Source organism: Patiria miniata, unplaced genomic scaffold (assembly GCF_015706575.1).
Source record: "Patiria miniata isolate m_02_andy unplaced genomic scaffold, ASM1570657v1 HiC_scaffold_16, whole genome shotgun sequence".
Classification (NCBI taxonomy): Eukaryota; Metazoa; Echinodermata; class Asteroidea; order Valvatida; family Asterinidae; genus Patiria; species Patiria miniata.
The window spans coordinates 16592288-17162830 of NW_024037054.1; the positions used below are offsets into that span (position 1 = coordinate 16592288).

The 570543-nt window shown below is 40.8% G+C and overlaps 28 protein-coding genes and 2 pseudogenes across 30 annotated transcripts; 17 read left to right on the forward strand and 13 right to left on the reverse strand.

Moving 5' to 3' along the window:
- Positions 1-2023: 2023 nt before the first annotated feature.
- LOC119723132 (bifunctional polynucleotide phosphatase/kinase-like) lies at positions 2024-14575 on the forward strand. Its single transcript, XM_038193680.1, has 5 exons — positions 2024-2540; positions 9976-10157; positions 11502-11837; positions 12683-12917; positions 13979-14575. Exons 1-5 carry the CDS (start codon positions 2171-2173, stop codon positions 14224-14226), a joined length of 1371 nt encoding a protein of 456 aa, XP_038049608.1. The 5' UTR covers positions 2024-2170; the 3' UTR covers positions 14227-14575.
- A 6142-nt stretch (positions 14576-20717) lies between these two features.
- LOC119723133 (delta(24)-sterol reductase-like) lies at positions 20718-32113 on the reverse strand. Its single transcript, XM_038193681.1, has 9 exons — positions 31780-32113; positions 30892-31015; positions 29497-29634; positions 27536-27654; positions 25874-26140; positions 24938-25078; positions 24250-24447; positions 22122-22300; positions 20718-21434 (listed from the first exon to the last, which is right to left on the reverse strand). The coding sequence occupies exons 1-9, from the start codon at positions 32017-32019 to the stop codon at positions 21281-21283; spliced, it is 1560 nt and encodes a 519-aa protein (XP_038049609.1). The 5' UTR covers positions 32020-32113; the 3' UTR covers positions 20718-21280.
- A 32-nt stretch (positions 32114-32145) lies between these two features.
- On the forward strand, positions 32146-44142 carry LOC119723134 (Fanconi anemia group C protein-like). Its single transcript, XM_038193682.1, has 12 exons — positions 32146-32250; positions 33394-33575; positions 34299-34386; positions 34906-35000; positions 35882-35992; positions 36641-36705; positions 37158-37345; positions 37979-38151; positions 39111-39333; positions 39916-40154; positions 40577-40780; positions 42043-44142. The coding sequence occupies exons 2-12, from the start codon at positions 33429-33431 to the stop codon at positions 42322-42324; spliced, it is 1815 nt and encodes a 604-aa protein (XP_038049610.1). The 5' UTR covers positions 32146-32250; positions 33394-33428; the 3' UTR covers positions 42325-44142.
- A 4361-nt stretch (positions 44143-48503) lies between these two features.
- Positions 48504-69997, reverse strand: LOC119723135 (rho GTPase-activating protein 100F-like). The gene is made up of 5 exons (XM_038193683.1): positions 68235-69997; positions 57568-58551; positions 53979-54136; positions 50371-50602; positions 48504-49757 (listed from the first exon to the last, which is right to left on the reverse strand). Exons 1-5 carry the CDS (start codon positions 69796-69798, stop codon positions 49429-49431), a joined length of 3267 nt encoding a protein of 1088 aa, XP_038049611.1. The 5' UTR covers positions 69799-69997; the 3' UTR covers positions 48504-49428.
- Positions 69998-98985: 28988 nt separating this feature from the next.
- LOC119723136 (mediator of RNA polymerase II transcription subunit 8-like) lies at positions 98986-106118 on the reverse strand. The gene is made up of 8 exons (XM_038193684.1): positions 106046-106118; positions 103218-103336; positions 102751-102785; positions 102410-102519; positions 101705-101845; positions 100975-101065; positions 100219-100395; positions 98986-99291 (listed from the first exon to the last, which is right to left on the reverse strand). Exons 1-8 carry the CDS (start codon positions 106049-106051, stop codon positions 99212-99214), a joined length of 759 nt encoding a protein of 252 aa, XP_038049612.1. The 5' UTR covers positions 106052-106118; the 3' UTR covers positions 98986-99211.
- Positions 106119-107246: 1128 nt separating this feature from the next.
- LOC119723137 (uncharacterized oxidoreductase YtbE-like) lies at positions 107247-113247 on the reverse strand. Its single transcript, XM_038193685.1, has 8 exons — positions 113125-113247; positions 111122-111370; positions 110349-110447; positions 109906-109997; positions 109604-109675; positions 108846-108956; positions 108568-108627; positions 107247-107664 (listed from the first exon to the last, which is right to left on the reverse strand). The coding sequence occupies exons 1-8, from the start codon at positions 113192-113194 to the stop codon at positions 107551-107553; spliced, it is 867 nt and encodes a 288-aa protein (XP_038049613.1). The 5' UTR covers positions 113195-113247; the 3' UTR covers positions 107247-107550.
- Positions 113248-119418: 6171 nt separating this feature from the next.
- On the reverse strand, positions 119419-131772 carry LOC119723258 (annotated as a pseudogene).
- A 2278-nt stretch (positions 131773-134050) lies between these two features.
- LOC119723138 (uncharacterized oxidoreductase YtbE-like) lies at positions 134051-141917 on the reverse strand. Its single transcript, XM_038193687.1, has 8 exons — positions 141706-141917; positions 138882-139130; positions 137591-137689; positions 137220-137311; positions 136908-136979; positions 136092-136202; positions 135802-135861; positions 134051-134946 (listed from the first exon to the last, which is right to left on the reverse strand). The coding sequence occupies exons 1-8, from the start codon at positions 141767-141769 to the stop codon at positions 134833-134835; spliced, it is 861 nt and encodes a 286-aa protein (XP_038049615.1). The 5' UTR covers positions 141770-141917; the 3' UTR covers positions 134051-134832.
- A 1655-nt stretch (positions 141918-143572) lies between these two features.
- LOC119723139 (gamma-aminobutyric acid type B receptor subunit 2-like) lies at positions 143573-182373 on the reverse strand. Its single transcript, XM_038193688.1, has 17 exons — positions 181916-182373; positions 162215-162376; positions 161063-161233; positions 159930-160031; positions 159165-159230; positions 157899-158096; positions 155602-155737; positions 154555-154649; positions 154160-154223; positions 153251-153331; positions 152626-152776; positions 152143-152275; positions 151055-151162; positions 147528-147647; positions 146816-146948; positions 145870-146078; positions 143573-144762 (listed from the first exon to the last, which is right to left on the reverse strand). The coding sequence occupies exons 1-17, from the start codon at positions 182132-182134 to the stop codon at positions 144595-144597; spliced, it is 2316 nt and encodes a 771-aa protein (XP_038049616.1). The 5' UTR covers positions 182135-182373; the 3' UTR covers positions 143573-144594.
- Positions 182374-196241: 13868 nt separating this feature from the next.
- Positions 196242-199964, forward strand: LOC119723259 (delta-like protein 4). The gene is made up of 6 exons (XM_038193823.1): positions 196242-196284; positions 197179-197295; positions 197780-197899; positions 198617-198730; positions 199359-199472; positions 199840-199964. Exons 1-6 carry the CDS (start codon positions 196242-196244, stop codon positions 199962-199964), a joined length of 633 nt encoding a protein of 210 aa, XP_038049751.1.
- On the forward strand, positions 199863-202572 carry LOC119722582. Its single transcript, XM_038192762.1, has 5 exons — positions 199863-199950; positions 200232-200345; positions 201159-201272; positions 201710-201815; positions 202155-202572. The coding sequence occupies exons 2-5, from the start codon at positions 200292-200294 to the stop codon at positions 202289-202291; spliced, it is 411 nt and encodes a 136-aa protein (XP_038048690.1). The 5' UTR covers positions 199863-199950; positions 200232-200291; the 3' UTR covers positions 202292-202572.
- Positions 202573-203396: 824 nt separating this feature from the next.
- LOC119723140 (selenoprotein Pb-like) lies at positions 203397-209637 on the reverse strand. The gene is made up of 6 exons (XM_038193689.1): positions 209424-209637; positions 208275-208537; positions 206579-206782; positions 205760-205961; positions 205339-205559; positions 203397-205035 (listed from the first exon to the last, which is right to left on the reverse strand). Exons 2-6 carry the CDS (start codon positions 208508-208510, stop codon positions 205002-205004), a joined length of 897 nt encoding a protein of 298 aa, XP_038049617.1. The 5' UTR covers positions 208511-208537; positions 209424-209637; the 3' UTR covers positions 203397-205001.
- A 746-nt stretch (positions 209638-210383) lies between these two features.
- LOC119723142 (receptor-type tyrosine-protein phosphatase delta-like) lies at positions 210384-272718 on the reverse strand. The gene is made up of 47 exons (XM_038193691.1): positions 271092-272718; positions 263562-263789; positions 262461-262721; positions 261631-261768; positions 258282-258437; positions 256132-256266; positions 255013-255291; positions 252123-252437; positions 251181-251480; positions 250283-250579; positions 249602-249907; positions 248347-248634; positions 247075-247389; positions 245882-246175; positions 244919-245227; positions 244391-244687; positions 242315-242623; positions 241058-241354; positions 240166-240474; positions 239282-239581; positions 237674-237985; positions 236667-236957; positions 235954-236189; positions 234756-234825; positions 233896-234002; positions 232454-232667; positions 231473-231566; positions 229871-230105; positions 229281-229320; positions 228884-228992; positions 227757-227812; positions 226745-226992; positions 225097-225184; positions 224371-224447; positions 224190-224226; positions 223262-223359; positions 222201-222323; positions 221024-221178; positions 219880-220015; positions 219420-219569; positions 218508-218607; positions 217495-217571; positions 216412-216546; positions 214378-214512; positions 213081-213238; positions 212711-212846; positions 210384-212044 (listed from the first exon to the last, which is right to left on the reverse strand). Exons 1-47 carry the CDS (start codon positions 271168-271170, stop codon positions 211970-211972), a joined length of 8904 nt encoding a protein of 2967 aa, XP_038049619.1. The 5' UTR covers positions 271171-272718; the 3' UTR covers positions 210384-211969.
- Positions 272719-276530: 3812 nt separating this feature from the next.
- Positions 276531-341656, forward strand: LOC119723141. Its single transcript, XM_038193690.1, has 48 exons — positions 276531-276970; positions 280907-281041; positions 281869-282738; positions 284021-284422; positions 285471-285701; positions 286304-286474; positions 287270-292507; positions 293256-295082; positions 295867-296778; positions 298500-298727; positions 299044-299328; positions 299974-300118; positions 301004-301089; positions 302028-302198; positions 303914-304269; positions 304777-305275; positions 305700-305987; positions 307579-307872; positions 308794-308867; positions 309103-312799; positions 314217-315264; positions 315671-315864; positions 316564-316682; positions 317344-317468; positions 318342-318580; positions 319569-319665; positions 320377-320630; positions 320918-321078; positions 322237-322405; positions 322985-323131; positions 323580-323827; positions 324698-324880; positions 325531-325699; positions 326731-326946; positions 327758-327866; positions 327978-328142; positions 328723-329006; positions 329718-329927; positions 330633-330880; positions 331720-331906; positions 333654-333860; positions 334562-334786; positions 334903-335103; positions 335810-335950; positions 336382-336451; positions 337122-337346; positions 338681-338799; positions 339570-341656. Exons 1-48 carry the CDS (start codon positions 276841-276843, stop codon positions 339737-339739), a joined length of 21969 nt encoding a protein of 7322 aa, XP_038049618.1. The 5' UTR covers positions 276531-276840; the 3' UTR covers positions 339740-341656.
- Positions 341657-356746: 15090 nt separating this feature from the next.
- Positions 356747-364381, reverse strand: LOC119723143 (coiled-coil domain-containing protein 24-like). The gene is made up of 10 exons (XM_038193692.1): positions 364367-364381; positions 362733-363035; positions 361737-361900; positions 360827-360897; positions 360152-360254; positions 359364-359456; positions 358646-358776; positions 358354-358471; positions 357569-357758; positions 356747-357059 (listed from the first exon to the last, which is right to left on the reverse strand). Exons 2-10 carry the CDS (start codon positions 362886-362888, stop codon positions 356820-356822), a joined length of 1266 nt encoding a protein of 421 aa, XP_038049620.1. The 5' UTR covers positions 362889-363035; positions 364367-364381; the 3' UTR covers positions 356747-356819.
- Positions 364382-365290: 909 nt separating this feature from the next.
- LOC119723144 (putative nuclease HARBI1) lies at positions 365291-371078 on the forward strand. The gene is made up of 2 exons (XM_038193693.1): positions 365291-366093; positions 367045-371078. The coding sequence occupies exons 1-2, from the start codon at positions 365485-365487 to the stop codon at positions 367549-367551; spliced, it is 1116 nt and encodes a 371-aa protein (XP_038049621.1). The 5' UTR covers positions 365291-365484; the 3' UTR covers positions 367552-371078.
- Positions 371079-374082: 3004 nt separating this feature from the next.
- LOC119723145 lies at positions 374083-378497 on the reverse strand. 2 transcript variants are annotated; one of them, XM_038193694.1, is made up of 6 exons: positions 378279-378497; positions 377223-377293; positions 376477-376674; positions 375921-376118; positions 375362-375559; positions 374083-374694 (listed from the first exon to the last, which is right to left on the reverse strand). In XM_038193694.1, the coding sequence occupies exons 1-6, from the start codon at positions 378317-378319 to the stop codon at positions 374117-374119; spliced, it is 1284 nt and encodes a 427-aa protein (XP_038049622.1). In that variant the 5' UTR covers positions 378320-378497; the 3' UTR covers positions 374083-374116. The 2 variants fall into 2 exon arrangements, with proteins under 2 accessions (XP_038049622.1, XP_038049623.1); XM_038193695.1 differs by lacking the exon at positions 377223-377293.
- Positions 378498-396793: 18296 nt separating this feature from the next.
- Positions 396794-401010, reverse strand: LOC119723260. The gene is made up of 4 exons (XM_038193824.1): positions 398434-401010; positions 398002-398139; positions 397500-397712; positions 396794-396862 (listed from the first exon to the last, which is right to left on the reverse strand). Exons 1-4 carry the CDS (start codon positions 401008-401010, stop codon positions 396794-396796), a joined length of 2997 nt encoding a protein of 998 aa, XP_038049752.1.
- Positions 401011-409829: 8819 nt separating this feature from the next.
- LOC119723146 lies at positions 409830-428518 on the forward strand. The gene is made up of 4 exons (XM_038193696.1): positions 409830-410184; positions 424089-427053; positions 427464-427611; positions 427937-428518. The coding sequence occupies exons 2-4, from the start codon at positions 424096-424098 to the stop codon at positions 428134-428136; spliced, it is 3306 nt and encodes a 1101-aa protein (XP_038049624.1). The 5' UTR covers positions 409830-410184; positions 424089-424095; the 3' UTR covers positions 428137-428518.
- A 6490-nt stretch (positions 428519-435008) lies between these two features.
- On the forward strand, positions 435009-440766 carry LOC119723261. Its single transcript, XM_038193826.1, has 4 exons — positions 435009-435092; positions 435367-438303; positions 438728-438875; positions 439606-440766. The coding sequence occupies exons 1-4, from the start codon at positions 435009-435011 to the stop codon at positions 439803-439805; spliced, it is 3369 nt and encodes a 1122-aa protein (XP_038049754.1). The 3' UTR covers positions 439806-440766.
- A 5358-nt stretch (positions 440767-446124) lies between these two features.
- On the forward strand, positions 446125-454666 carry LOC119723262. The gene is made up of 3 exons (XM_038193827.1): positions 446125-449067; positions 450388-450535; positions 454605-454666. The coding sequence occupies exons 1-3, from the start codon at positions 446125-446127 to the stop codon at positions 454664-454666; spliced, it is 3153 nt and encodes a 1050-aa protein (XP_038049755.1).
- Positions 453334-463551, forward strand: LOC119723148. The gene is made up of 4 exons (XM_038193697.1): positions 453334-453446; positions 459506-462476; positions 462857-463004; positions 463330-463551. The coding sequence occupies exons 2-4, from the start codon at positions 459513-459515 to the stop codon at positions 463527-463529; spliced, it is 3312 nt and encodes a 1103-aa protein (XP_038049625.1). The 5' UTR covers positions 453334-453446; positions 459506-459512; the 3' UTR covers positions 463530-463551.
- Positions 463552-470431: 6880 nt separating this feature from the next.
- Positions 470432-475789, forward strand: LOC119723263 (annotated as a pseudogene).
- A 3024-nt stretch (positions 475790-478813) lies between these two features.
- On the forward strand, positions 478814-492675 carry LOC119723149. Its single transcript, XM_038193698.1, has 4 exons — positions 478814-479063; positions 484443-487388; positions 488683-488830; positions 491407-492675. The coding sequence occupies exons 2-4, from the start codon at positions 484446-484448 to the stop codon at positions 491604-491606; spliced, it is 3291 nt and encodes a 1096-aa protein (XP_038049626.1). The 5' UTR covers positions 478814-479063; positions 484443-484445; the 3' UTR covers positions 491607-492675.
- Positions 492676-503047: 10372 nt separating this feature from the next.
- LOC119723150 lies at positions 503048-508271 on the forward strand. Its single transcript, XM_038193699.1, has 3 exons — positions 503048-505987; positions 506723-506870; positions 507592-508271. The coding sequence occupies exons 1-3, from the start codon at positions 503057-503059 to the stop codon at positions 507789-507791; spliced, it is 3279 nt and encodes a 1092-aa protein (XP_038049627.1). The 5' UTR covers positions 503048-503056; the 3' UTR covers positions 507792-508271.
- An 8317-nt stretch (positions 508272-516588) lies between these two features.
- Positions 516589-520800, forward strand: LOC119723151. Its single transcript, XM_038193701.1, has 3 exons — positions 516589-519531; positions 519847-519994; positions 520601-520800. The coding sequence occupies exons 1-3, from the start codon at positions 516613-516615 to the stop codon at positions 520798-520800; spliced, it is 3267 nt and encodes a 1088-aa protein (XP_038049629.1). The 5' UTR covers positions 516589-516612.
- A 4865-nt stretch (positions 520801-525665) lies between these two features.
- Positions 525666-536411, forward strand: LOC119723152. The gene is made up of 7 exons (XM_038193702.1): positions 525666-526182; positions 530265-530618; positions 531772-532065; positions 532782-533072; positions 533697-533975; positions 534752-534945; positions 535875-536411. Exons 1-7 carry the CDS (start codon positions 526059-526061, stop codon positions 535917-535919), a joined length of 1581 nt encoding a protein of 526 aa, XP_038049630.1. The 5' UTR covers positions 525666-526058; the 3' UTR covers positions 535920-536411.
- Positions 536412-546415: 10004 nt separating this feature from the next.
- LOC119723154 (integrase/recombinase xerD homolog) lies at positions 546416-551358 on the reverse strand. Of its 2 annotated transcripts, XM_038193705.1 has the most exons (3): positions 550819-551358; positions 550033-550341; positions 546416-548019 (listed from the first exon to the last, which is right to left on the reverse strand). In XM_038193705.1, the coding sequence occupies exons 1-3, from the start codon at positions 551339-551341 to the stop codon at positions 548003-548005; spliced, it is 849 nt and encodes a 282-aa protein (XP_038049633.1). In that variant the 5' UTR covers positions 551342-551358; the 3' UTR covers positions 546416-548002. The 2 variants fall into 2 exon arrangements, with proteins under 2 accessions (XP_038049633.1, XP_038049632.1); XM_038193704.1 differs by having other exon boundaries at positions 550033-551223.
- Positions 551359-551548: 190 nt separating this feature from the next.
- LOC119723153 (phosphatidylinositol phosphatase PTPRQ-like) lies at positions 551549-560692 on the forward strand. Its single transcript, XM_038193703.1, has 9 exons — positions 551549-551792; positions 553980-554294; positions 555924-556229; positions 556648-556754; positions 557078-557288; positions 559039-559135; positions 559727-559976; positions 560134-560173; positions 560399-560692. Exons 1-9 carry the CDS (start codon positions 551723-551725, stop codon positions 560521-560523), a joined length of 1521 nt encoding a protein of 506 aa, XP_038049631.1. The 5' UTR covers positions 551549-551722; the 3' UTR covers positions 560524-560692.
- A 4096-nt stretch (positions 560693-564788) lies between these two features.
- Positions 564789-568568, forward strand: LOC119722583 (lectin BRA-3-like). The gene is made up of 4 exons (XM_038192764.1): positions 564789-565120; positions 566210-566242; positions 566977-567186; positions 567778-568568. The coding sequence occupies exons 1-4, from the start codon at positions 564952-564954 to the stop codon at positions 567981-567983; spliced, it is 618 nt and encodes a 205-aa protein (XP_038048692.1). The 5' UTR covers positions 564789-564951; the 3' UTR covers positions 567984-568568.
- The last annotated feature ends 1975 nt before the right edge of the window (positions 568569-570543 follow it).

Below are 570543 nucleotides of genomic sequence, written 5' to 3' on the forward strand. Positions count from 1 at the left end.
GTGCAATAAGTCCCATAGCAAGAGCTGTCAGCGCCAGCTGACATGGCTCTCATGTGTCGCGGTCTAAAGGTACCTTAACATGGATGGACTTTGACAAACTATAACTTGTTGGATGGCGGATGAATAGGCCAACAAGCTGACAAATCGGCAAGGCTTGAGACTTGAAACTTTTGGAGTGAGCCCCAGACATAGGTACATGATGCCCCCAGTTTCGTTTTTGTGCAGTAAGTCCCATAGCAAGAGCTGTCAGCGCCAGCCGACATGGCTCTCATGTGTCGCGGTCTAAATGTACCTTAACATGGATGGATTTTGACAAACTATAAATTGTTGGATGGCGGATGAATAGGCCAACAAGCTGACAAATCGGCAAGGCTTCAGACTTGAAACTTTTGGAGTGAGTTCCAGACGTAGATACATGATTCCCCCAGTTTCGTCTTTGTGCAGTAAGTCCCATAGCAAGGGCTGTCAGCGCCAGCCGACATGGCTCTCATGTGTCACAGTCTAAAGGTACCTTAACATGGGTGGAATTTGACAAACTATAACTTGTTGGATAGCAGATGAATAGGCCAACAAGCTGACAAATCGGCAAGGCTTCACACTTGAAACTTTTGGAGTGAGCTCCAGACGTAAGTACATGATGCCCCCAGTTTCGTTTTTGTGCAGTAAGTCCCATAGCAAGGGCTGTCAGCTAGCGGCAGCCGACATGGCTCTCATGTTTCGCGGTCTAAAGGTACCTTAACATGGATGGATTTTGACAAACTATAGCTTGTTGGATAGCGGATGAAAAGGCCAACAGGCTGACAAATCGGCAAGGCTGCACACTTGAAACTTTTGGAGTGAGCCCCAGACGTAAGTACATGATACCCCCAGTTTCGTTTTTGTGCAGTAAGTCCCATAGCAAGGGCTGTCAGCGCCAGCCGACATGGCTCTCATGTGTCGCGGTCTAAAGGTACCTTAACATGGATGGATTTTGACAAACTATAGCTTGTTGGATAGCAGATGAATAGGCCAACACACTGACAAATCGGCAAGGCTTCATGTATTAAGATAAATAGTTTTTCCCATGGGCGTCTCCAGGGTTTTTTCTAGAGGGGGGCAAAACAATTTTTTGCCAAAAATGCTTGTTTTTCTCAACACATTCTCGATTTATCAGTTTTAGAGGGGCAGGGACATTTTGGCCCCCCCCCCTCATTAAATTTACACCACTTTGTCTTCGCGCCTCTTTTTCTTTTTCTTTTTGTTCTTTTTTATCTTCCTTTTTTTTTTTTTTTTTTTTTTTGGCTTTTTCCAGGGTGGGGCAAGTGCCCCCCCCCTTGCCCCCTCCCCCCCTCGCGACGCCCATGGTTATTCCGTTTTATCAGTTTCATTACTTTCATAACAGCGTAACGATCAATGATTTTTGTTTTACAGTTTTACACAAATAACTTTGAAAAACAGCAAAACGGTGAGTATTCAATACAGACTGTTTTTTTTTCTTTTACTTCAGTGTCATAGTCAACAGTCCGTAATGCATTTTGTGGCGGTACTTTTGGTGGGCAAGGCCGGCTGGGGGTGGAAGGGGACCATGCCGTGCACGAAGAAGTGTTACCTCGTCATAATTCGTGCGTGGTCGCCGGGATTGATGCACTCATGCAGATTTATTCCGCGGCCAGTGCCAAACACAGGTCGACTTATTCGTTATAACTCCATAGAAATACATGAAAAAGATTCAGGAACAATAAACCAGGCCACTGAAGAAGGACCGGGTCCGAACGCTTGAGAATTATTTTGGTAAGCACTACTTTGCCGGAACTTGATTTTCTATACCTCCACATAACTTGCATGAAATATTGATAATAATTTATGCACTTAATTCAGACGTAACTAATAATACAAATTAAAGCACGATAAATTTGGCAAAAAGGACACATAAAACATTCCAAAATTGAAATCAGCCTGTACATAATAAAGAAAAACACACAACAAACTTTTTGAAACGAAACACTCCAGGCTAAATTATCAACGCTAAGCCAGTGAATGACTTGATCAAGTCTAAACCAGCCTCGCACGGCGCCCTCGTGTGGTACGAAACCCATTTTCCTTCGGATCTTTCTGCTGATGCAGCGTTCGACCTGTCATCATGCCTGTGGCGTTTGAGAAATAACATCGACCAAACCAAACACAACAACGAATGAACTTGTTGAAACACGCCTTCTGGGTTGCGCGTGTTTTCTGCCGGCGCAGCGCTATAAAACCATCGGTAAACTCACCATTTTCGAGCACATGCAACTGGCATAATCGCACACTAGCCATGCCTAAGAGAAAAGCCTCATCCAGAGTCGCCGACGCGGCCGTGGCAAAGAAAGCTAAAGCCGCTGAGGAGGACCCGGAGTTGAAATACGATGCGGAGTGGAGCGACTACGGGCCCCGGGGAGGGCCCAAGAATCTCCCGCCGGTCTTCGTGCTGAGCGGCCCGTCCATCAAGGGGTCGAAAAAGATAGCTGGGTTCGACATCGATATGACTCTCATTGTGCCCGCCAGTGGACGGACCTTTCCAACAGGTTAGTAACTAATACTTTTCACAATAAAAATGAAATGAAAGTCATTGCTAAATTGAAACTCATTAACAACTGGTGTTTAACATGGTTAACTAAGATAAGATTGTTGCAACCCAACGTAGCCCAGATTGGACGACTTCTTTATTGCATCACGACTGACGTCCAGGGTAAAAATTGTACCACCAAACTCCATAGCAAAAACGTTTAGGCCTATAACAGAATGTCCAGAATTGTGCATGCGCTGGGTTTAGAAAAGGCAAATATGTCTGTGGGCGGCGTGTTGTATACCGAAAATATTAATCAGCAAGTTCTATGCTTTTGTTAAAAACATTTTCAGTACGAACTCCCCACGTGAAGACGTACATGCGCATGCCGTTTGCTGTCGCTTGTTGCTAGGTGTGCATGCACCCGCGTGCATAATCTTCACACATTGAGTTTGTATGGAAAATGTTTTCAAAGGAAAAATGATATTGCCGTTTTTCGGTAAACACTCCGCCGCGCCAGCAGACATATTTGCCTTTTCTAAACCTAGTGCAGGCACAATTCTGTACACGAGGAATATGTACATGTAACCAAAATTTCAGCTTCCTCCGTCATGTAAAAATATGCGAAAAATGTGTTATATAATTTTTTTCGCTATGGCAGGAGAGTTTTATAACCTGGACTCCATTGCGTGTACACAACGGAGTCCAACCTGGGCTACAACCTGACGCTACTTAAGCGGTTGTGTCAAGACACAGAGTCAAGACAATTTTCTAAGTATTTCATAACAAATTTGGAAATGTTTCTTAGTCCAAGAAACATGTCTTTTTTAAATACTAGTCATTTTTGCAAAGACTGGCCTTCATTGAGGCGCCCTACATGTATGAGAAAAAAAAAAAGCAGCGTCAGGTTGCAACATTCTTTCCTTAATTACATTGTATTTCAATAAGTTGAGTCTCCACCCACATAGAAAATCTCTGGCAAAATCCTATGTATTTCCCATTCAAAATACATTTTAAGCTATTTTCTCCTAGAAAATAGGAACAAAATATATTTTATTTCTATTACATCAAAATAAGTAGGGGCCTACATATGTTGCCACTCTATTTTATTTCTATTTTTAAAACTGCACGCTATTTTATGACTATTTTTGGAGACTTAGACATTTTTGTGTGGTCCACAGTCTATAAGTTGTCTATTTTCTGGACACTTACACATGTTTATAAGAACCGCATGGACTATTTATTTGCTATTTTGTGGACATGCTCAGTACAACACAATCTGAAGGCCAAGCACTTAATTTGCATACCAGATAAACATCCTGTGTGTGTGTGGCAAGTTTGAATTTTGTCAGTTGCATTCTGAGAGCCCTTTGTGAAGCACAGCAGCAATAAAGATGTGTGCAATGAATACAGGTCAACTCGTACGCGAACCAACTCGTACGCGACCAACTCGTACGCGGGTCAATTCGTACGCGAACCGACTCGTACGCGGACCGACTCGTACGCGGACCGACTCGTACGCGGACCAACTCGTACGCGGACCAACTCGTACGCGTGAGTTTAGACGATTGGTTTAGCTCACATGGACAGATGAAATTAGGTTCGGTACGGTAGGTCGGCATAATTTTACCTTTTCTGAAAGGTTGAGATTTTCAAATTAAGTGTAGTTAATTTTTGAATCCGCCAGTGCTACCTGTACTTACATTTGCGATTTTTTAGAGAAGAATTCGGCGTTTGTTTGTTTGTTTACAAGTTCGCTTGATTGATTGGGAAGTTGTCTTCGCGATAACCAGTATGATTGGTTCCCGCCGCACCGCGCATTGTATAAAGAATGCAAGATTGAATCGCTTAAACCTGTGTATGCCGCGGTACAATTTCTGGTTGGTTAGACAAGTAAAATGACAAGAAAACACCGATATTTGCGAGGTCTATTGTATAAAAAGGAGCTACTATAAAAAAAGGAATATAGCATCACGCATGCTTATACAGTTGTACGGACAGTGTCCGCCAGTTTTTTGCTTGGGTCAGATAGGTTTTTTAGTCCTATATATCCAAATAATATTTTGTAAAAAAAGAAAAAATGGGGAGTTGATTTTTATTTTTTATATATTTTTTTTATATAATTTCACCGGAAATGCGAGGTTTCTTGGGTCAGAAAATTAATTTTTTGCTTTGGTCCGATTATTTTTTAGTCCTAATTATTAGGTATCCAAATTATATTTTATAAATTAAAGCAATGGGGAGGTGAATTTCATTGATTTTTAAAAATTAGAATTGTATTTAATTGAAAATAATTTTTTTTCTTGGGTCCGAAAATTAATTTTTAGCTTTGGTCCGATAATTTTTAGTCCTTATTATTATGTCTCCAAATTATATTTGTAAAATAAAACAATGGGTAGGTGAATTTGATTTATTTTTAAAAATTTGAATTTTATTTAATATCACTGCAAATGCGTGGTGGCCCTGAAAAGGACCGATTGGGCTTTCAGTTAGACAGTGCAATTGTCTATTCTCTTTTTGAAAATGTGTGGCCCTGAAAAGGGCCGTTTGTTTTTGATTTTGGCCCTGAAAAGGGCCGTTTGTTTTTTTTGTTGGTGTTGGTTGTGCTTTCCTCGTTTACAGGGCTGGTCCATGCAGATGGCTGCATGCTGCTAGGAGAGCCGACGTCTTGATTGTCCCTTGCGCGTAGTCGCCCCACAGCTTGAAGATGCGGCCCTCCAGTTGTCTTGTCTTCCGGCGCTGGTTCCTGCACATTTTCAACTCACGAACCAGAATCATCTGCAGAGTGATGAGCTTGGCCTCGGTGTGGAGCAGCGGGATGAGCTTGTAGAGCTGTAAACCAGCTCTACCAGCTTTACAGTTGAGTCTGCGATGCCAGCCCTCGACATCGTTGTTGGTCCGGATGCTGTGCTGGAAGATGGACCAGTTGGCAGGAGGCCACACGTTGCTGTCTAGCCAGGTCTTCTGCACGTAGTCGAATAGCTGCGTAAGGAGAGGCTCGGTGATCTTGGTCTTCAGCTTGGCAAAGGTCGCTGCGATGTGTTCTTGGGGAAGAAACGGCAGGGACATCAGCTTCCGGATGCAGGCTTGGACTTCTGGATCGGTGGTGTATGGGACAGCTAAGCCAAGACTCTGGCACTGCCTCCAGACAGCCTGCGTCCAGTGGTACAGGCAGCCTTGAATGTGCCGGTCTGGGAACACAGCACGCAGGGCGGCCCACAGTCCAGACTCAAAGTCTGCGACAAACTGCTGGACGTTGCTGCCACGTGAAGGCAGCTCACGCTTGACCGCCCGAAGCACCTTCCGGTAGTCTTTCTTGGTACGGCGAGACATTAAGCAGAAGGCAAGGGGAATCTGCTTCTGCTCGCCGTGCTCGGACTTGATGAAAGCGTGGATGCTGAACATCTGCACGAACGGCCGGTTGACTATCTTGAAAGTTCCATCAAGGTACCAGGTCTTGGCTTGGTCGAGGACTGACGACTGGGTTGGTGTCATGAAGACTAGATGCCTCTCATCGCCGACAGTGATGTCCTTGATCAGGAAGTCCGCTTGGACGAAGTCCATGGCCAACTGGAACTGGAGGTCGGTGGGGTCTTGAGGGCGCTGACCTTGACGGGCTCGGTTTGCTGTACGGACTAAGAGGGATGGCTTAGGGAAGCTGGCGGTTGGAGCGTCAGGGGCAATGCCAGCCATTGCCTCCTCGACGATCACACCAGCAGAGCGGAAGACATCTCTCTTCGATGTGGCCTTAATGGCCGTTGTTACTTCAACGGCCACATGGGCACCGGGGTTTGCTGAATGCGAGTGTTCGGTGTGGGAACCAGCCGTGAAGGTGTCCCCGTTCTGTATAACGGAGACCGGGCAGCGATGGTTCCGACTTCGCAGGCTGCACACCCAGGTGCGCTGTGACGAAGCGGGATTTCGCTGCCATCTCTTGGTGTACTTGTAGCCCCGGTTGTCCACGAGGATGGTTTTCCCTCGCTGGGTCCCACCTTCCAAGACCTTGTACGTGGTGACTTGATCTTGACTGGCGTCTGGAAGTACATCAGGAACGGGTGCGTCGACGATGCTGTTCTCCTCAGGTGGCTGTGGGATTTCAAAACTACAGGAGACATTGAAGGACACAGCCGACTCCTTGTTGCTAGGAAGGACTTGTGGCTCGTCCACATCCATCAGGTCATCAACAACTCCAGATGGAGAAAGCGCCTGAGCTGAAGCTCTGGTACTTTCTCCAACTGGAATTGGTGAATCACTGTCATGAATGGAACAGAGTTCACAATACCACAATCCTAGCTCAGATGAGTCGTCCATGAACCGTTCATAGTCTTCCGAGGAAAACCCGGTGTTACAGGACTGATGTTGCCATCTGTTGCAACGGTCGCAGAGAAGTGCCTTCTGGTTTCTACGGACAGGCAGAGAGCACACAACACAAGGGTACTGCATCTTGATCTTGAATCTTGATCTTGAATCTTGAAAACAGGAACGTCTTGAGAACTGGAACCCGGAACGTCTTGATAGCTTGGGGTAGTTGATACAACTGATTGACTACGTTCCCAGTACAGGTTTATATAGTGAAATTTAAGATCCAGAATGAGCTCACAACATAATACCCCTAATTGATAAAAGATACCAACAAAACCGCTACTATACTAGCGGCAAACATGAAAGCTTTAACACACCCATGTTACCACGTTTACGAAACAATACCCCTAATAGATTAAAGATGCCCGGTGCTCGAGCGCAACATAACACGTACGCGGCGTCACAATCACACTTCAGTGATTCTAGCTGTTGGCTTTCTGAGGCAGCGGGAAAGCGCACTAGGCATAGGGTGGAGTGGACTCGGGGAAAGCACTGAAGTTAGATAACAGTTTGACATTTTTGAAATCAAGGGAAAAATAATGATAGACACAATGTTTTTTTCATTTTATCCCGGACCATCGCATCAAATTAATACTGGCCATCATATATTTTGTTATGCTGCAAACAGATTTAAAATGGCTCAAAGGATAGAATTAAAAAGGAGAGGAAATGAAAATGGAGAGGGCAGGGAAGGCTGGGGAAGAACAATAATACAAAAAAAGGAGACAACAATTACATTGGGGCGGAATGTGCAGGGTTCGACCTCAACTTCTTTTGTTCACTAGCCAGCCGGGCTACTGGCCCACGGGCATTTCTACTAGCCCGCATTTTGTTCTTATCTGAGATACAAAATGGCGTATTTTCAAGTGCAATTCTGAGGGAATTTTGTTGGTGTTTTTGATTAACAGATCAGATAATTTAATCCTTTAAAACAGTTGATAATTAGACACAAATTAAAGGGGTTTCCTTTTTGAATTTTATGATTTTTTTCTTTCTGTTCGTTGATCTTTGCCGTATCCCAATAATTTTTCACTCGCACGCCGGCCTGGTTAAGGAATAGTTTGTCTAGCCCCGGCCGCCGCTGTTTTGACAAGCATTTGGTTAGCGGGCTATACCGCTAATTTCGAACCCTGATGTGTTATGTGTTATACCTCCATGGTTATACCAAGCATTTCAGTTGTAAATAGAAATTGCGGATGTCCCCGCGTGTCTCCTTTTTAATTGATCAATGGTTGTGAACCACAATGAAAGTTGAGTGACAGGCAGTTGACAAGTCTGATCGATCTCTTTTGATCTTCTAAACCCGCCGGTTCTTTTAGGACACCGAACCGCGAGAACAGATCCATGGTAGTCCAGAGCGTTGCAATTGGGTCAGTTTGACAATGGTGACAATTAAGTGACTGGTACATTGATTAAAAAAACACGAAAAATGCAACTGGTATATCGTTGCATTAATATATGGAATTAAATTTGACGTGACAAGGCTACAGGTATGCACAAAACGATACAACACTCGTCTAACTACAAAAATCAGTTACTTTATTATCATCATTCACTGGTTCACTCCCAATCACACACAACGGTCACACATTGAACTACGGACTACCCGTCACACTATTCACAGGTATGCACAAAACGATACAACACATGTCTAACTACAAAAATCAGTTACTTTATTATCATCATTCACGGGTTCACTCCCAATCACACACAACGGTCACACATTGAACTACGGACTACCCATCACACTATTCCCAAATTCTTCCCAACCATGCCAACCCAATCCTCGAAACCACTCCTAAAACGGCCCGCGTACGAGTTGGTTCGCGTACGAGTTGGCTCGCGTACGAGTTGGCACGCATACAAGTTGGTTCGCGTACGAGTTGACTCGCGTATGAGTTGACCAATCCGCGTACGAGTTGACTCGCGTACGAGTTGGTTCGCGTACGAGTTGACCTGTTTCCTGTGCAATGGGGCAAGTACATGTATATCTGGGGTTAAAATGCTTCCAAATCACTGTAATGGAGTGACAAGTGCACCACATGGTTAGTAGATTTTCCAGGACAATTATGAGTAACATTCCTGTACCTTTTCAAGCTGTATTTTGCTGAAAAAGCACGTACGCCCGTAGCATGTTGAACCAAACTGTTTTAATAACTCGATGGTGCATGATGTGTGTAATTGTTAATTGTTTGGACACTGTGTTGTCACAGCATTACTACTGTTCATGGTACTAGACTTATTCGCAATTATTCCATTCTTATGCAGTCATATTGCTTGCTCACTTCATGTATGTTTGGGGACTAATGCTGAAGATGCTTATTGTCCACATGCAATGACATGGACATGTGTACAATTAACATGTAGTGTCCACGTATTATAGAACAGTTGTTTGGACAGACGCCATTTTGTATTTTTTAAAAATAGTATTTTTTTTAAATAGCATGCTATTTTACCTCTATTTTACCTCTATTTTTTAAGAAGATATTTTTTCACTATTCTATTTTTTTTGGCTATTTTGGGGGGTGGCGAAATACAATGAAAAAAAAATAGATTTAAAAAAATGTATTTTCAATAGGAAATAAATAATTTTTTTCTCTACTTTATTTCGACCTGGGCACTGCTAAAAAGATTTTCTGACATTCATTATTTAAGAAATTCTTGTTTAATTTAAACTATTTAAATAATTTTAACTATTTTATGTATCACTCACTGGAAAATAGGTTTAGCATTTGCTTAGGGAGAGTGAGACAGTGCTTTCTTCAAATGAGATTTTTGGAATGAATGAATTTAAGTGGAATATCGAAAAATCATACTTAACAAAGACCTATATAAATATGTGATCTCAAGAATGCTCAACTGGCGTTGTACAAACTGAAGTTCTGTTGTCATGTAGGCCTATAGCTTTTATTACTGGTCTCTTTTATCAATATCATGTTTATTGTCAATTAGTTGAGCACAGGTGTAGCAAAGGTCACAGTCAGTATGTGTCTTTGTGTTACTTAACAATGTTGATTTGTATTGAACATTCCAGTCATCAGCTTCCCAGGGTTGAAGAATATATATATTTTTTTGGACATAAACAATAACAGGACCAAGTGACTGGAAATTCATGAACGACAAAGTCAAGCCCAAGTTGCAATCGGAACACGAAGCAGGCTACAAGATTGTGTTTTTCACCAACCAGCGCGGCATGGAGAAGGATCACACCTCGCCAGATGGTTGGAAAGGGAAAGTCAAAAAGATCATCAATGAGCTGAATATTCCAGTTCAGGTATGACAACTAAATGTGAGCCAAAACAAGTTGAGTTTTGCTTTTTTGAATCTCAAAGCATAGGCCTACAATTGTAAAAGAAAAAAAAAACCTACTGTAAAAAAACTACCTCTCTCAATATACAGGCTGGTCACCAACCATGTACCAGAAACCAAGGCTGTGGATTATTACATTACACCGTATAACTTGCAAAGCCTGTTGAAGTGGTTTGGTACATGTGGGTGCAGACCAGTAAATCGGTCCGAAATTGCCTACGCCGGCCAAATCACGATTTGCATGCCCTCAAAATCTTCAGTATTTGAGCATGCTGGGGGCCATGAACTTGAGGGTTTGTAAAAAATATGGGTGGAAGCCGTGCACAGGACTGGAAGCTTGCAGTTCTGTGTAATTTGGATGTAATTTGGACCCTAAAAGCGCTCTATTTTGCAATGGAGTGTAGGCATCGTTTTTCAAAATGGCGATGGGCTTCAGGACTATTTTCAGGGGTGATCATCTTCAGATGGAAATTTCTCCTAAAAGTCATCAGTTGACCCCCCGAAAATTGAAAAGAAAATGAAAGATGATGAAATAAGCTTTAATTTGATGTGTGTCTCGAACACCTTGGAGAGTTGTGAGTATTTTTCCCGAATTTTTGAAGTGGGAGCATTTACCATTGGGGTCTATGGAAGTTTATTTACTGGTCTGCTACCTACATGTATGTAGGGTGACCATGACTACTGGTTCAGCTTGCCTATAGCAGCCATTTTAAAGGGTGATGCCTTTGTTTGGCTGGAATGCATGAGTGAACCTTTTGTGCACTCATTGTTATTGAGCTAAATCCATCATTGACAGGCACATCATTAGTATCAATGTCAGTCAAGGCTTGGTACCCTCAGTAAATGTACCCTTAATGCAGGGTTGAAATTCTTCAAGTGTAAAACGATGCATGTTTTCAACCCTGCGTCAACCCTGAGATTTGTCTAGTGTGAAAAGGGCTATTGACATCTATCGATGTCAGTCAAGGCATGGTACCGGTACCCTCAGTTAACATGTACTTACCACAGCCTGTCAATTGACGCAATTAAAAGGCCAAATTACAGACCTGTTAAAATCTGTCACCTGATATATTTTGTAGGCCTTTAGGGTAAATCTCTGCAGATTGTCACCGAGAGAGAAAGGGTTAGCTAAATTATTCGAAAATTGTACAGCCCTAGTGGGCATCACGCGTAAACATGTACATGTACGAACATTTCAGTTTGTTGGATTTTTGATTTGACATCAGTGCCGTGATTGGTCAAAGCATCACAGAGTCGGGCTTAACGGATCAGTCTATCAAACCTCTGAACTCAACTTGTCTGCACACAGGTCTTTGTTGCTACGGGCGAAAACGACATGCGTAAACCGGGCACCAAAATGTGGGACCTGATGGTGAAAGACCACAATAAAGGCATCAAGCCCGACATGTCGGAGTCCTACTACGTTGGCGACGCGGCCGGCCGAGCCAAGGATTGGGCTCCGGGCAAAAAGAAGGACTTCTCATGTGGAGACCGGATGTTTGCGGCAAATGTGGGCATCAAGTTTATGACACCTGAGGAGTATTTTTATGATGAGAAGCCCGCCCCTTTCAGTTGGTATTCCATCGATCCGGCAGAGGTGATCAAGACTTCAAAGGAGAAGCGCAAGGATAGTTATCACTCAAAGGTAAAGAAATGAAACAGAACATATAGATGTTTGAATTGGCAAGTGTTTAACCCATAATTAGCACAGATCTGCACTACAATACAGGGTGAGTAAAAAACCTCCGAAACCCAAATGGCAGGACCAAGTTTTGAATTAAATTTGTCTGTAGCACTTTCCAAAGCTAGGATATGAAAGCCCAGTCATTAAGCTTTCTTTTAGTACAAGAATCCTTCAAATCATTCTTGGACTTTTTAAGTTACAGAATTTTGAACACAAACACCATTTTAAATTTCTGTCCACGGATCCCCATGCATCTTTAAACTAATAGCATTTAAACAATAATTTTGTCAGTTACTTTAAGGAGAGCTGCAAAATGATCTACATATGTACTCTACCTTTAAGGCCTGACTTGTAATTTAACTTGGGATTTACTCGCATCTGAATGGATTACAACTTTCAGTTGTACAATCTGATTCGCTAAGGTGGCTGAGGCTGATGTCAATGCAGAAGTGCCAGGTTGAGAGGAGGCGCATTTGTCACAAAATAGAACCCACCCCACATAACTGTTCCAGATAGGGCAATAAGCCCCGCCCACCTTTGGTTTTTGAACACAGAGCTTGTCATTGAGCAATTGGGTACCAGGGTCACCTGATCTGAAGTCATGATCTAATTATTCAATTTGCACTGTCTGATTGACACATCAGGAAGGGTCCCAGTAGCCCCAAAATATAAAAAGAATTTCCCTTTCTACATGTATATTGACATTACTTAGGGACATTACAGTATTTGGAAGATACACGTACGTTCAAATCTCTGGCGAATCATTCAGTAAAATTGTCCTAAACTTTGACTTTTGACCTTTGCAGGACAAGGAACTGATCATCATGGTTGGCATTCCTGCATCGGGCAAGAGCAGTTTTGTCCGGAAGTATCTCCTGCCCCACGGCTATTCGCACGTCAACCGTGACACGCTGAACACCCCAGCAAAGTGCATTGCGGCGACGAAGGAAGCCATCAAAAGTGGGAAAAGCGTGGTCGTGGACAACACGAACCCTTCAAAGGCAGCCCGGTCAGATTACATAGATCTCGCCAAGAATGCCAGTAAGTGCTTGGAGTTTTGCACATTGCAACTTTCAGTGTTGTACATTTGTACTTGTGATGTACATGAATACCACAACCTGGTCACAAATAAATCACCAGCAATAAGTCCTGCAATATATATAGTCAAACTCCCAACTTCCAACTCCAGCTCCGATCAAGGCCTGTTTGATCTAATATGATCTGATGAAAAGCTGAAAATTCAGCTATAATGGTGAGCATTGCTTTAACTTATTTTCATCTACATGCATATGAACAATATCAGCAGATAAAACGCCTTAATTGTCACAGTTAAGTTGAATAGGTTAGGAGTTGACTTGGGATTGGATGACTTGTGATTGACTTGTAATGACTTTTGATCTGTCGCAACCCTAACCCTGCTGAATCCAACAGGATCCAACTATATCATAAACCTGTTGGAGCCTGTTGGATTGAGCAGTAAACCACTTGTACAAATGCACATGTACATATTCAGAGTCAGATCTGTTGGGCAGCACTGTAAATAACGCAAGTTACATGTAGGACTCTGTTGGATCCAGCAGGCATTAACATTAGGCACAGTTGGATTCTGTTGGATTGAGCAGTAAGTAAACATTGGACTCTGTTGGATTTAGCAGGGTAGTCTTGAGGAATCCAGGGGGTGTTAATCGTTAAGCCTTTCAGTGCTTCATGAAATTTGCTATCAGTTTCTGATGCGACAAAGTGACTGACACCTTGGGCCAAGTAAATAAAGAAACCAGATTCCCACCGACCTCCTTTTTCTTTAATCATACATTTGCAGTATTATCTGTCATATTTATTTCCAGCAAAATTGTAGCTATATATTTGCAAATCTGGTTGAAATTCTGGTAGAAAGGGTGACAGCTCCTTTGAACACAAAAGATTTAGAAAAATGTTCAAGAAAATGGAAGAATACATCCTCCATCTTGGAAAATACGCCATCTTGGTGAAAAAAAAAAGAGGAAATGGCCAGTTGAGAATCTAGAGTTTTTTTTCTTGGCCTAACAATATGCATAACATCAGTGACAGTCCTGAGATTTTATATTTTCCAAATTGTCATTTAGAGTACAAGGTTCGCTGCTTTGTGGTGGATACCCCCAAGGAGATAGCCCACCACCTGAACTACATGCGGCAGACGCAGACCAACGGCAAAGTGCGCCGCATCCCCAAGGTCGCCTACAACGTCTACAAGAAGAACTACGAAGAGCCCCAGAAGGCCGAGAAGATTGACGAGATTGTTAAGATCCCGTTTGAGCCCACGTTTGAGGGAGCTAAAGATAAAGAGCTGTTCCTGCAGTGGACTGGGGAATAAGGTAATAAGATCGTGGGCAATAGGCTGTGTCTGTGGCTGCGGCTTGCCATTACACGTTTGTCTATGGACAGTGATGAAAGTGACTTAAGCCGCTTCCAATAGACAGTACATTACTGTCAGTCGTAGCCAAGTAATTCAGACATAGCCATAGTTCCATGGAAGCCATGGCCATTCACTAGATGCTGGAATTAATGTCCTGCCAATAGTTTCTAACAGTGTTGTAGTACTCATACTTGGTACTCGTACTCGAGTACTACTCGAGTACTTTTTTCAGAGTACTCGTACTCGAATGTCAAAGTACGCGTACTCGACATGTCGAAATTGCACTCGATCATCAAAGTACTCGTACTCGAAAAAAAAAGAAAAAAAGAGAAAGGTTAACTTACCACGGCCTTATTTTATCGATACTTTCAGTTTGAAATGGTTGATTGGCTTGCGGAGAAATCAAAGTTTCCTGATATTCCTCTGTGTGCGTCCGGACAAACACACTTACATGTAGATAGCCCAGAGTGGGTCTGTATATCGGTCTGACTGGGCCTGGGCCAATGTACTCATACTTGTACTCGGAAGTACAAGTACTCGTACTCGGAGACCTGTACCTGTACTTGGAGGTACTCGTACGGTACTCAGCAACGTAAGTACTCGGCAGTACTCGGTACTCGGAAAAAAAGTACTCGACTACAACACAGTGTATACATTTACATGTAACATGGTTTGAGGGAAGTACTGCAAAAGTACTGTTCCTGAGCCATCGGCTTTATATTTAATCAAATTTTAAGAAAAAGACAATGGGCAATAAGCGCCTTGATTTTTTTAACCTTCATGCAATTTGAATACTTTTAGTCTTTAAATGGTATCATAATAATCAAATTTAAATATTTTTCAGCATGAAATTTTTGTAGCGTCTAAAAATAGTGCTTTACATATTATAAGACTGTCACTCAGAATATAATAGTTTCATATTTCAATCATTTTTACTAATAAATGAAATCAGTGTTTTTAGATACTATACATGTACATATAGCTATGATGATAATTATTACAATTAGGAACTAAATTATAAATTATATATAAATCATATGGTGACTTATTCAATAGTATATTTGTGACCTGTCATCACAAAGTGAGCTGGAAATTGTCATTTTGCAGTGCAGTGTGACAGAGCCAAAATTTGTGGTTGATTTTTTTGTTTTCAGGTGAACCTTAATCTGTAAGTCATTTTCTACCTTTCTCAAATTTGTTTTGTCCTGTAAACATAATTTAAAACCTGTTTCATCCCATACATGTATTATGAGTTGACTGTGCATTCACTGTAACACAACTACAAGATATTAAATGCCATTTTCTCAAGAATTAGTTTTACCACTTCAAGTAAGTTGGTGGTCTTTACATGTATTTCTGTTACTGAGCCCAGTACCCCTTAATATTGTATACCATTGGAAAGTTTGTGTTCTGCAGAATATAGATGTATAAATACGGTGTATCTCAATTCTTCAAAAGTTGGAGTTTACGCTCATTTTGTGATGACAGGTCATACATGTAAATTTATGAACTGCTCATAACCAGTGATCATTGGTGCTCAAAGCACTATATTATCATTACCCCTACTCATCGGGCATGTAAAACATGCCTTACACCATATTTATCTTTTACTCATGGGTTGGGAGAAGCAATTTGTGACAATGTGTCTTGCCCAAGGACATGTATGCATTGCAAAACTACACGGGGGTTGAACTTGCAATTTTTAGAATTACATGTAGGCTACATGATCTTACGATTAATACAAGCTCTGTGGATGAGTGTTAAGGACACCTGCACTAGTAAGCAGGAGGTCGTGGATTCGAGTCCCACCCGAGCAAACTTATGAATTTTTGTCCACATGCTTTCAAAAATGTAAACAATGTGCTGTGGTTATACATTACTCTGGTGAAGGGCAAAACCAGTATTAAATTTCACAAAAATGCTTAAACATGTGGCCTTTTCAATTAAATCCTGCACATATTTTTGTATATTTTGAATGATCAACTGAAATTTTAACTGAAATAAACCAAATTTAATATAATAATTGAAAGCATATTTTAATTTAATAATAAGCATTTTATTTCTGTGTTAGTGATAACTTTTTTAGTTGTAAGGTTGTAAGGTACGTGCCATTCCTGACTGGCTGGTTGTACCTGTAGCTTATTTTCTAATAAAATAGCAGTAGCGAATTTAAGAACTTATTCTTTGAGTTTAGAACTTACTTATTAGTGTCTGTTGCCATTCATAAAACTCTTTATCACAAGATAATTCAATCTGAGTATCAACACATCTCATCCGCCATGCAAAGCTTCAAGTCATATATACATGTGTACTTTTAAAGCCAATGGTAAAGTGTAGAGGTTATAAATTAAACCTACACACGAAGTTTCATTTTTTAGGCCCACCCTTTCCATTTGGACATGAATGAAAACCTTAACACTGCAAATCAATATGAGTTTTCTGTCCTTCACGAGTTGCGATAATTTTGACATGCCTTTCCCACACCTTTCCGAACCGCAATCTTAGCACGAAAATCTAAAACCACAAAATTTAATAACTAAAATTGTATAATTTCATGTTGTCACTAGATCAATGTTTTTTGAAGTGCTTTTTTTTTTGAAGAAGCTTGTGAGATGTTTTACAAAGTATGAAGAACTGGTACCCCCCCCAAAAAAAATGGGCATGTAGACTATATGTAAAGTATTACAAATTGGTTGAAGTCTATTTCTACACTTTGCTGTAACAGCTGTCTTTGTCACATTCAGACAGTTTCAAGACCATTGCTGAAGATGCCAATCAAACATGGATGCTGTTAAACAAAGAAATATCCCCGAATAATCAGACACGTGCCATTATGCAGATCTTGTGTACATGCATGTTTATGTCAGGAAAGGCCCGTTTGCAGTCAAGCTTGCCTCTCAGTTTGTCGTACAGCATCAGATCAAAGAACGACCCCTCACTGTCCCCCTCCTGGGTAGCAGACCGATGGAGAGAGCCGTGGGAGAGCATGACCACCAACCTGCACAAGTTCAAGCCTGTACCATTATTAACAGGGGTGTGAAATCTGAGCTTTAAAGCTGATTTCGTTTTTTTTTTGTTTTGGATTTCAGCTTTTTTCCCTCACTTGCTGTGTACGAAAGTATAGGAGATTTCCAAAGTTCAGCCTTTTTTACACCTTTTTCAGCTGCTTTGAGCTATTTTTATCAGTGGTCACTCGCACCCCTGCATTAACAAAGCCAGCAGGACACAACCTCGAGCGCAAGCCCTGGGCTCAACCGACTACCGATTGGGTGAGGAAAAACTAACTCTTTCCTCCACTAGTTGGGGCCAGATCAGAGCTGACGAAACCTGCTCCTGTGGGTCTCAAAAGACAACCATGCACATCCTACGAGAGTGAAAAAGACGGTGGCTTGAGGCTTCTGGGTTTTTTTCGAGGACAGCCTGTAGGAATACATCAGAGACGTTTTTTCTTCATCTTCTCGATACAGATTCCATTTTTTAGTAACCTGCTTGGAGAAATTCTGCTTGGATATTCAGTGATATGATCGCGTATTCATATGTGGTAAAATCTGCACAGCTGGACAATACTTGTAAAACAGATAAATGCATGAAGCAATAAGTGCCCTTCACTGACCTTCTTCGCTAGGCTAGTAACCCCCTATTTGGAAAGTCTATACTGTGATTTAATATCTCGGATCTCGCATAAATGACAACAGATATTCATCAAGACAAGGTCCATCAGATCCAACATTTGGACTTGATTGTCCATTTTGTTCACGAGTTATGATTAAAACAAATCATTCGATTCTTGAACTAAAATCACATGTAATTTTAATAATACAGGATGGCGTCATCGTGACTCAACTCCCTGTATGTAACAGGGTTGATATTTGTTCCAAATTTACAACACGCGACACAAAGGTCAGGTCATCCACACCAAATGTGAGATGCAAATCTGAGATGCGAGATCCGAGAGGCGAGATCCAAGATGCGAGACGCGAGATCTGAGATACGAGATCAGAGATCCGAGATGGCAGATATAGTTTTTTATTTTTCCAGGTGGGTGAGACGGGAATTTCAAGACAGAAGTTGGATAGCAGAGGTGAGTACTGTTAGCATGTCCTCTTTCAGGTGAGCTCTAGATTATTTTAAAAATGGAGGATTTTTCAATGACTGCATGCCCACTGTGTTTTCACAGACGACATCATGCCTAAGATATGGAGCCAGAACGTACATGTTTTTAGTCTGCACTGCACTTTGGTTCAAGTCATGCATTTAAAATAATATTTGAAAGGAAAATCTTTCCAACACACACTAAAGCTGTGTAGTGCACACACAAACGTGACAAATTGAGGGCTTTCAATTTCAAAATGTTATAAAAGAGACAAAGCAGATGTAAATTGACTCGTTTTTGTGAATGACTTTTAATACGCATGTACACACATTTTAAGGACATACTCAACCAGATTAATGCAATTAAATTGACTAATAAAACTTAAGTACATTCTTTTACACGTCAAACATATGTGTAATTTTTTTCAAAGTTTTAAAACATCTATCTGCAGACTTCATCTACTATTGGAATGACAGGTGAACAGACATTTAAAACATTCTTCCATCGTCATTGAAATTTAAATGTTCCACCTGACCTGCACAATTAATGCCACTGTCTGTCTTTTAAAATATGACAATCTAATGCAATTGCCCTAGATTCTGACAGGTTTCAAATATAAGAAATCCCGCTTATTATCATTTGTCATCTCATTTTCACCGTTAGCATGGTCAAGTAAAAATTGTATTTTGCAAAAATATTTTGGAAACACCTTCGCATCGTCATCAATCATTTTGGCAAGCCCAAGTCCTTGATGTAAACATCAATCTCATACAAGCTTGCTGAAATGAATGCATGCGTACAATGAATTTACATGTAGTTTCAATTTCAGGCATGGAACTTTTCCTCGGATCAGCTGATTTCCTGGGGTTTTTCACTTTAAACTTATGCCATTAAAAATTTGACAAACACTGTATGAAGGTCTTGAATTCCCAGATGCATGTCGGCAGTTTGTGAGTGATTTGTGCACTATGGCTTCATTGAAAATTTCTCAGAATTCTATCTTACCATCATTCCCTGTTCACAGTCATTTCAGTCAATAATTATCAATATTTATAACAGCTACATGTACGTGTAAGTAAATAATTACATGAATTAAGAATATACTTTCATGGCACAGTAATTTTAGTCATCATCGTCATCGGTACTCTGCACGGCATTGGCAAGTCCTTTTACACGAGTTACAGATAAACATTCTGAATTCTTACATAATAATTTAATTATACACGTATATATCAAACCTGTAATCATCCATGATTAAAGTCATTAACGCTTAAAATCAACAAGAATTTGTACATGTAGGCTCTTGCAGAATACTCATGTTTTGGGTATATTTAAAATTAATTACTGAAACCTGAACTGAAAAATGCAAAATCTTTAAAATCTTTGGCCTTTCATACATGTACACCTTTTTTTTTTTATAACAACCAATTCACTATGAATTTTAACAAATTGGCACATTCAAGAATACATCACTGAAGCATATAATCTATAAATAAAAAAACTTTTACTGCTCATGACATCAAAAACCTGCTTGTAGCCGAATACAATTTTGTTCAATACACACATTTCACTCCGACACCAAATACAATTACACTGCAAAATATTAAAAATCAATAAAAATGCATAAAACAAATTTCTGCTTTCAGATTATACTTCAAGTCTGAGACTTTGACAGGATTTCTTGTTCAATCCAAGCCACTCACATGACTTACCGTTCCAACGGAAACATGGGCAAGTTGTTCACAGTAGCTTGCGATACATGCGTTAAGGCAGAGTTAGAGCAGTGGTTAGGCAGTGGTTTTGTATCGCTCGGATATAGGCCTGAGTAAACCATCTGTGCAGTCATTAATAAATTATAACAAAGAATACACTGATGAGACACCTGCGATGTATAAGTTTATATACTCCGTGCATGCATGACTTCACCCAAACCAACCTAATGGGGCTCGTTCAATGACGACCATTTCTGTAGGAGAACTGCAACTGCGTATTTTACGCAATCAAGCACGTATTGCGCAGTGTTGAAATTGTTCCAAGCACGCGCGCTTGTTGCTTGAAATGTGTTCGAAATATGACGCAGCCGATGCATGTTATGCAAGTTGACGCTCAAAATGCCGATGCACGTGGGTGGTCTGTAGGAAATGACGTCATTTGAACGAGACCTATACGTGTAACATATTTGTAAGTGTTAAGAATTTGTGGTTAACCAATTCCCTCTAAAGTTGTACAAAAAATTCAGAGAAATACAGTACATGTACAGTCGAACACCTTTATAACAAGGTACAGTCGACTCTCGTTAGTACAAACTCTGTTAATACAAAATTCTGGTTATAACAAACATACACATGTACATGTAAAGCCTTGGTCCCGACTGTGTATTTCTGTGCACAATGAATACGACTGATGTGCCTCTTAATACAAAATTCTGATATAACAAACAATTTGGCTAGGTCCGAGAGAGTTTGTTATAACGAGACTCGACTGTTACTTGGGACTTTACGATACATTTGTACCTTGTTATAACAGGTACACTGTATCTTGTGTTAAAACAGTAATGGAAAAAAAAGGAAAACAAAGAAAAACAAAGACTTGGGACCTACAATTTTGCTTGTTCAAGCATGATCTTGTATTAACAGTGCTCTTCTTATCAGGGTTCGACTATAAACAGAATTTGATATCAACCAAAAAATGTTTAATGGTTTTGCTAAAAAAAAAAGAACAAAAATGCATTATGATCATGTAGAACTAAGTAAACTCTGAACTTGTACTTATGGAAATGTAAAAAAAAAAAAGGATTAAAAATTGATAGCTTTAATAGTATGTTTTGTTCTATTTGAGAACGTTTGTAACAAATTGGCACAATTGCAATCAGGCACTTGCAAGGTCATACATAAAATGCTGATATACATTCCTGTCCTATCAAATGCGAGCAGCTTTGCTGATCTTGTCATATATTTCAGGGAAGGCTTTCTTGCAGCCCAGCTTGTCTCTCAAGTTGTCGTACAGCGTGTGATCAAACATCTGGCGGAATTCCTCCCGAGTCATGTGAGAATCAGCATACAGCATCTGGAATCTGAGTGAAATTGGAGCACGGGTCCAAAATCAGAGGTAAGAATAAATTGCCAATGTTTTATTCTTTTATTCAGAAGTTTCTTTCTGGTAATGGACAGAGCTGTTACATCCACCACAAGTAAGTAAAAAGGAAATAAAGTCTATTGATGACCAATGTATGGCCGGCATTTATTTTCGACTGACAAGATATGTTTTTCTATTCCCCCATGATGGGATGCCAGTCCATCCCAGGTTACTCCCCAGCTAATGCCGGTACCCATTTATACTCCTTGGTCAGGAGAGGCAAGTGGGGGTGAAGTGGCTTGCTCAAGGACACAACATATAGCCAGCAGCTGGGTTGGACCTCCTGACCCACTGATCTTGAGTCACGACCCCTAACCGCTAGACCAAACCCCATGTAAGTCGCTGGTCAAATCAAAAGTAAGGCCACAAGTATCTGGGAGCAAAAATGACAAACGAATGCCTTTGCCACAATCCATGTGGACTTGAGACTGGACTTGAGCATGTTGAGACTGGATGACTTGTGACTTGTGATTGACCACATGCTCAATACGGTCAGAATACTTCATGGTCTACTCATTTCTGTCAAGTGAGGGAAGTATTAGCGTATCGCTAGGTTCTGGGTACTAGAGAACCTGTACTACATGTATCACATGTCACAAAGTGATCTGCACATAAGAACACTCACCCATGGACACTGCGAACATACTCTTCAACTCGTCTTGTAGTTTCAACAAAGTGGAAGCCCTTTCTCTTGGGGGTTCCGTAGGCTCCCAAGTCGACATACATCTCATCTTTGTTCCCCTTTGGGTGGACAAGACCAGGTACAGAAGGCAGCAGAAAAGGGCACAACCACAGTGGGTACAGCTGTCAACAGAATGAGGAACCATACAACAGGTAATAAGGCCTTCTCATATGCTTCAACTCAGGCGAAGTTCGGGCAAGGACCATTAGTCGACCAGTGGTTGATTTGTGATGTACCTTACTCCTGCGCACTGATAGCAACGTGCGAACGTCTCTAGTCAAACGCTGGTCAAAATGTCGTCGCAAAACTTCTGGATCCTGGCTCTCTGCTTGCGTTATGAATGCGCGCGGCTATTGGTTACCAGCGAAGCAACCAACCCCAGTAGGCTGGTTCCAAATAGTCGACTAGCGTAGTCAACCACCGTCGACTAGACAGAGTTCGGGCAAACGTTAGTTAACCATTGGTCAACTATAGTCCTTGCGCGAACTTGGCCCTAGTTGTGGAAGACCTGTCATCCTCACTACAAGCAAAAGTTACTTCGGACTGGTTCAAATCTATTCAAATCGAAGACCTCAATTTTTTTCAAGCATGGAATCTAATTCTACCTCCATGTTTCAAGTGGCCTGAAGATGCCAATTGTAATATCGTTCCTATGCCCTTGTGGAGGCTGTCTGTCAATCTGGCTATTGTAGCTTAACTTTTCCTTGCTGGAAACTTGAAAACTTAGGACTTACCACTAGTGTTTATGGCTATGACTTCTTGTCATTTCAAGTTCCTATTTTATTTCTGCATCATTTTCTAATATCCACACAATAATTTTGTATTATCTCTGCACAGTTTTCATGTTTGAGATTTCCTGAAGGCTTAGCTTTATTCTCTCCTTATTATTGACATCCTCTAATTCATCATGTTATAATGACACCAAAAAAGCCAAAGAATCATTGCATTTACAAATAATTTAGTACTTGATTATTCAAATTTGGACTTGATCAAGAATACACTGAAAATTGGCCGTAGATCCAGATTCGCGTGTTTAAATGTAGCTGTTGAAAACAAAAATCTGATTAGAGTATCATAAAAAAGAGGTAGCATAATGGCTGATATGTGACTGATTTTAAAGAAGACATTTGAGTTAATATTTGATTTGAAAAAAACAAAAATTCTACTTGGATACTCGGTTGATGATCGAATATTGTACACAGTGAAATCTCGATAAGTCAAAACCTGTTAAACTCAAAAACCCTTCTAACTCAAAGTAAAAACTTATTCCCATCAATTAAAATCCATTGGATAACTCAAAACTCTGCTTAACTCAAAATTTGAGCCAATTCCCCTGAGGTTTGACTTATCGAGATTCCACTGTATTTCCGATTCAGCACAGCCCTACTTGCCAGGCAGAGGATAAAATACACATTCAAAACCCATAAGCTGGATACACCCGTAGGACATCATTTCAATCTTCCTAATCACTCAATTTCTGACATGATTTTACAGGGCACTGAGGCACTAGGAAACCACAGAGAGATTGTTCGTCTTGAGTAAAGAGAAATTATGGATAAGACGTCTCCAGACCATTCAACCCCATGGTATGAACATCCAAGAAGGAAATGACTAATAACTTTTTGTCTTTGCCTTCTCCTTTTCACCACAGATAAGCCCCCCCCCCCTCCAGTCTGCCTCATTCACCAATTAACTACCTTTCTCTCCCTCTCCCCATCATTGACTTTGTCCTTTGTGTTCCCCACCTCTTGTGGTCAACCATCCCCTTCCCCCAATCCCCCTCCCTTTTGTTACCCTCCTTTCTGTTCAGCTGCCTGCTTTCTCTGCGTATTTTCCTCTGCATCATCTATTTCCACTTGACTGCTTTTGTTACATCAGTAATGTATACATGTACCTGTTTATGTTTATAGTCTTGTCATTCAGCCTTCGAGAAAGACTCAGCTAGGGTCGAAACGTCAGGCCACTAACTATTTTTTGCATTTATACCATAGGTCCTTTTGGTTGGTAAGCAGTTTGCAAGAGCTAATTCTATTTTTCGATAAAATAAACAAATGGAAATAATTCCGCTTACATCCAACTCCTTGTCAAAGCAGTTGAGTGACTCTCTGAGCTTGCCGAGAGGGACCAGCATGTCCTGGACCACATGGTTTTGCTCGTACAGTTTGCGCACCGTCTCTCCCTGGGTCAGCTTCAGAAGAGATATCTTGGGAGGCACCATCCAACCGAAGAGGTAGCGGAAGAGCAGGTTGTTGCCAAATGGGACGATGTCCTGAAATCACACAGACCAGAAGATAAAAAAAATATTAAAAGCTGAAATTATGATACAAGCATTAGCTCATCAACGTGTTGCTTAAATATACATTGTAATGTTACTAATAGAATGTGAAACAAAAACTATTTCCATCGTATAATTACAGGCGCTCATTACAAACCAAGTCTTGACTTATAGAAGAACAAATCCAATTTGTTCATGTTACATCAAACTTTGTTTGAGAATTTATATATTTTCAAAGGGTGACTCATATTAGGATCAAGTTTAAATTTGTCTGAAAGTTAACAATGCAGGTAATTTCCATCATCTGTCCTGCTGCTTTGAATAAACTACACGTTTTAATAAAGTTGTTTTCTTGGGCTCATCACACACTTTATGGCAGGACGCATGACCTACCGGTATGTGACACACCACAACCTTTGCATCAGAGCTTCACTTGTTTTGAGCATCACGATGTTGGGTGGCTGTTGTCTGCAGCTACACTCACCTGAAGTTCCCAGAAGATACTCCGTGTGTGACGGTGATAGTATTGCCGTAGAGGGATATACTCAACACCCGGCCCGGTACGCAGATAAGACTGCACGTGCTTGAAGAACCACGGCTTCCAGAAATTTCCAATGCTATTAACCTTCAACAAAGAAGTTCACAATGTCAGAGGACATATAGTCAGAAAACAGGGGACTACCGCGAAACATGGAATACTCTCCAGTTTTTTAATATACATGTAGGCAATGCAATTGCCGTGTCATGGCCGAGCGGTTAAGAGCACCGGACTCAAGCTCTGGTGTTTCTGATCAGCAGAGTGTGGGTTCGAGTCCCGGTGCCTGGTCTTGACACTTGTGTCCTTGAGCAAGACACTTAAATGTTATTGCTCCCTCCTTCAGATGGGACGTAGGTCCTGTGTGTTGTGTAATGCACGTTGAAGAACCCAGTAGCACTTTTCGCTATAAAATAAAGAGAAGGGGTTTGCCCTGGTGTTTCTGGCAGTAGCTGCAATATGCGCCGCAGCACCTTGTTAACCCTTAGGTGCTACATAATGGGTCTCATATTTCGTGAACTTCATTTACTTTTCTTTAAAAATAAACATTATTATTAGTGCCGTGAGTACGTAATTGTTGGTAGATACATTTGTTATATCAGACTCCGGGATTATTTTTATTATAATTTGTCAACAGTGGACTTATACAACCATTTTTTTTTATGAGGAAACACTTAAACTTTGTAAGTGTGTAACAACTTCAATATCTCACTTCTAAAGTGGAAGTGCACTTTTCACACTTCAACACCCATATTTGTTGCAGGGATTAGATGTTGTGGCAAACCTTCCTGCCTAAGGACACAACAAAAGTATTTGAGCCCTGGAAACCGTATTTTTAAGAAACTGTCTCAGTTCACACTTCTTGGGAGTTGCTGCAATACCTACCTTACTCTCCTCAGCATTGTCAGTTATATTCGCCGTCATGACAACGGCCTCCTCCTTATTGTACATCAACGCCTCCACGAACTCATTGCCCGATTTCTTTGTTATTTCCTCCGAGAAAACTTTGATGACTTCGTCCATCGAGTGCGCCGGCTTATACTCCACCTTCACATACTTTTTAGCCGGAACAATCTGTATTTCTGCCGCAACGAGCAAACCGAGTGTTCCGTAGGACCAGGGCACAGCATAGAACAAGTCAGGGTTTTCGTCCTTCAAGAAATGTAACAATGACAAAAAATACATTTCAGTTACAGTCCTTCAAAGACCAAACCACAAACTTAATTTACAAAACATCCATTTACCCTGATGTCAAAGACCTAACCACAAACTTAATTTTTACAAAACATCTGTTTATTACTGATCGAATTCATCAATATCTTTTATCAAGTGACTCCTTAATTGTTTTTTTCCTTTCTAACATGTCTAACATTCTATAAGAATGATCCTCACTGAATTTTTTACAAGAAATACTAGATTAATCCTAAAAAAGTGCTTAATCCTGCAATTTTAATAGGATTGTTCACACACCCTAGGTGGTTAGGATTAATCTTGTGTGTGAGCACAGTACCAGCATCTCTGACAAACTTTTCACACATGTTCTGTGGGATCCTCGTGGTTACCCTGAAAACTATCTAATACACTGATAATTAACTGTGTACTTTTATTACTGGGCTGTAAAATAACGGAAAATACAAAAAAAAAAAAATGTTGTCATATCCGGACCATCTAAAGTGTCATATCCGGACCAATCACAAAAGGTTACATGTATGACTGGAGCGGCCATTTTGCTGTTAAGTTTGTAAATTTAACAACTGCATTGGATTTGTTTGACCTGTTACTTTGCAGTAACAAGCCATTGCTGCGCTCTTGATTTACATGTATTTGTACAAATTTATTTGTACAAATTCTTTCCACCCACTTTTGTTTAGTCTGAGAAGTTTTTGGACATGCCAAAAGTTTTTAGGAAAATCATACAGTGGACATCATAATGGGGGAGAAACTGGGTACTAGTGCCATTTCTGGACCACCTGGTTAATATGCATTTGGCAGCCATTCCGCCATTGAATTAATTTGTACCGGTAGTTGAGCATGTTCTCCATTTGACCTATTTGATTCAGTATCAGAGCTATTTTGATCACTAGCCATTGTAATCCTTTCAATATAACACAAAGTCGATGTCTATCAGCAAATTTTGTTTATTCTGTGCCACCAAGTTTTGATAAGAAAGGAACCTTTAACCCAACCGTAACCCAAAATAGCCAACACGCCAGTCTATGTTTTCTATTTTTGGAGTGGACTCAAAAGGTGTACTTTTAATGTTCTGTTCTTTTTGTTAGTTGAGTATCCAGGTAATGGTGTGTGATACGATGGGCCTTTTAAAGACTCTTTTTCAAAACCTTTGCTTCGTCTTCGGCTTTATCTCCGACTTCTGAATCACTGGGAAGCAAACCAAATAGAAATATTCAAACTTTGGCCTCATATCATGCAACTAAATGCTCCTGAAACACAACATGCACTGAGCTGCAGTCCCCGAATTTTGAGGCGTCAAATCTCCAGAAGGCGAAGCTGGAGACAAAGCCAAGATTTCGAAAAAGCCAAACCAACCTTGGTGCACCTGACTAAACTGCCATCCGCCATGACCAGTTCATAAGCCACACAGGTGTGCTGGAACAAGCCAAACTTGTGGGAGGATGTTTCAATACCCACGCCCATTACCATGCCGCCTGCCGGGAAAATGTAGTGCAACGACTTAAAGTTAACTCTAGAACAACAGGCATGATATTTGACCACCAGAAAAAAAAAATTAAAAAAGGGTCCCACGGATCCCCAAAAGTGTAATATAATTTAGTTTGTCTACAGTACAAAATGCTGAAAATCAGTGGTGGAAATAATCTGAAATCTTATTCAAAGAAGAAAAATATAATGCCTGGCTGACAAAAAAGTAATACAATACTGCATTATAATCATCTTTGATTGTGTAGAGAATGACAACTTAAAAAAACTAATTTATTACAAAGGGTGTAAACACGTTTTGAAAAAGAACTCTGAGCGAGATGTGATTAGATGCTGTATAGCAATAATGCATATTTATAAAGTGCAGTTTCCACCAGTATTGGTGCTGGCGCTACATCCTGCTCAATTGGGCTAATGAAACATTCCAAATAACATCTCAGCTCCCTGGGGAGTATACAGCTTGGTGCTGCCATTTTGGTGCACTTGAAGCAGCTAAATTAGCCATAATATTAAACCATCTCTACCCTCACGGTACCCATTCACTCCTTGGTGCAGTGTTTCCCCTGGCTAATGAACTGAGCGAGGTGGTAAAAATTCAAATTGATGATTGAAACAAAATTTACTCAGTCTGCAAACTGAAAAGAATGCAGTGCTCTCAAAAAATGCGCGATGATTCCATCTTCACATCCAAATTGTGAGTTTTTGATACATAAAGGTCAAGGAAAATGCTCATAAATTACAAAAAATGTAAATTTTTCGATTAGTAAATTTCCTTATTGCAAATCTTCACAGCGAGGTGGTGATATTGGCAAAAATTGAGCGAGGTGGTCATTGAAAGTAGCGAGGTGGGCCGCCTCACGTTTGGATGGGCAGGGGAAACACTGCCTTGGTCAGTTGGTGGAGAAAAGCAAAGACAAAATGAGTGAAAAAGTGCCTTGCCCATGGACACACACACCACAAACCCCAGGCTGACTCAAACCCACAACCTGCAGAATACCCGCAGATCACGAGTTCAATGCTCCAGACCACGAGGCCACAGCACTCTACCCCACTGACTGAAATGAAACCATATATTCTTTTTGGTATAGTGCTGATATTTGGGTTTTTGCCTGGGCTGGTACAAGGATTTTAGCTCTTTTGTCTCAATGCCCTGGAAGAGTACTACAGGTTGAATGCCTACAGCCTACAACCAGCAGAAAAGAAAATTGTATGACTTGACAGTTCATTGAATTTAATATCCTGTGTAATATGTGTTTATTAATGAAACCATGTTTTCTTTTAGGATTGTTGAAAGTGGTGCACAAACAATGGAAATCTGTAATTGTGTGGGTGTGTCTGTGTGCAGTGAAAGAGTATGTGTCTGTCCAGCGTGTACGTGAACTATATACACCCCGAGGACAGACAGACAAAGGGAGAACAACAGATTCTTTGTTGTCCTCGAGAGTTCATCTTTTGTTGAAATCGGTCCTCGGTCGTGCGTTTGTGTGCTTAGTCTATGGGAGAGTGTTATATTACAGAGACAAAGGAAAAGACAAAGCATTGTCCTCGAGAGTATAGTAAAACACGACTGTGTGTACATGAGTGTGTGTCTGTCCAGCGAGGATAGAGTGGCCACCTGTGGTTTGGCAAATTGCCTTAATAAGTTGGGCTGAGTAAAAGATAAAAAACGTTATTGAAAAAAGAAAAACACACCTGGCTTTAAAGGAAAAATTCAAAGTTTTTAATGACTTGTAGCTCATAAAAGTTGTGTTGAATTGTATAATTCACTTAAAAAGGGGTGGATTTCGCATAAATGTGAGCATGATGTGAGGTACATGTATTTCTTCACATACCTACGGTCAGCACGTCTAGTTCAGGAAGCACAGGGAGGGTCCATCCCATTGGATTCAGCATGGCGGTCACCTGTCCCATGTTGACCAGCGGCTCGACTCGTACCACTCTCCGCTTAGTATCCACTTCTAGGATGTCGACTACCACACACAAATTTCAAAGCCAATTTTCAGATGAGCACATCTATGTTTGATAACCAACACTTGAAACAAGACTAGGCTTGCTTGGTCGAGCTCAATCCAAAAGTCTCAATTTCGGACATCCAGGTGCCCCCCAAAAATGCAATCCTAAAACATTTGCCTGTTAAAAAAAGGGATCGGTGGATTTTTCTGATTTGGGTTTCAGATTAAAGCTGAGAAATGTTACTACTTTTAACTCTGAAACAATCATGAAAATAGCACTTTGGGTTGTTGAGAAAATGCCAATTATGTAAAAGTAGTCATTTTTCATCCTGTACACAAACAATTACCACAGTAAGGGATTTTCACTAAATTATTTTTATATTAACACCTATTGTGCATGTCTTAATCCTTACAAACAACACGGCCGTACAGACTATGACAAGAGTGCAAATGAATTTGATGGAAACACATTTACCTTTCAATCTGAACAGCCTGGTATCGCATCCTTTTTTAGTCCTATTTTGAAACCGTTTCATTATTATAATTAAATAAATGTCAAAATACTAAAGAAAGTGCACAAATGAAGGATAATTGCACAGTAGGCTTACAGTTAAATGTTTCATTGTTTGAAGTACATTTGTGAACTGGATGAAAAGTGACTACTTTTACATAGGTAGTTGGCATTTTCTCAGCAACCCAAAGTGCTAATGTTCATGATTTTTCAGTATTTGAAAGAAAAGGCTCTCAGCTTTAATCCGATAACCAAAATCATAAAAATCTACCGATCCCTTTTTTTTAACTCGATAAATGTTTTAAGGTTGCATTTTTTGGGTCACCCTGTACAGGTCGTGTTTGAAGCAGCTAGGCCTCCAGAGTGACTGCTAACAACTTGTTCCTTTGTAGTTGTAAATTGGATGACAACCTAGACAATAGCCTTTTATACCATGACACAAGTTTCAATTTAACTTTTTGAGATTTATAGTTTTAAGGTTTATATATAATATGAAAACTATGCAATAAATTCAGAATATGAGCTAATCAAACTTTGGCATATCTCTCTTCTGATTAGCTCATGTTTTGAATTTATTGCATGATTATAGCTCTACAGATATGTATCGAGCACTGTGAATTGTGATAGAAGACGATTTCATTGGAGATAATATGAAAACTAGATACATTTTCAAATAATGGCAGGAGGAAGGGGCGGGGTTTTGGGGAGTGGTGGGGTTAGAGGAGGGGCTGTCGGAGTTATTTTCTCTACTGTTAATAGATTACCTAGATTGATGTTTATTTTATGATGTGTTTTCTTGTATTTTCCAACCCGCAGACTGACTGTTTGCCATCCAGGGCGTGCCGTACACATTGGTCGTTTAGCCCCATCAGCCTTCCACTGCCGCACCTAGGGAATGACAAGATGAATGAAAGATCAAGACTGGGCCAATAAAGTTTAACCTTGAAGATGCAGATAATAGCATTTTTCTTACGCTTTACAAACACAACAGTGCCTATGATAGGGAAAATACACAAAGGGAAAAAACGAACAATAATAAACAGAGCTGGCAGGCAAATTTAACCCCAAAAATCATAACACCTGATCCTCTAAAAATCCCTCAACCATGTCAACCTGGCAACATATTTCTGCAAAATCAACAAGAAATCCTATTTCTCAGAAAATGTCTACGAGTATGAAGTATGATTAGTAACTGTAATAATGAAGGTGAAAAAAGGTTATTACATGTGTAAAATTCAACATCCACCAGTGTCTTTTAGCACTCTTAGGCCTAATATTTATAATAAAAGTAATATCATGTTCAAAATACCTAGAGAGGTTCAAAAAAATTGTGCTTATTTAAAAAAATTTTTTTTTTTGCTTTGCTGAATCTGACATCCAAGTTTGAAGTTACATGTTTCTTTATCTTTCCCTATCCCCCCCCCCAAACAAAAATCATCAAAAACAAAAGTAGAAACTTTATTCAGAAATAACCTTCCCTGACCATGCTTCAAGTTCAACTCAAGTTAGTTCAACTTTAATCATGTTTGTTTTGAGGGAGTGTCGACCAGTCAACTTCCGATGCAAGAAAACAGAAACCAATCTATTGCCACACTTTGCACTTTAAGTTCCTTCAAAATCCTAGATCGTCTTAACTAAACTATTTGTCAAACCTGTCTCTGTATGTCTTTGACGCGCTCATCGTGCTTGAGTGGGGCAGTGTTCATCCGAAACACGATCCAGTTCCGCACGAAGCTGAACGCGTCGTAGACGACGGACAGCGGCAACAGAAAGAGACAAACGAAGATCCATCGCTGGTGAACAATTGTGTACTCCAGGCCCTTCACACGGATCCACAGCAGAAGGCTGATGATAGGTGCGACACACAATGTGGCCCACAACTCGTACGACATTTTGCAGGAATGGCCAGAAACCTGGGCCAAAAATCACATCGAACTTTGAGGATCTTTTGCACCCCCACCCACCTGCAGGACCTTTTTGTTGTCAAGTAATTACATAATGAATTATGAACGCTTGAGGGCGCTCAACTTTATGCCCAAAAATGGCTGCGCCCTTTGAGAGGATTGAGGCATCTGGATCTGGTACATTTCATACGGCACTGAAGGCAATACATCAAGAGTGAGGTAAATAAATATGCAGAAAGTAAAAAGCCAGTGTCGATTAATTTTTTGTTCCTACAGACCAGCTGCCGCGCGGCCATGGCGGTCCTGAACGCGACACTGACGGGGGCGGGGCATGCAGCACTGGCTGCATAGCATATACTTAGTGACTGCTGAGCTGACCGCGATACCGAAAATCCAGGGGCGGAGCGGACGGGTGGGGGAGGACTGGATAGGAGTATCATATGACCTCATTCAATGCTATGGCCCCCTTACCCCCCCCCCCCCCCCCTCCACCCTTTTAAAATATGGAAGGAATGTTGCAACCTGGTTTTACTTTTATGGTGCCACTTCTTTTTCCGTATAAAATTACATTGTAGGCCCCTATATCACATTATTATAATATCAGTGATCATCTCAAAAAGGTCAGTCATTGTAAAAATGTTGAATGGAGTAATTGCAGAATACCCCGCCACTAGGAAATACACCCCCAAAATCAATTGGCTACGCTGTTGCAGTTGGAATCACTGGAAAACAAACAATTCAAGTTTATCAAGTCAATTGTTGCCACAATGCCAGCTACGCAGATACTGAGTGAGAACTAAGCAACACAAAAGGAAAGGGGGTTGCTGAAAAAAAATTGCCTGTTGAACAGCTAGGCCTATATGAATATGAGACTGAGAAACATTTCCAATCTTGTTAAGAAATACTTAGAACATTTTCTGGACTCTCCATAGACTTTGTACACAACCACTGAAGTGGCATCTGGATACTACATTCTCTCCAAAATAAATCTCTGATCCATAGACATGATATATTTGAGGGAAAGGGTTCGAGTACCCTGTACAGCATGGTTCAGTTATGTTTTCTATTTTTAACATTATTACTCCTGTAAGCCACGTTTAACTTAAGCCTAGGCCTAATTTAATTATTACAAAATGAAAAATATATAACAAATTAGCAGGTTTTTTTGTTGTTGTTCGTTGGTAGCTAGGATGATCCTAGCATTATGCATAAGAGTTGGTTGATTTAAAGGGGGGAGCACATACATTGGAGCCCCTGACTGTGGCCATATTAACACTTCAGGTGTCTTGTGGGTTTTGGTACGAGATAGGTCCTAGCTAAATCATGCTAATATTTTGTCCCAATGGCTTCAATCGTATTCAGCTAAGGATCCCTACACTGCCGGAAGGAACTAATACATGGACGGACAGACAGTCAAGCAGTGGCTGGACAGGGTCACGGAGTGGAAGGAATCTGGGAAGGGAGAGGACAGTCGACCCGATGATGTTGATATCGTCCAGCTTAGGTCATTCCTCAGAGAACTTCACGAACAACTTGTGAAGTGGGTAAGGAGATTTGAAAGAATGCAGTATTCTGATGCAAATTTGATTGGGTTATCAGTCCTTCTGGTTTGAAAATCACAGGTGTGTGGAAAAAGGCACACCCGGATTTTTCTAGGCGTGTGATTTTCTAGGCGAGTGATTTTTCTAGGTGTGTGATTCTATGGTCCAAGCTGGGATATTATTTCATAATATTCATCTTGGTTTACAATTAAGCCATTTTCTCTTCACTGACGTACTTTATTTTTCACAAATTATGAAGTATAATTATGCTGTAAATGTATGCCGAGGTGTGCGGTACTGAGGGATTCAGGCGTACGATTATTCGCACTTCTCAAGAAGCTTTTAGGCATCTACCTGAGCCTATATTAAGGTTTCTGGATAATGAGCCCTCACTTAAAACTTTAAGATAAACCAGTTTCTCAAGGTTGTTTGTAATGAATGGAAACAAGGAGGTACGCTTGAAACTGAAACTAACATGCATCAACAGTCTTGGACTCCTTAGAAATCACAATTATTGATCATAACCTACGTTGATGCTTTTTAAAGTTGTTGAACATATGCTTGAATGCAAAATTACTTCATCATTATAAATTGGCATAGACTTGCGTCCGTGGCGCATCGCCTTCAGATAGTAATGTGGGCGTATTCCTGCGGTCGCCGCCATCACCAACTTAAATTGTTTTATAATTAATATTAACATTCTGCCCGATTTTATTGTATGTTTAGGGTCGACCCACATTAGCCATGAGAAATCTTCCCAATGTTGCCCAACTTTTGGGACATCTATGCTGCAATGAAGTCCTCAAGATACAAGGTTTGTAAAGTACTGAGCTACTATCAGCAACAGAGACATTTCAATTCATTTTACTATACCTCATAAATATTCATTAGGCAACCACAGCATTTCAGTGGTCCATTCCAGCAACTCAACCATGTGAAAGTTTTTACTATTTCCCCGTGTCTTCGTACGCGCGCATGATGCGCAAAAACCAGGAAGGTACTATCACACACCTGGGTCGCCTTGGATTTGCTCCAGTATTGTGTTAAGTCTTTACCAACGACATATGTGCTTTACGTTTGTACCGTGGAGATCAATGATTGAGATCTCCCCCGGCTTCACCTCGGGAGATCATCCCAATCATCCAACATCTCAGGGTCATTCGTTTTCGCTATTTTCCCACTATTTTAAATAGAGTGGAGTGCTTTTGTCGGATGCAAGCCTGTGACACATAACCATGGCTGGCAGTTTAGTAAACAAATGTCACATCACCTGTGAACAGATGTACATGTATTAGAATTCACCATAGATTCTCTTTTTCATTTTCATACCTAGAAACTGACTATCAGCTGGTGATGCAGTGTGTGATGGCACTCTACGTTGCTCAGCCTAATGAACCGCTGGAGGAGAAGGCTAGCAAGTGGGCTCAGGTAAACAAGTATCACAGATTTTAACTCTGAAACCACGGCAAGGTTGTAATCCATCCATCACAAGTCCATCACGAGTTGATCACGTGCCATTCATTCACAAGTTTATTCAAATGAAACACGACAAAGGCATTCCTTTGTCACTGTTTGTCCCCTGTTACTTGTGACATCACTTATGATTGACTTGTGATTTGACTTGTGATGGCTTGTCAGACTTCACTTTTGATAGGCTTACCTACAATTCTGATTCCATTATGTAATGCATCAACCACAATTTAAACTGTTCAAAACTTCCGTGGTGAAATGTCGTGAAAATCAATCCGTAATGCAACCGTGGGACATTTGTAGGACAACGGTACTGATTCGTAGTGTTAGTTGTGGCTATTCATACATATTCTTGGAGATTCGTAGCTCATTTGTGGTAGAAATCTCTATGAATTCGCTACGAATGTCCTAGGATATGCCTGGATGTGCTGGGGTTCTGCTAAGTTTGTACTATGAATATCCATGCTTTATTCGTAGGAGAACCTTGGTTATCCGTGGCCCAATCGCAGACAACTGTGGCGTTAACGTCATTATTCTTATTAATGCATGTACCGTCGATATTCTTCCCCTATCCGTCCATATTCTTGACAAAATCGTTGTGTATTCGTAGAGAAACCGAAGGACAGTCATGGCTATTCGTCCTGAAACCGTAGTGCATTCTTAGAAAGTTGATTTCTCCACGAATCTCGATGGTTCATCGTGATCGATTGATTCTTGATAAACCGTGGATATTCGTAGCTTCAAACCATAAATGTGTGACTGGGGCTTTACTCTCCTCATTCTTTTCACCACGTTTAATCTTCCAACCATGTTTTTTTTTTCCATTCATTTCTCGAAAGTCTCAAGTCAGGCACAGTGTATCATACTACAAAGAGAGGAATCCTTGCAGAGGCGTGGCAGATTCCATTGGCTGCTCTTCGAGTGGGTTCAATCAAACAGCATCCCTCAAGGTACTTGCACATGGATGGTGCAGGTCCAACCCCCCCCCCCTTAAATTTTTTTATACCAAAAATTCAAGTCACCGATTTCCGTCAAAAATTCGAGTCAAAAATTTGAGTCATCGATATCAGGAGTCAAATTTTTTTGAGAGTGACTAAAATTGACAGCATTTCTGAAAATGAGGTCCTGCTCAATTTCATTTCAAAAATTGTATGAACACTCCTTGTTGAAATTTCAAGTTAAGAACTGCACCAGGGAATAGTTTGATTGCGGTACCCGCTGCTACATTTACATTGGTTTCGAACCAGCCAACCCATCCCGCAAGCTCGGTGGTCGAGTGGTAACTTAGACGTCTGCACTAGAAAGCAGGAGGTCATGGGTTCGAGTCCCACTGGACTCATTTTTTCCAACTTTTACTCTGGAGGTATTCACACTGAGTACGTGTATATACAGTGTTTATAGGTTGGAGAAGGGCAAAAAGCTAATATTGATGCACCATTGAAGTAGATCTTGTTTTTTTTTGGATAAATGTCTGTAAAAACTAACATTGTAATTCAGTCCTTATTGCAAGATACGGCATAGAATGATGGGACCAAGACATGCCATTGCACATTTAATCTCTTGCTAAGTATTGTTTTAATTGTTTTTCATCCCATCAGTTGCTGGAATCAATGGTGGAAGATTTGAATAAAATACCAACTACCCGCTGGAATTCCTCAGCAAAGTAAGTCACTACCTTACCTGTTTCTTCTACTGACCTATTTATTAACATTACGAAGTGCTCGTTTGTATCTTGGAAATCATGCATTTCATTTACTCCTGCTTCCAACTGGCGTTTCAGAGTAACGCCAAACAAAAGCATTTCTAAGATTTGTATTATGAAAAGTGAAAACACGTAAAATGTGTCAATGTCAAAAGATCGATATAGTTGTAGTCATTTGGAACAATTCCACTGCGTCTTGATTTTAGACATTCTTCAACGGCAATAGAGAACCAAGTCAATTGAAACCAACTTCTAACTTTGGTTTACCCGAGTTGCTCCTATACTTTGAGCTTCCCACATCTCTGAAATAGATGTTTGAATGCTTTAAATAAGTTCAAAAATTTGATCACGTTTTCGAGCAAGCCTTGAACCTAGTCATTTACTGATTTGTATCTCGTATTTTCTTTCACCAGTTGCCTGGTTCCTTGCGCCCAGCTGTCCAGCAACACATTGAGAGACCTTTCTGAGCTCTGCCTTCCACTGGTCACCAGTGACAAAGATGTGTTGCCACTGGTTGAAACTTTGCTGAGTTGCCATAGGAACAGTACAGCAGAAGCCCTGAGCCCAGCCTTTCTCGAAGCTGTTACGAACAACCAGTGCTGTGAGTACAGTTCATATCTACTTGGAGCCTGATCTTCTGTCAGTTGATGTATCTATTTTGCAGGCATGCAACTGGGAATTTAGAAGAAAAAAAACGAGGAAATTCCAAACCACACAAGACTTTGTGCCGTGTTTTTCAATGAGAAGAAAAAACAGCGGATCCGAGGAGAAGTTGCATGCCTTATTTTTGATTGGAGACGGTCCTCTCTCTTCTGAAATTACATTTTTAAACATTTTCTCTTCCTTTGTTGTTTTTTCTTTTACCTTCAGATACAAGCTTCTAACTTTTTTCCTGTTGCATTTGTTGTTATCATTGCCAATATCTTGAAGTAAAATATACCTGAAAATCCTCGTCAATTAGCATCGTTTGGTGTGAAGTTCTAAGGTTTTTTTAGATTATAGAGTTTGACTAACTTGCTTTATTTTATTTCATAAGGAACGCAAACACTTTTCATTTTTACAGATAAAACTTAAGAATTTGTTATTCCAAAATGAAAATTCTAGATGTTACATTTGAAAAACAAGTTGTTCTAGTTTGACACCAAACATTCCTCACTCAACGATTCAAACTTTCCTGCTCTGAAGTCCATTACGATTTATTAAAACAAAATAAAAAACTGTTTCCGGCGTTCAGATTTTTTTCTCTTTCGAACAGCTCTGGAGTTGAGCTATGAAGGTCGAGTCTCCCTGTGGACCAGATATCTGCCAGCATTGGAGAGGGAGTTTTTGCATCTTGTTCAGGCTCTGGTCCCCCTGTTACCTTCATCAGAACTCAGAGCCAAAGAGTTGATGCAAAGCAGAGATTTAGTGAGTACTATCAAGAACCCTTCAAAATGCTTCATTATTTGCCGCTGATTATACAAATAATGAATGTTTTTTAGTGCAATAGTAAGAACAATTTCAGGAGGTGACAGATGCAATGTGGAATGGAATATTCCCATCTGTCACCAAATGAAATCATCCTTTCCATTGCATGAATGTAAAACATTTATTATTATTTTTTTTTTTTTTTATGAGGGAAACAAAATCCCTGTCATCTGATTGGTTATAGCGCCACCAACAGTGTGACTGTGCAATGTAGTCTGGTTCCCTGGCCCCATTGTTCTTCGGACTTCAAAAATGGGGTCTGGTAACTAGCACTGAGTCTTATGCAAATTATATGCATGACTTCAATAGGTCTGAATCCTGCCTCTCACAACGGTAATGTTTGCCAGCAACCAGCCTATTGCAAAATGCCAATAGCCTGGCCACAAATTTGGAATTTTGGACGTAATGAGCTTCGAGTTTTGCTGAATTTGAAAGTATCTCTGGCAAATATCAATAAAGAGAGAAATATTGCTGTTCAATATTTACAACCTATGCAGTTGAAATGCTTGAAAGTTGCTTTCATGGAATGGTGATTTTGTATACAATTTTGTGGTAAGATAAGCGTGAGTTTCTTGATAATCGAATCGTGTGGCGTCCATACACAATTGAACGCGATTCAAAAATAAACAATCACGCACATGCAGAGGCGATCCAATCAAGGGCTTTAAATGGGTGCTAGTTACTGGTCCTCTAATTTTTAGGGGGGGGGGATGGGAAACAGTCTACGTGCAATGGAACATCTATTTACCATGGAATGGAACTTTTTATCTATGAATGAGGACTTTTTCCATGCCTGGTATTAAAATGAAAGCTAACGAAAGCTAACGTGCTTGTATTTATTGTGTATAGAGGTTTCTTTTGTTGACAATACAAGTTTGGTCATTCGCATATCATTGCAGCCCAGGGCCTGTGTTGAGAACCCATCTCTGTTGTCTGGTGTGGAGACATTGATGGAGTTACTGCTACAACACACCAAGGGGAGTGCCTTCACACTGTCACTGATGGGCTTATTCAGGAGATGTGTAAGAGAGAGCCGGGGTACCATACCTCCGTCCCATCAGTGTCTTAATAGGAGGCCTGCCTCGGACAGCCTGCGCAACTTGTTGGAAGCAGACCCGCAAGGTAACTCTGCAATTGTCAGTCTGATTGAAACTGACAGTGTTTTTTTCCCATGGAAACTTGTTTTAGGGATTTTTGTTATCTCTGGCCAGGGGGGTTTCTAGACCAGTTTGAAGAGGGTGGATGATGTGACAACCAAATTGCAGACAGACCACTCTGTGTTGGAAGGTAGCCATTGGGGGGACTTGAGACTGACTTGATGTACACTGTACATGTACTTGTGATTGACTTTGTGATTGACTTGTGATGGACGTGTGGTGTACTTGGGGTGGACTTGTGATTGACTTGGGATGGACTTGCAATGGACTTGGGGTGGGCTTGGGATGTACTTGTGATTGACTTTGTGATTGATTTGTGATGGACTTGGGATGTACTTCAGATGGACTTGGGATTATTTCGGGATGGACTTGTGATAGACTTGGGATGGACTTGGGATGGACTTTGTGACTGGCTTCGTGATTGACTTAGGATGGACTTGGGGTGGACTTGTGATTGACCATGTCGACTTGTGATTCAACTGTGTTTCACGTATAATGGATTTTACAACTCTGACACCTTCTTGAATTGCACGATCTCTCCACACAGAATTACCGACCAACCTTCTGGTCCTACACATCAACAACCTTAGCAACTGCCTGACCCAGCAGGCAACGAACCCTGCCGGCAGCTTACGAGCCTGGCTCTTACTGGTCAGCTCTCAAGCGTGGTACCGGGCAGTCTTGAAGACGACTCTGCTTGGTCCTGCAAACACTACACCGGCATGTCTTAATGTTCTCGCCTGGTACAACTTGCCACTGGCTCCAGACAGACATCAGGAGTACAAGGTAGGAGAAGATGTACTTGGATTTTGGGCGGCAGAGTATGAAATGAAACACAAAGAGTACTTGGCAAAATGTAGTAACACAATCAAACCTTTCTGGTGAACATGGTGAATTGGTGATATTCTTACTGGCAAACATTTCCCTCCTTCCCCCGCGGGTCTGTAAATTATCAGTATATAAGGGAAGATCATTTTGGAAATCACGGTGATTGCTCCTACATTTAAATAAAACTAACTTCTTTTGCGACCTCCGAGATTTGGGATTTTGAATTCTGGTACGTATTCAGCTTTTCATTCATCACTCCATGAAGATGAGTGAATGCCCAAACTCTGTTATTTCCATTAATGCTGGTACATAATTTCCGTGCCTGCTTTTCTTGTCCTACTTATGTTTGAAGCAAATTTAATTGAATTGATTTATTTCAGGATCATCTGAGTGATGTGATAACCTCGGTTCAAGGTCTCTGCAGCAAGACTGTTCTGCAACCGCAGGACCTGCAGTACGCATTCAGCTCCTTCCGCGACCAACGGCACGGCAGTCCCTTACGCAACGTCTTCAGACCTCTACTGATGCTCTTCGTAGTGTACGGGAATGTAACGCACCACATTTTGCAAGACATTGTTGGAAAGGTACAAAGCTCGGCCCAATTTCATTGAGTTCAATTTCATGCCGATTACTAATTCGAAATTTGTTGCAGTGACGATCACGATTCCCTGTCAACAGCATTATTGCAGAAATTCTACATATGTGAGGCGTTCTGGCAAACTGAGACGGAACTGGGCACAGGCTGTAGTGCGGACATGCCAAAAACCGAATGGGGTGATTTTTTTTTGATTTTCAGATTTAGTGATATTTGTATTCGTTGATATGTCTACTACACATATTTTAAATAAAGAGTATAAAAGCGTGGAATAAAAGTGTTTTTAAGGTAAAACAATTGCTATGTTTCATTTTCACAACTGCGAAACTTGAAACTTTGAAGGCCTTTTTCTCAGCATTTTACTTTTTGACATGTCGATAAATGCAAACTTTAAACACCCATAACTTGTCAATGGAATATCCGACTGAAGCGCAACAAACAGTATTGTAAGGAGAATTTTATTCCCTCTCCTAATACCTGCAAACCCTTATTTCAACCTCTGCCCAGCTGTGTCTAATTTTGCCAAAACGCCACACAGATATATGTGCATGTCAGTCTGTAAACGCGGGGTCCACTTTTTTTCCCTATCCCTGTTACATCATATATCTATGATTTATATTTTTGGATGCACTCCTTATTGCAGTCATCTTCCCAGAGTGGTTAAGAATAGAGAACTACATGTACCTACATGTACCTAACAAAAAAATTGTTTGAAGCCATTCTAAATACTTGAGTCATATGTCAAATTACAAAGTACCTAGGTAACAGGGACAGGACAAATGTCACACTTTGACTCTTAATTACTGAATGACCCTAAACCTGTAGAGGTACAGAATCCTTGGTTACAGGATGCATGAATGCTTGTTTTAAATTTGCTTTAATTGTCAGTACCAAATTTTCTATTACAACTGAGCCCTAAATTTGCCCTTGTTCTAACACGCCTTCATTCCATGTGTATCATTTGTGATCAAAACATTTGAAACCCCCCCCCCTCGCCAAAAAAAAAAAAAAAAAGATAAAAAGTGAGAAACTAAAGGCTGTTTTCATGGCGCTGCTAAGAACAGAAACAAATTCAATGACATTTCGGTTTTGGAAGTAAATGTATCTCAAGATCAAGAAATTTTAGCAAATGTTAAGAAAAGGCACGAGATTGACCTCAGGATTGGTGATAACTTGACATGGAATGATCCCCTTCATGTTCAAATTTTAAAGGAATTTACATAATATGGTTATACATGTATGTGTTTGCAGGCTATTGGTGAAAATCAACCAAGTTGTCTGGCCAAGTTCACATTCCTACTGGACAGTATTGAATTCGCCCTATCGAAAGACGGATCACATAGTCAAAAAGAGCACACACAACAACCCTCCGGTTACCAGAGAAGGAGCGCTACTCACGCCCTGCTCTTGTGTGGGGTTTGTGCAGAGTACCAGCGAGAACGGTCGGTCGGAGCCGTGAGGTTGCCGGAGGACTTGCATCAGAACTTGATGGGTAGATACAACAGAATACAGAAGCTGGCAGAAATTATGTAAACCAAAATAAATTGCCAAAAAATAAACTTATTTTTGAAGACTAATGCCTGTTTCTTTTCATTCGTTGTTGTCTTCATGTTGCAACATCGTGTCAAGACAAAAATTACTACCTGTATTTGACCTTTCCTTGCATAAATTTTCACATCCTCCAAATACTAAAGCTTTAACTTATAACCCAATATTAGCCTGTTATACAATGCCTCAATAAATCCCCATCAGATGATTTGTGAGTCGTTGATCATATGTCTTTGAAATATTCGTGGCAAAAATAGACGTTCCATTTCACGGTAAATAAATCTTTCATTCCAGGGTCACACTATTAGTTGCGTTATAACACAGCCCTGGTGGCTCTGATGCTGAATATTCATAATACCAGTTTACAAGTTAACCAATCGGATGATGAGTATTTAGTCAGGTCTTGCATAAAACAACTAATGAACGTTTGACATTTGTGCAATGGAAAGAATAATTTCATTCTGTGACAGATGGAATGTTCCATTCCACTTAACTTTGCCTCGTGGAATGGAACATTCCACCTGTCACCTCTTAAAGTTTGTCTTACCATTGCACATATAAATATTCATTATTTGTTTATTAAAATACTAGGTTATATAATCCATACATTTTTGTATTTTTGTATTTATATGTAAGTGCACATTTAAAGTTAATAGAATTCAACATTTTATCACTTACTTTCAAAATTTACACATAATTGACTGATTGGCACAAAGTTGAACACTGAACTGATCGTTTACAGCTACTAAAGTTACTCACGTTATAAATGTTTCCAATGGATAATGCAATTAAGAAAAAAAGAAGCGTACACCATTCATGCTTTCTAGACATTTTGTATTATTTATTTCCTCATTTGTAGCATAATTATACACAGGCTTTGCCATCATACTTGGTATTAAGTACACAAAACGACACCAATCATATTTACTCCTACATGTATTGTTTACAATCACAGGACGACAAATATTGTATCTGGTTCGATGCTGTTTTTTTGTTTTTTTATTTCTACGTCTTTTCAACACACACACACGCACAAAGGCAACACACGTTAAAACTGGTAAAGTCTATTGCAGCACATCGTCGGGAATGTCTGTCAACAGAGAAATGAACTTCTACATGTTTCTTCCTCCTACGGTCGGTCACGGCATTTTTTTTTGTTTTTATGTACACACATGCGTCTACTAAGTGTCTGCAGTACTAAAATGTTCTACAACACGACAATTTCACTTTTTTTTGTATTCACAAGATGCATTTCGAAATGGTAAATATGACATCACAACAAACAATTCGTTCTGTACATAAGTAATAAAAACACCACAACAACATTCCAATGTGTTTGTTATTTATACATCATAACTCGTTTTATTTTTTTATTTTTTTTAGCAAGCAACAGAAACAATCAGTCGTCACCGTACTACGTCGATAAATAAAATATATTTAGGCAAGTGGCACGTTCGTGGCCGGATTCATATAAGATCTAAATTACATTTAGTTCACAATAAATCTAAAAAATTACGACGGATCGACTCCAAGATTTCATTACCTTTTAAAATGGATTAAACGCATAAATTAACACACATTACCAAAACAAAATGTCAATTGTGTCATCCTGCAAGTGCCCTTCTTTCAACCATCATTCATGGAAAATATATACTCTTTACTTTGGAAGAAAGTACATGTACTTAATTTTCAAAAATCGCAATATGCAAACGACATCAAATTATCATAATGACTTGCCCATATCCGGGAAAACCATTCCATTCTTTGTCTAAAAAGCCAGCGCACCAAATGTGTAAAATTGAAAAAAAAAAAATAACAAAAAAAAATATTTACAAAATTGCCAAAAATACAGTGAAAACAATTGCAATAAATTTACTTGAAGTCTAAGTGGTTATTTCCAAACTTCAAAAAGCTCTTAAAAGTGTCATTCACATTGTTTTTTTTTTCCTCACAATTTTACATTACTCCATTTTTGAAGCACAAACGTTCCTTGTACATGTTAACATGCTATTTTTTTTTGGTTGAATTTCCTAATTCTAAAGCCAACACTAGTCACTACTAAATAACTTTGACCCTTCTTGACCTGAATGTGCATTTTGCAGGCGGAGCCAAGATAAAAGATAGGGGAGCGGCAAATATGGCTCATGTCGGAGTCCATACTTTTGAAATTCAATGCACAAAAATATTAACAGTATGAAACTTTTAAGCGTGCAAACTTGGCAGGCTAACTGTGTACCACGTTCACTATTAAAATGAAAAGACGCTTTTATGTTTTGGGACTTGCCTAAACATTTGGCGATGATGTACAAGCAGGAAAAGTCACTTTACCGGTACGTGTTTTGAATCATCTACCATACATGTAAATAGTTTGCTAAGATACCATCTTGAATATCAGCAAAATAATTTTGTGGAAAAACACAGGGTTTTTATTTGCAAAAGCCGTTTTTAACCCGAACTTGTAAAAAATAGAGGCGCCCTAATTAATTACACGGTTACCCTTGGGAGATTGCTTAAAGTTAAAAAAACAGAAATACATGCACATGTATGTGTAAAGTTTTATACATGTACCGGTAGCTACGGTAAGTGCACCGCACTAAAGGGAAAGAAAATTATGACCAGGCAATTTCAATTTTAACCGATTTATGTACACAATGTATCACAATTACAATGAATACTTGTACATGTACATTGTACACGTACATGTAAGATAATCCAAACTAATGCCATCCTTCCAAACTATTGTAACCAACAACTTTTCAGAAAAACAGCACGTGTATGCACGCCCAGGGCATGTTAATTATGCAGGAATAACTATTCCTTTTAATTTCGGCCGCAACATGTACATGTACATGTACATGTACATGTACATGTACATGTACAGGTGTGTAAAGCAAAGCTACATTGTACATGTACATTTACATGTATTTACCGGTAACCCTTCAAATTTCATACCGGTACATGCATTATGCAGAGAAGCCCATAGTCCTAAAAATGTAAGACCAAGAATACAGAATTGGAAAACTAAACTAACTTACTTGTACATGTATGCAGGCTCATTATTAAAGGTAACGTCAAATTTTATAGTTTCTAACAACTTGTGATTATTTTGTAATAAACAGTTAAATTTACTGATTGTCTTCTGAAAATATCGGTAAAATTCCTCTCCTTTAAGTAACAGAATAGATCGTAACCAGGCCAGCAGTTACGTGCAGAAAAGGAACATATCTTTAAAAAATGGGACGGCATTTAACTCTAAGCACTTTCTGTACTAAAAGCTCTTTCATGAATACACAAAAATAGATGCAAAATAATATGGCGTCAGGCTTTCCAAACATACACCGGTATATATGTACAAGTTTGTAAGTTGTTTCAAAACCTACGGGCCACCACACAATTTCATGACTACTTTTTCTTTGTTTTTTTCTTCTTTCTTGCAAGATAATACATGTAATTTCATTTTGAAACTGCTTTAAAAGTGAATACTATTTGTACATGTACATGCAACAGTGTCACCAAAAACATGTAACATGAATAAAAATTGCCACAGTGATTTTATTACTATTTACATAACCATATTGTCAAGTAGTCATTTTACCGTCATTTTATAGAGAGCTAGCCCATGTTGTACAAAACCTGCTTTTGATTTTTTTGATGATTTTGTCCTTCCGGGCTCAAGTCTCAATTCTGGTGCTGAGAAAATCCATTAGATTTTTTTTTTGGGGGGGGGGGTGGTTCACATCAAAATACCTGTATGTATGTGTATTGTGCTCAACTGCATTTGTTTTTCATGCACAAAATACATTTTAATAATAATAATAATACCACAGTCTTATATAGTGCACGTATCTATCAACAATTAGGTGCTCAAGGCGCTGGAAATTACAAAATGTATGTCTCTAATATTAAAGACATGTAAATGAAATAAATAATTTTAGCCAATATGGCAGTAGCAAGCAATGCCCTGTTCAATTTTGTGCAAAGTGAATACATGCACCATTTGAGTTTTTTTTAACTAGATGACTATACATTGAATAAGATTCAAACAAAAGATAACTAAATGCTATTCAGGGGTGTGAGTGACCACTGATAAAAATAGCTGAAAACAGCTGAAGGTGTAGTAAAAAAAGCTGAATTTTGGAAATCTCCTATACTTTTGTACACAGCAAGTGAGGAAAAAAAGCTGAAATCCAAAACAAAAAAAGCTGAAATCAGCTAAAAAGCTGAGATTTCACACCCCTGTGCTATTGTTTCAAATTTGAATAACCAAAAGTGCAAACTTGGGTGTCCACCAACCTTAACACACAACTTTACTTAAGAATACTCTGGAACATGCCAGTTTGCCATCTACGCATAACGCCCATTTCCAATTTTTTTTTTTGCAAGTCTATGCCCACTTGACCCCTTACAGCACAATATGAACTTGATTAAAATTATTTTGAATACAATTATCTGATAAGTTATAATTTCACTGGCACACAATTTTTCTTGTTCTGTTTCACAGAATACATGTCAAAACCTGAGTAAATGGATTGACGCCAAATCTGGAAAATAGACCTGTTCCCTAATTTGAAAATACATGTCCATGTGTGCAATGTACATGTTTACATGTACATTCTAATGCATTTGACATTTTGGGTTGCCTTGTTGGTTCTGAAACCCCATTGCATTGCTAATTAGCATATATACATGTGTACCAGGTGGTACCAGTCTCTTCATTCAAAGTCAGAATCAATGATGGGGAGACTGGGTACCAGTCTAGATAAGATGCATTCTGCTTCATGTATATATTACATACACATTGAAGTACATTCATGTGTACAATGTACCCTACTTGTCATGCTTGTACATGTCCATGGTTTATACATGTATTATACTGACTCTCAGGAGCTCTGAATTTTTTTTCGACATTCAAGACTGGTGTTAAAAAACATGAATTGTAATTACACTGTACCTCACATGGAAGTGTGACACATTTTCAGTCGGTAAAAATTGATCACATGATTTCAGATATTAACTTCAAGTAACTTTGTGCACACTACCGGTACCTCGTACACAAATACGGTAGCAGCCACAATCTGACTTTACGAGCACAGTAAAAACACTCTTTAACATTTCAAATTGAGTCATGCATTTTACTTGAGAATTTATGACGCTTTACATGTAAGTATAAAGAGCTACACATTTAAACCTAAAGACTGTACATGTACTTTATATATTTAAACTTTTTTTGTGTGTGAAAATATTCATCCTCATTTATTAATTGTTTGTTTTTCAAATTAAATTATTTCTTTTCTCAATGTTTTGGCAAGTTTAACATCACAATTTCTAGCTGTAAACAAAAACGATGCTGATACCGGTACGTACTGCATGATCAATAAATTTAGGTTGTCCGGATGCCTTGATGAAATAAAATTGTCTCAGTGCCTCAGAAGTCTTACAATTTCAAATGTTTAAGTACATGTATACATATGAAGAATTGAGGAACACTCAAGGGGGGGGGGGATGGGGGTGGCCTAGTGTTTAGGGTTGTGTTTCATGATCAGAGGGTCAGGGGTTCGAATCCAGCTGCTGGCCATATGTTGTGACCATGGGTATGCCACTTAACCCCCACTTGCCTCTCTCCACCCAGGAGTACTAAAGGGTACCAGCATTAGCTGGGGATGCGGGGTGTGTGTGTGGCCTAGTGGTTAGGGTTGTGACTCATGATCAGAGGTCAGGGGTTCGAATCCAGCTGCTGGCCAAATGTTGTGACCTTGGGTATGCCACTTAACCCCCAGTTGCCTCTCTCCACCCAGGAGTATAAAAAGGTACCGGCATGAGCTGGGGATGCGGGGTGTTTGTGTGGCCTAGTGGTTAGGGTTAGTGACTCCTGATCAGAGGGGCAGGGGTTCGAATCCAGCTGCTGGCCCGTATGTTGTGACCCCAGGCAAGCCGCTTCACCCTCTGGCTGGGCTCATTACAGACAGTCATTACAGACTTGTGCGCAAGTACCCCCTCAACGGTTACAAGGAGAGAGTTGGGAGGGACCACGGACATCACAAATGTTGAGACACTTGTACATGTATGTAGGAGTGTCTGGTACGTGGGTGCGTGAAGCAAAGTGTGCGTTCAGTAAATATGCATGTGTACAGCGCACAATGGCAAAAAAAATTCCTAACAACGTCATGCATGTACATGTACTTGCTCGATTTCTAAAAGACCAATACCATCAACGCTTAAGCACACTTAGCAGAAAAAAATAAATACTAGCTAATTTGCTAGGACACTGTACAGGACAATAAATAGTAATCGCTTGGTTCACGAGGTGAACATACATGTACATGTACAGTATGTTTACATGTAGTACAGTTTTAAAGGGTTGCATTCCATTTCTGTGACGATTGGCTCACAAGTGTTTTGTGCGTGTGTGAACATTTGTTATAGCCTAAAGTTTGCAAAGCACACTTACTGCATGGCAAAACTCCTGCACTGCTCCTACTTGTGTGACCTGACTTGTGATTGGACTTGTGATTGGACTTGTGATTGGCCTTGAGATGGGCTTGACCTTGGGGTTTTCCGAAACCTTTGCTTGTCTCCAGCTTTGGCTACAGGTGTTTTTTTTTTAGGTCCCTGTCTTGGGGAACTCTGGCTTCATGATGGTCCACACTCTTTTTCCGGAACGTCACATCCTGTGCAGCACTGTGGTGCAATAGTTAACACTGTTTGCACCTTGACTAGGGAACACAGTGATTGTGTTCTTGGGCAAGACACCGACTGACATGGGTTGCAATTGCCTCTCTCCACCCAGGAGTATAAATGGGAACCTGACTGCGCTGACCTCGAGCTGCTATAGAAAAATGGTCTCATGGCCTGATGAACAGGAGTAATAATTAGCACTTGGTATCCTTGGGCAAAAGGGTGCTTTGTAAATACCACACAATAGCACGAGACCAACTTTTACAGTGTTTTTATTCGGTTTTCGTTTGAAATTTATTTAAAACCAGACATTATTCCCAAGCTGGACATGAAGCGTGGATTTCCAAAACACCCAAAAGTCTAATTCGTAATAATTTTGTTGAAGAATTTTTACCGTACCCAAGCTGATATGATTCAACAGGGAGATACTTGCAAGTTATCTGAGTCCCAATCGTCTTCTTGCTGCTGCTGCTGCTGCTGCTCTTGTTGCTGCTCTTGCTGCTCCTCCTCCTCTTGCTGCTGCTGGCTAGCTTTCTCGCTGTCCTCGTCGCCGTCTTTGGCTCGCAGCGTCTCGTCCAAGTCGTCGTTGCTATGGTAACAGCTGTCCTCCTCTTGGTTGTCTAGGAGCGGGTCGTTGTCGAGTAAGGGGTCGTGGTCTGGTTCGGGTTCGGGCTCGGGACGTTCTTCTTCCTCCAGGAGCTCCTGTTGCTCTTTGAGGTCCTGCTGCATCTTGGCAAAGTTTTCTGCGAAATAAGAAAAAAAAACCCAAAAAACATACTCTCATGGTTATTATCCCCACAACTCAACATGTCATCAAGCATGAACGTTATCAGGAACACGTCAGGTATGTTTCATACTCATGCAAAAGCAAATTTGAAACAGACTTTGGGGGATTTATTCCACCCCTCCCCCTCCCCCCCCCCCGAAAAAAAGAGGAATTTCTGGGGAAAAAAAGGGTAAAGGTTTGTTCAATTACATGAGGTTTCCACTCACTTCAGCCTTCCGGTTTGGCACAGCCCCACTTAGCCCCACAACAGCATCGCAATGGTGCACTGAACATGCAACATGTACCAAGCATACATGTACGATACATGCGTAAAGAGGAAGTACAATGTATACTTAACTGGAACGCAAACTGCAAGACTGCTATAACCAAATCTAATGCATCATCAAGTGTGGGTTGTGCAAGATTCCGTAACTTTTCAATGACTTTTTTCTTGGAAAAACAACTTTCCGTGACTCCTTATAAAATTTTAAAAATCCATATGACTTTTCCATGACTTTTCCATGATAACTTTAAATTCCCGGATTTTTAAGGATTTCTCCATGACTGCGGGAAACCTGTGTTATGCTCACCCCTTTTGCCCGGCCACAACTCCACCATCGTTTGCAGTACATCAATGTGCCTCTCATAGTCGGCGTCTTTGCCTGTCGCCACCTCCCGACAGAGGGCGGTGTTGCTGCCGCAGGAGGCGGCGCTCATCAGCACGGGGCCGAAGCAGACGGCGATGTTGTAAGCGTTCATCTTGTTGGCCTCCGAGTGCACCATGATGAGCTTCAAGTGGTCCATGATGTAGGAACCAGTTGTCTGAAAGAAAGGAAAAACGATACACGTTGTTACAGTATAATAATAATAATAATTTGGGAGGCTAATCATCAGCTGGTATGCTGAATTGCGAAGGACGCGGCTACAACGTGGTCGGGCCGCTGGCACGTGAAGGCGCCTATGGCTGCCAGCCACATCGACCCATATACATGTACATGTATGACCACGGAGCACAGCCTGAGATCGAAAGTGTTTGATTTTGGAAATAAAGAGTGCTACTGACAAAATCATATTTTGTGATCAAAAGGTTGTGCAAGGTTTTTCACTGTTTTCTCGAAAAAGTTAAACTTCAACAGGTTAGGTTTTGAACATACTTCTTTGGATTTTGAGTGGTGCAGGAAAAGCCAATGATCCTGAATACCTTTAAGCACTCTATTTTGTGGTGAGTGGTGACAGATTGTAACTGTGACATCATTTACTTCAATTTCCATCTAGCACGCATTTGTATCACAAAAGGTGTTAGGTGTAGCACAGTGTGTGACGAGGACGTGTAGAGTGCACCAATGAAATTTCACTTCGTGTTATAAGCAAGAGAACTCATAGTACCGGTAATCAGGTTAAAAAACTTACAAACGTCTCTTTGTGTTGGCAGAATACATGTGTGTCACAAAATTAAATCATTTGACTGTTTGGCACAATATAACCAAATAATTGTTGACTGAGACTGTGATGCGGGACATGTGTTTTAAACCTTTGTAGACTAACATGTTCGGCACCCTTCACCAGCGCCTCAAGAGCAGGAAACCATTTCTGAGAGCTGCTCAACCACATACATGTACATTGTATCAATGCGAGCACTCAGCCAAACAGACAGCAATGGCTCCTCGCCGAATGGAGGAGGACCCAGCCCGGAGGAAGACTGACAACCATGCAACCAGTCTCAACATCCCCATCTGGAAGGAACCTCCCCTGCAAGGAATGGCGCCGCCTCAACCGGCTCCGGACTGGAGTAGGACGGTTCAATGCCTGTATGCATGCATGGAACCTGGCAGGCTCATACAGGTGCGAGTGTGGCGAGCCGCAGACAGACCACCTCATCATGGACTGCCCCATCCACCACCTACAATGAAGGAGGAGGCTGGGACTCCCTCGATGAGCTCACTCCTGCAGCAAAGATCTGGCTCAAGAAAGCTACCTTTCCCAGCTAGGAAGACCACACGCAAGAAGAAGAAGCACCCTTCACTTTGTCCTAAAGTGTCATGCATCCCGGAGTATGAATAAAATACCATGCCCCACAGGCCACAGCACAGCAGTCAACAATTGTTGACTGTTACAATCCTTACTATAATTCCAGGAATCTCTGTCTGTCTGTCTGTCTGTCTGTTCTGACCATACCCCCCTTGTGGGGTGATGTTCCTTTCAGGTCACATCACCCCACTATTTTCACAATAGAAAAACATCACCCCAGAAGAGAATCTTTAGAAAAAGGGATAATGGGAACACAATGCTATCACCCCACAATTCCGTCTGGCTGGAGCGTCCGTCTGTCTGTCCGTCGATTATCTCCAGAACCGGGCACCGTATGAAGTTGAAGTTTGGCAGGCATACTGCTCGGGACACCAGAATGTGCAGTGCCAAGTTTAAAGTTGTTTGGACGAGCGGTTCTCGAAAAAGTTGCAAAAAAGCAATATTTTCTGAGGCCTGACGTGGCAGTACATGTATATACAATGTAGCTTAGAACATAACACCACGCACTGCCGTTCTTTTCAATTGTTTACGTCATGTAAAGCTAAAGCGCGCGTGCTCAATATGACGCAAACAATGCAAAAAAGACACGGGCACGCGCACGTGTACTGTAGGGCAATACCATTGTCATGGATGAAAGGCACAGCATACCATGTTTCCGTATGTACACGTACGTGGTGGCTGCACGGGCACATTATTTTTGCAGTCGACTGAGCGACCATTGTAGGCGGTCGAACTTCAAACTTGGCACAAACTTTGACGTGAGTGTGCGTTCAACCTGTGAAAACAACAGCATTGAATCGCGTGTGTTGTTTGCACGAGCAGTACTCAAAAACTCTGCAAGTATGCAACCTTCAGCGGCAAAGCAATTTGTGCTTCCCGAACATGCACATTTTAGACGGGCACTGCACTAGTGTATACAATGCACAAACAACATGAACAAGGTAAAACACACGCACAGCGCATGTGACGGTTTACATGTAACCTTGCTTACAGTTTGCATACCGAACAAATAGTTCTCCTTTTTTTCCAGACTTTCTTTTAAGTGTAATGACATCAACATACATACAATGTATGTACATGTAACTGTACACGGATGACACGTGTACTGATTATTCTCCAACAAAAAGACACAGTTGGCAAATTCATCTTAAAATTCCAAACAAGCAGCCACTGCACTTCCAGACCCTTGTGTTTAGCAAATACAATGTATCTGGATGACCCAGAAAATAAAAATTAAAAAAACTGACAGTAGCGTCTGGCTTGTAACTTCTACTGAGTGTGTACACAACATGTGCAGGATGTCAAGTGCCCTCGTCAATTAAAAACTAGGCCAAGTGGGCTTGTTGTTATATCAATATGCCAGGCATTGCCAAACAGGTTCATTATCGTATCTCCGTTCTTGGAGGTTTCAGCTTTTGGTCTCCGCACCAACTGTGAAGTACATTCGGATGAAGCTGGTTTTTTTTGTCAGACAGTACGTTCGTGGAAAATGTTCTCTTAAAAAAATGCCACGACGGTAACAGTTTTACGGGCTTTATTGTTGGGAGACTTTAAACTGAGCTGTGGGGAGCTTATCGTACGATTTGTGTGTGGTCTCTGCATTTCAGTATCACAAATGTGTGTCATGTACACATAAGGATCAACTTCAAACATGTCAAAGGATATAAACTTTGAATTTATACAAAATCAACCCAATAAAAATTAAAAAAAAAAAAAAAAAAAATACAGGGAGGGAGAGGGGCAATATGGGGTCATCCCTCCAATAAAAAGATGTTTTTTTTTTAAATAATTTGAATTAAACCTAACCTACTTGAGTGATTTACTAGGAAGCTTCCTCACTCTTGCGAAATCCGAACTGTTGGACTCTGATTACGGTGGCGTGCCTGGCCCTATGTAAAGCATTTCAGTTTATTAGTGCAGTACTCACTCCAACAGAATGGAGCAAAGCATGCAGTTGGATTTTGAAGGGGTGGGGTGGTTAGGGTTAAAGAAAGACAAGAAAACTGAAAGAAGACTGTCCCCTAGCGTCAAACGAGGTTCAACCAAATTTTAGCAAGGCAGCATGAGATTTTAGTGGGGTGCCCCACCCTCCTAAATCCCTCGCGGAAAATACTGCAAATATAATTTTACAGGATGAATGTTCATGAGTCTTTTGAAGAACCTTCTTTACCTTATTGGCTGGTGGAAGCGACTCGATCATTTTGACCAGTTGTTCCCCGTCGTCGGTCGGATCCCTGGTCTGGTTGCCGAAAGTGTCCATGAAGCGCTGGCACATCTTACTGGTGAAGAGTGGCTCCGGAAGCTCGCGAAGATAGTCCTTCAGGACACCTAGAAATCATAAGAATCAAATCACCCAATCGGATCAACATGTTTCTCTAACAAACAACAATGTTTTCTGTGTTCAAGTTTTGAGCACAAAATGTTCAAAAAATCTACATGTTCATACTGTACACAACATGTAGAAGCAACAAGTATCGTTTATAGGAACTTGTTAATACTACACTATGTATATGTTGCAAAATTGTTTTTTGTTTTTAAATGGTCAAACTTTTTTTCAGTGATAAAAAAAGTGAGAAGATCCAAGGTATGAAACACATAATGATACATTTAATGGATTTTAAGTTCTGATGGTTGAAATGCAACATTTTGTTTTCTCACGTGGGAGAAATAGAGGTTAAATCTTTGCCTTGTTAATACATAAATGTTGGCAATTCTGGCATTTTTTCAAATCCTACACATCCATCATCTAGTAGGCCCTAATGGTCAAGGAGATTACAGACCAGGAGTTTTGGATCATTTCTCTCAAAATCATGTTAATCATTAATTAAATATCATGGTTAATTGGCTCTGTCACAGACATTACAGCTCCTTTCATAATGCTGGAATTGCTTTCTGTAATACATGTACCGGTACAGTACATGTACCGGTATTATGGAAAGCTTATAAATCCCGGTACATACCATTATTTCGTTTTACCGTTTTGGATTTCCTCAAAAACAAAAACAGTAAACGAAACATTGATTGTTTTGTCGTTTTACAGTTTTGTAAACAGTCAAATGGGATTAAGTGACAAATTTTTTTTTTTTTTTTTTTTATTGTAAAAAGCGACAAACTGTTAGTTGCTTTATTTTTAGAGTGTTGTTTTACAAAAACATGACAATGACAAAACGGTCAAAAGTCTTGTCGACCATTTTTTGATTCAGGTTCGGCAATTAAGCAATGCACCTTGGAATGTTAATGTGTCCTGGCCTCGGGATCGAGTATGATGCCTGGGCCGGGGACCCAAATTGCCCTCCTTGTATTTATGTCGTTTCACGACAGAATTTATGAATATTGGCTATTGAAGAGCAGCGCTGAACTCCAATTTCCTTCAAAATATCTGCAACTTCTTATACGTCTTACCATCCTGTATCCATTGTGAAATGTCCTCCTTGAAATTTTCCAGCGCCATTTTTGCTTGCAACTCTAGCCCCACCGAATGAATCTCAGTAGATGGGGGTCAGGGTCACGCAAGGAATCACACCACGCTTTAATTATGACGAGGTAACACTTCTTCGTGCGCGGCATGGTCCCCCTCCACCCCCCTTGCCCACCGCCACAAAATGCACTACGGACTGTTAGGCCCTAACTATGACACTGAATAAATAAAAAAAAAACCAGTCTGCATTCAATACTGACCATTCTGCTGTTTTTCAAAGTTATTTAAGTGTAAAACTGTAAAACAAAAATCATTGATCGTTATGCTGTAATGAATTTTACTAAACTGATAAAACGGATTAACCGTATTTATCTTAATACCATTTGACCGTTTTAAAAACTGTAAAACGACAAAACAGTCAATTGGTTCGTTTAGTGTTTTTGTTTTTTGAGGAAATCCAAACGGTGAAACGAAATAACGGTATGTACCGGGATTCTTATAGCAATGCATTCAGTGTACAATGTGTGTGTACATGTACATGAAAAGTGTATGCGTCAATTAGTATCTCGTGTGTTTTTTCAAACTGCATGTAATGTCAATTGGCATTCTGATGGAAACATGTACACACGAACACATAAAAAGTGTACTTTAAATTCATCGACAGGATACAATGTAGAATAGTAATACAGTGACACAAATAATCGAGTCTGATTGATCGGAATCAGACAAGAACCATTGTCAGCAGTAAAGCCACAACAGATGTGTCAGAAATAGGCTTCAAGCTACAAAACCTTGGACTGCAGAAAAATGTATTGTGCAGCATGGCCACGCCTCCAGGCTTAAAAAAAAAGAAAAGAAATAAAGTACCATAATTCACCACAGTTCCCTCCAGTCAATACACGCACCTAATGCCCACCTCTCAAATGCGTTGGTAATATACCGGTATGCTTGGCTTTCATTGGCCTAGTCTCCTTTCAACATAGCCCGCCAATCCAATCGGGTCAAATCTGGCTAGCAGCAATCTCGAGGATCGTATTTTCACCCAAGCCGTCGGGTATTTCTGTTTGGGCCGGTAAAAACCTGTTATTTTTCCCACCGTTTTTTTTTCACCGCACTCTACAATAATGCGAAGACTGGCAAGGCTCGGATTTTACTCCCTCGAGACTGGGAGGTGAATGCCACTTTCGGTTTCCCGGCAAACTACACATGTAGTTACAATGTAGATGTGCAGACGATGCCTATAACTTGAGCTGAGATTTCACACGCCAAGCATGCAGGGAAATTCCAATGGCGATTAACCACGCATTTGGGCCTCAATGTATTTGTAACTTAATTTCCAGCACTGCAAGTTTTGAAAAGTTAGAATCCTGGAATGTAGGCCTATGTATCATGCAGATGAAATTATGAACTACTGTTAGAGAACGCCTAGTTTCACGTTCATGTAGTAGGCCTATTCTTTTCCAATACACAGACTTTAAGATAATGTGCAATGGAATTGATTCATTCAAATCCTTGAGTTGCACCCAGCTGTGTCCCATTTAATGTGTATTTCCTACCATTGTGTTACCATTTTTTATGGGTGATTCGGGCCTAGTTTGTGTACTGATTCAACGCCAAAAAAACAAGGTAGCACAATTGCTTTTTGTTGCGGTCAGTTCTCTCTAACATCTTTTCGGTTTTGTGTTTGGCGAAAATGTTTGTAACATGTGTACACGTACGTACATGTATACTATGTGCAAGTCTGGAAGTAAACTGTAAAGCTGCAGTGAGCTGTTTGTTCATAATTTCTTCAAAAACATTCCTTGTCCCAAATTATGTAACAAAATGCAACACAGGTTAAATTGTCCACGAAGACACTGTCCAGCCTAGGGTTATGGTGCGTGTGCCATTGGGCAAGTACCTTGTCACTCATCGCTTCTCTCCACCCCGGAGTGGTTATTATGATTGGTTATTATGGTTATTATGATTGATTTTAGCTGCTTTGCGCCAAAATGGCAGCATCCAGATACATACAAATTTGTACAAATGTATTTTATAGGCCTACTCCCTAGGGATCTGATATTGCCTTTGGAATGTTTCAATGGCCCAATGAGCAGGGTAATAATGATGTAAAGTCTTGGGCACCATTACTGGTGGATACACGTGTTTAAAAATACACATTATTACACTGAACATGTAGCCTATATATATCACAATGCAACAATTCACTGTTGGATTTTGTTGCATTCTGAAGGGTTCTCCATCTTTGTTGCAATTTGTTGCATTTTGTTCCATTTAGCAGCTAGAGAAAACCTTATAAAGACTACAGTTTCAAGACTTGAAATATTATCACATTACCCACCTGTGATGACATTCAGGTCAGGATGATTCTCTCTGGACAGATCCACCAAGCTACTGGAGGCTTCAAACTCATCGTGAAGACGCTTCTTACGTTTGGCCGAGCCGCAGACCCGATACACGCCCACCATGTTGATACCACGAAGCTCGATTTCTTCAATACACTTCTGCACGATGATGGGAATGTTGGTGTGCGTGTTCTCTCTGCGCACCACCACTTCAAGGGGGACTCCGAACAACCCGCGTCGGTCTAACGACGGCACACGCTTGAGGGTCACGTGCCGCTCTGTGAAGGAAAACTTTGCATACATGATGCCGCGGGGTTCAAGCCGCACGGCCAATCGGAAGGGCTCATCCTTGGGCCGCGTGGAATGCATAAGCAGCTGGGTCAGTCGGACCACCGCTTTGTAACACAGCTTCTGTCGGTTGGTGTCCCAGTCGGTGTAGCTGTAGATCAGCAGGCCCAGATCGTGCGCCCGCTCCAGATCAATCTCAAACTTTTCGTCCCAACAGAACTCATCCCTGGCCGAGACCGTCGCGGTCTGCGCCTTGTGGACGGCGTCCACCTCCATCACACAGTACAGGTCGCGGTTTTCTTTCCGCGAAGACAAAGAGGGCAGCATTTTCCTGCTGCCGTACAGGTGAAGAGTCAGGATTCCAGACAGGGGCATCTGTCTGTTGCGCAGGCGCGAGCCAAGGTCACTCTTGTACTTAGTAAACTGCGTCACGTCAATGTCTAGAGGTTTGCTTGCGGATATCCGTCGAGTTTTCTTATCCGGCGAGGGTTTGGGCACGTAACGCGAGCCGCCTTCGGCCGTTGACTCTGCAGAGCTCTTGTCCGTTGTCTTCTTGCCCATGAGACTGGACTTGGAGGACTTCTCTGATTGGCCTGGTTTGCGTTGCCGGCCTTTGCCTTCCCCCGAGCGCCTCATGGCATTGGGCAAGAACTCAAGAATGGCCGATCGCGGCCGCACTGTTCTGGAATCTCCTGCAGGATGGAAAGAGACAAATGATAATAAAAATCTATGAAGTAAACACATTTCGAACGACAACTCCTCAATGAAAACACCACAACCCTTCTCTTAAATGTCTGGACATCATCGGTCACATGGATATGCTGTTTATTAAAAATGGAACTGGACATAATCTGACGCTAGATGGCACTATTCATGATGACACACTTGCTGACAATAACTGATTTTGCCAAAAAAATAACTAACATCGTTGTCAGATCCTCTTTTGGCAATGCATATGAGGTGAAATATGGCATTTTAACACCTGCTGGGACCCACAGCACTCTTACATGTAGCTTCACCCCAGGTTTGCCACGTATCCATCAGGTGTAAAAAAAAAAATCCATGTATCACATCGCAACGGTCAACTGTTAAATAATACTCAAGTAGGATACATTTTGTACATGTGATTGTTTTCTGAACAGTGTCAAAATATAGACCTATAGAATGCAATGTTTGAATTTAATTTTTGGGAAAAAAAGGACTTTCCTTTAAATCAAAAATAGAAGTAATTCAAAACAATATGTGAGATACATGTAGGCCTAATGTTTGATCCACAGTGTACAATTGAAGACTACCGGTATTTCCCAATTGCTAGACGTTTACACAATTTTTTTTCATAAGTGAGAAAGTTGCACTGCCGTACACGAAATAACAAAATCCAGAAGATTGTACACAATCTAAACACACTCTTTTTGTTTTATCTTACATGTATACCAGTATTTCAGTTCATTTCATTCCAAATTGTATGCTGCAGGACTTTGGCCAATCGCAAGCATTTTTACAGTGTTTTACAAATAAACTCTTCAAACAAAAAATGAGTACATTAATGTATGATTCAGATTTCAACTTGGTGTATGTATATGGTATCGTAGGTGGGGACAGGCAATTGGGCAGTACGCTGAACACTGTGGCCCATGCTTTGCTGGGTTGCATCAGCCTCAGTGACAGTTATTATCAAATCCCAGGGCTATGAAGTGGGTGTGATATCAACCTGTGGTTAACCACGACCTAATCCCTCCATTGAAAGGTGCCAGACAATTAGTAAACTCAGTGAAATCTGTGTAACCAGATCATCAGAGTGTATGAAACCTCAAATGGCAAACTGTTACATGTTGTACAGGCCTAGAGTTCAGGAATACAATAATTGGGCAGATTGCAGAACTCAGCAGCAGTTTCTTTGAATGATTTAGTAATAGAACATGCATTTTATACGTACCGTAGTACATGTAGTAATTCCCTTCCCTTTTAAATGAAAATAAATACGGGACTTGGGTAGTGAAGTCTCCCCACCATTTGTAATTTAATAGTTGGGCAATTCTTTGGTAACGGAATTACGGACTTTTGTCACTTTGTCAAGGATTATTCTTTCCCAAGAAAATATGTTCAATGCTAGGCAACTAATCTAAACATGGAAAGGGAGCCAAGACCCAGTAGAATTGATTGACCGCTAAAAAAACAAAAATCCCACAAGATTACCCTTTTAGGGGCGGAGCTTAATATCGGTAACGGAATTACGGACGGAGGACAAGCATATTTGAGTTCTCGCATAAATTAATAAAACTCTCTGAAGTTTTGAAATTTTAAAATTGGACACTACCTGTTATTTGTAGAGTTCAGGGGTGTTGTTAACTACGATGCAGAACAAAGTTGAAAAAATAATCACTCTTTTCATAATTTGCATTTTAATCACGGTAACGGAATTACGTCTGGGCGGTAACGGAATTACGCCATAGGTTTACATGTAATAGGTAAATGCAATACATTAACATTGAATTCAACATAAACTATCACAATACAAATTTTAGAAGTATATAAAATGCCACAAGGGGAAAGCTCAGTGAAAATAAGCAGATCAAAATGTAAATGTAGGCCTAAACATGTCTGGGCTTCATTTTTTAGGTCAAAGGTCAAGGTCAAATGAAAGCAGTCTGGTGATGGCTGCATTGCCTGTTAGCAATGTATATTTATTTTTTAACGAAAATCAAATTTTACTATGAACAATTGTATCGTATTTCACTAGTTTATCGTGGAAAATACAATAAAACTGTACTGGTTGGCATCTCTGAGCAAGGGAAGATGTTAAGTTATGCCAAGTAGAAGTACAAGTACAGTCTGGTACTCAACTTTCATATACTTGTTGTGGAATATATTTTCTCTGGGTACCCGACAACGGCTTTGGCAACATATTTAAAGGGAATGTACATCATTGGCTTTTGCTGTAATTTTCAGAAATGAACTATTTGAGGGGTTAGTATAATAGATCAAATATTGTTACACTGACATGTTTGAAGTTTTGCGTTCGAAAATGCTGGAAAACCAAGAAAAACAAAACTGTTCAAGTAGTCTGGTTCCTTGACTCCACTAAAGGTAAAATGGATCAATTTATAGATGCTGGAAAAGTGGAAGGTAAGGGAACCAGACTAGCTGGCCTGCACCCATTCATGAACATGTAACAAATAGGTGTAGCAAACAAAATTTGGACTGGAAAGAGTATAAAGTTGAAGCAGTAGTTGAAAAATAGTTAGGATTTTCCAACGGTGGTCGGCCGACCACCGTTGGAAATGTATACAAAAATATCATTTTTTTGAAAATTACTTCACACCAGGTGCCATAATTTTACAGGATGCTTTAGACTGTCATTTACCAACATCCTACAGTGTAGTAAGGTATTTCGTAAAAACTTGGTAGTTTTATTTTCTGATGTTTGCAAATGTTGAATATATTCCCTTTAAGCATCCAAACAACTATTAGCATTTTTTAAATAGTAAAAAAGAAAAAGTAAAAGTAAAACATATCAATGGAACACCTGATTATTTTTAATTGTATAATAGCAAATTAAAGAGGGAAATGATTTAACAAGTAATTTAGTATTTAAAGTTATTGTCCAAGGTTTACATGCAAATCTCCTATTTAATATGTCATGTACATAATCTGGGGGAAGTGTGCATACTTTGTTCATGCGTAATTCCGTTACCGTAATTCCGTTACCGTTTCGTAATTCCGTTACCACTTGGAAAAATGCCAAGAAATTACTATTTTAAAGTTTTTATTTTTCATTTATGTTTATAGTAGGGTCTTTTCTCAACATACATGATTTGTAGAAAAAAAACAAGAAAATTTGTGAAATAAGTAACTTTTGCCATTTTTTCGGTAACGGAATTACGTGCTAATTTTGGCATTTTTAAATGAAGGCCTACACTATATATATATATATATTTATATTTTTAGATTTTTTTTTAATGACCCTGAGTAATGTTAGTAACTTGTAACATCATAAAATAAATCAAATCTTTCCCCTATAATTCAGAAAGTAATACATACACAAAATTTTATTTTTTTACCAAATCTGAACGTTTTTAATCATAAATTGCAAAAATCACCGTTTTTACCAGAAAATTGTATTTTTTTTTAATTTCGTTTTTTGAACTGAATTCACCATTTAATTGAGGTCTGGAAAAAGTACGAAAAAGGTTTAATATGTCAATATTTATTTTTGACATTTTTTGCTCTCCCATGGAGAATTGCCCAGTTGTTTAAATATCCTGTAATTGGCGATTATCTTGCAGTTGGATTTTGTTAATAAATAAATAAATATACTGCCATGTAATACATGCACATATGTACATATCGGTACATGTATTACTACAAATTACATTAACAAATGTGTTGGATAAAGGTTCATGTCCTACGGTAATTTATGCCATACAAATTTTTAATGCCTATTTTTATAGAACCTACGGTAATAAATCAAATCTGTGCAATATTAAATTTACACCATGTGCACTATTAGGGCCTATATTTAAGTTTTAACAATGTGCACATTTATTAGAATTTATTCCTGAATTCTGGTAATGATCCCACACTATCACATTTCATGCTAATGTCCAAACACAGTGCATATCAAGAAACTAATTGAAGCAAATCGTAAATTTCCAAATCTGTCCATTTAATTTTTAAATATAGCACGTCCAGGCGCTGTGCATGTCCGCGGATTCTATAAATAGCCGGCATGTTTCAAGTCTCTCCAGTCTGGACCGTTAATTCACAGCGCAGTCTGCGTGCACGGCCCATGCAGCCGTGCGCTAGTGTCACTGCTAGCATTGTTATTATGCAGGCACAACCGCCCACGCACATCGGCGCCGCATATTGTATAAAATGTCCATGTACATGTACTCACACAGAGAATCTCATGACATGATGGGGAGAATGCTGGCGTACATGTAGACAGTGTAGGATGTACATGTTCGTGCACATGTATACGTACATGTGCACGTACATGTACATGTACCGTGTACCAGTATACTGAGAGAAAATTTTGGTTTGTACATTTAGTGTACATACATGTATACACATGTATACAACATGCATACATGTAGGTAACACATACCGTACTTGTATACACATATGAAAGTCCATTCATCATGTTCATGACATGAAGTTCTTTGTATACCATCAATTTATACGTGAATAATTACTTTTTATGGTACTATACCGGTACTTAATTCAACCAAATTATTTGGATGAGCTGGTATTAAAATATTGCAATTTTAATTTGAAGATCAAATTCGTAAAATGTCCCATACATTTATAGTCGCTTGTTTTTAAATCTTCATTTTCTAAATGATTTTCCTTGCAGGTCAATTAAGGTTTGTTGTGTACATTTTCCTTATAAATTTGAGTTAATTTTATGATATCCCAGAACCACATTTACTTCAACAGTGTTGGCATTTCAACATTTTTCCAACTACATGTAGGTGCAATATTATTTTTACAATTTTTTTTTGTCTTTTATCGGTGCATACCGTGCATTAATACATGTAGACTTTTTATAATTAACGTCATGATATTAAGAGAAAAAAAATTGTACACAAATGTATGGATGCAATCACATTCTGCTTAAATTTAACAAGCGTCTCAAATAATGGAATTTTGTGGGTTAAACAAAAGACCCTTTGTTCGACTGGTTACATTTCATATTGGTAATTTGCAAGGCACTATTAACTGCTCCAAAATACCAAGAATTTAACAAAAATCAAGTTTTCAAAATTTCAATCCTGTTGCTTTATACTAGCTAGTACAGCATTTTTATTTGTTTGATAGTAAAAAAGTAAAAAACTAAAGTAGTTTCTCGTCTGTTTTTTTTTTCTAAAAAGGAAGGAGGCAAGATCGTGGATTTTCCACTTGAGATGGATTCTTCTATTTTCTTGACCCTTTTGCTGATATTTTTACGTCCAAATAAGCCGTAATGCTTTCTTACAGATTCTTAACTTGCATTCTACAATTTTGCTTGAAGAACATCAAAATAAAAACCAAATATATTGCAAATGTTTGGGTAAAAACGGAGGTGGCTGGGGGAAAAAAGGGAAGCAGATGGAAACGAGAAATGTCTAAGTTAATTTCTTACTTAGCTTTAATTGTAAATTGTAATAGAACAAAATTATAATTGGATCAGAAATAAAAGGGAATTTTTCAAATTTTTAACAGTTCAGAAAAAAAAAATTCTTCAGATGATACAGAACATTTTTAAGTTGCACATTACTGGGCCAACAAATGTTACGTGTACACATGTAACGGTAACATTAAATCATTTTCTTTATGGCAACAATGACGTTAATCATTTACAAGTAAGCATAGGAAGTTATGCATGACTCATCTTCCCAAAAATCTTAAAAAAAAAAAAAAGAATAAAAAATTACCGTCACTCGTAAAACCCCGCACAACAGTCAAGTGCATTTATTTTTACCTACATGTACGCGCGCCTGCACTAGTAAATCTTTTGCAATAATAATACATGCCAGGTTATGTTTACATATCACTACCGTGTTTGTATGTGCAGATAACAAAGAATGCTATCTTTTATCTTCTTTTTTGCCTTCGAAGAATTATACAGTTGTAACATCAATGTAATTCTTGTATACATTTACAATGTACACAGCAGACGACTACATATACCGGTACATAGCACCCAGTTGTTGAGATGGGTAAAGGCAGACGAATCTAAAGTGCCAAATGAATTTCAAAAATTTCTGTTAACTTAATACAGGTCAAACATTTCAGAAATTCCTAAAAAATACTCTTGAAACTTTGGAACAGTTCTAAGACCTGAAAATAATTAAAACAAATAATACATTTCGCAATGAGGTAACGAGGTTATCAACAGAACAGGAAACCAGAAATCTTCTGTCAGGAATACCCGGTACCGGTACATACATGTACAACTTAAGTCGTGAATGCAGCCTTAGAATTTAGCTGAGAGAAACCATTTGGATATTATGAGTTGTATCTTTTGAGATATTTTGTACATAATACAATAGTCGTGTACATGCCATTTCGTTTGTAATGTCTTTATTATCAGCCAAATACCATATTGAAATGGTTATTTCCATTTAGTTTCATTTGGTTTATTTCCATCCTCCTGGGATGCAGATCCTCCTACTAGTTCCTTAGGACTACCCTACTAAATCCAGAGTCCAACCGGAGTTTCCTGTTCAATCCACTGTGCCTTATTTTTAGATGTCTGCTGCATCAAACAGAGTCCAGCATGGCGTTATAAATATAGGCCTAATGCTGTTCAGTTGCCTGCTGAATCCAACATTTTGCATCAGGAATGTACACAAGGGGTTTACTGCTCGATCCAACAGACTCCATCGGGTATAGTTGGATCCTGTTGGATTCAGCAGGGTTAGAGCAGAAGTTCATGGCTAAATTTTGATGACATTTTGCTGTCACTTTGTTACTGCAATGACTTAAATTCGAGCAAGTTCAGTTAAAATTCTGCTGTTAAAACGCAAATATGAGCCAGTTCGCCTGTTTGAGACCAATACTTGGATCGACTGGACTTGCTCTTAAAGCATAGGATCATTTGCATATTATCCCAAAAGTAGGGATCGATATTCGAATTATTATCAAAAAGCTTTGATTAATTAAAGATTGGATTAATTAAACATTGTACTAAACACCCTGTTAAATTGTTCTGTCTGGCTTGCTGTCATTTGAAGGTGATGCCAAAGAATAGTCAATTGACTGACTTCTGGTGAAACATCTATAGACAAAATTGTGTTTCGTGATCAAAATGTGTAATATCCACTGAGCTGAAACTTCAACAAGTTAGGTTTTGAACATTCCTTCTTTGAATTTTGAGTACAGTGTTAATATTGGAAATGAACAAAATGTGCACTGAAAGCAAGTGACCCTGTATGCCTTTAAAAAGTCAACCAGAGAGAAGTTTGCATACATCTATACACAAATTAATGCGGGAATGAACAAGAGCTAGTCTTGTTCCAAGAATGGATATTGTATTTTGTTCCCTTGATAATGCAGCCACTCCAAATCACTGGCAAGCCTGATCAAGCAGCCTTGGACAATTTCAATGAGAACAAGACTAGTTGTACATAGTGTATTAAAGGAATGTATTAAAGGAATGGTGTTATAAATATAATGCAGACTCTCTCAATTGAGCAAATATCTTTGAGGTGCTTTTGGCTACCTTTAATTCTGTAACAATGAATACACAACATCTCTTGATGTACAGTATCTCAGGAATTCCGCTTTTTTCTGCTTCTCGTTTTACTCCCATATCCCTGCCGAACAAAAGCACACCTCAAACATGGCTGCGAGGCAAAGGAGCTTTCCCCAATCGGTAATATACCACAGAGATTGCAACAAATGAGGGGTTTCTTTCTCAGTCTGTAAAGTCCGCTCAGCTTGGAGCAGTGGGAGAACAAATTTTCCCACTGACACTTCACAGTCATCTGACCTTGCCCACCTGGGGGTCACGTATGCCATAGTTACAGCGCTTACTGCTTACTGCGTCGCAACTGACAAGCATTCCATATCCAGAGAAATGCTGGTTTAAGCTCCCGCAAACTGTGAAAACCCCAAGGTTAACCTAACCATGGGGATTCCGTTTTTTCTGTTTCTCGTTTTACTCCCATATTAGACATGTTAGATGTGGTAAATTTCTCAACTTTGAACTACTTTCCTCATGTATACATTTGTAATGTCATTTAATTTTTGTTTTATTTGAGGGGTGTGTTTTCAATTTTGAAATGGTGACGGATGCTGAATGGAATGTTCGGTTTCTCTTTAGCAGATATTTGATTCAATGATTCTGTTTGAAAAAAAAATTGTCAGTTTTTTTTTTTAGAGACAAGCCAGAATTGTTTCCAGTTTGTGGGAACATTTGGGCCTGTCTCAGACTGGGACCTTGATTGCTAAAAAACATGCAAAACAAAATCAGGCCAACTTTACTCCTCTGTCATGTCTGTAGACTGAACATTTTTTCAAAATTTTCATGAGGCAAAGACAAGATCCTCAGTATTTCACCAGCCAAGTTTGAGGTCTCAATTCATTATTTAGCATGTTGAGAGGACACTTTTCTTCAACATTGCGAAGCCAAATGATTTCAATTTTTAGACTGGCATATTGTACATGTCCAACCTTTTGAAAAGATTGACCCTTCAGTAGTCTGGTGGTATGACTATCTTAGAGCATCGTATTGGGCCCTACTATACTAGGTACCACTACCAGATGTTTCTTTTGGCACAGTTGATTGATACAGACTTACTTAAGGGGTGTTGGACTGGTTGTTTCATGTGCCATTCTATTTTCTTGTATTGTATGTTTCAACATCTTAGGTTTTGTGACTATCATACACTAGTGTTGAGAGTCCCAAATTTTCGGAATAGTCACTCACTGGAGTAGTACTGTATAACAGAAGTTAATGGCTGGACAGTTTTAGCTTTCCCAAAGAATTTTCAAAAGTAATAGATCCAACAGAAGTTGCACATTATTCTTGGAATGTTGACTTTATCAGGGTATACGCTTCCCTTTTCAAAGGGAGAATTTAATAACAGATCAAAAGAAAGCATTCTTCCTTCCAAGCTTTCATGAAAAGTGACGAAAGGCAGATTTTTGATGAAAATAGATTTGTAAAATTTTACATCAACAATGATGTGAGTAAGTTGCCTAAGTTTTTAAGGTTCATTTTCAAAAATCTTGGTAGTAAAGCACATACTGTACATGTATATACATTTTGTAAACAGCCAGTTTCCAGAATATTGAGAATACATCCATACAATGTACGTGTATGGCTTGTATGCACATCTTGTAAAACTTGCAAACAAACCATTCAACGCCATTTCTGGCGAATTTTTAGTGCCTCATTTTGATGGGTTGGGTCAAAACTAGGTTAAGTATCCTAATTAATGAGTTGGGACGAAGTGACCCTATATTTTCTTTGTCATGTTTTCAGTGTCCATCTGTGCTAAGTTTCAAGACTTAAGTTGATATCAATTTTCTGGATCCGTTCATCATGGAATATTAAATACAATGTGATAACAATGTAGGACAAGTGCTATTGGGTTAAATTTGATGTACATGTGTGAGATAATGTGAGTTGTGACCTACATCCCCAGAATGCTGTACCAATTGTAGTACAAACCCTCCCAACTTGTGTACAACTAGGGGGCCTACATGTACTTACACGTAGTGCTAGTAAGTTCTTGTACTACACTGTAGACACACATTTTTACTTCAAAAACCCAAAATCTACAATGTTCTGATGTTTAGCAACATAAAACTTTGATAGGTTTTGAAGTGTTTTTCTACTTTGAGGGAAACACAGCCATTCTTGTGAATTGGACTTGTAACTTACCCGAACTGGAATGTTGTCTAGTGTTAACATGTCCTCTAGGTTTTGCAGAAGTAGTTAAAGCAGCAATGACATCATCTGAAGACGACGCCCGTCTCAGTTTTCCCGACCCCCGTTTCTCAGCGTCCTTCCTAATGTCGTCGACCTCTTTACTAAATCCCTTATGGTCAGTCTCGATGAAGGCCGAATAAGGCCTCTGCTTTTTGCGACCGGAGTAGGCAGGAACGCTGCTGCGCAAGCCGTGCACATTGGTAAAGGAATCCATTTCGGTGTCAGGAATCGCGCGGAGGTCATCGTAATCCTCATCGTCCACGAAGACCATGTTATCACTGTCTTCCTCCACAGGGAGGGTGCTGGGGTCGAACGACGCTGCACGGTGGAACGTCTCGGGTTTAGGGGTTTCCGACTCACGCTGGGCGTCGCTGGCACTCAGGTGCCTCAGTTTGAAGTCTCTCGTGACGGGAACTGGAAGAGGAAGGGCCGTGGCTCTGCCACTGGTGCCCCCAATTGCACTGCTGTTGCTGCTGCTACTTGTCGTACTACTACCAGCCATGTCCGGCTCCAGAGCTGATTGCACTTGTTGTTCGGACTCCTCACGTAGGTCCATATCAAGGTAGTAGGAGCCCTTGGCTCCGCGCAAGTCTAACGGCCTGTGTTGATTGGAACTTCGCATATTCGACCGGTGACTGTTTTCCTTGTCCTCAAAAGCGGACATGCAAGACTGGCTGCCGTCTGTGAACGACCCAGGGCTACGATCCGACGTTGAGCCCAAGGAGCTGTTTGTACCTACCGATATGGACCTCTGTTTGGAGCCCAAGCCTAGGGCTGCTGGCGAAAACCGACCCGGGCTAATGTTGTCCGATGTGAACGAACCCCAGCTCGACCGAAACACCCCCTTCCCAATCTGCCGCGATTTAAGAGTTATCAGTAACCGTATAGGGATCTGTAAAATCATGTACACTTCGTCGAGGGTTTTTCTCGAAATGTCAACATTATTTACATACAGAATTTCATCGCCTATTTGTATAAGTCCTGATTCCTCCACCAATCCACCCAGCATGAGGCGCGATACGTGAATACCGTCCCTTCTTTCCATCCCGTCCCCCTCGCGAATAAAGAACCCTAACGTTTGACCGGGTATCTTGTTGATTTCCACAGTGCGCAGCAGGTACGCCCCTCCCAGAATCTCTCTCTCCTGGGCGACATTTATCCGGAGCTTGCCGTTACTTGGCCGGCCGAAGACTGCAAATGTTGCATCTGTGTCTTCGAAAGCTTGCGCTCGAGAGAGGTCTGCAAAGAGTTCCCGTTCTGCAGCCTGGATGGTGGACACTGTTTCGCTGGTGATACCACTGACGTGCCGGAAGCGGGCCGGAGTGTCGATCTGCATGGCCCCACCGCCACCCCTACCACCGCCGCCGTGGCCCCCGCTAGTCGGCGAAGAAGGCTGGTCGCGATCCCCGGCCCAGTAATCAGCAGACTGGCTCCGGGACGACAGTTTCTTGGCGCCTCTCTCCACATTCTGACAGTCCGACAGGGTCCTGGAGCGTCTAGAACCCCTATCAGTCATTTTGGATTTCAGGACGACTCCGTTTGGACGAGAAGAACGGCATTTTGGGAGAAAACGGGATAGCGGCTAACGCCTTTCGTTGAAACACTGGGGTCCATATTTCTTGGCGCTATGCATAAAATGTACATAATAAATGGTCATAGACTGGGCTGGTCTCCGACTAATTCTAAACGATTTTATGCTGCGGTTTCATTTGCGACTGCAGGGTACCAGGCAATGCATCGCATTTATTCGACTGGCCCAAGTCTTCTCAATGAAAATTATATTGCAATAATAGACTTGATTCAAGTCTATCGATTCGAATTTTGAGAAGTGTGTGTCGGTTCATGTTTCTCATCTAGCGCCCTCTAGACATCAGCTTTTAGCTTGCATACTTGACAGATATACAGAATAAACTTTCATTTCATAATTTATTCATCCGACTCTTTGAGCGCAAGTGTAATTTGGTACTTTTTACGCAATTTATTTATTTATTTATGTTCTATTTTTTTTTTAATAGTCAATTATGACACACTTTGATTGCAAATTAGGATAATGAGTTTCATGATTTTGTTCTGATGGTGAAAATACCCCTGGGCATGCCGTGTGTAATATGCATGGCATTGATATTTTGCAAACCACTGCGATTTTGAGAGACTTTGAGTCAATTACTCATGCGTTCCCGGCTCCGCAACAGGCTTATAAATAATGGAAAAGAAGTTAGCCACAGGTTAATCTTCCTAAAAAAAAAATCACCACGAATCGTTATTCGCTTAAAGTTTCTGACAGAAAATAATCTCTAGAAACTTATCGGAAACCGCTAGTGTCTGTATTTTTTCAGCTTTGAATTTTGTAATCAGCAAAAAATATTGCATGTGTAAATGGTTCATTCAGACACGTTCGCTCGTCCCCCCCCCCCCCGCCCTCCAACCAGGGCGCCGGTTAGTCAATTTTAATTAAACAAATATAAGAAACTCTTTGTGCAGACGATAACTTCGGAATAACAAATTGCATTGTTATGAAATTGGGCCAAAAATAGTTAGTCGTGATATAATGGCATAAACAATTCAAATTGACGATATCTCTGATGAATCTTGTGCTGACCAAGCATTCAGGGGTCGGATGGGCCATCACAATGAGGCCATGCCAACCCCTTACCCTCTACTTGGATCTCGGCGGTCCCGGCCTACACACTTCCTTCCTGTCCATCCATATTACCCGAGGGCCAGGTACCGAAGGGAGGAACAATTAAGGCGGCACCCTAAGCTCTGTCCCCCGAGTGGGTCTAAATCCTACGAAGATGCACAACCTGGACTTCGCGGACAGTACCAGTGCCAACTACCAGCGGCAGCGCTTAGGACGACGGTAACCAATTAAAATTACACATGCGGGAATCGAAACACCGATTCTCGACCCGTTGGTCAGCAATTTAACCACTATGTAGGCTATTTCACTAGTTACATATATACGTTCGAGTTCAAAACCTAAGAACCATTCATTGTATTCTTAAGATCGGGGTTTTCAGTTGTTGACGGGTTATTTTGTCCTTCCCGTTGTTGGGAGACGGTGCAGCGCACCGAGTTGCGCTTTGCGTAACGTATTTTGTTTATGTGTTTTATTAACGCCCCGTTCCTCTTCTTCGCTCTCTCGATTTCGTTTGCATTAAGAACCCCCCCCCCCCCCCCCCCCCCCCCCCCCCGCCAATGCGGGCATCAGTCACTGTGTAATTCAAATCTTAGCTTAACCAGCTTCAGGTGCAACAGGCTCGGATGAAATGTTTCGTAGGCCCGACTACTGCGCCCTCGGCACCGGTGTGGACGGTAATTCTGTCCACAAATCTTACAGCATGTACATTGTACTTGCGGCGATGCGCGCTCACGAACACGACTCGTATCATCGCATGGGTGATACTTGCACGGGGACACATTACCGGGGGGCACTTTCAACGTTTGGCAGGGGGACATATTTACCAGGGAGGGGGACAGATCTACCTATGTAAATGTGTCCCCCAGACAGATTTACCGGGTCACGACCCGGTAAATTTGTCCGGGGGACACATTTACCAGGGGGGAGAGAATTACCTGCCACACCGGCACCAAGAAAAACGCGCCTGCTTTATATTTAAGATTTGTTCAATAGAGGGCGCGCCACATAATTAGTGGTCTCCACAAAGCAACAACACGGACGCAGCACTATTGAACAAAATGAACATACTCGTTTCCGATGAACTACTCAAGAAATAGCAGACGTATTTAATTGATATTTCGAGCACTGATTTTCCACCATGTGTAACATAAGTGTATTGAATATTACGAGAAACCGATGACCAATAAAAATAATATAATCGTAACAATGTAGTGTTTTACACGCGAAAAATCCACGTTGACTCTCATTCGGATTGAGTAAAACACTGTATCGTTATGGTCATAATAGCTTGCAAAATAGGACACAATCAGATGATTCTGGAAAATTGCAGATTGTTAGGGCGTAACCTTGTATTTCTAGCAAAATTGGGCAAAAAGAAATGTTTATGAAAAATTTTAAATTGTATACCTTGTATATTTAGTAAAATTTGGCAAAATCAGATTTGTATGAAAAATCTAAGATGGTAAGGGGTTAACCTTGCTTTTTTAGTAAAATTTGGAGCATATTTTACTAAAATTGGGCAAAATCAGATGCTTCTAAAAAATCCAGATGTAAAGTTTCCGCAAAAACAGCTGTTGAAATAGAGCCCAATGTTGAACTTTACTGAGTCTGAGGTCTATCGAGGGGACGATCCTTATTTCAACTCCCGGAGATTCGCTGACAGTCTCTATTTTTCTTTTTAAGAAAGTCGAAATAGCTGAAGAGGGAGGTGAGAATCAATATGTGCCCAGATACAAAGAGTAGAAACCTACGCGTCTGCCTTTTGAAAATACACAATTGCGGCGTTCATCATGTTGCGTAATGATCCGCCTAGCACACGACTGGGCTCATTATATCGACTTGTTTTTACCCATTAAGGTAAAGCAAATGGCCCCAGTAATCTTCCTGGCGCGTTTGCTCACCTATAAAGACAACTTTTCTCAGTTTAAGGACAATTCTAAGGTAACGAAATGGCCGAGTGGTTACGATTCGTCGTCCATGGTAAGCAGGGTCCCGCGTTCGAATCCCGCTGGTGTCTTTTTGGTTTTTAACGTATGAGTTCAATTATTCACTATAAGAGATTTAATTTCCCGTCGTAAAGTACCAACAGTACCTTAGCTTAATCGGTAAGCACTGCTGCTGGTACTGTCCGCGAGTTCCAGGTTGGCGCCTTCGTACAGGTTCAGGGCATGTGGTCCACTCGGAGGATCAGGGCTTAGGGGCCGCCCTGTTCCTCCCTTAGCTCTTTGCTTTTACATGGTGCCTGGCCCTCCGGGGTTATATGGATGGATAGGGAAGGAAGTGTGTATTGGTCGGGGACGCCGAGACCCCGGAAGAGAACTAAGGGATCGGCTGGGGCATTGTTATGGCTCAGACCGATCCCTGAAAGCTTGACTAGCACATAACTTTTTGATGTTTTTTACCCTCTATCTTTTATACTTTGGTTTAGTTTGATATCTACAGCTACTCGGCGGGTCTACGGGTAGTATCAAAATTGAAACAAAGGTGTATGTCATAAATCAATGAATACTTTATAATTGACTATAATCAAAAGGGAGTTTCGTTCGATCAATTTGACTATCATTATATAATGACGCGATTGCCAATTGACGTAAGAAACGCCATCAATTATACCTGGAAAGAATAAAGACGTACATTGTAATATAAATATTAGTTATACATCTTTCAAATAAAGTGTCTTTAATTGTGAACATTCCAAACAATACAGTTATTCGCAATGGTATTAGAATGGTAAATGATAGCACGATCAATGCGTCTCTATTAAATTTAAAAATTATATAATTTAGGCCCCTATGTGTGAAATATTCTGTTGATGAAACATTTCAAATAGTAAGTGGTGAACCTTGCATTTTTTAGCGAAATAGGGCAAAATCAGATCTTTCTGGAAAATTTCAGATTGTAAGGGGTTAACCTTGCTTTTGTAGTAAAAATTGCCAAAATAAGATGTGTATGAAAAATTTCAAATTGTAAGGGGTTAACCTTTCTTTTTTTAGTTAAATTGGGAACATTTTAATATTTCTGAAAAATTTCAAATTGTCAGTGGTTAACCTTGCATTTTTAAATATGGCAAAATCAGGTGTTTAGGGAAAATTTCAGATTGTAAGGGCTTAACTTTGCATTTTTAGCAAAATTGGGCAAATTTAAATGTTTATGAAAAATCTCAAATTGTAAGGGGTGAACCTTGCACTTTTTAGCAAAACAGCGCAAAATCAGGTGTTTCTGAAAAATGTTAGATTGTAATGTGTTAACCTTGCATTTTTAGTAAAATTGGGCAAATTTAAATGTTTATGAAAAATCTCAAATTGTAAGGGGTGAACCTTGTATTTTTAGCGAAATTGGGCAAAATCAGATCTTTCTTGACAATTTCAGATTGTAAGGGGTTAACCTTGCTTTTTGTAGTAAAATTGGGCAAATTTAAATGTTGATGAAAAATATCAAATTGTAAGGGGTGAACCTTGCACTTTTTAGCAAAATAGGGCAAAATCAGGTGTTTATGAAAAATGTTAGATTGATATGTGTTAACCTTGCATTTTTAGTAAAATTGGGCAAATTTAAATGTTTTTTATGAAAAATCTCAAATTATAAGGGGTGAACCTTGTATTTTTAGCGAAATTGGGCAAAATCAGATCTTTCTTGACAATTTCAGATTGTAAGGGGTTAACCTTGCTTTTTTGTAGTAAGATTGGGCAAATTTAAATGTTGATGAAAAATATCAAATTGTAAGGGGTGAACCTTGTATTTTTAGCGAAATTGGGCAAAATCAGATCTTTCTGGACAATTTCAGATTGTAAGGGGTTAACCTTGCTTTTTTAGTGATATTTGGCAAAATAAGATGGGAATGAGAAATTTCAAATTGTAAGGGGTGAACCTTGCACTTTTTAGCAAAATAGGGCAAAATCAGGTGTTTAATGTTAGATTGTAATGGGTTAACCTTGCAAAATAGGGAAAAATCAAATATTGTATGAGGTTAACCTTTGCCCAATTAGGGCAAAATCAGATGTTTCTGGAAAATTGCAGATTGAAAGGGGTTAACCTTGCATTTTTAGCAAAACTGGGCAATATCAGATTTTTATGAAAAATCTCAAATTGTAAGGGGTGAACCTTGCATTTTTAGCAAAATTTGGCAAAATCAGATGTTTTTGAAGAAAAATCCGATGTAAGGAATTAACCTTACTTTTGTCTTTAGTGAAATTTGGTAAAAATTAGGTGTTCATGAAAAATTTCAAATTGTAAGGGGTTAAGATTGCATTTTTTTAAAGCAAAATAGGGCAAAAATCAGATGGTAATGGAAAATTTCAAATTGTAAGGGGAAGTTAACCTTGCATTTTTAGCGAAATTGGGCAAAATCAGATGTTTCTGGAAAATTTCAGATGTAAGAGATTATCCTTGCTTTTTTAGTGATATTTGGCATAATAAGATGTGAATGAAAAATTTCAAAGTGTAAGGGGTTAACCTTGCTTTTTGTAGTAAAATTGGGCAAATTTAAATGTTTATGAAAAATCTCAAATTGTAAGGGGTGAACCTTGTATTTTTAGCGAAATTGGGCAAAATCAGATCTTTCTGGACAATTTCAGATTGTAAGGGGTTAACCTTGCTTTTTTAGTGATATTTGGCAAAATAAGATGTGAATGAGAAATTTCAAATTGTAATGTGTTAACCTTTCTTTTTGTAGTAAAATTGGGCAAATTTAAATGTTTATGAAAAATCTCAAATTGTAAGGGGTGAACCTTGCACTTTTTAGCAAAAAAGGACAAAATCAGGTGTTTATGAAAAACGTTAGATTGTAATGTGTTAACCTTGCATTTTTAGTAAAATTTGGCAAAATCAGGTGTTTATGAAAAATGTTAGATTGTAATGTGTTAACCTTGCATTTTTAGTAAAATTGGGCAAATTTAAATGTTTATGAAGAATCTCAAATTGTAAGGGGTGAACCTTGTATTTTTAGCGAAATTGGGCAAAATCGGATCTTTCTTGACAATTTCAGATTGTAAGGGGTTAACCTTGCTTTTTTAGTGATATTTTGCAAAATAAGATGTGAATGAAAAATTTCAAATTGTAAGGGGTTTACCTTGCTTTTTGTAGTAAAATAGGGCAAATTTAAATGTTTATGAAAAATCTCAAATTGTAAGGGGTGAACCTTGCATTTTTAGCAAAACTGGGAAAAAATCAGATTGGTATGAAAAGTCAAAAATTGTAAGTGGTTAACCTTTGCCCAATTAGGGCAATATCAGATTTTTATGAAAAATCTCAAATTGTAAGGGGTGAACCTTGCATTTTTAACAAAATTGGGCAAAATCAGATGTTTTTGAAAAAAATCCGATGTAAGGAATTAACCTTACCTTTTTTCTTTAGTAAAATTTGGTAAAAATTAGGTCATTATGAAAATTTTCAAATTGTAAGGGGTTAAGATTGCATTTTTTTTTTGCAAAATAGGGCAAAAATCAGATAGTTATGGAAAATTTCAAATTGTAAGGGGTTAACCTTGCATTTTTAGCGAAATTGGGCAAAATCAGATGTTTCTGGAAAATTTCAGAAGTAAGGGATTATCCTTGCTTTTTTAGTGATATTTGGCATAATAATATGTGAATAAAACATTTCAAATTATAAGTGGTTAACCTTGCTTTTTTAATTAAAATTGGTCAAATTTAAATGTTTATGAAACATTTCAAATTGTAAGGGGTGAACATTGCATATGAAAAAGTTTTTATTTTCAATGAACGATGATGTCTCAAAACCGCCAAACTCACTGGTTTGACTGGAATCCTGCTGCTGCAAAATTTTAACGTGTTTTTAGATGGGGTTATGATCGAGAATAAGCTTTATGTGGCCTCTCTGGTCTCCCATAATATTTGCACTAAGTTTAGTCGGGCACCATTTGCAGTCATCAGCCGACATTTGAAGCAAAAAAAAAAAAACAGGTAAAATACAAAAAAAAAAACAAGCCGCGTCGCCGCACCACTTTTTGGGCAAGCTCCATAATTGGGCAAAGGTTAACCTCTTACAATTTTTGATTTTTCATACAAATCTGATTTGTCACAATTTTGCTAAAAATGCAAGGTGAACTTCTTACAATCTGACATTTTTCAGAAACACTTGTTTTTGCGCTATTTTGCTGAAAAGTGCAAGGTTCACCCCTTACAATTTAAGATTTTTCATAAACATTTAAATTTGCCCAATTTTACTAAAAAAGCAAGGTTAACCCCTTACCATTTAAAAATTTTCATTCACATCTTATTTTGCAAAATATCACTAAAGTTGAAGGTTAACCCCTTACAATCTGAAATTGTCCAGAAAGATCTGATTTTGCCCAATTTCGCTAAAAATACAAGGTTCACCCCTTTACAATTTGAGATTTTTTATATAAATCTGATATTGCCCAGTTATGCTAAAAATGCCAAGTTAACCCTTTACAATCTGCAGTTTTCTAGAAACATCTGATTTGCCCAATTTCGCTTAAAAAAGCAAGGTTAACCCCTTTCAATCTGCAATTTTCCAAGAACCTCTGATTTTGCCCTAATTTGGCAAGGTTAACCCCTTACAATTTTTGATTTTTCATACGAATCTGATTTTGCCCAAATTGCTGAAAAATGCAAGGTTAACCACTGACAAGTTTTAAATTTTTCGTAAACATTAAAATTTTCCCAAATTTACTAAGAAAGAAAGGTTAACCCCTTACACTTTGAAATTTTTCATACACATCTTATTTTGCCAAATTTTACTACAAAAGCAAAGTTAACCCCTTACAATCTGAAATTTTCCAGAAAGATCTGATTTTGCCCAATTTCGCTAAAAAATGCAAGGTTCACCCCTTACAATTTAAAATGTTTCATAAACACCTAAATTTTACTAAAAATGCAAGGTTAACCCCTTACAAGCTGCAATTTTCCAGAAACATCTGATTTTTCCCAATTTTGCTAAAATGTTAGGTTAACTGCAAACTGTTAAATAAATACACGAAGTGTCCCATTTCACTTTTTTAAAACAAATTATTTTTCCAGTTTTTAGGGTAAAGGAATTTTCTCTTTTTCCTTTCTCTTTTGTTGTTGCTATATTTTGCGAATTAACTCATTCGTATGGAAATGCTCATAGTCAATCAAAGAATATTTCACACATAGGCGCCTAAATTACATATTTTTGAAAATTTAAAAGAGACGCATTGATCGTGCTATCATATACCATTCTATTACTATTGCGAATTACTGTATTGTTTGGAATGCTCACAATTAAAGACACGTTATTTGAAAGATGTATAAATATATTTATATTACAATGTACATCTTTATTCTTTCCCGGTATAATTTATGGCTTTTCTTACGTCAATTGGCAATCGCGTCATTATATAACGATAGTCAAATTGATCAAACGAAACTCCGTTTTTATTATGGTCAATTATGAAATATTCATTGATTTATGACATACACCTTCGTTTCAACTTTAATACTACCCGTAGACCTGCCGAGCAGCTGTAGATATCAAACTAAACCAAAGTATAAAAGATAGAGGGTAAAAAAAAAATCAAAAAGTTATGTGCTAGTCAAGCTTTCAGGGATCGGTCTGAGCCATAACAATGCCCCAGCCGATCCCTTAGTTCTCTTCCGGGGTCTCGGCGTCCCCGACCAATACACACTTCCTTCCCTATCCATCCATATAACCCCGGAGGGCCAGGCACCGTGTAAAAGCAAAGAGCTAAGGGAGGAACAGGGCGGCCCCTAAGCCCTGATCCTCCGAGTGGACCACATGCCCTGAACCTGTACGAAGGCGCCAACCTGGAACTCGCGGACAGTACCAGCAGCAGTGCTTACCGATTAAGCTAAGGTACTGTTGGTACTTTACGACGGGAAATTAAATCTCTTATAGTGAATAATTGAACTTATACGTTAAAAACCAAAAAGACACCAGCGGGATTCGAACCCGGGACCCCGCTAACCGTGGACGACGAATCGTAACCACTCGGCCATTTCGTTACCTTAGAATTTTCCTTAAACTGAGAAAAGTTGTCTTTATATCATAGTGAGCAAACGCGCCAAGAAGATTACTTGGTCCATTTGGTTTACCTTAATGGGTAAAAACAAGTCGATATAATGAGCCCAGTGTGTTTGGTTTGTTTGGAAGCTGCATAACACAGCCTAATGTGCAAAACAGTTGTGTACTATGCGGATCATTACGCAACAATGAACACCGCAATTGTGTATTTTCAAAAGGCAGACGCGTAGGTTTCTACTCTTTGTATCTGGGCACATAATAAATTCTCACCTCCCTCTTCAGCTATTTCGACTTTCTTAAAAAGAAAAATAGAGACTGTCAGCGAATCTCCGGGAGTTGAAATAAGGATCGTCCCCTCGATAGACCTCAGACTCACTAAAGTTCAACATTGGGCTCTTTTTCAACAGCTGTTTTTGCGGAAACTTTACATCTGGATTTTTTAGAAGCATCTGATATTGCCCCATTTTAGTAAAATATGTTCCAAATTTTGCAAAAAAATTCATTTGAGGCCGGCATACGGCTTCAAAGAATTTATTGCTCCCTAGACAGTTTTTGGTATGCTGTCCCCGGAACAGGCCTCCTTTCTCACGCCCATGTGTGGTCACTGGATAATTGAAACAAGGCCATACAGTGCCTCCCTTATAAACAGAACATCCTTGGCGTTTGTCACATTTCGTCAGAGCAGTTTTTGCTGGATAGTTGTGTATTTCGTTCTCCAATCTTATCAATTAATTTTCAAAGATTTACTTTTGCAGTTTTTAATTTTTGAAGTTCTCATCTCAGCTCATTTGATTTTTGTTGCCTTTTTTCTTCGAATTCAATAGTAATTTTAGTTTCGTTCCTCGCCTTTTGTGTGGGCCGGATTAGTCTTTTTAATTTCGTCTGTATATTTGTATGGGACGGAGTATGCCGAAATCCAAGAAGAACGTCGAAGCCTGATTTCTTTACCAGCTGTCTTGTCGCATGGGGTAATAAAGCAAGGTTAACCCCTAACAATTTTAGATTTTTCATACAAATCTGATTTTGCCAAATTTGACTAAATATACAAGGTATACAATTTAAAATTTTTCATAAACATTTCTTTTTGCCCAATTTTGCAATCTGCAATTTTCCAGAATCATCTGATTGTGTCCTATTTTGCTTTAAAAAAAAAAGGTTAACCCCTTACAATTTGAATTTTTTTCATGAACATCTAATCTTCCCTAATCTTATTCAAAAGCAAGGTTAACCCCTTTCAATCTGCAATTTTCCAGAGACATTTGATTTTTTCCGATTTTCGCTTTAAAAAAAATGCGAGGTTAACCCCTTTCAATTTGAAATTTTTCGTAACATCTAACTTTGCAAAATTTCACTAAAAAAGCAAGGTTAGGCCGGTTTCTGGTATGTAGCTTGCCCAAAAAGTGGTGCCTCCTCGCGGCTTGTTTTTTTTTTTTACCTGTTTTTTTTTGCTTCAAATGTCGGCTGATGACTGCAAATGGTGCCCGACTAAACTTAGTGCAAATATTATGGGAGACCAGAGGGGCCACATAAAGCTTATTCTCGATCATAACCCCATCTAAAAACACGTTAAAAATTTGCTGCAGCAGGATTCCTGTCAAACCAGTGAGTTTGGCGGTTTTGAGACATCATCGTTCATTGAAAATAAAAACTTTTTCATTTTGCCGACGCGCACGGCTACGGCGACGCGCACGCAAACCAGAAACCGGAGACTTTTTCTTTTGGCCTTAATCCCTTACATCTGAAATTTTTCGGAAACATCTGATTTTGCCCAATTTCGCTAAAATATGCAATGTTCACCCCTTACAATTTGAAATGTTTCATAAACATCTAACCCCATACAATCTGCAATTTTCCAGAAACATCTGATTTTTCCCAATTTCGCTTAAAAAAAAAAAAAAGGTTAACCCCTTACAATTTGATTTTTTTTTCATAAACATCTAATTTTGCCCAATTTTACATCAGCTTATGCTACAAAATTATCAGGTAACTGGATCATTAAACGCGACAGGCGCACATCGGCCTTGGAGCTCAGAGCATGTGTCATGCACTCCTTAATGCATAGATGATGCACATAACACTATGGGTAGTACAGGCACAGCTGGGGGTACTGCCCAAACAATGATGAACGCATTGCGTATGCTTAAAGAATTACCCACAATTCCGGTTTTTACCGTTTAAGTCTGGCTCTAATCACTTTACGCGATCCCCTGACGTCTCATACACTGACTTTAGGCAAAATAGTCAGACTTTCGCGGTCTAGTAACCAGACTTTGACTCTTAAAGAAACATCGAATGAAAAGGGAAAATCAAATGCATATTGCAAAAGATCGAATGCAAACATACCGATGAAACATCGAATACAAATAGCTCGAAATGTCAAACATAATGTGAAACATTGCTCACATATTTGAGAATACCGCAAATATGTTGTAGAACAGCACAATTGTATCGAAAAACACCGCACATTTAATGCAAAAAATCAAACATAATATTGAAAACATCGCACATATATATCGTCAAAAACATCGCACATATAAATTGAAAATCGCATATAAATGTAGAACATCGCACACATATATTGAACATCGCATATATAATAAGGGAATAAATGTGTGCTCCGGAGGTTTTTATCACTCGTTTAATACCGCTTAGAGTCTGGGTGCTGATAATTACCCGAGCCGGAGGCGAGGGTAATTATCAGCACCCAGACTCTAAGCGGTATTATCACTCGTTTAATACCGCTTAGAGTCTGGGTGCTGATAATTACCCGAGCCGGAGGCGAGGGTAATTATCAGCACCCAGACTCTAAGCGGTATTAAACGAGTGATAAATACCGACCGAGCACATATTTATTCCCATTCATAAATACCTTATCCGTAAAAAAAATTCAAATAATTCGTTCAAAAAATCCCGATTTTGTTCAACAAGTTCACTTCATGCTTTTTGAAACATCCCTCTAGCAAAATAATGGAGTGTTCAGCTGGCGAGTAAGATGTAAACAACCCTTTTATGGAGATTGACGCGCGCGTAACATGTTCTGCGCGATGTCACGCAGAACGCACCTGGGGCGTTGCGTTTTGAATTTAGAACTATAAAATTTCTGACTCGCTTGTAGTGTTGCGCATGCCTACGTGAGGATTGTGAACGTTCAACCAATGAAACGGTAAGAGGCACTGGATTTTTAGGAGTCCACATTTTATTGTGACACTGGAAAAGTGTTTAAGACCAGCTAGCCATGTCTTTATCATCCGTTTAATACCGGCCACGTGACGGGCTCTCGACCAATAGGAATAGCTAAACTGTCTGAGGTATTTATGAATGTAAAATATCGCACAAATATATTAAACATCGCGCAAATAATGAAAAAATCGCACACTTATATTGAACATCGCACATAATGTAAAAGATAACAAACACATATTGAACATCCAACATATATATTGCAAAATATTGAATATTGCAACGTTTGACACGCCATAGTCATCGCCATGCATCGCCGCTGTGTTGACCTATCGCGGTAGAATCGCGATAGACTTCACCGTACTCCGAATCGAAACATTGTGTTTACGTATCATCTAATACACTAAATTAAATTTTTTTTTTATGAAGGGCAGACTAAAAGTCCAAAATGTATACCTTGTTGAGTGAATTCATCAAAACAGTAACCTTCCGGGTTTCAAAAGAGGGGGACAAAAAAACCTGGGGGACAGAATTACCTGGAGGGGACAGAATTACCTGGAGGGGGACAGAATTAACGGGCCAGGGAGGACACTTTTACCTAGGTAATTCTGTCCCCCGGACACTTTTATCGGGGGACAGAATTACCTTCCACACCGGCACCAAGACAAACGCACTTGCTTTATATTAGTCTGGTTCCCAGACCAAACGATTCCGACCATTCCTGATGAATCTTAGGTCAGGTAGCCTCCGGTAATACAATGTATTACAATTGACATCACGTGACTAAAACGGGAGGAATTCCTCCTTTTTCCGAAAATGTCCGAAGTTTGCCGAATTCATTTCGTCGACTATCGGATAGTGTCCGAGTATTTCCGAGTATAATATAGGTTTTATTAACTGCTAATTGCTTATTAAAAACTTAAAAAACCTAGTTGATAATTAATATCCATTGCTTTTATTTAGAAAACTTGAAATTTAACGACGATTTTGCACTCGGATCGTATACGAGGGGCGAACTTTTTGCTGCGTCATGCACTAGTTTGAATTTGACGACCGTTACCGGCATTTTCCAAAACTCGGCGTGGTCTCAATTCTGCTCCAACTGCTTACAGTGCTGAATTGGGTGTCTAACTTTGAAAATTCCAGGTCAAAATTAGTCAATGTTTTTTTACAGAGGTATTTAACTGTATCTCATAACTGTATGATATATGAAGCAAGTAATTTATTTTTAAAAAAATGATTGGAGCATTAAAAGCTTTATGTGATAAAGCGAATTCGGAAGCGAAGCCGAGCTTTGAAAAAGGGCCGTCAATGTCGTCATGTTTATTTTTAGCCACGGAGGCTGCCTGACCTACAATTTAGACGTGTAGACGTCGGGGGAAATTGTCAGGTCGGGGAACCAGACTAGCTTTATATTAAATTTTAAGATTTGTTCAATAGAGGGCGCGCCACATAACTAGTGGTCTCAACAAAGCAACAACACGGACGCTGCAGTATCGAACAAAATGAACATACTTGTTTCTGATGAACTACTCAAGAAATAGGAGACGTGTTCAATTGAAATTTCGAGCACTGATTTTCCACCATGTGTAACATAAGTATATTGCATATTACGAGAAACCGTTGACCAAAAAAAATAATATGATCGTAACAATGTAGTGTTTTACACGCGAAAAATCCACGTTGACTCTCATTCGGATTGCGTAAAACACTGTATCGTTATGGTCATATAATAGCTTCACTGTTTGTCGGTTATATGACATTAAATCTGGTAATTTTTAACATAACGACAAATCAGTGGTCAAAAATCAATTTTTCACATCTTGTATTTCTTGAGTTGTTGCCCCCAAAACTTGTTTGGTGAGCACCAAGACAAACGCGCCTGCTTTATATTTAAGATTTGTTTAATAGAGGGCGCGCCACATAACTAGTGGTCTCCACAAAGCAACAACACGGACGCTGCACTATTGAACAAAATGAACATACTCGTTTCCGATGAACTACTCAAGAAATAGGAGACGTGTTCAATTGAAATTTCGAGCACTGATTTTCCACTATGTGTAACATAAGTGTATTGAATATTACGAGAAACCGTTGACCAATAAAAATAATATGATCGTAACAATGTAGTGTTTTACACGCGAAAAATCCACGTTGACTCTCATTCGGATTGCGTAAAACACTGTATCGTTATGGTCATCATAGCTTCACTGTTGATCGGTTTCTTATGAAATTAAATCTGGTAATTTTTAACATAACGACAAATCAGTGGTTAAAAATTCATTTTTCACATCTTGTATTTCTTGAGTTGTTGCCCCCAAAACGAGTTTGGTGCGCACCAAGACAAACGCGCCTGCTTTATGTTTAAGATTTTGTTCAATAGAGGGCGCGCCACATAACTAGTGGTCTCCAAAAAGCAACAACACGGACGCTGCACTATTGAACAAAATGAACATACTTGTTTCCGATGAACTACTCAAGAAATAGGAGACGTATTCAATTGAAATTTCGAGTATGGCGTGTCAAACGTTGCAATATTTAACATTTTGCAATATATATGTTGGATGTTCAGTATGTGTTTGTTATCTTTTACATTTATGTGCGATGTTCAATAAATGTGTGCGATGTTTTTCATTAATTGCGCGATGTTTAATATATTTGTGCGATGTTTTACAATATATGTGGGATGTTCAATATATGTGTGCGATGTTTTACATTTATATGCGATTTTCAATTTATATGTGCGCGGATGTTTTTGACGATATATATGTGCGATGTTTTCAATATTGTGATCGATTTTTTTGCATTAAATGTGCGATGTTTTTCATACAATTGTGCGTGTTGTTCTACAATATATTTGCGATATTCTCAAATATGTGAGCAATGTTTCACACATGTTTGAAATTTCGAGCTATTTGTATTCGATGTTTCATCGGTATGTTTGCATTCGATCTTTTGCAATATACATTTGATATTTCCCTTTTCATTCGATGTTTCTTTAAGAGTCAAAGTCTGGTTACTAGACCGCGAAAGTCTGACTATTTTGCCTAAAGTCAGTGTATGAGACGTCAGGGGATCGCGTAAAGTGATTAGAATTCTTTAAGCATACGCAATGCGTTCATCATTGTTTGGGCAGTACCCCCAGCTGTGCCTTTACTACCCATAGTGCATTGAAGAGTGCATGACACATGGTCTGAGCTCCAAGGCCGATGTGCACCTGTCCCGTTTAATGATCCAGTTACCTGATAATTTGTTAGCATAACCTGATGTAAAATTGGGCAAAATTAGATGTTTATGGAAAAAAAATCAAATTGTAAGGGGTTAACCTTGCATTTTATTTAGCAAAATCGGGAAATATCAGATGTTTCCGAAAAATTTCAGATGTAAGGCAAAAAAAAAAGTCTCCAGTTTCTGGTATGCGCGCGCGTCGCCGTAGCCATGCGCGTCGGCAAAATGGAAAAGGTTTTTTTTTTCAATGAACGATGATGTCTCAAAACCGCCAAACTCACTGGTTTGACTGGAATCCTGCTAATGCAAACGTGTTTTAAGATGGGGTTATGATCGAGAAAAAGCTTTATGTGGCCTCTCTGGTCTCCCATTATATTTGCACTAAGTTTAGTCGGGCACCATTTGCAGTCATCAGCCGACATTTGAAGCAGAAAAAAAACAGGTAAAAAAAAAAAAAAAACACAAGCCGTGTCGCCGCACCACTTTTTGGGCAAGCCTCATACCAGAAACCGGGAACTTTTTTGGGATCTAACCTTGCTTTTTTAGTGAAATTTTGCAAAGTTAGATGTTACGAAAAATTTCAAATTAAAAGTGGTTAACCTCGCATTTTTTTTTAAAGCGAAAATCGGAAAAAATCAAATGTTTCAGGAAAATTGCAGATTAAAAGGGGTTAACCTTGCTTTTTGAATAAGATTGGGGAAAATTAGATGTTCATGAAAAAAATTCAAATTGTAAGGGGTTAACCTTGCATTTTTTTTGCAAAATAGGACACAATCGGATGATTCTGGAAAATTGCAGATTGTTAGGGCTTAACCTTGTATTTCTAGCAAAATTGGGCAAAAAGAAATGTTTATGAAAAATTTTAAACTGTAAGAGGTGTACCCTGTATATTTAGTAAAATTTGGCAAAATTAGATTTGTATGAATATTCTAAAATGGTAAGGGGTTAACCTTGCTTTTTAGCAAAATTTGGAGCATATTTTACTAAAATTGGGCAGAATCAGATGCTTCTATAAATCCAGATGAAAAGTTTTCGCTAAAAATACAAGGTTCACCCCTTACAATTTGAGATTTTTCATAAAAATCTGATATTGCCCAGTTATGCTAAAAATGCCACGTTAACCCCTTACCATTTTCAATTTTTAAGAAACATCTGATTTTTCCCAATTTCGCTTAAAAAAGCAAGGTTAACCCCTTTCAATCTGCAATTTTCCAGAAACATCTGATTTTGCCCTAATTTGGCAAGGTTAACCCCTTACATTTTTTTATTTTTCATACAAATCTGATTTTGCCCAATTATGCTAAAACTGCAAAGTTAACCCTTACAATCTGAAATTTTCCATAAACACTTGATTTTGCCCTATTTTGCTATTTTTTTTTAAAAATTGTATACCTTGTATTTAGTAAAAATTGGCAAAATCAGATTTGTATGAAAAATCTAAAATGGTAAGGGGTTAACGTTGCTTTTTTAGCAAAATTTGGGGCATTATTTACTAAAATTGGGCAATATCAGATGCTTCTAAAAAATCCAGATGTAAAGTTTCTGCAAAAACAGCTGTTGAAAAAGAGCCCAATGTTGAACTTTACTGAGTCTGAGGTCTATCGAGGGGACGATCCTTATTTCAACTCCCGGAGATTTGCTGACAGTCTCTATTTTTCTTTTTAAGAAAGTCGAAATAGCTGAAGAGGGAGGTGAGAATCTATATGTGCCCAGATACAAAGAGTAGAAATCTACGCGTCTGCCTTTTGAAAATACACAATTGCGGTGTTCATTGTTGCGTAATGATCTGCCTAGCACACGACTGTTTTGCACATTAGGCCGTGTTATGCAGCTTCCTAACAAACCAAACACACTGGGCTCATTATATCGACTTGTTTTTACCCATGAAGGTAAAGCAAATGGACCCAGTAATCTTCCTGGCGCGTTTGCTCACCTATAAAGACAACTTTTCTTAGTTAAAGGACAATTCTAAGGTAACAAAATGGCCGAGTGGTTACGATTCGTCGTCCACGGTTAGCGGGGTCCCGGGTTCGAATCCCGCTGGTGTCTTTTTGGTTTTTAACGTATGAGTTCAATTATTTACTATAAGAGATTTAATTTTCCGTCGTAAAGTACCAACAGTACCTTAGCTTAATCGGTAAGCACTGCTGCTGGTACTGTCCGCGAGTTCTAGGTTGGCGCCTTCGTACAGGTTCAGGGCATGTGGTCCACTCGGAGGATCAGGGCTTAGGGGCCGCCCTGTTCCTCCCTTAGCTCTTTGCTTTTACACGGTGCCTGGCCCTCCGGGGTTATATGGATGGATAGGGAAGGAAGTGTGTATTGGTCGGGGACGCCGAGACCCCGGAAGAGAACTAAGGGATCGGCTGGGGCATTGTTATGGCTCAGACCGATCCCTGAAAGCTTGACTAGCACATGACTTTTTGATTTTTTTTACCCTCTATCTTTTATACTTTGGTTTAGTTTGATAACTACAGCTGCTCGGCTGGTCTACGGGTAGTATCAAAATTGAAACAAGGGTGTATGTCATAAATCAATGAATATTTCATAATTGACTATAATCAAAAGGGAGTTTCGTTCGATCAATTTGACTATCATTATATAATGACGCGATTGCCAATTGACGTAAGAAACGCCATAAATTATACCTGGAAAGAATAAAGATGAACATTGTAATATAAATATTATTTATACATCTTTCAAATAACGTGTCTTTAATTGTCAGCATTCCAAACAATACAGTAATTGGCAATGGTATTAGAATGGTATATGATAGCACGATCAATGCGTCTCTAATAAATTTAAAAATATATAATTTAGGCCCCTTTGTGTGAAATATTCTGTTTATGAAACATTTCAAATAGTAATGGGTGAACCTTGCATTTTTTAGCGAAATTGGGCAAAATCAGATCTTTCTGGAAAATTTCAGATTGTAAGGGGTTAACCTTGCTTTTGTAGTAAAATTTTGCAAAATAAGATGTGTATGAAAAATTTCAAATTGTAAGGGGTTAACCTTTCTTTTTTAGTAAAATTTGGAAAATTTAAATATTTATGAAAAATTTTAATTTGTCAGTGGTTAACCTTGCATTTTTTAGCAAATTAGGGCAAAATCAGATGTTTTTGGAAAATTGCAGATTGAAAGGGGTTAACCCTGCTTTTTTAAGCGAAATTGGGAAAAATGAGATGTTTCTTGAAAATTGAAGATTGTAAGGGGTTAACTTGGCATTTTAAGCACAACTGGGCAAAATCAGATTGATATGAAAAATCTCAAATTGTAAGGGGTGAACCTTGTATTTTTAGTGAAATTGGGCAAAATCAGATCTTTCTGGACAATTTCAGATTGTAAGGGGTTAACCTTGCTTTTTTAGTGACATTTGGCATAATAAGATGTGAATGAAAAATTTCAAATTGTAAGGGGTGAACCTTGCTTTTTGTAGTAAAATTGGGCAAATTTAAATGTTTATGAAAAATTTCAAATTGTAAGGGGTGAACCTTGCATTTTTAAGCAAAATAGGGCATACAGGTGTTTATGAAAAATGTTAGATTGTAAGGGGTTAACCTTGCATTTTTTGCAAAATTGGGAAAAATCAGATTTGTATGAAAAATCCAAAATTGTAAGAGGTTAACCTTTGCCCAATTAGGGCAAAATCAGATGTTTCTGGAAAATTGCAGATTGAAAGGGGTTAACCTTGCATTTTAAGCAAAACTTGGCAATATCAGATTTTTATGAAAAATCTCAAATTGTAAGGGGTGAACCTTGCATTTTTAGCAAAATTTTTTCAAAATCAGATGTTTCTGAAAAATTTCAGATGAAAGGGGGTTAACCTTGCTTTTTTTAGCAAAATACGGCAAAACCAGGTGTTCATGAAAAATTTCAGATTGTAAAGGGTTCACCCTGGAATTTTTAGCAAAATTGGGAATAATCAGATTTGTATGAAAAATCAAAAAGTGAGAGGTTAACCTTTGCCAAATTAGGGCAAAATCAGATGTTTCTGGAAAATTGCAGATTGAAAGGGGTTAACCTTGCTTTTTTTTAGTGATATTTGGCAAAATAAGATGTGAATGAAAAATTTCAAATTGTAAGGGGTTAACCTTGCTTTTTTAGTGAAATTAGGCAAATTTAAATGTTTTTGAAAAATCTCAAATTGTAAGGGGTGAACCTTGCACTTTTTAGCAAAATAGGGCAAAATCAGGTGTTTATGAAAAATGTCAGATTGTAAGGGGTTCACCTTGCATTTTAAGCAAAATTGGGAAAAATCAGATTTGTATGAAAAATCCAAAATCGTAAGAGGTTAACCTTTGCCCAATTAGGGCAAAATCTGATGTTTCTGAAAAGTTGCATTTCTTAACAAAATACGGCAAAACCAGGTGTTCATGAAAAATTTCAGATTGTAAAGGGAAAAATCAGATGTTTCTGGAAAATTGACGATTGAAAGGGGTTAACCTTGCATTTTAAGCAAAATTGGGCAAAATGAGATTTTTTGAAAAATCTCAAATTGTAAGGGGTGAACCTTGCAGATATTAGCAAAATTTGGCAAAATCAGATGCTTCTGAAAAAAATTCCCGATGCAAGGAATTAACCTTCCTTTTTTTTGTTATGAAATTTGGTAAAAATTAGATGTTTATGAAAAATTTCAAATTGTAAGGGGTTCAGCTTGCATTTTTTTTTGAGCAAAAAAGGGGAAAATCAGATGTTTATGGAAAATTTCAAATTTTAAGGGGTTAACCTTGCATTTTAGCCAAATTGGGCAAAATCAGATGTTTCTGGAAAATTTCAGATGTGAGGGATTATCCTTGCTTTTTTAGTGAAATTTTGCAAAGTTAGATGTTTATGAAAAATTTCAAATTATAAGGGGTTAACCTTGATTTTTGAATAAGATTGGGAAAAATTAGATGTTAATGAAAAAAAATCAAATTGTAAGGGGTTAACCTTGCATTTTTTTAGCAAAATAGGACACAATCAGATGATTCTGGAAAATTGCAGATTGTTAGGGCTTAACCTTGTATTTCTAGCAAAATTGGGCAAAAAGAAATGTTTATGAAAAATTTTAAACTGTAAGAGGTGTACCTTGTATATTTAGTAAAATTTGGCAAAATCAGATTTGTATGAACAATCTCAAATGGTAAGGGGTTAACCTTGCTTTTTAGCAAAATTAGGAGCATATTTTACTAAAATTGGGCAGAATCAGATGCTTTTATCAATCCAGATGAAAAGTTTCCGCTAAAAATACAAGGTTCACCCCTTACAATTTGAGATATTTCATATAAATCTGATATTGCCCAGTTATGCTAAAAATGCCACGTTAACCCCTTACAATTTTCAATTTTTAAGAAACATCTGATTTTTCCCAATTTCGCTTAAAAAAGCAAGGTTAACCCCTTTCAATCTGCAATTTTCCAGAAACATCTGATTTTGCCCTAATTGGGCAAGGTTAACCGCTTACAATTTTTGATTTTTCATACAAATCCGATTTTGCCCAATTTTGCTGAAACTGCAAAGTTAACCCTTACAATCTGAAATTTCCCATAAACACCTGATTTTGCCCTATTTTGCTAAAAATGCGAGGTTAACCACTGACAATTTGAAATTTTTCATAAACATTTAAATTTCCCAATTTTACTAAAAAAGCAAGGTTAACACCTTACAATTTGAAATTTTCCTGAACATCTTCATTTTGCCCTATTTTGCTAAAAAAATGCAATCTGAACCCCTTACAATTTGAAATTTTCCATAAACATCTAATTTTTACCAAATTTCACTTAAAAAAAGTAAGGATAATTCCTTACATCGGAATTTTTTTCAGAAACATCTGATTTTACCCAAAGTTGCTTAAAATGCAAGGTTAACCCCTTTCAATCTGCAATTTTGCCCTAATTTGACAAAGGTTAAACCCTTACAATTTTTGATTTTTCATACAAATCCAATTTTTCCCAATTTTGCTAAAAATGCAAGGTGAACCCTTTACAATATGAAATTTTTCATGAACACCTGGTTTTGCCGTATTTTGCTAAACAATGCAAGGTTAACCCCTAACAATTTCAAATTTTCAGATGTAAGGGGGTTAACCTTGATTTTTTAGTGCCCTAATTTGGCAAATGTTAACCCCTTACAATTTTTGATTTTTCATACAAATCTGATTTTTCCCAATTTCGCTAAGAAAGCAAGGTTAACCCCCTTACATCTGAAAATTTTCAGAAACATCTGATTTTGCCAAATTTTGCTAAAAATGCAAAGTTCAACCCTTAAAATTTGAGATTTTTCATAAAAATCTGATATTGCCAAGTTTTGCTAAAAATGCAAGGTTAACCCCTTTCAATCTGCAACTTTCCAGAAACATCAGTTTGCCCTAATTGGGCAAAGGTTAACCTCTTACAATTTTGGATTTTTCATAAACACCTGATTTTGCCCTATTTTGCTTAAAAGTGCAAGGTTCACCCCTTACAATTTGAGATTTTTCATAAACATTTAAATTTGCCCAATTTTACTAAAAAAAGCAAGGTTAACCCCTTACAATTCGAAATTTTTCATTCACATCTTATTTTGCCAAATATCACTAAAAAAAACAAGTTAAACCCTTACAATCTGAAATTTTCCAGAAAGATCTGATTTTGCCCAATTTCGCTAAAAATACAAGGTTCACCCCTTACAATTTGAGATTTTTCATATCAATCTGATATTGCCCAGTTATGCTAAAAATGCCAAGTTAACCCCTTTCAATCTGCAATTTTCCAGAAACATCTGATTTTGCCCTAATTTGTCAAGGTTAACCACTTACAATTTTTGATTTTTCATACGAATCCGATTTTGCCCAATTTTGCTAAAAATGCAAAGTAAACCCCTTACCATCGTAAATTTTCCATAAACCCTGATTTTGCCCTATTTTGCTAAAAAATGCAAGGTTAACCACTGACACTTTGAAATTTTTCATGAACATTTAAATTTTCCCAATTTTACTAAAAAAGAATGGTTAACCCCTTAAAATTTGAAATGTTTCATACACATCTTATTTTGCCAAATTTTACTACAAAAGCAAGGTTAACCCCTTACAATCTGAAATTTTCCAGAAAGATCTGATTTTGCCCAATTTCGCTAAAAAATGCAAGGTTCACCCCTTACTATTTGACATGTTTTATAAACCTCTAAATTTTACTAAAAAAGCAAGGTTAATCCCTTACATCTGAAATTTTTTGGAAACATCTGATTTTGCCCAATTTCGCTAAAATATGCAATGTTCAATTTAAAATGTTTCATAAACATCTTACCCCATACAATCTGCAATTTTCCGGAAACATCTGATTTTTCCCGATTTTGCTAAAAAATGCAAGGTTAATCTCTTACAATTTTATTTTATTTTCATAAACATCTAATTTTGCCCAATTTTACATCTGGAATTTTTCAGAAGCATCTGATTTTGCCCCATTTTAGTAATATATGCACCAATTGAAATTTTGCTAAAAAAGCAAGGTTAATCCCTTACAATTTTAGATTTTTCATACAAATCTGATTTTGACAAATTTTGCTAAATATAGAAGGTTCACCCTCACAATCTGCAATTTTCCAGAAATATCTGATTGTGCCCTATTTTGCTAAAAAGGAAAATGCAAGGTTAACCCCTTACAATGTGAATTTTTTCATAAACATCTAATTTTTTTCCAATTTTATTCAAAAAGAAAGTTAACCCCTTACAGTCTGCAATTTTCCAGTCTGGAAACATCAGATTTACAATTTGAGATTTTTCATAAAAATCTGATATTTCCCAGTTTTGCTAAAAAGCCAGGTTAACCCCTTTCAATATGCAATTTTCCAGAAACATCTGATTTTGCCCTAATTTTTTAAGGTTAACCTCCGACAATTTTTGATTTTTCATACAAATCTGATATTTCCCAATTTTGCTAAAAATGCAAGGTGAACCCTTTACCATCTGAAATGTTTTCATGAACACCTGGTTTTGCCGTATTTTGCTAAAAAATGCAAGGTTGACCCCTAACAATTTGAAATTTTTCATGCACATTAAAATTTGCCCACTTTTACTAAAAATCAATTGTATCGACTGAACGATAAAATATCTTACACGCAGCACGAATGGCTTTTTTGTTAAGTGATTTATTGGAGATCATGAATAATGCATTAATGAGCGGATTGGCTATCCCAGCAGCAACGTGGTTAGACAGAGGCAAGGTGTAGGCTGTTGTCACGTGGAGAAGACCACTTCGTTGCAGTAACTGAATGTGGAGACATCGTTGTCGCTTTTCTACTGTTCTGCTTCAAGTTATATACTTCGAATTTTATCCGAAGTTATCTTCGAATTTCTTAAAGTAGTTCGTTGTCTGGTTGAAGTTGGATCTCATCAAGTAACTTCCAAGAATGCCTAAATCCACCCGGTCATCAGCTCCAGCTGCGAACAGGATTGATGCCGGCATTGGCAGGAGGCAGCGCGGGAAACCCCGTACACGGGCCAGGCAGCCTGGGATGAGGGCACGAAATCCAATATTTTGGTTAATGATGTTTTGATTGTACATGTATTCGTGCATGTCTGAGTGTAAAGCAAGGTTAACCCCCTTACATCTGAAATTTGTCAGAAACATCTGATTTTGCCAAATTTTGCTAAAAATGCAAGGTTCACCCCTTACAATTTGAGTTTTTCATAAAAATCTGATATTGCCCAGTTTTGCTAAAAATGCCAGGTTAACCTCTTTCAATCTGCAATTTTCCAGAAACATCTGATTTTGCCCTAATTGGGCAAAGGTTAACCTCTTATAATTTTTGATTTTTCATACAAAACTGATTTTTCCCAGTTTTGCTAAAAATGCAAGGTGAACCCCTTAAAATCTGAGATTTTTCATAAACATTTAAATTTGCCCAATTTTACTAAAAAAGCAAGGTAAACCCCTTACAATTTGAAATTTTTCATTCACATCTTATTTTGCCAAATATCACTAAAAAAAGCAAGGTTAACCCCTTACAATCTGAAATTGTCCAGAAAGATCTGATTTTGCCCAATTTCGCTAAAAATACAAGGTTCACCCCTTACAATTTGAGATTTTTCATATAAATCTGATATCGCCCAGTTATGCTAAAAATGCCAAGTTAACCCCTTACAATCTGCAATTTTCAAGAAACATCTGATTTTTCCCAATTTCGCTTAAAAAAGCAAGGTTAACCCCTTTGAAATGTTTCATAATCGATTTGAGGCAAATGGAATTGAATCTTCAAATAATTTATCACCGCTGGACCGTTGACAGGGCTGGTTGGAAGGTTAGCCATTCCAGGTCACTCCCCTTGTGGCCACAATGATTTAAGTGCATGAACTAGTTCACTTTTTTTGAACTGGTAACTGAAAGTTCGAGCACACAGTCACTTATGCTTGAGCAGCAGCGCAGTTAGGTCTTGCAAGTTTTGTCTTGCTGAAAACCCCTTACCATTTGAAATTTTCCATAAACACCTGATTTAGCCCTATTTTGCTAAAAAATGCAAGGTTAACCACTGACACTTTGCAATTTTTCATAAACATTTAAATTTTCCCAAGGTTACTAAAAAAGAAAGGTTAACCCCTTACAATTTGAAATTTTTCATACACATCTTATTTTGCCAAATTTTACTACAAAAGCAAGGTTAACCCCTTACAATCTGAAATGTTCCAGAAAGATCTGATTTTGCTCAATTTCGCTAAAAAATGCAAGGTTCACCCCTTACAATTTCAAATGTTTCATAAACATCTAAATTTTACTAAAAATGCAAAGTTAACCCCTTACAAGCTGCAATTTTCCAGAAACATCTGATTTTTCCCAATTTTGCTAAAATGTAAGGTTAACCCCTTGCAAACTGTTCAATCAATACATGAAGTGTCCCATTTGACTTTTTTAAAACAAATTATTTTTCCAGTTTTTAGGGTAAAGGAATTTTCTCTTTTCCCTTTCTCTTTTGTTGTTGCTATATTTTGCGAATTAACTCATTCGTATGGAATGCTCATAGTCAATCAAAGAATGTTTCACACATAGGGGCCTAAATTATATTTTATTAAATTAAATAGAGACGCATTGATCGTGCTATCATATACCATTCTATTACTATTGCGAATTACTGTATTGTTTGGAATGCTCACAATTAAAGACACGTTATTTGAAAGGTGTCTAAATAATATTTGTATTACAAAGTACATCTTTATTCTTTCCCGGTATAATTTATGGCGTTTCTTACGTCAATTGGCAATCGCATCATTATATAATGATAGTCAAATTGATCAAACGAAACTCCGTTTTGATTATAGTCAATAATGAAATGTTCATTGATTGATGACATACATCTTTGTTTCAATTTTGATACTACCCGTAGACCTGCCGAGCAGCTGTAGTTATCAAACTAAACCAAAGTATAAAAGATAGAGGGTAAAAAAAAATCAAAAAGTTATGTGCTAGTCAAGCTTTCAGGGATCGGTCTGAGCCATAACAATGCCCCAGCCGATCCCTTAGTTCTCTTCCGGGGTCTCGGCGTCCCCGACCAATACACACTTCCTTCCCTATCCATCCATATAACCCCGGAGGGCCAGGCACCATGTAAAAGCAAAGAGCTAAGGGAGGAACAGGGCGGCCCCTAAGCCCTGATCCTCCGAGTGGACCACATGCCCTGAACCTGTACGAAGGCGCCAACCTGGAACTCGCGGACAGTACCAGCAGCAGTGCTTACCGATTAAGCTAAGGTACTGTTGGTACTTTACGACGGGAAATTAAATCTCTTATAGTAAATGATTGAACTCTTACGTTAAAAACCAAAAAGACACCAGCGGGATTCGAACCCGGGACCCCGCTAACCGTGGACGACGATTCGTAACCACTCGGCCATTTCGTTACCTTAGAATTTTCCTTAAACTGAGAAAAGTTGTCTTTATATCATAGTGAGCAAACGCGCCAGGAAGATTACTGGGTCCATTTGGTTTACCTTAATGGGTAAAAACAAGTCGATATAATGAGCCCAGTGTGTTTGGTTTGTTAGGAAGCTGCACAACACAGCCTAATGTGCAAAACAGTCGTGTGCTAGGCGGATCATTACGCAACAATGAACACCGCAATTGTGTATTTTCAAAAGGCAGACGCGTAGATTTCTACTCTTTGTATCTGGGCACATATAGATTCTCACCTCTCTCTTCAGCTATTTCGACTTTCATAAAAAGAAAAATAGAGACTGTCAGCGAATCTCCGGGAGTTGAAATAAGGATCGTCCCCTCGATAGACCTCAGACTCAGTAAAGTTCAACATTGGGCTCTTTTTCAACAGCTTTTTTTGCGGAAACTTTACATCTGGATTTTTTAGAAGCATCTGATTTTGCCCAATTTTAGTAAAATATGCTCAAAATTTTTCTAAAAAAGCAAGGTTAACCCCTTACCATTTTAGATTTTTCATACAAATCTGATTTTGCCAAATTTTATTAAATATACAAGGTACACCTCTTACAATTTAAATTTTTTCATAAACATTTCTTTTTGCCCAATTTTGCTATAAATACAAGATTAAGCCCGAACAATCTGCAATTTTCCAGAATCATCTGTTTGTGTCCTATTTTGCTAAAAAAAAAATGCCAGGTTAAAGACCTCCCTTTTTTTTCAAAAGAGGGCGCACTACACAAACACCGGTCAGTACCGTAAAGAATTTTGGTCTTACCCGTAAAGATCATGTCAATGCGGATCACGATCAGTCCATTAAACAAACATAAAACACTCCGTGTGCACACAATTACTCCAGAACAACAAATTACAGTCCGATCATTGGCCATGATATTTGACACAAGAAGATCGAAAATTTAAGAGAACCGAGGGGGAAGAAAATAATATGGTTAAAAGAAAATAGTGTTTAAATCGCGAAAAAAAATCATTCCCGGAATTGAAATCTCTCAAGGAATTTAGTCCGAAATTCGAAAAAGGTGTCGTCCGGAAATTGGGCAAAAATCAGCCGAGTGCTCCCTAACGTTGCACACTAGATTTAAATCTCGGAAATTCTGACAAACCATTATTATCTCCACTCACATACCCAACTACAAGTTCGTCATAAAACTATTTTCTTTTTTTTTTGGCGCTCTTTCAAAGGGTGCACTGTACACTTCGAAATAAAATCGGAAAGCCACGTCACATTTTTTTTTTCATCTAACTTTGTAACGGGCAGATAACCTCGTGTTTAGAGCCTGATGAAATTTCACTTACTGTGAAATTTCAGGTAAACTTTTGCTCTAGCAAGGCCCCAGAGGCAATAAAATCCAAGTACCCGCGTTAGGGGTTGCCCCACGTTAGGGGACATCAACAATATGTTGTGGTTTCCCATATTGTCTATCTTTTTTCAAGGGGCGCTAGTCAGAAGCCATGAGCCGATACAGGATGTGGTATTAGCTCCATAGAACAGAGCCCATTGTTTTATTAATATTGCTCAGAAAAAAAACTCACGAACAACAAATCATATAAACATTGTGTATCTTTGAATGAGATACATATGTTGGCTATTTGGAGTGTATAAAGGTATTATAAACTTGTAAAAATTGAACAATGGAATTGGTCATGTTGATTTGGAAACTGAAATGGTCCTGTCGCTCAGTGTTTCCCCTGCCCATTCAAACGTGAGGTGGCCCACCTCGCTACTTTCAGTGACCACCTCGCTCAATTTTTGCCAATATCACCACCTCTCTGTGAAGATTGGCAAAAAAGGAAATATCAATTGAAAAATTTTCATTTTGTGTTATATATGAGCATTTTCCTTTACCTCCATGTATCAAGAACTCACAATTTTGATGTGTTTTGGAATCATCGCGCATTTTTGTGAGCGCTGCATTCTTTTCAGTTTGCAGACTGAAAATTTCGTTTCAATCATCAACTTGAATTGTTACCACCTCGCTCAGTTCATTAGCCAGGGGAAACACTGCTGACGCTATTTCTGAATTTCAATATTTCCTTTTAAGAACAACTCCAGCATTTTACACAGACCCATAACAAAGGTTTGTTAACTGCGTTCAACACATTTAAAAGAAACTTTTGAAATGTAGATTATATTAAACCAGAAACAATGGCGACATTTTGTGCAAGTTTTGTAGGGTTAGTACAAGTCAACAATATGAGCTTGAGTGGCCAGTAATGTCTTGACCTAACACAAAACACAAAAGAACATTAACTTTGGCATGAATTGTAAATAATACATTTAAAGGAAATATGCAACATTTGCTTTTGCTATTTTCAGAAATGGATGGATTGGGGGGGGGGATATTTTAAAGCAAATATTGTTTCCCTGACTTTTTTCAGTTTTGTGTTCGCAGATGCCAGAAAAACCAAGAAAAACAATCTTGTTCCTGTAGTCTGGTTCCCTGACCCAACTAAAGATGAAATGGAGCAATTTATAAAATTGTAAGGTCAGGGAACCAGTCTAGCTAGCTTGCACCCGTTCACGGATGTGTAACCAATTGAAAACAAAATGTGGACTGAATAAATTTGGTAAATTGGGGGCAGTAGTCGAAAAAAAGGTCAGTTTTGTTTTTCCAACGCTGGTCGGCTGACCAGCGTTGGAAATTGATACATGTACAAAAATACCACTTTTCTTGAACTGACAGCACACCAGGTGCCACGATTTTACAGGATGCTTTAGACTGTCATTCACTAACAGTCCAGTAAGATATTTCATAATAATTTGGTAGTTTCTGTGGTGTTTCTTGATGTTTGCAAATGTTGCATATTTACTTTAAGACGAATGCACTGTATGCACAGAACGATCGTACCGCGAACACAATTCGAATGTAAGTGTTTTCAGTTTCACAAAGCAATTGATGGGTTTTCTTCAATCCTGCGAAACCCTCCAAAACCTCCTGGTGCATTTTAAGGCCCTGGGAGGTTAAGGGTCAACGAATATCTAATGAGAGTTTCATTGGTTCCCTTCATCTGTGGCCATAGGGATGCGTGCTGGAACCGGCTTTGATGTTTGTCTTGATGGTGCTTGGGGCTTTCCCCATGGGCACTGCAATAAAAAGAAAAGGAGACAGTTGGGCACATAAATTTAAAGGTCTGTGCAATGCAATGTATTATTGGAATCCTTAGAAATGCACATTTGTGTCCCATTTAACCTTGTTTTCAATTTTTGTTTTGCCATTTTAAAGGCTATTTTTGGTGCCTGTTTTGTTTTTATGCTCATATTCATGAGGAAAACTGTGATGTCATTCTGGGCAGAAACCTCAATGTTACAGCTAGCTCAGTGCAAAAAGCTGCTAGAATTTTGAATATTTTGCTGTCATAAATTTTCTTTCACTGTTGTGTAAGTACATGGGAGCAAGCTGATGAGCAACCCCTTCTCACAAATGTTTTCCATACGCATATTTCGGGTTCACAATCTGAACAGAAAACCCGTAAACTGTACACCGTCTTCCTGAAAACATCACAGCAACAGCGCCCTCAGTTGTCCAGAAAAGCATGAAATTTTTTTCAAAGTTTAATGTAGTGCACTTTTCAATAAAATTAACTACAAAGGGATGCCAAATATTATTCATACATTTAAGAGGAGTAGAAAGTTGCACAATTTGTTCCTAAGAAAATTTCATCGCATGCACCCTTTAAGTACTAAGAAGCAGTTATTTGCAAATTTATACTTCGGTCAAGTCACCATGGTCGTAGAGGCGGCTACAACAAAATTAATCAAATATTGGGAACTTTGGCAATCAGAACCGAGGAATTCCAAGCATATCTCACACGTGCAGTAATTACAGCTATTGCCTGCTCATGAGGTAAGCTCAGAATTTATTGGGTTCAAGTGCCAACGTTCCACAGAATGCATTTTTTTTAACAGCGCCATCTAACACCAGGACAGCTTGAATGCGCGTGTAGCGAGACCAGCTGTGTTAGGGGAACAAAAAACCCCCACCAAATCCAGTCTTGAGCCAAGACTACTCACCATGCTGCTCAGGTCTCTGCTGCTGTGATAGGGGTGGTCCCCCCGGAGGCCCAGGCACGCTATGCTGTCCCTGGACCGGAGGGCGGATGGGTTTCAGGTTCCTGCCGGTGGTGACGGCTCCGATGAGGGTCGCTGTGTCGGCGGGGTTGGAGTTGCCTAGGTTGGCCAGCCTCATGGCTGAAATCAAGACAATACAACAACAATAATAGTAGACAAAATAAATTAATTCATGCTTTTACAGAGCTTCATACAAATATATTAACAGCGCTTTTTACCCCTTGTTAATCAGGCCATGACATCATTCCTCATGAAGCAGCTTGAATCAGTGTAACCTAAAAAAATAGGCGCCAATTCTACTACAACTACAACAACAGTGTAACCTATTCTCTACCCCTCATGGGTACCCAATTTACCTATCGCTGTAGAATCGCGTCCACACAGTTTGTGAAAATTGTCCAATTACATAAACTGGACGCGGAACGAGCAAAATCTGAGACAAACATGAGTTAACGTACGAAATTCCATGGGGGTCGTCTAAGGGGCCTGGATAACTCGCAAACGGTGAAAGGTCAACTGTTTTCATTTGAGATAAGGGGCAATTGGAGTAAATTGTCTTGCTCAAGGACAACAATCCCCAAGATCCCCGTCTGGGTTTGAACCCATGTACCATTTTATAACTGGCAGGGCTGCCAGTTGCCCTGCGGCAATGCAGTTCAAGGGTTTGTTATTCCAAGCTTTAAGATTACACCTGCTTACCTGTGTTGTCACCTTCCCAGTCATCCTTAGCGTTGTTCACCATGTCCAGGAGTCGGTTCACCAGCTTGTTCATGCTGTTGATCTGCTTCTGCTGCAAAGTCAATCATATCAATCAGATCATCAGTTCACAGACAAGTTAAACCATGTAATAGACGAACACCGAAACCCTGTAAGTACCTGTTTAGTGCAAAAGATATCTCAAGCCAGTTCGGTATTCCAAGATTGAAATCTGGGCCTGAAAAGTGTAAAAAAAAAAAAATTTTGACCACCCAGCATATATCAGTGTTGAAGTTGAGTTCCTCACATAGAGCTATATTACATTACTAGAGTGCTAACTCCTCATTCTTGCGCGCGGAGACGCTTTGAAGCCTGAAATGCTGATCCTGCATTTCAGTTTTGGGCATATCAACTTAGGTAACGAACCTGTATAGAATACAAATGCAGATATGCAAATAGCCGTACAAAAGCCATACAAAATTTCAAGTTTTCTATAGGTTTGTGCACAAATATGGATGCACGCCCACGGTTAAGTAGCATTTTCGTACAGGTTGTGGTATTACAAAAACGCGGCATCAAAATTGACCAATCACAATCTTAGTCCTGATATTGGAATGAAATGACGCCACGCATGTTTAGATATATCAGACGTTATACAGGAGACTTGGCTCCGATGATAACGGGTGATACTCAGACTACTTTAAAAGCTGGATCGGCTCATTCTTGAACATACCTGTGCTTGCTCCGGGGTGATCGTCGCAGCCTTCTGCTTCAGTTGCAGTTCCCTCTCCTCAACCTCGGGCTCTGCCTTGGTGCGTAGGTAGTTGGGAACTACCTCATGGTTGAACGCTGGTACTCGACCCTCCGTCATTTTCTGTGGGTTGACAGATGTTCACAAAGCGCTGCATATTACTTTTCAAAAAGAAAATGCTTACTGAAATGAATTAACTTTCTGCTGTGATTCAAGTACTCTATAATGCAATATATTTAATCCAGCCTAAAACTCATTAGGAAAGATTTACAAGACAAGAGAGAAACAGACAACAGATGATAACAATGCTATACAATTACGTAAACGATTAACCAATTTTAAAAAGATGTTGCGAAAGACGACAATTTTTTTTTACAATATGGCCGATGCATTTTTGATTTTCATGTTCCTTTGTAATATGAAAAACAATTTGACATTCTGTGTACCTTTTAGAGTGGCTGGGCTATACCTTTGTCAATCCTGCAAGTCCTATCCTAATCCTTTTTTGTGGATTTGGGAACAAACTTGGAGGGTAAGTGTTAATAATATCAAGTATCCATTTTCAAGCTAAGCTGATGGGAGACCCTTGTGTTCTCGATGGGCTTTTGACCCTTGTGTTCTTGGGCAATATACTTTACAGTGATTTCACACCCTTAAACTCTGACCCAAGAGTGGGTGGCTACTGACCTCCAGTTCTTCATCTCTATCCTGAGACAGCTTCAGGGGAAGGAGAACCAGGTTCCTTAAAGCTGGTGTCTTGTCGCTCTTCAGAACTTTGTTCAACATGTTGATCTGACCTAGATGCAGTAAGTAGGCAAATTACAATGTAAGATGTGGACATGTGGCATTCAAATCACTTTTGTAAAACTGTAGTTAATGATTCATTTCTTGTGTAATTTTTTGTTTGACCTATAGGGCCAGCCTATTGCCCTCTGACTGGCTGAGTCACTTACTGACTGTCTGATTCCAAGAGTCACCGAGTATAAATAATATTAATGGCTATTTTTTTTAATGATATGAAAACATACCCGACAGAAGCGCGAAGTTGTTCAGCACAGAAGGCCTGCGAAAGAAATGAGAGGTGAAACATCTTGTGAGCGGAAAGCAACGTAGCAAAGTGTGTACAAAGAGCCAGAAATTTTTTTTTCCAGTTTATACTTTGACATGGAAAAAAAATGGTAAAATTGGATTTCTTATGATGTGACCTTTCCAAAGAAACAAGATGAACAAAGTTGGCCCTCAGGTTATGGAGATATGGTCATTTGAGAATTGGTGGCAACGCTCACTTTGATCAAAATTGCCCGAAAAAGGCGGGAGGTAGTGCCAAAACCGTTGGTCCCATAGCGCTGAACTTAAAATGTCAGCTTTTCCAGATAAAATTACCCCATATAATAAATATGAACCAATTTGAAGGGGGAGGGTTGAAACATTCAAATTTTTGGGGTGATCCAACAGGGAATGTAAGGAACAATTTAACAGTATTTCTATGACCTACCATGAGAGTGTCGCATGTTCACGCTCCAATTTCTCCAGGAAGGCAATCAGGGAAGCCTTCAAGTCCTGCACTCGGTTCGTTAAGGCTTCCAGAGAATTTTCCAGTGCCTTTTCTTGATTCTGTTGATACAAGGTTTAATGGAAAATTTTAATAAGGCGAAGTAAAAAAAAAACAAGTTTCTCGTCCCGCCCGCTTCCTTTCTGGAGGCCGCCTGGATTTTTTTATTATTTTTTTATTTTTGAAAAATGTAGTAAAAAACACCGAAAAAGTCCACAAAATCATCGGAAAATAAATACAAATACCAATACAACTCTAAATGACAATGGGGGAAAAATTCCATACTGGGCCACGACTTTACCTGCCGCTAAACACATCAATTTTCACCTCACCTTGTGATTTCACCCAAGAGGAATCCAGGAAGCTGTGTTAATGCGAAAAAGAAAATTAGGCAAAATGTGTTTTTAGAGCCCATTTTGGATGCACACGTCGTGTGGAACTAAGTTGAAGCAGCCGGTCAAAACTGATTGAAGTGTGGCTGACAGACAGCGGTACGCATGACGCATGACATCGACAACCATGACGTCGCATGAGCCGGCCAATGATAGTGCAATACGTCATTATGAATATTTATTTCTCATGAATATTTAGTTTATTTCAATGGCTACTTTAAATACGTCCAAAGATTGATTATTGCAACAGCGATCGTGCGCGGCCTAGCGGTGAAGAGTCTCGTGTTTCAAGTAAGAGTCCGAAGTCAAAGGATACAACTTTTGGCGCTTGAAAACTAATTGAAAAAATGTTGTGGCCCAGTACCGAATTTTTTTCCGACACTGTAAATATGTTCAGTTCTCTTGTCCAACTTGTCTTTCATTTTAAAAGTCTCTTTGAACAGTTGACACAACCAAGGGTTGCAGGAAATTTTAAAATGGCGGCCATCTTGGAAAAAATGAAAAATAAAAAATAAAAGGCCCTGCTTCCTCCCTTTTTTCAAAAACCCCGGACGAGAAACTTTTTTTTTTTTTACTTCGCCTAATGAAGCAACTTAAATCAGACTGCCCATCTGACTTGTGTCCCCAATTATGTTAACATGATTAAATTTGCAATACCCCGTGCTCTTCAAAAAAATGGAATTTTTTTTCTCCTCACAAATGTTCAATCTGTATACATACATACATACATACATGTACGAATTTTGTTTTAATGAAAACAATTTCTTTATTCTTTATACCACGCGATGTGCATGTACCATGAACACGCAAGGCAAGCTGAATTGCACGGCACCAACCGTAAACTGCGTATGAATATCGTAATTTCTACCACAAGAAACTGCTCAAAATTACATACAAAGTGTCAGGCCTATAGCTACATGATCGCCAGGATTGTAGCAAGATAGAGGAACATTTATTTTGGCAAGCTAGTAGGTTGAAAAAAGAAGGGTTTTTATGTTCAACTTCAAAGGTCAAATAATATTTGAAGTTGAAAATAAAAACCTGAAAAAATGTTGCAACCTGACGCCACTTTTTTCTTCATATATATCAACTGATCAATATCATCTCAATGACTGAAGGTCTTTCATTGCAAAAATGATGATCTGGGACTGAGAAACATTTCCCATTTTGTTAGGAAATACTTAGAAAAATTTTCTTGACTCGCCATAGACTTTGTACACAATCGCGGAGGTGGCGTCAGGTTGCAACTTTTCCATGCTTAGGGCCTAGCTGGAGTTACCCAGCCCTGAGTTTTATCATTGGGTTGTCTATAAGGGCTGGAGCGCATTTTTCTCAAAACTTGTAGTATTTGCAAAAAAAAAATGGAAAATGTTCAATTTTGTCCCCGTTACACACTAATTGCAACTGCAACTCACCCCAAACTTGCCTGGAATAACCATTACACAGGTCCTTGAAGTAAAAAACGATCCACGATGAAGATTCAGCCTACAATTGCAGTGAAAACAGGAGGAATAACCGCTAACTTGACAACCTTGCTGGATTGGCCAGGACCGCTATTGGTTTGTGCACAAAAAAAATTGTGTACAATGAATGGCGGTCGATTAACAGGCACAGAGAGCGATCGCTGTCAACTACTCGTTTTGCCGGCTGCGCTGGCTGTTGGCGCGTGACGTCACGCGGAAGCGTAACACCCGATGACTGTTTCATGCACTATTGGTTGCGGTTCCGGTACCAAAGCTGTGATGCGAGTGGTAAACCTTATACTAGTGCATGAAACAGTCATCGGGTGTTACGCTTCCGCGTGACGTCACGCGCCAACAGCCAGCGCAGCCGGCAAAACGAGTAGTTGACAGCGATCGCTCTCTGTGCCTGTTAATCGACCGCCATTCATTGTACACAATTTTTTTTGTGCACAAACCAATAGCGGTCCTGGCCAATCCAGCAAGGTTGTCAAGTTAGCGGTTATTCCTCCTGTTTTCACTGCAATTGTAGGCTGAATCTTCATCGTGGATCGTTTTTTTACTTCAAGGACCTGTGTAATAGTTATTCCAGGCAAGTTTGGGGTGAGTTGCAGTTGCAATTAGTGTGTAACGGGGACAAAATTGAACATTTTCCAAATTTTTTTTGCAAATACTACAAGTTTTGAGAAAAATGCGCTCCAGCCCTTATAGACAACCCAATGAAAAAACTCAGGGCTGGGTAACTCCAGCTACTTAGGGCCTATATAGTTCGTGTTTTGTCCGGAATCTTGACATCTTTTTCGATTGATATTTTTCTAACCGTTAGGAAATATGGAGAACTTATTAATTTCTTCCTTTGCTAGCACATATATTTACTATCACAATAAACGTGCAAACCCTCAAATCATTTTGGACAAACCTGCATTTTGAGTCACAAATCGCTCTACAGATCACTGCGGCCGCGTAGATCCTCGTTTTATTTTGTGTTCGAGTCTCGATGTGTACTGCCCTCTACTGGTCTAGTTCGCCAGGTAGCCTGTTGGAAGCCGGTAATAGGCGAGCATGCAAGGACATCATCGTGCAGCTGAGGCTTATGGCAATTCTTTCCCGTCTCAAAAACTGAAAGCTATTGTCAAAGACAACTGCAGACTTTGAAGACTATTGTTTTGCATAAACCATGCATGTATTGAATTTCTTTTCTTTTTTCTGCTCCAACCAATCACAGGCGCAGTTCTAGAGCCAATATTGAGGGGGGGGGGGGGCTAGCAAGGTGGATCCAGATTATTTTTTTTTCAGGGAGGCTTGCTGAAATGAAGACAGGTTATTTTCTTGGACACTCTGCAAATCAATACAAATTAATAATCAAATCCATATTTTTAATGGGGAGCGCTGATAAAACCCTACAATCAGGCACACTATATTAACTAAAAGTGTACAAATGCACCCTTATTCTCATTTAGGGGGAGAACGTTCCCATGTACGTCAAACTCTTACATTTTGCTAGTGCATTTTATTTTTATACAATTTTTTTTGTGGGGGGGGGGGGCTAGACAATTTTTTGGGGGGAGGGGGGGGGGGGGGGGCTAAAGCCCCCCAGGCGCCCCCCTCCCCCCCAACGTACACCGCCACAGCAACCACCGATAAAACAAGGAACAGCCCCCTGCATTCCTATTTGTATTCTTCAAAGTTATACTTGGACGTTTTGTGAATGCATGATGAATATTTGTGAAATAAACTTCGTTTTTCTTTGTTTTCTGGTAAACTCTATGTATCAAGTATAGTTTATTTTATTTTAATGTTATTTTCTATTAATTTTCTACTACTTATGGCCCATATGGGCGTCATTATTTTGCAGACAAGTTTGATATCCAACTTCTGACGTTTAATAAGTTCTTAAAAACAAATCGAAGACGTATAATTATTTCGGGAATTCGAGGGATCGATTGCTATGTTCCATGTAGTTCTGTTTCATCTCCTGCTCACCCGCTTCCAAATCTGGTATTACACATGTACTACTTGTACTTCACATTTTTTCCACACCAGTCAACGGGTCATAGTTTAATCAAACTCAACTACTTGTAATTACGTTTTGGTGTATGAGGCCTAGTTGAATCGCTAACTAGATTTAACAAGGCTGATGTTCTTTTATTTCCACTGTAAAAGTTACCTCTTGTCTCTTTTTCTTAGTTCAAATTATTTGACGTAGGCCCTAAAGTTAACAGATAAAATACATTGACTGATATCCAGGGCAATTATAGCCTACATAATTATACATCATGACAGACTGCGTGTTTTTTGTGTGGAATGATTGCACAAAATCGAACAAGACTTGAAAACTATAACAAGCAAACAAACATCCTTGCCAATGAACTGATGACAGGCAAACTGATAATACTGTTGTGGACTATATGCACTCAATTAGGTTCATGTATGATTAAACACAGCCTGGCTAGTGATATGGATGACGCTATGAGAATCGCTCTCGTGAATGGCGTCCAAATAGCCCATGTCCTCCGCTGATAGCGCGAAGTCGAAAATCTGCAACAAGCAATGAGAACCAATACAAAGGAATATCAATTAAAAAAAACCACCAAAACGTACACCTATCCGAGAATTTGGATATGGCTTAGTTCCCGGCTTAATAATTTCTGGAATAGGACAGGGCCTCAAGAAACCGGATAGGGCCTCCTGAAACCAGATAGGACCACCTGAAACCAGACAGGGCCTCCTGAAACCAGATAGGGCCTCCTGAAACCAGACCTCCTTAAACCAGATAGGGCCTCCTGAAACTGGATTGGGCCTCCTGAAACCGGATTGGGCCTCCTGAAACCGGATTGAGCCTCCTGAAACCGGATTGAGCCTCCTGAAACCGGATTGGGCCTCCTGAAACCGATAGGGCCTCATGAAACCAGATAGGACCTCCAAACCAGAAAGGGCCTCCTGAAATCGGATTGGGCCTCCTGAAACCTCCTGAAACCAATATAGGCCTCATGAAACCAGATAGGACCTCCTTAAACCAGACAGGGCCTCCTGAAGGGCCTCCTGAAACCAGATAGGACCACCTGAAACCAGATAGCTTGGACCACCTGAAACCAGATAGAGCCTCCTGTAGCCAGATAGGGCCTCCTGAAACCGGAAAGGGTCACATGCAACCGGATAGGGGCCTCCTGAAACCGGATAGAGTCTGATGCCCCAACATGTGCCTTCATTAGAATTTAGGGCCGGGGAAGACAAAATGAAAAAGAGCTTTTAGTGTTGAAACCCATCATCCCCTGTTTTGTTTTCAATGATACTCACGAGAATCTTATTTGTCCATTGTAAGAAAAATTGGCACTTAGTTAAGGCATTTCTTCAGAGAATGGATACATTTTCATCCGCAAAAAATCTATTTTTTAAAGTCCCAATCAAGAGATTTTAGACAGAGAGTTCCTTAAAACGAACCTTGCAATTTTCTTCCACGCGATGAGGTTTGGTAGACTTCGGTATAGTTGCAATTCCGTGCTGTATGAGCAGGGAAACAAACACGATCGTTACTCCGTATACTGTTGATAATAATTATAGACACCTACGTTGACTGTCAAAGCTGCATTATTGACAATACGCTCACAGTGAAAATAAATATTTTAATATTTATAGAAAAAAAAAGAAGAAAAAAAAAATAAATTGTTTAAATGCTGCTATGATGCATTATATCATGCACATTGTCGTATGAGACCTACCTGTGTCACCCAACGATTGAGAATTTGGCTGCTCGGTCTCTTGTACTTTTTGGCAAGTTCCATCACCTTCGGGTGCGTAAGGCCCTCCCCTTTAGCCATGGGGCTGTATGCCTTGATGATTAAAAAAGAAGAAGCAAATTTTGGCGAAAGGGTTAATTGAAACCCATTTGGGGAACATAATGATTATTTTTTTGGGGGGGGGGGGGGCAGGAGAGCCTGTATTCCTCTATATAAAGACACGCATGTTGAGATTGTTTTCAGCCATAGTTCACAGAGTGCACCAAAACACCTACTGCACTGAAGAATTGTGTTCACATTCACCAGGCATCCATGCACCATCGTAATGAACAATTTAGTGTAGTCTATCGGCTGCTGTTCAGACTTGTTCAAGAGCTTAAAGCAGTGCCAAAATGTGGATAATTTCTTCTTTATGGACAAAGGGGGCCTCTATCCATCTATTTAGACACTTGAGAAGGGATTATGTTCACCAAAACGCATACTAAGATCGTGTTCAAACCTAACTTCCAAGCTAAAATAATATGTAATATGGATTACAAATAAAATAAAGCGATGGCGCCTCGCAGCTACAGCCCTTTCTTTTGCTGCGGTATACAGTCGTACTTTCTGCAAACCAGGGGCTGGCCAACTATGAACGGCAGCCATTGCGAAACAAATGAATGATTATCAACGTTACCAGAAACACCATCCTACTATATTTAAAACACTGATTAAATAACAAACGCCACAACCGGCCATACCACGACTTGCATTCCAAGGCCTCTGCAGTACTCAATGAGCTTTTCCGGATAACTGAAGATATGAATCTCCAACTAAAATGTAAAAGAAAAAAATACTTATTATTATCTGAAAGTTTTGGAGCGTCGGGCGATGATGGTCAATTTTCTACCAAAACCAAGATCTAGAGACACTTGCTTTAGGAAAAAAATAACACATTCGAATACAAATAACAATATAATTAAAACAATGTATTTGTAATCACTTATCTTCACTTATCTATGGATGCCATGCAGCGTAAATCTAACACCTTGCAATTAATCACCTGATTGACCTGGGGAACAATTTTCCGGCTTTCCTCCAAATTTTTCAAGTCGGAAATCTCGAAGTTGCTGACGCCAATTGCTTTACACAGGCCTACAAGAAACGTAAATGACAGATAGTTGAGAGGTAACGGAAAATGAATGAACTGCAAGTCAGTAAATGCTCTCCTTCAAGCTTTCGATCAAATAATCATCGGGGAAAAAAATGAAATAACACCCCCAAATAAAATGGAATTCAAATTTAGTCTGTTTATCTGTGTACTTTTTTCTTTTGTTCTTGGGTATAGGCCTAAGGGCATTTTTGTAAAACTCTAAAACAGTGGTGTTATAGGCACAACATCTACAGAAATATTAGGCCACTCGTTCAATAGGGCCTACTGAAACCCAAGGCTGTTATTTTCTATCACCAAGGCTGACGTTTTCTTCTCAACAGTTGACTGTATACCTTGGGAGTAAAACTCTTCGAGAGCTTTCCATGACTCACTGATGAGTTGCTTGGTGTCGGTTCCTTCTGGGGACGCGGCCCAGTGAAGTAAGTAAAGATCTACAAAGACGAGAGAAATTCGACAGAATATGGCCTTCAAATAAAAATGGTTTCACTGGGGTTTCAAGAATAGTTTGCATGTACTTCAGCTCAAACGTTATCAGGATAACTCATCATTGTAATTTGTGTATTTCCTGGTCATTAAAATCACATATCTTATATCCGAAGACGTTTTTTTCTATTGAATTTATATTGTAAGGTGTCTTATGTTTTATTGACTTAATATTAAAAACATTATGGATACTACATATGTCATTGCACATAGGAGAGCATATCTCATGTAATTTTTCACGTGGCGAATATAAATGTTGAATCTTGAATCTTGTCACACACTTAGAGATCAGACGTAAACTTAAAAAAAAAACCAATAGGATGAGTGGAAACTACTTTTTTTTTATTTGAATAAATTTTACAATGAACGTTTCGTCCCTAGTGTAAGTCAGATGTAGTGAATGTTCACTCATAGGCAATAAGAACTGATTACGATCCCATGCATAATTCTGATGTAACGGCGGACACAATACGAGGGCGCTGTTTGGTTTGGTAAATTTCGGTATGCAAGAGCTTTTTTTTCCCCAAACAAAATAGAGCCCTTCTATTGTGTTCACCATGTCTCAAAAAGTTAATACGTCCAAGCATGCAGCTATACATATGTAGCTTTCAATTTTTCTTACCAAAGTATTCCACGCCCACTTGTCTGAGTGAGTCATGGAAAGCATCCTTAGTTTCTTGGTAGCCGTACTGACTGGGCCACACTTTGCTGGTGATGAAGAGATCTGCCCTATTCACGCCGCTTTTTCTGACGGACTCGCCCACGAGGTGTTCAGATCTATACCGCCTTGCCGTGTCGATGTGCCGCACCCCGCAGTGTTTGAGGGCATGCACCATGGCCTCGTCGCTGTAACCACCGACATGTGAAGTTCCTTTTTTCGGTAAAGGAAATTGATATGAATTTGGTCGGGAACTGGTCTTTTACGTCTATTTGACCACGTCAGTTTAAAGGGTCCATGCAGTGTATGTTATTTTAATGCAATCCTTGAAAATGCACCTTTTTGTTCCAATTAAACTCATTTTCAGTTTTTGTTTTGCCTGTTTTCAAGGGTATTTTGGTGACTTTTTGGTTTTTATGCTAATGTCAATTTCCATATTTATAAGCAAAAGTGTAATGCCATTTTGGGCAGAACCCTCATGATAAGGCTATTTCAGCACCAAACGTTGCCAGAATTTAGAATATCTTGCTGTTGCAAATGTTCCTTTTTTTGCGGGGTGATTCGTTGTTGTGACAGTAGGCCTACACAGAAGTGAGCCAATGAGCCATTTTTTCTTTAAAATGTTTTCAATGAGCAAATTTTTTTTCCGGCTCACAGTGTGAACATAACACCCTTAGACTGAACAGTGTCTTCTCGAAATGACATCACAGCAACAGCGCCATCGTGCAGTTGTCCGAAAAGCATGGAAAATTGAAACGTTTAAAGAAGTGCACTTTTCCATAAAATTAACCAAAAAGGGATGTCAAATAGTTTTCAAGAGGATTAGAAAGTTGCACAAAAGGTGTTCCTATCAGCAACACTAAGTTCATGCACTGTATAAACGTTGGGTAAAATACTGTTGGGCAATGTAATTTACCGAACATTGGTATGAAATTACCTTATATTGGGTTTAATTGGGTAAAAACTGTCAAACTATTGGGAAGAATTTGCCAAAGAGTGTAGGCAGATGATAATTCGACCAGCACTGGTCGAATTATCAACCCATTTCGCCCAACTTTTTTACAGTGTAGCCCTTTAACACAGATGTCTTCCTCGGCTCCACGCTATATGTCGTCAAAGATGGATTTCGATTGTGTTCCCATCTTCGCTAGTACCCCAGAAGTACTTTCAAAAAGTTCAAATAAGTCATAAAACAATCCTCCCTTTCCGTTTTGCGCATAATTGAGTGTAATATATATACTGCATTTTGGATAAGATTATGTACATGTATTTCAACTTTGAAAACATTGAGTGTCGTCAAAAAATCGGCTAACGTGCACGCGGTTTATCTAAATAAAGTTTAACCTATTTCTTTTTTTCTTTTTTTACGAGAGCTCCATGTATGAACTTTGTTCACTGGCCTAATACTTATTGCAAATATGCCACAGTGGTGCATTTGTTATTTTTGCATGTCTAAAATATGCAATATGCTTCATACACACGTACATGACATTGTACGTAGAATATAGCACACCACAATTGCAGAATACTCGGAAATACACCCCTAAAATAATCTGGCTACGCGGTTGGAATCGCTAGAAAAGAAACAATTCAAGTCCAAAACCGATTATTGCCAGCTACACGGATACTGAGTGGGGTTCCCCTTGAGAACGAAGCAACACTAAAGAAATGGGAGTTGCTAGCTGAAAACATTAATACGGAGTGGGAGTGCAGTACGTGGAGTAACTAGGCCGCCGCCTACGTACACGGTACGTACATGTACAGGTACTAGCGCTAGCGCTGAGGTTTGCTGACGGCAATCATTCATGGGGCAACCAACCGTGACTCCGTAGCCGGCTACGAGTCGAGATCACATAGATAGAGTGACGGGGTATTCTGCAATTGTGCCTCCATTCATTTCTTCATAATAACCTTTACGCAAAATAATACACAGAGTATGCAAATGAATGACATTCACCTAGGCCTACCTATTCCAAGAACCGGCATTCGCACTCCATTCGACAGCTGCAAGCATTCCGTGTGCGAGTCCGATTCCATGTTTGCCAATTCGCAGTGTTATGCAAAGCCTATGGACGTGCACGTGTGTATGGAATTATGTAAAGAGTACTGCAGTATAGGGTCAAAGTGCACCCGTCAAGTGTAGACATTATTAGTGTGACGATTGGTGGCGGTATACAGTAGACTGAGATTCCCCCATCCCCACATTATTATGCACAATGTATGGTGGCCCTGAAGGGACATCTCATATCGCAAACGTGTGCGCATACGTATGCGATGTCGCAAAATTTATCGCGAACGTGTGCGCATACGTATGCGATGTCGCGAAATTTATCGCGAACGTGTGCGCATACGTATGCGATGTCGCAAAATTTATCGCGAACGTGTGCGCATACGTATGCGATGTCGCGAAATTTATCGCGAATGTGTGCGCACACGTATGCAATGTCGTGAAACAATTCGCGAATATGTGCGCACACGTATGCGAATTTGTTTGCAATGTCGTGAATTTTATTGCATACCTTGTCGCATACCTTTCAGTAAAATTCCTAATGAACTGGGGAGTTGTAGCAGCTAGTCTGGAATCTAGACGTACTGTTAGATATAAATAGGGTCTGACTAATAAACCTTCGCACGCACGCTGTTCCTCGCGCAATCGTTACTACTAGTACTGTCGAGCGCAAACTTGGTACTTGCGCAAGTTTGAAACTTGCGCGCGCAAATTTGAAAGTTGCGTAAGTAGCAAGTTCGCGCTCGACAGTACTAGTAGTAACGATTGCACGAGAAACAGCGTGCGAGCGAAGGTTTATTAGTCAGACCCTATTTATATCTAACAGTACATCTAGATTCCAGACTAGCTGCTACAACTCCCCAGTTCATTAGGAATTTTACTGAAAGGTATGCGACAAGGTATGCAATAAAATTCACGACATTGCAAAACAAATTCGCATACGTGTGCGCACATATTCGCGAATTGTTTCACGACATTGCATACGTATGCGCAAACGTTCGCGATAAATTTCGCGACATCGCATACGTATGCGCACACATTTGCGATAAATTTCGCGACATTGCATACGTATGCGCACACGTTTGCGATATGCGATGTCCCTTCAGGGCCACCATAACAATGACACCCCAACTTATACATGTACTGCCATCGACTTTAATTGGGTTCAAACAGTAGATCACGTATTCACAAAGGGGTACATTTTTTTATTGAACAATAATATTAAAAGTCAACAATAACATAACAAATGTATTAAGTAAGGTGGACATATAGCCAGAGTTTGCAAAATTGCTTTACAAGTATACTTAATTTACTTCAAAGGCGTGGGTCACATGAAATCCACGTACGTCGTAGTATATTTGATTTACATGGAGAAAATGCTAAAAACCCTGCTTGTTTATATCTGGTACGGCAGCAATTTTTGGCTTTACCTATATAGTATACGATCGTAGTCCCCCGATTTAAATATCTCCTTTTAATCTTCATGAAGATAGTTGATTTCGTTATCGACCTTTTTTCTACCCCCCCCCCCCCCCGCGGATGGATCTATGATATGTAGGCAATTAATTCGGCGATCATTTATGGAACTAGAGCTGCGTATGACCTCGAGAAATTGACCAATGATCAGCGGGCGCCTCATACGTGCGTAATGAGAGCTCCCGGCTGCGTAAAAACTCCCCCACGCGGGGCACTGGTGCGGCACTCGGCGGCGCTTCCAAAACCCTGACGTGGGACACTCCCGCTTATCCGGAAGACAGCACGGCTGACCCTAGCCCGACTGCGTCTGGCCGTACAGTACTATCGCAAGCTCTGTAGTACGGCCAGACGCTCAATGCTTCCACAAAGACTGAATTTTTTTTCCCGCTGATGTAGCGATTTTGCTACAGATTTTGATCGAGATTATCTTTTCATCCAGGACACAAATTTCCAAAGTTAAGGTTCTTAGTCGTATAGAGCAACTCATACCTTTTCGAAAAAACGTTCTTTGGTCTCAATATTTTCATCCATCTAGCCAAAAGACGACTTTTAGTCATCATCTTCCACAAATATCGTCCTGAAAATGTCCTCCATGCGATTTCAAAATGGCGGCCGCGTTGTAATGTATGCATTATGCGAGCGTGCTTGGGTAAGATAATGAATATGCATAATAGTTTATGACGTTTGTCGGGCGCGCGGCGCGGCTGGCCATACAAACACGAGGCCATGAACTAAATAATGCATATTCATTATCTTACCCAAGCACGCTCGCATAATGCATATATTACAACGCGGCCGCCATTTTGATATCGCATGGAGGACATTTTCAGGACGATATTTGTGGAAGATGATGACTAAAAGTCGTCTTTTGGCTAGATGGATGAAAATATTGAGACCAAAGAACGTTTTTTCGAAAAGGTATGAGTTGCTCTACGACTAAGAACCTTAACTTTGGAAATTTGTGTCCTGGATGAAAAGATAATCTCGATCAAAATCTGTAGCCAAATCGCTACATCAGCAGGGGAAAAAAATTCAGTCTTTGTGGAAGCATTGGGCGACTGGCCGTACTACAGAGCTTGCGATAGTACTGTACGGCCAGACGCAGTCGGGCTAGGCTGGCCCCACTGGAGCGGGGGCCGGCCAGGGACAACCAAACCTCGGCCCCTTGGACGGCCGGGTTTTTCTCTCTCTGATGGGTAATGATCCTTCCGCAGGTTCACCTACAGAAACCTTGTCCCGACTTTTACTTCCTCCGAATGTTCACCGCGTACGGACAAATAATGACGAACCCCTTGACCAAGGTTAGAGTGACTATATTAAGCAAGCCAGAGTCTCGCTCGTTATCGTTGAAGGCCCGGCCCAGATCAGAGTGAGGGAAGCCCTGTGGGCCACGTCCCAGCAGCTAGGCAGCGTGATATTCAGCTGATGGCTCGTCTGTTTATAATATAAGTGGCATAAGTTGCAAAACTTCCGATGATGAATATAAACGACCCGCCAAAAGCGTGGATCACAACAGGCATCAGGGGCGGATCTTGGCATTTTCGCAGGGGGGGGGGTTCATCAGCAAACAATTCTTGAATGTAGACCTTTTTTTCTCCGGACACTTGGCCTCCGTAAGGTCATAAAGCAGGGGGGGGGGGGCTTGTACAATATTTTCAATGGGGTCGCTGTTCAAATCCGACGATACTATCTCAGAATAATGTACCACCGAAACAATTAGCTGGTTCTGTACGTATTTGGTGCAAGGCAGACATTATAATTTCCAAACAAAATTGGGGTGTCGGAGCAGGGGGGGGGGGGGGGGCGGATTCGCATTTTTGTTTCATGAATTTCTATGCCATTTTTTTTTTTGGACAGAGCTGGGGGGGGTGGGTTGACACCTCGAACTCCCCCCCCCCCTCTCTAGATCCGCGCCTGGAGGGATAGTTTTTGTTCTTTCATTTCCGTTATTATTAGCGCCTATTTTACTCAGGCTCAGGGCAGTGGCATAACGGGGGGGGGGGGGGGGGGTTGCAGAGTGGCATATTGCAACCGGCCACAGCTTTTAAGAGCGAGCCAGGCGGGGACGCGTGAAGCAAAATCGGGTCGGCGACAAAATCTGCCAGTCGGAAAGAGCGTGTAACCTCAGTCGAAAGAGCGCCACCTACTGTCCGATACTTATGTCCGCTTTTAAGGTTGCCGACCAGTAAATAAACTGCCATAGAACCCAATGATAAATGCCCCCACTTCCGAAATTCAGGAAAAAATACTCACAACTCTCCAAAGCGTTCGAGACACACATCAAATTATTTCTTCATCTTTCATTTTCTTATCAATTTTTTGGGGGTCAACCGATGACTTTTAGGAGAAATTTCCATCCAAAGATGATCACCTCGTTGCTCGAGAAAAAATGCGGCATTAATGCCCGAACAAAAGACATAGCCTTGCAACATTTTCTTTTCAAGGACTTGAGTTTAACCATATTTATTGCAATGGGGTCATAGACTCCGTCCAGGTTCAAGTTGACCTTTTCCAAACCTCACCATAGAAGGTCCTCCCTATAGAGTACGGCTGGTCGCCACTAAGTCCGTCCGGCTGAAGAGTACATTGGACAGAGAGAGCCTGCCACCGAATGCACAAAGCGGTTTCAGCAAAGAGGAGGTACGGGGAAAAAGAATCAGCGGTCTTCGACAATGCCATGCAAGAACTGAATGCCTTCTGGGATGGCCAGACATTCAATGGTTTTTCCATCAGCAGTTCACACCACCCCTGCAAAAGCGAATCACACCCATTAAGCGACTACGAGAAAATTCACCAGATATAGTCGCCAATGGTTCTAGGACTAAGTGCTTGGAGAACACTGAACTGTACAACGAAATGCTCTTTGCGGTCAAGCATGCAACCAGACGTCCAAGAGAATTGTCCCACGAAATGCGAGAAACCCAACTGTTTATTTTGTGCATCTCACCCTGTCTGCGCAGTCAAAGCTATGGCTAAAATTCGCAAGAATTGCGGCATCATGCTCGTTCCTGAAGAATCACCAACACACGCTGGACACTTCCAAACGTACCTTGAGTTGGGGCTTCGCCAGATGACATGGGCGGGGAGGACAAAATGCCGTCATCCATAGCAAAGGAACTCGGGAAATGCCCACACTGCCCTAGTACATGTTCTCATCAAAGGAAGACAAAATGAGGCACTTCAATGTATTTCATTTCTAGACTTTTCGAACCATCAGCTCAATTTTTTAATATTATTTTAGGTACTATATATACATACATAAACGTAAAAGGTACACAAAGAATTGAAACTTTTTTATTTTCCTGTCGGTATATAAATGGCCCGGATCTCACGCGAATAGCTAGCCGACTTATATATTTGTGCATTTCGAAAGAAGTAGAGATGTTTGCAAATAAGATAAGTAATTGAATGCGTTTACTTTTAAAAGAGACACCCGTTGGTAAAAGAGACACGCTTTGGGATAATATAAAGGAATTTTAGACATATAGGCCTACATTCTTACCTTTTTACAATTTCATAACCTAAGTCAGTAAGTGTGTTTTATCGCTTCAAAGCAAATTTAAGGATAATACAGTAGTTGTAATATTTCGTCGGCTTTTATCTTTTTAGATTTGTCTTTTTGATTTTTTCTGTAATGCTATATATTAATTGTTTCAACGGAATGGACTTTATGTAAATAATTATGTTTTATCATAAATATTCCAGCAATTTGGCGTATGGCTGCAACAGAAAATGAAAATATGTAGTTGCAAATATGGTGCTTTTAGTTGATAAATATTAACGTCATAAAACCCCACAAGCGTGACCACTAATCCTGTAATCCCCTAATTATACAGGGTCGACACTATCTACGAAGCCTTTTGCGCGCCAAAGTATCCAAATCAACCTGCTTCTTTTGTTCCCAATAATCTGGGTGGACTGAGCTGAAGTTGACCCTGCACTGGAGGAGAATATTCATGAATGCATTGTTGGTATGCATTGAAGTCCAACCCCGAAAAAAACTCGAGGTTTACCGCGAGGTACCGCACGGTACCGCACAGTTTATTGCGGTTAACACGGAAGAACCGCCTGTTTAATTGTGAATCTGCCCCCAAAGAAATTATTGTTGAAAAGCATACTTGGTTTAAAGATAGTAATGGCACTAAACTCCCTGTGCGATTATTCTTTCTGGCAGGCTGTCATTTTGAAGAAAACAATAAAAGAAGGTCATTTGCAAAGATGCGTCTCAAGCCGCATTTTTGGATATTATTCGTCGGTTCAGTGCGTGGCATCGCGTAGCTGCAATCGGCTTAATGGGAACGTGTCCCGGACGCTGATTTCGCTAGTTCTGTTCCATCTCCCGCTAACCCGCTCCCGTCCAAATCTGGTATACCATCTTTACCACATATCACTCTTGTCAACGAGTCATGTTTTCAGTCATCAAACAAAACTACGTTTTAGTGTACGAGGCCTATAATAACTACTGAATCGCTAACTACATTTAACAAGGTTGATGTTTCTTTTCATTCCACTGTAACAGTTGTCTCTTTTCCCCTTTTTAATTTTTGATAATTATATATTATTTTGACGTCAAGTTAATACATAAAACACATAACTGATATAACTGCCAAAATAAGCGATTGAAATTTGCACGCAAAGGATATAGGCGCTGCAGGCTTTTTGTATTGCAAAATCAAACAAGAATAAAAACTATATGACAAGACATTTTCAAACATCATTGGCGATGAAAATGACAAACTGATAAGCTGTTGTGGAATTTCCACTGTGCACTCAAGGTTCATGTCCGATTAAACACAGTCGGGCTGGTGTAGTCGAGGACGCTATGAGAATCGCTCTCGTGAATGGCGGCCAAAGAGCTCATGTCCTCCGCTGATAGCTCAAAGTCAAATATCTGCAACAAACAATCATGGAGAACCAGAGAAAAATGAATAAAAAAAACCACCAAAACATGTTTGTGTACACCAAATCTGAAAATCGGACAGGGCTTCCTGAAACAGGAAAGGGCCATATGAAACAGGATATAGGGCCATGTACATGATACCGTACGGGCCTTCTGTAACCACAGCCTTCCGGAGCCAGATAGGGCCCCCTGAAACAGGATATGGCTTCCTGGAACCTGATAGGGTCTCCTAAAACTAGATATAGGGCCTCGTGAAACAGGAAAAGGCCTCCTGAAACAGAATAGGGCCTCCTGAAACCAGATAGGGCCTCCTGAAGAGGATAGGCCTCCTAAAACCAGATAGGGCCTCCTGAAACCAGACAGGGCCTCCTGAAACAGGATAGGGACTCCTGAAACCAGATAGGGCCTCCTGAAGAGGATAGGCCTCCTGAAACCAGATAGAGCCTCCTCCTGAAACAGGATAGGGTCTCCTGAAACCACTGAGATAGGGCCTCCTCCTGAAACCAGATAGGGCCTCCTGAAACAGGACAGGGCCTCCTGAAACCGGATATAACCTCCTGAAACACAATGAGGCCTCCTGAAACCACGATAGGGCCTCCTGAAACAGGATAGGGCCTCCTGAAACAGGATAGGGCCTCCTGAAACAGGATAGGGCCTCCTGAAACAGGATAAGGCCTCCTGAAACCGGATAGGGCCTCCTGATACCAGATAGAGCCTGAGCCCCAACATGTGCCTCCCTTTTCGAGAGAAGACAAAAAAGCTTTCAATTTAGTGTTGAAACCCACCCATCCTCTTATTCGTTTTAAATTATTATCATGAGAATGTTATTTGTCCACGGTAAGAAAAATTCCTACTCAAGGCATTTCTTCGGAGAATGGATAAATGTTCATCAGCAAAACATTTGTCTTTTTTTAAAAGTCCCAATAAAAGATATTAGACGGCTGAATTCCTGAAAACGAACCTTGCAATTTTCTTCCACGCGATGAGGTTTGGTAGACTTCGGTATAGTTGCAAATCCGTGCTGAATTGAACAGGGAAACGAACACGATCGTTACTCCATAAACTGTTCGTAATATTGACGCCTGCATTGACTGACAATTAACGCTGCCGTATTTACAATACGCTCACAGTGAAAATATATTGTTATGTGCTTGCAGAGAATTTAAAGAGAAGAAAAATAGGAAAATTTGAATTGTTTAATTGCTATGTTTGATCTGTGATATAGCTCCCGTGCGTATCATCACGTACATTGTCGTATATGATACCAACCTGTGTCACCCAACGATTGAGAATTTGGCTGCTCGATCTCTCGTACTTGTTGGCAAGTTCTATCACCTTCGGGTGCGTAAGGGCCTCCCCTCTAGCCATGGAGCTGTAAGCCTTTGATAATTTTTAAAATGAAGAAGAAGAATAAAACAAACACATTTTTCGAAAGGCTGACACCCATCATTAATTTTTTGGATTCTAGATCCACTGTGGTGCGATCTGAGGCAATTTCTGACCTTTTTAACCAATGTTTTTTTGAGGAAAAGATGGTGGTGTACTCATTGCCTGCCTTTACTGCGATGTCACATTAAAAAAAAAAATTGGTTTCGTTTTTTTTTTGGGGGGGGGGGCATGGCCCCCTTTGCCCCCCCCCCCCCCCTGGATCCGCCCTTGGTATACAATCGTACATTCTGCAAACCAAGGGTGGGCCCAACTGTGAATGCAGCCTTTGAAAAACAAAGAGTAATCATCGATGTTACCTTAAACACCATCCCATTGTATTTAAAACGCTGAATAATTAACTACAGCCACTAAATGACACAATGAACCGGCCATACCACGATTTGCATTCCAAGTCCTGTGCAGTATTCAATTAGCTTTTCCGGATAACTGAAGATATGAAACTCCAGCTAAAATGTAAAAGAACAAAAATATCGTTATCATCTGAAAGTTTTGGAGAGTTTAATGACGATGGTCAATTTTCTACCAAATACATATACAAGATCTAGAGACAATTCCTTTAGGAAAACAAATAACACATTCAACTACAAATAACAAGAGAACTAAAACAATGCACTTTTAATCACTTATATTACTAAGGATACAATGCAGCGTAGATCTGACACTGCTGTTTGTACAATGTAGTAATTATTGTAATCACCTGATTGACGTGGGGAATAATTTTCCAGCTTTCTTCCAAATTTTTCAAGTCGGAAATCTCGAAGTTGCTGACGCCAATTGCTTTACAGAGACCTAACAGAAACGTAAACGACGGACACATTGTAGTTAAAAACTTAGCGGAAAATGAATAAATTGTAAATCAGTACATGTTCTCTTTCAAGCCAACAAAAGAAATGGAATTCAAATTGAGACTTTTATCTGTCTAACATCTTCTCTTTTGTTCTCGGATATGCACATAAGGGCAGTTTGTTTAAATTCTAAAACAGTGGTGTTATAGGCACAACATCTACAGAAATATTAGCCACTCGTTCAATAGGGCATATTACGCAAGGTTGTTAATTTCTATCATCAAAGCTGACGTTTCCTTCTCAACAGTTGACTGTATACCTTGGGTGTAAAACTCTTCGAGAGCTTTCCAGGACTCACTGATGAGTTGCTTGGTATCGGTTCCTTCTGGGGACGCGGCCCAGTGAAGTAAGTAAAGATCTACAAAGACAAGAGAAATCATTCTCAAGAATATGGCCTTCAAACAAAATTGGTTTGGCTGGGGTTTCACATAATAGCTTGGGTATAATTGAGCTCAAACTCTACCCGGTTTACTTGACGATTGTAATTAACGTTTCGTAGTTTCTGGAATCATAAAAACACATCCTATCTCATTTCGGAAGAGTGCAATTTCAATCTATAACCCTCTAAAACTAGAGATCGGACGAAAAAGAATTTGAAAAAAGTTAGTATGTAATTAATTATGTAAATAACTCTGAAATTCCAATTCGAGAATTAAAAATGCTCGCTCCTGCTTTCATATATTTTTGGGCTCGGAATATGGCCTCAGCGCCCTTATTAAACTAACAATTTGGCGGACTTTCCTTCAAGCATCATGGTGCACATAAAACTTCCCCATGGCCTCCGCGACTGCGCATTATATAAGTGTATGGGATCCCATAGCTTCTTTGATGATGGACATAATAAGAGGGAGGGCGTTTTTTGGTTTGGTAAATTTGGGTATACAGGAGTTTTTTAAACAAAATAGCGCCCTCATAATGTGTCCACCATGTCTAAAATAGCAAATACGGCCAAGCACGTACGCAGATTTAAATTTTTCTTACCAAAGTATTCCACGCCCACTTGTGTGAGTGAATCATGGAAAGCATCCTTAGTTTCTTGGTAGCCGTACTGACTGGGCCACACTTTGCTGGTGATGAAGAGATCTGCCCTATTCACGCCGCTTTTTCTTACGGACTCGCCCACGAGGTGCTCACATCTGTATAGCCTTGCCGTGTCGATGTGCCGCACCCCGCAGTGTTTTTAGGGCGTGCACCACGGCATCGTCGCTGTAACCACCGACATGTGAAGTTCCTTTATTTGGTAAAGGAAGAGCGAGAACTAGATTGATCTGGAACTGATATTTTATGTCTATTTGACCACCATGTTTAACACAAATGTCTTCCTTAGGCCCGCTTGCGAATTTTATTCCCGAAACGACATAAGCAAATGGGGTGTATACGCTATCGAGGTTTTGGACTTAACTTCCCTAAAAACATGAGAAAAATATGTAAAAGAAAACAAAAAGAAATGAATTCGAACCTAATGAAATTCGGGCTTTATTTCCCTTTCATGAAAAATCCTCAAAAAGCCACTGATTAGAAAAGAGAAAAAAAAGTTGGAAAAATGTGATTTCGAACTCACACTCTCTGATCTCAAAACTATGGCATTATCAAAACTATACCAAGAATTCGTGGGAACGAATTGGTAATTCGTTCGAACGAATTAGTAATTCGTTCGCACGAATTAGTAATTCGTTCGCACGAATTGCTATTCGTTATTCGTGGGAACGAATTAGTAATTCGTGCGAACGAATTACTGGAGTTTGTTAATTCGTTCCCACGAATTAGTTATTCGTTCGCACGAATTAGTAATTCGTGCGAACGAATTAGTAATTCGTGCGAACGAATTAGTAATTCGTGCGAACGAATTAGCAAACTCCAAAAAAGAATTCACCCTGTCCCTTCCCGGGCTTCATACGTTCTCTTTAAATTTGCAACTTTTCAAACTGCTTCATTAAAAGATATACCCCATTAAAAGTAACCCCATATCATATCGCCCGAGTTCGATAATAATTTCACTGCCAGTGATCAGATTATTATGACAACGAGGGTTTCGTGTTTCCCACTATAACTTATCTTGTATCGACGTTAAAAACACGTCTAAAAGAACGTTATTTAATTTGATGCACATATAATTATCACCGCAGCTGGTATCAATGGATTCCGATAACTGAAAACTTTGCTCGTTTTTTTTTTCATCACAAACGTGTGCGACAACGTGGTACCCTTCATTTTAAAATGTAATGAGCATTATATTGTTTTAAATGGACTTGAGCAATCTCGAGATTGTAGATAACGCAGTCGTCAACACTTCGCTAACCGCGAGTTTTCCAGATTTATTTAGCAATTATCATTTGCTAGACGTTAAAACGGACGATTGGGACAAATAAAGTCGTAGAAATCCGATGACGATTTATCAAAACTTACTCAATTTTGCAACGTGGTGAAGTACCACCGGTTGCTGCATAAAGTGGACCTGATCAATTCTGACGATCACATCACATTTTACGTTTACAAGTCTCACAATTTTACTTTACGATGAGAAAAATGTCAGAGTATCTTAAATGTCCCATACCGGGAGAAAATATATTTAACGCTCTCAAGAACAATATCGATAAAAGAGCTTACGTACTGGGACACTTGTTACGTGCCGGTTCCCAGAAATTACGATACCAACAGCCTACACCTTGAGTACAATCGGTATCGTACTACAGCGATCTTAGTGTAGCCTACATCAGACAAATTGATTTTGCTGATCTGACTTTTAATACCTCGTTCGTTGGTTTTTATTGCTTCTAATCTGGCCGATCTTTCGACGTTCAAGTCTTGCAATTGATCGTGTAACTCTCGTCGCCCCTCATCATTCGCGACTTCATCGAGTTCCTCTCTGGTGGTGGCTATCAGGGGCGGCGGAACCGGGGGGGGGGGCTGGGGGGGGGCGTTTCCCCCCCCCCTCAGATTTTCCCAAGTGCCCCTTTTGCGGCCATAAATGTGCCCCCTCGAGCATTAAAGTGTTCCCTCGAGATAAATCAAAAATGCCCTTAAAGTATCTTACTATTTCTTAGAAGTAACCATTTCCCAATAATGGTAGAGATATTTTTGATATAAACGAGGAATATGAAAACCAAGTCCCAAAACCCATACAAGATGCCCTGAAAAAGGGCACATAATGTATGTTTAGCATATAATCATTGGTTTTGAAGAGCGCCCCCTATGTTGGAAGATGGTACCAGCCACCCACCCCCCCACCTCCACTATTTGATTTTACGGAGGCCAAGTGTCCTGTGAAAAAAACGTGGCGACATTTCAGCACGGGTTTGCAAGTGCCCCTTTTGGTTTGCAAGTGCCCCTTTTGGGTGCTGCCCCCCAGTTTCAAACCCGTTCCGCCGCCGCTGGTGGCTATATATCTCGTCGTCCTGTTCCGTGAGACGCTCACTGTAGTTCCAGGTTACCTCTTATCGCCTGAAGACTTTTGTCTAAACCCTCGAGTTCTCTGTAATTAATTCCTTCCGTTTGAGCGTCGGTTTCTCGTTGTAAACTGTCCACGATGTCGATAATAACATCGGTAGCCTTAGGTAGTTCTCTCAACTCCATACTCTCAGGTTGTACTCCAGCGAGTGTGTGTCTTTGTTCGGCACTGAGTGTCTTATGTTGGTAATCCGTAAAACCCAATTCTCTTCTAATAAACTCTCTACATGGAATTTCTTAATTCAACGAGCTATGAATGGATTCCACAATCAAGGAATTGGGCACTTTCCTGAACATTGAAGGAATGATTTTCAATCCCGTAAAAACATCCTTTCAAAAGTCAAAGAGCTTTTGAATAAAAAAATATTAATCAGATACTGAAAATACGAGTTTAATTAAAATGTAGATAAAAGTCGACCTCCCCCTTCTACCAGACCACTGACAAAATGGAAAATTACAAGACGCAAAAATAAAGAACAGAAAGTAAAAGCTTCTGAAATACACATTTAAAACACATTTTACAAAACTACAAAAGGCCTAGAGACTCCCAGAAACAAGCGTGCATTTCAAATGCCAGCATGGCAATGCCCGAATCGCAATTGTTCAAGGTAGTCAGTGTCCTTTCTCACTCTTGACTATAGATATCGCCGCAGTTGGTGCGTATCATCTGGGTTAAGCCCCTGTCACACCTTTGCGTATCCTAATTCCTTATGAGTTCCTTATCGAAAATTTTCAATACGCAGCCGTACGCTCAATTAACGTCGAAATGTTTTGATCATTTTGACTTATGTGCGACGCACATCCAGTGTACAAGTAACGAATTCAGCGCATCCACTGCGTATGAGATGCGTATGAGTTGCGTATGCAGTGCACAACATTATTTTTCGGGCTGCGAATAGGTCAGTATGCAGTGCGCATGCCAAGCATATTTCGGATGCACCCGACTTATGCCGACCGCATGCTTGACGCACTTCTGAGCGTATTCCCGCCGCATTTCCGCCGCTCGCCGTTCAGCGTGCGTTGCATCTGCGCTGCAAGTACGCTATGTGTACGTCCAATACAGGCGGCTCATATGCTGACTGGGTGCTTCACGAACACATAGCGTACTCGTATCGCACTCGACCGATGTGGGACCAATGCGCTGCGTATTTATAACTTATGACCTGCGTAACAGCGTACGCAGCGTAGTTTTGTGCATGCCCAAAACTATCCTGCGTACTGGGCCGTACCATGCGTATATCTGCGTACATAAAACCTACACAAAACGATAGAGATCCATATGAGGTGCGTATTGTGCGTACGACTGCGTATGAAAAAAACGTCAATGCGCAACTCATAAGGAATTAGGATACGCAGAAGTGTGACAGGGCCCTTACATGAGGGGTTACGCGTACTCTGCGACGAAAAAAAACTACGCTGAAAAAAAGTACAGGCGCTTTTGACATTTTATTTTGGCTTTGCGCTTCAGTGAACTATTTACAACTGAAATTGTTGATGGGTTAATTAATTATTTCATTTCAATGATGCTCCATTGACATTTGGGAGAGCAGCTGAGGCAGAAAGCAGACAGTTTCAAATGCTTTTTCATCTCTTTGTGTATTTTCTCGGAGTAACTGTACTATCAATGATAGGACCTCACTATCTGATCCTATACAAAAATCATCATCATCATCATCAGAAAGGCCCATCCAACGGACGATATTTAGGAAATCGTGGCTATATCGTGGCCCAATTTCAAAGTTTTTAATTTACTCGATATTACCACTTACATTTGTCTTTTGGCAGTCAATGTTTTCATTTTGACTCCCAATGTCAACATTGTACCGGATATTCTTATCTGTGATACGAACATAGTCTTTCGACAGGAATCAAATGATGGATTTGAATTAGAAAAAAAGGATACATCATTTGCAACTGTAACTTCCGGTCTGATGATGTCATGATTCTGAAACCTTGCAAAGTTTTTTGTTTGATCAAAGAAGACCTGAGGGCAATTTGGTAAAATTTTGAAGAATGTTTTTTTCAAATTTATAAACGTTAAACAGTCTTTGATGTACTGCTTGAGGGCGCCCTTTCGATGATGACGTCATCATGATTGCCTGTGTTTGGCATTCCTCGCTAAACACTTCCATAAGTTGTTTGTATGTACATGTAGTAAAATGCTTCCGTTTTCAAGTTCTATTCAATTTCCATTGCACTTCCTGTAACACTGAAAATAAAGGTCAAGCAGCTTTGTGTTCGGGAATCCAAGATATGGCCCAAGGCAATGTCTTACTGATCACAAAGATAGAGATCGGTACCCCTTTCTTTTGAAAAGTTATAGTTTAATGTAATTATACACATTTTGGCCTTAAATCGCTTGTATCATTGATACCTGATGACGACATGATGACGTCACAAAATTCAAAAGATCTTCGGACTGAGGTCCAAGTTCGTCCCAGGTTGTATGCTCTCCCCGTCACCCGTGGTTTGTTTTGATTTGAGGCTCATTCTTATATTTTGAGTTCACTTAACTTTGACCTTCCGGTAGCCCCGGTAGAAAAGGTCATCAAAAATGTTTATCAAGATCAAATCGAAAGTATGAACGTGATAGTTCGTGTTGTTCATGAGTTACATAGGACACAAAATTGTTATCTTTTGAACAAAAATCGCTTGTAATTTAATGTATTAGTTAATAACACCCAAATTCCGGTTTGATCACGTCACAGTATTTGGAAGCAAATTGTAAACATTAACTTTAGCAGATGTCATTATTTGCGCAAGAAACATAGTCATGAGACAGGGATCAAATGATGGATTTAAATTTATTGTAAATTATGATCATTGTCAAATTCTGCCTACAGTAACTTCTGGTCTGATGACGACATGATTATGAAACCTTGCAAAATCATTTGTGGCTGCTCATAAAATATACATGGACCATTCGGTAGAATGTTGATTGATGCATGGTTTTACAATTATACAGTTAAACTCTTTTTGATGTAAAGCTACAGGGCGCCCTTTCGGGATATGACGTCATCATTCTGTTTTTGTGTTTGGCATTCCTCACTTACCACTTTCATACTGTATTTGTCAGTAGTAAAATGCTTCCGTTTTCGAGTTAGATTCAATTTCTGTTGCACTACCGGTAATACCGGAAGTGAAGATCAAGCGATTTTTGGCATGGTAAATAAGAGATGTTGCTCAAGCTACCGTCTACCACCTCACAAAATACGAACACGATACTCTATTTTGTTCAACAGTTATAGTTCAAACTATTTTGTAAAATTTTGCCCTTAAATCACTTGTAATTCGATACAAATGTATAATATCTTCGTACTAGGGTACAAGTTCACACTAGGTTTTATTATCATCCTGTAAACCGTTTGGAAGAAATGTTGGTTTGTTTTTATTTCAGGCTTATGATTTCATTTTAAATTCACCTAACTTTGACCTTCCGGCAGACACGGAAGTAAAGGTCAAGCAACTTTACGTACCCGACAAAACGAATGTTTATAAATTAATGGTCTATCTGATTATAAAATACAATCATTGATATTTTTTTCGTTCAAGAGTTATTTTATGATAAATTTCAGTATACATTTTATGTATATGTAAAAGCTTATGGTTCGATGACGTCATCAGTCAAAAAAAGGGGAAGTGAATGCCGATTTAGTTCGGAGAGGATATATGTCCATTATGAAGTAAAAATAACGTATGAAAATATGGAAATATAAGCTTATGTATTTATAACATCTAATTTCCGATGATTTCACACCCCATTAGAGATCCAAAGGTCAACATTCCAACTGATATCATTATTTGGGTTACGAACATAATCATTAGACATGGATGAAATGATAGAATTACATTTTAAAATGACCGTTTTCAAATGCTCCCTGCAGTAACTTCCGGTCTGATACGACGTCATGATTTTGAAACCTTGCAAAGTTATCTGTGGTTAATCAAAGAATATCAAGGGGCGATTTCGTAAAATTTACACGAAAGGTTGGGAAAAAAACACACCTCTATTTGATGTGCCGTTAGAGGGCGCTCTTTCATGTGATGACGTCATCATGCTATTTTTTCTGTCTGGCATTCTTTACTAAACACTTCCACAATTTATTTGTGTAGAGTAAAATACTTCCGCTTTCGAGTTATATTCAATTGTTATTGCACTTCCGGTAACACCGGAAGTGAAATTCAAGCGGCTTTGTACCCGAATAAGAAATGTTACTCAAGGCACCGCGTCTACAACCTCAGGAAATACAAACACGATACTCTATTTAGTTCAAAAGATATCGCTGAAAATTTTTTCTCAAATTTTGTCCTTAAATTGCTTGTAATTTGATACCTGATGAGGTCATGATTACGTCAGAATTTTTTTTGGACATCTTCGGACGGGGGTTCCAGTTCATAGCAGGTTTTATCATAATCCCGTTAGAAACGTGTGGAAGAAATGTTGGTATGAACATGATCGATTATTTTGTTCAGAGTAATATGCCCCACTCCGGATCAGGGTCGATACATGTTCAAAGATACAAGTTCAAAACATATACCAAGGAGAATTATTGTCCGGAAAAAAGTAGAATAAAGAAACAAAGCCAAATCAGAACCGAAACAAAGGCTTTCTGCTTTTAAGCGGTAAGCCAAAGACTTTAACCATTTCAAAAAGGTGTCCGGGTCGTACCCGATCAGTCAACAAACAAAGATTTATCAGAACGATTTCAAACAGCTTGCAGCCCCCCCCCCCCCGGAAAACTGGAAAAGCAAACAAAAACAAAAACAAAAAGGGAGAAAAAGATAGGGGGAAAAAAGGAAAAAGAGGTATGAAGTCAAAGGGGTGTCAATGGGCGTTGGGGTGGGCAAATGTCCCCCCACCCACCCTCGAAAAAATGATAAACTGAGAATATGCTAGTTAAAGTACGATGATTTTGGGGGAAAAGCCCTCCCCCACCTCCCCCCACCCCACAAAAATCCTGGCGACGCCCATGGGTGCGGTGCAATAATTAGCCGGATCTAACTTGTAGTGTTTTTGTTTTCACTCGTCTGAAATTCTCAAACACGCCGGCGAGGAATAGCGCGTCCGGAGTCACGTACAAGTCGTGATAACCGCCCAAATTTTTGACGTCAAAGTTGTCCCACACTCTTTGAGCTCTGGCGTAACGGATTCTCAATTTAGAGAATTGTACGGCGAGTACTCCGTTTTAGTTCATAGATTTGAATATCATATTACTCGACGTATCTGCAATACAGTTTTTTCTACCTCGATAAGCCTTTAGGTGCTGGTCGTGACTTCATCTTCATTATAGGTCTAGATAATATTATTTTTAAAACTTTTTTTCGCATAAGACCAAAATATGAGAAAATCGATTTTGAGACAGAGATATTTTAGAATCTTGGCAGGATGTGAGACTTCTCATTCAAATTGGCCTAAAGGCGGTCCATATCTACTACTGGTATACCACTACGCGGTATTTCTGCATATCTGACTAACAATGCCACAACCCATGGTTCTTCTATTACACATACATTCAAATGACTGACATTCACCTACCTATTCCAAGAACCGGCATTCGCACTCCATTGGACAGCTGCAAGCATTTTGTTTCCGCCTCCATGTCTGCAGATTCACAGAGTGTCGTACAGAGCTTATCGACGTGCATCTGTATGTTGTGTAAATATTGTAGCCTGGTCAGGGGCCGCAGACATACAAATAATTTGGTAGGGAGAGAGAGAAGATGTTTGGGAGGTTTCAAGTAGCTCATTTTATTTAGAAAAATCGGATCCGTCTATTTATTACTAATTGCTTACCTCTCGACATAAGGAAAAGTTAGGGTACGACTTGAGTTCATCAATAAAGTACTTAATAAAGGAATTTGTTGTAGAAATAGGCCTAAATGCAAGGAATACAACTCATTATGAGAAATTTCAAAGGGCGGGGTTCGGTGATGGTCACAGTGAGCGGGATAGCTTATGGTAACAGCACCATGAGTCTATTCCAAACCCAGTGGGTATCTGACTAAGTTGTCCTGCACTACAACTTACTTGGTCATTATATCAAGGCTCTTCCTTGCCACGCCCAGGCAAAACATGCACAGCCCTCCACAGACAACCTATCCCTAGCACAGCACCCAGCAGACTGAAGCACACATATTTCAATTTCCATACACATGGGACTAACAATAATAATTATGCTGTATACCTGGCTGGACCGATACACATCCAGCTCAGGGGTGTGATGGATGAGAGGGGCAGGCTAAACCAAAAATAGAAGGTGGGGAGGAAGGTACTGATCAAGGGCTAATTTTATTACAATATGCTTATTAATCCATCAGTTAGTCAGATAGGTACAAAGAAGACAGGTGGCTGGCCCTCTAATACCAGCACAAAAATCTTCAATGTTTACCCATCCTCTCTTTTGTACAACCACTTTTGAGTGATTTTGTCCCAACTTTCACTCGGGAGGTAACACACTGAATATACAGAGTTTATACGTCGGTGAAAGGCAAAACCTATAATATTAAATTATTATTAAATTTAATAATTATTCTTAGGATGAAATTTGCGCAGGGATATGGTATTTATCATTACGCAAATTCCATCTTATGAAAAATATGCCTATTCGATATTAGGTTTTGCCCTTCACCGACGTATCAATTTACCCAGTGTGTTACCCCCGAGTGAACGTTGGAAAACATCACTCGGTTGCTACTATTGGGTGGAGTGCAAGCTCGGTGGTCAATTGGTAAGACATCTAACCACTCGACCACCGCGCTTGAAAATAACGGATATGTTGAAATATTGGGGGAAAACGTTAAAAGGGAAACAAAGGTGCATTGTCAAGGGTTGCATTGAAAAAATATATACATTGCATTGGCCTTTTAAGAGAGAACTCGACAGTGTACAAATCGTGATATTGGCCGGTGAAGGCAGTTTGGGTCTATCACACAGATGGATAGTTGCCATCAAGAGTTCTCGGTATTAAGTGAACGTTGTGAGAAATGATTACATTCCCAGTACTCCAGAATCCATTCCACGACCATGGAATCCCAACACGTGATCCTATTTTATTTTTAATCAGTAGTGAACGTTTTATTTTGTTGAGGTAGACATTGCTGAGGAGAGTACGAACAGTAACCTGCGAAGGTCTACCCTGCATCATGTAACACATTTAAACCGTATTCTTAACATAATTATAAACAGAATCATTACATGATGTTCACAAAAACCTGCAGTCTGAAGTGAATGAAATTCTCTTTGAAATACAATTATAGACTCGTAATTGTAAAACCACCGAAATACCCTGGTTTTTATATAAAATATCAGTGAAAATCCATAGCGTTATAATAATTACGGAAACATCAATAATCTACAGTATTGTCAAACATTAACTGAACTTATTATTTAGTTAAATTGAGGTTTACATTACTTACATTACCTGTGCATAGGAATTTAGTTGGGGGGGGGGGTCGGGATCAGCCTGGGTTGCTGACAGAGCATACGCAAAATGCATGAAGTATTAAACCGCCTTTGTATCACCAGACATCACGAATCAGAGATTCATACAACACACTAAATTTGCTTTCCATGATTTTGTTTTAATTTGGGCAATGAAACAGTCAAAGCGTTTAAAGGCAATTAATGGAAAAACGTGCACTCTAAAAAGACCCTGCTCACTTCGTCCCAGAATCCAGGTTCCAATTGGCTTAACCTTTTTCAGGTCAAAAATGACCATTGTCCGGGTCACTTTGATCTAAACCTTTCATACACACACACACACACACACCCACCCACGCATCCCCCCCCCCCCAGACTTGTTTCACATACCTAGTGTGGACTTTCCTTTCTTTTCGTGTAGTTAAGGAACACCAGTGGAAAAACTCATTTTTCTCAAACTGTGAAAACTCTTACAACCCAATTTTTTTTCAATGATTCCCTTTAGTGTTTCTCTTCATTCTGCTACAGATAAACCTAACCCAAAAATGCCTCTAAACCTGTTTTCCAGAAATGGGGAAACACTGTGTGGACGTGGGCAAGTCCACACTTCGTCGCTGCTACCTACATTATGTGGACGTCTTTTGTTCGGAAGTCCACACTGCGTATGTAAGACAAGCTCACCCCCCAGACTTGTTTCACATACCTAGTGTGGACTTTCCTTTCTTTTCGTGTAGTTAAGGAACACCAGTGGAAAAACTCATTTTTCTCAAACTGTGAAAACTCTTACAACCCAATTTTTTCTCAATGATTCCCTTTAGTGTTTCTCTTCATTCTGCTACAGATAAACCTAACCCAAAAATGCCTCTAAACCTGTTTTCCAGAAATGGGGAAACACTGTGTGGACGTGGGCAAGTCCACACTTCGTCGCTGCTACCTACATTATGTGGACGTCTTTTGTTCGGAAGTCCACACTGCGTATTTAAGACAAGCTCACCCACCCAGACTTGTTTCACATACCTAGTGTGGACTTTCCTTTCTTTTCGTGTAGTTAAGGAACACCAGTGGAAAAACTCATTTTTCTCAAACTGTGAAAACTCTTACAACCCATTTTTTTTTCAATGATTCCCTTTAGTGTTTCTCTTCATTCTGCTACAGATAAACCTAACCCAAAAATGCCTCTAAACCTGTTTTCCAGAAATGGGGAAACACTGTGTGGACGTGGGCAAGTCCACACTTCGTCGCTGCTACCTACATTATGTGGACGCCTTTTGTTCGGAAGTCCACACTGCGTATGTAAGACAAGCTCACCCACCCACCCACACACACCCACACACCCACCCACACACACAGTCGTGTTTTACTATACGCCTGAGGACAACCTATTGTGTTTCCCCTCTGTCCCTCTAATATAACACTTTCCCATTGACTAAGCATACAACCATACGATCGAGGACCGGTTTTAACAATAGGCACCGTCGTCCGAGGATCAAAGGCACCATTGTGCTCCTTTTGTTGTCTGTCCTCGAGTGTAATACAATACAAGAGCACACCCACACACACACAAATCGTTTTTACCCGGAAAAGTATCAAAAATGTTTGACCTGGAAAAGGGTGAAGCCAAATAGAACCCAGATTATGGGTCAATCTGATCAGGGATTTTTCAGAGTGTGTATATGTAACCTGGAAAAAAGACACACTTGGGGAACTCGCACTAAAACAAGACTCTATGGGGATTTCACTTATCAAACTAAACTAAACTCAGGATCTTTGAAAGGAAAAGTCGCGAGGAAATTGAATTAATAGAGACACAGACATACATTCTATATTTCAAACCAAAACAAAAGGACAAAAATAAATATTTACAAGAGCTGAAAATCAAAACCAAAACAGAAATTAACTAAAGACTTACCAGAAAACGAAAGGGACCAAATAAAAATTGAAAACCAAAAACTAATTCTTAAACCTTTAATCAAAGACCAAGACTTAACAAAACCTGAAAGACTAAAGTGATGCAAAATCAAACAAGAATTGAAAACTATAATTGTTTGACAACATTTTCAAACATCCTTGCCGAGAAAAATGACAAACTGATAATGCTGTTGTGGACTTTCCACTGTGTACTCAATTAGGTTCATGTCCGATTAAACACAGCCTGGCTTGTGATATTAATGGAGCTATGAGAATCGCTCTCGTGAATGGCGTCCAAACAGCTCATGTCCTCCGCTGATAGCTCAAAGTCAAAAATCTGCAAAAAACAATGAGAACGAAAAATCAATTTAAAAAAAAAAAACCAAAACATGTTTGTACACCAAATCTGGAATTCGGACAGGGCTTCCTGAGACAGGATAAGGCCACGTCAAACAGGATAGGGCGAAATGAAACCAGACGGGGCCTTTAATTCTGAAACCAGATAGGGCCTACTGAAACCAGATAGGACCTCTTGGAACCAGATTGGGCCTCCTGAAACAGGATAGGGCCTCCTGGAAATAGATAGGGCTTCCTGAAACCAGATAGGGCCTCCTGAAGACAGACAAAGCCTCCTGAAACAGGATAGGGTCTCCTGAAATGCAGAAAGGTCATCATGGAACTGAAAAGGGCCTCCTGAATCCAGATAGGGCCTCCTAAAACTGAACAGGGCCGCCTGAAACCAGATAGGGCCTCCTGAAACTGAGCAGGGCCTCCTGAAACAGGATCTCCTGAAACCAGATATATGGCCTCCTGAAACAAGATAGGGCCTCCTGAAACCAGACAGGGCCTCCTGAAATAGGACAGGGCCTCCTGAAAGAGGGTAGGGCCTCCTGAAAGAGGATAGGGCCACCTGAAACCGGATAGGGCCTCCTGAAACCAGATAGAGCCTGAGGCACCCACAATAATGTCTTCCTAATTTGGGGGAAAACAAAAAAGCTTTTAGTGTTGAAACCCACCATCCTCTATTTTGTCTGCAATTATTCTCATGAGAATCTGATTTGTCCATGGGGAGAAATATTTTTACTTAAGGCATTTCTTCAGAGAATGTATAAATTCTCATCCACAAACCTTTTTTTTGTTTGTTTTAAGTCCCAATCAAATGATTTTAGACAGAGAGTTCCTGAAAACGAACCTTGCAATTTTTTTCCACGCGATGAGGTTTGGTAGACTTCGGTATAGTTGCAATTCCGTGCTGAACGGGGAAACAAACACGATATACTGTTGATAATATTGACACCTGCGTTGACTTGCAATTAAAGCTGCTGTATTTAAAATACGCACACAATGAAAATAAAAATACATGTATTTGTAGAGAATTCAAAGAGAAAAGCAATAGGAAAATTGAAAATTGTTTAAATGTGTGTTCGATCTCTAATATAGCTCCCGTGCGTATCATAATGCATATTGTCATATTATACAAACCTGAGTCACCCAACGATTGAGTATTTGGCTGCTCGATCTCTTGTACTTGTTGGCAAGTTCCATCACCTTCGGTTGCGTAAGGGCCTCCCCTTTAGCCATGGGGCTGTGTGCCTTTGATAGTTAAAAACAACAGAGCAAATGTTGGCGAACGGTTGAAACCCATCAGTTATGGGCTACATCCCAACAAAGAATAACTATCGATGTTACCCTAAATACACTGTTATAAATTATGGCGTTTGTCCAAAAACGCGCTCTCTTGACCGTAATGGGTAATTCTTTACACGTATCCATCATAAAATTTCGATATGTGCAAATATATGTGAAAAATCGTATTGAATTCCTGTGGTATTGAAATATATAAAATTACTTATCGTGAAACCATGATGAAGTCATGGCGGGACCGGGCATAGCTGAATATAAAGCTGAATCACGACAACTTCTAGTATGTAGTGTATACTTAAAAAAATAAGTTAAATCCCATTAAGATCTGGTTCCCACTTCTGTAAATAATTCTAAAAATATGAAGTTACTTTCTGGAAACCTACATACATACAACCGACATCATTCAAAAGTCGTTTACATGCTACACGCGTTATCCCGTGAACACGTCAAAAAGCTAAATACGTCAAAATCTAAACATCCAAATGCAAACTCTAAACAGGTCGTGGGCTAAACAAGTGAAAAAGGTGGGTACAAGAGTGTGTTTAGAAATGTGTTTATACTCTTAACGCCATTTTTACAGTGTACCATCCCACTGTATTTAAAGTACTGAATAATTAACAAAAGCCACTAAATAACACAATGAACCTGCCATACCACGATTTGCATTCCAAGTCCTCTACAGTATTCAATAAGCTTTTCCGGATAACAGAAGATATGAAACTCCAGCTGAAATGTAAAAGAACAAATATTGTTATTATCTAAAAAAATTTGGAGAGTCACATGACGATGGTAAATTTTCTACCAAATACAAGATCTAGAGACAATTGCTTTTGGAAAACAACAACACATTCAACTACAAATAACAAAAAGAATTAACATAATGAATCTTTATTCACTTATCTATGGATACCATGCAGCGTAAATCTAACACTGCTGTTTGTGCAATGTAGTAATTATTGTAATCACCTGAATGACGTGGGGAACAATTTTCCAGCTTTCTTCCAAATTTTTCAAGTCGGAAATCTCGAAGTTACTGACGCCAATTGCTTTACACAGACCTAAGCAGAAACGTAAGTGACAGATACATGTACATGTAGTTAAAAACTCAGCAGAAAATGAATAAATTGTAAACCAGTGTTCTCTTTCAAGCTAATAAACCACTATTGAATAGTTCGATCAAATGATAATAGTTTTTTTTTTAACTCTAATACAGTGATTTATAGGTACAGCATCTACAAAAATATTAAGCTACTCGTTCAATCTGGCCTATTGGTACTTAGGGTTGTTAATTTCCATAACTAAAGCTGACGTTTTCATCTCAACAGTTGACTGTATACCTTGGGAGTAAAACTCTTCGAGAGCTTTCCAGGACTCACTGATGAGTTGTTTGGTGTCGGTTCCTTCTGGGGACGCGGGCCAATGAAGTAAGTAAAGATCTACAAAGACAAGAAAAATCATTCTCAAGAATATGGCCTTCAAACAAAATTGGTTTTGCTGGGGTTTCACATATAGCTTGGATCTAATTGAGCTCGAACCTCTTAACGTTAAAATTGTGATTAAGTTTCGTAGTTCCTGGAATAATAAAATAAACACATACCATCTCATTTCCAAAAAGTGGAATTCCAATCTATCATCACCCTCTGAAACTAGAAATATCGGACGAAACAGAATTTGAAAAAAGATAGGACGTGTGGAAACTCAAATATGATTTGAATAATGCAATAAATTTGTGCTTGGTCGGTTTTCAACACTCTGATTAAGACCAGTTGGAGTCTACATGCTGATAATAACCAGAGCCGAAGTTCAAGTTCGGTAAAACAAATTAAAATTGTTCGGTCCAAAAGTCAAAACAAGTCAAAAATTATAAATTTCCAACGACTTTGTTCAAAATTTCACTTCATGTTTTTCGAAACACCCTTCGCAAACATCTCCTTTTATCCGTTTCGTTAGTGTGACGTCACCATGCGTACTTCACACGTTGTAGCATAGCACGAATGGAACCTCGAGCGTTTATCCAATGGGCGCTAGTAATCAGTGGTGTGCGCGCGTGTATGAAATTTTTACTAACGAACCGGATGGAGATTGGTGCGCGCGTCGCGCGTACTGCGCGATGTCACGCAGAACGCAGCTGTGCCGGTGCAATGTGAATTGAGGGCTATTCATACTGACTCACTGGTAGTATTGCGCATGCTTACGTGAGGATTGTGAACGTTTAACCCATGAAACGGTAAAAGGCACCGGATTTCATAGGAGTCCAAATTTCATGTGACACTGGAAAAGGGTTTAAGACCAGCCAGCCGGTCTTTATCAACTGTTTGAAACCGGCCACGTGACGGGCTCTCGACCAATAGGAGTGGGTAGACTGTCAGAGATATTTATGAATAAGATTTACAACAATGTCTTGTCGCTAATAATAGAGTGGATTTTCACTTAAAGGAAACGATAAGAGTAAATGATCCCTAGGCTACTTTGACGATGTCGGACACAATACGAGGGTACTTTATTTTCTGGTTTGGTAAATTTGGGTATTGAAAAGTTGGTTTTTCCAAACATTAGCGTTTTAGTAATGTGTCCACCATGTCTCAAAAGTTAATACGGCCAAGCAGGCAGCTTGAAATGTTTCCTTACCAAAGTATTCCACGCCCACTTGGCTGAGTGAATCACGGAAAGCATCCTTAGTTTCTTGGTAGCCGTACTGACTGGGCCACACTTTGCTGGTGATGAAGAGATCTGCCCTATTCACGCCGCTTTTTCTGACAGATTCGCCCACGAGGTGCTCACATTTGTATAGCCTTGCCGTGTCGATGTGCCGCACCCCGCAGTTTTTGAGGGCGTGCACCACGGCATCGTCGCTATAACCACCGAGATGTGAAGTTCCTTCATTTGGTAATGGAAAAGCGAGAAGTAGTTTAACCGGGAACTGGTCTTTCATGTCTATTTGACCACCATGTTTAACACTTAATGTCTTCATTAGGCCACTGATCCTCTACACAAGGATCAGCGTGGCCACTCATCAAATTTGAAATTCCAAAGATTCATCCGGTAAAATTCCAAAAAAAAAATCGCAAGGCAATGGAAAACAGTGTACAAATGCAATTAACAGAGCACCCAAATTCCCAAGATCTTTGGAAAAATCCCAAGGAGGAGTGGCCACAGTGACGAGGATTATAACGACTTCACCAAATTTCTTGTAAGAGGCGTGATAGTCGGCAGTGTTCCAAAGAAATTCCGAGCATACCTAACAGGCGACCTCGTCCCCAGGGTTTACTATGTTTTCAAACTCGTTTCCAATAGTAAGCCCTTGATAGGTATCTTTCTTTCTGTATCCTGATTAGATACCACAATTTGCAAGTAACGGATTTTGATCGTGTTCTATGGTGTTGTTATTTCCAACTCCGTGCATTACGGGTTTTCACGCTAATGATTACGTCCACAACTTCCCAAAAATAATCCTTTCCTTTTCAAATTGCTCATATGTAATGTGATACTGCATATTGGCTGGAACAGATTGTAACATTTATACTTTGAAAAATAACAATCGTGTTTATGTGACTCAAACCGCAAGGAATTGATTGTTTTGACCCCAGACACTGCATACAAAAACAAACGCTAACGTAAAGCACAGTCAGGTACCAGACTATTGCTTGTTTGCATACGTGCCCAAAAACTTTGGATATGCAAATGATCCAAAACCAGAGTGAGAGAGCAGGTAGTGGTGGGCGCGTAGTGCTCGACACCCTGGGAACGAGGTTGACCTTGGAACCCTCGTTCAGCATACTTCCAACCCAGAGACAGTGAATGAGTGACCCTGGTAGGGAACTTTCTTTCTGTATCCGCTCTTTTCACGCTTCCACCATGGGCATACACAGCCTCGATCTGGCAACTTTACACAATAAATATAGCCGGTTCAGCGATTCCCATGTCGGGGTTCTGATCACTGAACCGGGTATTTTCATTATGTAGAGTTGCCAGATCGAGGCTCTGCATGCCTATGGAGCGTGAAAAGAGCGAATTCTGAATCGATACCGAAACAGCAAGTTACGAATGTAAATCGTGTACTTAGTGACTTTCTTTCCATCGTGCATTAAGTGAACTACATGTATTACTTTAAATCCGTCGTTAAACAATCCTTCCTTTTCCGATTTTGCACATAACTACATCTAATGTAATATAATGCAGTTTTTGGATAAGATTTATGATACATGTATTACAACTTTCAAAACGTCGAGTGTCGTCAAAATGATCGGCTATTAAAGGGAGTAACTGCAGATTACCCCACCACTCGAAGATCACCCCCTAAAATTCAATTGCCAAGCGGTCCAAGGAACTGGAATTCAGAAAAAAAATGTCCAAGTCCAAAGTAAAGAGGGCACTATTTTCCCTTTTAAAAGAATTGCCCAAGGGGATGAATCAGTTCTTACTGTGTAAATTGAATGGGGCAGATGAAAAAAGTTTGAAGGCCAAAGTAGCTCCCCGCGGGTACGGGATTACGGAGTGGAATTGAGTCTGGGAGTGGGAGGAATAAAAGAGGGCGCTGTAGGATTGAGTCGGGGATGGGCAAAAGAGGGGTCTGTTTAATTGTGCCGGCTAAAGTGCACGCGATATATCTGCATGTTCCACTCCATATAATCCGGCTCCATGAATGAACTTTGTTAAATGGGTGTATTTGTCACAGCTTAAAGACAATATCAGGGGTGGATCTAGGATTTTGTTTGCATGGCTCCTTAAAAAGAAATAAACTAATATGTCCGATTGTTGCGGACAGACGGACATATAGGCCTAGGTATTTTTTTTATTGTTATTAAAAAACCTTTTTAGTGTGAGTTTTGAGCCTGAATATTGTACAATTTGCATAGGGCCTAAATACTGTACATGTCTCAATGGTGTACACTGTATTTCTGCATATTTAACTAATTACAACGCCACAACCCATGGTTCTTACTAGCCCCATAAATGTGGCCTATTTACTGGACTGCCTCCGTAAACATAGGCCACACATCCACATGTACACAAATCGTGTCGACTTTGCCAAATTTTGATTTTCACATTTAGGCTTACTTTGTAGGATTTTTTTGCTTTAGAAGCATACCCACCCTCTTTATGGGCTAGTCAGAAAGTGCTGCCTTTTTCAGATGTCTATTTTTTTGTGAAATTTCATGTTGAAACTTTGATACGCAAACGTGTAAAAATGAATCTGGAAATTTCACGAAAAATAAACATCTGGAAAAAGGCAGCACTTTCTGATTAGCCTATAAAAAGGGTGAGTATGCTTCTAAAGCAAAAAAATCCTACAAACTAAGCCTAAATGTGAAAATCAAAATTTGGCAAAGTCGACACGATTTTTGTACATGTGGATGTGTGACCTATGTTTACGGAGGCAGTCCAGTAAATAGGCCACATTTATGGGGCTAGGTTCTTACATGTGCAAACTGAATGAAGGACATTCACCTACCTATTCCAAGAACCGGCATTCGCACTCCATTTGACAGCTGCAAGCATTTTGTTTCCGCCTCCATGTCTGCAGAATTACAGTGTCGTACAGAACTTATCGACGTGTTTGTGTATAGATAGGCTTAATTGTTGCATTACCTATATCACGAATGATATACGAAGACGAATGCACTGGCCTTCAGCGGAGAAACCACTGCAGTTGTACACGCTATTGTAAAAATAATTCACTGACCTGTGATGCTTATCTGAACAAAAGCTACTATATAATAGCGTAAAGCTTTGGACACGAGTGACCTGAAGACCGCCTTCGTGATATAGCGCGCTCAGATTTGTCTTTAGGGACCTGAATAGTGTGGATATCATATTTGGTGCAGTACAATGAAGGGGTGTGGCTTCGCTCGTACCCCCCTTCCCCCGTCCTGCAAATAGGGCGCTGGGAATGGGTGCAGGCCAGTCAATCGGTCCGAAATTGCCTAGGCGCCGGCCACATCACGATTTGCATGCCCTCCATTTTGTTTGTATCATTTGGGCATATGAACTCCACGGTTAAAAAAAAGAAAAAAGTTGGAAGCCGTGCACGGGACCGTGAGCCTGTATTTCTGTGAAATTTGGATGAAATGCGGGCCCTAAAAGCGCTCTTTGCAATGGAGTGTAGGCACCGGTTTCAAAATGGCGATGGTCTTCCAGAGGTGTAATGACTCGAGTCAATTACTCGACTCGAGTCCGACTCAAATCACAATATTTGGTGACTCGACTCGACTCGAGTCCCTCAGGGCAAACGACTCGAACCCCCCCCCCCCCCCCCCCCGCTCTGACACCAAAAACAATTATAACAATTATGGTAACAATAACAAACAGATGACATTCTGCAGTGGTTATTATCTGTATCTGACGGGCCTGTACCTCCCCCCCCCAAAAAAAAAAAAAAAAATCTGGATCCACCCCTATATGATATTAAGAAAGAACTTGACAATGAACAAATCGCGATATTAGCCGGTGAAGGCACATTTGGCCTATTTACTGGTCTGTACACAGATGGATAGTCACCATCGAGAGCTCGATCTCGGTAAGTGAAAGTTAAGTAATAGAGTGAATAAATTCACAGTACTCCAGAATCGAATTTCGACACATGAAATTATTTTTCGTGATCCTATTTTATTTTAATAAGTAGTGAACTTTTGATTTGATTACGTAACACATAATAATGAGGTAGACATTAAGTTTCATAGGAAATACGAACAAAATAACACACGTAACAAACGTGTTACAAATTTAATCTGGAATGCTAACATAATTATAAACAGAATCATCACATGATGAAAATCCATAGCGTTATGGTCATTATAGAAACATCAATAATTTACAGACTTGTTAAACATTAACTGGATTACGTAGTAAAATTAGAAGACTTAGAGGATACGCAAAATTCGCTCTGACAGAGCAAAGGCCTACAGCGCCACCTACTGTTTAAGAAAGGAAAGTGTCTGACCCCCCTTCTCTTCAACAGATTACTTGGGAAACAACGGAGACTTTTATGATGCATGACCGTTCAGCCAATAGACATTAAGCATAGCAGCCATCTTAAAGGACAATGCCTTTGTTTTGCTGGGATATGTATAAGTGAACCTTTTTGTACCTATGCTACTATTTACAGAATTAAAATATCGAAAGATGCCCTCCATCTAAGATGACCGCCACGCACGAGGTCAATAAAATGGTGCCCCGTTATGCTACTTAAAATTACGGTGATTCAGGCGAGTAGTGACAATTGCTGTAAAACACGAATTTAACAACGAAGTATAACACTGCCCTTATATCACCAGATATCGTGAATCAATATCAACAGAGATTTCATACAATACACTACATTTTCTTTTCAGGATAGTTTTGTTTTTATTGGACAATATAACAAGGCATTAAAGGCAATTAACGGAACTCTAAAAAGGCCCTGGATAGATCGACCCAGAATCCGGATTCTCTTTGGCTATACCCTTTTCCGGGTCAAAAATGACAATTTTCCAGGTCATATTGATCCGGAAACCTTTCACACGAACAAAAGTCGTTTTAACCCGGAACAGTATCAGTTCTGACCCGGGAAAGGGTGAAGCCCAATGTACCCCAGATTCCGGGTCGCAATACTTTTCTGCAACCAATATAACCATAATGCGCATGCGTCGGTTGGTAACGGGATGGTTCTCGGACTTAACTTCCCTTTAAACAAAAAAAAATCCTCCAGAATCAAGAATGAGAAAAAAATGTTTTTTTAATTTTTTTTTATCGATCATCAGCCTTCGAAACCATATGATTTAACGCAACACACTGACCACCGAGGAATATAAGCTATAAGAACTTATTCCGAATCAGGTGACATATTTATTTGTTCACGTGATATGTTTCACGCATGCGTATGGTGGTCAATGACTTTGCCAAGATGCACAAACACTATTTGCTGCCGGGTCAATTTGACCAGGGAGTTTGTAGAGTGTGAACCTAAATTTCTAATCAAATACAACATCAGTGCATACTAATTAAGGAATGGCTTTCTCCCCGTTATATATACATATATATATACATACATATTTGCTCTAGCACCAATTAAGAATACACCCCAAGGCATAGTAAAATCAAACAATGGCCACCGAAGTAAACTTGCTAGTATCATGTAACGGTAACTTATCCTTACAAAAATATATACTTTTTCAGGCGTGGAACTCGAAATTCGCACTGACAGCGCATGAAAATTGAGGCAGCAAGAGAATCTCTTGTCTCGGTCGAAGCTTCGCCCATTACAGCTACGCTAGGTTAAACCATGCGGACAGTATAGACGCAGGCCTAGCTTTGAAAGCCTGTGGCCTACAAGGCCCAATTTCCTCAACAGGTTGGTAGCTCTTCAGCGGTGTGCCGGACCAGCAGTGCCGGTCATCCATGGGCCAGTGGGCGCTGCTTCAGTCATTGTCGGCCCTTCCCTGTGGATTGACTGGTTGGTCATACTAGGCATCATGGTCGTGGGCATGGTTGTCACTTTGGAGCCACCTGGGTTTCTGATGACGTCGATGATCTATTAAAAAAGATATGTAATATGAAATTTTCCCTTTGTAGTAAATGAAAACAATTCGCGAATCATAAAAATAACCACATGCGCAACCTATAGATAGTTACCTAGTTTTGCTACCCGTAATCATGATACATAACAATAACATTCATGACCAAATTAAAGCATTACCAAAACCACAACGCAACCGCAAACGCTGCCGCAACTGCAATCACAACCACACAACCGTACCCAGCCCCAGACCCAGCCCCAGACCCAGCCCCAGACCCAGACCCAGACCCAGACCCAGACCCAGACCCAGACCCAGACCCAGACCCAGACCAAGACCAAGAACCAGACCCAGACCCAGACCCAGACCCAGACCCAGACCCAGACCCAGACCCAGACCCAGACCCAGACCCAGACCCAGACCCAAACCCAGACCCAGACCCAGACCCAGACCCAGACCCAGACCCAGACCCAGACCCAGACCCAGACCCAGACCCAGACCCAGACCCAGACCCCATACCAAGAACCAGACCCAGACCCAGACCCAGACCCAGACCCAGACCCAGACCCAGACCCAGACCCAGACCCAGACCCAGACCAAGAACCAGACCCAGACCCAGACCCAGACCCAGACCCAGACCCAGACCCAGACCCAGACCCAGACCCAGACCCAGACCCAGACCCAGACCCAGACCCAGACCCAGACCCAGATCCAGACCCAGACCCAGATCCAGATCCAGACCCAGACCCAGACCCAGACCCAGACCCAGACCCAGACCCAGACCCAGACCAAACTATAATTGTTCACTTAAAGTTAATTAAATGATGGGTATTGGATAATTAGTGTAATGTACCGGGTAAAGTTTACCGGTAAGACGCAAGGATCTTAGCGAACACATTATGTAAAACGAAAAAACACGATTAGAGTTACCGATAATGTTCAGAACCAATTATGTTTTTGTAATTTTATCATAGTTGTGATCATTGATCATGATACAATGTTGGCCATTGGCTCACTATTTTGAGGGAATCTGTATATTGCTCAGGAATGCTTGTCCGGTAGTTAATGAGCAAAGTCTCGCGTTTAGGGGATAGCATCGAGAAAGGCGGATTTGCGGGTCCTACCTTGGGTGTAAAAATAATGAGCAAAGTGGTAGTTGTGCTGACCAAGACGCACAAAGACGTCACCAGGAAAATAGTCTGGGTTTTCAGCGGGTCCATCAGCAGACTAAAGATGGCGCCCACGCAAGACAAGATGAAGACGTTGTAGACGGACATGCCGATGTTCTTAGAGTCATTCAGGGCCGGGATCGTCACATTTCTGGTCTCATATGCTGCGTAAAAAAGTGGATTAAAGCAGCAATAAAAAAGTATTTATTTGTTATCTATTATTATTCGACATATGGATGGGATAACTCACGGCTAATTTCCAGCGGGATACCTTGGTGGAAGATGAGAAAGGAATTTAGGAGTTTTAGAGGCGGGAGTAAAACACTGATCTCTAGATTAAAAGAGACTGGATAGCGTATAGAAAGCCGCTTAAAAAAAAGCCATTTAAAGCCATATTGGAAAAACCGGCTGGTGATCTATAAAATGACGAGTTGCCGTCTTCATAGGCAAATGTGATTCACTTTTTGAATGCTGAAGTTCACTTTCCGTGACGTTCGGAAATATAATCAAGACGGAAAGGTGTCCTTTTTAGAACATCGTAATACATGTACGTGACCAAAATGCGCGTTAAATCTTAATACAGTGCGCGCTGTATATACGCTAGAACACTCGTATATAGGCGGCCATTTATGAAAGACCGGGGCGAACTGGTCAAAATGTAAATTCAACTATGTGACCGGGTATTGGCATTCACTATCCAGTCTTTATATAGAGATCAGTGGAGGAAAACCCCGGAATGACATTGGAGAAAACCCTTGGAATCAATAGGGACTGAAAACCCCATCCACATGTTTGCCCCTGGCGGGAATCGAACCCGGATCAGGGCAGTGGAAGGCGAGGACAGTTCCCTTAACGCCAATCTGATCATCTCAAAATGTTGACACAAATTTAATGTTTGTACCAAGGAAGAGGCCGAAGACGAGCTGAATTCCATGGAATATGTAGACACCAGCCAGCCAGCTGATGTCGGTGACCCCGTGACGATGGCATCGCTGAACGACGGGTATCAGCATCAGGTCTTTCTCGATTGTCGCCTGAATAGAAATGCACAGTAATGACAGCAACTTGAGGATCTCTAACGGACTGAATATAATTTTAGCTTGATAAATAATAAAAAAAAATTTGAAAAAGAGGTACTTTTCTGTTGTTTTCTGTAATCCGAAACTATAATCAGAAAGAATAGAAAGTAAGTTCTTGGCAGCTTTTTGGGGGAAATTCTTTGAACTGTACATTTAGCTGCCTTTACGTCTGAAACTGTCTTTCACTATGACTATGAAAAAGTGTATGGTATCCATAAGATTTAAATCAGGCCCTTTATAGTTTATTCAATATTCCCTTTTGCTCCAAATTAGCGTATGTATTGTTTGAGATACAAGAGGGAAAAAAACACAAACAAATTATACTCTATATTTCAACTATCATTTAACATAATTTATTAACCATTTTGTGTCGTTTCGTTTTTCATCAACACTCAACAACTGACCAAAATGTTTCGTTTAAAAAATCGTTCACAAACGGAATTGGAGCGAGAGAACCCATTTCGACATGCAGCTCTACTGCGTTTCAAAAGAAGGCGCTGCATGATATTCTTTCCAACGGATCTATATTCTCACCTGTGCCTCGTAATCGCTCAACACGGCTACCAGCGGTTTGATCTCCCAACCACCGAGATACACGCTTTCAAGAGCAATGAAGACGCCTACCATTGTGACCAGCTGGTAGTCCTTCACAGCCTATCAACAAAAACCGTGACATAATAATAATTATGTGAGTGCTAACAAATATTAATGAATGGCACGTTAGAGAGACACTTTTCAGTTCATATTTTACTTTATGAAGACGCTGGTCATATGAGGCAGACATTGGTAATTGGGGAGTTGCTTAATTCCTTAGCTCCACAAAACGTGTAATTAAAAAGGGAAAGTGTTTAGAAATGGGGTTTTGGGAAGATCTGTCTTTGTGGACAATTCTATGGAAATTATTTTAAGTATAATTTTCGTTACTTTCAATTTGAAACAAAAAATAAATAAATAAGTAAATTAACAGGGCCAGATAAAGCTTTCAGTCAATAGGGGTTGGGGGCGATCAACGATGCTTTCTCCTGCATTCTAAAGCCCGGTTCATACCGAAGCAAAATTCGTGACGTCAACAATACGTTCGAAGCGCGTCCACCATTGTTGACGACATGAATTTCGCTTCGCACATGCTTTCGCGTGAAGTATGAACCGGGCTTTAGGCAATTCGAGAATAACTTAAGTAAATTTGGAATTCCAATTATTATTTTGGCCGAATTTCACATTATTCAGCAGCTGCACGGGGAGGGGGGATGTTGCAACCCCAGCCCCCGCCCCCTCAACATCCGCTAATGATTAATGAATGACGACAACATTTGCATCGCTATTGGGTCATGCAAGGGTTACGCATTTCTGTTATTCAATTCATAAAAAAATAAATCACTTACAGAAAAGATGGAATATTAGATTTTAAAAAAGGAGGATCGAGGGAAGCAAGTGCAGTGACAGAGAAGTTATGGGTAGAAATTAGATTACTATCATTCTAGTTTGGGATCAAATTATATTACGTTGGTCCCACAAAGGGCCATTGCCTGTCGTGCCAATCTATCAACTGATAAGACAAAACACCGCGTCGTGCTTTCAAGGATCCTGAAAGCCCGCGCTTTGAGTCTGCGGAAGTCGTTGCAGCTGCTGCGGCAAATAATTGCTTCGATTCGGGAAGTCATCATTCTGCCAAAAAGTGACAGTGGGACCTTTTCAAGATCTCATTGAATTATGTCCCCTTGTGCTTGCAATGATTCATATTGCTTTGAATAACGACATAAAGAAAAATCGGTTGGGTTGTATTCATCTTAAAGTCTTATTAAATTGTATGTATAATTTAATTACGGCAACGGATCTCTTCAAGGTCTCGGAAATGTCTCTCTAGAGGGTTTTATTTGACTTAGTTTGTCTCTGAAAATAAAAAAAAAACTGGAATTAAAAATGAGAGGTCTAGAGGGGTCTCGCATCGGCCTCGACTACGACACTGATAATGTAAGCCGATTATTGAGGGACATTTGGATATCGGAATACATGGTGAGTAAAAAAAAAAGCGAAATCCAAATGTCGGGACAATTGTTTAAGTGAAGTTCTGCATGTCACACTTTTAAAATCTTGCATATATAAGCCCAATTCATAAGCTTTCTTTTAGTATAAGAATCATTCAAATCACTCATGTACTTTTCAAGTTACGGAATTTTAAACACAACCACCTTATTAAAGATCTGTCCATGCACGGATCTCAAAAAAAGACGTGCGTTCTTTCAGCAAAACAACACAACAGACACACACATCCCTATATGATTTGTTTTCGTTTTGCTGAAAGAACACTTACCTTCTTGTTATCCACGGACAGAACTTTCAAACGGTGGTTGTGTTTAAAATCTTGAAAAGTACAATGTACATGAGTGCTTTGAATGATTCTGGTACTAAAAGAAAGCTTATGAATTGGGCTTTCATATCTTATATTTTGAAAGTGCTACAAGCAGAACGTCACTAAAACAATGATCCCGACATTTGGGTTTCGTGTTTTTTTTTACTCACCCTGTATGTAGTGGATGCAAAAACCCTCTTCCTACCCACTTTAAATATAAACAAATGCAGTGGCGTAGCCAGGAATTTTTCAGTGGGGGGGGGGGGGGGGGGGGGGGGGGCGCTGGGGGGCTGGAACATTTCATGGGGGGCGTCAAGCAGGGGCGTCAATTGCTTCTCAAAAGTGTGGGGGGGGACATACCGTGATCATAGCTGATGCAAGCGCGAAGCGCGAAGCCCTTGCGACGTGGGGTTCGGGGCCCACTTAAGGGCCCCGAAAAATGTTGGATTCTAAATGCTCTGTGGTGCTATCTGAGGCAATTTCTGACCACTTTTACCAATATTTTCTAAGCAAAAGATACATTGTAGTACATAATAGGGCCCATGGCGTCATGTAGATCAATGATATTTTTTTTAGAAACTCAAAATCTCAGTGGGGGGGGGGGGGGGCGACTGGGGGGGACAAGGTTTCATGGGGGGCGCGCCCCCCACGCCCCCCCCCCCCGGTGGCTACGCCACTGAACAAATGCAACGGCATTATAGGGCTTTTAACAAAGGACAAAACGCTTGAATATTATCCTCCACATTGGTCCATTAAAACATTATCATTCCATCTTGCTGGGAAAAGCGTGATACGCTGTCATTATTTGCAGGAAACAAATCATTAAAACACATTAATTGTGGTAAAGTGTCTTTCCCAAGGACACACGCAAACAAGAACGTGAATTTGAAACTCCAGACCAGGAGGCCACACGACCGCAATACCGTCGAGTGTTTACCGTAAACAACACTTCATCAACAGTCGTCTGCAATACTCCTTGTTACGTTTAATGATTATAATAAAGCCGTTTTTTTCAAACTTTTTTTTTTCAATATAGCATTGAAGCTCATCGATTTTAGCTGGAGAAGGACCGTTGAGAGCAAAAATTAATTGCAGTTGCTAAATCTTGCTACTTACATAACTTCCTAAACTGCTCCCACGATTCCTAAATGTTGCAAAACATTATGCTTAAGGCCAAAAAAAAAATATTCGGTCTCTGGTCAGACCAAAGTTCAGGAATTGACGCGGGGACGCGGCTTTTTTTTTTTCCCTCAAGCTTGGATTGTACAGACAAGGTGGGGTACTATTTTGCTTTTTTGGTGTCCTCATGTACACTGGTGTCCTCCATAATTTGCCTTGGTGCAATTTCCCATTCCTTGGTGCTCTTTGGTAAAAATAAATAAATGAGGAGGTGCGGCAATAGAGGGCGCTGTTGGAGCTACCGCGGAACAATTTGAAGAAAAAAAAGATTGACGCGCATGATTAAAATCGACGCGCGCGCTGACCAGAGACCGACTTATTTTTTTTTGGCCTAATCGTGCGAACAGCGCGGATCTAACTTGTTCCCACGATTTCGTAATTGGTGCGAACGATTTACCAATGGTGCGAAAGGTTCATTAATAAAGCGTACACACGAGAGCGATTTACCAAATCGTCCGAGTGATGCATCAAAATGAAATGTGCAACCCCTTTCGCGGGATTCTTGTTTTTGTCTATTTACAAGTGAACATACCTTCTTCTCCAGTTTCTTGTTCATGAAGATACTGTGGACGCGCCACGTCTTGGAGAACATTGAGCCGAAGCTTAGGGTAAATCCGAGGGAGAGCATCCAAAGTTGGGCCTGCAGAATAATTCGTCGGAAATATTTATTTATTCATTTATTCCATTTCTTTACCCAGGCTATGCCCAAAATGTTAAAAGGTGGTTTCCATCGGGGGCCTGCATACATTCCAAATTATTAAATAATGTTAAGTGAAGTTAAACTCACAAGGATTAAGTGCATCGGTGAAACATACGACGAACATTAATATTTACAAATACAAGTACATGTTTCTCAGAAATATGAAAGAAAAGTTATTACATTGAACATATGTTTAAACATTCAGGCGTAAATTCCTGATCACGGGATGGGCGAAAACCCCGCAAAAAAAGAAAACACGCTCCAAATTAATACCATGGCAACCAAGTATATAACTCTTTAAATTAGCGCATTTTGAACTAAATAATTAACTGATGAATTTGCGGTATAAGCCTAGTTCTGATTTGAACGTACCTAAGGATTCTACAGTTCTGGGTTGTTCAAAGTATTTTACACATTCGCCCCACTCACATGAAACTTTTGGCATAGCATTCTTTTTGGCTTAAGGGACTTTAGCATTTGGTTGGTAATGTGGGTTATCTCTATTCTGTAGTAACCATATATATATAAGGTTTATTTACTTTATTGGAAATGCATGCACGTGTAAACAGATTCTAGTGAAGTGATCATACATGGCAATCGGGGCCCAATGTCTGAGTGTTTCTTAGAAGAAAAAAATTCTAAGCAAATTATTGTGTCATCTAAGTAAGCAAGAGTGAGCCTGGAATCAGTCACAAGACTTAGTATAATATGCATTGCAAGACATTCTCGCCTGCTAACCTGTTTTTGCTAAGAAAATAATGTACGTGTTGAGCAAATTGTGCGCCTTCCAGTTCCAGGAATGCAGATCTTGCCTTAAGATAAGATTGTCCAAAAGATGAAAGCTTCAGAAATGAATATTATGAATTTCGAAAATTATTCTTCCGTACGTGAACAATATACATTTGTCTCCGTTCACTCACCCTACAGACGTGGTCCATGTTCTCAGCCCCAACCTTTTCCCGATCCAGCCCGTTTAGTATAACCGAGATGTACGTCATGAGGCTTCCCATGATGATCAAGTTATTGATGTTGGGGCTCGACAGTTTGATGATTCTGTGGAGAAAAAAAAACAATCATCAATGTAAAAATCCACCTGCCACAGAACTGACAAAGCTCAAATTTATTTATATTTATTTGCCCAGGGTATGCCCAAACAGTTTAAGGTTACATTTAAAGTTGTTATTACCAGTTTAAATAAATCCTCATTACATTAAAGGGCCACATAAGTCACAACCTGGCAAACATGAAGATTATTCCGATTCCCTCTTGATACAATACCGATATCTTACACAACTGATTTTGTTTTTAAAGAATTGCCGTTATTTTGAATTCTAATAAATTGACAAGAAACAAAGGTGTGTCTTCAATGTATATAAACAGAATAAAATTCGACAGTTACCAACCTTTGCTTTCGTAAGGCAATGTTAAAGATGAGTAGGGCACACGCAAGTACGATGCCCAGACCACACATGGCGCAAATAGCAACAAACGCGGAAGGGGAGATAATCACCAGCCTTTCCTCTCGTCGAATCTCATCGTGGGGAGGTTTACCGCCTTAAGAGGAAAACAATGAAAACAACAAATGAAAACGAAAACCGGGGGAAAAGATTGTCATGATAAGGCAACTAATAGTAATCATTACAAGTTATAAAATCAATAATGTTCTTCACTTTTCATTTTTTTTCTAAAATTCAAAAGGGTGCATGGATTTATTATTTGTAATAAGATATCAGGCATTTCATTATGTGCATAGTAAAATAAAATAGTTCATTTTGTGGCACACCCAGCTAATTTCACGGCTGTCCACTCTAAATCTCTAAATTATATCCCTTTAATATTAAAATAAAAACATTCAAAACACCGCTGTATAGGTTTACGGATTAAGTCTGACATAAAACGCACAAGTTGATACCAATGTCATACATGTCATGATAACTGTACTCGCTGGGAATTGGTTGTATTGATATCACGGTGGCCTTCAATATTTGTATCTAATTCCAGATAAGCTTTCCAACATCGAATACTTACTGGCGAAATGTATTCCACCATCGATCCACTCAAATCGGTCGTCATGGGATAGGAAGTACCCCACTGTTCTGGCAAAACCATCTGCGTATTTATGAAATAAAAAATGGGACTAAATTAAGTTAAGTTGTTGACCAAAATTAACCCTCAGGTGACGTTTATTTTTGAAATCAATAAAAAAAATTGGTTAAAAAGATACCGACATATTGCTTCATTGTGTTTCTACAAAAAAAACATAATCTTAGTTATTGAATCCAGAAATGGCGTCTCAATTCCCAACAAGGTTTCTGAGATTCTATAATAATGAAAAGAAAACGACCCGGGAAAGAACGACGCCAACTACACACGCTCCGGATAAAGTATCCATTTTAGGCAACAGAAGGATGGAATATTATCCTGAAGATTTCGAGTGGATTTTATTTCGTCGGACTGACAGCCGGAACATACTTGTATCACTAGGGAGAATAGTTCATTGACAACTGATGGGGCTACCCTGGTAAAATAACACGAAATAATAACACGAAATAACACTATGACAGGATGGCTTGTAAGAACGTAGCCAAAGTATGACGTGAGAAGACGGATGAGTTTGTCTCAAGAGATTGGAGCGTTCGTAAGAGGATTTCGAAGGGGGGTTATGATACAAAAAACAACAACCATGCATTAAAAGCTTTCAATAGACAAGATTGAACGGACGTCTTTGCATAAGAGCATGTAAATAATTAATTGACGGGAAGTTGATCCATTGGTTGAGGCAATTGTATGAAAAGTGGTGGTCTGTTGGTTGTTTGTCTTGTGTGTTTTCAATAATAAATTTGTGAGGCTTTGCATGATTTACTCGCTTCTACTCGCTTACGGATACAAACTTAAAAAGATTAAACAATGAAGAGCACATTTTGTTTCGAACAATACCTGTTATCTGCTCGATTCTAAATTGTCCCACCCGGTCGCCGTCCTCAGAGAAACTTATTGGACCCTGTGTAAAATTAAGAATTCAAACTTGAAAAAAAAACAGTTTCACCTAAGTAAGAAATGATAGCTTACGGATCGACTCCAGAAGCAAACTTTGTAAAGAGTGTTTAATAAAGTTGATTTTAAAATGAATAACTCTGTTTTCCAATAGAAATCACTGCATAAAAATGCAAGGGATAACTGGAGCTGAGTCAAGAAGACAAAATTTGAACTTTTAAAGATGCTGCTTTTACTAGCCATTTTGGTTGAGTTTTACTAGCCATTTCAGCACAATTGACGATTGATACTTTGGAATACCACTCACTACATTTAAAATGATGACAGAAACGTCTTACCGACACGCCCACAAAATACAAGTCGTCCATGACTTCCATGAAGATCTGCTGCATCTCCTTGTCACCGTACGTAAAGTCCTCCAAGGTTTTGTTTACTGGTGAGAGGAATTGAACTCTCTCTTTACAATCGTTTCGATATCAGAGTCTGCCATTATTTTGTTTGCTTAAGTTTTTGTTAAGTAAGATTTGAGGCTTTGCATGGTGGAGATACTAAATGATGAAAGGTTTGCGGAAACACCATGTGTGAATAATTTCTCAACTAAGAGAATGGTTCTGAAAAGAACCAGAGGTATAAACCCTTATACCTCTGGTATAAGAGTACCAGAGTTATAAACCAGCGTTTTTACCTCTGGTTCTTTTCAGAACCATTCTCTTAGTTGAGAAATTATTATTGGCACATGGTGTTTCCGCAAACCTTTCATCATTAAGTTTTTATTATGAGAACATTGTTGTTATTCAAGTCATGGCTGCTCATCTCTTCTTTTGGTACCATATTGCCTACATGACGAATGGACTACTCAAAAATAAAAGACGCTCGTGTCGGTCGCCGTTCATCGACATTAGAGACACGCATGCGCATAAATGGGTTTCCAATTGGTTACTTTTACAAGCCGTTTTGTACTTCAAGGGCCCATGTAATCTAATTTTCTTTTAACAATCCTTGTCAATGCACGTTTGTGTCCGATTTAACCTTATATTTTGAATTTTCATTTTGCCATTTTGAGGGCATGTTGGGCCTTTTTTGGATTTTATGCTAGTGCAAATTTCCATACTCATGACCTAAAGTGTGATGTCATTTTATGCAGAAGCGTCAATATTACAGCTATTTCAGCACCAAAATTTGCCAGAACTTTAGCTTTAGCCATCATGCGAGGAAATGATGTTACATTTGACATTTTCATTCTTGAATGTTTGCATTTGGTGACCATTACCTTTAAATGACCAAATGACCTAACCCTTTCCAGCCTGTACCAGCTAATGCTCTTTAGCTGGTGCTTGATACCAACTGGGGTAAAAAAAATCAACAATAACAGCGGAAGTGTTTACCAAGTTTTAGCGGCTCGATGGATTTGTTGAGGACCAAAGCGGCCGTGAGCACGGCGTCGTACGAGAGGGAACCGGCGTCCCCGAAGGAGACATTGCCGGCGTACTCGTTATAGGTTTCAAGAAAATTGGATGGAGTCTGAAAGAGAAGAAACGAAAGGAGGAAATTTAATCTCATTTTGAAAATCGGGCGTTTTAATACTTTGGCAAAGGGACACAAGGTCTACCAGGAATGTACAATACAGGGTCCATAGAAACCCTTGTCCTTTAAAAGGCCATCGGAAAATTGGAAGGATCTGAAAGCCGAGGAAACAAGTATACTAAGGAACAGTTAGCTCACATTTAGAATCCTGCGTTAATGCTTTGGCAAGGGACACTAGTTCGTTTAGGAATAAAACTACTAGGAATGTATATAGTTGTGTGCGTGTAATTCCTTGTCTTTTGAAAATAGCTAAAGTGCATATGCAAACATTTTGTGGAGATAGGTTTCAGTCCTCATTACGCCAAACTCCACCCGAAAGTAAATGTGAAGACAATTTCATGACGTCAGCAATTGTAGTTTCATTGTGACGTTCACTGCGACCCAATCGAAATACACCTCACTCTTAAAAAATCCGTGTATATATGAACAGACTATGCTGCGCAGTATTTTCAGTTTGTTTTGCTGATGCATTCTATATTGATTTTTTCGTAAAGTGGTGTCACGTACAAGGACAGAGCTTACAACTTTGTGTCACATCGATCTTGTGGCCTTGAAGAGGCCAGAATGAATAATGAACAGCGGAGCATGAAAACACTTGAAATCACCGCCATTATCGGAAAACATTGACCGGATCGGACCAAGGGCAAAGATCATTGTTCCGGGTGATTCTTGTCTTTCCAACCCAAAGCATCTCGAAATCAATTGGGGGAGATTGTATTATGTCCATGTCTGCTCTGGCTTTTAAAATGCCATCAGCAACCTTGCCAAGTGAAACAATCAAGAGAAAATGACCTGATCGGATGTCACCTGCCATCTGATCTTATCTCGTTGCGGTGGAAACTCGGGAAAACGGTTAAAGAGCAATGTGAAATCCTTATATCAAGCCGTCAGAGTTGTTTGTTCATACTCTTCACTCTGTCAAGGCCAATAGTGTACATTGCGGAAAGCGCACCTGTGTCTGACATAAATTCTGAATTTTCTTCAACTTTGTCGCGTATACATAGTACAAAGTTAATGTCATAAGTAGGCCTATATAAGACAAACTGAGAACTGGATCTACTTAATATGGGCTAGCCAAATACATGTAGGTGATTGCACAACGTCACTTTGCCAGGGTGACGAAAATTACCTTTTTTTCTCTGACCTTTGGATAAACAACATAGGTGACAAGAAAAAAATGTGTACATGTGTTTTGGGCATTTTGGTATAAGAAGACGCACTTTCAAGAGAAACTACAAGCTGTGTACGTCGTGTCAGTTAGATCGCTAATATGTAGGCTGAAAAGGAACGTGTTTAACGAGACAAGCTTATAAACCGCCGCATGTAGTGTGAAATGTTGACCGCTTGATATACGTACCCAAATACCTTATATATATATATATATATATATATATATATATATATATATATATATATATATATATATATATATATATATATATATATATATATATATATATATATATATATATATATCCAATGAAATCGTCTTCTATCACAATTCACAGTGCTCGATACATCTCTGTAGAGCTATAAACATGCAATAAATTCAGAATATTCTCTTTCTGAACAGACTGTTTATGGTACGAAACAGTCTGTTCAGAAAGAGAATATTCTGAATTTATTGCATATATATATATATATATATATGGTATGTGGAATCCTCTTTTTTTGAGTAGGTTTTTCTCGTTTGAAGCAACGAAATTGCTGAAAATCTTAAGAAGGGTGCATAACAACTTATTTGTTAGAGGTTTCAGCTCAGCGGATACCATTACCAAGTATTTTGAGAAAACGGGAAAATTTGTGAGCACAATTTTCGGGGTCTTACAACTTGATTCTTTTGCAAACGCACGAAAACAAATGTGCCAGCGATCATGTGTATGATACCATTGAGCTACAATCCTGGCCAAACCTCGCTGGGCCCCCAACCCCCCAGCCCCGCTCAATGTTGTCTCTCATTGCGCGGTGTGGGCTCCATCCCCTGAAGAGAACAACATTGACCGGGGGAGCGGGGGAGTTGGTGACCGTTGGAGGCTAAGGTTATTTCCAAGTATCCCAACCATTTTGGCCGGGATTGTAGCTCCATGGTGTTACTTACCCTTCCAGTAACTGCTTCGTCCTGATTGTTCGGAAGGAATTGCCAATTTGTGACGATGACGCCCTCTACGGCTTGTTTCATCTCATCGGCAGTGCAGGTTATATCCGGGTCGGGCGCGATCGCCCAGTCCGGGGCAAAGTAGCCAATGCCCCGCAGGATCCAGACGTAGCGGGCGCCGTACAGACCTTGCTTGTAGGCCTGTATGAAAAAAGGTCAGGGTTTAAGGGTTGGGCTTATGAAGTTACGACACAAAACATTATGGCAGTAGTCGGAACATTCAATAAGGTTGGAGGACGTGTGCAAGCTCATCACCGTATGTATATCTATCATTCTAAACAAAAGGGAGAAGTGGACTTTTTTCCCCACAAAACGGCTACAAAAAGAATCATAGTTATATCGACTTTTTCAAGATGTCTACCTTTTCAAGATGGTCGCCACATCCCTTGAGGTTGCCGTGTACGACATAGGCCCGTTTAAGAAATCTTAGAAGTTTAACAGAGCAAACCGGAAGCGATTGTTTTTTTCCTCTGTCAAATATGAAGGTAACTGCGAGATTTACATATTAATTTGTTTCGATTTATTTAGTGAGAGGGTTTCGCCAATAGTTTATACAATCTCGTATTGATTTGCCCGTACGCAGAAGGTTATGTTGTGCCTATACTGGCTGTACAAACACGATAATTATTTTCAGTATGACTTAGGAAATTAAAAAAACATTGATTCGTAGTATAGTCTTGAATTGTATTAGCCTTGAATTATGGTCGAAGACTGTTATGCGAGAGATAAAGCTCCCAGGATCCCCAACGTCTTGTTTAGATCGTCAATACCCACTTGTATTATACTAAGATGCTTATCGGTATTGGCCAAGGTAGGAAAATATTGATCGTTACAGGTTGAATAGATATGTACATCAACTACTTTAGGATAAATTTAAGTTTAAACAAACTTGCCTAAGAAGTCTTAGCAACAACTGCATCATAAGATGCAACAAAGAAAAATTAAAGGGAAGGTTTTAAATAAATTCAGACCGTGCATCTTGATATCAAAACGGTGGATTCAGCACTTATTGTAGTTGGAAAACAATCCTTAAAGTAGCGTGTTTTTCAGAATAGTGATAAACTTTACATTAACCTTTTATACGTCAACGAGTTCCTTGCCTGACTCTTCAAGGCTATTTCACCACTTAACTACAATCAGCATTGTCTAGTTTTTCTTTCACCAAATCTTGTTATCAACGCGAAGACGTCAGTCTAAATTTGACCTTACCTCGCAAAAGACCTGCCTTCCTTGTGCATCCCAGAACAGCCCGATGATGATACGGGCGTCACGCTCCTTCAAGAGACAACAGCAAAACAAACACCGGGAAAATCAAGGTTCACTTCAAAACAGACTCGGAGTGGACGTATTTTGAGATGGTGGGATCGCATGCTTGTAGTGCAGTGGGCTTCAATTTGTCAGTACAAAGCGTTGGAGGATGTTTTGGTCTTAGGGGGATGTTCAGGCTCAGAATCACGTTGGAGGAAGCCCACGTCAGAAGTGAACATTATTTATACAACGAGCAAATTGCTCGTGTCATTCTGGTATTGCATATAAAACGCGTTCCTCTACGCGTCGCAAGAAATATGTTTTTGGTATGAAGTAATGAGCTATTTAACTTACCATAATTGACAACTAATCGAAAAACCGAGCTCACAATTCTGCAATATTTTACATTAAAATGTATCTAAAGATAAAACTTCATGTGAAAAGCTTACTTTCAAAGCCGAACACTAATTCGCTCTAACCCAAGTCAAAACCGTCAAAGCTTTTAAAACCTAACCTATATCTCTCTAAAGAAAAAACCGTAAAAACTGTGGTCTGTTATTAAATACTAAAGTTCATTTGCCACGCATTAAATAAAAACTCTGTATTTGAAATAATTTATTAAAGTCTTTTAGTCGAACAGTAATCTATATAATTATTGCAATTTGGCTATTTAAGGCCCTTTCTGCAGTTACCAAAGAAAGAATTTAAAAAGGGAATCTTATTTACCTTAAGATATGCAACGTGGTTAGCCGGATCATCTTCAAACATTTCGTTCGCCACGATGCTGACATTATGCTCATTAAGCAGATCACGCAAAGATTCCATTACCTTAATTAGAAAAATAAACAAATGTCTATCTTACAAACAAAACGACAAGCAATTACATGTATTTAAAATGCCTAAATTTCTGTATACCACGTCAAAAATGTCGTTTGCTACGATGCTCAACATTGTGTTTATTAAGCAGATCAACCACAAATCCATTACCCGGATCTCAACATGCGAAAAAGCAATTTTGTTTTAAATTGCACCATCAATTCTGGTCTCGGATGGCAGGCAATTATCTAATATTGCTCTCTGCTGCTGGGCTACCTTATTATACATAACGTGTTGTTAAGTTTGCACGCATGCGCAGAGAACGATGGCATCAACTTAGTGGAGTACGATAATAGTGCCCTTTTGCGATCCATTATTTAAAAATCCATTCAACGCTTACCAATTTTACGACAAATCAAACGTGTCGAACAAGTACCGTGTTGACAATATATTCCTTCTTCGGGCCATGTCATTTCAACATTCGTCCCCTGTCACTTAAAGCCTCTCAATCGTATTTGCACACGGCGTCACAAGGAGAGTAAACTTCACGCCTGACGCATGCCTTGGGGTATGCACGCGTCTTATTGACGGAGAACCGTCAGGGGACAGCAGCCTCGGCGGGATATGAAATTGCCACCGTCTCCGAGCTGTCTGTGCTTCATTTGCTTTTTTGTACGCTCCTCCAAGGGTTTGCAAATCAGCCAATACATTTAATATTTTCTGTTATGGGATGTCTTTTAGAAATGTGGGTCGATATCGAACGGCGGAGGGGTAAGGTTTGAATTATAGTGAAAGTTGCAGTTGGATCCACTACTGGTCGATCGAAACCCCTTCACAATTCAAATCACACAATAGGAAGGACACAAACATAACGGATAAACTTGTGCAAAATAAAACCTCTGTCACAGCCTATTTGAAGAGGTTGAGACTTGATTGGAGGCCCGAAGAACATGTTGATTGACCGCGGTGATCTACTCGACTACAATTGCAACTCCGTTAAGAGTTGATGCAATCAAAGACATCGTAATTTCACAGACACTCACCGAACTGAAGACAAGATTGCTGTACCGAATGATAGCGACGCGGTCCCATTGGTATTTGTTAAGTAGGCGCAGCCTGGGAACATTTTGTTGGGAGGCTGACTGCACGGTACGGTAAAACGTCGGACACTCTGTGCGATCGGAAAGGCTTGGCGCTACCGCTCCATAGGTAATCTAGTGGAGGAAAGAATGAATAGGACTCAATGAGTTTGCTTCGCGTCTCAAGGTTGGAATCATTGAGTGAAATTAAATTTAAAATCATGATCTTATGTGCCATATGTTCCAGTTAGACCATCCACCATTACTTGAATTTCTAATCACATTGTATTCAAAAGAACTCTCTGATTAAATAATGTCCAAGGTCTTTTTTTCTCATGTAGGCATATACTGAACAAAGACTTGAATTAATAAAAATTCCATCAAGAACAGACTTGAAGTCAAGTTCTCTCAATTCAATAACAAATTCGTCAGTCTTAAATGAAGTCACGTGCTATCCCAATGAGCGTTGCGAAGACATTCCTTTGTCAATGTTTTGCAACTCGTATAGAGTCGTAGCCTTTTCAAGTCTTGTGATGGTCCCGTGGAAGCAAGGGCGGATCCAGAACACAATTTTTGGGGGGGGGGCCAAAAAAAATGTTGGTCCCCCCAAAAAGTGGGTCAAAAAATTTACGGCGTGGGGTTCGGGGCCCGCTTAAGGGCCCCGAAATTTTTTTGGATTCTAGATGCTCTGTGGTGCGATCTGAGGCCATTTCTGACCACTTTAACCAATTTTTTTTGGAGGAATGGTGGTGGTGTAATCATTGCCTGCCTTTATTGCGATGTCACATAAAAAAAAAAATGGTTTCGTTTTTGGGGGGCCATGGCCCCCTTTGCCCCCCCCCCCCTGGATCCGCCCTTGCGTGGAAGGCTGTGATCCGATTTGTGACTGGCTTGTGAAAGTACTCGGCGACAACTCTTTCAAATACTTGTGCCAGATGCGAACACACGACCTCCAGATTACGCGGGACCCTGTTACCGTGTTCTATACCAAACCGAACCAAATTGGGAATCATAACTAACCAGAATCACGCCAAAAGTCACAATTCTATATCAACTTGCTGAAAAAAACTACAAATTTTGCAAAATTTCGAAAATACCAATTGGAAAATCACGCACCTCAATGACATTGAAGCGAGCCACGGCCCGGCACAGGACAGAGCATTCCTCGGAGTAGAAGCCGCCCAGTAGGAATGGCATAGCTCTGTCTGGCCCGTCGTAGAAATTGCTGTATATGATGTAGTCGGCGTTACCCGAGTTGGGCAGGGTAGGTGTCTGCGGCTGAAACGTGAAGAAGAAAAAATCAATCTAATGTTCATGAATTATTCACTGTCGATATTAAATATGCATTTATTAATTACGCAACTGGACGTGCCATATGGGCCTCATCACTTAGTGATTTACCTCTTAAACCTTACATTATAATTCGTGTCTTTATTAACAAAACAAGACATGTGTAACAAAGCCTAGGACATTATTGTCACAATCACAGGATTCAATGAATAGCAATGTAAGAAGACAATAAGGCAAGGCAATAGAACTGAAAAACCGTTATTTACGAGGAAAACAAAACAGTCCAAATGGGCTGGCTACAAAACGCGCTCTGAACGAGATGATGTTTGTCCGAAATAACATTTAAAAGTAGGATACAAACATCCTCACAACTATCCCTTCAAAACTGGGCGTTTTTGTGTTATTCCTGTATTATGCGTGCGAAACGAATTTTGGGGTCCACTTTTGCGACCCCATAAATTCGAGCTGTTTGGATGCTAGTTGTGATTTCATTCGTAAAGTGTTCGCCTTTTGCGGACGTTGAAAAATATACATTGTTTTGCATTGGTGATTGGTGACCGCTGTTCCCGAGACACACAACGTGTATATATCGTACACTGAGAACGACACGAAAAACGTATTCGTACCCCGTCGTGTATGATGTACACAAGCGGTTTTTTTCCGTCTTTTCTCGGGAACGGTAAGACATTAGGTTGGTTTCCTTTCAACCAGATGTTTGAAATAGGCTAAGTAAACAATCCAAAACGTGAAATTTTCCGGGATTTCAGGACCTCGTGCCCCTTTAATTAAAGGTAAACAATACATTGAACGAAAAAAAATCAAGGGAACTGGAACTGGTCAAGAAAGAAATTCAGAAGAAAGACGAGAGGGATCATTCATCCACTCTGTCGATCCAGACTGATGTATACATGTATTTGGAGTAAAATATTACAAAAGATAATATATAATCGATTAAAGATAAACAATTCAAAAGCGAAAAACTAATCAAGGGAACTGGAACTGGTCATGAAAGACGTTTAGAATAAAGACGAGAGGGATCATACATCCACTCTGTCGATCCAGACTGTTTGGAATAGAATATTACGAAAGATGATACCAGAGCTATTTGGAGAGGCGAGTGATAGATTTGTTGATTTCTTTTTTGGTCTGGGCGCGGAACAGAAATTTGAGACGTTTTTTGTTGTCGGGGTAACTTCTTCATGTTCTATATTGTCAGTTTATTTGGTAAGATCTGCCTCTTTCAATGTTCTCTCTCAAGGAGATGTTGTGCATTCCTTTTAGAACAGTTTCCAGCATAGTGGGACATTTTATGTTTCGGAATTTTGGGAGTATGATAAACTCTTTTCTGTGACGTCACAGTTAAAGAGCCTGTCAACAAAATGCAAGGTTGAGACCACTAGGGAGCTTTATATCCCCAGCTTCAAAATATGGTTTTGTGGTTATACAAAGTAGGCCTACTAGTAAATACAAGAATTGGTATAATACAATATGAAGCAAATCCCTTTTAGGAAATGCTAGAAGTACGTAAACACCACAGATTTCCTTTTTTTTGGCCGAGATAGTAGATAACATCTTAATATATTTGAACACCGTTAAAATAGCGAAGTTTTAAAAAAGTTTACTTTTGAACTGCAAGGCAAGCGTATTAGTCAAATTTGAAGTGTCGAGTTTTTTTTTAGCCAAAAAAGGTCAAGCTATTTGATATAGGCCTATTACAGAGTATCCAGTCACGTTGATTGATAACAAGAGACCGAATTAAGTATAAAGTCCTCGTTTGGGAAACTACCTCGCAGTGCATTGAATAGTACATGACAAAAACGTACATAGGGCCTACGAGGGCACTAAACTGAACTCTAATTCGTTGCAAATGAACTTTAATCGCATCTGAAACGGGGTCCTAATGATTTGAGTAGAATTGCCTACGGGTAACTAATAGCACTCTCCTTTTGCGTATGTGTTGTGGTCTGTTTTGGGACAATAACCTCCATTTCGTTAAACGTCGTCAAAGGATAACAGTGTCCCAGTCTCGTTATCTAGGCCGTAAGCATAATTTTGCAAGTTGGACACACACATTTCCGGGCTTTGGTCCAATTTGAGCAGTACCGGGTAATTGTTTTCGACAACGTTTGACCACGTCCAAGGCAACGATTTACTTCTAAACTTCTTCCACGTTTAGGGTGCACTGGCGCGACTTCCCTGACAGTCAATAAGACACGATTTCGATCCGCTTTATACACAGCATCCGCTGATCACTCAGTAGTACAGTAATTACATTGTGATCGTAACAATGATCATGCTTCCCCAATGCCCTCGTGCGGACATGCGGTCAGAACGGAATTATCTTGATCAATTGAAATTACACGAAATTGAACCTAATTGGAAATAATTCCTGGAATATGTTACGGTGCAGTCCGCTGAATGAAAATGCGGTTTTAATATCGCTGATATCATTTAATCTATGTGGAGTGTGCAGGTATCTCTTTCTGGAAAGAAAACTGTTTTGTGTGTTTCGTTTTTATCAGTGCCAGCTTCCGAATTAATTTCTTGGAATTGCACTCGGCTTTAAAAGTGAGTTTTCATCAAGGACTCCTGTAGGGTCGAGGCACCGAAGTAAAGACATGACAAGTAGGAAAGATGTACAAGGTGGTGCAAAAAAAAGGAAACCCACTTTTGACAGCAATTTTCACCTACTTGTTGAGCATATTTCAAAAATTCAATTTAATTGTATTAAAATATCGATCTTTAAACAAAAGTGACGAAAAAATGATTGCAAACGCATATTTTGTCTCTGAGAAACGGTAGTTTAAAACTGTCATGTGCCAAAGCTGTTTGTCCACGGACGGCTTTATTCCATCCGCTGGACTGAGCTCCGGAGCTTGATTTCAATTTTAAAAACACTGCACTATAGACTTGAACGTAGACAACGGTGATTTTGGTGTCTTTATCAAATTAGCATAATAACACTATTATTGCGATTTTGTAAAGATTTGTTTTTCACCATGTATGCTTGAAGAGCTATACTTCACTACATTATAAACAAACAGTCCAAATAGGTGAAGTAAGTAGGTTAAAATTCCTGTCAAAAGTGGGTTTCATTCTTTTTGCACCACCCTGTATAGCGTATATTAAGTCCCGGTAAGCACAAAATGACTTTCAAATATCTGCGCTGATAATTATGTGACTTGGAAAAAAAACGCCGTGACGATTATATCCTTCTCCCTCACATTCGAGTTATTGTCAAAAATTCTGTAAGGCAGACAATAATGCTTTGACACAAGCTATATCGCTGCCAGCTCGTTCGACGCGAAAGGTTGCAAAACAACCAAACCTGCGAAGCTATCAGACGGGATTACATATTCAAGAAAAAAACTGAGATTACATTGCTTTGACGACTGAGTACATTCCCCTGGGTTATGTGCTAGAGCCGTTTCGTAGCGGGTTCTGGTCCCAAGACGGGTGCTCACACTAACACTTTCACATAATCCTACCCGTTGAATGCATAGCTTGCCCCCCTACAGAGAAAAACAACATTTGCCACAGCGTCTCTGGTTTCCTGTCAGAGAAAAAATCCTTTATGTCACCTATTAAGCTTTTACTGTCCAAAGGCCCTCAACTCCTTCCCCGCGGCGGCTAGAAATACGCTCCCACTATAGCTTTTCTCTCACGCCGGTACTAGACCATATTTGCAAGTCCAAAAATCTTAGCACGTGATAATTATGTACGGAATAGTCTGGTGCCTTGGCCTGCTTTAAATCAGTGTTTGTATTTGTAAAATGAATCAATTTGTAGTGGATTGAGATCGAAAAAACACATGATTTACTTTTGTAATTACAATGATACAAATCTTAACCAACCTGCAGTTTCATACATTAATTATGATAATAAGCAAAATGGAAAGTGTTAGGGGAGTCAGGCTGGCGTAGTGGTTCTTTCCTCGCCTTCCACCGCTATGCCCGCGTTCAGTTCCTGTCCGGACCACGTGTGGATTGGGTTTTCAGTCCCTACCTGATTCCGTGGGTTTTCCCCAGAATATTCTTCTGGGGCTTTCCTCCCACCTCTAAAACTGTAATTTCTCCTCATTGTCTTCTTTCTACAGGTTTCTTCAGGCTTGCAAGCTAAATGGAATCCTTGGTTTCATTTCCAGAAACCCAAAAAACTGAATGAATTGAAGTAAAATTGAATTGACTGTGTTTGAGGAGGATTGGACGTAGACATTCACAACGAACGTTAAACACACTGGAATTAATCAGTACTCAATATAAATCAATTACTTGTATTTGTGGGATCGAATCTTCTATACAGGAAGCAAGTCCCCCCCCCCCCCTTCCAGAGGCTACTATTTTCTCGAGGTTGAGAGTAGACTCTGGGGAAAAGGCCTTAACTTCTCGAGCAAAGAGGAAGATCATTTCAAAACACTTTTGGAAAACATTGTCTCATACGCATCGGCCCAACAGCTTTGTAGCAGATAAAAGGCGGTACATAATCCGATCAATTTTGATTGACAAGACGTCAAAAACAATAACTTCTTTACTTTAAAATTGAAATTAACCTGTCGCTTTTCTGTGTTTTTACTGCACGTTGAGTAATTAAAAGAATTTTCAACGGATGAAAGGGAAGTAATTAGGGATACAAATTTGACGTTGTGAGGGTAATATTAGGTCTTCTCATTTATAATAAACTTTGTCAATTTTGTTCAACTAATTAGTGTCTCTCGTTTGCTGATACGTCAAAAGATTTTTTTTCAATTATAAGACCTGGACACAAATCGGGGTTGCCCAAGTTGGCTGAAGTACAGATACTATTGTCACGTACGCACAATAATTGTTCGTGATTGGACGAGCAGGGGCGTAGCACGGTCATTTTTATTTAGGGGGGGGGGGCAAACATTTCTTGAAAAGGGCATTTGCACATCCGTGCTGAAATGTAGACAGGGTTTTATTCCGGACACTACGCCCATGACAAGGGTAGAACAGGATTGGAATAGTCCACGGTATGTCACATGGCCGTGTTCTGGCTTCCTTCCTGCGCTTTCCCAAGGCGTATTCAGCCACGGTCAAATGTAACAAAAGACAGGATGCCTCTTCAATGAGTGAAATGTGCTCGCTGAAAAGCGAGATAGACCCTGGATTTTGATTAGGAAGATCTATTTTGTCTTTAAATTTAATCATCGTGGCAAGATAAGACCTTGCGAGGAAATCAGTGCAATATGCAAGCAATTCCGCAAATGCACTGCCGGAACTACAACGGAACTGATTCGCCGCTAGATGCGAATCACTGCTCTGTTGTTTAACTCTCCATACTTAATAATCATACGTACGCGGGGTACTTTTATTTTCCAACTATACCAAATTACAAACGGGGCAGCCTACTAATGCAATGAAATCACCGTGTTCTCAGCAAAGTCTATACAATCTAATCAAAGCCCTGTGTTAAGCAATACAACCGAGCCCGGCAAGCCCGCGGCTAGTGAGCGTCGCCAGGATAGGGCAAGGAGGGGGGCAGCCCCCAAAAAGGAGAAAAAGAAGAAGGAAAACAAAAAAGTCATATTGCTGTTAATTTAATGCACATTTAACAACATGGGCGTCCGCAGGGGTGTCAAAGGGGATGGGGTGTGCAAATGTCCCCCCCCCCCCCCCCCCAGCTAACCCTCGAAAAAAAACATAAATTGAGAGTATGTTAGAGAAAGTGCAAGGATTTTTTGGAAATAATGTGCTTTGCCTCCCCCCCCCCCTCAAGAAAAAATCCAGGCGACGCCCACGATAACTAGTACAAAATTTTGTCTGCAGAGGTGTGCCCTAACAGGACATAGGATGAGTACAGAAACATCCATATTTTATTTAAATGTCATGCATAGCTAGCTTTACCAATCCTGAAATCATTTTAATAATAAATGCATCAATTACAAAACGAATCTGAAATTCTCAGACCTGCATTTTCAAGGCAATGTAGACTTTAACTTAAACAGTTGGGAAAGCAACAGCTTTAGGCTACTTGACATTTAAAGACATGTCACGGAAGTGTATCTTTTGTGATGAGGCCGAGAACGACCTTATTTCGGATCCGATCTTATGCTAGGTTCACACATTCCCGAATTATTGCCACGAATACCCCGTTCTATCCCGAATAAAAATTCTTGATGGCATCAGGAGAAATTAGCCCCGATTCGCTGTTTGTAAGAATAACTTAAGAATGAAACACAAATAATCAAGAACTAGGTGCGAGTCCGAATCAGACCGCACCAAGCCGAATGATTGCGATTTAGTGCAGACTAAAACGGAATTGTAGCGAGCAAGAATAACACACTAATATCTCAAAATCATCCAGAACGACCCAGAATTATGACGATTTAGTGTATTTGTAAGTTATTCTTATAATATTCGTACATCTTTTTATACATTTGTAATGATTCTGCACGATTCTGGACTGTTAACACCAAAAAAATAACTCTGCGAAATTTATAAGAATGATGTAAGAATATCTTAAAGAATATGCAGAAGTAGTTATGAATACAACAAGATTAAACCAAGAATTGAAATTAGTTCCCGAATCAACCCGAAAATTTTGAACATGTCCAAAATTGTCGGGGCGCTTCCCGATCTTTAACGATCTTTCACCGAACTCGCAGAATCATCCCGAGGCAGCCAAGAGCCATTCCCCGATTTACTAGAGAATTGCTTTTCGCGGCGATTCGGCTTTTACAACTCCAGAATGTGTGAACCTAGCATCGGGGTTTAGATGTTACACTGATCCCTGAGGACAGCCAGGGGGTTCTACAGTTACTTTTCTTCTAAACTTCAATCTCTTTGACACTGTGTTCTGGGCTGATGTCCTCTCTGCTTAATACACCAAACCGTCTCCTTCTGGGTCAATTGTAGACGCGTAAGGGTTATTGCACAAGGTTTTTAGTTTCGGTGACGATTGGTTTTAAATTTTGCAGTCCACGGGATTGAAATCGCCTCCGGTTAAAAAAAAAAAAACCAGAATAATCTTGTCTGGTCATGTCTGCGTTCACATCCTTGAAACAGATGTAATTTCACGGGGAAGAGCATTTCAGATCTTCACGTTAGCCGCTGCTTACTCTACCTATTTTTCCCAGCCACATTGAGCGAAGGTTATCTATACGGGATTGTTATTTCAGGCTGGGCTTGGCATGGGAAGAATAGCTACGTTAAAAGAAAAAAAATCAATATTCAATTAATGATTGACTTCATATCTGGTCCCCTATCACAGTGAGACCAATATTAGAATAACACCCATTTTCATCTCTGTTTCCATCAATCAGAAATTCTTTAAAGGCGTACATAGGATCGTTTGCATTTATCCCAAAAGTAACATACCGAATTATTATCAAAAAGCTCACTTGTATTAAAGATTGTACTATTATTTCGTCCGGTGTGCCGTCATTCAGAAGGAAATCAAGAAATGTATCAAACTTAATCTCTAACGATCGGTCAATTGACTGATTTTTTTTTGGAAATAAAGAGTGCTTTAAGGTCCCATTAATTAAAAACAAGATGCGTGTAGTGCACAAACAAATGGATGGACTGAATGAAAAGAACCGTCGTTATATGGACATGTTTTGAATTCTATATGTCATTGTCTTCAGGATTACGACTAGAATGAAAACAAATTAACAGTCACTTGTGAGACACTTCATGTCTTGGGCGAGAGATGGAGGAGACCTTTCTTTGGCCAAAGACCCATCGATATAACGTCAGGCAGTGAATGATTATTGACTTGCCTTGCGGGGCTGATGTATCATTTCTGTCGCCATTGGAAACCCGATTGATTGATAATTAAGACCGATACAATGTTTGGCCCTAGCTAACAATAGTAAAAAAAAAAAAATATCAGTCCGTGCTCTAATGGAAAATTATATTTAATTCATTTTCCCGAACTAACGAACTATGGCACAAAAGCAGGGCGCATTGAAAGCGAATGTTTCTTCAAAAATACGCTGTTCAATTTGATATGTCCGCGCTCCTAAAAACGAAAAATATTCATGGGTCGATGATGTTAAAGAAAAATGAAAACAACTTTTCGTTCGAACGAAAGAAGCACTTATTGCATTACATTTGGTCTACCAGAATGCAGTGCTGTATTCGAGTCCATCACAAGTCCTTTCACAAGTCATTTCATAAAGCCAGTCACAGATAACTGGATGAATAGTTAATTCACCCCCCCCCCCCCGATAGTGATTTGACCTGACACTGAAAGACTTGTGATGGACTTATAATGGACTTGTGATGGACTTGTGATGGACTTGTGATGGACTTGTGATGGACTTGTGATGGACTTGTGATGGACTTGTGATGGGCTTGTGATGGACTTGTGATGGACTTGTGATGGACTTGTGATGGACTTGTGATTGACTTGTGATGGACTTGTGATTGGCTTGTGATGGAGTTGTGATGGACCTGTGATGGACCTGTGATGGACCTGTGATGGACTTGTGATGGACGTGTGATGGACGTGTGATGGACTTGTGATGGACTTGTGATGGACTTGTGATGGACTTGTGATGGACTAGTGATGGACTTGTGATGGGCTTGTGATGGACTTATGATGGACTTGTGATGGACTTGTGATGGACTTGTGATGGACTTGTGATGGATTTGCAGGGACTTGCAGGGAATTGAGTACAATAATGCCAGAATGTTTTCACGATATACTACACACGAAGATTGATAGGCCTAACTAATAGTAACTGAGTGGGATTACAATGTGAAACATTATTAATTGTCTTTGGCACGTATTTCGTGCAATGATATACATTGATAGTTTTTTTTTAATGCAAAATCCCCCCAAGCAAGGCTATAAAAGCCACTCTTGGCAAAGGGCTAGAAAGGAGAAATATAGGACAAAAAAAATCAGGAAAGCTGGAGGTAGGAATTTATATTCTTCTTAAAACGGGCTAGATCACAGAATGGAGGGAAACACGCACTAGGCAAGGAGTTCCAAAGAGATACAGCACGTGGGAGAAAGCTTTTAGAGTAGCTCTTTTTTCCACATCTCGGCACAGCTAGAGTGTATGTGTGAGAGGAAGCAGAGAGCCTGGTTGCACGCTCAAAGTCCCTGACAGGAGGAACCAAGTCAAACAAACTGGTGGAACATTTTCCATGGAATTATCTGTCGGACAAACTGAGGGTGGCTACTGACCGACGGCGGGAAAAGGGTTGTAATGGTGAGCCCTACTCTTCACCAACCAACTTAACGATTCACTTCTGCACCCGATCCAATCGAGATAGTGGCAGGCAGAAGCTCCGGGCAATAATGTGGCGACAGTATTCCATCAGGGGACGTATATAGTTGTCTGATAGTGGACTGTATACTTTCAAATGTCAACTGCAATATTCCATTCTAATTCATAATTATTCAGTGCATTTTCTATTAAACAATTACACACATTGTCTCGGTATTATAGCCTCATTTATGTATTTTTCATGGCATAAAACTGGCTAAGAAATCTTCGGACACTTCTTATTTTGCGATGACCACTATATAGACACGTCGTAACTTGTGACGTGTTTCAAGCCGTTGTCAAGGAACTTACGACGCGTTCAACACTTCGCAAGTTTCGTGAAATGGATCATACGACGCGCCGCGAGTTGCGACGTATTACACGTCGTAACTAGGTTTGCGACAGGTTTGCGAAGCGTCGCAGCGCTTCTTGAAATTGGGTGCAACTTTAGTGAAATTTCAAACTAGCTATACAGTCCACCGCGAGCTAGTTTGCCTTTAAAACTGCATCACACGTCCGCCATTTTGTTTTAAGTTTTAAAAACTTGTTTGAGAGGAGATCCGACGACGCTTTGTTGAATATCAGACGACTATTATTCAAATATTGAATGCTTCGAGTGGTGTAGTAAAACTAGCCTCCCGAGGTGATCCATGGACCATTCTATTTTCCCGAGGCGAAGCCGAGGGAAAATAGAATGGTCCATGGATCACCGAGGGAGGCTAGTTTTACTTCACCACGAGATAAAGCATTCAATATTTGTTTTATAACACTTCACCCACAGATTCTGCTTGATTTTAATATTTTAAATTATTTAAATCTGAACACTGTTGAAAAAACTTCAATTTCAATACACAATTGGTGGAAAATTTATTTCTCTCTTCCAAACTACCCCTTCACGAAATGTTTGAACCCAAGTCTGCGGCGCGCTCTCTTTGGAACAATACGCGCTACGCGCAACGCGCAACGCGCACACCAGCATCCATTTGCACACAAATACTGCGCCGTGGAAATAGTACTTTGGTTGCTAATGGTATAGTACTTTGGTTGCTACGGGTATAGTACTTTTGGCCGTGCACAGAAAGATAGCAAAATTAGAAAGTAACATGTGACTCGCTCTCGGCCAATCAAGACACAGAATCTGTGGGTGAGGTGTTATAATGACGACTATAGTCACCGTGTTGTGCTTTAAAATACCTACGACGCGTCGCACACTGAACCGCAGGACGCGTCGCAGCTACGATGCATCGAAGGGATACGACGTGTCGCAGCGCTGCGAAGAGTTTCATGAAATCGGGTGCTGAGATATACTTCACCCAGCTGGCATTAGTGGAAATGCCAAGCCCTAGAAGGCGTAAGTCCGATACCTCAGACAGAGTCGACGAACCCAAATGAATGGAAGGAAATCATCTCTATCATGCTTATGGACATGTCTTTCTTCACTTTCTAGTGAGTGAGGCATAGTCCAATAACCATTGCTCCTCTTCTTATTTCTCGTTTTTATTGTGGGATGATCTGTTGAAACAAGCACTTTATAGCCATCCTCATTGATTCCAAATACAACTGAGATTTAAATCTTATGAATCAAGACTGGAACATTATTTTTACCGTCAGATTTTGTATTTTGAATATGGGGAACAATTCAACTCTTTTTCCCTAGAAATATTGGTGATTTTTTTTCTATTTTCCTTTTCAATTTTTCCTTTATTCGTGGAGGCGGGAAACGTTTTTTTTTTCCATTATATTTATTAATGGATATTCATCAATTTGTAGACCGTTAAATTGGTATTAGTGGTGGACAGCTGAATTTTGTGATCTCTTTATTAAAATAGACACGACTTGGGACTATGCAAATTACGTGAAATGTTCACAGTAACAACTCAACAACATGTTCTTTATCCCAATTATATTTTTTACAAAATGGAGCGTGCCATTTTTTTATCATACGGTCACTTTATTTTTGACTCGCCATGTATTCATCTTTCATCTGTGATAAACACAAATTGAGCTACTGTCATGGTCACACAAAAATAGAGTCTAGTTGCCTGCCTCGTCTCCTTCCTCAATGTCAATTGCATTTGCATGAGTCGAGAAGCATTGTGTTCCATTAATCGCTATATGCTGTTTAAGGCCATCACAATAAACGATTAATATATTGGCAATATGTCGTACTTGTTAATCACTAAAATATTCAAGTAAATCGCCGAGCAAAGTAGCCGATGCGGGCGATACGATGGCACGGTACAAAACACAGAGAGGCGTGGGCACTGAGCCATGAATCCTAAAAGTGCATCTCACCCACCACATTCAGTTTGTGACAGCGCCCTTCTATTGTGTCGGCCATATTCTCAAATAGGCTAATGATGATGATGACGGCGGGTAGATTAACAGAAGATAGATCAGGCAAATATGGTTCATCAATCAATATGTAACGTTATTGACATTAAACAAAAATAAAGTGGCATTACATTTCAGCCTTAGCCAGGCCTTCTTCAGAGGTAAATGACGGAGGAGCAAGAAACAAACATGTAGGGGACACACAAACATGCAGGGTTGAAAGGAGAATCACAAAAGAGGGATGGGGGGGGGGGCAGACCAATCCATATATGGCTACCATCTCTCTATTTTTTGGTCTACATGTACAAGTCTATATTCCATGACTGAAATTTAAAAAAATAAATCAATAATTTCTTGCTCCAAGTTTTTTTCGAATCAGGTTTACAAGGAGGTCCAATGTAAAATTAAAGTTGCATTTAAATATCCGTTAGTGGTCATTGCTGAAACCAAGGGGTGGCTGTGGAGTTTAGGGTCCGATATCGAGTTCCTATAACAGATGAAACATCCACCTTTAACTTTTTACTTTTGTCAAGTCTCAACAAGTTCAAGTTTTGCAAAAACTAGTACAAATTGTCGTACTCCTAAGTTAGGCCCCCCAAAAAAGTCTCCGGTTTCTGGTATGCGCGCGCGTCGCCGTAGCCATGCGCGTCGGCAAAATGAAAAAGGTTTTTTTCAATAAAAAATGATGTCTCAAAACCGCTAAACTCACTGGTTTGACTGGAATCCTGCTGCTGCACAATTTTAACGTGTTTTTAGATGGGGTTATGATCGAGAATAAGCTTGATGTGGCCTCTCTGGACTCCCATATATTTGTACTAAGTTTAGTCGGGCACCATTTGCAGTCATCAGTCGACATTTGAAGCAAAAAAGTCAGGTAAAAAAAAAAAGCTGCGTCGCCGCACCACTTTTTGGACAAGCTCCATACCAAAAACCGGAGACTTTTTTTTTTGGCCTTAGAGTTTCTTCATCAGATTTACACTTTATAGTAGATAAACAATATAAAAAAAAATATTTTTTAAAAAGTGGCAAAAATATATGGAGTTCATCAAATAAGGTTTTCCCCTTCTTTAAATGAGGTTGTTTCCAATTTTTTTAATTGATCGTGACAATAACACATTCTGTAGCCATGTTGTAATTTAAGGCATGAAGCAAACACGAAGAGCACTCGCATGACACAATTAAGCAGGTACAAGTGATTCCTAACTTTCAATCACATCCCCATGAACATCAACATCTCAAGGACATAACAATAATCTAACTAAACAACAAGACACTAATTACAGCTGAACAGTCACTGTTCAGCTGTAATTAGTGTCTTGTTGTTAATTTAGATTATTGTTATTTATTATCCGCGGTCTCGGTCTCGGACCATTTCGGTCTCGGTCTCGGTCCGCCTTGAAGGGGCTGGTCTCGGTTGCGGTCTCGGTCTCGCAACTTCAGGTCTCGGTCTTGGTCTCGGTATCGGACTTTTCGGTCTCGACTACAACACTGCTATAGAGTGAGAGAAGGATAGTAATTGGGTTTTTTTTTCATTGAAGGTTACCAGCCAGTCGCTTCCCCATTTCACAACCTTCTCTAGATCCCTGTCAAGTGAGTCGCCCACCTCACTGCGAGAAGTGTTAGAGGAGTTAGGAGAAAATTATGGTATCTAATGCTTAAAAATAATAAACATAATCTGAACAATATTCGGGGTGCCACTCCTGAAGAGCATAAAAAGTCATCTTCCCAAGCGTGTCCCGTGCTATTTTCAAGTTTCACCTCGAAACATAGATTTGTTTCTCTATTTTCCAAGAAAACGATAAAAGTTATTTGAATGGGACATCGAACGAAAAAAAATACACCAACGTTTATAGTTATTGAATTATTTCTTCACACAAATTGAATTACTGGCTTCCAGACATCGGCTCTCGCAGGGCGGGTTTATTTTCTGCGCAAAATGAATACCCTTTATCAGAGGGTTGCAGACAAATTAAAAATTAATAAGGAGGGGAAAAAAATCCATTTTTTGAAGAACACGGGGTACGCATCCTTCGGGAAATTAACCGTTGCGTGTTAATGGTAATTTAAGTAGTTTCAAATATTGACTGAAATTGCCACAAGGAGCCATCCACAAACATATTTTTGGTTCTTGCGTCAAAACAACTCTAGTCATAATGAGTTATTGAATTAAACATGACTCGCAACTCATCCTATTTTACGTTGATAGCAAATAGTCGTGTGTATATTTTCAGTCCATTAGTTAAGATGCTTAAAGCTTGAGGGGTAATTCACGCCTTGATATCCTTCGGTATTGTTCACTTGTTAGCGTATTTGAATTACATTCACTGAGTGGTGTCGCCTTATAGGCGAATAATGGAGCTCACGTTCACTTTTTTACGTGCAGACACGTTTTGATAGCAAACACTGACTAGTTTAGACGAAGACTCCTGTGTTTGTCTTTACGCAATGGTATAGTGCGTAAAGGCAACAAACGCAGGAAGTTGAGGGGAAACTGTTTCATTTACAAAAAAAAGTCAGCAATTCGCAATATTTTCATGATGTAATTTGTACCTTGCTTGACTGTGCTTGGTTTTTTTTTTATTTCTTGCCCTTGACCGAATAGACGGGAAACAAGATAAATCCCCGAATTAGTACAACACGCACGCTGTAGCTCGTAAATTATGGTATAATACTCGGAAGGCACGCATCCCCGTGAAACCTCGCGTTTCGTAAGGTTAGTTTGCACGCTCTATATTATGTTAAGGAGAATACACGAGAAAGTGTGGATTCGTAATTTAAGAATTCACGAGGAGCGAAGCGCCGAGTGAATTCGTAAATTAAGAATCCACACTTGCGAGTGTATTCTTCGACTTAAACCATTGCGTCAACAGAAGTATTGAAAAGGATGTTGCAACCTGACGCCACTTTTTCCTTCATATATCATCTCAATGAAGGTCATTCGTTGCAAAAATGATGATAAGACATGAATCTGGGACTGAGAAATGTTTCCAATTTTGTTAGCAAATACTTGAAATGACTCTCCATAGACTTTGTACACAAGCGCGGAAGTGGCGTCATGTTGCAACATTTTTCCCTGGCGTGTTTAGCATGTGTATGTACACACACCCAACCAAGTCATTTTGTGTGTGTAGGCTCCTAGTAACGTCAAAATATCTTTCTGACTAAGAGTAGATTTTGCAGTGACGGCGGAGAATCTGACAGTGAAGATGCAATGGTAATTTTCGGAACGCAAATTTTCACGCAGCAGACGGTCCTATTCATGCTCATTATGGAGAACAATTGTCCGACGTGTTCAAAGTGTGGATTCGTAATTCCGAATCCACACTTTACTAAAGATTCGTAGTTCCGAATCCACACTTTGTGACCAGTGTAAGAGATTCGTAGATCCGAATCCACACTTTTAACAATAGTGTGACGTCATAGCAATGGTTTAAATATAGGTATATCTGACTTTTTCCTAGCGTGTAAAGTGAGTGCATGCATTTTGTAATCGATCAGTACTTGGTCAATTGTCAATCTTACATTAAAAGCTTAGGACAATGTACAGGGGATAACGCAAATAGATCCACCAAACCCTTACACTGCCTTCATTTAAAGGGAATATATATCATTTGCTTTTGCTGTAATTTTCAGAAATGGATGGAATTGGGGGGTTGGAAATATAAAGCAAATATAGTTACACTGACTTTTTGGAGGTTTTGGGTTCGAAAATGCTATAAAAACCAAGAAAAACGATCATTTTCCTGTAGTCTGGTTCCCTGACTCCATATAAGAAGAAACAGAGCAGTTTACATACATTGGGGAATTGTAAGGTCAGGGAACCAGTCTAGCTGGCTCGTAACCGTTCATAGGTTTGTAATCGATTGCAAACAAGTGCAATGGTCAATTGGGGCCAGTATTTGAAAAAAAAGCCAGTTGTTTCCAACGCTGATCGGCCGATCAGCGTTGGAAATTGATACAAAAATACCTCTTTTCTTGAAAATGACAGTATACCAGGTGCCATAATTTTACAGGATGCTTTAGACTGTCATTTACCAACATCCTGTTAAGGTATTTCGCAAAAACTTGGTAGTTTTATTTTTCGATGTTTGCAAATGTTGTATATTCCCTTTAAGTAATAAAAAAGAGAGATTTTAAGTTATTGCGCTGTGTTTCTCCGCTAAATCGTAGTAGTTACGCGCGACACAAAAAATCAATACGCAGCAAATGTAATGTTGCGTTGCGATTAAGAGTAGGCTAGACATCGCAATTAAATACCAATTTGAGACCGACTGGCAATTCTTCTCGCTTCGAGGACACGTTGTACATATTTGGAGAGTAAATAATTTCTACCGAGGTCCAGAAACATTTCTCGATTTATTTTAATCGGAAGTTGACGAGGCTGCCATTTATGAAGAAAATTCTTAAGTGCATTCGCCTTGCATCAAGGTTTTCATATAATTCATTTGTTCTATCCTAATCAGGTTATTTCATCTGTCACGCATACAAGAATTATTTGAAATACGTGGGTATTTTTTTCGAATTTCGAGGACCTAAATTATGGAACCTTTAGTTTTTGGTCTGTGATGCTTATTTCAAGGATTTTGGGGAAACGCCATCCACTTAAAAATAGGGTTTTTTCGGGACCAAAGTGCAAATTTCAGCAACTTTGGGACAAATTTCGCAAGTACACTCTAAAAACTGCGATTACACTCAAACAAAATTAACAACGAATTAACAGTTTTCTTGATGTCGTCGTGATTAAACACAGAACGGTGCTTCTATATTTGACGACATTTTATAAAGGCTTAAGGAAAGAGAATAGTTTGTTAACTTTTCATCAATAGACATTTTCCGGAACATGTAACGCAACGCCTAGGGCGCTTTCTCCGGTAAAAAAAAAATGTGCGAGTCATTTTTTTAATGGTTTTCGTCGAAAGTTCATCAACCCGCTAACGCTGCGATTTCCAATTAAGTATAAACTCCAGCCTGTTGTGATACCTACAAAAGCACGTCTGTGTCGTCAGGAAGTCTATTCTGCCGGCCTGTACTTTCATTTAATTCGAGAAATGCGTTTTCAATCAGGTACAGACCATCGTGTTTCTTCAAATTACCAGAAACAATGTTATCAAGCGACGAGCGTATTCACCAAAACTTTTCAATTATATTACGGGCACTGTCGGTCATCTAATGAAAATGTATCTGTTAATCTTTGCGGTCAGTTCCGCTGTCCTTCTGTTTCATGCCAAATGTCACGTACTCAATAACACCACTGTTTGTGTGCGTGTGATCTTGGAGGATAGCGAGTAATTAATATTTTCCAAAGTGGGATTTATTGCTTTTGGATCTCATCGAACATTGTCCGAACAACACACATAAGCTTTCAAGGGGGCCACTGAAGATTGTTTTGTGTAATTTAAGATTTTACATGGGAGGCACCCGGGGGCCTGGACCTCCACAGGGGGGCCTGAGCTCCCCCCCCCCCCTCCTCCCCCGGCCCGTAGTTACGTCACTGGCTGAATCATAACATATGTTGGTTTTAGATCAAAGAATAAAATCAAAACAAAGATAAATTTACGACAAGTTGAAATTTTCAGCATCTTAACATTTCTCCTTACCGCTTCTCAAAATTATCTTTAGCCTTTTCTCTTTCTCTGTGACAAAAAAATGTGCACTTGAACATTTTTTATATATTGCAGATGACCACTATCCACCTTAAAAAAAGAAAAGGAAAACAAAAAGAAGCCTATATCGATTTGCCTTTTGTATTCTCAAGTCAACCTAAAGTTAGCTAGCGAATTAAAACACAAGGTGTCGCGAGCCGGACAATGGGTCACTCTAAGAAAGAACTATTTTACAGCGCTCTCGGTCGACATTGTTCGTCTCTTGGTGTTTTCAATACCACAATCTCCACCCCCGGGAAATTAATGTTTTTTTTTGGTTCTGTTTACGTCAATGCTAACTTAATTACATTGTTAATAAAACATTGGACGAGAACGTCCCACTGCGCTGTATTATGATGCAGTTCAAGATCGGCCCCGGATCGCGGAATAAATTGATAAGCGGTCCATCTGGTTTTTTTTTCCTTTCATTTTCTGAACACCATTTTGATTGCAATTCTCACTTGTTATAGTCCACAGAAATTTCAAATTCAATCTAAAATGGAATTGAAATTCAACGGGTGTAAGGATTGCATTGTTAATTCAATAATTGACGCGTCCAGTAATTATTTTTACGAATAATTGCAACCTTTCCCTAAATTGTTGAAAAGGTACGATACGTGCGTCACATTTTACATGCATAAAATTGAAATGCGGAAGTGAAACGAATATGGAGCTTCCTCAAATATCCATAGAGATGTTGGTGACAACGTACCACCTACAATGCTTTCATGGAAATTAAGGCGTACTCGCGATAGCCGCAATGTTATCAAAGTAAACTAGCGATGATTTACTTAAACATACAGGGTTAGTAAAAAAAGAAGAAGGAAACCCAAACGTATATGTATGTAGCGCTTTCCAGTTCTTGGTTATGAACGTCCAATTAATAAGCTTTCTTTTAGTGAACAATTATTCATATCGCTCTTTTCCAGTTATGGAATTTTAAACACAAACACCTTTTTTAAAAAACCTGTCCACAGAATACAACAAAGGTTAGATATATTTCAGCAAAAAAAATTCACATATCAAAAAACACATCAGAACACTCTAATCTATGATAACTGCCCTTATCATAACATATTTAAAAACCTGCTGCTTCCAATGTTAAAATAACATGCTTTATAATGTCAAGAGTTTATAGTCTTGCCCTGCCTTCTACTTGGCTACCTCGGAGACTTTTGTGATTTTTCTGAAATCATTTTCAGGATACGACATGGTTTCAGATTACTGAAATATCACATACCTTAAATGCGATTCGTGGACAAGAATATAAAACGGTATTCGTTTTCAGAATTCCAAAACTGGAAAAGTACATGAGTGATTTTAAATCGAATGATATTTCTTTCAATTATTTGGGCTTTCAAAGAAAGCTTATTAATTGGGCTTTCATATCCTAGATTGGGAAAGCGCTACGTGCAGAAATTCTTCACAAAAATAGGGGCGCCATGTGGGTTTCCTTGTATTACTCACACTGTTTAACATGTTAACATTGTTATATCAATGTAACGTTTCAGGTTTCGATTCTACATTCGTATTTCTTATTTGAAATTCGGATTTTTTTTTTTAAAGCAAAAGAGACAAAATTGCTACCAGATCTCTTAAAGATCACCAGTTTAGCATTTTTGGTGAAAAACAATAACATCATGGTGCAAATTACGTTTGACAGAAGTACTTTAAAGTCCATTTGTAGTTGATGCTTTCTTAATGGAATCGAGATGCGTCGGTCAAGCTTATCTTGATCAAAGGCACCATTATTTCGGGCACAAACAAAAGCCCTCGCATATAAAAGTCGTCTTTTTAAGGATGTAATCAGCTCATCTACGGGCGAATTTTTCAACAACAACAAAAAAAAAACCCTGCAAAAAACACAACCCAAAACAATAGCGTGGGAAGGAGAAAATGGATTCTCAGCAATAACGGAGTTCCTAAAACAATCGTCAAAAATAAACCTTATTCCCAGTTGCTGCAAATTGTGTAAGCAGATATTTCTGAATTATTTGCCCGGCTACGAATCTTCGAAAAATAATATTCTACCTTTAGTCGCAAGATGCTTTATTTTTTGTCGTATTTACTTCACTTTAATGTTGACAGTAAGTGAAGAATCATCCCCAGCAAAAATAAGGCACAAACGCTGAGAATGTTTCATATGTTAACATGCCATTTTGCCTTTTGCGTAATGTGCATACTAGATTGGGCAGAGGTTCCGTAAAATGCGGAATCGAGCGCGGAATTTCGTCGTTAATAAGCCATGGAATTGAGCCCAAGGTGCCCATTTGTTGTCCCCAGGCTAAAATAGTAGAGTGGCGAACTTACGTTTGTGTGGTTGACATATAGCTGTAGCTCATAGTCGACTAGAATGTCTTCGTGCTGGTTGATGTCATTTAAGGCGAGTTCCATGGACTTATCGAAGCCTATCCACGCCCCACCTGGGTTGATGGCCATGATCGGCAGCGGCGTCTTGGCGGCCCAACTCGGATCACACCAAAAACCCAGCAGGAACGTCACCAGTACACACTTTTGCTGATAACTCATTGTTTTGCGGGAGTTATCGGCTCGTGTGATTTCAAATTGAAAACGAATCTTGACTGATGGAATGAGGGAAGTGAAGTGGTTGCTCTTTGCTTTGTGAGTGGCCGCGTACGTGCTATTTATATGAAGGCGAAGAGCCGAGCCACTCTCGAAGTGCGTGCATAGATGCCAGTGTCTGTCTAGCGCGCTTTTAATATGACTTCTGCGCACAACTGTCGATGGTATGGTATGCAACACGAAGTGGAATCTAATCAAATAATGATTGTTTGGGAGACCATGCACCACACTCAGCTCTGTCAGCAAACTCGTCATGCAGAGCTTATGACGGCTCTCATCAACCAATCCGCTTGCATCCAGCCCAACGCGTGATTTTTTTTTTTGGGGGGGGGGGTATGATTTCAGATGTATTGCTTCCTCTTATCGCTCAGCTTATCTGAGTAGATAGCACCAAGCCGCACACGCTATACCCCACTGTATTTGGGTAGACCTTTGTCGGGGACTCAGACGCAGGCTTCGGGATAACATTTTCATCGATTTGTTTTCTCCAGTGTGCAAGGCAAGGACATGTTCTGTTCATGCAGTTTAAGTACCTGGCCGGAGATGTAGCTTTTGGCTGATCTCCTCGCATGATGTAATACGTCCCCTTCAACGACAGGTTTTCCCCGAAGAATTTATGGCGTTATACAATTTTTTTTGCACGAAATTTTCCAGTATCTAGTCCAGTCATCTTTTTTGAACAATGTTTCGTTTCTAAAGACAAGGTAAATGGTAAAGTGGCCGAACCTGTGTTAACAGGAGCGGAGTGCCCATCTCTCTTTCTTTAGCGATTGAACCAGACTCATATGCTGCTGTGGGGGGATCGCCACACCTCCTCCACAGCGAGTCTGTCACCTTCCCAGCATTGAATAATGCCGGTACCCATTTAACACCTATGTTGAGAGGAGTACATGTAATTGAGGTAAAGCGCCTTACTCAAGGGCACAACACCGTATGGCCACGGCGGGGCTCGAACCCACAACCTCACGATCGTGAATCATGTGCTCTACCGCTCAATCACACGTGCCCATGAAAAGACAACCTAAAACAAATCACAGTAATGAAACAATAAAATGTTCCTATAAAAACAACAGGACTTCAAGTTAAAATTTGAACCCTCTTATGACAATGAACCATTGGTTTATGTACGAGTAATTGAAATGAGCGCGGCCCATATCGCGTCTTGATAGCCGAGCAAACAAGTCTTAATAGAAACAAATTTGCCCTTTATTTTCGCCAACTCACTACTGAACTTAGCTGCAAAGTGACACACGAAGAAAAACACCACAACATGTCAGGGGCGATCTGATCGCGGGGGGGGGGGGCTGCAAAGAGGCTCTTTGCACACAAGAGACTCGTACACCAGACCATCGTCAGATGATCATACATCATGACTTTAGCTGCGGCATTAATGATCTATTATGGATCGAGCCGTTAGAAGCTTAGTCTGAGTATCACCCGTTATCCACGGAGCCAATTCTCCTGTATAAACTGGTATGTCTATATAGACACGCAGATATATGAAAGCCGCGCGGCAGCCAATCGGAGTCGACTTTACTCAATCGTGACGTCATTTCATTCCCAAATCAGGACTAAATGGTTTGATTGGTAAATTCGAATACTGTGTTTTGTAATACATTAACAACCGGGCGCGCATTCGCGTAACATGATACAGAGCGTGTGACACAGTGTTTTGTATTCATTGTCATATGACGCACAACGGGTGTATGACAGAAGACCCGATATAGAAAGCTCCCGCTGATTGGTTAAAATCTAGAGGACAAGAGGCGGTTGTCTTGCCTAATTTAAATCAGCAAATCTGCTCACCCATCATATACCATGGTATTCCTCATGGTCTATTACATCCACAGACTATCAGAAGCATAATGGACTTGTAAAATGTCACGTTATTCATGAGCGCGTTCAATCTCATCCGCCATCGCTCCCTCTATAGCTGGGTACAAAGACACAAGAATCTTATTGATGTTTGAGTCGGAGATGATTTTGTTTTTAAAAAAAAATATCGCGCTTGCCAAGGCAAAACTTGCTATTCAACTGAGATGTGGCCAGAGTAAAGAGGATCAAATTGGGAAATTAATTAGATAAGAATCAGGTAGAGGATGAAAGTCGGGGGAAAGAACTGGCGTACTAAAGCTGCCGACAATCTCAGCTAAACCGTGTTTTTTTCCTGGCGCATGGTGCAAGGCATTTTCTTGGCTCGAAACTTATCGTGAACAAAGTATGATGTGTTACATTTCCGATGTTTGCCAAAACGGTCGGCTACTTTTAATTAATTTTTTTTTTTTACTGTTTATTGTCAAGAAAAAAAGACAAAAAAGAGGATGATTTGTTTCACGTGCACTCGAGTACACAGAATGCACGGTTCAGGGAACGTCGCATCGGGCGAAGCGCAAATGGTGCATTTCTAAGAATATTAAGCACAATTTTATCTCCTTGACATCTGTACAAAGGTTTTTTTCATTTCAAGTGACCTTCACGAACGTCCTTGTCCTTCAGAATAAGCCGGGGACTTAAAGCTCAAAAATCCGCTTTCCATTTAAATCCAATTAAAGAATAACCTGTTTTGTGAGTCTATTACATTACTAACGTTTGATATCTTTATATTATCAATATAATTTAATCCACTATCAAGGACTCTTTATTGAGTCGGTAATTGACGCTTCTCCGATGTTGACGTTATTAAACTACATTAATAACAAATACATAATAGATAAATCTTTCTCAAAATACGACAATGAAAAGGTTCCTTTGTGTGTATATACCGTGGCTTTAATAAGTCTCTTTTGATTCGTTGTTCGTGTTTGCTTTTAAAAGAGCTTGCCAGAACTTACATGTTCTACAATTGTTGACTTAACGTTGCCCGTGGGCTGACTGTTCATTGTCACCGTTAATACATTCCCTAAAGAAAATAAACGTGTATTTGTGTAAGAGACTTTGCCTTGTGTGCACTTGCGGATTAAAAAAACATCTGAGCTGTAATAAAACCGTACTTTGTATTCAAGGAAAATTTCAAAATATTATTAATGGTTGTTTATTCAATGCAAAGAGTTTTTAAACATCAACAGAGATTCCGCGTATTAACGTATTAATTTCTTTCTTTTTTAAACCAGAAGGTGTGGCTGGTTCATTATTTGTAAAATGCTTTAAAATGAGCGTGCTTTTCCCGACAGATTCATTTTGTGATGGCAGTTGGTTTCTTTTGGGGGGGGGGTACTTACTAAAACAAATTAACCAAATTAACTCGCCACTATCACCAGATTGGTATCGAAAAATCGTTGGTGCCTGATTATATTTGATGTATAATTGTTTGCTTTTATACAGTTCATCGGACTGGAATAAAAACAGTTTTAGCATAAGTCTAAAACATACGTTTCATGTAGTTAATAACGAACCACACATTACATTTATTTGTATTTCCAATCTAACTTATCATGATTTTTCGTTGTAGTTTCGGACGCTAGTTATGAGGACTTGCGTTTCATGATGCAAGTTAAGTATATCTTCTCAGAAATGAAGTAAACAAAACGTGAATTACAATATTCAAACAATTCAAAGTAACGAACGTTGCCAAATATTACTGTGCGTCATTTGCATTTCGAGTTTTTTTATTAACCTGTCGCATATTTGCTCTTCTTGTTTTCTGATGCTGTGTACCGAATTACTGAGATAAAAACACAAGTGCAATGTTTTGAGATAAATCTACACGTTATTGACCAATAACATTTTGATTGACTGTTTTTTTTTCAACAAAAAATGGTGAAATAAACACAAACCAAAACAAACAGAAACAAAACCAGACGTGGGGTTACTTTATGTTATGACCAAGGTATAACTTCACATATGGCTTGAAAGATCCCGTCCAGACCTTTAATTTAAAAAAAAAGAATTGTCGAATTATCTATAATAAAAGCGGTCGTATACCTAATCCTGGTATGTCCGCACTTTGCACGGTGAAAAGCTTTTTACAACAAAGTTTGTCTCACCGTCCAGGATTTTATGGATGGTTTTAATGGACATTTAAATGTGTCATGAGATAGGACTTCAGGGCAGTAGGTAGCTTATAGGATCACATAAGACCATAAGGGGATGAGGAGAAATCCATTATATGCTCTACCGGGAGGTTTCTGACACTTAAAAGGATTAGTGTAATGCAGCAACGAAAAGCAACGACGCCAAAAGAGACCCTGGTTTCGTTTATTAGGTTCCAATGTGGCGGTCACTTGGCAAGAGCGAATAGGGGTAAAGCAACAGATTTTAAGGTACAGCAATCTTAAATTCTGGTGAACTCTCATTGTACCAATGTTCACAAGAGGGCGCCTTTGGCTATACTTTTACGGAGAAAGAAGTGTGCTACAACGGTAGATGTTTCTAGATTATACTTCTTTGTTAATTATAATTGTGGAGGTCAGATCTAATATTAACAAAGAGCCTTAGACAGAAAGACGTAGCTAAACTAGCGGCCGTACATTCACTCGTCATTAGTAAAGCATTGTTAGCTACATCAATGGTCTCATTAACCGTGATAGTTGTCAGTCATATCAGGGCATCTGCACCTGCTCGCATTCTTTCATAAGCTGAACACAGGGCCATGAATGAAAAAAAAAAATGCACGTTGCGATGTGGATGGGTGATTGTGTAAGGATATCGATATTCATTTGTACAATAATTACAAAGACTATTCCCCCTGTTGCGTATCAGGGAACAATTTCATGGAGATTTGAAATGGAAAAACAAATTCGGTTCAGCAAATTCGATGTGCTTAATTGTAGTCAAGTAGAAATAAATTGTGCAATCCTATTTGAAGCATTTGTTTCTGTGCTACTACGCCCCGTAAAATTGGACCCAGGTGGACTGAAGCGCCGAGATGACTAATTCGGAGGAAGTGCGGAAGAAAAACATTCGTGTCCTAACATCATTATTAGGTTTTGGGAAAAAAAATATTGTTAGGCCTACTGCGAGTAGGAATTCCTTTCATAAGATATTTGATACATAACGAGCATCAGCTGCAGCAGCTGAGGTCGGGTAACGAATTGTGAATAATCACGGAAGTAAGGAAGTAAGTAATAAGGAAGTAAAGGCGGTGATTATTTTTTTTTTTACCTTCCTAATTGATGGAGAGTAGACCGGATTTGTTCTCTAATCACCTAAGTGTCATCTTATAAATAAATAAAAAAGACCTTGTTATACTTTTCACGTCGGAGGACTTAGAAAAATGAGCATCCTGTCATAAACAAGGACCTTAGCCATCGTGCCCTGCCAATGGGCCACCGCATGTTGTGCTTTTAATGACCGCCCAGTTCATCATGGCTGATACCCCTTATTTCCTGTACCAAAATCCGCTGTCAAATCCATTGTTATCTTTGCCCACTGATGCCATCCACCTTGTCCGAGGCAGTGTTTATCTACATTTGTTAACCAAGATCACATTTATAGATTTTTTGGTGTAAGCCATGCATACTTTTAATGTCAGGTGTTTTTTTTTTTTTTTTTTTTTTACAATAACCTCTCTCCATGCTTCTGTAGTTGTGATGTGCACTGTACCACTGTACTGAACACCTAATATTGTCAAAAAGAATCGTGATGTGACATCAAAGTTGCCTACACAAATTTCACATCTAACATTAAAATACAGCCCCATCCCATACATTTGGTATGCAAGATTCCTAATACACTCAATGAAAACTGTCCCATCTGAAAGTATGGGCTCCGTGCGCCAACAAGAGGGCGCCCTTTTACTTAGCAACGACGTCAATCAGCTGGTTGACGCGCACCGTTCCTTGTGTGTGACGCATGTACAAACCTTTCTTTTGTTTGTAAACCATTGATCTCCATACACAGTCTGTGTATATGGAGATCAATGTTGTAAACATTGATGCCATTTTATACGGACTGCCGCAAGCGCATAAATTGAAGCCAGGGTTGACCATTATTTTTCCAGAAAACATCCTCCAACGCCTTCAAAACATAGTCAAAAGGCATGTGTAGAAATTATGTTGTATGTTTGTTGACAATGTTGTATTTCCAACAATCAAATAATATTTGGGTTATCTGTAATAACTCTTCTTCATTTTTGCAGTGTTGGACCTTCCGTGGTTGTGCAACCCGTGGTTGGCAAAAATACAGTTTGCCAACCAAGCGTATAAAGGTCTACATCAAGGGATTTCGCAGTGATACGGCCGCGCGGATCGCGGCAAAATTGCAGTCAGGCAAGATGGCGCCGGTCGGTCACCCCCAAATGTACTTTCTTTGTCGGTGACGGGGTACTTGTGAATGGAGCGGATAACTAATCCACTTACTTCTGCCAGTCGGGCCAGACAATTTGTCACCCCAACAGGCAATTTCATACTTCACGCGAAAGCGAAGCGAAATTCCTGACGTCAACAATACGTTCGAAGCGCGTTCACCATTGTTGACGACATGAATTTCGCTTCGCTTTTGCTTTCGCGTGAAGTATGAACCGGGCTTTATGTAGCCTTGTTCAATGCGGTCTCTCGGCTTTTTGTCGAAGGGAGATAATCGGGCCCTGCACCCACAATCAACGCGGCTACGTGCGTGTACCACCGACCCTTGTCCGTGCGTGTACCGTACCACCGACCCTTGTCCGTACGAACGGTTTGGTACTAACACAACCAGCAAGCACAAACACGTGAGTACGGACTGTACGCATGGTGTAATAAGGCAGTAAATGTAGGCCTACTATGTTCGGCGTGTGGGTGTACGTACCCCCACACGTACGTGTGGGGGATATACGCGCCTTACGCGGACTAGCTCATGCATGTACATGTACATGTACATGTACATGTACAGTACTGTGTACGTGTGTGCATGGCTGTTGTACGAGTACGTGTGTGATGTACATGTACATGTACGTGCGTACGTACATGTACAAGCATAGGCTTGCTGTATGGTACAAGTTGCTTTCTCACTAGCAGCGTACGGGCATCGATATGTGCACGCAATTATGCCTTGCCAAGTTGATTAGGAATTTTCTTATCGGCGATTTTTTTTATCGGCGAATCGATAAGCCCAACGCCTTGGTCAAGGCTAGGCTTTATGCAGCTAACTGCTTGACCACCACATAACGTTAGTGGCAAAACATGGACCTCAGACGTTTTCAGTACTGAATCTAGTAATCTGAGGCTTGTTGTCAATGTCCATCAGTTGATGAACACGTTTCTATGGAATATACTCAGTCCATGTTGTTTAGTGCAGTTCGAGTACGTTGCCGCATTCACGTGCACCGATATAAGTCGGGGTTTATCTGTACCCATGAATGTGTTTTACAAATAATGAACATTTACCATTGAATGAAAAACGAATTTTTATTTCAATTTATACTGCTTAACTCCAACTCCCCACATCATAGGTCTACTTTGCTCCGCGTGATTTTGAAACATCCTGCTACTATTGCATGTAAAGGTAAAATGATACGTAGATTATAATTCCTCTTTCGTGGAGGTTGAAGAAAGGTTAACACTCACAACTTATTTTTTTGGAATGCTAATACTTCATATCTGGGAACAAGATGGTGGAGGCTTTGACTACACATGCGTAGTCGGAATTAAGAACCGACCTATATAGTCCATAATCTAATACAAATAAGCTTTATTGTCTTTGCATAAGTCCAATTAAACTTGATAACCGAGCTCTTACCCTTTCAACCTTTGGTATCTCAGATCGTTTTGTTTTGTTTCATTTCTTGTTGTTGCAGCTGTATCCATTTATTTCCGCCATTTACATTTTGTCATAACGAAAACAAATTAATGCCTGATTTTTATCAGGAGTGCAAGCACTAATGGTCTGGGAAAAAGACAGAACTTTGAGTCCCATGACCAATCCATCCGGTCTGTCGACTTCCAGATCTTGTGTTTTTCACACCAAGAAGTATTACACAGAATGACACAAAGTGGGTTTCATGCCATGAAGTATTACACTGACAAATTTTGTGTAAAAATCAATTCCTTTGAAGCAATTGGAATTGATGAGATACCCCATTTGTTTTATTTTGAATGAGGAGGGACTTTCTGTCGATATTTCCAATGTCCCGCGCTGTTCCTGGCAACTGAGGGCGCTGTCGCTGTGCTGTACTTCAGGCACATACTCTACAGTCTAATTACAGCAACATGCTCTGTTAATTTAATAATCATGTAGAAAGGTTGCTGGACTGATTGCCATGTACCTGATCTACAAAAACCAAAACAAATTTAAAATATCAAGTTTACTGCGGCAAACCCCTCAAACCAATGGAAATTGTTGATACATAAACTTTTGCTTAGAGAGACATGTAAAGTGTCTATCACCCATGCTCGAAAGCGAGGCTAGACAGCGTCCTCATAATAGCTGCCAACAGACCGATCCAGTAAGATTCCCCCACTGCGCACGTGCTCCTTTCCAATGCCACACTACGTGTTCCAGCGGCGCGCGTCATACCCGCGTGCGCGCATGTAGGACTTTAGTGCACGCATGTCGGACATAAATCACAGCTGTGATTGGTCAGAACATTATGGGGCGGGGCTAACTGGGTTGGTCTATTTATTGCAATCCTTTGTTGTCCACCATAGCTTTTGTTCATAGTTCACGCCTAGAAAGGACTAGATTTCAGTCATTTCCAAACGATTCCAGAAACACATGGAAATAATCACGCTTCGCGCACCACACCCAAAACAATTTTTATACGTTTTGCGACCTCAGTAGACGAGACCAGGAAAGGATGACAAATATGTCAAATCAACACACTAACAAAGATTGATCTTGCGTTTTATAACTTTAATATTGATCTTATTTTTTCTGTGGTATGTTCAATCACTCTGAAAATAATATTTGCTATCACTCTGGCAATTACATTTGCTATATTTAATTTTTCTTATAACAGTACCCAAATTGAGCAGTTGATATCTCAGTCAGATAATAATGTGAGTTTGTTCCGTGAGGGTGCGTTTTCAAAATCATCATTTTTACCACATTTTTTCTTCTAATTTGAGGATTTGAGGATTTGTTTTGAAAGGGAATTAAAGTCCGAGTTTCATTATGTTCGAATTAAGTTCTTTTTTTTCCTTTAATTTTGTATTTTTGGGAAGGTTTTTAAGTGAAGTGAAGTCCAAACGTCTTAGCGTACACCCCATTCACGAAGTCGTTAGGTAAAAAAATTCACCTCCGGCCCCCGATCCTGCAAAGACCCTAAACACCCGGTCCTGAAGTGTTTATACCCGTTCTATGGCAGCAGTATACTTTAATAAAACACAAAGCCAACTATGCTAAGAAGCTAACTATGTGTAGTTGAGATAAATGGAACATTGGTAAATATATTAACTCTTTAATCAGGTAGAAATTTTAACAAACCCGACCTAATGTCAGTGCACTAATTTGTACGGTACATTGTACCGCACTAAACCATCAACAGGGACCGACAGGCCCGGATTAAGTATTTCGTAGGCCCTAGGCACCAGTGTTCCGGAGAATGGAGAAGGAAGGGGAAAGGAAGAGGGAATAAGAACAAAGTGGAGAGTGTAAAAATTAAACACTGCTGCTCAAAACTCCGCGAAGCTAAAATCCTGTTCTGCAACCTATGTCAAAAGAGTGTACATTCTGTCATGTCGAAACAAGCTGCCGCGCGAAGTCGCTGGAACATATACGGGTGTTGACAGCTACAGCTGTGCATATAAAAATAAAAATAAAACAAAATTCCAGGATTTAAAGAACCCCCTTGCAGTCTGGGATCAGGGAACAGGCCTAAACGAGGAATGCGCAAAGGTACAGAGCATGTACATGCAGTTTTGCGACAATGAAATAAAAACATTATTGTTGGATTGAATTTTGTATTTTCGAGCAATTTTAAAAATTAATTTCGAACTATTACAGTACAAGCTCTCAATATAACAATTTAATCATTCTTGCAATTGTCCTCCGATAGAAAAGAAAGAAAATAAAACAAAAAGTTATGTGGCGATGGCCAAGTCTTCAGGAGTCGGACTTATGACCCTAACTCAATGAGCCCCTTACCGACTTCCATATAGAACTCTTCTGGGACTCGGTACCCGGCCCACCACACCTCCTTCCCTGTCCATCCATGTAACTCGAAAGTCAGGCACCATAAAGGGAGGAAACGAGGTGGCACCCTAAGCCTTGCTGCCGAGTCAGCAAAAGAACCCCGTACCTATACGCAGATGCCAACCTGGACTTCGCAGACAGTCCCAACTTGTGAGTCAGCTTACCGACCGACCGAGCTAACTGCTGTTGGTAAATGACGACAGGAAATTAATACTCTTAAAAGACCGAACCGCGGGCATCGAAAACCAAAAAACGACACCAAGCGGGTTCGAACCCCTAACCCCTGGGTCCGCTGTCAGACAGCTTAACAACTAGGCTGTTTCAGTAGGCGCTTTTCTCTTTGCGTTTAAAACATGATCGTTATTTCCAACGTGGGAGAGTTACTTTGTGTTTCACAGCTGCACGAAAGATGCGTCAGCATCGCGCTATACACATGAATGCTGTTACGTAACTCTTTTCTACAATCATTCTTATGTACTGAGAAGTTGACTATTCAGAGTCACTCGTCCTTATTCTGTCTCATCAATTATTGTTTCGCGTCGCGCGTCTTTCGGCCGGCACTGACATGTCGCGCTGATTGAGAGAAATTCTAGCAAGTTTCCCCTACCTCATTATATTGATATCAAACTACTGACCTGTTTACAAATAGTTACGAGGGATTTTTTTTGTCTGACTCTAATTCATCTCCTTTAGCTAGCTTGGGAAAATTCATGTTTTCTTGTACTTACGCTAAGTCTAAGGAATGATGCCATTATAATACAATGTCACATTAACGTCAGCCGGTGGCATGATTAATCGTGACCATGCAATGACGGCCAGTGGTGTAAATCTGTGCCGGCAAGTGGGTGGGGGTGGGGGGGGGTGGGGTGGGGTGGGGAATTACCGAAATCCTTAAATTCGGGCGATTCACATTGCAGTGCGCCACCAAGAGTTTGCCATGGAGAGTCAGCTTTTGAAATTATGGTCGACAAAACAAGGCCCATTTGAATGAGTATCATTAAACAGCTTTAGCCAAGTGGTTATAAATTTGGGTATAGCGTTCTGCCGCCTGACTGAAAACACCGTATTGATACAAAGAAAAGAAAAAGGCAAATCTATACTCGAATAATACGCTTACGAAACTACTGGCCGGAAAAAAACTAACGATTTCAAATGTCCGGCTCTGCGAATTATTTTTGTCGTCCATCTCCCACTATGCACTAGGAAAATGAACTCTCCGTGTCAAACTCTTGGTGGCACATGACACGCCCGAATTGCCAAGCCGTGGACATCCGAAGGGGGGGGGGGACTGGACACCACATTATGCTTGGACGCTCTTTATCAATTATGTATACTCGCGCTTACATTTCTAAAAGCTTTTGTTCTTTGTTTCTCCACACTTTCCATTGCTATTGAATACATTTTACAGTTGCTGGGACGTTCGAAAAATACCTCAAAATCCTCATTTAATTTCTCATTACAAAAAAAGCTGGGGATAATTCAATGGCCCATCCCTCGGTCAAAAAATGTGGGGGTATATAAATCTCGGACCATTTCGCACTAATTCAATAGCGCGTATGCAACATAATGCATTATTCACTGGCTTTTGCACAGCTGACGCAGTATCAACATGTTAAAGGGGCTTGTTTAACAATAAATCTTTATGACTATCGATTCTTTCCATTGAAGCTGTCTTGGAGGTTTTTTGTTTTTTGTTGCACACGAAAATGTAGGCCTACCAGGAGGCCTCTTTTGCATTCATTATTGCTCAAATGAAATGAATAAAACACCTCAAAAGTGGATGCTGCTGCAAAGGGTCTACACGTAGTGCACATTAAAGGACGACACTTTTTTCAGCGCATATGCCTAACATATACGTAGTAGTAACATATACGCATATGCCTAACATATACGTAGTGCCTAACATATACGTAGTGTACACAGAGCAAAATTACCATTCGTGCACATGAATACTTAATTAGCCATAATTCCTAAACCCTTTGACCTACAGTCATGAAATGTCATGTGTTCATGAAGAGTTGTTTTATGCAAGTACCGAGTTTCAACATTTTCGTCACTCCATGGCTGAGATCTTGGGGGGGGGGCGGAATCTGCCCCCCCCCCCCCCCCCCCCCCCCCCCCCCCGTGAGAGATGGTCAAAATAACCCGGCCCTTTTAGGGTTAAAGTTCAACAATGAACTTCACCGACGTATTTTTGTACACACCATACCCAGTGGTGCTCCGAGTGATTGTGAGAAAAACGTACTTGGTTGAGAATCGAACCTATGATAATCCTGCGTACTAGTCGAACCTATGATAATCCTGCGTACTAGTTCAGTCGCCTTTTTCAGTTGGTTTGCGGGTTTTCCCAAACGACATCTGGATTAGGTCTATATGGTTGTTGAGTGCCCTCTGCGATACATTTATGATATGTACATACGCAGGTATAAATGCCACGAATTTCCAGGACTTGTCGGGCATTTCGATAGCTCAGTTTGACAGCTAGATTGCGATTTGTACCGCGAGAAACCCTCGACGTTTTAAAGGTGAACGCAAGGTCAATTAAGCATGTTACTACATGCGAAAGAATTTTAAGCTTCACGTGTTGCTGTGGGCTTCGGCGTATTGTCAAATGATTAAAGGAGGTCAAACAAAGGTTTGGGAATCTTCTACATTGGATACAGATGTCCAAGTTGACAAAATCCAACCACTCTAACCTAAACTTGAACCTTATCCGGTATAAATCACCTCATTAAAATGATTGCGACGGTTAATGACTCAGAGAATTTACTTTAATTCTAATAAGTATTAATTATTTCATTTGATGGTGAGAAAAAATGCATGCACATAATTCTTATTCCTTCTGGCTTTGCATCGCCAGTCAGCCGAGTCCCGAAAATGAAACATTTTACTGGGGCTGAGTACCACAAGGTTTGGAGCTTGCCCAGCAAAAAAAAAAAGATATCTAAAAGCATGCAATTAAGCTTTATTTCGCATTATTTGTCGCTTTGAACTTATGTTTCAACTTTCGTTTCATTGGCCATGGGGAAAAAATTCCAATTTCGGTTCAGTATTGAATGGGAACCCAACTGATCCCATCTGTCTGAAAACAGTCAGCATGTCTGTTCAGGATTCGACATTTCATATCATCCTCCACGCTTCTTTCCCTTCTTAAGCTTGGTTTTACCAGCGGTAAGATACTTGTGAAGGAGAAACAACATATATTACCAATCGAAATTCCATTTTGATAATGTGCATACACTGTTATGATGCTGCTGGATACGGACATTTCCCAGGTTGAATAGGAAGATGACAAAAGTGTATTTCAGAAATCCTAAAAGGGATTTATTCCACACTTCCTTCTTGGTTCCGATTTCATGTCTTCCTGTTTGACGTTGCACATGTCCAGTCAATGTCAATGGAATCTTGTTCGGTGAGATTTTCAGAGAGACTTCATAGGGTTTGCCATTGGGATCCCTAAGCAAAAATCAGCTGGTAACCGGTCGCAAACAGTATAATTTGCATAACATTTTGGATGGTATCCTTTCTGCCAAGCAAATATGCTTTGTAAATTCCGATGTCGGAACCAAATGAAAAGACTCTCACCATTTGCTTAACATCACACACTATGATACCCCTGTTTCAAAACATCTATAAGTTAGCTGGAATTGCCAAAGTAAGGACCTAAACATCAGGAGAGGCCGGAACAGAGACGAATCCAAGGTTTGCAAACACCCAACTAATGTGATTCCATGATTGCCCAAAACTTGTATCTAGACCCCATTCTCGAACGGGACCTCGTGCAGTTGGGATTTCCTTCCACGTTGCGCATGAGAACTTCGTACTCTTAATGAACCTTAATTAACCGAGTCACCCGAATGATTATACTTAGTTTATCGAGTCCCAGTATCAAACACAGGTGTTTTGATTCCCTCCCATTGAAAATGTGTTTTGAGGAATTCAATAAAAGAAGCATGGTTCTTAATCTTTCTTCAGCACCTCCAGAGACAGCAACCAACAATCAACCATGCAGCTTTACCTCATTCTTGTTCTCAGCCTTATTGGCTTCGGTAAGTATGCCTATAGCTCGCTGAATTGTTTCATCCAAAATTTAAACTTTTTTCAAACCATTTACTAGTTTTTATTGTTCGGAACTTGTTGAAACCGGTTCATTGTTATGTTCCACTCTGGTATTTTTTGTATTAGTGTGTTGCCAGTAATTAGCATCACACAATCATGAAGTGTTTGAGACAAATTTCATTCAAAATACCCCTCATAGAAACAAACACACACATTGACACATTGTCCTTTCTAGATGCTTTTTCATATTACCCTTTTTAATTTGTATGTTTCTTTTTCCCCTCTTTTCCCACCTGGCTTTCAATGGATGCAGTCAGCGGTAAGTCAAACTTTGATTCCAAAAGTTATATTGGCACATAGAACCGAACCGGAGAAAATGTGCTCGGGTTTAACAACCCAACAATCCCCAATCTATCATGCAAGTCCGACTGTTGTGTTCTCAACACTTTTTTGAAATTTTGTTTCAGTTAATTTATTCCGAACCCCTGTGGCACTTTGCTTGATTTCACAAGAAATGTGCAAGATTTCCCCCTCCTGTATCGACCCTATGACTATCTAAATTTCAATTTTCATTTAAAGAGCAAAACATGAGCCCGTTTGTTTGTCAGTTGACAGTGTCTGTGTTTTCAGAAGCCATCAATCCAAGCACCTGTCACGTTACAATTAAGTGTCTACCATAAACACAGAGATGCGTTCACCAACGCTAACAACGCAGTCGTAACGTTTCGCGTTCCATCTGTAAACATCAAACGCATGGGGTCTCGTTCAAAAAAGTTGTTAGCGTTAAAGTGAAACGCAACCCTGAAAAGTCAGCAACTAGAAATCGCTAAAGTTTTACGTTGCTTTTTACTTGAAATGACCATGCATGACCTTTTCACTTCAAGCTGCTGACATCAACTGTGATGACGATCCCTGCCAAAATGGCGGCACCTGCAAGACGTTCCTATTTAAATCCTACTGTTCCTGCCCATTGGGTATCCATGGTGACCGCTGTGAAATCAGTAAGTATAAAAAATGTGTAACATTGTATTCTTTACGAAGTTGGAGATTTGACTTCCCTTAACCTGCGATGGAGTACGGGAAACTTTTGTTGAAAACTGTGGTAAACGTTATACACTCAGGTAATATTCTGTAACATGTTTTTTAACAACATTCAAATTTTCACTAAGAATTGGGAACTAAACAATTCAATTTTTATGCCATTGCCCCATTTTATAAGCTGGCACGATCTTTATCGCTGTTGCCTGCAGACATCTACTTTGAAGTTCGGAGAGAGTATAAATAACATTAAATTTGAATGAAGTTGGTTTTAAATCTGTATAAAATTTGGATCAGTGACGAGACATATGTTGCCAAATTTTGACAAGTGCTTTATTGCCTCTAGTTTGGTTTCTTTGGGTAAAAAATACAATGCAGATATACATTGTTATGTGCAGTTGTAGATTTCTTTCTCAGAAATTAACAAATATATTCATTTCTTTACAGACGCATGCGTAGACGCGGGAGATCCTTGTCAGAACGGCGGGACTTGCAACAACAACATTCTGTCTCAAGGGTACACGTGCCTGTGCCCGTTTGGCACCAACGGCCAACACTGTGAAAACGGTAACAAAATAAATTGCGATTATTATTAAATTTGTCTGTCCTCAATGTGCATTCAATGTAGTCCTGAACTTTCTTATAACGCGCATTGTTCTAATTCTGCCAGAAGGTTCAATCTAGTTGTCTTACGATGAGTAAGAGCGTCGATATTGAAGGACATTAGACGCCATCGCCTCGCAAGCTGATATATATACACACACGCTTACAGTACACTGGCATAGAAGTAGGGTACTTCCTTTGTTCTCGTGTACTAACATTTTGCAATGTCGCACACTAATTTCAAAATGCTCTTATTTTAACCAGAATTAATTTCCTGGGCTGAAATTCGGACTTAATATCCCTTTTCTAAAATTCTTCCATTTTGACGGATCAACCCACCTTGGAAGTTCCTAGTTTTTGAGTAAAATCCACATATCTATTTCGAGAAAAACTTGTGGGGTACCAAAACGGTACCCCGCAAGTCGGTGGGCATTCCTTGTGGGGTACCTCCCATACATTGTTCCGGTACCCCATAAGGCAGTGTTTATACGTTCACGTAGATTATACAAGCGACGAGCGCGTGAGCCAGTGAATCCCTCATTGTCAAGTATGATTGCACTTAGCTTCATAGTAGCTTGCGCACGGAGTAGGTTGTGAGTTTTAATCACCCAAACTTTTTTTCTGAAATTAGATTGCTTTGAGTTTGAATGCCTTTGATTGAATTATTATTTTGCTCTATAGTTCCGTGTCAGGGTGATCCCTGTGAGAACGGTGGAACTTGCTACCCGAGCCTCTTTGATAACACCTTCACCTGCAGCTGCACCAACGAATACTACGGGGACACCTGCAGCACTCGTAAGTATCCTTTATCCCGTGGTTGGAGCCTTCTTCGACACTTGGCGGCAGCAGACAACCTATCTTTTGTTTCATTGTTACCGACTGCTTTTCTTTTTCAAATACCTCTCCAGCGTTACATGAGTTTGTGGAAATGGCAATAAAGTCAATTTTGAAAAGAGTTGCACGCGGTTGAACACGAACATCGATCTCAGTTTAGACCGAACAATCAACACATGGTGGCATTAACAAGAATTAAGCTCGTACATTTAAATGCCGGCAACATAGCGAATTACTGGGATAGATCGTACAATCGCTTCCAACTTTAAAATGGTACAATATGTATGTCCTTGTCAGGTACCATTGGTCAAAGGACAGTACTGTTGTTGATGTCCAATGTATAAGTTCTTGAATCAAAGTGATGAAAATGCCTTTGATATTTACAGAGCGTTGTTAAAGAAGCCTCAGACATTTTTTTTAGATGTTATGTTTTTAACATGACCAAATATAATAGCACCCTTTTACCATGTCCGCAATTACCTCAAAAGGCTAACAACTGACTGCTATGTGACCCGAATTAAAGCCAAATCTGTATACCTAGTTTTCCCAACTATCCAATTTTTATGTTCTGACTCGTTCCTTTTTTCAGGTAATGATTATTGCGATGCTGCCCCTTGCCAGAACGGCGGATCTTGTTATGTTTATGGAGACCAGCAAGCGTGCGTCTGCCCTGACGCGATCAACGGTGATACCTGCCAATACGGTAAGAAGGGAAAACATGAAATTGGTTTTCTCAGAATCGACATCTCCAAAGTTTAATAATAGTTTCGCTGTCCGATCCGACTTGTGAGCGATTGCATGTGGGTTGGAACCCTGACGGGGAACATGGTGCTCCGTCCTCGTGTTCTTAGGCAAGACACTTTATTACAATTATCTCTCTCCATCCAAAGTCTGTGAGTGTGAAGACCTCATTGTGTGCTGATCTCGAACTGGTGTGGAAAACTTGTCTCACGGCCTGATGAACAGGGGTATTAATTGTAAAGTGCTGGGAGACTATGGTATATTACCCCCCCCCCCCCCAAAAAAAATGTTAAAATTGTGCTTTTTGGGCTTTTGACGATTCGCTTCAGACCCTTGCGGTCCCAAGCCGTGCCAGAACGACGGCAAATGTGTGCCGGGACAAGACGGCGCTCACACCTGCCTCTGCCCGCTAGGCTTCCACGGTGACGACTGTGAAGTCGGTAAATATCCATGAATATGCCCTTCTTAAATTATTGAAACTTGAATTTGAACACCAAACACGGTCATTCATGATAGTTCTGTAAATACAAACTAGTCATGCTACCTTTTTACCCGCTGTTTTAGCTTCAATTGACAAGCATTACTAGTGTTTTTTTTATGTTGTAATTTTTAAAATAAGAAATCTTTGTAATGTGCTTATTGTACCCGAAACATTCTAGATGTACACCATGAACATCTTTGTACTACGTTTCTCTTCTTCTTACAAATCATTTATATAAAGATCCTTGCAGTAATTCACCATGCCAGAACGGCGGAACTTGTTCCCGTAACATCTTTAGCGATGGCTTCGTTTGCGACTGCACCAAGGAATACTACGGCGACACATGCCAAACCCGTAAATATACTTTGTCGTTCATGGTGTTTATATTTCAGTGGTTAACTTTCTCAGCTATTGTGCATGATTCCAAGTTTTCTAACCTAATTTTTGTTTTGGTTGGTCTAGAGTCCTCTTTGTACGTCACTGACTGAGCCACTGTTACTTGTGAACTGCCAGTTTAGCTGGTTGACGAGGATACTCGGGCAGTGCTATGTTATGGTATTACCCTGTAATGAACTCAAGTCGGCCCAAAATTTGTACACGCCAGATGCATGGGAGGGTTTTCGGTGAATATAGCCGCTCTGTATCAATTAATTAGAATTCGGTGCACTCTGCAGGAGAAGTTTCACTAGATTTGCCTCGTCTTGTTCAATCCAAATATCCACCACATTGCAGAAGAATAAGCTATTTCAAAAGGGGAAAATATGGGCCATAAGCATGCCAGTCAGCGTAAACTAGAGGGAGGGGGGATTGCAACTCCCCATTCTGCCGCTGACCAATGTTATGAAACTAGTAAAATGGGGCCAAAATCATAAATGCAATGTTATCTTTTCTAAATTCATTCTTGAATTGCCTTAGAATGCCAGAGAAATCATCGTAGACTTTCCAGGAGCATGAAACACGGACCCCAGTGGCAGGGTGTGATTTCGACAAGCTCAAGACTCATCCCTTCCCCTTTTCATATCCCAAAAGCTATAGATCCACCCCATACGCATACACACGTCGACCAACTTAAAAACTCATCATTTCTCTAAATGATTGACGACAATTAGCCGTATTGTAAGAAGGTCAAAAAGTAAGCAGTGAGACTTTTTTGGTTTTTTTTTTCAGGCAACAACAAGTGCGACAACAGCCCTTGCCAAAACGGCGGAACTTGCGAGGTGTTTGGGGAGTCCCAGTTCTGCGTGTGCCCGGCGAATGTCAACGGCCAAAGCTGCGAATACAGTGAGTAAAAAAAAAATAGGAATAACTAAAAACTAAAAGTTTCAGATATCTTTTCGTGCGATACATCATACAATGTGGTCGCTACGAGTGAAAAACGTTGGTGAAGATATAACAGGCGGGGTTTTTTTCTACCTGACTTTACCCTGACGTTATTGGTCAATTTTAGTACTATTTTCCCCCTTTTTAGAAGAATTTGTCCCAAATTGTAGGCAGCTGATATACCTGGGCAACATGTTGAGCAACGATTACCAAGCTGTCATAAGGGGGCGGGTGTAATAAGGGTGGATCAGCACGAGCACATGGCTTTTTGAAGTGGAAGATTAATAGACAAAAAAATGGCTGTAAAATTGTTGTCATCTATCCATTTTAAAAATGGTATTGGGTGTTTTGGGAATTTTAGTCAGCACCGTATCTAATCCCTGATTGCGGCCACACAGATCCTTGTGCCAAGTTGCCGTGTGGGACTGGTACATGCTTCGCAGCCTACCAGGACGAGTACCTGTGTAACTGCCTGGACGGACACATCGGCAAGTGCTGCGGCGGGTGAGTACAGAATGGTTTGAGTTTATCGTAGTCTTGGTTCCAATACTGGATTTGGTATTTTGTTCCCCTATATAACAGCCGGTCCAAGGCAAGCGTAGCCAAGCTGCCACGGTGGTAGAGGGCGCTAGCACAATACAAATGAATCAAATTCAGTCATGGGAATTTTCTTGCAATCAGACCAGAGAAATATCGAGCATACCTCGCGCGCGCTTATTAGCTGGATTGTAATATCATTGCGTCAGTGAAGGGTAACATTTACTATTTCAAATAGGGGCCTATGTTTAAGTTTATGTAGATCTAAACACGTTAATTTATTATGTATTTTTGTTCTGGTTTCAGGCATGATGCACCCGCACCCGTACCAGGGCAATAGCCACAGTAAAATTTACATCGTGACGCACGGTTCTTGGTGTACAGTCAAGCCCCAATTACAGAACAAATGCAGGACTAATGTTACAAGCTATTTAGTTGCGTAGACAAATTCAGTGTAGTTGCTGAGCTTCAATCCCAATTATTTGTCCCGATATCAATAGCTCAAGACTTAATCAGTTAAGCAGCTGCTCAATTTGTCTAAGCTGATCAAAACAATCGTACAGTGTTTTTTCCTCTCGAAAGTTATCAGAATACCGGGTTCTATCTTAAATTACCCGCTGAATCTCCTTGTTGTTTAACGAGTATGATCGGAGGTGAAACTGAACAATTTTAAAGGATTTCAAGTCACGATCTTATATTTTAAATGTACTTCATGACAAAACAACAATTTGTTGAAGTCGTCGGGTGCCCGGCAGAAGGGCATATGAGCGTTCTGATGCAAAAATCATTTTCAAGAAAATTGCATTGAAAGGTTCCTTTGTTCCCTCGCGCGCATTTTGTATCCAATGTTCTCCCACACGTAATATAAATCGTACGAATTTGAAATTTGTCACACGTATGAATCATAAGTTTTTGATCAACTTGTATTAATTTCTGATGAAAATGTTTAAATTTCATTCAAATGGAGGCAGTTTTCTGCATATGCCCTTTTGCTGGGAACATTTTGGTCATTACGCGCTGTTGCATAAGGGCATATGGACATATGCCCTTCTGCCGGGCACACGACGAAGTTATGTCGCTAGTTTCGTTTTTCTTGATCATAGTACATGTATACGTCTATTATATTATTTTCTTTTCAAAAAGGAAAACTTAAAAATTACGCCAACGGCTCACAGATAGTGGTATCCTGCACACGTACATTTTCTTCCAAAATGTTTGCCAGAATAAAAGAGTGTATCAGGCATAACAAACTTTCGTTTAGTTCTTTCATTTGCAAGGTTCTTCAGCTAGAGAATAATGATCCAAAAGTGTAAAAGGAAAAGCAGGTTAATAGAAAAAAAATACCTCAATGTTCCAGAAACAACTCCTCTGCAACCAAGTATGCTCACCGTCATGCGCATGCTTAAACATCTCACGTGATTGCAATAATATATCACGCGATTAGCTTATATGGCAGTTTTGATTCCAAGCGCAAATCGACGCGACACCATGGCCGGGATTGAAATAGAATTACGACAATTTAAGAAAATTAACAACAGACCAAACAAGTCAAGCAAAGGCATGTAGTTTTATTAAAATTCAAGTTCATTTTTTCGGACCGTCAGTCTTCGATATGTTTCACTTGATAATGGAAACGTCAAGCAGAAGAGCAAGTTGTTTGTTTTCTGTCAATCCACTTGGGTCTCGTCGGTATATCACGGTTTTTGTTCCTCCAGATTTGGAGGTTTAACAAAAACTGATCATGGAGACGATGGAAGGTGACTGGACAGAATCCAATGTAACATTGCTCTTCTAATAACGTTTCCATTTTCAATAAACCACATAAATACTGGAATCGATACGATCTGTAAATAAACAAAACGTCAAAGCTAATTACGGAGCATGCCACATCACTTTAAAAAAAGTATTGAGGCAATTAAAAGTTGGCTAAAATTGCGTTTTTCTGGTATTCGGTTTTTTTTCAGTAAAACTTAGGTCATTTTCCCAACAATGTCGTCCAAAGCTGATGCGCTTTTGATCAGAATATGGAGCAGTTACATTATTGAGCATTTCGAGTTTTCACCTTTGTTTTAAAGAAAGGAATTTCATTGATCAAAATATTTTGATTGAAAAGGGCCTCACTCACAACTGCAAATGCAGTGCGTTATCAGGATGAGCAAATTAAAAACAATCTAGAAAAGCACTTTTATGTGAACAATAACATCGACAAACTTAAACAGGACATTCGGACAACAACAACAACAACAATAACAACAACAACAACAACCACAACAACCACATCAACAACAAGAACAACAACAACGGGTACATAACACAAACAACAGAGAATCACTGAATACTGTTTACTATTTCTTATTTCTCTCAGTTCAAGACAGTCAGACAGACTGGTTTCAAGATGGCGACTCCAGACCTTCTGCCATTTGGCAGTTTTTTTTCATCCAGCAACAGAGTCCAGAGGATTTATCTGATTGCCTTCATTAATAGGTGTGGAAGCGCCCTCTTGAAATAAAACCCACGAAGTCACCGGTCAACTAAAATTATTGAAATGAGTTAAACGTTACCCCTCCCCTTTTCCTCAAAATGATCGCTTCTGCTGATAAACGAAAGCCAGCTATTGAACACAGAAAATAACTGCGTCGCCAAATTATGTTAGTCATGTGACGAAAAATTGCTGTGGAGTTTTCCCTTTTTTCCATCTTTCTTAATTAAAAATATTTTAGGTACACGTGGGGCCGTTCTTTCTTGAGAAAGAACAACTGTACTGCCTGACTATCTTAACTCTTAACAACCTCTAAGCACTTATTCTTCGTTGGCATTGCCGCAGACCTCGGCCATGGCCGGGTCCGCGGCTCAGCTCCGTCAGACGCTGGCCCGGGGGCTGCCAGTGCCGGCCGGCGCGTCTCAGCTCCGTCAGAGAGCGCCGGTCTCATCGGCACCGTCCCTGGATCAGCTAGCGCAGCGGGCCGCCTCCGTGGTCTCCGCGGGGCCTGCGGGGCTGAACTCCGGTCAGCATCAGCTACCGCAGACCTGCTGCTCGGCCGGCAGGTTCTTGGTGGTGTTCTCTGCCAGGCGGGCCCTGGATCAGCATCAGCATCAGCTGTCCTTGATGCCCATGACGTTGAGTTGGCGGCACGTGGCCACGTCGTGGTGCTGTCATTTCTTCGGATCGTACTGTTTGTCGTGATGCCTAGAACGGTGGACCAAATCAAACACCAATAAACCAAAGCTTTATCAAATTTTATATTCTTCACACCACCGCACATATCAATGATTACATTTCCCTAAATTTTATGGCAGTTACTCCCTTTAAGCATTATCCCCCCCCCAAAAAAAATGATGATGCCAATCCCCAACATCATACCAAACGAGGTCAAGGACATATCCGCCTTGAATGAAGTCTACCTGTTTACGTTACAACCATTTGAGCACAAAAAGGCACATCTCCCTTCCTTGTCGAAACATTAATGGTACTCTATTGCAAGCCTCTCACCTGTGAAGCTTCTTGAGTTCCTTCAGCCGAACCTCCGGCTCAGTTTCCGGCTCAGGTTCCGGCTCAGATTCAGGCTCAGATTCAGGCTCAGATTCCGGCTCAGCCTCCGTCATGTTGCTTGGGTTATTAGTTGTCCTTGAAGAAGATGCAACTGTGATGTTGCCAGCCGGCTCAACTTCGCGTGACGAATTCGTTGTGATATTTGTTTCAAAATCGTCACTCTGTTAGGGTGAAAAAAAATTCAAAACAAAATAGTCTGTGTGCAGCACGGGAGTTGCATTTTGTTCAATTCCTGAGACACAGTTGGTACCGAAATAAACGCGGTCAAGCCGCCGAGGCGGTTCATCAATTAACAATTCAAGGTGAATCAAATCCAGTTGATATAAAAACTGAAATGTGTATCAAATAAAACCACAACTACCTGCAAAGTTTCATTTCTCTTCAGCGCCTGGTTATCCTCCATCCCGTCTTCCACAGGGGGCACTTTTGTGGTCATCTGGCTCTCCCCAATACTGCAATTGCAGGGGTCATCACCATGGTACGTGACCCGGATCGCACCCTCCACGAAGGAATAGGTCAAGAAGCTGTACGGCATGCGCAGTTGATACGTCAGAAAACCACACCTGAAAACAATAAGTAGAAGGTGGTATGACGATGTAACAAATGGTTGATACTGCCTGTATATAATCTGCTTACTTAACCATTGAGTGTATAATCTTACCCGGCTTTTTTGTGCTCAGGACCTTGGTGAAATGCGTTCCGAGAGTCCATCAATTCACATCATGGTCAGTGTTGGGGGGCCAATTACACTGGTTCCCGGACCCTCCATTGTCCGTTGGACTTCGAACGTAGGGTCTGGGAGCCAGTCTAGGGGCCAATGTGAGACTTTTGAAATGCTTGGTGGCAGCAGACACACCAATCATATTTCAATTTTTAAAATTGTATCCGCCCACCACGTGGGCAACAACACATGCACCTCTCCCATGCCGCACTCGACTACACGCACGTCTGACTTTTGTAGTAGACGCATGTTGGACAATATCATCACGATTGTGATTGGTCAAAACACCAGTGGGTGGGGCGTATTGATCGGTCTATTGGCGCTAGTCATTACGTGATGGATTGCTCTTGGCTGGTTCTGGTCAGCTTGCTTTATAGCTTATAAATTATTGGTTTGGTGATGCCTTCTGCTTTTGCAGCCAAAGGCCTGATGAGTTGCAATAAAAAAACTTTGTCTAACCTGTCATACACCAGTATGTCATCCTTGCCTCCATGCAGTGTCTCCCAAATGCTGGTGAAGTACCCTTCCTCGTAGACGGGGAAGGACACCCGGTTACTGAGCTGGTAAGACAGCAGGCGGGACCGCCACCCGCCAGAGTTGACGACCAGGAAATCGATGTCCGCTAGGCCGTCTGCGGCTAGGTCTTGTCTCAGTATCTCCAGCCTAAGATATTCGCAGATGGGAAAAGAACGTAAAGCCGTTTTCATGGACAAGTTTTCAGCCATCATGCAACAATCTCAATAATGTATTATTCTGTTTATTGGTCCATACGCTCTTATACAAAGGCCAACCAATAAGGCCAAAAAAAAAGTCTCCGGTTTCTGGTATGCGCGCGCGTCGCCGTAGCCATGCGCGTCGGCAAAAAGAAAAAGGTTTTTTTTTCAATAAAAAATGATGTCTCAAAACCGCCAAACTCACTGGTTTGACTGGAATCCTGCTGCTGCACAATTTTAACGTGTTTTTAGATGGGGTTATGATCGAGAAGAAGCTTTATGTGGCCTCTCTGGACTCCCATATATTTGCCATATATTTGCACTAAGTTTAGTAGGTCACCATTTGCAGTCATCAGTCTACAATTGAAGCAAAAAAGTCATGTAAAAAAAAAAAAAAAAGCCGCGTCGCCGCACCACTTTTTGGACAAGCTCCATACCAGAAACCGGAGACTTTTTTTTTTGGCCTAAGGCTGATTGAAAATGCGACAATTTTGAACAATTGAAAATGTAATGCTCGGTTGAAAAGTATAGGCCTATGCAGACTGTTTGTCGCTTAACAAAAAAATGGTGCCCGGTACGTGTTGTCAACATAGGAAATGTATTGGGTACAAGGCTTTAGGCCTCGCTTTGTAACATTATGTCTACATGTTTACGGGGGAAATTTCCGACCGTAAAGTGTGGTGGTCATTAGCTGAAGGTTGAAATCACTGATCAGATGTGGTCGATCAGGATATCATTTTACTTTCAATAATAATGAAAGGAACGTTTAAAGAGTCCATGAGATGAACTTTTCTTAAGAACACATTTTGTGCCACATTCTACTCCCCCTTAATGTATGAAAAACATTTGACACTCCTTTTTGGTTATTTTCATTGACAAGTGCATGCACTTCTTTAAACATTAAACATTGTCCATGCTTTTCCGGACAACTGAGTGCACTGTCGCTGTGATTTCAAACAAGAAGGCACTGTATTCAGTTTAGGGATTTTCTGCTGAAATTGTGAACCCGCATATTTGTTCATTAAAAACATTCGTGAGAAAAGTTTGCTCATTCGCTCACTGATGCATGTTCTGACACAACAACGAATCATCAAAGAAAACAAAATATCCAAAATTATGGTAACTTTTGGTGCTGAAAAACATTGAGGTTTCTGCCTGAAATTACATCACACTTTTGTTCATGAATATGGAAATTGGCATTAGCATAAAAACCCAAAAGGCAACAAAATACCCTTGAAAATGGCAAAACGAAAATTGAACATAAGGTTATAAATAGAACAAATGTGCATTTTCAAGGATTGCATTAAACAAAGTACATTGCATGAGCCCTTAAAGAATTAACATCAACCCCGTGCCACTATTTTCGAGGAACGTTTATAGGGCCCATCCGAAATTTGGGATGAAAATGATCGAAATGAAACAGATCTAAAGAAATAACCTACCGAGAGGCCTGCGAAAGGCAAAAGGATCAGCTAGCCTGCAACAGCGCCACCACTGTCACATTTCCCCGTCCTTCCGTCATCGGACTGACCCCACCGGAGCTCCAATGGGGCGGCTCGACGCACCGCAAAGGCGAGTCGAAGGGGTCCGCCTGGGCCTGGCTCGCGTTGCCGCAGGCCAGGCGAGCCACACAGAAGAGGACCGCTAGCAGGAGCGGCCCCCTCGGTGTCGGGCCCATGATTGTGAGGGTTTCTGTCTGGTCGGCCTGGGAAAATTAAGACGCATATATGGGAGGTTTATGAATTCTTTAAATTGGGTTTGAAACTGAACGTACCAGGATGGTATGACCATGCATGGTATGACCATGAGGGGAAAAAAAGAACACTTTTTGGCAGAAGCCTATAAAGTCGCCGCCGAAGACGTGATTTCGTAAACCCCTTGATATAAATTTATACAAATTAATCGGGGTTTTCGAAACTCAGGCTTCTTTCTCTGGTTCGGTTTCAATGGAATTAATATCGAGCTACATTTTGTAAACTTTACGACGCATTGACGCAAACTTTCTTAGCGAAAAATAAGAGGGCCTGACGTTCTGTTCTTTGCTCTAGGCTTATGTTCAAACACATTTTAGCTTCTGGTAAAGTTTCTGCCAGGACATTTTACCTCCGTGAGCATATGCAGTAAGCCTACATGAGCTACCATGGCTACGACGTTCTACCCTCACGACGTAAAAAGTTTCCATTAGGCCCCCCCAAAAAAGTCTCCGGTTTCTGGTATGGAGCTTGTCCCAAAAGTGGTGCGGCGACACGGCTTTTTTTTTTTTTTTTTACCTGTTTTTTTTTTTTTTTTGGCTTCAAATGTCGGCTGATGACTGCAAATGGTGCCCGACTAAACTTTGTGCAAATATATGGGAGTCCAGAGAGGCCACATAAAGCTTATTCTCGATCATAACCCCATCTAAAAACACGTTAAAATTGTGCAGCAGCAGAATTCCAGTCAAACCAGTGAGTTTGGCGGTTTTGAGACATCATCTTGTATTGAAAAAAAACCTTTTTCATTTTGCCGACGCGCATAGCTGCGGCGACGCGCGCGCATACCAGAAACCGGAGACTTTTTTTTTTGGCCTTACACGAACTTGAATAGTGACTTACCTCAGACGGGCCAAATTTTATTCAGAAAACACGTTCCGCAGAAAAAAATTCTTTAAAGCTGTCTGGACGAACGAACAACTCGAACTCTGAGAAATAAACTCGTTCTTCCAATCCGTTGTCTACAAAATCGGCCGTTTACAATCAGTGTAAACACCGTTATCGCGGGTATTTACAACAGCAGTTCCTCCCGACCAAAATTTGCACACAATGGGTTCTCTCTGGGCCAAGGATCATCAGATCAGATGAGGTCGGGTCGAGGTTTAAAAAAACATACGCTATACCTGGAAAAGCTACGACTTTGGGCTATGGCACTCAATTGATTTAACATTGCATGCATTGTGTCCGTGTTGTGCACGTGTTGTGTAAATGTTGGCTGCTGGATGGGCGGGTTCAGGATTTAATGGTGGGGAGGGGGTAGACACTAATACTTGGTGTTCAGTGAAATGATTTTAGTTGTCGGAAAAAGGGTTTGAGCTATTTTGGGGCCAGAGTTTTCCTGCGGCTAAAAATAACAATAATGTTAGGGAGATTTGCAAACAATACCGAAAAACGTCATATGCTGACGTGTGACCAATCCCAGGTCTCTGTTAATGTTATATCGATTTCAAGGGCGCAATCGAAATGCAATCACTTGTAATAAAAACTGTTTGATGACGTTTTATTAGGCCATAGGGGTGCACAAGGACAGCTTATGCAACTGTTTATGACATAATTACTTTTTTAAATGCACCCCACGTACAAGAACGATACATTTTAACTACAAAGGCATGACAAAATGTATCGTTCTTAAAGTCGAATTTTAATTAAACAACTTTAATTACATTCACGAAATAGTTTTAAAAGAAGACGCTTAAACCAAACCATGCATTTTCAACTGTCGTTCACGAAAAAATGCTTTGACGACTAATGCCCAATACGTGGACAATACGTTAATTGAGCGTTACACATCAGTCAAACAAGTTTTCCAGAGTTTGTTATATTTTTTAATTGCTTCATGTATACTTTACATATAATACTGCATTATTTCAAAACGATATTAACAAGCATTGCATCATACAGATACCAAAAGTCACTGCAGTGCTATTGCAAAATATTTCATCTTATACACACCTACAACCATTATATTTACCAGGCACTATTGAAATATATCCCACTATCTCACATACAGTCTGTTTGCTTAGGCTAAATTGCCAGGCTGTCAATTGTCATTATTACCTATGAACCTAAAAAAAAAAGTCCCCACATAAGGTTGTCACATACAGAAAGCAAAATTGGTATTTTTCTTTAGGCAAAACAGTATTCCCTTAGACAGGCACATAAGGGTTTAATTTGCAAAGTGGGAGGGGCGGGGCCTAATTATCTAGAGGGGGCACTGGTGGGTTAACAAATAAGCTCATTTTTGCCTTTCCTAAATTCTGGGGAGAGAGGAACAGGGAAGGGGGGGGGGGCACAGGCATGCCTAAGTTCCCCCACCTCCACCCCCGACCCCAGTTTCGCCACTGCTGACCAGCCAGCCTTATTTATGACAACAGGATAACTATCATCAAGCTCTACCGATAATCCATCTAGATCACATTGCCAGCCTAAATAAGTTACATATAGTATAAATTGAGCGTAACAATAGTTAACAAGTATATGCACTAATATACAAAACTTACTGTATAATTACATATCTACCACTGTCCATCACTAAAGCTGTATAACACAAAATATGCTGCAAATATTATTTGGAAAAATAAAACTCAAACAAGCAATACTATCACACAATGGCACATCATATATTCTGCATAACATGTGGCAATCAATTATCTATACTATGATAATTATTAAAAAATCTCAATTGTTCAGTCTTTTATAAATGATGGTTTTCTTTAATAAACCAATTTCAAGATTAACTAAATTTTCAAAATTACAAGATTACACATCATTTAAATAAACTGTTCACTTTCTTAATGCACAAACAAAATTTAACAATCACAAACACACAGATACAAAAATACTTGGCAATATTTAAATTATGCAATAGCCCAACAATAATAATGTACAATTTGCTGAGTAAGATAGTAAACACTTTTTTTTTCAAACAGCAAAACACAGCATCATATTATGTACAAATTTGGCATGAAACATTTAACTTATATCTTAACAGAAAAGATTGCAAAACCTTAATTTTAGTGCCATAAAAAACAAAAAAGATTTGCGTGTAAACAGATTTGCGTGCTCAGCAATCCGTTTGTTAACCTTTGTTCGTTTTGTCCCCACTTAATTAAAAATGCGGCTGGAAGTGTGAATCAGCAATCATGAAATGTCTCTACTAATATATTCAAGAAACTAAGAAATTCCAAAGACCAGCTTGTAAAAACATTCACTTCAATTCTGACCTTGGGTCAATTGGCTGGTGCCAGGCCTGATTATTATTCAGTGTACTCGCAGGTCCTGGGAACCAGTCATGGTCGGCTCATGCATAATGCATAGGTGTAGGTGATGCATCCCAGATGCCAGTTGTCAAACCTATGGAGATCGACTTGAACACCGCCCTCTCTTGTCTATCTGAAGTTGGCGTAGGTCTGGTTCTCTTCCAGGTAGGTACTCAGGACATCGTAGCAGAACAGATACTGGTCCTGGAAGGACAACAAAATTGGATGTGAAATGTCTAATGTTAAACACAGCCTCATTAGATCAAGTCCCCTCTATGGCTGGCTAGTACGGTCATTGTAAGTGACCTATCCAGCTATTGGGCATTTCTAGTAACCTGCCAGTGTCATTTTGACTGACCAGTGTCATTTTGACTGACCAGTGTCATTTTGACTGACCAGTGTCATTTTGACTGACCAGAGTCATTTTGACTGACCAGTGTCATTTTGACTGACCAGTGTCATTTTGACTGACCAGTGTCATTTTGACTGACCAGTGTCATTTTGACTGACAAGTATCATTTTGACTGACCAGTGTCATTTTGACTGACAAGTATCATTTTGACAGACCAGTGGCATTTTGACTGACAAGTGTCATTTTGACAGACAAGTGTCATTTTGACAGACAAGTGTCATTTTGACTGACCAGTGTCATTTTGACTGACCAGTGTCATTTTGACTGACGTGTCATTTTGACTGTAACCACCAACAACTTTGTATTAGCTCCTGATTGTTTTTTCTTGGGAAAGCAAGCAAAGATTGAGCCCTCTGTGCAACCTAGGTCATTTTGACTGACCCGACGTCATTTAGACTGACCTAGGTCATTTAGACTGACCTAGGTGATTTGGACTGACCTAGGTGATTTGGACTCACCTGGCTATCCACCATCGTGTGTCGATTCCGTCGCAGGTTCCTGACAGCATGGAAGACATCCACCACTTTCTCTTCCTTCAGTTTCTCCAACGACGCCATCGCTGTGCAGAAAATTCCACTTCGGCTCACACCGTCACTGAAAAGCAAAATAAAATATATAAAAACATTTCAAAATGAGATGAGCTCTTTACATAATGATAACCATTGGTTAATTGGAGTTCACCTATGTTCACTAAAACCCACACAAGACGGCCACAGTCAGACTAGTCTAGTTGACTTTTTGGTACCAGCCTGCTCTGGTCTGACACATGCCCGGTTATAACACAGCCGCATAATATTATGGATAGGTAACCGTTGAGGGGGTACTCACAGACAATGGACTGCGATGCGTCCATCTCCGCCCGTCTGGCGGTGGCTCTGCTCCACCAACTCCATGAAGCCCAGGAACGGGACGATAGAGGGCGGTATTTCCTCTTCGGGGCTCCATTCTAGGAACTCAAAGTGGTGGATGGTGCGGGGCTTCTCTGACTGAAAGATGGAACAAAGTTAAAGGCCAAAATGTCAGATATTTGCGTCTTGACAGGAGTCTTCAAGATTGACGATTTGAATCTTATATTGTTTAAACGGAAAACTATAGTAAAATAGCTTTTGCAGGGATGTAAGGGACCGTGACCATTCAGCCCTGGTATGAAAAGGGCCCCCCGGTACCTCGTCCGGTCCAAAGCCAGTCCGGTCTTCAGCCCAGTCTCGTCCGGTACATGGTCCTGTCTGACCAGAAGTTTTGAAGTCAGTCTCGTCCGGTACATGGTCCTGTCTGACCAGAAGTTTTGAAGTCAGTCAGGCGCATCAATTTATTGCCCTTCAGAGAACGTCCAGAGCAGAACAATAGCAGACTTACCGGATTAAAGATAAAATCTTTCCATAAAGCCTAGGTAATTTACGGTCCCACTGTGTGCGAAACCACATGGCAGGGGTTTTGATCTGCGCCGACGAAAGTGTTCTATTGTTTCGCGCTGAGAGATGAAAACCACAAGCGGGTTTCTTCTGGGATATATTACATGTGTCAATACTGTCAAACAATAGACCCCAGGATAGAGGAGTTCCTGATTAGCAACCGGATCAGCTCCTGGGCCGGTAGCTGGGACGGTGCGAAATGACTTCTTGGGAGGGGACGAGCTAACCGGGGGGCCCTTTTCATACCGGGGCTGAATGGTCACGGTCCCTAAGGCCCTGAAAAACGATTTAACTTCAACCCAAAGTAAAATTGTGGCCCAACGAAAAATATCAACTGAAGCATTATTTGAAACTGCAACCTCTGTAACTGTACCGTACTGGCACTCTACAAAATGAGCTGTCCTGCCAAATTGCAGTCTCCATGTTTGTCTATATCTCGGTTGTGTGGGTGGTTTTCAGGAGGCAATGAATACAATCCAACCAAAGTTACAATGCTGGCAACACAAGCAATGCATGAAATCATGGAAATGGCGCTTGCAGATAATTCTACATGATATGAGAAGTTTTGACATCAGCTATGCAAGTTCTAAATTAGTTTTAAAACAATTATTGGGTTTTTTTTTTTACATTTGGTAGTTCACTTCTTTTTCCTTATATTACAATATATATATTTTTTGGGAACAAGCCCATTCATCACCATAACTGGTACCCACCGCCTTGTTGGTGTTCTTCAGTTTGAATGTTCTGGCTATGGTGTGCTTGAAGTCCTTGCAGTCACGTAGCTGCACCTCAAAGATCCCAAACAGTGCTGTTTCCTCCGGATCGTCAATCCAGTACGGTGCACATGTCTGAAAGTCAAGTTGATATGATAGTGAGCCACTGATAGGAAAAAATTGGCACAATTGCAGAATACCCCGCCACTCACCTATCCAACCTCGTATCCGGATACGCGGATACGGAGTCACGCTTGGATGCTCAACCAAACCACACGCGTGCGCCACCCCGTATCCACGTATCCGCGTATCTACTTCCCGGCACCTACTTTGGACTTGGACATTTTTCCCCTGCTCCCCATTCAACTGACGTTGTCTTTGCCTTCGTTATTTTCCAACATGGATATGGATGCCTCGTTCTCAAAAATATTTTCCTCCGCTAAAGTCCACCTCGTATCCCCGTATCCGCGTATCCACTTCCCGGCACCTACTTTGGACTTAGACATTTCATTTAACCCCTGCTCCCCATTCAATTCACGTTGTCCCTGCTGGCTGCATTTCTTATTACAGGGAAATAGCGCCCTCTTTAGACCCTCCACCGCTTAAATCCACCCCGTCGTATCCGGGTATCCACTTCCCGACACGTACTTTGGACATTTCTGCAACATTTTCCGACTTCGTTGCCATTTATTTTTAGGGGGTAATTTCCGCGTGGCGGGGTATTCTGCAATTACTCCAAAATGTGGTTGGGCACACCGCGTACGAACAACTGCTCATGGGAACGGGAGCAGCGGCAAGTTACCCAGTCTCAAGTCAAGTCACAAGCTATTCAAATACAATGATTCACCCCTGTACTTATGTCGGGACTTGAAGTCGGACTTGTGATTTACTCGTGATGGGAATTGTGATTTGCTTGTGAGTTAGTTGTGACAGGACTTGTGATTTACTTGTGATTAACTTGTGATGGAATTGTGATTTGGTTGTGATAGGACTTGTGATGCACTTGTGATTTACTTGTGACAGGACTTGTGATTTACTAGTGATGCACTTGTGATTTACTTGTAGCAGGACTTGTGATTTACTAGTGATGCACTTGTGATTTAATTGTGATGAACTTGTGATTTACTTGTGATGGGAATTATGATTTGCTTGTGATTTGGTTGTGATAGGACTCGTGATGCACTTGCAATTTACGCATGACAGGACTTGTGATTTACTTGTGTGCACTTGTGATTTATTTGTGATGGACTTGTGATTTATTTGTGATGGGAATTATGATTTGCTTGTGATTTGGTTATGATGTGCTTGTGACAGGGCTTGTGATTTACTAGTGATGCACTTGTGATTTACTTGATTTGGTTGTGATAGGACTTGTGATGCACTTGTGATTTACTTGTGACAGGACTTGTGATTTACTAGTGATGCACTTGTGATTTACTTGTAGCAGGACTTGTGATTTACTAGTGATGCACTTGTGATTTAATTGTGATGAACTTGTGATTTACTTGTGATGGGAATTATGATTTGCTTGTGATTTGGTTGTGATAGGACTCGTGATGCACTTGCAATTTACGCATGACAGGACTTGTGATTTACTTGTGTGCACTTGTGATTTATTTGTGATGGACTTGTGATTTATTTGTGATGGGAATTATGATTTGCTTGTGATTTGGTTATGATGTGCTTGTGACAGGGCTTGTGATTTACTAGTGATGCACTTGTGATTTACTTGTCATGGACTTGTGATTTACTTGTGATGGACTTGTGATTTACTTGTGATGAGAATTATGATTTGCTTGTGATTTGGTTATGATAGGACTTGTGATGCACTTGTGACAGGGCTTGTGATTTACTAGTGATGCATTTGTGATGGACTTGTGATTTACTTGTGATTGGAGTTATGATTTGCTTGTGATTTGGTTGTGATAGGACTCGTGAAAGGACTTGTGAGGCACTTGTGATGTACTTGTGATGGTAATTGTGATTTGCTTGTGATGCACTTGTGATTAATTTGTAATGTGCACTGTTGTTTACCTCATCCGATCCATCAATCTCATTCAACATGACGATGACCCTGGCATTGTAATCGTAGACCATCCTCCAGAAATCCACCACGGTGTTTGGCAAGGGGCTCTGGGCTGCTAGGAAGCCATCTTTCCTTTTATATGCCTGCAATACAAACCAAATCATGTCAAATTCATGCTGTTCATATCCCAGATTTTATCTTCCCCTTTTGATCTCAGAAAAGTCAATGGCGATTCCATACTTCATGTACAAAGCATTTGGTAATTCTGGTCATTAATATTCCATGCTTCTGTCCCTGAATAACTGCATTTTTCCTTTCAAATTCAGGGAAAAAATAACATTTGTTGGTACACTGCCTTCTCGTACAATGCCTTTTTGAGTTTGTAGACTGATATTCTGCAGACACTTTGACACTAATTTCATAAACATCAGACACGGCATTCACACAAAATGCCAAATTTGAGAGATGGGTTAGACAAAAATCTTGTGTTTTCCAAAAACCAAGTATAGCAAAACGGTTATATGAATGTCCCCCTGCTGTAAAATGGCCAAAGAAACCCAGCTCTTTTTAGAGTTTTAAATCTTGAAGTGTTATAAATCCATAACAAAACAGTCTGTACAATATGAGAGTAGACCAAACAAAGTCAGGGGAAGACCTATAACGGTGTTCAATTCAATTCACCATGGTTTATTAACAAATCACGAATGGCAGCCACAGCTGAATTGCACATGATTTACATTTAAAAAAAAATACATTTTTAAAAAAAGTTAAAGGCCTACCGAGTTAAAAAACAAAATATGACATTAAATACTAATATTAGAAAAAGTTTAAACATTGTGCATACAGATCTGACTAAAGAAAATTGTCTATATAGAGAAATACATTGATCTTACTTTGAAAAGGGAGCATTTAGATTGCATTAAAACTTATAAAAGACATTCAAAAAGGTTGCAGGTAAAAAATTTATAGTTTCATTTAGGATTAGAATTATAAAAATGAGCCAGATGAGGAATGAGTTTAAAAATTGTGCAAGATGTGTGGCAGTCTAATTATCGTGTGGTATGGAATGGGTAACCATGCTCAATACTCACATCGATGAAAGACGCATTGATGTAGTTTGTACTGCCCTCCTCGCCTGGAGACATGAGGTAGGGACGGCTCTTGTCAACTGTAGCAGGAAAATTATTTCATCAGTTTGAATAATATCGCCACAAAACAAAAAAAAGTCTGTGCCTTGACCTGCTACACGGTTTCGGCTTCGGATTTTGATTCAAAAGTTCTTCATTACGTGAGAAATTACAAGACATATGTTCTCCTGTGTGCAATTAAAAAAGTAGTTTGCATGAACATTCATGACAGTATTTCGAATCACTTCGGGCCCGTGACCATTCAGCTCCGGTATGAAAAGGGCCCCCAGTAAGCTTGTCCCCTCCCAAGAAGTCCTCTCGTACCGTCCCAGCTACCGGCCCAGGAGCTGGTCCGGTTGCTAATCAGGAACTCCTCTATCCTGGGGTCTATTGTTTGCAAGTATTGACACATGTTATATATCCCAGAAGAAACCCGCTTGTGGTTTTCATCTCTCAGCGCGAAACAATAGAACACTTTCGTCGGCACAGATCAAAACCCCTGCCATGCGGTTTCGCGCACAATGGGACCGTAAATTACCTAGGCGTTATGGAAGGATTTTATCTTTAATCCAGTAAGTCTGCTATTGTTCTGCTCTGGACGTTCTCTGAAGGGCAATAAATTGATGCGCCTGACTGACTTCAAAACTTCTGGTCAGACAGGACCATGTACCGGACGAGACTGGGCTGAAGACCGGACTGGCTTTGGACCGGACGAGGTACCGGGGGGCCCTTTTCATACCAGGGCTGAATGGTCACGGTCCCTTACCTATGGCTAGAAATAACACGCTCATCTATGGATGCTAAAGGCTAGTGGCTGCAACCACTTCCCATAGACTTATGTTTTAATGCCGGCCGTGGCAAAGTGATTCTGACATGGCCCGAGTCATAAAAATTGTGAGGTAAAACATTTTTGCATAGGATAAATAGCGCCCCCTTTCAGTACTTGCACCGGACAACTTTATTATTGTAATACTCACGAGGGATGCAGTCCTGGTATAGATTCTTATCCTGGTTCATCTCGTTCCTTCCGCCGAAGCAGTTATCATCGCCCGGTGCCACCGACATCGTGTCTAAGACCTGGCCAAGAGTTTAGAGTCCATTAACCCATATTAGTCCCTGTACTGCCTCAAACTGCCCTGTCTGCTACTCCTTGTATTGCCCCAAACTGCCCTGCCTGTTACTCCCTGTACTGCCCAAAACTGCCCTGCCTGTTACTCCCTGTACTGCCCCAAACTGCCCTGCCTGTTACTCCCTGTACTACCCCAAACTGCCTTGCCTGTTACTCACTGTACTGCCCCAAACTGCTCTGCCTGTTACTCCCTGTACCGCCACAAACTGCCCTGCCTGTTACTCCCTGTACTGCCCCAAACCACCCCAGCAGACCATGGTTTTATGGATCCATCAAGGAGAAAATTATAACTACACTCACTTCACTGCTCCACTCAAATACTAAAAAATCTATTAATCTTCTTCTCAAAAACATTCAAGTCTCATACATGTATGTGCTTATATTGTGCTGATATTATCTATGCTCGTCAGTTGAACAATTTTTGTTCATGATTTTCCTGTTAAACGATAGAAAACTGCATTCCGCACACACACAAAAACCACTTGCTAAAATCTACACTAAATTTGATATTTCAAAAATTTTGTGTTGGATTTGAATACATAAATAGTGCTAGAAGCTTCTAATTCAAAACTCAAAAATTACACCCAAAACTTACATCTGTTAATTATTGAGGTCTATTTTTTAGGATGTTTTGAAAGCCCACAACTTAGGTAGAGCTCAAATTATCAGTTAGACTCCTCGGGGTTGAATTGGGACACACCATATGTAAGGATAACTCTTTTCCAACAAAATTGGACATTGGCATGTTTCAGCTACTCACTCTGAAGTGTTCCTCCACGTAGGAGCTGCCAGTGAGCGGGTTGCAGTCTCCCAGAGCTGCGTACTGAGCAGGGAACGTGGAGAGATTCATGACGGTGTCGCCACACAGTAATGTCTCCAGTAGCACCTCAAAGATGAACATGTACTGTTCCTGAAGACGGCAAGAATTAAAATACTGATTTTGAGTCTGACTTCGGTTAAAATAGAGGGAACTTCCTCATGAAAAAGGAGGTATTCAAAACTCGGTGCGCCACGAAGAGCTTACCATGGAAAGGTGATTCTTGCAATAAGGGGAGGCCATAATTAAAAGGGATTGATGACTGACTGACTATTGTAAAATTGACTAGATGGCGGGGGGTTGGGGGGGGGGGTTGGAGGAGGGGTGAAGGAGGGAGGGGTGGAGGAGGGGCAGGAGGGGTGGACCCACTGGACGCTAGACATGCAAGAGAGCTAGATCACACCTGAGTCTGAACCATTCTGGGTCTCTTCTTTCTCATCTCGTAGACAAAGTCGATGACGTTGATCTGTTTCTCCTCAGCTACCATATTCAGCATGGCGTCCACTGTGATGAAGGTTCCCGTCCGACCCACACCAGCACTGTGTCAATGACGACCAATAATAAAGATCTCATTATTACACAATAGATTGGTTGTATAAAGAGTAGACGATTCTTCATGGCGACTTTACTGTTTGCGGAACACACCACAGGTGTGAACTGGTTGGCACGGATTTGGTGGTACACACAACTACTTTGTTTCTAATGAAACTAATTTCAGCAGCAATGTCCTTTTAATCCCTCATGAACCCTTTAGTGTCCAATGCTATACGCCCTAAGCATTTAAACGATTCAAATTCTGTGACCTTTTCCAAAGTTGAAATATCTGACAAAACATCAAACATATAGTGGCATCTTTCTGAAAGTTCAGTGCCTAAACTGTTTCGTTCAGATGTTTCAGTTTTCATGTGCTGCAAGAATCAGAAGGTTGAAAATCCTGACCATCTGCAGATGCTATGGGATTTTAGTTCAGTATAGGTCAAAGGAGCATGGAGTGATCGTGTACGACCTGTGTGCAAGCGGTGTGTAATGTCGGTATTATTAAACTAACTCCCTAGGTATTGTGCTAGGATGTAACCTCAATCCTGCAAAATCCTCCGCCTGCCTCAATGTAAAGATAGCATACAGCCTCAATCCTGCAAAAAATCCTCCATTATTTCTTGAATGTGATGCTTGGAGGGGTAACCACTGCCTCAATCCTGCAAAATCCTCCAGCAATCACTGTCAATATGTTAAGGCAGAGCCAGTGACATTCTGGAGCAGTGCGGAGGATTTCAAGTATAATATAGGCCTACATTTATGCACGCCTGAGCATAAACAACACAAGGTCCGGCCCAAGACCTTCACAAGGTGCATCCTCCGAAATCAGCAACACCTTTTTGCCTCAATCCTGCAAAATCCTCCATTTTGCAAAGAGAATTTTGGAGGATTTGGGAAGGTTAGAGTTAAAAGTGTTGAAATTGTGGTTGCAGGATAGGTCTAGAGGAACCAGTGGGGGCGCACTGCTTGAATGCCATGGGGATGAGGTTGGATCGTTTAGAGGATATTACCTGCAGTGGACGACCATCGGTCCCATGCCACTCTCTTCTACCTGCTTGACCTCGTGGATGAAATTCATGAGAGGGGCGGGGGAGTCCGGTAGGCCCATGTCAGGCCAGGACGTGTAGTGGAACTGCTTGACCTCCCGCGGTAAGTCTTCCTCAAACTGAAGAGAACAAAGTTAAGAATTGTTCGTCTTCTTTATACAAACTAATCTTGAACCAAAATTTCATACTTCCGGATAGCCCCACACATAAGAAGGCATGAATAATTTAATATTTAGAATTATAAATAAAACTGTTTTATTTCTGCATTGTATTTTTATTTTTTTATTTTTGATATTGTTAGTTGTTCTGTTGCCCTGACCCCTTTTGCATCAATGAACTTCAGGCATGCAACTGGGAATTAAGAAAAAACGACTTTGTACAGTGTTTTTCAATTTGTAATGGCATTCATGAGAAGTAAAAAACGAGGAAATCAGGGGATCCGAGGAAAAGTTGCATGCCTGGAACTTTTGTATCAATTTCCAAAAATGGTTGACCGACCATCGTTGGAAAAAAACTGGCTTTTTTTCAATCATGTCCCCAATTTACCAATTTGTTTTCGTCCACATTTTGTATGCAATCTGTTAAGCCCGGTTCATACTTCATGCAAATGCGAATGCGAAGCGAATTTGGCGTCATGAAACATTAACTGTGAAATTCGCCCGAGTTAAAATATGTTCAACTTTTACGAATTCGCAGCGCGAATACTTGCCAAATTCGCGTTCATTCTCGCTTTCGGGCCGAGTATGAACCGGGCTTAACACATCCGTGAGTGGGTGCAGGGCAGCTAGTCTGGTTGCCTGACATGAAAATTCCCAGACGTCTATATATTGCTCTGAAGTAGGGTTAGGGAAACAGACTACAAGAAAAGCATTTATTTTTCTTGGTTTTTCCAGCATCTCTGAACACAAAACTTTTAACAGGTCAGTGAAACAATATTTGCTGTAAGATGCTAATCCCCAAATCCATCAATTTCTGAATATCACAGCAAAATCAAATCTTATATATGACCTTTAAACGGAATCTCTAAATTCAAACTGCTTGATATGCCATTTTAACAAAAGCAATTAGGGTGATTTTTTCCAGATATTTCAGTCTTGTTTCAAAAAGAGCTGATCACAAATTCGGTAAAAACAAGACTCACGTTCATGTTTGCGATGACAAAGACTCTCTCGGTAAAATCTTGCTCTACTCTCTCGGAGACTTTCTTGACGACGATGCTCTTGTAATCCAACTGGTCATCTGGCCAGTACTGTATACATTTTTTCTTTAAACAAAAATTTCAAAAAAAAGAAAAAAAATCAAAAACCTCTCAACACAAAATGTGACATTTTCTGTCAACTGAAAACAAGGCACTTCCAGGCAAAGTTATAACATAGAGTTACAACAACAAAAAATAAGAACTTTTTAATTTTTTCATATTGTTTTGATAAATTTGTGATCCTAAATGTCTTAATATATTTTTTAAAAAACGCACTGTTGTTTGAAAAGGTGGTATTTGGGGTGCTGGGGGGGGGGCATATCAGTCATGTCAGTTCAAGAATCGTAAAACCAAAATCTTTTAACTGGCAGCTTCTCCATGTTTCCTTAGTGACTTCATGAACTTCAAATTTGCATAATTTTGTCAAAAAGTCTGTGGTTAAAAATTAAATAAACAATCTAAAGGGAAAAATCATTCACTTAACTTGGTGCTCAAAAGAGTCTATTTAAGATAGAGTACCGTGGTCCAATGGTTGCAGCGTCCTACCCATGTACGATGGTAGATGCAGGGTTCAAACTCTGACTGTGAACATGGTGCTTGTGTTTTTGGGCAAGACACTTTACTATAATTGGGTCCCTATCCAGGAGTATAAATTAGTACCAGTGTCCTACCCATGCACAATGGTAGGTGGGTGCAAACCCTGACTGGGAACATGATGTTTGTGTTCTCGGGCAAGACACTTTACTACAATTGCCTCTCTCCAACCAGGAGTATAATGGGTACATGTAAAGGTAGAAATCAGATTGTGCTGATCTCGAGCTGCCGCAGAAAAATAAGAGTAATAATTAAAGCGCATTGAGAGTTTGTTATAAAGCACTAAATAACACACTATTCTTATTCTTGTTTTTGACAGAACTCATGTCAAATGGTCAACGCAGGAACAACCTTGACAGTTACAAAGGATTATATCCAAAATGTTAGGTTAAAAAAAAAGGTAAGCCCACCTTTGCATTCTCAACTGTGTTGGTCAACATGACGATAATGGCAACCTCCTGTTGCCAGACCATTCGCCAGAAGTCTGGAGTCGAGGATTTATTGGGACCTGAAGAAAAATGATGAAAAAAAAGAAGAGAAGTAAAGAATTTTAGTGATGATAAGCATTTTTTTTGGGACTTTTAACAATCTTATTCAGCATATTGCTTTTCTCGGTCTGTGGGCGGGCCGTCACCGCATTATGGGGAAGTTTTTTGTTAGGCAAATTAGGACCGAGTTATGAGGACTTTCTGCTGTCCCCACAGCGTCTTCGGTCCCCATAGTACAATAGGACAACTCGTGTGTGTCCCCGCAAGTATGCGTGCATTTGTTTATGGTGTAAATCAAGGACACACATGTGAAACATCATCGATGAATCGAGGATAGAAACCAAATCGAGGACTCCTTGGTTGGAAAACGTGTACAAAACCAATGAGAGCTATTGCAAAAAGTACAAACAAAAGAAAAAGAGAAGAGGAACAAAGAAAATCCTTGATTTACACCATAAATAAACGTGTGTGAACTAGTATGGGTATTTTTTTTTTGGCAAACTTGGTCCCCATGGTGGAATGGACTGTTCCAGATTTTGGCAATAAGCTCCGCCCACCTTTGGTTGGTGACCAATCTTGGCTGAGCTACCATAGTAACCTAACAAAATTCTGGTCTAATTGGCCAGTGCACTTATAATGATTGACAGGCTGGAAGGTTCCATTATATGTGGGTACTATCAATGTGGTTGGCAATGACTGTCACCCAAATTACCCCCCAAAAATTCAACGAACGACAAAAAATGATTATGCACAGTACAGAAAGCAAAAAGTTACTGCATTTATTGAATGCCGCATTCTTTTGTCCACTGAAGATTTGAAAATAATTTTATTACGATGATCTGGAACTTACCTTGAGTTGCAATGTAGGCATACTTCTGTTTGTAGCCCTGCAATAAAAGACACAATTACTGATTAAAAATCACCAAAATATCCAGTATGTGTGTACAAGAAGGGATAAGAAAGCTGGTAAGACAAATTTCATGTTTATCTAAAAGTGCCTCAACGAGATTTAAAAATATTTGTATATTTACATCGATGTAGGAAGCGTTGATATAGTCTGTCTCTGGATCGTCATTTATCGGGTCGAGGACAACACGGGAATGGTCATCTGAAAATAGCGGAAAGAAAAAAAAAATGTGAGAAATGAATGCCTTGAACAGGAAAACAAAGATTGGCTCAAGTCCGATTGTTTAGTTTACATATGTACAGCATCACAATACAGTAAAATCCATCAAACCTAAGGGGAATGGTGAAAAAATTTAGGTATCCGGAGTTCCAGTTAAGCAAGGTTCCCGATGTTTCTACTATCAAGTCCGATTTACATTTACACATACATGAAACCAAGATCGCCCGATTCGGTCCAATTGGTTTTTGTTCTAGAACCTATTTTGTGAAGTGAGGTGGATGTCATTTTTGTCTCGATGAATTACTAAACCGTGCCCAGGAATTTGACTTTAGAGGGATTGTTATCTAATAATACCCACATGAAAGAAGTGTGCTTCACCAAAAAGGCTCTGCAGCAAAAAGTACTGGACGGAATCGGGATATTTTGGGATCATAATTCTTTTAAAAAGATTCTCCATCATGAGTCTCAAGGTAGTGGAAGTATGCCCTTCCGATTTTTGTGTGCGTGGACCACCCTGTACAATGGAATACATTCAATGTTATACGGTTTGATGCAAATGCTAATGGGTCAAAGCATATTTTATACATAACAAGAATTTCACTACCAACAATGAAACACAATGCCCACTCACATGGAATGATGTTGGCGTATCTGTTCTTGTTCTTATTGATGTCTTTCTGGGCAACATTGCTGGAGTACAGCTGATTGTCAGGAAAACTCTGCAATTGGATGAACAGTTTTAAAAAACATAACAATAACAACGGAAATTACCTTGGCCATCACTGGGGCCCTCCATGATCGTACAATAATTTGGTGCTAATATTGATCAAGGGTTTAAACTTATGATGCTTACGGTTAAGCAGGAATGTTCTGCTTACCACAGAATTGTGTGCTTAACCGCCCATTGTGTGTTAATAAAACTAGGACAGAAATAATATGCTATTCCAGTATGCACAAAATCTGTAGTGGTAACACAAAATGTGCAAACCACAATTCCTTGGTAACTAATAAAATAAGTTAACCGTAAGCGCAGAGAAACCACTAAAATTATTAAATGTCAGGTTTTTAATTATATTTCCGTTTTTTTCCCCCCTAAAATCCTGACCTACATAAGGTTACTATCAAAATACACATTTACAATTTCAGTTAGGAGCGATTATTTTGTTTACACAAGGAATTGTCCCTAGGGGGCTAGACAATAGATCATCTCCCACCCCACCCCCCAAAAAAACCCAGAGTGTACTTAATTCTAAATTTATTCAGAATGGCTAATCACTAGAAGTCTAGAAGTGCCAACGTACGTCGACAACCTTCTAGGTGTTTCTATGTTTATGGAACAGAAACAGAAGCCTTTTCATGTAACAGTCCACACAATTGTACGGGTTAAGCCCATTCATTGGTGCTACGGGTTAATCACATTTTTTGGTATTTTTTATTGAAAAGTTCTAGGGTAACTACCTTTTTATATTTCTATACTAGGGTTAATACCTTTTTATATTCCTATGCTATTTATAGTAAGTAAACGTTTAGTTTTGTTTTTATTTTTACGTATCTTGTTTTTAATTCCCTCCCCTATGGCCATTCAAATCAGACCTCCCCAATGCTAATAGTATGGTTACACTTAAATATATTTGGTCTTTATATTTGGTCTTTATATATATATTTTATAACTTTTTTCCCCTCAATCTTCATATTCGTATTCACACGCCATTCACTGTAATTTCAATTATTTTTCTTGTTTCGATTAACTTTATACATTTGTATTTTTTAAAGCTATTTTTAACTGTAAGAATGTCTCAATTCGGCCTTTGGCCGCAATGACGTTTTATTTTAATAAACCATTTCAAATCAAATCAAATCAAATCAAATTAAATCCAATAAGAGGGCACATGTGGTCCAGCGGTAGAGCATATAGGATTCATGATCGTGAGGTTGTGGGTTCGAGCCCCGCCGTGGCCATGCATGTTGTGCCCTTGAGTAGGGCGCTTTACCTCAATAACACCCGTCAACCCAGGTGTCTGGGTCCTGGCATTATTCAATGCTGGGAAGGTCACAGACTCGCTGTGGAGGTGTGGCGATCCCCCCACAGCAGCATGACAGTCTGGCCCAATTGCTAATTAAAGGGAGATGGGCACTCTGTTCCTGTGAACACAGGTTCGTCCCCTGTAAGATAGCAATTACTGCCTTACAAGTGTCTGTCAGTCAGTCGGTGAGTCCGTCAGTGAGACTTGGTACCAAAACCAAATAAACCGAGAGAAAAAAACAGCAAGTTTTTTTACCGCGTAGTCCCTGATGAAACCCTTGTTGCCGTTTGCCTTCTTCCTCTTGACGTACTGCGGCAGGTCCTGCAAGCTGACGGCCTTGTGGAGCTTCCACGCCTTCTTGGGCGGGGTTGCCTCTTTCTGCGGGTGTGGCACAGGCGTGGTCGATTCACCCTTCACCCCGCCCGAGCGCCTGAGCTGAGAGCGGACCATTTCCTCCACCATGGCTTGGTTCTGGAGCCCGTTGGCGCGGGCCTCTGCCTTTTCTGAAACACGGACAGTATCATTCTGGGTACTAAAATTCAAACTCCAAGAACAAACTCGAAATGATCTCGGAAGCTGCGGCTCAACTGTAGACCTGCCGTAGCCTATAAGTCATGTACATAATGTAACAGTCTGTTCGTATAATGCGCAACTACTCACGTGGTCGTGACTGTCAATTGAAAAGGATTCCCATTATTTTGTTGAACATCAGTTGGTGCATGGAGCATTTTAAAGCATGTACAGTGCTAGTACCAAGTGAAATGAGCGACTTCGTGACCAAATTTTCCATGACTGCAATTAATTGGGTGCTGGTACTGGTCAGTGGAGACCTACAGCACAAGTTGATGCGAGGGTCTGTAGGTCAAAGTGACTGATGGCCAAAAAAGGCACATGCTGACGTTTGCCACTAAAAAAACAACAAACGGAGAGACATGATGAATTGTTGAGCTGCTTTACCCGGCTAAAAAGTTGATCATTACGGACTTTAACATGTAGTTTAAGCTTCCACCAACCTGAAAATTAGTGGGCAAGCTTTCATCCACTCCTGTGGACTTCCTCAAGCCAAGTGATTGTGTACTCAGTTTCTTGCTGTCTGTTGTCCCGAGATCACGGACAACAGACAGCATTACGGACTTTGTTTAACAGTACCTCCTCAACGGTGCATATAGTCTTTGGTAAATGGATTCAGAAACTTTCTGAAAACGCTTGTGGCTAAATCTTTTGTGGAATATAAGACGAACAGGATTGTTTCGTGCAAGAACCTTACCCATGTCTGCCAGCACCATTCCATTGGTTCCCTGGGTTGACTTTGTCGACTGCCGCCTTAAAGACAGAAAAATGGAGTTGATTATCAATTCAATAAAACCCTAACTCCCTAGGCCTTTTTGCTAGGATGTAGCCTCAATCCTGCAAAATCCTCCATTATTTCTTGAATATGGCCCATGGAGGGGTGACCATTTCAAGCACAATCCAGGCCTATTTTTATGCATGGCTGAGCAAAAACAACACAAGGTCTGGCCCAAGACCTTGACAAAGTGCATACTACAAAATCAGTAACGCACTTTTGCCATGTAACCTGAATCATCCAAATTCCTCCACTTTGGCAAAGAGGATTTTGAAGGATTCAGGGCAGTTAGGGTTAAACAACATTATCAAGTGTGTATGCCTTGAATTGAAAACAGAGTTTTCAATAGATAAACTTACTTTCTTGATTTTGTCTAAAAGACCCTCCCCCAACAAAAAAGAATCTGTTTTCTTCACGTACTTTTACAATAACAATAAGCCATTTGCAAGTTAAATTTGAATAAAATCTGGAACGCTGACTTAATCCAATGCTTTGCACATTTTAACTTTGCATTCTCCCAACCAAAGAGACTGTTACTACATCACGTGATTCAGGGCAAGCCTTATGCTAGCAACACCCAGCTCTGGCATGGTCTGGTGTCTTTGTGCCATTCTCACCCATTGTGAGCGATGTATTGATGCCGAGCGTCTCTTACATAACTATGCAAGAGCTTGCCCCAAATCATGTGATTAGCAACAGTGTCTTTGGTCTGGAGAATTCAAAGTTAAAATGTGCCAAGCATTCTGAGCAAGTCAGTGTACCAGATGTTATTGAAATGTAAATCCCAAAGGGTATAGGTTACTCGCAAATGGCTTATTGCACAACAAAAAGTGACATTTTTGTCCAGGATGTGAAAAAAAAAGACAAGCCAAAAATGTTTGAAGAAATCTGCAAATCTGATGAGTGTTCTATATCATATTGGTGGCACAGTCTCGTGGTCAAGTCCTTTTCTGCGTCCGAGAAAAGTGTTTGATCTGAGTGTTTGGACAAAATGGAATGGCAAAAAGTCCAAGAAATTGAAGAAGTCTATTCAGAAATTGTGGTGGTACCTTTTACGAATGACCACCATGACGACCAAGACTACGGCAACCAATACCAGGACGGCTATGACCGCAGCAAGGATCACTTCTATTCCTGGACCAGTGTTTATAGGATTAGCTGTTGGATTGAACAAAAAAATACAATTAGCATGATGTTGTCTGTGAATCTTTTGAAAACATCATTTCAATACCTAGGCCCAATGTCATGGTGCTTAGGCCCGCTTCAAACGTCAAACTTCTGCCGTGTCTAATTTTCATTGCAGTGGACAAAAAAGCAGCAGAAGTTCAGCAGCGGCTTCAAACCTGTTGAACGTAATTCAGTCGTTCAAGATGGCGGAAATCAAAAAGCTTTCAAATCCAATTATATTTTAGATTATTTTATAGGACAAAATGAAACACTACTCACTAGTGACACTGCTTTCCTCACTGCAACTGGACTGAGTATCCTGACAAATAAAAAATTGCAAGAAAAAAGACATGGTTACCTCAATAATCAGTATTTCTGACAGTCAGTGTTCATTTTGTTTTAAACGCTTGATTTTCATTTATTCACATTCAATATATAATTTGTTTTAATATCAGCAAGACAGTCCCATAGCCAGTGAAATTTAATCGTTTTTCAAAAGTGTTTTCACGTTTTTGTGTGCGCCTTACATTTTTTCTCAGACAACTTGTTTTATACACTTGATTTTCTTTTTATATTCAACTTCAATTTTTGAAAATTTATTTTTACTTGCAAAACGTTCCCCGTAATTCGTGAAATTATCCTTTTCAACATGTAGTGTTTTCTCGTTTTGTTTATACCTTGTTCGAGTGTATACTGTGACAATAACAGGCATGCTGTAAATATTAAATTATTATTATTACATAAACCAAATCCCGCAAAATCTGCCAAAAGGTTTCGTCGGACTGTAAGGATTGAGGAAAGTACAGCTAAGGATTTGAAAATATTCAAAACCAACAAAATTGTGGGAATTTTGAGTTAAAATCTGTTACCTGTTGCGTTTTGCCGACCCCACAGAACTGGATAGCGTACGTTGTGCCCGGTTGCAGCGCCGCGTTGTGGTATCCGCCGTATGTTTTGTTGTCGCCCACTTTGAACGTCGAAGGAAGGTCGGTCTTGTTGAATTCCCCCGCGATGTAGTTGTTGGGGGACTGCTTGTAACTGCCGGGACGTTTGGCGTCACGTTTACCGACGGCGGTGCTTTTGGCAACCGTGACTTGATACACGCTGCGTGAGAAATGAGTGGGTTTTATCTCTGTTGCTATAGCAATGCGCTACTTTTAAATAGACAGTGAATTGAGCATATGGTCGTGTCCAAAACGAGCAAGAGCTACAGCTGTCTATTGGCTTGGTCCCACGTAGTTGTAATTAATGAAGATCTAGACAATAGCTCCAGTAGACAGGATATTAAGATAGTGTTGAAACTGATCATCCAGGTTCGGTTCGGTTGCGGTTCGGATTTTTGAATTTTTTTCGATGTTTATTTCTCAACGCCATCATCTACAGCAATGCTACATTGTACAGATTATGCGCACCGAAGACGGACAATCATGGAGATTAGCCCCCCAAACAATGAAGATGAATGAAGTGACTTGTTAACACGGTAAAATTCAATCATCCATGCACTTTCATTGCAAGCATGCCCTTGTCCTTTCATTGCAAGCATTAGCATTATTTCTATCGCTACAAAAAAAAAAAGTCGAACTTCCAAACTGACCAGTTTGGTTCGGTTCGGTTCGGTAGGCAATGTTCGGCTATTTTTAGTTCGATTCGGCGGTTCGGCTGCAGCACTACATTAAGACATAGCCTAAGACCTTTGTTGCTGATGTTAAAAAATTCGGCTCAAGCTTAAGTCACAAAACATTTGAAAGCTAATATCCCAAATTCCCAAGATTTCTTCGTATCAGAAAATTCTAGGGGATACTTAAAACAACTTCTATGCACTTTACAGAACTGAGCAACTTTTCTTGGTAAAATCTATGTGATATTTACTTTATGGTATTAACTCCGTGCACAAGTACCCCCTCAATGGGCCTTATTCACGAGTCGGCCAAATTGAATAGAAAGTTAGGTTAAATCTTAATTTTTGGAACTTGAGAAGAGAAATGAAAGCAAGTTAATTCCTAAGTAATTCCAGTCGGCTTCAATGAAAATTTTTTAATTTGTAATTAAAAAATCCCTAATGTTTAAAGCCTGACTAAGAAAAAAGACATCATATTGAACAGTTAAGACTTAATGACATACGTTCAGGGAACTCGACAAAAATGGCCAACTCATGAATAAAGCCCATGGTTACAAAGGGGAGAGTTGGGGAGGCTACTGAGAGGGATATTTGAAGGCTTTGCTGACGTCACCCGACATTCTTGCAAAAAACAGCGCTTCAGATTCGGCACATTCAGAAACGAATTATTCCTGCGTACATCGCGCCATATTCAGCAAACCAATGAACACATGCCTCCCATCTCCCCCCACTGGAGCCCTCATATTGGTCATAAAAACAAATCTACTGTTCTTTCCCCCGCCCATGTATCACCCCTCCCCCAAGAAGTTTTGCTTAATTGCATGTACACTGCGCAGAAAGTATGCATACTTACCTGATGTATGGAGAAGATACGGGCTTCAGTTGTAATGTGACTGTGTTGTCCTCGCCGAGGGACGGGGGATCTGTCATCGTTGGCTTGTTAATAGCTGAAATGAAACAAACAAAACAACATCGTTTTTTTTTCACAGAAAAATATTCCATAAAGGAAGAAGTGATGATTTCCACCAAAAGGATGTAAAACACTTTTCAACAATTTTAACTAAATTTTCTTAGTATAGAAATCTAATAATAATAATAATAATAATCGGCATTTAAGAACGCTCTTATTAGTAAACTAAATCACAGCGCTTACGGTATTATTATTACCCCTGATCGTTGGGCCAATTAAACATTCCAAATACCATCTCAGCTCTCTGGGGAGTATACAGCTCGATGCTGCCTGTTAGGCGCAAGGAAGCTAATTCAATCACAATAACTATCTCTGCCCTCACAGGTACCCATTTAGTCCTTGGTGGTGAGAAGCAATGAGTGATGAAGTGCCTTGCCCAAGGGCACACGCACCATAACCCCAGGCTGGACTCGAACCCACAACCCGCAGATTTACTTGCAGATTTACCCGCAGACCATGGATTCAATGCCCTTAACCACAAGGCCATGGCACTCCCCAATCAAGAACTTTCGTCACACTCATGGTTAAAGTCCAAGTCTGTACTATATTTGGTTGTTTTTTGGTGGTCTGTGACAGCCAGTCTAGTCTTTCTACCAAATCACTGACTGACAGACTTTGTACCAAATCGCTGACTGACTCACCGACTGACTGTCACTTGTGAGCTGGGCAGTGCTATTGTATAGGATTATTTGTAACGCCAATGAATGGGCTAAATCTGGCCCACTGTGTAGACCAGATGCACGAAAAAAAACCTCCAGTGGATAGCCATTTTGAATAAATTGAGCAGAATTTTATGTGCTCTGGAACAAGCCTTACTAGCCTGGAGTAGTCTTGTTCTCCTAGAGTCTAGCGACAATCTCTTACCTGGAATCATAGTATAAACACGCCGTAGGGTAACATAGTCTCCGAATTCCACCGTCTTGGCTGCCAGTCGTACTTCGTATCCTGTAGCGGCTTCCAGGTTTCCTATCTGGTGTTCTGTAACATCTCGGCTGATTGTGATCACTCTGTAGGATTCAGACACTGGGGTGTCACTGGACGAGGACCCAAACGGACGGTCCACAATTCTGTGTTCGATCTGTTAGGACAGAAAAAATGGCGTCAGTCAGATGTGTGCTTATTGTCATCAGCCACACGTCAAGTCGCAAGTAACAGCGAATGAAAAATAGCAAAGGACTGCCTTTTGTCACAGCATATTTCATTAGCTCGTGACATGATATCAGACTGCGGGATGAGTTTTGACTGACTTGTTTGATGACTTTTGTGACTGACGTTGATTTCAACGATTTTATAATTTTGAAACTGGCTCAACCCTAACCCTCCAGGGTATTTTGGCTAGAAACCCTGCCAAGCGCAGCAACATGTAACATTTGTCTTAGTGACAAGTCTGCCCAGTGAAGCAAGATCCATCAGGCAAGAAGTCTCAAGGCAAAACTGCCTCAGAGTCTGTGGTCACTGAATGCAGCAGGATACAACTGTGGCATTGTTCAATGGGACTAGCTCTCGTAATGTCTCAGAAGCGGCCGTTGATGCACTGGTGTTGGTAGTGCACTGGACTTTCCCACCTGATGGACTGTGTTGCGTCTGGCAGGGTTAGGGTTAAGCAAAATACATTTTTTTTTGCAATAGGGATCAGGATACCGGAGGCAACAGTCTGCACCAGCACATTAAAACACGCATACTGAAATTTGTATCCTTGTGGAGACATTTCTTTGTTCTCGTGTACTAAAGTTTTGGAGTTTGAAAGTACAGTTTCAAAATGCTCTTATTTTAACCAGAATTAATTTCCTTGGCTGAAATTTGGACTTCATCCCTTTTCTAAAACTCTACCATTTGTGACGGATCAACACACCTTGGACATTCCTATTGAGTAAAATCCATATATCTATTTCGTGAAAACCTTGTGGAGACGTATTCATCTGTAGAAATTGCCCTGTGGAGACGTATACAATCATTTGTTCCCTATTGTGTGCATGTCTCCAGAGGGAACGATGTATCAGATCATGCCTGCAGTTCAGCATTCAACCTTTTCTGTTTACGTATGGTACCAAGAAATACATGTACGTACAATTAGAAAACTTTGTGAATAAAGCCATGGTTGAAATAAGATATCTTAACTTTCCCCGCCCCCCTAAAAAGGGAATTAATCTGAATCTTTGTGCAAAAATAATGTGTTTGTCAACATCTACTTTTTAATCACTTCGGTCAAGCAAGACTTTCAGCTTTGAATCGCTCGCACAGAAAATGTCTCTCCTTGACCAAGAAAGGGAGCATATTTCCAACAAACCAAACATTGAACTAATTACTTTGTATCCTGTCAAGACGCCATTGGGATTTTGGGGTTCATTCCAATCGATGGTGATAGTAGTTTCAGTCCGTTCTCTCACATTCACATTGGCGGGCATCTCTGGTGCTGAAAAAAATTGAACCACAAATTTGGTTAAAAAAAAAAGAACTTTGTATCCACTTTCTCAAGAAAAATTTAAAATTTAAATGTTTTTCTTTATGTTTGAAGCCATGATTGTATAAGCTCACAGAGGATTAAATCCCCTTAACCCTTGGAAAATTATAAAACTCAAAGCCATCAATTTAAACTTGTAAAATTTTAAGAACTGATTGCCACGTCTTCAGTATCTCTATTGGGTTTTTGAGGTAAATGTACGTACTCCCTTTTGCTGTTGGGACAAATGTACCTACCCCCTTGGTCTGTTTAGGTAAATCTACTTACTTCTTTTTGCTGTTGGGACAAATGTACCTACCCCCTTGGGCTGTTCAGGTAAATCTACTTACTCCTTTTTGCTATTGGGACAAATGTACCTGCCCCCTTGGGCTGTATAGGTAAACATACTCCCTTTTGCTGATGGGATAAAAATGTACCAACGCCCTAGGGCTGTATATGTAAATCTACTAACTCGCTTTTGCTGTTGGGACAAATGTACCTGCCCCCTTGGGCTTTTTCGGTAAGTCTACTTACTCCCTTTTGCTGTTGGGCCAAAAATGTACCTGCCCCCTTGGGCTATATATGTAAATCTACTAAGTCCCTTTTGCTGTTGGGACAAATGTACCTACATACCCCCTTGGGCTGTTTAGGTAAGTCTACTTACTCCCTTTTGCTGTTGGGACAAATGTACCTACCCTCTTGGGCTGTTAAGGTAAATCTACTTACCCCCTTGCGCCGTTCTGCTAGTGATAATTTCAGTCCATTCTCCATATCCCGCACCGTTTTTTGCCCGTATCTGGAATGGTGTAAAAGACCGAATGCGGTTCAGATTGATATTTGTTTGTAGTTCTACCATGTAATTATCTGTTAAGAAGTGCAGATAGGGTCCAATAAAAGGAGGTCATCTTAATATTTACACTGTGTATATTTTAGTCATCATTTAGCAACTGCAGCATTGTAAAACACTTCTGAAGGTAGGGCGACACTGCAGTTCTTTATGTGAACACAGTCACTTCAGGGTTTAAAAACCCTGAAGTGACCAGCCATATGGATGCGAAGGGCAATTTCTAAAGGTTATGTAACCCTTTATTTTGAATGAAACTACAAGTACACAGACATGTTCGCGTTGGCGGGTGAAATCTTTGAAAATTAATTTCTCCCGTTTGGGAGACCATTTGTGATATGTTCATTACTTTCCGTTGAAATTGGAAAAATAGGCCTCGCTACGTGCAATTTTGAAAATTGTAACACTGGCTTGCGCAATATCTCTCAATCTTTTCAAGCCTAACGAATATTAATGAGGTTCCTATCCATTACGGTGTGCAGTAAACAATTGCATAAAAGCCTCCTTCACGAGTTGTTAATTAACAAATATCACCCTTTTTGCCGGCTTCCATAGGTCGACACCGAGACCCACGCCATGTCAGGCTGAGTGATGCTAATGAATATGATAATCTACCATACGTATTGTGTTGCTTGACAATGACTGACGCTTTGCCTTTGCAACCATATGGCTGTGACTATGTTCACATAAAGTGGCAGTTGTGCTGGAGATAACAGCTCAACAAAATAAGTGTGTGACCTTTTGAACAGTCGTACACTACCAGGGTCACCAGTCACAATTGCAGGGAGGGGGAAGGCTCTTGGGAGGAGGCGCCCTCATTTTTGGGGAGGGGGCCCCCTCATTTTTGGAAGGGGGGCCCCCTCATTTTTGGGATGGGTTCGGTGGGTTTTGATCATAATTTCAACCACTGCAATTAGCCTTAGATTGCTTCTCCAAATTCTAAGAGGACGAACGAGGCTAGGGGGAAGTGCACACCACCCCCAACACACGTGAGACACAAGAAATATGAGAAAATTACAACTAACACTAACATGTTTGAGCATTTAAACTAATGAAGTACATATGTACATGTTAACACACCTGGATATTGTAATCTGTGTATGGCCTCAGCTCTGTGATGGTGTAACGATGGACTTGACTGGTCATATCAAACAAGGGTTCTATGGTATCAGCAGAACTCTCATCCAATGAGCTGGCCCAATACTTGATCTGGTACGCCGATAAAACTCCAGAGGGGGGCTCTGGGGGGTTCCATTGTAGCTGTAGCGTGAACCTCGAGACAGTTACAACTACGAAGATTCTTGGAGGGGGTGGCGCTGAGAAGATGAACAAAGTAACAAAAAAGTTTCACATTCAACAAAATCAAAAGATGGTGAAAGATAGTTTCATGATAAAAGTATGATTCGTTTTATAACAAGTCTATTACAGGCCAAAGAGCTTCAGAAAAAAAATCTTGATCTTCTAAAAAAAAACAACTCTGCATTATTCCTCCACAAACACACCTTTTCCTCTCCCTAAATTAAACCATAAAATGAACATTTTCGAATGGTTTTAAAATCATACAAAAATGCCATAATGTGAAGAAAAAAATTAAAAATTAAAATTAGGTCCTTTTCCTATTTGTTTGTGCCTTAGAATTGTCCATACCTTCAATATGTACACTAATGAGGTAACCAGGTTAGTTTTTTTCACAACCATATTTAAAGTTTGGTCTCAAAATTTAAACATTGATTCTCCGATAAGTATTTAAACAGAGAAGCATGGAGTATTGTTAAGATCTACTGTTAACGTACCTCCTTCTTCAGTTCTGACGACAAGATGGCTGACTGGCCCCGGGCCAATTGCGGTGTTAGCCTGCACGGAAAACTGGTACAGCACATAGGGTACCAGACCTCCGATCAGTACATCCATTGTCAATACACTGCCACTTTTCTGGGTCACATTGGTGCTTGGGTCAGTTAGAGTGTAGTTATAGCTGGTGATGATGCCATTTTGTAGTCCGCACATCGGCGGTTTCCAAGTGAAGTGAAGCTCCTTTGGTCCAATCAAACTTGTTGTGATGTTTTCAGGGGGACCCATTGGAACTATTTGGGAGCAAAAAATTGATTTTTATCACTTAAATCAATGATTCAATAATTGCACAGGGAAACTGAATTTAACTATACCAAATAGTGGCAGTATTACTGTAGATTAGATGGAATTTTGCGTCAGGGTGATGTAAAATCCAATTAGGTTTTGCCCTTCACCGACGTATGAACACTGTATACTCAGTGTGTTACCTCCCGAGTGAAAGTTGGAAAAAATCACTCTGGTGGGACTCGAACCCACGACCTCCTGCTTTCTAGTGCAGATGTCTTACCACTCGACCACCGAGCTAACGGGATCGGTTGGCTGGTTCGAATCTTTTTTCCAACTTTCACTTGGGAGGTAACACACCGAGTATACAGTGTTTAAACGTCGGTGAAGGGCAAAACCTAATTTGATTTATATCACCCCGACGCAAAATTCCATCTTATAATACATTATTTTGCGGGGTAAAAGTGTCAAATAAGCACGAAATGCTCAGTTTTTCAATATCAATGATGAATATTCTGGGGAAAATCATGAAGTTATTTCTTTCCTTCTCTTTATGCTAAAATTACTTCAAAAAGGTTTGCATCTTAAACAAATGAAGACATTAACAGCGCTTTACTCCAACATCACCTCAATATCTTACACACACATACAGTGTCAGAGAACAACCACCATACGATCATCCTAATGACCTCTGACACTGGGTCAACTTAATTTGCATATTTACCATCTTCAGCAGTCTGCAGCACAGCAGATGCTTGTTGTCCGAGTCCAGCAGCCGTTTCTCCCCTCACAGTGACAGTGTAAAGCGAGTAGGCCTGCAGGCTGCTCAACACAGCACTCATTCTGTCAACGTTGATGTACGTCCAATTGTAGCGGCTGGAATTCAGGCTACACTCCTCCAGGGACTGAGCCTTGTATCCAACCTGGTAGTTGCTGACGAAGCAGTCGTCAAGTGGGGACGGTTGCCATGACACTTGGATCTCGGTCGCCGGGACATCGCCTCGGCGCAAGGTCAGATTCTGCACCGGCTCTGGCACTGAAGGCGGCAAGATTGAGGTTTTAAAAGAGAAAAGTATTTAATAAACAGACATGCAACCTGGGAAGTCACAAAAAAAGAGGAAATTCAGATCTTTCCAAGATTCTGTACAGTGTTTTTCGATTTTCAATGGCACGCATGGGAAGTAAAAAAAAGAGGAAATCAGCTGATCCGAGGAAAAGTTGCATGCCTGAATAAACATGAACCAAAATGTTAATCAAATATGTATATCTCACCAAGAAACTATCATGGCAACATTTTATTACGGGAAAAGAATTTTTCAAACTGGCACAAATTTATGTTGATATTGCCATTTGCACAAATTATCAATCACACCTTATTCCCTGACGAATCCATAAAAGGGACACTACGTCCTTGAATCCGCCCAATAGCACTCCGCACTAATGACGTCAATTTTGCTCCGCGCCGTACGCACGCATACTCGGACAATCACGCGCGCAAATGCATGCCATCTGGCCGCATACATTTGCATAGAAACGGTGCTGCAAGCGTGTGCATAATCTAGTTCATACAGCATGCTTATCTGAGATCCGGGAACTTGCTTCTATTTTTAACATTAGTGCGGAGTGCTATTGAGCTACAAAATTCATTTTAAACGAAATGATGTTAATCGGAAAGAGCATTTAAAAGTAGGATATAAACATCCACACAACCATAGAATCTGGTCATTTTTGCGTTATTCTTGCGAGAACAAATTTTGAGGGTCAAAATTTTGACTCTCAAAAATCGAGCCGTTGGGAGTTAGTCGTGAATCCTGCCGCACATGTTCCACCAGTACATTTGCGGACGTGCAAGAAACAACATTTGTGTATCGGTGCTGTGTGTATAATGCGTGTCACACACACAACAAGTAACCCACATTGAATAGACACAGCTGGAAATACGTATGCCACAAAATGTTCGCTGCTTGAAAAGTAAAACAACTGGATTTATTTTTTCTTTTCTTGGGAACGGTAAGACATTTGGCTAGATTCCTTTCAACCAGACCTTTGAAATAGGATAAGTAAACAATCCAAACCATAAAATGTTTGTGGAATTCAGGCCGTAATTATTTTTAAACCACAGTGCTGGGGTGGTATGAGGTGGTACCGGGATGGGTTATGGACTGAATATTGCACATGCTGCCTGAATACATTGTCAAAGCAACGGTAAAGTCATTGCTCTATAATGGTTACATTACTAATATGTTACAGTGACTACAACGTACTGGATACAAGCTTGAGTACATGCAGTTGACTTCAAAAACATTTAAAATGTGAGGCGTTTTGTACTTACATACTGTGCTGGTGACTGCTTTCACCCAATCTGACCACACGCCGAGCTTTGTTTTTCCAATGGCCCGAACCCGAAACTTGTACTCAGTGCAGGGATGCAAGTCATCAAACGCAGCAAACAATTCACTATCTTCTTCAGAGTCTAAATCATCAGCGTCATCAGAATCCTCAGCATTCCTGAACTCGTATCTGTAGCCAGTGATTTTGTCATGTCGCGCTTCGCATTCTAGTTCATTCCAAGCGAACCGAAGAGAGTCCATGGTTGAGTTGGCAACACGGACGCCTGTGACCTGGGCAGGAACTTTTAGAAAGAAAACAGAGCAAATGTGAATAAACACTAACCAATAGAGTCGATTCTAAATCACTTTTATTTGCCCAAAATGAAAATTACGAATATTTACAAAGAAGCCATGTCAGCTTTACGGTCACGTGTTAGTTATTTTGGCTGACCCAATTTTTTGTGCTTGTCAAATCAACAGGCTCAACTTGTTAACGAAGTGAATCCCAAAAGCAGCTTAGCTGGAAGAATGTCAAATTGTTGCATTGATACTTTCCTCAGCTTCAAACTCTTTGACCCAGGTTTAAAGCCTGCCCCGGCTGATAATCTTGAGGCAGTTTGGCCTTGTGATTTTTGACCTCATGGATCTTTCTACATAGACTTGTCATTTTGACAAGTGTTGCATGTTGATGCGTTCAGCTGGGCTTCTAGCCAAAATAGTCTTGGGGGTTAGGGTTAATTCATGTGTCATCAACATAATTTATCTGGATTTTTCTTCTGACCTTAAAATTGAACATTTCCTCACTTTCAACAGGTTTCTTTAAGCTTTTGAGCAACAGTATCATGATATCACAACCAGCTAGATATGGGAAATTATCACAACTTACCAGCAGGATCTGTTTCAAGTTTATACTCATCAGATGTCTCGCCGTAACCAGCCATGGTGGATGCCGCTACTGAAACCTTATAGACTGAGTACGGCCGGAGATCCATCAGGTTTAGCTGTGTGTCGCTAGTATTCACTGTAAATGTCTCATCCAAGATTTCCAACTGACAGGCTTTCAACTTTTTGAGATAGTATGTCGATGTGTATTGCTGGATCGGACAAGGGTTGTCAGGGGTGACTGGAGACGGCCACGCAATCTGGGCAAAGGTGGAATTCTTGGAAACCAGTCGAGTTTCAACCTTTTCAGGCACTGAAAAACAAAACAAAAGGAAACTCAAACAATGGTTCATAATAAAATCCTACCATTATACATAGCCACCAACTGCAAAGTCTTGGGGCATGTTATAACGCCTCAACCACAGATTTTGTCCCTTGATTGGCCAAGGGCCTGTTGCATGGTATTTTTTTAATCCTTGATATTTTCTTTGACTATTTTACTGCACATGCCAAGAGATTATACTGCAGTGGGCGCATTCAGGACGTATGCATAATAACCAAACCGGCAATCAGACATCTGTCTCTGTATTGTTTAAAGGCGCTGCGGAGTTTTCATCAAGGAATGCACCATTTTCAAATAAATTGAACATAAACTGAAGTACATTTGTATTTCAAAATTGCTTAAAGAACAAGGCATCACTCAAAATAGGCAGTACTCTGGGTGAGGTGTTTCAAGTAAATACCGACTGGTTTTTTTTTTTTACTTGTGATGAAGAGAAACTAGCCCCTTGATGATCCATGGAGTGTTCTATTTTTCCTTGACACTGTTGTGGGAGAAAAAAAAATGCTAAGAGAAATGAACTCTAGCAAAAGACTAAGGGTTTAATTAAAAATACCTGCTGCTAGAGTTGTAAAAGGTGACGATGTGCTTTCCTGGCCAGGACCAGCACTTGTCACCGCATGGACGCTGAAGGTGTACAAGGAACAGGGTTTTAAAGCGGTTACCATGATGGAAGTGTCGGCTGTGCGTTCAGTTAATGGCATGGTCTGGCCACTAGATCCATCGAGATCAATGGTCCACACATATCCAGTAATGTTGCCATGGCTGTCTTCACACGATGGGGGATACCAGCTAAAATTGGCAGAATACCGGCCGACGGAGATGATGGAGACATTTGATACTGGCCCAGGACCTTGAACGATAAAATGGGGAAAAATATACAAGTATTGGTCATGTAGGTTTTTCTTCGTCCTTCCTCTTTTTACAGTTGGCAGACTACCAAGTTGGCTGATTTATAAGGGCATTTTTCTAGAATTTCTTTTCGCTTTGGGCAAAACATATTTCCTTGACTCCTTTGGCATAATTTCCTCATCACTAATTGTCAGAATAGAAGGGACAATTCCTATAGAACTTCCAAGCTCAAATTTCATGCAATGTACTGGTACATGTATACAGCTTGTCACTAATTCTCACTTATTTTACTATTTTATGCATATAATCTGCATGCCAAATAAATTGTGTGGATTAACTCTAACTCCCTACTAAGTTTTACTAAGAACAGTACCAAGTCCGTCAAAATCCATCACTGACCCTGCTTCACATAATGCTTTAGGACCGGCCAAATCCGCTGAAATCCACCACAAGACCCCCACTGCAATAGGTGGATTTTGATGGACATGGTACAGCTAGATGGCTTGTCTGCCAACCCCCCAACTCCCCCCCCCCCCCAAAAAAAAGGGGGGGGAGATTTTGATGGAAGGTTAGAATTAAGAATCTGTTTGAAAGCTAATTTCAACCCCAAAACTTAATATTTCATGCTAAAAGCTTCTCAAAAGGTAAGAATTTTGAGCCCCTCAAATTATCAGTAATATGAGTTTGAATGACCAACCCTAGTGATCACCACATTATGAGAGATTTATTATTTCAATTACCACTTTTGTGGATAAAGTTGATCAATCTGCAGACATTATAATAGCTATTTCTTTTTAAAGTAAACAAGAACAGTTTTCAGTGGTTCAAATGCAGGATGAAGTTTCTTTGAAAATATATTAGTATTGGTTAATGTATAAGTCAATGGAGTAAGTGTTAACTTCTACGTCCAACGATGTTTCCAAACTTATATAGTGGCAAAATTAAGTGCAAATCCACTCACCAGATTCCATGGTTGCTATCTCTCTACCCACTGGTTCCCCGCGTCCATGCTCATTGAGTGCTAAAACAGTTACCGAGTACATAGAAGCTGGCAACAATCCACTGATCACGTGTTCCCTACTTGAGCTACTCAGAGTGTCATTAAACTCAACGCTGTCTACAGTTTCCTCAGCACATTCCAGATGTCTATTGAGCTTGTATGTGATCAGATAGCCAGAGATGACACAATTTCTGGTGGAAGGAGGCGTCCACGTTACTGTAATAGAATGACTGGACGAGATGAGGTTTACATTGGTGACTGCCTTTGGTACTGTGGACAAATGAAAGAAAGATGGGTTCACTCTGAGTGACATATGAAAGAAAGATGGGTTCACTCTGAGTGCAAAATGAAAGAAAGATGGGTTCACTCTGAGTGAAAAATGAAAGAAAGATGGGTTCACTCTCAGTGCAAAATGAAAGAAAGATGGGTTCACTCTCAGTGCAAAATGAAAGAAAGATGGGTTTACTCTCAGTGCAAAATGAAAGAAAGATGGGTTCACTCTCAGTGCAAAATGAAAGAAAGATGGGTTTACTCTCAGTGAAAAATGAAAGAAAGATGGGTTTACTCTCAGTGAAAAATGAAAGAAAGATGGGTTTACTCTCAGTGAAAAATGAAAGAAAGATGGGTTTACTCTCAGTGAAAAATGAAAGAAAGATGGGTTCACTCTCAGTGAAAAATGAAAGAAAGATGGGTTCACTCTCAGTGAAAAATGAAAGAAAGATGGGTTTACTCTCAGTGCAAAATGAAAGAAAGATGGGTTTACTCTCAGTGAAAAATTAAAGAAAGATGGGTTTACTCTCAGTGAAAAATGAAAGAAAGATGGGTTTACTCTCAGTGCAAAATAAAAAAAAAAAGATGGGTTTACTCTCAGTAAAAAATGAAAGAAAGATGGGTTCACTCTCAGTGAAAAATGAAAGAAAGATGGGTTTACTCTCAGTGAAAAATGAAAGAAAGATGGGTTTACTCTCAGTGAAAAATGAAAGAAAGATGGGTTTACTCTCAGTGAAAAATGAAAGAAAGATGGGTTTACTCTCAGTGAAAAATGAAAGAAAGATGGGTTCACTCTCAGTGAAAAATGAAAGAAAGATGGGTTCACTCTCAGTGAAAAATGAAAGAAAGATGGGTTTACTCTCAGTGCAAAATGAAAGAAAGATGGGTTTACTCTCAGTGAAAAATGAAAGAAAGATGGGTTTACTCTCAGTGAAAAATGAAAGAAAGATGGGTTTACTCTCAGTGCAAAATAAAAAAAAAAAAGATGGGTTTACTCTCAGTAAAAAATGAAAGAAAGATGGGTTCACTCTCAGTGAAAAATGAAAGAAAGATGGGTTTACTCTCAGTGAAAAATGAAAGAAAGATGGGTTCACTCTCAGTGCAAAAGGACAGCCAGGGGTGAGATTTTGGGGAAATGAATAATCCACAAAATCAGCGGCAGAGGGTTTGAGGGTCACCAAGGGTCTTGGAGCAACGTAGGGTCTATGGTATATGTTTGTATGTGCCTAAAGGCACACCTTACAATACCCATGTCTTTTGTTCTATATAATTATTACGGTAAAGAGACCATTACAGTAAAATCTCATAAATTCCACATTTAAACAAGGTCGTTTTCAAAATCCTGAGAAATCTCACACTGGACAGTATCTTCAATAAAAATGTGCAAAAAAACCCCACATTATCACATCTTGTAAACATTACATTGAAGCCTGTCTCCGTTAAATTTTTTTTTTCTAATTTCAAATTGGATACTAAATACACATTAATCTTGTTCACATAATACATGTGTAATAACCAATTCCAATAAAGACAATGCCTTCGATATTTATCACATATGGTACTCTCCAGCAGCAGGAAATGTTATTTTCCACTAAAACTTTAGAGTCAAGACTGATTCATACTTCATGTGCATTTTTAAACGGAGCAAATTTTTAAGGGTATCAGCAAAGATCAATGAAACACTATTGTTGCCATCATAAAGCTTGCTACCTTTGGTATCCCAATGGATCATAAACAAAACCCTTATCCAAAACACAACTTGAATACCTTCTCCCTCTGTGAAGACATGAATTGCTCCACTGAAGGCACCTAAATCCGCAGATGTCTTGGCCCTAACTTTGAAGTGGTACTCCGTGCACGGACTCAGTTCATCCACGGTCAGTGAAGTGATGTTGGGCGGTACATCGTTCTCGTCAATTCTACTCCTTTCCTCCGTCTCCACAAATTTGTACACATAATTCAAAATGACACCGTTCATCTCACTGCAAAGTGGGTGTTCCCAAGTGAAGGTGAGGGATCTGGATGTTGCCTCATACAGGGTGACGTTTGTTGGTTTTGCTGGAGCTGTAAAACAAAGAAGAAATTGAAGAATTCAAAGGTAAACTTGCAATTTCTTATTTCACAAACATCCAGAGGAATTCTTCATTGCCTAAAATAGAGAGAAGATAAGTCAGAAAATAGGAGCCTCGGGACACAGGACCTCTTATACATGTAGTCCGCACAGTCCCCCCCCCCCCAGGTACACAGACATGCACTAGTGACCTCATTACCAGTCAGTATTATGTATAATATTACCTGCTTCCAAAGTGTCCACTTCCAGACTTTTTTCTTCACCGACTCCACCAATAGTTTCTGCTCTCACAGACACAAAATACCTTGACGCTGGTGACAGCCCAGATATTGCATATCCAGTGCGCAAACCATTTGTTGTTTCAATGACCACGGGAGCATCGATTTCGTTTTCTGGGCACTGGAGATGTCTTATCAGCTTGTAGGAGATCAGATAACTTGAGATGTAACAGGTGGTGTTGACTGGTTTTGTCCATGTCAGTGCAAGAGATCTTGCTGACGGATCTGCTCCAAAATTTGTCACGGCATTTGGAGCTGTTGAATTTCAAAGCAAATATGCCAGCATTAGTGCGTGTTACAAAAAGGAAGCCAAGAATAAGATTAATTAAAGATGATATGAACTCCCTGTTATTTTCACAATCTGCGGGCTGCTCACATCACAATATGGGTGCTGTGCCTTCGTGGTCCGGTACCTTGGACCCTTCTATCTTGCCTGTCAGGCAAACAGTTCACATTGACCAATTTCGTCACGACCTTTGGTCAGGTAACCATGGGTAGCTCAGTCTAAACCTGGTCACAAATACCTTGAGAAATGTACTCAAATCCAAGCTGGGTGGGGCTCATGGCCAAATCTGGAACACTCCACTGTGTGGCTTGTGGGTATGAGTCCAGTCTGGGCATTTGCTGTGCCTGTGTCCTTGGGCAAGACACTTTGTCACAAATTGCAGATCCCCGACCGGGAGGAAAATGGGTACATTTGTGGGCAGAAAATGGTTCTTTTATTTGCTTCAATATGGGAGCATTTACAGTACAATTCCCCAGCGGTGAGAAAAGATATCAAAAAAATATTGAATGGCCAAATGAGAAGGGGTATTAATAATGTGAAATGCTTTTATCTTTCTCAGAATTGATATAAGATCCATTTCATAAACAGGAAGCTCCTGCAAACCACTTCAAAGACATTTTTACCTTGGCCCTCTGTTGAAGTTTCTAACATCGAGCTGAACTGACCATTTCCTACAACTGTCTGGGCACGAACTTTAAAGATGTAACTATTGCAAGCCTTCAATCCTTCAAATGTGATACTTGTGACATTGCCATCTGTAGATTCCATTGCGGGAATGTCGGAACCACTGTCGAAAAATAGGTAGTGGTATCCTTCAATTATGCCGTTTCTGTCGGTGCAGTTTGGTGCGTGCCAGCTGAACCCTAGAGCTGAGGGAGTAGCCAGGGTTAGGTATACAGACACTGGAGGTGAAGGCCCTGTAGAGATACCAAGTTAAATTTATTGCATCATTCAGAGGCCGGTTTTGGCAAGATTTATTTTTTTTCTTCTCAGATTGTTGTTCACAGACTTTCTACAAAATCCGTTGTGCTGTTCAAAAACTCTTATGAGCATCTATGTTTTCTCATAGATTTTTAATTTTTTTTTACGTTTATTTCATTATTATTTTAACTAGATAGCCCATTCAGTGGAATCCACTGGTCTCCCATGGGGCCCAGTAAAGAAAAGACAATGTGAAGAAATTACAGAATTAGATGTGGGAGGAACACCGCAGAATAGAATATATTCTGTGGAAAACCCACGGAGTCAAGTACAGACTAAAAACCCAATTCACATTGCTTAGGCGGGAAGCAAACCAGGATCACAGCGGTGAAAGGCGAGGAAAGAAGCGCTTTGCCAACCTGATTCCTGAACTCAGCCTCATAAACCACAGGTTATAATATCAAGCGGATCACAATGTAGCTTTTACACTACCATTGCCGTACAATGTGAATGCGGTTTGTCTACATTTGATCGAGTGCAATCTGTTCTAGCCCAGCATGTTGACACATAGCACTTAACCAAGTTTCTTATTGGCTCATGAGCGACGATCAAACAATGTGTAATGCAGTTTCCTATTGGCTGGAAAAGTGACATGTGGCCATGTTTTTGTTTTTGTTTTTTCTTTTTTTCATTGTATTTTTCTTCATGTGCACAATACGAGGATATGCCTATGATGATGGGCTGCCAGATTTTTTCACCCAAACACGAAAAAGCCGAAACAACCATTGCCAGAAAACTGGCATCCCTGCACATGGCATGGATCGCAAACTCCCACTCCCTGAATTATCCTATATCACTGGTTTTGTAGACAGATGATTATATATTTGAGACTTACTGTCTTGAGAGGTGTTGGCATACTTGCGAGTCCAATTTCCCACTCCAGCTAAAGTCCATGCAGCCACAGACACCAGATACGTGGAGTATGGCGACAGGCCCATGGCTGAGTAGTTAGGATCTGTGGTTGTTACCGATACTTCATCGATATTCTCATAGTCGATGTCCTCGTCATCATCACACGCCAGGTGCTTGATGAGCTTATAGGTGACGTTGTAACCAGTTATGTTACACAGGGTACCCGTTGGAGGTTGCCATGTAATCGTAAGGGTCCTTGACCCATTATTAAACTGGATATCTGTTACTTCTTCAGGCACTGGTTGAAAAAAATGAATACAAATGTTTATAAATATATTCATATCTAACGACGATAATATGTATGAACAAGTTAAAAAAGGGAATAAGATTTAAAGTAACATGAATTTAGATTCAGCGCCGCTACCCAGCTAAATGCAACAAAGCTCAACAGTCGCAAATACTGCCGTTCATACTGCCGTTCTGTTTCCACTATCCCCATAGACGTGCGTGCATAGATATGCCGTCTGCATCCTGAACTGAGATAAAACAGGTCTCGTTCAAATGACGTCATTTCCTACAGACCATCCAAGTGCATCTTGCGTAACAACTTGCGTAACGCCCATCAGTATTTCGAACACATTTCGAGCAACAAGCACGCGTGTTTGGAACATTTTCAACACTGCGCAATGCCTGCTTGATTGCGTAAAACACGCAGTTGCACTTCTCCTACAGAAATGGCCGTCATTGAACAAGCCCTATTAAAGTGCCAAACTGGTTAACCATTAGCACCTTTACTACATTGTATTACAGTGTATCAATTCCCTGATGAATTCACAAAATCATAGAGTGCTCAGGCTGTTTCAGTCATTGCAAGGAGTAACAGGCAGGGCAGTTTTAGTTATGGGCAATACAGTAATGGGTTAATTGAAACCAGGGGCGGATCCAAAACACAATTTTGTTTGTAGGGGCCCCCAAAATATGTGGTCCCCAAAAGTGGTCCCAAAAATGACGGTGTGGGGTTCTGGGCCCGCTAAAGGGCCCCCAAAAAATGTTGGATTCTAGATGCTCTGTCGTGCGATCTGAGGCAACTTCTGACCACTTTGACCAATTTATTTTGAGGAAAGGATGGTGGTGTACGCAGTGCCTGCCTTCATTGCGACGTCACTTAAAAAAAAAAATTGGGTTTGTTTTTTTAGGGGGGGGGGCCCCATGGCCCCCATTGGCCCCCTTGGATCTGCCCTTGATTGAAACTTGCATTCAGGTCCCGTAGTCCAAGATAGCACATCCGTGATTGAACCCAATCCAGCGCTTGTTACTGCTCCAACTTGGAAGGAATAAGTTGTGCAAGCAAGGAGGCTCTCGAACTGTACATGTGTCTCTGAGATGGTTGTATTTTCTACGACCCCTGTATCTGCGTTCCACAACATGGTGCGATAGCTGGTGATCAGTCCGTTTCTTTCCGTGCAGACCGGGGGCTCCCACATGAAGATCAGTGAGGAGGATGTTGTGTCGTTGACCGTGACAGATGTTGGAGGGCCAGGAACTGAGAAAGATAAATAATGAGAGGTGGGAGTCAAGTGATACGGAAATACATGGATGTCTTGCATACCTATGGATATTCCTTCTCATATTAAAGACTCGTACAACATAAACTTGGGTGTTTGGGTTTAATCCTTTCTGTATAATCTTATACTTTAATTTGCAGTACTTGTTAGGCTCCACTTTCTCAGACTCTAGTTCATCAGGTGCCTGGCAGAAGGGCATATGAGCGTTCTGACGCAAACATCATTTTCAAGAAAATTGCATTGAAAGGTTCCATTGTTCCCCCACACGTATTATCAAACCAATGTTCTCCAATGCGTATCATAAATCGTGCGATTTTGAAATTTGTCACACTTATCAATCATGAGTTTTGGAACAACCTGTATTAATTTCTGACGAAAGTGTATAAATTTCATTAAAATGGAGGCAGTTTTCTGCATATGCCCTTTTGTCTGGAACATTTTGGTGATTACGCACTATTGCATAAGGGAATATGCACATACATGTATGCCCTTCTGCCGGGCACACAACGAGTTGTAAAATGTTCTGAAATATGTGGTAAAAAAAGAGAGCATGAAAGAACTTGGTTGTTTATGTATTCTGGACAACTTGCAACCTTGGGCTTCACATGCGGGACCTCTTCCGGGGCAAAATTAAGGCAAAATGAAACATCCATGAAATGATTTTCAGGGGGTTGGAGGGTTGCTGAGGACCCCGGAACAATGAAGGGGCTAGGATATATGTTTGTAAATGCCTCAAGAAACCTCTCACAATACCCATTTCAAAATGTTATACGTAAAAACACCTCTCCGGTAAAACCTCAGGAATTCCAGGATTTCAAAAGGGATTCTTTGTAAATCCTGATATCAGAAAAAATCCTGACAAAAACAATCTAAAATCAGAAAAACCCTGACAAATTTTACTCCTGCAGTTCTTATTTTTGAATTCCTCAATGGCCATATGCTCACCTCCTTCAAATGTTCTACCAGTCCCGTCGAACCCTTCCCCCTGCCCGGCTGAAGTCGTAGCTCTAACGTCCACCTGGTACTCTGAATCGGGCAACAGCCCCGGAACATCGACTGTTAACACATCATCATCTGAAATCATAATGGTCTCGGTGGTTTCTGCTGGCCCGCACCGGCCTTGTTGTAGTAGTGCGTATGATACCCCATACCCCACGATCTGACACGGGGCTTGCGCGGGAGGGGACCAACTAATTCGAAGTTGGGTGGAGTTGATGGAGGAGACATTCAAACTTGAGATCCTGTCAGGAACTGGGAAAAAAACAACGACATACAGTATTATTCAGAGAAGCAAAAGACAAAAAAGAAATACGACAGATGGTTGCAGAGGAACTTGTATTTTCTACTAAATGTTTTGGGCAAATATTAAACAGAAAACCATGAAAATACATATGGGAGACTGTTCAACTAATATACAGGTTGCTCTATAAATTTAGGATTCAAAAGTGTGGCGTTATTCATCTTAGTACTGCTCATAAACTGAAGTATACGGTTTTGATTACGAAAACATACAAAGAAAGATAAAGAAGCAAAAAATCTGGCACAAGAGTTCTTACAATTTGTTAATTTAATTTCACTATAAACAGATTAAACTTCAACAGTACACTGAGAATGTCAGCAACTTACCTCCCTCTTCAGTCGTTACATTTCGTGGCTCGCTGAAGCTTCCATTACCCGCCGACGTCCACCCTCGTACTTGAAACTGGTACTCCGTGCACGGCTCTAAATTCTCAAAGCCGACAACCATTGCTTCGTCAGATGACGATGTGACTCCCTCAGACAAGATATTGCCATGACGATGTAGAAGCTGGTAATGATACCCTAAGATGATGCCGTTCCGGTCCGTGCAGTCTGGTGCTGTCCATGAAAATTCCAGAGTGGTGTTTGTGGATGCACTTGGTTGCAGCATCGGGGGTCCGGGGACTATTTAAAAAAATAATTCAAACCAATCAATTTAAAAATAAGAATGCCAAGATGAATTGCAAGATTACTGAGGCATTACAAGACGTTTCTTAACCTCAATTGTTAGTGTTGCAGTCAGGGTACTTGGGATGGATCATAAGTACATCACAAGTCTGGTACCAAGGAGACCACAAGTCAATTCACAAGTCCAGTCACAAGCTATCGGGGATGAACAATAACAAAGGAATGCATTTGTCGCAGTTTATTTGAATAGTTTTGAGTTGACTTGGTCTGAATGACTTGTGATGGAATTGCAAATTGACTTGTGATGACTTTGGTATGTACTTAAATACAACTCTACATACAGGTATTGCACCGGAAAGAACATTAACACCGGTTGGTCTCTGTACTGTCCCAAACCTTGGTCCCCAGCGTTGTATACTTCATGGAGTCATCAGGGAACCAAAACAGTGTAATTCAATATAACACACGTGCTAATGGGCTAAAACAACACCAATTTTAAGCCACATCTAAGTCAATATATAAAGCAAAACCTATAGCCACACATTATTGGGACAGATAGAAAGTGCATTTTTCATCTGTGACAGCAACTTAAACAAACCTGACTGCCTTGTCGTGCTCCTCCCTCCAGCTTTTCTTGAAGATTCTGCATCAGTTTGAGACTTCACTTCAAATTTATACGAGGCATATGGCAGTAAGCCCCCAACTATCAAGGATTGGTCACTGGTTTGTGCAGTTTTTGTTGGTCCCAAATTTGTTTCACATTCTTCATATTTCCTAAACCAGTATCTGATGTGGTACGTGATAGCAGGGCACGTCGTGTCGGCTGGCCGCAACCAAGATAGACGGAAGGCGGTGGAATTGATTGGCCTGATATTGAGATTGGTCGGTTTCCCAGGAACTGTCAAAAAAGGGATCACAAACAAATAGACGAACCAACAAACAAATACACAATCAACTAACAAGCACAAATTTCAAAACGATTCATAACAAACATATGCAATGTGAAATACATATGAGTGACCACAATCAACAGCCAGACAGACAATTTATGAACAAATACAGACGTTTGTTAAAAATCAGACGAACAAATATTTTAATGAAACAAGATGAAACACAAAAAGGAAACAAACGACAAAACACAAACAAACACACCCCAAAATTAGCTTACACATGTACTGTAGATACACAAAGTAAATGACATTCTCCCAAAATGAAGAAATAAAATTACAATATTAAACACACCCAAAATTACAGAACAATGATATAAAATAGTACTGCCTGTCTGTGATTTGGGGAATATTTAATTTTGTAATTTCATCTGTAAGTTTTGGGTTGGAAGTGAGAGTACTTGTGTATCCTACCAGTAAACCAACAAACGATCATACATGGATATACCAACAATAAAAACAAAGACAACAAAACATGTATCCACTTTGTAACAAGAGAGGGAGCCCCGCCAGACCTCAACATCTTCCATGGATCAACTTATACTGGTATGTGCCCAAGCATATACCGGTATACACTAAACATACACACATACCTGCACACGAAGTGTTGCCAATTGTCGGCGGACTAGGGGGTCCAACCCCACCCACACCGGGCCTAACGGCAGACACTCTAAACTCATAACTTGTCCCCTCCTTCAGACCCGGCACAACATCTGAGAGTGTGTCCCCCGGGGTAATGATATCTCCTATGGTGCCATTTGCATTGAGTTCCCTATAGCTGATGATGTAGTTGACCAGGGGGCCCTCACCCCTATCGCCGGCTTGGGCGTCCCATGCTTCCCAGGTCAGAGTGATCGAACTCCTTGTGGATTCGGAAACGTTTGGCGGAGATGAAAGTTGTGGGGGCTCTGAAAAAGTAGAACAGGAAAAACCTTAAGCACTATTTCAATGCGTGGATGTGTGTAACGCATAGCTGCCAACTTTTCAAAATCCCAATTAGTAATCAACCCACGCGGTCATTTTCAACTGCTCATATTATCAAAAGTGTATGTACCAGCATTACTAACATCGAGTACAGGTACATGGTTTACATGTACACGTTCATGTGCATACCCTTCTTGTTGTGAATAATAATGTACTGTAGGCCAAAAGATAATTTAAAGAAAAAAAACAATTATTTTTTTTGTTAATAATTCTTTTTAAAATTAATTTTGTTTTACTGTCTGTATTTGTTTGTTGAAGTCAAATAAATAATAACAATAATAACGTGCGCATATTTTTTATGAGATGCATGCTATCGATGTTGAGTTTCGAGTTTGTATCATGTTTTTACACACAATGATTTAGGGCCACCGTATGCCGCCAACATACCTTGCAAATGCATGCTGATTTATCTTTTCTGGACGTTGTGATAAACTCAAACTCTTATTACCAATCCTTACAACCATACTCTAATCAAATTCCATGATTAAAATCTCGCACTGATGGGTCACATCCCGGCAATAAGCGACCAAATGTGCTCACGATCGTCACTGAAAAGTACTCACATACAGTACACACAACCACACATCCACGAAATGCACACAAATGACACACCATTGAAAAATATTTTTAGTCTGGTTCTCAAGTACTCCACTGCGCACACTGCATTGATGTCTATCAGGTGCTTGACCGCATTGCTTATTAGACTTGTCACCAGTCCATCCGTTATCGCAACATTGCGCCAGATGTTTTCGGTCATAAACGCTACTTTACAAGTATTTTTTATCGTTAGGTAGAAAATGGGAAATTCGTAATGTATTAGTGGCAAATCGTATTTTCGTAATTTAATAAACAATTCGTAATAATTACGAAAAATTCTTAATAGTTGGCAGCTATGGACTAACGGTTGTGTGCGCATGGACATTTCTATTGTTAACTCACTGATTATAAGCCAAGTTTCCCTCTGGGGCCAAGTGTGCTCTTTCGGTGCTTACTGCTTACGGTCTCCATGAAATAGAACATGGAGGAATAGACGGAGGCTCTGTTAGCAGAAAATCGTGTGCTTAGCAGTACCATAAAAATGTGCCCTGGATTCAGTTTTTATTAATTTTGGGTTAGCGTGTCAGTCAGTTTCCCCTTGCGGTTAATTTATGATTTAAAACAAACAGCTGTTTCCTCTTGGAGCGATCATTAACTTCCTTTTCCTTGTTTGCATATTATTTCTTTTTCTCTCACATTTTGGCCGTGATCCAAGGCCACATTGCATGTTTGGGCTTCGTGGCTTGCGACTAGACAAAAGAAAGATGTTAAAATAATTGGATGAATACCAACATGTACATCTGGCAATCTAATTTCCTTGTTCAACCAAAGTTAATTTACAGAAGAAATGGCAAAAAGAAACTGACAAAGAAAAAACCAACCTCCACAACTTTATGCCAGTGCTCTGCCACATGAACTAACCAGACCTATGTTAAAGTTCCCCCAATTTGGGCCTTTTCACACTATCGTCTAGTGATACCCCCGTCACACAGGAGGTGCGGTGCCACTGCGATGCTTGTACAGCATAAACCGCAGTGGCACCGCCATGATCGCCGTGGTTTCGTCATTGATCGCTGTAGCACCACGGAAAACTGTCAAAACCGCGGACTTTCGCGGTGGCACGGCGTAAACTTTGAACATGTTCAAAACTTCCGCAGTGCCACCGCGGGTTGGGCCAATCCGCAGTGGGATCGCCGCGGCACCGCCATGACCGCCGTGGCACCGTACAAGGACCGCAGTAGGACTTCTATCACCCCCGTGCCTCCGCAGTACAACCGCCGTGCAATCGCGAAGGTCCGTGGTTTTGAAAGTTTTCCGCGGTGCTACGGCGATCAATGACGGAACCACTGCGGAACCACAGCAATCATGGCGGTTTTGACCAAAACCGTAGTGGCACCGCGCCTCCGGTGTGACGGGGGTATGACTTATAAATGACTTAAAGGGAATGTACATGTACATCATTGGCTTTTGCTGTAATTTTCTGAAATGAACTATTTGAGGGGTTAGTATAATAGATCAAATTTGAAATTTTGTGTTCGAAAATGTTGGAAAAACCAAGAAAAACAAAAATGTTCAAGTAGTCTGGTTCCCCGACTCCACTAAAGATGAAATGGATCAATTTATAGATGCCAGAAAATTGTAAGGTAAGGAAACCAGTCTAGCTGCTCTGCACCCGTTCATGAACAGCAGTAGTTGAAAAACAGTTAGGTTTTTCCAACGGTGGACCACCGTTGGAAATGTATACAAAAATACGATTTTCTTGAAAAAGACTTCACACCTGATGCCATAATTTTACAGGATGCTTTAGACTGTCATTTATCAACATCCTAGTAAGGTATTTTGTAAAAACTTGGTAGTTTTATTTTTCGATGTTTGCAAATGTTGTATATTCCCTTTAAAGGTAAACCTATGTAGTCAGCATCTTCCCATATTAATTGGAAAATTTTTAAAAATTTGACGTACCGAAGGCTGTCACAGTGATGGTTGCGTTACTGTCCATGCTGACACTGCTGCACGTGTACGGAGCAGTTAACGAATCGGCAACGACAACAAAGATGTACTCCATGGTGACGGGAGACTCATATTCGATGAAATAATCGGCCTCTTTTTCCCTTCCGTCTGGCAGAACCAGGACGAACTCTGATTCATTCAAGGGTGACGCGTAGTTCACTGAGCAGGTCACGTTGGTCATTTGGTTGATGTTTACCTCGTTATACTCTAGAGTTATCATCACACCAGTTTCTGCGGAATGGAATTCAAAAGACTACAGGCTAGATCAGGCAAGTCTTGCTAGATCACGTTCACTCTTTGTGTGAGCGTTGTGAAATGAAACACTGGCAATTCTAGTCACAAAGTCCCGAGTTTTTCTTTATCCAATACTAGCGTACATGATTGGTTCAAATTTTCCATTTTATTATGGTCCTCAATGAAATTGTAATGCTGTGGATGCTTCAAAGAACACTTATTTACAAGATACATGTATATATTTCGTGAAAATTATTTTTAGTTATTTCCCTTAACTTGATGTTGATGTTAACTTAAATACTTTCTCTTTAAAGCAATTTGATCTTTTCTAAAAAATGTTGTTTATTAACACTGATTAAAGTTTGATTCTTTAAAGGTATCCTAGCTAGAAAGAACACGAGATAGCTTTGTAGACAGTGTTGTAGTGAAGTCCTCATAAGTCCCCGAAAGTCCTCACGAGTAGTCACAACTCCCCACAAGTCTTCACAGGACCGGAATAGTCCTCACAAGTCCCAATAAATTTCACAAGTCCTACAAGTATTCACAAGTGCTCGCGAGTCTTCACAAGTTCCGAAAAGACCCGAAAAATCCCAGCAAGGGCTCTCATGTCCTCACATGTGCATGTACGTCCATACAATTCACTCTTGTCCATACAATTCACTCTTATCCAATCATCCAAATCAAAAGCTATTCAATCAACATGTCAAGCGACATGGTCAGTCAAGTTATTGTGACCAGACTTGTGAATTTACGGTACTTGTGATAAACTTGTGATCGGACATGCGACGGACTAGACTACAACTCTCAAGTTCATTAACTTGTTCTTCTTCTGTTTACCTTGGCAATTTGGTCCATCCCATCCTTCGAGGCACGGTGAGCCATCGCATTCCCCAGTGTCTGCCAGGCAGGTGGAGTTATCCTGGCAATGACAGATCTGCTCACAGTTGGCCCCATACTTTCCCTCCTCACATTCTGCAATACAAAAAAAAACATGTAAAGCTGTGAATTGAACACCAATAAGTCCGGATATGACAGGCCTTTTATGACAGGCGATTATAATAAGTCAGTAAAATTGTCCATTTTTATATATTTGTACACCATAACTTATGAAGCCTAAAATAACTGAATGAGTTACAACATAATGCGTTGAGTAAATCGGATACGCACCGTGAAACTTCAATGAAATGTGTCATAACTAAAAAAAAAACATGTAAAGCTGTGAACGCCATGGTCCAGTGGTTACGGTGTTCGACTCACGCATGATGGTGCATGGGTTTGAATCCTGCCAGGAAAATGGTGTTTGTGCCCTTGGGTAAGACACTTAACTACAATTGCCTCTCTCCACCCAGGAGTATAAATGGGTGCCCATGATGAGGGTCGAAGAGCGATCGAGCGTTGATATCGGCTGCTGCGTGGTCTCATGGCCTGATGAACAGGATAATTATTGTAAAGCGCTTTGAGATTGTTGATATCATGGAAAGCACTATATAAGCACTACGATTATTTATAATGTATTATTTGTTTAGGACATGTAGAATGTTGCAAAATGTGTATCATTGTGTAATAAAATGTAGCAAGAATTTCAGAGGCTGACCTTTGTTGTTTTAAAGCTATAGTCCATCATTTGCAGCCATCCGAAAAGTAACTGGCGTAATTATTGTTGAAAAACATACTTGGTTGAAAGATAGTAAGGGGACTAAACTCCCTGTGAAATTATTCTTTCTGGCAAGCTGTCATTTTGAAGTAATCAACGAAAGAAGGCCTTTCCAACGGTGCGTCTTAAGACGCACCGTAGGAAAATTTAAATTAGTAGTTCGTTTTGTTATTCGGCGAAGCGCGCGCAAGCATTGGCAGGACGCACACGTGTGCGCGGCTGCTATAATTTGTCGGATCAGTGCGCGACATCGCGTATAGCTGCAATCGGCTCTGTGAGAACGCGTCTCGGACGCTGAATTCAAGCCATTCAAAACATGATTCAGCAACTTTTGATTTGAAATTGAGATCCTAGAACGCTGTTTTTCTCGGAATATACAGCTGAAGCTGAGCTGAAACTTCATCAGGTTAGTTGTTCAGTACCCTTCTTTAGATTTTGAACACTTTTGTTGCTTCAAACGAACAAAATGCACAAATTACAAATGATGGACTATATCTTTAATCTAGTACCAATGAATGCACCAAAGGTTTACTCATGCCTACCCACGCATTATAAAACTATAACTACGCCTTAACGCATGAGGTCTATTGCGTAAAGTTTCCCAAAACCGGAGCAGCACCCGATTTCATCAAACTCTTTGTAACTTATGATGCATCGCAGCGCTGCGATGCGTCGTAACCCTACGATGCGTCGCAGCTGCGACGCGTCCTACGATCCATTTCACAAAACACGTCATAAAAAAGTGCGACGTGTCGTAAGTGTATTTATAGCCCAACTCTGTGACTGTTTCATGTATTTAGTCGGCGTACAGTAAAAAGTCGTCTGATATTCAACAAAGAGTCGTCAGATCTCAACTAGAAATTTGTTAAAACGTAAAACAGAATGGCAGTCGTGCGATGCAATTTTGAAGGAAAACAAGCTCTCAGTGGACTGTATAGCTACTTTGAAATTTCAACTGCAATATTCCAGTCTAATTCATAATTATTCAATGAATTTTCTATTTACAACTTTACACACATTGCCTCGGTATTACAATCTCGCTTATGTAATGTTTATGGCATTAAACTGGCTAAGAAAGGGACTCTTCTTATTTTGCGATGACCGCTAGACACGTTGTAACTTGCGACGTGTTTTAAGCCGTTGTCCAGGAACTTACGACGCGTTCAACACATCGCAACTTTCGTGAAATGGATGATACAACGCGTCGTGTGTTACGACGTGTTACACGTTGTAACTCGATTTATGAAGCGTCGCAGCACTTCGTGAAATCGGGTGCTGGTCTCATTTGACAGTCAATCAGAAACACAGACATGACAGAGTGTGTTTTCCATACCTTCTGTACAGCTGATGCCTTGGTATCCGGCGGCACACGTGCAGCCAAACGGTTCAGGAAGACAGAACAGCTGGCCCCGGCATCCCTCATGGTGAGGGTCTGCGGACCCGCTGCAGTTGTACTGGGCTAGCTGTCCAAAGACATTCCTACCATGAACTGAAAGAATATTAAACAAAAGACACGATACATGAGAATATACGCATTTACGCATATCAGCAGATGAAATCAGACCACAAAACTGCTCGGACAAGAAATGCCCAAACGATGCCCAAAAGATATATGTTTGCTTTGTCATTGTACTTTTGTTCATTTGTTGGCAGAATAAATATTAATAATAATAATAGATGTTTGATGTCGAACTGTTTTCTTCGTGGATGACTTTATGAGGAGTGCATCAGATTTACTACATAATGGTTGTCAGAGGTACGGTACGTGTAACAGGGGCTGGAAAAAAGTGGACCCCAAATTTGTAGAATGAACTTTATGAAATGCAAAGAGCCAAGCCTCTCCCTCCCCCCCTCCCCCTTTCACGCCCTGACCACATTCTTCAACCCAGGCCACAATTTTAACATGGACTGTCCGCAACAAGTTGGAACCCCCCCCCCCCCCACCCTGCAAATTGGATTTCGCCAATTTCCGTTGTACATGTATTGCCACTATCGTTGTTTTTTTTCTCTCTCAAAATCTATTGGTACATTTTTTTTCCAGTGGAAAATCTGTCGTCGTGCAACAAAACGTGAACATCTCTTTATACCGGAACCTAAATCTTTTAATCATCAGAGGTGTGAGTGGCCATTGATAAAAATAGCTGAAAACACCTGAAAAAAAGGTGTAAAAAAGCTGAACTTTGGAAATCTCCTATACTTTTGTACACAGCAAGTGAGGGAAAAAAGCTGAAATCCAAAACAAAAAAAGCTGAAATCAGCTTTAAAGCTGAGATTTCACACCTATGAATCATGTTAGTAGCCCGCCTTCGTGTTAGGCAATAACTATTTAACAAAGTTTTAACAACAGTTCTGTTTTCGTAACGGACTTGTGAATTTTGTGATACAAGTATACTAAGGTTATAATGGTACAAACTTGTACGCATGAGTTACACCAGGAAGGACGATCCCTTTTTTGGTTTAATGAGTTCCTCCACACCCTTTCCTCCAGCTAAAAAAAATGATGACACCAGTTTTGTAATCAATGCCCAGATGGTTTTTATTACATTCACAGTATGCCAAACATCCTGCTGTTAGGGAGTTTAACAAACTTTCATTAAACAGTTCTCTTTCGCAATGGGCAAATTTCACATGCAAAAGATGCGTTTACGTTTCGGTTGCTGGGCGGTTGTCTGTCGGCATGACATCACAGGGCACAAGGTCTATGCACATACACCAGATGAATACTTTTCAAATGAAACTTGTCCAATTTTGGTGTGCACATATGCAGAGTTGGGATACCAAACTGTCTTATGAGTGTCAAGTCGCAAAGAAATATTTAGAATAAAAAAATAGGAAATTTTTAGGTCTCTTGAACTTAATTTATGATTTTTTAGAATTTCAAGAGACCTTACAACATGGAGAGCACTTTGTAATAGTGACTTAGCGCTTAATACCGGAAGCTTAACTGTGAAATGATATGAATATTAGAACTGTTTTTGATAAAGACAATACAAAGAGGAAATGCATGACAAAGGGGTTGTCAAACTTTTATTCTTTGAACCATTTTTAAAATTTTGCTTCTTGAATCTACTAGTACATTGTACTATGTGTAATTCCAAAATCAATGCAGTGTGCAAAATTTTTGTGCTAAAAATTAAGCTCAGTATAGTTGAAGTCAAATTGTCACAAGTATCACAAGTCATTCACACTTCATCCTATTTCAAGCAGCTCTGGTCCATCACGAGCCCTTCAGTTTTGTCATGTCACAAGCTATTCAAAGGAAATGTGACAAAAGCATTCCGCTGTCATTGTTCACCCCTTTTACTTGTGACTGGACTTACACGTATGAAAGGACTTGTGACTGGACTTGCGAATGGACTTGTGACGGACTCGACTACAACACTGGTTTCAAATCAAGTACAATAAGCTATTCAAATGAAATATGACAAAGGCATTATTCCTTTGTCACTGTTCGTCCCCTATTTACTTGTGACTAGACTTGTGACTGACTATACATTTGCACACTGTAAAACACAATTACTTTAAAACTCCCCAGAGGGTGTGCAAAATCGTTTTAAAATTGGAGGATTCAGGACTGTTAGTAATTGCATACATTGTACATGTACATGTACCCGGTACTACAGCCTGTCTAAAAAAAAATGGTACAATCGAAAACATTTTTTTTTTCAATATTAAATCTCAACATAAGTAAGTCGTTTTGAGCATCACTTCAAAGAAAAAAGACCAGGCTTTCCAATATTTTTTGTTTCATCTCATTTGCTTTTGTCAATCCAGAGATAACTCCAGTTTACTGCGGAACACAAAAATCGAGTTTGTTTCTTTTGCCAAGTTGCAATCTTTTGTGAGCTTCAAGACAGCATGGCACAGTACTCGAAACAACTCTGCCCATGCATAAAAGTGGCACAAAATCGATTTTGGTGTATCGCACTAAATTGATTATATCTCTGAATTGACAAAAGCAAATAAGATCAAACAAACACTATTGGAAAGCCCAGTCTTTGTTTTTTAATATTATGCCAAGTAAGAATGACTTATTTTGAAATTTCGTATTTAACCAATTTTTTGTCTGATTGTACCATTTTTTTTGAGACAGGCTATAGTAGCAATTCAAATCAAGGTTGTACAAGTTTACATGCATGTATGTACAATTAGAAACCAGTGTCCCCATTTCCTGAACGTTTGTCTCGAAGCTACCGGTATTAGGAAGTCACGTCATGAATGGAGCACGCTGAGTGGTCACAAAGGAACTCAAACGTGAACAAGATATTCCTGTCAACTACATGAATTCACGGCAACTACCCTGCAAGTCTATCACCTCCCCCCTCCCCCCCCCCCCCAAGTCAGATGGGAAGTCGAAAACAGGAAATTGATGACGTCTTTGCAAAGGGGGGGGGGGGGTTATATATATATAGACCTAGACACACACACACATTGTACATACTTGTGCAAGTACCCTTATACATGTATATCTGGGCTCTGGAAAGCACTTGCGGTTAGATGAGTGACGATGAATCAACACGAGGCATACCTTATCAATAAAGTTCTGGAATTTAAAGGCCGTGTTATGTGCGCGTCATTTTTAAACATTTTTGTCAAATTCATTTTTCAATCTTTTCTTAAGCCTATTTGTACTTGCAACCACCACAACAAAAATGCAGTTTTGGCAACTTTCTTTATCTTACCATTTTGGCATTCAGAACCACTAAACCCCGGTGGGCAGATACACTCGCCCATCTGCGGATGGCACATCCCCCCGTTCAGACAAATGGAACAGTCCAGCTGGCAACCATCCCCAGGACTCCATTTTCCAGACGGACACTCTGAAAACAAAACAACCAAGAACAAAAATGTGATCGAAAAAAAGAGTAACGGCACCATTTATCGACTCAGTACTCCAAAAACAACATGAGAAGCTAAATAATTTCCGTGTAAAACATTAAGATTATACATTTGGGAAACTTTCAGTGTAATGTCAATGACAGAGCCAATTAACCATGATATCTAATGAATGATTCAGAGATTATGGTCCAAAACTCCTAATCTGTAATCTCCTTGACCATCACTAGATGATGGATGCATAAGATTTGAACAAAACATTTTCGGGTTTATTTAATGAGCCCTTTAATGCTCTGTCACGGACATTTACATAATGCTGAAATTTCCCATTTACTTCATTTCTCAAGATGTACATGTACAATGATGTAAGCTAAAAAAACAAGCATGTTAAAAACAAAAAACTAGGCAGCAAAGTAATTGAAAAGGAAGGGAATCACAAGTTAATCACAAGTCAGTCATAAGTTAGTCATAAGTTGATCACAAGTTGGTTGTAAGTTAATCACAAGTTATTACAAGTCAAGTGACAAGCTATTGAAAAGAATTTGTCATTCTTGTGTCATTGCTCACTGCATGTTACTTGTGACCTGTCTGGTAATTTGACTCGTTATTGACTCACATGCAAATCTGCGCTAACTTTTTTTTGTTTCTTTGTCCCCCCGAAAAACTGTCAACGTACCTCTCAACAATATCTGGACATATCCTGAGCGACTCCTGCCGCCTGTACAGAAGTTCTCAAACACGATGCTTGAACGACTCCCAAAACGATCGCTGTTCAGCATCAAATCTGGAGACCTAACAATTCTCTCAGAGCTGCGAACTTCAAACCATTTGTAATCCAGAGAACTTTCGCACTCGTCCCTTGCTGTCATCCGAATGTTGATTTCGTTGTCAATTAGGGGGTCAGAGGTCACGGTGAGACGTGACGGATAAAGGTTTGCTGTAGAAAGAGGAAAACAGAATCGTAACCAATTAAATCTGAATGAAAAGTGCACAAGGACGATATTCATTTGGAACAATCTGTAAAGTTTCTCTCCCTGAACTATTTTCAAGTTTCAACACCCTCCACCATTTTTTAACTGTTATTTTCCTTGCAATGCAAAGTTATTCATTTCTGAGAGCCATCACATGAAAAATCTGCCCGCGTTTAGTTATGAAATAAGAACTTCATAAAGTTTAATTTATTTGTTGGCTGTACAATAATCTAGGCATGTGTTATGTGCGACACAGGTGCAAAAGAAACCAAAAAATGAAAGCAATTTTTGACTTGTGATGGGTCTGTGATTTGACTTGTGATAGACTTGTGATTTGCCTTATGATACATTTGTGATATGACTTGATATAATATGTGTATGATGGAATAGTGATTTGACTTGTGACCGACGTGTGATTTGATCTAAGACGACTACAAATCTCTAATTGCACGCCAGAAAGTAAACTGTAAGTAAAGTCTGTCATGAGCCAATGTGGCCCATCAGGCCAGCGTTTATCTCCAGTTTCAGTAGCATGAAACGACTAAGAATATTTCTATTCCCTCTGGGCTGGATGCTAGTCCATCGCAGGTTACTCCCCAGCTAATGCCGGTACCCATTTAAACTCCTGGGTGGAGAGAGGCAATTGGGGTGAAGTGGCTTGCCCAAGGACACAACTATGACCAGCAGCTGGATTCGAACCCCTGACCCTCTGATCATGAGTCACAAACCCTAACCACTAGGCCACACATTCCCATTCAAGAAAGACATACCCTAAAACCATCTTGAAATTATACCCTTTAACTTACCATCTTCGGTTGAGATGATCACTGTCGTCACAGCCTCAAAATCTTCCGTTTCCAGGGAACAAACAAAGTCACCAACTCTACTAGGATTGAAAGACGTCCTTGTCTCCCCATCTAGACTGACGCTGGCATTTCTGAGCGGCGTATGTGCAGTGATTGTCACCTCGCCGCTGTGGGATGCTGTTGGAACCAGGGCTTGACTTGCGACACAGGTGAAGTCTAGGTACGGATCTGCAAGCATTTAAAGAAATATAGGATCATTTGCAAACAATAAAAAAAGCAACTGCCAAAATAGTATGAAATAGCCTGCTTGATTGTAAGAAAATAATAGTATGAAACATCCTGTGAAATCGTTGAGCCTGGCATGCTGTCATTCTCAAGAAAAGAGGAATTTTGTATCAGCACTAACGACATGAACACTGATGAACGATGGTTATAGGACCTACAATGTATAACCATTACCATGATTACCGAGAACAAACATTTTTTTCTCAAATACTACGTGCGCATCCATTAAACGGCTGCGAGCAAGCGATTGACTTCACGCCTACATATACACTATGCTAGGTACATACATGTACACGTATGTATGTACAATGTACATTAATTCCCCATGACAGAGCCAGCACTTGGGCACTGTCTGTGTCCCATGGGTAAGCACCACAGATTGCTCGAGCAACGCTTTGAAGGTTGCAAATATGATCAGTATTTTTTCGTGTTTTTCCGGCACCAATGGCAACAAAACATTGAAAAGCTCAGTGGAACAATGTCGGTCTTCTGTAAAATCAGTCCATTTCATGAAATTACGACAAACTTTGCAAAATGATCTCATGTCACTTTAAAAAAAATGGAAACTTTTCACTGCAGCTAGAAAGTTTTGAGTGATGCACAACTAATTTTGCTGGTCCCAGATGGCCAGACTGACTCACTGACTGACTCACTGATTGAATGTCAGTTGTGACTCAGACTGGTTGAAGAGTGGTAAACAGAGTCGGGCAGTGCTGTTGTATAGGATTACCCAATTACATCTACAAATAGGCTAAATCCAACCCACTGTGTAGACTGTAGACTAAATGCATGAAATGACTTCCATAGAATGGCCATTCTGAATCAATTGAATAAAATTGTGTGTACACTGGGACCAGTTTGTTTTGATTTTTTAAGGCACTAAAAAACAAACAAACAATTTTTTAAAGCCGGAGTCCATCATTTGCAGCTATCCAAAAAAGTAACTGGCGTAATTATTGTTGAAAAACATACTGGTTGAAAGATAGTTAGGGTACTAAACTCCCTGTGAAATGATTCTTTCTGGCAAGCTCTTATTTTGAAGAAATCAACGAAAGAAGGCATTTCCAACGGTGCGTCTAAAGAAGCACCGTATGAAAATTTAAATTAGTAATCATTTTGTTATTCGGCGCAGCGCGCACAAGCATTGGCACGACGCACAGGCGCGCGCGGTTGCTATAATTCGTCGGATCAGTGCGCGACATCGTGTAAAGCTGCAATTCAAAACAATTTAAAACATGATTCAGCAACTTTTGATTTGAAATTAAGATCCTAGAATGCTGTTTTTCTCGGAATATACAGCTGAAGCTGAGCTGAAAGTTCATTAGGTTAGTTGTTCAGTATCCTTCATTAAATTTTGAACACTTTTGTTGCTTCAAACGAACAAAATGCAGTAATTACAAATGATGGACCATGTCTTTAATAGCAGTGATCAGAAGCAACAATAGAAGAGTGCATGCCATCAGTGCATGGGCAAATGGCCAGGCAATTAACATCCCAGTAATTTGTGGTCACTGGCGGGATTAGAAGAAAAAGAAAGTACAGTAGTCATACATGTAGGCCTATGCGTATGCAAATGAAAAGTCAATGAAAAGGAAGTTTCGAAAGAATCATTTTTCTTATTAGAAATATATTGATTGTTTAACATGTTTAACTTTCGCTTTCTCTTTCATACAAACATATGTATACAGGGTGGATGAACAAAATCAAAACCGAGATATTATTGCTAATTGGAACAGAAGTAGGGCACATGGTATTCAAAGGGAGATATCCTCCGTTAGGGTTGAATCTCCTCTTTAAAATGACACCCTGATCATGTCCTTTCATTCACGGTTGACTGAGCAGTGACCAATTTTATGAACGGGTCTACTTAGAATTGCACCACTTTTTATGGCAAAATCTCTTTTTTTCCCCACCTGCCTTGATTGGCAACCATAGCCTTTCACTCTGTGACAAATGACACCACAAAAACCAGAATTGAAAAGTGGCGCATTTCTCTAAATAGACCCCTTCTTAAAATTGGTCACTGCTCAGTCAACCATGAACGTAATGAAATGATCAGGGTGTCATTTTAAAGAGGAGATTCAACCTTAACAGTGGATATCTCCCTTTGATTCACATGTGCCCTACTTCTGTTCCAATTAGCAATACTATCTCGGTTTCGGTTATTTTTTATCCACCCTGTACAATGTACATGTACATGTACTACATGCACATACCGGTACACACAAGTGTGTATTTGCCTGAAATCAGGGACCCCCTATTGTCTCTCTTTTGTTTGTACTATAACTTTTTAGGAAGACCTCCCATATGTTTTGTACACGAATACAAATTTGGGACCTCTCGGGCATTGGGGGCCCTATTGTCCTCTATTGTTCAACGTTCCCTTTTGAATGCAGAAACAAACTCATGTACACCCCGAGGCCAGACAGACAAAGGGAGATATAGAGACAAAGGGAAAGACAATGCCTTGTCCTCGAGAGTAAAGTAAAACACGACTGTGCGTTCATGTATGTTTCTCTAATTACAAATGATGCTAATGGCTTTCAAAGAAACATCTAACCTATTAAAGTTGCTGATTTTGACTAACTTCAACACTGATTCCTTTTTTCTTTGGGGGAGGGCTTGTTTTTCTAGTATTAAGTTGCAATGTGTGCATTAAATTCACTTTTTCCTCATTTAAAACTAACAGTCAAAACAAATCAAAACAATTTACATTGTTTGAAAAGGAAATTGGACATCATTATCTTTTGTTATTAGACATATCAGTGTTGAATTTATTTATAAATATACATTTTTTTTCTAATTCAGTCACTTTCTTTTTGACTCATACGTGTACTATTTCAGTGGAACTTGTTTACTCAATCAATAGGGTTGGGTTGGGAAAGGGTTTTTTTCTTCAGAGGTACAATGTACAAGTTTTTTACATGTAAGCCTTTCTATATTTTGCAAAAACTTTACTTTCATTTCTTGCTATTTTAAATTAAACGATTAAGCTCAATACAAGCAAGCCTTCAATTTATTACGTTTAAATCAACAGGAAAAGGGATGGGTTTGGGTAGGTTTTTGTTTCAAGGGTTGGGTTCATTATATTTTGCCAAAAAAAGTTTATTACTTTTTGATTCCATTTTTAGCTGTTATTAATAAAATGCTCTGAAGTCCACAAAACACAATTTTCAATAAAACTTCAATAAAATACACACCTAATCTGTGTCTAATGTACATGTGGATAGTTTGACATTTGATTCCGACAAAGAATGCACCCCAGTCATGCCAATTCCACTCCCTACCCAATTAAACTTGAGAGTTCTAGAAAATTTAAAAAAATAAATCCACAATTAAGATTGCAAACTGCAGATAAAGTTGCTTTCGCACGAGGCTTATTACCAATTTTTGTATGTTAAGAAAAAAAAAGCATCAGCTTTCCCTGCTGCAATGTGGTTATCCACAGAGGCGGATTAGTTACTAGGATGTGCAGGAAGTGTGTACAGGACGTTAACACAAGCAGGGACCATGACCTATTTTCCATCACATGGTTATCCAATTTCTTCCTTGAAATTCTTGCAGGAAGAACTTGCCCATAATGCAGTGTCTGCACTGCTAACCACTGCAGGAACACACAATTTAATGCACTATTTTGACCGACTGCGCGTGTTAATTTGTCATCAGTACTGTGCTGAAATAAGCTGGATAACTTTTCTAAATTCTATGCACAATGTTCAACTAGACCAGGAAACTGTAACATGTTCTGAAACAAAAAGCAAAAAGGATATAGTTTTCATTTTCGAGTAAGTTCAAGGAAAACAAGGGGCAGTTTAATTTCCAATGATTCAGTTTCAAAATTGAAAGGAAAACAATTAGTTGGGCGTGCGTGCGTGCAATGCTTGTATTATTTAGTGGCAGAAGTGATTACTACATGTAGTATCGAAAGTGGTTAGGAAGGATTATTAAATACATGTATAGTGACATAACAGTATGTAGAAAAGAAAGAGATCAGTTAAATAAAGTGTCTATTAAAGTGTTAGAAAGATAGACAATGTCTACTTTGCATATGCAAGATTGTACTGACATGACTGACGAGGGCCAAGCAGACATGTACCGGTACCTGTACAAGCGTGTTTTGTCCTTTAAAGAGGTTGTGGAATGCTCAAAGACATTTCCGTCATTTTGGGGGTATATGTAGCCTAAGGTGTGATGAAATAAAAATGACTATTGTTTCTGTCATGAAATGAGTACAAAGGGTACTTTTGAGAGCTATTTTTCAGGTCCTGTTTCGACCCGAATGTGCAATATGTGTAAAAGTCATTGTTGCGGGCAGCAAACAAAACACAGTAAATCATGACGTAATAAACAGGACTCGTTTATGCTACTCTGCATCGGGAGTCCTGTTTACAGTCACGATTTACTACGTCACGATTTACTGTGTTTTGTTTGCTGCCTGCAAAGACGACTTTTACACAAACTGCACGTTCGGGTCGAAACAGGCATGACAGGACTTGAAAAACAACTCTCAAAAGTAGCTTTTGTACTCATTTTATGACAGAAACAATAGTCGTTTTTATTTCATCACACCTTAGGCTACATATACCCGAAAAATGACGGAAATGTCCTCGAGCATTCCACAACCTCTTTAACATGTTTAATGTGTTGTCACTGTTTGCCGGGAGTGTACGCTTGTCTGTTAAAGGGTACAAAAGCAACTCACTTCACCTTATAACTAAAAGTTGTCGTTAATTACCTCATCTAGTATTTAAGATCTCTATATATTACACTTTTAATGACATAGGCTATTTATCTATTTTTTGGGAGATTGTAAGCTTACATTCTGATGAAAATTGTCAACTTTGAATTTTGAAATTAAAGTCCTACACAATAATAAGGTCGCCAGGATTTTTTTTTTTGGTCACCCGGCCACTGCAACATAAAAGAATGGGAGGGGGAGGGGGAGGGGGAGGGGGTTATGGGTGGGGGGAGGGGGTTATGGGTGGGGGGGGGGGGGGTTATGGGGGGATGGCTGGACAACATGAGGGATATAAGGTGGGGGGATGAACAACCGACTGTTCTGGGGCACAGGGGGCGATCTTTGACACTATATTGAATGTGTGCCGCTCTATGTTGTGGGATGTAGAACCACGCATAAATATGTCAGCATCCAGACTGGACTGACTACAGTTTTATGTAAAGAACTCCAGTGGGTATACTGCTCAAATCAAGATTAGTATTAGCTGGCCATCTGCCAAGATTCAGGCCTAAAATTAGGCCCTTTTGGAAATGTTCAATTTCCCGTAATAAATTAAAAAGGCAGTGAAACTCATGTTGCATCAAAACATACTTAACACTACCCTGTAGCTGTTTTGGATGTAAAAGGAAGTCTAATTTTAACCAAGTAAATTTAGAAGGGGATATGGTAAATTTAAAGAACATCAACCTTTTTGGGTCACTGTATATACATGTATGTACAGTACATGTATACATGTACCGGGGTACAAGGGGAATATTTTTTACATGTTTGGTCATTTGAAGTCAAAGAAAAAATATATGTTGCATTCAAATGATATAAAAAAGGGCAAATTTAAAGAACCGTTTCCAAGATAAAACTTTTTACCAAACACTAATGTAATTAAAAGAAATGCTTTTGAAATTCTTAAAAAATATGACGCAGAGCCGCACATGTATGATCAAGTATTAAAAGTACAAGCATGCTTCATCCCCCGGCTCAGCCCCACCCCCATCCCCCCCCCCCCCTCTCTCTCTCTCTCTCTAAAGAAAAAAAAATATTACAGCTAGGTTTCCGGCCCTCAGATTAATTGGCTTAGGCCTAGTTGTTTAATTTCCTGCCGTTCACCGAAACTGGAACTTCCTTCTCCGTCTTCTTTCTATTCCTTTCCAGACCTTTGAGATGTATGTGTTGGGTCATGCTTCAGCTGATTAAATATTGGAATTTTTTTTAATACTGCCCTTCACATTGTAATTCTATCAGCACTATATACTACATGTAATTGTGCTGTCCAAAGCTTATCAGCAAAAACATCACAAACTTGCTCGGGTGGGGCTCGAACCCGCGACCTCCCGCTTCCTAAGTAGAACACATTTTTCTACACCACTCCGCAATCAAGCTTGTTGGTAACTTGGTATGTGTATACATGTACACTGTATTTTCCTGTTTCTTTTTAACACAAGCTGTTCAGAAAAATGTCCAGCGAAACAACTCAAAACAATTTGCCAAGTAAGGACGACTGTCTACAATTAAGGAAGGAAGTTGAGACATCCTTATTGTGTCCTTATTCTATTGCAAACCGGATCAAGATGCGGAACTATTCATCACTAAAATGTTCAACAATGCATTAAAGTAAATATACAGAAATTAATTTCGAGGATGTAGTTCATGAGTACCAAAATATACACCTTTTACGAAGCTGTATGCAGTAGCAGTCGGGGGGGGGGGGGGAGGTAGCCTAAACCTCCTCTTGATGAGCCTTAGAAAAATAGGAGCCATGCACTAAAACACAGCAAAATTTTAGCGAATGCCTGTACCCTCCCCCCATCCAAACCTGGATCCACCATATTTTCAAACATAAAACAAGTACCAAATTATTATGAAATACCATACATTGTACTTATTTGTAAGAGAATACCAGTGTCTGTGAATTTATGGCACCAGTGGTGCTGTCATTTCAAAAAAAAGTGGAAGTTTTGTATTAATTTCCAACGATGGTCATGCCAACCATCGTTGGAAAGCACTGACTTTTTACAAATACTGCCCCCAATTTACCAAATTTAGTTAGTCCACATTTTGTTTGCAATCAGTTACACATCCGTGAACAGGTGCAAGCCAGCTAGTCTAGTTCCTTCACCTGACAATTCTCCTAAGTCCATAAATTGCTCTGTTTCGTCTGAAGTAGGGTCAGGGAACCAAACAACAAGAACTGCCATTTTTTTCTTGGTTTTTTCCAGCATCAATGAATGCAAAACTTTAAACAGATCAGTGTAATAATATTTGCTATACAAAACTAACCCCCATCCATCCATTTCTGAAAAAAAATCACAGCAAAAGCAAATGTTGTATTACCTTTGAAGTACTGTCCACATACGGTACATGAACTGGCCACACTTTGTTTTATTTTGTTCCAAACACCTTTTGTACAGCAAATTAAAGGCCTTGTACTTCATACATGTATAATCATAATGTATGGCATATATCCTATTCATTGTTACAATTTTTTATGCTGCACAGGACTTGTACCTTACCTTTTCCTGTGACAGGCAGAAACAGACCCAAGCTGAACAGCACACACAATACTGCCACCACTCCTCGCGTCGCAGCCATTGATATGCAGTTTAAATACAGTGGGTTCCCTCACAACAAGTTTGGCTGACTTAGCCGGCAAAAAGGGTTCAACCTGAACAACATCCAAACTACAAGGCTGCTACCGGTGAGAGACCCACGAGACTATACGTATGATTCATGCCAGACGAAAAGAAAGAAGACAGAAAAAAAAAACCGACAAGACCGTCTGATGATGACAAGCAAGGTGTTCACATACACTCACAAAACTTGTTGTACTAGAAGTGTTAACGCGGGCATCACACAACGATGAATCACACTAGTGTTTTGCCCAGCATCTGGTGCGGGATGTCACACATTTCTGTTCTCGGTCGTTTTCCAGGGAAGTGTTTCGTCGACGACAAATTTCCTCGTTCTCGTGTAGCCCTGAAGTACTTGTCATGCATGTATCTCTGTGGGATTATCACAACTGAGTACAGAAGTTTTTACTCAACCATCACAGTTTTGTCCTTTCTCTTTTCAGTTGACTGCTTTTCAGCTGACCTACCGGTACCAGTGCTAACGGTACTTGTACTTTAAGACAAAACTTTAGGACATCACAAAATCTTCTTTGTTTATTCCAAAATTTAAAAAAATTGTTAGCCTGTCAATGAGTTGGACATAAAGTTTCAGACAACAAAGTCACACACCGCGAGTGTATACTCACACATCCAGTAGGCCTACAGAATGTTGAACAGTTGTGAACTCACTACCTGAATGTCGGGCAACACCGAGAAATTGTCCACTGAAACAGCAAAACTGTGCTTGACTTGATGGGAGAACAATAAGTGACAACACACACCCATCCGTTAATGAACACAGCTGTCAATCATGTCCATAGAAATATGTGCAAAAACTGCTGGCAACAGTTCCAAGTTGAAAGTTGTTTGGGTGGAAATTTCCACAGGGTGCAATATTTTGAGATCCAAGAGTTGTCTCATTCAATATGGCGTCTCTTTCCAGGAGGTAGAAACAGCAAGCAGAATGAGCCGACATTGGAAAGGACAGCAAATCCGGCAGAATTGTGTTCAATCAGTGTCAAGGCTATCTGTTGTTCAGTGTACTGCACTGATCACAAAATGCTGGCATCGACAACGAACAGTCAGCACGCATACATGTACATCACAAAACTTGAAGTTGAACTCGCAAAGTTTTCAAACAGGTCTCAACACACCAGCAAAATCCACTTGTTGCTTCAATCGCAGAAAAGACAACATACATGTACGTACTCATCTGTTTTGGAAATCAATCTGATCCAGGAAAAGCTTTGTGTTTTAAGAGTTCTAGCACACACACACAGCATCATGCGTCTGTTTCGGTAGATGTATATCATCACCACACATGCCACAAGCCGCTTCCTCATTGTAAGGGAACAGACAGGAAATTCATTGGGTTGAGTGTCCGGGACCATTCGCTTAATGCAAGAACAGTATGGTACTTAAAAACAGGGATCCCTCCCCATGCATCGCAGTTGTACTTGGTATTTGGAGAAAAGGCAAAGTGTTTCCAATGATAGTACTGCACTCTACAATAATGTGTTTCACGGTAATATGCGTCATTTTGTTCACGGGGCAAAAAGAACATCCGCGTAAAAGTGTCTTTGAACAGTGGAAACACCAACAATTGCAGGAAATTTTTAAATGGCGAACATCTTGTAACAAATAAAAAAAAAAAAAAAACGCTTCCTCCTTTTTTTTGAAAACCCGGACGAGAAACATGTTTTTTTTTTATTCGGCCTTATTGGTAGTCTATAATCACTCATAAGTAGTGAACTTCCTGAAAATACTTGAATAGTTATAAATCTTAAAACGTAACTACCGTATGACAAATGTATACCGGTACGTCTCACTACATTCGATCAGCTGTATTTCTTTTTGTCATGTTTGTAAGTCAGAATGTGCAAGTTTCAACCCCCAAAAAAGAAAAGTTGGAATATGCCACATAAAAATTGCTGTCAATAATTGTGGGTTTGCAAAAATAATTAAAGAAATTTAAACTACTTTCCAAATGAAATATCAAACAAGGAAGTTAACAAATTAACTGCTGTCAAGTCAATTACAATATAGTCCTACATGACCAGGAGACAATGTTTTGAGATCATTTATTGACAATTGGCCATGCATAGGGCCTACCGGTACGAGCAATCACTTGTTTTAAGAGACACCATGTAGGCCTAGCTACACAGGTAGATTTGTATACATTTTTATTTGGGAATGTAAACTATTTCATGTGGATTAAAGATTCTCTAGTGCAACTATTTACTTGGTTATAATTTATTGGCATTGATCATGTTGATCAATGATTGTGATTTGCGGAACTAACTTTGCATTAAACTCAAGGGACATTAAAGCACCGTCGATATATCGATATTACTTGATTATTCGATAGCTATGCCTATTGTTTTAATATTGATATCATTTTTGAAATTATATCAAATTATTGAAAATTCCTAGAAACAACATTTGCCAGAAACAACATTTGCGTATGTATGTCCGGTTTGAATTTGACACACACATAACGTGTAAAGGAAATAGCTGGAAATAGTCAAACGTACCGGTAACGGAATGCCACAAAATGTTTGCCCGGTTTTCGTCTTTTCTTAGGAATGGTACAACATTAGGTTACTTTCCTTTCAACCAGACATTTGAAATAGGATTAGTAAACAATCCAACACTTAATTTTTCGGAAGTTTCAGGATGTTATAATAATATGCCCCATTAACTTTAATAGTTTCACTCATAAGGTCCATGCATTATGACGTCATCAGAGGTAGAGAGATTCACAAATTGACCTCGCCGAGGTCAAATCTCCATATAACTAGTTTACTGTGGGAAAACGGCCGTGCATGCCCCCATTCATGATTTAGCATGAGGCTAAAATAAATAATAAAATAAAGATAGTGGATATATTGCCGGAGGTAATGCCGGCAAGCTAACGTTTACTAAAGGTTTGCTGGCGGCAATGCAATCCTTATCAACAGAGGGCGCTGAACTCTCTAAGATAGGGCTGAATTATAAGCAGTGTTGTAGTCGAGACCGGATAGTCCGAGACCGAGACCAAGACCGAGACCTGAAGATTCGAGACCGAGACCGAGACCGAGACCAGCCCCTTCATGGCGGACCGAGACCGAGACCAATATGGTCCGAGACCGAGACCGAGACCGCTGATAATAAATAACAATAGTCGAAATAAAAAAACAAGACACGTTATTATAGTTGAAAAATGTAACCCTTCTATTCACAAAGAATACAGACCAAAATTTTGACCAGTGGCAGTGTTCACAAATTGATACATGACACCTTACTTGAGTAAAAAGTAGTTACACTTAAGAAATATGGGCTTTGACATGTTGTCTGCACCCAATCGTGACAAAAGTAAAAAGTTAAAGGTAGATGATTCATCTGTTATAGGAACTCGGATCCTAAACTCCACAGTCACCCCTTGGTTTCAGCTATGACTTCTAACGGATATTTAAAGATGCAATTTTAATTTTACATTGTTCCTCTTTTTTCCTAAAATAAATTTAGGACTTAACTTCTAACAAGACTTGTGTACTTGATTTTAAAAAATGGAATTAATTTTTAAATTTCTGTCATAGAATGTGGACTTGTACATGTAGACTTGTACATGTAGAGCCACAAGTTGCGAGGTGGTTGCCATAATGTACCAGATTTGGATTTTAATTTTTGAGGAATAATGGGGTACTTCACAATGAGCAGCCAGAAAATGGGGTCTCATCATACACTCTCATGGCAACAGTGAGTGGTAACTGGTAAGAGTGTGTGAGTTCAATGCTGGAAAATCAGGTAGAAAAATTTACTTTTTCTTCAAAATACTGTCCCAAATTAAAGAGAACATTGTGTGGGGTCGAAAATATAACTAATTTGAAGCACCTCATTTATTATCAGAATACAAAATGCAAGTGATTACGCCCACAGGGGTGGGCTAAACTACACAATCCTCGAAAATGGTTGACCCTTGCATAAATTGTTACAAGTTCATACTTTGCTTTATGTGCCCGACTCAACAGATAAATGCCGAACTTGCTCCAAATCATTCAGTGACTGGTACTGCTGCAGCTTTACATGTACTTTGGGGACTTTCCAACGTGCAGTCGAGTCCGGCAAACCGACCACGATATATAACAAGCTTGATCTACGGGCTAGCAAATGTTTTAACTAACAATGGTACTGAACGAAGTGAATCGATCGAGCTGTAAAAGCTACATATTGCTGGTCTCGACCCGAGACCAGCCAAAATATCGAGACCAAAGGGGACCGGGACCGAGACCAAGACCGAGACCACAGCTTCCGAGACCAAGACCAGCAAAAAGTGGTCTCGAGACCGGTCTCGAGACCGAGACCGGTCTCGAGACCTACAACACTGATTATAAGATATATTAAATTACCACCAACGGCTGTGTAGCACACTTGGTCTAGTGGATAAGCAACAGATCTCATGGGAGGGAAGACCCGGGTTCGATCCCGATCCCGATCCCCGCTGGCGACAATTCTAAGGTTTTTTTTCTCCATCCCCCCAAAATGAGAATATTCTCCTTTTATTATTATTTATTTTAACATGTCTCAAACATTTTATTGCAGAGTATTACATTTTCTTTTTCAGATTTGTGGCTCTGGAGGATTTTTTTTTTAAGGGAAATAAAGTCCGAAATTGTAAAATGGTCTGATTCCCATCTTGTGAATACGACGTTACAACGATAATGTTGGCATGGAGCCAGACTAAAATTTGTCACCGGAAAATGTCTATAGAAAAAAATAGTAACTGCGCATGTTCAGTGCATATCAGGCAAGCTAACGTTTACTAAAGGTTTGCTGTCTCCGGCAAAATATACACTGCCTTAACATAACAATGTTTTGTTAAATTTGTTCAGATACTTAATTGGAAAGAATGTTGCAACCTGACACGTACTACTTCAGCAGTTGTGTACACAGTCTATGGAGAGTCAAGAAAATTATCTAAGTATTTCCTTAGAAAATTGGAAATGTTCCTCAGTCCCAGATTCAGATCATATGTCTATGTCTCCTCATTTTTGCAATGACTGACCTTTCTAAATTCTAGACTTGAGATAGAAAAAATCAGTCAGGTTGCAACATTCTTATTTCTTTCCCTTTCCTTGATTGATGATGTATAACCCACAGGCTGTTTCAAGTGGCTGTGTTTAACAAACTGAAAGGATAATTTCGAGAATCAACGTTTAGAGAAAAAACACTGAAGTAAACAAACACAGACTAGAGTCAAAACTCACCGAAGCCGCACGCATACACATGACATTGACAAGTGAAAGTTTTGTAAAACCGCGGTGGACTAAAACAGCGCCCTCTGTCTTTTAATAGTCGGATTTACACCATTGAACAGGTGGCGCATGGCATTCATGGCATTGTTTACGTGACTCACTTTTCAAATTCCTGAGCGAGTGAAATTGTGGTCGAGTTTACGTGTAGAATGATCAGTGTTACCGTTTGAAGATTGCTTTCATAAAACACTTTCAACCCCAACTAGATTTTTCTCCTTGGAAGGTAAAGAAAATAAGGCAATCGACCGCATGCAACCGAGGTGATGTAATCCGTAAATGCCGTCGTGAAATCAGCCTAACGGGAGAGCGTGTTTGGAGCGGTGGAGCTCCGGGAGCAGAGGTCAAATTTGTCGGTCGAGATGGCTGAGCGTCGTTCGCCTAGACAACAAGGACCCACGCGGTGCCACTGCTGGGCCAGACAGATCTACCGTTACTTCTGGCTTCTTTTCCTTGGGATATTTTTCTCGAGCTTTCTGCAAACAGTGGGTGGTAAGTTCATGGGAGTAGTTATTTTAAATGAGATTTTTGAACTTAGTTTAATATTTTTTTTATTGTTCATTCATAAAAAAGAATGAATCTGAGTGAAATCGAAGGTTGAGAATGAGAATGAGACTTTGTTTGAGAGGAGGAATTAAATTTATTAAATCACATGGAAGTGTTTTATTTCTCCTTCCTAAATGAAAAATAAGGAATAATAACTTTTTGGTTTCAATAGTAACATACAATGTATAAACAACTTGAATGTATGTGTTGATTTGGCCTACTCCTAGAACTATGAGGTTCCACGTAGTGGAGCCTCATAGGTTCAGAAGCCCGCAAAATTGTTGTCAGCACAAAACACTAATTAAGTACAAAAACGTCCATCCCAAGCAGGCCGTTTTCCACAGAACCGCTGCACAGTTTGCCCCTAAACTCCATACAATACCTCATGACATACTCACGTTATGTGCACCCAACAAACATCGGTGGATTCTGTCTGTTTTTCGGCAAAAATGATGAAAAATATGCCCTTTCTGCACTGAGCCAACCTAACACTTGAAACGAGCACGCGTGCAGAATGATCGCAGTTATTTTCGGTTCGATCGCTCGGAGCGCGCCGTGGGGGGTATGGTGTAGGAGCGGAACGATAGTATGCACATGCGTACAAGTGCAAGTACGTACCCCCCGCGGCGCACTCCGAGCGATCGAACCGAAAATAACTGCGATCATTCTGCACGCGTGCTCGTTTCAAGTGTTAGGTTGGCTCAGTGCGGAAAGGGCATATTTTTCATCATTTTTGCCGAAAAACAGACAGAATCCACCGATGTTTGTTGGGTGCACATAACGTGAGTATGTCATGAGGTATTGTATGGAGTTTAGGGGCAAACTGTGCAGCGGTTCTGTGGAAAACGGCCTGCTTGGGATGGACGTTTTTGTACTTAATTAGTGTTTTGTGCTGACAACAATTTTGCGGGCTTCTGAACCTATGAGGCTCCACTACGTGGAGCCTCATAGTTCTAGGAGTAGATTTGGCCCTTTTATTAATTGTTGAAAATCACAGTTTGCATTTAAAAATGAGGGCTGGACGTCAAAAACGAAACAAATGTTTTCTGTGATGTCTAACAAATAAATAATTATTGAAGTCGATACAGATTCACTCTGTGACATTTAACGGGCTGTATTATGTCATTTATGATTATTAATTTCAGTTCATTCTGTGTAATTTATAAATTCCTTAGTTTTTTCCTGACAAATCTCCATTCTTCCCAGGTTTTAAATTATAGCTTTTGAAATTGTAAATTATGAGTACTTTTCTAATTTGTTTATGAAGGAACCCCCCGAATATTGTTTTCCGTGCGTAATTACAAAATGCAGTTTATGTAAGCATGAAATTCAAAGTTTAAAACCACCCACATGTTGCGCCATGCATCACGTACATTGGCAGGTGCAGTTCTTGCAGCGTGATGAATAATCAATAACGTTCTCTGTTGTGCGGGACTGCAATATGACTCCACCCAGTTCTCTTGTTACAAAGAGCTCATTTGTGAAGCACTAAACAATGACAGCATTCATTCAGTGGTCATTGGTATGATGTATACATGTACGTACATCACATTGTGTGCATTGCGAATAAGGCACACCCAAGTATGTAAGAGCAAGGGGTATTTGTGATTTTGTACGTGTACGTATTCATGATGATGGATACATGTATGTTCAACTTGATTAAAATATATAAAGGCATATTTGTGAAATTTGAGATCCCCTTTTGTTTTAGTCAGGCAATGAGAGTGTTTTTTTTTTCATTCCAATGACCCTATTTTTTTAAATTTTAAATAGTATTTTATGCAAAGTAGATGCCAACTTTGCCAAGGAAATTAATGGGTTCCGTGCATTGTGGTGATTGCCATCCTTAGTTTTGCATTTTTTCGTCTTTTTACCACAAAATTTCCCTCTAAAAATTGTTCACAACATTCCTTTTGATTTTCAACAGTGCTAACTAGGTACAATGTATTGTACATGTATGTATGTAGAACTTTCTAAGGTGAGCCCATAATGTGGAATTTGTTCTATTATCATGATTATAGAAAAAGGGGTTGATAAATGTGATAAAAAAAATATTTCAAACATGAGAAGTTACCGGTACCTGTAGCCTATTCCTTCTGGAATGACAATGAAAAAATACTTTAAAGTGTCACATTATATAATAAAATTTACAACAAATTATTATTTTGTTTCTGGTACTGAAACCAAGGGATCCTTAAAAGTGTCCTAGGCACTGTTGACTGTAAGCTTGCAAGCCTGAAGAAACCTGTGGAGAGAAGACAGTGAGAAGAAATAACAGTTTTAGAGGTGGGAGAAAAACCCCAGGAGAATATTCTGGGGGAAACCCATGGAATCAGTTAGGGACTACATGTAAAAAGCCAACAAAACTTGGACCAGGGCAGGAATCGAACCCAGGCCATAGCAATGGAAGGCCAGGAAATCAAGTAACCAAGTACGCCAACCTGACTCACCCTACAGTACATTTTTTAAATTTTTGCAGCGCGTTGGTGGTCTTTGAAATTTCACAAATATTTAAATTCGCAGATTATTCCTATTAGAAAAAGCTTAATGGTGGCCACTGATTCTAGATTTCAACATTTCATTGCTGGTTGGAGGCACACTTTTTTTTTTCAATGGATCTCTTTATGACTTCGGCCTGGTATAAATTGGTGAACATAACAAAAGCAATTGTGTTGAATATAGCTTTTAACTGTTGCATTACGTCAGTCTGATCAGAAAAACAGGGGATGCATGACCTAGAAAAACCGTGCCCTGTTGGCGCTATTGTTATGGACATGAGCACACATGTACCATGTACGTGTACATTGTATTGTGTACGGCTATCAATTGCAAGAATCATACTTTGTTATACTGTGGTTATTGTGTGTATATAGGATTTGGAAAAATTCTGATTCATAATATTGATTATATTTTTGGCAGTTTAATAATACTGCATATTTTTAATTTAACTTTCATCAGATCATGATTGTGTAAATCAGTATACATACGTGTAATAGTGGTACGAGAAAATCAGAGTTTTCAAAATCCAGTTATCAATGTATCTTCTTTTTTCCCCCCAAACCAAATAAAGATTATAAATCCCATTTCATCTGATTCCAAGTCCCCAATCAGCTAGCCCACAGTTATACAACAAATATTGAAGAGTGGTGTTGAAAAAAAAAAAGTTGTTGAAAAGTTTTGCCTCACATTTCCCCTTAGGAGTATTTTGCCTCGCGTTTCTCAGGCCTGGGTGAGTCAAAAACAAAGTGACCTGGATTATTGATTTTTGCCTAAAAAAGCAATTAGATTTGATACACCATTAAAGGAGCACAACCTTCCACCATTTGTCCATTATGTGAATACAAAAGTGACTGAAATTGATCCATGCTATCAGAAGTTATGCATGTAGGCCTATATCATTAATTTTGACAAAAACGGAAATTACATTTATGTCCAGTGTTTAATTCCTCTCTCTCATCATGGAGTTTTTTTTTAGATCTATACAAAAATATAGTTTTGTCCAGTATTTTGTTGTTCTCCCTTTCAAGGACTCATGGCATTATTGTTATACATTGTAATTGAAAACTTGAATCAGTAGGGCCTATGTTTTTGTTACCACTGTTCAGTGATTGTGTTTATTTACAAGGCAATGAACCAGAAATAATGAAAAATGCACAGAAAGTTAGCAAAATAAATTCTGTATACTCAGTGTGTTACACCCTCCCCCCCCCCCCCCTCCCGAGTGAAAGTGAGAAAAAATTGCAAAACCTAATATTGAATTTTGTAATGTGTAAATGTCACATCTATAGTCTGGACTGATGCTTTGAATGTTTTCGGAGTAAGGGAACCTAAAATCATACGTTTATGTTGCAAAATAAATGATTGACCCTTTTACACTTGCAGCTCAATCCTGTCTGGGTGCTGTGAGTCTGACAGCGTGTGCCAATGGCGACTGTATCTTCACGAACTGGATATGTGACGGGTTTGCTGACTGCGCAGACATGTCAGATGAGTCGGACGCGACTTGCGTAGAGGGCGGTAAGGATTATCAAACCGAATAGAATTATGCTACGCTTGGTTTCAGTAATCGCACGTTTGGGTCGAGAGTGGTGGTGCCCAATGAACAAAACTGGATCAATTACTGGTTCAGTTATCAATTTGAAATCACATTTTGATAACTGCCCTTTTTTTTTTACGGTAGATGATGTGTTTCTTGCAGTTATGAAATTTTATGAGTACATTTGTACATCTCAAAATATCTGAATTTGTATTTTAAGAAACTGTACATGCAGGAAATTCAGGCTCAAAAAAAATTTTCAAAACAGAAAAACCCTTAGCATAAATTTTGTATTCATTGGCTTGTTTTGTTTACTCTAGTTTTGACCTGTCGTGCAGGGATTTAACGTGTTTAATTATAGAGTCCATCACCAGTCCCTGCAACCCCTCAACCAACAAGCTAACTCAAATGAGTGTTGTCTGAAGCTTTGCATGGTGGAGTTGTAGGTAGGGAAGTACATGTAGGTTTGCGGGTACACCGTGAAAAAATCTGTTTTGTAGGGGAGTCTTGGCTCTGAAGAGCCGGTGGTGAGAATAAGGTCTCAGGAATGAGACGGTGTACCCGCAAACCTACTTTCCTACTATTCAAGTGACCTTTGACAAAGGTCATGAAGGCATTCCTTTGTTAGTGTTCATCCACTGTTTCTTGTGACTAGACTCGTGAATGGACAAGTTTGTGATTTACTTGTGACTGGACTTGTGATGGATTCGATTACATCTCTGCTTAAATGTTTTTACATGCCTCTGGAGGCACAAATTAAAACCATGGTGCTTGAGTCGATTACATTTTGTTTCATTTGATATTGCAGTGACTGCTTGTGTTTCCTCACCGTGTCTCAACGGTGGCGCCTGCATGCCGATCCCGAGAACGACCGACCACGTTGCCCTTTTCAACTGTACTTGTCCTTATCCTTACACTGGTGCTACCTGCGAAATCACGCTCACCACGACGCCGCCTTCGGCAATATCCACCGAAATGTTTGTGACGACATTTGCTGCAGTCACGACAAAACCCCCCACAGCTGCGCAGACTGAAACGCCTAGTACAGCACAGCAGAGACTGACAACAGATGCACCCATTGCAACCCAGCAGCCATTTCTTACTACAGTGGCGGTACCCATTGAAACCCAGCAGCCACTTGTTACTACAGCCAGGGCACCCGCTGAAACCCAGGAGCCACCTGTTACCACAGTGGAGGTACCCGTTGAAACCCAGCAGCCACTTGTTACTACAGCCAGGGCACCCGCTGAAACCCAGCAGCCACCTGTTACCACAGTGGAGGTACCCATTGCAACCCAGCAGCCACTTGTTACTACAGCCAAAGCACCCGCTGAAACCCAGGAGCCACCTGTTACCACAGCAGAGTTACCGGTATTACCCATTGCAACCCAGCAGCCACTTGTTACTACAGCCAGGGCACCCGCTGAAACCCAGGAGCTACCTGTTATCACAGCAGAGTTACCCATCACAACCCAGCAGGCACCCACCACTGGAATCCCAGCAAGACAGACTACACTTGCACCAGATACAAGAACTACGCAAAGCCAGCAGACCGTGCTTACGCAAATGCCGCAGTCCACAGATCCTGATGCATGCGGTTCCGGTCCTTGCATTAACGGTGCAACATGTGTAGCTACAGTAGATGGTTTTCAATGTCAGTGTCCATCAGGATTTGAAGGTAAAATTTACTGGTCTGTCTGTAATGATACAATTTTTTTCTCATCGTTTGCAGTGGTTTCCCTCACTCAATAAACTTCATCATTCCCTTTGTCATTTTGGGTCTTGTCTTTTAACATGTTTAAAGCCAATTATTTTTTCTCTCATGCTAAATCATTCTCTGTTTCTAAACAAACAATTAAAAATGTTCTACTTGAATCAACGTTATGGCTAATTGCTTCCAAAACATTTCTTTTTGCTCAGAGAGTGGTATTCCTGTTTCCATCCTACATGTATTCCTATTGCACTCATGTGTAATTTTAGCATTAAACATTGAAAACTTTGTGTACAGCATGCGTGTTCAAGCTTGACTGTGCACAATGGTGCATGCGTCATGTTTGCTTGAAAATAAATTTGTTATCCCACTTGTGCTCGTGGAACAGTACACGGAAAATGTAGTGCGTCTGTGGTCCAGATGCCTCGTGGCATATTTTCGTGTCCCACTCGGGCTTGTGGGATACAGTGTAACTAATAGCGCGTAATATAGTGGTTATGGGTGATTTGCTATTTGGAGTAACGATTGCTCAAGAAAAATTAATATACATCAGAGCCTGCATGCATGATGAAATTGCGCAGCTGTACTTGAAAGGTTTTGGGTACTTGAATCATCTCTTCATCAATATCATCATGCTTTAATCAACTTCTGTTGCCAAGATGTTGACCTCCACATTGACCTTTGACTTTTGCACCTTGTTGGAACCTCCCTTCACCTGCAAACCCAACCCTGCATGTTGTAAGAACGATTCATTCTTCATTTCTCCTCATCATGTGATATTAATATAAAACTAATAAATATAAAGCAATTCAAATTGTAATCTGTTTATTCTTAGATATTTGCTTTCTAGGCTAATTTTATGGTGGGGAGACTTTCTTTGGTGGAAAATTTGTTTCAAATTTGTTGCAAATTTTAGTAGTGTTGAGTTGGAGGAATATTCAAAATTTGCTTTCAAATTGCATAATAATGAATGAAAATGCATTAGAACATTTTTTTACAGTGCTTTGAACAGGATTTGTTTGATGACACTTTCAGCTTTTGATAGAGGGATGACAGATTTTACTTTACAATGTATGTTCTTTTAAATGTAAGATTTTTCATGCTATAAAGTAATACTTAAAAATTCACAGGTCTACTTTTGTAAATTGTAGCCCCATGATAGGTTTATTAATATCCTACATGTAGGTCCAGACATCAATTCTATAGTGAAATTCCTTGCTGACAACTTTTCTTGGTTATCTCTTCGTAGGAGTAACCTGTGCCCGGCCAGTCCTCAATGCCTGCAGCAGCTCACCGTGTAGTACGGGAGGCATATGCCTAATAGATCCCAACGGTTATCACTGTCAGTGCTTCACTGGATTCGCCGGCGCGAACTGCGAGACAAACATAGACGAATGCGCAAGCAACCCCTGCTCGGCTCCGGCAACTTGCCAAGACGGCATCGATCGCTACGACTGCGTCTGTCCCGCGGGGCTGTTCGGTCCGGACTGCGCAGACGAGGTGGATGAGTGCGCATCGGGTCCCTGTCTCAACGGCGCCACCTGCGAGGACCGACTTGGGAGTTTTGTCTGCCTGTGCCCGGCGGGACTGGCGGGGCTGACTTGCAATGAGAACATCAACGAGTGCAGGAGCCAGCCCTGCCAAAATGGCGGTGAGTTGTGGTTGTAGTTGGTGGGTTGGGGGATGCTGTCATGGAGTTGTTGTTAAGCTCAGAAATCTGTTAAGCAAGATGAAAAAGGTTTGCCTACTGATCTCTATATAAAGACTGGATAGCATACAGAGAACCGTGGAAGAAATCCATTTGAACCCATATTGGGGAGACCGGTTGGTGTTCTACATGTTTAAAGAACACTTTGCCGAATGTGGGTCTGGACGCAAGCCGGTTTTAAATGTACTTGTTTTATAACGGCCAAGCACATATTTATTCCCATTCATAAATACCTTTTAGTCAAAAAGTCAAAACAAGTCAAAAATTCTAAATTTCCAAGGTTTTGTTCAAAAGTTTAATTCATGTTTTTTTTAAACACCCCGCTAGCTATGTTTATGGTATGTGCCACTTGCGAGTAGTACTAAAAATGTCCCTTTATGGAGATTTGTGAAGGGGTGGTGCGTACTGCGCACTGCGGTGGGTGGGGCAGAATGCGGGTATGCCGGTGTAGTTTGAATTAAGGACTCTATGAAATATGGACTCATATTGGTAGTATTCCACATGCCTAAGTGAAGATTGTGAAAGTTCAACCAATAAGAGGGTAAAAGGGACCAGATTTTGTAGGAGTCCATCAAATCTCATGTGACACCGGAAAAGTGTTTAAGACCAGCCAGCCGGTGTTTTATCAATCGTTTAAAACCACCTGTGTGGCTGGCTCTCGATCAGTACATTTGTAGGAATGGGTAAACTTTCTCGGGTATTTATGTGTATAGAGGGTTAAGTCAAAGCAAGAATATTGCACCAGTTTCAATTGATCCTCAGTTTGCGTTAGATACAAAGGGTTTTGGAAAGTCTGTTTCTGGCTGGTTGCACATTTTCTAAAGGGTCTTAAAACAAAATTGGTACAATGAAACCAGGAAAATGTTCAGGCATAGTAGTGAGTAGAGGCTCAGTCCCTCCCCCCCCCCTCCACCTATTCCCCCCCCCCCTACATGTACATATTACACGTTTGCTGTCGTTGTTATACATTTCAATTTTTTTTTTTCAACAGGTGGTTGCGTTGACGGCATCAATGGCTACACTTGCAACTGCCTGGGCGGCTTCACCGGTACCCATTGCGAGAATGACGGGAACCAGTGCGCCAGCAACCCGTGCAACAACGGCGGGACGTGTGAGGAACTGGTCAAGGCGTATCGCTGCATCTGCCCTGTCGGTCTGGCTGGGTTACGGTGCGACACGGACCTCATCAATGAGTGCACCAGTAGTCCATGCCAGAATGGTGGTATGTGTCTTAGACTGACACCTTGAATGGATATTTTTTTCTTCTGCTGTTTGCTACTTTTACGGAAGTTGCCCATTGCAAGCATGTGTTAGTTGTCAACCGAATGGTCTCAGAATTTACCTCCCTTTTAAATAGAGAGACACGAATCAGAAAGCAAACTGAAATCTACTTAAAGGTGCAGTCCTTCATTTGCAGCTATCCAAACAAAATTACAAAATTATTGTTGAACATGTATGAGAACGTGTCCCGGATGCTGATTTCAGGCGTAATTTAAAACATGACTCGGCAACTTTTGAATTCAAATGGAGACCCTAGAATATTTTTTTTTTCGTGAAATATACAGCATTCACTGAGCTAAAAGTTCATCGGGTTAGTTGTTAAGCACCCTTCTTTAGATCTTGAGCACTTTTGTTGTTTCAAACAAACAAAAATGCAGAAATGACAAATGATGTGCTCTACCTTTAGGCAAAAAGTGGGATTTGATTAAAAACAATAACAGTTAGAAAATATATCTTGGGAAATTCCACTGCTAATGACGAGAATCTCCAGAAGTTAAAAAAATAGAAAGAAAGAAATTTGATATTTTGTTGTTTGTATTTCAGGGACTTGCATCAATGAATTGGGCAGCTACCGTTGTAACTGCACGCAGGGTTGGTTTGGGACTAGCTGTGAAGATGACGGGGACCAGTGTGCATCTTCTCCTTGCCTGAATGGAGCTACCTGTGTAGATGGCATCATGTCCTATGCATGTGAATGTGTGCTTGGTTACAATGGTAGGAGTTTGCAGAAGCCTTATCCTTCCGAAATTGTGGTCAAGTGTTTTTTTGTAGGAAGAGAAGTTATGATACCATCTCATACCAGTTTTGCCAAAGTTCTGAGCTTGATTTGTTTCTTGTATTCACATGTTCTCAGTGATGACTTTCACACACACAAGAAGTTTGGCTTCATAAGACTGCCTTTTCAATTCAATGTGAATGCCAACAGTTTTGATTATTAAGTAATTTTAAACTGGCTGGGTTTACTTTTGAAAAAAAGGGCAGTAGGTATTTAACTTGAAATTGAGCTGTCCAGCCTCATATTGCCAGTCTGCCAATTTTTCATTTGTTTTCAATTTTGTTGCCTCATTCAGTGCTCTGTGTATTCCTTATTTGGAGATAACTTTGTCAATTTGTGTTGTGTGTTCCAAACTTTTCAAAGTTTGTGCTCAGTAAACAATTAAAAAGAACTTAAGTTTGTAAATTCTGTATTGTTATCCTGTCGTGCTATTAGTATGTAAGAAACATTTATGAAAAGTAGCATGAGTATTAATCATGTTTATTCAGTGAATGTGAGGTTTGCTGTAACACCGTGTGAATAATATTTCTTTGTGAGTTGTGTGGTTCTGAATAGAACCAATTGGTTTAACCAAGAGTTAAACCCAAAGAGTTAAACCAACTACATGTAACGCACAAAGAGATATCATTTACATGGTGTTACCGCAAACCTCCCTTTTATTGATCATGTCCACCATGCAAAGCATAAATCTTGTTTAGCATTACTTTAAGCATTTGATTTTTTTCTCATCTCAGGTACAAACTGTGAGCAAGATCTTGACGAGTGCAGCAGCAACCCGTGCCACGAGAGCGCAACCTGCGAGAACCTGGTCAATGAGTATCGCTGTGTCTGCCCGGCTGGCTTCACTGGAGCTGCGTGCGACGTCGACATCAATGAATGCGCCAGCAATCCCTGTGTTAATGGGCTCTGCCAAAACAATGTGGCCTTTTTTATGTGCTTTTGTATTCCTGGGTATATCGGTACGATGTGCGAGACCGAGATCAACGAATGCGGCAGTAACCCCTGTGGGGTAAATGGAGTGTGCGTCGATCTTCTCAATCGGTTCCGGTGCGATTGTCAACCAGGGTACGCAGGAGTTAGCTGTGAGATTGATATAAATGAGTGTGCTGGGAACCCGTGCATGAATGGGGCAACGTGTAGCGATCTCATCGCAGGGTTTGAGTGCACGTGTTTGCCTGGTTTCACTGGGACCCTCTGCGAAATTGACGTCGGAGAGTGCGACAGTTCACCGTGCGGGAATAATGGAGTCTGCAACGAGGGGACGAATGGATACACTTGTTCCTGTAATCCGGGGTTCGCTGGAACGCACTGTGAGATTGATGTGGACGAGTGTGCGAGCCAGCCGTGTCAGAATGGTGCTACGTGCCGCGATGGCGGGAACATGTTTGAATGTGAGTGCACTATGGGATATAGGGGTACGCTATGTGAGCAGGACATCCCAGAATGCAACAGTGACCCGTGCCAAAATGGCGCGACCTGCATCGATGAAGTGGCGTCGTACATCTGCATGTGTGTCCTTGGCTACAGTGGGTCTAACTGCGAGATTCAAGTAGACGAGTGTGAAAGCGATCCGTGTATGAATGGCGCCACATGTGAAGACATGATTAACTCTTTCCGCTGCCAGTGTGTCAGTGGATACATAGGCTCGCTTTGTGAAATCAATGTTGATGAATGCGCCAGTGATCCCTGTCAGAACAGCGGCGTGTGTATTGAGGGAATTGGTCGGTACTCATGCATATGTAGTGGTGGATACGCGGGTATGAATTGTGAGAGCGAAATCGTAGAATGCGCCAGTTTCCCGTGCCAGAATGGAGCCACTTGCCTTGAACTGGTCAATGCTTACAGCTGCGTGTGCCCTCGCGGATACGTCGGTGTCAACTGCGAGGAAGATTTCAATGAGTGCGCAAGCCAGCCGTGCCTTTTTGGTGGAGTGTGCACTCAAGGTGTTGGGTTCTTTTCCTGTGAGTGTCAGCCGGGGTACAAAGGGGCAAAGTGCGAGGAGAATATCGACGAGTGCGTGAGTGATCCTTGCTTGAATGGCACCTGTGTCGATGCGGTGAACGGCTTTTCCTGTACCTGCCTGGCTGGATTTGAAGGTGAGCAGTGTGAAGTAGATATCGATGAGTGTGCAAGCAATCCATGCCAGAACGGTGCAGCTTGCCAGAATGTGGTTAACGGCTACACCTGCAACTGCATTCTTGGTTTTACGGGCCCGGACTGCGGGATCAACATCGATGAATGCATCAGCAGACCGTGCCAAAATGGCGCAACCTGCTCTGATGGGGTTAACGGTTACCGGTGTCTGTGTGCGTCGGGCTTCGTCGGTCTGTCCTGTGAAGGGGAGACGCAGGAGTGCAATAGCAACCCCTGCCTGAATGGTGCAAGCTGCAACGACCTTGTGGATGCCTATTCCTGCACCTGTGCTGCTGGCTATGAGGGGACACACTGCGAAAGGGAAATTGATGAGTGTGAGAGCTCACCCTGTTTAAACTCAGGCACCTGCCAGGACATATTCTTGGGTTTCATGTGTGCATGTGTGTCTGGGTATCAGGGCACGCAATGCCAGGAGGAGGTTGACGAGTGCAGGAGTGATCCCTGTCAGAACGGAGCCACATGCATGGATTTCTTTGACCGGTATGAGTGTCTGTGTGCTCCTGGGTATTCCGGCGCCAATTGTCAGGTGGATATCACAGAGTGTGCAAGTAGTCCGTGCGTGAACGGCCAGTGCATTGATGAGGTGAATGGTTACCGGTGTTCGTGCCCTCCTGGGTTTATCGGAACTCGTTGCGAGGAAGACGTAGACGAATGTATGAGCGATCCTTGTCTGAACAACGCCCCATGCTTAGATCTGATTGATCGGTTTGAGTGTCAGTGCATTATGGGATGGGAGGGGACTCTCTGCGAGAATGATATAGACGAATGCGCTAGTGACCCTTGTCAGAATGGTGCACCATGTACGCAATCAATTGGCAGGTATTTTTGTGATTGCTTGGCTGGCTACGCAGGGACAAACTGTGAAGTTAACATCAACGAATGTGCCAGTAATCCATGCCGTAATCAGGCTGTATGCTTGGATCTTGTCAACATGTACAATTGCACCTGTCAGCCGGGCTACGTCGGAGAGAATTGTGAAGTGGAGATCAATGAGTGCTCTAGTAACCCTTGTGAGAATGGTGCAGAATGCCGAGACAGGCCCAACAGTTTTCTTTGTGTCTGTGATCCGGGGTTCAACGGCGATCGCTGCGAGACCAATATCCAGGAGTGTCTCAGTAACCCCTGCCGAAATGGCGCAGAGTGCGTAGATCGTGCCAATGCCTACTCCTGTATATGCACTGAGGGATTTGGTGGAACCAACTGCATGATTGATATCGATGAGTGTGCCAGCGGACCCTGCCAGAATGGAGCTCGCTGCCGCGACGTGGTCAACGGGCACCAGTGTCTGTGCCCTGCCGGGTACCAGGGTAGCCACTGTGAGATTGATATTGATGAATGTGCAAGTGGACCTTGCTTTAACGGAGCGACGTGCATGGATGGTCCTAACAATTACACCTGTTTGTGTGCTCCTGGGTTTGAAGGGATCCGGTGTCAAACAGATTCCGATGAGTGTGAAGTGCAGCCATGCTTAAATGGCGCTCAGTGTGCTGATGGTATCAACAGCTTCACCTGCACGTGTCTGTCCGGATTCACAGGATCAGCTTGTGAAATCAACATTGACGAATGCGAGAGTGACCCTTGTGTTAATAATGGCACTTGCAGAGATCTTGTCAATGGATACGAATGCCTGTGTGTGGCCGGGTACCAGGGAATCACCTGTGAGCAAGATGTCTTGGAGTGTGCCAGCAACCCGTGCCAAAATGGCGCCCTTTGTGTAGACCAAGTCAGCGGCTACGTCTGCGAGTGCCGGCCTGGGTTTGAAGGTACCCACTGCGAGGTTAATATTGATGAATGTGCTAGCTCACCGTGCACCAATGGCGCCACGTGTCAGGATGTTGTCAATGGTTACACTTGCATTTGTCCTGAGGGTTACCAGGGATCGGAGTGCGGGGAGGACATCCATGAATGCGATAGCGACCCTTGCCAAAATGGCGCTACCTGTCTTGATCAGGTCAGCAGTTACTCCTGCGTGTGTCCGCCGGGCTACGAGGGACTGCATTGTGAAATGGATATTGACGAGTGCGAAAGCAGTCCGTGCAGCAATGGCGCGCAGTGCCACAACCAGATCAACGGTTTCGTCTGCATGTGTCCTGACGGCTTCAATGGCACTTATTGTCAAATTGACATAGATGAGTGTGGGAGCTCTCCCTGTCGGAACGGCGCCATCTGCAGGAATCTTGTTAACAGTTACCGTTGCGATTGTCGTTTGGGTTTCCAGGGAACAGACTGCGAACAGGAGATTGACGAGTGCCTGAGCAACCCTTGTCGTAACAACGCAACTTGTGTGGATGCCGTGAATCACTACCAATGCAATTGCGCCGATGGTTATGAAGGAGGTCTCTGTGATCAAGAAATTGATGAGTGTCTGAGTAATCCGTGCTTGAATGGTGCCCAGTGTGTGGACCAGTTAGCTGGGTATCGATGTGAGTGTGCGGAGGGTTTTGTCGGTACCACCTGCAGCATGGAGATTAATGAGTGCTCCAGCAGCCCTTGCCAGAATGGCGCTAGGTGTGAGAACCTAGTGGCGAGATTCAACTGTGTCTGTGTGGCTGGGTTCGTCGGCAATCAATGTGAGACCAACGTCCAGGAGTGTGGAAGCTCCCCTTGCCAGAATGGCGCGATCTGCATGGACGGGATCAACAGCTACCAGTGTGTGTGCAGGCAAGGGTTTATGGGTACCCACTGCGAGACAGATATAGACGAATGCAGTAGCAACCCTTGCGAGAACGGTGGCACGTGCTCTGATCTGGTCGGCCAGTTTCAGTGTCAGTGTCTCCCCGGTTACCAGGGTGAACGTTGCGAGGTGGACATTGACGAATGCGCAAGCAATCCCTGCCAGGGCGGTGCCGCGGAATGCGTGGATCAGATCAACGCATTTGCGTGCGTCTGTCGGGCAGGGTTTGAAGGTAAGCAATGTGAGGTTGATATCAATGAGTGCGATAGTAATCCTTGTCAGAACGGAGCGCCCTGCATAGATTTGATCAATTCTTACCGATGCGATTGTACTGCCGGTTTTAACGGTATAAACTGTTCAGTCGAAATAAATGAATGTTCAAGTGATCCGTGTGCAAACGGAGCAGCCTGCAATGATAGAATCGCAGGGTATAATTGCACCTGTCTGCCTGGGTTTACCGGGCTGAACTGCGAGATCGAAATTCAAGAATGCGCTAGCGATCCCTGCCAACACGGGGCCACTTGTAATGAAGAAATCAACGGCTATACGTGCATATGTCCCAATGGCTTTACCGGAACTCACTGCGAAATCAACATTGACGAGTGTGCATCCAACCCCTGTGTGAATAATGGAACGTGCCAAGATGGCGTCGACTCGTACGTATGCCTCTGCGTTCCTGGCTTCCAGGGCCCAAACTGTGAAGTCGACATCGATGAATGTGCGAGCAACCCTTGTCAGAATTTGGCAAGGTGCGTCGACTCCCAGAATATTTTCACATGCGAGTGCATTGCTGGCTTCAATGGCGTGCGCTGCGAAATGAACATCAATGAGTGCGCAAGCAACCCGTGCCTAAACGGCGGACAGTGCACCGATCACATTAACGCCTTCAACTGCAGTTGCATAAGCGGCTTCATCGGGGACCGTTGCGAGACCGATGTCGACGAATGCCAAAGCTCCCCCTGCGAGAACAACGCGACTTGCCTGGACTTGCTAGATGGCTACAACTGCCTCTGCCCACCAGGGTTCAACGGTACCCACTGTGAGACCGACATTCAGGAATGTGCCAGCGATCCGTGCATGAACCAAGCAACTTGTGTGGACATGGTGAATGGTTTCAGATGCGATTGTTCACCAGGCTTTACAGGTGACCAACTCAATGAGTCTTAATCATGCTTCATGGTCCATCAGATTTAACTTTTTCAAACTGCCTTCTGCTGTCTAGTATCTCCTTTGACGTAAACTGATTCTTCACAGATGGAAACTTCTTCCTTTTTTTTCAATTCTCTCTGGTGTCTCCATCTTTCTCAGTGGCCTCTGCAGCTCATTTGTTCTGCCCTTTTGTCACATAAAATGATTTTGCTCATTCTGTTTATCTTTCATTTATTATGTTGTTTAATTCCATTGGTACCGGTCGTCAGTGTTATATTTATCAAACTGTTGTCATAACCACCATTGCCCAGCATCACCATTACTCAACATTACTAAAATCACCGCCATCACCCCCATTACCAAAATCACCACCATCAAATCACCATTACCCAATTTACCTCTCTCACCTCTTTTGATACCTTTCATATCACCATTTTCATTGTTATCAATAACATCATTATCACATCATTGCTGTAAATACCTTTGCTATGGCTGATGTATTTTATTTTTCAATGTAAGCTGATTATTTTGTTTGTGGAAAATATTTATTCATGTAAAAATTTCTTAATGCTCAAAGAGAAGCTTAAGTTGCTTCCATAAAGCAGTTTATCTGCACAAGTTTTTATTTTGTGTTGTATTATTGAAGAAAAATATGTAGATTCACCAATACGTGTATAACATAATCTAAACTTGGTAACCTAAAGTTGGTACGCAATCTACATTTTTCCCCCTTCATGTCAAAGGCATCTTCTGTGAAACAGACATCAATGAATGCAGTAGCTCACCATGCATGAATGGAGCGACCTGCCAAGATCTGATCGACGAATACCGGTGTGTCTGTCCTCTCGGTTTCTATGGCAACAATTGCCAGAATGAGACTGACGAATGCATGAGCGACCCCTGTCAGAATTCCGCCGTTTGCATGGATGGTGTCGCCACATACACGTGTGCGTGCGTCCCTGGATACACTGGCATAAACTGCGAGACTGAGGTACAGGAATGCATCAGCAACCCGTGTCAGAATAACGCGACATGCCTTGAAGAAATCAACGGCTTTATGTGCATTTGTCCTGACGGCTATGATGGCGACCGCTGTGAGAATGACATCGATGAGTGTACTTCGAACCCTTGCTTGAATAATGGAACGTGCCAAGATGGGGTCGGCATGTACGCTTGTCTGTGTCTACCGGGTTACACAGGTGATAATTGCGAGACTGATGTCGACGAGTGCGCGAGCAACCCTTGTCAGAATTCCGCCACTTGTCTGGATTTGGTGGACCGCTTTGAGTGTGACTGTGTCCCAGGCTACGAGGGCCCACTTTGCGAGACCGATACAAATGAATGTGACAGTAACCCATGTTTGAACAGCGGGCGTTGCGTCGACCAGCTCAATGCCTTCATTTGTAGCTGCGTGACGGGTTTCACTGGCGAACGTTGCGAGATCCCCAGCGACGAATGTGAGAGCAATCCTTGCGAGAATGGCGCAACATGCCAGGACATCTTCAATGGCTACATCTGCCAGTGCGTCCCTGGGTTTTCGGGGACGCACTGTGAAGTGGACATTGACGAATGCGCAAGCAACCCCTGCCAGGGTGGTGCCGCGGAATGCGTGGATCAGATCAATGCCTTTGAATGTGTCTGTCTAGCAGGGTTTGAAGGTAAGCAATGTGAGGTTGATATCAATGAGTGCGATAGTAATCCTTGTCAGAACGGAGCGCCCTGCATAGATTTGATCAATTCTTACCGATGCGATTGCACTGCCGGTTTCAACAGCATAAACTGTTCAGTCGAAATAAATGAATGTTCAAGTGATCCGTGTGCAAACGGAGCCGCCTGCAATGATAGAATCGCAGGGTATAATTGCACATGTCTGCCTGGGTTCACCGGGCTGAACTGCGAGATCGAAATTCAAGAATGCGCTAGCAATCCCTGCCAACACCGGGCGACTTGTAATGAAGAAATCAATGGCTATACGTGCATATGTCCCGACAGCTTTACCGGAACTCACTGTGAAATCAACATTGACGAGTGTGCATCCAACCCCTGTGTGAATAATGGAACGTGTCAAGATGGCGTCAACTCGTACGTATGCCTCTGCGTTCCTGGCTTCCAAGGCCCAAACTGTGAAGTCGACATCGATGAATGTGCGAGCAACCCTTGTCAGAATTTGGCAAGGTGCATCGACTCCCAGAATCACTTCATATGTGAGTGCGTCGCAGGCTTCAACGGCTCGCGCTGCGAAACGAACATAAATGAGTGCGCAAGCAACCCATGCCTAAACGGCGGACAGTGCACCGACCACATTAACGCCTTCAACTGCAGTTGCATAAGCGGCTTCATCGGGGACCATTGCGAGACCGATGTCGACGAATGCCAGAGCTCCCCCTGCGAGAACAACGCGACTTGCCTGGACTTGCTAGATGGCTACAACTGCCTCTGCCCACCAGGGTTCAACGGTACCCACTGCGAGACCGACATTCAGGAATGTGCCAGCGATCCGTGCATGAACCAAGCAACTTGTATGGACATTGTGAATGGTTTCAGATGCGATTGTACGCCAGGCTTCACAGGTGATCAACTCAATGAGTCTTACTTGGTGTTTCATGGTCCATCAGATTTAACTTTTTCAAACTGCCTTCTGCTGTCTAGTATCTCCTTTTGACTTAAAATTGATTCTTCACAGACAGAAACTTCTTCCTTTTTTTTTTCAATTCTCTCTGGTGTCTCCATCTTTCTCAGTGGCCTCTGCAGCTCATTTGTTCTGCCCTTTTGTCACATAAAACAATTTTGCTCATTCTGTTTATCTTTCATTTATTATGCTGTTTAATTCCATTGGTACCGGTCGTCAGTGTTATATTTATCAAACTGTTGTCATAACCACCATTGCCCAGTATCACCATTACTCAACATTACCAAAATCACCGCCATCACCCCCCATTACCAAAATCACCGCCATCACCCCCCATTACCAAAATCACCACCATCAAATCACCATTACCAAAATTACCTCTCTCACCTCTTTTGATACCTTTCATATCACCATTTTCATTGTTATCAATAGCATCATTATCACATCATTGCTGTAAATACCTTTGCTATCATGGCTATGGCTGATGTATTTTATTTTTCAATGTAAGCTGATTATTTTATTTATGGAAAATATTTATTGATGTAAAATTTTCTCAAAATATGCTTAAGTTGCTTCCATAAAGCAGTTTATTTGCACAAGTTTTTATTTTGTGTTGTATTATTGAAAAAAAAATATGTAGATTCACCAATACGGGTATAGCATAATCTGAACTTGATAATCTTAGGTTGGTACGTAATCTACATTTTTCCCCCTTCATGTCAAAGGCATCTTCTGTGAAACAGACATCAATGAATGCAGTAGTTCACCATGCATGAATGGAGCGACCTGCCAAGATCTGATCGACGAATACCGTTGTGTCTGTCCTCTCGGTTTCTATGGCAACAATTGCCAGAATGAGACTGACGAATGCGTGAGCGACCCCTGTCAGAATTCCGCCGTTTGCATGGATGGTGTCGCCACATACACGTGTGCGTGCGTCCCTGGATACACTGGCATAAACTGCGAGACTGAGGTACAGGAATGCATCAGCAACCCGTGTCAGAATAACGCAACGTGCCTTGAAGAAATCAACGGCTTTATGTGCATTTGTCCTGACGGCTATGATGGCGACCGCTGTGAGAATGACATCGATGAATGTGCTTCGAACCCTTGCTTGAATAATGGAACGTGCCAAGATGGGGTCGGCATGTACGCTTGTCTGTGTCTACGGGGTTACAAAGGTGATAATTGCGAGACTGATATCGATGAGTGCGCGAGCTACCCTTGTCAGAATTCTGCCACTTGTCTGGACTTGGTGGACCGCTTCGTGTGTGACTGTGTCCCAGGCTACGAGGGCCCACTCTGTGAGACCGATACAAATGAATGTGACAGTAACCCATGTTTGAACAGCGGGCGTTGCGTCGACCAGCTCAACGCCTTCTTCTGTAGCTGCGTGACGGGTTTCACTGGCGAACGTTGCGAGATCCCAGTCAACGAATGTGAGAGTGACCCTTGCGAGAATGGCGCGACGTGCCAGGACATCTTCAATGGCTACATCTGCCAGTGCGTCTCTGGGTTTTCGGGGACGCACTGCGAAGTGGACATCCCAGAATGCAGCAGCAGCCCGTGTCTTAATGGAGCAACATGTGTGGATCTGGTTAACAGCTACAGATGTGACTGTGTGGCCGGCTATGCAGGTGACATCGTGTGCAGTGCTTTGAAATACTCATTTGGTGGAGGAAAAAATTTGCACCATATTTTAAGATTTGTTTTCTTTTCAGCCTCTAACATGTGGCACTTTTGAATTTTTGCACAGTCATTAATACTTAATCATTCCATTGCAGAAACAATAAAATATCTTTTACTAATAACTTTCTGGTGTGTTTCTTTATTTTGACTTTTGAGTGAACACCACTTATCTCCGTCTTTTACGTGCACCAATTTTTTCCTTTAAATTTCACCATTGCACATTGTGCACATTCACTTTATGTTGCTGAGTCAATCACAAGTCATCACCCAGTTTCAAGTCAAGATATTTCAACTTTGCCAAAGGCATTTCTTTGTCACTGTTAGTACATGTAGCTTGTAATATGTAATTTTACTTGTTTATATTGACTTGTGATTAACTCAATTGCCATTAACTTGATTTCAACTGTTCCTCAAAATTTAGCCAATTCATAACTTGATGATGAACAATAAATCTACATTTTTGAACATGATGCAATTTAATGACAACATTTCTTGGTATTGCTTTGACCTTTAGCTTGAACTATTGAGTAACATTTCTGCCTGAGAAACAGCCGTGTCATACTTCACTTGAATGGCAGAATGGAAATGCCAAGTGAATTTGAAGTCACTAAACTTTTGCAGCAAAATTCGCCAAAGTTGAAATGTGTTCAACTTCTGCGAATTCCCTGCGTGAAAAATTGCCATGACATCTCAAATTTGCATTCGCGTTTACTTTCGTGCAAGTATGAAACATCCTTAACACGTAAGCATTCTACTGAATGCACAATCTCATGGCACGACACAAAGTTGATTGCAGTAATTGCATCTAGTTATATTTAAGCCTTACACGTATAGAGGACCCAGGCAAACTTGTTGGTTGAGTGGTTAAGACATCTGCACTATAAAGCAGGAGGTCGAAGGTTCAAGTCCAACCAGAGTTAGCTTGTGAATTTGTTTTCCTGTACAAGCCCTTGGACAGCACTATATGTATACAGCACTGATCAAATTACTTGGTGGAAGGCAAAGAAACAATCATGCTTTGGTGAGGTCAATGTGTTAAAAGCCACTCATGTTTGATCAACTTAAGCTCATATTTATAGCAGCGCAAACGTGATACGATTTTGTTGCCTTCTGAAAAATCTTCTCTTTTTTTGTATTACATGATTTGATTCACACTTTTTAAGCTCTGGCAGGAGGATCTACATGTCACTTGGTGCAGTCGGTCTGTCTGTCTGTTTGTCTGTCTGTCCCCCAAAATTAACTAAAAGTATGGTGTTTCATGTGCCATCGGCGTCGCGCATTTTTCAGTGTCACATTTTTCAGCTCTGGCAGGGATCACTTTGATCGATTTCAGGCAAGACTTTCATGCAAGACTTCTTGCAACACAGCAAGAGCTTATTGTGCACTTGCACTTGTTTCTTTTTCTGTTATTATAGATTTTGCACCCTTTCTTGTCATATATTTTGTGTATCTCACTGAACCATCATTATTTCTGGTTTACATCATGCCTGCACCCTAATTTCTAAAAATACACAAAAGAGTTGAGTATCATGCATTCTTAAAGTGGTATTGGATAACTTTTGATGGACTTGTGAGAACTTGTGATCGATCATTGGCACCTCTACTACAACGGTTACAAAAGGCTGCATAGAATATGCTGTTCACGGTTTTGAGTGTGTTCTTTCACTAGGAGACAACTGTGAGACAAACATAGACGAGTGTGCGTCCAATCCCTGCCAGAACGGAGCCACGTGTCAGGACGGCGTCAACAGATATGAGTGCACTTGTGTGACTGGCTACAATGGGACCAACTGCGAGGCAGAGATAGACGAATGCGCCAGCACCCCGTGCATGAATGAGGCTTTCTGTTCTGATTTGCTGGATGGATATCGTTGCACCTGTCAGCCAGGATTTACAGGTGAGAGTATTACATATAAACTTGATGCGATTCTAGGTATACAACCTCTGAAAACAGATTGAAGATGAAAACAATAATGATACCTACGAGTTACTTTGAAATGTATAACGCCTAGATGATTCTTGTCAGAAAGATCTGTTATTCAATGGTGAATGATTTTTTGGAAAGCAGATGATTAGCACAAACGTTTCGGAAAGAAGTGGATGCTTCAGATCTGAATTTTGTAATGGGCTCCACGCACAAGTACCCACTTAACAGTAAGAAAAAATTAGAAAAATTGTTGAAGTAATTATTTTTTGTTAATACATTTTATCAGGGCTACAGTGCGAAGTCAACATCGACGACTGCGTGGGCGTGGTCTGCACCAACGGCGCCACCTGCCTGGACGGAATCAACACCTACACCTGCGTCTGCCCAGCAGGCTTCACCGGTGCCCTGTGCAACGTGGAGATCAACGAATGCGACTCCACGCCGTGCTTGAACCAGGGGACGTGCACAGACCTACTGGCCGGTTACCGGTGCGACTGTCTGGTGGGGTTTGCAGGGGACCAGTGTCAGACTAATGTCGACGATTGCGCAAGCAGCCCTTGTCAGAATGGAGGTAAGACTTGGATCACATTGTTGTAAGACTCACTTTTATTATGTAATTTGTGACATCACGGCAAGTTTTCGCTCGGCAAATTTGCAAAACATATTTCAACAAAGAATGTTTTGTGATGTCATATTCGTTTGGAGTTCACATTAGAACCGGCCTTTATACATATTTATGAACCAAATGCACCTTTCTCATTGGTTGATTTCCCAACCTTTCAGGGAACTTAAAGTACCTAACTCGAGCATACATGCAGTGCGCATAGTACTGCCAAACTGGTCAGTTGTATGCACTTTCCCCTAGGTTTGTAGACTCCAAACTTTACAACAGTGGTGATCGCAATTCCGGCTGTTTGTGATACCGTACTAAAATCTTGACAATTGACCAATTGTGCTCTGTGTAATTATTAAAAGCATTTTATGGAAGGAAAACAAAGATTTTTCAACTTCCTAATTCTGTTTGTAACGAAGCTAAATTTGTATGAGGTATAAAAAAAGCACAACTTGGTTTATTTTGTGGAAGAAAAAAGAATTAAAATACTAGTCCCTCAGTGTTGGCTGATTTGAAATACGATGAAACATTACACAGTCCCCAAAAAGGAGAAGTAACATCAATAAACTTCACTCTAAATTTTGTTTCTATTATGCAACCCAGGTACATGTGTTGACCTTTTGAATGCCTACCGGTGTGACTGCCCGGATGGGTTTGGCGGTATTCACTGTGAGATAGACGGTGACCAGTGCGTGCCCGATCCTTGTATGAATGGAGCCACATGTGTTGACCTAGTCAAAGATTACAGGTGAGGGACTCAACTTCATTCCTCAATCCGCTCTGTTCACAAGTACCCCCTCACCGGCAAAGGAAGTACAGTTGGGGGTGACCGACCGACGCCATCTTGCCTGACTGCAATTCATTTGCCGCGAAGTGCGGCCAGTGCGTGTACATAGTACAAATCCCCTGGTGTACGTGCGTCACACACAAGGAACGGTGCGCGTCAACCAGCAAAATGTCCCGCCTATGGAACGTCGTTGTTAGGTGAAAGGGCGCCCTCTTTTGGTAGCGCACGGAGCTCATACAGCAGAACTTTGATTTGAAGGCATTTATTGTGACATCGAATGAGTTCTACCCTGTAAAGACAGATAACATTTTTTTACATATACATGTATCATGTATAAATCAGTACAAGCCACAATATGCTGTGATTGTGTTTTACACATCGTAAGCGAAACCAGAAGTAGAACAGGTCAATTTACATCATTCACTTGGCAATACCACAAATATAGAGATCGTCGTAAATATTCATGAGAATTACAAGAGACTGGAAACTTCTCCCAGCATCTGTGAGAACAGCCACTCACTCAGATTATTCAGAAAACAGCTTTAAGAAATGAAACCTTCAATTTTCGAAATACGAGCTCAGTAAATCCTTCCGAACTACAAGCTTTACATTTGAGAGGGATTTGGTAGTCTTTATCCAGTTCAGTATCCCCCCTATTCTCCCGAGATGGGAAAGGCAGGCTAGGACACACGCATTAAGAACTTCAGGACCAACTGCTCCCAGCCAACAGATGCTTATTAGCATTTCAAACACTGAGTGGTCAACAAGTAAAATGTGATGTATGTTATTTTTTTTCACACGCATGACATTGATAATTCCCTCCATGTTATTTATTATTTTCGGCAGATGTGAATGCACGGCTGAATTCAGCGGAACAAACTGTGAAACAGACATCATTGACCAGTGTGGCAGCAACCCTTGCCTGAATGATGGTATGATCCAATTTAGACCTAGGCCACGTTCAACTGTTGCATAGATCTGTGGCAACTACAGCTAAAAATGTTGGAGTAGCTAAAGCTGACAGTAGATGCCCATTTTTGATATGGCCTTACATATAATTCAGAGATGCCAACCATTACTCTTTTGGAGTAATTATTAGGATTTTGAGGCATGTTACTACTCTTGAAAATTCCAGCTGTCCTATATGCCAACATTGTGGTTACTCTGACAAGTACTGTGGTTACTCTTAAACTTGACTGTTGTCCTATGTATTACATTAGCATTACTCTTTGCAGGAAGAATAATTACCATTTTGTAGTCTGTAAACTTGGCATCTCTGTATAATTGACAAAAACTATGTGTGTTTCTACAGTTTATACAAATGTAGGCCTACCATATTCCCATCAAATGCTAGCAACGTTCACCATTTCCCACGAAAATCTTCATCGGGCTGCTGTAAAGAATAAACTTGGAGTGAAATGACAGCACAAGAAATTGTCAGTTCCTGTTAAAATGAACACAGAGTCCATATCCCTGAAATGAGTTTAGTCTGAGAGTTGACGAGAAAGTGGTGCCTATTTTTTCTGCAGTGCTATCTTTATATCTTTGGGGAGTCAGGTTGGCATACTTGGTACTTTCCTCGCCTTCCGCCGCTGTGACCCGGGTTTGATTCCCGCCTGGGCTAACATGTGGATTGGGTTTTCAGTTACCTGATTCCGTGGGTTTCCCCAGAATATTCTTTTGGGGTTTTCCTCCCCCCTCTAAAACTGTAATTGCTTCTCATTGTCTTCTCTCTAACATGTCTAAAGGTTTCCTCAGGCTTGCGAGCTACAGTGCCTAGGGCACTTTTGGGGAATCCTTGGTTTCAATACCAGAAATAATTAAGGATAATAATAATACTAAATTTGATTGTCTCGACTGTTTTCTCAAGGCACTTGTGAAAACCTGGCCGGGGCTTACCGATGCGTCTGCCGGCCGGAATGGTTTGGCACAAACTGTGAATTGGACGGTGACCAGTGCATATCCAACCCGTGCCAAAACGGGGGTACATGCTTCGACGGCGTGCAGAGGTTTATGTGCATTTGTGCATCAGGATTTGAGGGTAAGAACAAATGTACTTTTTCTTGTGTCCATTTGCATTTGCTATTTAACCTTTATTACAGATTCACATTCATAAGGCCAAAAAAAAAAAGTCTCCGGTTTCTGGTATGCGCGCGCGTCGCCGTAGCCATGCACGTCGGCAAAAGGAAAAAGGTTTTTTTTCAATGAAAGATGATGTCTCAAAACCGCCGAACTCACTGGTTTGACTGGAATCCTGCTGCTGCACAATTTTAACGTGTTTTTAGATTGGGTTATGGTCGAGAATAAGCTTTATGTGGCCTCTCTGGACTAAGTTTAGTCGGGCACCATTTGCAGTCATCAGCCGACATTTGAAGCAAAAAAATCAGGTAAAAAAAAAAAAAAAAAAGCCGCGTCGCCGCACCACTTTTTGGGCAAGCTCCATACCAGAAACCGGAGACTTTTTTTTTTTTGGCCTAAGCAAACACACCATGCTTATTGGTCAATATTTTGAAAGAAAGACTTTGAGGAAAGCCTTGGATTCAGATTCAAGTCAGTGTCCTGTTGTGAATGTGTGCTCATATTAACGTCATCGTTTTGATCAAATACTAAAATACCAGTGATTGTCAAAAAATAAAGTGCTTAGACAACACTTTTAGTTTTTTAGTCATAATACAACCTTTTGTACTTTTTGTCAGACACGTACAGAAATGCCTAGAGTCTGTTGGTAAACATATGGTAAATGATACAAAAAATCTTAGGATTTGATATTGTGACTTTTGTGATTTGTGATGCAATGAAGCTAAATGAGTCGTTTGTTGGCCCTTTTTTTTTTTTTTTTTTACATTTTTGAATATAGCTATCTTTCATTATTTAGCTATCTTTCATTTTATATTTGCTGAAAACCCCATGTGAATACGACCTTCCGTTCAGAAGTTATGGGACTTAGAACACAGGCAGATCAGAAAGAAGAAAACAGAGAAATCAATGATTCAAAATTGAAGTGTTTATCATGTTTATTAAGCAACAATAAACATGCTTTATTTCAGGTTATTGAATATTTACTATTCAGCAAAAATGTCACATTTAACTACTTTTGTTGATAGTTTTTCTCAGAAAAAAAATTGAAATGAAAGAGGACATACATGTGTATGTAGCCTTCCAGTTTTACAAAAAAAAACAATATTGAAATTTCCATCCTTACTGACCTATTTTGGTCTGTTTCTTAAAATCATCATTGCCGACAAACGACTCATTTAGGCGAGCCCTCAAATTAGAATCCCTCCCCGGACCGTTCGGGGTTGAGCCCGCCCAGTATGTTGAAGGGATTGGGACCTGGCATGGAACCGATCGGCCTGGATTAACTCCACCAGGCTTCTGCACCACGGCTCTGGATCATCACAAAGGAACCAACTTGCGACGCGCTAATCCTCCAGTAGTCAACAATGACTGTGATGAGCTTCATAGAAGTTGCCGCTGGTAATCCCAGTGGGCCGAATAATCCTCCAACAATGGCCAGACTTCAATTTATGTTGCCTATTGTGAAACCCTGAGTAACCAGTTTGGACCGATTGGGGCGTCACGCTTCAGTGACCGGGTGGCTTCTGGCTTTGTACCGATTGGGGTGAAAGAAATTAGCATACCGGACCCGGTACCCGAACGGTCTGTTATCTGATGGCTCGCCTTAGCTTAATCGCATCACACTTGTTGTGGGAGCAATTCCCAATTATTACTATTTTTTTTTGTCACCCATGTCAGGGGTACAGTGTCAAGTGAACATTGACGAATGTGTCAGTGATCCCTGCGCAAATGGCGCGACCTGCGTCGACGGCAGTAACGGCTACACCTGTGTGTGTGCCGCGGGCTACACCGGTACCCGCTGCGACTCGGAGCTCTTCGAGTGCGCCAGTAACCCTTGCTTAAACGGTGCTGCGTGCCGGGACCAGGTTGGCGGCTATGACTGCATTTGCCAGGTTGGTTTCAGCGGGGACAACTGCGAAATCAACATCAATGACTGCGTTGGGAATCTGTGTCAACATGGAGCCATCTGCGTTGATGGTGTCAATAGATATACGTGTGAATGTGCAGAAGGATTTGAAGGATTGTTCTGCCAGGTGAGATGTTCACTTATTTTTGTGTTAGCACCAAAGAATCCTCTGTTAACAGAGGTTTTGCGGTAGCAAAACAATATTCATAAATACCTAAGACAGTTCACTCATTCCTATTGGTTGAGAGCCCATCATTTGGGTGGTTTTAAACGGTTGATACAGCGCCGGCTGGCTGGTTTTATACACTTTCCTGGTGTCACATGAAATTTGGACTCCTTCGAAATCTGGTCCCTTAATACCCTTTTATTGGTTGAACGTTGCAATACTACTAATGAGTCAGTGGGTTGAGTGTCCTGAATTCACACTACACTGGCACCGCCGCGTTCTGCGCCACATGGCCCTTGGTCTTAATTCCCATAAAATACCTTCATGACACGTTCTGAGTGTTGCATATCTGATACTTCCAAGAGCTTTTGTACAAAGAAAGTACATGTATACTAAGGTAAAACAATTACTTGAAAAATCTTCTTTTGTGATGTTTAAACTTTGCAATTATTTCCATTTTTTTTTTAGAATGATATCAATGAGTGTGCCAACAACCCCTGCCAGAACGGGGCAGTGTGCCAAGATCTGTCCGGAGGTTTCTTCTGCGAATGCAACTTAGGCTTTGAGGGGACCCTGTGCGACACCAACACGGACGAATGCGCGTCCGACCCGTGCCAAAACGGTGCCACCTGCGACGATGTCGCAAACGCCTTCACGTGCCGGTGCTTACCGGGATTTGCCGGCCCGCTGTGTGCTGAAAACATAGACGAGTGCGCAAGCGACCCATGCTTGCAATCTGGCACGTGCACCGATTTGGTCAATGGTTACGTCTGTGCGTGCCCGGATGGTTTCCAAGGCGACCGTTGCCAGACGGATATTCAGGAGTGTGTCAGCCAGCCGTGCATGAACGGCGGGGCTTGCGTGGACCTTGTTGCGAGCTACCAGTGCAATTGTCCAGCAGGTTATGCGGGAACCAACTGCGAGATTCAGATCAACGAATGCATTAGCAATCCCTGCAGGAATGGAGGTATTTATTCAGTGCTTTGCTTAGCATTACAGTTACGCTTAGCAGGAAAAGGTGAACTTGCTAGATTCAGATGAATGTGTTTAACCACTTCGTGCCGGGATTATTTTTGCCGAAAAATTTTGATTTTTGCAAAAGGCAAAATTTTCCAGCCAACTTCTGATATACAGCCAAACGCCACAAATACTGATTCACAAGAGTAATTTCAACAGTGTATGTATAATATTTCTTGCCGAAACCTCATATGTTTCAATACTCCAGGGTGTGCACTGGAGCATAAATTGTACAACAATAGGCCGTGCACAACTGTCAATTCACGATCAACACACGGTCCGCCTCCACAGACTTCAGTGACTTTGTGGGTGTGTTACAAAAGATGGAAATATTCATCTGAAAATTGTGACTCCTCTTTTATTTTTTTGCACAGGTCAGTGTCAGGACCTGATAGCAGGCTACCGCTGTGCCTGCCCGTCCAACTACGCCGGCCCGACCTGCGACATCTTCCTAGACGTCTGCTCCTCCAACCCCTGCAAGAACGGTGGCTTCTGCCGCAACACCGGCAACGGCCAGTTCACGTGCACCTGCCTGCCGGGCTTCATCAGCATGCAGTGCGAGCAGGAGGTGAACGAGTGCGAGAGTGCACCGTGTCAGAATGAAGGAAACTGCGTGGATCTGGTCAATGGGTACCAGTGCATGTGTGCTGCTGGCTACCTAGGTAAGTACAGTGGAACATCGCTATACCGAACACCTCTATACCGAACATTCGGCTATACTGAACATCGTCCTTGGCTCCCGATTTTTGTGTACAAAACCAACTGAACATTGTTGTTGAAAACCGTCAACCGAAGAGCGACAGTGGCTATTATTTCCCCAAGGCATAGAAGGGGAAAGCCACCCATCGTTGTAGGTAGTAAGCACCAAACTGTGTAATTACATAATTCAATAGGCCGCATGTGTTCGAAGTCATCTTTCAGTAACTACCACGGTGTGCAGGGTAAAGTTATGAAGGGCGCCTTTTATTGAAAAGTGAGTACCGGAGCACCGGCAGCTTAAAATCGCTATACCGAACGATCGCTATTACGAAGATTTTCTGTGGATCCCCCAATGTTTATTATAGCGGCGCTCTACTGCATTATTAGTTATCCCATGAGCACGAGTGGGACACAGAATAATGAATCGCGTCTGCATCCACCTCGATGACTGTAAACCTAATTGTCATTTAATTTCATTGGTCTGGAATAGCCAGTTTCCAGTGTATAAAAATGACCGTGTATTTGGCATACACATATTGAATAAAATTACCCCTTATGCAAAGTGTTGAATATATAGTGCGCGGTACATGTGTAGGGCCCGCCTGCTTTGCAACAGAGAACTGCAACCGCTCAATCTCCTGTCTGGCAGTAAAGCACACAGTGATCAGTGCGGTGATTTAATTTAGTTTTGAAAAGTAAGTTAAAATCTTTTTGACTTGTTGGCACGATACTGACGTCTTGTCAGTTTTTAACCCCCCTCAGAATACTATGTGTCCTGAGGGGGCTACAAATGACATAGCCCACACCACAGCAGCCAACAATTGTTAAAGGGAATATACATCATTTGCTTTTGCTGTAATTTTCAGAAATGGATGGAATTGGGGGTTTGGAAATATATAGCAAATATAGTTACACTGACTTTTTTGAGGTTTTGGGTTCGAAAATGCTATAAAAACCAAGAAAAACAATCATTTTCCTGTAGTCTGGTTCCTTGACTCCATATAAGAAGAGACAGAGCAGTTTACATACATTGGGGAATTGTAAAGTCAGGGAACCAGTCTAGCTGGTTCGTACCCGTTCATAGGTTTGTAATCGATTGCAAACAAGTGCGATGGTCAATTGGGGCCAGTATTTGAAAAAAAGCCAGTTTTTTCCAACGCTGATCGGCCGATCAGCGTTGGAAATTGATACAAAAATACCACTTTTCTTGAAAATGACAGTATACCAGGTGCCATGATTTTACAGGATGCTTTACACTGTCATTCACTAACAGTCCAGCAAGGTATTTCAAAATGATTTGGTAGTTTTATTTTTTGATGTTTGCAAATGTTGTATTTTCCCTTTAAGTATACACTAGACTGGAGACTCAATTTCATATCATGGAATGGGTTTGCTTCAGGTAGTGGTGAAGCTTTGCTTATATCGTAAGCATATACATGTATCGTAAGCATATACAATGTTACCCTAAATTCTGTTTTGTTATTCTGTCAAGTTTGAAGTCATCTTCTTTTAAAAAAAAATTGGTTCTGTGTTTGTGTGTGTCTGTAAATCCAGGCAACAACTGTCAGCTTGAAATCGACGAATGCCTGTCAAATCCCTGTCTGAACAGCGGCACCTGCACCGACGCAGTCAACGGATACACCTGCGCATGCACCACCAACTGGGCCGGCACCACGTGCGAGATGCAGTCGCGCTGCGTGAACAACCCGTGCCAGAACGGCGCCGTCTGCAACGAGCCGGCGGGCGGAGGGACCGGGAACGCCGTCTGTATTTGTCTGGATGGTTTCACAGGGGGGTTGTGTGAAATCGACGTTGATGACTGCGTGGGGAACCCTTGCGGAGGACAAGGTACGGGTACAGTGACTGACAGTAACATGCTCGAGAAAATTATTTATTGGCTGGAGTGTTTTTGGAAATTGTAAAGTGGGTAGGGAGCTGCGAAGGGGCTGAGCAAACTCTAACACTGGTTGCCACTGTTCGTGGTAGGAACTAACGTACATAGGTGAATTTCACGGCCTTCCCTGTGTAGTTTTTATTGTTGGCTTTATAACAAATTTACATTTGAAACACTGTTTTATAGTAAGAGAGGGGTTCTAAAGGAAATGTACATTTGCAATCATCAAAAAACAAAACCAAATTATTATGAAATACCTTACTGGACTGTTAGTGAATGACAGTCTAAAGCATCCTGTGAAATCATGGCACCTTGTGTGCTGACTTTTTCAAGAAAAGTGGTATTTTTGTATCAATTTCCAACGCTTTGGAAAAACCTGACTTTTGTTTCAACTACCGCCCCCAATTTTATATACGAAATATATTCAGTCCACATTTTGTTTGCAATTGGTTACATTCCGTGAACAGGTGCAATCCAGCTAGACTGGTTCCTTGACCTTACAATTCCCCGACGTCTTTAGTTCTGTTTCATCTTAAAGGGGTTAGGAAACCAGAGAACAGGAACATGATTATTTTCTTGGTTTTTCCAGCATCTACGAACACAACACTTCAAAAAAGTCAGTGAAACAATTTTTGCTATAAAATACTAACACCCAAAACCATTCATTTTGGAAAATTACGGGAAAAGCAAATGTTGTATATAAACTTTTCAGACCTTTCTCCTTCCCTTTGTGTCACACAACCTTACACGTGCAGTTTGAAGAGTAATTGCATTGTTTTCCTTTTACTTACTCTTCTCAGTAATCCCTCAGACTGAGTTCAGTCCAATAGAGCCTGACTTTCCTTGTCTATTGGTACCTACTTTTCTTTTCGCAGGAACCTGTGTTGATGGTGTTAACAGTTTCACGTGCGAGTGTGCATTTGGATATGCTGGTGATACGTGTAATGAGGTGAGTAAATATGCTTGCTGCAGATAAAACCAGCAATGCATATCAGTGAACATTTTGGCTGGCAAGTTGTTTTGGCTTAGCAAATGTGTTCTATGCCTGTTTTTACATGTAGTAGAATCATGGAATTTGCTAAAGGTCCTTTAAATGAAGACTATATTTTGATTGTTACTGTATTGTCAATTGATTGTGATGTTACTTAGATTCCTTTTTTTTAATTTCTTCCTCTGTTTCGCAGTACGTTGATGTATGCAGTCCCAACCCGTGCAAACACGACAGCTATTGTTGCCAAATCGGCGTGGTTGGCTGCCCGCCCTTGTCGCCGGGCCAACGCCAGTGTTTCTGCGTGGACGGCTTCAGCGGCGACATGTGCGAGATTGAGATCGACGCCTGCATCGCCTCCAGTGAGCCCCCTTGCGCCAACAACGGACAGTGCATCGACCTGCGGCAGGGTTACCGCTGCGTCTGCCAGACCGGTTTCACCGGTGCCCGGTGCGAGAACGACATCCCTTGTACACCGGATCCCTGCGTTAACGGTGCCTGTCAGATTATTGGTACGGGGTACCAGTGTGCTTGCAACCCTGGCTGGACAGGGCTGAACTGCAACGTCCAGATCACGCCCTGCGACAGTCAACCGTGCATCAACGGAGGGCAGTGTTCCTTCACCGGCGATCAGTACACCTGCGATTGCGGACTGATGTACACCGGCATCAACTGCGAGACACGGATCACACCTTGCGACAGCAGCCCCTGCCTGAATGGGGGTTTATGCCGCGTCCAAAATGACGTCTCGTATGAGTGCCTCTGTATGCCGAATTACATAGGGGAACGATGTGAGACTGAGGTACTTCCTTGCGACAGCTCTCCGTGTCTTAACAACGGCGTCTGCCGGAATCAAGGGAATTCTTACGCTTGCACCTGCCCTAGCGGCTTCACTGGTGTTAATTGCCAAATGCAAATCTTGCCGTGCGACATCCAGCCTTGTATCAGTGGAACTTGCATCAACGTCGGCGACACCTACACCTGCAATTGCCCACAGGGCATCACTGGCCAATTCTGCGAGAGCACGGTAGCGCCGCCGCTGCCGTGCGACACAAACCCCTGCCTGAACGGTGATTGTCAGAACGTTGGCGACACGTTCTTCTGCAACTGCAACGACGGCTTTACAGGTCAGAGTTGTGAGAGCACAGTCCCTCCACCACTGCCTTGCGACTCTAACCCTTGCTCTAATAACGGCCAGTGCATGAACGTGGTCGATGCTTACACGTGTGTCTGTAGTGGTAGTTTTACCGGCCAGAACTGCGAAAGCACTGTCCCGCCACCTTTGCCTTGCGATTCTAGTCCGTGCTTTAGCGGCCAGTGCACAAATACAGGCGATTCATACGTTTGCATTTGTGACGCTGGTGTTACAGGCCAAAACTGTGAAAGCACCATTCCCCCGCCCCTACCCTGCGATTCCAACCCCTGCTTAAATGGCCAATGCGTCAACGTTGGCGACGCTTTTTCTTGCATATGTGACGAAAGCTTTACAGGCCAAAACTGCGAAAGCACTATCCCGCCTCCCCTACCGTGTGAATCAAATCCCTGCATTTCTGGCCAGTGTGTCAATAACGGCGATTCGTACACTTGTGTTTGTCAGGAAAACTTCACCGGACAAAATTGTGAGAGCACTGTCCCCCCACCCTTACCATGTGCGTCAAGCCCCTGCGTGAATGGTCGATGTTTTGACAATATGGATTCATACGTGTGCATCTGCGATGGAGGTTTTACCGGCCAAAACTGTGAAAGCACAATTCCACCACCCTTGCCTTGCGACGAAAATCCTTGTGCTAACGGCCAGTGCGTGAACACTGTCGATTCGTACACTTGTATTTGTGATGAAAACTTTACTGGCCAAAATTGTGAAACGACCATTCCCCCGCCTTTGCCCTGTGACTCAAACCCTTGTGTTTCTGGCCAGTGTATAAACAATGGTGACTCGTACACTTGTATTTGTGGCGAAAATTTTACCGGCCAAAATTGTGAAAGCACTATCCCACCGCCACTACCATGCGACTCAAATCCTTGTGTTAATGGCCAGTGCATGAACAGTGGCGATTCATTTACATGCATATGTGGTCAAAATTTTACCGGCCAGAACTGTGAAAGTACGATCCCACCGCCGCTACCATGTGACTCAAATCCTTGTTTTACTGGCCAATGCTTAAATGAGGGCGATTCGTACATGTGCATTTGTGAGCAAAACTTCACCGGCCAAAATTGTGAAACCACCATACCTCCACCCCTACCTTGTGATTCGAATCCTTGTTTCAATGGCCAGTGTTTGAATAATGGAGATTCGTACATCTGCCGTTGCGACCAAAACTTCACCGGCCAGAATTGTGAGAGTACAATCCCGCCACCTCTACCATGTGACTCAAACCCTTGTGTTTCTGGCCAGTGCTTGAATAATGGAGATTCGTACATCTGTCGCTGCGATCAAAACTTTACAGGCCAAAACTGTGAGAGCACGATCCCACCGCCACTACCCTGTGACTCAAACCCTTGCGTTAATGGCCAGTGCGTGAACAGTGGCGATTCCTTTACTTGCGTATGTGGCCAAAATTTTACCGGCCAAAATTGTGAGAGTACTATACCACCGCCACTACCCTGTGACTCCAACCCTTGCATTAATGGCCAGTGCGTGAACAGTGGCGATTCCTTTACTTGCGTATGTGGCCAAAATTTTACCGGCCAAAATTGTGAGAGTACTATACCACCGCCACTACCCTGTGACTCCAACCCTTGCATTAATGGCCAGTGCGTGAATGCTGGTGATTCGTTCACATGCATTTGTGGCCAAAATTTTACGGGCCAAAATTGTGAGACTACCATCCCACCGCCCCTGCCATGTGACTCCAATCCTTGTGTGAATGGCCAGTGCGTGAACGGTGGTGATTCATTCACATGCATTTGTGGCCAAAATTTTACCGGCCAAAATTGTGAGAGTACCATCCCACCGCCTTTACCTTGTGACTCAAACCCATGTGTTTCTGGACAGTGCATAAATAATGCTGATTCGTACATCTGTCGTTGCGACCAAAACTTTACCGGCCAAAACTGTGAAAGCACGATACCACCTCCCCTACCATGTGACTCAAATCCTTGTGTTTCTGGCCAGTGCATCAATAACGGCGATTCGTACATTTGCAATTGCGACCAAAACTTCACTGGCCAAAACTGTGAGAGTACGATTCCACCGCCCCTACCCTGTGACACAAACCCTTGTGTTAACGGCCAGTGTGTGAACAATGGTGATTTGTACACCTGTATTTGTGACCCCAATTTCACCGGCCAAAACTGTGAGAGTACAATCCCACCACCTCTACCATGCAACTCAAACCCTTGCTTTACCGGCCAGTGTGTCAACAACGGTGATTCGTACATTTGCATCTGCGATGTCAACTTTACCGGCCAAAACTGTGAGAGCACTGTTCCGCCGCCGTTACCATGTGACTCCAATCCTTGTATTAACGGACGATGCTTGGATGACACAGACTCTTATCTCTGTATCTGCAATGACGGTTTCACTGGCCAGAATTGTGAGAGTCCCATCCAGCCGTCCATGCCGTGCAACTCAAATCCTTGTGTTGCCGGCCGGTGCTTTGATAACGCCGACACCTACCTTTGCGTCTGCGACGAGAACTTTGTCGGCCAGAACTGCGATAGCACCGTTCCCCCTCCCCAGCCCTGCGATTCAAGCCCGTGCTCGAATGGCCAGTGCGTGAATGCCGGTGACTCGTACATGTGTGTGTGCGACGAGAATTTTACCGGCCAGGACTGCGAAACCACAATCCCGCCGCCGTTACCTTGCAGTTCCAATCCCTGCTCCAGTAATGGCCAATGCATGAACCAAGCCGGTGCTTTCGTGTGTGTCTGTGATGCTGGTTTTACAGGTGTGTACGTGTAGATGTTGTCGTGTTTTCTGTCCTGGGCTCAATTTCTGCAAAGTGGAAAAGTGCTTAAAAACCTGGGCCCAATTTCATGGCCCTGCTTATAGCGTGGGTGAATTATCCCTGCTTACGGAAGAAGAAAATTCCGTGCTTACGGTAAGCGCATTTCACGGGTTAGCGAGGATGTTTGGCTTATGCGATTCTACGCTTACTGGGTCAGCGCAAAATATTTCTGCTGGTGCTGTTAGCACAGAAAGGTGATTGTAAGCACAGAATTCTGTGATTATCAGCGCCATGAAATTGGGCCCTGCTCAGAAAATGTATGTGCTAAATAAAAATCAGCAGCATACCAGTCACAAGCCATATAAATCTTGTTATGTTTGGCTGGTGACCAGTTTTTCTGAGCAGCTGTAAACAGCTATCCAGTTCAGTACTACATGTATATCTCTGGCATGCAAAGCTACAGGGCCCAATTTCATGGAATCCGTAACGCCGAATTTTGTGCTAACCGAGCTAGCACAAAAATTCTGTGCCAACCTTGTAAGCACAGAATCCTTAGTTACGGGAAGTACGCATGCGCACAAGCCAAAATTCCCTGCTAACCCGTGAAATACGCTAACCGTTAGCGGTGATTTCTCGCTAACCGTTACGGGTTCCATGAAATTGGGCCCAGGTCTCATCTATTCTCTGCTCAGATTATTCCTTTGCTTAGCTCTATCATATTGACCCAGTTTTCTTAAACCGTTTGCAGTTTAACATACCCACTTCACTTCATTTTATTCATTTCAATATATGAATATGTTCAGTCATGTAGAAATTACATAAAAAGATAAAAAGATATTTGACATACACAGCGAGTTAATAATCAGCAAATTAAATGACAACATTTAGCTATAAGGTTAAGTAAAACACTTTGTGCATTCCTATAAATGTTTTCCAAGCGCTGAAATATAGCAATCTATAAGTCTATTGGTTTATAATTTGATTTTCAAAACATATTCAAAAATCTCTGTGATGAAGATAGACACTGTGAGGCCTGATTCAAATACTGATTTTTATTTGTTCAAATGGAATTGCCTATTATTAGATGCCAGAGGGTATGTTAAACTGAAAAATTGATGTGATTTGTTGATTTTGATTAAACTTGCAACTTTTATTGGGCCAATTTATTCAAATCAAACCTACCCCCCCCCCCAAAAAAAGGGCAAAACCTAATTTGAACAAGAAGGGCAAAACCTAATTTGAATAAAAAATAATTTAGGTGAGTTTTGGCTTTTGACTCGTGTTGCATTTGCACCCTTTTAATGCATGTGTGTTGCTTGTTTAAACTCTGCTGCATGTTGGAATTCATTCAACAATAATTGTTTATAACTCATCATTCAGTTTTTGAGTCTTTCTACTTTTCTGTGCAACAATCCAGGTCAGACTTGTGAATCGTCCATTGAGCCATGCACCAGCAATCCATGCCAGAACGGCCAGTGCTTCAACATGCCGAACGCGTACCGTTGCGTCTGCGACGCGGGCTACACCGGCGTGAACTGCGAAATCCCCCCATCGGCTCCGTGCGCCAGCAATCCATGCCTGAGGGGGCAGTGTACGGAGGCGAATAATGCGTACACGTGTCAGTGTGTTGATGGCTACAGGGGCGTGAACTGCGACATCCCCCCGCCGGCGCCGTGCGATAGTAACCCCTGTCTGAACAACGGCCAGTGTGCAGAAGCGAATGGAGCTTATACATGTGGCTGTTTGAATGGTTACACCGGTGTGAATTGTGAAATCGCGCCTCCCTTACCGTGCGCCAGTAACCCCTGCGTGAACGGACAGTGCCTGAACCAGCCAAGCGGCTACCGGTGTGTCTGCGACACCGGCTACACTGGCGTCAACTGCGAGATAGCTCCGCCAACCCCTTGCGCAAGCAACCCGTGCCTCAATGGTCAGTGTACGGAACAGAACGGTGCCTACGTTTGTACGTGCACGGACGGATACCGGGGTGTGAACTGCGATATTCCCCCGCCTTTGTCGTGCATCAGCAACCCGTGCTTTAACAACGGCGTTTGCGTAGACACGACAAACGCGTACACCTGCCAGTGCGTTAATGGCTACACCGGGGTCAACTGCGAAATTCCGCCAGTAACACCTTGCAGTAGTAACCCATGCTCCAACAACGGTTTATGCGTAGACACGAATAACGGGTATACTTGCCAGTGCGTCAACGGCTACACCGGAGTAAACTGTGAGATCCCCCCACCGACCCCCTGCGACAGTAACCCTTGCGTTAACGGTCAGTGTATGGAAACGGGCAATGGCTATACATGCCAATGTAACAACGGTTTTAGCGGAGTCAACTGTGAGTCCACTGTCGCCCCACCCTTAGCCTGCGACAGCAACCCTTGTTTGAATGGCGGAGACTGTAGAAATGGAGTGAGTGGCTTCACGTGCAAGTGCTCAGCCAATTTTGTGGGTGACAGGTGAGTTTGATGTGGTTCACTCTGACATGGAGTTTTTAGTGATGGTAGTTTGAAGCTAACATATATGTGCTTTGTTGAAAAATTCCGTTTAACTAATTAGCATTTTTAATATGCAGTGTGGGGCAGTACAGGAACTTAATAAAGGTTATTGGATTTCTTCCTGGAAGAAAACTGTATTTAGCAAAGAAAAATTTTACAATTTACAACTGTGATGTATGTCAAAATCTGGAGGGTCTGTGAAATGAACATACCTCGCTTGTGGGCTTAATTACAACAGCAATAGCACCAAAGTGTTCTTTAATGTCAGTACTCTTTGCAGTTCACTGCTGATGAAGAACACTGATTTCATAATGATAAAAAGTACTTTATTCCAATTCCAAATTCTTCGTATCCTAAACTCCTTTAGATGTGAGACTCCAGTGGGTAATGCGTGTACCAGTCGGCCGTGTTCCAATAACGGCCTGTGCGAGGTGGTTCAGCTGGACTCGTATCAGTGCCAGTGCCAGGCTGGGTTCACTGGGGACCTGTGCCAGGAGGCAATCACAACCTGTGGTCCTGATGTCTGCTGGAATGGTGGAGAATGCTTCGAGGATTATATTGGTAGGAGCAGAGATTTTGTCATGTTGTTGATGCAGTTGTTGTGGTTGTGATGGTTGCTCTAGTTGTGTGGAGAACATGGTTGCGGTAGTTGTTTCTGTGGTAATAGTGTTTTTTATGGTGTTGTGTTTGTTGTGGTCACTGGTTTTACATACCGGTAGTTGTTGTGGTTGTGGTTATCGATGCTGTTGTAGTGGTTATTATGGAGTTGTTACAATTTACAGGTATACATGTTTGTTGTCTTCATTGTGTGATTGTTGTGGAAGTTGTTACTTAGTTGTATTTTTTGTGGTAGTTGTGTTTGTTATGAGCTCTCATTGAAATGGTTGTGATTTCCGCTTACCATTTTTTTTCACCATTATATAGCCATGGGTTTCTTTGTACTTCGCCATTTCTTCTTGGAGTTGTTGAAGTTGTGGTGGTTGTGGTAGTTGAGTTGATTGTGAATACAGTTGTTGTTTAGTTGTAACGGTTGATGTTGATGCTCGTGGTTGTTTTTGTTTGTTGTGGTCGTTATAGTTGTGGCTGTGGTTGTGACGTTGTAGGCAGTAAGTGTGCAGGTTGTGGTTGTGAATCAAATTTCAATTCTCATTATTAAAAAACAGCAAAGGTTGTTTGTGCCACCCAGAACCATTTCAATTCAAATTGGATCCTTTGGATTGTTTTTCAATCATGACTTTTTGTTTTTGCTTTCATCTAAAGGCCCGTTCTGCATCTGTCAGGAAGGATTCACAGGTTCTTGGTGTCAGGTAACTCCTGATGTGTGTTACCCAAACAACCCATGCCAGAATGGTGGCATCTGCTGGAACCAGAACGGACAAGTGAGTTGACATCTAACTAGCACATTCTTTCAAATTCAGTGACCATAACCCTGCATTTGTAAAGACCATTATGGCCAGACTGTAATCAAATCAGGTTTTTCCATTGGCAAATTTGTAGTTAATACAAGTCTCATTGTCTAATTAACATGTTGATTGATCCCCATGCATAAAGGACCATGATAGCCAGGATATAATAAAATTGTGTTTCTCCATGGCCAAATACTTGATGTTGTCTCACTTATGTTGCGATTGACTCTTACAGTAAAGGCCATGATAGCCATAGTATTCTAAAATGTTTCTTTGATTGATGTTTCTTTGATTGATCCCTATGCATGTAGGACCATGATAGCCAGGATATAATAAAATTGTGTTTCTCCATGTGAAATTAAAAAAACAAACATTACAACTTCACGTTGACTCTTTTATATTGGGCTTGACTCCTGGCTTAAAAACAAGGATTGCCAGTGTTATAAAAAACATGTTTCTTTGATTGACTTCAGTGCATGTACCATGATAGCCATGACATAGCAAAATTGTGTTTCTCCATGGCCAAATACTTTTTAAGAAATACAACTTGATTTTGTCTCACTTATGTTGGGTTTGACTCCTGGAGTGCAGACCATGATAGCCATAGTATTATAAAATCATGTTTCTCCACTAGGTTTACTGCGATTGTAAGAGCGGGTTTAAAGGTCCGTTCTGCACTGAGGCTGTCCAGGGATGTGACCCTAACCCATGCACAAACGGGGACTGCATTGAAGATAGCGGGGGTAACTTCCAATGCAGGTACAAAACAAAGTTGCGAGATATTTTTCAAAAATTACAGACTTCTTGTAACAATATATCTGTGCAGTTTATTGTAGCACTGTCTATATCTTTTTGTAGTTCTAAGGAGTGACTCAAAAAGAAGGAGTTCAACAGATTCTCATGTACAGTGTGCTCTTTTCGTCTAAGGAAAGATGAATACTTGAAAAGTTTATTTCAAACAACCAACATATCCATTTGAAAAACGATGAAAATTTTGCACGGTTATATAACTTTAAAGATTAACAACAGTATAGCAGCCGTTTCTAAACTTCATTTTTCGCCTAATGGTATTCCTAAGTTGTGTTTCAGTATATAGCAGCCGGCGAAATTGCTTTGACGCAGCAAGGAGGTAGCAGGATTCTAAGAGGGAACAAAATGGCGAAATAAACTCTTCGGTTGTTTCTTGAAAACTTGTTGATGATAAACACGATGAAAAACCTTCTTTGTTCTTTTTGTGGTTTGTTATACGTTATTTGTATTTCGCTTAGTCAAATGGCAAATTTGGTGGGTTTATTTTGTTGGGTGGGGGGGTTGATCTTGTTGCCCAGCGTTAACTTATAGACCATGTACAATTAGGTGGAAGTCATAGTTTTAGTCCAATGCAAACCATTAAGGGATCACAAGTCCCTCACTAGTCATGCAGTCCTAATTCAAGTCACAAGCTATGCAAATGAACTGTGACAAAAGCATTGCTTTGTTACTGTATACTCACTGTTACTTGTGACTGGACTTGTGAAGTGACTTTTGAGTTACCTGTGACCGGACTTGGGATGGATTTTGAGCTTTCATTCTCCATTCTTCTTGTGTCATTCCATGGAGATTGAATTACGCTTGTGATATTCTTCTTTTCAGATGTCCTCCGGGTTTCACCGGCAACCGTTGCGAGGTCGTTGACCCCTGCACCTCCCGGCCCTGCCGTAACGGCGCGACGTGTCGCTCCACCAGCACGGCGTTCACCTGCGACTGCCGGGGAGGGTTCACCGGCGTCACGTGTGAGATGGTGGGTCCCGCCTGCGTCAGTCAACCGTGTCAGAATGGTGGGCAGTGCCAGCCCAACAGCGATGGGTCGTATTCGTGTTTCTGCGTACCAGGTAGGTAGCTATGGTGATTTGATTAAAACAGTTTTGTTGCAAGTATTCAATTCAATTCAGTTGACATTTTAGCACTCTCAAAAAAACCAATACAAAGTTGGATAATATAAATAAAATGCATGCTGTTTTGATGTGGCCAAGGGATACAAAGTTTTGTTTTTCTGGTACATCTAAGAAAATGGTATGGTATGTTGGTCAGGCTAATGATGAAAAAGTTTTTGTTTGTTCTTCTGGAGATGCCCGCTAGGTTGCAGTGGAAATAGGAAAGTTGTTTTGTTTTCCACTTTCTGATTAATAGATCATGAGCTTGCGAGGTGACACAAAGGGATGATATAATTTTAATAATTTTTTGGTTTCTATTGGTTTTTTATACATGTGTGTAATTGTTTTTCGGTAATAATTTGTCTGTTTTTGTGTAATGGTATGCCTGATACAAGCTGTGCTTTCAAGATTTTGCCACCTCTACTGGTCTATATATCTTGTTCAATACTTATATTATTTTTCATTTCTGTCGTGAAGAGGAAACAAATGTGTTTGAATTGAATTTACCAATTCAATTCACTTCAGTGCAACTTTTATTTCTGTTCACCCACAACCTTAACTGAAAATCAAGTAGCATGTACATTGAGAGAAATCAAAGAACATGAAGAAAGACATGTATCGGAAAAAGGAAAAGAAAAAAAACAGAAAAAATATACAGGAAAATTCAATTAATAAATAGCCATAATAAGCCTAGGCTTACTAGGTTGGTTGCTATGGTGATATACCAAATTCTAAACTGCTGCTCGAAGATTGCAAATTTTTAATATTTTCTCATTTAAAATGATACTTGTAGCCTTGATAAACATTGCACATGTACTTGTACATGAGGGATTACTTTTCTTCAATTATTTCCCATCAATTATCGACTGTCGACCTAATTTGCACAATTTAAATATTTTAGTAATAGACCAATAGTTCTTGCTTTATTGTGATTGTTACATTGCAGGATTTGTTGGCGGCCAGTGCCAGTTAAACATCAACGAGTGTCTCAACAATAGCTGCCAGAACGGAGCCATGTGCGTGGACAGGATTAATGGATACACGTAAGTCAGAGCGCAGTGGTCAAATGGTTGCAGTGTTCATGAAGCTTGTGTTCCTGGGCAAGACACTTTACTTCAATTGCCTCGCTCCATCCAGTAATACAGTACCTGTGAGGGTAGTGACCAGGTCGGTGTGATCTTGAGCTTAGCTGCATAAAACTGATTTCATCGACTGTTGAATATGCTGTGAAAATAATAATAAAGTGCTTTGAGACTTTTGTCTGTAGCACTACACATGTCAAGCACCAGGTGATATTTTTATAAAGTCTTTCCTTGTAATATTAGAGCATGCTCCTCATCATGTGTCCAACGCTTTGATTTGTACCTCTGTGAAGATGCAACGCATTTATGTACATTCAGAAGAAAATTGGTCATACAATTCTTGTGAATAAGCCTCACAGAATTGGAGTCCCTACAGGCCTGTCACCAAGGGGGAGCCCAGGGGGTCCATGCCACCCATCGGCAAAAACCATAAGCGTAAAAATTATATTTTTTTCTTTGGGTGTGCCCCCTAGTTTGTACTGTGGCCCCCCTCCCCCAATGCCCGGAGTTGGCAACGGTGCTGAGTCCATAGCCAGCTTGTGGTCAAATTTCTCACTAAGAAACCTAAAAGGCTATTAGGAAGGAAACATTAAGAATAGTTCAATGTTTGGAGAAAATGATTTAAAATTTTAAGGATAATTTATTGTGGTTGTACTTTTTAATTTGTTTCAGGTGTCAATGTGCAGTCGGTTACAGTGGAACTTACTGCGAGAACAGGGACAATTGTGCCACCTCCCCGTGCCTGAATGGAGCGGTCTGCCAGAACACCCCAAATCCCCTCTATGGAACGGCCTACACCTGTTCCTGTGCAATCAATTACGTCGGGGTCAACTGTGAGAGTCGTGACTTCTGTGCCGCAACGCCCTGCCCGGCCGGCGTGGCATGTTCTAATATTGGGAACTCGTTCCTCTGTGATTATTGCTTGGGTAAGTTTTTAGAATGGTCGGAGATTTTGAGCCTTTTGATTTGTGAAAACTTTTGAGGTCTGTAAAATAAAATCATGTGCGGGATGTTTCTGCATGTATTTGATGCAGTCCTGCGAATACCATTTGAACCCTAATTTCTTTAAATCTGCAAAGAATAACAAGCCTGATTTGTTGAAGTACAGTTTGAATTTTGGAAAATTCAGGAAACTTCACAGCAATCTTGCCTAAGGGAGTTGGGGTTAAATTAGTTTACTCTAAAAATGAACTTTTATATTTTATGTTATAAGGTAACCCATGTCAGAATGGAGCAACGTGCACCAATGATGTGTCGTCCGTTGAAGGCTTTACCTGTACGTGCGTCAACGGATTCACTGGTGTCCTGTGCGATGTCGATGTGGACGACTGTGCGAACACGCCCTGTCTGCATGATGGAATATGCACGGACTTGGTGAGTGCCGTATAGGGGACCAGTCATTTGCAAGTGCAGTAGTTAAGTGAATGAACTGCCTGTACATTAAATTGGTCTCAGGTTCAATGAGGCTAAGTTTGCTGTTCTAGTATGACGTATTGCCAATTGTTTATTTACTTTTAAATTATTTTCTGTGTTTTACATGACTTTAAATTTGACTTTGACCTACGTTATAATTGTTTTTCTTTTATGAAAATGGAATTCAGCTTTTGATCCAAACCCTGTGTGCACTATTAAATAGACATAAAACCTTAGATTTGAAAAATTCTTGTACTCAATTTGTCAATTCCAAACCTAACATACAACTGTCTTTTTTTGATTCTGTGGCAAACGTATGGGACAAATTCAGTCAATTTTCATTATTAAACTCCACCACATGATACACAAGTTGAAACAAGAAATTGTGGTTTTTACTTGAATGGAATATCAGACCTTTTTGAAGTGGGAAACTATTAGAGGTATTATTACTGGGTTACATACGGTCATGCAGTACAGGCTTGGCAGAATCAGCTGATTTACAGGTGTGGCTTTGGCTATTAACCACTTCTGGACGGGATTATTTTTACCGAAAATGTTCTGCCGAAAACTTTGATTTTAGAATAAGGCAAAATAGAGCAGCCAACTTCTGATATACAGCCAAACGTCACAAATACTGATTCCCAAGAGTCATTTCAACAGTGTTTGTATTATATTTCTTGCCAAAATCTCATGTTTTTTAACACTCTAGGGTGTGATCACAGAGCATAAATTGTAGAACAAAAGGCCGTGCACAGCGGCCCAGTTCAAGGTCAACAAACGGTCCGCCTCCACAGACTTCTCGGACTTTGTGTGTGTGTACAAAACAAATGAGGGATAAGCGTGTTCAGACGTCACCCGGAGGCAAGGCGAGGCACACTTAATGTTTTAACCCGTCAGCCGTGCGTGTGTTTAAAAACAGCCAGATCGGGTTAACATGTCGTCCGACGCGAACTGGTTATCAACAATATAATGATGTAGGAAATACCAATTACCATAGACTAAATCATTGTTTTTAGACATAGCCAAAGGCTCAATTTCAACGTGACTTTACCACAACAAAATTTGAATACATGCTCAACTCTGATAGGTCTGTGTGTCTGTATGTTTTTGATGTTTCAGGTGAATGGCTTCAGCTGTAGCTGCGTGGATCCCTACTACGGCCTGAGATGCCAAGCCAGCATCTGTGACAGTGTACAGTGTGGGGCAGGGGCCCTGTGTCACCCCGTCTCTCTCACCGAGTCTGTGTGTCTGTGTCCCTTCGGCACCACTGGGGAATTATGCTCTGACAGTAAGAGTTCTGCTTCCAAATATAATATCTGATGCAGCGGATGTGAAAAAATAAAATTAGACTTTGAAAGTTTAAAATAGTGTTTAAAATTCTTTGTATCAAATTGCAGATGGATAGGCTAATATCTCATTATTCTATGATATGGATTACATAACTTGCAAGTTATTTAGGTAAATTTGTGATGTGGTATGTCTAAATCAGGCACATCTGAGCAATCAAGGGAAAAACTGATTGTTTTTAACAAAATTAAGACACAACCTTTCACTTTACATCCATCGATTTTTTCACTAAGATTGGATTTTATGAAGCCGAATTACCAAAAAAATTGAAATGAACCACAACCGTATCTCATTTGACTTCAAAAGATATTTAATGTTTAGAATGAAGAGTTGTTATTTTAAAGATATTTATGCTGCTTGTTCAGTTTGTAACATTAATACACTGTATAAACCTTTACCGCTTTTCAAGAGTCAGAGAATCGATATATCAATTTGATTTGCAGCTTTTTCATCAAAAGTTGTCAGACAAATGCTGCGGTTTAATTAGACAAGGAACTAATTGTTTCCCTTCATTTTCCAGGTATATCCATCACTGTCCCGTCATTTGGAGCCTCTAGCTACATGCAGTACAGTCACACGTTCAGCGGCTCGCTGACGATAGCGGTGTCAGCTAGATCAGCCAGCGCTAACGGAGTGGTGCTCTATGCGGTGCCCATGTCTGATGGAAGTAGGTTGAAATTCATACCATACTTGAGAAATACAATTATACTGTACGTGAGAAATATTCTTTATAACTGTTATCATTGTTCTTGAAGGGAAAAGGTTGATTTTTATACTGCGCCTGAGAATTTGTTTTACCAAGTCAGTGATTTCTTGAAGTGATTTGCTGGGAAGTCACAATGGGCCGGTCATCTTGGTTGAAGGGTATAAAGCAAATATTTAATGGAATTTTAGCCCATCCTTGGAAAACTTGATAAAGTCTCAGGTACTGGGTTTGTGATTAGACAGTAAAACAATTGTTATCGAGTCGTAATACACAAGACTCAAATTTCGGAGCCAAGCTTCAAATGCAGCCCTCATTTCAAAAACTCTCACAGTAAAATGCTAGGTTGAAATATTCATTAGACAAAGAAGATCAGAATTTGTGGATTATTCTTTCTGATCCTCCTCTCCAGTAGGTTACATCACCATCATTTTCACTGGTGGCCGTGTGGCACTTAGCGTGCAGGACATGAGGGGTTCAGAGAGTGTGGTTACCAGCCTACAGGCCACGTATACCGATGATGCCTTCCATCTGATTGAGGTGCGACAACTCGCTGGTACCCTGCAGTTGGTGGTTGATGGTAGCGACGCTTCATCGGTGCCCTTCACAGGAACTCTCTTCACTGGGTCCAGTCGTGTGTTCATCGGAGGCATTCCATTCGTAAGTGTCTCTCAACTTTTGTGTCTGAGTCATTTTGTTTGGGTGAATTTCTGGTTATGCATTGTACAAGCAGATTGAAAGATTTCTTGTCGCCAATATTTGAAAGAAATCATTAATATGCAGCAAATGTTGAGTTTTGGTGTGTGACAGTTTTTCTTGCTGAGTGGAATTCGTCGTGTTTTCAAATTTCAATTTGTAAGATGGTGTGCATACCAGAAAGTGAATTTACTTGTTACTATTGTTGAGTTTGAACCGGGAACACTTTAAATCCAACATGAGTTGACTTTAGCAGATAGGCACAAAGAGATGCTGAGTAGATTTGCTTGTAATAAACATGACCCAAACCCCCCCCCCCACCCCACCCCCAAAATAGTCAGAAGGCTCTACAACTTCTTTTAAGTATGGGTCTTTTACAAACATTGAAATCAGTTGGAACAGTCTGTTTTTCACTCACAAATATCTGCATATGTGAAGATGTCAAAAGGAGTGATCTATATTTTTTTTTATTGGGGGGGGGGTAATCATCCTTACTCGCAGCTGAGAAGCTGAAGTGGCAAGGACAAAGCTACTGGTACGTGGTCGAGCCGAAGGCATGTAAAGGCACCTTAGGCTGTTGTCATTGGACCCATGTCTGACCATGGAGCACAGCCAGAAATCGAAAGTGTTGATTTGAGTTGATCTATCGTAATGATGATCTGAGTATGCTTTTCTGCATATAAAAACTCAATAAGTGGAAAACTACGTTAAGACTCATCTTGTAGAGTTCAGTCTCCAATACAAGGTGGAGCAAATTGATCAAACTTTTGATTTTAGAATTGAAATGTTTCTCCTTTTACTAAACTATGAATTTTTTCTACACATTTCCTCCAGGAAATTGTGCCACCTCCCGTCATCACTGCCAGGGATCTGAACGGCTGTGTCCGGGATCTGCAGCTGGGGTCTACGTCTGTCGATCTGACCGGTGATTTTGCCGCGTCGGTGAACGTCAATAACTGCTTCATTCCAGTGTGTGACAGCATCGATTGCAACGCCAGAGGCAATTGCACCGAACTGGTGAGAATGTGAATAGGTTGTCCCGAATATACCAAATATTGGAATATTCGATCATCAACAAAATATTCAAATAGCTTTTTGCCAATTTGAAAATTCAGGAAAAAAAAGCACACGACTTGATGTTTATTTTAATTGTAAAGTTGCTGCGCTTCACTGTCAGATGCCACTTTTTTTGTCGATGGTGGTTCGTTGTTCCCATCCTTTTAGCAGGTTAAAACCTTTGACACTTACTGTAAAACACTCCAGTCGTCTATATATTAATGTACTTTTTCATTGCAATAATATTATACTATGAACCCACGTGGGAAAGTATCTTCTAGTTAATGTGATGCAATCTAGGAAAACTGTACAATTTTTGAGATTTTTTTATCATTTCAAGCTGGGATTATCTTCTTTCAAGATATCTTTTTCATTGCTTTCATTTAACCGTTATTCAATAAGTTATTTTTAATTTTTAAATCAAGCGGCAAACAGATCACGAGGTGGTGTTGAAATTTGAAAGGGTTAGTTGGGAATTACCTTATTTTATTATATTTTCAAGTAGAAACAGTTTTAACAGCCAGCAGGTTTTCCCAGATTGCGTCACAAATATGACACTTTCTCTTCCCTTGAATTATTTGTGTGAGACTCTTTGTCGTCAATGTTCACAGAGTGGTAGCGACTATTCTTGCAGCTGTGCTGTAGGCTTCACTGGTAAAGACTGCCAGGTACCAGCGTGTCACACTAGCTCATGCCAACATGGTGGAACATGCGTAGTCCAGCAAGGCAGCACAGTATGCAGATGCGCTCTGGGATACGCCGGGCCAATCTGTGAAACCGGTAAGATGAAACGAGCCACTTTTCCGGTACTGCCCCGAACTGCCCTGCCTGTTGTTCCCTGTACTCAGTGTACTGCCCCAAACTGCCCTGCCTGTTACTTCCTGTACTGCCCAAAACTGCCCTGCCTGTTACTTCCTGTACTGCCCAAAACTGCCGTGCCTGTTACTCCCTTTACTGCCGTAAACCACCCTGCCTGTTACACCCTGCACCGCTCCAACTACCATGCCTGTTACTCCCTGTGCCACCCCAAACAGCCCTGCCTGTTACTCCCTATACTGCCCCAAACCACCCTGCCTGTTACTCCCAATACTGCCTGACATCGCTCTGCCTGCTATTCCCTGTAGTGCCAAAAACTTCCCTGCCTGTTACCCCCTTTACTGCCCCAAACCGCCCTGCCTGTTACTCCCTTTACCGCCCACACCACCCTGCCCGAAGCGAAAATTTCCCTGCCTTCATAGCTCAAATCTGCCCTGCCTGTTACTTCCTGTACTGCCCCAAACTGTCCTGCCTGTTACTCCCCTTACCGCCCCAAATTTCCCTGCCTGTTACTCCCTGTTCCCCAAAACCACCCTGCCTGTTACTCCCTTTACCGCCCACACCACCCTGCCTGTTATCCCCTGTAGTGCTGAAAGCTTCCCTGCCTTTACAGCTCAAATCTACCCTGCCTGTTACTCCCGGTACTGCCCCAAATTGCCCTGCCTGTGACTCCCTGTTTCTCAAAACCGCCCTGCCTGTTACTCCCTTTACCATCCAAAACTGCCGGAGCACTCTGTGTTTTTATTTCAGGATTCATCAGGGAATGAATAAAATGTTAAAATGTTATACATAGTAGTACAAGTGCTGAAAAATTTCCACAGTCCCCCCCCCCCCCATTCCTTAAGTAGTTTTAATTGCAAGTGCTTTTTGTCAGCGTAAGTTGTAAGAAGTGTGGACTGCATACACTGAAAACTGGCGATAAAGGATCATGCATTGTGAATGTGCGTAAATACAAAAGGTTTAACACGATTTGATTTTTATATTTCCTCAACCAGCTGTGCTCTTTAACATCCCACAATTTGCCAACACATCTTACATCAAGTATGCCCTGCCAGCCGGCCAGCCTGTTATTGATAGCCTGGCAATCACTATGGAGTTCAGAGCGGAGGAACCTGATGGTCTGTTACTGTATGGTAGCCAGGCTAACGTCATGGGAGACTTCTTCTCACTGTCGCTCGCGGACGGTCGCTTGGAGTTTGAGTATAACCTTGGTGAGTGGGGTTGGGTTGGATGGATGGGTTGGGTTGGGTTGGTTGGTGGGTGGGTTGGGTTGGACTGGGATGAGCTGGGCTAGGTTGGAATGGGGTTGGGTTGGATGGACTGGTTGAGTTAGGTGGGTTGGGTTTGGCTGGACTGGGTTTAGGTTAGCTTTTGTTAGGTTGGGTTGGGTTGGGTTTTGTTGGGTTGAGTTCTGGATTGATTGAGTTGGGTTGACATGGGTTGGTTAGGGGTTGGATTGAGTTTGTTTGGGCTGGGTTTGATCGGGTTGGGTTTGGTAGGGTCTGGTTGGGTTGGGCTGGGCTGGGTTTGGTAGGGTCTGGTTGGGTTGGGTCAGGCTGTGTTTGGTAGGGTCTGGTTGGGTTGGGTTGGGTTGGGTTTGGGTTCTGTCTGAATTGGGATGAGTTGGGTTCAGCAGGGCTGGCTTGGGTCATTTTGGTCAGGATAGGTTGGATTGTGTAGGGTTTAGTAAGGTTTGAGTGGGTTTAGGATAGGGTAGGGTTGAGTTGGGTTGGGTTGGTTTCAGTTGACTATAAAGATTTGATTGTTGGGCTGGGCTTGGTAGGATTTGGTTGGGTTATGTTGGGTTGGGCTGAGATGAGTTTGGTTGGATTTGGTTCAAGTTTGTATGGATGTTGTTGGTTGAAGGTTAGTTTGAGTTGGGTTGAGCCTGTGGCTTATTTAGTGTGGGTAAGGTTCAGTTTGGTTGGGCTTGGGATGGGCTGTTCAGCTTAACTGGACTTGATTGGGTTGTGCTGGGTGGAAGTCTCATTTTATTTGATATTTGTTACTTTGTTCCACCAGGCATCGACACGGCAAGATTAATCAGCAGTCCAGTCACCCTCAACACCTGGGTCACAGTGACCATTCAGCGTAATGGAAAGTCCAGTGTGATGACTGTAACTGGACAGAGGTAGGTCACCAAACTTGTCAGTTTTCCTTGTTGTTTTTTTGTGACAACAGAAATTTGAAGTCATTTATCCATAAAATGGTCCTAAATTTACCCCTTTTTTTTCATTCCTAGCCCTGTAACAGGTACTTCCAGTGGTCTCCTCTCATCGCTCAATGTGCTGCCTGAGGTGTTTGTTGGAGGCATGGATGACCTGACCCCTGCGACCTTGAGGTCAGGGGTCAGTGTGGGGTTCACGGGCTGCATCCTGTCTCTGTCCATACAGGGATATTCTTACAGGTATGCTGACATGTTTATTTAGTTTTACTTTTTTCTTAAATTGATTGCGATAGATTGATTTGAAATGGACTTACCACAAGTGTGCACGTCCCTGCAAGATACGTCTTATGTTGCAAAGCACGATTTAGTGTAAAGGCCGGTTCAAACTTCATGCGAATGAGAGACGTTATGAAACATTCGCTGCGGAATTCATCGGAGTTATTCGCAGCACGAATACTCCACATGATGTCATGAAATCGCGTTCGCTTTCTCTTTCGCGCAGACTATGAACCAGACTTAACAAACCTTACCCTGTTAGTGGCCAAGTTTTTTCACAGCTTGCAATGCTGCATGCCCACCGGGTATCTTCTAAAATGCATAAACATAAACAGGTATCTTCTAAAATCTCTACAATTTAACTGTTTGATTGAATTTTGAAAACTTTTGTATGTTGTCCTCACTAGTCAATCACAAACCATCCCATGTTATTTTTGACTATACTTGCAAATCGACTTGAAATGTACTCATGACAGGACTTGTGATGAACCTGTGATGGACTGATCTATAAGTTAAGTCTATTTATGTGTTCTTTTCCGTCAAGTTTCAACCAATCAGAGGCCCTGAGCGGAGCCAACGTGGCCCAGTGTGATCAGAATCTCTGCGAGGCCCAGCCCTGCCTGAACGGCGCGCAGTGCCTGCCGTCACCAGGCTCCTACACCTGCCAATGCCCCACGGGATACCACGGCATCCACTGCGGACAGTCCCACGATGGGTGCTTTGAGAACACCCAGTGCGCCAGTGGCTCGACATGCCTGGCCGTGGGGAACGCCTTCCGCTGCGTGTGCCCGTTCAACCGGACCGGGGAGTTTTGTGGGGAGGAGCAGGGTAGGTCTTCCAAGAGTTGCAGGCTGTTGAAATTGATATTCATTTATTTGGTTTTTTTATTCATTTCGTGGGCAAGCCTTAACACTTACAATCTGGTTAGCATTTGAGCCCTCCATTAAAAAAATTAATTAAAATCATCAACAAGTGAGAAACAGAACACAAGGAAAAATAACCACAAATTAAACAAACAATCTTACTGGCTCTAAAAACTAGTCTACCCTTTTGAAACAAAAATATGAAAGAAAAAGGATTGAAAAAAAGGCAAGCGAAATGGCACGAATAAATAGTAGCCACTGGCTAAAGTGAAAATGCATATTGTATAACATTGAATGAAAAATATATAAAATATTTAATCGCCACACTACTTAACATTAAATGAGAAGTTTTAAAATGGGCCAAATGTTTGGACAAATCTGTGTCTCAGATATTGTTAAATATTAACTCAAAACAGGGCTAATGTCGCTCAAAAAGGGGGTGGGGTTTTTTTTCAGAACATTTCTTGCTTATGTAAAAATAAGCTAAATACAGAGAGTATTTATAAAAATTGAAATAGAAATGCCCCTGGTCAACAGTACAAGGTTTAAAAGAGATTAATAAGGGGAAATCTGTAACACATAATGCATCATATGTGTAAATCAAATCTATAAATAATTATAATGCATCATTTTAATAAACAATCCTGTTCATTCTGTTTTCTTTCATCAACATCAGATCTGACCAATCTCAGCCCTAGTTTCAATGGCTCCTCCCACCTGACCTTTGACCCTGTGACGGCAGCCAGTCAGCAGACCAGCATCAGCTTAACCTTCCGCCCGTCAGCCAATGACGGCCTCTTGATCTACACAGGGGAGAGCCGGTCCGGTGGGGATTTCCTGGCTCTGGGCATGCTGGGAGGCGTGGTGCAACTCAGATATAACCTAGGTGAGTCGGATGAAGGAACCAATTTCATCAACTTTCCTGGGAAAAAAATGTTGTTTAAAAAGTTTTCCTATTCAGCAAATTTTATATTGGGTTTTGCCCTTGCAAACGTATTTTTTTATAAACACTGCATACTCGGTGTTGTCACGAGTGATTGTAAGAAAAAATTCACAAGCTTACTCGGTGAGACTCAAACCCACAATCTCCTGCTTACACGTGTAGACATCTTGACCACTCCAGCACTGAGTTTGCCAAACCTGACTTGGCAGTTGTTACTACACGCAACTTTTTTCGATGGAATTTTGTCTTAGGGCTATGCATTTTTCAATAATTTAGTATTGGATTATTCTAACTTTATCTCTATTGAATGTTGAAATGCACTGATAAAGTGTACCTAGACATACGCCAGCCAAATTTTTCGTGTTCGAATGGTTGTGGAGAATTGACAAAAATCTTATTAAAGTAATATATCGAAGAGTTAGATACCTGATGGATTTTTAAAAAGAAATTGAGTTAATATGCCCCATTGGAGCTCTCAAATCTTACGCAAAAGTGGCTTTCACCAAAAGTGTGGCCTTTGGCAAAAAGAATTTTAAAATATGATACAAAAGAACATTATGGACGGTTTTCACTTGAATCAGTTCACAAACGCACAAGCAAAAGATCTCAAGTTACTCGAGACTCATTACATTTGTTCTCATATCACAGATGTTAGCACGGCCATCCTCACTAGTCAAGCCATCGCCTTAGACCAGTGGCACACGGCATCCCTTCAGCGCAATGGTCACTCAGCTGACCTGTACGTGGACGACCAATCGATCACTTACCAGGGTAGTGGTCTTGCCGGGCTGACCGTTACCGGCCCGCTGTACGTGGGTGGGGCTCCGGACTATGGTCAGCTGCATGTGGACGCAGGTTTCTTTACGGGATTCCAAGGATGTATGCAAGATTTACAGGTAAATAAATAAAAGAAATTTTGGGGGCTATTCATCCTTACTCGCAGCAGAAGCTGCGTTGCGAAGGACGCATCTACAATATGGTCGAGCCGAAGGCAAAAGGAGCCCTAGGCCGCCGCCATATGGCCAATGGCTTAGCATTGAGCACAGCCAGATCAAAAATGTTGATTTTTACAAAGGGAGAAAAACAGGAGAACCCAGAGAAAAAAAAACTTGTAGCACAGAACAGAATCAACAAACTCTACTCACATAATAACCCAAGCTAGGATTCAAACTTTACGCACTGTGCCATCCATGCCACCTGAGGATCATAGACAAGGCTTATCAAACAAACAAGAAAGAATTTGTTTGTGATGTGTGAAAGGGCAAGTTTGGCTACGACTGTCTGATCACACATGTGGAGTACAGTGCCGTGGTCTCGTGGTCTGGCGCTTTGAATTTGTGGTCTGCAGGTTATTCTGCGGGTAATTCTGCGGGTTGTGGATGTGGCTATGGTGCATGGTCCTTGGGCAAGGCACTTTGTCACTCACTGCTTCTCCCCACCCAGGAGTAAATGGGTACCTGTGAGGGCAGAGATGGTTATTGTGGTTGATTGTAGCTGCTTTGAGCCGAAATGGCAGCATCCAGCTGTATACTCCCCAGGGAGCTGAAATAGTATTTGGTATGTTTTATTGGTCCAATGATCTGGGGTAATAATGATGTAAAGCACTTTGATCTTAGTTAAAAGTGCTATGGAAGATCCATTATTATTGTTTGTTTTTTATAAAGATTTGAGGATTTTCACAATCCACCACATGCATGTAAATCCATTCATTTCTCTGTTTTTGATTCCACTTCAGGTGGGCGGAACCAGTGCCACGCCCATCCTCTGGCAGACAGCCATCGGTGGTGTTGACATCGGTCAGTGTGCCTACAGTCCCTGTACCCCCAACCCCTGCCTGCGTGGTGGGCAGTGCCTGGTGGTGGATGACAGTACGTTCCAATGCAGCTGCACTGTGGGTTGGACCGGAACCACATGCGAAATAGGTAGGAACTATCATGAAGTGGTCATACTAAAGCCATTCATTGTTATTGAAACATAACAGTAAAGCAAATGAGCAAAGTTTATGTGAAAAAGCTTTCAGTGAGCAAAATGTGAGTTCCTAATTTGAACAGAAAAAAAAACCTACACTGAAGAATGTGAGCCTAAAGCAACATCATAGCAATAGAACCTCAGTTGTCAGGAAAACCATGAAAATTGGAAAAGTGCATTTAATCACAACTGGATATCTCATTGTTTGCATACATCTCAAAGGAATGGATACAAGGGCGGATGGGGGGGGGGGGGGGGTGAACGGGGGCCATGCCCCCTTCCCCAAACGAACCCAATTTTTAATTTTTTTTTAAAGGAAACATGCAGTCCAAAATTTACATAACGTATTTTATTTTATATATACATTCATTTATGTGTATTAAATGTGAATTAAAAGCAGAACTGGTTCTGGTGTACATTTAGTGTGGTAATTTGCCATCCAAAATTGAACCCCCCCTTTTTGATTTTCGCGGCAACTCCCAATGAGGGCGCTGTTCATTACGTAAACGAAGGCAGAGAAATCCAGGGCCCGTAAATGACGTCTGGGTACGAGACGGATTAGCGAAGCAGACGGATTAGCGAAGCCACTGTGCTTTGTGTATGTGCAGCCGCCGCGTACGCGTACGTGGCATTATGCACACGTACGAATGTGTCTACATATACATGTACATGCACATGTGGACGTGCCACGGTGCAACCGTTGTCGAATGAAACAAGGACGACCGTCATGACCGTGAAAGTTCCGAAGACTCTTCCTCTTCTTTCCTTAGCGAATCCGATGAAAATGGTACAGATTCGTCCGATTCGAATCAGAGTTCTAATGATTCAGACACTGACTCAATGTTTTTTAGGAGCATGCCCAAGTTGCTGTACAGACCAGCATCAAAGCACGACAGTGCAGCGCAGAGGGCCGCGAACTCACTGGGCCCAGACCACATTGCTCTGGTATTTACCTTCACTTTGGCTCTCCAAATGCTCCGATATTTCGGATTTACTGGAAACAAATGAAGGCTTACTCCATCCTTTGTAGTTTTGCTACACCCAGCAGCCACACACCTTGTCGGCATGGCCGAAAATCAGGTGTTATTTCTCCTCGATTCCGAACGAAACACCAGAAAAACTTTCAGTGCCGCAATGTATGTACATGTATTATGATGCACACCGCAATGCCGGTGCCCCCTGCAGCGCGGCAAGTCTCTGCCTTGATTTGCGACATACCCCTCGCGAAGTTTTATGTTAATGAAGCTTCCCTTTGTGGGGCGGAGTAGTTTGACCAAACATGTTCACAAATTATTTTCCCCCATTTATCCCAGAAAAAAAACACCGCTATACACAAAATATTGTTAAGAACATCATCCTTTATTGATTTAAGCAAAAAAAATGCAATCAAAATTTTATTTCATGTTCCCTTTAAGTGGCGTCGCAATAAAGGTAGGTACTGCGTACACTAACATCTTTTCCTCAAAAAAAAATTGTAAAAGTGGTCAGAAACTGCCTCAGATCGCACCACAGAGCATCTAGAATTCAAAAAAAAATTGTTGGGCCCATTTTTGGGGGGACCAAAATATTTTTTTTGGCCCCCCAAAAAATGTGTTCTGGATCCACCCTTGAATGGATATTGGAACAAACTATGTTCCAGTGTAAACTTAATGTCATAACCCTTTAAATGAACATTCTCTTCATTTTTTTCTCATCTTACAGCTACCAGCGTGACCATCCCATCTTTCTCTCCTCCTTCCTATCTCGCGTACTCCTTCATTCTCATCCCTTCCACCACCACCCGCATCCGTATGGAGTTCAAGCCCACGGCTAGCGACGGCGTGCTGTTCTGGAACGCTGACAGTAACGACTACATCGGGATCGGACTGGTGGAGAACTACGTACATTTCACGTTTGATCTGGGCTCAGGTATTTGTAATCTTTGTGATGACGGATTAGTGTTTCAGCCCCTACACTATCCAATTTTCTTGTGATTTTCACTTGTGTTTTAATATAATTTGTGTTATACAACTCCTGAATAAATCTCTGTCATCGGATTGGTGGGTCTTTGATCACCTGTCATTGAATTTATTATCCTAACCCGCTTCCTGGCCGCATCCCAAAAAAATAGAAGTTTCATTCAGTGGTAAATAAAAGTTCCATTGTTCCATGCGTGTGCAAAAGGACTTGGGTCTGATGCCACAACAGTAATGCCTTACAATCGTCACAATATTTGTGTGGTTGTTTCATGGCTCGTTGGGATGCAAATAAAAAAATGTAGAAATGATTTATCGTATACCTGTACATCGACGGGCTATGCTTTGTAAATTGTAACTTTCCGGCTTTGAAAAGCATCATATTTTGTAATGACGAAATTTGCTAGTTAACAGGTAAATCTGTTTTATAAAGGAATGTTTTGCCTTGTTTTTGAGTTTGAATATTGAAATTCTACCTTTGAATGTTACATATACAATGTGTAAAGTCAGTGGAGAGTCAAGTTTCTTTGTAACAAGTGTGAACCTGTTATGGAAACGCTTTTGACCTAGGAAGCGCATGACATGCATCTACGATAGCAAATAACACCATGTCAAGTCTGGTGCTTAAAGGAGATTTGCGTAATTCTTTTCCAGGCCAAGCCAACATCATCAGCGGCACCGCGGTCACTGTCGGCCAGTGGCATGAGATCTACGCCGTCCGGGAGTCGGTCAACGGTCAGCTGACACTAGACAACCAGCTGACCATGTCCACCGGTCAGTCTCAGGGCCAAAGCATCGGTCTGAGCGCTGGGGCCATGACCTATGTGGGAGGGTACGGCCAGGGAGTGGTCATACCGAGCAGAGCTAGGATAACTGGAGGTAATTTTTGACAAGCTTTTTTGTTGACATCCATGTACCCTTACTGTACCAAAGCGAATTATATGAGGCATTCATCTATTGTATGAATTGTGAACAACTTGCCTCTTTTGCTTTAGGTTTCTCGGGTTGCATTCGGCGGTTGGAGGTCAACGACCAGCCCCAGCCTTTAGACCGACCCCAGGAAGGTCAAGGGCTATCTGAGTGTCAAGACGACAGTCCCTGCAATCTCAACCACGCCTGCGTCAACGGTGCCACTTGCCTGGATGATGCTGTAGACAGCAAGGGTTACCGGTGTAGCTGTCTACCAGGCTACACAGGCAAGTTTGTGATGTCCGAATAATAAACTCCATGCACTTCCCCCCCCCCCCCCCCCCGGACTTACAAAGATAGAGTTAAGGGACACCACTGGAAGGTAGTACTCTTGAATGTATTAGCAACGATACCCCTGGAGCTCACACAAAGATGATATGGGTCTGTGCGCACTAAGAATACAATTTTTCGGACATGATTTGCACCAAAAGCATGCCACCAGTTGGGAGCCCGCGCAACAGATGTGAAAGCGCCTACTTGGTTATACATGAACTTGCCTTGAGGTCACTAAAAATGGCATCAGTACTTACTACAAATCCACTGAGATACCGACTGGTCTGTGTTATTCTCCATGTCATTTATTGAGGAGTCAGGTTGGCGTAGCGGTACTTTCCTTGCCTTCCACCGCTGTGACCCGGGTTCGATTCCTGCCTGGGCCAATATGTGGATTGGGTTTTCAGTCCCTGCTCAATTCCGTGGGTTTCCCCCAGAATATCTTCGGGGCTTTTCCTCCCACCTCTAAAACTGTAATTGCTTCTCATTGTCTTCTCTCTACAGGTTTCCTCAGGCTTGCGAGCTGCAGTGCCTAGGGTACTTTTGAGGAATCCTTGGTTTCATTACCAGAAAGAAATAAAGTGAAAGATAAAAATTTGTATCAGGTATTAACTTGTTCACTTATGTTGACTTAATTCATGTTTCCATTGTCATTTACAGGAGAGTTTTGTGAGACCACACCCTGCCAGTCACTCCCAGCTGCCAGCCAATGCCAAAATGGCGGCACGTGTTACCATAACAACAACGGACAAGCTACCTGCCTCTGCACACTGCAGTATACGGGAGCCACTTGTACTGACAGTGAGTGGCTACCGTATTCTTCATCACGATTAAAAGTTATACATCGGGGCCCAATTTCACGGTGCTGTTTAGCAGGAAATGCTGCTTACCAAATTTAAGTGCTGAGCAGTAACAAGCTGAGAACCAGTCATTGGCAATATTGTATGAATTTTAACTGGTAACATGTTTCAACTATAAAGCAAACTTTTGTTTTTCAAAATGCCCATTCATTTCGCAGCCAATCTTCCCTGACACCAAATTTTCTTCACATTCGCTTTCACCTGAAGTACGAACCAGCCTCTATGCAGATTTCTGAGTGAAGCAGCCACTTGAAATTGGCCCTGGTTTGGGCGGGATTTTTGTGGATTTCAAACCGTAGAGCTTTTTTTTGTGCTGAGGCTAGTCATGACTTTAAGTCTTGTGATAAATGTTCCTGTTTTGTTTTCTTACAGGCCTGACATACACCACACCACAGTTTATGGGCCGGAGCTATTTGGAATTTTCATCGGAGGTTATTGCCAGGTATGTCATCCTTACGTGCCTGTACGTGTCCATCTTTTCAAACCGTGGACGAAAAATACCAGAGAACAAAAGAGAACAATATCGTCCACAATTCCCAGCATACGTCCGCGATTAGGGTCGTGTACAAAACCGATGGGAGTCTTCCTAAAAAGTTAGTGTACAAACAAAAGAGGGACAATATGACATCCATGATCGACGGTGAACACACGTTTGTGTGTCCGTGTTTACATGCATTACCACACAAGCAATATACACTCAGAAGCCTTGAAGACATCAAGAAAAAAGACATTTGTAAAAACAATCCTCCTTAAAGTTTATAAAATCATAAAATCTTGCAAGTACTATTTGCCTAGTTCAAACCGATGACTGCTCGACAGTGCCTTTAATGTTTAATTTTGTCCCATTGTGCACTGTAGGTAAAACAGATTTTCACATCCAAGAGAAGTTTTTGTGTTGCTAAATGCTTGAATGATGCAGATCAATATTGTGCAAAGTTTGTTGGTAAACATGTTTGCATTTGTTTGAAATTTCCAAAGTAATACCACCCTCTAAAATCACCTTTAATACATTTAACATATTAAAGCCATGTTCTTCTTATTTTTCTTGATATATTGTATCGTTTGCTGTTAAATATTTTTAAATACCCATTTTTTTTTCTATTATTTTCCAGTGCTTTTTCGTCCAACCAGTTCAGCGTGACCTTCCGCACCAGCGACCCCTCAGCCAACAGCCTGATCCTGTGGTTCGGCGCAAGCACCAGCGACGATTTCATCGCGTTTGGAATCAAGAACCAGCGGGCAGAGTTCCGCTACGATCTCGGTGACGGTGTGGGCATGGCAAGGGCTAACAGTATCCCCATCAACAGCAACATGTGGTACAGCGTCACCATCATGAGGCAAGTCAATTTTAGGGCATTTGTGAAACCTTGTCTCTAGCTCCAGATGCAGGACATTTTAGGGCCGTGACTTAATTTAAACGAGGACTCTGGCTCCATTTGCTACATGCTGTGCTAAAGAATGATAACAAATGCTTATTTCCACTGGGTTTCCTTCCAAATAATTCCAAAAACCAGGGATTTAGTTGAAGCTGGAGTTGAGGCCGGGCTTTCGATAAGCTGGGACCAAGTGTGGCATTGTCAAGTCGTTTCGAATTTGAAAATATACTGTAAAGTTATAGAGTTGTTCCTCATGAGTCAAATCACAAGTTGGTTCGCAAGTTGAAAAAGAGGTCAAGGGATGAACATTGCTATAAAGGAATGCTTTTTTGTTGGAGCTTGTCATAGCTTGTCACCTGGGATATGACTTGTGATTGGACTTGGGATGTGACTTGTGATTGTCTTGTGACAACTTGATCACAAGTTTAATTGTTATACTGAAATAACCATGGACCATATACTGAAATATGAGGTGGTGTGCCAGGAATTACTTTCTTGTGTGTGGTCTTTATAGCTCTTGGTCTTTTGATGAAAATGAAATAAATATATTAGGGGGGGGGGGGTGTTGCTAATTGTCCTTACTTGCAGCAAAACTGAACTGTGAAGAATGCAGCTACAATATGGTTGAACTGAAAGCATGTAAAGGTGCTTTAGGCAGGTGCCATAGAACCCATGTGTTACCACAGAGCACAGCCAGATCAAAAGTGTTGATTTTTGCAGAGGGAGGAAAACCCGAAAACCTGTAAAAAAAAAAACTCGTTGCACGGGAGAAAAACAACGAACAGCTCTACTAAAATATGACCAGAGCCGGGAATTGAACCTGGGCCACAGCAGTGAGAGGCTAGTGCTGTATGCACTGGCCCACCCATGCCACCCTATGAAAAGCGATCTTGGAATTTTGACAAAAATTAGTGGTGGAAGTATACACGTATTTGTACTGGGCTCAGAGTGAAAATAAAATAAATATATTTAAAGCGATCTTGGAATTTTGACAAAAATTAGTGGTGAAAGTATACACGTATTTGTACTGGGCTCAGAGTGGAGTCGGAGTTCCGGTTTGTTTTTGCAAATATCTGTACATGTCTGGCATACTGGTGTCGTCCTTGTGTCATCTTTTAAGTCCTACAAGTCAGGGGCCCAAAATCATGAAGCCGGAGCCTAGAGCCAAAGCTGGTGACAAAACCCAGGCTTGGAAAAGCCCATACAAAAGTTTACGGCACTGTTCACTCACACAACTAGGTCATTATAAGAATTTTTCTGACTGTTGGATTGCTTCTATTATCAACCCATTGTAGATTTGGCCGAACGTCTACCATGACAATACAGGACCTGAACCAGAACTCACAGACTGTGACAGCGCAGAGCCCCGGCACGCAGTCAGGACTAAACGCATTTGGCAGCCTGCTGTACTTGGGTAAGAATCCAAACGTAATCATCCGGGGTCCCAATTTTATGGATCAGAAAGAGAGTCTGCTCGACAAAATCATGTGCTAAGCAACCAGTTAGAGGTGGTAAACTTTCCATGGCATTTTGGCCATTACCCTTTTTTGCTGTTAAGAAAATATTTACCGAGTTTAGCAAATGTCTGCGCTTGGAACTTGTGGGGAATTATCCCCTTAGGTGCTGTGATTTTTATAAACTTTTCAATTTTGTTTCCAAATGAATTTTCAAAGAATATGATGTCTTTGAACATTTTTGAATGAATAAACATTTTAGCAAAGAGGCAGTGATTCCTTAATTAAGAAAGAGCTTAGTATGCTGGGCTTGTTTAATGCTGCAGCTTGCTTGGCCCAAGTTGGGCGTTGCACCTGGTCTTTGCAGTATGCGTACACACACAGTCATGCACGCACTGAAGTGGTACGAGTGCTAGCATAGCACGTGCTGCACTTTGGGCAATGATAGAATTCAAGGCTGGCTTGTGATGGCAAAGTGTGTTGAGGATATCGACTAAATTCCGACTTAAGCTTCCCGTTCCTAATTCAGAAGCTGAATTGAAAAAAGGGGTATTTTAGCAAGGACTGATTTTTTTTAGTTTAATATCTCATTGGAAAGTCATAACTTTTGTAATGCTACAAACAAACGATCGATGCAATTTTTATATTTTTTTTTAATTTCAGAAACATTTTTTCCATTGCTACAACATTTCATTTTACATTCATCTTTTCCCTTTCCTATGTTTTCCAGGTGGATACCCTGACGACATATCACAGCTGACCGGCGGCTACTTTGACAGTGGCCTTATCGGATGCATCACTCAGCTTAGTACGGCCCTCAATCCTGCTAGCCAGTCCCTGGTAGCGGTCAGCCTAAACAGTGACCCGACCAACGGGGCCGGCATTGCTAACTGCCCGTAACTCAAAGGGTCACGAGTGGCCCGCCAACTTTTATCATTGCGAGGGCCTAAAGCTGCTCTTTCCTAGCTACATGTATTTTGGAGTTTCACCCGGAGAAAAAGTAAAGTTTGTTTTTAATGGCATGTAGGATCATTTGCAACACTCAAAAACAAATGGTATTATTGATTCTAAGTAAATAAAAGTATGAAACATCCTGTGAAATGCGATGCCTGGAATGCTGTCTTTCTAAAGATTAGAGGAATTTTGTGTCAGTATTAACAATGGTTAAGACCTTAGGATCGCTGAGAACAAACATTTTTTCTCAAATACTGTTAATTTGTTAAACGGTCAAGAGCTGGATGTTGACTTCAAGCGTACGCTCAGGTACTATGTATGTATTACTTTCCCCAACGACAAAGCCGACACTCCGGCACTCCCTGTGACCCATGGGTTCTATGACAGATTCCACAAGCTGCACATAGACCGTTAAAATTGAACAGCGTTGTTTTTATGAATTGGGCCATTTCATTAAATTACGATAATTGCAAATGATCCTATATGCCTTGAAAGTGTGATTTTTTTTTCTGAATTGAATATTTTGAAGAGCATGGAAAATATTGCTTAGCTAATTTTTGTGTTAAGCAAAATTCGGCAGAGAACCAGTTCTGGGCCAAATTCTTTACAAACATGTTTAAATGGGAACCTGTTTTTGCTAAGCAAATATTTTCTATGCTTAGCACATTTCTGTGGTTAGCAGTTCCTTGAAATTGGAATAGAATCCTGGTCTTGTAAGTAACTGCCTTTGACTTGTATTTTACTCGGCCCAGTGATTCTTGCTGTGCGAGGACGTCATCCAAGGTTGAAATTTGTGTAGAGAGTTCACTAACGAAACTTTCTTATTAAGGGAATGAATAAGCCAGTGCTTTGAGGCAGCATGGATTTAGGTATGGTATTTCTGGTATTTGCAAGTAACGCAATGATTCCTAAACAAAGGTTCATGATCGTTTTGATCTTGTTCTCATTAAAAAAATTTACGAAGGCCTCAATTGGAACAGACTTTTATGGACAGAATTCTTGCTTTCAAATATCAGAATCAAAACTAAATATATGCCTAAAGTACTGTTTGCTTAATGTTTGTATTGAATAACATTCCTTTTTAAACTCGTGCTCATGTACTTAATGTGAAGGTTTGGAAAACTATTTAAATTTGTACTCGGTTTTAAACCAATTTGACATTTTAAACCAAGATTTTTCCAAAAGGTTTTTAATATATCTGCACATTTCCTTCAGCTGAAATGAGTGATGTCTGTGTTTTTTATACTCTATTTTTGATATTGCCGTCCCAATGTTGCTTGAAATTCTCGTCAAGAAGGGACACAGTGACACACAGGGTAAGAGTTAGGGGAGGAGACACACAGTGTAAGAAAGATGTGGACAATTATGCCATCTTAGTTGCATTCCCCGTGCTGTTATCAAGTTTCACCCTGAAAATGGATTTCATCTCTAACTTGCATTTTTTTTAGCAAAACAAAAGTTATTCTTAAATGAGACATCAACCGAAAAAAAATTGGCCCATGTTTTAATAGTTGTCAAGTTACTACTTTACAGTTCATCTGATTGGCTGCCAGACCATTCTGTTCTCACGGGGTAGGCTGGTTCCCGCCCCTAAAATCAGTATTAATAATGTAAGGAGCCAGTCTGCTCGCAAAGTGGATCTGTTTGTGCCAAAAACAAAAACCTTTCTGCAAACGGTTACAGACATCCAAAAAAGGAGTTTTAACTAGTTCATGTCGGATAAAATTGATACACGCAAAGTTTTTGCAGTATCGGAACAGATGACGGATAAACACGCAATAATAAGACCGGAAATATCTGTCAGCGTCCCGCTCGCAGCATGCGAGGCTGGAAATATCAGGGTGTGCTACCCGCACATGACGGCCTGAACCCGTCTGGCATTGAGGTTCATGAAAAACAATCCCGCCCCTGGGTCCGGTCAATAGGGAGGTTTCGCAAACCAACGGATACGTTTACACTTACGCTTAGCTATCCGTATCCGTTTTTTTACTTACGTGTAGCGAGCGAGATATGCGTGTCGTCTGCACGTTTAGCGGATAGTGAGCGGCGTATGACGTCATACGTGCAGACGACACGCATATCTCGCTCGCTACACGTAAGTAAAAAACGGATACGGATAGCTAACCGTAAGTGTATCCGTTCACTTTCGAAACCTCCCTTTTGTCAAAATAATCCCGGCGCGAAGTGGTTAATGGTTGGAATAAAACATACAAGTTGAAAATGTATTACAAAAAATTGAGTTATTTTTGGAAAGCACGGGGAATGCACTTTTGATATCATGTACATGTATTTTATAAATTAGATTTTTTGAAAGTTGCATGCTGTTTGAAAGAGTGTTCATGTATTCAAATTTCAGTGTCATCATAGAACGTGTGTGCATGATTGAGTGATTGTGCTCAGATTTTCTAATATTTTTATATACTTAATATTTTACACTTTGTATTCATCGTGTGGGATTTTTATTAACCACTTTGGGCTTTCACTGTTTTTAGTTCTACTTAAAAAAATATTCATGAATTGCTGCCCAATGCCCAGTGATCGTGTTCCATGTAAACAGCTGGTTTTGATGAAATAACTTGTACTGCTTAAAATCTTGGAATGTACTAAACGTAAGATAATACATTGATATGTGGTAATGCAGGCATTACTCGTATCACTGCCTTCTGTATTTGGAAGTTCAGCATTATTTTTTTTCTCCAAAATATAATTTTGCCGTTACGTTAAACTATTGGAATATGTGGTACGTTTGTTTAAAACTGTAAGCGAAAGGGCTGTTATGGTAAGAAATTGGATAAGGTCAAATAATGTCCAGTCATAAGTTGAATCATCCCGCAAATTTATATTTCCTTCTTTGAGAATGTCTCTCAGAGAACCCACGTTAAGTATTTTTGATGGGAAAGTTTGTTCATGAGAAAAGAACAATGATGTTACACCATTATTATTACTTTAGTCAACTACAAATGTACAGTGTAGTTACATTACAGCATTTTAAAGAACGGCGGACGTCGAACTGCCACAGTAGCCTAGTGGATAGTGAGATGAACTATGAACCGAAAAAGATGCGGTACCTGTTTCAAAATCTACTTGTGCTCATTTTTCATCAACTAATTTTCTTCTCCAACTTAATCGTTTGGATTATTTAAATTAAGGGAAAAGAAAAGTCCGAGAACCTAGGTGTCTTGAAGTGATCCCATCCAAACTACTGAACACGGGTCGTCTGAGAGACGTTCTCAAAGTAGGAAGTATTGATCTACAATCATCCCAGGTTCAGACTTTTGTTCCAGAGTCGCGTTCAAGTAAAATATATTAGGGAGTGACGCAAGTTGATCCAGATGAATTTTGCTTTTTAATAAACAAGCAAACTAAAGGCATCAATCTAGCCATTGCCTTGACTGATGCCTGAGAATCAAAATGCTTATTAAATGCTCTGAACTAGTGCAACAGTCAATCTTTGAATGTGTTTGTAACTGTTGCAACAGTCGAACTTATTTGCATCTTTCCAATAAATAAGTTCGCTGGGACTCTGAAATGCAGTGTGAAGTCGGTGTAAGTTACTCTGTGCTTTCACTTAATTTTTTCATCATGTCATAATTCAGTGAATATTTTTTACAGGGTGGACGTCAATTGTGAACATTTTGAAACAGCAAGAGGCTTTATTTTACATTGGAATGAAATTACATTCAAATTGTTTGCGTCACTTTTTATGCATGCAGTACTTCATGCACTGACCGTTTAAATGTATTTATATCGAGGCTTGTGTATAATGAACGAACTTTTGAATATCATGTGATGATGTCACATGGATACTGTGCCTTACTTTGTGCTCATATACTGTAACAAATAAATGTGTGTTTTATATCTACTGTGCATGGACTTTTGCAACATTCTTTTCAAGTCTTGACTCTTTTTGTTTGATAATATAGAGGTTGTCTTATGCATTTTGCTAGACGCATACGGAAACGCGTAATTCAAACTTCGCGTTCAAGTTCCTGTGTGCGGATAAAAACCTTTTTAAAAGTTGAAATATACTAATGTTTAATGACATAAACTGTTTAAGTCTATTGACTTTGATAGTAGATTATTTGACATTGGGCACATTTCTTTTATCAATCTTTTACATTTTGGGTGTGTGAAAAAGACAGTAGATTTAAAAAAAACAAGCCGCGTCGCCAGTGGCGTCACCAGACTTTTCAGTCTGAGGGGGCACAGGGGGGCACCAGCATTTGATGGGGGGCACTTAGGTGGATACGGATCGCCGTCCTGGGGGAGGGGTCTAAGGGGAGGGGGTGCCCCCCTCCCCTTTGGAAAATTTTCGCATACGGAGGATGGGCTAGATGCAAAATGGTGCCACATTTGATGCTAAATTCGATCTGAAGATATCTCAAGAAATTGCTATTTTTGAGGTAATGATTTTAACAACGCGCAGAATTTTGCAGAGGATAGGGGGGCACCAGCATTTGATGGGGGGGGGGGGGCACTAGGTTTTCCAGGGGGGGGGGGGCACGTGCCCCCCCTGGCAAGCTCCATACCAGAAACTGGAGACTTCTTTTTTTGGCTTAACCTTGCTTTTTTAGTGAAATTTTGCAAAGTTAGATGTTACGACAAATTTCAAAGGGGTTAACCTCCCATTTTTTTAAAATCGAAAATCGGAAAAAAATCAAATGTTTCTGGAAAATTGCAGATTGTAAGGGATTAACCTTGCTTTTTGAATAAGATTGGGGAAAATTAGATGTTCATGAAAAAAATTCAAACTGTAAGGGGTTAACCTTGCATTTTTTTTTGCAAAATAGGACACAATCAGATGATTCTGGAAAATTGCAGATTGTCAGGGCTTAACCTTGTATTTCTAGCAAAATTGGGCAAAAAGAAATGTTTATGAAAAATTTTAAATTGTACATCTTGTTTGTTTAGTAAAATTTGGCAAAATCAGATTTGTATGAAAAATCTAAGATGGTAAGGGGTTTACCTTGCTTTTTTAGCAAAATTTGGAGCATATTTTACTAAAATCGGGCAAAATCAGATGCTTCTAAAAAATCCAGATGTAAAGTTTCCGCAAAAACAGCTGTTGAAAAAGAGCCCAACGTTGAACTTTACTGAGTCTGAGGTCTATCGAGGGGACGATCCTTATTTCAAATCCCGGAGATTCGCTGACAGTCTCTATTTTTCTTTTTAAGAAAGTCGAAATAGCTGAAGAGGGAGGGGAGAATCTGTTTGTGCCCAGATACAAAGAGTAGAAACCTACGCGTCTGCCTTTTGTAAATACACAATTGCGGTGTTCATTGTTGCGTAATGATCCGCCTAGCACACGACTGTTTTGCACATTAGGCTGTGTTATGCAGCTTCCTAACAAACCAAACACACTGGGCTCATTATATCGACTTGTTTTTACCCATTAAGGTAAAGCAAATGGACCCAGTAATCTTCCTGGCGCGTTTGCTCACCTACAAAGACAACTTTTCTCAGTTTAAGGAAAATTCTAAGGTAACGAAATGGCCGAGTGGTTACGATTCGTCGTCCACAGTTAGCGGGGTCCCGGGTTCGAATCCCGCTGGTGTCTTTTTGGTTTTTAACGTATGAGTTCAATTATTCACTATAAGAGATTTAATTTCCCGTCGTAAAGTACCAACAGTACCTTAGCTTAATCGGTAAGCACTGCTGCTGGTACTGTCCGCGAGTTCCAGGTTGGCGCCTTCGTACAGGTTCAGGGCATGTGGTCCACTCGGAGGATCAGGGCTTAGGGGCCGCCCTGTTCCTCCCTTAGCTCTTTGCTTTTACATGGTGCCTGGCCCTCCGGGGTTATATGGATGGATAGGGAAGGAAGTGTGTATTGGTCGGGGACGCCGAGACCCCGGAAGAGAACTAAGGGATCGGCTGGGGCATTGTTATGGCTCAGACCGATCCCTGAAAGCTTGACTAGCACATAACTTTTTGATTTTTTTTTACCCTCTATATATATCTTTTATACTTTGGTTTAGTTTGATATCTCATACAGCCGCTCGGCAGGTCTACGGGTAGTATCAAAATTGAAACAAAGGTGTATGTCATAAATCAATGAATATTTCATAATTGACTATAATCAAAACGGAGTCTCGTTTGATCAATTTGACTATCATTATATAATGACGCGATTGCCAATTGACTTAAGAAAAGCCTTAAATTATACTGGGAAAGAATAAAGATGTACATTGTAATATGAATATATTTGTACATCTTTCAAATAACGTGTCTTTAATTGTGGGCATTCCAAACAATACAGTAATTCGCAATAGTAATACTGTAGAATGGTATATGATAGCACGATCAATGCGTCTCTATGCAATTAAAAAAAATATAATTTAGGCGCCTATGTGTGAAATATTCTTTGATTGACTATGAGCATTCCATGCGAATGAGTTAATTCGTAAAATATAGCAACAACAAAAGAGAAAGGAAAAAGAGAAAATTCCTTTACCCTAAAAACTGGAAAAATAATTTGTTTTTAAAAAGTCAATTGGGACACTTCATGTATTGATTTAACAGTTTGCAGTTAACCTTACATTTTAGCAAAATTGGGAAAAATCAGATGTTTCTGGAAAATTGCAGCTTGAAAGGGGTTAACCTTGCATTTTTAGTAAAATTTAGTGGTTATGAAACATTTCAAATTGTAAGAGGTGAACCTTGCATTTGTAGTAAAATTTGACAAAATAAGATGTGTATGAAAAATTTCAAAGTGTAAGGGGTTAACCTTTCTTTTTAAGTAAAATTGGGAAAATTTAAATGTTTACGAAAAATCTCAAATTGTAAGGGGTGAACCTTGCATTTTTTAGCAAAATAGGGCAAAATCAGGTGTTTATGGAAAATTTCAGGTGGTAAGGGGTTTACTTTGCATTTTTAGCAAAATTGGGCAAAATCAGATTTGTATGAAAAATCAAAAATTGTAAGGGGTTAACCTTGCCAAATTAGGGCAAAATCAGATGTTTCTGGAAAATTGCAGATTGAAAGGGATCATCCTTGCTTTTTTAGTGAAATTTTGCAAAAATAGATGTTAATGAAAAATTTCAAATTATAAAGGGTTAACCTTGCTTTTTTAGCATAACTGGGCAATATCAGATTGATATGAAAAATCTCAAATTGTAAGGGGTTAACCTTGTATTTCTAGCAAAATAGGGCAAAATCTGGTGTTTATGAAAAATATCAGATTGTAAGGGGTGAACCTTGAATTTGGTTTTAGCAAAATAGGGCAAAATCAGATTGTTATGGGTAAACCTTGCATTTCTTTAGCAAAATACGGCAAAACCAGGTGTTCTTGAAAAATTTCAGATTGTAAAGGGTTCACTTTGCATTTTTAGCAAAATTGGGAAAAATCAGATTTGTACAAAAAATCAAAAATTGTAAGGGTTTAACCTTTGCCAAATTAGGGCAAAATCAGATGTTTCTTGAAAATTGCAGATTGAAAGGGGTTAACTTGCATTTTAAGCAACTTTGGGCAAAATCAGATGTTTCTGAAAAAATTCCGATGTAAGGAGTTTAACCTTGCTTTTTTTTAGTGAAATTTGGTAAAAATTAGATGTTTATGGAAAATTTCAAATTGTAAGAGGTTCAGATTGCCTTTTTTTAGCAACATAGGGCAAAATCAGATGTTTATGGAAAATTTCAAATTGTAAGGTGTTAACCTTGCTTCTTAGTAAAATTGGGAACATTTAAATGTTTATGAAAAATTTCAAATTGTCAGTGGTTAGCCTTGCATTTTTAGCAAAATCAGGTGTTTATGGAAAATTTCAGATTGTAAGGGGTTCAGATTGCCTTTTTTTTTAGCAACATAGGGCAAAATCAGATGTTTATGGAAAATTTCAAATTGTAAGAGGTTCAGATTGCCTTTTTTTTCGCAACATAGGGCAAAATCAGATGTTTATGGAAAATTTCAAATTGTAAGGTGTTAACCTTGCTTCTTAGTAAAATTGGGAACATTTAAATGTTTATGAAAAATTTCAAATTGTCAGTCTGTGGTTAACTTTGCAGTTTTAGCAAAATTGGGCAAAATCAGATTTGTACAAAACATCAAAAATTGTAAGGGGTTAACCTTGCCAAATTAGGGCAAAATCAGATGTACCTGGAAAATTGCAGATTGAAAGGGGTTAACTTGCATTTTAGGCAACTTTAAGCAAAATCAGATGTTTCTGAAAAAAATTCCGATGTAAGGAGTTTAACCTTGCTTTTTTTTAGTGAAATTTGGTAAAAATTAGATGTTTATGGAAAATTTCAAATTGTAAGGGGTTCAGATTGCCTTTTTTTAGCAACATAGGGCAAAATCAGATGTTTATGGAAAATTTCAAATTGTAAGGTGTTAACCTTGCTTCTTAGTAAAATTGGGAACATTTAAATGTTTATGAAAAATTTCAAATTGTCAGTGGTTAGCCTTGCATTTTTAGCAAAATAGGGCAAAATCAGGTGTTTATGGAAAATTTCAGATTGTAAGGGGTTCAGATTGCCTTTTTTTAGCAACATAGGGCAAAATCAGATGTTTATGGAAAATTTCAAATTGTAAGGTGTTAACCTTGCTTCTTAGTAAAATTGGGAACATTTAAATGTTTATGAAAAATTTCAAATTGTCAGTGGTTAACTTTGCAATTTTAGCAAAATTGGGCAAAATCAGATTTGTATGAAAAATCAAAAATTGTAAGGGGTTAACCTTGCCAAATTAGGGCAAAATCAGATGTTCCTGGAAAATTGCAGATTGAAAGGGGTTAACCTTGCTTTTTTAAGCGAAATTGGGAAAAATCATATGTTTCTTAAAAATTGAAGATTGTAAGGGGTTAACTTGGCATTTTTAGCATAACTGGGCAATATCAGATTTATATGAAAAATCTCAAATTGTAAGGGGTGAACCTTGTATTTTAAGCGGAAACTTTACATCTAGATTCATAGAAGCATCTGATTCTGCCCAATTTTAGTAAAACATGCTCAAAATTTTGCTTAAAAGCAAGGTTAACCCCTGACCATTTTAGATTTTTCATACAAATCTGATTTTGCCAAATTTTACTAAATATACAAGGTACACCTCTTACAGTTAAAAAATTTTCATAAACATTTCTTTTTGCCCAATTTTGCTAGAAATACAAGGTTAAGCCCTAAAAATCTGCAATTTTCCAGAATCATCTGATTGTGTCCTATTTTGCTAAAAAATGCAAGGTTAACCCCTTACAATTTGATTTTTTTTTCATGAACATCTAATTCTTCCCAATCTTATTCAAAAAGCAAGGTTAACCCCTTACAATTTGCAATTTTCCAGAAACATCAGATTTTTTTCCCAGTTTCGCTTAAAAATTCAAGGTTAACCCTTTATAATTTGAAATTTTTCATTAACATCTATTTTTGCAAAATTTCACTAAAAAAGCAAGGATGATCCCTTGCATCTGACATTTTCCAGAGACATCTGATTTTGCCCAATTTTGCTAAAATGCAAGGTTAACCCCTTACAATTTGAAATTTTCCATAAACATCTGATTTTGCCTTGTTTTGCTTTAAAAAAATGAAAGCTGAACCCCTTACAATTTGATTTTTTTCATAAACATCTAATTTTTACCAAATTTCACAAAAAAAGTAAGGTTAATTCCTTGCATCGGAATTTTTTTCAGAAACATCTGAGTTTGCCCAATTTTGCTAATATCTGCAAGGTTCACCCCTTACAATTTGATTTTTCATACAAATCTCATTTTGCCCAATTTTGCTTAAAATGCAAGGTTAACCCCTTCAAATCTGCAATTTTCCAGAAACATCTGATTTTGCCCTAATTTGGCAAAGGTTAACCCCTTACAATTTTTGATTGTTCATACAAATCTGATTTTTCCCAATTTTGCTTAAAATGCAGGGTGAACCCTTTACAATCTGAAATTTTTCATGGACACCTGGTTTTGCCGTATTTTGCAAAAAAATGCAAAGTTAACCGCTAACAATTTCAAAGTTTTCATGCACATTAAAATTTGCCCAATTTTACTAAAAAAGCAAGGTTAACCCCTTACATCTGAAAATTTCAGATGTAAGGGGTTTAATCTTGCTTTTTTAGTGCCCTAATTTAGCAAAGGTTTACCCCTATACAATTTCTTATTTTTCATACAAATCTGATTTTTCCCAATTTTGCTAAAAAAGCAAGGTTAACCCCTTTCAATTTGCAATTTTCCAGAAACATCTGATTTGCCCTAATTGGGCAAAGGTTAACCCCTTACAATTTTTGATTTTTCATACAAATCTGATTATTCCCAATTTTGCTAAAAATGCAAGGTGAACCCTTTACAATCTGAAATTTTTCATGAACACTTGGTTTTGCCGTATTTCGCTAAATAAATGCAAGGTTAACCCCTAACAATTTAAAATTGTTCATGCACATTAAAATTTGCCCAATTTTACTTAAAAAGCAAGGTTAACCCCCCTTACATCTGATTTTTTTTCAGAAACACCTGATTTTGCCCAATTTTGCTAAAAATGCAAGGTTCACCCCTTACAATGTGAGATTTTTCATAAAAATCTGATATTGCCCAGTTTTGCTCAAAAGGCAAGGTTAACCCCTTTCAATCTGCAACTTTCAATAAACATCTGATTTTGCCCTAATTGGGCAAAGGTTAACCTCTTACAATTGTAGATTTTTCATACAAATCTGATTTTTTTCCCGATTTTGCTAAAAATGCAAGGTGAACCCCTTACAATTTGACATTTTTCATAAACACCTGATTTTGCCCTATTTTGCTAAAAAGTGCAAGGTCCACCCCTTACAATTTGAGATTTTTCATAAACATTTAAATTTGCCAAATTTTACTAAAAAAGAAAGGATAATCCCTTACATCTGAAATTGTCCAGAAAGATCTGATTTTGCCAAATTTCGCTAAAAATAAAAAGGTTCACCCCTGACAATTTGAGATTTTTCATAAACATCAAACTTTGCCAAATTTCACTAAAAAAGAAAGGATAATCCCTTACATCTGAAATTTTCCAGAAACATCTGATTTTGCCCAATTTTGCTAAAATGCAAGGTTAACCCCTTACAATTTGAAATTTACCATAAACATCTGATTTTGCCCTATTTTGCTTAAAAAAAATGCAATCTTTACCCCTTACAATTTGAAAATTTTCATAAACACCTAATTTTTACCAAATTTCACTAAAAAAAAAAGTAGGGTTCATTCCTTACATCGGAATTTTTTTCAAAAACATCTGATTTTGCCCAATTTTGCTAATATCTGCAAGGTTCACCCCTTACAATTTGATTTTTCATACAAATCTCATTTTGCCCAATTTTGCTTAAAATGCAAGGGGAACCCCTTTCAATCTGCAATTTTCCAGAAACATCTGATTTTGCCCTAATTTGGCAAAGGTTAACCTCTTACAATTTGAGATTTTTCATACAAATCTGATTATTCCCAATTTTGCTAAAAATGCAAGGTGAACCCTTTACAATATGAAATGTTTCATGAACACCTGGTTTTGCCGTATTTCGCTAAATAAATGCAAGGTTAACCCCTAACAATTTGAAATTTTTCATGCACATTAAAATTTGCCCAATTTTACTACAAAAGCAAGGTTAACCGCCTTTCATCTGAAATTTTTCAGAAACATCTGATTTTGCCAAGTTTTGCTAAAAATGCAAGGTTCACCCCTTACAATTTGAGATTTTTCATAAAAATCTGATATTGCCCAGTTTTGCTTAACATGCAAGATTAACCCCTTTCAATCTGCAATTTTCCAGAAACATCTCATTTTGCCCTAATTGGGCAAAGGTTAACACCTTACAATTTGAGATTTTTCATACAATTTTTCCCAATTTTGCTAAAAATGCAAGGTTAATCACTTTTAATCTAACAGTTTTCATAAACACCTGATTTTGCCCTATTTTGCTAAAAAATGCGAGGTTCACCCCTTTCAATTTGAGATTTTTCAAAAACATTTAAATTTGCCCAATTTTACTACAAAAAGCAAGGTTTAACCCCTTACAATTTGAAATTTTTCATTCACATCTTATTTTGCCAAATATCACTAAAAAAGCAAGGTTAACCCCTTACAATCTGAAATTGTCCAGAAAGATTTGATTTTGCCCAATTTCGCTAAAAATACAAGGTTCACTCCTTAAAATTTGAGATTTTTCAAATAAATCTGATTTTGCCCAGTTATGCTAAAAATGCCAAGTTAACCCCTTACAATCTTCAATTTTCAAGAAACATCTGATTTTTCCCAAGTTCGCTTAAAAAAAGCAAGGTTAACCCTTTTCAATCTGCAATTTTCCAGAAACACCTGATTTTGCCCTAATTTGGCAAGGTTAACCTAATGTTGGATTTTTCATACAAATCTGATTTTGCGTCATTTGAAAGATGTATAAATAATATTTATATTACAATGTACATCTTTATTCTTTCCCGTTTTGATTATAGTCAATTATGAAATATTCATTGATTTATGACATACACCTTTGTTGATACTACCCGTAGACCTGCCGAGCGGCTGTATGAGATATCAAACTAAACCAAAGTATAAAAGATAGAGGGTACAAAAAAATCAAAAAGTTATGTGCTAGTCAAGCTTTCAGGGATCGGTCTGAGCCATAACAATGCCCCAGCCGATCCCTTAGTTCTCTTCCGGGGTCTCGGCGTCCCCGACCAATACACACTTCCTTCCCTATCCATCCATATAACCCCGGAGGGCCAGGCACCATGTAAAAGCAAAGAGCTAAGGGAGGAACAGGGCGGCCCCTAAGCCCTGATCCTCCGAGTGGACCACATGCCCTGAACCTGTACGAAGGCGCCAACCTGGAACTCGCGGACAGTACCAGCAGCAGTGCTTACCGATTAAGCTAAGGTACTGTTGGTACTTTACGACGAGAAATTAAATCTCTTATAGTGAATAATTGAACTCATACGTTAAAAACCAAAAAGACACCAGGCGGGATTCGAACCCGGGACCCCGCTAACCGTGGACGATGAATCGTAACCACTCGGCCATTTCGTTACCTTAGAATTTTCCTTAAACTGAGAAAAGTTGTCTTTATAGGTGAGCAAACGCGCCAGGAAGATTACTGGGTCCATTTGCTTTACCTTAACCCTAAAGGGGCCGGGTTATTTTGACCATCTCTCAGCCGGGGGGGGGGGGGGGGCGGATTCCGCCCCCCCCCTAAGATCTCGGCCATCGAGTGACGAAAAATTTTGAAACTCCACACATGCATAGAGCAACTCTTCCTAAACATGCCCAAGAAATTTCATGACTATAGGTCAAAGGGTTTTGGAATTATGGCTAATTAATTATTGATATGTATGAATGGCAATTCTGCTCGATGTACACGATGTATATGTGAAAATTCAGTTTTCACGGCGCGTAGCGCGGGAAAATGTTTCGCTACGGGCCAACCCGTGGTCCGATTTTTATGTTTTTGGTATCAAAAGATGCGCAAAGCTCGAGGCTGAAAAGTCATAACAGCTTGGGTCGCGAAAAAATTTTTTTTAGAAGCTATCGCGGAAAATGTTGAGGGGGGGGGGCGGATTCCGCCCCCCCCCCGGCCCTTTTAGGGTTAATGGGTAAAAACAAGTCGATATAATGAGCCCAGTGTGTTTGGTTTGTTAGGAAGCTGCATAACACAGCCTAATGTGCAAAACAGTCGTGTGCTAGGCGGATCATTACGCAACAATGAACACCGCAATTGTGTATTTACAAAAGGCAGACGCGTAGGTTTCTACTCTTTGTACCTGGGCACATATAGATTCTCACCTCCCTCTTCAGCTATTTCGACTTTCTTAAAAAGAAAAATAGAGACTGTCAGCGAATCTCCGGGATTTGAAATAAGGATCGTCCCCTCGATAGACCTCAGACTCAGTAAAGTTCAACATTGGGCTCTTTTTCAACAGCTGTTTTTGCGGAAACTTTACATCTGGATTTTTTAGAAGCATCTGATTTTGCCCAATTTTAGTAAAATATGCTCCAAATTTTGCTAAAAAAGAAAGGTTAACCCCTTACCATCTTAGATTTTTCATACAAATCTGATTTTGGCAAATGTTACTAAACATACCAGATATACAATTTAAAATTTTTCATAAACATTTCTTTTTGCCCAATTTTGCTAGAAATACAAGGTTATGCCCTAACAATCTGCAATTTTTCAGAATCATCTGATTGTGTCCTATTTTGAAAAAAAAATGCAAGGTTAACCCCTTACAGTTTGAATTTTTTTCATGAACATCTAATTTTCCCCAATCTTATTCAAAAAGCAAGGTTAACCCCTTACAATCTGCAATTTTCCAGAAACATTTGATTTTTTTCCGATTTTCGCTTTAAAAAAAATGGGAGGTTAACTCCTTTGAAATTTGTCGTAACATCTAACTTTGCAAAATTTCACTAAAAAAGCAAGGTTAGGCCAAAAAAAGAAGTCTCCGGTTTCTGGTATGAAGCTTGCCCAAAAAGTGGTGCGGCGACGCGGCTTGTTTTTTTGTTTTTTTTATACCTTTTTTTTTGCTTCAAATGTCGGCTGATGACTGCAAATGGTGCCCGACTAAACTTAGTGCAAATATTATGGGAGACCAGAGAGGCCACATAAAGCTTTTTATCGATCATAACCTCATCTTAAAACACGTTAAAATTTTGCAGCAGCAGGATTCCAGTCAAACCAGTGAGTTTGGCGGTTTTGAGACATCATCGTTTATTGAAAATAAAAACTTTTTCATTTTGCCGACGCGCATGGTTACGGCGACGCGCGCATACCCGAAACCGGAGACTTTTTTTTGGGGGGGGGGGCCTTAACTGATGCTTGGAGAAGCTGCCAGGGCAATAAAACGAAAAAAAAAATTAAAATTAAAAAATGCCTGAATTAACAGTGGAGCATGGAAGGAAATACATGTACAATCACATACAAATATAAGACAACTTGTACATCTTTCGGAGTTCTGCTGCAATGAAACAATAATTTTATTAGAAAATTGCAACACCAACATCTCTGGGTTTTTTTTTAGTTTCACATCATTTCCTTCAAATTCAACGCAAAAATAAAACTGTGGACGGAATAGTATACAGTGCTGGACAATGGAATGCAAGTAAAGCACACCACACCTATGGTGATTTAAAAAATTCATGGGACGGATTTCTCTGTTAATTAATTACATCAATAATGCACGACTGTTGAATTTAAAAAGACTTGTTCCAATGAAAGGCCTTGGTATGGAAAGTTACGCACAACATCTGGTTAACACAGTAATACACCAACTAAATGATTGAACAGAACTGTTGAAGAGATGTAGAGCACTGGCGCAGTAGGGTTTGAATCCCAAATCAGTAAGATTTTCTATGCTCAATTCTACGAACGATTCTACCCACGTGATCAAGCACGTTTGTTTATGGAATAAATCGAGGATTTTCTTTTGTTCTTCCTTTTTCCTTTGTGCATTTTTGCAACAGCTCTCACTGGTTTTGTACACGTTTTCTAATCGAGGTCGCCTTCGATTTGGTTCCTGTTTTGCTTCACCGATGATGTTGCATTTCTGTGTGTCCTCGATTTACACCATAAACAAAAGCACTGTACACACACTAGGCCTTCAATGGCAACATGCAATGCAAGTAATTGTACAAAGCAACTGCCCCATGATGGACTTTCTGAACAATAGCGAACACAATGCTTCCACCATTGAAGGGGGCCTTCGTGATAAAAATGACAGCGTTCCAGGATTGGTTATAAATGAAGCTGAATTATACAAATATTTATCTCACACATCATAGAGTACTACTCGCAAACTCAGTCTTCATCTCAACACAAAAACTCCACTCACAAAAGGGTTATTACAATAGTTTAACTCTAGAAACATCTTTCAAAACTCACAGGTCATCAACTTAAAAATAGTATTGCTAGAATGTCATAAAATTTAAAAAACACAATACTGACAACAATTCTGGTTTGATTATTTACATTTCAACATAATGTACAAGGAATTCATAAAAGCAATGGTTGTAGCCTGTCAGAGAGGAAGAGTTTGGGGAAAGCAGTGAGGCAGACATTGGAATGCATTACTGTTGATGTCTAATGCTCACACAAAGATGCTATCCGCTCCGTTCACAAGTACCCCTTCAACGGCAAAGGAAGTACAGTTGGGGGTGACCGACCGACGCCATCTTGCCTGACTGCAATTCATTTGCCGCGAAGCGCGGCCACTGCGTGTAAATAGAACAAATCCCCTGGTGTACGTGCGTCACACACACGGAACGGTGCGCGTCAACCAGCGAAATGTCCCGCCCATGAGACGTCGTTGTTAGGTAAAAGGGCGCCCTCTTTTGGTAGCGCACGGAGCTCATAGCTTTGTGCACATTCAGAATAAAATTAGTCACACCTATACATTGTGTTTTAAGCGCGTGAACCAGTACAGTTCACGGGACACAAAGAGCCAACTCTGTTCCAGTCGATATGTCAGCTTGTCTCTAGCGAGTCACATTGTCAGCCAATTCATGTAAATCAACTTGCCATACTCAAAATAAAAAAAAGTCCCATAAGGCCAAAAAAAAAAAGTCTCCGGTTTCTGGTATGGAGCTTGCCCAAAAAGTGGTGCGGTGACGGGGCTTTTTTTTTTTTTTTTACCTGATATTTTTGCTTCAAATGTCGGCTGACGACTGCAAATGGTGCCCGACTAAACTTAGTGCAAATATATGGGAGTCCAGAGAGGCCACATAAAGCTTATTCTCGACCATAACACAATCTAAAAACAAGTTAAAATTGTGCAGCAGCAGGATTCCAGTCAAACCAGTGAGTTTGGCGGTTTTGAGACATCATCTTTCATTGAAAAAAAAAACGTTTTCATTTTGCCGACGCGCATAGCTACGGCGACGCGCACGCATACCAGAAACCGGAGACTTTTTTTTTGGCCTAAAGCTTGTCACTGAAGATTAGGGGCTCAACCCGGTGTTTCTGGCCAGCTTTACGATGTACCAATACCTGCCGTCTAGCAAGGGTTAAAGGAGCTCCAAAAATCTCTGAAGTAAGTGTGAAGAAGGGAAGGAATCGACCCTGACATCCGTTAGACTAGCCATGCAAGTCCTGCTACGTCTTCCCTTGCCGGGCTTCCAGCACCCTGGTCCTGAATCGCTGGGCGGAGGTGGGTCGTCCCATGGGCGGTTTGCCGGAGGAGGGCGGGGACGGCCGGAGATTTGGCGGAGGGGATAACGATGGATCGCGGGGTCCTGAGGATAGAGTTCTGGAAGCAGGGCTGTGAGGGGGACTTGCTATGGTTTGGATGGAAGGCTTCTTGTGGGCTTCAGAGCTAGGTGTATGGGTTGCTACCTGTAAATTTCAAGAAAAAAAAGAAAAGGAAAAAAAAAAGATCTGAATAAGGGGCCCGTGCTCCGCCGAAATGCAAACACGAATGCAAATTTGTGACGTCATGACAAGCCTTCGAAAAATGAATTCACAAAACTCCAAGCATTACATTGCAAAATACTGTGTGTTGCATGAAGCAGCCTTCAATCATATTAAATGCTACCGAGATATAGGCAATTGGAGAGAGGCAACTGTGATAAAATGACTTGCCCAGGAACACAAGCACTGTGAGACCCGTTGGGTTTTGAACTCGCACATGATTTTTTGGACCACACATGGGTAGACAAGACCACTGGACCACTGTGTTCACGGATGCAGTCAAATCCATTACATGTAAAGTCAGAAGTGATGAACAATAACAGGGGAGTGCCTTATTGAATGGGTTGCAATTTGAATTGGGACTGGAGGACTTGTGGAGGACTTGTAGGGACTTGCAATTGTCTCGAATACATCCCTGATGGCATTCAACTTACTTTTTTCTCTCTGCTCTTCGTCTCGAGTCTGCAGTTGTCCCCTCTGTTGCCTGAGGTTCTAGCTTTTCCCAAGGTTGCTGGTGGAACCTTGAAGGGACCCTGCCTGGCTCCATTGCTTGCTGAGGGTGGTGGGGACGGACGCAGCTTGGAAGAGCTCCTGCCTGAGGGCACCAATGGGCTTGGAAGCTTCCTGGGGTAGGGGAGGAAATAGGACAAAACTTGTGCATTTGTAAGTAAGGTTCATTTTGCGTCCATTTGGTGTCTATTGTGTACTTAGGCCAGTTGTTCGTACACATGCTATCGCAGGCCTTTCGCAAGAAATTCCAGAAGACAAATCCGACTGATGCTAATTTTGTGGAGCAACAAAATCCCACAATGTTGCTCAGTGCTGAACAAATATTTGCTTCAGCTATGTCAAGTTAATTGCGTGTTACCGGTTATTGGCTTTTCTTTGCTTCAAGTTAAATTGCTGTCCACAAATTTCTGCTATAAAGTAACTTCATGCAACTGAGCTTAGTTTGTATACCAGATTTTTTTTTTAGTGACTGGGGACTACAGACCTATCGAGTTGACCAACGTTTGTGACTACTGAGGCCGCTTTTCACCATTGAAGAAAACGCTCCAAAGCTCGCTTTGATACATCAAACAATTCACTTATCTTTTAGTAAAGTGTTCAGAGCTTTACAAGATGCAAGTGCCAAGGGCCCCTGGGCACAGATGCATTGCGACACAGGCGGACAAATTGTCCCGTGATTATGACATCCTAATATGGGTTATACACTCACTTTGGAGAGGGAGGTGTTGCTGTTGTCTTTGGTCGGACGGAGTTGATGATGTTGATTGTGCTCCTAGAGGAGGCCTCTTCCAGCTGTTTCTCCAACAAACTCTTCTCTGCTCGTAAATCTGTCAAGAAGTTAATTCAGTGGTCACTTGAGATTAGTTTGCATCCCTAACAGGTGACTGTGATGTGAAGAGGTCTCACCTTGAATAAATGGTTCCTATTACACTATACAACTTTTAAGACAAGGGTTAGTTCCAAGTTGGATGGAATCCCTCCAGGATGATTGAAAGTCTCACCTTGGATGGACGGTTCCTGTATCTGTGTCGCCATTCTGGACGGCGCTCGGAAGTCTGACTCCTCCTCCAGGCATCCTTGCAAGAATCTGATGTCTTGCAGCAGCTGGCTGACTTCGTCTTCCAAGGCGCTCCTGAAGATGGTGAACAATACTTGGCAATTAGTTAACCCTGGAGTCCTGGACTCATTCATTTAATGGGATGGTCAAGTCAAGTTGCTGTTTTGGTTTATAGTTTTTTGGTCTCCTTCTGCATCTGTGTCTTGGGTCCCGGTACTATCCACACCAACATGCTGACTGAATTTTAGGTCACAGTCCGATTCCTTTTTTTCCCCCGGCACGTTGTGCCAGGGTTCCTCCCACTTTTAAAACTGAAAATTTCATCACTGTCTTCTCAATCTGCAGGCATTCTTTCAGTTTTCTCAACTTGAGCACTTGAGCACTTTTGAGAAACTCCAAGGGGATCCCTGTGTCTGTTAGGCACTTTGTTACAACTTTTTGCCAATTTCCGCCTCAACTCATTCTTGTAAAGTTTTCCGAATGATCTGCTACCTTTCCCTCGGGCCTTGTCAGAAACAAGCTCAAGAGCTATGGATAGATCTATTGGCAGATTGTTCCAACGCAGTTGTCGCAGGAACAAGATAATGGCTCTAGACAACTTATGTAAACATGGCTACGGTTTAAAAACAATCCGGTTTAAAAAAGCCTGTGACTTGATGTACCTCAAATCGTGGATGACTTCGTCTATCTGGAGATAGGTCAGTTGGTCCTTGACCGAGTCTACCCGGTCGCTGAGTGTGGATGTTGCCGATAGTCTGCAATGAGAAACAAACACAGTCAGTCTTTCTATCTCTACTTCATCTTTTATATTTCATTTTAATCTTTCTCATTAAACAATGCAAGTCGACGACACTCAAGCAAATCTGCTCAAGAAAAATTAGCTCGATGGCAGAGCTACTGGTGGCGCACTGAAGCAATGTTGAATGGAAAGAGTGTTTAAGGGCTGTGCTGAAAAAAAGAAGGAAAAAAATGAATATTCGATCATCAAATGAATATCCATTTAATTCATTAAATTCAAATATTTGAAAAATGTGAGTGGTCTACAGATGTTCTGGCTGTCTGCACGATACATAGATGAAGGCAATTCTGTATCCGGACAAATATGTCTGACACTTTAATGAACCGCTGTTGGGAAAGAAAATGTGATTTATCACATCCAATGAGTAGAAAAACAATTACAGACCAAACTAAAGTACCACCACCTTAACAACCTTGTACATGTGCATCATGGGGTCGGATTATTTGGAATCGCCCATAAGCACTGATTTACATAATTATATTTATATGGAAAATGTGCATAATGAAATATGTATTTTATTACATGCATACTACCAAATCCAGGATTGACTGATTATTTTACAAATGTGTATCCGACTGTTTCCATGGTTACTTTTGGACCATTTCTTAATCAAGGCTGTTTGAAACAGGTTTCCGCAACAACGGGACTTACTCATCCCCGTCACTAGAGGGCGTCATTCTCATGGGTGTCTCTCGTCCATCTCGGATACTGAAAGCAGTCGAGGGTCTTCGTGGACTAGCCGGGGTGCTACAATCTACCAAAAACAAAGGACCAATGGAAACACAAATTGAAAAAAAGAACGAAGCATTTATATCTGGGCATAGGAATGTGGGCATGGCTGAAAAAAATGAACATTTACCAAATCTTCAGACCTGCAAGCATCAAAACCTCAGATATGGTATCAAATTAAAGCGAAAAATGCTTTTACAAGACTAGATATCCGGAGTCATTTCAATGCACTTCTGCATGTATTCATTTGAAAGGTGGTTCGTACCATTTACAAGCATGAACCATGCACTGTTCACGTCGGTAGGCCTTAAAGGTACGTGCAAAAAATTAGGAATGTTGTTGCATTTTATTATCTAACCTGTTAAAGTTTCAGCTCAGTAGATACAATACATATCTTTTTCAGAAAACAAGAGTGAAACGAGGCACATTTTGGGGTCAACTGGATTCTGTTGCTAACTACCAATGTTCCTTCGTGCCTTTCAAGTGCCATCTACAGCTCCTGCACTGAGTCGGTAATCAAAGTAACAGTATTATACCAGGTGTTTTATCATATTCTAATTAAAAACTGTGAATAAAAAGGTGTTTTCATGTATTTACCTCTTGGGCTGTCATTCAGTGCGTAGTCGAGAACTTCGCTGTTTTGCCTGGACAAGCTCAAGCCAGAATCCCTGTTAAAAAAACAGCAACCCAAAATTAACAAACACTGAATGAAAACCAAAATATTACAACCAGGCTATGTATTTTTCAGTCAAACTTGAAAAAAAGTACAGTAGGGTTGCGCATTTTTGAATAATTTAGTATTCGTTGCTTCAAACTTGGAGCTATCGGAGGTTTCAAATCTGGTAATATCCTACTTGTTTTCGAACCCGAATTTGATCTCACAGGGAGATTTAATTCAACTCACAGTCACGTCAATAAAAAAAAACGAGTGAGGAGCTGCATGCAATGCCCTTGACAAGGACTGGGTACTCAAGAGATGTAATGACAAAAGGGAAGGGAACTCTCTGACCAGTCCAATGGGCAGGCTATTCATCAAACAAGAAGGTGCTAGGGAGAGAATTTGGTCATCATCAGAGACCATGAAGCAAATTGACCTATCGCTGTTTGCACATTAGCCACGCCCCTATAGACAACCCTGTGGAATTTTGTACATTAAGTTTTGTTTGTCTCAGATTTTGCGCATTCCGCGTTCATTTGTATATCATGTTACTGGACAGTATTTCACAAGCTGCGTTGACACGATTCCACCGCGATAGGTCAATTAAGGGAAGTACAAAATATATGTTTAGCTGGTGTCACAAAAAAATGAAAGGCTCAATTTCTTTTAAGGTTGCTTTCAAATAGCCTTTTTCCACAACCCAAACTGACTAGTGAAATTTAAACTGAATGTTTACAAGCAGGGATTTTAATCCCACCACTAACTTGGACTTCATCGAATATTTGAATAGTTGATCTAGCCAAGGAACCACGCAATAAACCAAGTCTTTTTTCTTCTAACCCAACTGACCTGCCTTCTTCCTTTGCCCGTTCTTTCAGACTCTCCACCAGAATTCGGATTTGCCCCTTCAGGCTTTTTCTCAGAAGTGGGGGCTCCGGCAGCACCTTGGACAGGGGTAATGTTGGCTCTGCCTCCTGCCGATAGTCTTGCCAAATCTCCAGCAACGCTTCAACCTGAAAAAAGTACAACCAGTCAAATGAGTTTGGTTTAGTCAAGGTGCACTTGCATTTGTCCTTGATTTCTACATGTGTGGCCCAAGTTGGAATCAGGCCCAACTTGGTTTAAAATGCCTGTGTTGTGGGGGGGGGGGGGGGGGGGACGGCAAAATGGCAAAAAGAGTACATATTACATATTACATATTTTAACTAGTATTCAGGATTATAGTAGATTCAGGCAAATACGAGTATAGTAGATTCAGGCAAATACGAGTATTTTAAAACTGCGTTCCTGTGCTCTTCCAGAAACACATCTTTTTTTTGTTTTTAATAGATGTTCAATTTGCGTACATTTTTACTCCAACCAAAAAACTTTTTTTCTCCTTTTTTGGACGTCTACAACCCTCTCAAAAAGTGTTTTTGTTTTAGTTTTTGTTTTGTTTTTAGCTTTGCGGGCAGACTGGCTCCTGGGCCATACATTATTGATATATATGGTGATTGTGGGGCGGGAACCAGCCTACCACGCATGAACAAAAGTATTGTCTGGCATCCAATAATTTGAAATTGGAAAGTGTTTTTCAATAACTCAACATGGGCCAATCAATATTTTTCGGCCAATTGGCCGAAAAATGTTGGCCCATGTTTAGTTATTGATGTCTCATTCCAAATAAATGTTAAAATTTGAATAGAGACCTCCAACTTGGCTGATGAAATTCTGATGACGTTGTCATTACCCAATGAAAATGTTGGAGAATCATGTGGGCAAAAGAGTGAGTAAAATTGGCCTGAATTTGTTTTGCATCTTTTTATGCACTGATGGTCCTAGTCTGGCTTTTACTTTTAGTCCTACCTCTGTGTGAAGTTCAAGGCTTTGGTCCACCATTGAGTTCCCAAGGACATCACGGATCTCTTGCCTCTCGCCAGGAGCGACATTCTCCTCCACCAACCTCCAGAGACAGTCTGGAGGAGCGTAGGCTTCCATGGATGATGTTGGGGTCATTGCCATGGTGACAGGGTCAAGGAAGTAGCTCTTCTTGCTTGGTTCTGATCATATCTCTGATTCTCTGGTTCTTACAAGTCGCTGGTGAATTCACATGACTTGAAGCTCTAATCTGCTGAAGACTGTTTAACTTTCTGGGAATCCTCTTTAGAACTGAAGAAATAAAAAGAACCATACAACGTAGACTTAACATTCTAAGCTGTGCCTAAATCAAGAGCAGAATTTTAATCCCGAGGACCTGACTTAAAAAAACGTTATCGTTAACGAGTAGTATTCGTTATTAAACTCTAACCCTCAAGGGACTTATTTGAATTATGCAGAATCATAAATATGGTCAGGGTTAACGTAGTGTCTTCTGTTGGCAGTAAACAGGTAAAGAAACTGGTATAGGTTTAAACGTTGGAAAGATTTCCATATAAGAAGTTCACTCAACACCCTGTGTGCAAACCCTATGAGAGTGGACTGAACAATTCTAAGTGTTTTCTGAGAAAATGCTTGTATTTTCTCACTGCTCAAATTGACTTTGATGACATGAAATTGCTATCTGGGGGCTTGTTAGTCTATACAGAGGAAAATTAGTGAACTTCTTATATGGAAATCTTTCCTAAACGTTATACTACAATGAATGCCGAAGGTCCTGGGGTCGAATCTGCGCTGTGATAATGACGCCATTTTCAACTGCTAATGCCATGCTTACGGAACCGTCTGGTTCCATTACCTGCATATACTAATACTAAATAGTATTTAAATTTAAATGTTAGGATCTTGGCGATCGTAAAGTGTAGGGCCCCTGTTTTGTTTTGATCAAATTAGAGTCAAAAATGTTGTTTATTGCTCAAAAATCACCTTTACAATCAAAAGCAGACATTTCTCAATTCTAATGACACCCGTTTTACAATTTTGAACAGATTCTTGGGGTAGAAATCACGATTTTCCCGGCGCGGTTTGTGCCTTACGATTCAGCGCGCCGTGCGTACTCACCAGCTCACGGTACATCGCGCGGTGATCGCCATCTTTATTTTTGGGTCGCGTGTTGTCGCCGCACTGTCATCGTTATTTTACCCCCAAATTTCCCTCAAAAAATCAAAACCCTGCCCTCTATGTATGACATACCTGTAACCCTGTTCATTGAGAATGTCGCCAACTAGTTTGGCAGGTCCAATATTAATTTTAAAGTGGATTTTGTTCCCTTATACTTATACTAGGAACCGTGCCCTACACTTTTAATTACGATCGCCAGGCCCAGGATCTGGCTGTGCTGTGTGAGTGTCATGCCGAACCAATTTTAACCACTTCGCGTAGGCCCTATTATTAAGTATTATTATAATTGCCACTTCGCCGATTTGCCACATTGCACAATAAATAATGAAGCTGATACTACACATTACACAGAGTCTCAGGGGTAAAACTAATGACATAAAAGAGGTTATTCCACAAAATCGAGTAGGGCCTAGGCCTACACGATTTCATGACTTTTGACTTACATTATTTTACAAAATCGCAGTGGCTATTGTTACGGCAGCCGTAACGCATTTCCCATTTTCTATCGTTACGGTAGACTGCAACCTGGCAACTTTTATAAAAAAACATGACAAGAAAATATAAAATTTGAAGGAAAAAAGTGAATTTGAACTTTATGAAATTCGGACTTTATTTCCCTTTTAAAAAAAATCCTCCAAAGCCTCAGGTTAGAAAAGGAAAAAAATTCGAGTGCAAAACTGAGATCCGAACCCGCAACCTCGCGGTGCAAAATCCTACCCTCTATCGGCTGAGCTGGCGCACTGCTCGATAAAACGTGTGGAAACAAATAATTATATACCTGCGTGCGTACCAAAAAAATATCGTAGAGGGCGCTAAACAACGAGTGCCGTAACGATAGCCACTTCGTTACAAAATACAAGTGTTCCGCCATCTTGTGTACATTGACAACCGATTAATTAATTGCATAGCGCCACCAAGTGACGTGACAAGCTAGCACTGGTGCGAAATTCAAGTTTCCATCCGAAAATGATCACCTCTTGAACTAGTCTGGATCCCAAACCTGACAATTATTCCCGACGCTTACGTCTTAAATTGTAGGTCAGGCCAACCTCGTCCCCAGTGCTTACTTTATTTCCAACCGCGTTTCCAGAGTGCAGGTCGCGTACTGCTCGACACCCTGGGGACGAGATTGAGGTCAGACGAGGTTGAGCCCATTGATCTCCATATACACCAACCTCGTCCCCAGGGTGTCGAGCAGTACGCGCCCACCAATACCTGCTCTCTCACCCTGGTATTGGATCATTTGCATGTGCAAGATTTTTGCACACGTATGCAAATGAGGAACAGTCTGGTGCCTGGATATGCGTTACACATTAGCGTTTGTTTTTGTATGCGGTGTCTGGGGTAAAAACAGAGTCAATTCGGGCGACCGCGTTCTCGGCTGTTCGTGAACAGCGGAGTTTTGTTCCCGGACTACCCGCCCGAACGACCCGAACAATGAAGAGCGCCATCATGGCAACAACAAATCTCTCATGATGGTATTTAAAGATGGCTGCCGTTTGTTTATAAACATGTTCCGCGAGGTGTGTTTGAGTTTGAGGCGGTGTCAGTCACTGTCAGAATGGCAGAATTAGCTATCGTTCTACATGATTTAATGTTTGAATTTGATGATGACGAAGCACTTGATGGAGATAACGATTTTCCTTCATATATCCTGGCATTCGTAAACCAGAAGAGAGAGAAAGTACCAAGAATTGAGGGATTCGTTGAAACAGTCGTGCCACAGTACACCTCCTGGGACTTTAAATATCATTTTAGAATAAGTCGTGTCACATTTGAAAGATTGCTTGGTGAAGTGGGACCTGAACTTTACCGTGATTATTGCGGAGGAAATACTCCACTTCTGCCTGACAAGCAATGTCTGACCTTCCTGTGGTATGCCTGTAACCAAAGTAGCATGAGAGGTGTAAGCCATATGTTTGGGTTGTCCAAGTCAACCGTTCACTCATGCATTCACAAAGTTGCAGCAACTATATCCACTAGACGGCATAGTGTGATAAGATGGCCTGACCAAACAAGACAAGCTCATATTGCTGAAGGGTTTGCTGGGGAAAGCTGCCTTCGTGGCATCGTTGGTGTGATCGATGGGACCCACATCAGAATTATCAACATTCTGAATGGTCAACCTGATTATATAAATCGAAAATCCTATCCATCCGTCCAGCTTCAGGTTAGTCATGTTTAAATTAATACTGCTCTGATCGCTTTAATTAGTTGACTACTGTTTCTGTATTTTGAAATACAATGCACATGTTGATACTTATCTCTTTTGGCAGAAAATAAATACAACTGTTTTTCCAAAAGATAAATGACGTAGTGCCAGGATCACGACCATTTGTGGGCCCACTTATGATAATTTATGCTGGGTTATATAGCGTCATTGGAGCTTATGATGAATTATGCATACCCGCACGCATATGATTTTTGCTGAAAGGCGTTATACATGCATAGTTTAAAATTACCACTGTTGTCGAATCACCGCTGTAGGATACTACATGGGATTACAATTCCAATGGTGCGAGTTCGATCCCCATTGGGGTTTTAGCGGCTTGGAGGATTTTTTTTTCAAGGGAAGGTAAAGTCCGTGAACCTGACTTGCAACTGTACGCGGTTATGTGCGTAATTCATAAGTTCCGATGACACCTGACCTAACCCAGCATAAATTATCATAAGTGGGCCCACAAACAGTCGTGGTGTTGAGCGCAATTTTGAAAGACACGTAGTTTATAAATTTGCGCGCACAAATTTCAAAAATTGTGCGCGGTGATTAATTTTGTTCAAGTTTGCGCGCGCAAACTTAAATTGCGCGATGCGATCAACAACTGAGGCAAATACTGACACAAACTACATTAAAAAGGCAACAAATGAAAAGAAAAGATTTCAAATGAAGATTGTGCATTTCTGGTGTCTTAAAGGAGATCCAACTGGTAGCTCTGTCATTTTGAATCAATAATTACCCAACGCATCTGTGCTTGTTGCTTGATATCTGTGCTGATTGTGCTTATTGTGCTCAGTCATGGGTTCAGAAAGCTGTATTCAGAAAATTCCCCCGTAAAATTGAAAATGATATGCTATATTATTTAACCCTTTGTGTTATGATATTTTCTCTATTTGTCTGCAGCTTGTAGTTGATGACATGATGCTAATAACGGATGCATATGTAGGATGGCCGGGATCAGTGCACGATGCACGGGTTTTCCGCAACTCTCCACTGTACCATGACGTTGAAGATGGACATAAATTGGCAGAGCATCAGTATCTCATAGGTGATACTGCCTACCCGCTCAGAAGCTGGCTGGTAACACCCTTCAAAGACAACGGACACCTGTCGCAGCAGCAACGCAGATTTAACAGGATGTTGTCTGGCAAACGCCAAGTTGTGGAAAGAGCCATAGGCCACCTAAAAGGCAGGTTCCGAAGATTGCGAGAGCTCATGTTCCATGACATAAGTCAGATATGCCAATTTATAATGGCTACATGTGTAATGCACAACTTGTGCGTGCTGTCTGATGACGATGTGAGCAGTTTCATCAACTTCGACGACCAAGATGACATGGAACTTGAGAATATCTTTGCAGATGCAACAGGTGGACATGTCAGGAGGAATGCTTTGGTTGCCCAGTGTTAGTGAGTTTGGAGTTTTCTCCTTAGATGGGTCTGTCCCGTAGAGCTATATTAGATTACTAGAGCGCTAACTCGACGTACAAAGTGATGCCTGCTGAGCGCATCCATGTTTGTACACAAACCTATGGGAAAACTCGAAATTTTGTACAGCTTTTGTATGGCTATGTGCATAAGAATGAGGAGTTCGCGCTCTAGTAATTTAATAAAGCTCTATGATCTGTCTTTGTCCACACTAAATGATACATTTTTGTGACACTGAGTTTGAATTTCCAACTGCAATATTTTGCCCTTCTTATTTTTATGCTTCTTACACCAGAAAGGTTAAGAAAATTTAAGCAATATTTAAGGAGCTATGGAAGGTTAATTGTGAAGGCATAATGTTTGTCACATGGACAAACACTTTTTTTCGACTCACCATTATTCAAAGCAGTATGAACCAAGTCCGATAATATTTGTTCCAGTATAATTAAGTGCCCACACTGTTAGTACATGTAGTTGGGCAATTCCGTATGAGAAACGACATTTTTCGGAAAATTTGTGAAGTACGAATTATGTAAGAAGTACAGTCTGAATCAATTATCTCAAAGCATAGGGCCTAGTTGACACTATAGATAACAAAATCCATTAAATTAGAGCCAAAATTTCTCTGAATTGTAATTCCGTTACCGTGGAATTGCCCATTTAGAGAACTTTCAAAGAAACAATCCTCTTTCTTAAGGAAGTATTTGGAAAACGGATGCCTTGAAAATAACGTTTGTTACCAGGACAGACAAGAAAATTTCAAATTAATTGTTTTGCTAATTGATGGAGACATTTTTAACAAAGAGAATAGTTAGGACACTGTACATGTACACCCACATTCATTTTTTCCAGACTAAAATGAGGAGCTTTATATTTCAACTTATTTCTCATCTGTAACATTTTCAGTACCCATGAATTGTTTTTTTTTCCGCATGATAATGCCTATTTTACATAACTTGAAAAAGGACCCCCGAAAAATAAACTGGACATTTGTATCAAATTTCTCATTATTTCAACAACTAACAACCAAATCCTTTATTATGTACACTATATTTCTACTATTGTACGACTACTACTAGAATCATTGAAGCTTATTTCTTGACTGTTAACAAAGTTTAAATGAGAGCTATTTTTTATGTTGTGCAGTTGTATCATTTAGTGTGGACAGACCATAGAGCTATATTAAATTACTAGAGCGCGACCTCCTCATTCTTACGCGCGGAGATATTTTGAAGTTGTCTGGGCACAGACATTTTGAATTAATGTGCGTGTTTGTAGAACAATGAAATTAAATGGAGTGAATTTTGGAAGTGTACTCTAAATGCAACGCGCAAGTACAACATACGCGCGGCGCGTCATGATAGTTAAAAAGCGTCACAGCATAATTATCTGGAGCTGATCCGTGCATGTGTTTGCGTTGTTTGCGCAGAACAAAATGAAACGCTCACTTAGTGATTTTGTGTTTCTGTTTTGGGCTTTGATAACGCACCAGTATAGAATAAAAACGCAGATATGCACATAGCCATACAAAAGCTGTACAAAATTTCGAGTTTTCCCATAGGTTTGTGCACAAACATGGATGCGATCAGCAGGCATCACTTTGTACATCGAGTTAGCGCTCTAGTAATCTAATATAGCTCTACGGGACAGACTCAGATTCATCAGCAGTGTAAAGTTTGGAAATGGATAATAAAACTCCCCAAATTTTCCAATATACAGTGAAACACTGATATAACAGGGTCCTTCAGACTTTACAAAATTCCTTGTTATAACAGATATCTTGTATTAACAGTATTGAAAACAAAGAAAAACCACAGACTTGGGACCTAAAATTGTCCTTGTTATAAGCATGACGTTGTATTAACAGTGCTCTTCTTATCAGTCTTCAACTGTATTGGTTTCTTCTTTTTAGTGTTTTTTTCCACACACAAATCTGTAAGTCTTTTCAAGAGGGTAAAATATATCAACTTGAAAACTGGCATTATCATCAACCTTTATACCCAGTAACTTGTGCATGCAAGTGTGATGTCATGATGACACCATCAGTCATCAAGTTACAAAAAAGTTTAACTCAAACAATGACCGATTTCTTATAACTGTATTTGAGGGAACATGGTATGATACTCCTTATATCGGATCTGACAGATCTTGAGTGGGGGCTAAATATTGTTGTCTGACCCTTACATATACTTCCATGGTTAAACTCAAAGTTAAATGAATTTAAACTACTGAAAAGTTTGTATTCAAATAAGCAAATGTCTTTAAACCGGTCATGGTGTAAACTTTAAATCTGGTAGAAACCCAAAGTTTGGTGTGCATATTTTTGTGACATCACTGTGACATTATCAAATGTCAAATTACATTGTCAAAATTAAAAGAAACAATTTTAGCTATAACTATCAAACTGAATGAGACATCACTTCATATTTTCTGATCTGTTAAGCCTAATTTTAGGCAACATAGTTGATTCACAGACACATCAGATAACCTTTATGTCCATGATTACTGAAGTGCAACGATATATGAAAAAACATTTAAAATGGAGGTGAATTTCCCACACATTTACCAAAGTGGAGCTTGAACGCTTGAGAAAAAGTGTAAATTTGGAAAATGATGCGTTTCCCTTGTTTTTACGCCGTCATTCAGTAAACATGCAGAAGTATTATTTTACACAAATAATTGCACTACACTAGACTTCCAGTCATTGGTGTGCAAATGCTAGAACGTCATCAAATCAGAAGTTACGTGCAAACTCATATGTAACATGTACGTTTTCATTGTTCTGATTTTCAGGAAGTTGCCGTTTGTCATATTTTATATCCAAAATAGTGACCTTAAAAATGTCAATTGTATCTGGATATTATACTCGTGTTGACTAACTTAAAATAACAGAGACCTGGTATGTGAGAAAATTTTGCAAATTTCTTACCAAATTCTTGTTTTATTTTGAAGGTTAATACCAACTCTAACAAGGCCAAAAACAGTTAATACAACTTCAGTTTGTAATAAACGTACATTAATTTTTTTTTTGAAAATTAATACCAACTCCAACAAGGCCAAAAACGGTTAGTACAACTTCAGTTTGTAATAAACAATTTTTTTCAACAGCATAAAAATTAGTGGGCATTTTTTTCACTATTACTGTAGGAAATCAATGTATGGAAACTTTTGGCTGATACAATTAATACAAATTAATTTATTATGTGATCTTGGTAGGGCAGCTAAAAGTATTTGTTATTTTTTATTGATTGTTTAATTACTTGTCTTTTGTTTTGACTGCTTTTATCTGTATTTCTTAATAACTTATGGAATTTTAATTGTACAGCGCTTTGTGATGTCTGTGTGACATGGAATGCATTTTTTTAAATAATATATTTTATTATTAGGCCTGTTTATTGTTATTTATTGTTACCCAAATTTTATGAACTTGTTTAAGGCTCAAAGCCAAATGACCTATTTGTAAGTATACAAGCATATTAAAGAACCAGAACAAAAAAAATGAACAGATAACATTTGTCTGTGTCCAAATGATTGATTCACAGTATTACTTGCCCCAAAGTAATAACTCAGAACCTATCAAAAAATGCAGTTATAGGTTTTCTTTAGCTAAGGAAAAACTAGGAGAAAAACTTTACCACCTACATTTTACAGGAAACACAACTTCTTGTGAGACTACAGCAATAAACCTACTTTATAACAATACACACTTCATTTGACCAAGAGCAAAGGTACAAATGTACTGATAGAATTGTATATTGTGAATAATGTTATAATTTTCAAAGATGGAAAGGGAACATATAATCAGATGAAACTATACAAGCTCTGCCATATTTATTATATGAAGTTTAATTAGCTGTTTCGGTGTACACACCGAAACAGCTCTTGTTTTTGTTATTTTTTTTTTTTTCTCTTTTTTTTTTTTTTCTTCCACTTTTTTTCCCATAGGATAACACGTGTTTTCGTTCTACAAGGCACTTTTGGACTTTTTTCAAATCCGATCGACTTCAAACCTGGCACACACTTAGACCAACATCTGAAGATGTATGCCGAAACTTTTCGTCATCATGACGTCATCACGTGTCACGTGACGTCATCCTTAAGGAGCATACTTTAAGGCCCTATATCTACAGAACCGGAAGTCCGATTTGGTTCAAACTTGGTATGCAAGTGTTCCGGGACGTGTTATAGACGAAAATTGCAGTGACGTCATGATGACGTCACCGTGTGATTTTATATAAATTATTCAATTTTTGGACCTTTTACTCATATCTCATGAACGGAATGTGGTAAATTCGAAATTCTTTTTGTAACAGGTTTGTTAGGTCATAGATAGATGCACAAAATTTCGTAAAATGTGTGACGTCATCATGACGTCATCAAAAACGTGATTTTTTGATTCACATATAAGGGTATGTCCGATCGTTATGAAACTTGGTGGGTAGGTAGGTATAGATAACAGCATTCAAAATCTGAAGTGACATCATCATGACGTCATCATCTGATTTTTTATGAATTTTTCAAATTTTAATATTTATTCATAAATACCTCAGACAGTTTAGCCATTCCTATTGGTCGAGAGCCCGTCACGTGGCCGGTATTAAACGGATGATAAAGACATGGCTAGCTGGTCTTAAACACTTTTCCAGTTACAATAAAATGTGGACTCCTAAAAATCCAGTGCCTCTTATCGTTTCATTGGTTGAACGTTCACAATCCTCACGTAGACATGCGCAACACTACCAGGGAGTTAGAATTTTATAGTTCTAAATTCAAAACGCAACGCGCCAGGTGCGTTCTGCGCGACATCGCATAGAACATGATACGCGCGCGTCAATCTCCATAAAAGGGTTGTTTTCATCTTACTCGCCAGCTGAACACTCCATTATTTTGCAGGAGGGATGATTTAAAAGCATAAAGTGAATTTGTTGAACAAAATCGGGATGTTTTGAACGAATTATATGATTTTTTTTTACCGAAAAGGTATTTATGAATGGGAATAAATATGTACTCCGTCGGTATTTATCACTCTGTTTAATACCACTTAGAGTCTGGGTGCTGATAATTACCCTCGCCTCCGGCTCGGGTAATTATCAGCACCCAGACTCTAAGTGGTATTAAACAGAGTGATAAAAACCTCCGGAGCACACATTTATTCCCTTAATCAAATTTTGCAAAAAATGTATAAAATACGGTCCGATCGACTTCAAACCTGGCACACACTTGGACCACCATCTGAAGATTCAGGTCGAATCATGACGGCATCATGACGTCATCACGTGTCACTTGACATCATCCTAAATCTGCATAGTTTAAGTCACTATATCTAGAGAACCTGAGGTCCGATTGGGTTCAATCTCGGTATGCAGATAGTCCAGGAAGTGTTATAGACAAAAATTGCAGTGACGTCTCGATGACGTCATCATGTGATTTCATATGAATTATTCAATTTTTGGACCTTTTACTCATATCTCACCAATGGAACGTGGTTAATTCGAAAAAAAATGTTTGCAAAAAAGTTTGTTAGGTCGTAGATAGTTACAGAAAAGTTTTTAAAATGTGTGCCGTCATCCTGACGTCATGAAAAATATTATAATTTTACATAGGATGGACACTTTTTGTATAGAATACGCTTGTACATGTTCATTCGACCTGGATGAAACTCCTTTACGGCAGTCATTAATAAAACGGTCGAAACAGCTCAGTGTTTGTCCACAAACACATTTCTAGTTATTTTTATATTTATATTTGCAGAGTATTTCGTCGCAGAGCTGACAAACCGACGAATAAGCGAAAACCTTGTTTGGAGTAATTCGCGATTGAAGTTGGACACTTCTCCGGGCGCCGTATTTTACCCTCAATGTTTCGATAAAAAAACTGTTAGTATATATTCTGAATAAAATATGAAACTAAGAATCCACCAGGTCACTTATTTAATCAGAGAAGTTGTGCGATATGATTTTATTTGATCGTAAACGCATTCGTCAGTTTGTCAAATTACATTAAACTGCAATATCCGGTTGTTCTTCACACTGTTTGTATGCTATTCGTCAGTTTGTCGGATCGCGCGTGCACGCACGCGCAATCCGACAAACTGACGAATAACATTCGTTGGTACTTTGAACGCACACCTTACATAAGCTGGTTACCAGCGAAATGTTTGTATGCTATTCGTCAGTTTGTCGGATCGCGCGTGCACGCACGCGCAATCCGACAAACTGACGAATAACATTCGTTGGTACTTGGAACGCACACCTTACATAAGCTGCTTACCAGCGAAATTTCGTATTCGACACTATGTCAAATTATGGATTTGTTTTTGTGAGTGATTCGCCACAAGGGGGGCTCTGAATCTCAAAATCCAGACAAATATTAAGAATTTTGGCATAAATACCTGAAAGAGCAACCTTCATAAAGCCTAAAAATAACAAAATATCGAAATCGCAAAAATGGTCGATTCGCCGGTTTGTCAGCTCTGCGACGATTTAGCAAAAAAGGAACACCAACAACACAGAACTTTTAGCCTGATCAACTGATCAATCCTCTTTTGTTCAATCCTCTTTTTTCGATTTAGCAAGAATATCGAGAAGTCTGTCAAATCTGTCAAGTTTCTGTCGATTGTGTTCTCTCACCATTTCTTCTCGCCGTTTGTCTCTCTCTCTTTGTTCCTTATGAAACTCATTAAGCCAGTCTACTACATTGGGCAATTTTGTTGGCTTACGACTTTTTCGCCCTATGGGCAGCTTTGCCACTTTTTCAGCAGGTTCCTCCGTTTCATCAAGGAGGTTACCTGTAGTAGATGGCACACTACAACTGCTAAGTGTCATGGATGGTCTGGTACTCTCGTTGTTGCCATATAATTCATCTAATTCAGTGTAAAATTTACAGATCTTCCTATTGGCCCCTGTTTGGGAATTATGATCCACTGTTTGTTTATACTCTCGTTTAATTGATTTCCATTTGTTTTGGCAGTGGTCTGTTGTGACCAAACAACCCTTACTTTGCATTTCTTTGGCAATTTTATTCCATAACACTTTATGAGCTTTGGTTCCGTGGAATGAATCTTCCATCTTGACTCTCAAGCTCACAAGCAGGGTACTATCTCTGTCACTCCAGGTTTTTCTTTCATCTGGAACAAAGGAAAAAATCAGGCATGAGTATACATGTAGTACATGTATTTTACAACTGTGATTCAGGATTTGCCTGTTGACATATTCATGTAGAACATATACGCCATACACACACACTGCGCGGTGATGTAATGTTAACAGTGAAGTATTAGTGATAATCTTTATGCAACAAAAGGCGCACGCAAAATAATGTCGCAACCAGTGCTCCATAATAGCGATTACCACACGCAAACCACCTACACGCTATGCCTTCAAATTTTAACTGACGCAGTATGGAGTTTTAACTGGCTCGTGTAAATATGATTGGCGAATTTTGAATATTCGAATATTCAGTCTAACGCAGTTTTGAATAATCAAATACTAAACTATTCGAAATTGAACAGCCCTACTCTTTATAGTTTGTGACTTGGCTTTGATCTCAGGTACAACAACACTAAAGAAAAGTACACATACTACATACTAAGACCAAAACTCAGCTGACTCAGCTGATGAAATAATGAGGACCCTGTCTCATTACAATTTTGCATAATTCTGTCAGCTGAAGAGCAAGTAAATTTGACCTGAATTTGTTTAATTTCCATGTTTTTCTGTGCTCGAGACCCCCGTCTGGGAAGTTACATAATACTACACTACATGCTAATAACATGTTATTAGTTCAAATTTTACCATGTCCAACTGAAGAGGGCCCTGCCTCTGTCTCTTGTCCTGGTGTAAGGCTGGACTGGGTTGGATGGGGCCTCCCTGCTTCATGTAACCGTGGCTGTCCAGTTCTGTTGGTTAGGGGAGGTGTCTCTCGTGTTTTCGGTTGGCTAGTCCTGCCAGGCCGCTGTACCGTTGCACAAAATGTTTGTGCAAAACTTTCATCTATGAGAAGAATATAATATAACAATAATGGTCTAACCCATTTAAATATACTAGTTTCAAATAATCAAATACTAAATTTTCGAAATTGAACAGCCCTACTCTTCATAGTTTGTGACTTGGGTTTGATCTCAGGTACAACAACACTAAAGCAAAGTACACATACTAAGACCAAAAACTCAGCTGATGAAATAATGAGGACCCTGTCTCATTACAATTTTGCATAACTCTGTCAGCTGAAGAGCAAGTAAATTTGACCTGAATTTGTTTAATTTCCATGTTTTTCTGTGCTCAAGACCCCCGTCTGGGAAGTTACATAATACTACACTACATGCTAATAACATGTTATTAGTTCAAATTTTACCATGTCCAACTGAAGAGGGCCCTGCCTCTGTCTCTTGTCCTGGTGTAAGGCTGGACTGGGTTGGATGGGGCCTCCCTGCTTCATGTAGCCGTGGCTGTCCAGTTCTGTTGGTTAGGGGAGGTGTCTCTCGTGTTTTCGGTTGGCTAGTCCTGCCAGGCCGCTGTACCGTTGCACAAAATGTTTGTGCAAAACTTTCATCTATGAGAAGAATATAATATAACAATAAAGGTCTAACCCATTTAAATATACTAGTTTCAAATAATCAAATACTAAATTTTCGAAATTGAACAGCCCTACTCTTCATAGTTTGTGACTTGGATTTGATCTCAGGTACAACAACACTAAAGAAAAGTACACATACTAAGACCAAAAACTCAGCTGATGAAATAATGAGGACCCTGTCTCATTACAATTTTGCATAACTCTGTCAGCTGAAGAGCAAGTAAATTTGACCTGAATTTGTTTAATTTCCATGTTTTTCTGTGCTCAAGACCCCCGTCTGGGAAGTTACATAATACTACACTACATGCTAATAACATATTAGTTCAAATTTTACCATGTCCAACTGAAGAGGGCCCTGCCTCTGTCTCTTGTCCTGGTGTAAGGCTGGACTGGGTTGGATGGGGCATCCCTGCTTCATGTAACCGTGGCTGTCCAGTTCTGTTGGTTAGGGGAGGTGTCTCTCGTGTTTTCGGTTGGCTAGTCCTGCCAGGCCGCTGTACCGTTGCACAAAATGTTTGTGCAAAACTTTCATCTATGAGAAGATTCAATATAAAAATAATGGTCTAAATACATGTAATGCACAGGACCTGTGTAGCAAATTAAGATAATTTCTTTGTATGAAATTGAGATGGAAATAATTGGAAAAGGGAAACTTGTCTGTACTGATAATGAAACCTTGCAGCCCTTTCCCATTTAAAGTCACCAAGTTAAAAATAAAAAACAAAATACAAACTAGGCAGTGTAGATTTGACCGTTAACTGGTAATGTTATACTTTTGCATTTGTACTGGCACGGTAACCAATTATGTGCAGTGAGTGCTTTGGGGGACTTAGAAATGTTTCCATGAGAAATCTTTGTCTGATTCATACGTTCATTGTCATTGTGAACTCATAATAATTCACAAGATGGAATTAAAATTTAAACATTTGTTGTTAAAAAATGTTAGGCCTATAATGTATAAAGCCCTACCTACCTACAGGTATGGAACAATAGTCTCGGACATAGTTTTTGGGATAGCCCCCAACTTAAAATAGGCCCCACATATATAAGGGGATTTACGAGCCCAAACAAAATGCTTACCAGATTTCAAACGCTCTGCAATACCAGCAGGAACATAGCGGATTATGACAGGAACTTGCTTTGTTGTGTACCTATTTCCAATAAGGGTAAACAAAAGTTTCAACAGTTATTGAGCATATTGAGCTCACCCTAGGCTGCTAAAAGTGCTAGGCAGCTAGTAGTTGCGATAATCGTAACCTACCATCCTCCCGACAGTCGAAGACCGGAGGGTTACAACTAGTGTACACAATTTACATAATAGCAATTTCGACCATTTTTGCCAGACTAGTCACCAGATGTGCCCAATTTTTACCACTTTCAAAGATCATGACACACATTTTAAGAACACAGATTCGATCTTCAATGTGTAATGACTCCGTTCATAACACTCAAAACATCATTGAGAAAATATTTTGAGGAAAGTGGTAAAAATTGGGCAAATCTGGTGACTAGTCTGGCAAAAATGGTCAAAATTGCAACTAGGCCTATGTAAATTTTGTACACTAACTAAGCCCTAGTTGTCTCGACTCTCTTAACCCTCCGGTCTTCGACCGTCGCGTCGGGAGGATGGTGGGTTACGATTATCGCAACTAGGCAGCTAGGTAAATTATATAAATACGTGTAACATTACTCCTTAGACTAAGGAGTACTAAGGCTTTTTTAGTAGCCTATAGTAAATACCAGGCAGCTGCTAGGTAGGGACATTAATTTTGTATGCAAAATAATCACACCATCTGACCATGATCACAGACACAGTTAAGTTAGTGCTTACTGACTTAGTTTTTCTTACTGACTGAGGCCTAGTTTTATCTGCATTATTAAACCATGGAGCTATATGAACGTAACATTACACATTCATGACATTTCACAGAGTCGGAAAGAATATTTTACTAGTTAACGGTTCACCCCTTTCCTTACACAATACCATGCTTACAGTCGCTTTACAGCTAATATCAACCACCAAAATGTTTCCGCGGTGAAATTTGCTTCAAACTTCTGCCTTGCAAACAAATTTGTCTTCAGAACTGACTACCTACCCGAGGGAAAAAAGAATTAAAAGCAATTAAAATATCCTACCCCTTCTCAGCAACGCTGAATCCGTCATGTCCGTCGGCCATTTTGCTAGAGAAGTTTCTGCCGCTGTTTTGAAATCCCGCGCTTTTTTACGTGTGTTCGTGCAAACCCCCGGCGGATAGGTGGTGTGCGATTTTGTTCCGAGTACAATGTTCTTGGGACGTGTTCGTGTGGTTCGAGCGCGAGAACAAAGTTCGCGTGTCAAGAACAGACCGCCCGAACTCGACCCAAAGGACATCGCGCCGTGTTTGTGCACGAATGCGCGGCCGAACAATGGCGGCGCGTTTACTGTCAGACGGGTAAACGCGCATTGTGCTTTCACTTTGTTTACTTTGGAAAATGGACTATTGTGTGGAATTTTTCTTACAGAAGGGAGTTCAAGCGCTCCTCCCAAAACAATCTTAAAAAAAATAACTGAACGATGAAGAGTTACCCTCAACCCCTCCAAACAGCTTTATCCACACTTTCTTGATATACACTAGCTTTCTTATTATGTATTTTCGAAATTCAAGAGCCCCCCCCCCCTTTCCCTTTCCCTTATTTTTTTTTTAATCCCTCCTCCTCCCAAAAATGATTCTAAGTAAATTGCCATTTCATTTTTGGCATATTGGTCATTAGAGCACACTGAATTACTCCATCAACGAAATGAATAATTGTATTAATAATATGCTAAAATTACATCATATTATTTTAACTGAACACTCACACGAGAAATTGTATGGATATTCATTCAAATAATTGATATATTTATTTAAAAACCTGAATATACATCAATTACAATCTAAAAGGTAAACAAACCTTAATTTTACAAAGTAATCAGTAAAAACTTCTTCCCGTCCCTAGATTGATCAGGGAATGACATCGTTCACCTTTTGTGATATTGTGTGAAAGGAGATGAATCACAAAACAAAATAGTACTATACTTATTATGTCAAAGAATAATTCAAGCTACGCACGGTCTTGTTTATCATTAAATGTTTAGCTATACTTCTGAAAATAAATATAATTACTTGTAAGTGAAATGGGAATCGTTTTTGTGAGCGAATATGACGGTGTATATGGCTATAGCTAGTAATCTTATATAACGGCGTACACAACATAATTTCAAACCGTAAAAGTACTCATTGCTTTCTTCACCATACAAACTGTCGATAATGTGACAGTCATCTTGGAAGCTCATAAGAATACTTGCGTTGAACTCCACAACTTCTGGAGTAGGCGTTAAGCCAAGGTAGCTCGGAGGGTACCGAAGTTTCAGCGCTTCACTGAGTAGAGCTAAAGCCAAGGCAGACATAATTCAATCAGATTTTGCATATAAAAGTTATAAAGGTTATTCGAATAAACTATTTTAAACAAATCAACTTTTGTTCATTGCCATTGCCGGGCCAGTCATGCACGTTTAGGCCTATGTCTTAAAAAAAACATGGACGGCGACCAGCATGACAGGTCTAGATCGCATGGAATTTGAACAGAATATCTCGCTAGCTACCACACAGGCCTCCATCCCCTCAAACTCAGAGCGACAACACTAACGATATTATAATTTGCTATGTTTATATTCCTCCATGCCATGTTGCAAGGGCGGATCCAGAACACAATTTTGGGGGGGGCCAAAAAAAATTTCGGTCCCCCAAAAAAGTGGGCCAAAAAAATTACGGCGTGGGGTTCGGGGCCCGCTTAAGGGCCCCGAAAATTTTTTGGATTCTAGATGCTCTGTGGTGCGATCTGAGGCAATTTCTGACCACTTTAACCAATGTTTTTTTTAAGGAAAAGATGGTGGTGTACTCATTGCCTGCCTTTATTGCGATGTCAAAAAGTGGGTAAAAAAAATTACGGCGTGGGGTTCGGGGCCCGCTTTAGGGCCCCGAATTTTTTTTCGATTTTAGATGCTCTGTGGTGCGATCTGAGGCAATTTCTGACCACTTTAACCAATGTTTGTTTTAAGGAAAAGATGGTGGTGTACTCAGTGCCTGCCGTTATTGCGATGTCACATAAAAAAAAAAAAATTGATTTCGTTTTGGGGGGGGGCCATGGCCCCCTTTGGCCCCCCCCTGGATCCGCCCTTGCCATGTTGTATAGGCCTCGTTGAAAAAAAAAACAACTTACTTGCGAATAATTGTCCTATTCTTCAACGCTCCTTACTTCCCGACTCCAGCAATCTAATGCTGCGCACACCTTGACTATACTCCTCTTCGATTTTGATCAATTTAGATCTCTGTTTCTTTCATTCTTTCAAAAATGACAAAGAAACCGAAGAAAACCCAACTTCATTTTTTAATCCTCCGTTCGAAAGTGAACACAACTCGAATGCGAAATCGTGTTCTTTATCCTTTTCAAAAAACGCGCGGACGCACGTTCGTACGCGATGTCCTATCCAGTCTGTGTATATGGAGATCAATGGTTGAGCCATACCTAAACTGAAAAATCAGATGTTTCTGGAAAATTGCAGATTGTATGGGGTTAGATGTTTATGAAACATTTCAAATTGTAAGGGGTGAACATTGCATATTTTAGCGAAATTGGGCAAAATCAGATGGTTCCAAAAAATGTCAGAAGTAAGGGATTAAGGCAAAAAAAAAAGTCTCCGGTTTCTGGCATGCGCGCGCGTTGCCGTAGCCATGCGCGTCGGCAAAATGAAAAAGTTTTTATTTTCAATGAACGATGATGTCTCAAAGCCGCCAAACCCACTGGTTTGACTGGAATCCTGCTGCTGCAGAATTTTAACGTGTTTTTAGATGGGGTTATGATCGAGAATAAGCTTTATGTGGCCTCTCTGGACTCCCATAACTCATTTGCACTAAGTTTAGTCGGGCACCATTTGCAGTCATCAGCCGACATTTCAAGCAAAAAAAACAAAACAAAAACAAAAAAGCCGCGTCCCCGCACCACTTTTTGGGCAAGCTCCATACCAGCAACCGGAGACTTTTTTTGTTGGCCTAACCTTGCTTTTTTAGTGAAATTTTGCAAAGTTAGATGTTACGAAAAATTTCAAATTGAAAGGGGTTAGGCCAAAAAAAAAAGTCCCCGATTTTTGGTATGGAGCTTGCCCCAAAAGTGGTGCGGCGACGCGGCTTTTTTTTTTTTTTAGCTGTTTTTTTTTTTTTTTGGCCTCAAATGTCGGCTGATGACTGCAAATGGTGCCCGACTAAACTTAGTGCAAGTGTATGGGAGTCCAGAGAGGCCACATAAAGCTTATTCTCGATCATAACCCCATCTAAAAACACGTTAAAATTGTGCAGCAGCAGGATTCCAGTCAAACCAGTGAGTTTGGCGGTTTTTAGACATCATCTTGTATTGAAAAAAAAAAAATTCATTTTGCCGACGCGCATGGCTACGGCGACGCGCGCGCATACCAGAAACCGGAGACTTTTTTTTTTTTGGCCTTAACCTCGCATTTTTTTAAAGCGAAAATCGGAAAAAAATCAAATGTTTCTCAAAAACAGATTGTAAGGGGTAACCTTGCTTTTTGAATAAGATTGGGCTAAAAGAAATGTTTATGAAAAATTTTAAATTGTATACCTTGTATATTTAGTAAAATTTGGCAAAATCAGATTTGTGTGAAAAATGGTAAGGGGTTACCCTTGCTTTTTAAGCAAAATTTGGAACTTATTTTACAAAAATTGGGCAAAATCAGATGCTTCTAAAAAATCCAGATGTAAAGTTTCCGCAAAAAACAGCTGTTGAAAAAGATCCCAATGTTGAACTTTACTGAGTCTGAGGTCTAACGAGGGGACGATCCTTATTTCAAATCCCGGAGATTCGCTGACAGTCTCTATTTTTCTTTTTAAGAAAGTCGAAATAGCTGAAGAGGGAGGGGAGAATCTTTACGTGCCCAGATACAAAGAGAAGAAACCTACGCGTCTGCCTTTTGTAAATACACAATTGCGGTGTTCATTGTTGCGTAATGATCCGCCTAGCACACGACTGTTTTGCACATTAGGCTGTGTTATGCAGCTTCCTAACAAACCAAACACACTGGGCTCATTATATCGACTTGTTTTTACCCATTAAGGTAAAGCAAATGGATCCAGTAATCTTCCTGGCGCGTTTGCTCACCTATAAAGACAACTTTTCTCAGTTTAAGGAAAATTCTAAGGTAACGATATGGCCGAGTGGTTACGAGTCGTCGTCCACGGTTAGCGGGGTCCCGGGTTCGAATCCCGCTGGTGTCTTTTTGGTTTTTAACGTATGGGTTCAATTATTCACTATAAGAGATTTAATTTCCCGTCGTAAAGTACCAACAGTACCTTAGCTTAATCGGTAAGCACTGCTGCTGGTACTGTCCGCGAGTTCCAGGTTGGCGCCTTCGTACAGGTTCAGGGCATGTGGTCCACTCGGAGGATCAGGGCTTAGGGGCCGCCCTGTTCCTCCCTTAGCTCTTTGCTTTTACATGGTGCCTGGCCCTCCGGGGTTATATGGATGGATAGGGAAGGAAGTGTGTATTGGTCGGGGACACCGAGACCCCGGAAGAGAACTAAGGGATCGGCTGGGGCATTGTTATGGCTCAGACCGATCCCTGAAAGCTTGACTAGCACATAACTTTTTGATTTTTTGTACCCTCTATCTTTTATACTTTGGTTTAGTTTGATATCTACAGCTGCTCGGCAGGTCTAGTATTAAAGTTGAAACAAAGGTGTATGTCATAAATCAATAAATATTTCTTAATTGACTATAATCAAAACGGAGTCTCGTTTGATCAATTTGACTATCATTATATAATGACGCGATTGCCAATTGACGTAAGGAAAGCCATAAATTATACCGGGAAAGAATAAAGATGTACATTGTAATATGAATATATTTATACATCTTTCAAATAACGCGTCTTTAATTGTGAGCATTCCAAACAATACAGTAATTCGCAATAGTAATACTGTAGAATGGTATATGATAGCACGATCAATGCGTCTCTATTCAATTTAAAAAAAAATATAATTTAGGCGCCTATGTGTGAAATATTCTTTGATTGACTATGAGCATTCCATGCGAATGAGTTAATTCGTAAAAAAATAGCAACAACAAAAGAGAAAGGAAAAAGAGAAAATTTCTTTACCCTAAAAACTGGAAAAATAATTTGTTTTTAAAAAGTCAAATGGGACACTTCATGTATTGATTGAACAGTTTGCAGTTAACCTTACATTTTAGCAAAATTTGGAAAAATCAGATGTTTCTGGAACATTGCAGCTTGTAAGGGGTTAACCTTGCATTTTTAGTAAAATTTAGATGTTTATGAAACATTTCAAATTGTAAGGGGTGAACCTTGCATTTTTTAGCGAAATTGGAAAAATCAGATCTTACTGGAAAATTTCAGATTGTAAGGGGTTAACCTTGCTTTTGTAGTAAAATTTGGCAAAATAAGATGTGTATAAAAAATTTCAAAGTGTAAGGGGTTAACCTTTTTTTTAGGAAAATTGGGAAAATTTAAATGTTTACGAAAAATCTCAAATTGTAAGGGGTGAACCTTGCATTTTTTAGCAAAATAGGGCAAAATCAGGTGTTTATGGAAAATTTCAGATGGTAAGGGGTTTACTTTGCATTTTAAGCAAAATTGGGCAAAATCAGATTTGTATGAAAAATTAAAAATTGTAAGGGGTTAACAGTGCCGAATTAAGGCAAAATCAGATGTTTCTGGACAATTGCAGATTGAAAGTGGTTAACCTTGCTTTTTTAAGCGAAATTGGGAAAAATCAGATGTTTCTTGAAAATTGCAGATTGTAAGGGGTTAACTTGGCATTTTTAGCATAACTGGGCAATATCAGATTGATATGAAAAATCTCAAATTGTAAGGGGTGAACCTTGCATTTTTTTAGCAAAATAGGGGAAAATCAGATTGTTATGGGTAAACCTTACATTTTTTAAGCAAAATACGGCAACTGAAAACCAGGTGTTCATGAAAAATTTCAGATTGTAAAGGGTTCACCTTGCATTTTTAGCAAAATTGGGAAAAATCAGATTTGTATGAAAAATCAAAAATTGTAAGGATTTAACCTTTGCCAAATTAGGGCAAAATCAGATGTTTCTTGAAAATTGCAGATTGAAAGGGGTTAACCTTGCATTTTAAGCAACTTTGGGCAAAATCAGATGTTTCTGAAAAAAATTCCGATGTAAGGAGTTTAACCTTACTTTTGTTTAGTGAAATTTGGTAAAAATAAGATGTTTATGGAAAATTTCAAATTGTAAGGGGTTCAGATTGCATTTTTTTTTGCAAAATAGGGCAAAATCAGATGTTTATGGAAAATTTCAAATTGTAAGGTGTTAACCTTGCTTTTTTAGTAAATTTGGGAACATTTAAATGTTAATGAAAAATTTCAAATTGTCAGTGGTTAGCCTTGCATTTTTAGCAAAATAGGGCAAAATCAGGTGTTTATGGAAAATTTCAGATTGTAAGGGTTAACCTTGCTTTTTTAAGCGAAATTGGGAAAAATCAGATGTTTCTTAAAAATTGAAGATTGTAAGGGGTTAACTTGGCATTTTTAGCATAACTGGGCAATATCAAATTTATATCAAAAATCTCAAATTGTAAGGGGTGAACCTTGTATTTGTAGCGGAAACTTTACAACTAGATTCATAGAAGCATCTGATTCTGCCCAATTTTAGTAAAATATGCTCAAAATTTTGCTAAAAAGCAAGGTTAACCCCTTACCATTTTAGATTTTTCATACAAATCTGATTTTGCCAAATTTTACTAAATATACAAGGTAACACCTCTTACATTTCTTTTTGCCCAATTTTGCTAGAAAATACAAGGTTAAGCCCTAACAATCTGCAATTTTCCAGAATCATCTGATTGTGTCATATTTTGCTAAAAAAAGCAAGGTTAATCCCTTAAAATTTGATTTTTTTCATGAACATCTAATTTTTCCCAATCTTATTCAAAAAGCAAGGTTAACCCCTTACAATTTGAAATTTTTCATAAACACCTAATTTGTACCAAATTTCACTAAAGAAAAAAGTAGGGTTAATTCCTGACATCGGATTTTTTTTCAAAAACATCTGATTTTGCCCAATTTTGCTAATATATGCAAGGTTCACCCCTTACCATTTGAGATTTTTCATAAAAATCTCATTTTGCCCAATTTTGCTTAAAATGCAAGGGGAACCCCTTTCAATCTTCAATTTTCCAGAAACATCTGATTTTGCCCTAATTTGGCAAAGGTTAACCTCTTACAATTTGAGATTTTTCATACAAATCTGATTATTCCCAATTTTGCTAAAAATGCAAGGTGAACCATTTACAATCTGAAATTTTTCATGAACACCTAGTTTTGCCGTATTTCGCTAAAAAAATGCAAGGTTAACCCCCTAACAATTTGAAATTTTTCATGCACAATAAAATTTGCCCAATTTTACTAAAAAGGCAAGGTTAACCCCCTTTCATCTGAAATTTTTCAGAAACATCTGATTTTGCCCAGTTTTGCTAAAATTGCAAGGTTCACCCCTTACAATTTGAGATTTTTCATAAAAATCTGATATTGCCCAGTTTTGCTCAAAATGCAAGGTTAACCCCTTTCATTCTGCAACTTTCAATAAACATCTGATTTTGCCCTAATTGGGCAAAGGTTAACCTCTTACAATTTTGGATTTTTCATACAAATCTGATTTTGTTCCCAATTTTGCTAAAAATGCAAGGTGAACCCCTTACAATCTAACATTTTTCATGAACACCTGATTTTGCCCTACTTTGCTAAAAAGTGCAAGGTCCACCCGTTACAATTTGAGATTGTTCATAAACATTTAAATTTGCCCAATTTTACTAAAAAAGACAGGTTAACCACTCATTATTTGAACATTTTTCCTTCACATCTTATTTTGCCAAATATCACTAAAAAAGCAAGGTTAACCCCTTACAATCTGAAATTTTCCAGAAAGATCTGACTTTGCCCTATTTCGCTAAAAAATCAAGGTTCACCCCTTACAATTTGATATTTTTCATAAACATCTAACTTTGCCAAATTTCACTAAAAAAAAGGAAGGATAATCCCTTACATCTTAAATTTTCCAGAAACATCTGATTTTGCCCAATTTTGCTAAAAATGCAAGGTGAACCCTTTACAATCTGAAATCTTTCATGAACACCTAGTTTTGCCGTATTTCGCTAAAAAAATGCAAGGTTAACCCCTAACAATTTGAAATTTTTCATGCACATTAAAATTTGCCCAATTTTACTAAAAAAGCAAGGTTAACCCCCTTTCATCTGAAATTTTTCAGAAACATCTGATTTTGCCCAGTTTTGCTAAAAAAGCAAGGTTCACCCCTTACAATTTGAGATTTTTCAAAAAATCTGATATTGCCCAGTTTTGCTGAAAATGCAAGGTTAACCCCTTTCAATCTGCAACTTTCCATAAACATCTGATTTTGCCCTAATTGGGCAAAGGTTAACCTCTTACAATTTTGGATTTTTTCATACAAATCTAATATTTTCCCAATTTTGCTAAAAATGCAAGGTGAACCCCCTACAATCTGACATTTTTCTTGAACACCTGATTTTGCCCTATTTTGCTACAAAGTGCAAGGTTCACCCCTTACAATTTGAGATTTTTCATAAACATTTAAATTTGCCCAATTTTACTAAAAAAGACAGGTTAACCACTTATAATTTGAACATTTTTCCTTCACATCTTATTTTGCCAAATATCACTAAAAAAGCAAGGTTAACCCCTTACAATCTGAAATTTTCCAGAAATATCTGACTTTGCCGTATTTCGCTAAAAATGCAAGGTTCACCCCTTACAATTTGAGATTTTTCATAAACATCTAACTTTGCCAAATTTCACTAAAAAAAGCAAAGATAATCCCTTACATCTGAAATTTTCCAGAAACATCTGATATTGCCCAATTTTGCTAAAATGCAAGATTTACCCCTTACAATTTGAAATTTTCCATAAACACCTAATTTTTACCAAATTTCACTAAAGAAAAAAGTAGTGTTCATTCCTGACATCCGATTTTTTTTCAAAAACATCTGATTTTGCCCAATTTTGCTAATATATGCAAGGTTCACCCCTAACAATTTGAGATTTTTCATAAAAATCTCATTTTGCCCAATTTTGCTTAAAATGCAAGGGGAACCCCTTTCAATCTTCAATTTTCCAGAAACATCTGATTTTGCCCTAATTTGGCAAAGGTTAACCTCTTACAATTTGAGATTTTTCATACAAATCTGATTATTCCCAATTTTGCTAAAAATGCAAGGTTAACCCCTAACAATTTGAAATTTTTCATGCACATTAAAATTTGCCCAATTTTACTAAAAAAGCAAGGTTAACCCCCTTTCATCTGAAATTTTTCAGAAACATCTGATTTTGCCCAGTTTTGCTAAAAATGCAAGGTTCACCCCTTACAATTTGAGATTTTTCAAAAAAATCTGATATTGCCCAGTTTTGCTTAAAATGCAAGGTTCACCCCTTTCAATCTGCAATTTTCCAGAAACATCTGATTTTGCCCTAATTGGGCAAAGGTTAACCTCTTACAATTTGAGATTTTTCAAACAAATCAGATTTTTCCCAATTTTGCTAAAAATGCAAGGTAAACCCCTTATAATCTAACATTTTTCATAAACACCTGATTTTGCCCTATTTTGCTAAAATCATTTAAATTTGCAGAATTTTACTACAAAAAGCAAGGTTAACCACTTACAATTTGAAATTTTTCATAAAAATCTTATTTTCCCAAATATCACTAAAAAAGCAAGGTTAACCCCTTACAATCTGAAATTGTCCAGAAAGACTCTGATTTTGCCCAATTTTGCTAAAAATACAAGGTTTACCCCTTACAATTTCAGATTTTTCAAATAAATCTGATTTTGCCCAGTTATGCTAAAAATGCCAAGTAAACCCCTTACAATCTTTAATTTTCAAGAAACATCTGATTTTTCCCGATTTCGCTTAAAAAAAGCAAGGTTAACCCCTTTCAATCTGCAATTTTCCAGAAACACCCCATTTTGCCCTAATTTGGCAAGGTTAACCTCTTACCATTTTGGATTTTTCATACAAATCTGATTTTGCGTTATTTGAAAGATGTATAAATAATATTTATATTACAATGTACATCTTTATTCTTTCTTAGTATAATTTATGGCGTTTCTTATGTCAATTGGCAATCGCGTCATTATATAATGATAGTCAAAGGGATCGAACGAAACTCAGTTTTGATTATAGTCAATTATGAAATATTTATTGATTTATGACATACACCTTTGTTTCAATTTTGATACTAGCCGTAGACCTGCCGAGCGGCTGTATGAGATATCAAACTAAACCAAAGTATAAAAGATAGAGGGTACAAAAAATCAAAAAGTTATGTGCTAGTCAAGCTTTCAGGGATCGGTCTGAGCCATAACAATGCCCCAGCCGATCCCTTAGTTCTCTTCCGGGGTCTCGGCGTCCCCAACCAATACACACTTCCTTCCCTATCCATCCATATAACCCCGGAGGGCCAGGCACCATGTAAAAGCAAAGAGCTAAGGGAGGAACAGGGCGGCCCCTAAGCCCTGATCCTCCGAGTGGACCACATGCCCTGAACCTGTACGAAGGCGCCAACCTGGAACTCGCGGACAGTACCAGCAGCAGTGCTTACCGATTAAGCTAAGGTACTGTTGGTACTTTACGACGAGAAATTAAATCTCTTATAGTGAATAATTGAACTCATACGTTAAAAACCAAAAAGACACCAGCGGGATTCGAACCCGGGACCCCGCTAACCGTGGACGACGACTCGTAACCACTCGGCCATTTCGTTACCTTAGAATTGTCCTTAAACTGAGAAAAGTTGTCTTTATAGGTGAGCAAACGCGCCAGGAAGATTAATGGGTCCATTTGCTTTACCTTTATGGGTAAAAACAAGCCGATATAATGAGCCCAGTGTGTTTGGTTTGTTAGGAAGCTGCATAACACAGCCTAATGTGCAAAACAGTCGTGTGCTAGGCGGATCATTACGCAACAATGAACATCGCAATTGTGTATTTACAAAAGGCAGACGCGTAGGTTTCTAATCTTTGTATCTGGGCACGTAAAGATTCTCCCCTCCCTCTTCAGCTATTTCGACTTTCTTAAAAAGAAAAATAGAGACTGTCAGCGAATCTCCGGGATTTGAAATAAGGATCGTCCCCTCGATAGACCTCAGACTCAGTAAAGTTCAACATTGGGCTCTTTTTCAACAGCTGTTTTTTGCGGAAACTTTACATCTTTTTAGAAGCATCTGATTTTGCCAAATTTTAGTAAAATATGCTCAAAATTTTGCTAAAAAAGCAAGGTTAACCCCTTACCATCTTAGATTTTTCATACAAATCTGATTTTGCCAAATTTTACTAAATATACAAGGTATACTATTTAAAATTTTCATAAACATTTCTTTTAGCCCAATTTTGCCAGAAATACAAGGTTACGCCCTAACAATCTGCAATTTTCCAGAATCATCTGATTGTGTCCTATTTTGCAAAAAAAAATGCAAGGTTAACTCCTTACAGTGTGATTTTTGTTCATGAACATCTAATTTTCCCCAATCTTATTCAAAAAGCAAGGTTAACCCCTTACAATATTCAATTTTCCAGAAACATTTGATTTTTTCCGATTTTCGCTTAAATAAAATGGGAGTTTAACCCCTTTGAAATTTGACGTAACATCTAACTTTGCAAAATTTCACTAAAAAAGCAAGGTTAGGCCAAAAAAAGAAGTCTCCGGTTTCTGGTATGGAGCTTGCCAAAAAAGTGGTGCGGCGACGCGGCTTGTTTTTTTTTTTTTACCTGTTTTTTTTTTGCTTGAAATGTCGGCTGATGACTGCAAATGGTGCCCGACTAAACTTAGTGCAAATATTATGGGAGACCAGAGAGGCCACATAAAGCTTATTCTCGATCATAACCCCATCTAAAAACACGTTACAATTTTGTAGCGGCAGGATTCCAGTCAAACCAGTGAGTTTGGCGGTTTTGAGACATCATCGTTCATTGAAAATAAAAACTTTTTATTTTGCCGACGCGCATGGCTACGGCGACGCGCGCGCATACCAGAAACCGGAAACTTGTTTTGGGCCTTAATCCCTTACATCTGAAATTTTTCGGAAACATCTGATTTTGCCCAATTTCGTTAAAATATGCAATGTTAATTCACCCCTTACAATTTGAAATGTTTTATAAACATCTAACCCCATACAATCTGCAATTTTCCAGAAACATCTGATTTTTCCCGATTTTGCTTAAAAAAAAGGGCAAGGTTAACAATTTGATTTTGTTTTCATAAACATCTAATTTTGCCCAATTTTACATCAGCTTATGCTAACAAATTATCGGGTAACTGGATCATTAAACGGGACAGGTGCACATCGGCCTTGGGGCTCAGACCATGTGTCATGCACTCCTCAATGCATAGATGATGCACATAACACTATGGGTAGTCCAGGCACAGCTGGGGGTCTTGCCCAAACAATCATGAACGCATTGCGTGTGCTTAAAGACTTACCCACAATTTACCGTTTAGGTCTGGCTCTAATCAGTTTACGCGTAAAAGCAAAGAGCTAAGGGAGGGACAGGGCGGCCCCTAAGCCCTGATCCTCCGAGTGGACCACATGCCCTGAACCTGTACGAAGGCGCCAACCTGGAACTCGCGGACAGTACCAGCAGCAGTGCTTACCGATTAAGCTAAGGTACTGTTGGTGATTTACGATGGGAAATTAAACATCTAAAAATGACTGAATGCGTGCGTTGAAAAGCAAAAAAAAAACCCGACGGGATTCGAATCCGGGATCCGCGGACGACGAATCTAACCACTAGGCCATTCTACTTCCTTACAATTTTGCTCAAAACGATTTGTCTAAATAGGCGGAGAAACATTGACGTTGTTGAGTGCATCATTCTGTTTGATCTAGCTCCATGGACGAAGAGAAGTTGATACTTCGGGCAGCAATGAGCCAACTGTTAAGTTTGTTATGTTTGGAAAAACATATACGGCGCATCTTCATTAGTCGTAGGCCTATACGTGTGCTAAATCTACTTATCGTTACGCAACAATGAACACCGTGATTATACACCCTGAATTTTTGCCGGGGTGGGGGGATGTCCAGGCCCGTCAATTGTTCATATCCGATTGTTGTGGACAGGTGGACCGTGCCATTATTAAAACAATTATACATTTTTCGCGTTTTTTTATGGCCGGGGGTGTTTCGATCCCGTCTGTACCCGCGCCTGACTTCTTCTCATTTCTCAACTCCATCACTACTATTTCAACATTATATGGACGTCTTTAGAAAAGGAATGTTTTTTTACGGATTTGTTTAACACTGTAAATCAGGCCTCTGTTCCGTTCGCTGTTTCCAACTGTCTAGTCTTTCATTAGCCTTTAATCAAACATTATTTTCCTGAAAAATAATGTGAGCAGTGCGTTCTCATCCTTTTAATTCTAAAAAAAAACCTGTTAAACGTAGGACGCTGTTCATGATGTGCATCATAGAACTTCGCTGGTACACCCACCCCCAGCCCTGCAAACAGGGCCTTGGGCACTGGGCCGGGAGCGGATTTGTTTTCTCCCAAACGACATCCGCATACATATTTATTTGGCGCCCTTTACGATACTTTTACGATACGCATGCAGGTATATGATTATTATTTTGTTTCCCCGCAATTTAGCGAGAAGTGTGACAGCTCAGTCGATAGCAGTAAAATTTGCACCGCGAGGTTGCGGGTTCGCATCTGGGTTTTCCTCCAGATTTTTTTTCCTTTTCTGACCTGAGGCTTCGGAGGAATTTTTTTTAAAGCGAAATGACGTAAAAATTAACTTTTTTTCTAATTTTATATTTTCTTTTCATGTTTTTATAAAAGTTGAGTCCAAAACGCCATAGCGTACACCCATATGTGGATTCGTTTGGGAGAAAAAAAAAATCGCGGGCCGGGAAGGGCTGATGACCTTCACATAATCTTGTGTATGAAGTGGGGATGTCTTTCTGTGTAACTTATCAATGACCTTTGAATAAAAAAAAATATTTTTATAGCTGCAGCTTTTTCAAGAATACAGGCCAGTAAATCGGTGCAAAATTGGCTACGCCGGCCAAATCACGATTTGAATGCCCTCAAATTCTTCGTTATTTGAGCACGTTGTAGGCCATGAACTTGAGGGTTTGTAAATAATAGGGGTAGAAGCCTTGCACAGGACTGTGAGCTTGTAGTTCTGTGTAATTCGGATAAAATTTGGGACCTAAGAGCGCTCTAATTTGCAATGGAGTGTAGGCATCGTTTGTCAAAATGGGGACGGGCTTCAGGACTACTTCAAGAGGTGATCAACTTCGGTTGGAAATTGTTCCTAAAAGTCATGGGTTGACCCCCCAAAAATTGATAAGAAAAGAAAGATGAAAAAATACGCTTTAATTTGATGTGTGTCTTGAACGCTTTGGAGAGTTGTGATTATTTTTTTGTGAATTTGGGAAGTGGGGGTATTTATCATTGGGTTCTATGGCAGTTTATTTACTGGTCAGCAACCTTAAAAGCGGACATTAGTATCGGACAGTAGGTGGCGCTCTTCATCCCTTCTGACTAAGGTGACACGCATTTTGCGACTCGGGCCGATTGTGTCTATTTTGCTTCACGCGTCCCCGCCTGGTTCGGGGAAGAAAAAGTGGGGGGCGGGGGACAAACGATATATGATATCCCCCTCTTTAAAAGTGGGGGGGGGGGGGTAAACTTGCAATGTCCCCTCCCGTCCCTCACCGATTGACGCCCATGCGCCAGACGTACGTGACTGTCGGTGACCGTCACATCAGTTTAATTTTTTTATATAACTACATTCTCGCTGAAAGCATCTAAACATCACATGTTGATATGACACATGTTCAAATTGTACATTTTTTTTTGCGCAGTAGAATGTCAGTATTTTGTGGGAGGCGCCAACATGATATGTGCATAGCCCTGGGTCCGTTATCATGTCAAAAATAGCGTCTGATTAGCATGCGAAGTAGACACAGGACGCTATTTGGCGCGTAATGTTTTAGCGTCCTGCTGACGATCACAGAAGATAAAAAATACCTTACGCAATGATAAGCGGGGAACAGGATATGGGAAGTTTAACATACAAAAATCATCAATGCAATGAAATCCTATTTAGAAGAGTCAACAGTCAACCAAATTTCTGACTACGACGGATGATGAAAGACTCCGCAGGGAGCTAGGTACAATCGAAATTAAGGATTTTGTTATTCATTTCTCAAAGCAAAAAAGAATGAACGTTTAAGTACTGAAATATTAAATTACCTCAACAATATGAGACGAAGAAACTGGAGAAATGTGTAAACTCCAACAATGCACTAGACTGAATATAATATGATACGGAAATTGAGGGACAGAATGATCTCGCGACAAAATGGGCCGAGGATCGTGAATAAAAAGAACAAAATGGAGTCAAAACGTACCACGTGTGATCGTATTATAACAGAAAGTGATCGTATCATAAAAAATAAAAGGCAAATATTAAAATGAGGAAAAAGGTTTGACCAAAAAATTTATTCTTCAAGCTCCGTTGAAAGTCACTTGAAACAATTGTATGGAACATGAAATTTGAGAAATCAACGTATGGGTCAAATACAACAATACAGTCACTACAACCATTTAAAAAAGAGCTAATTCTGTGTTCGCAGGAACTACATTCACAACATAATGTGCAGAATGATTTAAGTCCCACTAAAATAACAACGCAACTACTAAGGGGCAACCAATTAACTCACAAAGCACAATGGCGAAATACTGTATTTCAGAAATTGGATTAAATCTAACACCTTATTTATGTAAAAACGTAACTGATCTGCTGAATGAAGATGGAGACTTCCCATAGAATACCTTGAAAATTGAAAACAAAACAATATTGGTCATTTGACATATTCAAATTGAAAAGGGCTTTAGCAAAAAAATACTGGTTATCAATCATGGCAAACAATAAAGACAATATTTATGTGGATATCAAATTTTAACATACTTTTAACATTAGCAGGCGCGGATCAGGGGGGGGGGGGCAATCAGCCTTGACTCATTTCTTCGCCCTAGAAATGTATTAAAATGATTTGTTTTGCTTTTCGGGGGGGGGGGGGCAAGCAAATTACACCCCAACTGGCAGACTAACCGACAAAAAGACAGACCGATCGACAGACAGACAGACCGACACCATGACAGACAGACAGACAAACAAACAAAAAGCACCCCAACAAACACCCCAAAAAACAACCCGACAAGCAATCCAACAAACAAACACACAAATCCCTTAACTGTCCTATAACTTGAGCCCAACAAACAAACACCACCCCCCCCCCAAAAAAAAAGCTGAAACACAACAACCAAACAATTTACCACAAACGACAACTGAAAAACAAACCGACAAGAAAAAATATCCAAACATAATTTAAAAAAAAATGTGATTGATTGAGGATAAAAATAAATAAAAGCATGGAATAAAAGAAGAATACATGTACATGTTACTTAAAACCATCAGGTAAAAGCCGTAGCCTGGTTCCCAGACCAAAAGATTCTGACTATTCCTGATGAATCTTAGGTCCGGTAGCCTCCGGTAATACATTGTATTACAATTTACGTCACATGACTAAAACGGGAGATATTCCTCCTTTTTCCGAAAAATTCCGAAGTTTGCCGAAGTCGTTTCGTCGACAATCGGATAGCGCACGAGTATATCCGAGTATATAATATAGGTTTAGTTAAAGGGAATATACAACATTTGCAAACATCGAAAAATAAAACTACCAAGTTTTTACGAAATACCTTACTAGGATGTTGGTAAATGACAGTCTAAAGCATCCTGTAAAATTATGGCGCCTGGTGTGGTCATTTTCAAGAAAATTGTATTTTTGTATACATTTCCAACGGTGGTCGGCCGACCACCGTTGGAAAAACCTACCTATTTTTCAACTACTGCTCCAACTTTACCCTTTTATTCAGTCCAAATTTTGTTACCGGATAATAACGATCCACTGTGTTATCGCAAGCGACTGAAATGTATAAAGAGCACTACATGACAATGTCGGTGATAAGGGTAATCAAGTCATCAGGCTTTTTTGCTGGTCACAGAGCCTGAAGCCAGACTAACTGACTGGCTGACTGACCGCCGCTGACTGACAGACTGTCATGTGTGAATTTGATTGGTCACCTATGTTTTAAAGATTAGGCTCATTTGCGGCGTTCATGATCTGGGACCAGCTTTTGACCTAACCATGTATATAGCATCACACGCGTTAGTACTCTGGCGCCGAGTGTGTCATTGCCCTTTTAATACATGCGTAGACAATAAGTCAAGTTTTCATGCCAACCATGGTTACAGTGATCTTTCATACCACTAAAAAACGGATAGTCTACAAACTATTAAGCCATTCTAAATCAATAAAATCGAATTGTGTGTAATCTGTGACTAGCTTAATGGACCTATAAGACATATTGACGTCACGCTTTGTTTATTGTGCGCTTCCCAAGGAGCTTGGTTGCTCTTGTCCCCACCTGGCTCCCATAGGAAAGCGTACATGTATTTGGTAAACAAATATTGACATTATTATGTCTGAGGTCTATAGGCTTAATTGCCTTAATTATCTTGCCAATAATTGAAATAAACGAGTGTTCACTTTGGCTTTATGTATGTCGATCGATTGCAATGATTACTAATTCATCATTTGCTGTCTCAGAGGAATTACTGCGCGATGTTTCACGACGACCATAGTAATTAACTGTAAAAAACAACAATAAACAGCTAAATACAGTATATTGGTCATTTAGATTTTGTTTTTACCCTCTAGTATTCTAAAGTCTGCGCCTCAAAACGTGTCCACATGCTCGTCAACTAATGCGTATAGGGTGGCAAATAATGTGTATGACCACTGTATACATAAAAATGAAAAAGTTGGGTCGTTGGTATTTTGCTGATGCTACTAATTCCGGACATATAATACTTTCCATTCGGTGATTTCCCTGTCTTTGTGGGCGCCCTCGCCGCTACATGTGCAAATTGGAGTACTTCACTTCCTTAATAACTGTTACTTTGTCGAGGTTTTCTGCGGAGAGATCGTTTAAAATCTGACGACCTGGAAAAGTAGAACCAGAAAAGAAATCTACTCATCGGACGGATGTCAACAGCACATTAACAGTATTAAGGGCAAAATTAATACACTGACATCAAAAACGAGGTCAATGACCAATAAGACCTGTATGTCCAACCGTATATGTTCCCCTGGGTGTTCAGCCTGGTATAACTACAATATTAAGGCTCATATATGTATGTCGTTTGTCATAATTTATCCTCGACACCGAGATATTTGCGTCCATGGTGTTTCTTTGCGGAGCTGTTCTTTTCGAATAAAGACAGCGGTAAATTGAGAACAAATAAACTTTATTTTACAAATGAAAAAATATATGAAAAAAAACCCCTGAAACTATTCACCGATAGCCAGGACAACCACCATTGTGATGTAGATATTTTTTTCCGTTTTGGATAAATAATTATGGGACATTGTCAACATTGATACTAAAGGGTTACTACCATAACAGTCGCACATCACTTACCACCCTGTGATGAGTTGGAAGAGCTTGTTCTTCTTCTTCTTCTTCCGCAGGTTACCATCAGCTAAAAAAGACATGTTTTAATGCCTGGTCACTAAATAGGTTTATGTGGCTGTAGAGTTCCAATGTTAGAGTGCGGGTACCTCAAAACAAACGTGATCGAATACCCTTTTCTATCAATTTTTTTTTTACCAAAGATCGATTTGCTGATCAATTGGCTAAGTGTTTTTTTCTACGACATTTTCAATATTAGCCAGTTATGATCGAAGGAATCATTTGCAAAGGTCGACGGAATGATGTATCATTGTGCCAATAATAATCGAAAGAGGGGGGGGCTGGTCATTTGTAACGAAAACGCTTCAAAATAGGAGCGTCACAACGTGTAGACACTGTCACAATCATGTCATGTACATATCCGACGAAAACATCCATATAGTGGTACCACGCTCTGGTATGTGTCGTTTATACACTCAGTTCTCCTTTGACGGTTTACCGTTATCAAAGTTATTATTATGGCGCGCATGCCACTACTAAAATAGCTTTCATAGCGAATATCAAGTAAAAAAAAGTCTAGAACTGGAATTCAGGAAACAAACATTTTGAGCACATTCATGGGTGGCTCACAGGAATTCCATATTTTGAGCCATGTTTGTGGGGCTAGCCTTACCACTTAAGTATTGGCTTCCAAATCAAATGATTACCTGAGGAGTGATAGAGACCTCGTGGTTCTTTCCATGACTCATGAAAGACTTTATTTGGGTGATAGGGAACTCCTCGTCGTGACCACAAACCCTCAGGACCATCAGAAAGTCATCGGAGCTGCAATCAGAGCAGATGGGCCCGCAGGAGTAGGACAACCCAGAGAAATCCACCAGGCGGATTTCTTCCAGAAGCTTTTGCAGATGTTGCAGGACCTGGTGAAGTATTGGCACGTGTAATTGTTTTGCTAATATTTCTGCCTACAAAATTTACGAAGTTTTCCTGCCGTCTTCGTGCACCCGATACATTGTTTGCAACAAAGTGACATATTCTGTTACTGCAGAGGTCGAGAAATTGCGTTACCCATTAGGTGCGGCACTTTTCGTTCTCGAAGACGATGATGATAAGATGACATTTTAATTGTCAAAACTATTTCTTCTTACAATTCTCAAAAAGGTTATAAATAATGCTCTTTACATAGTATACCAAAGCCTATATTCATACCTGTAAACTCCGCTGGTTGTTTACGGCGCTACGCTGGATCGTCACTTGGATGGTGTTCTGTGAGTGGGATACCTTTCGCAGTTGTATGGCGTATAAATCAGCTGCCTCGTACCTGAAACGGCCTCTAGTTTTAAACAACTACAGTAAACAAAAAAAGTGCGTTTATTCTCAAAACAAATTCACCAATATGACGGCAAAACAAATATAGGAATTGCGCGTCCGTATTCATTTGAGGACGCTACATAAAAAAACTTTTAAAAAATCATTTTTGTCAGTGGAATATAGTGATATGCAGAGAGGCACAGCTTACGTTAACAAAATACTGCATAAAACCTGATTTGGTGTTGCTTTCATCCTTCAGTTGATCTTTCCTTGCTTGTTTTTTTTTAAACAGATTTGACCATGTAAGGTCACACCGTACATTTTACTCACATGATTGTGATTATCCCTGCCGCAACAGCACTTCGCCAGCAGACGATGGAAGATTGGGTCTGGAGACACGTGCGCGAAGTCGAAGTAGTACACCTCATCATCTTCCGAAGGCACCCAAAATGTTGCTTCGTCCCCGGTGAAGTCTGGAAGATGGCTTGGAAGGATGCAGTAATCGGGAAGCTGACCGGATTGAAGACACTGGCAAGATTCCGTGCATTGTTCCTGATGCGTTGTTCCCGAGTAGGCAGGTATCAGTAAATTATAGGCCTCCATTAGACGTAAAAAGGCCAGGATGGTCTCTACTGAACCAGCAATGGCCTGGATGAGATTCCTGGAGGCAATGCCTTTTGTTTCGAGTTCTAACCAGTCATCGGCTAGGTTTCTGCTGCGTGATTCCCTCGGAGGAATGCGAACGATTGCCTTCAGGCGATCCATGAGTTCTTGTGGTCTAATTACGACATATCCTTTAAGGATCTCGTCATCCTCTCTGTATATGACATCTCCAGTGCGGTGTAAGCTTGACAGGACCTCATGGAAGTCTTCCAAACTCAAGTTTTCTTCCTCGAGTGTTTGCAGAAGGTCAAAAGTGCTTATAATCCACGGCAGAGGGCAACTTGCCTGCCTATTTCGTATTTTGTTCAGAATACGAAGGTTTCGAATGGGAAAGTGCTCTGTCATGTGAGATGTCTTCTTTGCCATAGTGGTGACAGATTTCTGAAGATGGAGTCCGTCTTTGTCCATCGGTTTGGAATTCTCTACGACGTACAGCGGTCCCTTATCATCGTTGAGTGCTAACATACTACAGAAGTCGGTGTAGAGAGACTCGTATATCTGAGCTGCGAATCTGTCTATAAATTCCCTCGTGACGCTATCCCGGTGAGTGCCGACAATGAAAACAAGGGTGTTCGGTTCTGGAGACTCCGGCATCTTTTCGTTCTTCGCGATTCTCTCAGAGTGAGCTTTCAGTGAGAAGAGCCACTGTCGTAAACGTTGGTGCTGCTCCTTTTCATCTTTTCTGGCATCTTCCAGATTGAACACCACGAGATAAACAGCCTCTGCTGGTCTAAAGAACTGCTGCATGGTCTGATAGACATTGCCTCCTGCATTGTCCCATAACTGCAACTTATAGCTAACTGGGTTGTCACCGGTAGCAGAGTCCATCAGAAACTTACGAAAGATTGTAATGGGGATCGCATTTTTTTCCAATTGTACAACCTTCTGGGCCACTAATAAGTCGTATGTTAGGAACCCAAAAGCAGCTAACGTGGAAAGAAACATTGAGCAAGCTGTGGATGTCTCGCTGAAAAACATCAGCCTCCAACCAATCAGGTGCCCCATTATAATTCCAACGACGAAGCCAAAGGCTTTTTTTAGAACGTAAGGGGGCATAAGCTTCTTAACAGCAACAGTTTCACGACCCTTCAGGACTCCGTAGGCATTTCCAAAACCCATGAATACACCCAAAAGAAAAACGGGCACGTACGGGTTCCCGGAGTATCCAGTCCACGTAAAAGCAATACAAATGACAACAGTGAAACTCGCTGCAGCTTCTTTGAGACTCCTGGTCATATGTTGAACGAACTTCATGCCAAATCGTACAAGGAGGGGGCCACACAAGTTGCCAATAGCCAACACAAGTACTTCCTTGTCAAAAGACATACTAGACTTTGAAGTCGGAGTCATGATACAGAGTGCAATGGCAACACCACTTCTACACCCTAACCCACACAGCAAACCGAAACAGGTACTTATGCCACACACACCTGAGTACAAAACTGTCGCGACAACAAACGCCCATACACGATCTTCGGGCCGACTAACTCCTAAGCCAGAAGTGAATTTTGTCGCTCGGATAGTGGCTTCTACAACAATGATCTGAAATACGATTGGGATGACAAAACGGTACGCCGAATTAAAATCCGACTTGAGAAAAAATGCATGACACATAATCAAACCAAGCCAACACAGTACTCCAAAGTCAAACAGGAAATAACAGCAAGCGATTATAAATAGTACAATTGCAGAACCAGCCATCTGCATTTCGGTAACGGCAGATCTACAGATCCACCGAAAAGCCTGTTTGGCCCCATTGATGCCATCACAGGCGGTATCTTTCATCGGTCTGTTTTGTGGTTGGTCAGAGCTGTCGTTTGTTGACTCTCGATCTTTTTCTTTGCGTTGAAGAATTCCTTCAAAGCTGTCGATATTATCACAAACACACCAAGCCGCGGAAAGAGTTGGGTCGTCTGCTGACGATGGGCTTCCGTCATCACGGCAGGCTACCCAGTCCGACTTCTGCTCAGATGTCTCGCACTGGGTGATTTCGATCCCCTCCGTTGCCTTTGGCTCCTCGCTAGGATCACACACTTCTCCCTGTAGATACTTTAGGGTACTAGTCTTCCCGACACCTTTGTCACCAACGGTGATGATCTGTTGACGATTACAGGGCAGAGAACCGTTGTTGAGTGCATCCTTGTAATCCTGGTGCAAACGTTCATCATTAGCTAGCACGCTGCGATTGAAACTGCGACCGAAACCTTTGTAACCGGAGAGGTAAGCTAAAACTTTGCCATCCATGTTCTTAACCTGTTTGCATGAACAAAATATAAAAAATCACTAGTCACTATGGTGTTTAAATGTTCATTTCACCTATTTAATGAGAAGCAAGGAAAGATAATTTTAAAATACATACGATGTATCACCTATTTTTGGCAAAATTTTCAATACAGTAATTGTGATATTTGCTCGTCTGGAGGCTTTTTGAATAAACGTAAAGGGATGCACGGTGAGGGTCCTAATGGGAAGTCCATAACTTACCAAACGCCTCCATCCTATACTCACGTGTTTCAAAATATTTACTTAACAGTAGTTGTTTACGAGTTTAGATTAGAATCAGACATGAATGGCAAAGTCTGCTTTCTAAGTGTTTACCAAAAATCATCCGATGGGTTAGTTTGTTGAACTAACCATGTATATTTTCACGAAAAAGTCACAAAGGATGTTTGGAAAATGTTTATACCTAAAATTTGGAATGCGTGTCTACGAGCGCAAAATACATGTATAATTCAGAAGTCTTAACGACAAATACCAAAAATGTTATTTTTACGATATTGCTAAAAAAATGGTATGATCAAAACTGTAGTTTTCTTTACAGGTACGTCAACGTTGTTTCTCTCTTTTCGTTTGGGTCCCATTGGTCTTCTTTAGTTATTCAACCCGATGAAGGGTAGTAATGACATGCAGACATTACGCATATATTAAAATGTATACTTAATCAATTGTAGTCTGGCTTGTATAACAGTTGTATTTGGGGTCTGCAACATCAAGACTAAAAATTGAAGAAGAAAAAACAATATCAGTCTGGTGGTGTTTGCACAAGGGAAACATTTAGTTAAAAAGTGGTAAAGGTGGCTCTTAGGGCGCCAGTCATGCCCAATACCACTAAAGTTCATCGTATTCAAACAATTGCATCATAAAAAACAACATTCAGTGGCGTAAATCCGTGTCGACGAGGGGGGAGGGGGGGGGGTTGCTAATGGGAAAGGCCATATATTATCAAACACCACCACCCCTATTCACACGTCTTTGAAAAATATTTACTTAACAATTACAGTTGTTGGCGAGTTTAGATTAGAATCAGAAATGAGGGTAATGAGCTAGGGTAAAGTCTAGTCATGTTTACCAAAAAAGCATCTGATGTGTTTAGTTTGTTCAACTTACCTACTACATTAACATGAAAATATCACAAAGGGTATTTCCAAAAATCTATATTTCTAAAATGTTGAAGACGTGTTAAGACAAAACATGATTCAACTCAGAAGTGTTAATGTAACATTGAAATTGTCTTGATGTCAACTGTATATATCATGTTACGGTATAGCGCTTGGCTAGGTGGTGATAGTGGGTAAAGAAACATTAAATGAATGACACCGACTCTGGATTTTTTTGAGCTTGACTAATGTGGAGAACAGTTTTAATTCTCAAAACTTATTTTGATACCGGATACCGAGTTAGAGATGATTAGACGAGTACCGGACTAAAGAGTATAGGGATGAAGAAGCTTGGCTTTGCCTCTGGTTTTCAGAGAGAAGAAGAACACAATGCAAGACAGAATTAAGTGTGGACAATTGTTTAACAATGAAGAGGGGCAACTTTGGGTCAAAATGGGATAAGGAAAAAATAGCTAATATAAAACGTCATTTCTCAGTATAACGGTGGACTTACTTGATGGTCAGTTTGGGGGGAGTAGCTTTATGGGGTAATTTTCCCGGCCTGCACAAGGGTGAAATCACAATCTTGGTATAGCTATGAGGGCTTTGCTTCAAGTTGGAAACGAGTGGCGCGCGAGACCTTGGCCAGACGGTTTTTAATGTGCAACACCTGTTGTGAAAGTGAGACTGTGTATGCTTAAGGACAGTCCGAATTTCGGTATATCAACGACAAATACACAAAAAAATTGATTTTTATGACATTGCACAAAACTGGTATGATCAAAACTGTTCAGGTACAGGAACGTTTTTCCAATTTTTCGGGGGTCCCATAATGCTAAACATAGTATGATCAAAACTGTAGTTCTCTTTGTCGGTACAGCAACGTTTTCTCTCTGATTTTTAGTCCCATATTGGTCTATTTAAGTTTTTCAACCAGATGATGGGTAGTAAAGACAACGTGAAAAATGAAAAATGAAAATTATCTGTTTCATTTCACATGATGACATCTGTTTTACTGTGTTTTGATTTGTTTTCCCTTTTAAAATGTATACTTTTATCAATTGAAGTGCGGCTTGTACCAAAGATGTATTTGGGGTCAGAAACATAAAGAATAAAATATGAAGACAAAATCTAAGTGTGGTGGTGTTTTGCACTCGGGAAACATGTAGTTAAAAGTGGTTCAGGAGGCTCTAAGGGTGCTAGTCATGCCCAGTGCCACAATTGTTATAGCTCAAATCAAGGAGTAAAAATCTACAGATTAAATATTGATTTTCTCCCTCACCGATAAAATTCATCGTATTCAAACAATTGCAGCATAAAAAAACGACGTTCAGTGGCGTAAATCCGTGTCGACGAGGGGGGGGGGGGTTGCTAATGGGAAATTCCATAAATTATTAAACACCACCACCCCTTTTCTAACGTCTTTCAAAAACATTTACTGAGCAATTACGGTTGTTTACGAGTTAAGATTGGAATCAGAAATGAGGGTGAATGAGGGCAAAGTCTGGTCGTGTTTACTAAAAATCACCTGATGGGTTGAGTTTGTTACGTGGAAAAAAAACACAAAGGGTATTTCCAAAAATCTTTATTTCTAAAATATTGCAGACGTATTTGCAAAGACAAAATATAATTCAATATTCAGAAGTGTTAATGTAACATTAAAATAGTTTTGATGTCAACTGTAGAATATTATGTTATGGTAGCGATTGGCTAGGTGATGATATGGGTAAAGAAACAAATAATGAATGACACACCGACTGGATTTTCTCAAGCTTGACTACTGTAGAGAACAGTTTAATTCTCAAAACTCAGTTCGATACCGGATACCGAGTTGGAGAAGATTAGACGAGGACCGGACTAAACAGTATAGGGCTGGGGCAGCTTGGTTTTATTTGCCTCTGGTTTCCAGGGAGAAGACGAACCAGAAGAAGAATACAATGCAAGACAGAATTAAATGTGGACATTTTATAACATTTCAGAGGGGCAACCTTGGGTGAAAATAGGATATGAACTCATATAAGGAAAATATTAGCTGATGTGACAGTATTTCTGAGTAAAGGTAGCCTGACTAAAAGGTCATGGGGGATTTTTTGAGGTAATTTTCCCTGCACAAGGGTGAAATTACAATCTTGATAGGCTGTGGGCCCGAGCTTTGCTTTGAAACCAGTGGCGTGCGAGACTTTGGACAGACGATGTTCAATGTCCAACACCTGGCGTGAGAGTTTTAAGTCCGATTTTCGGTCTAATACATAGACAAATACATAAGACAAAAAAAACCTGACATTTTTTATGACATTGCTAAAAACTGGGTTGATAAAAAAACTGTTGTTTTCTTTACAGGTACATGTACATTCTGTTCTCTCTCTCTCTAATACTTTTTTGAGTTGGCTCCTCATAAAGTATTCTTCAGTTCTTCCAACTGATAATGGTTAGTAATTACGGACAAAAGATCCATTTCATTTCACACGATGACCACATATTTACTTTGGGTTTTTTTCTGTTAAAATGTATACATAATATATTAAAATGACAACCTAAGTCCAGAGGTGTATTCGGGGTCTGGACATCGAGAGTAAAATGTGATATAAGTCTGGTAAGGCTTCCTCTAGGGAAAAACGTAGTTAAACAGTGGTAAAGGTGATTTGTAGGGCGCAAGTCATGGTCATTGCTAACATTTGGCTCATTTCAAACAATTGATCAATCTGCAGATTCAATATTGGGTTTTGCCCATCAACGAAAAAAATATTCAAACAATTCCATCATAAAAAAAACAATATTTTTTATAATACGATCAATACGATGGAAGTATTCTATCCTACAGCCTTGCTGCAGCACACACTTTAAACTGAATGCAGAATAAAATGAATCGGCTGAGTTAACGGAAATATATTTGAGAGTTCCACAAGTAGGCAGCTGTAAGCAGAGCTGTTGGTCAGCAAGAATGCATGCCTTAAGTGTTGCCGTTCGTTTCTAAAATGTTAAAGAAAAATTAACATACTGCGATTTGTAAAGATGGCATGGGCACAAAATACAAGCTATACTCACATGTACTCCGTATTAGCCACGGCACGTATTCCTACTTGAATATATTACTGATTTTACGGGATTCGGACGAAACTACGCTACGCTCTCGGATGAAACTACGCTCTCGACGAAACTTTGATGTAAAGATATATCGCATATCATCAACAGCCTAACTGATCCACTTGCGATGTCTCTGCAGTGAGCCGAGCTAGACTAGTGCTTTAATAAGCCAATTCGGAATTTCGCTGGCGCATTATGTGTCAACTCAACGCAACCATGGTTTTATGTGGATAAACAAACACGTCACGTTATCCTTGTCCAATAGACGGCAAGCTTACAGCATCACGTGCGTTTGTTTATCTTCACATTCTGTTCCACAATTCTTTGCGCGAGCGAAACTCCGAACTTTGGCTAATACTGTTAATACTGTCAATAACGGTTAAGGCGCGGTCACAATGCACTGGCACATTGCGAAGGAATGTTTTTAAGAGCGATGACGTGTTGATTCTGTAAAAAAAAGTGCGGGATTTCCAAGTCTGGTTCCCAGACCGAAATATTCTGACTATTTCTGACAATTTATAGACGTCATCAGCTAAGGAGTCGGGGAAATGTCAGGTCAAGGAACCAGACTACGGGATTTCCCAGCAATATGAGCTTCGTTCCCAGAGTCTACCTCAATTCAAGTTCATTTAGTAGTAGACGGAGGTACGTGTGGGGTCTGCATTTGTCCCGCTACGTATACAACAAGCATACAATGCAATTCCTTTTTCAAAGCGCGTATTATTGTGTTCATTGTTGCATAATGATAGCTCTATGGCACGTGACAAAGATGGCGGGATCCTACAATTGCTCGAAAAATCAAACGCAGTGGGCTCACCATCCTCCCCAGACCCCATCATTTTGTAGCACATCGGTTTAAGAACGAATTTAAGGTAGCCGAATGGCCAAGTGGGTAGATTAAAACACAGATCTCAGCCCGGGTTCGAATCCCAATGGTGTATTTTTGGTTTTGCAACGCAGGCGTTCATGCAATCACCTATTTCAGGCCATCTTAATGGTTTTGGCTCTTTTTAAGAGATTTAAATTAGGCCTACTCTTGTAAAATACCAACAGTACCTTAGCTTCATCGCTTAGCTCTGATCGATGCCTGGTACTGTCTGCAAAGTCCAGGCTATCCCTTAAAGGTTTCAGGCACGACCTAATTTGAAAACCAGGATTTCATTATTTCGCGTTTTATGGCATTCGACATTCGACCAGCAATTAGACCAGAATCATCTAGCTACATGTAATTAGATACATATATAAAGTATCTAATTACATGTATTAAGCTACATGTAATTGCAATTGGTTGTATTTTAGTGAAACGCTAACTGTGATGATGGGACAGAGAATAACTTCTTCTAAGAAATTAATCCCAGAATTTATGCCGCCCGCATTACGCCATTAGAATTCTTATCAGTGCGCCACCGTTAAAGAGGAACTGCGCCCTCTGTTGCCCCGGCAAACTAAATAACAGATGAATAATGTACGCAAACTCTGTTCACGTCACCACGATCTCCCCGCAACTGGTTCGACTAACTCTTAAGTACACCGCCCCCTCTTCCTCTTAAATTAACGGATTGTATTTAATCATATATCCATCTACACATTCTCTTGTGATTATTCTTTGCACAACTAATTTTCTTTGAACAAGATATATTTCACAAATACATCAAACAATATGTTTTTCTTCAAAATGAACATGATAATACTGGGTATTTATATAGCGCACGTATCCACCAGGACTGGTGCTCAAGGCGCTACATCATTATGTGTTTACATCTGACATCAATAATTTAAAATTATGCCTTTTGAAAATTATGCCTGGTGCGGTGTGTTTAGCTGCGGCTGAATTAACAGCTGTACAAGTACCCATTTCGATCGCTCTGTAAGTCTGTAGGTTAGTCGAGTTTGTTAGTAACAACTGTTGACATTGTCTATTGCTCCTACGTATTTTGACCGATTTCAACCAAACTTTGTGATAAGTATCACTGTATCAGTAGCCCAGCCGCAACATTTCACACGACCAGCTGGGGTAAAGGTCATCATGGGGGTCAAGGTCAAAATAATGTCAAATTTGAAATAAGCTCAATTAATAAGCTCAAACACGCTCAAATGACAAAAGTAGTCCAGGTGACCTCCTCCTCTGACCTACAGCTATGGGGTCATAGGTCAAAATATGGTTAACACGCATTCGTTGGTCCGCAGCTTCCCGATCCGATTGAGCTTCTTTTCATACTGTGACATTCCAAGTGCATTTTAGGTGAACTCCGTCAAGCTAGGTAATACAGGGAATTCATCAGTCCCCTGTGCCACCACGGCCACAATCGATACCCCATAATTGGTCGACTGCTAAATATACCGCTTGCAACTTTGATTGATTTGATGATTTTGTTTAAAAACAAGATGATCTCTGAGGCTTCGGACCAATATGTGGGACTGCGTGTACGTGCCATGCAATTTCCGGACGGAGTACGTAGTGTTAAGTTCAGTGCAAACATCAGGTTTTTCGACCCTATAGTGACCCAATTTTCAAGGACTGCATAAATTGGTAGGCGGTCAGTAGAGTATCGACCCATAATGGCCTGAGCCGGGACGAAGTGATTGATAGGATTCCAAGGCTGGTGTTCATGTTTGTTACTAACTTACCAACCAACCAACTACGCAAAGACATGCGCATTAGAAGAGCTGATGCTTTCCGCAAATAATAGTGTTCATGAGTACCGATGTTAGCATCATTGCGTATATGTTGCTAGCATCGCGACTTTGGACGTGATTCAGGGCAAATAAACACACAAGTTATACATAAATCTGTGGCGTCTGGGTCTCATCCACAAATCGGGAAATCTCCAACATGGGTCTGATATGTTAGAATGTGCCAATCTGACGTTGCAGAGATTGCAGACTCAAATCCAACTTCCGTATTATCTTTGTTTCCCCTCGATGTGTTCAGTGTACTATTATCATAAACTTTGCAGGCTCGTTCATGTTAAACTCTGGTTTCTTTATTTTGATTTTCCAAATTTCAAAGGAAACATGATTATTCAGAATTAATTATCAATCATTTTGAGGGCCTATGGATTGTGCTCTAATACATTGTACGTATTCCAGTATCAACTCTTTCGCTACGGCGAGCCGCTGACAGCGGCCCATACAAATTGTACAGGTCGTACGGAGAGCCGCTGGCAGTGGCTCGGTTGCGTCGCTATGAATAAACAGGGTGTCCCCATGACGTGGGCCATATCTACATAATTTATATCGTATAACCTCTGACCCTAGTTTGAGCCGCTGCCAGCGAAAGAGTCAACAAGGAAACAGAAAACGACGGAAGAGACTTTGTACATCAGTGCTTGCTGTCATAACAAACCGCTGATAAATCAATGGTACAAAAACAACACAGTGACTTTGGATGTGACTCATAGCAAACAAAACATACGAGTAAATGGCTTCTAATTCTGGTTCCAATGCACACATTGGGAAATTTCCGACAAATGGCCGGATATCTTGGGAGTCTGCCAATCTGCACTTTCAAGAGATAAACCCAGCTCATGCGGCGCCATTTTAGGAATCAAAGCGAGGCATTTAACGCTAACAGACATGGCCGCGTAAATATCATGTGCGGTGAACGAGTGACTCTTACAAAGTTCGAGCAGATTGGCAGTCTTATAAACGGATGGATAGCTCAATCCACATTGTGGGTAGGTAACGTCCCATTGCAATTTGGTTTTCAGCCTGGAGGTTTGGTCGGTATCAAATGAGGGGAATATTAGTCATTGTGATTTTTGGCAAGGTTTGCACCTCCTCCTTGAAGTTGGAAAATGTGTGATAGGATTGTAGCAGCGGTGGCAGCCTTTTAGGTGATATCACTTGTTTTTGAATTTTTTTTTTTTTAGTTCCTATGGTGATTTGTACTTTTGAAATAAATTTAGTAGTATTGTTCAGAAACTGCACAAATCAGCTTACTCCCATTCCACCTTCTGTCTGACCAGTATCAATCATTCATATACATGTATAAAACTAAACAAATCATTTCTTTCTTGTATAAAACAGCTTATTTATTATAACAAAGTTTGGATAATTGCTTCAACTCGTTGATATCTGCAGTGTTTTGAGTTGAGTAATCCCCATCGTTCCCCCTCAGACGACCACCTCTTTGAAGAACTTTAAAACAATAAATTAGTGCGTTTGCATAAAAAAAGAAGAAGAAGAAGTGGAATTTAAAAAATCACCAAAGAGAAGACATAGATCTTGAACACATAATGCAGAAGTATGTATACAGTTTTTGTTATTTCCCAAGCTCATACCTTATTATTGTTGATTTTTTCCTTCTTAATGAGCAGGAGGATTATGTCCTTACACCTATGGTCTTTTGACTTGCAAACAGCTGAAATTGTATCGCAGAATTAGTAAACAACATATGTACGAAAACAAAACAGTATCAAGAATTGAATAATAATTTTTGTCCACAGGCGCGGATCCGGGGGGGGGGGGTTCAACCCCCAGCTCTGACTCAATTTTTCCCCCACAGAAATACATACAAAATAATGTGAACGGGGGTATTTGTACACTATTCTGTAATATAGTGTTAATGATGGTCGGATTTGAACAGCGCCCCCATTGAAAGTATAGTACGAGCCCTCGCTTTGATTTTCATGATGGCATCGCATATTTTATGTCTATAGAAATATAACATCAATCCCGGTTGGGAATTCTCATAACGTCATCTTTCTGACTAGAGGCCCCACATTCCCCTGAACTGTGCACACTCTTATTTCCTGGTGGAGGGAGCATATTTATATAGAGTCTACTCGTATTTAATTCGGTTATGAAAATACGACCACACTAGGATTTCGCAATAGTAGCCGAGGTCGTATGGCGTATTGACTGTGAGCTGCCGTTGTGAACTTCACGGGAACTTTCCAGCTGTGCATCCGAAATCGAATTCCTAGTTAGTGCTCACTCTCAGACTCTACACCAGGTAAGAAGTTAAGAAGAAAAAATGTATATGTTTTATTATGTGCTACAGTGGTTACTTATCTCTTATGAAATCGATTCACTTGCACTGGTCAACAAGTCAACTATACAAGTTCAAGCACAAGTTAACTCACAAGTAACGAACGACAAAAGAAAGAAGCCTTTGCTACCTTGGTCACATGCAGTTTATCCTCGTATGCAATACCTCATCACTTGAATTGAAACCATATGCTTAGTTAATTAAGTCGAGCCTGACGTTCCTGTCTCGGAATGCGATTGCTTTCCATGTCTCTCTTTCCCTCACTCCGGGCAATTCATCTAGGTGTAGCCCTGTGTCTTGCGATATTAAAGGAATTGCAGGTAAATTTCCTCTCCGTGTCTACTTGGGTTCCCATAGAAGTACTTTAATACAGGTTCACTGCTTCCTGAAAGCGTGACCAGCAAATCTGAGCTGTCTTTCTCTAATCTGTTCAGTTACTTCTTATGGAGATTGCTGTATAGCACCTTTATACTAGTCACACTTGAGACATTGGTTTTTGACTTGAAATTGACGTCTTGTTAAGTCTTAAGTGACTAGGTTACATTATATGCTCCATTATTCATTTTCTATTGTCATACAGAAACAAATTATACGCAAGACTGGATATTTGCCAAAACGTCTCATGATTTGTTTTCTATTGCATGTCGGTTTTTTTTAGCTTTATGTTTTGCTAATCACATGATTTACCGTGTTGTTTTCTGCTGTAAGTAGCTGACTACATAGATCTATTCACTCACAGATAGCAGTGGCGTAACACGGTCATGGGGGGGGGGGGGGTAAACATTTCTTGAAAAGGGCACTTGCTCGTCCGTGCTGAAATGTAGACACGAAAGGGGGGAGGGGCTGGTACCATCTGACGATGGAAACGCTGTTCAAAACCGACGATTGTTCACACTAATCTATATATATAAGAGAGAAGTTTACTCGCCCCCGAGACGATGTTTGCTCCTGAAAGGATCCGAGACCGCGGGCTCCCGCTGCGCCAAAATCGCTCCACGTCCGTGGAAAAATACGGAGGGTGTCTTCCGCCGGGTCGGACGCTTCGGGTCGTCCTGATTTTCCCGTACGGACTGGCGATCCGTTTCGTCGATTTTTCGTGACTGCGTTTTTCGCAGGAATTTGCCGTCGTGTGCGCTTTCACGTTGACTGCCTGGCCGCCCCCCGTGCTGGCTTTTCTGCGTGTCTAGACTGTGCGAAGTCAGCGAGGTCAACGTAGGGGTTTCGTTTACGTGTTCTACTCGGCCCTTCTGCAAAAGCGTTCACCAAACGTTAGTAGGCCTACGTGGTGACCTTGGTAAAATATTTTTTGTCCATGGTGCGTGGCCACCAAGTGTCCCTATTCTTTCATATGCTTCGCTTGCCGCCCCTGCGCCGAGTGCAACGAATACTCAGAAGGACTACACATTAGTATGCCTAGCGCGGTCTGACCAATCGAAAGTCTACACTGCGTGGTACTTCCCGGCTATGCGTAAAACCGTCACTGGCAACGCGTACTGCAGCCTGCTCCACACCCTGGAAACGAGGTTGAGTCTACGGTGCTCGCTATTTGAAGCACACGCATGTGACGTCGCGTGATAGAGTGCTGTTGCTTCCATCATGTGTTTACAGCTCCATGCATCCACCAAGGCTGACCGTTGTGAGTTCGCTGCCCGCCACGTATAATTCAGTGTCGCGTTGTAATGGGGGCCTGTTTGGGATCAACGAAGGATCGATGCATTGCTTCAAATACCGCGATCTTAAACGCTGTCACAAAAAATCGACAAAATAGTGTCCGACCCGGTGGAACACACCCTCCACATTTTTCCACGGACGTGAAGCCGCGGTCTCGGATCCTTTCATTGGAGCAAACATTTCTCGGAGGCCGAGTAAAACTTGCTCTTATATAGATGGTTGAACCAACTTGAATAAAAGTTGACTCGACTTTTTCCTCGCAGACAGTCTCGCAAATTGTAAGAAGTTCAAGTTTACGTTTGTTGAAGAGAACAATACTGAAATTTAATTATGACCTTCCTCCATGATTCAGACCGTTTGTAATTTTATGGTAACACTCAACATTTTCATTTCAAATGACACCTTCACGTTTTATTGCATTATGATTTATTGTCAAAACTGTACAATCAGCCATCGCCTGTGTACTACGGTAACCTTTTCACTACGTTTTCCAAATGCGACTGCCTCACAAATGCGACTGATTCTATTGCTCAGAATACATGTAGCTGATTCAATTACTCCAAACTCAAAACTTTAAAAGATGATCTTCTGCTCAAATTGGTTTCAGTGGTCAGAAATTGCCTCAGATCACGCCACAGAAATTGCTTTACTATAACTGCATGTCTCCCAACTATATCCCCCATTTACATTTAACTCCCCACATTTTCATCCCATTTTCAGCTTGTGGACAATAATGTGCTTTTTCAGGGCAATACAAAAAAGGCACCAGGAACGACCGATGGGACAAAAAAAGGCACGACTTCTTTTTAAAAAGGGAAATTTTGACAAAAAAAACAGGACACTCTATACAAACTATTGGGGGGGGGGGGGAAGCGCTGGTGAAAAAAGGCATTTGAATGGAAAAAGGCAGTCTTTACAAAATATTTTGGGGTAAATCCCCCCCACGCCTATGGATATTACGCCTTCCCCTCTATTTCTCTAAACACTGCATGATATTTTACCCTCTCAGGTTGCAAATTAAATTGCAAACGAAATCAATCTCTTTTCTCTAAACGCCACGCCCAGGAGAGGAGCGCCACTAAAAAACCGCGCCGCCACGCCCATGCAAGAGGAGATTATATTTAGAAAGGAAATAGAAATCGCCACGTGCCAATGACAGTACTTAATTCTTTCTTACACGAAGCTGACCTACTGGTATATAGAATATACATGTATTTAACTATAGAATATATTTAATTACATTTTGAAAGGAAGAAGAAATCGCCGCGTGCCAATGACAGTACTTAATTCTTTCTTACACGAAGCTGACCTACTGGTATATAGAATATACATGTATTTAACTATAGAATATATTTAATTACATTTTGAAAGGAAGAAGAAATCGCCGCGTGCCAATGACAGTACTTAATTCTTTCTTACACGAAGCTGACCTACTGGTATATAGAATATACATGTATTTAACTATAGAATATATTTAATTACATTTTGAAAGGAAGTAGAAATCGCCGCGTGCCAATGACAGTACTTAATTCTTTCTTACACGAAGCTGACCTACTGGTATATAGAATATACATTTATTTAACTATAGAATATATTTAATTACATTTTGAAAGGAAGTAGAAAGCGCCGCGAGCCAATGACAGTACTTCTTGTTTACATGAAGCTTCAGGCCCCCGTATTCCTGGTTCACACGATTGTATCACGGGCCATACAAGGCCAACGGAAAAATAGATGACTCGGACCGTGCGCATGGGCACTACAGTAAATAAGCCTCGGTACTAATGACGTCGCACTTTGTTAACATGTTCACTTTCCTATGGAGCCACTGGGGGCCCACGGTGAGCACACAGGAAAGCACACGCAGTCTTTTTTTACTATACGGCTGAGGACAACTATTGTGTTTCCCTTTGTCCCTCTATAACACTTTCCCATAGACTAAGCACATAACCGAACGATCGAGGACCGGTTTTAACAATAGGCACCGTCGTCCGTGGGTCAAAAGCTCCTTTGTGCTCCTTTTGTTGTCTGTCCTCGAGCGTAATACAATACAAGAGCACACACACACACACGACAATAAACGGTTTTCCCCGCTAGCATGCATGATGCAGACCACGCACGACGGCTGCGTCTTACGAAGCGGGACAAACTAAACATTACACTAATATCGAAGACGAGAGCAATCCAGTCAGTTACAACAGATGGAAGATAGAAAATACAATACATTTTTCAAGTTTGACTGGTATTTGTAGGGGAAAAGATATCTGTAAATATTATATAGAGTGGAATTACTGTACCTTTTTCTGCGCGGTTAGGCTTAGAATTGGAATTCACCGATTTATCTTCAACTTCCGTCGAATAATTTGTTTATTTCAAATTCATTTTTTATGGAAACAAACCAAAAGTCCTAAAAATGTATATTTTCATGTACAGTTTATTAGAATGCATGTACGATTTTGCAAGAAAGAGGTTCCTTCATATCACTATTATTTTCGTCCGCCTGATTAACCGTTGGAGCAACTATTTAAAAAAGAAAAAGAAATATTCGATTCTAGATATCGAATACCGTTTGCATGGGCGAATACTTACTCTTATTGTGCTTTCAGTTTATAGTACAATGCGATACTTTTGGTATCGATACTTACTCATTTCGGCAGTGCCGAGTTCTGTTTTGGAATGATGGTTTATATATATATTTTTTGTATGGGAGTACACAACACGCCATGAACAGGAACATGCAAACTCAAGTGCCCCAAATGTCAAACCACACTATTTCTAGGACATTTAAGTTGTCTGACTTTTTTTTGGACCTTGGACCACAGTTAATATTTTAAAATATAAAAAATTATAAACAAAGAGGCTTATTTAATGGATACCGACTCGTATGGAGGATTTGTTTAAGAGGATACGGGTATTCAGATTTTGCCTACCCATTTATTTGTAAATTTTGCATAACATTTGACCCCAATTGTTTTGGCCTTGTAAAATATCTCAAAAGACAGGAGTTAGGTACCAATTTAGAAATGATGTCATGGGACTGACAAAAGGAGCATGCTACTTTGCCAATTATAAACAAAGACTGACTCTAATATAGGTTTTCCTATGCTATTTTTGCGAAATTGGCCGGGAAAACCTATATAATACATTAAGAAGAATTTCTGTGTAGGCCTAAGCCTCGATGTCAGGCATTTTATAACCACATATAACATTCAAGTGGATTTAGGTGTGTATAAATTTGCGATTGAGAATCTGAATTTTAGTTATGTATTTGTTTAAGTTACAGAAGTTGCACAAAAAGGACTCAACTCAAATTTCGGGTACTTGGGTTTGGTACCCGAGTACTCGGGTACCCAGTTCCGATGCACAACCCAATGTGTCAAGCAGTGTGTCTTCACGAAGGAAATTACAATGCACTGTACTTGTGACATGATCATGAGCATGCATCTCTAGACCCGATTTTGCAGGGCTGAAATCCAGACTAGGAGTTCCATCAAAGTTTCCACTGTAGACCTGCTGTCACAGTACTGCTAGTGCTCCCTTAAAATCTTGAATTACACAAAACTGTATCAGTTGCCTTCAATGCCCCCTTTAAAACCCGGTGCACCCTAGGTGCCCCACCCCTTCAGAAGTTTAATTCTTGTTACGCCGATGGTAAAAAAACACCTGAATTCTACCAATTAATGTGAGAAATCAAAAGATATCACGACCTAATTATAAGAGAAAGTGTCATCACAAAGTTTTGTTTTGTTTCGATTTTTTTTTTTTTTTATTTACCAAACAAATCTCATGAAAAAAGTAGTCCTTGGTAAAATAAGGAATAAGCAGGACAACTTACACAAGGTCGGCATGATGGGGCAGAAACAGTTAACACCAAGGACATTTCTTTCTGAAACAATGCAAAAACTGGCATGCATCGGTAAAGTGTGCCCATCGCCTCCAATGCCCCATCATGTGTGATTACTGTAAATCAATCATGTAAATCGCAATAATACGTCCGACTATTTGACCTCATTCCTAGGGAAGAAATTGGGATTAGGTATAGGAAGGATTTAGGCCAAACTATTATACACAATACACAAACACGCATAGTACCAGTGCAACACGCAAATGCCGCGAAAATAACCTCACAGGGAAACTCATGTGTCATAAAAAAAACCTCCATATGCACATCATTTACGGCATGAGAAATGCCTGCAAGAGGTCCTCTACTCATAATTAATGAAGGCACCACAATTACCAAAAAAATGTTCTCACGTAAAAAAATAATAATTTGCACAGACTTAAAAAAAAATTTACTCAAACAAGTCGTTGAAATAAGTGTCGTAAATAATATGTTATATTTTCAAGCCGATCTTTGTTTAGAAATAAAAAAATAAAGCCTACATTTGCTCATAAATATGAAATATTATGAATATATTAAACATTACTCTCCTCACATTTCATGTAATTTATCCAGCAAAATTTTGTCAACATTGTTGACTCACAAAGCACGCGAACTCTAGGGTCACTTGTTGCTATGTGTAACTAGGTTCCTTTCATGAGCATGCGCACTTTCTAAATGACCGTCATGCACTTATACGTGTTCAGATAATGTGACCTCAGAGTGATAAACTTGGCATATATCATTTTCACTTTAGGAGTGCTTTCCGTTTATATTATTGTCTTCCTGCACGTATATTAGTGCAATTTCACAACATAAGTTATTTTATGGGCAGTCTACTTCCTTATCGAATCCCCATGAGGTCCAAGATATGCATGCTTATCTACAGTGCATGATGGCGCAATCGTTTTACTGGAATTCATGTGTTGCATCGCACTATATTACCATACCACTAACTGCGGTTTGAATAAATAGTTTTGTTAGGACAGAAAGCACTTGACTCCGGTCGTTTTGTTTTGTTTTGTTTGTTTGACTGATAAATTATTTAGGTGTTGGGCTTTAGGCCAAACAAAAAGTCTTCGGTTTCTGGTATGGAGCTTGCCCAAAAAGTGGTGCGGCGACGCGACTTTTTTTTTTTACCTGATTGTTTGCTTTAAATGTCGGCTGATGACTGCAAATGGTGCCCGACTAAACTTAGTGCAGAGAGGCCACATAAAGCTTATTCTCGACCATAACCCAATCTAAAAACACGTTAAAATTGTGCAGCAGCAGGATTCCAATCAAACCAGTGAGTTTGGCGGTTTTGCATTTGAGACATCATCTTTCATTGAAAAAAAAACATTTTCATTTTGCCGACACGCATGGCTACGGCGACGCGCGCGCATACCAGAAACCGGAAACTTGTTTTGTTTGGCCTTAGCCCAAAACCTATCGTTTTTGTATGGGTTCGCTGTTTTTATTATTTTTCTCCAAGACACAATTCTTCTGCAGAACTGTTTGTCAAAATGGAAAGGGATATGAACTTGAATTGTCAATACATGAATGGCCAACCCACCGCAGATGTGCTTTTTTGTAATTACGTCATCATGACGTCATCGTGGTCACGTGACGTCACTTGAAAGTTTGATAAATTTAATCTTTGAAATTCCATATAAAATCAACCATGAGAGACCACAACTTGAATTTTGCGGGATTCAACATTATAATACATGCTCTTCATTTTATCCTGTGCGCGTAAAATCACGTGGCCTTTCCTTCCGGTCGAGAGTTCAGTATTGCTCAAGTCCCCAGAGCACGAGTAATGCCAGAGTAAGGCACAGAGACCACCCCGATTTCTTATTCAGGGTAACTTAACTTTAAACAATGGAGTCTCTGTGAGTTTGCAGTTATGAATGTTTAGAGGTTTTAACGAGTTATTATATACATGTAGGTATGTGTATGCGCATGATGTGGGATTTTATATATGTTGGATGCGGGGGGTGGGGTGGGAAGGGGGGGGGTTGAACTCATTGAAGCTCTTTGATTTTGAATTAGTACACTGAATGGTTTAAGCCCAGGGAGGGAGAGGTGAGATTGTGCATGTGTCAAATTACACTCTTTCAAGCACGCCCATGCGACTATTGGTGGTATAGTTGTTTCAAACAATTTGAACTGAAAAGAACTTTAAAAAACCTTGACAAATTGCTTAAAAATTAACTGTGATAAATATTTAGCTATATATAGCACAGTTAAAATAGCTCTTGACTTGTCTGGTAATAACGTTACAATGACAGCATCAAGTATCATATTACAAGCAATCAAAGATTTATAGATTTAACCTTTGAAAATGAATATAAAATCAACTGCTAAAGATTTGATTTTTTCATGGCAATCGATACAATATTGCAGGGTCTTTATTTTTGGTGTTAAGTGCAAAATCACGTGACCCTAGCTTCCGGTCGAAACTGGAAGTGCCTCATTATTTAAAATTGGCAGAAGATGCAAATTTTCTTTCAACGATGTTAGTGTCTGCCTACTTAGGCAGTACTGCACAAAGAAATTACAGGTGGCGTCATCAAATGTTAGAGCGCCTTCTGGCGGCATGTTGAAAAAGTACAGCGCAGCTTTAACAGCGTAGAAGAAGTCATCACAGAGCGCAGAACTTGGAAGTTTTTTTGTGCTATTGATTATTATGAACAATTGATCACACATTCAAACTATGTTTTAATCAGTGTATTTATCATGATATTGTGGCGGTTTTCCCTGAGGTCAATGAACCCCTGACTCGCCGGGACCAAGTAACCCGGGAGCTGCGCCGCTCGCGCGTAAATATGGCCAGGGACCGGATCCGTTTGGGTGGAAATATACCGCCCGTTACACTGAGGACAAGGAATTCTGAAGAATGGCACACCCGGAAAGGATTATTCTTATTCTACTCATGTACGTCTAGCTAATTTATTTGACTCCACTTCCACTTACTTCTTCCGCACATTATTTACAAGAATGAACACTACACAATAACACTACCGTCATCAAAATCATGACAAAAGCAACAGTATAACTGTAAACTCAGGTTACACTGACAATGCCCTAGATCGAGGTATACATGGTTCTATGTACATGTCATCGTACTCACATAAATTATCCTCCAACCCGCTCGATCCAGTTCCAGCACACAACCTATCTGCTAATCAGATGTCCTTCTCTAAAGCTGCAACTACATGCACGAAGTATTTACACTTTATACAAATTGGTCTCACTCCTCTCCAGAACTTCACTCAAACTACTCAGCTCAACAACTGACTAATTCACCACTGAGTTCTGCCCCTTTATACCCAGGCAGTCCCAGTTTCTATTATTTTCCCAACTTCCAAGTAATCACTTGAATCCAACCAGCCCTGTTTTAAAAGCCCTATATAAACAGAATTGGTCACAAAATAATGGTCCAACAATAACCATTTTCGGTTCCCTTCCGGTTATTTTACATATATCCCCCTTTTAGCTATCCACAACATCATTTACACATCTCAAAACACCCTGTCAGTCTACTGACAGCTACACATGTAATCCTTAAATTATTCCCTATGACTGGACACGGCTGACGTTCCACAGCTCCCAAACATCCAGTCCCAACCCACAAGACTATTTTTTGTTATGGAAACCTACTCTAGCCACCAGTCTTATACACATGAATCCTTACCAGGCGCTCCACCCTGCCCTGCTTCTGTAGTTCACAAGTTCACCAGACCCATTTGCGTTACAATATTATGCTATGTACATGTATGGCAGTAACATCTGATATGAGACTAGCTAGATAATTAGTATGCCTCCGGCCTTTTGTTGAACTACATGTGCATTTACATGTGAATGGAGCTGGGTCTGGTTATGGGCTAGTCATTCAATACCTAAAGGTCATGTTGATAACCCTAGCACTATATAGGTTGAGACAATGGTGTCCCGAGTCCTTGGTTTTATAGAGTTAAAGGTGCTCACATGTTGTTCTGCATGCACTAAACTGTGTACTTTCTTTGTGGCATATTTGAGACACCACACCGAAACACTTAATTACAGTTATTTAATGAATGCACTTCATTTTGAGTGAATGTGCCAAGTAATTACAAATGTATACATTGTAAACTACTTAAGTGAAAACATTGTAACCTAAGTGTATTTTGTGTTGCCTGTGACTACAGCTCATTAAGCTTTTACTTCTAAACACTTTAGTGTGCATAAAAGTTGGGAGAGATGCAGTTGATGCATCCGTGATATATATAATCAAGATTTGGCTATATATAGCACAGTTACCAACGCTCTTGAACTTTCTGGTAATGACGTTACAATGACGTCATCAAGTATCATATTACAAGCAATCAAAGATTTTTAGATTTAATCTTTGAAAATCAATGTAAAATCAACTGCTGCAGATTTGATTTTGTTTTTTATGGCAATCGATACAATATTGCAGGGTCGTAATTTTTGGTATTAAGTGCAAAATCATGTGACCCTTCCTTCCGGTCGAAACCGGAAGTGCCTTATTTTTTTAAATTGGCAGGAGATACGCACTTGCTTTCAATGATGTGAGTGTCTGCCTAGGCAGTACTGTACACAAATATTACAGGTTACGTCATCAAATGAGCGCCCTCTGGCGGCATGTTGAAAAAGTCAAACATGGATTTAAACATGCATTTAGAGTTGATGTGTGTGGCAAAGTTTGCGGTAATCCATGGCCCAACACCGTGTGGTTGTTCCTACAACCTCTAGTTTTGATTAATTTTATTTTCTTTTTGATATGAAATATACAAAATAAAGAAATCAGAGCATGAAAATATTACATTGAGCACATGACAAACCAAAGAAACCGAACCTGAAATCTCTGGCGAGTCAGATTGACACACTCCCAAGATACCTTGCCATTAATTGTCGAAAATTTCCCAACTTTTGTGGACGGGAAACCGAAGCCATAAGCCCGTATGTTTCATTTGCCCCGGCAGGGACGGATCCAGAAATGTTCGAGGGGGGGGGGGTGTTTCATCAGCCAAAAAATCTGAAAATGTACACAGATTTTGTTTCTCCTGACACTTGGCCTCCGTAAAAAAAAAAAAAAATGGGGGGGGGGGGCTGGTACCATATTTCAATTTCGACGATTATTAACACTAGATTACAGAATGGTGTCCCGTATTTTTAACAGGCGGTCGTTTTACCATTATACCATTACAAGCTGATTTACCAGATCATAGATCGGGTAGGGCGTAGTGTTGGGGATGAAAATGTGGGGAATTAAATGTAAATGGGGGATATAGTTGGGGAGACATGCAGTTATAGAAAAGCAATTTCTGTGGTGTGATCTGAGGCAATTTCTGACCACTAAAACCAAAGATCATCTTTTAAAGTTTTGAGTTTGGAGTAATTGAATCAGCTACATGTATTCTGAGCAATAGAATCATTATTGTAGGCTACACAATTTTTATTCGGGGAAGAAAAAGTGGGGGGGGGGACACCAAAAAATGCCCCCCGCCTCAAAATGTGTGTGTGTGTGGGGGTGGGGGATGGGGCTGGGGTGGGGTTGGGTTCCCCCTGTCCCCCGTCGATTTACGCACATGATAATTATGTACCGTGGCAACTGTCTGTAAATGTTGCCGTTGGTCTGTTAAATTGGCTTTTTGTGAGGCAGTCGAATTTGGAAAACGTAGTGAAAAGGTTACTGTAGTACACAGGCGAAGGCTGGTTTAAATCATAATATGCAATAAAACGTGAAGGTGTCATTTGAAATGAAAATGTTGAGTGTTACCATAAAATTACAAACGGCTGAATCATGGAGGAAGCTTGGTCATAATTAAGTTTCAGTATTGGACTCTTCAACAAACGTAAACTTGAACTTCTAACAATTTGCGAGACCGTCTGCTAGGAAAAAGTCGGTAACTTTTATTGAAGTTGGTACAACCATCTATATAAGAGCAAGCTTTACTCGGCCTCGGAGAAATGTTTGCTCCTGAAAGGATCCGAGACCGCGGCTTCACGTCCGTGGAAAAATGTGGGTGTCTTCCGCCGGGTCGGACACTTTTTCGTCGATTTTTTTGTGACTGCGTTTAAGATCGCGAGTTTGAAGCAATGCATCGATCCTTCGTTGACCCAAAACAGGCCCCCGAAATTATAACACGACACTGAATTATACGTGGCGGGCAGCGAACTCACAACGTTCAGCCTTGGTGGTGGAAGCATGGAGCTGTAAACACATTATGGAAGCAACAGCACTGTATCACGTCACATGCTTGCGCTTCAAATAGCGAGCACCGTAGACCCAACCTCGTTTCCAGGGTGTGGAGCAGGCTGCAGTACGCGTTGCCATCGACAGTTTTGCATAGCCCGGAATTACTACGCAGTGTAGACTTTCGATTGGTCAGACCGCGCAAGGAATAATGTGTAGTCCTTCGGAGTATTCGTTGCACTCGGCGCAGGGGCGGCAAGCGAAGCATATGAAAGTATAGGGGCACTTGGTGGCCACGCACCATGGAGAAAAAATATTTTACCAAGGTCACCCCATACTACAATTTGGTGAACTCTTTTGCAAAACGGCCGAGTAGAACACGTAAACGCAACCCCTACGTTGACCTCGCTGACCTCGCACAGTCTAGACACGCAGAAAAAGCCAGCACAGGGGGCGGCCAGGCAGTCAACGTGAAAGCGCACACGACGGCAAATTCCTGCGCAAAATGCAGTCACGAAAAATCGACTAAACGGATCGCCGGTCCGTACGGGAAAATCAGGACGACCCGAAGTGTCAGACCCGGCGGAAGACACCCTCCGCATTTTTCCACGGACGTGGAGCGATTTTGGCGCCGCGGGAGCCCGCGGTCTCGGATCCTTTCATGAGCAAACATCGTCTCGGAGGCCGAGTTAAACTCTCTCTTATATATATAGATATCATTATTTGACGGAGCTCTCTTCATCCGCGCCTGCCCGGATCACATCCATTGTCGCGATGCTATCTGCTAGCAACGTAATCGATGCTAATATCAGAAATGGTGGTCAGAGATCACTCGTAGAGGTAAAGGCTCTACTAAATCATCAAATAAAACAAAGTAGGAAGACAGTCAGTTTCCTAAGTCATAGAGCGAAAGTACTCAGTTGACGAGAATTATATTGTTATAACTTCACATAGAAACTTGTAGGCATTGTGTGAATAATACAGTACCTTAAACCCCCTTAAAAATGGAAAGCGCGTGTGAAAAACAACTAGGATCATTTTTTTTTTCATGCATTTTTTTTGTTTCCACCAATTAAACACCACTCGAAAACCAAAGAAGATTGTTAAATCCTACCCTGTTGAAGTTTCAGCTCAGCGGATATTGTACTGTTTGAGAAAACAGAGAAAACCCATGCGCATAACGTTTTGGTCACGAAACACGATTTGGTCAGTAGCACTCTATATTCAATAAGGAAAAAACACACGTCAATTAACTGATAGCTGGAAATTTATCACCCACATTTCTTGATTTCTTTGAAATGCCAGCAAGTCAGAAGAAACAATTTCACATTGTGTTATTACCAGTACGATGTTTTATCCACTAGCTTCTCGATGGGATACCTTTGGGATTACTGTACATAATGGTGGTGTTCCCTAACGTGGCGCACTTCGACGTTACCCGACTTTCCTCGTGTAGTGTTGCCCAACCGCTTTGGTGACAAACCTAAAAATCATGCAGTGAAATATTGGTACTTTGACCTGATTAATGCTCGCTATCTAACCTCTGTGAACAATTTCGGTTTTAATCAGAAATTCAAAAACGGTGTCGTCCGGAAATTGGGCACAAATTGGCAGAGTGTTCCCTAACGTGGCGCACTTGAATAAATCCCGGAAAATTCCAAATAAACATTTAAGAATTCCTGTAAAGGTGATAGATTCTGATAAACCATTATTATCTTTACTTACATACCCAACCAGAAGTTTGTCAGATTTTTATTATTTTTATTTTTCGGGGTATTTTCAAAGGGTTCACTTTGTACTTCAAAATATAATCGGAAAATCACGCCAAAATAAATGTTTCTTCTAACTTTGTAACGGGCAGATAAACTCGCAATTTATGAACGGGAGTGTTAAGAACTTGATGAAATTTCCCTTTCTGTGAAATTTCAGTTAAAACATTTGTTCTAGCTAGGCGCTACTGGCGAAAAATCAAAGTGCACTACGTTGGGGGCTGCGACACGTTAGAGTACATCAACAGTACATGTACATGTATATGCCCTTTAAACTAAGACAGTGAACATTTTTTGGTAAAAAAAATCAATTATTATCAAAAAACAATTATTATTAACTGACGCACATCTTTTTTTTACACGGCAGCTTGACCATGGAATCCAGAACACGTCCATCCGTATCTAACCAAGGTTTCAGCGTAATCGACAAGAGGCTTTCGGGACTGTCAGACTTCAGCCGAAGTCTCAACCTTAGCGTCCTGGTGAACGACCCGTCATTGAGAGAGGCCTACGCGGCAGCCCAGACAAATGGTCAGCTACCAACCAACCGTGCCCGGGTCCTGATCCTCGGAGAGCCTCGTGCCGGTAAAACCAGTCTTCTGAACCGGCTCCTGGGAAGGGAGTTCGACATCCGGGAACAGCCGACCGAAGGAATTGAGACGCGCATGTGTCACGTGACCAACGTGGACAAACGGTGGAATGAATCCGAAGGCGCCAAGGCAGATGACATCCAGGAGTGCGCCTCCGCGGTGACGGTTCTGGGCGGGGTATCCTCGGAAGGATCCACTGGAATCGACGTGAACGGGAACAAGAACTTCATCAAACAATCCTCCACCTCTGCCATCCCTGAGCCTTGCACTGCCTCTCTCATTGACCTGATGCAGACTACGGCACAACTCATACTTCTCGTCGGTGTTGTGTTCACCCTGGGAATATTCCAGTACGGTTACGTAGTCTTTGTGTGGTGTTCTATCGCAGCAACCGCTTTATTGCTGGACTACAACAACGCCTACCGGTTTGCGACATCCATGTCCTTGGTCGGCGTTCTCTTTGAAGCCATGGTGAGAACTGATCGGCCACTTGAAGTACTTGCCTGTAAAGATGACGAAGACGACGATTCTGGCTTGAAAGCTCTAAGTTTTACTGTGAAGAGCATCTTTTTTAATATGCTCAATACCGTCATGGTAGGTGTAGGCAATGGTTTAGGCTTTCGCACGGGCATTGCCGTTGCATTTTCTGCTTGCGTCCATCCAGCTGAGACCAACCTGACACTAACTACCGCCCTCCAGGGACTACAAGCATCCTGGAACATGTTTGTGCTGAGTGTAATCTTCGGAGGTGGGGGAGTCCTCGGATTGGGAAGTTACAAATTCTGCACGATCGATGGTCGTCTGCACAACAGTAGAGTTGCCATTTGCTGTGGTTTCATGGTCTTCCTACTTGGAATCTTTATAGAAGGAACGTGTCATTATCGACCTTACTGGTTTATCTTTTTGAACGGTTTTGTGATGACACTCCTTGGGACATGGGGTGCGATCTTTGGACGCAGGGCAGTGGTGAAATACGGCTTCGAGGCTAGTTATATGACCAAGAAAATCGCAGGGTTTATCCTAGGTTTGTACCTGGTGCACGTGTGTGGCTGGTCGTTGAGGATACCAGAAACTTCCTCGATGTCGCTTGCATTTTATATTGTGTCGGTCACTGCACATCCTCTGTTTGATCTTCACACAACTTACAAGATCTGGCGAGCGAAAAAGGCTTTCCCTATCAAAGTTATTCGGGACAAGATAAAAGCCATGGAACAAGGACGGCCTCTGTTGGAAACTAAGCTGAGTTTATGGGACTTTGCTGGTGACACTCTATACCACTGCACACATCACGTCTTTATGCCAGACAGAGCTCTGTACGTGATCGTGTTCAACCTACACGCCGCTGTTTCTGACGAAGATGGGCAGCTGCAGAAAATTCTCTTCTGGCTACATTCAGTCTGTGCGCATGCGCGCCATCCAGATGCCGTTGTTATCGTTGTCGGCACTCACAAGGCAAGCGTCTCTGAGGCAAGTAGGATGCACTTCACTGAAGTACTTCACCGAAGAATCACTTCTCCTTTCTGTCATCGGCTGGTTTTAAACCCTCTCGACGACAAGCCGCTGTTTCTCGTCGAGAATTCCCAATCTGTTGACGATGACTTCAAGCAGGTGAGGGCAGAAATATTCAGGCGGGTCGAGAGCGCAGAATACGCTCAGGAAAGATATCCCATCAAGTACCTGCACTTCTATCGCGAGATCCAGAATCGTCGAAAACTAGCAAAGACGGATTGCGCCGCTTACGTGATGACCTTGGACCAAATCAGCGATCTTGCAAGAGATACTTGCGATGTGGCAAACGAAGATGACATGAAGAGCATGCTGCGATTTTTCGTCGAGGCTGGAGAAATCATCCACAAAGGTGACGACATCTTGCAGCAACATGTCGTGTTGGACCCCCAGTTCTTAGTTGACGTCATGAAGAAACTCGTACGAATCCCGCGTGGTTCTAAGCGATCGCATCGCTTTGCTGTGGATTGGAGAGATTACGAAAGTAGTGGAATTATCACAGAGGGTCTGCTGCAACATATTTACAGCGACATGTCCCATCTTGTGCCACTTCTGACCAAGCTTCTGCTGGCCTATGACCTCATGTGTCAGGTGGCGTCTGGCTTAAATCCGAACTGCTCCAATAGGTTTTTCCTGGTACCTGCCATGCTGCCTCCTTACCGAGGTGAATCGATGGAGTTTTGGAAACCCCAGAGTAATGAGGAGGTCTTTTATTTCGACTTTGGTTTCTTCGATCCCAGCACCGTCTACTATCGTCTACTGGCCCGTTGCCTTACACATGCCAGTCTAGATAAGCTTGATTTCAACTCCAAGCCTCTGATTTTTGCAGACCGCTGCCGGTTCCACATCGGCACCAGCTTCATCTTCAAGTTGCAGCTGGAGAGACGTTCTTCCCAACAGATGCTTCTGTCGGTCACCGCCTTGGCCTTTGAGAAGCAACATCCCGTCTGGAAGCTCCTGAAATTCTTGCTGAATGCTGTGAGGAGCATAACAGCGAGGGACTACCCACAGTTGTGCTTCACATTCGGCCCTCGCTGTCCTTACTGCGTCCATGACTCGGGCTCATCGAGCGAGGACCTCTCAAAAGACACCTGTGAAAACAACAACAGAGAGGAGGCAAAAATCCACGTGCTGAAGATGGCCGGGAATGACCAGCCGTTCCCTGCGATATCCCCGGCCGTAATGCTCTGTGGTCAGAAAAGATACGAGTTGGTCCTGTCCGAATATAAATCTTTGGTAGGTGAATTCTCCTTTATAACCAATGATTAGCGACTAATTAACTAAGTTGTGAACACGTCCTGTTAGCTTAGCAGTAGCACCTCCACTGGTTTCACATTTCCCCGTTAAACTTTAACCTAGTACACCTAAACAAGTAAATATACCCTCTAAGATTCATGGGTAAAGGGGAGTATGATGGCAGGCTCGGGGTTTTTTTTCAAGTCTGTTTGAGATAGACTAACACTGCTCGAACTTTTCAGTTTTTAAGTAGCTCCCGCACTTTGGAAATGAGTTTTGCGGAACTAATTATTTTGAAGAGACCAGACATTTTTGTATGAGGGAGCAGGTGTTTACTAATTTAGTGACAATCTGGCAGCTGAAATAATTTGAAGTGAAACGTTTCTCCCCTCCCATTTCATACGACACAGGATGCGGACTGTGGTTCCTGCCATCTTCCACAACGGGTAGCATTCACTACGAAGACACCAATTACAAAACTACCTCCCGACCTCTTTCACAAGGTGTGCCAGCTGCTCAATAACTCCTCAACAACCAGGAACTGGAAAACCCTGGCAGGTAAGGCCTTGTGGCTTTCGACCACGAATATTCACCCTAACACACCGATGACCGAAAACACTAGGCCTATGCGATGTGGTAATAATCAAAATAAGATTCATATCTAACTCACAAGAGACGGTCAGTTAGTGAGATAATTACCCAGCATAAAACACTAGTGACACTCGGTCAACACAGGTGAGATGGGTAGCCGCCTCCAAATTTCCGCATTTTACCGTATAGGGGTACTTGTTCACGAAGCTCACAAGTGCCCCTATAAAAGGATCAGCAAAAGAAACTATAGTTGTGATTAATTGTGTCCTCCTACCTTTGTTTTGGCTTGTAGGCGAGTTGGGTAAAGACGTGGAGTCTGTAGCATTGTTGGACAGCCAGCGGATAACCAACCCCACCGAGTGTCTGCTGCGAGAATGGGCGATGATTGACGGTCACGTGACGGTCAACGACTTGCTGGAAGTCCTCGGTAGACCTTCACTCCTGCGGATGGATGTCATACAAGAAGTACGCTCCCAAATGGCACAAGAATGAACTTACTGCAAGAATCCTGAACAGCGCCTCCTAGTGCAAGACGTTGCCAATAAACTTTCTCTGCTCTTAGAATGTCCAATGCCCAGAACCAGATAATGCTGTCGTGCATTTCATTTAAATATGTTGTTGATCAAACAAGAATCTTCACAAAAAGGGGCTAATGGTTCAGGCGGAAGCGTTGTTTTTAAAATATTTTTTGAAGAGAAAAGGAAAACACTGACTTTACTAAGTCATTTTCCTTTTTACACGCAGCTCTCGATACACACTTTCGCACCATTGCTTGTAAGGCTCAAAGCATTTAGCCAATTAGTGTATCATTTTCATGTAATAAAAGAGGCAGCCATATGAGGTTGGAAAAAAAACAAGATATTACGCAAACGAAGCCACCTTGCTTGCCATAGCCCTCAAAATGTAAATGATGATCAGATATTGTAGAAACGTTACGAATTCACGTCAATAGTGGGCGCAGATGCCTTTAGTCTGTTTAAGCTCTGATTTTATACATTTTTTTGTCTGTGACCTTTGGTCAGCACTTCCGTGTGCGCATGTCCCGTACGCACGGAGTGTACCTACATCGCGATCGTTATGGTTTCAATTCGTGAAAGAGGTCAACAACCCTTAAAATGGATCGGTTGGTAGGAGCAAAGCCACAAGAGGGCGCTTTATTAAGCGAACTGTAGACAAATTGTGACATAACTGCAACCTTGGTCCGCATGCCGATTGAACTTTGCACTACCACCACCAGTATCGGGCTTTCATGCTGTCGGGCTGACGGGCTGTCAGTCTGTAGTGCTGTCGGTATGTCTGTCTGTCTGTCTGTCTGTCTGTACAAACAAAATACCGACAATTTTAGGCTGGCGCCTCGTGATTTACAATTAAGCATCATTACCTTCATCTCTGAAAGTGTCAAGAGAAACATCTCTAGTGCATGCTCTGTCTTAATTTCAGTCGCATGATATAATGCAGTGGATCATTCTTTTCAGCGTTGAGATGTATACAAGCTATAGTTGTCATTATACAAACAGATTTTGAATAGACCGATCCATTTAGCCCGCCCATTGCACACGTAAGTAATTCATAATGTGTTCCTCTCCCATTGATCTCCATTCTCAATTCTACCATGCGTACTTCACACGGTTTAGCAAAGCACGAATGGAACCGTATGCTTACGCACCTCCAGCGTTTATCCAATAGTCGCTAGTAATCAGTGGTGCGCGCGCGTGTATGACGCTTTTACTATCCGGTTCGTTAGTGTGACGTCACCTCCAGCACTTTCTGCACGATTGGAACCGGAAGCTAACGCAGCTCGGGCGTTTGTAGCCAATGGGCGCTAGTAATCCATGGTGGTCGCGCGTGTATGACGTTTTTACTAACGAACCGGATAACGAACCGGATACTGCATGTTCCAGCTGTGCGCGTCATACGCGCGTGCACGTGCATCGGACTTTTGTGTACGTATGTCGGACATTATTCGCGACTGTGATTGGTCAAAGCACCAGTGGGCGGGGCTAATGTTTCATTATATTAATTTTGTAGAATCTGTACTTAGATTGATGCTGTGCCTCCTGCACTGTTTACTCCAATTTTAATACGAGCAACAGTCTGGGAGTATTTCTTAATTTTTTTTAGTGTACTCCGCTAACGCAGTTCCCTGAATGTATTATTTGCAATCAGTTAGAATATTGTGATACCAGTCTAAAGTATGTTTGGATTATTTGTTTTTCCACTGAAATTATTTTCCACTGAACATTTTGAGTTTGTAAATATGGCTTATAAATAAAATCCAGTCAGAAAACGAAACCAACTTTTTAATTTTCTTGTATAATAATCTTACAACAACCACTATTAAAGCTTCTCTTTCGTTTTTTTTTTTGTCGGGCCATCTGTTTCGCAGTGTGGATACCCAAATAATAATACTACTGATAATAATAATGTGGTGCTTGTATAGCTCTTATACCAAAGGTCTCAAAGCGCTTCACGTCTATTACCCCTGTTCATCAGGTTATGAGATCAGTTTTTGCAGCATCTCGAGATCAGAACATTCTGGTCTCTACCCTCACAGGCACCCATTCATACTCCTGGGTGGAGAGAAGCGGAGAGAGTAGTTAAATATCTTACCCAAGAACACACGCACCATGTTTCCCGTCAGGGTTCGAATCCACGTACCACGGCACGTGAGTCGACCACCGTAACCATTGGACGACAGCGCTCCACGAAAGGAAAGGGTATTTTTAAAATATGGGATCACTGTCATATTTCGTTGCGTGATTAGTATTCCAGTATTGAATTAGTATTGAAGACTGCCAGAGGCATCATATTTTTTAAACGCTTAACTGAGGGAAGAATTGACAACGTTTATGGCATTTCAAGTGTTTTCATTAAGTGATTTCAGACTTTGTTGTTTGCAGGTTTTTTTATTTAGGCGCATCTCTCATTTCAGGATCGTGAATTTGCCTGCGTATTTTGTTGTGTGTGGGTAGTACTCAACAAAACGTCAAAAGTCTGCTCAGTTTTGTTCCGTTCATCTAAAGTTTGTGTTAAAACCGATAATGAATAACTAAACAGTGCCCACGCAACCCGGACTTTGGTTCACTGCTTAAGTGAACATCCTGGTTTCAGTTCATATCGGCAGGGATGATTTGCAATATCGTGCATTTGTTTGCCTCCAACGTGAACAATTTAAAGCAACAAGTTTTCGCCTTCAATAGGCCTGTTGGCTCGTAGAGTCCAAAGCTGGAAGAGTGCAATGGATCATTTATACGGGTGATGAGTGTAATGTTGGATGCAGCTTACACCTCATCCACCGACGCCATAAGCGGGTAGACGACATTGCATCAGTGAGTTGGCCGCTATCTCGCGAGATATTAGTGTATTAATTTAGCCTATCGAGTGCGTGGTATTGGCTGGTTAGCATCGTAGGCTAGGCATACATTGGGAACCCAGTGCCTGGCACATGCGGCTGTTGGTGACTGTGTGTACATGTGTCGGAGTGTCTGTGAGTATTTGTCAATTTAGAGCTCGCAGTACCACTTCTAAACGTAATAGTATTGGTATTCAATATGAATTATTACTATACCTCATGCATATTCGTGATCGAGAGCCGAACTCTCACTGGTCAATTCACCGTCACATGCCAGATGTTATTTTTGCTGTTTAGGGTAAATACGCATGCGTAGTAGACTGCATGTCGCACGGGTTACCCGTGGAACAGTATACTACGCATTCGCTTCACAAAGCAATCGTGGAACTTTCGCACGGGTGTAGTATTGGAAGTTGACAAACTAGTAATAGTTTGTCAACTTCCAATACCGAGGGGAGCTAATATCGACTGTCCACACCAAATAAACCATAATATATTTGTTTTACTATGCCTCATACATATGCAGTTGCCGATTTGTTTTTCGTTGCCGAATGCAACTTAATTAAAATCTTCGGAGAAACTTGTCCAGTTCACCCAAAAAATATTATTGCTCAAATTCACTAGTTCAGTTCGTTTGCAATACAGTACAGTTGTAAATACAATAGTTTGTGGACATTATTGGATCATTTTGCAAGATTTTTGAACACGTATGCAAATGAGGAATAGTCTGGTGCCTGGATATGCGTTACATTAGCGCTTGTTTTTGTATGCGGTGTCTGGGGAAAAAAACAGAGTCAATTCGTCGCAGCGCGAGCATGGCGTGCGTTACGAAAACACGATTTATTTAATTAAACTGTTACGATCTTATCGAAACAATATGCAGTATCACATTTCATATTAATATGAACAAATTGGAAAGGAAATGAGTATTTTTGAAAAGGCGTGGACGAATGATCCCGAAAACACGTACTGCACGTTTTGAATAACAACACCAAGTACACAATAAAAATCCATTTCTAGCCAACTGCAGAATCGAATATGGATACAGGAAGAAAGTTTCCTATCCAGGGTTTACTATTGGAAACGCGGTTGGAAATAAAGTAAGCACTGGGGACGAGGTTGGGTAGCCGTTAGTATCTATACAAAATATATATACGGCACGTGACTAAAACGGGAGGAATGCCTCCTTTTTCCGAAAATGACCGAAGTTTGCCGAATAGATTTTGTCGAAATCTCAGAAAGCGCCCGGGAATTTCTGGGTATAAAATAGGTTTTATTTAACTACCTTGCTTATTAAAAATTTAAAAACTAAGTTGATAATTAATTTTCATAAATTGGATCAAGAAACTTAAAATTCAATGACGATTTTGTGCATCAATAAATGTGCACTAGGATCGTACGAGGGGTGAGCTTTGTTGCGTATTTAAATCTGGCGACGGTTTATGGGGTTTTCCCAAAACTCGGCCTGGTCTCCATTTTGGCTTTGCCTGCTAAGATGATATTTCGGTCCCTAACTTTTAAGATTATAGGTCAACCTTCGTCAATGTTTTCTTACTGAAATATCAAAATGTGTGACAATGAAGCAGGTAATGTTTTTCAAAACGTGATAAAGCGAATTCGGAAACGAAGCCGAGCTTTGAAAAAGGGCCGTCAATGTCGTCATGTTTATTTTTAGCCCCGTTGGCTGCCTGACCTACAATTTAGACGTCTAGGCGTCGGGGGAAATTGTCAACCAGACTAGAGATCATAGGGTTACCCGTGCGAATGTCTACTACGCCAGCGCTTTACGAAGCAATAGTGGAACTGTCGCACGGGTGTAGTTGGCACGCGCCAACATCGCCCTAGCTAGCTAGCTACACATGTAAAGATTGCGGCACACGTAAATGTTAATCAGCAAGCTCAATGATGCCGAACTGGAGAATATTGTGGACAATAAAGATGCCTCGTCTACTAAAAAGCTTTCCACGATGCGAAGTAAACTCTTAGAAGTTATGAATTGCAAACAAACTGAACTTTTCTGAGGTTCCGCAATAATCTTCTTCTGGTGAGCTGGGACAAGATTCTCAGAGAGTATATGCCGATGTGCGTACTGCAACGGGAAAATTCGGCAACTGAATATGTATGAGGTATAGTGAAAAAAAGTTTACCTGGTATATTTCGGGTGGATATAGTCAATATTAGCTCCCCTCGGTATGAAGTTGGCAAACTAGTTATTAAAACAGGCGTCACGCGCGCAAGGGCGGATCCAGAACACAATTGAGGGGGGGGGGCAAAAAATTATGGTCCCCAAAAATTGAGTCAACAAAATTATGGCGTGGGGTTCGGGACCCGCTTAAGGGCCCCGACATTTTCTTGGATTCTAGATGCTCTGTGGTGCGATCTGAGGCAATTTCTGACCACTTTAACCAATGTTTTTTTTGAGGAAAAGATGGTGGTGTACTCATGGCCTGCCTTTATTGCGACGTCACATAAAACAAAATGGGTTTTTTTATGGGGGGGGGGGCATGGCCCCCTTGCCCCCTCCCCCCGGATCCGCCCTTGCACGCGCGTCACGTTTTGGCGCGCGTCACGTTTGGCTCGGTCAAAACCCGACCTTGACCCCTATCCCGCCACTGCATTGACGTGTAAAGCGGGGTATTGCGCAGTCTCGTATTTTTTTGTCCTCTTAACCCCAGATTTCCCGCAAAAAAAACCAGCTGCAGTTTTTTTCTACGACTTAGCTGTTCGTTCTGAATGTGGCACAACAAATAACTAACAAGTAGATTGTATTCATGCAAGTGGAAAAAGTGTCCTAAACTTCACAATCATTTAAAAAAAAAAGGAAAAAAAAAGGATTTTCTGCAAATATGCGTATTTTTGCCAATACTGATATGGTACTGATTATAGCATTGGAATTAGGATTGTTATGCTCGTCATTTCATCTTGAACACTGCTTATCTCCTCATGGTGAATGCGTTCATTCTCTTTTGAGAGTTCCCAATACGTCATGCACGGTAAATGGAATTAGTAATTTAGTTTAATATTATATTGCGTGTGTGAGAGGAAATGTCTATGAAGAAGATAGTTTTAACTATTCGGTTTTAGTATTTTCTTTACATTTATTACATAGTCCAAGCTTCTGTATTCATGTGGATATAGATTTCCTTATTGTGTCAGCATAATAAAAGTAACACCAATTAAAATAGTATATTAACACGATAAAACAGAATGAAATTAATTACTTAAAATGTACTTTTGTGTATAAAAGTGTTACTTTTTGTGTTCAATCCAATCAAAGTATTTTTTTCAAAAAGGGTAGCTTATTTAAAAAAGCAAAAAGCGACCATAATATTATGGTCCTTGCATGAAGTCACTTAGTGTTTTTTGTTTTGTGAAGGAGTGTAAGATGCCAAACACGTATGCGTCGTGGCACCACATTCCAAAATTCGTGAGAGTCAGTATTCACCAGGACTTTAAACCACTAAAGTCATTGTATAAACATACAAAGGCATTATAATAGGCAGTTTCGATAGCCTGTAGGCCCAAATAACCTTTCTAACAGTTCGCTAAAGTGCTCCTGGTAAACGTCTTGGTGCAATTCTGTTCACCTCGGGCAAGAGGAAATTGAATCTGACTCATGAAAACATCATTATAAGGCATACGATTCTGCTCTTTGTGCTGTTTTTCCGTTTAAAGCACCGAAATTGATCCACAAATTTAATAAGGTGCAAAAGCTTTGGCTGTTACTTATTTCACCAAAAAAACCCATGAACATGCTCATTTTGTTGTTCAAATTGAAAAAGAATAATTTCGGTCGGCGCTCGAGTGAACACTCAATCTACTCGGATAAATTTTACTATAAAACGTCGGGACCTTAACTTCATTCAGTGGGCGGATTTTCCATTTAAGACGTGTTTATACCCTTTTTTATTCAGAATAATGGAAAGCAATATCCCGCAGAAACTAAATCTCTGACCAATGTTGGCAGCTCCCTTCGTGCACACCAAAGATCTTATAGCGCCAAAAGCGCAAGATGGGGAACTCCATAGAAATTGCGAAATCGCCATGGACGCCAATCGAGCAGCAAACCATTGTGCAAACCATTGTTCGCACAATGGTTGGCTTACTCGAAGCAAACCATTGTCTGTTCACAGACTCCCGAAAGAATAACAAACATTGCTGGGAAAACACCCACTGGCTATAGATGTTCTCACTTCCGTGAAGGTTATTGAAACTGAGCAGCACTCTGTGTTACTGTGATTCGTTTCGTTCGAAATCAGAGAAGCATTTCTGTGTGCATTGATATGAGCATGCATAGTCATGATGAAAAATGACATTTTTTTAAAATTAAAATGAATCCTAAATTTTTCGTCTATTTATTTCAATTTTAGACAATGAACATCACGAAATTATCTTCAACGGGGCGCAACAGCGATTCTGTAGAGGCTCTGGCTCCGATTTCAGACTTCAGTAGAAGTCTTCATCTCACTGAGTTGTTGAAGGATAAATCCCTGAGAGAGGCATATGCAGCAGCGCAGGCGGACGGTCAGCTACCAACCAACCGAGCCCGGGTCCTGATACTCGGGGAGCCTCGTGCCGGTAAAACCAGTCTTCTGAACCGGCTCATGGGAAGGGAGTTTGACATCCGGGAACAGCCGACTGAGGGGATTGAGACGCGCATGTGTCACGTGACCAACGTGGACAAACAGTGGAACGAATCCGAAGGCGCCAAGGCAGATGACATACAGCAATGTGCCTCAGTGGTGACTGCCCTTGGTGAAATGTCGTCGGCTATTAAGGCAACGACACTCGGATCTGATACATCGAGGAAGAACGACCCCACACAAACGCACACGTTGCCCGATTTAATGAAAATAGGTCTACAGCTATTTTGTTTGTTCGTAGTTGTGTTTGGACTTTGCTTGTTAAAGTACGGGTATACGGCATTTGTATGGTGTACATTCGGGGCATTAACCTTGATGCACAACTACAACTTTGCGTATCGGTTGGCAACGTATATATCTTTGTTCTGCGTTCTCTTTGACACAAAAATCAGAAGAGATATTTTGATAGAAGCTCCGAGCTGTCAGGAGAGGGAGGACGGGTTTGAAAACCGGACAATTTGGTCTACTTTGCAGAGCATGGTGTTGGATGCAATAAATAGCATAATGTTGGGTGTAGCCAATGGTTTCGGTTGTCGCACAGGTGTCGCCGTTGCCTTCTCGGCGAGTCTTCATCCAGAAGAGATTAAGGCGACTCGAGAAGCTGCTGCTGAGGGTCCCGTTATCTCATGGGACATGCTCGTGTTGAGTGTGATATCAAGTGCAGGAATACTTCTTGGCATTGGATGCTACTCTTTTTGTACATTCAATGACAGGTGGCATAAATACAGAACTGCTACGTGCTGTGGCCTTCTGGCGTGGCTACTTGCACTGAGCCTCAAAGGAGACTGCAGAAACAGACGCTACTGGTTCCTGTTTCTGAACGGAATTATGATGTCAATTCAAGAGACATGGGGGATGATTGTTGGTCGGAGAGCTTCCCATAAATACGGAGTCAGAGCTAGTTACGTTTCGAAGAAGATTGTTGGCTTCATCTTTGGCCTGTACCTATCATACATCTTAGGCTGGACAATGAGGATACCAAACTCTAGTTTGCCGTCCGTGACATTGTACCTTCTTTCCATCATGGCACATCCCTTATTTGATCTTCACAACACTTACAAAGTATGGCGAGAAAAGTCAACCTTCCCCGTAAAACTTATCCGTGAGCAGATGAAAACTGTACTCCAAAGACAACCAGTCTTAAAGACCAAGCTGAGTTTATGGGACTTTGCTGGCGACACTTTATATCACTGCACCCATCACGTCTTTATGCCGGACAGAGCTCTGTACGTGATCGTCTTCAACCTACACGCCGCCGTTTCTGACGAAGATGGGCAACTGCAGAAACTTCTCTTCTGGCTACATTCAGTCTGTGCGCATGCGTGTCATCCAGATGCTGTTATCATCATTGTCGGCACTCACAAGGCAAGCGTCTCTGACGTTAAAAAGTTACGTTTTACTGAAGAACTTCACCGTCGAATCACACCTCATTTCTGCCATCGGCTGGTTCTAAACCCTCTCGACGACAAGCCGCTGTTTCTCGTCGATAATTCCCAACCAGTTCACGAAGATTTCCAGCAGTTGAGGGCACAAATATTCAGACGGGTCGAGAGCGCCGAATACGCTCAGGAACGATATCCCATCAAGTACCTGCTCTTCTATCGCCAGATTCAGAATCGTCGAAAGCTGGCAGAGACGGATTGTGCCGCTTACGTGATGACCTTGGACCAAATCAGCGACCTTGCAAGAGATACTTGCGATGTGACCAATGAAGACGACTTAAAGAGCATGCTGCGATTTTTTGGCGAGGCTGGAGAACTCATTCACAAAGATGACGACGACATCTTGCGACAACATGTCGTGTTGGACCCCCAGTTCTTAGTTGATGTCATGAAGAAACTCTTGCGAATCCCGCGTGGCTCTAAAAGGTCGCATCGCTTTGCTGTAGATTGGAAAGATTACGAAAGTAGTGGAATTATCACAGAGGGTCTGATGCAACATATTTACAGCGACATGTCCCATCTTGTGCCACTTCTGACCAAGCTTCTGCAGGCCTATGACCTCATGTGTCAGGTGGCGTTTGTCTTAAATCCAAAATACCCCCAGAAGTCGTTCTTGGTTCCTGCCATGCTGCCTCCTTACCGGGGTGAATCGGTGAACTTTTGGAAACCCCAGAGTAAAGAGGAGGTCTTTTATTTCGACTTTGGTTCCTTCAATCCCAGCACCGTCTACTACCGTCTACTGACCCGTTGCCTGACACATGCCATTCTAGACAAGTTTGATTCCAACTCAAAGCCTTTGATTTTTGCAGACCGGTGCCGGTTCCACATCGGCACCAGCTTCATCTTCAAGTTGCAGCTGGAGAGACGTTCTTCTCAACAGATGCTTCTATCGGTCACTGTCTTGGCGTTTGAGCAACAAAATCCCGTTTGGAATCTCCTGAAATTCTTGCTGAACGTCGTGAAGAGCATAACAGCGAGGGACTACCCACAGTTGTGCTTCTCATTCGGTCCTCGCTGTCCTTACTGTGTGCACGAAGCCAACTTGGGAAGATCAATTGACGACATCTTAAAAGACACCTGTGAAAACAACATCCGAGAAGAGGCAAACATCCACGTGCTGAAGATGGCCGGGAATGACCAGCCGTTCCCTACGATGTCCCCGGCCGTGATGCTCTGTGGTCAGAAAAGATACGAGTTGGTGCTGTCGGGATATAAATCTCTGGTAGGTGTATCCATTGCTTGGAAACTCTCCCTTAATGCATGGAGACTGATTAAGAGAGTTGTGAACACATCTTTGTCTTTCGGCAGTGGGCATGTTTAGTACGTTCCTCGGGTTAGAATAACACCTCCACTGTCTTCACGTTTTCCCAGTAACCGTCAACCAGGTAGACAAACCACTAATATAAAACAGGCCATCTACAGTTCATTGATAAAGGGGCGGGATTCTAATAGCCGGCACGGTTCTACAGTGTTTGAACTTTAGAGTTGGTGAGTAGCTCGCTCAATTTAGAAATCAGTTTAGAGAAACCTACTCTTAATTAAGACCAGGCACTTTTTTGGAAGACAGCGGGCATTTATCCAGTTCATTGACAAAACAATTTGGATTTGATCATTTCTCCCCTCCTCTCCCATTTCATACGACACAGGATGCGGACTGTGGTTCCTGCCATCTGCCACAACGGGTAGCATTCACTACGAAGACACCAATTACAAGACTGCCTCCCGACCTCTTTCATAAGGTGTGCTTGCTGCTTAACGACACCCACGGCATCAGAAACTGGAAAGCTCTGGCAGGTGAGACTTGTTAGCTTACGATTACTATGACTATTCACCTTAGCTTGCCGATGATAAAAAAAAACAACCTAAAGCCATAGCCATCTATATAGTTTCCCGTTCGGTTACGACCAAAATAAGACTAATTGCTCTAACGTCAGAAAAAAAAAACCAGAACATTAGATTCCTTTGAAAACCAAAACAGTGGTTATACAAGTTAATCAACTACAGCAAAGCTTAAAATATTAAAATGGAGGACATGGAAAGGAATATAATGTAAAATAAACCTGGCTTTAAACCTTCTTCCATTTACTTTCAACAACTTGGGAAACACAAGGAAAAATGGACTATGAGCTGAATTTCTGCTTCCGACCTCTGGAACACTGTACCGGCGCGCTAGATCAACTAAGCTATCTTGATCTATGTTGGCAGTGCCTTTGCTCAAGATGAGCTAGGTAGCCATATCAACAAAGACATTCTAATATTGCCTCACCGCGTTAATCATGTACAGCTGGATAGCTGTAGTTGGTGAAGTGCCTGTACGCCATTCCAGAGGTCACAAGTTCACCCCCCGCTGCAGTCAATTTCTTTGTTCACTCAGTCAGTGAGAAAGGTAACCTGTCCAAAATACAAGTGACACTCGGTCAATTAGTGAGAAAGGTGCAAAAAGAACACTATGATATCCTTCTAGGATCAGCAGTGAAACGTTTAATCGGTATTCAGATCCTTCTTCCTTTTTTGGCTTGTATAGGCGAGTTGGGTAAAGACGTGGAGTCCGTAGCAGTGTTGGACAGCCAGCGGATAACCAACCCTACCGAGTGTCTGCTGCGAGAGTGGGCGATGATTGACGGTCACGTGACAGTCAGCGACTTGCTGGAAGTCCTCGGTAGACCTTTACTTCAACGGATGGATGTCATACAAGAAATACGTGCACAAATGGCACAAGAATGAAGTGTGGTGGAAACAACTGCATTGGTCGCACTAGTTTGGTTTTATACTGAGACGGAGCTCATTACCGGCCACCCAATGAATTCTCTGAATTCACAGTTCTGAAACTACATGTACAAGAAACAGACTATCAAGTAAATATAATTGGTAGTTTAGATTTGAATATTTTGAAAAAGAAACACTCCTGGCGATGGCCAGTGGAAACGCGAGTGAATACTCGATCTATTCAGTGGAATAAATTTCAAGCATTGACAGGTCATTTTGCATAATTGTTTAATAATGTAAAGTTGTAAATCCATTGTAAAAAAAAAAAAATCACCCCAGTTTAAACTCAACTGAATACTCGGTGTGATGGGTTGAATGAATGTCACTGTAGGTTGTCTTGTGCGTCGTATCAGTCGCATGGATTGTTGAGTTGTGAATATTCTATGGAAAGAAGAAAACAATTATGAGAACAAATGAAATAAGGAAGCAATCGTGATAACATAATACACAAGTTTGATAAACTCGTATGTCGACGGAGTGTTTGGACAAACCAATAACTCAGAAACAAGCAGTCCTCTAATCGGATATCTTTTGGTCTATATTTTTGTAGATATTATCTGCGTCGCGTAGGGACGCTACTTTCATTCAATGAAATGTAATGAAACGAATTTGAACACACTTTTCATAGCATTGTTTAAACTGTAGTTTGTCGAATGATTGTTAATCAACAGAGGGGGCACGTCCACTTTAACGGTGGGGCGCGCTGATACAAATTGTGAGGTCGTGAAAGGGCATCAGTTTGGGATTATTTTGTTGGAGAAGAAGTTATTCTCTGTTTCATCTCCACAGTTTTATGCTAGGGAATTATAAACAATTACTTTAAGTGTCTCACTGTTTTATTTCCAATCTTTGCTTCATTATGAGGGAGACGTGATATCCGCCAAACCTGCCGAGTGTCATACGTTTTGGCTATACAGAATTGGGGTTAACATTTATGTAAAAAATGCACATGGTAAAAAATGTAAAAATGCATGTAGCAACATATCGCCCGGTTACATACATGTACATGCACTGTAATGCATGTAGGCCGGTGTACATGTACATGTACAAACACAAAATGTAGATTATGCATTTAGAGTGGATGATAACCTGTATATGAGTAATTATGAATTAAAAAAAAAATTGGACATGATAATTTATTAGAATTGTGAATGTATCTAGTGTAATAGGTTTTTCTTTGAATGTACACGATGGAGATATAAACAAGTGGCAGTGCAGGCCTTAATTGAGTGGGCAACCCAAACATGGTGTCAAGACTCTGTCTTCGGACTCTAAATGTTTAAGTGTTTTTACCAAGCCTGCAATAGACGGTTATCCGCTGTTGGCTGGTTGAAATAAAATAAAATAAAGTAAATAAAACAATAACACTACAGTTTTATAAGAAAACAATGTCTACACCTTATGACGTTCTCCAAACATCGATAGGTTCATCTTTCGTTTCAAATGTGTGCATTCTTCTCTTTTTTAGCAGTTTCTTGGCACAATCTCCAGTGCCACTCCTCATTTCCATTTGACCTTTGCCAGTTATTCCCTCAATCATAACAATTATTCTAACATTGAACATGTCCCAGAAAAAAACACTCAACCAATTGATCAGGCCATCAATCTTGATTTCAGTATTAAGATTGAAAAAAAAGGGTTTCAGAAGGATTTGAACCGACGACCTCTGGAATTTTGTGCTCTTACTGTCGAACTATCCAGCCACATCAATTTGGTGACTAATCAATAGAACCCTTTCTTTTGAGTTCAGCGTGACCTGCGGAGGAAGAACAAGCTCTTCCAACTCATCAAAGGATTACGTGCAATCGTTTTTTGTCAGCAAGATCGTCGTCCTGTCGGCAACATCGTATGTCCGTTGACAAATGTGCCTGGATGAAGAGCGCCACCTATTTTGTCCGATAGTGCCCACGATTGTCCGCTTTGAATAGTTCACGCTATAGGAAGATGGTGTCCACCTACCCACCCCAGCTCCGCACTGCTTTTGGATTTTACGGAATCGGGTGACCGGGAAAAACAGTCTACATTTAAGAACGTATGGCCTGTCGGCAAATGTGTTGTCCCCCATTCAAAGTAGTCTATAGCGATGCGCCTTTTGTAATCTTGTTTGGTTTGATGGCACAGGATGTTAACATTATAAAGGTATTTATTGCAAATAGGGAAAAATGTGCATCACAATGGGGGTTGCCCTGGCTATCGGTGAATCGTTTCAATTTTTCAGATCTTTTCTGTTCATTTGAAGAAAAAATATGTTCGTCTTGATTTTCCCTTGTCTATATTTGAAAAGAACAGCTTTATCAGCAACACCATGTTCACATACATCTCAGTTTCGCATGTGGCAAATGGCATAAAAAAGTCTGTCACGAGCCAATGTGGCCCATCAGGCCGGCGCTTATCTCAGGTTTCAGTAGCATGAAACGACTGAGAACATTTTTATTCCCCCTGGATGGAATGCTATAGTCCATCGCAGGCTTTTCCTCAGCTAAAGACGGTACCCATCTATACTCCTACGTGGAAAAGGGCAAGTGGGGGTGAAGTGGCTTGCCCAAGGACACAACATATTGGCCAACATTATGGTCGGTCGTTTGTGAGCACTACTGCTTCTCTTTTTGACTTTATTTGGAAGAGAGCGCCCTTAATACTGTTAATATCCTATTGACATCTGTTCGGTCAGTAAAGTTCATTTCCGTTTCCTTCCAGGACTTCCGACCACTGCACTTTCAACTTGTAGCGCGGCGAGCTAGGCCGCCCACAACAACAGGAAAACCCAAATGGAAAGCACTCCTAATGCAGTGTGTATCAAACAAAATTAATACATTTAGAAACAAATAGTAATAATACTAGCTCCCAGTTTGTTTAATAATAACTTATATACACTTAAAGGATGATTATTGCTCAACACAATGCTGTCTTCCCTATCTCATTTGGACACCAAAATCCAGAGATATATACAGTTAATTGAAAGGGATGATATGTCAATGTGGTCCAATTTGCAGCAAAGTGGATGAAAGGAGACGAACATGCCAGCAATCTATCTGCTGGCCAACTTACCTGTTGTTCTTTGCACTGCAAAAACTGTGGTGTTAATTTAACACCATTCGATATCTATATAGGACAACACCAGTAAAATTTAACACCAGATGGTCCTATATAGATACCAGTGGTGTAAATTTAACACTGCAGTTTTTGCAGTGTGCCAATCAATATTTAGTTGAAACCTATGATTCGTTAATCGTTTACATAATCATTGGAGCATTAGTTTAGATTGTTCCAACTTAATAACGATTGAGTTTTTGGCACATTTCTCATTTCGATACCGTAAAGGCGTACTTATTTTGCTGTGTGGTATTCGACAAAGGGTCAACAAACTGCGTATTGGTATGTGTTCCTGGAAGGTTGAGTTTAGAAATTGAAAGTAGTGTTTGAACAAACAATGCCCACCTATGTCGAGCTGCATCGAGTGAACATCCTGGTTTCAGTTCATGCATGATACTGATAGAAAGTGACCTGTAGATATTGTGATTGCCTTTGCCTCCAACGTTACGTGAACAGTTTGTCACATTTAAGTACCAAGTTTTCGCTTTCGATAGACTTGTAACAGCTATAAGAGTGCCGTCATATATGTACGAGTGCTGACTCTAACGTTTGAAGTATACAACCCACACCTCATCCATACCGAAGCGAGCATCAGTGAGTTTACCGCTATCTTGTAAGAGACTCGAAGGTTTGGGTCCGATGTGTAACAGGCGATCCGAACATCCCTTCCATTAGACATATTGTTGATGATAGCAGTTTGACAAAGGTAAGTGTGTCACCATCCAAATTCAAATCTGTACCCATACCAAAGGTTTAAATGCGTGCTGTTTGCGTACCCTACAGCGTGTGTCAATAAAAACGCAGGATTCAAAGCGATTTTTTTCTGAGAACATTATGCTACTGGTGTGCCTAATTTGATAAGGATTTGATTGTCCATAATTTCATCTTTGACAAGATTTTTGTTTGGTGGTATTTGGACTTTTGGTTCAAAAGTTATGACAAGTTTTGTGAAGCCCTTCTGAAGCTGGTTGGTCTGATTCAATGACCTTAACACAACGACCAGTTATGTACAATGCAGGTATGCATTGAAGACAATTAAACCAGAACAAAACTTTCTTTGAAACAACTGATGATAAGTATCACTTAAATTTAATAACTGGACTATCATTGTTGTAATTATTGACTAATAACATTGATTGTGGACTAAAGGATTATGTAAGCCTAATCCTGCCACACATGTCCTTCTTTGTGATCCACAAATACTTTCACCTGTACTGAATTCAAACCTTTCATTAGGTATGTGTGATTTCACAAATCAGACCAGCTTGGAATTTATAACCCTTCTTCAATGTACTCTATCTCTGGACAGGATTGTCCAAATGAGATGGGATAAAAAGCATAGTGAAGAGAAGGAAAGGTACTTTGAAAAGAGGGTTAACATTATGATGAATAGGGGTGGTTTATATTCTTAATATTTTTGTTTCTAATCCTGCGTTTTTATTGACACACGCTGTAGAATAAGAAAAGCGCGGGAGTGCCCTAAGGGTGACATTAATATACATCTGAGATTCTGGCTAAATATAGGGATATTCAAAATTGCGGGTTAGTGTGGCGGGAGGGGAGTGTGGCTTAGTGGTTGGGGTTTGTGACTCATGATCAGACGGTTCGGGGTTCGAATCCAGCTGCTGGCCATACATGTATGTTGTGTCCTTATGTTGTGTCCATATGTTGTGGCATTAGCTGGGGAGTAACCTGTGATGGGCTGGCATCCCATCCATGGGAACCGGAATAGACATATTCTCAATTGTTTCATGCTACTGATACCGGAGATAAACGCCGGCCTCATGGGCCACATTGGCACTACGTGACAAACTTGACTGTACTTATTAACAAGTCAGAGAGCTTGAAGTTACAATCATGGCATGAACTTTCCCTTTGGCCTTAAAAAGACCCTGTCGGGGTAGAAAAGTCAAGCTCTTCAACTGTTTTTTTTTTTATTTGTTCACTTCAGGTCAATCCTGTCACTGATTAATTTGCAGCATTTGTATTCATTTTGCATGTCTGTTTACTTATCTCAACTTTTAGGAATCCTTTCACGTTTTTATTTCACAGATAGTTGAACACTACATTATCATCTAAGTATATGCCGAATTTCAGCTTAATCTGTTTTTGAAAACGCTTGTGTTACACCTTGTACTATCACCAAGTCAATTTTGACTCGGATTTTTGCCGAGCAAAACACGTGGTCTACGCGGTACGTATATAGCTCCATGGGTATACCACAGCCGATTTGGCCGCAACGGTGACGTGGCGCGTTATTAGCATATTCATTAGCGTGACACGGCGCGACTTCGCGTGGGTCTTGGTATCGACCTATGGAACACCGCCAAAAAGGTTGACATTGATCAATAAATAACTCGTAAAGGAGGGGGTCGTACACATTTGTACTGCACACCACATATGTATAGAAACCTTATCAATATTCGTGAGGCTTGAAAAGATTTACAGATATTGCAAAAAGCATTTGTTACAGCTTGGAAAATAGACGAACCCAAGCTGATTTTTCACATTTTAATGAAAACTACAGAACATATCGAAACGATGTTAGCACATAGTTGGATCAAGGAGAAAAACTCCGAAAGTGGCATAAAGATACGGTCTTCAAAACGAGAGAAAACGATGCTCATAGATTTTGCCCACAAACATCAAAATGTCTGTTTAACGGTAATTTGAGCTAGTTTCAATCAAAATGAAGTATTTGGAAATTGGCCAAATCAACCTTAGCAAACGTCAGACTGTATATGGCGTTGGGTCTGGGGTGAGATCTCCATTAATCGTTTTTGGCGGAAAAATCGTCCTCCTGTCGGCAAAATCGTAGGACCGTGGTTAAAATGTGTAAGGTTGAAGAGCGCAAATTATTGACCGAATTTGTCCTTGAACCGCACCCCTATCGGATGGTGTCAAGCCCCTAATCCCCCCCCCCCCTTCGCTTTTCAATTTTGCGGAGGCCATAGCTGACGGGGAAAAATATAATTCTCTCTACGTTTTAGCATTGATGGTCTGCCAGTAAATATGTTGTCACACCCCCTCCGTAGGCCTCTCTCAAACAGCGCCCTCATGTTGTGTCTGCCATACCTCAAATCAGTTAATTCAAAGTGGTGCATGCATCTTGATGAAATGTAGCAGTTTCTTTTTCAATTAAACTGAATCCTTAATTGTACTTTTTGTATTTTAATTATATGCCATGGACATCACAAAATCATCGCCGACGAGGCGCAATAGCGATTCTATCAACTTTCTGGCTAATATTTCAGACTTTAGCAGAAGTCTTCACCTCGCTTCGTTGCTGAAGGATGGTTCCCTGAGAGAGGCCTACGCGGCAGCTATGACGGACGGTCAGCTACCGACCAACCGAGCCCGGGTCCTGATCCTCGGAGAGCCTCGTGCCGGTAAAACCAGTCTTCTGAACCGGCTCATGGGAAGGGAGTTTGACATCCGGGAACAGCCGACCGAGGGGATTGTGACGAACATGTGTCAAGTGATTAACGTGGACAAACATTGGAACGAATCCGAAGGCGCCAAAGCAGATGACATACAGCAATGTGCCTCAGTGGTGACTGCCCTTGGTGAAGAGTCGTCGGCTTGTAAAGCAACGACACTCAGATCAGAGAAAATGGATACATCGAGCAAGAACGACCCCACACAATGGCACACGTTGCCCGAGTTAATGAAGATGGGCCTACAGCTATTTTGTTTGTTCGTAGTTGTGTTTGTATTTGGTATGTTCAAGTACGGGTATACGGCATTTGTATGGTGTACATTTGGGGTACTTACCTTGATGCACAACTACAACTTTGCCTATCGGTTCGCAACGTATATATCTTTGTTCTGCATTCTCTTCGACGCAATAATCAGACGAGATGGTTTGATAGAAGCTTCGAGCTGTCAGGAGGGCGTGGACGGGTTTTTAAACCAGACAGTTTGGTCTACTGTACGGAGCAAGGTGTTGGATACGATAAATACCGTTATGTTGGGTGCCGCCAGTGGTTTAGGTTGTCGTACAGGTGTCGCTGTTGCCTTCTCGGCGAGTCTTCATCCAGAAGAGATTAAGGCGACTGGAGAAGCTACTGCTGAGAGTCTCGTTGCCTCCTGGGACATGCTGGTGGTGGTTGTGATATCAAGTGCAGGAGTACTTTTTGGTATTGGATGCTACTCTTTTTGTACATTCAATGACAGGTGGCATAAATACAGAACTGCCACGTGCTGTGGCCTTCTGGCGTGGCTACTTGCACTGAGCCTCAAAAGAGACTGCAGAAACAGACGCTACTGGTTCCTGTTTCTGAACGGAATTATGATGTCAATCGAAGCGACATGGGGGACTTTTGTTGGTCGGAGATATTTACATAAATATGGAGGCAGAGCTAGTTACATATCGAAGAAGACTTTGGGCTTCATCTTTGGCCTGTATTTGTCGTACGTATTTGGCTGGACAATGAAGATACCGAACGCCAGTTTGCCGTCTATAACAATTTACCTTATTTCCATCCTGGCACATCCGTTATTTGATCTTCACAACACCTATAAGGTATGGCGAGAAAAGTCAACCTTTCCCGTAACAACTATCCGTGCACAGATGACAGCTGTACTCCAAAAACAACCGGTCTTAGAGACCAAGCTGAGTTTATGGGACTTTGCTGGAGACACTTTATACCACTGCGCACATCACGTCTTTATGCCAGACAGAGCTCTGTACGTGATCGTCTTCAACCTACACGCCGCTGTTTCTGACGAAGTTGGGCAGCTGCAGAAACTTCTCTTCTGGCTACATTCAGTCTGTGCGCATGCGCATCATCCAGATGCTGTTATCATTATCGTCGGCACTCACAAGGCAAGCGTCTCTAAAGCTAATAGGTTACGTTTTACTGAAGAACTTCACCGTAGAATCACATCTCCTTTCTGTCATCGGCTGGTTTTAAACCCTCTCGACGACAAGCCGTTGTTTCTCGTCGAGAATTCCTATTCCGATGACAAAGACTTCCAGCAGTTGAGAGCAGAAATATTCAGACGGGTGGAGAGCGCCGAATACGCTCAGGAAAGATATCCCATCAAGTATCTGCACTTCTATCGCGAGATCCAGAATCGTCGAAAACTGGCAGAGATTGATTGTGCAGCTTACGTGATGACCTTGGACCAAATCAGCGACCTTGCCAGGGTTACCTGCGATGTGACAAACGAAGACGACTTGAAGAATATGCTCCAATTTTTTGGCGAGGCTGGAGAAATCATCCACAAAGATGACGACGACATCTTGCGAGAACATGTCGTGTTGGACCCCCAGTTCTTAGTTGACGTCATGAAGAAACTCGTGCGAATCCCGCGTGGCTCTAAACGGTCGCATCGCTTTGCTGTGGATTGGAGAGATTACGAAAGCAGTGGAATTATCACAGAGGGTCTGCTGCAACATATTTACGGAGACATGTCCCATCTTGTGCCACTTCTGACCAAGCTTCTGCAAGCTTATGACCTCATGTGTCCGGTGGCGTCCGTCTTCAATCCAAACTGCTCCCAGAAGTCTTTCTTGGTGCCTGCCATGCTGCCTCCTTACCGGGGTGAATCGGTGGAGTTCGGGAAACCCCAGAGTAATGAGGAGGTATTTTATTTCGACTTTGGTTTCTTCGATCCCAGTACCGTCTACTACCGTCTACTGACCCGCTGTCTGACTAGGGCATTTATTGACCAGAAGGCAAACCCAACCTCCCAGCCGATGATCTTCGCTGATCGGAGCCGGTTCCACATCGGCACAAACTTCATTCTCAAGCTCCAGTTGGAAAGATCCTGCCAGCGGAAGCTTTTGTCAGTCACCATCTTGGCATTTGAACCGAAGATGCCAAACACAAACCTTTTGAAGGAGCTTGTAGACTTCGTCAGGAGCATAACAGCGAGGGACTATCCACAGTTGTGCTTCGAATTCGGCCCTCGCTGTCCATTCTGCGCGCTTGACGTCCAATCGGTCAAATCAAGCGTTGACCTCTCCAAGTACACAAGTGGAAACAACAGTTGCGACAAAGCAAAAATCCACGTGCTGAAAGTGGCCGGGCATGACCAACCGTTCCCGACAGAATCCCCGGTTATTCTGTTCTGCGGTCAACAGAGATACGAACTGAAGCTGCCTACAAGTAAACCCAGTGTAGGTTAAAATATTTCGTTATATTGAAAGTACGTTGGTCAGATCATTTGAAACAGCTCTATACAGCAAACACATAAAGCGTGTTCGATTACCCCCCACCCCTTCCGCGCTTACTCGTTCCTCTGAATCGGAGAAAGTTCACATGTGCAATACGTGAGAATAAACAACAATCTCGGGTCACCCGACGACGTACGAGTGACGTACGCGGCCATGATAAATACTCAGGGAATAAATGTGTGCTTCGGGGGTTTTAAACACTATGTTGAAGACCGGTCGGAGTCTGGATGCTGATAATTACCCGAGCCAATGTAGGCCTTTTCATATATACCTTTTCGGTCAAAAAAACCCCTAAACTTTTAGGTCCAAAAGTCAAAACAAGTCAAAAATTATAACTTTCAACGATTTCGATCAGCAAAACACCCCTCTGGCAATACAATGGTAAGGCCTTCTGGTAGACAACTCCTTATATGGAGCTGTACCGGTGAAGTGTGAATTTAGGGCTATGAAATACTGACTCACTGGTACTATATTGCGCATGCCTACGTGAGGATTGTGAACGTTCAACCAATTAACGGTGCTGGCACCGGGTTTCATAGGAGTCCAAATTTCATGTGACCCTGGAAAAGTGTTTAAGACCACCCAGCTATGTCTTTAAAACCGGCCACTTGACGGGTTCTTGACCAATAAGATTTGGTAAACTGTCTTAGGTATTTAAGAATAAAAAATAAATATCGGAGCCCATTTTCAAAGTGGATTGGTTTTAAATAGTTATATTGAAGTTGACATACTTGAGTGAAGCCATGCTTCATCAGACACACTGTTAACACAATGTGTCAAATTTCCGACCATCGTCTAGAGTATAGTAATTTGGATACGAATTTTCGTTTTTGAACCTCCCACTGCATGCGCATCCGGCGATGCGCATGCGGTGGGAAGTTCAAAATCGAAAATTCGTATCCAAATTACTATACTGCGGTCGACATGTTTTAGCATGGCCTTATGCGATACTTACCCATGTAACTGGCTCAGTTGGTCAGTTACTTGGGCCAGGCCCTAGTAAGTGCGAGAAGTCTCGTGAGAGTTAAATGGAACGCAGTCGCACTTGCACGAGTAAGTGTGGGGGAAGTAATCGAGCACGCTAATAGCGAAAGACGTACATAAAGCTACAGTTTTTCATGGTTTTTTTTAGAATCTCCAATAAATTCAGGCTTAACCCTATCAATTGATGCAGTATTAGTCTCTCAATCATCTTCTGGTGTTGATAGTAACGTGAAGCTAACTTTATCCATTAATAAGTCTCACTTGTCTCCAACCTTTTAGGACGTTCACCGTAGTTGTTCCGCGCTTCCTCAGAGGATTTCATTTGGACCAGCGACCTCAATCACCAAGTTACCACCCGACCTCTTCGACAGGGTGTGCTTACGCCTGAACAACACGTCAGTCTTTAATAACTGGAAAGTTCTGGCAGGTAAATATTTTAGAATCGCATAAGGCCGGTAGTGCGTAAAGCGCTCGCCTCTCACCACTTCGGCCCTGGTTCGTTCCCGGTTTATAGGACCATATGTGAGTAGAGCTGTGCGTTGGTTCTAAACTGTGCCACAAGGGTGTTTCTCCGCGCACTCGGGTTTACCTCCCTCCGATCAAAATCAAACACTTTCGATCTCTGGCTGTTCTCAAAGGTCATGGATGCCAATGGCGCCTTAACATGCCTGCGGCTCGACCACATTGTAGCCGCGTCCTTCACAATTCAGCTTTTCATCTGCGAGAAAAGAGAAAAAAATTATGTTATTCCCGTTAATCTACCCTTAGGGAAACATTATACATTGGGGAGACGTCTCCCTTATGTCACAATTTCTATTTAGAGGCAAACGTGTATCGTCGCAAAGAGGTTAGATTGATTGCTCATCGTCCAAAACTTAAATATACCTGAATATTGCGAGGGTTGGATAAGGGAAATTTTGCGCACGACCCTACGGGTGGTACCATTCCCCGTAATTGAGTGGTCGGGCACAACCCGACCACTCTCTATTATTGTTACGATTAATCTTTCCTTTTTTTCCGTACAGCACGTTTCCGCGGGTTTTCTCCTAAACGGTTTATGATATGAACTTGTAACCTTCAATATATATCGACCCTCATCCTAAGTGGTGCATAGTACTCTGACGTCATTATGACGTCATCGGGTGTCAAATTACAAGCGATTTTCGTTAAAAAAAATGACGATCTTCTGTCACCTATAACTCTTGAACAAAAAGATCAATCATGTTCCAACCTTGAAATCAGATAGACCATTATTTGATAAACATTTTATGTCGTGTACGTGAACTAGCTTGACCTTGTCTTCCGGTTCTACCGGAAGGTCAAATTTAGGTGAATTCAAAATGTAGACATTAGCCTGAAATCAAAACAAAGCACCGTTTCTTCCGAACAGTTTACGGTATGATCCTAAAACCTAGTGTTAACGTGTACCATGTTACGAAGATGTTATAAATTTTGTTACGTCATCATGACGTCATCAGGTATCAAATTACAAGCGATTTAAGGGCAACTTTTGACGAAATAGTTTGCCCTATATCCTTTGAAGTAAATAGAGAATTGCTTACGTCACCATTTTGCCACGGAGGTCATTTAGCATCACTGGAAACATGAATTATGCAGTACGTATGCACATGGATGTCCCGGATGATGGACTGAGATCAAGCTTTATGTATGGCTCCTGAAAACTGTGCAGAAGCCTTGAGTATAAAACAGCTGAACCCTAACCTCCAAAAATATATTTCATATTTAAAAAAAATATGTAGCACCAAAATAAGTATAATGACTGGAAAACCTATTTCAGAAACTACTTTTAGATAAAAAAAGAAATTACTGAAATTGCTCAATCCGTTCAACTAATATCACCATTTACACGCAATGACCCTAGAAACCTGTTTCGTCGGAAAGAGCAATTTATTGTGCATCATTCTGACTGCTTGGAACAACGGAGAAATTGACACAGAACAAGGGCGGATCCAGAACAAAATTTTTTGGGGGGCCCAAAAAAATTTGGGTCCCCCAAAAAGTGGGTCAAAAAATTACGGCGTGGGGTTCGGGGCCCGCTTAAGGGCCCCGACATTTTTTTGGATTCTATATGCTCTGTGGTGCGATCTGAGGCACTTTCTGACCACTTTAACCAATGTCCTTTTGAGGAAAAGATGGTCGTGTACTCATGCCTGCCTTTATTGCGATGTCACATAAAAAAACAAAACAATTGGTTTCGGTTTTTTTTTTGGGGGGGCATGGCCCCCTTCCCCCCCCCCCCCCCCCGATCCGCCCTTGACACAGAATACTTGTTTCAACAAATGTCAGCAACAAGCTCTAGTCATTAGCAATTCGCAAACAATATATGATTTATAAAATCCACTTTTTTTGAAGATGGGCCTTCAAAAGAACTTTGTTGAATATTTTTAACTTTTAAACTGAGGTTCAAGTTATTTCTCAGTGGTGATGTTTGACGAAGTTGCAATCAGGTTAGTTGTTCAATTAAGCACCGGCCGCGGCCAAGTTAAGATTTTTAGCACTTTTGTTGCAAACGAAAAAGTTGATGAACATCACTGACATTGCTGTTTTTAAACTACTTTACGGGCACGTACAATTCCTTATAAGTTTGCATAGAAAGAAAAAAATGCATTGTCGATGTCGTTTTTGTTTCTATGCAGTTCAAATGTAATGTAATTTGATCAGGGCCGGTTACTGTGCTTGCCTGCCGCGTTGGGCTTTTTTAAGTATCCTGAGGCAATCTCGTCAGTGTTTTAATAAACAGATCTATTTAACCATAAATTGATACAGCAACAGATTTGCTTTCTGAATGCAATGATTTATTTCTTCCTTTCTTTTCAACTTTGCCCGTAGCTGTCCAAATAGGCTAACTGAATAATGTTTGACTCGCCAAACGGGCTAGTTCGACCATGGGGGAATAAACCGCCGCTATCTTGACGGTCAGCTTTGCTAGGCTATCGTTTGCATACGAGTCAGCGCTTTCATCTGGCGCATGCCTCGGCCGTTGGCACGGATCTGCATAATTCATGTTCTAGCAACGTCATACGACCTGCTCATGAACTTGGTGACGTAGGCATAAATTATGATAAGTGTACCTTCCTCCCAGTGTGATACTGACGCTACCGAACTGTGCGCACTGTTATTTCCTGGTGGAGGGAGCATATTTATATAGAGTCTACTCGTATTAAATTCGGTTATGAAAATACGACCACACTAGGATTTCGCAATAGTAGCCGAGGTCGTATGGCGTATTGACTGTGAGCTGCCGTTGTGAACTTCACGGGAACTTTCAAGCTGTGCATCCGAAATCGAATTCCTAGTTAGTGCTCACTCTACACCAGGTAAGAAGTTAAGAAGAAAAAATGTATATGTTTTATAATGTGCTACAGTAGTTACTTATCTCTTATGAAATCGATTCACTTGCACAGCTCACCAAGTCAACCAAACAAGTTCAAGCACAAGTTAACTCACAAGTAACGAACGACAAAAGAAAGAAGCCTTTGAAACCGCCCTTTGCTACCTTGGTCACAGTTTATCCTCGTATGCAATACCTCATCAATTGAATTGAAACCATATGCTTTTTATGGAAACAAACCAAAAGTCCTAAAAATGTATATTTTCATGTACAGTTTATTGGAATGCATGTACGATTTTGCAAGAAAAAGGTTCCTTCATATCACTATTATTTTCGTCCGCCTGATTAACCGTTGGAGTAACTATTTAAAAAAGAAGAAGAAATATTCGATTCTAGATATCGAATACCGTTTGCATGGGCGAATACTCACTCTTATTGTGCATTCATTTTATAGTACAATGCGATACTTTTGGTATCGATACTTACTCATTTCGGCAGTGCCGAGTTCCGTTTTGGAATGATGGCTTTTATATTGTTTTTGTATGGGAGTACACAACACGCAATGAACAGGAACATACAAACTCAAGTGCCCCAAATGTCAAACCACAACATAAAATAGGACATTTCAGTAGTCTCTGACTTTTTCAGACCTTGGACCACAGTTAATATTTGAAAATATAAAACATATAAAAAAAAAGATGCTTATTTAATCGGTACCGACTCGTATGGAGGATTTGTTTAAGAGAGTTCGGGTAATCAGATTTTGTATACAAATTTATTTGTAAATTTTGCATAACATTTGACCCCAATTGTTTTGGCCTTGTAAAATATCTCAAAAGACAGGGGCTAGGTACCAATTTAGAAATGATGTCAAGGGACTGACAAAGTGAGCATGCTACTTTGCCAAATTAAAAATTAAGACTGACTCTAATATAGGTTTTCCTAGGTCTTTTTTTGCGAAATTGGCCGGGAAAACCTATATAATACATTAAGAAGAATTTCTGTGTAGGCCTAAGCCTCGTCGTCAGGCATTTTATAACCACATATAAAATTCAAGTGGATTCAGGTGTGCTTTCCGTTTATATTATTGTCTTCCTGCACTTATATTAGTGCAATTTCACAACATAAGTTATTTTATGGGCAGTCTACTTCCTTATCGACTTCCCCATGAGGTCCAAGATATGCATTCTCATCTACATTGCATGATGGCGCAATCGTTTTACTGGAATTCATGTGTTGCATCGCACTATATTACCATACCACTAACTGCAGTTTGATTAAATAGTTTTGTTAGGACAGAAAGCACTTGACTCCGGTCGTTTTGTTTTGTTTTGTTTGTAAGTTTAAGTTTCTGTGTTGAAGCTGGAACAGGAATACACGGGTGCTACGTATTCATGTACAATCCGTAGGGCCTCCGATTGACTGATAAATTATTTAGGTGTTGGGCTTTAGGCCAACATAAAAAGTATTCGGTTTCTGGTATGGAGCTTGCCCAAAAAGTGGTGCGGCGACGCGGCTTTTTTTTTTTACCTGATTGTTTTGCTTCAAATGTCGGCTGATGACTGCAAATGGTGCCCGACTAAACTAAGTGCAGAGAGGCCACATAAAGCTTATTCTCGACCATAACCCGATCTAAAAACACGTTAAAATTGTGCAGCAGCAGGATTCCAATCAAACCAGTGAGTTTGGCGGTTTTGCATTTGAGACATCATCTTTTATTGAAAAAAAAAACTTTTTCATTTTGCCGACGCGCATGGCTACGGCGACGCGCGCGCATACAAGAAACCGGAGACCTTTTTTTTTTGGCCTTAGCCCAAAACCTGTTGTTTTTGTATGGGTTCGCTGTTTTTATTATTTTTCTCCAAGACATAATTCTCCTGCAGAACTGTTTGTCAAAATGGAAAGTGATATGAACTTGAATTGTCAATACATGAATGGCCCACCCACTGCAGATGTGCTTTTTTGTAATTACGTCATCATGACGTCATCGTGGTCACGTGACGTCACTTGAAAGTTTGATAAATTTAATCTTTGAAATTCCATATAAAATCAACCGTGAGAGACCACAACTTGAATTTTGCGGGATTCAACATGATAATACATGCTCTTCATTTTATCCTGTGCGCGTAAAATCACGTGGCCTTTCCTTCCGGTCGAAACCGGAAGTGGTTGATAATTTGAAAGTGGAAAAAGATATGAACTTGCTTTTAACGCTGTTGGTGTCTGCCTCGATTGACCTTTCAAAAAAAAATGATTGGTGACGCCATGAAGTGTTGGAGCACCCTCTAGCAGCAGGTTAAAAACGTGAAAAAAAGAACATTTTCACTTGATGTCTGTGGCGAAGTTTGCGGTAATCGCTTCAAAATTAATGTACATGATGGCCATAATGCACACAAAACCTCCGCGCGAAAAAAAATTGATAACGTCATCAGACCGGAAGTTACAATAAAACAATCTTTAAACCTTAAACAATAAACAAGATGTGGCTAATATAGCACAGTAAATATAGCTCTGGAGGTTTCTGGTAATGACATCACAATGACGTCATCAAGTATCATATTACAAGCAATCAAGATAAATTTTTAGTGCAAAATCATGTGACCCTTTCTTCCGGTCGAAACCGAAAGTACCTTATTATTTAAAATTGGCAGAAGATACGAACTTGCTTTCAAAGATGTGAGTGTCTGCCTAGGCTGTACTTCAGAAATATATTACAGGTGACGTCATAAAATGTCAGAGCGCCCTCTAGCGGCAGGTTAAAAAACTTCAAAAACGCATTATCACTCGATGTATATGGCAAGATTTGCGGTAATCGCTTCAAACTTGTACATGATGAAGTTCATGCAGAAAAAGATATGTGCGCGAAAAACATTATTACGTCATCACATCGGCAGTTACAATAAAAAGTCCTTTAAAACCTTCAAAAATTGCAAAAAAATCAACCATGATAGATATAATCGAGATTGGGCTACATATAGCACAGTTTGAAATAACTCTTGAACTTTCTGGTAATGACGTCAGAATGACGTCATCAAGTATCATATTACAAGCAATCAAAGATTTCTAGATTTAATCTTTGAAAATCAATATAAAATCAATTGCTACAGATTTGATTTTGTTTTTTTATGGCAATCGATACAATTGTCACGTGAATACAAAAATTAGTAACATTTCAATTAGAAATTCTGAAAAGACATTGATTTATGAGGTATATTTTGCACGCGTCATGAATTGATTAGCAATATTGCATTGGGAACATACTGTTGATCTGTATTTTTATTTACAGGGTTTCCGGAATGCAATTTTTTCCACACCTGTTCTACTGGGATATGTAATTATCAAACCTGGGCGCCAGTTTTTGCTACATATATACATAATACAGGGACAATCTGTTTGCCTGGACGTCTTTATATATAATTGTATGCAATATTTTTAACAGAAGCAGGCAGTACAAATTAGACGTACTGTATTTGATCTTTATATAATTTCTTGTCCTGCGCTCTTTTGTGAGAGGTCACAACATGGGTACATGTGAAGTGTCTAGAACTGTTAGGGCCACGTAACTTGAGTTGAGCACTTGGCCCTAGAAGTGTGGTGTATTTTGGTTGTTAGGCGGTCGAGAGTTCATTATTGCTCAAGTCCCCAGAGCGGGAGCAATGCCAGAGTAAGGCACAGAGACCACCCCGATTTCTTATTCAGGGTAACTTAACTTTAAACAATGGAGTCTCTGTGAGTTTACAGTTATGAATGTTCAGAGGTTTTAACGAGTTATTATATACATGTAGGTATGTGTATGCGCATGATGTGGGATTTTAAATGTTGGATGCGGGGGGGGGGTGGGAAGGGTTGGGTTTGAACTCATTGAAGCTCTTTGATTTCGAATTAGTACACTGACTGGTTTAAGTCCAGGGAGGGAGAGGTGAGATTGTGCATGTGTCAAATGACACTCTTTCAAGCACGCCCATGACTATTGTTGGTAGTTGTTTCAAACAATTTGAACTGAAAATAACTTTAAATAACCTTGAAAAATTGCTAAAAAATTAACTGTGATAGATATAATAAAGATTTAGCTATTTATAGCACAGTTAAAATAGCTCTTGACTTGTCTGGTAATAACGTTACAATGACAGCATCAAGTATCATATTACAAGCAATCAAAGATTTATAGATTTAACCTTTGAATATGAATATAAAATCAACTACAGATTTGATTTTTTCATGGCAATCGATACAATATTGCAGGGTCTTTATTTTTGGTGTTAAGTGCAAAATCACGTGACCCTAGCTTCCGGTCGAAACTGGAAGTGCCTTATTATTTAAAATTGGTAGAAGATGCAAATTTTCTTTCAACGATGTGAGTGTCTGCCTAGGCAGTACTGTACAAAAAAATTACAGGTGACGTCATCAAATGTTAGAGCGCCTTCTGGCGGCATGTTGAAAAAGTACAGCGCAGCTTTAACAGCGTAGAAGAAGTCATTACAGAGCGCAGAACTTGGAAGGTTTTTTTGTGTTATTGGTTAATATGAACAATTGATCACTTATTCAAACTATGTTTTAATCAGTGTATTTATCATGGCAGTAACATCTGATATGAGACTGGCTAGATAATTAGTATGCCTCCGGTCTTTTGTTGAACTACATGTGCATGTACATGTGAATGGAGCTGGGTCTGGTTATGGGCTAGTCATTCAATACCTAAAGGTCATGTTGATAACCCTAGCACTATAGAGGTTGAGACAATGGTGTCCTGAGTCCTTGGTTTTATCCTTGGTTTCCTGGTCTCGTGAAGCATCATAAGCTCACTGGAGTGGAGTCCGGTGCGTGCTGTTGAGTACGGGTGGATGAGCTCGATGAGATACTCCGGCGCATTGTTGATGAGGATTTTGAACACGAATAGGCCAATTATATTTGTATTTGATTCTATATGATACTGGAAACCAGTGGAGATCTGCTAGTACAGGAGTGATGTGAGAATGTTTACTTGTGAGAGAGATTAGTCTGGCACTGATGTTTTGTAGTCGCTGCAAACGGTTTAGTTGATTTAGGTTAATGCCATACAATAGTGAATTGCCCATGTCAATTTTGGATGTGATGAAAGCGTGAACAAGTATTTTAGTTGTGTGTTTGTCAAGATATTTTCGTATGTGTCCGATGTTACGGATCGACATGCAGACTGATCTAGAGATTGATGTAAGCTGAGGTTCTATGGATAGAGATGAATCAAAGATAACGCCGAGATTTCTGACTTGATTTGATGGCATGATGGTCGAATCACCAACCCTTATGGATGGAACATGAACTTTGCACGATTGCTGCTTTGAACCTATGATGATACATTCGGTCTTTTCATCGTTGAATTTGAGCCAGTTGTGAGTCATCCAAGAACGTACGTCATCAATGCATAATGACGTTACAATGACGTCATCAAGTATCATATTACAAGCAATCAAAGATTTTTAGATTTAATCTTTGAAAATCAATGTAAAATCAACTGCTGCAGATTTGATTTTGTTTTTTATGGCCATCGATACAATATTGCAGGGTCGTAATTTTCGGTATTAAGTGCAAAATCATGTGACCCTTTCTTCCGGTCGAAACTGGCAGAAGATACGCACTTGCTTTCAACGATGTGAGTGTCTGCCTAGGCAGTACTGTACATAAATATTACAGGTGACGTCATCAAATGTTAGAGCGCCCTCTGGCGGCATGTTGAAAAATTCAAACATGGATTTAAACATGCATTTTGAGTTGATGTGTGTGGCAAAGTTTGCGGTAATCCATGGCCCAACACTGTGTGGTTGTTCCTACAACCTCTAGTTTTGATTAATTTTCTTTTCTTTTTGATATGAAATATCCAAAATAAAGTAATCAGAGCATGAAAATATTACATTGAGCTAATCACAAACCAAAGGAACCGAGTCAGATTGACACACTCCCGTGTATATGCCCTTTAAACTAAGACAGTGAACATTTTTTTGGTAAAAAATCAATTATTATCAAAAATCAGTTATTATTAACTGACGCACATCTTTTTTTACACGGCAGCTTTACCATGGAATCCAGAACACGTCCATCCGTAACTAACCAAGGTTTCAGCGTAATCGACAAGAGGCTTTCGGGACTGTCAGACTTCAGCCGAAGTCTCAACCTTAGCGTCCTGGTGAACGACCCGTCATTGAGAGAGGCCTACGTGGCAGCCCAGACAAATGGTCAGCTACCAACCAACCGTGCCCGGGTCCTGATCCTCGGAGAGCCTCGTGCCGGTAAAACCAGTCTTCTGAAGCGGCTCCTGGGAAGGGAGTTCGACATCCGGGAACAGCCGACCGAGGGAATTGAGACGCGCATGTGTCACGTGACCAACGTAGACAAACGGTGGAATGAATCCGAAGGCGCCAAGGCAGATGACATCCAGGAGTGCGCCTCCGCGGTGACGGTTCTGGGCGAGGTATCCTCGGAAGGACCCACTGGAATCGACGTGAACGGGAACAAGAACTTCATCAAACAATCCTCCACCCCTGCCACTCCTGAGCCTTGCACTGCATCGCTCTTTGACCTGATGCAGACTGCGGCACAACTCGTACTTCTCGTCGGTGTTGTGTTCACCCTGGGAATATTCCAGTACGGTTACGTAGTCTTTGCGTGGTGTTCTATCGCATCAACCGCTTTATTGCTGGACTACAACAACGCCTACCGGGTTGCGACATCCATGTCCTTGGTCTGCGTTCTCTTTGAAGCCATGGTGAGAACCGATCGGCCACTTGAAGTACTTGCCTGTAAAGATGACGAAGACGACGATTCTGGCTTGAAAGCTCTTAGTTTTACTGTGAAGAGCATCTTATTTAATATGCTCAATACCGTCATGGTAGGTGTAGGCAATGGTTTAGGCTTTCGCACGGGCATTGCCGTTGCATTTTCTGCTTGCGTCCATCCAGCTGAGACCAACCTGACATTAACTACCGCCCTCCAGGGACTACAAGCATCCTGGAACATGTTTGTGCTGAGTGTAATCTTCGGAGGTGGGGGAGTCCTCGGATTGGGAAGTTACAAATTCTGCACGTTCGATGGTCGTCTGCACAACAGTAGAGTTGCCATTTGCTGTGGTTTCATGGTCTTCCTACTCGGAATCTTTATAGAAGGAACGTGTCATTATCGACCTTACTGGTTTATCTTTTTGAACGGTTTTGTGATGACACTCCTTGGGACATGGGGTGCGATCTTTGGACGCAGGGCAGTGGTGAAATACGGCTTCGAGGCTAGTTATATGACCAAGAAAATCACAGGGTTTATCTTAGGTTTGTACCTGGTGCACGTGTGTGGCTGGTCGTTGAGGATACCAGAAACTTCCTCGATATCGCTTGCATTTTACATTGTATCGGTCACTGCACATCCTCTGTTTGATCTTCACACAACTTACAAGATCTGGCGAGCGAAAAAGGCTTTCCCTATCAAAGTGATTCGGGACAAGATAAAAGCCATGGAACAAGGACGGCCTCTGTTGGAAACAAAGTTGAGTTTATGGGACTTTGCTGGTGACACTCTATACCATTGCACACATCACGTCTTTATGCCGGACAGAGCTCTGTACGTGATCGTCTTCAACCTACACGCCGCTGTTTCTGACGAAGATGGGCAGCTGCAGAAAATTCTCTTCTGGCTACATTCAGTCTGTGCGCATGCGCGCCATCCAGATGCCGTTGTTATCATTGTCGGCACTCACAAGGTAAGCGTCTCTGAGGCAAGTAGGATGCACTTCACTGAAGTACTTCACCGTAGAATCACTTCTCCTTTCTGTCATCGGCTGGTTTTAAACCCTCTCGACGACAAGCCGCTGTTTCTCGTCGAGAATTCCCAATATGTTGACGATGACTTTAAGCAGGTGAGGGCAGAAATATTCAGGCGGGTCGAGAGCGCAGAATACGCTCAGGAAAGATATCCCATCAAGTACCTGCACTTCTATCGCGAGATCCAGAATCGTCGAAAACTAGCAGAGACGGATTGCGCCGCTTACGTGATGACCTTGGACCAAATCAGCGACCTTGCAAGAGATACTTGCGATGTGGCAAACGAAGATGACATGAAGAGCATGCTGCGATTTTTCGTCGAGGCTGGAGAAATCATCCACAAAGGTGACGACATCTTGCAGCAACATGTCGTGTTGGACCCCCAGTTCTTAGTTGACGTCATGAAGAAACTCGTACGAATCCCGCGTGGTTCTAAGCGATCGCATCGCTTTGCTGTGGATTGGAGAGATTACGAAAGTAGTGGAATTATCACAGAGGGTCTGCTGCAACATATTTACAGCGACATGTCCCATCTTGTGCCACTTCTGACCAAGCTTCTTCGGGCCTATGACCTCATGTGTCAGGTGGCGTCTGGCTTAAATCCGAACTGCTCCAATAGGTTTTTCCTGGTACCTGCCATGCTGCCTCCTTACCGAGGTGAATCGATGGAGTTTTGGAAACCCCAGAGTAATGAGGAGGTCTTTTATTTCGACTTTGGTTTCTTCGATCCCAGCACCGTCTACTATCGTCTACTGGCCCGTTGCCTGACACGTGCCAGTCTAGATAAAGTTGATTCCAACTCAAATCCTCTGATTTTCGCAGACCGCTGCCGGTTCCACATCGGCACCAGCTTCATCTTCAAGTTGCAGCTGGAGAGACGGTCTTCCCAACAGATGCTTCTGTCGGTCACCGCCTTGGCCTTTGAGAAGCAACATCCCGTCTGGAAGCTTCTGAAATTCTTGCTGAATGCTGTGAGGAGCATAACAGCGAGGGACTACCCACAGTTGTGCTTCACATTCGGCCCTCGCTGTCCTTACTGCGTCCATGACTTCAACTCGGGCTCATCGAGCGAGAACTTCTCAAAAGACACCTGTGAAAACAACAACAGAGAGGAGACAAAAATCCACGTGCTGAAGATGGCCGGGAATGACCAGCCGTTCCCTACGATATCCCCGGCCGTGATGTTCTGTGGTCAGAAAAGATACGAGTTGGTCCTGTCCGAATATAAATCTTTGGTAGGTGTACCTATTATTGATGGGAACTTTCCTTTATAACCAATAATTAGCGATTTTTTAACAGAGTTGTTAACACATCATGTTAGCCTAGCAACCCCACTGGTTTCACATTTCCCCGTTAACCGTTAACCTGGTATACCTAAACAAGTACATATACCCTCAGTTATTTTCAAGTCTGTTTGAGATAAACAAACACTGCTTGAACTTATCAGTTTTTAAGTAGCTCCCGCACTTTGGAAATGAGTTTTGCAGAACTAATTATTTTGAAGAGACCAGACATTTTTGTATGAGGGAGCAGGTGTTTACCAATTTAGTGACAATCTGGTAGCTGAAATAATTTGAAGTGAAGCGTTTCTCCCCTCCTATATCACACCACATAGGATACAAACTGTGGTTCCTGCCATCTTCCACAACGGGTAGCATTCACTGAAAGGACACCAATTACAAAACTGCCTCCCGACCTCTTTTATAAGGTGTGCCAGCTGCTCAATAACTCCTCAACAACCAGGAACTGGAAAACCCTGGCAGGTAAGGCCTTGTGGCTTTCGACCACGAATATTCACCCTAACACACCGATGACCGAAAATACTAGGCCTATGCGATGTGGTAATGATCAAAATAAGATTCCTATCTAACTCACAAGAGACGGTCAGTTAGTGAGATAGTTACCCAGCATAAAACACTAGTGACACTCGGTCAACACAGGTGAGATGGGTAGCCGCCTCCAAATTTCCGCATGTTACCGTATAGGGGTACTTGTTCACGAAGCTCACAAGTGCCCCTATAAAAGGATCAGCAATAGAAACTATAGTTGGTATTAATTGTGTCCTCCTACCTTTGTTTTGGCTTGTAGGCGAGTTGGGTAAAGACGTGGAGTCTGTAGCATTGTTGGACAGCCAGCGGATAACAAACCCCACCGAGTGTCTGCTGCGAGAATGGGCGATGATTGACGGTCACGTGACGGTCAACAACTTGCTGGAAGTCCTCGGTAGACCTTCACTCCTGCGGATGGATGTCATACAAGAAGTACGCTCTCAAATGGCACAAGAATGAACTTACTGCAAGAATTCTGAACAGCGCCTCCTAGTGCAAGACGTTGCCAATAAACTTTCTCTGCTCTTAGAATGTCCAATGCCCAGAACCAGATAATGCTGTCGTGCATTTCATTTAAATATTTTGTTGATCAAACAAGAATCTTCACAAAAAGAGGCTAATGGTTCAGGCGGAAGCGTTGTTTTTAAAATATTTTTTGAAGAGAAAAGGAAAACACTGACTTTACTAAGTCATTTTCCTTTTTACACGCAGTTCTCGATACACACTTTCTCACCGTTGCTTGTAAGGCTCAAAGCATTTAGCCAATTAGTGTATTATTTTCATGTAATAAAAGAGGCAGCCATATGAGGTTGAAAAAAAAACAAGATATTACGCAAACGAAGCCACGTTGCTTGCCATAGCCCTCAAAATGTAAATGATGATCATTTATTGTAGAAACGTTACGAATTCACGTCAATAGTGGGCGCAGATGTCTTTAGTCTGCTTAAGCTCTGATTTTATACATTTTTTTGTCTGTGACCCTTGGTCAGCACTTCCGTGTGCGCATGTCCCGTACGCACGGAGTGTACCTACATCGCGATCGTTATGGTTTCAATTCGTGAAAGAGGTCAACAGCCCTTAAATTGGATCGGTTGGAAGGAGCAAAGCCACAAGAGGGCGCTTTATTAAGCGAACTGTAGACAAATTGTGACATAACTGCAACCTTGGTCCGCATGCCGATTGAACTGTGCACTACCACCACCAGTATCGGGCTTTCATGCTGTCGGGCTGACGGGCTGTCTGTCTGTCGTGCTGTCGGTATGTCTGTCTGTCTGTCTGTCTGTACAAACAAAATCCCGACAATATTAGGCTGGCGCCTCTGGGGCCAGCAAAAAACCTTGATCACGTGATTTACAATTAAGCATCATTACCTTCATCTCTGAAAGTGTCAAGAGAAACATCTCTAGTGCATGCTCTGTCTTAATTTCAGTCGCATGATATAATGCAGTGGATCATTCTTTTCAGCGTTGAGATGTATACAAGCTAGAGTTGTCATTATACAAACAGATTTTGAATAGACCGATCCATTTAGCCCCGCCCATTGCACACGTAAGTAATTTATAATGTGTTCCTCTCCCATTGATCTCCATTCTCAATTCAACCATGCGTACTTCACACGGTTTAGCAAAGCACGAATGGAACCGTATGCTTACGCACCTCCAGCGTTTATCCAATAGTCGCTAGTAATCAGTGGTGCGCGCGCGTGTATGACGCTTTTACTATCCGGTTCGTTAGTGTGACGTCACCTCCAGCACTTTCTGCACGATTGGAACCGGAAGTTAACGCAGCTCGGGCGTTTGTAGCCAATGGGCGCTAGTAATCCATGGTGGGCGCGCGTGTATGACTTTTTTACTAACGAACCGGGTAACGAACCGGATACTGCATGTTCCAGCTGTGCGCGTCATACGCGCGTGCACGTGCATCGGACTTTTGTGTATGTATGTCGGACATTATTTGCGACTGTGATTGGTCAAAGCACCAGTGGGCGGGGCTAATGTTTCAGTATATTAATTTTGTAGAATCTGTACTTAGATTGATGCTGTGCCTCCTGCACTGTTTACTCCAATTTTAATACGAGCCATAGTCTGGGAGTATTTCTTAATTTTTTTTAGTGTACTCCTCTAACGCAGTTCCCTGAATGTATTATTTGCAATCAGTTAGAATATTGTGATACCAGTCTAAAGTATGTTTGGATTATTTGTTTTTCCACTGAAATAATTTTCAACTGAACTTTTTGAGTTTGTAAATATGGCTTATAAATAAAATCCAGTCAGAAAACGAAACCAACTTTTTAATTTTCTTTTATAATAATCTTACAACAACCACTATTAAAGCTTCTCTTTCGTTTTTTTTTTTTTGTCGGGCCATCTGTTTCGCAGTGTGGATACCCAAATAATAATAATACTGATAATAATAATGTGGTGCTTGTATAGCTCTTATACCAAAGGTCTCAAAGCGCTTCACGTCTATTACCCCTGTTCATCAGGTTATGAGATCAGTTTTTGCAGCATTTCGAGATCAGCGCATTCTGGTCTCTATCCTCACAGGCACCCATTCATACTCCTGAGTGGAGAGAAGCGGAGAGAGTAGTTAAGTGTCTTACCCAAGAACACACGCACCATGTTTCCCATCAGGGTTCGAACCCACGTACCACGGCACGTGAGTTGACCACCGTAACCATTGGACGACAGCGCTCCACGAAAGGAAAGGGTATTTTTAAAATATGGGATTACTGTCATATTTCGTTGCGTGATTAGTATTCCAGTATTGAATTAGTATTGAAGACTGCCAGAGGCATCATATTTTTTAAATGCTTAACTGAAGGAAGAATTGACAACGTTTATGGCATTTCAAGTGTTCTCATTAAGTGATTTCAGACTTTTTTTTTTTTTTATTTAGGCGCATCTCTCATTTCAGTATCGTGAATTTGCCTGCGTATTTTGTTGTGTGTGGGTAGTACTCAACAAAACGTCAAAAGTCTGCTCAGTTTTGTTCCGTTCATCTAAAGTTTGTGTTAAAACCGGTAATGAATAACTAAACAGTGCCCACGCAACCCGGACTTTGGTTCACTGCTTAAGTGAACATCCGGGTTTCAGTTCATATCGGCAGGGATGATTTGCAATATCGTGCATTTGTTTGCCTCCAACGTGAACAATTTAAAGCAGCAAGTTTTCGCCTTCAATAGGCCTGTTGGCTCGTAGAGTCCAAAGCTGGAAGAGTGCAATGCATCATACGGGTCATGAGTGTAACGTTGGATGCAGCTTACACCTCATCCACCGACGCCATAAGCGGGTAGACGACATTAGTTGCATCAGTGAGTTCACCGCTATCTCGTGAGAAATTCATGTATTAAACTAGCCTATCGAGTGCGTGGTATTGGCTGGTTAGCATCGTAGGCTAGGCATACATGGGGAACCCAGTGCCTGGCACATGCGGCTGTTGGTGACTGTGTGTACATGTCGGAGTGTCTGTGAGTATTTGTCAATTTAGAGCTCGCAGTACCATTTCTAATCTTAATAATCTTGGTATACAATATGAATTATTACTATACCTCATGCATATTCGTGATCGAGAGCCGAACTCTCACTGGTCAATTCACCGTCACATGCCAGATGCTATTTTTGCTGTTTAGAGTAAATACGCATGCGTAGTAGACTGTCGCACGTGTTACCCATGGAACAGTATAGGCTACTACGCATGCGCTTCACAAAGCAATCGTGGAACTTTCGCACGGTTGTAGTATTGGAAGTTGACAAACTAGTTCCCTCGGCTTCGCCTCGGGAACTAGTTTGTCATCTTCCAATACCGAGGGGAGCTAATATCGACTGTCCACCCGAAATAAACCACGATATATTTGTTTTACTATGCCTCATACATATTTAGTTGCCGATTTGTTTTTCGTTGCCGAATGCAACTAAATCAAAATCTTCGTAGAAACTTGTCCAGTTCACCCCAAAAATATTATTGCTCAAATTCACTAGTTCAGTAATGCAATACAGTAGTTGTAAATACAATAGTTTTGGGCATTATTGGATCATTTTGCAAGATTTTTGAAGAACACGTATGCAAATGAGGAATAGTCTGGTGCCTGGATATGCGTTACATTAGCGCATGTTTTTGTGTGCGGTGTCGGTTGAAAAACAGAGTCAATTCGTCGCAGCGCGAGCATGGCGTGCGTTACGAAAACACGATTTATTTAATTAAACTGTTACGATCTTATCGAAACAACATGCAGTATCACATTTTATATTAATATGAACAAATTGGAAAGGAAATGAGTATTTTCGAGAAGGCGTGGACGAATGATCCCGAAAACACGTACTGCACGTTTTGAATAACAAAACCAAGTACACGATAAAAATCCATTTCTAGCCAACTGCAGTATCGAATCAGGATACAGGAAGAAAGTTTCCTATCCAGGGCTTACTACTGGAAACGCGGTTGGAAATAAAGTAAGCACTGGGGACGAGGTTGGGTAGCCGTTAGTATCTGTACAAAATATATATACGGCACGTGACTAAGACGGGAGGAATGCCTCCTTTTTCCGAAAATGACCGAAGTTTGCCTAATAGATTTCGTCGAAATCTCAGATAGCGCCTGGGTATTTCTGGGTATAAAATAGGTTTTGTTGAACTACCTTGCTTATTAAAAATTTAAAAACTAAGTTGATAATTAATTTTCATAAATTGGATCAAGTAACTTAAAATTCAATGACGATTTTGTGCATCAATAAATGTGCACTAGGATCGTACGAGGGGTGAGCTTTGTTGCGTATTTAAATCTGGCGACGGTTTATGGGGTTTTCCCAAAACTCGGCCTGGTCTCCATTTTGGCTTCGCCTGCTAAGATGATATTTCGGTCCCTAACTTTTAAGATTATAGGTCAACCTTCGTCAATGTTTTCTTACTGAAATATCAAAATGTGTGACAAATGAAGCAGGTAATGTTTTTGAAAACGTGATAAAGCGAATTCGGAAACGAAGCCGAGCTTTGAAAAAGGGCCGTCAATGTCGTCATGTTTATTTTTAGCCCCGTTGGCTGCCTGACCTACAATTTAGACGTCTAGTCGGGGGAAATTGTCAACCAGACTAGAGATAAAAGGTTACCCGTGCGAATGTCTACTACGCCAGCGCTTTACGAAGCAATAGTGGAACTGTCGCACGGGTGTAGTTGGCACGCGCCAACATCGCCCTAGCTAGCTAGCTACACATGTAAAGATTGCGGCACACGTAATCAGCGAGCTCAATGATGCCGAACTGGAGAATATTGTGGACAATAAAGATGCCTCGTCTACTAAAAAGCTTTCCACGATGCGAAGTAAACTCTTAGAAGTTATGAATTGCAAACAAACTGAACTTTTCTGAGGTTCCGCAATAATCTTCTTCTGGTGAGCTGGGACAAGATTCTCAGAGAGTATATGCCGATGTGCGTACTGCAACGGGAAAATTCGGCAACTGAATATGTATGAGGTATAGTGAAAAAAAGTTTACCTGGTATATTTCGGGTGGATATAGTCAATATTAGCTCCCCTCGGTATGAAGTTGGCAAACTAGCTATTAAAACAGGCGTCACGCGCGCAAGGGCGGATCCAGAACACAATTGAGGGGGGGGGGGCCAAAAAATTATGGTCCCCAAAAATTGAGTCAACAAAATTATGGCGTGGGGTTCGGGGCCCGCTTAAGGTGCGGTGTGGTGCGATCTGAGGCAATTTCTGACCACTTTAACCAATGTTTTTTTTGAGGAAAAGATGGTGGTATACTCATGGCCTGCCTTTATTGCGACGTCACATAAAACAAAATGGGTTTTTTTATGGGGGGGGGCATGGCCCCCTTGCCCCCTCCCCCCGGATCCGCCCTTGCACGCGCGTCACGTTTTGGCGCGCGTCACGTTTGGCTCGGTCCAAACCCGACCTTGATCCCTATCCTGCCACTGCATTGACGTGTTTAGCGGGGTATTGCGCAGTCTCGTATTTTTTGGTCCTCTTAACCCCAGATTTCCCGCAAAAAAAAAACCGCTGCAGTTTTTTCTACGACTTAGCTGTTCGTTCTGAATGTGGCGCAACAAATAACTGACAAGTAGATTGTATTCATGCAAGTGGAAAAAGTGTCCTAAACTTCACAATCATTTAAAAAGAAAAGAAAAAAAAAGGCTTTTCTGCAACTATGCGGAAAAGCCAAAAATGATAAGTGTTTTTGCCAATACTGATATGGTACTGATTATAGCATTGGAATTAGGATTGTTATGCTCGTCATTTCATCTTGAACACTGCTTATCTCCTCATGGTGAATGCGTTCATTCTCTTTTGAGAGTTCCCAATACGTCATGCACGGTAAATGGAATTAGTAATTTTGTTTAATATTATTTTGCGTGTGTGAGAGGAAATGTCTATGAAGAAGATAGTTTTAACTATTCGGTTTTAGTATTTTCTTTACATTTATTACATAGTCCAAGCTTCTGTATTCATGTGGATATAGATTTCCTTATTGTGTCAGCATAATAAAAGTAACACCAATTAAAATAGTATATTAACACGATAAAACAGAATGAAATTAATTACTTAAAATGTACTTTTGTGTATAAAAAATAGTGGAGTGTTACTTTTTGTGTTCAATCCAATCAAAGTATTTTTTTCAAAAAAGGTAGCTTATTTAAAAAAGCAAAAAGCGACCATAATAATATGGTCCTTGCATGAAGTCACTTAGTGTTTTTTGTTTTGTGAAGGAGTGTAGTGTAAGATGCCAAACACGTATGCGTCGTGGCACCACATTCCAAAATTCGTGAGAGTCAGTATTCACCAGGACTTTAAACCACTAAAGTCATTGTATAAACATACAAAGGCATTGTAATAGGCAGTGTCGATAGCCCGTAGGCCCAAATAACCTTTCTAACAGTTCGCTAAAGTGCTCCTGGTAAACTTCTTGGTGCAATTATGTTCACCTTGGGCAAGAGGAAATTGAATCTGACTCATGAAAACGTCATTATAAGGCATACGATTCTGCTCTTTGTGCTGTTTTTCCGTTTAAAGCAACGAAATTGATCCACAAATTTACTAAGGTGAAAAAGCTTTGGCTGTTACTTATTTCACAAAAAAAAACCCATGAACATGCTCATTTTGTTGTTCAAATTGAAAAAGAATAATTTCGGTCGGCGCTCGAGTGAACACTCAATCTACTCGGATAAATTTTACTATAAAACGTCGGGACCTTAACTTCATTCAGTGGGCGGATTTTCCATTTAAGACGTGTTTATACCCTTTTTTATTCAGAATAATGGAAAGCAATATCCCGCAGAAACTAAATCTCTGACCAATGTTGGCAGCTCCCTTCGTGCACACCAAAGATCTTATAGCGCCAAAAGCGCAAGATGGGGAACTCCATAGAAATTGCGAAATCGCCATGGACGCCATTCGAGCAGCAAACCATTGTGCAAACCATTGTTCGCACAATGGTTAGCTTACTCGAAGCAAACCATTGTCTGTTCACAGACTCCCGAAAGAATAACAAACATTGCTGGGAAAACACCCACTGGCCATAGATGTTCTCACTTCCGTGAAGGTTATTGAAACTGAGCAGCACTCTGTGTTACTGTGATTTGTTTCGTTCGAAATCAGAGAAGCATTTCTGTGTGCATTGATATGAGCATGCATAGTCATGATGAAAAATGACATTTTTTTAAAATTAAAATGAATCCTAAATTTTTCGTCTATTTATTTCAATTTTAGACAATGAACATCACGAAATTATCGTCAACGGGGCGCAACAGCGATTCTGTAGAGGCTCTGGCTCCGATTTCAGACTTCAGTAGAAGTCTTCATCTCACTGAGTTGTTGAAGGATAAATCCCTGAGAGAGGCATACGCAGCAGCGCAGGCGGACGGTCAGCTACCAACCAACCGAGCCCGGGTCCTGATACTCGGGGAGCCTCGTGCCGGTAAAACCAGTCTTCTGAACCGGCTCATGGGAAGGGAGTTTGACATCCGGGAACAGCCGACTGAGGGGATTGAGACGCGCATGTGTCACGTGACCAACGTGGACAAACAGTGGAACGAATCCGAAGGCGCCAAGGCAGATGACATACAGCAATGTGCCTCAGTGGTGACTGCCCTTGGTGAAATGTCGTCGGCTATTAAGGCAACGACACTCGGATCTGATACATCGAGGAAGAACGACCCCACACAAACGCACACGTTGCCCGATTTAATGAAAATAGGTCTACAGCTATTTTGTTTGTTCGTAGTTGTGTTTGGACTTTGCTTGTTAAAGTACGGGTATACGGCATTTGTATGGTGTACATTCGGGGCATTAACCTTGATGCACAACTACAACTTTGCGTATCGGTTGGCAACGTATATATCTTTGTTCTGCGTTCTCTTTGACACAAAAATCAGAAGAGATATTTTGATAGAAGCTCCGAGCTGTCAGGAGAGGGAGGACGGGTTTGAAAACCGGACAGTTTGGTCTACTTTGCAGAGCATGGTGTTGGATGCAATAAATAGCATAATGTTGGGTGTAGCCAATGGTTTCGGTTGTCGCACAGGTGTCGCCGTTGCCTTCTCGGCGAGTCTTCATCCAGAAGAGATTAAGGCGACTCGAGAAGCTGCTGCTGAGGGTCCCGTTATCTCATGGGACATGCTCGTGTTGAGTGTGATATCAAGTGCAGGAATACTTCTTGGCATTGGATGCTACTCTTTTTGTTCATTCAATGACCGGTGGCATAAATACAGAACTGCTACGTGCTGTGGCCTTCTGGCGTGGATACTTGCACTGAGCCTCAAAGGAGACTGCAGAAACAGACGCTACTGGTTCCTGTTTCTGAACGGAATTATGATGTCAATCCAAGAGACATGGGGGATGATTGTTGGTCGGAGAGCTTCCCATAAATACGGAGTCAGAGCTAGTTACGTTTCGAAGAAGATTGTTGGCTTCATCTTTGGCCTTTACCTATCATACATCTTAGGCTGGACAATGAGGATACCAAACTTTAGTTTGCCGTCCGTGACATTGTACCTTCTTTCCATTATGGCACATCCCTTATTTGATCTTCACAACACTTACAAAGTATGGCGAGAAAAGTCAACCTTCCCCGTAAAACTTATCCGTGAGCAGATGAAAACTGTACTCCAAAGACAACCAGTCTTAGAGACCAAGCTGAGTTTATGGGACTTTGCTGGCGACACTTTATATCACTGCACCCATCACGTCTTTATGCCGGACAGAGCTCTGTACGTGATCGTCTTCAACCTACATGCCGCCGTTTCTGACGAAGATGGGCAACTGCAGAAACTTCTCTTCTGGCTACATTCAGTCTGTGCGCATGCGTGTCATCCAGATGCTGTTATCATCATTGTCGGCACTCACAAGGCAAGCGTCTCTGACGTTAAAAAGTTACGTTTTACTGAAGAACTTCACCGTCGAATTACATCTCATTTCTGCCATCGGCTGGTTCTAAACCCTCTCGACGACAAGCCGCTGTTTCTCGTCGATAATTCCCAACCAGTTCACGAAGATTTCCAGCAGTTGAGGGCACAAATATTCAGACGGGTCGAGAGCGCCGAATACGCTCAGGAACGATATCCCATCAAGTACCTGCTCTTCTATCGCCAGATTCAGAATCGTCGAAAGCTGGCAGAGACGGATTGTGCCGCTTACGTGATGACCTTGGACCAAATCAGCGACCTTGCAAGAGATACTTGCGATGTGACCAATGAAGACGACTTAAAGAGCATGCTGCGATTTTTTGGCGAGGCTGGAGAACTCATTCACAAAGATGACGACGACATCTTGCGAGAACATGTCGTGTTGGACCCCCAGTTCTTAGTTGATGTCATGAAGAAACTCGTGCGAATCCCGCGTGGCTCTAAAAGGTCGCATCGCTTTGCTGTGGATTGGAAAGATTACGAAAGTAGTGGAATTATCACAGAGGGTCTGATGCAACATATTTACAGCAACATGTCCCATCTTGTGCCACTTCTGACCAAGCTTCTGCAGGCCTATGACCTCATGTGTCAGGTGGCGTTTGTCTTAAATCCAAAATACCCCCAGAAGTCGTTCTTGGTTCCTGCCATGCTGCCTCCTTACCGGGGTGAATCGGTGAACTTTTGGAAACCCCAGAGTAAAGAGGAGGTCTTTTATTTCGACTTTGGTTCCTTCAATCCCAGCACCGTCTACTACCGTCTACTGACCCGTTGCCTGACATATGCCATTCTAGACAAGTTTGATTCCAACTCAAAGCCTTTGATTTTTGCAGACCGGTGCCGGTTCCACATCGGTACCAGCTTCATCTTCAAGTTGCAGCTGGAGAGACGTTCTTCTCAACAGATGCTTCTATCGGTCACTGTCTTGGCGTTTGAGCAACAAAATCCCGTTTGGAATCTCCTGAAATTCTTGCTGAACGTCGTGAAGAGCATAACAGCGAGGGACTACCCACAGTTGTGCTTCTCATTCGGTCCTCGCTGTCCTTACTGTGTGCACGAAGCCATTTTGGGAAGATCAATTGACGATATCTTAAAAGACACCTGTGAAAACAACATCCGAGAAGAGGCAAACATCCACGTGCTCAAGATGGCCGGGAATGACCAGCCGTTCCCTACGATGTCCCCGGCCGTGATGCTCTGTGGTCAGAAAAGATACGAGTTGTAGCTGTCGGGATATAAATCTCTGGTAGGTGTATCCATTGCTTGGAAACTCTCCCTCAATGCATGGAGACTGAATAAGAGAGTTGTGAAGACATCTTTGTCTTTCAGCAGTGGGCATATTTAGTACGTTCCTCGTGTTAGAATAACACCTCCACTGTCTTCACGTTTCCCCAGTAACCGTTAACCAGGTAGACAAACCACTAGTATAAAACAGGCCATCTACAGTTTATTGATAAAGGGGCGGGATTCTGATAGCCGGCACGGTTCTACAGTGTTTGAACTTTAGAGTTTGTGAGTAGCTCGCTCAATTTAGAAATCAGTTTAGAGAAACCTATTCTTAATTGAGACCAGGCACTTGTTTGGAAGACAGCGGGCATCTATCCAGTTCATTGACAAAACAATTTGGATTTGATCATTTCTCCCCTCCTCTCCCATTTCATACGACACAGGATGCAGACTGTGGTTCCTGCCATCTGCCACAACGGGTAGCATTCACTACGAAGACACCAATTACAAGACTGCCTCCCGACCTCTTTCATAAGGTGTGCTTGCTGCTTAACGACACCCACGGGATCAGAAACTGGAAAGCCCTGGCAGGTGAGACTTGTTAGCTTACGACTACTATGACTATTCACCTTAGCTTGCCGATGATAAAAAAAAAAACCTAAAGCCATAGCCATCTATATAGTATCCCATTCGGTTACGACCAAAATAAGACTAATTGCTCTCCCGTCAGAAAAAAACCAGAACATTAGATTCCTTTGAAAACCAAAACTGTGGTTATACAAGTTAATCAACTACAGCAAAGCTTAAAATATTAAAATGGAGGACATGGAAAGGAATATAATGTAAAATAAACCTGGCTTTAAACCTTCTTCCATTTACTTTCAACAACTTGGGAAACACAAGGAAAAATGGACTATGAGCTGAATTTCTGCTTCCGACCTCTGGAACACTGTACCGGCGCGCTAGATCAACTAAGCTATCTTGATCTATGTTGGCAGTGCCTTTGCTCAAGATGAGCTAGGGAGCCATATCAACAAAGACATTCTAATATTGCCTCACCGCGTTAATCATGTACAGCTGGATAGCTGTAGTTGGTGAAGTGCCTGTACGCCATTCCAGAGGTCACAAGTTCACCCCCCGCTGCAGTCAATTTCTTTGTTCACTCAGTCAGTGAGATAGGTAACCTGTCCAAAATACAAGTGACACTCGGTCAATTAGTGAGAAAGGTGCAAAAAGAACACTATGATATCCTTCTAGGATCAGCAGTGAAACGTTTAATCGGTATTCAGATCCTTCTTCCTTTTTTGGCTTGTATAGGCGAGTTGGGTAAAGACGTGGAGTCCGTAGCAGTGTTGGACAGCCAGCGGATAACCAACCCCACCGAGTGTCTGCTGCGAGAGTGGGCGATGATTGACGGTCACGTGACAGTCAGCGACTTGCTGGAAGTCCTCGGTAGACCTTTACTTCAACGGATGGATGTCATACAAGAAATACGTGCACAAATGGCACAAGAATGAAGTGTGGTGGAAACAACTGCATTGGTCGCACTAGTTTGGTTTTATACTGAGACGGAGCTCATTACCGGCCACCCAATGAATTCTCTGAATTCACAGTTCTGAAACTACATGTACAAGAAACAGACTATCAAGTAAATATAATTGGTAGTTTAGATTTGAATATTTTGAAAAAGAAACACTCCTGGCGATGGCCAGTGGAAACGCGAGTGAATACTCGATCTATTCAGTGGAATAAATTTCAAGCATTGACAGGTCATTTTGCATATTTTTTTAAAATGTAAAGTTGTAAATCCATTGTAAAAAAAAGAATCACCCCAGTTTAAACTCAACTGAATACTCGGTGTGATGGGTTGAATGAATGTCACTGTAGGTTGTCTTGTGCGTCGTATCAGTCGCATGGATTGTTGAGTTGTGAATATTCTATGGAAAAAGAAAACAATTATGAGAACAAATGAAATAAGGAAGCAATCGTGATAACATAATACACAAGTTTGATAAACTCGTATGTCGACGGAGTGTTTGGACAAACCAATAACTCAGAAACAAGCAGTCCTCTAATCGGATATCTTTTGGCCTATGATTTTTGTAGATATTATCTGCGTCGCGTAGGGACGCTACTTTCATTCAATGAATTGTAATGAAACGAATTTGAACACACTTTTCATAGCATTGTTTAAACTGTAGTTTGTCGAATGATTGTTAATCAACAGAGGGGGCACGTCCACTTTAACGGTGGGGCGCGCTGATACAAATTGTGAGGTCGTGAAAGGGCATCAGTTTGGGATTATTTTGTTGGAGAAGAAGTTATTCTCTGTTTCATCTCCACAGTTTTATGCTAGGGAATTATAAACAATTACTTTAAGTGTCTCACTGTTTTATTTCCAATCTTTGCTTCATTATGAGGGAGACGTGATATCCGCCAAACCTGCCGAGTGTCATACGTTTTGGCTATACAGAATTGGGGTTAACATTTATGTAAAAATGCACATGGTAAAAAATGTAAAAATGCATGTAGCAACATATCGCCCGGTTACATACATGTACATGCACTGTAATGCATGTAGGCCGGTGTACATGTACATGTACAAACACAAAATGTAGATTATGCATTTAGAGTGGATGATAACCTGTATATGAGTAATTATGAATTAAAAAAAAAATTGGACATGATAATTTATTAGAATTGTGAATGTATCTAGTGTAATAGGTTTTTCTTTGAATGTACACGATGGAGATATAAACAAGTGGCAGTGCAGGCCTTAATTGAGTGGGCAACCCAAACATGGTGTCAAGACTCTGTCTTCGGACTCTAAATGTTTAAGTGTTTTTACCAAGCCTGCAATAGACGGTTATCCGATGTTGGCTGGTTGAAATAAAATAAAATAAAGTAAATAAAACAATAACACTACAGTTTTATAAGAAAACAATGTCTACACCTTATGACGTTCTCCAAACATCGATAGGTTCATCTTTCGTTTCAAATGTGTGCATTCTTCTCTTTTTTAGCAGTTTCTTGGCACAATCTCTAGTGCCACTCCTCATTTCCATTTGACCTTTGCCAGTTATTCCCTCAATCATAACAATTATTCTAACATTGAACATGTCCCAGAAAAAAAACACTCAACCAATTGATCAGGCCATCAATCTTGATTTCAGTATTAAGATTGAAAAAAAGGGTTTCAGAAGGATTTGAACCGACGACCTCTGGAATTTTGTGCTCTAACTGTCGAACTATCCAGCCACATCAATTTGGTGACTAATCAATAGAACCCTTTCTTTTGAGTTCAGCGTGACCTGCGGAGGAAGAACAAGCTCTTCCAACTCATCAAAGGATTACGTGCAATCGTTTTTTTGTCAGCAAGATCGTCGTCCTGTCGGCAACATCGTATGTCCGTTGACAAATGTGCCTGGATGAAGAGCGCCACCTATTTTGTCCGATAGTGCCCACGATTGTCCGCTTTGAATAGTTCACGCTATAGGAAGATGGTGTCCACCTACCCACCCCAGCTCCGCACTGCTTTTGGATTTTACGGAATCGGGTGACCGGGAAAAACAGTCTACATTTAAGAACGTATGGCCTGTCGGCAAATGTGTTGTCCCCCATTCAAAGTAGTCTATAGCGATGCGCCTTTTGTAATCTTGTTTGGTTTGATGGCACAGGATGTTAACATTATAAAGGTATTTATTGCAAATAGGGAAAAATGTGCATCACAATGGGGGTTGCCCTGGCTATCGGTGAATCGTTTCAATTTTTCAGATCTTTTCTGTTCATTTGAAGAAAAAATATGTTCGTCTTGATTTTCCCTTGTCTATATTTGAAAAGAACAGCTTTATCAGCAACACCATGTTCACATACATCTCAGTTTCGCATGTGGCAAATGGCATAAAAAAAGTCTGTCACGAGCCAATGTGGCCCATCAGGCCGGCGCTTATCTCAGGTTTCAGTAGCATGAAACGACTGAGAACATTTTTATTCCCCCTGGATGGAATGCTATAGTCCATCGCAGGCTTTTCCTCAGCTAAAGACGGTACCCATCTATACTCCTACGTGGAAAAGGGCAAGTGGGGGTGAAGTGGCTTGCCCAAGGACACAACATATTGGCCAACATTATGGTCGGTCGTTTGTGAGCACTACTGCTTCTCTTTTTGACTTTATTTGGAAGAGAGCGCCCTTAATACTGTTAATATCCTATTGACATCTGTTCGGTCAGTAAAGTTCATTTCCGTTTCCTTCCAGGACTTCCGACCACTGCGCTTTCAACTTGTAGCGCGGCGAGCTAGGCCGCCCACAACAACAGGAAAACCCAAATGGAAAGCACTCCTAATGCAGTGTGTATCAAACAAAATTAATACATTTAGAAACAAATAGTAATAATACTAGCTCCCAGTTTGTTTAATAATAACTTATATACACTTAAAGGATGATTATTTCTCAACACAATGCTGTCTTCCCTATCTCATTTGGACACCTACATCCAGAGATATATACAGTTAATTGAAAGGGATGATATGTCAGTGTGGTCCAATTTGCAGCAAAGTGGATGAAAGGAGACGAACATGCCAGCAATCTATCTGCTGGCAAACTTACCTGTTGTTCTTTGCACTGCAAAAACTGTGGTGTTAATTTAACACCATTCGATATCTATATAGGACAACACCAGTAAAATTTAACACCAGATGGTCCTATATAGATACCAGTGGTGTAAATTTAACACTGCAGTTTTTGCAGTGTGCCAATCAATATTTAGTTGAAACCTATGATTCGTTAATCGTTTACATAATCATTGGAGCATTAGTTTAGATTGTTCCAACTTAATAACGATTGAGTTTTTGGCACATTTCTCATTTCGATACCGTAAAGGCGTACTTATTTTGCTGTGTGGTATTCGACAAAGGGTCAACAAACTGCGTATTGGTATGTGTTCCTGGAAGGTTGAGTTTAGAAATTGAAAGTAGTGTTTGAACAAACAATGCCCACCTATGTCGAGCTGCATCGAGTGAACATCCTGGTTTCAGTTCATGCATGATACTGATAGAAAGTGACCTGTAGATATTGTGATTACCTTTGCCTCCAACGTTACGTGAACAGTTTGTCACATTTAAGTACCAAGTTTTCGCTTTCGATAGACTTGTAACAGCTATAAGAGTGCCGTCATATATGTACGAGTGCTGACTCTAACGTTTGAAGCATACAACCCACACCTCATCCATACCGAAGCGAGCATCAGTGAGTTTACCGCTATCTTGTAAGAGACTCGAAGGTTTGGGTCCGATGTGTAACAGGCGATCCGAACATCCCTTCCATTAGACATTTTGTTGATGATAGCAGTTTGACAAAGGTAAGTGTGTCACCATCCAAATTCAAATCTGTACCCATACCAAAGGTTTAAATGCGTGCTGTTTGCGTACCCTACAGCGTGTGTCAATAAAAACGCAGGATTCAAAGCGATTTTTTTCTGAGAACATTATGCTACTGGTGTGCCTAATTTGATAAGGATTTGATTGTCCATAATTTCATCTTTGACAAGATTTTTGTTTGGTGGTATTTGGACTTTTGGTTCAAAAGTTATGACAAGTTTTGTGAAGCCCTTCTGAAGCTGGTTGGTCTGATTCAATGACCTTAACACAACGACCAGTTATGTACAATGCAGGTATGCATTGAAGACAATTAAACCAGAACAAAACTTTCTTTGAAACAACTGATGATAAGTATCACTTAAATTTAATAACTGGACTATCATTGTTGTAATTATTGACTAATAACATTGATTGTGGACTAAAGGATTATGTAAGCCTAATCCTGCCAAACATGTCCTTCTTTGTGATCCACAAATACTTTCACCTGTACTGAATTCAAACCTTTCATTAGGTATGTGTGATTTCACAAATCAGACCAGCTTGGAATTTATAACCCTTCTTCAATGTACTCTATCTCTGGACAGGATTGTCCAAATGAGATGGGATAAAAAGCATAGTGAAGAGAAGGAAAGGTACTTTGAAAAGAGGGTTAACATTATGATGAATAGGGGTGGTTTATATTCTTAATATTTTTGTTTCTAATCCTGCGTTTTTATTGACACACGCTGTAGAATAAGAAAAGCGCGGGAGTGCCCTAAGGGTGACATTAATATACATCTGAGATTCTGGCTAAATATAGGGATATTCAAAATTGCGGGTTAGTGTGGCGGGAGGGGAGTGTGGCTTAGTGGTTGGGGTTTGTGACTCATGATCAGAGGGTTCGGGGTTCGAATCCAGCTGCTGGCCATACATGTATGTTGTGTCCTTATGTTGTGTCCATATGTTGTGGCATTAGCTGGGGAGTAACCTGTGATGGGCTGGCATCCCATCCATGGGAACCGGAATAGACATATTCTCAATTGTTTCATGCTACTGATACCGGAGATAAACGCCGGCCTCGTGGGCCACATTGGCACTACGTGACAAACTTGACTGTACTTATTAACAAGTCAGAGAGCTTGAAGTTACAACCATGGCATGAACTTTCCCTTTGGCCTTAAAAAGACCCTGTCGGGGTAGAAAAGTCAAGCTCTTCAACTGTTTTTTTTTTTATTTGTTCACTTCAGGTCAATCCTGTCACTGATTAATTTGCAGCATTTGTATTCATTTTGCATGTAAATAAATACAACATAAAATCCCAACATGTATCACTCGTCTTTGGTGTGAAATGATTTTTTTTTTAAAGTTCGGTATAGAACGTGCAAGTCTCACTAGTTCATGTTCACTTTTTATGTCAACGTCTCGGTAGCAGACACTGGTATAGTCTAGTCACAGACTCCCATGCTGTACGTGTATTCTTGTAAAATCTCGCTATTTTTTTAGGTCAACTCGCACACTCTGTTGTACACGCATCAGGCCAAAAAAAAAAGTCTCCGGTTCCGGTTTCCATACCAGAAACCGGTGACTTTTATTTTTGGGCCTTATGTCATCATGCCTGTATACCGGCATACTTATGTCTTGCATAATTGCACAATATTTCTGTAGAACCTCAGCTATCAGATGAAAATATTAGTGCGGCATTACTACGCAGAGTACATAATTTTCAACTTTTTGGCCTCCAACAGAAACTATTGTAACAGGTTTCTGAAGTGAAAGAATAACACAATTTAGCCGGGGAAAATCCCACTGGCTATAGATGATCTCACTTCCGTGAAAGTTATACTAAAGCTGAGCAGCAGTCTGTGTTACCGCCGGATGTTTTATTTGCAAAACCAGAGAAGTATTTTGTATCTATTGAGTTTTGCAGAATTGTTTTACAAAGCGTACCATCATATCCACGGTAAGGTGCTCAAGGCGCTATGCATGAACAAAGCAAAAACAAAACAAAAACAAAAAACAAGCGGGAGGGTTAAGTGAAAGCTATCTACATGAGATGAGTTTTGAGAGCTTGTTTTGAAGGACACGGCGAAAACTCGAGTGCACTTACAGAAAATAGGGCCTACAAACATTAAATCCACAAAATGGAGTGCTTGGAGTCGTGGTCTGCGGGTAAAGCTGCAGGTTGTGGGTTTGAGTCAAGCCTGGGGTCATGGTGCGTGTGCCTTTGGGCAAGGCACTTTGTCACTCCACCCAGGAAAAAATAGATACCTGTGAGGGCAGAGATGGTTAGTGTGGTTGATTGAGCTGCTCTGCGCCGAAATGGCAGCATCGAGCTGTATACTCCCCAGGGAGCTGAGATGGTGTTAGGGATGTTTCATGGGCCACACAGCAGGGGTAATAATAATGATGTAGCGCCTTGAGTACCAGTCCTGGTGGATACGTGGGTTTTGTAAATACACACCATTAAACTACTGAATACTGTGTACTGGCGACAGATTTTGCTTATCGCCTCTGCATTAGGGCGACACGCCTTATTGGGGCGACAAATTGGTGTCGCCCTAATGTTAAAACGACCCTTAGGGCAAGAAATTGTAATGTCTCACACCATCTAGATCGATTTCTCGTGGTCCAAAACATTATACCTTATACCTATACCGAATTTCGTGGAGAAAGGATAATGTAAACTTGTGTCAGGTGCACAGTTCTATGGAAAAGTCGCCCCATTATAGCATTCAGTGAGATAATAATTATTATTATTATAAGTATTACAATGCATGGACATTTAGGAGACATCCCCATAGACTTGTGCACAAAATTTTTCAAACGTAAATGTGCCCCAATATTCCCTTGTCCTTTTTTCCCCACGAATTTCGGTATGTTTACAAATTATACAAAGAGCAACAAATATAATCTAATTGCGACGGTAAAATTGTTCCTCTAAAGGGGGGCTATGACATTAGGGAGACATGAAAATGTCTCCCTAATGACCGATGTCTCCCATCGTGCGAAGAAATTACGATAACGTGTCTCCTTAATGGTACCTTTACACGTATAATAATAATAAGTATTGTTATTATTATTGAAATCCCTTCATTTCGTCGAATAACATTTCTTTTTACCCGGATTATTTGGATTCATAAGTGAATTGAAAACATAAATAACAGGATACCGACATGCAGGCATTCTTGTTTTTCTCGACGACGCTACAAACAAGACATAGCCATCTGAGTCAACCTTTTGAGCCAATGTGAGGTTTAAGCAAGTCTAATTAACAAGTGACATTCAGTGAGAAAGGCACAAAGATAGAAAACACTTAAGCTGGACTTCTGGGACCTGCAAAAAGGAAACAATTCTAGCATTAATTAATTACATCTAACCGATTTGTAGCTATCGGTGTACGAAATACTATGGATAAAAGATTAAAACATTGTAACCCTTCTATGAATTGTGTGTTTTCGCAATATCATGTATACTGCCATGTGTCAGTCACCAATAATGTGGATTGTTCCTTTTTTGCAAGCAGAGCCTGGTAGTGCACACGGCCGGGCGTATATCAGTCTTATGGTTGCCAAGGCTTTGCATCTTGGGTTAATTAGCGAATTAAGTTAATCCGATTACGTAACTGAACGCCACAGACAGAGCAGCCAACGGATAGCAAGCCCCAAAAACATCGATTTTTGAATGCTCTGTGTTTGAGGGGAAAAAATATGCTCAGGATGATTTAAATGTTAAATTATAACAGTAAAAGAAATCCTAAACTTCATGTCAGTGAACAAAATTGCCGTTATTGATGCACAAACGTCAATACTGGTCACAGGTAAAGCTGACCTGAAAGTCGTGGAAAAATCGTTCGAAATGTCCCCAAATCTATTAACTTATCTTAATGTCTAGGAATGTTTTCAAATTTTAATTTCTCGAATAGTTGAACACTAATATCATCTAAGTATGTGCCAAATTTCAGCTTAATCTGCTGTTGCAAACGCTTGTGTTACACCTTCTATTATAACCAATGTACGTTTTTACTCGGAATTTTGCTGAGCAAAACAACAAGTGATCCACAAATCCTAAACTTAAGTGAAAACATCGCCGTTATTGATGAAGAAACGTCAACACTGGTCACTGGTAAAGCTAATCTAAAAGTCGTGGAAAAAAATGTTCGAAAATGTCCACAAATCTGTTTACTTATCTCAACTTTTAGGAATCCTTTCACGTTTTTATTTCACAGATAGTTGAACACTACATTATCATCTAAGTATATGCCGAATTTCAGCTTAATCTGTTTTTGAAAACGCTTGTGTTACACCTTGTACTATCACCAAGTCAATTTTGACTCGGATTTTTGCCGAGCAAAACACGTGGTCTACGCGGTACGTATATAGCTCCATGGGTATACCACAGCCGATTTGGCCGCAACGGTGACGTGGCGCGTTATTAGCATATTCATTAGCGTGACACGGCGCGACTTCGCGTGGGTCTTGGTATCGACCAATGGAACACCGCCAAAAAGGTTGACATTGATCAATAAATAACTCGTAAAGGAGGGGGTCGTACACATTTGTACTGCACACCACATATGTATAGAAACCTTATCAATATTCGTGAGGCTTGAAAAGATTTACAGATATTGCAAAAACCATTTGTTACAGCTTGGAAAATAGACGAACCCAAGCTGATTTTTTACATTTTAATGAAAACTACAGAACATATCGAAACGATGTTAGCACATAGTTGGATCAAGGAGAAAAACTCCGAAAGTGGCATAAAGATACGGTCTTCAAAACGAGAGAAAACGATGCTCATAGATTTTGCCCACAAACATCAAAATGTCTGTTTAACGGTAATTTGAGCTAGTTTCAATCAAAATGAAGTATTTGGAAATTGGCCAAATCAACCTTAGCAAACGTCAGACTGTATATGGCGTTGGGTCTGGGGTGAGATCTCCATTAATCGTTTTTGGCGGAAAAATCGTCCTCCTGTCGGCAAAATCGTAGGACCGTGGTTAAAATGTGTAAGGTTGAAGAGCGCAAATTATTGACCGAATTTGTCCTTGAACCGCACCCCTATCGGATGGTGTCAAGCCCCAAATCCCCCCCCCCCTTCGCTTTTCAATTTTGCGGAGGCCATAGCTGACGGGGAAAAATATAATTCTCTCTACGTTTTAGCATTGATGGTCTGCCAGTAAATATGTTGTCACACCCCCTCCATTAGCCTAGTTGAGGTATGGCTGACACAATGGCGCTATTCAAACAGCGCCCTCATGTTGTGTCTGCCATACCTCAAATCAGTTAATTCAAAGTGGTGCATGCATCTTGATGAAATGTAGCAGTTTCTTTTTCAATTAAACTGAATCCTTAATTGTACTTTTTGTATTTTAATTATAGGCCATGGACATCACAAAATCATCGCCGACGAGGCGCAATAGCGATTCTATCAACTTTCTGGCTAATATTTCAGACTTTAGCAGAAGTCTTCACCTCGCTTCGTTGCTGAAGGATGGTTCCCTGAGAGAGGCCTACGCGGCAGCTATGACGGACGGTCAGCTACCGACCAACCGAGCCCGGGTCCTGATCCTCGGAGAGCCTCGTGCCGGTAAAACCAGTCTTCTGAACCGGCTCATGGGAAGGGAGTTTGACATCCGGGAACAGCCGACCGAGGGGATTGAGACGAACATGTGTCAAGTGATTAACGTGGACAAACATTGGAACGAATCCGAAGGCGCCAAAGCAGATGACATACAGCAATGTGCCTCAGTGGTGACTGCCCTTGGTGAAGAGTCGTCGGCTTGTAAAGCAACGACACTCAGATCAGAGAAAATGGATACATCGAGCAAGAACGACCCCACACAATGGCACACGTTGCCCGAGTTAATGAAGATGGGCCTACAGCTATTTTGTTTGTTCGTAGTTGTGTTTGTATTTGGTATGTTCAAGTACGGGTATACGGCATTTGTATGGTGTACATTTGGGGTACTTACCTTGATGCACAACTACAACTTTGCCTATCGGTTCGCAACGTATATATCTTTGTTCTGCATTCTCTTCGACGCAATAATCAGACGAGATGGTTTGATAGAAGCTTCGAGCTGTCAGGAGGGCGTGGACGGGTTTTTAAACCAGACAGTGTGGTCTACTGTACAGAGCAAGGTGTTGGATACGATAAATACCGTTATGTTGGGTGCCGCCAGTGGTTTAGGTTGTCGTACAGGTGTCGCTGTTGCCTTCTCGGCGAGTCTTCATCCAGAAGAGATTAAGGCGACTGGAGAAGCTACTGCTGAGAGTCTCGTTGCCTCCTGGGACATGCTGGTGGTGGTTGTGATATCAAGTGCAGGAGTACTTTTTGGTATTGGATGCTACTCTTTTTGTACATTCAATGACAGGTGGCATAAATACAGAACTGCCACGTGCTGTGGCCTTCTGGCGTGGCTACTTGCACTGAGCCTCAAAAGAGACTGCAGAAACAGACGCTACTGGTTCCTGTTTCTGAACGGAATTATGATGTCAATCGAAGCGACATGGGGGACTTTTGTTGGTCGGAGATATTTACATAAATATGGAGGCAGAGCTAGTTACATATCGAAGAAGACTTTGGGCTTCATCTTTGGCCTGTATTTGTCGTACGTCTTTGGCTGGACAATGAAGATACCGAACGCCAGTTTGCCGTCTATAACAATTTACCTTATTTCCATCCTGGCACATCCGTTATTTGATCTTCACAACACCTATAAGGTATGGCGAGAAAAGTCAACCTTTCCCGTAACAACTATCCGTGCACAGATGACAGCTGTACTCCAAAAACAACCGGTCTTAGAGACCAAGCTGAGTTTATGGGACTTTGCTGGAGACACTTTATACCACTGCGCACATCACGTCTTTATGCCAGACAGAGCTCTGTACGTGATCGTCTTCAACCTACACGCCGCTGTTTCTGACGAAGTTGGGCAGCTGCAGAAACTTCTCTTCTGGCTACATTCAGTCTGTGCGCATGCGCATCATCCAGATGCTGTTATCATTATCGTCGGCACTCACAAGGCAAGCGTCTCTAAAGCTAATAGGTTACGTTTTACTGAAGAACTTCACCGTAGAATCACATCTCCTTTCTGTCATCGGCTGGTTTTAAACCCTCTCGACGACAAGCCGTTGTTTCTCGTCGAGAATTCCAATTCCGATGACAAAGACTTCCAGCAGTTGAGAGCAGAAATATTCAGACGGGTGGAGAGCGCCGAATACGCTCAGGAAAGAAATCCCATCAAGTATCTGCACTTCTATCGCGAGATCCAGAATCGTCGAAAACTGGCAGAGATTGATTGTGCAGCTTACGTGATGACCTTGGACCAAATCAGCGACCTTGCCAGGGTTACCTGCGATGTGACAAACGAAGACGACTTGAAGAATATGCTCCAATTTTTTGGCGAGGCTGGAGAAATCATCCACAAAGATGACGACGACATCTTGCGAGAACATGTCGTGTTGGACCCCCAGTTCTTAGTTGACGTCATGAAGAAACTCGTGCGAATCCCGCGTGGCTCTAAACGGTCGCATCGCTTTGCTGTGGATTGGAGAGATTACGAAAGCAGTGGAATTATCACAGAGGGTCTGCTGCAACATATTTACGGAGACATGTCCCATCTTGTGCCACTTCTGACCAAGCTTCTGCAAGCTTATGACCTCATGTGTCCGGTGGCGTCCGTCTTCAATCCAAACTGCTCCCAGAAGTCTTTCTTGGTGCCTGCCATGCTGCCTCCTTACCGGGGTGATTCGGTGGAGTTCGGGAAACCCCAGAGTAATGAGGAGGTATTTTATTTCGACTTTGGTTTCTTCGATCCCAGTACCGTCTACTACCGTCTACTGACCCGCTGTCTGACTAGGGCATTTATTGACCAGAAGGCAAACCCAAGCTCCCAGCCGATGATCTTCGCTGATCGGAGCCGGTTCCACATCGGCACAAACTTCATTCTCAAGCTCCAGTTGGAAAGATCCTGCCAGCGGAAGCTTTTGTCAGTCACCATCTTGGCATTTGAACCGAAGATGCCAAACACAAACCTTTTGAAGGAGCTTGTAGACTTCGTCAGGAGCATAACAGCGAGGGACTATCCACAGTTGTGCTTCGAATTCGGCCCTCGCTGTCCATTCTGCGCGCTTGACGTCCAATCGGTCAAATCAAGCGTTGACCTCTCCAAGTACACAAGTGGAAACAACAGTTGCGACAAAGCAAAAATCCACGTGCTGAAAGTGGCCGGGCATGACCAACCGTTCCCGACAGAATCCCCGGTTATTCTGTTCTGCGGTCAACAGAGATACGAACTGAAGCTGCCTACAAGTAAACCCAGTGTAGGTTAAAATATTTCGTTATATTGAAAGTACGTTGGTCAGATCATTTGAAACAGCTCTATACAGCAAACACATAAAGCGTGTTCGATTACCCCCCACCCCTTCCGCGCTTACTCGTTCCTCTGAATCGGAGAAAGTTCACATGCGCAATACGTGAGAATAAACAACAATCTCGGGTCACCCGACGACGTACGAGTGACGTACGCGGCCATGATAAATACTCAGGGAATAAATGTGTGCTTCGGGGGTTTTAAACACTATGTTGAAGACCGGTCGGAGTCTGGATGCTGATAATTACCCGAGCCAATGTAGGCCTTTTCATATATACCTTTTCGGTCAAAAAACCCCTAAACTTTTCGGTCCAAAAGTCAAAACAAGTCAAAAATTATAACTTTCAACGATTTCGATCAGCAAAACACCCCTCTGGCAATACAATGGTAAGGCCTTCTGGTAGACAACTCCTTATATGGAGCTGTACCGGTGAAGTGTGAATTTAGGGCTATGAAATACTGACTCACTGGTACTATATTGCGCATGCCTACGTGAGGATTGTGAACGTTCAACCAATTAACGGTGCTGGCACCGGGTTTCATAGGAGTCCAAATTTCATGTGACCCTGGAAAAGTGTTTAAGACCACCCAGCTATGTCTTTAAAACCGGCCACTTGACGGGTTCTTGACCAATAAGATTTGGTAAACTGTCTTAGGTATTTAAGAATAAAAAATAAATATCGGAGCCCATTTTCAAAGTGGATTGGTTTTAAATAGTTATATTGAAGTTGACATACTTGAGTGAAGGCATGCTTCATCAGACACACTGTTAACACAATGTGTCAAATTTCCGACCATCGTCTAGAGTATAGTAATTTGGATACGAATTTTCGTTTTTGAACCTCCCACTGCATGCGCATCCGGCGATGCGCATGCGGTGGGAAGTTCAAAATCGAAAATTCGTATCCAAATTACTATACTGCGGTCGACATGTTTTAGCATGGCCTTATGCGATACTTACCCATGTAACTGGCTCAGTTGGTCAGTTACTTTGGCCAGGCTCTAGTTAGTGCAAGAAGTCTCGTGAGAGTTAAATGGAACGCAGTCGCACTTGCACGAGTTAGTGTGGGGGAAGTAATCGAACACGCTAATAGCGAAAGGCGTACATAAAGCTACAGTTTTTCATGTTTTTTTTTTAGAATCTCCAATAAATGCAGGCTTAACCCTATCAATTGATGCAGTATTAGTGTAACGTGAAGCTTACTTTATCCATTAATAAGTCTCACTTGTCTCTAACTTTTTAGGACGTACACCGTAGTTGTTCCACGCTTCCTCAGAGGATTTCATTTGGACCAGCGACCTCAATCACCAAGTTACCACCCGACCTCTTCGACAGGGTGTGCTTACGCCTGAACAACACGTCAGTCTTTAATAACTGGAAAGTTCTGGCAGGTAAGCATTTTAGACTCGCATAAGGGTGGGTAGTGCGTAAAGCGCTCGCCTCTCACCACTTCGGCCCTGGTTCGTTCCCGGTTTATAGGACCATATGTGAGTAGAGCTGTGCGTTGGTTCTCAACTGTGCCACAAGGGTGTTTCTCCGCGCACTCGGGTTTACCTCCCTCCGATCAAAATGAAACACTTTCGATCTCTGGCTGTTCTCAAAGTTCATGGGTGCCAATGGCGCCTTAACATGCCTGCGGCTCGACCACGTTGTAGCCGCGTCATTCACAATTCAGCTTTTCATCTGCGAGAAAAGAGAAAAAAATCTGTTATTCCCGTTAATCTACCCTTAGGGAAACATTTTCGCCATAAGTTATACCTTGGGGAGACGTCTCCCTTATGTCACAACTTCTATTTAGAGGCAAAATTGTATCGTCGCAAAAAGGTTAAATTGATTGCTCATGGTCCAAAACTTAAATATACCTGAATATTGCGAGGGTTGGATAAGGGAAATTTAAGTTAGGGGTTATTAAAGTTGGAAACATTTTGTGCACGACCCTACGGGTGGTACCATTCCCCGTAATTGAGTGGTCGGGCACAACCCGACCACTCTCTATTATTGTTACGATGAATCTTTCCTTTTTTTGCGTACAGCACGTTTCCGCGGGTTTTCTCCTAAACGGTTTATGATATGAACTTGTAACCTTCAATATATATCGACCCTCATCCTAAGTGGAGCACAGTACTCTGACGTCATTATGACGTCATCGGGTGTCAAATTACAAGCGATTTTCGTTAAAAAAATGACGATCTTCTGTCACCTATAACTCTTGAACGAAATGATCAATCATGTTCCAACCTTAAAATCAGATAGACCATTATTTGATAAACATTTTATGTCGTGTACGTGAACTAGCTTGACCTTGTCTTCCGGTTCTACCGGAAGGTCAAATTTAGGTGAATTCAAAATGTAGACATTAGCCTGACATCAAAACAAAGCACCGTTTCTTCCGAACGGTTTACGGTATGATCCTAAAACCTAGTGTGAACTTGTACCATGTTACGAAGCTGTTATAAATTTTGTTACGTCATCATGACGTCATCAGGTATCAAATTACAAGCGATTTAAGGGCAAATTTTGACGAAATAGTTTGCCCTATATCTTTTGAAGTAAATAGAGAATCTTTTTTCCTGAGGTTGAAGACTATGCCGTGAGAAACATTTCTTGTTCCCGGACACAAAACCGCTTAACCTTCACTTCCGGTGTTACCGGAAGTGCAGTAAAAACCGAAAATAACTCAAAAGCGGAATCATTTTACTACACACATATAAATTATGAAAGTGTTTAGTGAGGAATGCCAGACAAAAACGCAGTGTGATGACGTCATCTTTCAAAAGGGCGCCCCTAGCGACACATAAAACAGTGTTTGCTTTCTTTAAGTTGAAAACCATCCGTTCAAATTTTATCAAATCGCCCCTTGATTTTCTTTGAAATCCACAAATAACTTGGCAAGGTTTCAAATTCATGACGTCATCGGACCGCAAGTTACTTCTATGAGAATTTGAAAACGACCCGCATTTAAAGTCTATTTTATGCCATTCGATCCATGTCGAATATCTTCGTAGCCCAAATAACGATATCCATTACAATGTTCACTTTTTGCATGCTTCCAAATACTGTGACGTTATCAAACCGGAAGTTAGATGTTATGAATTCTTTCTCTTACATTTTTCATATTTTCATACATTATTTAACTTCCGCACATTGAACATGTATCCACTCCGAACTAAATCAGTATTCACTTCCCTTTTTTGAATAATTACGTCATCAAGCCAGAAATAACTTAAATGTGTACATATAATGTTTACTTAATTTTATCACAAAATAATTGATTGTACTGTAAAGGATTTAATTTTTGATCCTTTGTTCTCACATAAAAATATTCATAACTTAACTCGACAGTGTTTAATGAAAAAATTGCCTGCCCGACCACTCTGCGTTAGTAACAACAAACGCGAACCTCTAGTCATTATTATTATTATACGGTACGCAATGTGGATTTGGAAACACAATGCTGGAGAAAAGCTTTCTTCAAAAAAAACAGACTAGCCTAGTGCATCTGGTCCCAGAGCGCCTCAATACCTGGTCACTCGAAATCTTTTCAAATGGTATACACGATGCACTGGATTTTGCTCATAATTCATATAACTGGCCGATCATATACAGTATGCTCACAAGTGACAGTTAGTCACTTAATCGAACAATCACTGATGTAGGTACACAGGGGATACTAGGATTACCCCCGATGCAATTGAGACTTTAATCGCATGGACACTTGGGCTTCATATCGTGGAGGGAGCACTCAAGGGGTTTCAATATTAATGCAAACCTCTTTCTGCCACTTCAAAATTCTGAGCGGCTGAGAGAAGGCACAAAAGGGTACAGGTGAACGCTTCGAGAAGGGGATGTCCTTGATCTCCCTTTACGCAACTCGTGATGCCGATAAAAAAAGAACATATTCAGTTATTTTGCATAAGGTGCACACGCAAATGGTTTTCATTAATTTAGCATATCCATTGCCATACAGGAGAGTTGGGTAAAGACGTGGAGTCTGTAGCGTTGTTGGACAGCCAGCAGATAACCAACCCCACCGAGTGTCTGCTGCGAGAGTGGGCGATGATTGACGGTCACGTGACGGTCAGCGACTTGCTGGAAGTCCTCGGTAGACCTTTACTTCAACGGATGGATGTCATACAAGAAATACGTACACAAATGGCACAAGACTGAGGTGTGGTGGAAACAGCTGCATTGGTCGCACTAGTTTGGTTTTATACTAAGACCGAGCCCATTACCGGCCACCCAACGATTTCTCTGAATTCCCAGTAGTGAAACTACATGTACAAGAAACAAACTATCTAGTGCATATATTGTCAGTTTAGATTGGAATAGGTCTACTTTGAAAAAAGAAACACTCGTGACGATGACCAGTGGAAAGTCGAGTGAATACTCGATCTATAAATTTCAAGCATTCAGAGGTCATTTGCATTATACGTTAATAATCTAAAGTTCTAAACCCACTGGAAAAAAATCACCCCTGTTGAATCTCAAATGACACCTGAATAGTCAACGTAATGGGTTGAGTGAATGTCACTGTAGGTTGTCTTGTGCGTCGTATCAGTCGGATGGATGGTGTGAGTTTTGAATATTCTTTGGAAAGAAGAAAGCAATTATAGAAAAATTGAAATAAGAAAGCAATCATGATAAGATAATAGACAAGTTTGATAAACTCGTATGTCGAGTGTTTGGACAAACCAATAACTCAGAAACATGCAGTCCTAGAATCGTATATATTTCGGCCCATATTTTGTAGATATTATCTGCGTCACGTGGGGACGCTGCTTTCATTACATTAATTGTGATAAAACGAACTTGAACACACTTTTCATAGAACTGTTTATATTATACTTTTGTCGAATGATTTTGTTAATCAACAGAGGGGGCACGTCCACTTTAACGGTGGAGCGCGCTGATACAAATTGTGAGGTCGTGAAAGGGCATCAGTTTGGGATTATTTTGTTGGAGAAGAAGTTATTCTCTGTTTCATCTCCACAGTTGTATGCTAGGGAATTATAAACACTTACTTTAAGTGTCTCACTGTTTTATTTCCAATCTTTGCTTCATTATGAGGGAGACGTGATATCCGCCAAACCTGACGAGTGTCATACGTTTTGGCTATACAGTATTGGGGTTAACATTTATGTAAAAATGCACATGGTACAAAATGTAAATATGCATGTAGCAACATATGGCCCGGTTACATACATGTACATGCACTGTAATGCATGTAGGCCGGTGTACATGTACATGTACAAACACAAAATGTAGAGTATGCATTTAGAGTGGATGATAACCTGTATATAAGTAATTGAATGGACACGATGAAAAAATAAACATGTGGCAGGCCTAAATTGGGTGGGCAACCCAAACAAGGTGTCAAGACTCTGTCTTCGGACTCTAAATGTTTAAGTGTTTTTACCCAGCCTGCAATAGACGGTTATCCGCTGTTTGCTGGTTGAAATAAAATAAAGTAAATAAAACAATAACACTACAGTTTTATAATAAAACAATGTCTACACCTTATGAATGTTTTTTTTCTCTCCAAATATCAATAGGTTCATCTTTCGTTTTAAATGTGTGCATTCTTCTCTTTTTTACCAGTTTCTTGGCACAATCTCCAGTGCCATTCCTCATTTCCATTTGACCTTTGCGAGTTATTCCATCAATCATAACAATTATTCTAACATTGAACATGTCCCAGAAAAAAAAACACTCAGCCAATTGATCAGGCCATCGATCTTGATTTCAGTAATAAGATTGAAAAAAAAAAGGGTTTCAGAAGGATTTGAACCGACGACCTCTGGAAAAGGTACGGGTTCTCTAACTTTCGAACTATCCAGCCACATCAATAGAACCTTTTCTTTTGAGTTCAGCGTGACCTGCGGAAGAAGAAAAACCTCTTCCAACTCATCAAAGGATGGTAAGTGCATTGCGGTCGTGGGGGGGGGGGGATGCAAACCCCCGCCTCCCTTTTAACGTTTTTGTCAGCAAGATCGTCGTCCTGTCGGCAAAATCGTATGTCTTTCGGCAAATGTGCCTGGATGATACGCTATGGAAAGATGGTGTCCTACCAACTCTCCCCTCATCCTGTCTACATTTAAGTAAGGATGGCCTGTCGGCAAATGTGTTGTCCCCCATTTAAAGTAGTCTATAGCGATGTTTCTGTTGTAATCTTGTTTGGTTTGATGGCACAGGATGTTATTAATCTAAAGGTATTTATCGGCGAATCTTTTCCAGTTTTCAGATATGTTCTGTTCATTTGAAGAAAACAAATGATTTCTCAATGTTCTATATTCGAAAAGAACATCAGCTCCTTCAGCAACACTATTTTTGCATATATCTCAGTTTCGCATGTGGGAAATGGCACAAAAACTCTGTCACGAGCCAATGGGCCCTTCAGGCCGGCGTTTATCTCAGGTTTCAGTAGCATGAAACGACTGAGAATATTTCTATTCCGCCTTGATGGGATACTACATAGTCCGTCGCAGGCTACTCTTCAGCTAGCTAAAGCTGGTACGGTAACCATCTATTACTCCTGGGTGGAAAAAGGTAAAAGGGGGTGAGGTGGCTTGGCCAAGGACATGTCATAATTGCCAACATATGGCCGGTCGTTTGTGAGCACTACTGCTTTGCTGTTTCACTTCTTTTTGAAGACAACTTGGGCATAACATTTGTCCTGAATAGTGTTGATATCTAAATGACATCCGTCCGGTCAGTAGAGTTCATTGCCGTTGCCTTCCAGGACTTCCGACCACTGCAATTTAAACTTTCCTGTTTTGGTGGCCGGCGCCGGGAGGCCGGGAGACCGGTGAAAAAAATGTCTACCCTAAACTTTAGCACGGATGATCTAGGCGACGCTCAGTGTGCCCTTTTTTTCTACGACAATCCCCAATCAAATGCAGTGGCGTCGCTAAGGGGGGGGGGGGGGGGGGGGGGGGGGGCAGGGGGGCACGTGCCCCCCCTGGAAAACCTAGTGCCCCCCGAGTGCCCCCCACCCCCCCCCCCCCCCCATCTGAGATTTGGGTTGGTAAAAAAAAATTCTGGGCGTTGTTAAAATCATTACCTCAAAAATGGCAATTTCTGGAGATATCTTCAGATCGAATTTAGCATCAAATGTGGCACCATTTTGCATCTAGCCCATCCTCCGTATGCGAAAATTGTCCAAAGGGACCCTCCCCCAGGACGGCGATCCGTATCCACCTAAGTGGCCCCCCCCCCCCATCAAATGCTGGTGCCCCCCTTTGCCCCCCCCCCCCCCAGACTGAAAAGTCTGGTGACGCCACTGATCAAATGATCTTTCTACGCGTCCTTGACACAGAGATGTTTCCCTTTCGTTTGTCATCCTTTTTTTCGGTTAATTTATTAAGCCAAGTGGATAACGAAAGGAAGTCTTTGTTTTGTCTTTAAAAATAAATAATATGGGTCCCTGCATTCAGTCATATTTTGTTGCGTGGTACATTATAAGTATCCAAACAAAGTGAAAAGACTGCTTGATGGCATTATTTGTGAAACTAAAATTGAAAGCTTTTTTAGTTTGGCAAAGTGTTTTTTTAATAATTTTTTTTTAGACTTAGCGTTTGTGGTTTTAGGCACATTTTCTATTTCGATACCCTGAAAAAGCGTACATGTTTTGCTGTGTAGTGTTCCACAAAGTGTCAACAAGCTGCGTATTTGTATGCCCGTTCATGGGAATGTTGAGTTAGAATTGAAATTAGTGTTTGAATAAACAATGCCTAAACAATGCGAAATTTTTGTACACTTCTCAAGTGGACATCCTGCTTTCGGTTCATGCTTGATAGGAAGTGACCTAGGCCCTATACCGATATTAATTTGTTTGCCTCCATCGTAAAAAGTTTTTGTCTCATATAACCGCAAAGTCAGTTTCGATTTCGATAGGCCTGTGTAGGCTCGTAGAGTCCGCAGCTATAGAGTGCCGTCATTTATACGAGTGCTGACTGTCACATTTGGATGCAGCTCACACCTCATCCACCGACGCCATAAGCAGGTATATTCTGTTAAGCATCAGTGAGATCACCCATATCTTGCGGGAGATTCGTGTATTTAACTAGACTATCGAGTGCTTGGTCTAGTGGCTTAGGCCAAAAATTAAAAAGTCGCCGGTTTCGTGTATTGAGCTTGCCCAAAAAGTGGTGCGGCGACGCGGCTTTTTTTTTTACCTATTTTTTTGGCTGCAAATGTCGGCTGATGACTGCAAAAGGTGCCCGACTAAACTTAGTGCAAATATATGGAAGCCCAGAGAGGCCACATAAAGCTTATTCTCGACCATAACCCAATCTAAACGTTGAAATTGTGCAGCAGCTGGATTCCAGTCAAACCAGTGAGATTGGCGGTTTTGAGACATCATCTTTCATTGAAAAAAAAACTTTTTTCATTTTGCCGACGCGCATACCAGAAACCGGAGACTTTTTTTTGGCCTTAACATCCCAAACTCAGCCTTTTCGAAAGCCTGACACATGATACACGGCAATTTTGTTTGATGCTCCAAACTTGAACCCAATCATCTGTTTAAAAAAAAAAAATCAAGCGAAAATAAGAAATCTGACAAATTGTTGTTGACTTTAATGAAGGGTGTGTATTAATTGATCGGACTCGTTTCTTTTTCAGGTGTTGCGGGTTTGACATCGGAGAAGGTTTGGTTGCGATGTGTAACAGGGGATTCGAACATCCCTTCCATTAGACATTTTGTTGATCATAGCAGTTTGACAAAGGTAAGTGTGTCATCATCCAGAGTTCAAATATGTATCCATACCGACAGTTTTAATGTCTGCTGATTGCGTACCCTAGAATTTGAAAAGCAAGGTAGTGCCCTAAAAGGGCGACATTAATATACATCTGAGATTTTGGCTAAATACAGGGATTCAAAATTCCGGGTTAGTGTGGCGGGAGGGGGAGTGTGGCTTAGCGGTTGGGGTTCGTGACTCACGATCAGAGGGTTAGGGGTTCGAATCCAGCTTCTGTCCATATGTTGTGTCCTTATGTTGTATCCATTTGTTATGGCATTAGCTGGGGAGTAACCTGTGATGGGCTGGCATCCCATCCAGGGGAACCGGAATAGACATATTCTCAATTGTTTCATGCTACTGATACCGGGAGATAAACGCCGGCCTCATGGACCACATTGGCACGTGACAAACTTGACTTGACTGTACTTATTAAAAAGTCAGAGAGCTTGAAGTTACGAAGTGCCTAAATATAGGGAGATTCAAAATTCCAGGTTAGTGTGGCGGGAGGGGGTGGCTCAGCGGTTCAAAGGGCTCTTGACTCATGATCAAAGGGTCAGGGGGTTCGCAGCAATGGCGTATCCAGAGAGGGGGGGGGTTGCAGGGGGGCACTTTGCCCCATTTGGAAGATGGGAATATGGCTTTGCACCTATTTTTCCTTTTTTTTTCTTTTTCCTTTTTTTCTTTTTTTTTCGTTTTCCGGGGGGGGGGGGCAAGCGGTCCCCCCTCCTGTTCCCCCTTGTGACGCCCATGTGGGCCACATTGGCAGATGACAAACTTGACTCGACTTTACTTGTCAAAATTAAAGTCAGAGGACTTGAAGTTACGACCACGGCACGATCTTTCCCTTTGGCTTTGAGAAAGACCTTTCCGGGGTAGAAGCGTCCAGCTCTCTCTGACTGTGAAAATAAAAACACCGTTCACTTTAGGTCAATCCAGTCACAGAGCAATATGCAGCAGTTGTATTTCTTTTGCATGTAAATACAGGGTGAGTCCAAAAAAGCGGAACCCAAACCCCAAAAGTTATATTTCATATTTAAATAAAATATGTAGCCCTAAAAATTATAATGACTGGAAAGCCAATTTCAAAAGCTACTTTTAGATAAAAAAAATTAATGAAATTACTGAATCCGTTTAAAGAATATCACTATTTAAACACAATGAACCTAACACCTCTTTCGTCAAAAAAATGCGATTCCAGACATCGTCGTCACAATTGTATTCAAACATCACCAGCGATAAAACCTCAGCTTGAAAGCTAACAATATTCAACAAAGTCCTTTGAAGGCCTGTCTTTTATAAAAAGTAGATTTTAGAAATCATATTTTGGCCTTACCAGGGTTGTTAAAAAAGATAGTGTGTACTACAGTGGTTGACAGTCGTTGAAACAAGTATGTCATTTACTTTGTTGTTCCAAACAGTCAGAATACACAATCAATTGACGAAGCAGGGTGATTGTGTTTCAATGGTGATATTCTTTGAGTGGATTGAGCAATTTCAGAATTTTGTTTATCTAAAAGCGGAAACCAAACCCCCAAAATAAATGTCCTATTTGAACGAATATGTAGCATCAAAAATAATGATGACTGTTTTGATGCTACAGATTTGTTCAAACAGGAAATGTATTATTGGGTTTGGTTTCCGCTTTTTGTGACTCACTCTGTAAATACAGCATAAAACAAGTTCACGTTCACTTTTCATGTCAGCGTCTCGGTACCAAACACTGACTTGTCAAGTCTCAGACTCCAGTATTAGAATTTACCCAAATGTTTTTTGCGTGATTGATTGAAAGGATGTTCAGGTCAAAATGTTACGTTTCATTTGAGTCATTACTAATACTGAATATGTAATAAAGTGCAATACATTTCTTTTTTTTCTTTCACCTATCCCATTAAATAACTGCCATTGACTGGATAGGTCTAGGACACAAAACAAAAAAAAATGTCAAAACTAGAGATGTGTTTGTGGACAAACACAAGCTGTTTCGGATATTCGAAATACTCTGTGCATATGATGAACAATCAGTGACGTCACTAAAAATGTCATCTATAACAGCACATTATACCTACATGTCAAGTTATAACCAAATCGAACATAAAGGTCTGTAAATATAGGCCTATGAACAACAAAATGCCCCTTTAAGGGACGTCACATGACATTTGATGATGTCATCACATGAATGTTCATTTATAACCCATCTCGGCATTGGTACGATCACGAATTTCTTCTAGGACCATCTGTGGGTGGTAGTCTAAGTGTGTACCAGGTCTAACGTCGATCGCATAATTTACAAAAGTGCCAAAGTAGAGTGTTTCCAAACGTGTACAAACCCTATGGGGAAAAATGCATCTTTAATGTGATGTAACCCAACACATGATGACGTCACGATCACGAATTTCTTCTAGGACTATCTGTGAGTGGTGGTCTAAGTATGTATCAAGACTGAGGTTGATCGGATTTACGAAGGTGCCAATGTGGAGTGTTTTAAAACGTGTACAAAACATATGGGGAAAAACGCATCTTTAATGTGACGTAACCCAACACCTGATGACGCCTCGATCACAAATTTCTTCTTGGACCATCTGTGGATGGTGGTCTGAGTATGTATTAAGTCTGAGGTCGATCGCATTTATGAAGGTGCCAAGGTGGAGTGTTTTAAAACGTGTACAAAGCATATAGGGAAAATGTGCATATTTAATGTAAAGTAGCGTGACAACTGATGACGTCACGATCACGAATTTCTTCAAGGACCGTCTGTGGGTGATGGTCTCAGTGTGTACCAAGTGTAACGTCGATCGTATTTACGAAAGTGCCGAAATGGAGCGTTTTAATACATGTACACACCCTATGGGGAAAAATGCATCTTTAATGTGACGTAACCTGACACTTGAAAACGTCACAATCACGAATTTCGTCTAGAACCATCTGTGGGTGGTGGTCTAAGTATGAATTAAGTTTAAAGTCGATCGGATTTACGAAGATGCCAAACTGGAGTGTTTTAAAACGTGTACAAAACATATGGGGGAAAATGCATCTTTAATGTGACGTAACCAGACACTTGATGACGGCCCGATCACGAATTTCGTCTAGAACCATCCGTGGGTGGTGGTCTAAGTATGAATTAAGTTTAAAGTCGATCGGATTTACGAAGATGCCAAACTGGAGTGTTTTAAAACGTGTACAAAACATATGGGGAAAAATGAATTTTTAATTTGATGTAACCTGACACCTGATGACGTCATGATCACAAATTTCTGTGGGTGGTGGTCTAAGTAGGTACCAAGTCTGAAATCAATCGGATTTAAAAAAGTGGCAAAGTGGACTGGTAGAAGAAACGTGTGTTAAACCTATGGAGAAAAAGTCTGAAAAATACGGAGCTTTTAAAGGGACATAGGTGAAAAAATAAAATTGAAAAAATCATCGTAAGAATGAAAAAAATCTGCGTTCGAACGAAAAAAATCTGCGTTCGAACGAAAAAAATCTGCGTTCGAACGAAAAAAATCTGCGTTCGAACGAAAAAAATCTGCGTTCGAACGAAAAAAATCTGCGTTCGAACGAAAAAAATCTGCGTTCGAACGAAAAAAATCTGCGTTCGAACGAAAAAAAATCTGCGTTCGAACGAAAAAAATCTGCGTTCGAACGAAAAAAATCTGCGTTCGAACGAAAAAAATCTGCGTTCGAACGAAAAAAATCTGCGTTCGAACGAAAAAAAATCTGCGTTCGAACGAAAAAGCTGTTTCCTGTTTGCTGTAAGCTGTTTGCCCTCCCTGTGCTGCCCACCACTTATGTGGGTGATTTTTGTGGGTCAAAACATTCTTTGCCCTGAAAACTGTTGTACCAAACATGTAAAACGTATCAATCATGATGTGACTCATATCATGCTCTTGTAAATGCAACAGTTTCTCCACATTTAACTGGTTATCCATGGGCCACCAAAAAAACATGTCGGGCTAGCCATGGCTATCAGAATAGCCCAACATGTTTGTCAATTGCTATGAGTATGAGTAGGAATCAGCTAATTAGTGAATCCCGTATCTGAAAGTGAGGAAGCAGAAAGTACATGTACATGTACAAGTGTTAGACTAGTAAAATAGGCTTATTGAAAGCCAGAAATGATCAAACAATATATACATGTCAGTCGCTTCTAAAGTTTGGAACTATTACAAGGATTAGGAATGAACATTTATACTGTAAAGGATTTGTGGATAGACAAATTTTTGAAAATCACAATGACGACCAGTTATATTTTTTTATCTGAAAAACTTGAAAGATAATTATATAGCCTTTTTTAATTATTTTTTTGAACTTGCCTCACTTTATAAAAAGAAACCAAAAAGGCAAATTACTTTATAAAATGTCTCATAAGTGTGTTGCCTAAGCATAGCATAATGGGTGGGACTGATGGGGTGGGGGGGGGGGGGGGTTGTAGCTAGTATTGTAACAGGATAGGGACTCTTAAAAAAAGAAGGACAATTAGCTAGAACTTCATTGCAATGGTCAAACGTCATGACCAACTAACAGCAAGCCCTAGTAAGACCGTTTAAAAGCTCATAGACTGCTTTAAGACCAGTTATTGAAATTCCTGTACTTGGGCCACGGACCTATATTGGGCACATATGTCATGCATGTTGGACCTGAAAAAACATGACCAAATCACCCACATAAGTGGTGGGGCAGCACAGGGAGGGCAAACAGCTTACAGCAAACAGCAAACAGCTTTTTCGTTCGAACGCAGATTTTTTTCGTTCGAACGCAGATTTTTTTCGTTCGAACGCAGATTTTTTTCGTTCGAACGCAGATTTTTTTTCGTTCGAACGCAGATTTTTTTCGTTCGAACGCAGATTTTTTTTCGTTCGAACGCAGATTTTTTTCGTTCGAACGCAGATTTTTTTCGTTCGAACGCAGATTTTTTTCGTTCGAACGCAGATTTTTTTCGTTCGAACGCAGATTTTTTTCGTTCGAACGCAGATTTTTTTCGTTCGAACGCAGATTTTTTTCGTTCGAACGCAGATTTTTTTCGTTCGAACGCAGATTTTTTTCGTTCGAACGCAGATTTTTTTCGTTCGAACGCAGATTTTTTTCGTTCGAACGCAGATTTTTTTCATTCTTACGATGATTTTTTCAATTTTTTTTTTCACCTATGTCCCTTTAAAAGCTCCGTAGAAAAAGGAGAAAAAAAAAAAAAAAAAAAAAAACCTCTTAACGAAAACAAGAGCTGTTTCGGTGTGTTACCGAAACAGCTAAATAGGACACTACACGTTTTACATCCTATACATGGTGTCGGTCTTGCATGAGTGCGCAGTATTCCAATAGAACCTTAGATGAAAATATTAGCGTTGTATTTACGTACGCAGAAGTATATTTACTTTAGACTTGTTTGTCTACGACAATACTATCATTACGGTAACAGGTTTGCCCCGGGAAAATCCCTACTGGCTTCAGATAGTCTCACTTCCGGGAGAGTTATATTTAAAGCTGAGTAGCAGTCTGTGTAACTGTATAGGTTATTTCGTTAGAAATCAGATAATCAATGCCGTATTCATGGACATGTGGTTTACTTCACATAGCGTATCATCAACATATCCACCTTAAGTTGCTCAGGGCTCTATACAAGTGAACCAAAAAACAAATAGGTAAACAAAATCAAGTGAATAATTATGAAACGAAATGAATAGGGAAAAACCCACAATCTTCACAATGAAAGAAAAACAACCAAAGAGAGAGAAAAAAAAAAATTAAAAATACCAAATGGAAGTGTAAAGTGAAAGCTATCGACATTAGATGAGTTGTGAGAGAATTGTTGAAGGACACGGCGAAAAGTGCAGTGCACCTACAATTAATATAAACATGAAATCCACAAAATCCCTTCATTTTGTATAATTAGATTTCTCTTTTATCTTGATTTGGACTCAGTGAATTTAAGACATAAATGACAGGATACAGGCAAGCAGCTATTCTCGTTTTCCTTGATGGCACTACAAAGAAGACACAGTTATCGGAGTCTATTCGACGTTAGAGCCAATGTGAGGCTTAATTACTTCTAATTAACAAATGGCATTCAGTGAGAAAGACACAAAGAGGACACTAAGGCTGGATTTCTGGGACCTGCGAACAAAAGAAACATTGAAGCATTACCGCCTCGTCAAAAGTGTTAACCCTTAGGAGGCGAATATACTATTTTTATATACGAATTGTGTATTTTCGAAATATTGTGATACTGCCATTTGTAAGTCCCCAATATAATGTGGGTTTTTTTTAAATGAAGAACCATCTGCAGCTGGTTGTGCACACGGGAGACGCTATGTTGGGGTGCGAGTGGAATGTGACATTCCCATTAGTTGTTGTTTTTTTCTCGTAAAAAATCGTCCTCCCTCCTGTAGGCAAAAACATGGGACCGTCGGCAAAATGTGCCAGGATAAAGAGCGCAACACATTGCCCGATTTGTCTACTTCATCTTATTTGAACCGCGTCCCTATCAGAAGATGGTGTGTCCCCCCCCCCCCTCAATCCCCCCACCCCCACACCCACTCCCACCCCCACCCCTGCTTTTCAATTTTGCAGAGGCCGGGTGCCCGGGGAACATAACCTGTCTACCTTTTAGCATTGATGGTCTGCCGGCAATTTTTTTGTTACACCCCCTCCATTAGCCCATTTGAGGTATGGCGGCACAATAGGAGGGCACTTTTTGGTTTGGGTAAATACAAAAGACTTTCCCCCAATCAAACAGCGCCCTCCTATTCTGTCTGCCATACCTCAAGTAGGCTAATTCAAAGTGTACCAGCAACGTTTCTGGTGGTGCATGCCTCATGATGAAATATAACATTTTTTTAAATTGAACTGAATCCTTCACTGCACGTTTTTGTATTTCAATTATAGGAAATGGACATCACAAAATCGTCGTCGACCAGGCGATACAGCGATTCTATACAATTTCTGGCTCCTGTTTCAGACTTTAACAGAAGTCTTCACCTCGCTGCGTTGCTGAAGGATGGTTCCCTGAGAGAGGCCTACGCAACAGCCATGACGGACGGTCAGTTACCGACCAACCGAGCCCGGGTCCTGATACTCGGGGAGCCTCGTGCCGGTAAAACCAGTCTTCTGAACCGGCTCATGGGAAGGGAGTTCGACACCCGGGAACAGCCGACTGAGGGGATTGAGACGCGAATGTGTCACGTCACTAATGTGGACAAACAGTGGAACGAATCCAAAGGCGCCAAGGCAGATGACATACAGCAATGTGCCTCAGTGGTGACTGTCCTTGGTGAAGTGTCGTCGGCTAGAAAAGCAACGACACTCGGATCTGATACATCGAGCAAGAACGACTCCACACCTCACACGTTGCCCGAGTTAATGAAAATGGGCCTGCAGCTGGTTTGTTTGCTGGTAGTTGTGTTTGTATTTGGTATTTTGAAGTACGGGTATACGGCATTTGTATGGTGCACATTCGGAGTTATTACCTTTATGCACAACTACAACTTCGCCTATCGGTTCTCAACGTATATATCTTTGTTCTGCATTCTCTTCCACGCAATTACTAGACGAGATGGTTTGCTAGAAGCTTCGAGTTGTCAGGAAGGCGTGGGCAGGTTTGTTAATCAGACAGTTTGGTCTACTATGCAGAGCATGGTGTTGGATACGATAAATACCATTCTGTTGGGTGCAGCCAACGGTTTTGGTTGTCGTACAGGTGTCGCTGTTGCCTTCTCGGCGAGTGTTCATCCAGAAGAGATTAAGGCGACTCAAGAAGCTGCTGCTAACAGTCCCGTTGTCTCCTGGGACATACTGATGGTGGTTGTGGTATCAAGTGCAGGAGTACTTCTAGGCATTGGATGCTACTCTTTCTGTACATTTAATGACAGGTGGCATAAATACAGAACTGCTACATGTTGTGGCCTCCTGGCGTGGCTACTAGCACTGAGCCTCAAAGGAGACTGCAGAACCAGACGCTACCTTTTCCTGTTTCTGAACGGAATTATGATGTCAATGCAAGCCGCATGGGGGACTATTGTTGGTCGGAGAGCTTCCCATAAATACGGAGTCAGCGCTAGTTACGTAACAAAAAAGACTGTGGGTTTCATCTTTGGCCTGTACCTATCATGCATCTTCGGTTGGACAATGAGAATACCGAACTCCAGTTTGCCGTCCATGACATTTTACTTTCTTTCAGTCCTGTCACATCCCTTGTTTGATCTTCACAACACTTACAAAGTATGGCGAGAAAAGTCAACCTTCCCCGTTAAACTTATCCGTGAGCAGATGAAAGCGGTACTCCAACGACAACCGATCTTAGAGACCAAGCTGAGTTTATGGGACTTTGCTGGGGACACTCTATACCACTGCACCCATCACGTCTTTATGCCGGACAGAGCTCTGTATGTGATCGTCTTCAACCTACACGCCGCTGTTTCTGACGAAGATGGACAACTGCAGAAACTTCTCTTCTGGCTACATTCAGTCTGTGCGCATGCGCGTCACCCAGATGCTGTTATCATCATTGTCGGTACTCATAAGGCAAGCGTCCCTGAAGCTCATAGGTTACGTTTTACTGATGAACTTCACCGTAGAATCACATCTCATTTCTGCCACCGGCTGGTTCTAAACCCTCTCGATGACAAGCCGCTGTTTCTCGTCGAGAATTCCCAACCCGTCGACGAAGACTTCAAGCAGTTGAGAGCAGAAATATTCAGACAGGTCGAGAGCGCCGAATACGCTCAGGAAACTTATCCCATCAAGTACCTGCACTTCTATCGCGAGATCCAGAATCGTCGAAAACTGGCAGAGACTGATTGCGCTGCTTACGTGATGACCTTGGACCAAATCAGCGACCTTGCAAGAGATACCTGCGATGTGACCAATGAAGACGACTTAAAGAGCATGCTGCGATTTTTTGGCGAGGCTGGAGAACTCATTCACAAAGATGACGACGACATCTTGCGACAACATGTCGTGTTGGACCCCCAGTTCTTAGTTGATGTCATGAAGAAACTCGTGCGAATCCCGCGTGGCTCTAAAAGGTCGCATCGATTTGCTGTGAATTGGAGAGATTACGAAAGCAGTGGAATCATCAACGAGGGTCTACTACAACATATTTACGGAGACATGCTTCATCTTGTGCCACTTCTGACCAAGCTTCTGCAGGCCTATGACCTCATGTGTCCGGTGGCGTCTGTCTTCAATCCAAACTGCTCCCAGAAGTCTTTCTTGGTGCCTGCCATGCTGCCCCCTTACCGAGGTGAATCGATGGAGTTTTGGAAACCCCAGAGTAAAGAGGAGGTCTTTTATTTCGACTTTGGTTCCTTCGATCCCAGTACCGTCTACTCTCGTCTTCTGACCCGTTGCCTGACACATGCCAGTCTAGACAAGTTTGATTCAACCTCCAAACCTCTGATTTTTGCAGACCGGTGCCGGTTCAACATCGGCACTAGGTGTATCTTCAAGTTGCAGCTGGAGAGACGTTCTTCTCAACAGATGCTTCTTTCGGTCACTGTCTTGGCGTTTGAGCAAAAGTATCCCATCTGGAAGCTCCTAAAGTTCTTGTTGAACGTCGTGAAAAGCATAACAGCGAGAGACTACTCACAGTTGTGCTTCACACTCGGTCCTCGCTGTCCTTACTGTGTGCACGAAGTAAACTCCGAAAAATCAAGCGAGGCCCTCTCACAAGACACCTGTGAAAACAACGAACGAGAAGAGGCGAAAATCCACGTGCTGAAGATGGGCGGGAATGACCAGCCGTTCCCTACGATGTCCCCGGCCGTGATGCTCTGTGGTCAGAAAAGATACGAGTTGGTGCTGTCTGGATATAAATCTATGGTAGGTGTATCCATTGCTTGGACACTTTCCGTTAATACCAATGCATATAATATGAGAAATATAAATGATAAGGAAACCCATAGTTTGATCCCAAGCAACATTGAACAGTTTCGTCACAATGACTCACACCACTCACGTCGTATGAATGGAAAGCATTATTGATTATAAGGAACCCAGCTTTAATAAAGATTTTCACTGCTCCCAAGATCTATCCCAGAGTGGAATCTTATACCAAAAGATATCCGCTCCACACCAGATATGAATGTCCTCAAGTCAGCCTTAGATGACATCAGTGTTAGGAATCTAGTTAGCAGCGCCCTCTTCAATATCTAAGCTCAAACGCCGCATTTGACCACTGTACCGAGATAGTCCATCAGGGTGTTGTGTAAATTATACAATGTTGTGTAATTATAATGCGTACGTCACCCTGGGTAAACTAACACCTTCACTGGCTTCACATTCCCCCTGTAACCGTTAACCTGGTACACAAAAACTAGCATAAAACAGGCCTTTAAAGTTCATGGATAAATGGGATTCTGGCACGGCACGGCTCTTTCAAGCTTCTTTGAGATTGTGTTTGACCTTTGGAGTTTGTGAGTACATGTAGCTCGTGAGAAATGAGTTTTGAAAAAAAATATTCTTAATTAGAGACCAGGCATATTTTAAGACACTGGGCATTTATTGACAAAATAATTTGGATTTCAACTTTTGTCCCTCCTATTTTATACCACACAGGATACGGACTGTGGTTCCTGCCATCTGCCACAACGGGTAGCATTCACTACGAAGACACCAATTACAAAACTGCCTCCCGACCTCTTTCATAAGGTGTGCCAGCTGCTCAATGACTCCTCGAGTAACAGGAACTGGAAAGCCCTGGCAGGTAAGGCATTGTAGCTTGCGACTCAGTACGGCTATTCACCGTATAGTGAAGATGACACAAGCCCAAAGCTGTAGCCATATGCGATTCGGTCATGACCAAATTAAGATTCATATAACCCGCACGTCAGAAAAACCATAACAATATCCGATTCCTTTGAAAAAGCAAAACTGTGGCCACAATGATATGCAAAAGTCAAAAATAAACATGGCTATAAAGCTTTCATTTGCTTTCAACAACTTTGGGTGGCACAGGGGAAAAAATGACTCTGAGCGGCATTTTGGCTTCCGACCTGGAAAACTGTACTAGCGCTATACAAACTAGGCTATTTTTAACTATGTTGGCTTATGCCTTTACTCAAGATGAGCAGACAGCCATAACAACAAAGACATGTAAATATTGGCTTACTGCGCAAATGTTGAGCTGAATAGCTGTATTGGTGAAGCGCCATTCCGGTTGTCACAATTCAACTTCTGCTCCGGTTAATTTCTTGTTTCAACCTGATTACACGACTAGTCAGGCCTAGTTAAGCTAGTCAAAACAGACACTCAGATAGATAATCAGTTAAAACATAAGTGACACTCAGATAGACAATCAGTCTAAAAAAACGAGTGACACTCAGTGAGATAGGTGCAAAAAGAACACTGTATCCATCTAGGACCATCAGTAGTGAAACGTTTAAACGATATTCAGTGCATCCTTCGTATTCTGTTTTGCCTTGTAGGCGAGTTGGGTAAAGACGCGGAGTCCGTAGCAGTGTTGGACAGCCAGCGGATAACCAACCCCACCGAGTGTCTGCTGCGAGAATGGGCGATGATAAGCGGTCACGTGACGGTGAACGACTTGATGGAAGTCCTTGGTAGACCGTCACTCCTGCGGATGGATGTCATACATGAAATACGTGCACAGATGGCGCAAGAATAAACTGACTAAAAGATACACATAGGTCTAGTTTTGTTTCTATCACAAACAGCGCCTTCTATAGTGCCAAAGTTGTCAATAACTTCCCTGCTCGTAGAATTTCGGGTGTCCAAAAACCAGATAATACTTGTATATACTATCGTGCATTTTTTTTTTCTTAAATTTTTATGAAGTGAGAACTGCTGATACTGACAATAGGTCATTATATAGGGAGATATTCCGATAGACTTGTGTACACATATGTTTCCAACTTTAATGACCCCTCACCCAGACTTTTTCCTTATCCTACCCCCACGAATGTTGGTATGTTTACCAATTGGACCACGAGCAATTAATCTAGCGTGTATGCGGCTGCATTATTGTGCCTTTATATAGGGGCTGAGTCATTAGGGAGACATTGAAATGTCTCCCTAATCCACATGTCTCGCAAAGGTATAATGGTGCTTAAGTGTCTCCCAACGGTAATATTTGATTATTGGGCCAAAAAAAAAAAATACTCGGTCTCTGGTCAACGTGCGCGTCGATTCAAATCATGCGCGTCAACCTTTTTTTTTCTTCAAATTAACACGGAAGCTACTACAGCGCCCTATATTGCCGCGCCTCCTCAAATTTTTGTACCAAGGAGCACCAAGGAATGGGGAAATTGCACCAAGGCAAACGATAAAGGGCACCAAGGCAAATTATGGAGGACACCAATGCATATTGAGGACACAAAAAAAGCAAAATAGTACCCACCTTGTCTGTACAATACAATCTTGAAACAAAAAAAGCCACCCCCCCCCCCAAAAAAAAAAAAACCGCGTCGCCGCATCAATTCTGAAACTTCGGTCTGACCAGAGACCGACTATTTTTTTTGGGGGGGGGGGGCCTTGGGAGTAGTTTTTACATAATAGTGTGTGTTTAAAACGCCCGATGTTTAAAAAATTACTAACCCGATGAAATTTTGGCTCTGTAAATGCTGCATATTTCTAGAAAATACAATATTCCGGACCTCGTTTTCAATTCAAACATTGCCGAGTCACATTTTGAATTGCGGCCTCACATGGCCGGGCTTTGGTCATCCCCCTCCCCCACCCCCACTCGCCGGCACAGATTTACGCCACTGACCGTCATTGCGCTCGCGTGTTCACGATTCTAATCATACCACCGGCTGACGTTAATGTGATATTGTATTATAATGGCATCGTTCCCTAGACTTAGCGTATAGTTCTACAAGAAAAGATGAATTTTCCCAAGCTAGGGGAGCTGAATTAGAATCAGACAAACAAAATTCCCTCGTAAATATTTGTAAACGGGTCAGTAGTTTGATATAAATATTATGAGGTAGGGAAAACTTGCTAGAATAAGCACTCAATCGGCGCAATATGTCAGTGCCAGCCGAAAGACTCGCGACGCGAAACAATTGATGAGACAGAATAAGGACAAGCTTGGTAAGGTTAAGTGCTCGTAGTGACTCTGAATAGTCAACTGCTCAATACGTAAGAACGATAAGAAAAGAGTTACGTAACAGCAATCGTGTGTATAGCGCGATGCTGAGGCATCTTTCGTGCAGCTATGAAACACAAAATAACTCTCCCACTGCGGAAATAACGATTATGTTTTAAACGCAAAGAGAAAAGCACATACTGAAACATCCTAGTTGTTAAGCTGTCTGACAGCGGACCCAGGGTTAGGGGTTCGAACCCGCTTGGTGTCATTTTTTGGTTTTCGATGCCTGCGGTTCTGTCATTTAAGAGTATTAATTTCCTGTCGTCATTTACCAACAGCAGTTAGCTCGGTCGGTCGGTAAGCTGACTCACAAGTTGGGACTGTCTGCGAAGTCCAGGTTGGCATCTGCGTATAGGTACGGGGTTCTTTTGCTGACTCGGCAGCAAGGCTTAGGGTGCCACCTCGTTTCCTCCCTTTATGGTGCCTGACTTTCGAGTTACATGGATGGACAGGGAAGGAGGTGTGGTGGGCCGGGTACCGAGTCCCGGAAGAGTTCTATATTGGAAGTCGGTAAGGGGCTCATTGAGTTAGGGTCATAAGTCCGACTCCTGAAGACTTGGCCATCGCCACATAACTTTTTGTTTTATTTTCTTTCTTTTCTATCGGAGGACATTTGCAAGAATGATTAATTTGTTATATTGAGAGCTTGCAAATGTAATGTAATGGTTCGAAATTAATTTTTGAAATTGCTTGATAATACAAAATTCAATCCAACTATAATGTTTTATTTCATTGTCGCAAAAATGCATGTACATGCTCAGTATTTTGCGCATACCTTGTTCAGGCCTGTTCCCTAATCCCAGACTGCAGGGGGGGTCTTTAAATCCTATAGTGGAATTTTTTATATGCGAGCGCAAAGCCCTGAAGGTCGGGGGTATGGGGACGTTTTTTTAAGAGCCCCGGGAAATTATTGGATTGCAGATGCTCTGTGGCGCAAATATCAAAACTGTAGCTTGACTCTCTATCGAAATATGCCCTTGTTATTTTTGAGTCGTCACTAATAAGAATCAGCTCAATTCGTAACGTGCTTGTGTTTTGCACAGCTGTAGCTGGCTTGTGCCGACATGACAGAATGTAGAGGTACAATCTTTTGCCTTGGGTTGCAGACCCTGATTTTAACCATGCGGAGTTTTGATCAGCGGTGTTTATTATTTACGTTCTCTACTTTTTCTTATTCCTTCTTCCTTTCCCCTTCCTTTTCCATTCTTCGGAAGACTGTGCCTAGGGCCTACGAAACACTTAATCCGGGCCTGCTAAGATCCATGTATTGACATCTGCACTGTTAATACTCCAAATAATTTAACTTTAATGCGAACACTAAACTGGGAATATTTCTTTATAAATATTGTGTACTCTTTAATACCTGAATTGATTATTTTGTAATCAGAGCATTGTAATACCAACCTAAACGTTTGTTCGGATTTTTTTTTTAACTGAAATAAAACATTTTTGAACAATTTCACATTCTAAAAATATGGCTTTAAAATAAACTGCAGTCAGAAAAAGAAACCGATGCGGAACTAATCTTACATGTTCACACAATGGAACTATTAAACAGGAGCTATAAACAATTGCTCCATGTTCACACAGAGATGTTTCCCTTTCGTATGTGTATTTTTTGGGTCATTCATTTTACAGTGTGATACCGACTGGAAAGATTTTTATGAAGTATAAAATATGGGCTCCTTGTATTCTGAAATGTTTAGTTACGTGGTGTTAGTATTCCACGATGTGTGCAAAGACTGCATGGCCAAGGCTTTATTTGTGAAACGTTTAACTGAAGGACAGTGGCGGCGCCAAAGGGGGCATCCCCCCATGCATTGTCTCCCTTTCCCCCTCCCCCAGTCCCCACCTCAGGGAAATAAAACCAATAGAAAAAAGGAAACAATAAGGTAAAAAGAAAGGAAAGGGAAACAAAACAAGACCAAAAGTCAACATTGTACCGTAAATTGAAAGTGTATTTAAGATTGGAAACCTTCGAAAATTGACCTCAAACACGTGTATATGTACATAAATGCGTATGTGAATTGTTTTTAAAAAGCGACCCTAAGCTTCAAATGAACCCTTGGTGCAAGGATATATTCCATACACTAAAGTTTATGTTAACCCCCACGAACAATTTTTTTTATTTGCACCTTACTTTTTTTTATTTGCCCCCCTTAACCCCCCCCCCCCCCCTCCACCCACCCCCGCCAGAGTCCGACGCCGCCACTAAATAACGAAAGTAGAAGCACTTTTGGCATGAAAAGTTTTTATTTTTATTCACAGATTTCAGATCTTGTTGTTTGCGGTAGGCACATTTCTCATTTCACTATCGTGAACTGGCATGTATATTTTATTTGTGCCGTGTTCGAACAATTCAACAAAGCTTCAAAAGACTGCGAACTTTGGTACACTTTTCAAGCGGTTTCATGCATGATTGGGAGTATTCAATTTCAATGACTACAACGTGAACAGATTGTCATATGAGCAACAAGTTTTCGCTTTCGATAGGTCCGTAGTCTAGTTACGTTGTGTCCAAAGCTGTAAGAGTGCCATCAGTTGCACGACAGTACAAGTGCTGACTGTAGCGTTAGGAGCAGCTCACATCCACCGACGCCATAAAGTGGGTAGGACTTACACAACAGACTATATGTGATTTAAGCATCATTGAGTTGACCGTTATTTTGCGAGAGAATTGTATATTTTATAAGTGTATCGAGTGCGTGGTCTAGGCTGGTTAAAGGTACAGTTTACCATTTGTCATTTGTGCATTTTCCCCGTTAATTAAAGCAACAAAAGTACTCAAAATCTAAAGAAGGGTGCTTAACAACTAACCTGATGAAGTGTTTGCTCAGTGAATGCTGTATATTCCGGGAAAACAACATTCTAGGATCTCGATCTCAATTCAAAAGTTCCCGAGTCGTGTTTTGAATTGTACCTGAAATCAGCGTCCTGCGGGCACGTTCTGGAGCGAAAACCCACGGAATTAGGTAGGTATCCACATGTCGACCAGAGAAGGAATCGAGTCTAGGCCACAGAGGCTGACGGCAAGGAGAGAACCACTGCGCCAACCTGACGGGGACGTCTCTATAGTCCGACGTCCCATTGGTCCGACGGAACAATGGGACTTCGGACCAGTGGTACTTCGGACTATCGAGACGTAACCCAACCTGACATGGGTCCATTTTTCAGCTGCACATTTCAACTTTAATAACTGTCAAAAAAAAACTTATAAATGTGAATGTTTCATAATTTGATAATAACAATTCCAGACAATTATTGTAATTATGTGAAAAGCGTGAATAAGTCCATTCTTTATCGGAAAAAAGACAAGTACCTCACACCAGGGACAGACATCCGAAACTCAGTCTTTTTCCGGCAAGGCATTTCTTTTTAATGTTTCAAACTTCAACCCCTTCATCTGTTTTAAAAAGTCAAGTCAAAATTGGAAATCTGACAAATTGTTGTCGATTAATGAAGGTTGAGTAAAGTTGGTCGGACTCTTTTGTTTTGCAGGTGTTCTTGATGTTCATCGGAGAAGATTTTGAAAAAAATCGGGAACCGCAAATCCCTTCTGTTTGACATTTTTGGATCACACAGAGGAACTAGCAGGTTGACAAAGGTGGGTGTGTAATGCACAATGTTCAAATATGTACCAAGTACCTACTGCTTTAACATGAGCCGTCGGCGTATAATTACTTGCAATTTTGAATTATCGGTTAAGGGGTAAGAATTGCCAAATACCCTAGAATTTAAAAAACGCGGGGCAATCCTAATGTGAGATTATACATGCGAGGTTCTGGCTAAGTAAGCAAAGTTCAGAAAAGTCCGAAGACCTGACGTCACGACCATGGAATGATATTTCCCGTTGCCTTAAACAAAGATCTTGCCGGGGTCGAAAAGTCAAGCTCTCTAACATGTTTTTATCAATTAGTTTTATTTCACGTCACCAGTCAGTGATCAATTTGCAGCAGTTTTAATTGTTTTTCATGTTAATAAAATAGCATATAAACCCAATGTTGTATCACTCGTCTTTGAAATTTGATTATGAAACGTGCAAGTCTCGCAAGTTCGCGTTCACTTTTTCTTGTCAACGCCTCGGTACCAAACACTTGACCAGTCTAGTCACAGACTCCCGTATATGATTTTAGCCACAGCTTATCTGCGTGCTCGATTAAACATACATGTATGTCGAGTTCAAAGTTGTACATTTTATTACAGCCATCACTTCGCAATAATCTGAATTTGTCGTAAATTTGTAATGCTTTATTTCTTTAGCAGAATCCATGTAATGCCATTGACTGGATAAGCTAGGATCAGGACACCAAATAAATGAACAAAATAAGACGTTATTATTTTTACATGTCGTGAGATTATGCATGTTGACTGGATTAACTGTACTCCCGTAAAAACTGGTAGGTTTTATAGGTTAACTTGCACATCCTATTGTACATACGCATGTCGCGATGTTTGTGAAGGCCATGCATGATTGCACAATTTACCCAAAGAACCTCAGATGAAAGTAAACGAGGGCATTCACGTACACATAGTACATGTACTTTATTTTCAACTTTTTGGCATGCGACGGGTTGATACATTTTTCAGTGAAAGGAAAGCCGAATTTCGCTGTGAAAACCCCACTGGCTATTGATGATCACAATTCCGTAAATGCTATCGAAGCTGAGCAGCAGTCTGTGTTACTGTGGGTTGTTTCTTTAGAAATAAGCGAAGCATAATCCGTATTTATTGATATGTGCAGTCGAAAATCGAAAGTACAAGGCGAACACGAGTGCACGTCACAGGCTTCGCTATCGGGGCCGGGGGGGGGGGGGTCTCCCTCCCCAAAATACAGTTTTGTCGGCAAAATCATAGTGCAGTCGGCAAAATAGAAAGTGAAAATGGAGAAGGAAGGGGAAAGGAAGAGGGAAGAAGAAAAATGGAGAATGTAAATAATAAACACCGCTGCTCGAAACCTCGCAAAGCTAAAATCCGGTTCTGCAACCCATGGCAAAAGATTGAACTTTCTGTCATGTCGGCACGAGCTGCAGCGCGAGGTCGCTTCATAATTATGCGGGCGGTTGACAGCTAAACCTGTGCAAAACACAAGCACGTGCGCACAGGCAGGCAATGCTAGGTTCACGCATTCCCGACTTATTGCTACGAATACCCCGATCTATCCCGAATAAAAATTCTTGTTGGCATCAGAAAAAAATTAGCCCCGATTCGCTGTTTGTGCGGATAATTTGAGAATGAAACAGAAATAAGTACGAATTGGAAGCCGAATCAGACCGAATCAAGCCGAACGATTGAGATTTAGTGCAGAATAAACCAAATTGTAGCTATTTTGTCAAGAAAAGGATACTAAAAACTCCCGAATCATCCCGAACAACCCCGAACTAAGCCGATTTCAATCAGAACAATCCCTTTGTTTCGTCGAAGTGGATTCAATTTACCTGGACTTGGACTCACAAAGGTATGCCGAAGTGAAATTGAAACCTTGATAACTGGATACCGGCATCCAGGTATTCTTTTTTTTTTTCTTGAAGATGCTAAGGCGAAAAAAAAAGTCTCCGGTTTCTGGTATGCGCGCGCGTCGCCGTAGCCATGCGCGTCGGCAAAATGAAAAAGTTATTTTTTTCAATGAAAGATGATGTCTCAAAACCGCCAAACTCACTGGTTTGACTGGAATCCTGCTGCTGTGCAATTTCAACGTGTTTTTAGATGGGGTTATGATCGAGAATAAGCTTTATGTGGCCTCTCTGGACTCCTATATATTTGCACTAAGTTTAGTCGGGCACCATTTGCAGTCATCAGCCGACATTTGAAGCAAATTTGAAGCAAAAAAGTCGGGTAAAAAGAAAAAAAAAGCCGCGTCGCCGCACCACTTTTTGGTCAAGCTCCATACCAGAAACCGGAGACTTTTTTTGTCCTAAAGTAAAGTTCGTTCGGTTTCATATGAAAATCGGACTCGTATGAAAATCGGACTTTTTTCCCCTTTTATTGGTTAGACCCTCTCACGTGACCGGTCCCTCTCCCAATTATCTATGCATGAGCATGCGCAATACCACCAAAGAGTCCGTATTTCATAAAACCTAAAAAGAGGGCGCGTTTTTACCTCTTTTGAGAGCTCCGTGGACGACAGGACTCACAGCGTGAGCGTGCTGTACTACTGGTTCGCTCGCGAAGTACGCACAACTTCCTGAATGTGCAAAAGATATAGCCATCGCGTCTCCGCGTGAGCGTCAGGCGTCGTCGGCATATGGGCTCCGTGCGCCAAAAAAAGAAGGCGCGTTTTTACCTCTTTTGAGAGCTCTTTGGACGACAGGACTCACAGCGTGCGCGTACTGTACTACTGGTTCGCTCGCGAAGTACGCACGACTTCCTGAATGTGCAAAAGATATAGCCATCGCGTCTCCGCGTGAGCGTCAGGCGTCGTCGGCGCGCGAATACGTTCGAATTCAACTTGCGATGGTGTCCGAGACTAATCCCTACCTCCAATAGACCGCTTGCAGACGCGTTCGATAATTGACGCGCTAAGGTGAGCAACGCCATGTTGTGGGACAAAATGTGCGTGAATTGATATACGCCTGTCCCACAACATGGCGTCGCGCGCCTTCGCGCGTCGATTATCGAACGCGTCTGCAAGCGGTCTATAACTCTGAATAGACCGCTTGCAGATGCGTTCGATAATCGACGCGCGAAGGCGCGCGACGCCATGTTGTGGGACAGGCGTATATCTATCCATGCACATTTTGTCCCATAACATGGCGTCGTGCACCTTCGCGCGTCAATTATCGATCGCGTCTGCAAGCTGTCTATACATTCGAAATACGCAGTGGATGGATCGAGAACCACTGTAGGTAACCCCCCAACTCTCCTTTTCTAGCCGTTGATGGGGGTACTTGTGCACGGAGAATAGAACTGTATTAAATTACACGGAGCCATATATGTAGTCATCTGAGTCAATGTGAGGCTGAAGCAAGTCTAACTAACAAGTGACACCCAATGAGATATAAGAGGACACTGCGCTGGACCTCTGGAACCCGCACAATTGGAAAGTATTACCGCCTGGTCAACGAAATCTAACCGACTTGTAACCAATTGTCATGTAAAAATAATATGCATGAAAGATTAAAGCATTTAACCGTATTGGAGGCAGATACTACTATCTCCGAAAAAGATACTGGAAAGTGTCAGTCAACAGTGATGTGTTGAACTGTTACACACATAACTTGGCGGTGCTTGCATCATGATGAAAAATAGCAGTTTTATGTTTAAATTGAACCAAATCATTAATTGTACATGTTTCTTCTTTCAATTATAGACCATGGACATCACAAACTCACCATCGAAAATGCAGCACCGCGATTCAGCAAAAGTTTTGGCTCCTATTTCAGACTTTAAAAGAAGTCTTCACCTCACTGCGTTGCTGAAGGATGGTTCCCTGAGAGAGGCCTACGCAGCAGCCATGACGGACGGTCAGTTACCGATCAACCGAGCCCGGGTCCTGATACTCGGGGAGCCTCGTGCCGGTAAAACCAGTCTTCTGAACCGGCTCATAGGAAGGGAGTTCGACACCCGGGAACAGCCGACTGAGGGGATTGAGACGCGCATGTGTCACGTGACCAAAGTGGACAAACAGTGGAACGAATCCAAAGGCGCCAAGGCAGATGACATACAGCAATGTGCCTCAGTGGTGACTGTCCTTGGTGAAGTGTCGTCGGCTAGTAAAGCAACTACACTCGGATCCCAGAGAGTGAATGCATCGAGCAAGAACGACCCCACAAAATCGAACACGTTGCTTGAGTTAATGAAAATGGGCCTGCAGCTTTTTTGTTTATTCGTAGTTGTGTTTGGATTTGGTATGCTGAAGTACGGGTATACAGCATTTGTATGGTGCATATTCGCAGCACTTATTTTGATGCACAACTACAACTTCGCCTATCGGTTCGCAACGTATATATCTTTGTTCTGCGTTCTCTTCGACGCAATAATTAGACGAGATGGTGTGATAGAAGCTTCGAGCTGTCAGGAGGGCATAGGTGATGGGATTGTAAACCAGACGGTTTGGTCTACTATGCAGAGCATGGTGTTGGATACGATAAATACCGTAATGTTGGGTGCAGCCATTGGTTTCGGTTGTCGTACAGGTGTCGCCGTTGCCTTCTCGGCGAGTCTTCATCCAGAAGAGATTAAGGCGACTCGGGAAGCTGCTGCTGAGAGTCCCATTATCTCCTGGGACATGCTTGTGGTGGTTGTGATATCAAGTGCAGGAGTACTTCTTGGCATTGGATGCTACTCTATTTGTACATTCAATGACAGGTGGCATAAATACAGAACTGCTACGTGCTGTGGCTTCCTGGCGTGGATACTTGCACTGAGCCTCAAAGGAGACTGCAGAAACAGACGCTACTGGTTCCTGTTTCTGAACGGAATTACGATGTCAATCCAAGCGACATGGGGGACTATTGTTGGTCGGAGAGTTTCCCATAGATATGGAGTTACAGCTAATTACGTATCGAAAAAGACTGTGGGCTTCATATTAGGCCTGTACTTAGCATACGTCTATGGCTGGACCACGAAGATACCGAACGCCACTTTGCCGTCTGTAACATTGTATCTTATTTCCATTTTGGCACATCCCTTGTTTGATCTTCACAACACCTATAAGGTATGGCGAGAAAAGTCAACCTTCCCCGTTAAACTTATCCGTGAGCAGATGAAAGCGGTACTCCAACGACAACCGATCTTAGAGACCAAGCTGAGTTTATGGGACTTTGCTGGGGACACTCTATACCACTGCACCCATCACGTCTTTATGCCGGACAGAGCTCTGTATGTGATCGTCTTCAACCTACACGCCGCTGTTTCTGACGAAGATGGACAACTGCAGAAACTTCTCTTCTGGCTACATTCAGTCTGTGCGCATGCGCGTCACCCAGATGCTGTTATCATCATTGTCGGTACTCACAAGGCAAGCGTCCCTGAAGCCCATAGGTTACGTTTTACTGAAGAACTTCACCGTAGAATCACATCTCCTTTCTGCCATCGGCTGGTTCTAAACCCTCTCGATGACAAGCCGCTGTTTCTCGTCGAGAATTCCCAACCTGTTGATGATGACTTCAAGCAGTTGAGAGCAGAAATATTCAGACGGGTCGAGAGCGCTGAATACGCTCAGGAAAGATATCCCATCAAGTACCTGCACTTCTATCGCGAGATCCAGAATCGTCGAAAACTGGCAGAGACGGAGTGTGCTGCTTGCGTGATGTCCCTCGACCAAATCCGAGACACTGCCAGAGATACTTGTGATGTGACAAGCCAAGACGACTTGAAGAACATGCTGCGATTTTTTGGCGAGGCTGGAGAAATCATCCATAAAGATGACGACGACATCTTACGACAACATGTCGTGTTGGACCCCCAGTTCTTAGTTGATGTCATGAAGAAACTCGTGCGAATCCCGCGTGGCTGTAAAAGGTCGCATCGATTTGCTGTGAATTGGAGAGATTACGAAAGCAGTGGAATCATCAACGAGGGTCTTCTACAACATATTTACGGAGACATGCTTCATCTTGTGCCACTTCTGACCAAGCTTCTGCAGGCCTACGACCTCATGTGTCCGGTGGCGTCTGTCTTCAATCCAAACTGCTCCCAGAAGTCTTTCTTGGTGCCTGCCATGCTGCCTCCTTACCGAGGTGAATTGGTGGAGTTTTGGAATCCCCAAAGTAACGAGGAGGCCTTTTATTTCGACTTTGGTTTCTTTGATCCCAGCACCGTCTATTACCGTCTGCTGACCCGCTGTCTAACCAGGGCCTGTTTTGATCAGAAGCCAAGCCCAAGCTCCAGACCGTTGATCTTCGCGGATCGCAGCCGGTTCCACATCGGAGCAAACTTCATCCTCAAGCTCCAGTTGGAGAGATCCTGCCACCGGATGCTTTTGTCAGTCACCATCTTGGCATTTGAACCGAAGATGCCAAGCACACAACTTCTGAAGGAGCTTTTTGACTATGTCGGGAGCATAACCAACAGGGACTATCCACAGTTGTGCTTCGAATTCGGTCCTCGCTGTCCTTTCTGTGCACGTGAAGTCCACTCAGGCAATTCAAGCGAGGACCTCTCCAAAGACACACGTGGAAACAACAATAGCGACCAAACGAAATTCCACGTGCTAAAAATGGCCGGGCATGACCAGCCGTTCCCGATAGAATCACCGGTACCTCTGTTCTGCGGTCAACAGAGATACGAGCTGAAGCTGCCTACAAGTAATCCCAGCGTAGGTTTAAACATGTTTCATTTTTTTGAAAGCACGATTGTTTGAATAATTTGAAACAGTACCCTACAACAAATACGTAGCGAAGGGCATACTTAAAGCTATGTTTTCCGAGTTTTTCCCATAAATGCAGGCTTAACTGTATCAGCTAATAATACAGTCCAATGTTCATCTTCTGACCTAGATAGTTTCTGTTGCATGAAGGTTTTCCATTAATATCGTAATGTCTCAATGGTCTCCAATTCCTTAGGAAACTAACCGCAGTTGTTCGGCCCTTGTCAATTAATATAATGTCTCAATTGTCTCCAATTCCTTTAGGAAGCTAACAGCAGTTTTTCGGCCCTTCCTATGACGATCTCATTTGGCCCGGGGACCCCCATCACCAAGCTACCGCCAGACCTCTTTGAGAGGGTGTGCTCACTTCTGAACAACATGTCAGTCTTTAGTAACTGGAAAGCTCTGGCAGGTAAGCAATAGACCCTTACAAGAGATGCAATGTAGAGACACTGATTTGGCACCAACAGTGCCTTGAGACACGCTTTCTCAACACAAAATCTAATCCTAGCTTAAACGCTGGTCCCAGAGCGCACACAAAATTGTTCCCTGGAAATCATCTCATATGTCGGGTTTACACAATGAGTCGGACTTAGCTCATTCATTGGAGTTACGGGGGAATCCTATAGGATAGTACTATGAGTGAGAATCAGTCAGTCAATCAGTCTGTCAGTGAGGTGCGAAGAGGAAAGTAGGCTGGCTCTCTGGGTCCAGCAAAATTCGGAAATTACTTACAAGACATTCCCTGCGTGGTGCGGGTGCAAAGACGTAAAAACCAAAGTAGTAGACAGTGACGTAATTGAGGTCTTCACCGAAATTTGACGCGGGTTGGGACGGGGGTGGAGCAAGAAGATGCGGGTTTCGAAGGAGGAGGGGGTCTGTGCTCCTCCTTTAATATTTATGTGACCGGTTGTAATGCCGAAAACAGCTTAATTGTTGAACAAACTCTCAGAAAGTTATTTTTCATAAGGTATATGTACGCAGATGGTTTTCATTTAGCCTGTCCATTGTCTTGTAGGCGAGTTGGGTAAAGACGTGGAGTCTGTAGCATTGTTGGACAGCCAGCAGATAACCAACCCGACCGAGTGTCTGCTGCGAGAGTGGGCGATGGTTGACAGTCACGTGACGGTCAGCGACTTGCTGGAAGTCCTCGGTAGACCGTCGATTCAGCGGATGGATGTCATACAAGAAATACGAGAACAAATGGCACAAGACTGAAGTGCGTTTGTTTATGGTGTAAATCGAGGACACACATCATCGATGAATTGAGGACAGGAACCAAATCGAGGACGACCTCGATTAGAAAATGTGTACAAAACCAAAGAGAGCTGTTGCAAAAAAGTTTGTATAAACAAAGGAAAAGGGAAGACGTACAATACAAAAAATCCTCGATTTACACCACAAACAAACGTGTCTGTGGCACTGTTGGCAGGCGTCGATATAACAAAAGGTGTATTGCTGGACTAGCAAGTTTGATTTTATTAAGACTGAACCCACTGCATAACTTTCTTATGTCCAAACTGTGAAACTAAGAACCACACTACATACAGTGAAAATTACATATTTATGTAAGTTTAGATTGGAATACTTCGAAAAAGAATCAGTCCAGTGGAAACTCAAGTGATTAGTTGATCTATTCAGTTGAATGAATTCCAAGCATTTACAGGTAGTTTACATATTATGTTAATTACTCAAAGTTCTAAACCCGTTGCATCACCCTCTTCTTTTGAAAGAGCGAAATTGGTGGCAGAATATGTAAAGAGGAAATACAATTTTAGATTGAAATACTTTGAAAAAGAATCACGCCAATGGAACTTCAAGTGAATGCTCGATTTAATGGATTGAAGGAAGTTGTGTTGTTCCATGTTTCAGACGATTGGATGTGTGGTGGTAAAGATTAACTGGGGGTTAGTTATTAGACTAGGATACAGAGAGTCACACTAAACGAATGCACGACTACTTATATCTTTAACCTTCTGCATAAGGTGAACAAGTTTTTTAATGTAACAACTGAGGGCGCTGTATAACAACACTCTTCAGGATGATGTGGGATATTTTTTTATATTCTACGGAAATGAGAAACGAATTATATCAGCAAACTTTTGACAAACCCGTTTGTCGAATGTTTGGGCAGGCTAGACATTCAGAAACATGTAGTCCTGGGATAGGAGATCTTTTAGCGAATTGTTTGTAGATTTATCCGTGTCGCATGGGGGCGCTGCTTTACCTTGAATTAATCATTTTCTAAAAGGTATGCAAATACGCGTATGAATTCGTACCATGTTTGGTACTTTGCTATATGTATTAATATATTATATGCGAATAAATATTTGAAAAAAAACACGTGTATCTTATATGTCAATTGTTCTCTGTGGAATAATGTACCCTATTTGGAAAAATTGTTTTTACATCTAATTTTAAAATTGCGACATATAATGATACATGTAGATTATGAGGCTTCAAATGTTTAAATACGTTAAATGGCATAATTGAGTATTTGGGTGTGTTTTTTTAGGAAGATGTTTCCTGTCAAGGAAAAGCGCAGATGATAAAGAAATATGTGAGGTTCTTTTAGGTGTGGCACCCCGAACAATAGATTTTCAAAATGAATTGATAATTTTCTAGCTTTACAATAGAGTTATCAGCTTTCCAAGAATACATCGAATGAAAAAATCGGCCCGCGACAAGAATCAATTATTTAATTTCATTTTTTGAATTAAGAGCGGGACGCTCCCGCGTTCTGAGGCAGTGGAACCTTGTGTGCTCATGTGCTTTTGCGTTTTGCGAAAGTGTGAATAATAATTTTAACAGCTGTTCAGACTAATGTTGTCAGCAAGGGCGGACTCAGGAGGTGGGGCCAACGGGAGCCAAGCCCCCCCCCCCCCAGCAACATTTAAAAAAAAAGTAAAGTCGCAATAAAGGCAGACACTGCGTACACCACCATCTTTTTAAAGGGGTCAGAAATTGCCTCAGATCGCACCAAAGAGCATCTAGTATTAAAAAAAACAATATAAAAAAAGAGATGAACAAAAAAATAATGTTTGGCAAACCCATAGAATCATGTGGTGACTGAAACCAAGGTTGGCCTGCAACAAATTCCCCGGAGGACCAAATTCCCGCCCTACCCCCCCCCCCCCCAAAAAAGGGGGGTTCTGATCCACCTGGGTGCGTGTGTGTGTGTGTGTGTGGGGGGGGGGGGGTTTGTACATGTACATGTACAATATATGTACACGGTATGTAGCCTATGTACACAGTGTCGAGCCGCAAAACAAGACTAAGTATTGGAAAACCACTGGTTTTCGATCCAGTGAGAGGAAAAGACGTAAAAGTAGCAGATATTCTGATACAATGTTGGATCAGTGTGGTGCAAACCAGGCCAGGTCGGCCTGCGAAATATTTTTTCCCAAACGAGATAGGACAATATCAAAAGAGGGCGCTCTCTCTATGGAATGCATATTCATGATGTCCATGGCTTCAGAGAATAAATTATATAACGAGGAATAATGGTGTTATAATGGTGTTTAAATCACCGACGATTGCTCCTGACTTCTAATCAGGTGATCCGGTTCGAATCCAACAGAGCATTTTCACCTCTTCTCATTTTACTTTTGAATTACTAATGTGAGGTAGGAACATTTTCTCACAAGACGTAATTAAGCCTAGCCCATCTCGGGTGTGTGTCATGGAGAACGAAGCATAAGAAATGCATGTAATCAGAAGATGTCTCTTCATGCACAGTCACCATTTATACTCCTGAGTGGAGAGAGGCAATCGTAGTCCTTGCTGAAGAACACAAGCACCATATGTTCCCCGTCAGGGTTTGAACCCACGTAGCATGGCGCTGTTTGATATTGGTAAAGTCTTTTGTATTTATCCAAAGTAAATAGCGCTCTCAAATTGTGTCGCCAAAACCTTAAATTTCGCTCCTGCAAATAGGACACTGGGACGGGCAGATGAATTTACGCTCTGATTTGATGTATTTTGCGTGACATGTGACCTGCAAGTCATCAGGGCCACGACCCTGCAAGGATCATTAAACGGTCACTCTTTTATTCCCACTTTGAAAAGCGTAATAAGGCCCAAAAAAAGAAGGCTCCGGTTTCTGGTATGGAGCTTGCCCAAAAAGTGGTGCGGCGACGCGGCTTTTTTTTTTACCCTGTTTTTTATTTTGCTTCAAATGTCGGCTGATGACTGCAAATGGTGTCCGACTAAACTTAGTGCAAATAGGCCTATTATGGGAGACTAGAGAGGCCACATAAAGCTTATTCTCGACCATAACCCCATCTAAAAACACGTTAAAATTGTGCAGCAGCAGGATTCCAGTCAAACCAGTGAGTTTGGCGGTTATGAGACATCATCTTTCATTGAAAAAAAAAACGTTTTCATTTTGCCGACGCGCATGGCTACGGCGACGCGCGCACATACCAGAAACAAGAGACTTTTTTGGGGGCCTAAAGTAGGAAAAGCTGTAAAAATTATCGGTTTTGTAAATGTTCAATTCCCGTCGCTTGCTCTGGCTCCGTTTTGAATTCACGAAGGGTCAAATTGCATATTATACGACGCTCAAAATTTTGTCCACATGGTCTGCAATGAAAAAGAAATAACATCCGGTATGGAATGTGTGCATTTCTAACTGCGGTCACTTGCGGACTGCGGTTTTATACAGCTGAAGCCAGATGTCTTTATACATAGGTCATGATAAGTTACCCAGAATGCCATCCCCACTTGCTTCATAAGATTCTGTGAAGCTCATCAGTCCGTCTCGGCGCCCTGTTTGCAGGGTGGTACGAGCGAAACCTCAAATTGGCTAATAATCAAAAGAGCGCACTCCACAGTAAACGAAACGTGACATCATTATGATTCAGGCATTATAACAATAATAATACAGATTCATTTATAACGCGCTCTACCAAGATCACAGCGCCTAACAAAAGGGGGGAAACACAGAAGGGTCCGGAGAACAGAGCAACTAACAATAATATCATTCGAGGGGGGACACAGGCATTAAGAGAGATCTGGGAAAAGGAAAATCTTGAAAGAACGCTTAAAAGTTGACACCGAGTCCGCCTCTCTCGGATCAACAGGGAGCTCGTTCCAAAGACGCGGCGCTGCTACCTTGAAAGAGTTATCCCCGGCTCACTTGTTGGATCTTGGGTGAGAAAGCCGGGTGTGATCAGAAGATGAGCGGAGTCGGTGTCTGTGGGAAGCGGAAGCATTGAGTAACTGTATAAGGTCGGTCAAGTAGTATGGGGATAAAGCATGAAGGCACTTGTATATGAGGGTGATAATTTTAAAGGAGATCCGTTGCTTGACAGGGAGCGAGTGAAGCTCTATCAACAGGCCAGCAGAGGGCTGGTCCCGTCCACACGCAAAAACTAGCCGAGCAGCTTTATTTTGAAGGCGCTGCAAGCGCTTAAGGTCTGACTCGCGTGCACCGAACAAGAGAGAGTTGGCGTAGTCTAGACGGGACAGAACTAGACCTCTGACGGCCTGATGGCAGGCATCTTGTGTGATGAATCGGCGAATGCACCAGAGATTACGTATGTGGAAGTTAATGGTCTTGCAAAGAAAATTAACTAGCTGGGACATATTTAGAGAACCATCCAGGGTGACACCTAAGTTCTTAATGGACTTGGAAACAGGAATAGTAAGACTACCTAATTTAAGCTCAAGGTCAGAGAATGTAGGTAAAATACGGCTGTTGGCAAAGACAAAAAATGGTTTTGTCCAGTGCCCAATTTCATAGAGCTGCTTAAGCAGAAAATTTGCCTAAGCACGAAAAAACATTGCTTAGTAAAATTAGGTTACCGGTCAAAACTCCATGTGCTGTACATTGCTTGTGACTGGTATTTAGCTGTTGTTTACTTAGCATAATAATTGCATGGAGTTTTGGCCGGTAACCTGATTTTTATTAAGCAAGACGGTTTTGTGCTTAAGCATATTTTGTGCTTAAGCAACTCTATGAAATTGGCCCCTGGTGTAACTGTAGCATGTTGTGAATCATCCATTTGTTAATCGTGCAAACACATGACGATAGCTTAGATAGCACGCGCTGACAATCACCCTCAGTTCGAGGTTAAAATTCGGCATACAGCTGAATATCGTCGGCATTATGCGTGAAACCCAATATACATGATACATGTACAGTGTCTATACTTCATGCATGACTTCCAGTTCCAATATGCAATGTAACTCTCATCTCTCTGCGACGGAAATAAAAGTTTATAGGCCTATGAATGAATAAATGTAGGATTTACTGTTGGTAAATGCAAGGGCTGTTTATTGTGACATATAGTGCAGGTACACCATGAATATTGCCGTTTGCGTGGTTGTTGAATGAGCCGGGCCGTCTTTCTACACTTTTGGTGATTGTTCAGTCGCCCGTTTAGTATACCATTGAAAGTCATTCTTTACCTTGTTTTCGGTGTACGTGTGCGTGTTTACACTCATAGCTCGAGCATAGGTTTCAGACCGACATGTACCCACCGTTGTTCCCTACGCTGTCAACTCGGTTGGACTATTTGGAACGCAAAATGTCGGCCGTTGGTTTGTCTCCGCTGTTACTGTTTGTCTTGTGTCTTCATCTCGAAGGATCCAATGGTATGTAAACCCCGATTTTCTTTCATAGAGTGCCCGTGAGTCTCTCCAAAAAAAAGCTGGGTGCAATTCTTGGGGAATTTGGAATAACTTGCCAACTGAAGAAATATCCTACGATGAAAGTGTACAGATAAAATGTTTGTGTAGAACAACATGTTACTAATTTGAGTACGCACCGTAATAGCCCCATAAATGTGGCCAATTTACTGGACTACCTCCGTAAATAAAGGCCACACTTCCACCATGTACAAAACACGTAGAACTTTGTCAAATTTTGATTTTTACATTTAGGCGTAGTTTGTGGTTAATGTTTGCTTTAGAAGCATACTCACCCTCTTTATAGGCTAATCAGAAAGTGCTGCCTTTTTCAGATGTCTAATTTTCGTGAAGTTCATGTTGAAATTTTGAACGTGTGCAAACGAATCTGGAAATTTCACGAAATATAGACATCTCAAAAAGGCAGCTTTTTTGATTAGCCTGTAAAGAGGGTGAGTATGCTTCTAAAGCAAAAATAAACTACAAACTAAGCCTAAATGTGAAAATCAAAATTTGACAAAGTTCTACTTTTTTGTACATGGTGGAAGTGTGGCCTTTATTTACAGAGGCAGTCCAGAAAATTGGCCACATTTATGGGGCTAGGGAAATACGGGAAGGGAAAGGGGAGGGGGAGTGTCTATCTTTGTTGTAGACTATAGATGAGGAGGAAATGTATGAAATTGCCTCAATATATTTTGAAAGATTTTACCACCACCACGATAGCTGGTCAGGATGAAAAGAAATCCGGGAAAATAACCAACACTAATTCGCTGATCAGAACTATTTAAACACAATATCTGGTCCGGATTTATGTGTATAAAATTCAGTGGAAAATATATTACAGAATGGGTTGTAGGGCCTATGTGTGTACACTATAAGTGTTAGTGTATCATTGGGTACAGTATGGCGGACATCCAACTTTACACAAATTAGTCATGACAAAAAGCAGGTCGTGACAAAGGTTTATTTTAATTCCGAAACGAGTTTAGGGTTGTTTTTTTTTCAACTTTTTCTGCATGTTCCTCATCTTACGGTCGAGGCACATTAAAACCTTCCTATTTAGGGGTCATTCAGAATGTTCAATGTTTTAAAATTTCGATCTTTTTTCCAAATTGTGGGTGGGTGGGTCAAGCTAAATAATTAAAAATCGAAATTCACTTTCCATGGAAAAAGAAAAAAAAAAAAGAAAGAAAGATAGATCTTTTAACTTGCCTGAACTACGCGCAAGCGTTCCGATATCGCGATGCGTGTTTATACTTCTTTGCCAACTTCGTCCCCTGTATGTACTGTACATGTACGTCATTTACGTGTATATAGACCCACTGTGGCATGAGAGGGAGGTGGTTTTTCAGTAGACTTGGACACCGGGCGTTTGTAGCGGTTATATATAGGCCGTGCAGAGGCTCTATAACACGCCGCGGGCGTCGATTGACTGGACTATTCAACCACTGGACTCCCAAGACTACGAGGACCGCAGCCTGTGATGTGATGTCTGCCCAAACCTGATGTCACATGTCATCCACCTCATCCAAAACAACGACAAAACCACGGTCATCCGTTTGTGGCTTCCAAAACTGCAACCTGTCTTTCCCAACAGCATATCAGCTGGCAAAACACAAGAGAACTGAAGGTCACCAGTGCAAAAGAGGAAGACCGATAACTTCACGCCGTCACTGAACTAGACACACATCTAGGGCCTACAGGGGTATACATGTTCATGTTCAAGTATATGTACATGCAAGTGCATGTACATGTACATGTTCAGTTTTTTTTTTATTAATCGAAATTAGGGGTGGGTGGGTGGGTCTAAATAATTTGGAAAAAAAGTCGAAATTTTAAAACATTGAAAATTCTGAATGGCCCCTTTTACGTCAATATCTCAATGATGGTGAGTTATTGGGGAAGAGGAGGAACTGCCCCCTAGCCCAGCGACATAATTATAGGCTTTAATAACCATAAAGGAGGTAGGAAATGAGGCCACTTTCTTCCAGAAAAAGTACCAATCCCCAGGCCCCAAAACCCGGACACGCTACTACAACCATGCATGATCCAATATGATGTCAACAAGTTTCCGATGGTCTAAACTTTTAAGATGTCTTCCGTGACACCCCCCCCCCCCCCCCGTTGCCCCGTTATGCTCTCGCACACACACACAAAATCCTACTGCGCTATTTAACTGATCTGAACACTTTCAATCCACAAGCTAAAATTTGTATCCTTGGGAGTCATTTCTTTGTTCTCGTGTACTAGGTTTTTCGAGTTAGAAAGTGTACTTTCAAAATGCTCTTATTTTAACCAGAATGAATTTCCTGGGCTGAAATTTGGACTAAATCCATATATATATATTTCGTGATAACCTTGTGGAGACGTATTCACCTGTGGAAATTGCCCTGTGGAGACGTATACAATATTTTGTTCCCTACTGCGCACATGTCTCCAGAGGGTACCGTACACACAGGCCTTGTAGCTTTTGCTCAATGAATGCGATCGCGAACAAACGGCGATTGTCCTCTCTTTCAAAAGATTTTTTTCTCCCAAAAAGACTATCATGTAAAACAGTTCCATCAGGTTCAGTGAGCTGTTGCATGTCCCTTTCCTACTGCGTGATTCGCATTGAGACACAGTGTATAGCTTTATATAGCACTGAGATGCTATCACGGATCCTACACACAAGGATAAACGACTCGGCCCCAACTCCTGGTTAGACGCGTGATAACGGCCTGTACTGGTGGCAAATACCATGAATACTTTTCAACAAAGACCACTGCGCGCGGTGGCTTTCAGATTTGCAAGGCTCTTCGTCCGATCTGGCCTCGAAGTCTGTCAAGCCAGCGAATTATATTTTTGAATATTCATGAGTCTACGTTTTTGGTCTTTATTATTGAATTCTGATAAGTGATAACTATAACCATGGTAGGCCTAATGCCGAGCACAATATCTTTAGCTTTAAGATGAACAATGAAATGTCGCTTTTGTTTCATCGGTTCGGCATCCTATCTTTCTAAAACTTTTTAATAAAAGCCTAATTAAAAACGAAATTTGAGTAAACGGAGTTCTCCTCGAAATTTGAAGTTTATTTCCCGGGTAAATACTTCATCTATGACGACAAAAACTGCACGATACCATCTGTTATATCCTGAAAAAAATTATTTTTAAATAATTTGGAACAATTATATCTTCAATAAGAAGTAGTTTTACTTACAGTTTTATGAATATTTCCGTTTTAGATGTCGTGCAAAAACCCAACACAATGTCACATCTGGAAAATTCGCGATTATGCGCCAACGGGTATTAATGCCCGTTATCACGCGTCTAACCAATTAAGGCAAGTCCACTGAGTGCATTTTGTACTAGAGCTCAGAACAGTCGTTTATCATGGTGTCTAGGATCCGTGATGCTATACACGACACGGTGTTCGCCATATGGTGTCTCTTCAACAATACAGTCAGTGTTGCGATTCCGTCTAGCATTGGCCGTATGGCGCATAACTATGAGGCGCATTATGTCACTTATGTGTACATAAAATATTTGACAAAATTATTTATATATACAGGGTGTCTAAAAAAAAAAGCAATCCTACTTTAAAGGGTTGTTGCAATCCTACTTTAAAGGTAATCCTACTTTAAAGGGTTGTTGTGGCCAGACTATATGTTTACCAGCAAAAAGCATGGTGTCATCTTAAAGCTGAAGCTGTGTGCATTTCAATGATAACTTGGGTTATATTCCAGGGTCAATCATAATATGGAGCACCATTGTCTTGAAGTTGTGGCGCAAAAATGTCTTCCCCGTTTGCGCTTATAAAGCGCATTTTACACAAAGTCCTAACGCGCTGAACAATACAAGACGGTAGTAAGGCAAATATTACAAAGAGATAGTACCAGCTGAGCCAAAAGTTCACGGGTTAGTTGTCTGTGCACCCTGCATACTTAAGATTGTGAGCAATTTTCTTACTCCAAACGAAAAAATGCACAAAAAGCTAATCCTATACCTTTAGATATAGTCAAAGATTTGTTTTTCAGAGCTTAAAACTCTTTTTTTTTTCCTTACAGCATTTGAGTCTGTCCACCTATCCGCCACTCCGGTAAAGGGAGACCCCTACGCACTCAATCTGACCTGGACCTACCCTAGCCAGGGACGGCTGATCCAAGAACATGGAAAGCCCAAGTATTTTTCCATCAGCTTCGCCTTGGAGAACCGCTATGGGTGCCATACCGTGCCGAACGCCACCCAGTATGGTAACCGGCAGATGGTGGAAATGATCCGCCGTGGCGGCACGCATGATGCCGGCCGGTACACACTGACGGGATTGGAGCCCAACTCCATGTACTTCATATACATCCAAGGCTTCACGCTGAGTTTTAACTTCCCCGAATCCAGCACGTATGCAAGGACGGGCCAAAAGTGTGAGTATACTCCTATGGAAATATGCCTTGTCATCCTGGTTATTAGGCCTACTTGGGTCAATATTGGTCAATACGCCCATCGGTTTGTACACAGTAAGCCAGGAGGTGAGATACAAACATTTTGACCATTGGTGACCTCTTAAATAGTAGGAGGGTTTTAATGGAGGTACAATTCTAATCGTTTCCCCACTTGTAATTTTTAAATTTGATGTTACTTCAATCAGGGAGTCGGAATGTCGCAGTGGATCTTTCCTCGCCTTCAATCTTTGTGGCCCTGGTTCAATTCCCACCCAGGCCTATATTGAGTGGATTCCGTGGGTTCCCCAGAATAATCTGTTGTTGTTTTTTCTCCCCTTCAACGAAAAATAATGTTTCCTCATTATTGTATACATTGGTGGACGCGAAAATGTCTTCATTTTCTTTTCTACTTTCCGGGTGTACTTTCGTAAAACTTCTCTGTTCATGAATCTAAATTGCCAATTGGTAACATGACGCATAACAATCGAGTAAACCTCATGTGCAAGTGCAAATATATAACCGACGCAACCCCACCCAAAAAAATGGATAGAAAGTGTCGTATAAGTTCAACTTATTGCGCTCAAAATCTGAATACGTTCACACCTTGTCCTTAAATAGTAATAGCTGTATCCGACTCTCCACCAAAAAAAGGAGTCACAGTAAAATCATCAGGCGAAGACATTTGTGCGATGTCATTGATAATTAGCTGTGGATTGAATCAGGCACTTCGGTCCGCAGCTATACGTCCAATACGTCTATACGAATATACGTCCAAACAGTGACGAAATGTTCACATTACTTTATACATATCAGCATCGCCTCAAATCGCATGGCTAAGAGAGAAGACTTGACAAGAAACTTCTCAATTAATGCAGAGTTGAGTAAAAAGAAACTATTGATCCATTTATAACATTGAGCAAGGATAATTTCTCTAATCTGGATGAGAACCTGCGACCTCCGTACTCCTCGGCGCTATACACCAACTATAAAGCTTTCCAGGCCAATGTTGGCAGCCTTCAATGTTTTGCAATATATAGCTCCGACTGTCTTTTGTCAAGCGAAGCAGGTTGTTATCCTTCGGTGGTTTGTTCGATTAGGTAAGTCAGGACCTTGTTTTGTTCATTTTCGTTTGCAGCTCCAGTGGATGCACCGACCGGAGTGAGACTCATCCGTAACGAGTCTACCACGACATCCCTCAAGTTCGCCTGGGACAGGGTACCCTGCACGTCCGGCAGTAGGTCCAGTCCGTTCCTGGCCTACCGCTACAGCCTGATCAGCGATGAAAACCCCACCGGAAGCTCACTGGAGACGACATCAGCGGAAGCGTTAGTGGCTGGCCTCGAGCCGTACACCCGGTACGGGTTCCGAGTGCAGTTCAAGAGCGAAGAAGGCTACGGGCCGTTCAGTGAGCCTTATTATGCCATCACAAGTAAGTCTAATTGTTTGTCCATCGAACGTCGCACAATTCAATCACAACTCTATCACAACTCCTTCAAAAGTCGTCACAAGTTCACGACAAGTCATATATACAGTACCAAATCAAATACATTGTACAAGTGTTGAGTCACAAGTTATTCAACTGAACTTGCAATATTGACCGGGTTTTTTTGTATTGTTTAATCAACGGAGTTGCGATGGATTCCACCTCCATACAGTTTTAACACAAATCTGCTCATTCAGTATTTTTTTTCTTTTGCAAATATTTTAATATTTTAAATATTCTGAGGGGTTTAGTGAGAAAGGCTGAATGATCACAATTAACATATAACAAGAGTCTTTATGGTTATCTGCGTGCACAAACACGGAGTGTTGTGTGGAAAGATTAGTGTATAGTAGAGAGTTGCAATCCACAAAACATAAGCCGGCCTCACGTCGAACCACGTTTTGCTTGCATCATGACGGAACCGTCGGCATCAAGCAAAAACAATATATATAATATGCATTTCACATCGAAATGTTAAGATGTTTATAGGCCTTTTGGAATTTGGTGAAATAATCGCACAAAATGAATTAGTTTATCCAAGATCCATTTGCATTCAATCGTTCAACCTCAATTATCTTAAATGTCAATATAGCCCAACTTGGGGACTGCGGGGAAAAAATCTAGATTGAAATACCTTCCCTTTGTCCTTTTTCACTCGGCAGTGGGCCAAGTGAGCCTCACTCAAGAGACCGAAGTAGCAGCTGGTGAGACGGTGGAGCTCGTGTGCAGAAGCAGAGGGTCCTCTTCTTCTGGTATCCCTGGTCCAGACCACCTGATTCTTGGGGGGCCAGAGGGGAAGGGTCAAAGATCGAGCACCATGGTCAGTGGACTGACACGGATCAATCACTTCCGGGCGGTCGTGGACGAACCCAATGTGGAGTTCACGTGCACATTGCACTATGATGGAGTGGACGAGGCCCTGGGGACGGATTCTCTAAGGGTCAAAGTCTATGGTAATCACATTCATATTTTTGCCCTGGCCTGGTACCCTGTGCGCTGGTGATGCTTAATTTCTTTGAACTCTAATTGTAGATTTTGTTCAAACAGGTGACCCGTGTTCTACACTTTGCGCATGTGGATGCACGTGTTTTTATGAAGGCAGCGTACCACAATGCAGTACATTTCCTTTGTTTGGTGAAATATGGCAGTCACCAACGCGCTTTGATAAGGCAGTATACAAAAACAAAAGTCGTATAATTAATAGGCCTACTTTTGTACACTTGATCATGGGTTGATAGTATATGGTAATGCCAAGCAGGCAGAATTACTTAGTGTATTGGTTGCTTGATATAATTGATAGTGTCCCAATCCAAAATTTTACGTGATAGTGAGACATTTTCTGTGCAGGAATTCCTGGTGCAGTGGGCCCAACTGCTTGGAAATGTCACTCCAAAATGTTGGCCAATTGTGGGTGGAAGTAGAGAGAGACGGTTAATTGATCGTCAAAAAGAATGATTTGTGCCATAGAGTAATAGAAGAGCAATTCAGTTTTCAACCATTTTGCATCCTGCACTACATAGTTTCGGTCCCATTGGTTGACCATGCCTTCTCGATTCGTTTGTGTTATATCTAAACAGAAAAGCCGTATGTGCAGACAGTTCCCATGGTCCGCATCGGGGTCCCCTCCCCAGGCAACGCTACCGTGACCTGGCTGCCGTGGACGGCCGATGGAGGTGGCGACGGCCCGGTCGACGATCAAGAGGTCGTGTGGCGGCGCGCGGGCGACCTCGAGTACGACAACATGGCCGTCGAGCCCAGTTCTGTCTCTGCCGTGGTACGCGGTCTGGACCCTGACGCAGAGTACGAGTTTGCTGTTGTTCTCTTTCGAAAGGGAATCCCTGGACCACCAAATAAAGGTAAAGTAGCAAGATTGCGGGTAACATCACACTATGTGGACAGTAATCTCTTCTTGGAAGAAGTGAGGTTCTGAAAAGAGCCGGTTGGTAAAAGATAAACATATTTCAGTTTAAATCATCACCATCAATTTCGATACACGTCGTTCGCACTTTGTGACACTCGGGCAAGAAGTTCGGCACTGTTGTAATGCTATTAGAAAGATTTCCATTTCTGCTGGCCCGCAGACAGCCTGGAGTCCTTTTTTCGTACCGTTCTCACTAATTGACCGACTACATATTTTTTGCAGCATACATCGTATTTTACCAATCATAGCACGCACCCTAACATGAATATTTATCACGCTGTGTGGATGGAAGACACTCAGGTGTTTTCCTTTCAATTAAACTTATCCCAACCAACAAAGACATTTTATGAAATCGGGACATGGGCTTCAACCACAGATCTTGCGATCCATGGTGTTTTCCTGTAGGCCACTGTGGCAGCTCGACGAAAGCCGTGCTTTAAAATGCTTTAATGTACATACATAAGTGATAGCATTGGTGTGACGTCATTGTTATTTTCTTATGAACAAAGATCGAACTAGCTTAATAATGATTATTATCCATTGACGCTGTGTGCTACAGATAAAAACAGCGCGGCCCGAATTGTGTTGCCACGAGATGCATATGGAAAGACTTCCAGTGGATATCCGCTCTGAAACAATTGAATTAAATTATGTGTGCCTCGTGACTAACCTCAAAGCTTACCTTTTGAATTTTTGTTGTTACGTCCGCAGCAATGCTTATCGAAGGCACCACTACTCCAGCAATGCCAGATGGTCCATCAGAGAAAAGCTCGCAAAACGAAGGCGGTTATCATAATCTGTTCGGGCCGGAGACAGACAACGCTATCATTGCAGGAGTCTGTGGGATTTTCCTGGTCATTTTGATTCTCCTGTCCGTCATTGGAGTGTGGTGTACAAGCACAAAGGTTGGTGAAATGTCTACCCTCCCCCCAAAAAAACCTGTCTAGTATAGTCTCTGGTATATCTCTTAATTTCATCGATATAATCTGCGAAATTTGTCGCTGGCTCAGGCAAAAGCCATATTGTTTATGGGTTTGTTTTTGACTGCATAATATGCTGGATTGCCGACCGAAAAAGCTGTTTTGAATAACTTCCCAGCATGGGCAAATTTCGAGAGAAAAATTGTCCCTAGCAAAAAATTGTTCCAAAACAGTCACATGCAGCAGACTTTGAGCACTATTTAGGCTGGTTACCAGAAATTTGCTGAGCAAAATTGTGACCGAATCTCACGAAATGAGTCTTAAGGGCACGTTTTCAATTTTCTTGTTCATGCAGGTATGCAGTGCATATTTGCTCTTCAGTTTGACACCTTAATTTGTACAGATAGTATACTGGTGAATCAAATATATTTTTCCTATTCCTTTTCCTTATGTATATTCTGTTAAAAGGCCTTTTACTCAATGGTAGCTATGCCGACTTGTGGCTCATTTTGTCGGGTTGGGTCGGGTCACATATTATGTTCGCTTAGCATGCAGCTCTGTGCAATTCGTCCCCTGGTGCTTGAAGTCATCGGCTAGATTACTCAGGTCAATTGATATAATGAAGGTGAATAATAATGATGGACATGCCTGTTACACTCACAAAACATGCCAGAATGGACGTATTAGCCTGCGACTGTTATTTCGGATGACCAAGCATTAGAGTTTGTGTTGGGGACAAGTTAACAGCACCAAATCAGATTTACTGTTTATAACAGAAAGAAAATCTGTTGGATATCGTAATGCTGATGTCTGGAAGACCAGCATCTCTTGTGTTAGAAAACTGTTAACAGATTCTTTTGTGGCAAAAGAATAATTTTATTTTTTACGATTATTTGTGATTTTTATTTCCACAGACACCATCCGATGACAAAGTTCCACTGACAAAAGGAGAAGACTAAAAAATAAACCTAGACCAAACGTCTTGCAGATTTTACTCACACCAGATGGAAACAGATATTTTCTCTATTTGAATTATAAGAAAAAGATATTGTTTTCGACTCGGTAGATTTGTACTGGAAACAGTCAACTCGTGCATCACACCAATATTATTGCTCTGTCCGTATTTTTATTACCACTGGTTCGTCTATGGTTCATTTAATCTAGCGGGGTCAAAAAACAGACTTAGTAGTAATTGTATTCATTAAAATGAGCCTTTTATCGAAACGCACATATGTTTTCCTTTTCTATTTATGTAGTATTTTCTGTGTAACTAATGCGGTGAAGATATTTAATGATCATTTAAGGATTAAATAATAATATAAGATGAATTTGCATTATGTTTAACAGAACAACTTACCTTTATGGGTTGGGGTAACAATTATTGTGAAAATTGTGTAATTCGGTTCATGTATGGGTACATTAAAATAAGTTAGGGTGTAAACAGGACAGGGTGTAACCACTTTGCGCCGGGATTATTTTTGCCGAAAATGTCGATTTTTGGCAAAAGCAACATTTTCCTGCCAACTTCTGATATACAGCCAACTGATTCGCAAGAGTCGTTTCAACAGTATTTGTACGATATTTCTTGCCGAAACCTCATATGTTTCAATAATCCTGGGGTGTGCACTGGAGCGTAAATTGTACAACAATAGGCCGTGCACAACGGCCGGCCACATTATGTAGCGCTTGGTCATTGTGTTTATACCAGAATCTCAGGAATTCGTTTGAGATATCTAGGGGGATGTGTTAGGTAACAATAGTCTAGGGTGTGTATACGGTTGTGTATATAGGCCATCAGCCTGGGGGTTTGGTCAGTATCAAATCAGGGCATAAATGATTATAGTGCGCATGCGCAAGGTATACCGCCCCCTAGAGTGGTAACAAGCATTTTGATGGACAATTTGAATAAAAAGGTGATAACACCCAAAAAGCTGCCACCGGTGCAGTGCTATCACATATTTTCCAACTCTGGAGGTGTATACCTTGCCAAAAATCGCTATGACGATTATTCCCCTCATTTGATACCGGTGGCCAACATTTTGGACCGAGGCTGATGGCCTAATACGGTATACGGTATAGGGCGATTGTGGGGGGGGGGGGGGGGATATTGTGCTGTCAAATATTGTGCTGGGTATAAACGGCCAATTCAAGATAAACACACGATCCGCCTCCACAGACTTCCCGGACTTTGTGTGTCTACAAGGCACGAAAAATTAGCGTGTTTAGACGTCAAGCGGAGGCTAGCCGAGGCAATCTTGACGTCTTTACCTGTCAGCCGTGCCTTTCTATGTATAAAAAAAATGTAACTTTTGCAAACCTGAATTCGAGACAACAAATTTAGGGAAATATTACAGTCGCTCTTAGATGAAAACATGCAGGTGGTATATTAAAATCATTATGTTGGTGTATTAAACAAGTCAGGGTATTTAAGGGAAAAACTAAATAAAAAAAAAGAAATGTAAATTTACAAAACCTTAATAAGAAACATCACATTTAGGGAAATTTTAAAATCGCTTTTAGATGAAAGCATACTGAGAGTAAAACATGTACTGTAACCTCCCCAGATTACAGAAATACCAATAAGCTCAGTTTGAAACTCATGCTTGGATTGCTGTCACAAAGTTTAATTCACAATTCACAGTGGTGTCTCAAGTAGCAAGTAATGTGTACAGTAGGATGTGGCAAACAATCAGGTTGCAAGTAGTAGTAAGCAAGTAGCAAGCAAGCAAGCAAGCAAGCAAGGTTCAACTATAAGAATAAAGAAAATACAAAAACTAATTTTGAGTCAAGTGCTCTATAAATCTATCCATGGTAAGTATAAATAACAACACTTTTCATCTTACAATGTCTTTCAATCATATAAAAGGCCTCAATGACAAACAAGGAGTGACTCACATGGTTCAATTTGACTGGCTAAATAATCCAAATTTACACACAAATTTCCTTTTAAATTATGAAAATAAATCTCTAATCACAATCACAAAATAAGTAAATAAATGTCAGTAAACTTACTTTTGCTGAGCTTCCAAAGGGATGTCACATATAAATGGCAAATTACAAAGTGATGTCAGAGCATGTCTGCATACATGTAGGTGTCTGCATAGGTGTGTACATGTACATACACATGTACATGTGGTCATGCATGTCCAAGGAGCTGACCACACCCAATCAAACAGCGCCCTCGGGCAACAAAAATGCAAGACTTTTATGCATAATTATGCAAATAAGGAAAGTTTGATAGACTTGTTTACAAGTGTCAAATTCTGTCTGTAACATGTACACTAACTTGAACATCTACATATTTGACTTTTATTCGGTGGAGGGTATTTTGTACAGGGACTCTTAGTAATTTTGATGAGTGACATCATGATTTTACAGGGAACAACATGGGTTTATGGTAATTCGTGTACCAAAAGTGATGACATCAGATTTTTGATATACGTGTGTTTGGGGTTCAATTCTGAAATATATTTTTAGCTCGCACCGGATGCTTCCAACATGGCAATTTTTTGAACTACACAGTTTTGTTCACATAGGGCCTAATTGTATGTTTAATACTCGCACATTTTCCAATGTACGTTATTTTTTATGCATTTGACTAAAAAAGAAGAAACTCACCCAAATCAGATTGTCCGTCTTTACTTACTGTTGTGAACTTTTCCAAACGTATTTTTTTCTGCATACCAGCATTTGGTATGGCGGACGCAATAGGAGGGCGCTATTTGGTTCGGGTAAATACAAAAGGCTTTACCCAAGCCAAACAGCGCCCTCCTATTGTGTCTGCCACATCTCAAATAGGTTAATGGCAATGGTTTTGTAAGCATGAATATATCTTAATGAATTCATTGTTCACATAAGAATGACAAAAAGAACAACCTATCTGATACCATCAATGGATAGGGCCTATTTGCATACTGCGTAGGCCTTATTTTAATTTAGATATGTACATTGTATTGGGAGGTTGTGGTTACGCCCGCGAGTACAGTTTGCTCCTTATGCGGTAGGCGGAGCCAGTGTGTAATGGTTTTGCAAAGCTGGGACAGGCATAAGTAAACCTTTTTTTTCTTCATTCTACTAGATTACAATTACAAAGAACACCACATGAGATACCAGCAACGCCTAAGGTCTATAAGCCTCGCATTGAGGGAAGCCGGTATAATGTGAAACTTGGAGATCTATATGACATACCAACTTCATGTAATCCGTTGTATTGCGCATGTTTTAGTGAACAAAATTATTATAACAGTGGCAGGTCACGTGTGAGGGGTGAGTCCATATGAGGCAATTAAAAAAGATATCATTTCACAGGAGTCCAAATTTCATATGACACCGGCATGTAAGATTGGGGCGCTTAAAACCCCTTAAGGAGGGGGTGTAATGGGGACATTCCTCTACACATAGAGCAAGTGGCCTTCATGACTGCACAGCCTTTGTGTGGTAGCGGGACTGCACAAAAGCAGCATCTGTGGAACTACCCACTAGCCGTATGCCACGGCATACCACAGCTGGCAACTGCATTCCAATGAGGATTAGCGGCCGCGGCCATGACCGCTTCCCGTACGCATGGGGTTAACTAACTTGAAATGGTTAAAACATAATATTGAGTAGCTGTTTTCGTATTTTTCTTTAACAATGTCAAAAGATAGATGTGCAAAAGGGCTTGGGTGTATGCGCGTAGCTGGGCTTACGCCCTTTTTGTGGAGGCTTTTTATTCCTTGAAGTTGTTCCAAAAATTCGCTTGGGACCAAAATATATGATTTTCAAAAAAAGTTGGGGAAAAAGGGTAGATTTCAACATCAAGACGCCATTTTGTTTTACTTTATAGAACCTCAGTGTTAGTAAGTCATTACAAATGTTCGTGATGGGAAACGTTTCCTATTTTGATACAAAATACAAAACCGTTGCTTGACGGTTGCCTCACTCCCTCCAATAAGCCAATTCGACATTTCACTTGCACACTTCACGCGGTCCTAGTCCAATAGATAGCAAGCTTGCAGCATCACGTGGGTTTATATATATATATATATACACACATTCTGTCCCACGATTCCTTGCTCGCATGAGATATGGGTCATTCAATAAATTTGGGGTCCACTTTTTTTCCCGTCCCTGTTACATCTGACATCTATGATTGTATAATTCTGATGCACTCCTTAATGCAGTCATCCTCCAAGAGTGATTATGAACAGCAAACTACCTACCCAACAAATAAACAATCATTGGAAGTCACTTTTAATGATGCTTGAATGGCAAATTACAAAGTACCAAGGTAACAGGGACGGGAAAAATGTCACACTTTGGACCCCAAATTTATATGGTGCAATGGAACCTGAACAAAAATTCTGTCAAAGTTAGCCGAAAACGGTCATCCTGTTCCGGCTAATTTTGACAGAATTTTTTTTTAGCCGAAAACGGTCACACTGTTTCGGCTAATTTTGACAGATTTTTTTTTAGCCGAAAATTGGCTAAAAACAGTCACCCTGTTTCAGCTAAGCCGATACAGGGAGACCGTTTGAGCCGATTTTCGGCTAACTTAACTTTGACAAAAAAATTTTTTAAGCCGATACAGGTGACCGTAAGGTCATGGCTAAATTCTGCTAAATGCAATTCAAAAATCTGCTAGATTTTACAAAAATCTGCTTAATCACCTAGAATTACACGAAAACATTATAAAACTTTTTATTACCTGCAAATGTTATACAAGATTTCCTTATTATAAAAAAATAAAAATCCTTCAAAAAAAGTCGCTACACAAGTCCTCGGCAGGAAAATTACTACTCCATAGAACTGTTTGTACAAACTAAAAAAGCTTCTTTGGAGGGGAGATGCATCCCGGGACACAACGTTATTTCGTTTTACCGTTTTGGATTTCCTCCAAAACAAAAACAGTAAACGAACCATCGACCGTTTTGTCGTTTTACAGTTTTATAAAACGACAAGCGGTATTAAGATAAATACGGTTTCTCCGTTTTATAAGTTTAGTAAATTCATTATAGCACAACGATCAATGATTTTTGTTTTACAGCTTTACACAAATAACTTTGAAAAACAGCAAAACGGTCAGTATTGAATACAGACTGGTTTTTTAATTTTTTATTTCAGTGTCATGGTTAACAGCCCGTGGTGCATTTTGTGGCGGTGGGCAAGGGGGTGGAGGGGGACCATGCTTTACACGAAGAAGTGTTATTTCGGCATAATTAATGCGTGGTGTGATTCCTGGCGCGGACCCTGACCCCCTTCTCATTCGATTCAGTCAAGTTGGTGGGGCTTAAAGAGTTGCAAGCAAAAATGGCGCTGGAAAACTTCAAGGGAGGACATTACTTTCCACAATGGATACAGGATGGTAAGACGTTTGATGAAGTTGCAGATACTTTGAAGGAAATTGGAGTTCAAGTCGACGCGGCTCTTCAATAGCCAATTCGCAAATTTTGTCGTGAGAACGAAATGTAAGGAGCGGGGCCCAGGCAATGACTCGATCCCAAGGACGCATTAATTAACATTCCGGTGCATTGCTTAGTAGTCCAGCGGATATGTGAAAAAATTGTGCACTTTTGCATAAAAGCGTGAAACTTGGCACAGATGTTTATATTCATGCGAGAAAATGTTTTAGATGTGGAGCCATCGCAAATTTACCCTTTTAGGGGCGTGGCATCCATTTAAAAAAAGGGGGGTGGGACTTGTCGTGCCCGCAGTAAAAATGGTTTTTCCCACTTGTTACAAAAGCAGAAAACTTCACAAAGACATAATTATATAGATTATTAGTGTTTTCCAGATTCGGAGCCACCGCAAAAGTACCTTTTTAGGGGCGTGGCAGCCATTAAAAGAAAAGGGGGGTTTAATTATTATGCCCACTTTGGAAAACATTGTGCCCATATTTCATGAACGAATAAAACGTCCCACAGACGTTTATATTCATGAGAAAAAAAAATTCCAGATGTGGAGCCATCTTGAACACACCCTTTTACGGGCGTGGCAACCATATAGGAAAAAAAAGGGGGCGGGGTTTTCATTATGCCCACCCTGGAAATAGTGTTCCCACACTCATAGAGAAATGGAACTTTCCACAAACATTGACATTCATGAGAAAACAAATTCCAGATGTGGAGCCATCTCGAACACACCCTTTTAGGGGCGTGGCAACCATATCAGAAAAGGGGGGGCGGGGTTTTCATTATGCCCACCCTGGAAATATTGTTCCCACATTCATAGAGAAATGGAACTTTTCACAGACATTGACATTCATGATAAAAACAATTCCAGATGTAGAGCCATCGCGAACACACCCTTTTAGGGGCGTGGCAGCCATATTGAAAAAAGGGGGCGGGGTTCTCATTATGCCCAACATGGGAAAAATGTGCCCACATCTCATAAACGAATGAAGCTAATTTCCACAGACATTAATACTCACGAGATAAAAAGCACACGTGGAGCCATCGTAAACACACCCTTTTAGGGGCGTGGCAGCCATAATAAAATGGGGGGGGGGGGGTAGTCATGATGCCCCTATAAAAGAAAGTTCTTATGTAGAGCCACAGCAAACTAATCCTTTTAGAGGTGTGAGGGGCCTACTCACTGTGCCCACAATTGCATTTTTATATTTTGTTGTTGATTTCTTATAATGTTGATTGGCCAATAACCTATATTATTTGGTAATACAATGACTTACCCCAAAGAGCATGGGTAAGTACCAGTAGGCTAACCCATGTTATATTGTTCAATGTGTGTACTTGCACCTATATTATCATGCACATCTAAATTCCAGAGTGATTTCATAATTACAAATACACAGCACACAATGGCAGCCCTAAACTCTAACATTTAACATTAAAGGGCCATGGAAATCCTTTTTTTACGGGGGGGGGGGGGAGTGTAAAATCCCCCTACCTCTTACCTGTTGCGCCGCATTGACAGCAGATTGGGTAACAACACGATGTACTCTCCTCACAAAGTGGTGGAGGGGGGGGGGGAGTGTAAAATCCCCCTACCTCTTACCTGTTGCGCCGCATTGACAGCAGATTGGGTAACAACACGATGTACTCTCCTCACAAAGTGGTGGACACGTCCACAATGACTTCACATTCAATGAATCTGTGTACCCCCACCACACAACACCTCTGTTCTCTTAAAAATGGTATATCAAGCACTTATGAGTGTTTTTCTTTACCCCGACCAAATCCATTAAAAAAAATCATACGTTATACAGGTGCGACACTGCATATGCCTTTTGGTCTGTCAGAAAAAAAGGCAGGGGAAACAATGTATTTGAAGAAGTAACACTAGTCTTTCCAGGATTAACTGAGGTACCCCAGTTTATACCCCTAATTCAGATATTGCTGCAGTTGAAAGGTTATCAATAATTCTACAGACGAAAGAACCAGTAACTGGGTTAATATAGATGAGGCAAGAATGCATAGTGTAAGAAAACAAAGGGTTTGTCAACAGTAAATTCCAACTATAAAGGCAGCCCTACTCCAACACATTAAACAGCTATCTGAGGTGGATTTTATTATATGAAACGCGGTCAAATTTTCCACGTTGTGCATATTGAGTACCCCCCCCTTTTAAAAATGGATGCCGCACCTCTAAAAGGGTAGGTTTGTGATGGCCTCACATTAAAAATTAAAAGATTTTTATGAATGTATTGTCCGAGTGGAATTTAATCCATTTATGAAAGGTAGGCACAACTTTCTTTTATAGGGGCATCATGACTACCCCCCCCCATTTTATTATGGCTGCCACGCCCCTAAAAGGGTGTGTTTACGATGGCTCCACGTGTGCTTTTTTCTCTTGAGTATTAATGTCTGTGGAAATTAGCTTCATTCATTTATGAGATGTGGGCACATTTTTCCCATGTTGGGCATAATGAGAACCCCGCCCCCTTTTTTCAATATGGCTGCCACGCCCCTAAAAGGGTGTGTTCGCGATGGCTCTACATCTGGAATTGTTTTTATCATGAATGTCAATGTCTGTGAAAAGTTCCATTTCTCTATGAATGTGGGAACAATATTTCCAGGGTGGGCATAATGAAAACCCCGCCCCCCCTTTTTCTGATATGGTTGCCACGCCCCTAAAAGGGTGTGTTCGCGATGGCTCTACATCTGGAATTGTTTTTATCATGAATGTCAATGTCTGTGAAAAGTTCCATTTCTCTATGAGTGTGGGAACAATATTTCCAGGGTGGGCATAATGAAAACCCCGCCCCCTTTTTTTTCCTATATGGTTGCCACGCCCCTAAAAGGGTGTGTTCAAGATGGCTCCACATCTGGAATTTTTTTTCTCATGAATATAAACGTCTGTGGGACGTTTTATTCGTTCATGAAATATGGGCACAATGTTTTCCAAAGTGGGCATAATAATTAAACCCCCCTTTTCTTTTAATGGCTGCCACGCCCCTAAAAAGGTACTTTTGTGGTGGCTCCGAATCTGGAAAACACTAATAATCTATATAATTATGTCTTTGTGAAGATTCTCTTTTGTGACAAGTGGAAACAACCGTTTTAACTGCGGGCACGATAAGTCCCCCCCCCCTTTTTAAATTGATGCCACGCCCCTAAAAGGGTAAATTTGCGATGGCTCCACATCTAAAACATTTTCTCGCATGAATATAAACATCTGTGCCAAGTTTCACGCTTTTATGCAAAAGTGCACAATTCATCGATATTTTGTCACATATCCGCTGGACTATAGTTGCCGAACCTAAATCAAAAAATGGTCGGCAAGACTATTGACCGTTTTGTCATTGTCATGATTTTGTAAAACAACACTCTAAAAATAAAGCAACTAACCGTTTAACGCTTTCTACAATTAAAAACAACAACAAATTTATTTTGTGTGTGTGACTTAATACTGTGGCGGATCTTGATTTTCTCGAGAAGTGACGGTCTCAAGAACCCTCCAGACGAGCGGCAGTCCAGATGGTCCTAGGGCGGTAATCCGTTTGGAGACTGTCTGTCGCCGCACGTAACTAATTTTCCCTTATATTGTTCGAACGACAAATCTACCCAACCAGACACTAAGTGGGACCCAGACACATAAGCTCAAGCTTCAGGAAGTCTCTTTATTCAGCCATGCAACAACTGAAGTTCCTTTATTAAAAATGCTTCAACAAAAGGTAAGTACTTAAAAAGATGGGGGTTTCCTTAAGGGGAAGGGTTTCCTTAAGGGAAGGGGTTTCCTTAAGGGAAGGGGCTTCCTTAAGGGAAGGGGTTTCCTAAAGGGAAAGGGAGTTTCTCTAGGAAGGGGGTTTCCTAGGCTCCAGACGACCCTCCGAGGTCTCCCGAAGGCAGATGCCGATCCTCCTGATGAGCTCGACCCTTCGTCTCCCACGAGGCAGGGAAGGGGTTTCCGTAAGGGAAAGAAGGTTTCTTAAGAGAATGGATTTACTTTAGGGAAAGGGTTTCCGTAAGGGAAAATAAGTTTCTTAAAAGGAAATGGTTTCCTTAAGGGAAAGGATTTCCTCAAGGGAAAGAGACTTTCTTATCGATAATTCAACAATAAAAGTGCTTCACTAACCACATCTGCCAAATATGTCTACGAAAGCAAATGGAGAATTCCTTCACAGAGGTGACAAACATAAACCCAAATATGCTGTCTTCAATCGAACGAGTATATTAAGCTTCACTTAATCAAGTAAACCACAGGATCATCCCACAATATTGCACTTCTATTTATAAAAGAAAAGGAGTGTGTAACATTAACGATACAGCAGCTCAACACTCACGGTAAGCTTTAGTTGCGGTCACTCTCCGACACAACGCTCTGTCTGTCTCAACAAAGCTTTTCTTAGTCTGCCACTCTCGGTGCGCCAAAACAGTCTGGCCAGAATGCGCGCGAACGCTGCCTTATATACCCCCCCCCCCCCTCTCAAAATAGCGCATAACTATGGTGGGCAACATGTAAAAACTATGGAGCGCCGATTACATTTCGTTACAATACCGATTGACCGTTTTACAAAACTGTAAAACGAAAAAAAAACAGTCACTGGTTCGTTTACTGTTTTTGTTTTTGAGGAAATCCAAAACAGTAAAACGAAATAACGGTAGGCCTATGTCCCGGGATTGAGATGAAATTACTACTCACTACCCCATAGACACGTGTACAAAAAAGTCACTACACAAGTTCTACACGGCAGGAGAATCACTACTCCTTGTGTGTAGTGGCTTTTTGTACACCTCAAAAAGCAGCTCTTTTTTTTTTTAGTCTGTACACCTTCAAAAAGCAGCTCTCTTTTTTTTTAGTTTGTACACAATTGTATGGAGTAGTGATTTATGCAGGGGCTATTATTGACGTTTTCATGCTACTTCGCTGCGCTCATCCGCATGAAAAACAGTTCACACCCTTGAACAAACGGAACAGAGAAATACAGAATTTCATTTCTATTTGATTTATTAGCATATGGGATTGCGGTTAGTCTCAGAGTGACGAGTACACTTGTGTTTGTCTGTAAGATTACAATTTTTTTTACTGTGCAATTAGATTTTAATTAGTTAATTACTTGTTAATTATTAAATTGACAGAATTTATTCCACCTTGTAACATGGCCCTCTCGGCCCTTCGGACTCTGTCCGGATCTCCATTAAATTAGTACAAACTGTAAAATAATTTCTTGAATTATAATTTACACTCGTTCCACCTTGGAACATGGCCCTCTCGGCCCTTCGGACTCTGTCCGGATCTCTTTTACATATACAAATGCACTGCACAGTTCTTTGCATTATATCCGGTACCTGTACAATCATGGAGCATGGCCTTCTTGGCCCTTTCGTCTCAGTCCGAAAACCATCTTGATTATTAATAGGAATACGTTCATGCATATAACAATAATTTCTAATTAGATATATTTTAAATACAAAGTAACACATTATTAGCTTTCACATATCTTTGTCCTCCTTGGCCATTCATCCATAGAATTCTGATATGAAATCTGGCAGTTTTGTTTCTTAATTACTGATTATACGTGATCAGTGATAATACATGATACATCTTCATAATAAATAAATTAATTGAATTAGATAATGCAGTATTTACATGTGGATAGAAGCGCTTACATATTCTGTAGAACCTTTGAGACATGGAGACGTTGTTCGATGTTTCTATTGTGTACCTATTCTTAGCCTCTGTAGTTTTCCACCTTCCATGTTGTTGTATTAACTCTTCAGACACATCATGATTAGCTAAGTGTGAAGCACCCCCCGAACGCATACTGTGAAGACCAAATCTGTTGGGATTTGTTATTCCAATTTGTTTCAAAGCGTCTAAAAATATCTCTCTACATCGTGTGTAACTCAGAGGTCTATTCCCTACTGGAGTGTAGGAGTTCGATTTTGAATGAAAGGATAGCGGAGTGAATATGTAAACGTCTTGTCCGATATAATTTTTACACATCTCTAGGTATCTTTTTAGGATTTGAACAGGAGTGTAAAATTCTTTCGTATCTGAAATGTAAGCCCTGTTGCCTTCCCTAAAGATATCCGTTTTAGATCGAGGAATGAAAATACTTAAACCCGCTTCATTAGGTAGCATTTGTATGTGACTTGCCCTAATTTGAGCCATCTCATCATGTCGAAAAAGGAGAGTAAATTTCAGGACAACATAACATGCCGTTCTAAGCTGCATCAAATTACAATTAGGGTTACCAAAGAAGTGTGCGATGGACTGAACTATCTCAAAAGAAATCGGTTCTTTTTGCCGAGGTGGTTTGTGAAGGTTACGCTTCTGACTAACAACAACGTTTTGCACTATTGAAGTGTCTACAGGATTTGGATTGCAGTTGACTAGTGAATGTAGCCATTTAATAGCTGAGGCCAATGTAATGATGGTGCTGTCTGATGTAGAGACAGATGCCTTATCGACAATGAAAGTGGCAATGAATTCCTCTCCGACTGGCAACTTCAATGGAAGATTCAGCTTTTTAAGCCACGAGAAGAATTCTCGACATTTGTAAAGGTAAGAGGTGATAGTACCGTCTGCCTTGGCCGTCAGCATGTCTCGAAAGGTGCGCATCATGAAACCTTGAATTTGCTGAGGAAATTCCGACCAAAAACTATGTCGTAAAACTATCTAATACACAAAAAAACAAATATAATATTTATTATTAATTCAATCATATGTATTAGCTTTAGTGAAATCAATGTATGCGGCTCCCACTTTGCTTTTAAATAAATTGGATCCTATGAGGGAATTCTCATTGCGTCCTAATTTAAGATTATCCTGTCCAGGAACAGAAATGAACTGTTTGATACCCGACTTATATGATGACCATAGTAAAGGCCAAAAGGAGGAGGAGGGCCACCAAGGGAACACAAGTACTCCTTTGCCTTTACACAAAAATAAGTGACGAAGAACGCTAGGGATAAGTGAGACTGGTGGCACTAAGAGGCAATTTTCTGTTGCCCAATTTTGCGAGAAGGCATCTACTTCTGAACATCCAGGATTCCAAAATCTTGAAAAGAACTTGGGCAATTTTGTGTTATAGTGATTGGCAAAACAATCTACTGTAAATGGACCCCATAGCCCCATAGAGACAAAGAATTCTTCAGAAATCGCCCAGTCATCCAAATCAATTAATTTACTGATGGAATCAGCTTGCTCGTTTGCTGCTCTAGGAATCCACTGTACCTCTAGTCTGATGTTATTGTGAATACATATGGTGAATATATCCAACGAGATCTTATGTAATTCGAGCTTCATACTACCGACCTCTATAATGTGAGCTGCTGATTGGCTATCTGTAAACAATTTGACTTTGGAATTTGATATCAGAGGTAAAAATGACATGAGGGCGAAAGAGATGGTGCTTAATTCCCGCCAAGTGGAACTTTGAAGAGATTCGATTTTTGTCCAATGCTTGTGAGCTACGTGGACATCGTTACACATTATGAAACCTGCTCCCATAGCACTGGCATCACAGCACATGATCTTATTGACTGTCGAATTCTGGAAAATATAGCGAACATTTAAGTTTGCGACATGGGTTTTCCAAAAGTTGATTTCTGACTTACAAAATTCGTCTAGTGCAATCTCTTCGTCTTCATGCATACCACTTGCAATAGCCATTTGGCAGTGACGAGTCATAAGCCTAGTAATGTTGCCTGCCACTGGACCCAACGATATGACTTGACCAACAAAAGAATGTAATTTCCGTATAGGGAGTATTGGTGCTAACTCTGACACAGTAGTAATTATCTTCTGTATACGTCTATCTAGTACCTGTATTGTTCCAGTTACGGTATCCCATTTCATACCTAACCATTCGCAACTTGTAGATGGTTCCCAATTACTTTTCTGTATATTGTATACAAAACCAGCTTTAATCAAATCTGATTTGACGTGGTAAGCTATGTCCTTGGCATGTTTTAGATTAGTTGACTGGTCAGTGCAAATGTTGGATACTACACAAAACCCGTCATCCAAATAAACGGCAATTAATATGCCGTTCATCCTCCAATGGGTTAAAAGTGGTTTCAAGAACTTGGTGAAAATTAGCGGAGCGCTAGAGAGCCCAAAGGGGAGTACATGTACATTAAACTCAAAGTACCTTATCTCATCGTCAAATTTCCATGAAAACCCAAGATAAGGTTGCGATTCATTCGCGATGTCAATGTGGTGGTATCCCGACTTTAGATCAAAATTAATTAGATGTGCATTTTGGGACATAAACTGAAGACCTACTTTCCAGTCGTCAAGTTTGAAGTGTGTCTTTTCCACAAACAAATTCAATCTACTTAGATCTAGAATTAACCTTTTCTTTTTTGATGCTTGAATGGATACTGACAAAGGGCTGACAATGTACGACGGTTCTTCTCTTTCTGTAATTCTACCCGAATTCAGCAATTCTAGGATAGCTTCGGTTACAAATACATGTTCTTGCAAAGCTGATCTGTTATTTTTGTGGAACATTCTGGGAGGTCGTTCTAAAAATGGGATTCTATAACCGTGATCTATTACTGAAAGGATAAAGTTGGAAGTGCCGATATTTTCCCAAAACTGTTTATGCTCTTTAATTCTTCCTTTGACTGGAATAAGATCTGAAGGTAGATCACAAAGGCCATTCTGATCAAATTTGCAAGCTACCTGTAATACGTCGTCGAATTTGTCTTGTATCTGTGTGACACGAGCTGAATGCTCCAATTGAAGTGCTAGCACCGGAGCTCGATTTTGCTGGGATGACTGCTGTGTGTGCTGCGGGTGAAATGAGTGGAAGTGACTGGTGGATGGGAGGGATTTGCCATGGTACGCTGGAGTAGTAGTTGGTGTATGTGGAACTGAGTGGATTTGCTCTTGCTCTACTCCCGAAAGGGATGTGCTGTCGTCTATGCAGAGGACATTCTCGTGCCCAATGTCCTGGTGCCTTGCAGATGTAGCAGAAATCATTTGGCAAGCCTGAGTGAAGGCAAATAAAATACAACAAGCAAAACGTGTCTCATGATTAAGGGTGGGTGGGTGGGAAGCAAGGACTATAAGTAGAACAGTTGTGTACTCGGTAGTGAGCTAACCTGAAGTGGCGTAAACGGGTGTGTCACATAACCAGGAGATTTATGCTTCATTGCTTTTCTGTAAAACACATAGACCCGAGTATGCGTGTCTACTTTGCATAATTACGTAAAACTACAATTGCCATTCCCACTCCTATTGTCAAGGGAGAAAAAACCCATTTCCATGCTACTTCGCTGCGCTCATCCGCATGAAAAACAGTTTCACACCCTTGAACAAACGGAACAGAGAAATACAGAATTTCATTTCTATTTGATTTATTAGTATGGGATTGGGGTTAGTCTCAGAGTGAACCAAACAAAGAAAAATCTTTTGGGGGTAGAAGCAGTATCATTGAAATCATTAACAACTGTTCTGATATTATACCTCGAAAAAGACTATGATTAGCCGAGCTAAGTGAACCCTTATGTTGTCGATCAGTTGTTGTTTTCTTCTGTCGCTTTCTGTTCTCCAGCTCCTTGAGGGTCGATTCTTCTGCTGCTAGTATCCTCTTCTGTTTTTCGGGGAATTGATTCTTGCCAGTTCCTTTCTCCAGATGCTGTACCGTGATCCAGCCTGCTTTGCTAGAATCTGCGATCTGAATTTTTTGTTTTCGATCGGCGGTGATCTCCTCAAGTTCTTGTATGGCTTCTATTGCTGATGTGAGGTCGTCCTTGGCTAAGAGAGACAACTTGATTTTGTTGGTCAGGATTTGAATTTTCCCGCAGAATTCGTATTGGGCGGAGTTTCCGGATCTCTTGAGATCTTGAGCCTCTATCTTGTTTCTTAACTCTAGTATAGAAGCGTTGTCATTTTTGCTATGGTTGGAGATCGAATCGAATTTCTGATCAAAGTACGATTGAAACTTTTCGAACAGAGCTTCAGTGTTCAAGGTTTCTTTGGTAGACATTCTACAGCAACGTATAAGCAAGGACTATAAATAGAACAGTTGTGTACTCGGCAGTGAGCTAACCTGAAGTGGCGTATACGGGTGTGTCACATAACCAGGAGATTTATGCTTCATTGCTTTTCTGTAAAACACATAGACCCGAGTATGCGTGTCTACTTTGCATAATTACGTAAAACTACAATTGCCATTCCCACTCCTATTGTCAAGGGAGAAAAACCTCATTTTGTACGCACAGCCTGTGGTTTCCCATCAGTGTTTAACAGTTATATTCGTGAGCACACCAAGTTCCGTTCTCCACTTAACATATTATCCTCATCCACGCGAGTATTCCGTAATTCACTGCGCACGTAGGGAGGACGGTGTTTACAGATAAATAGAAATATGGCGTCGGAAATTTCTGTAGCACTGACGATGCTGGTACTTGTGATGCATGCGTTGACGGGAGCTGAAGGTAGGCCATTGTGATGTCTGGATTGAGAGTGTCGGCCATTATGGTTGTGCACAGGTCGTTGGGTAGCGTGCATAACGGATGGATTTAGTGCATGAGGCATAAAAACGTATATGACAGCTGTACATGTATAGCTCCATGATGACAGTGAGTGCAGAGAGACTTGGTGAAAATAAATGTCTCCACATTTAAAATGCTTCTCAGTCCCAATTGATTTTATAATTGCATGGGTAGCGGTCGGGGAGATGCATGTTTTTCCCTGCGGTTCAGGTTTCCATATACCGTGTGTCCCTATTCTCAACCCGTTCGGAATTGTTGTTTTCCCAAACGATATTCATTTACCATCTTCTGTTTGGTCCATTACATGCATATCTTATGCATTGTTCTCCACAACACAAACCCAAGATATAGGCCTTACGTCTTTTGAGAAATATTCCTTCATCACTTTAGTTATTTCAAAGGTAAAGAGAGAAGAAGTGAAAAACGCTCACTGGGATCAAACTCGGATCACCAGTCGGCCGATATACTTCCAACCAGTCCACGAATCAGCTGCTAATCATCGATGACTGAAACACCATTATTCCTTGTTATATAACTTATTCTCTAAAAGCCCTGGCCATGACTATGCATAACGCAGAGAGAGGGAGAGAGCGCCCTCTTTTGATATTGTCGGATATTTTTGATTTTGATATTTCTCGTTTGGGAAAAAAATAATTCGCGGCCCGTAGTCGGGCGGGGGGGGGGGGGAGTAGTGTGTGTGGGTGTGTGTGTGGAGGGGGGGGGGGGTCAGGAGTCCCCCAATCGGCAGCGGGTCCACTATTTCTCGCGATTGAGATGTGAGTTTTACACTGAAATGTTTATTTCCATGCGTAATTGACATGAAAAGGTCCGCTTCATGGTAAAAACGACCCTCCCCGGCCTTCCACCCTGCTGGCTACGGCCCTGATACCTTATAAACACTTAAAACTATTGCGTCGGTAATTTACATTACGGGAAATGGTACCTTAGTGTGACATTTCCATAGGGTTGTGCACTACATTTTTCCAACTTTAATGACCACTTTAATAAGCCTTTTCGGAGTTCCAACTGCGCGCATTCGTAACCTGTGACAACGCACATTGTTCATCTCAAATGCCCTTTGACAGTACCCACAATGCACAAACAGCCTTTTTGTAAAGTCAGTGGCGCGATGTTGTCAAAGGCCATTTGAGACAAATAATGCGCGTTGTCACAGGTTATGAATGCGCAGTTGGAACTCCAAAAAGGCTTATACGAGCAATCGATCTAGCCCATTTGCGACACTAAAATGTTGCCTCTACATGCGAGTTTAGACATAAGAGAGACATTGAAATGTCTCCCTAATGTCTGGTGTCTGTCTATTTTAGGACGCAAAAAAATCACTTCTCCTTAATAAGGGTACATTGACAGGAATTTAAATACCTTTATCGCTTATTAATCCTTCATTTATTATATAACCATCTTCATAAGCCACTGCACACCACGGATGGATGGGGGGGGGGGGTGTAGTGGGAGGCGGCCGTCGAAAAAATGCATGCCCCCCCCCCCCCGCCCCAGAACGGTTTACCCGTAGTTATTTCTACCGACGTCGGTACTAAACGACTAATGCGCTCAATATGCTCTTCGGTGCTGGACACTGAATAATGTATACGAACGGAGAGGGCACCCTCTGTCGATACTGCCGGAAGCGTATGGCAAAATATCCAGGTTGGGGGTACAAAGGTAGGTTTCTGGAGGGAGGAACAGAAGGGACCGTACTCCAGGTACATTGCAGAAAACATGCAAACAAAATGAAGCAAAATTCTTTAATCAATAAATTTCTTCGAAATGTCAAAGATTACGGACAGAATGTAGTATCCTTTTAATACGCTACTCAAGTGGTGGTCTGTAAAGCCCGAGGGAAGTTGTGAATGGCGTAAATCCGGATGGAGGAGACTGGAGGGGACCACGTTTAATTAGGAATAAGTCAATTCACCGATATGGGATGTATACTTCTTTATAATACAGCTCTATGGATGTACTACATTAATTTCATGTGCTGGAAAAAAAATCAGATGCCCTCTCAGAATTTGGAGAACGAAAACATACATTTATTTTGTTTTAAACACATCAGGAGCCCCTCCAGAAAATGTCTTCCCCACAAAAAAGAGACCTTTTGTTTGTTTATGACAGCGACTGGGCAGGTCCAAAATCTGACCGCCGTCAACGTGGAGGACGCCCCTGGCGACGTCTTGGTGACATGGTTACCTCCGGAGGCTCCGGACAGCCCCGTCCAGTTCTACCGGGTCAGTTACGAGCTGTTTGACATGGCTCAGTGTAGCTACATCGTCGAGCTGACCCGGGTCGTTGCCGGGGAGATGGTGACGGAGACCTCGTACACCATCGGCGGACTGCTGCCGTATTCCGGATACCAGGTGATCGTGGAGGCGTCAACGAGCACTGGTCTGCAAGAGGAGGCCATTGTCTCGGTCTTTATACCGGAGGCTGGTGAGTATCAAGACTCCGTAAAAGCAAAAATAACGGAGAGCTTTCACCGAGTGCCTGCGGGCAGGTCTTTGTTCCTCTGTGTGATACGCCCGTTTTGGACACGGCCTGAATTTAAATAACAAAACATGTCCACAGCGAGGGTGCTATATGTGAAACCTCATAGCGCTGTGTCGCTGCCTCATGAGGGCAATAAACCCAGGCCCGGATTACCCAATAGGCACAGTAGGCACTGTGCCTAGGGCCTACGAAAAATTCGGGGCCTACGAAAAATTCGGGGGCTACGAACATACCGCGGCGTGCCATAAAACACAAAGGCCCACCCAGACACACCCATCTTTGTAAACACCGGCATCGAGGACCTCTTTTGTCCGAAATCCTCATTCCTTCGTTTGTACACTAACTTTTTAGCAACATCTCTCATTGCTTTTGTACACGAATTTCAATCGTGGACTATCGGTCAATCGTGGACGTATTGTTTGTGCCATAACCCTTTGTCCTAAGTCCACGATTGCCGGTGTTTTTCAAAGCTTTAGGGTCTCTCAGAATTTTCGATTTCACCAACTGACGCTGTATGTACAGCATGTAGGCATTCTTGACTTTGTTAGCCCTATATACATATAACGTCTGTCGTTCTGGAAGCACGGTGCCAACGTGGGCGTCGATCGGTGGGGGACCGCGGGTGGCGACTATTTTCGTCCCAGAATACAAAATTGTGGCCTACATTTGATTCAATAGCTCAGAATAGCTGATTCAATGACTCCGAACTCGAAAATTATGTTTAAATGATCTTTTGCAAAAACCAGAAATTTGTTAAAGTGAGCAGAAATTGCCTCAGATCGCACGCAGTGCGTGTAGAAATCATTTTTTCGAGCCCCTTAAGCGGGCACGAACCCCACGCCGTTTAGCCTCCCCCCACTCGCATTAGTTCTGATCAAGATACACATGTATATACCAGCCCCACTTTTGAGTAGCTATTGACGCCCTAATTGTGCCTACATGCCTTGAGAGCTATAGGACCTATACCAGTTTATTCTGGATTGTACAGATTTGTACAGTGCTCTGTACTTATTAGCATCAACATTAATTTAGTGCCGATGCCTAGGCCGGAGTAGCTAGGGCCTATGGAACACTGGTGCTATATATATAGGGCCTACGAAACACTTAATCCGGGCCTGAATAAACTCCATACGTATGACGTCATCAGTCCTATAGAGAGATGCACAACATGACCTCACTGAGGTCAAATCTCGCATATCAGTTTACTGTGGAAAAATGGCTGTGCATATACCGTCTATTTCCTAGAAGGTGTGGTACACACGGATACACGTGCTTGGGCGCACAAACCCATCGCCTTATTGGTACTGGTGACGTGTTCGGCCAATTTCTTTCAGTTCTCATTTAATCAATTTCTTCAGTAACCTTGGGTAAACCCTTTGGATTACGCATGGCGCTTGCCCACAAAACGACGTTGGGATTCAATCATGGTGGTATTTTAGCCACACGCAAATGTCTTGCATTATCTTGTTCTACCGACTTTTGTTTTTGTGCAGAGAATACAGCTGAAAGGTGAATATAAATCATCGATTTTGGGGCGAATGTTTTTTTTAATTAACGGAACGCTCTTTCCAGTTCCCACTGACCCACCGAGAGGTGTCCGGAATCTGGGCAGCTCATCAAGCACCATTTTAGCCTTCACTTGGGACGACATCGAGTGTTCCATTGGTGCCAGGTCCAGTGCTTTCAGGGGGTTCTACTACGAGCTAACCAGTGTCGACCAGCCCACTAATGCACCCATTACCAAATTAGTTCCCCATGGACCTGCATGGATATATGACCTTTCATCCTTCCACCTATACTCGTTTCGAGTCGCGATTCGATCTCGGGCTGGAGACGGACCATTCAGTGAACCGTTGGAGGTCAGAACAAAAGAAAACAGTAAGTCGATTTTTCGCTCAATTGAATTTTTTTGTGTGTGTTTTCTTTCTGTTTCTGAATTGCTGCGTTCGTTGTGTTTTGGACTTTGCACGCTATGGGCATGGACATTGCGAGCAGGCCGACACGTGTACACGTTTTTGAACAGCGCCCAAGCGCCTCGAACTGCCGTTTTCTTCCTCTTTTTTGTCTTTCAACGCCTTTTACTTCCTATAGAGAAGCTACAAGTGTTTGTTTTCCCCCGCTAAGAAACATGGCGACGCCTGCGGATTCTGCATGCCGATCATAAACTTCTAAACAGCTCTGCCCTACGTGTTGTGGATTTCGGCATTTGTCAGGCTTGATTCAAGTCTAGCTTGCGTGTAGCAAGCCACATAAATCTAGAATATCTGGCATTGGTGTTACTTTCATTTAATTTTAGCCCCAACCAAACCTGCGGCATTCCAAGTTAGCGAAACAACGGAGACAAGTGTGACCTGTTCATGGGAAGAGCCTCTACAGCCAAATGGTGTCATCACTAACTACACGGTAAAAAACTGTCCTTATAATGTGTCTGTACTTTATTTAGGATAGTCATTGTTATCAAACACTAAATCTTCAGCAATTGACCCAGTGCCGTATGTGAGTTAGCCACGCCCCTCAAAAAACTCTATGAAATGTTTGTAAGTTAAGTTCTGTCTCAGATTTTGCGCGTTCCGCGTCCATTTGTATATCATGTAATTGGACAATATTTCACAAGCTGCGTTGACGCAATTTTGCCGCGATAGGTTATTTTCTCCCGGATATTTCTTCCTTTATTCTCATGTTTTAGGTTTTATATCGATCTCGTATTTCATTGTTTTATTCTTCAGATTACGCTGAGGCCATCCGATCGTCCGTACGACCCGTCCTTCACACCTCCGCTCTCGGCCACCGTTATTCGCCATCTTGAACCCGATATTTTCATGACGAAGTTTGACGACCTCGAGCCCAGCTCCTTTTACGAGCTATCCACCACGGCCTGGACATCCACTGGTGCAGGAGGCATAGCTATATTGAATACCTTCACCAGGCCAAAGTCAGGTAAAAACGTTGAAAACGTAGGGGGGGGAGGGTTCCACTCATACAGGCAGATTTGTTTTTATAACCCGAATAAACCCTTTTATATAACCGACATACAGATCCTTGTCATTTGATTGGTGGAACTCACATCACGTGACATTCGTTATTGCTCTCATTCACGCCGCGGCTCAAAAAGTACTATCCGCCCATGGGGAATGGGAAATACTATTGAACAGTTGGGATTATGACACGGTATTTGTGTGCAAATGCATGCTGGTGTGCGCGTTCAGCGTTGCGCGTATAGTAGCGCGTACTGTTCCAAAGAGCCAGCGCTAGCGTTGGGTTCAAACATTTTCGCTAAGTTCAAACATTTTCGCTGGTTTGGAAGCGAGAAATACATTTTCCTCCAGTTTTGTATTGAAATAAAAGTTCAAATATATCAAATGACAAGGATCTATATGTCAGTTATATAAAACAAATATTGAGTGGCTTTAAATTGTGAAATAAGAGGAATATTATCGCTCGGTAAAATCTGGACTTTTCCAGTTCACTCGGCTTCGCCTCGTGAAATGGAAAAGTCCAGATTTTACCTTGCGATAATATTCCTCCCATTCCACGCTGAGCCACTCAATATTTGTATACCATTACACCCCAACCTCGGTCTCATGGTTTCGAGCAGTGCGCTCCCACTGCCTGCTCTCTCACCTTGGTGTTAGATCATTTGCATATTCAAAAATATTGCACATGTAACTTAAGGTACAGAATAGTCTAGCCTAGTGCCTGCATATGGCTTTAAATTAGTCGCGGCGTGAGATCCGAAAACATCATTTTTGTACAGTTATACTGTTACAATCCAATTACCTATCCAATATGCAGTTATACTCTGCATATTATTATGAGCAAAATGAAAAAGGGAAGATTTTTTTAGGAGGAATGAAGTTTATAATTCAAAATGAACGTTAAAATATGTAATACAAGTTGGAAAAAAAAATCAGCGAGCACATGAATATACATAGCAACCAAGCGGTTACTATTTGAAACGGGGTTGAAAATAATATTGGCTACGTTACTTGTGCCTCAGCCTCGACTCCATGGCAGTGGCGTAGCTAGGATTTTTTTTAGGGGGGGGGGGGGGGGCACGGAATATTATGGGGGGCACATATCGCAAACGTCCTATTGCAGTTTTTCCCAGTTGGGCCCCATAATGCCTCGCTATATCCATTGACCTAAGAAATTGTAAACAGTAAGCCTTTGGCTAACTGAAAAAAAATACAACTTACAAAAAACCTTTTTGGTTTGGGAAGGAAAAGGGGCATTGTAAGTATCTGCTCCATGGGCGCCTGCACGTTCTTCACTAAGATCGCGCAAGGCATGCATGGAACCAACATGGCTCAGCAAGATCGTACCGTGGAAACGAGGTTGCGTGCGCCTCTCCATAATTATACAGTGCAACTTTGCAGGTTGCGTACGCAAACGCCATAGGAAGGTGAACGCGTGTAGAACTTTTTAGGACATGAATCAATGGTGTGATTGGTTAAAAACATAGAGGGGCGGGGATTATTCTTTCGGCTTGTCACATCGTTTTAACGCCCCACTTGCGCTCAAAATATTGCCCATTCTCTTCCTTGTAATTTTAGAAAAATTCGTCACTGACGCATTTAACTTATGCACTCTGTTATGCATAAACACATGTGGTTTCAGTTTGTGATGTCGCGAAGTAACGGACGAACCTTATAAAAATATCCTTCAATTTGACTGGTTAATTTGACAGATATCCAAGGACCATCTCTGCCAGTTGTTGACCCGTACACGTCCAATGAAACGAGCGTTACCATCACTCTGAAAGACCCGGATGACCATTATGTGACGTAAGTTATTCGAAGGTCAAATTTTAATTAATTCTCTCGCCCAAACTTACTGAAGCTACGAGAGCGTACGTATTGACAACATGAAACTGTTTTCTGGCGTAAAGAGTGACAATTTGTGAGATAAAACAATATCAATAAATCATAGTTGTAGGCCGAATGGTGCTATAACGATTCTCAAACGTAGATCCTTAACGATTTTGTGTACGCCATTCGGAATCTAGGCACTGGTAAACATCTAATGACAAACAGCGATATTTTTTTCGACAGAAGGTACCCTCTACACTAATTCTTTGGGATAAATATGTTAAACTCTGAATATGCTTCCCTAATGTATTGAACAATTTCTCAAAGAATGACAATCCCAAATGAGGAAAAAATTAAAACGTTGCTCCCAACGATCGATCCCGACGATCGATCCCAGTGAAAGCTTAAAGAAACTAAAATACCCCAATGCCCTTGGATTTGACAGTGGGTGAAGCGAATGGTCCAGAAACTGTTTTCCCAGTTCTGGCATCCAACAAAATCTTGTCTAAAATTTGAGGTTTTTGGTTTAGTGAACGATTCAACAACACTTGTTGCATCGCTGCTCAGGTCATACTTAGTTGCCGTGGAGAGTGACGCGCCTCGGTCCAAAAGGTCACCGGTGGTGATAGACGGCAAAGCCTTTCGGACCTACAGCGACAACCCGCACGCCTACATTGCTGCCGAGATACCCAAGGCAGAAAACACGAGCAGCGTGGTGGTGGGAGACGGGCAGACCTACGGCGACTACCTGAACGCGCCCCTGGCGAACGGAAGGCAGTACCGCATCTGGATTGGCTCCAAGAGCGCTATCGACTGGGTGAGTCTTTGAACTAGATATACTTTGTGAAAGATAAATTTGTTACCGTGTATCCTGGTTCCCATGGTACACGAGAAGCACGCCACCACTGTCTCTGCTACTGGAATATTGTTATTTACTGACAAGAATTATCCATCCTTATAATTTGTGTTTCTAGCGATCGTCTGTGAGTTGGAGTGCGACACTGAAGGTAACAGGTGAGTTGTTTTTCTTACTTCAAGTGTTTTACTTGTCAAAGTGAATAAACCAAAGATTTACATCATTTTTCGTAGAATTTAAAACAGTAACGTTGTTTTACAGTGTTTGAAAAAAAGTTAAAACAACTTTCGCGGTTTATGGTTTAGAAGAGCAAAGTAGTTATTTCAAAACGATCTGCTGCATGAGCACATGAAGCAAGTTTTTATTTTTATTTCTCCGTGTAGCTGGTGATTATGAATTTCCTCCTACTGCTCCAAGCTCCACCCCTAGTAAGGGACACAGCGCCCACCAGCAATGGATTCTTGGGGCCGCGCCTTGGCTGTTCATGCTGTGGTTGTGGCTTTACTAGCTGTTGTTGATACAGTACATGCGCAGGAGAGGTAAAAATCTTGTGGCGAATATTCATAGTCTGGTTCCCAGACCAAAAGATTCTGACTATTCCTGATGAATAGGTAGCCCCCGGTAATACATTGTATTACAATTTATGTCACGTGACTAAAACGGGAGGAATTCCTCCTTTTTCCGAAAATTTCCAAAGTTTGCCGAATTCGTTTCGTCGACAATTGGATAGCGCCCGAGTATTTCCGAGTATAATATAGGCCTAGGTTTAATTTACTGCTAATTGCTTATTATTATTTTTTAATGAGCTGATAATTAATATTCATTGCATTCATTTAGAAAACTTGAAATTCAACGACCATTTTGTGCATCAAATATACTCGGATCGTATGGGCGAACTTGTTGCTGCGTCATGCTACTGAGATTTTCCAAAACTCGGTCTTCATTCGGCTCCGCCTGCTAAACAGTGCTATTTGTGTGCCTAATTTTGAAGATTTCAGATCAACATTAGTCAATGTTATCTTACACTTACAGAAACATCAAATTGTATTATCATAACTGTATGATATTACGAAGCAAGTGATTTATTTACAAATTTGATCAGAACATTAAAAACTAAAAGTGATAAAGCGAAATCGGAAACGAAACCGAGTTTTGAAAAAGGGCCATCAATGTCGTCATGTTTATTTTTAGCGACGGGGAGACTGCCTGACCCACAATTTAGACGTGAGCGTCGGGAATAATTGTCAGGTCTGAGAACCAGATTTTAATATTAATACTGGAGGTTTCGGTCCGCATGGGGGCAGCAAACAACGCTTTTCTATTCCACTGTCAGGAAATTCAAATCCTTGTTGGTGCGCAAGCACTGTGCTTAATAATTATGGAGAAAGTACGTATTAATAACTCAGAGACCGAATATCATTTTGTTTCATATGACAAAAACCTCAAGTTACCGTCTTAAAACGATACTTAAAATACTAGGCCTATTACTCGTTATGCTTGAGGACACCAGCACTTACTAAAATAGCAACGGGGTATCAAAACCCTTCCTGTATGAAAAATAATAGTTATTTGGCGCAAAGTGAATTACGAATTAAACATAGGGTCAATCTTCGCAAAGAAACGAGATACACAATTCTGACATGGACCCAAGTTCGGTGGAAATAAATTAGTTTACTAACCTATAGTGCTTTAACTTTTATTGTTATTGTATGATTGTAATACGTGGACTTACAGTTTGAATATTGTGTGATGCTAAATACGGGATACTTATTAATTGTAATCATAACATTGTAGTCTGATTATTTTGCTTTTTACCAGTGGATATTCTATATTACCGGGTATTTCACGATAACTTTATTAAACGCTGCTTTAATAGATTTTACTCACGCTGTACATGTGTTACAAACAAGGACTATAATGTATAATGTTTATTACAGCATGAGTAACAAGTACAACCGTATTAAGGACTGCAAAAGATACCTAAATGTATATGTTGTTCTGTTGAAAAGAGTCTTACTAGTTGTTCTCATTCGTAACAATGTTTATTTATCTCCCTATCATGTTCGTATATTATATTAATATTTTTGCCGAGAGAATTTTGAGGGCTAATCTGGTGGGGTTTTGGTGGATTAATTTTATTGAAAGGTTGTGGTATTTTATGTTACATAATTTCCATATATGTGAAGCTTGCTTGATTTTCGTCACTTGACGGCATTTGAAAAGCGCCCTTTTGTGTCTTGCATAGTCTGAAAAAAGAAGGTACATATCTAAAGTGAAAGACACTTTCGGGATTTCGTCAAAATCACACTGGCCATTTGCTCCTAAAATTTGATTAGTACAGCCATTTGCCCTAATTTAATTTTGGTGAGTTTCATTACGCCTATATGCCTATATATGGTAATACATATATATATGTAAACTAACACACTTTAACATTTTGAATGTATTTGTAAGGCCAGTAAAACAATAATTTGTAAAATGTAATTTCACAGAATAAACAAAATAATATGTCACGAAATAAGCCGATGAGGCGCAGGATTATGTTCTTCAACGTTTTTGAACTAGTATGATCTTCAACGTTATTGAACTGGTACGTAGGCGTCAAAAAGAGTCACTGGACTGTCTACCTAAGCCTCATTGTCCCCCTATTATTAAAATTAAGGAATTATCAGGAGTTCACCTCATCAGCTGCGCAATTCGCATTTTGCTTGGCGTAGAGGCTGCCTGTAGATCATGGCTAAATATTGGGATGGTTTATCTTCTAAAGAAGTACTTTAATTATCAATTCTGAGGTTTTCAGGATGAAAAAGCTGAAAGCGTTCATTGGTGACTGGAACTACGAGTGCAGTATCAAAGAGATACATGTGCAAAAGAGGTCTTACCCACACCCGACAACAAAGCACTGCGGTTAAACCATGCCTACTGTGCTTTGTGATATCGTCGGTTGACCCCGAATGGCATGTGATACAATATTGCAATTAGTTTAAGTCTTGTTATCCTGATGGTTCACATCAATTCTTCCCCTGACCAAGCCATTGTAATGCAAAAACTAACAAACGGCAAAATAACGGCTGTTGACATCACGCTTTTTAGTGAAGGCACACAACCTTTAAATAGATGTCTTGCTAACAAGAAATACTTTCGAGAAACCGTAGCGCAAAATATGAGAATATTCATGATGTACACATTATATACATTCGAGTCCAACTGTAAATGACATCTGACTTTTTTTATGACTATGGTAAGTTTCATTCCATAACTCGTACATGAGGGCTTCACACCGCCGTTAATGAAAATGTTCCATCTTATTTCTGTTTGAAGTTCTGTATGACATTTTATGTCAAATCCGAAAATTATTTGCCAGTTGGCATTTTAAACACTTTCGAACTGTTCACAACGTGCGCGAGACTTCAGCCAAAAAATCGCATGAACAGCACTGATGTCGATTACGATTCCACCCAGTTCTTCTCTGTTAAGATTTTGACTACCTGTCGATTTTTCATCGCGCCGGAAAAACATGTACCAATGGGAGACTTTTTAGACGTTGGTGGCAGCAAACAAACCAGTCTTTTTTAAAATATTTTACGTCATGTTTAAGCCAAAGCGTGCATGCTCAATATGACGCAAACAATGGAAAAAGGACTGGTACGTTTGCTGCCACCAACGTCTCGAAAGTCTTCCATTGGACGGTCGCTGATGTGACCTAATTCGGGAGAAAAGTGGAGGTGTTTTTTTTTAACCATAAGGTTGCTCCCACAACATTCTAGTTCAGTATGGTCTGATGTTTCGATAACAATCGTGAATTATTAAGCAATTATTGTAATTAATGGTAGCAATTACGTTGTACGTACGTCTAGGTTGAAGGCAATAACCGTAAGTAGGTTACAAGTTCGATAGGTCGAATCGCAAGATATTATGCTCACGAAAAACAGGGAAAGAATGGATACATATGTGCATTCCCTGTGATACCTTTTCTAAATTGCTACTTTTCGAGAAATACAAAAATTATTCACTTTTGAATGAGACAACGACCAAAAAAACGGGCCATGTTTATATATTGAATTATTACTTTACAATTTCGAATTTGGGTAGGCTGGTTCCCGACCCACAATCAGTATCAATCATGTTTGGACCATATACCGGTAGGGTTATTCTGCTCGCACAGCGGATCTGCTTTTTGTCCAAAAACAAAAGGCGTCTTTTTAGGGTTTTGCAGACGTCCAAACAGGGGGAAATTCTGGGTTTGTGGTCGGAATAAACATACAAGCTGAAAACGTATTAATAGCAGAAGAAAAAATCACATTTGCCTTCAACCCATCTTAGATACAAGGATAGGAAAGGGATAATATTTGAAACAACATGAATATCTTTGAATTTTCCCCAATCAAACCAAACCGCATACAAGGTAAAGCAAAAAATGATTTCAGGATATATCTAGGTTATTGAGTCTTTTAGTTCGTTTGGCATTGTGTCATGCCTTTCCTAACCTCTTCAGATATTAAAACAAGGTGTATTTTTTACTGTAGTAGGCAAAATAAGTTGTTGTTATGGTAAACAACAGAGGTCCCACGCTTACAATAACAAATAAAGGTTTTGTGCCTGGGGATGGGGTTGGGTATATTTCTTTACCGGTTGTGAGCTGGTGTTATGATTTCTTGACCATACCCGAAAAAGAGCCAAGTTTTGCTGGTTTGGTAAGTCAGGAGTAACTTCATGATTATTAGTTTAACATGACCAAAAAACCTATCTACAGATTGAAAGGCAATAACAGTACGTATACATAATAATCAAGTTAGAGTTAGGCGGGGTTAACTCTTAATCTTTCTTAATTAGCGTGCCCTAATTTTATTCCCGAACTCAGACTACAGCCGGTGCGATAAGAGTTCATACCCACGGTCACTATATCTTTGGAATAATTAATCGTAATTTCGAACTAATGATGACAGGAGGCCTATCGATTATGTGTCAAAGTCTTCTCCTGAAACCTTATAAAAGGCGCCAGCATCCAGAGGATTGTACCAAGTTCTCCCTCTGCATATCGAAAATCATCAACTCGAAGATCATCAACTACACGATGGCAAAGCTGTGCGCTCTCCTTCTTCTCGGTAAGTATACCACTGATCTCTATGATATCTGGATAGCTGGTTGACCATTGCGGCTCGCTATACACACATGTTCAAGCTATAATATAGGCGATGGTTCCGATTCTCTCAATTAGAATATGGCACGGGAACCAGTATATCTTTTCCAATTGTTCATTTGTAATAAAAAATAAGAGAATAATTGAATAATTCAAAACAATGTTTATTTCAATAGAATTTGATGTAAAAAAATCATTTAGGTTAAGTAATATAGATACATATGAGATGGTAGTTAAGTAGGATAGATTTGTTTACAGCTCCCTTGTCATGGGAGAGATAATATGGCGAACGGTGACTTCATGTTGAATAGCCAATGGGCTATAAAGATAAGTGAAGTATATACCATCAAAATATCACCATCTACACGTCAATTACAAACGGAAGCCTTCACGCACCTATAGTTTGATGTATATATTACATTTAAAGCAAAAAAAAACCCTGCTCAAAATGACGTTTAAAGACGGGTGCTTAATAACATGATGAAGTACTAGCTCTGTAACAATACTCTACGATTTCGATTTCAATTCAAAAGTTGCAAAGTCCTATTTTGAATTGCACCCGAAATCAGCATCTGGGACGCGGTCTCATTCAGCCGATTGTAGCTATGCAATGTCACGCCCTGAATCGACGAATAATATCAACCGCGCGCGGCCTTCTTTTATCGTTTTCTACAAAATGACAGCATGCCAGAAGGAATGATTTCACAGGGAGTTCAGTGCCGCTTCTATCTATAAGCCAAGGGAGCTTTTTCCCAATAACTTGATCAGTTACTTTTGGATCGCTGCCAATAATCTACTCGTCCACCTTTAAACGTACTTGTTTAAAACCGGCCAAGAAAACATGTATTCCTATTATATCTCATTATGCAATGGAATCCATGCATTCCATACTGCGGAGTACCTGAAATAATAACGGAAGTTATCTTTATTTATAAATATTTTGTATAAATACCATAATCTTCATGCCGAGGTTTTAGTTAATGCCGTGCGCGCTTTACGTGTTCGCTACATTCACAAAAAGGTTCCTTTCTTTTCCTTTCTTTTATGCTTCCAGCGTTCGTTGTTGGACAGACAGCCGCTTCAGCAAGTAAGTGTTCACTTAAACTCTTCCTTGCTTGTAAAGAAAAGTTTATATTGAGAAATAAGTATTGTCTAAGTTATCAAAAATCAAGAGCGTCCTAGTCATGGTCACATTTCTGCTCCATATCGTGCAATGAAATGACGAGAAGTATTTGGCGTTTCAAATTTGAACGATTGGTACCTCTGTGATAGTATGGAAGTTCTGATGGATTATTACCATCCACAAGATTAAGATAAATACTTTAATGTGCACACACCTCGCAAAAAGCGTCCTCACCGACAACAGGCTTTATCATTCAAAGGAAGTGACAATTAAAGTTCAAAGTAACTAACCTCATGGTATCAGAGAGGAATGACGACCTGCAAATGATAACATAAACAAACACAATCCGCTAAATCGAGCATGCATGGTGCCACCTGGTAAGAAACATAGATCCTTGACCTGCCTGCTCAGTGTTTCGTACCAAGACGTCTACAAAGATATGACCGTAAAGTTGTGAGATTTATAGACCATATAATTTATGCCCTGTGATGTAATACCATGAAGCTATGGTCATACCAACGGACAACCGAAATTAATTAAAGCATCTTCTGCATTATCCCACTTTTACACCAATCACATTTCAAGAGTTAGGACTACACATGCAGTGCAGAAAGTTGGCTTCATGCGACCACATACATCCGATTTGTACACAACTTGTAACATTTTCTTTCCCCTTTTGTTGACTTCCTATTAAACAGGCGACTGTCAAAAGTGCCCGGCTGACTGGCAATCCTTTGGTGATCATTGCTACAAGCTGAATAGCCGCTCCGCCATCTACTCGGACGTCGAGGCGGACTGTAAGGCAATGGGGGCGTACGTAGCCGCACCTCACAGTTTCGAAGAAGTGGAATTTATGATCGCCATCAGAGAATACCTGTGGATCAACTGTCAAGACACTGATGTCGAAGGTATGTAAATGCTTACTTGACAAAGCCACTTGCGAGACTAAGGTCTCATCCGGATTACATGCTCCTTAATGGAAGCTATGGAAGTCGACTTAAAAAAACCAAAACCCAAAACATATGGCTATAAACCGACTATACAACGGCAGCCTCGCTCTGAAAAGCACTATACGCACAGTAAAAACGTGGCAACTGGAGGTCTGTTTGAAAATACATATGGGTGTATGCGTTGATACAAGAAATACTTCATGGAGGGGTACTTTCAAAACTTGCAAGTAAATGAAAAGTGGGCCCTATTTCAAATTGAAACAGAAGTACAGTTGTTTTTTATTTTGGTTGATCAATCAATCAATCTCTTAAAACATTTTTTTAATGTTTCGGTGAGGCGTTTTTCAGACAAATATGGACTCGGACTGCTTAAGCTCGTGGTACAGTAAAGTTAACCTCCCTCTGGTTATCAAGATCGTTCCATTTTCTCTCGGCTTCGCCTCGGGAAAACAGAACACCCCATGGATCACTTCCGGTAGGCTAATTTTACCACACTACACTAAGCAGTCAAAATGTGTATATTCAAGAAGTTTTCGTGTTCCCCTCCAGGTGACTTCGTGTGCTGCGACGGCACCACCACCGACTACAGAAACTGGATAGCGGGAGAACCCAACAACTACGAAGGGCTAGAAGACTGCGGTGTCGTTTACGGAAACGGCAAATACAACGACATCAGTTGCACCCTGCACAAGACCAGGGGCCTGTGCAAAAGGCACGTCACCACCTTCGACGACAGGATCCAAAACAAGTCATAGATATGACTCCTGTTAACTCCCAATCACCAAACACTGTCTTCCAATTCCTGAAATATTATTCTCTTTGGCCGATTTAAAAACGGGTTTCAGGTGTAAGGAGGTGGATTGGTAGGGCATTTACATTTTAAGTAGATCGGTAGAAACAGCACGTAAAAGACTTGAAAAAGTCATTTAACAGTAACTCATTTTCCCCGATTATAACTGTCATGCTTTTTTTCACCAAAGTGACCAAACTAAGCATACAGAAAACTAACAACTTTGCAAAACAAAAGAAGACGAGATACCTCATCAACGAATGTACTCCAACAACCTCCCTTCCGAATCTCAGACCCACCTAGTTCCACATCAGGCACCCACGTCCACTCTTCCACCTTAACCACATCAAGTCGACTTATTTTAAAAATAGACCTTCCGAGGCGTAAAGTTCAGCTTGATCTCTATAATTTTCTTAAATTGTCTTTAATTTCAAACCTTGATTTTAAACAATGAACTAGCCAAAGATTCATTTAACAAACTGATTTATAGATACACCTTAAAGAAATAAAGAGTTCGGTATAATTCATCTCATGCGAAGTTGGAAATCGCACATTGGGTTGAACTTGCACGCTTCAAACACCTTTCAGTTAATATCAAGGCGCAGAACCTCTACAAGGAAAGGGCATCTCGGACCCTCACAAAGAAACGTACAAGCCCGTATTTCTTAATCCAAAGGCTGTACGGGAAAATTTTTATAGTTATAGTCATTTACAAAAAGAGGATCGCAACAAAATGCGGTACATTAAGACGTTGCCGCAATCTAGAACATAGTTAAAATTGGAAGAAAATACTAATCTAATTACTTATTCAATGGACACTGAATAAAGCAAAAAAAAATAAAAAGCAAAAGAGCTAAATTTAAGTGTTGTTGGATGATTTAATTGACGTTGATCTTTGTCCTCTTGATGTCGATACTATTACTCACCTATTTATAAATACCAGCGCCCCCATTGGAAGACATGTGTCCGGTGAAAAAAGCCTGTCTATACAACAGATACCATTTTGCTACAACGGAGAATTATACACGAAAGTGCAACGGATACTCCGATCCATGATGGGCTAAGACGAATACGGACGGCTGTCGTGGTAAAAATACTTTTTAAAGGCTGTATTAAACTTAAAGGGAAAATACAACATTTGCAAACATCAAAAAATAAAACTATTAAATCATTTTGAAATACTTTGCTGGACTGTTAGTGAATGACAGTGTAAAGCATCCTGTAAAATCATGGCACCTGGTATACTGTCATTTTCAAGAAAAGTGGTATTTTTGTATCAATTTCCAACGCTGGTCGGCCGACCAGCTTTGAAAAAAAAAATGGCTTTTTTTTCAAATACTGGCCCCAATTGACCATCGCACTTGTTTGCAATCGATTACACACCTATGAACGGGTACAAGCCAGCTAGACTGGTGCCCTGACCTTACAATTCCCCAATATATGTAAACTGCTCTGTTTCTTCTTATATGGAGTCAGGGAACCAGACTACAAGAAAACGATTGTTTTTCTTGGTTTTTATAGCATTTTCGAACCCAAAACCTCAAAAAAGTCAGTGTAACTATATTTGCTATATATTTCCAACCCCCCAATTCCATCCATTTCTGAAACGTACAGCAAAAGCAAATGATGTATATTCCCTTTAACTTATAGACCTTTCTACGCTTGGTTGGCAAACTGCATTTTTGCCAACCACGGATTGCAAAACTATGGAAGGTTCAACACTGCAAAAATGAAGAAGAGTAATTACAGATAACCAAAATATTATTTGATTGTTGGAAATACAACATTGTCGACAAAACTGAAACATAATTCCTAAACATGCCTTTTTACTTTGTATTGGGGGGGGGGGAGAACACGTCAATATTATTGCCAACCACGGCTTCAATTTATGCACTTGCGGCAGCCCATATAAAATGGCGCCAATATTTACAAACAAAAGAAAGGTCTATTACACGTAATGTGACACAAAATGTTGCAACTAATACACGCGGGCAAATTAGGAATAGTCTGGTGCATACTATACTTAAACTTTTTTGTATGCGGTGTCTGGGGTAAAAATAATAGATCGTCGCGGAATGAGTTCCAAAATCACGATTTTTTTTTCAATCTTATCCAGCCAATATGCATATAATTATAAGCAAGATAGAAAAGGGAACATTGGGTTTTTTTTGCTGTTGCCGCCCTCTACCGTTAAAACACGGACCAGAATTTAAACACCGCCGGCCTGACCTGTTTGGCGTAATTTCACGTTCCACTTCCCACCAATTGCTGGTTTTGTGTAATTCTTAACAATCTTATCTGTACAATGAACATTTGCATACCTTTACCTGTAGCATAACACATACAGTTCCCATCGTGGATATGAGACCTTCAAAGCACTCAATACGATATTAATACATTTAATATACATAACGCTTTTTAAATGAAGCATTCTCGCACTATTATGACGAATAAGAAATAAAAAATAAAATAACGGCCTCCCATCTCCCCTTACAGCCGTCCTTTCCACACCATATTCGATCAAT

Excerpts from the sequence above, each read along its gene's own strand:
- LOC119723148 (XM_038193697.1), top strand. The coding sequence starts at position 459,513 with ATGGAATCCAGAACACGTCCATCCGTAACTAACCAAGGTTTCAGCGTA. Across the intron at positions 462,477-462,856 it reads TGTCCGAATATAAATCTTTG|GATACAAACTGTGGTTCCTG; the intron begins GTAGGTGTACCT and ends CACACCACATAG. Across the intron at positions 463,005-463,329 it reads GAACTGGAAAACCCTGGCAG|GCGAGTTGGGTAAAGACGTG; the intron begins GTAAGGCCTTGT and ends TTTGGCTTGTAG.
- LOC119723136 (XM_038193684.1), bottom strand. Across the intron at positions 102,520-102,750 it reads CAACTTCGCGCTTCTGTCGG|GTCAGATCAACATGTTGAAC; the intron begins GTATGTTTTCAT and ends TACTGCATCTAG. Across the intron at positions 100,396-100,974 it reads CTGGGAAGGTGACAACACAG|CCATGAGGCTGGCCAACCTA; the intron begins GTAAGCAGGTGT and ends TCTTGATTTCAG.
- LOC119723139 (XM_038193688.1), bottom strand. The coding sequence starts at position 182,134 with ATGAGTTATCAGCAAAAGTGTGTACTGGTGACGTTCCTGCTGGGTTTT. Across the intron at positions 154,224-154,554 it reads TGTATTTTGTGGGCGTGTCG|GGTCCAATAAGTTTCTCTGA; the intron begins GTAAGACGTTTC and ends AATTTTACACAG. Across the intron at positions 146,079-146,815 it reads CGTCTTCGGCCTCTTCCTTG|CATATGAGACCAGAAATGTG; the intron begins GTACAAACATTA and ends TTTTTTACGCAG.
- LOC119723150 (XM_038193699.1), top strand. The coding sequence starts at position 503,057 with ATGGACATCACAAAATCGTCGTCGACCAGGCGATACAGCGATTCTATA. Across the intron at positions 505,988-506,722 it reads TGTCTGGATATAAATCTATG|GATACGGACTGTGGTTCCTG; the intron begins GTAGGTGTATCC and ends TATACCACACAG. Across the intron at positions 506,871-507,591 it reads GAACTGGAAAGCCCTGGCAG|GCGAGTTGGGTAAAGACGCG; the intron begins GTAAGGCATTGT and ends TTTGCCTTGTAG.
- LOC119723260 (XM_038193824.1), bottom strand. The coding sequence starts at position 401,010 with ATGGATGGCAAAGTTTTAGCTTACCTCTCCGGTTACAAAGGTTTCGGT. Across the intron at positions 398,140-398,433 it reads GCAGGGATAATCACAATCAT|TTGTTTAAAACTAGAGGCCG; the intron begins GTGAGTAAAATG and ends TGTTTACTGTAG. Across the intron at positions 396,863-397,499 it reads AGGTCTCTATCACTCCTCAG|CTGATGGTAACCTGCGGAAG; the intron begins GTAATCATTTGA and ends TGTCTTTTTTAG.
- LOC119723149 (XM_038193698.1), top strand. The coding sequence starts at position 484,446 with ATGGACATCACAAAATCATCGCCGACGAGGCGCAATAGCGATTCTATC. Across the intron at positions 487,389-488,682 it reads TGCCTACAAGTAAACCCAGT|GACGTACACCGTAGTTGTTC; the intron begins GTAGGTTAAAAT and ends CTAACTTTTTAG. Across the intron at positions 488,831-491,406 it reads TAACTGGAAAGTTCTGGCAG|GAGAGTTGGGTAAAGACGTG; the intron begins GTAAGCATTTTA and ends ATTGCCATACAG.
- LOC119723146 (XM_038193696.1), top strand. The coding sequence starts at position 424,096 with ATGGAATCCAGAACACGTCCATCCGTATCTAACCAAGGTTTCAGCGTA. Across the intron at positions 427,054-427,463 it reads TGTCCGAATATAAATCTTTG|GATGCGGACTGTGGTTCCTG; the intron begins GTAGGTGAATTC and ends CATACGACACAG. Across the intron at positions 427,612-427,936 it reads GAACTGGAAAACCCTGGCAG|GCGAGTTGGGTAAAGACGTG; the intron begins GTAAGGCCTTGT and ends TTTGGCTTGTAG.
- LOC119723262 (XM_038193827.1), top strand. The coding sequence starts at position 446,125 with ATGGACATCACAAAATCATCGCCGACGAGGCGCAATAGCGATTCTATC. Across the intron at positions 449,068-450,387 it reads TGCCTACAAGTAAACCCAGT|GACGTTCACCGTAGTTGTTC; the intron begins GTAGGTTAAAAT and ends CCAACCTTTTAG. Across the intron at positions 450,536-454,604 it reads TAACTGGAAAGTTCTGGCAG|TCTACTTCCTTATCGACTTC; the intron begins GTAAATATTTTA and ends TTTTATGGGCAG.
- LOC119723134 (XM_038193682.1), top strand. The coding sequence starts at position 33,429 with ATGGACGGACAGACAGTCAAGCAGTGGCTGGACAGGGTCACGGAGTGG. Across the intron at positions 33,576-34,298 it reads ACGAACAACTTGTGAAGTGG|GGTCGACCCACATTAGCCAT; the intron begins GTAAGGAGATTT and ends TTGTATGTTTAG. Across the intron at positions 35,993-36,640 it reads ATCAAACAGCATCCCTCAAG|TTGCTGGAATCAATGGTGGA; the intron begins GTACTTGCACAT and ends TCATCCCATCAG.
- LOC119722582 (XM_038192762.1), top strand. The coding sequence starts at position 200,292 with ATGGCTTCGTTTGCGACTGCACCAAGGAATACTACGGCGACACATGCC. Across the intron at positions 200,346-201,158 it reads CGGCGACACATGCCAAACCC|GCAACAACAAGTGCGACAAC; the intron begins GTAAATATACTT and ends TTTTTTTTTCAG. Across the intron at positions 201,273-201,709 it reads CGGCCAAAGCTGCGAATACA|ATCCTTGTGCCAAGTTGCCG; the intron begins GTGAGTAAAAAA and ends GCGGCCACACAG.
- LOC119723151 (XM_038193701.1), top strand. The coding sequence starts at position 516,613 with ATGCAGCACCGCGATTCAGCAAAAGTTTTGGCTCCTATTTCAGACTTT. Across the intron at positions 519,532-519,846 it reads TGCCTACAAGTAATCCCAGC|GAAGCTAACAGCAGTTTTTC; the intron begins GTAGGTTTAAAC and ends CAATTCCTTTAG. Across the intron at positions 519,995-520,600 it reads TAACTGGAAAGCTCTGGCAG|GCGAGTTGGGTAAAGACGTG; the intron begins GTAAGCAATAGA and ends ATTGTCTTGTAG.
- LOC119723133 (XM_038193681.1), bottom strand. The coding sequence starts at position 32,019 with ATGTCGTACGAGTTGTGGGCCACATTGTGTGTCGCACCTATCATCAGC. Across the intron at positions 31,016-31,779 it reads TCAAAGACATACAGAGACAG|GTGCGGCAGTGGAAGGCTGA; the intron begins GTTTGACAAATA and ends GTCATTCCCTAG. Across the intron at positions 21,435-22,121 it reads TATGTTCGCAGTGTCCATGG|ATTCCAGATGCTGTATGCTG; the intron begins GTGAGTGTTCTT and ends AATTTCACTCAG.
- LOC119723143 (XM_038193692.1), bottom strand. The coding sequence starts at position 362,888 with ATGGCAATGACCCCAACATCATCCATGGAAGCCTACGCTCCTCCAGAC. Across the intron at positions 358,472-358,645 it reads ACAGGAACCGTCCATCCAAG|ATTTACGAGCAGAGAAGAGT; the intron begins GTGAGACTTTCA and ends ACTTCTTGACAG. Across the intron at positions 357,060-357,568 it reads CGAAGAGCAGAGAGAAAAAA|GTAGCAACCCATACACCTAG; the intron begins GTAAGTTGAATG and ends TGAAATTTACAG.
- LOC119723261 (XM_038193826.1), top strand. The coding sequence starts at position 435,009 with ATGGGGAACTCCATAGAAATTGCGAAATCGCCATGGACGCCAATCGAG. Across the intron at positions 435,093-435,366 it reads AAACCATTGTTCGCACAATG|ACAATGAACATCACGAAATT; the intron begins GTTGGCTTACTC and ends TTTCAATTTTAG. Across the intron at positions 438,876-439,605 it reads AAACTGGAAAGCTCTGGCAG|GCGAGTTGGGTAAAGACGTG; the intron begins GTGAGACTTGTT and ends TGGCTTGTATAG.
- LOC119723154 (XM_038193704.1), bottom strand. The coding sequence starts at position 550,332 with ATGATTTCTGCTACATCTGCAAGGCACCAGGACATTGGGCACGAGAAT. Across the intron at positions 548,020-550,032 it reads AATTCGACGACGTATTACAG|ATAGTTTTACGACATAGTTT; the intron begins GTAGCTTGCAAA and ends TTTGTGTATTAG.
- LOC119723132 (XM_038193680.1), top strand. The coding sequence starts at position 2,171 with ATGAACTTGTTGAAACACGCCTTCTGGGTTGCGCGTGTTTTCTGCCGG. Across the intron at positions 2,541-9,975 it reads TGGACGGACCTTTCCAACAG|GACCAAGTGACTGGAAATTC; the intron begins GTTAGTAACTAA and ends AAACAATAACAG. Across the intron at positions 10,158-11,501 it reads AGCTGAATATTCCAGTTCAG|GTCTTTGTTGCTACGGGCGA; the intron begins GTATGACAACTA and ends GTCTGCACACAG.
- LOC119723145 (XM_038193694.1), bottom strand. The coding sequence starts at position 378,319 with ATGGCCGACGGACATGACGGATTCAGCGTTGCTGAGAAGGG. Across the intron at positions 376,119-376,476 it reads GCCCTCTTCAGTTGGACATG|ATGAAAGTTTTGCACAAACA; the intron begins GTAAAATTTGAA and ends TTCTTCTCATAG. Across the intron at positions 375,560-375,920 it reads GCCCTCTTCAGTTGGACATG|ATGAAAGTTTTGCACAAACA; the intron begins GTAAAATTTGAA and ends TTCTTCTCATAG.
- LOC119722583 (XM_038192764.1), top strand. The coding sequence starts at position 564,952 with ATGATGACAGGAGGCCTATCGATTATGTGTCAAAGTCTTCTCCTGAAA. Across the intron at positions 565,121-566,209 it reads GTGCGCTCTCCTTCTTCTCG|CGTTCGTTGTTGGACAGACA; the intron begins GTAAGTATACCA and ends TTATGCTTCCAG. Across the intron at positions 566,243-566,976 it reads ACAGACAGCCGCTTCAGCAA|GCGACTGTCAAAAGTGCCCG; the intron begins GTAAGTGTTCAC and ends CCTATTAAACAG.
- LOC119723153 (XM_038193703.1), top strand. The coding sequence starts at position 551,723 with ATGGCGTCGGAAATTTCTGTAGCACTGACGATGCTGGTACTTGTGATG. Across the intron at positions 556,230-556,647 it reads GGTCAGAACAAAAGAAAACA|CCCCAACCAAACCTGCGGCA; the intron begins GTAAGTCGATTT and ends ATTTAATTTTAG. Across the intron at positions 556,755-557,077 it reads GTGTCATCACTAACTACACG|ATTACGCTGAGGCCATCCGA; the intron begins GTAAAAAACTGT and ends TTTATTCTTCAG.
- LOC119723144 (XM_038193693.1), top strand. The coding sequence starts at position 365,485 with ATGGCAGAATTAGCTATCGTTCTACATGATTTAATGTTTGAATTTGAT. Across the intron at positions 366,094-367,044 it reads ATCCATCCGTCCAGCTTCAG|CTTGTAGTTGATGACATGAT; the intron begins GTTAGTCATGTT and ends ATTTGTCTGCAG.
- LOC119723138 (XM_038193687.1), bottom strand. The coding sequence starts at position 141,769 with ATGGAGGCGGAAACAAAATGCTTGCAGCTGTCAAATGGAGTGCGAATG. Across the intron at positions 139,131-141,705 it reads AATGCCGGTTCTTGGAATAG|GAACTTCACATCTCGGTGGT; the intron begins GTAGGTGAATGT and ends TACCAAATGAAG. Across the intron at positions 136,203-136,907 it reads GACTTGGAATGCAAATCGTG|GCACACAGCCCCATGGCTAA; the intron begins GTATGGCAGGTT and ends TAACTATCAAAG.
- LOC119723152 (XM_038193702.1), top strand. The coding sequence starts at position 526,059 with ATGTACCCACCGTTGTTCCCTACGCTGTCAACTCGGTTGGACTATTTG. Across the intron at positions 532,066-532,781 it reads GCCTTATTATGCCATCACAA|TGGGCCAAGTGAGCCTCACT; the intron begins GTAAGTCTAATT and ends TTCACTCGGCAG. Across the intron at positions 533,073-533,696 it reads TCTAAGGGTCAAAGTCTATG|AAAAGCCGTATGTGCAGACA; the intron begins GTAATCACATTC and ends ATATCTAAACAG.
- LOC119723259 (XM_038193823.1), top strand. The coding sequence starts at position 196,242 with ATGCAGCTTTACCTCATTCTTGTTCTCAGCCTTATTGGCTTCG. Across the intron at positions 197,296-197,779 it reads TGGTGACCGCTGTGAAATCA|ACGCATGCGTAGACGCGGGA; the intron begins GTAAGTATAAAA and ends ATTTCTTTACAG. Across the intron at positions 199,473-199,839 it reads CGGTGATACCTGCCAATACG|ACCCTTGCGGTCCCAAGCCG; the intron begins GTAAGAAGGGAA and ends GATTCGCTTCAG.
- LOC119723137 (XM_038193685.1), bottom strand. The coding sequence starts at position 113,194 with ATGGAATCGGACTCGCACACGGAATGCTTGCAGCTGTCGAATGGAGTG. Across the intron at positions 109,998-110,348 it reads CGAAGAGTTTTACTCCCAAG|GCCTGTGTAAAGCAATTGGC; the intron begins GTATACAGTCAA and ends CGTTTCTTGTAG. Across the intron at positions 107,665-108,567 it reads GCGTGGAAGAAAATTGCAAG|ATTTTCGACTTCGCGCTATC; the intron begins GTTCGTTTTAAG and ends TGCTTGTTGCAG.
- LOC119723142 (XM_038193691.1), bottom strand. The coding sequence starts at position 271,170 with ATGGCTGCGACGCGAGGAGTGGTGGCAGTATTGTGTGTGCTGTTCAGC. Across the intron at positions 261,769-262,460 it reads TGTCCAGATATTGTTGAGAG|AGTGTCCGTCTGGAAAATGG; the intron begins GTACGTTGACAG and ends TTTTGTTTTCAG. Across the intron at positions 234,826-235,953 it reads ACACAGATTACAATATCCAG|ATACGGGCAAAAAACGGTGC; the intron begins GTGTGTTAACAT and ends ACACCATTCCAG.
- LOC119723141 (XM_038193690.1), top strand. The coding sequence starts at position 276,841 with ATGGCTGAGCGTCGTTCGCCTAGACAACAAGGACCCACGCGGTGCCAC. Across the intron at positions 301,090-302,027 it reads CAACCCTTGCCTGAATGATG|GCACTTGTGAAAACCTGGCC; the intron begins GTATGATCCAAT and ends TGTTTTCTCAAG. Across the intron at positions 324,881-325,530 it reads GAGGCAATTGCACCGAACTG|AGTGGTAGCGACTATTCTTG; the intron begins GTGAGAATGTGA and ends CAATGTTCACAG.
- LOC119723135 (XM_038193683.1), bottom strand. The coding sequence starts at position 69,798 with ATGACTGATAGGGGTTCTAGACGCTCCAGGACCCTGTCGGACTGTCAG. Across the intron at positions 58,552-68,234 it reads TAGACAACATTCCAGTTCGG|GAGATTCCAGAACAGTGCGG; the intron begins GTAAGTTACAAG and ends TCCATCCTGCAG. Across the intron at positions 54,137-57,567 it reads TGACCTGAATGTCATCACAG|GTGTCCTGAAGGACTATCTT; the intron begins GTGGGTAATGTG and ends TATGATTTCTAG.